Source organism: Rattus norvegicus, chromosome 9 (genome assembly GCF_036323735.1).
Source record: "Rattus norvegicus strain BN/NHsdMcwi chromosome 9, GRCr8, whole genome shotgun sequence".
Lineage (NCBI taxonomy): Eukaryota > Metazoa > Chordata > Mammalia > Rodentia > Muridae > Rattus > Rattus norvegicus.
In genome coordinates, this window is record NC_086027.1 from 63,878,763 (window position 1) to 64,366,349 (window position 487,587).

General features: G+C 41.7%; 10 protein-coding genes and 2 pseudogenes across 32 annotated transcripts in view; 7 read left to right on the forward strand and 5 right to left on the reverse strand.

Moving 5' to 3' along the window:
* Positions 1 to 43,237, reverse strand: part of Ankrd44 (ankyrin repeat domain 44) — a 300,807-nt gene extending 257,570 nt beyond the window's left edge. For 2 of the 4 annotated variants that reach the window (XM_039083293.2, XM_039083295.2), the window contains exon 1: positions 42,970 to 43,233. In XM_039083293.2, coding sequence (XP_038939221.1) covers positions 42,970 to 42,996 — 27 coding nt within the window. In that variant the 5' untranslated portion in view covers positions 42,997 to 43,233. 4 annotated transcript variants of the gene reach the window in all.
* A 22,801-nt stretch (positions 43,238 to 66,038) lies between these two features.
* Tmem258b (transmembrane protein 258 B) lies at positions 66,039 to 66,421 on the forward strand. Its single transcript, NM_001408694.1, has one exon. It carries the CDS (start codon positions 66,072 to 66,074, stop codon positions 66,309 to 66,311), a length of 240 nt encoding a protein of 79 aa, NP_001395623.1. The 5' UTR covers positions 66,039 to 66,071; the 3' UTR covers positions 66,312 to 66,421.
* Positions 66,422 to 84,688: 18,267 nt separating this feature from the next.
* Positions 84,689 to 85,279, forward strand: Rpl11-ps6 (ribosomal protein L11, pseudogene 6; annotated as a pseudogene).
* Positions 85,280 to 108,066: 22,787 nt separating this feature from the next.
* On the reverse strand, positions 108,067 to 147,961 carry Sf3b1 (splicing factor 3b, subunit 1). Of its 4 annotated transcripts, NM_053426.1 has the most exons (25): positions 147,801 to 147,957; positions 139,266 to 139,432; positions 136,361 to 136,465; positions 135,962 to 136,076; positions 134,077 to 134,156; positions 131,766 to 131,936; positions 127,436 to 127,673; positions 125,816 to 126,028; positions 125,483 to 125,604; positions 124,360 to 124,557; positions 124,172 to 124,273; positions 122,181 to 122,360; positions 121,742 to 121,828; positions 121,374 to 121,644; positions 120,962 to 121,107; positions 120,716 to 120,862; positions 120,295 to 120,420; positions 118,123 to 118,344; positions 117,519 to 117,701; positions 117,326 to 117,437; positions 114,755 to 114,875; positions 113,953 to 114,084; positions 111,349 to 111,621; positions 109,621 to 109,837; positions 108,067 to 109,135 (listed from the first exon to the last, which is right to left on the reverse strand). In NM_053426.1, exons 1-25 carry the CDS (start codon positions 147,826 to 147,828, stop codon positions 108,977 to 108,979), a joined length of 3,915 nt encoding a protein of 1,304 aa, NP_445878.1. In that variant the 5' UTR covers positions 147,829 to 147,957; the 3' UTR covers positions 108,067 to 108,976. The 4 variants fall into 4 exon arrangements, with proteins under 4 accessions (NP_445878.1, XP_017452143.1, XP_063123848.1 ...); XM_017596654.2 differs by lacking the exons at positions 135,962 to 136,076; positions 136,361 to 136,465; positions 139,266 to 139,432; positions 147,801 to 147,957 and adding an exon at positions 134,461 to 135,912 and having other exon boundaries at positions 108,661 to 109,135; XM_063267778.1 differs by lacking the exons at positions 108,067 to 109,135; positions 109,621 to 109,837; positions 111,349 to 111,621; ... (15 more) ...; positions 127,436 to 127,673; positions 131,766 to 131,936 and adding an exon at positions 134,461 to 134,516 and having other exon boundaries at positions 134,101 to 134,156; positions 147,801 to 147,961.
* Positions 147,962 to 169,405: 21,444 nt separating this feature from the next.
* On the forward strand, positions 169,406 to 189,320 carry Coq10b (coenzyme Q10B). Its single transcript, NM_001009671.1, has 5 exons — positions 169,406 to 169,535; positions 175,053 to 175,202; positions 177,792 to 177,984; positions 180,689 to 180,790; positions 188,272 to 189,320. The coding sequence occupies exons 1-5, from the start codon at positions 169,420 to 169,422 to the stop codon at positions 188,437 to 188,439; spliced, it is 729 nt and encodes a 242-aa protein (NP_001009671.1). The 5' UTR covers positions 169,406 to 169,419; the 3' UTR covers positions 188,440 to 189,320.
* A 5,527-nt stretch (positions 189,321 to 194,847) lies between these two features.
* Positions 194,848 to 205,570, reverse strand: Hspd1 (heat shock protein family D (Hsp60) member 1). 2 transcript variants are annotated; one of them, XM_006244932.4, is made up of 12 exons: positions 205,430 to 205,570; positions 204,220 to 204,395; positions 202,215 to 202,467; positions 201,377 to 201,459; positions 200,485 to 200,580; positions 199,430 to 199,523; positions 199,059 to 199,227; positions 198,187 to 198,286; positions 197,375 to 197,620; positions 196,370 to 196,544; positions 195,634 to 195,812; positions 194,848 to 195,448 (listed from the first exon to the last, which is right to left on the reverse strand). In XM_006244932.4, exons 2-12 carry the CDS (start codon positions 204,391 to 204,393, stop codon positions 195,296 to 195,298), a joined length of 1,722 nt encoding a protein of 573 aa, XP_006244994.1. In that variant the 5' UTR covers positions 204,394 to 204,395; positions 205,430 to 205,570; the 3' UTR covers positions 194,848 to 195,295. The 2 variants fall into 2 exon arrangements, with proteins under 2 accessions (XP_006244994.1, NP_071565.2); NM_022229.2 differs by lacking the exon at positions 205,430 to 205,570 and adding an exon at positions 205,220 to 205,275 and having other exon boundaries at positions 194,849 to 195,448.
* Positions 205,565 to 208,653, forward strand: Hspe1 (heat shock protein family E (Hsp10) member 1). The gene is given in 4 exon segments (NM_012966.1): positions 205,565 to 205,838; positions 206,473 to 206,637; positions 208,225 to 208,314; positions 208,503 to 208,653. Coding segments are annotated over 4 exon segments (309 nt in total). The 5' UTR covers positions 205,565 to 205,835; the 3' UTR covers positions 208,554 to 208,653.
* A 23,754-nt stretch (positions 208,654 to 232,407) lies between these two features.
* Positions 232,408 to 256,978, forward strand: Mob4 (MOB family member 4, phocein). Of its 2 annotated transcripts, NM_133528.1 has the most exon segments (8): positions 233,027 to 233,093; positions 240,025 to 240,087; positions 245,904 to 246,004; positions 249,059 to 249,101; positions 249,296 to 249,382; positions 252,196 to 252,275; positions 254,259 to 254,370; positions 255,037 to 256,978. In NM_133528.1, coding segments are annotated over 8 exon segments (678 nt in total). In that variant the 5' UTR covers positions 233,027 to 233,033; the 3' UTR covers positions 255,169 to 256,978.
* LOC103690547 (glycine cleavage system H protein, mitochondrial pseudogene) lies at positions 250,698 to 252,274 on the forward strand (annotated as a pseudogene).
* A 10,321-nt stretch (positions 256,979 to 267,299) lies between the features above and the next one.
* Rftn2 (raftlin family member 2) lies at positions 267,300 to 323,580 on the reverse strand. The gene is made up of 9 exons (XM_343571.10): positions 322,728 to 323,580; positions 311,562 to 311,745; positions 308,549 to 308,660; positions 304,028 to 304,295; positions 302,211 to 302,420; positions 292,907 to 293,028; positions 291,691 to 291,794; positions 282,520 to 282,598; positions 267,300 to 269,146 (listed from the first exon to the last, which is right to left on the reverse strand). The coding sequence occupies exons 1-9, from the start codon at positions 322,864 to 322,866 to the stop codon at positions 268,874 to 268,876; spliced, it is 1,491 nt and encodes a 496-aa protein (XP_343572.4). The 5' UTR covers positions 322,867 to 323,580; the 3' UTR covers positions 267,300 to 268,873.
* Positions 323,581 to 336,172: 12,592 nt separating this feature from the next.
* Positions 336,173 to 349,646, forward strand: Mars2 (methionyl-tRNA synthetase 2, mitochondrial). 3 transcript variants are annotated; one of them, XM_039084841.2, is made up of 3 exons: positions 336,173 to 337,533; positions 343,771 to 343,977; positions 344,169 to 349,646. In XM_039084841.2, exons 1-3 carry the CDS (start codon positions 336,630 to 336,632, stop codon positions 344,258 to 344,260), a joined length of 1,203 nt encoding a protein of 400 aa, XP_038940769.1. In that variant the 5' UTR covers positions 336,173 to 336,629; the 3' UTR covers positions 344,261 to 349,646. The 3 variants fall into 3 exon arrangements, with proteins under 3 accessions (XP_038940769.1, XP_038940770.1, XP_003750747.1); XM_039084842.2 differs by having other exon boundaries at positions 336,180 to 337,533; positions 344,198 to 349,646; XM_003750699.6 differs by lacking the exons at positions 343,771 to 343,977; positions 344,169 to 349,646 and having other exon boundaries at positions 336,477 to 339,457.
* On the reverse strand, positions 346,649 to 475,632 carry Boll (boule homolog, RNA binding protein). 13 transcript variants are annotated; one of them, XR_001839681.3, is made up of 12 exons: positions 475,372 to 475,632; positions 472,620 to 472,763; positions 470,524 to 470,615; positions 459,169 to 459,223; positions 456,469 to 456,544; positions 454,243 to 454,370; positions 439,448 to 439,519; positions 423,149 to 423,196; positions 421,959 to 422,087; positions 415,418 to 415,516; positions 381,842 to 381,977; positions 350,730 to 350,869 (listed from the first exon to the last, which is right to left on the reverse strand). XR_001839681.3 is itself a non-coding variant. In XM_006244941.5 (11 exons), exons 1-11 carry the CDS (start codon positions 475,390 to 475,392, stop codon positions 350,711 to 350,713), a joined length of 1,023 nt encoding a protein of 340 aa, XP_006245003.1. In that variant the 5' UTR covers positions 475,393 to 475,552; the 3' UTR covers positions 346,649 to 350,710. The 13 variants fall into 13 exon arrangements, 11 of the variants coding, with proteins under 11 accessions (XP_006245003.1, XP_038940011.1, XP_038940012.1 ...); XM_006244941.5 differs by lacking the exon at positions 381,842 to 381,977 and having other exon boundaries at positions 346,649 to 350,869; positions 475,372 to 475,552; XR_005488953.2 differs by lacking the exon at positions 415,418 to 415,516 and having other exon boundaries at positions 475,372 to 475,542.
* Positions 475,633 to 487,587: the final 11,955 nt, after the last annotated feature.

Below are 487,587 nucleotides of genomic sequence, written 5' to 3' on the forward strand. Positions count from 1 at the left end.
CTTGTGTAGAGAATATTGTAGTACAGACCATTTACGAATGTAGCATAATAAATATTGCCACAAAAAAAAAAAAAAAAAAAAAACCTGAAAGCCAATGGCTGTCACTTCCCTTTAACACTTGGGAGAGCATGCCTTTTTATGGATTAACAACACAGACCAAAAGAAAGCTGTTATTTCAACCCTTTGGCAATGAGCAGAGAACAACAGAGGCCAGTTTGAATCACCTCCATTTTCACAAATTAAATTCATAGTAAGAGTATTTTATTGTATACTAAAATGTAGAGTACATGACTTATCCCTATATAAAAAAATGATCTTCAGGAGGAAACCGAATGATAGCTCTCTTTTTTAAGATTTATTTATTATATATATGTACACTGTAGCTGTCTTCAGACACACCAGAAGAGGGCATCAGATCCCATTACAGATGGTTGTGAGCCACCATGTGGTTGCTGGGATTTGAACCCAGGACCTCTAGAAGAGTAGTCAGTGCTCTTAACCGCTGAGCCATCTCTCCAGCCCAAATGATAGCTCTCTAAGCAGAAGTAACAACTGCTAGGCAGGTAGGGGGAGTTTATAAAGGCTTTGCAGCTGAATATGAAAAGTACCAGCCAGAGGTAACTATCTAAAGAGTTCTCCACCATGGCGCCTCATGTGGAGACGGCACAGTGGTTAAGAGAGCTTGTGGCTCTACCCAAAGACTATACGTGGACTGACCCTGGACTCTGACCTCATAGGTAGCAATGAATATCCCAGTAAGAGCACCAGTGGAAGGGGAAGCCCTGGGTCCTGCTAAGACTGAACGTGATTGTTGGGGGGAGTGCGACAATGGGAGGAGGATGGGGAGGGGAACACCCATAAAGAAAGGGAGGGGGAGGGATTAGGGGGATGTTGGCCCATAAACCGGGAAAGGAAATAACACTCGAAATGTAAATAAGAAATACTCAAGTTAAAAAATAAAAAACAAAAAATAAAAAAAAGAGAGAGCTTGTGGCTGCTCTTACAGAGGACTTGGAATTTATTCCTAGCACCTACACAGCAGCTCTCAACCACCTGTAATTCCAATTCCAGTGGAATCGATGTCCTCTTCGGGCCACTGTTGGCACCAAGCATGCATGTTGTGCAGAAGCGTAAGTGCAGAGAAACCCTGGTGCACGTAAAAGACAATTCCCCAAAACTCCATCACTCTCAGTCCTTCTGGCTAAGCACTAGCATGAAAGCTGAAGGAGCCATTTCATTTTGATAATTTTTAGAAGGCCTCGGTAACAGCTAAGAGCATTCTACAAAGATGCCAGAGGGAAGGGGAGAACGGAAAATTACAGTTGAAATCGCATCCTTAAAAGAGCCGGTTAAGCCACTGATATACAAGCTCAACTCTACCTGACTAAGGAAGCCAAGGAGAAGGCTGATTAAATGAACTTTGAAGCTCTGCAATTTCTACCACTTTATATTTTAAAACTCGGGCTCCCCACCACCCACTCTACACACACTGAATGACAGGACCAAGCTTTTGAACATGGTCAGAAGAAAGGAATCTTCCAGGAGGGGCGGTTAGGAGAATCACTTAGTGCTGAGTGTGCGACTCAGTGGCAGAAGAGTTTGCCCGGCATAGGCAAGGCCCTGGGTTCAGAGGTTCAATCCCCAGCAGTACAAAACAAACAGACGTAACGGTACCACTAACCCTCTGTATGCAGAAAGGCTAGTCACCGCACATCCTCAGTCTACTTCAGACCACCAGCAGAATCCAAACCATACCTCCTACTTCCTTTTTAAAGAAAAGGGAAACAAACAAGACAAGTGGAGCTTCCCCAGATCCTTCTGAGGGATTCATGACATCCACAGTGCCTATGGCCTTAGAAATAATCTCTTTCACTGAATCTACTCACAGCTCACCGACTCTGTGCGAGGACCTGGGTTCATTCAGTTCCCAGCACCCACAGGGTGGCTCACAACTGTCTGTAAATCAAGTTCCAGGGGATCATATGCCCTCTTGTAACCTTTACAAGACTCTTGCACACACAGTGACATACATATACTCAGGGGAGCGCACACACACACACACACACACACACACACACACACACACAAACACACAAATAAACATGTTAGGAACATCTAGTATTGACATTAATAACCACTGAGCTTTTGAATGCTAGGGCTGTCTATTTTGTATCTGGGAGTCTATTTACATGGTGTATTCATGAACACATGTATGCACCGTGTGTCCTCACCCTCTGTACAATTAACACGCTCGGCAAGGCTTTAAAGCTGCAAGTATGGAGATGTTTATCCCCGCCCTATTCCCACATAAACCGGCCTTTTATAAGCAGTAGAGCAGACGGAGTTTGAATACTGAGATGTAAGCCATAACGCTCCTCTCTCTCAATGGAGTTTTGATACAACAAGCATGCTACTCCTAAGCAGAAAGCTGTTGCCTTGGAAACGGGAGCTGTAACTACTGCAATCACACCTCATAGCAAAGATGGCCAAGATCTATTTTAATTCTTAAATGCCTCAAGGAACTGCGGATGATTGTAGCTGTGGAAGATAGCCAATCCGTAGTAAAGAGGAAGCGCATGCCAGAATTAGAAAGGCTGCGATTGAGAAGGAAGAGGTAGAGAAATAGGAAGGAGAGGGGAGGAAGGGAGAGGCAATTCAAACCTGACAAGTAAATGAATCCAAGAACCACACGGCTGAAGGACCAGTCCCTCCAGTGTTTAGAGCCATTCCACCCTATTCACCTTACAACTCCCTCCATCCCTGAGCTTCCTGCAGGAGTGCAAAGCTGAGCAAGGCCATCTCTTCTGCAGGTAATACACACTCAGATCACACTCACTGCAAGTACATGTAACATTTACTTTTGTAGCGAAAACAGGGCGTTGGGGGGATGCTAAGAGACTCAGAGGTAATGTGGCAGTTCTAAGCTGGAACTTAAAAACGTAAGTTTCTCAGAGAAGGTCAAGGTAGGGCTTCTTGGGCAAAGGGCAGGGCAGGCACAAAGGGCAGAGGCAAAGACATAGCACGGTCCTGTTGGTCACTAGGACTTGCAATGCTGGTAGAACACTTCCATACACAGAAGACTTCCCCACACATGACACTTACCATCTCTGCCTCCACCCCTTCATTGCTGGCAGCAGCTGTTAATCACTATGATAGCTAATCACTATGCTAACCAGACTGCTTCTCATCCCACGTGTCCCAGGACTGTGAAGATGGTGCTGCCACTCCAATGGACAGGTGCAAGGACTAAGGATAGAGCTGGGGCTGAAGCAGGCATTGGGGCCTGGGAGAGGATAAGACCTGAGGATGAAGATGCAGCAGAGGCCAGAGTGGAGTCTCTTGGAAGCCCCAGCAAGGCTCAAACTCTACTGTAAATGCTGAGAAGAAAGAATGGACTAGAAAGCAGTGAATGGTGTGGGAGTCCAGCAATAAGACTTGGCCACTCCCAAGCTAACCCAATCACAGAAAGACACACATGGTATGCACTCACTGATAAATGGCTATTAGCCCAAATGCTTGAATTACCCTAGATGCCTAGAACAAATGAAACTCAAGACGGATGATCAAAATGTGAATGCTTCACTCCTTCTTTAAAAGGGGAACAAGAATACCCTTGGCAGGGAAGAGAGAGGCAAAGATTAAAACAGAGACTGAAGGAACACCCATTCAGAGCCTGCCCCACATGTGGCCCATACATATACAGCCACCCAATTAGACAAGATGGATGAAGCAAAGAAGTGCAGGCTGACAGGAGCCGGATGTAGATCGCTCCTGAGAGACACAGCCAGAATACAGCAAATACAGAGGCGAATCCCAGCAGCAAACCACTGAACTGAGAATAGGACCCCCGTTGAAGGAATCAGAGAAAGAACTGGAAGAGCTTGAAGGGGCTCGAGACCCCATATGTACAACAATGTCAAGCAACCAGAGCTTCCAGGGACTAAGCCACTACATAAAGACTATACATGGACTGACCCTGTACTCTGACCTCATAGGTAGCAATGAATATCCTAGTAAGAGCACCAGTGGAAGGGGAAGCCCTGGGTCCTGCTAAGACTGAACCCCCAGTGAACTAGACTGTTGGGGGGAGGGCGGCAATGGGGGGAGGGTTGGGAGGGGAACACCCATTAGGAAGGGGAGGGGGGAGGGGGATGTTTGCCCAGAAACCAAAGAATTATTATTAAGTATTAAATAAATTTTAAAAAAAAGAAAAAAAAATAAAGACTTGGCCACTCCCAGTGTCTAAAGAGGCAGAGAATGAAGAATAAGCCCCAAGGTTTCCAGCTTGGACAAATTCATAAACAAGACCAGCACTGAACAACGCCATGGGTGTGAAATAAGAGTGTGTTAGAAGGGGACAGTGAGGAGAGGCAGAACATGAGGGTAGAGCAATAAAGAGCTGGTTATATTCTGGGGAGAGACATCCAGAGTGGAGGTGACAGGCCTTTACATTCTGCCACGGGCATGCCAAAGCCATTCCCAACACACACACACACACACACACACACACACACACACACACACACACACACACCAGGTTTACTGGGGGTAAGAAAGCTGAGACACTGAGACACTTAACAGGCTTAGCCATCTGGCACCACAGGGCTGACCGGTGGCATTGCCAGCGAGGAGGGAGGTGACATCACTTACAAGATGTAGCTGAGTTACCAGGTAGCACCGAAACTGGAAAACTCCTGCTATTTATAAGTCTGGAGGAGAAGGTAACTTCCTCCCACACTTAATATAAACTACCCCTGAGTTGTAAAACTCTTGACATAGTAGTTTAGATTCTGCATTTGAGTATTCACAAAGTTGATTAAAATTCCCAATCCCCCATGAATTGGAGGGTGAAGGGGGTGGGGATAACATGGCAAGAACTAGAAGAAAGGGGAGTGATGTAACTATATTTTAATTTCAAAAACAAAATCCTCATGGTTTCTACTGAGTTTAGTTAGGCCTCTGGAAAGCTGATAGGCCAAAGGCCCATAAACCCTGAGGATTCAGCAGACCTGAATGTCTCCAGATCTTAAGGAAGCCTGTGATGGAAAGACTTATGGAAATAAAGAGAAAAGAAGCCAACAGAGAGGTAGAGGAAGGACCCATCAGAGGGTGACTACAGAGTTCTCTTAAAAGCAAAGTAAATGAAAAAGTAATCCAAGGAAAAGGATGGGTGAATGGTCCAGGGACCTATAAAAAGGTGTCTAAGCTCACTGGGGTTCTGGGGAATGTGTCCATTTTCTCATATTAGCGTGTCAGAAAGTTTATGGCAATAACCCCTTTGGCTAAGGAAACGATTGCTACAGCTGCAGAAGCCTCTTTGCACCCTTACTGCACCCCTGAACCCAACTCCTTCGTGTGGCATGTTATTGTAAGACAATCCCAGCCCCCAAATACCCAGCTGTTTTGCCAAAAAGCTCTGCTACCTTTCATCAGTCTCCTTAGTCAGAGCTGGTGAGATCCTGGTTCTGACACTTGCCCTCCACACGCTAGTAACAGAAATGCCTTGGCTTAGATTAAATAAAAAAAATAAAAAAAAAACTGTAGTCCCCTCTAAGGGACTAGAAGTGGCTGGAAAGTCTTTCCAATGTGCCACTCAGAGCCCAAACTGAAGTGGTCTAGAAAGGATACCAGAGGGTCCACAGCCAAGCACTGCCTGGTCCCTGTGCATCTGGCATGCAGGTCATGCCTGAAGCAGCCAGCAGCCTGCTCACCCTCAGGTACCTGCTGGCTCGGCCATAGCGGGTGAAATTCTGAAGGCCTCAGAATTCCAGAGGCCATAAACCACAGGCCCTCATCCATGCCAGAAATAACCTGTGAGGGAAGCCTGGCGGAAAGCAAGCGGCTTTCTGACCTGTCAAGGGCTGTTTTGATTAATTCCTTAAGCTGATCGAATGATAACAGCATGAAACCTCCATTCCACTGCGCTAATCAACCTATAAGCTCCTCAGCTAACCATAGAAGCCACAGGATGAGGGGACAGTGTTCAGCAGCTCGCTCGTGCCACTGCAGATGAAGCTCAACATTCCTCAAACCAACTGGATGACTGTAAAGGGGAGAGGGGAAGAGGGGAGGGAGGGAGGGAGGGAGGGAGGGAGGGAGGGAGGGAGGGAGGGAGGGAGGCAGGCAGGCAGGCAGGCAGGCAGGCAGGCAGGCAGGCAGGCAGGCAGGCAACCATCATCATAGGCATCACTAAGAGGACCTGGAATTTGAACGGCCTGAGTTCCCGTCCCTTGCTGAGAGAACGGGGCTTACAACTGAGAATGCAGGGGAAAGCTTCTACCTGTTACCTCATCTATAAAATGAGAATGAATACTGTGGTCATGCCCTAAGGCTGCTATGAAGCACAAGTGATGTGACAGGTATGAAGGCCTGTTTCTTTCAGGTGAGACACCCAAGAACCTTCATCAAGGGATGACTTGGCCCCAGCCCAGCCATGTGGTTAGCAGAGTATAGCCACCAGCTCCCACAAGGGAGGCCTCAGCCACTTCCTGAGATTCACAGCCTTCCTACCAGCCTTCCTACCATGCCTGCACAGACACCCTACTCTGGCTCCTGACAGGCATCCACAAAAAATCCAAGCAATATTGGCTCAAAGCAGGAAACCACGGCTGCTCACTCCCAAGCTTCCTACCAAAGTATCTGAGGTGTTTTCTTGATCTGCCTGAAGGTATTTCACTCCCACTGTAGACACCCATCCCTAATGAGCACATTATATAGCCCAGGAGAGCCTCACCCAAGCTCAACCTGAAACCCAACACTTCCTCAGTTTTAAGTTCCAGACTACAGAGAGAAGCAATCACACCACTGTTTCGAGTCTAATGGTTGGTTTGTTCATTCATTCATTCATTTCATTCATTCATTTATTCATTCACCAAAGACATACCAATACCATCCGCTGGGGCATCTGCTGGGGTGACTACTGATAGCTCAGAGCCTTCTCTTTCTGTCAAGAACAGTGGCTCTTTGAAGTGAAAACTTATGGTTTCTTTAGAAAGTCAGCTGTGTCAGATGGTGTTTTGCTGGGACAGACACGTGAAGGAGTATTTTCCTGAAGTGGACACAGGTTAAAAGATGTTTTGCTAAAGCAGACATGTGAAGGAATGTGTCACTGAAGCAGACACAGGTGAAAGAATGTTTCACTAAAGCGAGCATATAACAGGAAGTATGATGAAGTACTCTTCAGTAAAGATACACATGTATTGGTTCGCCTTACACTGTGTAGTTGAGCTCCATTTGTCATGACTCCATGGAGAGAAATGCACCAAAAAACTTATGTTGGTGTTCTAGCAGATGCTTGCTGCTTCTGCAGACTTGGGGGATTGGCACAGTGATGCTGTCTGATACAGACTCACATGGAGACAAGACCAGTGGAGGACATGTGATATTTGGAGGGAGTATAAATAGGACTCAATGGGTAGTGAGGGGCTTGCATGGCTAGCTTTGCAATACATCCTTGGTCTCCCATCTTTGCTGATCTTCATTTAGTTGAGAGGCACAGCAGAGAACCTCTAGCATCCCTGTTGGTTCTGGTCTCTCCTGTTGACTCGTGCTGATTCAGCTGAGGCCTGGCTGTTTCTGCTAGTCATGCCACCACTGCTGACTCATGTTTGCTATCCCGACACTACTGAACTGGATGGCTGCTGTATTTGTGAAGTATTTGCTGCCGGTGCTGATTTCTGTGAACTGAATTGCTGATTTCCTGACAATGCAGATTGGATTTGCTCCAATGGAAAGGTTGGGCCACCAACACAGCCACAATTTCCAAACATGTCTACTTCCCCCATATCCTAATAACCTTCCTTTCTACCACTTCTGGTGGGTGGTGGGCTGGAAGGGAGGTTAGAACACTTAAGAACCTTTATTAAAAGTAAGTTTTAAGCCCGGACCGCAGCAGCTCTCTGCTCCCAAACCCCGTGGGAGAGAGACCCCACCGCCTGATCAGGTGGGCACTCCTGAGGCTGCAGAGCGGAGGAGACCACCAACACTGCCCACCCCTGCCCACATCCCTGGCCCAAGAGGCAACTGTATAAGGCCTCTGGGTTCCCGTAGGGGAGGGCCCGGGAGCGGCAGGACCCCTGCGCCTGAGACACTGCCGGAACCTGAAGGAAACAGACCGGATAAACAGTTCTCTGCACCCAAATCCCGTGGGAGGGAGAGCTGAACCTGAAGAGAGGCGGACACGCCTGGGAAACCAGAAGAGACTGCACTCTGTGCACATCCAGGCGCCAGAGGAAAACACCAAACGTCATCTGAAACCCTGGTGCACGGAGGCTCCCGGAAGGAGCGGCACAGATTTTCCCGGTTGCTGCCACAGCGGAGAGGACTTAGGCAGTACCCCACGAGCAAACTTGAGCCTTGGAACCACAGGTAGGACCAATTTTTCCCCTGCAAGAAACCTGCCTGGTGAACTCAAGACACAGGCCCACAGGAACAGCTGAAGACCTGTAGAGAGGAAAAACTACACGCCCGAAAGCAGAACACTCTGTCCCCATAACTGGCTGAAAGAAAACAGGAAAACAGGTCTACAGCACTCCTGACACACAGGTTATAGGACAGTCTAGCCACTGTCAGAAATAGCAGAACAAAGTAACACTAGAGATAATCTGATGGCGAGAGGCAAGCACAGGAACCCAAGCAACAGAAACCAAGACTACATGGCATCATCGGAGCCCAATTCTCCCACCAAAACAAACACGGAATATCCAAACACACCAGAAAAGCAAGACCTAGTTTCAAAATCATATTTGATCATGATGCTGGAGGACTTCAAGAAAGACATAAAGAACTCCCTTAGAGAACAAGTAGAAGCCGACAGAGAGGAATCGCAAAAATCCCTGAAAGAATTCCAGGAAAACACAATCAAACAGTTGAAGGAATTAAAAATGGAAATAGAAGCAATCAAGAAAGAACACATGGAAACAACCCTGGACATAGAAAATCAAAAGAAAAGACAAGGAGCTGTAGATACAAGCTTCACCAACAGAATTCAAGAGATGGAAGAGAGAATCTCAGGAGCAGAAGATTCCATAGAAATCATTGACTCAACTGTCAAAGATAATGTAAAGCGGAAAAAGCTACTGGTCCAAAACATACAGGAAATCCAGGACTCAATGAGAAGATCAAACCTAAGGATAATAGGTATAGAAGAGAGTGAAGACTCCCAGCTCAAAGGACCAGTAAATATCTTCAACAAAATCATAGAAGAAAACTTCCCTAACCTAAAAAAAGAGATACCCATAGGCATACAAGAAGCCTACAGAACTCCAAATAGATTGGACCAGAAAAGAAACACCTCCCGTCACATAATTGTCAAAACACCAAACGCACAAAATAAAGAAAGAATATTAAAAGCAGTAAGGGAAAAAGGTCAAGTAACATATAAAGGCAGACCTATCAGAATCACACCAGACTTTTCGCCAGAAACTATGAAGGCCAGAAGATCCTGGACAGATGTCATACAGACCCTAAGAGAACACAAATGCCAGCCCACGTTACTGTATCCTGCAAAACTCTCAATTAACATAGATGGAGAAACCAAGATATTCCATGACAAAACCAAATTTACACAATATCTTTCTACAAATCCAGCACTACAAAGGATAATAAAGGGTAAAGCCCAACATAAGGAGGCAAGCTATACCCTAGAAGCAAGAAACTAATCATCTTGGCAACAAAACAAAGAGAATGAAAGCACACAATCATAACCTCACTTCCAAATATGAATATAACGGGAAGCAATAATCACTATTCCTTAATATCTCTCAATATCAATGGCCTCAACTCCCCAATAAAAAGACATAGATTAACAAACTGGATACGCAACGAGGACCCTGCATTCTGCTGCCTACAGGAAACACACCTCAGAGACAAAGACAGACATTACCTCAGAGTGAAAGGCTGGAAAACAATTTTCCAAGCAAATGGTCAGAAGAAGCAAGCTGGAGTAGCCATTCTAATATCAAATAAAATCAATTTTCAACTAAAAGTCATCAAAAAAGATAAGGAAGGACACTTCATATTCATCAAAGGAAAAATCCACCAAGATGAACTCTCAATCCTAAATATCTATGCCCCAAATACAAGGGCACCTACATACATAAAAGAAACCTTACTAAAGCTCAAAACACACATTGCACCTCACACAATAATAGTGGGAGATTTCAACACCCCACTCTCATCAATGGACAGATCATGGAAACAGAAATTAAACAGAGATGTAGACAGACTAAGAGAAGTCATGAGCCAAATGGACTTAACGGATATTTATAGAACATTCTATCCTAAAGCAAAAGGATATACCTTCTTCTCAGCTCCTCATGGTACTTTCTCCAAAATTGACCATATAATTGGTCAAAAAACGGGCCTCAACAGGTACAGAAAGATAGAAATAATCCCATGCGTGCTATCGGACCACCACGGCCTAAAACTGGTCTTCAATAACAATAAGGGAAGAATGCCCACATATACGTGGAAATTGAACAATGCTCTACTCAATGATAACCTGGTCAAGGAAGAAATAAAGAAAGAAATTAAAAACTTTTTAGAATTTAATGAAAATGAAGGTACAACATACCCAAACTTATGGGACACAATGAAAGCTGTGCTAAGAGGAAAACTCATAGCGCTGAGTGCCTGCAGAAAGAAACAGGAAAGAGCATATGTCAGCAGCTTGACAGCACACCTAAAAGCTCTAGAACAAAAAGAAGCAAATACACCCAGGAGGAGTAGAAGGCAGGAAATAATCAAACTCAGAGCTGAAATCAACCAAGTAGAAACAAAAAGGACCATAGAAAGAATCAACAGAACCAAAAGTTGGTTCTTTGAGAAAATCAACAAGATAGATAAACCCTTAGCCAGACTAACGAGAGGACACAGAGAGTGCGTCCAAATTAACAAAATCAGAAATGAAAAGGGAGACATAACTACAGATTCAGAGGAAATTCAAAAAATCATCAGATCTTACTATAAAAACCTATATTCAACAAAACTTGAAAATCTTCAGGAAATGGACAATTTCCTAGACAGATACCAGGTATCGAAGTTAAATCAGGAACAGATAAACCAGTTAAACAACCCCATAACTCCTAAGGAAATAGAAGCAGTCATTAAAGGTCTCCCAACCAAAAAGAGCCCAGGTCCAGACGGGTTTAGTGCAGAATTCTATCAAACCTTCATAGAAGACCTTATACCAATATTATCCAAACTATTCCACAAAATTGAAACAGATGGAGCCCTACCGAATTCCTTCTATGAAGCCACAATTACTCTTATACCTAAACCACACAAAGACCCAACAAAGAAAGAGAACTTCAGACCAATTTCCCTTATGAATATCGACGCAAAAATACTCAACAAAATTCTGGCAAACCGAATCCAAGAGCACATCAAAACAATCATCCACCATGATCAAGTAGGCTTCATCCCAGGCATGCAGGGATGGTTTAATATAAGGAAAACCATCAACGTGATCCATCATATAAACAAACTGAAAGAACAGAACCACATGATCATTTCATTAGATGCTGAGAAAGCATTTGACAAAATTCAACACCCCTTCATGATAAAAGTCCTGGAAAGAATAGGTATTCAAGGCCCATACCTAAACATAGTAAAAGCCATATACAGCAAACCAGTTGCTAACATTAAACTAAATGGAGAGAAACTTGAAGCAATCCCACTAAAATCAGGGACTAGACAAGGCTGCCCACTCTCTCCCTACTTATTCAATATAGTTCTTGAAGTTCTAGCCAGAGCAATCAGACAACAAAAGGAGATCAAGGGGATACAGATCGGAAAAGAAGAGGTCAAAATATCACTATTTGCAGACGACATGATAGTATATTTAAGCGATCCCAAAAGTTCCACCAGAGAACTACTAAAGCTGATAAACAACTTCAGCAAAGTGGCTGGGTATAAAATTAACTCAAATAAATCAGTTGCCTTCCTCTATACAAAAGAGAAACAAGCCGAGAAAGAAATTAGGGAAACGACACCCTTCATAATAGACCCAAATAATATAAAGTACCTCGGTGTGACTTTAACCAAGCAAGTAAAAGATCTGTACAATAAGAACTTCAAGACACTGAGGAAAGAAATTGAAGAAGACCTCAGAAGATGGAAAGATCTCCCATGCTCATGGATTGGCAGGATTAATATAGTAAAAATGGCCATTTTACCAAAAGCAATCTACAGATTCAATGCAATCCCCATCAAAATACCAATCCAATTCTTCAAAGAGTTAGACAGAACAATTTGCAAATTCATCTGGAATAACAAAAAACCCAGGATAGCTAAAGCTATCCTCAACAATAAGAGGACTTCAGGGGGAATCACTATCCCTGAACTCAAGCAGTATTACAGAGCAATAGTGATAAAAACTGCATGGTATTGGTACAGAGACAGACAGATAGACCAATGGAATAGAATTGAAGACCCAGAAATGAACCCACACACCTATGGTCACTTGATTTTTGACAAAGGAGCCAAAACCATCCAATGGAAAAAAGATAGCATTTTCAGCAAATGGTGCTGGTTCAACTGGAGGGCAACATGTAGAAGAATGCAGATCGATCCATGCTTATCACCCTGTACAAAGCTTAAGTCCAAGTGGATCAAGGACCTCCACATCAAACCAGACACACTCAAACTAATAGAAGAAAAACTAGGGAAGCATCTGGAACACATGGGCACTGGAAAAAATTTCCTGAACAAAACACCAATGGCTTATGCTCTAAGATCAAGAATCGACAAATGGGATCTCATAAAACTGCAAAGCTTCTGTAAGGCAAAGGACACTGTGGTTAGGACAAAACGGCAACCAACAGATTGGGAAAAGATCTTTACCAATCCTACAACAGATAGAGGCCTTATATCCAAAATATACAAAGAACTCAAGAAGTTAGACCGCAGGGAAACAAATAACCCTATTAAAAAATGGGGTTCAGAGCTAAACAAAGAATTCACAGCTGAGAAATGCCGAATGGCTGAGAAACACCTAAAGAAATGTTCAACATCTTTAGTCATAAGGGAAATGCAAATCAAAACAACCCTGAGATTTCACCTCACACCAGTGAGAATGGCTAAGATCAAAAACTCAGGTGACAGCAGATGCTGGCGAGGATGTGGAGAAAGAGGAACACTCCTCCATTGTTGGTGGGATTGCAGACTGGTAAAACCATTCTGGAAATCAGTCTGGAGGTTCCTCAGAAAATTGGACATTGAACTGCCTGAGGATCCAGCCATACCTCTCTTGGGCATATACCCAAAAGATGCCTCAACATATAAAAGAGACACGTGTTCCACTATGTTCATCGCAGCCTTATTTATAATAGCCAGAAAATGGAAAGAACCCAGATGCCCTTCAACAGAGGAATGGATACAGAAAATGTGGTACATCTACACAATGGAATATTACTCAGCTATCAAAAACAACGAGTTTATGAAATTCGTAGGCAAATGGTTGGAACTGGAAAATATCATCCTGAGTGAGCTAACCCACTCACAGAAAGACATACATGGTATGCACTCATTGATAAGTGGCTATTAGCCCAAATGCTTGAATTACCCTAGATCCCTAGAACAAAGGAAACTCAAGACGGATGATCAAAATGTGAATGCTTCACTCCTTCTTTAAATGAGGAAAAAGAATACCCTTGGCAGGGAAGGGAGAGGCAAAGATTAAAACAGAGACTGAAGGAACACCCATTCAGAGCCTGCCCCACAGGTGGCCCATACATATACAGCCACCCAATTAGACAAGATGGATGAAGCAAAGAAGTGCAGACCGACAGGAGCCGGATGTAGATCGCTCCTGAGAGACACAGCCAGAATACAGCAAATACAGAGGCGAATGCCAGCAGCAAACCACTGAACTGAGAATAGGTCCCCCGTTGAAGGAATCAGAGAAAGAACTGGAAGAGCTTGAAGGTGCTCGAGACCCCAAAAGTACAACAATGTCAAGCAACCAGAGCTTCCAGGGACTAAGCCACTACCTAAAGACTATACATGGACTGACCCTGGACTCTGTCCCCATAGGTAGCAATGAATATCCTAGTAAGAGCACCAGTGGAAGGGGAAGCCCTGGGTCCTGCTAAGACTGAACCCCCAGTGAACTAGACTATGCGGGGAGGGTGGCAATGGGGGGAGGTTTGGGAGGGGAACACCCATAAGGAAGGGGAGGGGGGAGGGTGATGTTTGTCCGGAAACCGGGAAAGGGAATAACACTTGAAATGTATATAAGAAATACTCAAGTTAATAAAAAAAAAAAAAAAAAGAATCAACACCAAAAAAAAAAAAGTAAGTTTTAAAAAAAATAAGACTATAGCTCTTAGTAGAGCAAGTCTGCTCTCAAGGCTTTGGAGACGAAGAGAGGTTGCTCTTGGTTGTCATGATGACTGGAGGCTCTACTGGCTTTGGAAGATGGAGCAAATGAACTCTAGAGTCCTACTGAGCTCCTAAAACGTTCTCTCTTTTTTTGTTTAAGGATCTAATTTAAATTTTTTAATTTATTCAGAATAGACATCACAGATGGATAACGAAAGGGAACTTGACAGGGGTAGGGGATAGGGATGGGAACAGGAAGTACCAGGTGTATGGAAGACAGAGGGAGAGAGTACAACTAGAATGGGGGTGGGGGGCAATGGAAACTACCAGAATCTGAGGGTGATCCTAGCAATGGGGAATACAGAGCTTAAGTCATACATCTCCTGTAACCAGGCAAGACTCCCAATGGAGGGACTAGGACACCAACACAGCCACAAAACTTTCCACCTGCAATCTGTCCTGCCTATAAGATGTGCTGAGGTAAAGGTGCACAATAGTTGTGGGAGTGGCCAACCAATGACTGGTCCAGCTTGAGACCCATGCCATGAGAAGAAGCCCACTCCTGACACTTCCTGAAGGGCCCTGGAGCAGAAGTTGGATAGCCCAGAGGCCTACTTATAACCAAACACAATTATCAAAAAAAAAAGTCAGTGATATGATTCCTAATGATATTCTGCCACCCTCATAGTCTGACATCTAACCCAGCTGTCACCAGAAAGCCTTCACCTAGCAACTGATGGAAACAGATGCAGAGACCCATAGTCATGCATTAGGTAGAGCTTGGGGAATCCTCAGAAGAGAGGGAAGAAGGATTGTAGGAGCCAAAGGGGTCAAGGACACCACAAGAAACCTCACGGAATGAACTAACCAGGGCTCACAGGGGCTCATGGGACTGACCTTTCATACATATGTTATTGTTGTAAAGCTTGGACTTCCTGTGGGACTCAACAATGGGAGCAGAAGCGGTCTCTGACTCTGCTGCCTGCCTTCCCCCCACTGGGTTGCTTTGACATGACTCAATAGCCAATGAGGTGCCTAGTCTTGCTGCAACTGGATGTGCCCGGCTGGATGGTATCCATAGAGACAAGGCCTTTTCTGAAGAGAAAGGAAAGAGAAGTGGGAGGGGAGAGAAGGGGAAAAGAGGAGGGAGGTGCAGTTGGGGTGTAAAACAAGAAAATGTATTTTTATTTTATGTGTGTGAATGTTTGCCTGCCTGGATGTATATGTACCATATTTGTGCTTGGTGTCTACAGAGGTCAAAGATGGCACTGGATTTCCCAGAACTAGAGTTATACATACTCAGAACTGATCCCAGGCCCTCTGAAGATCAGCCAGTGCTCTTAACCACTGAGTCATCTCTCCAGCCCATGAAGTTAAAAAAAAATTAATTTAGCTTGTATTTCTCATTGCATGAATGTGTATGGGTCTGTGGGGTGGTATGTACATGTGGAACCCCTCCAGAGGTCAGAAACATTGGATTGCCCCTGAAGTTGGAGTGATATGCAGTGGCGAATGTCCTAACATGGATGCTGGGACTCAAGCCCAGGTCTTCTGCAAGGCAGAATGGACAGAGGAGCCATGGCTCCAGTTCCTGAAGCTCCCACTTGATAATGGGGCTTCACCTGTAGATACCTGAATTTCATATGCATCTGATAACCCTAAATGGGAGAGTGCATTTTGTTTTATTCACCGTTCCAAGTTTTTCACTAGTTCTGGAAATCCTAGCTTTTACAGGAATGTTGCTCACAAGTAATAAGTCACGTCTACGTAACGTCACCCGATCAGTCTACACTGAAAGTCACCCACATCAGTCTACACTGAAAGTCACCCACATCAGTCTACACTGAAAGTCACCCATATCCGTATACACTGAAAGTCACCCGAATCACCTTGGGATTATGAAGATAAGACTTATTTAGTACCCTCCCTTTGCGGTGGTTAAGATCAAACCCAGGACCTCAGGAGTATGAACAGTGAGCCCTTCCAACTGACCCACACTTTGATCCTGACCTCTCATTTCTAAAGTTATATAAAAAGTTTTGATGTGTATTTCTCAAATTCAACGAATTTATTATAAGACTAAAATTATGATTCTCTCGTGTCTTCAATGTGGCTATACATATTGATGTACTACTTCCTTATAAGTCTTTTTCACACTTCTTATATTAGTATTAGATTTGTGTGTGTGTGTGTGTGTGTGTGTGTGTGTGTGTGTGTGTGTGTGTGTGTGTAGGTGCACAAGTATACATGGAGGCCATAAACTGACGTTAGGTGTCTCCCCGATCACTCTCCACTCTATTTTTGAGATGCCCCCAGCACTGGGATTACAAGCAGGCACTACTGGGTCAGGATTTTGACACAGGTAGCATTAGCCTTGTCAACAGCATGCATTCAGAATTATAACCTGAAATCTCCAGTCATGAGGGAGTTTTCACATATGGCTGGGAAGACTCAAGGATGAGCGTAAGTCTTCTGCTCTCACTAACCAGATAAGGAGCCATGAGTCACAGGAAAAGTGACTTAGTGGAGATTGCAGCAAAATGCCAAGTGGCCCAGGACCAGAATGTTCCTGGCTTCCACTAGCCAAACAACAGCTCAAAGCAGCCTGTGCTTGACCAATTCCTATCTAGTCAAGGAGTGTGGGCACAGATTCCAGGGCAGCCTGACGGCAAGTGAGTACAGCAATGAGCACAGCACTGGTGGGAAGGGTCCAGGGCAGAGACAAGGCTGGAAGAAGGGCAGTCGGCAGGGGCTTAGTGCTGTTAAGTTGTAAAGCACTAAGATTCCATGAGTTAGTACAGAAATGCAAAAATCATCAGTGGTGAGTGGCAATGAAGATAAAACACACCAATTCTGTGCTGTATTCTGCATTCTAAACGTGCACCCAGATAGATATGAACCTACTTCTTCTCTCTGTAAAGAGAACAGGCTCTCTTCACACTCAGGCCACAGCCATGGGCTCAGCTCTAATTGTACTGAAGACCCCTCTACCTATCTTCTCTTCCCTCAGCCGATATGTAGGTCACCAGCAAGGAAGTGTGTCAAATCTCTGAGGTAAAGACCTTCCACCTTGGGAACATCTGGAGCAGAAACAGGTGGTGTGAGTTGGAGCAAACATTCAAGAACACCACTGATTTCAAGGGAAGAGCCCCTCTCCACATGCAGTTCTCTCGAGCATTTTGTGCAGTCAGCAATTCTTTCTTCTCCACATCCTTCAAACGTTAGCTTCTCATGTCAAGCAGTGTGAGGACGTCAGGAGAAGCGGAGGCTTTCTTCTGGCTTCAGGCTGGGTAGTATTTCAGAACCACAGGATTATAGAGCTGAGCTCAGCAGGGCTATACTGAAGAGCGGATCACATATCCCTCATGCGGCCCACATTTCAGAGACTGATAAAATATTGCCCCTGGGGATTGTAAAGGCAAAAACAATGACATCACATTGCCCTCTAAGGGACAAGCCTGTGGGTGACTGTACCAAATGCCAGGGACCACACTGGAGCACAAAAATGGTCAGATCTAATTGGAAGAAAGCCTAAGAGGCCATTCATCCTCTACATCCAGTGAGACTCTGAGTCCTAGAACACACTGTGTGAACGTATACACACACACACACACACACACACACACACACACACACACACACACACACACACCTGAGGAGGTCTCCATGGCTTGTCAAGCACAGAATAAACCCCAAATTCCTTAGTGGGCTTTAGGGGCCTCCATTAACTGGTCACCAAGCAGGTAATTGCCCGGTCAGAAAAATCCTTGACCCCAGAGGGCCAAGTGCAGTACACACTTGGGAAACTGGCAAAGGAGAAAGATTAGTATGGGGGGAAACGGATACTCACTCCTCCCTGTCCACCAATAATCCAAACCAAAAAGTGTTCAGATAGAACAAGGGCAAATACAGCTGAGATGTGGAAAGCGTGCATATAACAAAGGCACAAAGGGTTCGTTAAAAGGCAGGCTCCCTCCCTACCCCCAGTCACCGAATGCTCAGCAAGAAAAGCCGCAGCCTCCCTCCAGCACATCTGGTTTCAGTTACCTGTGGCCGAACTGCAGCTCGCAGAGAAACAGAGCTCAGGCTGACTCCATGGTTTAAGATCTGTCAGAACCGCTTATATGGAGATGGAGGGACAGAGTGTGGAAGCCCCGGGCAACAGTAAGCATTTCTGGTCATCACGTGAACCCTCACAGACGACATTTTGGCAGAATAAGATTGCATTGCTAAACTTGGTCACTGGAAAAGTAAAAACCACCAAGAGGGACGGACCATGGTCACTTCATAGATAAACCCAACTACCCACTCGGGTCAACCACTAGTCAGCACAGACATTTTACAAACTCAAGTGCTTGACAAACACTTTACACGATGGCCGTATGCTTTCCCTGCCTTGATGGACCATATCCCCTCAGACCATACTCAAAATAAACCTTTCCTTCCTCTAGCTGCTTTTGTAAGATATTCTGTCATAACGACAATACACTAAAAAATCAGAAATCCTCTCACGCTAGAATCCAAATCTTACTCTTGCTGTCAAGCCTGACACAGCACCCAAACTTCACTCTGTCCTTTACTGTCACTAACGCAGTCGCACAAAGAAATGTGGTGCTTTTTAAAGTTCCTTTAGTGACAAAGTGAGGTGGTGGTACACAGCCACAATCATAGTGAAAGGAAACAGATCATGATCTCAGGACGACTGTAAGCTTCACAGCACACCCAGGTCAGCCTGAACCCACAAGATGTTACCTCAGAATAAATAAATAATCTACCTTAGTAATCTCAGTGATTTCATTACCACATTGATAAATTAAACTTTGTAAAACAGCTATACTTTTAGATTATTAAAATATATATTTGAAATATACTATTATCCAGATACTTCAATATCTGCCATAATTAAGGAGCCACATACTAGCAACTGTTTCATTGTTTTTACTTGAGTTGCTGTACCTAGAAACATGGAAAATAATATTAAACATTCTGTAAAACAGGTATTAAAAGATGTGTTCCAGAGCTCTGCCCAGTGACTGACAGTTTATTTGTTTGTTATAAAACTTAATATTTATCAGTCAAAAATGGGGGAGAGGGTATTTTTTTTAATTGTACCTAGAGTATTTCATCCCGATGGAGTTTTTATAAATAAGCCTCCATGGCAAAGTTTAATGAATAGTGTGGCCTCTTCTGTCCTGTGCAGACAAGATAACTGTTCTCCACGCTGTCATCGCTGTCCGCCAACCTCTATGTCCTGGTGAGAGAATGCTACCTATACTGTGGATTGGAAGGATCCCTAATGTCAAAAAGAAATATGCTATGGAGGGACACCTGCTATACAGGCTGACAATGGTTCTCAGTTCTATTTACACAGAATAAATTTCATGTTATTACAAAAAATAGAAAGAGCGTTGGGCAACCCCAAAAAGACTCAGGAGTCTGTCAAATTACAGAGAATGGAGACTAAAGCCTGTTACAGAAAACAGAGGTTTACTAGATCCTACAGTAGTGAGGTAGCTACACTTTTACCTTGATAAAATATCACGATTAGCATGGGCAGGTGTGTATCGTGCTCTTTCTGTATAAACCTTGCTCCTGAAGTACATCACAAGAAGGCAGGCATCTACACCTAGTCACAAAACCAGGTGGCACTCACGTCCATGAAATCCATTTGCAGAGAACACTGAAGAATTGCACAGACAGAATGAATGAATGCGGGCCACTCTGTCCTCTGGCGTGCTAACAGAATCCTCTTGAGCTTTGATTCTAGAGATTTCCAATTCTCATCCCTCAGAACACCCATGTTCTGTGATCAGTTTTAAGCTGACTCGGCATGAAAATCAAATGGAGAGCTTTTCCCAATTTTTAGGAGAAAGATATGTATATACTTATGTAACACACATCCTTTTCAAATTTCCCCACTTATTTCCCCAATTCTTAGTACCTACTACCATGTGACCAAATAAGAATTTAAAAGAACATATAGTAAAAAACAAAAACAAAACACCATGGAGGCTGAGAAGATGGTTCAACATTTGTTGCTCTTGAAAAAGACCCAAGTTCAGTTCCCAGCACCACAACCACCAAAAACTCCAGTTCCAGATGATCCAATGCCCTCTTCTGATCTCCTTGGGGAACCAGGTATACACATGATGCACATACATACATGAGGCATAACATTCATACGCATGAAATAAAGGCACTTATATGATCTAGAGACATACACACAGCCAAACACATAAATAAAAAAATTTTAAAAAACAAAATCTTACTGTTAAACTTTAATATATAAAACTTTCATTACAATAAAAATGTATCTTCTGCTAATTAAGCAGGGCCTTTTTTTTTTATGAGACAGAAATAATGTTATCACAATTTTGTGGCACCAAGAGCAACGTACCCTTTGAAAGCTACCCAGAAACTCATCCCTCTGGTAAGTCCAAACATCGTGCTGGCATGTAGTCCAGCTCTTTGGCATGAGTTGGACTAGAAACCTGCAGCATACAAATTCTACAGGAAGTGATCAAAGGTCAAGGAATTCCAATTAGGTAATGCTTTCATCCCCTGGTTTAAATTAGGTAATGCTTTTAGCCCCTAGTAAACCATAGGGCCAACTGTGAGAAAGGCACAGTGGCACCTATAGCACCAGCCACTTGAGAAACTGAGGCAATGCATCTCTTGAGCCCAGGAATTGGCTCCCACAGGGTAATGACTCACTGTTTTCCCATAAACAGACCAAGCAGACTTTGACAGAAGCTAACCTTTCTGTGACTCAGTATCTTAACTTCATGAATTCCAAGAGCTTCTTAAGCTATTGGCACCTACAGCCCTAAAATCATCAGCCCCTTCTGTATCTATCAAGCAGGCCCTGGCTATAAGTTTCTGTAAAATACACCTTGGTTGTGCCGATTACAAGAGAATCAAAAGGTAAGAAAACATGAAATTCCGTTCTAGCTGACACAGAACCTGAATAGGGCTTAAATAGATCAATAAAACTATAAAACAATATAAAATAAAAATAATAAATAAAATAATAAAACTATAAAATAATATAGGACCAGGTTCTTTAAAAAAATAATAATACCAGTGTGTCCACATGATCACTTCTGGGAATTGTCAGAGAAAATCAAGTTTCCCAGCTTTACCTTGTCAGTAAAAGCAATCAACCATTCCAGCACCTACCCAAGATGTTGGAGGCCACAGCTGACTGTGGGTGTGTAACCATCCCAAGTAAAGCAGAGGGGCAAGCTGACCAGTAAGCATGAGGAAGAAGGTGGGTACAACTGATCACGGCAGTGGTCGGCCAATGGAGTCATTGCTGCTCTGCCAGGACTCTCCATGACCCCACATGTGATCATGTGACTCTTTCTCAGCACTGGATAGATTCCAGACCCATGAAATAAAACAGAACATATTTCATTTAATAGAATTGTCTTAATTTAAAGGCAATCTTTTATTTTCTAAATGCTATCAAAATGGACTTGAAAAAAAATCTCACTATGTATCCCTGACTGTTCTGAAATTCACTGTGTGGACCAGGCTGGCCTAGAACTCAGAAATCTGCCTTCGTCTGCCTCTGGAGTACTGGGATTAAAGACATGCACCACCACACCCCCAGCTAGGTTTGGAGATCCTTTAAGGAGTCCCTAAATGCTGAAAGAATCTCTTCCTCCATCTTTTATTTTAACGCATCCCTTTATTCCCTAGAATATTTAATTTTATTTTAAATAATGCCAGATATTTTTTAGCTTATGAAGATGAACACATTTGTTTCTATTCAAACCTGAAAAATACATAACTTTGATAAGACTCGAAAAACCATGAAATGGAAATTTTCAAAGCTTCCTTTAAAGTCCAAGAAGTTTATCTTATCCCTCATGAACAAAAATTATTCAACTACATAATATGCTGGAAAAGGTTCATCCACAGGTACAATAGAAAGAACACTGGGTCATCGAGGTTTGGGGGAGGAGAAATGACTATGCAGAGTACAGAAGTTTTCAGGACTTGAAACTATGCAATACTGAAATCTACTGAGGTGAATCTGTGTCCTGGACAGTTGTTAAAATCCACAGCATGTCTAACGCCAGGAGTCCTGATGTAAGCTGTGGGCTTTGGGTGATACTGATGTACTGGCATCTGTCACTGGTGAATACATATGCTGGTGGGAGATGCTGAGAGCTGGGGAGGCTGGAGTAGGGGCAGAGACATACAGAAGCACTGCGTACCTTCTGCTCAAACTGGCCATATACCTATAATTGCCTTCAACAATAAAGTCTATTTTAAAAGCTTGTGTGTGTGTGTGTGTGTGTGTGTGTGTGTGTGTGTGTGTGTGTGTGTGTGTGCCCGAGCGCTGCATGTGCACATGTGTATGTGGTACAGCACAGGTGCTTGTGGAGGCCAGAGGTGTTGGATCCCTGGAAGCTAGTTGTGAGCTACCTGCTGGGGGTGCTGGGAACTGAACTCAGATCCTCTGCAAGAGTTGTATGCGCCCTTCACTGTTAAGCTCTCAAATCTACTTCTAAGAAGAATTTTGCCCTTCAGATTTACTAATAAAATAACTAATAAAAGTATATTTCCTCCCACTTTAAAAGTAAGTTACATCATCGAAGAGGTTAATTCCCCTGCAAGCAGAAAAGGAGAAGTATTTTTTAAAAAATCAGCTAAGTTTTAGGGGCTGCCTGTGGCATCACAGAGTCCTTGGCAGAGAAATGTGTGTTTCTGTTTGGTCTAGAGATGAGCAAGAGAAAGCAGCCAGCGCTAGTCATCAGACATCAGTGTTAGCTTTGAAAATCTTTCTTGTTTTGTTGTTTTGAGACAAGGATTCTCTGTCTTGGAACTTGCTCTATAGATGAGGCTAGCCGAAATCCACCTGCCTCTGCCCCCAGAGCATTGGGATTAAACGTGTATGTCACCACCACCTAGAAAATTCATTCTTCATGCTAAGCAACACTTCACAGAAATGCCAGACAAGTCTATCCAATATCCACAAGCAAACATACATTATTTGAATCTCATAAACATATACTCTACTCCATTTATTACAAGGTAGCCAGCCACATGATCTATCTTCAATCTAGGACATCGGGAGACTGGTTAATTCAGAAACCAACAAACCAACCAAAGTAGCCATCAAATGCACCCCCTCGAGTGTTCTACCAGTGTTCCATTATGAGAGCAAGACCTGGATGTCTCAATGTGCAAACTAAGCTTTCTAATATCTTGGTCTTTAATCACATTTATAATCCATTTGTGGTGATTTGAATAAAAATGGCCCCTGTGGACTCACAGTGGGTGGTATTATTGGAGGTGTGGCCTTGTTGGAAGTAGGTGTGGCTTTGTGTGTCACTGGGGTAGACTTGAGGTTTCAGAAGCTCAGGCCCAGTGTCACTCTTTCTTCCTGCTGCCTGAGGATCCAGATGGAGAAGTCTCGGGTACCTCTCCAGCACCACATCTGCCTGTGTGCCGCCATGCTTCATGCCATGATGATAATCCACTAAACCTCTGAACTGTAAGCCACACCAGTTAAACGTTTGCCTTTATTAGAGTTGGCATGGTCATGGTGTGTCTTCACAATAAAACACTGACTAAGACACTATTTTTTATATCCTGCTATTAGCCGACCACGTAGAGGAGAAATGAGAATGAACCATGAAGGCCACATTCAATAAATCTGAGATTGAGCCTCCACTGGATCCAAGTAAAGGTTCGAATGTTGAAGAGAATCCTTCCCCCAACTCACACACACAAAGCCCGCTTTTCATCATTCCTCTCTGGGACTGTACTACAAAAAGATTGTGACAAGTACATTTGAGTTAGTTGATTAAATGTGTCAAGAGCTGTGACATTTTCTCCCAATCTTACCTTCAAATGTTAAAGTTTCGATACATATTGCATGGCACATAATTGCAACACAGATTTTCAAAAAGTCAACTACATTTCCTGTGAGAATTAAGTGTCTGTCATTCACACATGGTGACCACACGTGGCCACCTGGTGGGAATCCAGGAGATGAGGGAATGAAGACCATCCCCCAAGTTAACATCAGCTCCTCCTCCTTCTCACGCTGAGGACTTTCCTTGGAGTATAGGAAAGCTCTGTGGAAAGTTTGTAGGCATGGGTTGTTCTGAGGGAATAATGCTTCCGCTCTTCAGCTCCCATGTAGATTCTTCCAGATACAACTGCCCTTCCACTTCCCTCTTCAGCATCTTCCTTCTCCTCCTGGATCCAAGAGAGAAATGCTCCTCACCCTCTGAGATTCTGACTGGGGAAACTGACCCCCTCAGGTACAAAAGTGCCTAAGAAATGATCCATTCAAAACCAGTCAAAGTCAGAGGGACATCTTTCCATAAATAGCCTGGGCCAGGTTATCAGTAAGTTAAGTTCTCCACAAAAGCATATCGGTTCAAGACTAGGAAGCAAGACAAATCCCAGTTACCTTTAAATAGCTAAGCAAGACTTCAAAGCACTTGAAAGGCTCCTCTTATGGGCCGTTCAAAATAGAAAGTTGGAATTTGTGTACTAAAAGGCCATGATCCAAGGAGTAGCATGTCACTCTTGGAAATGTATCAAATGGTTAGAGATGTTAGCAATTTCAGAACTGCTGGCATAAATTGACAAAAGTGTGGTAATGAATCATTGACCTGCATGTTTTTTCTTTACCCCCAACTCATCTGTTGCCCCATCTTTTTAATATTTGGGTTTCTGGTTCAACAGAAGTCATGAAAATACTAGATAGTATGGGAATGTTATACAACTGCATATTTTCTACTTTATTTTAAACACTGGTGAATAGTGGTGAATAAATAATCTCCTATTCCTAGATCAAGAAATGTATTCTGAATAAGAATATCTTACTTTGCATGCTCTATTCATATTCAATCCAATTTTTAAGATATTCATTGATATGTTGTCAATCATTATAAACATAATCCTAAAATTTAATCATAGAATAATCAGTTAACATGCATCACAGCAAGAGCAAGAACCTAGGAGGGTTCGAAGGAAAAAGAATGTGATGCACTCAATTATAATCTAAATTTTTAAAAATTATCTTACAAAAATGCATCACATCCAGCATTGTGGTCCATACTTCTAATCCCAACACCCAGGAAGCTAGCACAAGAAGATGACAGGTTCCAGGCCAGCCCAAGCTGTGCCCCACCAAAAAAAAAAAAAAAGGTACTACATTTGAAAAAAATTCAAGAGGAAAAAGAAACACTATAAAATTTGGACTACTGACAGGCACATCAAACCACAATAGTGTTTAAATTTCACTCCACTCAATACAATTTAAACAACGACACAATGTTTTCACTTTAAAAAAATCAATATTTACATTGTGTCAAAAATTACATCCTTTGTATCTAACTTTATGATGAAAATCTTTAGCCTTCCAACTAAAAAGACTTTCAGGGGATACACAGTTTATAAAAGTCTGGCAGAGGTTGGAGATGGAGGTGAAAATGCTCCACTAAAATGTTGTTGGCTTGGCTCCTCAGTCTACCCAGAACAGTCTCTTCAGAGACCAACTGAACTAAAAGCTTGAAACTCAGAGCAACAATGATTTCTGTGCAGGTCTTTTAAAAAGCTGCCTCCGAGAAAGCCTGTCTGAAATCCTCAGAAGAACTGGAGAGGTGACTCAGTCCGAAACATGCTTGCTTGGCAAGCATGAGACCAAAGGACAGATCCCTTGCATTACCTGAAAGGCTCAGCACTGCAGAACATACCTGTAACCCCAGTGCTGGGTGGGGCGGGGAGACAGGAGGATCTCTGGGACTTACCGGCTGGCCACTAGTCTAGCCAAGCAATAGCCTTCGAGGTTTAATGGGAAACCCTGTCTTTAGAAACAAGATCAAGCCACGTGTAGCAGGCACAGGCTTTTAATCCCAGCACAGGAAGGCAGAGGTAGGGCTTCTGTGAGTTCAATGCCAGCCTGATTTACCCACCAGTCATGGCTTCACGAGGGGGAGACTGCCTCAGGAAAAATACGAATAATGAAGACCTTTGCTGCACAAATCTGGCAACCTGAGCTGGATTCCTGGAGCCAAGTAAAGAAGGAAGGAGAAAATGAACTCCATAACGTTATCCTCTGCCCTCTACATATACACTGTAACCACACACATGCACCTTGCACACAAACTGCACATAAGTAAGAAAATAAGGTGGAGATACCACAATTGAGGAAGACTCAACTTCAACCTCTGGTGTCTGTACATATACACACACCTTCACACATCTACACACACACGAACACGTTAAATATAAACACAGATAACCTCAGAACACAGAAAGTGAGGAGCAAAATAAAATTTCCAGAAGCTGGAGAAATGGTAATGTTCATCTACGAGCGTGTGCATGCGCATGCACACACACACACACACACACACACACACACACCATACTCAGGCTGGTAAGATTCTTCTTATGCTACTGTCTTGACCAATGGCTGCTGGAGTGAGAGGAAACATTTTCAGAACTGTTGATATCATGACACACTAAGGGTGCAGGTACAGTTTCTCTATATATTTAAGAAATTACCAATAAAAAAATCCCCTCCCCAGGCCACTGAGGGGATGAGGAAGTTAAGAGCACTTGTCACCAAGCCTACCAATTTGACCTCAATCACTGGGACCCACACAGTGGAAGAAAAAACCCAACCCTTGCAAGTCATCCTGTGATCCCCCACACAGACAGACACACATACACATGCAATGACACACACCTGTCCTCCCCTCTCCCCCACACACAATGACTAAAATAATTCTTTTAAATTCCATATTCTTCCCTGTAGAATGGTAGCACTACTGATCCTTTTACAGAGGTCATTTATCTAACAGTTTAATCAAGCATACCTTCCCTTGAGAGAGCCCATCCCAAGCTCCAAACACAACCGTATACAAGAAAGCAAGCGTTCTATCTAAGCGTTAGGACAATAAGGTCCTGGGAAAGCCAGTGTTTTAGGGACAAAGTTCCACAGTCCTTTAACTATGACCCTCTGCACCCAAAGGGGAACATAAGGCAAGAGCTCTGGCCCTGCATCCAATGGGCTCCTTCTTCAAGGCCAGCCGAGAAGTAACTGGTAGAGTCTAATCTGGATAATGCAGATGATACAAGACTAGACCTAAATAGTAATTACCCAGGCGTCTGCCTTGAGTTTTCTTTCTCAGAGTGTTTAGTGTTTCAGGCTGCATCCTAAATATAGCTGTCAAGATGACACGTGATTTCTTAAGTGGTGTTTAAGAACAGGACAGGCAAACGAAACGCACCTCAGATCCCGCTAGAAGCTAGAGTCCTCCCTCCACCAAGAATCTGCAAGTTCAATAACAAGTACTGGCCTCAGTTTTCCCTACAACAAGTGGGAACTGGAGTACTCACTTCCTGTCCCCCCAGCACCTCGACACTTGGGATGCCCTTCAGGAAGTGTCATGAATCCCCAGAGGTCTTTTCTCAAGTGATGAACCCCATCAATTCACCTATCAATCTTCTCCTAAGCAAATATCATTGGCCTTTAACACTTTACCTCATGAATAAAGAGAAGCTGAACAATGTCAGATGACCTCTGCCCCACTAACCAACTCAGGGTACTCAACTTCTTCCAGGACCAACTGCAACTCCAAGCCCAGAAGTGTCACCACAGGCAAATGACTCAACACACAGGGGGGAAAGTGGTCCATATTCTCCTTATAATTCTGATGAAGTAAATGTATACTGGACAGGGACTCACAAAGGCGCATACATGCCCAAAATGCATAACCCACACAAAAATGCCCACTGCAAGAACCTTCTAGAATAGTGAGAAATATGTTTTTATTTTTTAATAGCTGATTTGCAGTCAAAAGATCTGCTTAAAGTTAGCAGTCGTTTCCAGATCTAGACTCTACTCAAACTAAAAACAGCATCTTAAAAAAAAAAGAGGAAGTAGAAAATAATAAGATTCTGTTTTTCTCTCAAACATAGGAGTACCTCCCCATCTGGGCTCTCTGAGTGCATTAAAAGTACATATTAAGTTTTTCTGGGTCCACATCAGGCGTCTAAACATACAGTTTAAAAGGCAAGAGGTTTAAAGTATAAACACATGGGCACTTCTCTACCAAGCTCCTACAGGAAGAAAAAGTTGGAGTGCAAAGAAAGAACTGTTTAAAAGAGGGTTTCCTACTGGAAAAGTGCACCCAGTGAAGGTAACGAAGAGTCTACTTTCTCCTGGAGAAAGCTGACAGCAGCAATTCCCATCACACTCTAGTCAGACCTGCATCTAAGTGCAGCACAGGTAATGGGTGTAACACCTGACTTCTGCATAGTGGTCCTGAACCTGCTCTGAAGTAACTCGGCCCCAAAAGCTCTGTGTGGGAAGTCTGTATAGTAAACCTTTCCACCCTGGCTGGCCCTGCAGTCTCTGTTGCAACCCCTCAGCCCCACTGTCGTCATTTCGCAGTGTCACCAACAATGCAAGCAGACCAGGGAGGGCATGTTCCAACACGATTCGAATTAAGTGTAAATTTTATTAAAATTCTGAGCATTGTAAAATATAGTTCTTTTGCTCCTTTTCAACTATTTAATGACATAAAGATTATTCTTAGCTCATGGGCATTTAAATGTAGGTAGTTGGCTAGATTGAGCCAGTGAACAGAAGTCTACTAACCCTCAGAGTTGTAGACGGCTAAAGCCCCCGTACGCCCATTTAGCCAACAATGGCATTGCTCCCCACCCCTCCTAAAGAGTTTTTATTCTGTCTAATCATTTCACTGGTGGCTGAAGAATTTGGGGAACCTTTTGTTCTTAAAAGAAGAAAAAAATCCAAATCCACTGACTGTTCTGTGTGAAAATGGCTGGTGTTATCTGCTTGGGTTCAGGGAGGGTCTTTTAAGCCAAGGTCAGCAGAAACCAAATGGCCTTGGTCACATCTGGCCCCTGGTCACCACTGCAAAGAGGGCAGCCATCGCAGAAAAGACTACCCCACCCCCTCCTGCCCTACCCTGCTCCCGCAGTAGGCTAGTACTTCTTGATCCAAGAGCTGTTTCCTCCTCCTGTGTACCCCTGGGACTAATGTACTAGGTCTGGTCTCTTAACTAATCTGAGAGTAGGCACAAAGTCAGTCTTAAAGATACAGCAGCCTGGAAAGGAATCTGCCCTGAGCCACAGCTAATATGTACTGTATGTTATTCCTGGCTTCTACAGCACAAGGCTAAGGCAAAACAGGCTCCCCTTCATTATGCAACGCCAGCTGACATTACCTGCTACCCCCACATGGAAGGGCTCAGGCAGGCACCATGGAAGTTTGCTACAGAATAGTATAACACGCGTACCTCAGTGCCAGTGGGGGAAGGACAGCAGCACCTGGCAGAGTCATTTGCTGGGTCCCGGGGCATCACTAGCCCCACAGTGATATGCTTGGTGAGCACAGCTAAGGCAGTGGCAACTCCAGGCTTCCTAGAAGGTTGACCCTGGGACAGCAGCCCCCATAGCCTCTATTGTCCAGACAGGGAGCTAGCTTGGCTCATTTGCAAGGCCACTCCTTTCAGATGCTGGGGAAAGATGGTTGCTGATTGGTGCTTCAACTCCATCAGCAACTGACAGCCCAAGCTCATAGCACCTGCTCCGAAGTGGCTCTACCTTTGCTAGAGCCACTGAGTTCAGCTAGAGTCAGCCTGGTGTCATAAGCCCCAAAGTCCTGCCAATCTGCAGGGCTTGGGAATGGTCATCTCTAAATGGACCTGGGGTGAAGCAGGACACGCTGTCCCTGTTGGCAGTTCAGTGACCTTAGATCATTGTATCAGCTATTGATACCATGATCAATATTTAATAATACTGGGCTCTTTCCTGTTGATGCCATCCAAGGGAAAACTGAGACCCAGGGAGATAAAATTACAGGCCAGGGTCTCACAGCCAATTCATGGTAGCAATGGAGTCAAAAAAATACTATTCAGCCTCTAGAAAGGTTGAACTGGAAAGGTAGCTCTGTAATTTTTAAAAATGATTTTGCACTTAGCTCACCGGGACAGAGGAGGATACTTAAAAACAGAGATGTCACGGGGACCCGTTCCTGGGTACAGGAGCCCTAAGACTTCCTTCCTGCTATGCAAAATCATGTCTCTCTGTCAGTTACCACACCCATTCTCAAGACCTTCTGCTGGACCACAGAACTCATCGGCCCTCTAAGCTGCAGCCCTGGTTACAGCTTGGCTTTACTAACAACTTCCTCTGTCAGTGTAGTGCCCTAGGAAGCCTCGGTGCCGCAGAAGCATGCTTGCTGGTGTTAACTGCTTCAGGAAGAAGCTAGATGAAGTTCAAGAGTATGACTGCCTGCCCAGCCCAGCCCCACACAAACCCACAAAGTCCACCTCCTGTCTGTCCCTATCCGATCCTTTCCTCTGTCTCTTTTTCTTCTGTCTCTTCTTTTTCCTCATCCTCATTTTAAATTTTTGAAACTTAGTCTCACTTAGCCGTGCTAACCTTAAACTTACTTATGTAGCTGAGGCTGGCCTTGAATTCCTGATCCTCTTGCCTTATGCTCTCAGATATTGAAACATACATGTTCACAACCACACTTACTTCGTTTGTTTTTTTTTTTTTTAAAAAAGTCTTTCTCCTCCTAGCTTCCTTCCCCTCCCCCATTTTTCTTTCTTTGTTCTGTTTTTGCTGCTGTTGCTGTTTTGCTCTGGTCTTCATTTTTCTATTACCTTGCTACATTTTGCCCTAAATTTCTACTGGTGAATCAAGTGTGTTTTAAATTAAAACACACATATGTATCCAATTATGTTTGGCCTGCATCCTCTCTTAAGCAACGTCCTGTCACTCTAAAAGAAAAAAAGAAGAGTTAAGTTAAAATGACATTTTACAACCTACCCTTTCTAGCCTCCATCTGATATTTTTAAACAATTTCCTTCAGAAACCTTTATAGATTGGGATTTGGGGTTTTTTTTTATAATGGTTTCCTTTGACCACACCCCACCCCACAGGACTATAGATTGAACTGCAGTCCTCATGAATGCTAGCCCTGCATTCTAGCACTGAGCTACAGCCCCAGCCTACGTTTATGGTTTCCTTTTACCCCAGTGAACATCCATCCAAGGCCTGAAATTCTACACCGAAGTTTTAAGACATTCTGTCACGATAACACTTTTTACTGTGACTTCTTTTATGACGACTGTTCTATCAAACAGTTTTGCTCTTACACACTTCCTCAAAAAGACAGTTTTACACCGTGTGAAGAGGAAGTGGCATTCTTGTCTTTTTCAAAGGCCTTTTTGACAGCTTAAAACAAGGACACCTGCAAACGTCAATCCTTTCCGCACTTGCTTATCCTAGTGGATATGTCTAAATGTAAACTCTGTAAGTTAAATAAACTAAGCCAATTGCCCAGATAAAACCAAAACAAAAGAAAGCATGTTTTTTAAATTGTAGGACTCAATATGTAGGGTACTCGATAAAGAGATTTCATACAAAAATCAACTATCTGTGTACCACAATTTTTTGAAACTAGAGAGAAATAAAACAAGATTAAGGTTATAAATTTAAAACAAAAGAAATCACTAAAACCTATTCTGGGAGAGCTGGAGTTAACTCTAAAATACTTATCTGCTTAATTTGACAATAAGGATTTCAGGTACTTTGAATTCAGGGACTGTTTACTGAGCAGCAACAAACATCCAGTTGGGGTACACTCTAGCATTCCCTGCTGAATTGTCACAGGCTCCCCACTAAGCATGTATTACTGTACCCATTTCACAGTCCAGGAAAGTTGTGCCACAGAAAGACTAAGGCAGAAGTTAAAAGCAAAGCTGTGTGTACAGCTTAGATTTCCAAACACCAGCTTCAGTGTTCTCCCATGCACTGCTTACGAACACTGTCCAAAGCAGATGCCATGTATAAAGTGGAAAAGTTCAGTACCTGGGAAGTGGATAGAAGACCTTTTACTAAAGAGCAGACTCAGAAGAAAAGGATCCCTAAGATTAGCAACTAAATGCTGTCTGTGCTCATCTCAAGAAATAATTGCCCAGAGCTCCAAAGTGCTAAAATCTCCACTGCAGGTGGCCACCTCCTAGCCTTTCGGCCTTTGATAGACTTGTATTTAGACTCTAAAGAAGGCTATGAAAAGGTTTCATGTGTGTAAAACTAAGTGGCAATATTTTGATGTGCCTGAAGCCTAAAACCACTGAAAACAAGAACCAGTTCCACTCACTGTGAGGACACAGGTGTCAGTTACACTGATGTTGTAGCCTCTCGAGGCTCTATAAAGCCCCTCAATTTAAACAAAAGCCCACTTTAAAGGCTACTTTAAATAAGGTAACTCGGGGTGGCAATAATAATTAAATCCACCCCCCAAATATCTGAACTGAACTGTCAAACAGAGACAAACTGAATCCAACTCCTCTTATGAGTAGACAATACTTGGCTGAAGGTGTAGCCCACTCAATTAACTGCTTCCTTGGCTCAAAGCCTCAGGTTTGACCCTGAGCACCACAGAAACCAGGCACAGCAGCACAAGCCTGCAATCCCAGCACTAGGGGTAGAGAAAGATCCTCCTCAGCTATACAGCAAGTTCAAGGCTCGCCTGGGCTACATGAGGCCTTGTCAAGAGAAGGGGGGATGATTCCAGGCATGGTACTACGTGCCTTTGATCCCATCACTCAGGAATCAGAGGCGGGAAGATCTCTGTGAGTTTGGGGCTACCTGAGAGTACACAGAAAACTCCAGGACGGTCGAGATCACATAGAGACCCTGTCAAAAAAAAAAAGAGAGAGGGGGAGGAGAAAAGGGGGAGGGAGAGGTCGAAAGGGAAGAAGGGAAAGATTCTAAATCAGATGCTCAAATGTCACATGAGCTATGAAAGGAACAAAGCTAAGTCAATAACTATGGTCCTCATAACTGCCTTAGACCTGCAGTTCATTAAATAGTAGACCCAGCAACAGCAAGTATTTTGATTTTTGGTTTTTGTTGTTTTGTTTTGTTTTTTGTTTGTCTGGGGTTTTTGGTTGGTTGGTTGGTTGGTTGGTTGGTTGGTTGGTTGGTTGGTTGGTTGGCTTTTGAGACAGGGTCTCACTATATAGCACTGGCTGACCTGGCTGACCTGGCTGACCTGGCACTCACTATGTAGAGCAGGATGCCACCAACTCAGAGGTCCATCTGCCTCTATTCCCCAAGCACTGGGGTTCAAGGCAAACCCTACCACACCTGCCCAGATTGTGGCTTTTTGGTAATCAATCAAAGACACTGAGAACTTTTCTGAAGACAAGCTGTCAGGTGAGAGGGAACAGCTTTGGAAACAAACACAGAGAACAGGAAGAAGGGGGTGGAGAAATTGCTTCCAGAAGTACTGTGGCCTAAACTGGTAGGTATGCCTTGGCAAATGGTAGTTTGTGGCTTTGTTTCTCAATTTGCCGGAGGACTCTCTTGTTAGAAATAGTTACAGTATCACACTCACACTAACCACCAACTATCCAATGAACATTCAATTTTCACCAATTTATTTTATAAAGATATATTTCTGGGGCTGGGGATTTAGCTCAGTGGTAGAGCGCTTACCTAGGAAGTGCAAGGCCCTGGGTTCGGTCCCCAGCTCCGAAAAAAAGAAAAAAAAAAGATATATTTCTGTTCATTTAAATCAGAATCCAAGCCTCCCTGATTAGTTTAGTGAGTGTTAAATCTCTTTAATCTACATGCCTATGCTTACTTGACACTTCTCCCTTCTGCAACTGGGACTCTCTGTAAAATAGGGCCATCCTATAGGGTTTATAGCCTGCATATCTTAACTTTTCACTTAATAAAATTATCAAGTTAAAAACAGACCACCTCAGACCTACAACATTATTTCGCCCGTGTCCCGTGCCACCAAAACTGCCCAAGTTCTCACTTTGAAGTCCTTGCTACTTCTGGATACACATCTATCCACAAAACTCTACCAGGAAAAGTGCCCTGTTCCACCAAAGCAGGAAGAAACCATGGATCCAGAAGACACCAGAAGGTCTCATTTCAACTTCCACATCAATTTACTTGATGGAATGAGGCAGGTACCAATTAACTTCTAAAATCATGCCTGAAGCCGGCAGGCACAATGAGCTTTGCAAGGTCTCAGACCCATGTCTCTAAGTATCCAGGAGAGGACACAAAGTGTCCATCAGAACTAGTGAGGTGCCTTCGATAATATACCAGCCACTCTCCTATTTAGTTTGGGCACTGAGTAGTTATTTCCTTACCTCTATTCTTCCTACCCAACAAGAACTCTGTGCTTCAATAAACTCCTCCTCCAGCCCCTCCCCTGAGTACAGCATGTCCTTCACCTTCAAGGGCTGCCTGAAGCATCCCCTCTCTAAGCATCAGCTGAACCTTCTGTGGCTCCCCAAAGCCTCTCCCGATGCCTCGATGCCCAAATTGTTGTCCCCAGTTAGTATTCCATAGCAGCCTAAACCTCCGGCTGGCTTGACAGTGTTTTGATGTCACATATTATCCTACCAACACTTAATGAGGGTCTTCCATGCACGAGGCAGACACATTAATCTACAACTAGACTCTGAGTACCAATGAAGAGAGGGTCTCTTGTGATAGTGCCCCTGTTCTAGCCTGGGGCCAAGACCATCCTACTGTGACTCCAAGATTCCTAAGTCCCAAGTAAATTCCTTCATCTCTGGGTTCTCACATGGACATGCTGTTGGAATTAAACCATACGAAGTGTTCCTGCTCATTCCCCGTCTTCTGTACATTCCTAACTAATTCATCATACCTGTCCTTATCCATTATTATACTTTGAAGAAAGCATCTAATGGCCTTAGTGTCCACTCTGCGTGGGACCAGAGGCTTTTGAGTGGGGAGAACTGCATGACCTAAGTTCTACCGTCCTGATTGCTCTGTTACGAGATGAGTGCAGCGACCAAGGTAGGTAGCCACAGGTGATGGCTACGAAGATGAACAAGTGAAAAGCGGGAGCAAACGTTAAATGGTCCTGCATTACAATGTGTACTAAAATACCCCAAGACTTAAAAGTTTAAAGGAATGAGAGTGGGTTTAAAGGGATATGGAAAATCCTATTTTCCTTCCCAAGTTCAAGCTTAGTAAACCATCTTGTTCATCCGGGGCTGCAGGTGTCAGCAGTTTCCGTCCAGTGTTTCAGTTACTGGGTGACTGCTCCCAACTGAGCTGAATTTCTGCCAGGCATCCTGTCTTTACAGCAGATCGTCTGTTGCTTCCCAGACTTTCTCTTCATCCTCCCTGTGTCAGATCCCAAAGCCAGTCTCCTCCCCCAACAAGGACCCATCTCTTGAGAAGAGCCTGGTCATTGAGACAGCTGTCATCACCCTGCTAGCCGTACCCAATTCCCATGTGACAGTTGAGAAATAAGACTTGCCAGGCCCAGTTGCAACTATGGAATCTAAGAAAAGGGATTCTACCTGGGAGAACGAAGGGAGTTACCCAAACAGCACCTGTGAGAACCGCTATGCTGGCCCAGCTCACAGGAGACCCAGGGTCTGGGAAGAATGCTTCTCGTACATGAAAGCAATTCAAGAGAATTCTCTAAGAACCCTCAGGGGTCTGTGTCTCCACATCAGGCTCCTGGAAGTCCCAGAAGACCTTCTTGGGGAAGCACCCATGTCCCTTCCGCAAGTCTCAAAAGTGTGTTTGTCAGACTTGAGGAAGGTTAAAGCGACTTCCTTACAAGGGAGAGCCCAGAACTGTATAGGCATGAAAAGCCAATGCCAGGGCCTGCTGGAAGCCGGTAACTACTAGAGACCCATAATAAGTGGAACCCAAGAATTTATTTCCAGTCTGATGCTACCTTTTTAAATCAATCAAAGAAAAACTAAAGCAATTTAATGCTGAAACTTTCAGAGACTTTTTAGAACTGCTACTAAATTTCCATGTCAGGGCAACACAGATATCTCTGAAGATCTAATTCTTTTTATGAAGAACTCCAGAAAATTCCTTGGAGCAAAATGGTCTTCCAGTATTAAAGATGCCTGGCGAGTTAGAGCAGGATGGTCAAGATTTACTGGTAATAGAGACAGATCCAGTGATTTTTTTTTTTTTTTGAGACAGGTCTTTATGTAACTGGGGTTACCCTTGAACTCACTAAGCAGCCAAGAATAACCAATGATTGACTTGAACTCCTGATCTTCCTGTCTCCACCTTCTGAGTCCTGGGATCACAGACATGTGTACCATGTCCATCTAGAAAGCATAGTTTAAATTATGAATATCGCGATTTGAAAGTAGATTGATTCACAGGTCATTCATTTCAATCTTACAGGTTACCAACTCTTCACAAACATGAACACCGATCAGAAAAACTATCTGCTCTCAACCTCTGAAATCCAGAGACAAGATACTACACTAATAAAAGAAATAGCCTATAAAATAGACAATCTTTGATTGGCTATAAACCAAAGCAGGGGAAAGAATAATAATAATCAATTTCTAAATCACTGATATTGAATAAAGATCCTCTCCAGGAACCTGAAACCATTTAACCTTGCTGCCTGGATAGTTAATCTGCAGCTCATGTAAACACACACATCACAGCCACATGCATACCAGGTGCTACCAAGCAAACCCTATTACAAGAACTGAGTCACAGGAGGAACAGGGCAGAGCTCAGGACCGCCAAGATATCCAGCCCACATCTTCATTTGACAAAAAGGAACCAGGAACCCACAGATAAGTCTGACCTCCAAGTGTTGTCTGACACGCAATGTACACAATTCCCTCTTGACTTAAGTCCACAACAGCAAGAAGACTCAGAGCATCTCTGTCAGATGGCTTTGGCAACCCACCATCACCTGCTCAGAGCCAACGTGTGAAGTGAAAGCTATGATCGAACGCTGGGCTTACACATGGCCAACAGGCTCCAGTGTAGACCTAATTCGTATGAGCCAAACCAGCTCGGTGTCACTGTCAAAACTCAGGTAAGCAGAGGCAAGAGGAGTCTGCATGCGATTATATCTACAGTCATCCCTTTCCAGCCAATATTTAACAGCACCCTCATTGTTCTCAAAGGGCCCTCGATTAGACGAAAGTGAGCCCATCACCAGAGTCTCTGTAGCTCCCAATCATCCATGGGTATTTTTAAATGTTTGAGGGTATGATGGGACCACAAAGGAAAATAGGGGGGGAAAAAAAAAAACAAACCAGTCGCCAGGAGTTCATGTACAAAGAGACTTTCAAAAATATTAAATGCCAATAATCCTTAAAACAGCTATAGCACCACTACTGTAAAAGATTCTTTTTAACTACATTTGATTCACTGAGGGAGGGAAGATGCACATGAGCCACCACACACATGTGGAGGTCAGAAGACAACTTACAGGAGTCATGTAAATTCATGTGGGTCTCAGGGATTAAACTCAGGTCTCCAGGCTAGGTGGCAAGTGGTTAACCCACGGGGCAATCCCTCCAGCCCTGTGGTTTAAGATATCAGTTTCAATATGGAATTTTCTTTGGAGGTCTGGAAAAAGAGTTACATCAGGTTCTTATTGTTTTATTAGGGGTGCCACGTGTGTGTACGCACCAGGATGAGCATGTAGAGAGCTGAGGACAGCTCTACAGAATAGGTTCACTCCATCATCTTTACGTGGGTTCCTGGGATCCAACTCAGATTGTCAGCCTTACACAACAAGAGGCTTTACCTGGCAATTTCACCGTTTCTCTGTGTCTTATCTGAAACAGCTTTGAAAGGCACAGCAATATCAGATGTCTGGCTCACAGGAATTTATGCGGAGCTGGCTAGATGGCTCAGTGGTAAAAAGTGTTGGCAACCAAGTCTAATGACCTAAATCTGACTCTCTACACCCCATGGCAGAAGCAAAGAATCGATACCCATAGTTCCCTGACTTCCACACATGCAGAACACAACTCACAAACTCACTCGCACACACACACACACACACACACACACACACACACACACACACAAAGAAACAAAAAACTAAAAATTCTTAAATGTAAAAAACGTTACACTAAATATAAATTTTAAAGTAATTTAACATTGCATTGTAAATGTATGTTAATAAATCGTATTTATCTTGCTGAAATATAAACCTTTTTTAAAGATGTCTTGGTCCTGTGTCTTGTATAAGAATTCTGCCTTTTTGAGTTTATGCTTACTCTCTATTTAGAATAATGGGAGTGAAAGCTAAAGTGCTCTCTCTTTCTTTCCTCCTCCTCCTCCTTCTTCTTCTTCTTTCTTTTTTCCAGAGCTGGGGACCGAACCCAGGCCCTTGCGCTTGCTAGGCAAGCGCTCTGCCACTGAGCTAAATCCCCAACCCCTAAAGTGTTCTTTTAAAAGAGGAGGCTCCATCTCTTCATGGCTGGACTTTTATTTACCCTGAAGCAGACAGTAAAGTATTTAAGGGAAGTATAAGTTCCTTAGAAAAGTCCTTTGTACGGAAACAGGTATCAGCATAATTCAAGATCCTGATATTATCACACAGGACATGGGAAGTGTGTGCCTGGCTAAGCAGAAACTTGAAAGGAGGCATATCAAGATGCCACCAGGAGTTATCTCCCCTGTTAAAACTCTTCCTCATTTGCTGGTCTGGCTTTCTGGTTTGCTAAGGTAGCTCAGCATTGGAGATGATTGTAGGCTCCTGTGCTATGCAAAAATAAATAAATAATCGAGAAAGGAGCGGCCATGCTACCAAGGCAGCATTCAGTGGGTGTGGAGGTGAAGGAGACAAGCCAGGTAGAGGCCAGCAGGTGCAGAGACCTCGCAGCAGAGTGAGGAGTCTGCCAGAGGTGGGTCTGACCCCATGGGCAGAGGTGTGGTCAGTGCTGCCTCTCCAGAATTTCCCCATAACTAAGTGGAGAGACATGAGCTCTACACCTGCTGCTGCCTTTTTCCACTGTGAAAAGTATAGCCTTGCGAGTCGGCCCCACCCGTGCAATCAGACTGCCACAGGAGGACACTGTACGCAACTGCTCTCTGGGTGTGTGACCTGTACAAGTGTCAATCATCCTCCCTGCTCCTGTTTTCTCAACTATAAAGTAGGAGTGACCACCTACCTGCTCGTGTGACTGTGTGGATTAAGAGAGGTGATTCACTGCAAGGACCTAGCACACGGGAGCGAAATCAATGCAAGCCACTATTATGCACAGGCCATGAAATGCCACCGTCAAGTACACTCCCCAAACCTACCAGTGGGCTGATATGTCTAACCAGATCAGAATCTCAGAGTTAAATCTGTGTTTCCTCTCCTCACTCCTGCAGCATGCACATGGTTGGCTTGCAATCCAGTACATAGTGAGTTGCTGAAAATACAGGACGGCCTGATAGAAAATAAAATGTCCAAAGGCCCAACACTGTGGCCAGAAATCCTGCCTTCAGAGCTTCAGGGTTTGTATTATCTGGCCACTGCCACAGCTGCCAGACAGTGCCTTTGGCAAGGAGATGGGTGACCGGAGTGTGAGCTAGGACTTGGCAAAGAGATACTAAACCATAAGGCCTCCAGGCGGGAAGCTCCGAAAGGGCCAACTGCTGAAGCTGTTTGTCTACCAGACTCTTTGAGAGAAATGGAACAGTTCTGCTGCCGTTAGCAAACTCGCGTCAGAAAAGTAGACCATGCCAACGATAAACGAGGACCTCGGCAAACCTGGCTTTGTAACTCTGAAAAGGCAAAACTGATGGTAAGAGTCAGACTGACAGGGCAGTCAGTACAGGAACAAACCCTATAGTGCTTTGCCTCTATTCATAAGGAATGCACCCTAAAAACTCAATGTAAAAGTCCAACTCTAAAGTCCAATTGCAAAAGTCTGCATGACTACTTATTATAAGCTAAGCACACTGCATTTGCATGTGACGAACCTTCTTCAGCCTTATGATTAGCTCAGTTCTCCCAGGATGAACTGAGCTAATCATGCCTTACTGTCCACCCATGAGGAAATGGTCATCTTACTATATTAATTACATAGGTCGATAACAATGTTGCAGAGAGTAACCAACCAGCTCCTCCAGTTGTACCATCACATGCCGGTGTTTCCAGGAAGCCCCTCAGTCCTGGGCAAACAAAAATGGTCCCCAAAATACTTCCAAAGGAAAAAAAATAACAAAAGGACAGACTTACAAATGCAGAAGTGCTAAGTGTCAAGCTTGTTCGCAGCACAAGCTCCCAGTTCCTTTTCACAGTAGAAGACTGAAAACCACAGCAGCCTCTCCCTTCCCCCTTAACTTTTTAATTCTCCCAAAACAAGTTAGAAAAAAAAAATCGTAACCCTTCTCTTGCTGGACCCAGAGGTCACTGTTGAACTGGCTGCCAAAGTGATATAACCACAGCCACCCAGCCAGTTCCAGCCTTCAGTGTCAGGGGACAGAAAAAGTCATTGATGATAACCTCTCGCTTCGACTACATCCAAGTTATCAGCAGCCGGAATGTGTCCTCAAACCAAAAATCAAAGAGCTGTAGCCAAAAGTGGAGATTCGCCTTACAAAATGGACATTGAAGGGACCAGAAGAGTGAGGCCGGGATGGCCACAGCATCCCTGAGGAAGGAGCAGGTGGCCCCAGCTCAGACTGAAGCAGGCAATTCCATGCAGGTGGCTCCCCGCCCACAGTGATGGGACAAAGCTCTTCTAGGAGGAGTTTAATCCACAGGTTGTTAGCATGAGTACCTGAGGTTAAGAGCCAACTTCTAAGAAGTAAGATTCAAACACAAAGTAAGACTATATAAGGCAAGAAGAGTACACTTCCTGGGCCTAAAGAAACACAGAAACCATCTCTGCTCACCACTGCACCTCACCCCGCCCTACCACCACCACACCCCATCTTCCTCTGGCTTTGTCCCAGGATAGACTGGTGGTTTTTGGGTGTTCCTGGATCACAGAACTCCTTGGCTCTTTCTATATGTCAGGAGATGGAGTCAAATGAAGGTTTTAACCCCTTTCTCCCCAGGGGCAAGTGGAGTTTACTGGGGGAACAAAGTGGGTGTAACTTAGAAAGATTCCCAACGACAAACATCTTTGAAAAAGCCTTGCTCTGAGAAGCCAGAGAATAATTTCCTGGGCTGCAGAGCCCAGTGGTACACTCCTCACCCAGGCTGATGTACCTGAGGAGAAAGCTCCTTCTCATACCCTACTTTAACACATCTGCTGAAAGGAAGGAGAGACATATCTCAAGGCTCCGATAGCGGCCTGGGAGGTGGACACCACCAGTCAACACTGAGGATCTTGAGGAAGATTTGCTTGATTTTCCCAGTCAGCTGATTTTTTTTACTTAGAAAATAAGGAATTCAGGGTAAATGATTAGCATCTTTCTAAGTAAAATTCTACACAGAATTCTTTCATATGTAATAACATAGCAATGCCTACTAGAACCACACTGTACTCTGCAGACTTAGGAATTAACAAAGTAGAGAAATGTGTACCATCAACGTTGACAGGACTCTGGACACAAGACAACGTAAGACTTAAAATAAGCAGATGTCTAACAGTTGGCAAAAATTGGGAACAAAGGGTAGAGAAAATCCTAATATCAATTTACAAGCATTTTAAATGCTCAGTGGCCAACGAGGAGGGGCAGGGTCACACAATTAACAGCTGCTCTCCCTGCTAAATTTAACAGAGTTTTAAACTCAGTGATTTCTGAACCAAGGCAGGGAAGGGAAGAAAGGGGGGCTGTGAATACTTAAGGTAAAAGCAAGCTGAACTAAATTTAATCTAAAGGGGCAAAACAAACCATTGTGGCTCACTATTGCAAAGGTTGCACTTAAGTTGCAAAACATTCTGGCTGAATTCTAACTAGCAAGACACCAGATGCATCCTATTAAGAAGTTTGAGGTGTTTGATAGAGGGGGCTGGACTGTTTGATACCATATATCAAAGTCAAGATCGCCACGCTGCTTATCAGGCCCCCAAAACAATGTTCATGTCAGTGTGGATGAATAAATCGGGACATGAATAAAGCTTCGTCTTTCCCCCTTGTAAAGAGCTGTGAAGAGGTTTGGTTTGGTTTTGTTTCACACAATTAAGTTGAACTTCCGTGAGTGTCAATATCTAGATATGTGGTAAAGACTGTCAATCAGATTCAATACATAATCCCATTCCTTCAAGCCAAACTCCAGGCTGCCCGGTGTGATGTCTCAGTCAGAAAAGCAACAAAGCTCATGGGCACCAGCGTCTACGAGCTCAGTCCGGGACCTGACTCCCATCTCCTACTCGGAGACCTGGGCCGAGAACGCGCGTCTCTCAGCACCCCCAATCCCACACCCCACACCCAGCCCCTGGGCAACTAAAGAGGAAGTCGGGGTGTTCTATCCAACCGATGAAGGCAGGCTTTTGCACCGGAGCGGGGATCGGCCAGCCTCTAGCCTGGCGCGGGAGAGGTCCGGGGCAGAGGGGCTGCGATCCTCTCTCCCGCCGTCCACCTTCCTCCCCCTGACCTCAGGGAGCCTTCCCCCGAGGACCCCCAAGCTGACTGCTCCTGAGTGCACGACACAGCCCGAGTCTCCCCTTTCCCGGTGCGGCGGCGACCCGCGCCCGGCGGCCACTCCCGCACCCCGCCGACCCTCTCCGGCCGCGAACGCGCACTTGCGACGGTCCAGGGCGGAGACTGCGCGGGAGCCAAGCCCCGAGGCAGGCCGTGCACGCTCAAAGGCTGCGCGTAAACAGCCCGGGGCGCGCACCGCTCGCTCGGCGCCCGCCGCGCCCCCTTCTCCGCGCCCCGCGCCCCTACCTGATCGCAGAGTTTGAGCACTGCCATTCTTCCGTTCCCGCGCGCGCGCACATACAGCTCTCCGCTTCGTAGATGTCAACGCCGGGAGCCCGGAGAAACGGAAGGGACGGCCCGGGGAAGCGCCAGGAGCTGGGCTCGCGAAGGTGACAGCCCTGCCACCGCTCGGCCGCTGCCGCCTGCCTCCCAGAGCCCAGCCCCGGCTCGCGGGAGTCGCAGCCCGGCCCGCCCGCCTTTATACAGGAAGTGCCGGCCGCTGCCAGCCGGGCCGCCACTGACATCACCGCGCGCTGCCTCGCGCCGCCCGGGCCGACGCTGCCTCCTGCCGCCCGCGGCGGCTCCTCGCAGCCCGCGGCCCCGGCGCCCTCCCGCACCTGCACCCCGCTCCGCCAGGAGCCAGCCGAAAGGGGAGGGGGGGCTGACGCCGACTCTCCCCAGCAATCCCACCCGCGCGCACGCCACTGACCGGCAAGCCCTCGCAGACACACCCCAGGGGTCCAGAAAGCTTGCCACTCACACGCCGCCAACTTTCACCTTGCAGACTGCGTCACACCCCCTTTCCCTAAACCTCTTCCCAAATCAGATTGCTCCAGAGCTCCGAATTTCTGCCACCTGGGCGCAGGGCTGACAATCTCTTTGTTTAATATAAGGAGGCCTTGGACGCGTCGTGACTCCAGGGCTTCCACCACATAGCAGTGGAAGGAACCAGGGCTTTGATCCACCTCCTAGTTAAACCACACACTATCCTAACTTGGTAGCCTAGGCTTGGGGTTGGAGATGGAACTGAGAAGGAAAAAAAAAAAAAAAGTCCTAAATTACCGCACTAAATAAGTCCTAGCTGGTTTATTCCTACACGATTGTAAATTGCATGCTGCCCACTCGCACCTTCCACACACAGAAGACAGCTGTCTAACAGACCAGGCTTCTAATACAGCGGTAGCAACCCATAGTAAGTGCTGATATTTCTGTGATCTGGGAAAGCACTTATAAATTCAGGCAGTGGCTGGGCATGGAGAGATGGGGCATAAGCGGGTAAGATACTGTGCTGGTTAGCTTTTACCGCTGCTTGAAACAGGCTACAGTCATGAGAAGAGGGAACCTTAGTTGTTTTTTTGTTTTTTGTTTTTTTTTTTTTAAACGCTCCCACCAGATTGACCTGTGGGCAAGCTGAGGGGGCATTTTCTTAATTAAGGATTAATGTGGGTGGGCTCAGCTCACTGTGAGCTGTGTCACCCTGTAATAGAGCAGGCTGAGCAGGCCATGAGCACCAAGCGGGTAAGTAGCACATCCCCCTGGCATGTGCTTCAGTGCCTGCTTCCAGGTTCCTGCCTTGAGTTCCTGCCCTGGTTTCCTTTAGGGATGAACTGTGCTGTGGAAGTGGAGGCAGAAAAAACAAACAAACAACTCTTGCTCAAGTTGTTTTTTGGTCACGTTTTTGTCACAATAGAAACCCTAAGTAAGACAGGTGCCTACTCTCAAAGGACACTCAGATAAACCAGACAGCCATTGCCGATTAATATAAATCCAAACCGAAAGGATCACAAGGAGGAGTACTTAGGAAGCAAAAGACCAGAGTAGACTGGTGCCTAGGGGCAGGCTCCCTGAAAGAGAGGGAGAGCTGAGATCTAAAGAAGAAAGTTAAGTCGGGAGCTAGGCCACACCCCGGAAGTCGCTGGTGCCCCTAGCAGGACCTTCAGGACTGTTGAACAGCAAATCAAAACTGCAAAGTGACTGGGTAAGATCGAACGCTGGCCTCACACCTGCCTCAAAAGTTTACTCACAAACCAGTTGTAGATTCTTCCTCCCCGTGGCCAGTGCCTCAACAAAGGCCTCATGGAAGAAGGGAGCTACAGCAATGGTGTCGTATCCTTGCCTTTATCTTCCACCCACTCTGGCTGGTGAAGCAGCTAAATCCCAAAGCTACTCCTACCTGTACCCTAGACACTGTGATTCTAGTCATGCAGAAAAGGGAGTCTGAGGAAGCCCCATCCAGGGTCACTGTGGCCACCAATGAGAAGCAGACACACGTACCCCAAAGCCACTGCTCCTAAGACCCTTCTCGGTTGTTTGCTGCTTGTATGAAGCACCTCTTCATGCTGCTGTTTGTCCGTTTACTAATATCTTGCATAGATTTATAAGTAAATGGGATAGGAATTTTTTTCTTTTTTCTTTTCTTTTTTCTTTTTCTTTTTTTTTATTTTGGTTGCTTGTTAATCAGAGATGATTCTTTTTTCTTTTCTTTGTCTATTGGATATTTTTTATTTACATTTTAAATGTTATCCCCTTTCCCAGTTTCCCCTCCAGAAACCGGATATCCCATCCTCCCTTCCCCCTGCTTCTATGAGTGTGTTCTGTCACCCACCCACTCACTCCCTCCCACCTCCCCACCCTGACATTCCCCTACACTGGGGCATCCGGTCTTGATAGGACCAAGGGCTTCTCCCCCCATTGATGTCCAACAAGGCCTTCCTCTGCTACATTTGCAACTGAAACCATAGATCCATCCTTGTGTTCTCTTGAGATGGTGGTTTAGTCCCTAGGAGCTCTGGGAGATCTGGTTGGTATAACCATATTTCTAAAGAGAGATAGCAAATTATGTACATTGACAGATTCACTCAAGATCTGCTTTGGGTCATCATGGATTTGCACATGCATGAGTTCTTGAGTCAGGGTCAGTTCCCCTACCCACCTACCCCCTCTCTTTATGAGATAGTCTCTTGCTATATTGCTGGCAACCTGGCCTTGAACTCTCTGTCCTCCTAGTCTGCATCCCAAGTGTGAGCTCCCACAGCAGGCTGTCACTGAAAGGGAGGCGAGCCTAACCCGAGGAGACATTTTCTATCAAAGAAATAGTAAGTAGTGCTTTAATGTTGCCTTCACTTTCCTGAATTGAAATTCAAACATAACATTATCTACTTACGCAATTCCAATTTCCTGCCCTAATTAGATAAGAAATGAAAAAGAAATGGATAGTTTCTGAATATTCCAACAACTAAATGATATACATGCCCCAACCCTACTAAAAGACAAAAAAGTAACATCATAGATACATTGTGGCTGAGAGGACAATGTGTCCTACAATCCAAATGTGTAGTATCAACAACTCAAATGTCAAGAACAGAGAACACAAAATCTCAGAACTCTAGACTAGGTCAGGAGTTCAAGGTCATCCTCAGCTACATCAAGTTTAAAGCCAGCCTGACACTGCCTCAAACCAAAAACAACAAAAACAACCATGAAATGACTTTCTAAGTAGAAACGCTTGCTCTGCAAGCCTGAAAACTACCAGTTTGATCCCCTGAACCCACATAACAAGCCAGATGTGATGCAAAGTAATCTAAGCATGTCTATGGCAAGCAAGGTGAAGACAGGAGACTAGGCCAACTAGTCCAGAACACACAGCACAGAAATAACAGATCCTACCTCAGAGAAAAAGGTAGAAGCAAAGAACCAATTGCCCAAAGTCATCCTTCAACTTCTTCACTGTACCTTAGCATGCATGTGTACACAAACACACAATCAATTGTGTGGCCATAGGTGTAATGTTGTGAAATTTGAACTGGCCAAGTACCTAATAAAAAGAAAAAAAATAGGGTAAAATAATTAACTTGGGTACCTTTCCAGAGAGTCAGGACTTACACGTTAATGCATCCTTATACCTGTATCTTTACGTGGTGATTCTGTAAAATACATTAGTCATGGGCAACAACAGAAAAACTCTGTAGCATATGGGATATGGGGCTGCAGGCTTCCACTAAGCTATCTCCCTGATTCCTGCTGTACTGAGATTCTGGGGTGGCAATAGCCAAATGACACTGGCACAAACACATGAACACGTGACCATGGGCAGCAGAGACAAAGATGCACTTAAAGTTTAATATTTGGCAGGATATCAAACCTAAAAATTAAATATGTGGGAAAACTTTGCAATGCCCCTGAATTTTATAGCAGGCAAACCCATGGACCTGCCACCTGCAACCTGTCTGTGGCATCACAATGAAGTCCTCCTTCTCCCCGAGGCTCCACACTGAGCCAGGTCACAGGTTACAGGTCACAGGTCACAGGTGACACAGAACCCCTTGAAGGAAAAAGTCCCCTTCAGAGGCACTCTACAGCACTGCCATAAATAAATGCTAAAATTCTCCTCAGAGGAACCTGCTGTTATTTCCAGGGTCACAGAACACTGGGACAAAAGAGAAGCCCAAACATTTCAGGGATTATTAGAGACTTTCTAAACTGGTTTGTAAGATTCCAAGTACCATCCTGGTATCCACCAATCAAATTGTGGTTTATGGCAATGGTAACCAATGAGCTTTTACACGGGTATAAATCACTGCAGACCTATAATATAGTTGCACATGTCATATATGACTGAGGACGCACACTCAGTAGGTACCAGAATCCTAAGGTTTCTGCAGTGAAGGCTATCATGGTAGAGTGTGATAAGTTATTTCTCTGCTAGTGAAATGAGCCAATTCAAGCCAGATTAGAGTGTATATAAAGGCAGGTTTATTGGGACTTAAACTTGGGTGAGTTGAGTGGTCCCAATGAATGAGGCCAGGGAAGTCTCCATGAGGAGGGAGACAGGAGTGGATGGGGGTGGGGATATGGGGTCAGTGGTACAGTTGCAGAGAGAGAAAGGAAGAGAGACCAAAATGTCTGGATTATATAGAAAAGAGCATCTGGGAGAGGGGAAGCCCAGCCTCTGGGCTGGAAAGTTCAGGTTAAAGGGCAGGGTATGCCTGGAGAACCTAGAGACCAGGTCCACTTTGGTATGTTAAATATGCACCTCAGCTGTTTGTCCTGGGTCTGAACCCCAACAGGATAGACTGACCAGAAGCCCTTTGCAATTATTAATAGACTAGAAGAGTGGGGGTAGTACTGAGTCATACAGAATGTAGACATCAGCGTCACCATAGAACATATGGGGTCGGTGCGGCAGTGGAACAGAACATCCCCATTTAACTAACTCGTTTGATCCATGCAGCTGGCAGAAGGGCTCGTGAGTTCAACTACAAACCGGTGTTAACTCAAGTAAGAGTTGTGCCAGTTGCCCAGAGCTGTAACTATACTTCAACAAAAGAACACAGAGCGAGGCGCCTGGCCTACATCTATTGAGAGAGCAAATGTTTTTACAATTCCAGTTTGTATGGACTGAGCCTATGAGTTCACCTCTTCAATCTTGTTTATGTAACAGGAGCTTGCCTTGATCTCTGTGTTAAAGACGCCTCAGATGATTAGATCTGAGAACAGAAAGTACGTGTGTGAGATACTTTAACAAGACACATATGTGCCAGAGTGTGGGCTGCACTCCCCGGGAATTTGTCATTTTGCTGACGTTTCTGGTGGTCCAGAGATCTGGATGCTATCAAGATGTCCCCTGAGAAGTAAACGATAAGTTGCCATCCTTTACAACACTGCCCTGTGTCAGCTTGAGCGCCCCTCGGGGGTCCATATGTTAAATTTTGGTCCTCACTCAGAAGGTGGAAACTTAATCTACCTGTGGAATTTCAAGGGAAAAGCTTTGCAGTTGATTGAGTAAGAGAAATCTATTAGGGTGGGGCCTCATGGTTGAAGTATTGTTGGCTGTATAAGGAGAGGGTCTCTCTCTCTCTCTCTCTCTCTCTCTCTCTCTCTCTCTCTCTCTCTCTCTCCCTCCCTCCCTCCCCCAACACGTGTTCCCAGATGGACTCTTCCTTTCTTTCTCTCTCCCTCTCCTCTCTCTTTCTCTGTCTCCTTACTTTCTCTGCCTCTACTCCGTTTCCCAAATTCCCTTCCCACATCCCAAATAAACTTACTTTTATACTAGAAGAGGGGGGCACAAGAACAGATACCTACCTATGTACAGCCCACTCCATTTCTTGCCATGTAACAACCTTTACCCAGTTCAGGATTGGCCAGCAAGAAAGTTGTCAATAGATTAACTCCTCCAGAAGTCTGAGCCGAAATAAATCTCTTTTCTCTAAAACATAGCAAGTCTATGGCATTGTGTTATTGGCAACTAAAAACATGGATGAAAGCACGCTACTAGCAATAGAGACATTATACTTGCTGTATCCCTTTGGAATTTGGAAGCAAAATACACCATATCTGTGTATGCTTTGACCTATTTACCAAGTAACCCATACTTGGGCTCTTTTTGTTAGGAATGAATGAAAATTGTTGGGGGATGATTTTGTGCACATGTCTGTATTTAGATGCTGATTTCCAAGCCCAGACATCTGGTTGCAGTTCAGACACAATGGTATGGTCAAGCATCTCTGGTCTTAATGTTATATAAAAATTATTCTCCATCACCTCTGATTGGTTAATAAAGTGCTGACCAGCCAATTAGCTAGGCAGAAGGAAACAGGGTGGAACTTCCGATCTCAGTCATAGGGTCCCAAAGCAGAGGAGAGAGTAGAGGAGGACCACAAGGAGAAGAAGATGTGGAGAGACCAGGGGGATTGGCCATGAGATCCCAATGACAGAACAGCCATGAGGACACAGGTGGACCAAGCCAGCCAGGGCAAGACCAGATGGTAAGTAACAATCTAGAAGTTTGTCTGGTTCTTCTTCCCAGCCCCATGCTCCCAGAAATAAAATTCAGACTTGAAATATATTTACAAATACCTTGGCCATGTAGCTAGGCTCTTCTCTGACTAGATCATAACCTAAAATAACCCATTTATTCTGACCTACATTCTGTCACATGGCTGCTTTCCTGTGCTCAGGTACCATGCATCCATCTTGTCACATCTTCCCCGGGGAAATCTTCCAACCCTGGCACTATACCAGAATCCTCCTGGATGTCTCACCTCCTATTTCCTGCCTAAGCAATAGATCATCAGATTTATTATTGACATCCATACAGACATAACATATTCTCCCTACAATTCCCCTTTTTAATCCAATAAAAGGCTCTTTCTTTTCTCAATTATAAACTGGATACATTTTGGTGAGTCTCAGCAGCATAGCTGGGTTAGAATAGATCAGAATCTTCCCGGCTATTAGTGCTGCATCTTGTTAATAAAAATACCAGGTCCTTGTGTCATTTACTCAGGAGCTAAAATGGACTAGATCAGGAGTAGAAACACCTTGCAGTTATCTGGGAGCAAAGGGGCATAAAGAACCACCCCCCCCCAAGAATTGCTTTTACAAAGAATGACCCTAGAGGGGGACCCTATAACTCAGAGGAAGAAAATATTGAAAAGGTCTGTGGCAAATAGAATGCTATGTAGAGTCTCTGGTGGGCTTGATTAAAAGAGCTATCAAGAAGGCATTAGTTCCAAAGCAAGCCATTTCCTCTCCTACAGATAACTAATCCATTTGATAAAATGGGTCTGGCTTGTTAACTGAATTTGACTAGCCATGAAACATCAAGTTTGCAGCCTCAGCTGCTCTTATGAACTAAGTATGTCTGACCTACCAGCCATGAGACTGAGTCCACGCACAATACCAGCACAATACCTCTGTCTTAGTTAGGTTCTTATTGCTGTGAACAGACACCATGACCAATGTAAGTTTTATAAAGGACAACATTTAATTGAGGCTGGCTTACAGGTTCAGAGGTTCAGTCCATTATCATCAAGGTAGGAGCATGGCAGCATCACAGCATCCAGGCAGTCGTGGTGCAGGAGGAGCTGAGTTCTTCATCTTCACCTGAAGGAAGCCAGGAGCAGACTGAGCATCCTCAGGCAGCTAGAAGGAGGGTCTCCAAGCCCACCTCACAGTGACACACTTCCTCCAACAGGGCCACACCTTCCAATAGTGCCACTCCCTGGACCTAGCATATGCAAACCACCACAGCTCCCAACACAGAGTGTGTATAGAAGAGACTGAGCAGGCTCAGGAAGCATAAGTTGCTTTAACACGTAACTTAGATTCATCTGATAATTACTCCTGGCATTTTTGTCTCCTTGAAGAATTTAAGGCCAAAGAAAAGTTTTATAGATGTTTCTCTACAGTAAGGTCGCCATCTGACAGCATTGGAAATCAACCAATGAGTTCTTATTTCCAAGAGAAACCGGTTGCCTGGTACTGGTTGGTTACACTGCACTTACTTGCTACCTTAATATCATGGAGCCACAGTCATTTATATTCAATATAGTAGGCACATAATGTAGATGTTGATTCCCGTTCATGCTCAAACTGTTTCTGACAATACTACCACCCATGAGCACAGTTTGGACCTTATGACAGTCCTCACGATATTACTTCATGATATTACTTCTTTCCAAGGAACTCACTTTACAGCAAAGCAAATACAGGAGTAGAGTCACACAAGTAGAATTTTCCAGTCTTACCCTTGACCTCAGATCAGGTAGATAGAGCAGACTCGGAACATGATAGAACTGAATGGCCTACTGACGACAACTCTGGCACCAAATAAAAAAAACCACAATAAACATTCACATTCCCTCCTAAGGTAAAGAAAGGCTACTGCTGTGTATATTTTGAATCAACATACCACATCTACACCAATATTTATCCCAAAATATACAGGTCCAAGAATCAATCATAGGGTGATGGGCAGTGGTCACATGGGTAGAAGTGTTTCATCTCATCATCACGCCCAAGAGTCCACTCACAACGTTGCTGTACCTGTAGCTTGAGCTTGGCAGGGTCAAGGTCTTAACTCCCAACAAACAGATGATTCTAGCAGGGAACAAAGTATTGGTCTCACTGAATCCTAGACCAAGACCAGTACTGAGCCACTTGAGTTTCCTCAGTCTATGGGAGCAACAGACAAATAAGAGGTTATGGCCCTGGCTGGAAAGCTGCTGTTTACCAACAGGAAGTTTGTTGACTTTCCACACAGGAAGTACAGTGAGTACAGAGAAGACTGTTTGAGAGTTTCTACAGCAGCTCTTAGCTTTGTAGAAGAAACTTGTAACTACTTTGTTCTGTGTGTTTGAGAATGGATCTCACTCTGTAGCCCAGGCTAGCCCCTAACTCATCACACTCCTCCTGCTTTGGCCCTCTGAGTTGTTAGGATTACTGGCATGAGCCTCCATGTCTATCTAACAGATAGCTATAATTCCAAATATCCAGTGCATAATGGTCAGCTCTGAAACCATATACACAAAAGAACAAAACGGACTCCACAAGTTATATTAATGTTTTCTGTATTCATATACATACATACATACATACATACATACATACATACATACATGCATGCATATGTAACAATCAAAGAAAAGAGGCTTTGACTCTTTGAGAGTGGTGGGACATGAGAGAGGGTGGAGGTTGGGTATCTGGAAAGGGATAGAGCAGTGGAGCTCAACCTTCCTAATACTTTGACCCTTTAATTCAATTACTCAGGTTGTCATGACCCCCAACCATAAAAGTCTTTTCATTGATACATCATAACTGTAATTTTGCTACTTTATGAATATCTGTGGTTTTCTGATGGTCTTGAGCAACCCCTGTGAAAGGGTCGTTCCACTCCCCAATGGGTTCACAACCACAGATTGATAACCACTGGACTAGAGAGAGAAAAGGGGGAAGTGATGTGATTCTACTTCTTTTTAAAAAACATATTTTAAAGAGTAAGTAAAGAAAGAGAAGGGGGAGAAAAAGAGGGAGAGCAAAAGAACTCTACCCTGGATTCAGACCCGTTGGGTAGAAGAGTACAGGTAATCCGTTGGCGACTAGGAAAGGGACCCCTTGTTACTGACAGCTGCTTCTGAGAGTTATGGTCTCTCTGCTTGCTGCTTTCTTCAGCCCTCTTGCATCTAGTTCATGATCTCCATACTAAGTTATTATGTTAAAAATAATGTGGTCTGTTTGCCTTTTCCTGATTAGGTCCTAGATTACAGCATAGTTACAGCCCTAGAAGAGAAATCACTGTACATTAAAACTTTAAAACAACATTAGGTTTATACATAAAATGGGCTAAATTTCAGGACCAGATCATTAAACAGACTTTTCACCTCATAAATATCCAATGGGACATTTGAGAGTCCGCGTTTCAAAATGCTTTAGCCCTCTAATTTCTATCCAGTAAATGCTTGGACCCTCTCCTTTCATTAAAAAAACCAAGTAAGCCCCTCCAGTTTAAAAAGCACCAGCTAAGAGTCTATCCTGAGACCTACTGCACTACTAGAGTAATGGTAGCCTGTGATTTTAATAAGTCTATTCAGTATACTAGATCGCATTTTATTATACTTTTTGTTTATTTAATTTCAATTTTTAAAATTCTATAAATATAAATATGTCTATATGTCCTTGTGAGATATATACATATATATATTCACAAAATATGAACATGCATCATTATAGTAGAGGAGGTTATGGTGTGCTCCCAGTTCCTACATTCAGGGCACAAGCATATATTTAAATTAGTCAAATTGGGGCTGGAGAGATGGCTCAGTGATTAAGTGCACCTGTTGTGCTTCTAAAGGACCTGGATTCCATGCCAGTACCTACATGGTGACTCACAACCGTCTATAACTTCCGTTCCAGTGGATCCAAGCCCTCTTCTGGCTCCTACAGGCACCAGGGCACACTCACAAACATGCATACAGAACATTCATGTGCATTAATTTATAAAGACATCAACTAATCTTTTTGAAATTTCTAATAGTGAAATGTTTGGGAGGGTTGGGAAGATAACAGGGTGAGACAGGAAAGCTAACTAACACAAGGGGTGTTTGAAAGGCTGCGTAGAAATCTATTAGAAACTCAACACACAGATGTGTATAAAAGAATGCCACCTGAAGTTGCCCTCCATGAGGGATAATGTGCCTCCTGGAAGCCATGTGTTGCCAAATACAAAGCCCAGGGCTGGGTTGGTGAGAGGAATGGCCCAGAGACCTGCGAGATAGTGCAGGCAATAGCCATTGCTCTGCTTGCTCACTAGAACCTGACGTGAGGCCCTTTACTGAAGACATCACACACTTTGGTCACTGTAGGCTTAGATTTTTCAAATCCTACTTTTACTAAGGGTTCTTAAATGTTTTAACGTCCTTTCTAGTCCACCACCCACCAGTGGTTGTGGAAAGGAAAGGTTATTAGAATAGAGGAAATGGACCTGTTTAAAAATAGCTCTTTGGAGCAAATCCAAACTGCATTGTCAGGATATAAACCAGTAGACCAGTTCAGTAGTGTCCGGATGGCAAACATGAATCAGCAGTGGTGACACAACCCAGCAGAAACAGCCAGGCCTCCGTGGAATTGGCATGAGTCAGGACCAGCAGAGACACTCAGAGACGTTCTCTGCCGAGCCTCTCTCCACAAAGTGAGGCTCAGCAAAGACAAAGATTCGAGACCAACAAAGCGTTGCAAAGCTAGCCATGCAAGCCCCATCACTGTCTGTTAAGTCCTATTTGTATTCCCTCTAAACATTACGCATCCTCCCAAAACACCATGTGAGTCTGTCTTAGCAAAAGTCCACGAGTCTGTATCAGCTGACATCATTCTGCCAATAGGACTGAGTCCACAGTATTGACAAAAAGCCACCAGAACACCACCAGAGGTGCCTGGAAGTGTTTCTTTCTATGAAGTCATGACAAACAACGACCACTAAGGAATGGCAAGGCGTACCAATACCATCCAGGGTCGTCCACCAGCTGTGGGGTCATTTTTATTTCCTTCTTAAGATCCTGCGTCCTTTCATGTGTTTGCTTCAGGAAAACATCCTTTTACCTGTGTCAGCTTCAGAAAAACATTCTTCCACATGTCTGCTTTAGCAAAACATCCTTCCCTCTGTGTGCCCCAGCAAAACATCATTTGATATAACTGACCTTCCAAAGAAGCCAGAAGTTTCCACTTCAGGGCACAGTACCTGGAGAAATCGAGTTGGTACTGACGTGGATGCCACCTCCTCCTGAGGGCTGGCTTTCCTAGCCTCAGCCAGTCCTATGCAGACCACTGGAGGAGGAGAGTCACCAACTGTCACATAGTATAAACCCTACGAGCTGCAATCTGGAAATGTGTGTGCATAGGTGCAATAATGGAATGACTATTATTGGGGGGAAGGGGGTCCAACCACCCCATAGGAGGAAATTCGTGCCTGGTGCTGTAAATGTGGCCTGTAACTGGAGGATCTCACAGTCCCCAGGGTGAATCTACTAGTATTATTTTAATAAACGATCATAGTAAGAAACTGTCTTCTAAATTTGCATTTCTAGATCCATAGATTAGTGAAGCTTTTAGTTCCCATCAGAAAATCATCTTTGTGCAGCAGACAGTAGTTAAATACAAGACTCAAAGCTAACAAAAGCACGGAACACAGGCATCTATGGAGTGCCCAGCCATAAATGGATATCTGTAATATGTCCCATTAACATCCAAGGCTCGAGGCGTATTTCAGAAGAGGAGGAGAAAGACTGTAAGAGCACATGGCTGAGGACTGGGACAAAACTGTGTCTTCCTGCCCTGACAGGATGGCCTCACTGCAGCTGTGGCTGCCTGGACAAGATCAAGCCGGTCAGCATTCTAGCACAGACGGGAGATGGAAGACGGAGCTTGCCATCCCCATGGTCTCAAGCACTGGGTCCGTGACAGGGCCGTGCTCAAGTCAACTGTACACACTCACTCAGGACTTTGTGCAATCCCTACAAAGTAGCCTTGCCCCTTCTCAGTCACCGTGTTACCTGGCTCTACTAGAAATATCCTGTGGAGTATATTTCTTCTCACACTAAGCCTTTGCACACTGATGTTTCCTAGTTGGAATCTCACACCCTCCATGGCATCTTCATTGGCTCCTACTTGTCCTTGGGGATGTAGCTTGGTTATCCACGAAGCCTTCCCTTACTCATGCCACCTCCCAAGTTTGGATTAGGAGTTTCCCTACGGTTTATGCTTAGTGCCCACTGTTATTGCCTTTCTCCTTTTGTCCTATAACTGCCTGTTTACATTCCCATCTCCTCCCTTAGAACAGAGACTGTGTTTTAATCCACAGCTCTGTCTCTGGCTTATTTCACAGCATCTGATTCTTAGTATATGCATTGAACAAACAAAAGTTTTAATGCATGTACTTGAATGAGTTATTTAACATAGTTAAAACATCCTTAACCCTGTCCAAGTAACAGTAATATACATTCTTCAGTGCCATCAGAAGCTTGAAGAAAACATGTATGAAAATGCTTAAGAGCAGGAAGGAATGCATACATAGAGAAGGGAAAACTCATGTGACACTACCATAATGGAAACATGAGAGAAAAACATGAGCCACACCATGTCATCCTGTCATGTACAAAAGCTTGTCCAGAAAAAAAAAAAAAAAAAAAAAAAAAAAGCTTGTCCAGCGAAGCGAGCACACAACCCTTATCTTGTTCCTGGCCTAAAACGAGTGCCCAAATGTTTCAAAAGATAGGACAGGTGAATTTATTGACTAAGCCATTTGTGGAAATATGTCCTCCTCCTTCTTTATATTAAGACGTGTGTGTATTTCTTTCTTAAAAACCAAGTTGCTGATCTCCCTCAACATTTTTTGCATGAAATAGCTTTACTTTTCAAGTTATTTTTAGCTATGTGCATGTGAGTACATGTGCCCCTGGAGGCCAGAGACATAGGATCATCCTGAGCTGGAATTACAGGTTGTTTGCAGCCTGACATAGGTGCTGGGAAGCAAAGTCAGGTCCTCTGCCAAGGGGACCTATTATGGCATAGAGAAGTAGTTCAGTGCCTAGTGGATGCCTCCTGCAACCATTCAACAGCTGAGTCACCTCTCTAGCCCCTAAAGTCTTACTTTTCAAAATTTTCACAAAATTACACAAAACAACACAAGCAAATTCTTGCATCCTATCGTCTAGTGATTTGGATGAAGATATACTAACAGGAGCCTCGGTGCCATGTTAGTATCCATTGTTCTGACCCTTAGCCAAAAGAGACAACCTAAAGGCTGGTTGCTACTTCACCCAAGTTACAAATAACTATTTTTTATTATTTTTCACAGATAAAGCCCAGTGAAAGAGAATAGTTTAATTCCTTTCTTTCTTCAAAGAATTTTTCCTACTAGACTAAGGATAAAAAAGGCCACATTGGTACATGTAGCTTACCTGAACACATACACAAGCAGACAACTCATTAAAGACACACAAGATGAAATGACAAAACCAAGTCTGTAATAAGTACTAGATTTGCTACTCTCCAGGAAGTAGAGGGGCCTGTTGTGGCATGGAGAAGTAGTTCAGTACCTGATGGATCCTCTTGTTGAATGAGTATGTCTCCAATGCCAATTTCTGGAAAGATATTACATGGAAAATATCCAGAGACTTGATTCTGTTCTGCTAGAAGTGGGTCTGGAAAATGGTAGTCTTTTCCTGGGTGTCCTATGCCTAGTGCTGCCTGGGACCCCAGTGCCGGGTGGCTTCCTTACTGTAAACTCTTCTTCCTCTGCAGATAGTACTATCTATCCATCTCAACCTTGGCCTACATCAGCCTCTGGTTCTTTTTCTTATGTGCCTGAGACACCTTTTTGGTAGCCTCCTTCTCAGCCTGCAGCAGAGACTGGACTCACAGGCCCCAGCAAATGGTCTGAATTCAGATCAAAGTCCCTCATGCCTGTACCTGCTATTTATTAATGAAAGAAAGAGAGAAAGAAAGAAAGGAAGGAAGGAAGGAAGGAAGGAAGAAAGAAAGAAAGAGAGAGGAGGAGAGAGGGAGAGAAGGAGAGAAGGAGAGGGAGAGAGAGAGGGAGGGAGGGAGGGAGAGAGAGAGAGAGAGAGAGAGAGAGAGAGAGAGAGAGAGAATGACCACACTGATGAATATGACTGTGGGGCTTGGAGAGTCATAGGGTTAAACTGGCTGTGCTACCCGAGATATCTGCCTTTCCATTCAGGAAGTTAAGGTCATTTAAGGTGGTAAGGTAAACTTTCAGCAGTGTTCTTATATTTATATAACCTCGTAGAATACATGGCATGGACTTGGTTTCCCATACATCTTTAAAACAAAGCATTGACATAAAACATTTCAGGTTTGCAATGAACTAACTACTCCACAGCCCCTTCCCTCCACTACCCAGCAGCCTTCACAGTCTCAGGTCTGGAAATGCATCCCTCTGCCTCATGCCCTTCATAGGCAGGAGAGAATTCTGATTAAGTACTGCATGCATTTGAAAGTTTGATCAGACATGAGAAATATCCAGAGACTTGTCAAATGAAACAAAAACAGAAACAGAACCCAAAACCTTCGGTAAATGTGGCTGTCAGGCTACTACCAGAGAGTTGGGTTTACAGTTTAGCATAGATGTGTGGATCTGTTTTTTTATAATTAGCTTCATTAGACTAATAAGTAATTGTGTAAATGTTGGTCCCTAGTTCCCAGAGAGGTCAAACATGTTTTAATGCAAATAAGCCTGTCCTAAATTACTATTCAACAAGGAGAGCTCTCTAACGTTATATTACCTTGGTGTTTGACCAATGGCGTTAGTTTTTGTATCTAGAGTTTCACATATTGGGCCTCAGGGATAGCTCAGTGGTTAAGAGCACTGGTTGCTGTTACAGAGTACCCAGCACACACATGATGGCTAAAGCCCACTGTGGTTCCAGTTCCAGGGGATATAATGTTCTCCTTTGGTGTCCACAGGCATTGCATGAATACAGTACAGGACTACATGCAGGCAAAACACCCATACACATTAAAAAGACCTTTTAAAATAAAAATTAATGGTTCGGGGTTGGGGATTTAGCTCAGTGGTAGAGTGCTTGCCTAGCAAGCGCAAGGCCCTGAGTTCGGTCCCCAGCTCCGAAAAAAAAAAAAAAGAAAAGAAAAAAGAAAAGAAAAGAAAAAAAATTAACGGTTCACGTGTATCTAAAGGAAGGTGGAGGAGAACCAACATTTACTGTCCATCCTGTGTTCCAGGCATAATACCTGGCCTGAAAGTTCCTCCCCACACAGTTAATTCTGTTCTCCTTGCTTCAGGATTTGGGGTTTGCTGTTAGACATCCCACTTTGAGTGATGGTAATTTATTTTTCTGCACCTCTCTACTTGAAGTCCCTTCATGTTGTGGCTTGTTTCAGAGTTGTTTTAAACCCACACACACATGGTCACATACTGTGGCTTCAGTCCTCCTAATATCTAGGCCATAGGACCTTTGCTCTTGATTGCCAATTTAATGGCATTTAGGATCATTGTGAAACAATCTCAGGTGTGTCTATGAGGGAGATTTTATGACTGGTCTCACTTAGGATCCACCCTAAGCATTACAGTACCATTGTATATAGTTTCAACATCCATATAGTAGCTGTCAGGGTTTTGCTGTTTTCAAACTGGGACATTTTCAACTCTCCCTTTTCATCCCTAACCCTCCCCACCAAATTATGAGATGAATCTATGTTGTACAACAAATACACCTTTTCCTTATAAAGCTATTGTAGGGGGTGGTTCTGATGCTCTCATTGGGAATCTGCATGTGAACACTGAGGGTCCTGTTCCCCATTGGTTCTTGATTGAGCAATAAAGATGCTAGCAGCTAATGGCTGGTTGGAACTTCCAGGTTCCCACAGGCAGGCGAGTAGACACAGGCGGGGGGGGGGGGGAATGCCATGTTTCATAGGGAGAGAGAGCCACCAGTCGTATGAGATCTCTGATGGAGTGGCCAATGGCCAGTTCCCCAACTGGGTCTGGGGATTGCAAGTGGGAGATTAAATGCAACTAAGTTGAGGGCAGATTTAGAGGAGTTGAGCTGCGAGTGAAGGCAAGGGCACCTTAGCCACCACAGGAGGCTTAGAAATACCCTGCCATTGAGCTAAAAAGCATATTAAAAGTAAGCTTATGTGTACGTGTCCTTCTTACCTTCTTGCTGCTTCTTACCTCCAGGTTACAGGGGTTCCTATCATGACTTCCCTTCATGATGGACTATAAATGTAAGCTAAATAAATCCCTTCCTCTCTAGGTCATTGTTGATCATAGTATCACAGCAATAGAAACCCTAAGACAATTAATTACTTTGTAATGTAATTGTATGTTTGTGCACATGGTGGCTGCAGCAGTGCTCACCCATGAAGTCATTTTGTAGAGATCAGAGACTGATCTTCTGAAATGTCTTCTTTACCTTATTTTTATAAGACAGTGTCTCTGTCTGCACTTGGAGCTTGTACTTTGTGGCAGGCTAGCTGTCCCCCAATCACCCAAGATCCACCCACCTGCCCCACCCCACAACTACTGAGGTTACATAGAGGTAACACCATGCCTAAATTTTAAGTGAGGACTGGAGATTTTCACTCCCATCCTTATGCTTGTATGGCGAGTGCTCTACCCACTGAGTCCTTTTTCCTGCCCCTAAAAATTCATTTTAAAAGATGAGATTGTAGAATCCTGTATGTGGCAACCCACTGTAATCACACTATAAGTGTAGAATACAGGAGAGCCCAGAGCCAGCTAGCTAGGTAAGTAAGCTGAATCTGTAGCTCTGAGTTCAAATGAGAGGCCCTAGATAGATATAGATATAGATATAGATATAGATATAGATATAGATATAGATATAGATATAGATATAGATATAGATATAGATATAGACATAGATATAGATATAGACATAGATATAGACATAGATATAGACATAGATATAGACATAGATATAAATGATGGAGAACAATCAAGGAAGACCCCTGATCTCAACCTCCACATTTTCCATGTACACTTGCACCCACACACATGCAAACACACCAAGGAAAGGAAAGGAAAAATAATCATTTTAAAAGGCAATATGCTAAATTATCTTTATAGTAAATAGTTAAGTCTACACGTTTTCTATTTAGTGACTTTACAAATGACAACAAACAGGGCCTACTTATATTGTGTTTACAGAATATTAAATGTCATGCATTCTGGATTTCCAGATCTATGACACAGAATTGTTTGTCTTCTCTCCCTAAATCCATGCAAGCAAAGCTTCTTTCCAGTCACTGTCCTGGAGCACATAGAGAGTGTGCATGTTTATATACACACAAATATCTGTCCTTGCCCTCACAAGTACAGAAAAACAATTAGAAAGTGGAGGCTCATCAACATCCTAATTTAGAACCAGTCAAATTCAATAACTGAATGCAAGAGCTTTGAACCTAATCCAGTTCCTTTCAAGTTCAAATTCACTTGATTTTGGACACATTGTAACTTCCTGTTTTGGGTAGAACCTTTTCAAAGTGACTCAATAAGCCATTTGGAAAGTCTCTAACTCCCATCATGCAAGATTTAAAACATTTAGTAGCAACTGAATGAGGAACATATGTGACACATGTCTTATGATATGCATATTCTCAAAAGTCAGCAGGAAGGGTCTCTGCCAATTCCAGCTATGGTTTCAGTGAGTGCTTGAAAAGCAGTTAATGACATTCAGAGACACAAAGATATAGTTGGGTTTTTCCATCCAGTAGATATCAACCATGATGCCCACCCCATTGGAAAGTCCCCTCCGTTTTTATAGAAACAAGAGAGAAAGAAGATTTACGGACTAGTTCTTTAAGGGCTGGATGCAATGTTAAAACCAAAAGTCAAGAGCACAGAAACAGAATCCAAAATGTGCTTTTGTGTTTAAAATTTAACATTTGTCTGCTATGTTGTTACCAATGTGTGGCTCAAAGTGGAAAAGACACCCAAAAGGAATCAAATCTCACAAGTGCATTGAGAAGTCTGTGAGATCACTGGTATAGAGCCATTAACACTCTCATGGACATACAGAATCACTTCTGACATAAGCCCTTGGAGCACCCAGGTAGGTTATGGAGCCCTAATTCCTCAAGCTCTAGTAACCCAAGGTTACACTAATTAAGCCCAAATCTATTCCAAGCTAAGTTCCCCAGACTCCCAGACCCCTACTCCAATCCCTCCTTAACTCTGGAATGACACAGGAGCATCTCACAAATAACCAGGATGAGATCGCACATCCTGCCACCAGACTTACCCTCCACTGCTCTGCCTAGCTTCCCAATCCTCTACCAGCCATGTTTTGCCAATGTCCTACTCAAGCTCTTAGAAAAAAACACCTCACCTTAGACATAGTCTTTAACACTCTCAGTTCAGTAGCGGCCATTGTGTCAAATGACACTGTCAACTCTTAAGGCCACAGTATGCCAATTCCATACAAAATGTGGAGATCAGTTGTGCATAGGAGTGAAAAATAAACCACAGGGATGGAGAGGTGGCTCCGTGATTTCGAGTACTGTTTGCTGTGGTAGTTTGAATATGCTTGGCCCAGGGACTATTCGGAGGTGTGGCCTTGTTGGAGGAAGTGAGTCACTGTGGGTGTGGGCTTTAAGACCATCATCCTAGCTGTCTGGAAGTCAGTCTTTTCCTAGCAGCCTTCAGATGAAGATGTACAGCTCCTCCTGTACCATACCTGCCTGGATGGCATATGCCATATTTCTTACCATAATGATAGTAGACAGAGCCTCTAAACCTGTAAGCAGCCCCAATTAAATGTTGTCCTTCATAAAAGTTGTTGTGGTCATGGTGTCTCTTCATAGTCATGAAACCCTAAGTAAGCCAGTTGCCCTTCCAGAAAATCTGGGTTTAATTTCCAGTACTCACAGGGCAACTCACAACCATCTGTAACTCCAGTTCTGGGAGATCGGATGTCCTCTTCTGATCTCCACAAGCACTAGGCATTCTCATGGTGCATAGACACACATGCAAGCAAAACACTCATAAAATAAAACAAAATACTTTTTAATTTAAAAAAAAAAACTGTGCTATTTTTTCACTCCCCTCTCTTTTGTTTCAGGTAAAAGAGAGGCCTATAGACTCTCCTGTGGTAAGTGATAAGGTAACATCAATTAACATTAGCCCAGCCACAACAAAAGCATTTGCTGTATAGCGACAATGTTTTCCTTTTAATTTGATTATTTTGTGTGGTTGAATAAAATTAAGGACTCAACCAGCCACATGACTCGGAGGATAGAGGAACCTGCCACCAAGCCTGATGATCAGAAGTCAGTCTTCAGATGTACATGGTAAAGAAAGAACCAACACCCACAAGGTTTTCTCTGACCTCAGTACACACACACACACACACACACACACACACACACAAGTGCATATGTACATGCACATGAACTATAAGCACACATGCACAATAAATGAATAATTAATATTTTACAATAAATTTAAGATATCATTATCAGAAACTGAGAAAACAAAATTGAAAACAAGGTTTCAGGTTTCTGCCTGAACCCAGAACTGAACTGACTGGTCCCACAGCTCCCTGAACTCAAATCCTGTGGGGGACCTTCCAAAGTGAGGACAACCTTAGGGGAGACAATTACTTCTGCCCACATTTCTGACTCAAGAGGAACCCGCCTGGTGCCATCTATGCCCTCTGGACACAGGGACTTAGGAGTAGTCCTGGGCAGGACCCTTTGGGTTTCTGCCTGTACCAAGAGCTGAAAACCAGTCACCAGGAGCAACTACACACCTAAGAGCAGAGGTAAGACCAACTCTTTTGAGCCAAGCAACCTGCCTGGAGGCTTCAGGTCACACAAACCCAAGAGCAACTCTTTGCTCCCAGACCTGGCTGAAAGAAAACTGGTCTACAGGAGTGCTGACACACATGCCTAAAGGAGGATCAAGCCACTGTATGAGACAGCAAGGCCAACTAACACCAGAGACAACCTGATGGCAAGAGGCAAGCCAAGGAACCTAAGCAACAGAAACCAAGACTGCACGGCATCATCAGAGACCGGTTCTCCCACCAAAGCAAGTACTGGATATCCAAACACACCAGAAAGGCAAGATTTATAAAAATCACATTTTATAGGGATGATGGAGGACTTTAAGAAGGATATAAATAATGCCCTTAAAGAAACACGGGACAACACAAGTAAACAAGTAGAAGCCCTTAAAGAGGAAACACAAAAATCCCTTAAAGAATTACAGGAAAACACAACCAAGCAGGTGAAGGAATTGAACAAAACCATCCAGGATCTAAAAATGGAAATAGAAATAATAAAAAAATCACAAAGGGAGATGACCTTGGATATAGAAAACCTAGGAGTAAGATCAGGCATCATAGAAGCAAGCATCACCAACAGAATATAAGAAATAGAAGAGAGAATCTCAGGGGCAGAAGATACTATAGAAAACATCGACACAACCATCAAAGATAATGTAAAATGCAAAAAGTTCCTAACCAGGCTGGAGAGATGGGTCAGAGGTTAAAAGCATTGACTGCTCTTTCCAAGGTCCTGAGTTCAATTCCCAGCAACCACATGGTGGCTCACAACCATCTGTAATGGGATCCAATGAGTGAGCTACAATGTACTCATACATGAAATAAATAGATAAATCTTTTTTTTTCCTCCGGAGCTGAGGACCGAACCCAGCGCCTTGCGCTTGCTAGGCAAGCACTCTACCACTGAGCTAAATCCCCAACCCCGATAAATCTTTTAAAAAAAAAAGTTCCTAACCTAAAACATCCAGGAAATCCAGGACACGATGAGAAAATCAAACCTAAGGATAATAAGGCATAGAAGAGTGTGAACTCCAAAATTAAAGGGCCAGTAAATATCTTCAACAAAATTATAGAAAACTTCCCTAACCTAAAGAAAGAGATGCCCATAAACATACAAGAAGCCTACAGAACTCCAAATAGATTGAACCAGAAAAGAAATTCCCCCTGTTACATAATAGTCAAAACACCAAATGCACAAAACAAAGAAATAATATTAAAAGAAGTAGGAGGAAAAGGTCAAGTAACATATAAAGGCAGACCTATAAGAATCACACCAGACTTCTCAGCACAGACTATGAAAGCCAGAAGATCCTGGGCAGATGTCATACAGACCCTAAGAGAACACAAATCCCAGTGCAGGCTACTACATCCAATAAAGCTTTCAATTAACATAGATGGAGAAACCAAGATATTCCATGACAAAACCAAATTTGCACAATATCTTTCTACAATTCCAGCCCTACAAGTGATAATAGATAGAAACTCCAACACAAGGAAACAACACCCTAGAAAAAGCAAGAAAGTAATCTTCTTGCAGTGAAACCAAAAGAAGAGAGCCACACAAATATAATTCCACCTCTAACAACAAAAATAACAGGAAACAACATTCACTATCCCTTAATATCACTGAACATCAATGGGCTCAATTCCCCAATAAAAAGAGATAGAATAACAGACTGGATATGTAAAGAGGACCCAGCATTTTGCTGCATACAGGAAACACATCTCAGAGACAAAGACAGACACTACCTCAAAGTAAAAGGCTGGAAAACAACTTTCCAAGCAAATGGTCCAAAGAAATAAGCTGTAGTAGCCATTCTAATATCAAATAAAATTGACTTTCAACCAAAAATTATCAAAAAAATATAAGGAAGGACACTTCATATTCATCAAAGGAAAAATCTACCAAGATGAACTCTCAATCCTAAATATCTATGCTCCAAATGCAAGGGCACCTACATTCATAAAAGAAACCTTATGAAAGCTCAAAGCACACATTGCGCCTCACACAATAATGGTGGGAGACTTCAACACCCCACTCTCATCAATGAAATCAGAAATCATGAAAACAGAAAATAAACACAGACACAGTGAAACTAACTGAAGTTATGAACCAAATGGATTTAACAGATATTTATAGAACATTTCATCCTAAAACAAAAGAATATACCTTCTTCTTAGCACCTCATGGTACCCACTCCAAAAGTGACCATATAATTGGTCACAAAACAGGCCTCAACAGATACAAGATGATTGAAATAATCCCATGCATCCTATAAGATCACCATGGACTAAGGCTGGTCTTCAATAACAACAATAACAACAGAAATCCCACTTATACATGGAAGTTGGACAATATTCTATTCAATGATAACTTAGTCAAGGAAGACATAAAGAAAGAAATTAAAGACTTTTTAGAATTTAATGAAATTAAGACACAACATACCCAAACTTACAGGACACAATGAAAGCAAGTGCTAGGAGGAAAACTCATAGCTCTGAGTACCTCCAAAAAGAAACAGGAGAGAGCATACATTAGCAGCTTAACAACATACCTAAAAGCTCTAGAACAAAAAGAAGCAACTACACCCAAGAGGAGTAGAAGGCAGGAAATAATCAAACTCAGGGCTGAAATCAACCAAGTAGAAACAAAAAGGACTATACAAAGAATTAACAAAACTGGTGTTCTTCCGGCGCCGATCGGTGGTTTATCTTGTGCGGGGCAAAATGGAGCTCGAGGCCATGAGTAGGTATACCAGCCCAGTGAACCCAGCTGTCTTCCCTCACCTGACTGTGGTACTTCTGGCCATCGGCATGTTCTTCACTGCTTGGTTCTTCGTTTACGAGGTCACCTCTACCAAGTACACTCGCGATGTTTACAAAGAGCTCCTCATCTCCTTGGTGGCCTCCCTCTTCATGGGCTTTGGAGTCCTCTTCCTCCTGCTGTGGGTCGGCATCTACGTATGAGTGTCCAAGGGTACCCACCAGGCAGCTCACCAAGTCTCTGCTTTTGTAAATTAATTTTTTACCATTGCTACATGTCCCACCTGCTATTTACAATAAAGGCAGATGTGTGACAAATAAAAAAAAAAGAGCTTCGCCAACAGAATACAAGAGATGGAATAGAGAATCTCAGGAGCAGAAGATTCCATAGAAATCATTGACTCAACTGTCAAAGATAATGTAAAGCAGAAAAAGCTACTGGTCCAAAACATACAGGAAATCCAGGACTCAATGAGAAGATCAAACCTAAGGATAATAGGTATAGAAGAGAGTGAAGACTCCCAGCTCAAAGGACCAGTAAATATCTTCAACAAAATCATAGAAGAAAACTTCCCTAACCTAAAAAAAGAGATACCTATAGGCGTACAAGAAGCCTACACAACTCCAAATAGATTGGACCAGAAAAGAAACACCTCCCGTCACATAATAGTCAAAACACCAAACGCACAAAATAAAGAAAGAATATTAAAAGCAGTAAGGGAAAAAGGTCAAGTAACATATAAAGGCAGACCTATCAGAATTACACCAGACTTTTCGCCAGAAACTATGAAAGCCAGAAGATCCTGGACAGATATCATACAGACCCTAAGAGAACACAAATGCCAGCCCAGGTTACTGTATCCTGCAAAACTCTCAATTAACATAGATGGAGAAACCAAGATATTCCATGACAAAACCAAATTTACACAATATCTGTCTACAAATCCAGCACTACAAAGGATAATAAATGGTAAAGCCCAACATAAGGAGGCAAGCTATACCCTAGAAGAAGCAAGAAACTAATCGTCTTGGCAACAAAACAAAGAGAAGAAAAGCACACAAACATAACCTCACATCCAAATATGAATATAACAGGGAGCAATAATCACTATTCCTTAATATCTCTCAACATCAATGGCCTCAACTCCCCAATAAAAAGACATAGATTAACAAACTGGATACGCAACGAGGACCCTGCATTCTGCTGCCTACAGGAAACACACCTCAGAGACAAAGACAGACACTACCTCAGAGTGAAAGGCTGGAAAACAACTTTCCAAGCAAATGGTCGGAAAAAGCAAGCTGGAGTAGCCATTCTAATATCAAATAAAATCAATTTTCAACTAAAAGTCATCAAAAAAGATAAGGAAGGACACTTCATATTCATCAAAGGAAAAATCCACCAAGATGAACTCTCAATCCTAAATATCTATGCCCCAAATACAAGGGCACCGACATACGTAAAAGAAACCTTACTAAAGCTCAAAACACACATTGCACCTCACACAATAATAGTAGGAGACTTCAACACCCCACTCTCATCAATGGACAGATCATGGAAACAGAAATTAAACAGAGACATAGACAGACTAAGAGAAGTAATGAGCCAAATGGACTTAACAGATATTTATAGAACATTCTACCCTAAAGCAAAAGGATATACCTTCTTCTCAGCTCCTCATGGTACTTTCTCCAAAATTGACCATATAATTGGTCAAAAAACGGGCCTCAACAGGTACAGAAAGATAGAAATAATCCCATGCGTGCTATCGAACCACCACGGCCTAAAACTGGTCTTCAATAACAATAAGGGAAGAATGCCCACATATACGTGGAAATTGAACAATGCTCTACTCAATGATAACCTGGTCAAGGAAGAAATAAAGAAAGAAATTAAAGACTTCTTAGAATTTAATGAAAATGAAGATACAACATACACAAACTTATGGGACACAATGAAAGCTGAGTTTCCTCTTAGCAAGAGGAAAACTCATAGCGCTGAGTGCCTGCAGAAAGAAACAGGAAAGAGCATATGTCAGCAGCTTGACAGCACACCTAAAATCTCTAGAACAAAAAGAAGCAAACACATCCAGGAGGAGTAGAAGGCAGGAAATAATCAAACTCAGAGCTGAAATCAACCAAGTAGAAACAAAAAGGACCATAGAAAGAATCAACAGAACCAAAAGTTGGTTCTTTGAGAAAATCAACAAGATAGATAAACCCTTAGCCAGACTAATGAGAGGACACAGAGAGTGTGTCCAAATTAACAAAATCAGAAATGAAAAGGGAGACATAACTACAGATTCAGAGGAAATTCAAAAAATCATCAGATCTTACTACAAAAGCCTATATTTAACAAAACTTGAAAATCTGCAGGAAATGGACAATTTCCTAGACAGATACCAGGTACCGAAGTTAAATCAGGAACAGATAAACCAGTTAAACAACCCCATAACTCCTAAGGAAATAGAAGCAGTCATTAAAGTTCTCCCAACCAAAAAGAGCCCAGGTCCATACAGGTTTAGTGCAGAATTCTATCAGACCTTCATAGAAGACCTCATACCAATATTATCCAAACTATTCCACAAAATTGAAACAGATGGAGCACTACCGAATACCTTCTACGAAGCCACAATTACTCTTATACCTAAACCACACAAAGACACAACAAAGAAAGAGAACTTCAGACCAATTTCCCTTATGAATATCGACGCAAAAATACTCAACAAAATTCTGGCAAACCGAATCCAAGAGCACATCAAAACAATCATCCACCATGACCAAGTAGGCTTCATCCCAGGCATGCAAGGATGGTTTAATATAAGGAAAACCATCAACGTGATCCATTATATAAACAAACTGAAAGAACAAAACCACATGATCATTTCATTAGACGCTGAGAAAGCATTTGACAAAATTCAACACCCCTTCATGATAAAAGTCCTGGAAAGAATAGGAATTCAAGGCCCATACCTGAACATAGTAAAAGCCATATACAGCAAACCAGTTGCTAACATTAAACTAAATGGAGAGAAACTCGAAGCACTCCCACTAAAATCAGGGACTAGACAAGGCTGCCCACTCTCTCCCTACTTATTCAATACAGTTCTTGAAGTTCTAGCCAGAGCAATCAGACAACAAAAGGAGGTCAAGGGGATACAGATCGGAAAAGAAGTCAAAATATCACTATTTGCAGATGATATGATAGTATATTTAAGTGATCCCAAAAGTTCCACCAGAGAACTACTAAAGCTGATAAACAACTTCAGCAAAGTGGCTGGGTATAAAATTAACTCAAATAAATCAGTAGCCTTCCTCTACACAAAAGAGAAACAAGCCAAGAAAGAAATTAGGGAAACGACACCCTTCATAATAGACCCAAATAATATAAAGTACCTCGGTGTGACTTTAACCAAGCAAGTAAAAGATTTTTACAATAAGAACTTCAAGACTCTGAAGAAAGAAATTGAAGAAGTCCTCAGAAGATGGAAAGATCTCCCATGCTCATGGATTGGCAGGATTAATATAGTAAAAATGGCCATTTTACCAAAAGCGATCTACAGATTCAATGCAATCCCCATCAAAATACCAATCCAATTCTTCAAAGAGTTAGACAGAACAATTTGCAAATTCATCTGGAATAACAAAAAACCCAGGATAGCTAAAACTATCCTCAACAATAAAAGGACTTCAGGGAGAATCACTATCCCTGAACTCAAGCAGTATTACAGAGCAATAGTGATAAAAACTGCATGGTATTGGTACAGAGACAGACAGATAGACCAATCGAACAGAATTGAAGACCCAGAAATGAACCCACATACCTATGAGCACTTGATTTTTGACAAAGGAGCCAAAACCATCAAATGGAAAAAAGATAGCATTTTCAGCAAATGGTGATGGTTCAACTGGAGGTCAACATGTAGAAGAATGCAGATTGATCCATGCTTATCACCCTGTACAAAGCTTAAGTCCAAGTGGATCAAGGACCTCCACATCAAACCAGATACACTCAAACTAATAGAAGAAAAACTAGGGAAGCATCTGGAACACATGGGCACTGGAAAAAATTTCCTGAACAAAACACCAATGGCTTATGCTCTAAGATCAAGAATCGACAAATGGGATCTCATAAAACTGCAAAGCTTCTGTAAGGCAAAGGACACTGTGGTTAGGACAAAATGGCAACCAACAGATTGGGAAAAGATCTTTACCAATCCTACAACAGATAGAGGCCTTATATCCAAAATATACAAAGAACTCAAGAAGTTAGACTGCAGGGAGACAAATAACCCTATTAAAAAATGGGGTTCAGAGTTAAACAAAGAATTCACAGCTGAGGAATGCCGAATGGCTGAGAAACACCTAAAGAAATGTTCAACATCTTTAGTCATAAGGGAAATGTAAATCAAAACAACCCTGAGATTTCACCTCACACCAGTGAGAAAGAGGAACACTCCTCCATTGTTGGTAGGATTGCAGACTGGTACAACCATTCTGGAAATCAGTCTGGAGGTTCCTCAGAGAATTGGACATTGAACTGCCTGAGGATCCAGCTATACCTCTCTTGGGCATATACCCAAAAGATGCCCCAACATATAAAAAAGACACGTGCTCCACTATGTTCGTCGCAGCCTTATTTATAATAGCCAGAAGCTGGAAAGAACCCAGATGCCCTTCAACAGAGGAATGGATACAGAAAATGTGGTACATCTACACAATGGAATATTACTCAGCTATCAAAAACAATGACTTTATGAAATTCGTAGGCAAATGGTCAGAACTGGAAAATATCATCCTATGTGAGGTAACCCAAACACAGAAAGACACACATGGTATGCACTCATTGATAAGTGGCTATTAGCCCAAATGCTTGAATTACCCTAGATGCCTAGAACAAATGAAACTCAAGACGGATGATCAAAATGTGAATGCTTCACTCCTTCTTTAAAAGGGGAACAAGAATACCCTTGGCACGGAATAGAGAGGCAAAGATTAAAACAGACACAGAAGGAACACCCATTCAGAGCCTGCCCCACATGTGGCCCATGCATATACAGCCACCCAATTAGACAAAATGGATGAAGCAAAGAAGTGCAGGCTGACAGGAGCCGGATGTAGATCTCTCCCGAGAGACACAGCCAGAATACAGCGAACACAGAGGCGTATGCCAGCAGCAAACCACTGAATTGAGAATAGGACCCCCGTTGAAGGAATCAGAGAAAGAACTGGAAGAGCTTGAAGGGGCTCAAGACCCCATAGGTACAACAATGCCAAGCAACCAGAGCTTCCAGGGACTAAGCCACTACCTAAAGACTATACATGGACTGACCCTGGACTCTGACCTCATAGGTAGCAATAAATATCCTAGTAAGAGCACCAGTGGAAGGGGAAGCCCTTAGTCCTGCTAAGACTGAACCCCCAGTGAACTAGATTGTTGGGGGGAGGGCGGCAAGGGGGGGAGGATGGGGAGAGGAACGCCCATAAAGAAGGGGAGGGGGAAGGGGGATGTTTGCCCGGAAACCGGGAAAGGGAATAGCACTCGAAATGTATATAAGAAATACTCGTTAATAAAAAAAAAAAAAAAAAAAAAAAACTTTGGAAACATAATGAATAAAATTAATGCTATCCTTGAAAAAAAAGAATTAACAAAACTGGGACCTGGTTCTTCGAGAAAATCAACAAGATAGATAAACAAGACTAACCAGAGGGCACAGAATCAGTGTCAAAATTAACAAAATCAGAAATGAAAAGGGAGACATAACAACAGACTCAGAGGAAATACAAAAAAAATCATCAGATCTTACTATAAAAGTCTATATTCAACAAAACTTGAAAATCTGCAGGAAATGGACAATTTCCTAGACAGATACCAGGTACCGAAGTTAAATCAGGAACAGATAAACCATTTAAACGACCCCATAACTCCTAAGGAAATAGAAGCAGTCATTAAAGGTCTCCCAACCAAAAAGAGCCCAGGTCCAGACGGGTTTAGTGCAGAATTCTATCAAACCTTCATAGAAGACCTCATACCAATACTGTCCAAACTATTCCACAAAATAGAAACTGAAGGAACACTACCCAATTCCTTCTATGAAGCCACAATTATGCTTATACCTAAACTACACAAAGAACCAACAAAGAAAGAGAACTTCAGACCAATTTCCCTTATGAATATCGATGCAAAAATAATCAATAAAATTCTCACAAACTGAATCTAAGAACACATCAAAATGATCATCCATCATGATCAAGTAGGCTTTATCCCAGGGATGCAGGGATGGTTTAATATATGAAAATCCATCAACAAAATCCACTATATAAACAAACTCAAATAAAAACACCACATGATCATTTCATTAGATGCTGAGAAAACATTTGACAAAATTGAACAGCCCTTCATGATAAAAGTCCTGGAATTCAAGGCCCATACCTAAACATAGTAGGAGCAATATATAGCAAACCAGCAGCCAACATCAAACTAAATGGAGAGAAACTTGAAGCAATCCCACTAAAATCAGGGACTAGATAAGGCTGCCCACTCTCTCCCTACTTATTCAATATAGTACTCAAAGTCCTAGCCAGAGCAATCAACAACAATAGGAGGTCAAAGGGATACAAATTGGAAAGGAAGAAGTCAAAATATCACTATTTGCAGATGATATGATAGTATACTTAAGTGACCCCAAAAGATCCACCAGAGAACTACTAAGGCTGATAAACAACTTCAGCAAAGTGTCGGGGTATAAAATTAACTCAAACAAATCAGTAGCCTTCCTCTACTCAATGGATAAACAGGCTCAGAAAGAAATTAGGGAAATGACACCCTTTACAATAGTCACAAATAACATAAAATACTTCGATGTGACTCTAACTAAGCAAGTGAAAGATCTGTATGACAAGAACTTCAAGTCTCCGAAGAAAAGAATTGAAGATCTCAGAAGATGGAAAGACCTCCCATGCTCATGGATTGACAAAATTAATATAGGAAAAATGGCCATTTTGCTAAAAGCAATCTACAGATTCAATGCAATCCCCATCAAAATTCCAACTCAATTGTTCATAGAGTTAGAAAGAGCAATTTGCAAATTAATTTGGAATAACAAAAAACCCAGGCTATCCTCAACAATAAAAGAACTTCTGGGAGAATCGCCATCCCTGACCTCAAGCAGTATTACAGAGCAATAGTGATTAAAAACTGGATGGTATTGGTACAAAGACAGACAGGTAGATCAATGGAATAGAATTGAAGACCCAGAAATAAACCCACATACCTATGGTCACTTGATCTTTGACAAAGGAGCTAAAACCATACAATAGAAAAAAGATAGCATTTTCAACAAATCATGCTGGTTCAACTGGAGGTTAGTATGTAGAATAATGAAAATTGACCCATTCTTATTGCCCTGTACAAAGCTTAAGTCCAAGTGGCTTAAGGACCTCCACATAAAACCAGCTACACTCAAACTAATAGAAGAAAAAGTGGGGAAGAGCCTCAAACACATGGGCACTGGGGAAAATTTCCTGAACAATAAAAAAAAAACAAAAACAAAAAAAACAATGGCTTATGCTCTAAGATCAAGAATCGACAAATGGGACCTCATAAAACTACAAAGCTTCTGTAAGGCAAAGGACACTGTCTTTAGGACAAAATGGCAACCAACAGATTGAGAAAAGATCTTTACCAATCCTACAACAGATAGAGGGCTAATATCCAATATATACAAAGAACTCAAGAAGTTAGACTCCAGAGAATCAAATAACCCTATTAAAAAATGGGGTACAGAGCTAAACAACGAATTTTCAGCTGAGGAATGTCAAATGGCTGAGAAACACCTAAAGAAATGTTCAACATGCTTAGTCAGCAAGGAAATGCAAATCAAAACAACCCTGAGATTCCACCTCACACCAGTCAGAGTGGCTAAGATCAAAAACTCAGGTGACAACAGATGCTGGTGAGGATGTGGAGAAAGAGGAACACTCCTCCATTGTTGGTGGGATTGCAAGCTGGTACAACAACTCTGGAAATCAGTCTGGAGGTTCCTCAGAAAATTGGACATAGCACTACCTGAGGACCCAGCTATACCATTCCTGGTATAGCCAGAAGCTGGAAAGAACCCAGATGCCCTTCAACAGAGGAATGGATATAGAAAATGTGGTACATCTACTCAATGGAGTACTCCTCAGTTAGTAAAATTAATGATTCATGAAATGTATAGGCAAATGGATGGAACTAGAAAATATCATCCTGAGAGAGGTAACCCAATCACAGAAAATACACACATAGTATGCAGTCACTGATAAGTGGATATTAGCCCAAAAGCTCAGATTACCCAATATACAATCCATAGACCACATGAAGCTCAAGAAGGATGACCAAAGTGCAGATGCTTCAGTCCTTCTTAGAATTGGGAACAAAAATATTCATAAGAGTAAATACGGGAGTGGTGGAGCAGAGACTGAAGGAGTGGCCATCAGAGCCTGCCCCACCTGGGGATCCAGCCCATATACACACAGCCACCAAACCCAGACAATATTGCTGATGCAAGGAAGTGCATGTTGACAGGAGCCTGAAATAGCTGTCTTCTGAGAAGCTCTGCTAGAGCCTGACAAATACAGAGGTGAATGGCTCACAGCAAACTATTGAACTAAGAACGGGGTCCCCAATGGAGGAGTTAGAGAACAGATTGAAGGAACTGAAGGGACTTGCAACCCCATAAGAACAACAATACCAACCCACCAGAGCTTCCAGGGACTAAACCACTACCCAAAAATACACGTGGAATGTTATAGCTGGGTCCTCAGGTAGTGCTAGACCCATGGCTCCAGCTGCATATGTAGCAGAGGATGGCCTTGTTGGGCACCAATAGGAGGAGAAGCCCTTGGTCCTGCCAAGGCTGGACCCCCCAGTGTAGGGGAATGTCAGGGCAGGGAGGTGGGAAGGGGGGTGATTGGGGAGAGGGAACACCGTCATAGAAAAAGGGGAGAGAGATTAGCTAGGGAGCTTATGGATAGGAAACCTGGAAAGGGGATAACATTTGAAGTATAAATTAAAAAATCCAATTTAAAAAAAGATAAACAATAAGGGGCTGAAGAGATAGCTTGGCCACTAGAGTCTAGGCTCACGACAAAAAAAAATAAGATAAAAGGATAGAAACATTTCTTTAAAGTTGGAAACAAAGCTAAGAGAAGAGTATAAGTGTATGTGTGTGTTTGGGTCACAGGTCACAGGTCAAGCTGGGTTATTAATTCTTAAGTAACATTTACCTTGTTTTTGGAGATAGTCTCTCACTGGCTTGGAATTCAGTGATTGACAGGGAGAGGCTGGCTGGCCGGGGTGCCCTAGGGTTCCTTCTGTCCCTCCCTCCCCAGCACTGGAATTACAAATGCCACATACTCAGCTTTTTAAGGGGGGTCTTAGGGATCAAACTTGAGTCCCCATGCTTGCTCAGGAAGCCCTTTATGACTCAGCTGTTTTTCTAGCCCCAGCTATCACTACTAACTCAGCACTGTCCAGAGAACCATGCTGCTAGAAGATTTAGAAGGGAACCTTGCATGTTGGTACATGTGTTTAATCCCAGCACTCAGCTACAGAAATCCTGCCTCAGAAATTAAATACAAGTTGGGGAAAAGGGAGATAGGAGGGAGAGAAGAAAGAAAGGGGAGGGATAAGGAAGGAAGGAGGGAGGGAGGGAGGGAGGGAGGGAGGGAGGGAGGGAGGAAGGAAGGAAGGAAGGAAGGAAGGAAGGAAGGAAGGAAGGAAGGAAGGAACTTAGCCTAGCCAGAGGTGCAGCTCAGTGGTACAGTGCTAGTCCAGCATGCATGAAGCCTAGAGTTCAGCCCCCAGCATCAGGGAGAAAGGAACAGCAATTCAGAGCAAATTCTAAGATAGGAAACTAGCAGAATGAATTCCTGCTTACTCATGGCCTGGGTCCAATACCTGTCAGCTCATGGTGAGTTCTAGTTTTCCATGATTTATGCATGTCACCCCTTCATTAAAACAGTGAAGCAATCTTATAATTTCATCAGCAAACATTCAATATGGGTCTTGAAAAGGAAATTACTCTTTTCTAAGAATAAGCACAATGTCATTTTCATACCTTTAAAACAACAGCCAAAAATCCATTGACTCTCTAACATCATCAAACAGGCATTGCTAAATCTTCCAGCCATTTGTAAATTTATTTTACAATGTGTCTACTCAATTGTGGTATATCTTTCAAATCTCTCTGTGTATTTCTGTCTCTTTGTCCCTCTGTGTGTCTCTGTTTCTACCTCTGGCTCCCTCTTCCTCCCCCTCTTTCCCTCCATTCCTCTCGCCTTTCCTTTCTTGGAGTTTGAACCACATTAAAGTCTAATGAACATGGTCAGGACAAACAATGTGTCAGGTTACTGAAGTGTCCCTGGAGAGCCATTTAAGTGCAAGACAGTTGGGTTGGTCCGCTAAGCTCATTTTTTAACTAAAGTCTGAGTCAACTTTGTTCAAATTGTGGTTTCTCAAAGCACTTTCTAGTATTTAATCAAAAACTTTAACTTTATTAAACTATCATTAAAAGTGACTTATAAAATAACTTCCACAACTGTAGTATGTCTCCCCAAAAGGAGAATATTCAATCATCAAGAATATCTTTAGAGGGGGTTGGGGATTTAGCTCAGCGGAAGAGCGCTTGCCTAGGAAGCGCAAGGCCCTGGGTTCGGTCCCCAGCTCCGGAAAAAAAATAATAATAATAATATCTTTAGAGGACCAGTGGGATGGCTCAGTAGATAAGAGAACTGGCTGTTCTTCCAGAAGACCCAGGTTGGATTCTTGGCACCCACATTACAAGTCACAACCATCTGTAATCCCAGTTCCAAGGAGAATCAATGCCTTCTTCTGACTTCTGTGGGTATCAGGAATGTACATGGTATACATACATACTACATGCATACATACATACATACAAAACACACATATAAAGCAACATAAATAAATCTTTAAGAAGAAAGCAAAATGTCTTTAAAGACAGAAAAGCTTCCAATTTATACTGGCAATTGACTTACATAAATAGTTTTCCATAGCAAAAGTCCTTACCCTAACAATAGATTTGGAGAGGTCTTAAATTACTTACTAAATGTAGACAGAAATGTAGACATGTGGTAAAGTCTTAATACAACCTTGATATTCTTGGCATGTAAGGCAATACATTTTGCTTTTAGCCCTGTGTTCTGTTGTGGTTTTTTTTTTTTTTAAAGATGTTTAAAAATATGTTCATTTTAGCAAGTGTCCATGAGTCATTGTAAATGTTCGCCATGCCACTATCATGGGTTATTTTTTTCACAAAATCAATATATTTAAACTATTATTTTTAAAAGAGTGTCTACATAAGGTATGAGATTTTCTCTTTGTAGCTATGTGGAGAGTCAATGTTGCTACTACTAAATTATGTGGCCACCCACAGAGCTGCTTTGTAGGAGGGGTAGAATCTGAGACTACAGAGAAGCCCTGTAACTTCATGGGAGTCCAGGCAGCCTCAGGGATGTGTGGAGAGGATGCAACTAAGGATGATCTGAAGAATGTAATGTCTGTTGGGTTGTGAGGGACGACGTCTGGAGAAATAGCTGGGTGACACTTAAGCAGGGGATGGTGCCAGGGTCCTACAATTATGAGATGGGGTCATGAACTATCAAATCCAAAGGTGGTTGAGGCCAGTATGTTTAATTTTCAGGTGTTCTATCATTGATCAGAACTTCTGTCTGTGAGTCCATGTGACAAACATTACCCTCAAAAGGCCAAGTTTAAATTTAAAAAAAAAAAGAACAAAACCTGTTGAATCATTATTTTACTAATAATAATAATAAATAAAATACTAGATTCTGGGGAGGACGGGAGGAAAAGGTGCAGTTGGACATAAAAAAGGAATAACTTCTAATGTCCTATAAGTATGGCAGACAACAGTCAATTAAATCTTTCAAATTAGCTAGCAGACAGGATTTCGAATATTCCTGACACAAACAATTGGTAACCCCCTGAAGTGCCAGGTACCCATTGTTCTAATCTAATCATCACACACTGTATCCATGTGATGAAATGTTACATTCTATCCCTCAAACACATACAATTAGCATGACAATTAAAAATAAAAATAGGGGCTGGAGAACTGGCTCTGTGGGGTAGGTACTCACTGCCAAGCCTAGCAACCTAGTTTGATCCCCAGAACCCACATCTTGAAGATAACCAACTCCCACAGTTGTCCTCCGACCTCCACATATGCACTGTGGCATACAGTGTGCACAGACATAAATAATTAATTGGTTTTGGTTTTAATAAAGTATTTTTAAATAACTATTAGGAGAAATTTACATTTAAAACTCATTGGCCAGGCTGTGTCACATGTAATCCAATTTTCGCTTGGTAATCTAGATCAACCACCCTTCCTAACACGGTTATTCCTTCTTAGCCTGTTGGCTTAAGAGCATCAGAAACCCACAGTGGCCAGAGGGTTGTTTAAGCTTCCAGTTCAGTGAAATGTTGGTTGTGTCTCCTGGCAGGAGCACCCCACCCTCTGTTCATAGTTAGAATGCACAGATACCCTGAATTCCCTCAGCACAAAATCACACCCTTTAGCCAACATCTCCCTCATGTGCTCCTTATCATTTCCGTTTTACTTGCACTTCCTGGAGAGCACACCCGGTGGTTATTAGTAAGCTGGGAGGCAGTTTCAGAGAGATATAACAAAGCCATCCCACAAATAAACATACCCTTAGTGCACATCAGGGGATGTGCCTGCAGCTGAGAGAGACTGGGCAGGGACACACACACTTTCTGCTCTGCTTAGCCCAAGCCTAGAGCAGAGCAACTGTGGCCCTGACACACTAAGTCCTGAGTGGAAAGGCAGAACTCTCTCCTAGAAATGGGGTGAGAGGTTGCATTTTTTCCCACTGAACTACTACAAGACAAGTTTCATTTTACTGTTATTCATCAGTAGGATAATTACACAATGGATTCCTAAACTCCCGGAAAGATGTCCCAACGCAGTGGTTTCCAGTAGAATTTAGAAGCTTCTGGGGCTGGGACTCGGTGGTGGAGCACTTGGTTAGCATGAGAGGCCCTTTGTTTAGTCCCTCACACCACAAAAAACAAAGTCAAATAAATTACTGAATGAATTTTTTAAAACATTGAAATCATTTTTCCTAAATTTTTTAATTCTGTCACCAGCCCTCAAAAATCTTTAAATGGAGGTATATTAGGGCTGTAATATGTTTGTCATTGTCTGATCCATTTGTGTTGCCATATAAAAATACCACTGACTGGGTCTGTCTTAGCTTGGGATTTATTGCTGTGAAGAGACACCATGACCACAGCAACTCTTGTGAAAGAAAACATTTCATTGGGGCTGGCTTGCGGTTCAGCATGGCAGCAAACAGAAATGGTGCCAGAGAAGGAGCTGAGAGTTCTACATCTTGATCCATGGGCGGCAAGGAGGAGACTGGAATTCACCCTGGGCACAGCTTGAGCATAGGAGGCCTCACAGTCTGCCCCCTCATTAACACACTTCCTCCAACAAGGCCACTCCCATTCCAACAAGTCCATGCCTCTTAATAGTGCCACTTTCCATGGAGCAATCATTCAAATACATGAGTCTAGGGGGACCATACCTATTTAAACCACCACTGGGTCATTAGTAAGCAGTAGAGTTTTCATGGTTTTGGAGGCCGGGCAGTCCAAGAGCAAGATGTGCATGTTTCTGTGTCTGTTGAGGGCTGCCCACTTATTCCAGGATGGTAGCTTGTAGCCACACACCCTGAAGAGGAACAGCAGAGGGCAGAGGACAGAAAAGTGAATTCTCCAAAGCCCTTTTGTAAGAGCTTCACTCCTGCTCGCTAGACCTGCAGGCATAACTACCGAAAGGCCTCAGCGTAAGTGCTCTTCCCCTGAGATTAGACTGAGCATGGCTTTGGAGATGGCATAGATAAACTGCAACAGTGATAGATTGACATTCTTGTGATAACTCATCTTAATGAAAAACATGTTTCTGTATTTTATGCAGATCTAACTCTTAAATTTGGATTAGATTAAAAAATTCGCCACACACAATAACAATAAAATTAAAAAACAGCTTCAAACATCTTTTTTCAACTTAAGACATAAACAATGGCTTAAACAAATTGTGACACTCAGCACTTGTAGAGGCACACGAAATAAGTCAACCCTACACATTTCTGGGGACAGCGTAAGTCCGTGATAATTTTAGACCTATCATTTTCTCTAAAAGACTGTATCCTGAGATCATTTAATTTTAGAAAAAGCCTAAGGCACCAAGATGCTACTCTATTTCAGGACTCTTCATTCAGAGAAACTCAGCTCAAGTGGCTCGAGCCAAGAAGGGGAAAGTGCGCGTTCACAGAGGGGGAAATCACTTAGAGCAGACCTCACTCAGGTGGATGCTGCAGAAACTCACAGCTCTCCCCCCACCGCCCTCCCTCCCAGCCTATCTCTCAGACCTCCTCTCCACCCACATGTTCATATATCTTCACACATGTACAAATGCATGCCCTTACCATGCTCGTTACTTTGAGATTGTTGGCCTCTGTCTCTGAGTTCCAGGAGAAACCAGAAAGGTGCAGCTAAGTTACTAGGTGCTAACTGTGGAAAAGAGTAAGAGATGAAGGACCACCAGGGCTTGGTGTGCTTGTTTATTTGTGACGGGTTTTTCCTCTGTGTCGCCTTGGCTGACCTGGAATTCATTCTGTCTCTCATACGGTAGTCTGTTGTACTAAACTCTGCCATAACCACAGTGACCTGTGGGAGATACTAGCGTACATAAGCCAGGAGAGAGGAGGGTGGAAGCTCCATGCATGTGGGGCAGAACTGTCCACACTCCTGGAAAGTAACCCCTCATCGAGGCTCTGTAAGGAAACCCAATTCGCTGATGGTTTTCCAGAGTTAACTTTGGCAGTATCCTGTCTCAATTTGTCGGGACCTAGAAAGGAAGGGTAGATGTTGCTTACTCTCCTTGTGGGAAGGAAGTTTAGCCACATGGGGACTTTAGGAGGTAATTAGGTCATGAGGATGGAGACCTCAGAAATGAGATTGGAGCCTGGGGTAGTTTGAATAGGAAAGGCCCCCATAGGCTTATGTGTTTGAACGTTTGTTTTATGTGGAATGATAATATTAGGGTGGATGGACTTGCAAAGGACCCAAATTCAATTCCCAACATACCTGTCAGTCATCACTACACATAATTCCAGTTCTGTTGGAACCGACACCCTCTTCTGGCCTATTAGGGCTCTGCATGCACATGTACAAACACAGAAACAAATACACAATTTTTAATTTTAATTTTAAAGAGTTTAGGGAAATTGTTAATCAGATATGTTGCTTCACCCTTGAAATCTCAGCACTTAGGAGCTGAGGCAGAAGAAATGCCATGAGTTGGAGACCAGAAAAGACTCCAGAGCAAGGCCCTGTCTCAAAAATGCAAAATAATAAAAATGAAAAGAATTGTGTACAATCTAAATGTTGTGTTCGTCGTACCAGCCACCTTACTCTGTGACAAGTCTTCCACATGTTACAAAGGAAAGTCTTCAGATAGTATCAAACAAGCAAGTGATGACTATGTGTAGTCAGGCTACCTGGGCAGTAAACACAGTGCGTGTGTGATTTTCGTGCCTCAGCTCCATGTTATTTGAGCAGATGCTATCTGCCCATACATCCAACCAACAGAAGGCTTTTCTTGGCAGCAGCATTTCTCTTGTGCCTCTGTCTGTGTCTCTGTACACCACACCTTACAAATCATGAGGCCCAGCTGGGCCCTGTGGGACACACCTTTAATCCCATCACTCAGGAGGCAGAGGCAGGTGGATCTCTGAGTTCGAGGCCATCCTGGTCTACAGAATGAGTTTCAAGAGGGCAAGGGCTACACAGAAAAATCCTGTCTTGGGAAAACAAAACAACACAAAAGGCCTACCCCAGCTAACAGACGTATAGACTCATAGAAACATATGAAGACTGTACCACAGGACAAAACCCTGACGTATGAGTCAGAAGAGGCAGCGCCCCCTCAATCTCCTGTGACGAGGTCACCTTCTGTCTTCTGAAGTAACTAAAACTGCCAGGCAGTTGTAAGGAAGCCAACACATGACAGAGCATCTTTCCAGAGCACAGTACGCATCACACTGGGTTTAACCAGATGACTGTGGGAAGAAGATCTTTGTAATGGTTACACATTTATTTGTAATATATAGTATGAGGCGTCTGGTACTTCAAATTAGTTTTCATGGACATTACTGACAAAGATAATTTAAATAGGCATGCCTAGTGAAGTTGTCCTTGTCATTTGTAGTGCTGGCTTACAAATAGTGTGTGGGATGGCATTCAGGCAGGCCTGGGCCTCACGACTTCATCTAGGCCCAATATGTGGGTTGCCCAGAAGCCACGGCTGTGAGCCTCACCCCCAGGCTGCTGTTCCTGGGGTCCCAATCTTTCACAGGCTTCATCTCCCCAAAGAAGATAAGGGGGAGATCAGGGGTATTGTCAGGGAGCACAGAGAACAGAATGAAAGTTCCAAAAGTCTTCATCTGCCTCAGCCGGGAAAGTCTAGAAAGATGTGCATGTCCACACAGCCTTCTGGTGTATAGAAACAGGACCACCTTAGAATTGCCCCGTTTATTCTCAGCCAACCATCGGACTGAACCCAGGGAAGGACTGAGGGGCTGAAGGGGTTATAACCCCACAAGAACAATATCGACCAACTGGACCACCCAGTGTTCCCAGGGAACAAACCACCACCCAAAGAGTATACATGGAGGAAGCCACGGCTCCAGATAGTAGAGGATGGCCTTATCTGGCATCAACGGGAGGGGAGGCCCAGCATTGGGGGATGCTAGAGTGGTGAGGCAGGAGTGGGTGAGTGGGTGGAGGAGCTCCCTCATGGAGGAAAGGGGGAGGTGGGAGAGGGGGATGGGATGGGGCTTTATGGAGGGATAACTGGAAAGGGGGATATCATTTGAAATATAAACGAATAAAACGACTAATAAAAAAAAAGAATTGACCCATTTAAGGACATCTTTAACTGAGAGTTGGAATTTGTTGAGATGCACTGCCTCTGTCCCCATTCTACTCAAAGATGCTGTGCAAAGACTCCCTAAGTCACATACTACACAAGCACGAGGCCTTAGAGCCAAATTCTGGAGGCTCCGATGGGCCAGGTTTACCCTCTCTACTGATGCAGGGGCATGTCAGGTAAAGCTGAGAGAACTCTTGGATGGGAGAGGCCAAGGGCATCAGCTAGAGCCCAGTGTGAGGAAACACCCTGCTTTTCAGAAACCCATTGTGGTCTCCATGGGATCGATCATTCAGGCTACTGTCCGCTCTGCTGCTCCCTGTGACAAGAGAGACTGGCAGCCCGAGAACACACAGCCAGGCTGCGGCGGCGGCGGCGGACATGAGTGGGCCTGTTTCTCTCCAGGATAACTTTAAATGAGTCATTTAAGTTCTTGGATCCTCAACGTTTCATTTGTATAATGGGAACAAGCTTACTCTGCAAGTGTCTCCATGGTACGTGACATAAGGTGGGTTTGTACTTAGACGTGGGGCGCAGAGATCACTCCAGAATCGCATGTTCTCAAGGAGCTGTCTGCCCCTCATGAATAGAGCAGCCAGGCAGTTTGTCCAGCCACCAGGGAATGACTCACTGAGCTGAAGATATCAGCTTTAAGGTTTGACTGCTGATGGTCATTAAAAGACAACCACAACAGAAACATCTGGTTTCAATTGAGAATCTACTCTTAATGTCCTCTGAATCAACTCAAGATTTCCCCTCCAAAACAATCCAAAGCTTTGTACTAAGTTTTACGGCTCCCGGGGGTGGGGAGTGGGGGTGGGGTGGGGTGGGGGTGAGATGCCCTTTATTTAAAACAAAACAAAATGACCTTGGCCACAGCACAGTTTGGAAGCATCTATCTTCCTGAGCCCTTCCATTAAGCGCACCTTCCAGACACTCACCTCAGATATTTGACCTTTCTGGCCCCTAGGACTTAACACACAGCGAATCTGTGGTGGGAAAATACCAGCACAATTTACAGCTAGTGGTGAGCTGAGCACTGTTTTTAGAAAGATACCTCCTAAGTATTGAAAGAGCTTGAAGGAGCTTGCAACCCCATAAGAACAACATTGCCAACCAACCAGAGCTTCTAGGGACTAAACCACTACTGAAAGACTATACATGGACTGACCCTGGGCTCCAACTGCATATGTAGCAGAGAATAGCCATGTTGGGTCACCAGTGGAAGGGGAAACCCTTGATCCTGCCAAGGTTGGACCCCCAGTGCAGGGGAACATGGGGGGCAGTAAGGGGGATGTGTGGGGAGAATACCCATATGGGGGAGGGGAGGATGTGGGAACTTATGGACAGGAAACCAGGAAAGGGAATAACATTTGAAATGTAAATAAAGAAATATATCTAATAAAAATTTTAAAAAACAACCTCCTAATGCTACAGTCATGCCCAATGGACCGCTTATTACAGAAACTATCCCACACAGCACCCTTACCATTACTTGTCCTTTATCTAATTATGCCTTTAGAAATGATTAGACCTGTTCTCCACCATGGCGCAAGATCAGGGTGAAAAGGAGAACCCCATGCGGGAACTTCGTATCCGAAAGCTCTGCCTCAATATCTTCGTGGGGAAGAGTGGAGACAGACTGACCCAAGCAGCCAAGGTGTTGGAGCAGCTCACAGGCCAGACCCCTGTGTTTTCCAAAGCTAGATACATCGTCAGGTCCTTTGCATCCGGAGAAATGAGAAAATCGCTGTTCACTGCACTGTCCATGGAGCCAAGGCAGAGGAGATTCTGGAGAAAGGCCTGAAGGTGCGAGAGTACGAATTACGGAAGAATAACTTCTCAGATACCAGCAACTTTGGCTTTGGGATTCAGGAACACATTGACCTGGGCATCAAATATGACCTAAGCGTTGGCATCTATGGCCTGGATTTCTATGTGGTGCTGGGTAGGCCAGGTTTCAGCATCGCAGACAAGAAGCGCAGAACAGGCTTCATTGGGGTCAAACGCAGAATCAGCAAAGAGGAGGCCATGCGCTGGTTCCAGCAGAAGTATGATGGCATCATCCTTCCTGGCAAATAAACTTTATCCAAAGGCCAATAAAGTTTTCTCAGAAATGCAAAAAAAAAAGATTAGAAATAAAATGGCTAGAATATGTAGTTTGCAAGCTTTTATTTTTGGTTTTTGTTTTGTTTTCTTTTTTGATTTTTTAAGACAGGATTTATCCACATAGCCCTGACTGTCCTGGAACTTGTTCTGTAGACCAGGCTAGCCTCGAACTCAGAGATCCACCTACCTCTGTCTCCTGAGTGCCTGACTCAGACTTTATTTTTTTAAACAAGAAATATATATTGCCTCTCAGAACATTTTTTTAAGCCAACTTACATTTCTAACCATCGTGTACAAAAGAATCATTGGTCTTCTCATCAACTCTTGGTCTTCACCAGTCTTCTGGAAGAAAGGTCAGCTTATTTTTAATTTGCTTTTCTTTGGTTACTCATTAGCGAAGCAACTTTTCATTATTTTAATTATATTTGTTTGTTTATGTATTCACAATGTGGATGGGTGCACACATAGCACAGCATGTGTGTGGAGGTCTAGGGACTGCCTGTAGGAGTCAGTTCCCTCAATCAAGTGGCTCCCAGGATCAAACACCGGTTTCCAGACTTGGCCTCAGGAACCTGCACTCACACCAAGTCATCTCCCTGACACTTTTTAAATGTTGAGTTTTTTTTTTAATATTTGTTAATTTTTATGTATGTGTGTCACAGCACACAAGTGAGGAATGCCCTCACACTTTCCTCACACGGTCTACCACTCTGTGTATGGCATGACACAGAAGCTGCCAAGGGCTGGTCCTGTCTCTGCCTCCTGTCTTAGCTTAGGAGTACTTAGATTTTAGACACACACCGCTGAATCTGAGGTTTCTTCTGGGAATACAAAACTCAGGTATCAGACTTATCTGCAAGCTCATACCTATGAGTCATCTCTCTGGCCCAAACATCTTTTTTAATCAACACATAAAATCGTTTCTACTTATAGGGTATTTTGGTGGCGGGAGGGGGTGTGTGTTTGCTTCATTTCTGAGAACATGCTATGTAGACCAGGCTTGACCTAAAGATATTCTTGATGATTCTGAGTTCTACACTTACACTTCTCATAAGCATTTATTTATACCCATTCTACACATCTTAGAAAATACAACTTAATTAAAATGTCATGGGTCTTTAGAAAATCAATAAAGGGGGCTGGAGAGATGTCTCATCAGTTAAAAGCACTGACTGCTCTTCCAGGGGTCCTGAGTTCAATTCCCAGCAACCACATGGTGGCTCACAACCATCTGTAATGAGACCTGATGCCCTCTTCTGGTGCATCTGAAGACAGCTACAGTATATTCATAGACATTAAATAAATTAAATATTTAAAAAAAGAAAATCAATAAAGGGACAAAAGAGAAATTTTTACAAACTAATGTGGTGGTTTGAATAAAAATGCCCCCATAGGCTCCTATATTTCAGTGCTTGGTCATTAGGGAGCAGTGCTACTTAAGAGGGATTAGGAGGTGTGGCCTTGTTGGAGAAAGTGTGTCACTAGGCTTTTGGATTGCAAGTGCTCAAGTGTCACCCTCTTCCTGCTGCCTTCAGATCTCTGTGTAGAACTCTCAGCTACCACATTTTCGTGCCACCCTGTTCCCTGCTATGAGGATAATAGACTAAGCCTCTAACTGTAAGCCAGTAACTCAAGTGCATGCATGCACACACACACACACACACACACACACACACACACATACACACACACAGGTGCTTCATTAGCTATAATTTTGAACCATCACATAAGGCTAGATGCGGTGCCACATGCCTTTAATCACAGCATTTGGGAGGCGGAGATGAGTAGATCTTTGGGAGTTCAAGGCCAGCCTGCTCTACATAGAGAATTCCAGGCCAGCCAGGACTTTATTGTGAGATTCTGTCTAAATAATACTTTAATTAAAAAAAAAAACAACTTTAAGAACAACAACAAAGCTCATTGGTTAGAGGGCCAGAAGCTCAGATCTGAGGACTTTGGAAGGCTTTGTCCTGCTTCCTTTCATAAATGTGAGTTCAGCACCAACTCTGCAGGAAGTGGACGGCAATGCATTAGCTATGAAAAAGCACAAATGCCACCAGGTAAAAATGATAAATATCCTTACATAACTCAAGAGAGTCACATCGACTTTTCAATGCTTCAACACTACTAGGCTGAATTGAACATTTTGTTATTTTAGCTTTGGAAATTAAATACAAGTATACACTTGAGGAAAAAAATAGAGATATTACCTAATATGCTCTGATGAATTCATGAATTCATATGAGTTCTTCATATGTGACAATAGGACCCATTTCTTTAAACTCTTCTCAGCAGGGCAGGGTGTGGTAGTACTCGGCTTTAATCTCACCACTCAGGAGGCAGAAGCAGGTGGATCTCTGTAAGTTTGAAGCTAACCTCGTCTACAGAGCAAGTTTCAGGACAGACAAGGCTACACAGAGAAATCCTTTCTCAAAAACAAACAATCCACAAAAGCTCTCCTCGGCAGCTGAGGCCAGTGTACCTGCAATCCAAGCATTCAGGACACAGAGCCAGCAGCTGTCTGGCTGGGAGTACAGAAGCTAGCCTGGGATATATACACAAGCTGAAGGTACACATAAGCTAACCTGGGCTACAGGGTAAAGTTCTTTCTCAAACAGCAAACTCCTATGCTCCCATCCAACTAACGTTTTTAACATTGGCCAGATTCATGGTGGTGTGGGCACTAAGGACACAGAGGCCAACAGTAGGTTCTGGCATCATCGGGCTAGCATCCTAGCAGAGAGTGCAATAAGCACCATATGGCGTTGGTTCACAACAAAGGCCTGGTGGAAAAGCAGAGTAAGTTGAGGATACACAGTGGTAGGGTAGGGCAGTGCATGGGGCAAGATAGACAGGAAATCTGCTTCAGAGAGGGGCATTTGAGCAGGAATATGAGTGAAGACGATAAGAGGAATGCACACAGACACCTAGCAAAAGAATATCACCCGGCAGGAGGATGCCAGGAGCAAAGGCCTGAGAGGGAATGAGAGAGAAAGTCACCTCCGAGTGAGGAGGAAGAGGAGGAGAAGGGGTACAGTGAGGGAAGGCAGAGACCAGGTCAGTAGTGGCCTGGAAAGCCACTTTAAAGTCCATAGATTTTGTAGGACTGGAGGCCACTGGAGGACTGAGGAGAGGGAGGGACATGAGGTGGCTCTCTTTTCATCGTGGGGGGAGGGGAGCAGAGAGGAACGGGACCAATCTTGTTACCGTGTAGGGAATCGAGTCAACACATGGACTTGGTTTCTTTTTCTGCCTTTCTGGCATTTCTTCTACCACCCTGGTTAAGAACCGTTTTAGAGTTTTTCAATAGTTCAGCAGCAGTGGAGTGCATAAGATTAGCCAAGTCTCCAATCGAAGATGCGTGCGCTTCAGAATCATGGCTTCGAGAGTTATTGTAAAGTTCACCCGTCCATGAAATGTGAAATGCTTGGGTCGAAAATTACTTCCAGCTGTTTGTGAAGATATACGGGTGGTGGGGTGGGGTTGAGGGTGGGGGTTGGGGTGGAGGGGCGATGGGGGGCGGGGTTGGAAGGGGTGGGGGCAGGAGGTTGATGATGGTTCATGCATCCCAAAACCCTTGAGGCGAACAGCTGTGGTGAGTCTTAACAATGCTTCTTTTAGGAAAGAAGGGGCCAGTGCTGTTTCAAAGAAGAGTTGTATGGAAACTGGGACTACACGGCTGTGGGACAGAGGTGAAGAAAATGAGGAAGAAATGAGCAATGGAATGGGAATCTCTGCACTTTATGTGTGACCCAGGTGCCGTCAGCAGTAGACCGCAGGGGTGAGGGTATTCCACTAGGTTCCAGTGGATAGTACACATTGCCAGCGGTTCAAGACTGACCCTTATCCTTCCTTTCCTCCTAGTATACGGGATCAGAGTTTAGTACAGGTCAAAACTGATCTAAACTGTTGGTGATAGGGCTCAGTTGGGAGAGTGCTTGTCTCGTATACAGAGTCCTGGGTTCTAGTCGCAGCACCATGTAAAACCAGGTGGAATGAACTCAGTAACTAGAAGCTGCGGCATCAGTTTAAAGCCATCTCCGGCTACACAGTGAGTTTGAGAAAAGTCGAAGCTAGAGGGTGGGAGAGAGTCTGAACTTAGCCCATCTTTCCCGGCCATAAAACTCAGTTCCCACCAGTGAGATCTAAGCAAAAAGCCATTCAGGGTCAGGGTCTGAAAGAGTGGCTTTCCTTATAAAGAGCTGCGAACAAAGCTATCTTCCTTATGGTTGAACACACTGGTTGCACTCCAGACATGCTGCAACCATTAAGAAAAGGCCAGGAGGTTCACCAGGATCAATTACCATCCTCCACCATCCAAACCAACACCATTAGATGCCTGCTTCCAAACTTCTTTAAAAAAAAGAAATAGACATTTGTATGTGTTTAAGGCTGTGTGGATCTTGTTTGCTGTTGCTTACAGAAAAAAAAAATTGAGACAAAATCTTTCTAGAAGATCCCTGGCTGGCCTGGAACTTATGATACAGACCAGGATAGTATGGCTGCTTATATTCTAATGCTAATTGAATCCTTTAGAACTGCAGGAGAGGATCCGTACAGAGGTTCTAGGGAGCTGCCCCCAGTTAATTCTGACTGGTAAATAAAGATCCCAGCAGCCAATAGCTGGGGAAGAAAGACAGAGGCACGATTTAGGATTCCTGGGCTTGGGACCTTGAAGAGGAGGAGGGGGGAGGGGAAGAAGGAGGAAGAGAATGGGGAGGAGGAGGAAGGGAGATGCAGTGGCTTAGAATGCAGGAAAGAAAAGCAGAGCCTCCATGTAAAGGGACCAAGAGAACACAGCCCAGAGGGCTGCTCAATTGGGCCAAGAGCAGCCAAGGTGGAACACAGACATTAGTAGTAACTCAGAATTGTCAGTGGGAGGTAGACTCTAACAGCATGGAGGGGAGGCAGCCGCCCAGCTACTGTGCTGCCTAAGGCAGATTAAAGTATAGAGGTTGTGCGTGTGTCTTTCATTTGAGAACATTAACTGTTGACGCAAGTAGTAACCCTGGTTGGGGATTTATTAAAATATTAATACTACAGATAGTCTCAAGTTCAAAGAGCCACCTGCCTCTGCCTCCCAAGTCCTGGATTGAAGGCCTACACCACCACACCCAGTTTCATTTTCTTTTATTAAGACAGGAGCTTGGGGCTGGGGATTTAGCTCAGTGGTAGAGCGCTTACCTAGGAAGCGCAAGGCCCTGGGTTCGGTCCCCAGCTCCGAAAAAAAGAACCAAAAAAAAAAAAAAAAAAAAAGACAGGAGCTGGTGCTGTAGAGTTGAGAGCACTGGGTACTCTTCCAGAGAACCTGGGTGCACCCACCCAGTACCCACATGACAGCTGAGTACTACCTGCAACTCAGTCCCAGGGGATCCAACACCCTCTTCTGCCCTCCTCTAGCACCAGGCATGCGGGCAGGCAAAACAGTCATACACATTAAATAAAGTAAGTTGCAAAAAAGACAGAATCTTGCCATGTATTCCAGGTTAGCTTTGAACTCATTGTGTAGCCCACGCTGGCCTCAAACTCCTGAGAGTGCTCCCACATCAGCTTCCCAAGTGCAGTGGTTACGACCTGCTCCTCCACAGCCAGACCTTTCAAATCATCAAAGTGTCTTAAATTAGAATGTCCTTGTTGCTTATAATCTAAAGTGAATAAAATACACCTATCAGTGCTTTAAAAGCACTAAGAAAATCTTACTCCATACTGACTAAATCTTTTCAGAGGATCACCAAAGAGGATCTATCCTGATCTTCCAGGCATCCCTTCAATAGTTATTATTTAATGGTTGTTTTGGGGGCTTCTTCATTTATTTCTTTGTTTGAATTAGAGCTTTGCTAATAGCACAGGCTGGCCCTGAACTCAAAATCTTTCTATCTCACCCTGAATATGCCCCATCCCCAAGAGCTGGGGTTACAGGCATTAACCACTATAACTTTAATTTTTTTTAAGATTTATTTATTTTATGTATGAGTATGGTGTTGCTGTCTTCAGACACACCAGAAGAGGGCATCAGATCTCATTACAGATGGTTGTGAGCCACCACGTGGTTGCTGGGAATTGAACTCAGGACCTCTGGAGGAGCAGTCAATGCTCCTAACCACCGAGTCATCTCTCCAGTCCTGTAACTTTAATTTTTTCAAAACATTTTTTTTCTTTTTCTTTTTTTCGGAGCTGGGGACCGAACCCAGGGCCTTGCGCTTGCTAGGCAAGTGCTCTACCACTGAGCTAAATCCCCAACCCCTTCAAAACATTTTTAATGATGGTTCTTAAGTGCTTTAACCTCCCTTTTAAGCCACCAGATATCAGGGAAAGAAAGGATACAGTGGATCTGTTTAGAAAGGTTCTTGGAGCAACTCCCATCTGTGTTGCCAACTGTGTTAGCAGTTCAGTTCACAGGTCAGCAGCGGCAGCTCGATCCACTCGCAAACACTTCACAGAGACACCAGCATCCAGTTCAGTGGAGTTGGGCTAGCAAACAGGAATCAGCAGTGGTGGCGCTAGCAGAGACAGTCAGGCCTCAGTTAGAGTCAGCAGGCGAGACCGGGGGGACACCAGAAAAAAGTTCTCCACTATGCTTCTCTCAGGGAAGCAAAGATCAGTGAAGACCAGCAGGCTGGCTCTATAAGCAAGCCAAACTCAGCCTCCATCACTGTCCCTCAAGTCTTATTTATACCCTCCAAACATACATGTCCTCCGCAGATCTTACCTCAGTACATGCATCTGTCTCAGCTGACATTGCTCTGCCGATCAGCCAGTGTCTGAGGAAGTAGCAAGAGACTGTAGCACACTACCAGAAGATTCTCTGTGTATTTTTCTCCATGGAGTCTCAACACATGCAGCTCAACTACGTGGTGTAAGGTGGACCAATACATGCGTGTTGTTAGCAAAGAGTCCTTCATCTACGTGTCCTTTCACATGTTTGCTTTAGCAGAACATCCTTTCACCTGTGCCTGCTTCACTAAAACGTACCTTCACGTGTTTGCCCCAGCAAAACACCATCCAACACAACTGACTTTCCAAAGAACCCTTAAGTTACCACTTCTACACTTGGCTGAGTTTAATGGTTCTTTTTCTTTAAATATCTATTGAGAGAGCCAGGTATGATAGTATATGTCTGTAGTCTTATTATTAGCACATAGGAAGTTCATGCAGGAGGATCTTAAATTCAAAAATAGCTTGGGCAAAATTCTGAAGAAAAGGAGGAGAAGGAAGAGGAGGAGGACCTGGAGAAAGAAGAGGAAGAGAAACTGTCTATTTGAAAGGAAGCTAACTCTAGGGGAAATTTTTAAGTATGTTTTATTAATTACTAAAGTATTTCATACATTTATACAGTGTATTTTGGTTATACTCAACCCCGCACCTCCTACTCCTTGAGATCTTGCCTCACCCCGTCCTAACTTCATGACTTCTTTTTAATAACCCACAGAGCCCAAGTTGAATGATGGTGTGCACACCTTTAGTCCCAGTGCTTGGGAGGCAGAAGCAGAGGCAGGTGGATCGCTTTGAGTTTGAGGTCAATCTGGGTCTACAGAGTGAGTTTCAAAAAAGCCAGGGCTATACAGAGAGACCCTGTTTTGGGGGGAGCAGGGGAACAGAACAAAACAAAAGCCCATAGAGCCCAAAGCGTTCTACCCATATTCTCAAAGGTGGGTGGGCATCCACAGGACCATGACTGACCCACTAAGCTCCACACCCCTAAAGAAAGCTGGCTCTCCCCCCTCTAGCGGCCGTCAATTATCAGAAGCTCCTCAGCTCTCTTGAGTCCTTGTGGGGGGGTGCCCCACCCCTCCACGCTGTAATATTGACTGGCTTGATATTGTGCAGGCTTTGTGTGTGCGAGCGACCACAACTGCTGTGAGTTCATGAGCACCACTGTCCTGCGCTGTCAAGAAGCACTTCTTACCCTGTGCTCCCAGACTCTACCCTTCCGTCTCTAGGGAGCTTACTGGGTGAGGGGTGAGCATTCCTTGGGTGAAGAGATGGGTGTATCCAGGCAGGAACTCTGTTGTCACTGGCTTGCTGGATTCACGTTTTAATACACTGATAACAACTAGTCACATTGTAGCCCTTTACTTCTAATGTGTGAGGAAAGGGCCTGTGGCACTCAGCAGAGAGTTCCCACTTAGCATGCGAGGGGTCCCAGGTCCATCCAAAGGGGACCCTAGAACCAAGAGTGTCCATTTTGACTGACTCAGGATGAGAATACACAAAAATCTAGGTATAAAACATGGTACACACTCTCTCTACTGTTCTTTGTGCCAAGTTAACAAATTCTCAAGAATTCCAGAGACAGTGTTGTTGTTAGCCGGACTTCTACCCAATCTGTATGATAAAGTGACCAGCCTGTGCTCTCCCTGGCCCCTCTCTACCCCTCCCTGCTTCTCTCTTGTTTGTGCCATCTGTAAACCATTGGCTTCCTAACTGTGAATCACTGTGTTTCCAAGGCTCATGTTACTGTGTTTCAACTTGCAACCTCCTTCCACCCCCATGTTTAAATGAGAAATAAGACAAAGAAGGAGGCCAGTTGGAATTCATTTTGTTCTCTCCACAGCAGATGCTAAATTCAAACTTTTAAAATAAAGAAACTTGGGGTTGGGGATTTAGCTCAGTGGTAGAGCACTTGCCTAGCAAGCGTTCGGTCCCCAGCTACGAAAAAAGAAAAAGAAAAAAAAAAGAAAGAAACTTTAGATGCATTAACTTTTTACTCCAGAATGACTGCCCTATTCTCCCCTAAACTCATGTTAAGTCAGTCTTTGGTTTCCTGTCTCAGGGAATAGATGTAGCTGCCTGTTGCCACAGACATACAGACAGACAGACAGACAGAAGCTATCCTTTTAGCTAAATCAGTTTTCCAAACTGAGATCAAGAATCTTCAATTCCCAGCAACCACATGGTGGCTCACAATCATCTGTAATGAGATCTGGTGTCCTCTTCTGGCCTGCAGTCACATATGCAGGCAGAATGCTGTACATAAAATAAATAAATAAATCTTTAAAAAAAAAAAAAGAATCTTTTGAAAGTATGCCTGATGGCACACACCTGTAATCCCATCTATTTTAAGGCAAGAGAATCAAAAGTTGAAGGCCAGGCTAGGTTACGTAGGAAGACCCTGTCTCAAAGTAAAAGGGAGGTCTGGAGAGATGGTTCAGTCACTAAAGGCTAGGTTCACAATCAAAACATCAACACAAAAAGGGGGTAAAGTCTATAGAGATGCAAATCAGTGTTTTCCTGACATATGCAAGGCCATGGGCTAAATCCCATCTCTCTCTCTCTCTCTCTCTCTCTCTCTCTCTCTCTCTCTCTCTCTCTCTCTCCTTCTGTGTGTGTGTGTGTGTGTGTGTGTGTGCATGCACACATGCGTTCTTATGAGCGTATATGTGCCACGACATTCATAAGGAGGTTAGGGAGTAGCCTCTATCTGTCAATTATCATCCGCACCTCGGTTGATATGCATATCATATGGTTGCATATGCCTGACTAGCTGGACTATGAATTTCTGGGGATTCCCTTGCCTCTGCCTCCCGTCTCTTAGCTGAGATCACTGTGAACCTAACACTGCACCAGCCTGCCAAATAATATTTTCACTTCTCTCCCACACAGCTGCTCCATTTGATTCACAAATGTCCATCCTTGTTTTGTAATCCACTCTCCAATTCATGCCAGCACCTCCCAACCCTGTCAGACTCCTGCCATCAACTCCTCCATTGTCCTTATCTGACTAGGTTCTTTGTACACTGGTGACTCCGAGGGGAAAGAGGGGGTGAATAGAGAACTTACTTCCCTTTTCAAGACTAGTGCCATAAACATGAGCACACAACAGCCACCACAGCAGAGGACATAATCCAAGTTCACACAATTCCATGCAACTCCAGCACGCACCTATAATGACCATTCTTGGTTGTCAACTTGACTACAACTGGCATTAACTAAAATCCAAAACTGGAAGACACACCTGTGAGGAATTTTTGCTTAATTTGAAGTAGGTAGATCCACTTCTAATCAAGATCCTTGAGGCAGAAAGACATACCTTTAATCTGGGCCCCACCTCTTGCTGGAAGCTGTTCGAAGACCATGGAAGGAGGGAAGCTTTGGCTCTCTGCCTGCTTGCCCTCACCTTGCTAGCAAGCCCTTCACTGGTGTTACAGCCCACTTCTTCAGGATTTCAGCGTCTACTGAAGACCAACTAAGACACCTAGCCTTGGACTTTCCATTCACAGCCAGCCATTGTTAGGTTAGCTGGACCGAAGCCTTTGAGTCATTTAATAAATCCCCTTTTTATATGGAGAGAGATTCATCCTATAAGTTCTGTTACTCTTAGAGAATGCCGACTAATAAAGTGCCTGAGGCCAACTCATTGGAGGCTCACTCATATTTATAGGTCGTTTTTACTACAGCATCTTATTCTGTCCAACTTTGTCAGATTTCAACAAATGAAGTGTGATTTTGCCGTTACTCTGTCTAAGGAACAGAAACAATTGCTCGAGAGAACAGAAGCAGGCAAAGAACGTGGGCCTAGTCCACATTCTTCCTAACAACCACCTAAAACCATCGCTGGCACATTTTCCTCCTCTTCCTTTGGGGAAGCACGAAGCTTCCAAGTCCAAATCTGCACCACATGGTTTTCATTTCCTGGCCTCCTCCCTGCACACACATGAAGGCACTCCGGATGCAAACATTTACACTTTTTCCTCAGGAGCCAATGAAGCAAAGAAAGTCAACACTCTACATACATAGTAGCCCAAGTGAAAAACAGCATCTGTCCCCAGATTTGTGCTGACCCTACAGCCCGGGAAGCACTTGGACACCCACAGACCTCACAGTTCACATTCTAAACTGGCCAATATCCTTAGTTATAGCTGAAATAGTAGCTGCTGGGAGAGGGAGAATCAGTCTTCTCTGCTAATGAGCCCCTGATATGTTATCCAATCCCAGAAGTCAGTTAGCCCTGAGCAAGTGCACATAAAAGTAACACTAAATGGAAGCAGTAGGAGAAAAATATAGGTGTATATGGATAGATAGATATGCCTGTAACAATAATTATAGATAGATAGATAGATAGATAGATAGATATGCCTGTAACAATAATTATAGATAATAGATAGATAGATAGATAGATAGATAGATAGATAGATATGCCTGTAACAATAATTATAGATAGATCGATAGATAGATATAAATTCCTGTAATAATAATAATACAAGAGGTCATGAACTTGAGAGGGAGTTAGAAGAAGCATGGGAGGAATTGAAATGGGGAAAAAGGTGGAAATTACATAAAGATAGTAGTATCGTTTCTCGGCCTTTTGGCTAAGATCAAGTGTATATAAAGATAGTATTTGTGTATGAAATTATCAAAAAAGCAAAAAGAATTAAATTTAAAAACTCCTATTGATGATAGTTTCTAAATAAAAGACCTAGGGATAAACCCAAGCAAAACAAAGAATATCTGTGGTGAAAACGGTGAAGCACTGAAGAAAGAAAGTGAAGAAGACAGAAGATGAGCGTGCCTCTTGTGCTTATGGATTGGCAGAATTTAAACTGTGGGACAGCTGTAGAGACAGCTGACTACCTGTACAGCCCTAAACTCTTATAACGTTGGAGCATCCATCTTCAGCCTTTTGGCCCAGAACCATCTGGCAGACCTTTGTAAAGCAGAATTATGAAGGACTGCTTACCCTATCTTGGCAGAACTATCGACTATTCCACACAGTGTGTCCTTTTCCTGGACAGAATTTTGTCTGCAGATGATTTAAGCAATTTTTGCCTAGTGGCTACCTTGCCACACTAAGCAATCTCACATGGAGGTAAAGATGCTCAAACATCTTGAAGGGGAAAAAGGAAACTATCTGGAGCAGACATGTCTCATTGTCAAATGATTCTTATAAGCAATAACGTTAAATGTTACATTTTGTGGACTTCTGATGTTTTTGAATACTATCTATGTAAAGTATCTTGAACTGTTAAACCTCAACTACTCCTCACCATTTATATTTGAGTAAATTAAAAGTACTTTATTATAATTAAATCAGAACCTAACATAACCATAAGTTCACTCTCTGGCCCTTAACTTGTGTTACTTAATCATCCTAAACAGTGTGTAATGGCAGCTGTCAGAAGGACTGGGTCAAAGCCTTGTATTCTTAAATGAGTTGCATAGGCACAGTGTCTATCTAAAAATAACAATATTAATCTCAAATTTTGTACCAATATAAAATTCACACCAATGAAAACCTTAAATCTGTATCAATTTAAATTCTGTAGCAATGTAAGAAATTATAACTTCAATTTGTATCAACTATAAAGATTTCTATCAATTAAGATTATGGCTTACAATGCTTTGTTCAAGGATAAAATTTAGTAATCCATCCCATCTCTTTCCTCCCTGTTCAAAATTATGGCCATTTCTAAATTATCCCTCAAAATGACAACCCATCTATAATTTGAAAATACCCATTACCGGACATCCAAACCCAGGGAATTGGGCTGACAACTCTCCATAGCTACTTCCCGCTGAATAGGGGCAATGAGAAATTCTCTAAAGGGGTGGGGGAGGAGTAGGAAAGCTAGAAAAACTGGTTAGACTGAAGAAAGCTAGCGTTAGGGTCTGCTGTCCAGTCTCTGCGTACTTGGAAGGCTCAGAGCTTGACTGGAGCTCTCACCCACCAGATCTGTCTGAAAGGTTGGATGAGGCAAACCATCAGCTATCCTAAAGCTGTTGAGGAAACAAGGACAGCATCAGGAAGCAGGGGCTAGAACAGCCAGTTAGTTCAGCAGCCCAGCAGATGAGTCACATCCCGCAACATATGATTCTCACAACCAAAACTTTAATACCATTGTGGAGGGTGCTCAGATCAGTTAAGAATGAAATTCTACTCCATGTTTGAGCAGGTGAAAGACAGCTGTCTTTCTTATGAGTTAACTTTATTAATAACCAATTGTGATGTCTTCATGCTGTGCGAAGGATGGCACAGTGAATCTTGCTGTCCTGCTTGGTTTTCTCAAACTTTTCCATTTCTTCATGGGATCTCCCCTGTCATATCTGATCCACATCACTCTGGATGGGGTCCAGTGCCTCTTCTCCTTTCCTGTCAACACAAATACAGAGCCTCTCTTCAAAATAACAAGTCCTTGGTTCAGTAGCTGGAAACCATTAAACATTTAGCCTGACCTCTCTTCCAGAAGAATTTTAATATAACCACTAAACTCATATCCACACTCAATTTGGTAAATAAAACAATTCAAAGTAAATAAAGAATGTGAACAAATATTAACTGATGAGACAGCACTTCTGCTTTCTCCCGCTCCAACCTTCATGAGATCAAGGCCTAAATTACTTATTTAACATCACTGTCTTCTCACTGTATGAGCCTGTTTTCAATTCTCAAGGCCTAAATTTCTACTGTCTGAGATAGGCCAGGCAACCTACCCCCTGCCTTCAATCTAACTTTTTAAGATTGAATGCCTCAATATTTTTATTTCTCTGTAATTAACTTTAAGTAAATTCCCCTCTATTTACTGTATGAGCAGGCTCTGTTTTTGTCATACCAGGCAAAGAAATCCCATGAGGAAACTCTGTTCCAAGATCCCAAGAAATTGTCCTGGCAAGACCTTTACGTATCTTTAAGGCATCTGTTCATTCATTCTCCCAAACTTCTCTCTTCTGTGGAGGTTAATATTTGCTGTGTCTACCAACTGACTCTATGCTTCTCGTCTTAAGCTCTGTGAATCCATTCTGAACTGCAGGAAGGAATCCCCATGTGCTTCTGGAAAAATCTGTATTCCCTTGTGTTGTAATTAAAAACAGTCAAATCAAAATTTAAAAATGTATCCTTTGCTCACCTGCTTGCAGGAAGCAGGCAGGTTTATTGTTTGTCTTTCACTGCTTTCCTCCTAGTGCAGCCTTGACTCTGCTCAGCTCACTCCGAAAACAATTTTCCCTCCTTCCCAGACTTCTATCATTTGCATGTATGTATACCGTCCGGAAATTCCTAAATTAACCATGGAATCTCGAGTGCCATGTTGTCTGCCATCTGTAGCGTGTAGTTTTTGCTACCCCGCTTTAAGCTCCAGGTAGACCATGCTACCAGCCCAACCCAGGTTCCCTCAAATCCACAGATGTAAGACACACACACACACACACACACACACACACACACACACACACACACACACACAATAGCTTATTTGTCAACCTGCCTAATCGGCTCAATGACTGGACGCTCTAATCTCTCTTAGCTAGTGCACCCTTCCCAATACTCATAGCTCAGCACCCTAAATCTGCCTTCAGCTTTAGTTGTTCGGTTCCCTTCTCCTTGTTCAGCACCCAAAACTGTCCTCAGCCTTAGTCACGGTTCCAAACCCCCACCTGAGGAAGTGGCCTATGAAAGCTCTGCTCAAGATCTCACATAGCTGGTCACCTTTCCTCCCTCTGAAGCATGGCGAAATCTCCCATTATTGACCAGTTATTGGCCGACCAAGAAACACCTGCAGAACAGGACCTTAGCATCACCATCTCCCCCACTATTTGGCGTCTCCATGTAGATTCCTTTCATACATGTATACAGTCTAAGGTGCCTCTTCAGCAGTAGGTTTCCAAGTCTTTTCAAAAGACCTTACTGTGGTCTGTCCCTCTTTACCCTGTTCTTTCATCCCCCTCCATTTAATCTTCCCATCTTACTTTTCCCTTTATATTTTTTATAACACAATGTTCTATTTCCCCTTCCTTGGAAGATAACCATCCTCAATTCCTTACCATCTGCCTCGCCTCTGTGGTTATTCTGATCAAAGTACACACATCTAAAGCTTAGATGCTATTATCCATGTGTAGGAGAGAACATACAATATTTCCCTCTTTGAGTCCAGGTCACATCGGGGTGATTGTTTATAACTACAGCCATTGACTTGTGAACTTCATATTTTCATTTTTCTAAACTAATGAATAACATTTCGTTGTGCAAATGTACCCACCGCGTTGTTGTGTAAATGTGTCCAAATGCTTCAATGGTGGGTGTCTTCCGTACATGTCATTAGTCATCTACAGCCTTACACAGACATCGCAGAGTTTTCCAGTCCCCATTATGAATTGGATGAGCTGGTGTCTCTGCAGTAGGATGGAGTCCTTTGGGTGTGTGCCCAGGAACAGTACACCTGCATCTTGTGGTAGACTGTGTCTCGGCTTTCCGAGGAACCTCCACCCTACTTTCCATAATGACCACCCCAGTCTGCACTCCCACCAGCATTGAACAAGTGTCCTCTTTCCAGTAATCTTACCAACATGTGCTATCACTTGTTTTGGCCATTCTAAGTGATGTGAGGTAAATTTTCAACATAGTTTTAATACGCATTTCCCTGGTGGCTAAGGATGTTGAAATTTGTTTCTCAGCCTTTTGTATTTTGTCTGTTCAGGATTCTGTTTATTTCATAGCCCATTTTAAATTGGGCTATTTGTTTTATGTTCAGAATTTTTTAGTTCTTTGTATATTCTAGATTCTAACCTATCAAATGCATAATTGGTAAATAATTGGTAAAGATCTTTTCCCATTCTTTTTTTTAAAGATTTATTTATTTCACATATATGAGTATACTGTAGCTGTCTTCAGACACACCAGAAGAGGGCATCAGATCCCATTACAGATGGTTGTGAGCCACCATGTGGTTGCTGGGAATTGAACTCAGGAAGAGCAGTCAGTGCTCTTAACTTCTGAGCCATCTCTCCAGCCCTTTTCCCATTCTTTAGGATGCCAATTTGCTTAAATGATGCTGTACAAAAGCTTCATGAACTTTTTTTGAGTGTGTGTGTGTGTGTGTGTGTGTTTGGTTTTCTGAGACAGGGTTTCTCTATGTAATCCTGGTTGTTCTGGAACTTTCTGTAGAACAGGCTGGCCTCGAACTCAGATTCACTGTCTGTGCTTCCCAAGTGCTGGGATTAAAGGCATTAGCCACCACTCCCCAGCTTCATGCACTATTTTCAATAGTAAAGATATAAAATTTGCCTATATGTGCATCAATAGATAATGGGATAAAGAAAATTAATGTGTATAATGTATAATTTTATTCAGCATAAAAAAATAAGTTATTTCTTTTTTAAAGAAAGGGATGAGACTGAAGATGAGTAAATTAAACAAAATAAGTCAAAACCGAAAGGACAGAAACTGCATGTCTTCTTTACATGAACAAACGCTATGTTTAAAATATGTACATATATGTTGGGGTGGGGGTTGTCTGTGTGTGTGCCCGTGCATGCACACGTGCTTGCACTAGCAGAAGGAAGACCATTTGAGGGCAGAAGGCTCACCAGGAGGCACAGTATGCAGAGTAGATGAGAACGTACAATGAGCCATGTTTGAAAACTTTTTTTTTTTTGGTTCTTTTTTTTCCGGAGCTGAGGACCGAACCCAGGGCCTTGCACTTCCTAGGTAAGCACTCTACCACTGAGCTAAATCCCCAGCCCCTTGAAAACTCTTGTAATGAAACCCATCATTCTTATAACTCAAATGTATGTTCAAGATTGAAAAGAATCAATGTAGGGGCTGGAGAAGTTTGCTCAGCAGTTAAAAGTACTTGTTGCTCTTGCAGAGGCTCAGCTCCCAACTAACTGTACCCCCATTCCCAGGGGACACTAACACCCTCTTCTGTCCTCTGTGGGCACTGCACCCATGTGCATATACATCATACCTGCTGCCAAAAAACTCATCCATGTAAAATAAAATAAGTATTTTTTAATTTTTTAATCAATACACATCAGAAAAGGGACCTTATTCTTGCTAGAAGTAGAGTGAAATGTTGCAAAAAAAAAAAAAATAGCTCTTGGAGCTGAACAGCTCACGTGTGAATCCAAACTCCCTCACCTAAAAGCTGTGTGATGCCCTGTGGTTCTTGAGGGCTTCATTCACATTGGCATTAGGCACAGAATATTACCAGATGCTGTTTGAGTTTGAAGGTTTATAAATTATGGTCAAATGGTGCCCCGCCCCCCCAAAAAAGCATTCAATTTGAAAATACTTTTGCAATAAATGAGATGCTTGTTTATATTATTTTAAGCATCCTTCATCTTTTAAAACATAGATCGAGTATTATTAAATATTAATATTCAATTAATAAAGATATACCCTTCCTGGCAGTCTTTATTCATCCATAAGTCTTGTCAGATTTCTAGGGCTGTTCTCTTCAAATTATTCTCAAAGGGGGAAGTCTTTGTTTTCCTAGACTTTGCTGCCCCCTTTTGGAAACTAAGTACGCTACAGAAATCAGAATGTTTTGAACAAAGCTCTTCACAGATCAGTTGTCTTAATCCAGCAGTTACCGTCAAAGAGTTATTTGCTTGAAAATATGTCTGCCTACTCCCATGCCTCGACTTTTCTCGCACAATTCTTGGCACCAATAATCTGTATGAATTGATTCAGGGGTCAGCTTTCACATCAAGTCCTTTGGCACATGTGCCCCCTTGAAGTAAGCAGGTGCTAGGGGCAGGATAAGCAGCCAGTCCACGGTCTGCCTGAGTGAGGAGAACGTAGAGGGATGAGCCTGTTGTCAAAGAACTGGCAGGAGCCAGTCAGATGAAGAGAGGCCCACCAACTTTTCTAAAAACCACCAATTGGATATGCAGTCAGTTCAGGAAACAGCAAGAGAGGAACTGAGGTGGGCATGGTGACGCACACTTGCAGTGCAAGTGCTAGAGCGCTGAGGCAGAAGGATGTCCAGTTTGAGGTCAGTTGGGGCTACTGGATGACATCTTGTCTCACAATAGAATATATTTCTGTTGGTAGAGAGCATGTGTGGCCACTGTTTTCAGTCCCTGGGTTATGTATTTTTAAAATATGTAATTATTCTACAATACTGTGATGGTCTGTATATGCTTGGCCCAGGGAGTGGCATGATTGAAAGGTGTGGCCTTGTTGGAGTAGGTGTCTCACTGTGGGTGTGGGCTATAAGACCCTCACCCTAGCTGCCTGAAAGTCAATATTCTGCTAACAGTCTTCAGAAGATGTAGAACTTCCATGCCTGCCTGGACACGGTCATGCTCCTGCCTTGATGATACTGGACTAAACCTCTGAACCTGTAAGCCAGCCTCAATTAAATGTTGTCCTTATAAGAGTTGCCTTGGTCATGGGATCTGTTCACAGCAGTAAAACCCTAATTAAGACAAATACCAAGACCAAAACTCAACTTCAGCACTTAAAAGACTGGAACACTAAATGTATCCATTGGTGATATCAGCTTGGAGTCAAACCAGTGCTAGCTGATTACATGCCACTTCTCAACCTCCCAGAACCCTTTCTCCTCCATACAGCAGGAATAAATATCTACTTCTGAAGGCCAGTGCAATAAAAAATAATTGGGCAATGGATATTTGTTCATAAATTATAAAGCACTGATCATATGGAAGCCATGCTGATTCTTATTAAATATAGTTTCTTAAATTTTCCCTTTAAACAGAAAGGTCCTAACTATGATGACCTTTCGCTTTCTTTTTAAGAGAGGAGCTCATGTATCGGAGGTTGGCATAAACTACTTACTCAGAGGCTAAGAGCACTGGCTGCTCTTGCAGAGGACCTGGGTCCCAGAAGGAGCCTGAGTTATTTTCAAAGTAGTCTCTACTCAAGCCATGAAGTCTCCTTCATCACAATAGAAACAATAAATAATAGAATAAAAACTATTATAACAGGATGCTGAGATATGTAAAACACTCTCAGTACCTCTCCACATAAGATTACCACTTACTTAATTTTTTAATTAAAAAACTGAGATCAACTTGCCCAACGTCACACAACCAGTTGTTGGCATACCAGGTTCCAAACGCAGGACTAACAGCAAAACCAGCGAGTCACCTGCACTGTGGTGGCACCGTACTCTTCCCTCACATGCTCCAGGGGAAGGTCTTGTACCTATGCATGCATGAGCAGCACTATGGGGATTCAGTGGGGTTTGTTTTGTTTTGTTTGAAGAGCACATCAAGCTGGAAAGGGGAATTGGCAAGACGGATAAAGGAGAAAGTGGAGGGGAAAGGACTGGGGTGAGTTATCAAAGCACTACACACATGTACCAAGTTCTCAAAACAACTTTTAAACATGTTAAGAACAAAAACCAAATCAAATGATCTGCTTCACTTCTGTCAACCTCCATTTACATAGCCTGAATCTCCCTTCAGTACTGGAAGACAGCTTTGCTGAATTACACTATTACTGAACTTAGGTGGAAGTTACAGACGTGCCCATACTTTTTTAACTTGTGGCAGAGAGGGGGCAATGGTACAAAGAACGAACAGTTTACCATTGACAGATTCCCCCCTGCCTGCCCCCGAGAGCAGTTTTCAGAGTAACACTTCAGATGAACCCCCAGCCCTAAAGCCACTCGACTAACTTCTTTAAAAATGTCTTCCCCATGCTAGAGGTCCTAGATTCCATCCCAGCACCATAAATAAAACCCTGCCTGGCCTTATTAATTGGACAATAAAGCACAAAGTGTGTATCTAACATGTCACAGTGCCCAAAACAGACCGACAAATCTCCAAGCTTTCTACTCTGAAAACTAAAAATGCTGCTGCTCCTTCAGGCCTTTGAGTCCTGGCTGCCTAGCAAAGCTGGCTTCTCAGCAAGTCATGCTCAGCTCAGCAGCTTTCTCTAGGAACTTTCTTTCACCAGGGGGACTAAATATACAGGGCTCTTTCAAAGGAGGGAAGCATAACAAGTGAGCAAACATGGTTAATAGCAAAGTGTGCACACAGGGAATGAGCTATTTCCAGGAAATCTTTCACTGAGTTGCGCTGAGTCTCCACCCCCTCACCCCACCCTGCAAAAAACCTACTCAGGGTCAGACTCCCGAAGTTTGAACCTACGACAGAGTGTTACTCTGTTGGCCATGGAGACTGCAGAAGCCCCTCCGCTCCTATACAAATGTCTGCACTAACAATAACCTCTAAGACTTAAGACGTATTGGTTGCGTTAAGGAATAACAGGCTTCCTCCGGAATTTGACTAAAAGTGGTGCTCAAATTTGAATTCTCCTTTCTTTCCTTTTGTTACCAAGTTACAGGTTGCTCCCAACATTTATGTATTTGTTATAGGAGGTTGTTTCCAACATACATATAGAAGCGTTAAGAGTAAATAAAGATAACATTAAGATTCAAACGCTATGTACTAACTTAGTTTGTAAAAGATGATTACACGAAAGATCCAAGACATTGTAAGATAAACTATATTATTCTCTTAGAGGCAGGCTAAACAGGCTGTGTGCAGTTTGACAGCAGGTTAAACGCAGTCTTAAAAGATCTCAAGGGGGCTCAAGAGGTGGCTCAGTGGGTTAAAAGCACTGACTGTTCTAGAGGCCCTGAGTTCAAATACCAGCAACTACAAGATGATGGCTCACAACCATCTGTAATGAGATTTGATGCCCTCTTCTGGTGTGTCTGAAGACAGCTACAGTGTACTCATATATAATAAATAAATCTTTTTTTAAAAAAAGATCTCTATACTTTACTCATATATGTAAAATAAATAAATATTTTTAAAAAAGGGGGGGTGTTTGCTGGAGAGATGGCTCAGTGGTTAGGAGCACTGACTGGTCTTCCAGAGGTTCTGAGTTCAATTCCCAGCAACCACATGGTGGCTCACAGCCATCTGTAATGGGATCTGGTGCCCTCTTCTAGTGTCTGAAGACAGTTACACTGTACTCACATATGTAAAATAAATAAATCTTTAAAAAAAAAAAAAAAAAGATCTCAGGGGTTCTTTGCTGTGAGGTCTGCCGAAACTTACCTACGTCATCATCTCAGAGGCCTTAAGAGACCAGTAGTACAAACAAAACAGGCCTCCTCGGGTGCCAGACCCACAAGTGTACGGTCTCTGAACGCACGTCCACAGAACTCATGCAGCCTCTAAGTATTACCTCTAACTGTTGTCCAGGCATTAGATGCTGTCTACACACTCCATCTAGCAGACATGAGGCCTACTTGAGGCCTGGGCTAAGCGGACACATTGGCACATGCCTGTGATCCCAGACTTTGGAGGGAGGACCACCCAGAATTTAAGGTCAGCCTGAGCTACAAGTTTCCAGTCAAAATCCCAAGTCTGAAGCTAGCTGTCTCTCAAAGAACAAAGAACAAAATTTGATACCTAAAGGCAGGGAGATGGGGTGCTCCTGGCACCTAAGTCAAATTGGGGATGCATTTATAGGGCACTCCCCCATAGCATTTTCTGGCCTAAACTGTTAGTGCAGAAACCAGAGTAATTCTGGGACTGCTATAATGTATCTTCATTTAACTGTTCAAAATGTAACCACCACTGGAAACATAAGCCAGACTACTTATCTGGTAAATCTGCAATTATCTTCTTCCAACTTATTTAAGTTTTGTTTTATTAGTTACTTGGCAAGGTCTTATGTATGCCCCAAACAAGAAAACTTGCAATCCTTCTGCCTCTGCCTAAGTGCCCCCCACCCCCAGTTTCTTATTTCTTATTTCATGAAGAAAAACATTTGACCAACAACTCAAAGAGCTCTATGTAGTTAAAATGGTAAACCACAACAGAGCAAACACAGTGTAATACCATAGAGAGTCAACTAAGATTAAGAACTGGTATACTAAGACTTTAGATATAATAAGTTTTATTTATCTGGTGGTACTTGATGCTCACAGGGCACCATACAACAAATTTTAAAAATACAATATAAAAAAATCAAACAGCCAAAGAAATACTAATTAATTCCATCAGAGGGCAATGGCCCAGAGGAGGGGAAAAAAAACAAAAGCCCAGAGAAAAACCCACCTTCTGTCCCCTTAAGAACATCAATTCCTCCTGCCTACGTTTTACCTTAAGAAACATCAAAGTGCTAAAGAAAAGGTCTTTGAGAAGAGTTAAAACTTGACATAGCATCTTTCACAAAGGTTTATCCCAAAATGCTTTCCTTATGTATTAAGAGCATTTCACAAGCCAAACATCTCTGAGCATCTATTTGGTCCTAATCTTGAGATTACAGCCTTTAGCATTTTTCCCCTTATCAGTTCTCAGATTACCTCCACCAGGAAAATGTCACTTAAGGGGCAGAAGTCTCCTTTGAGCTGCATTTCCACTGCAAAGCTTATTTTCCATAAATAGCAAGGAGCTAAACAAACTTAATTAATAATGCAATAAAATTTTCCCAAGTAGTTCGGTCCCCAGCTCCGAAAAAAAGAAACCAAAAAAAAAAAAAAAAAAAAAAATTTCCCAAGTAGTTTAAAATCAAAATTTAACTTTGAGAACTATATTCAAGGTTATAATTGCCAAGGGTTATTTGAAATCAACTATATAAAACAACAATATTTAAAAGTGCATAAGGTATGGCTAGAAAATTTCTAAGAACAGGAAAATGGTTTACTACACAATGATAGCCAGACCACATACAAGGAACAAGGATCCGTGTATGGGAACAATTAGTGCTCAGTATCCTTTCTGTAAAAGCAAAACAGAAGCTATTTCTCACCTAAGCTTCAGCCAGAGAGTCTCCCTTGTCAAAAGCACAGGTTGCCTAGCGCTCCTGGAATTCTGAGGGTGGTAGAGTCACATGCCAGTCACACTGGAGGCAGAATTTATTTCCTTTTAGAATTGACACGAGTACAGAGGGAGACAAAACAGTGATGGCTAGAATAGCTAGAAACGTTTTTTAAAACAAGAAATTTGGGGCATAAAATTAAATAAAATTGATTCAAAAGCTGCCCCAAAACATTAAAATAGCCCCTTAATACTTGGTCTTCTGGTTTTGGCTTATGCTCACACTTAAACCAATACAGTGTCTGACTGCTACATACAAACCAAGGAAATCTAGGCATTTGTGCATCTGCCATTACATAATATCCTGGTACCTAAGGATACTGCACACGCAAAAGGCAGATCATCAACAGTGAATAGCAGTCAGCAGGTGTTCAACAGCTACTTACAAATAAACTGATTAGTGGCATACCACAAAGCCTGAAGACTGTCCTACTATATTAGCATTTCTTAAGTAGCCTCTCTCCCAACAGGACATACAGTTCTGAGGTACAGATAGCTTCTCCACTTTATAGGCACAGGCCATCAAAGTGGGGCATTATGTCCATTCATAAAACATTTTGAGAAATCAAGAGGTGAAAGGTGCTAGGCAAGTACAAAATAATACCCAAGACAGTTCAAAGTGTTACTTTTCTATGGTGATGGAATGGTTATGCTACATTGAGGGGGGAGGGGTCACCCCCAAAGCTACTCTTCTCATCATCAACAAAACGATGGGACTTTTGACAAGCAGGCCATCACTATATAGTTTGCGTTCTGCTAGCTATGTTTCCATAATAAACTAGGTGACAGGATATGAAATTAAGCCACTTATTCTACACAAACCAGTACTTTACCAAAGTTCTGCATTTTACAAGTCATATTCAAAAAACACACACAAATTAGCATTTTGTACATGAATGTTTATTTCTCAATTAAACATTCCCTTTAAACACAAGGAATGAATTCTAAATCTTCATAAAGATGAATAAAAAATGATATCCCTCCAGTATAGCGTGTATAATCACTGTCCTTGGTCACTACTGGCATTTACTGTTTAACATCAAAAAACAAAGGTTATTTAAAAATCATGCTACTGGATTTCTACCCCCTCCGCTATGACCAGCTCTACACTGATCTGCAATGTTTTACAAGTTTATATCATCAGATCAAAGCAAGTTTAAAGTGTGAAACAGCTGTATTGGACACAAAATAAAGTTACAAGATATAGTCAAGTTCGTAACGAATATAGGTGTTCTTATCATCATTGTAGATCCTTGGGTAATGTGCTATGAGAGCATCCTGGGAGCCAATGTAGATGGAGTTGTAAATTTTCCAATATACATCTCTGACTTTCCGAGCTGGGTGAAACAGGCCCTAGAATAAATAAAAGGTAGAGTTACTTCTATTTTTAAGGGGGAGAAAATACACACACACACACACACACACACACACACTTTAATACGACTATAAGTTATAAAGATATGATTAGAAATATTTGATTTTAGCTGGCATGATAGCACACAACTTTAATCCTAGTAGTCAGAAACAGAAGCAAGTGGATCTATCAAGTTCAATGCTGGCCTAGTCTACACAGTAAGTTCAGGCCAGCCAAGGATACAGAGTGAGGCCCTGTCTCAAAAAAATAAAAATAACACAAAACAAACAAACAAAAAACCTACTTACTTTTAAGAGGGAAGGAAAGAAACTGTACAAACTTGTGGTGAGTAAACAAAATCTAATTCCTATCCCAATATAGAACTGTCTTCCACATGGTAATTAGGGAATGACTGACTTCAACATAAATAATTTTTTGAGCAATCCTTGAATAAAAACAACCCAAAAAACCACATTTAACTTACCTGTAAGCAATACTGCAACATTCTGCATGGTCCAATAGCAACTCTCAGGCCCTCCAGAGCTCCCATAACTGCCTGGATTACATGGGGAGATGTCTCAAACACATTAGGCCACACATAGTTCAGTAAGTGATTCAGAGAATCTTCACAGCCAAATCCATAAACACCAAGTGACATGTGTTGTACCACTGCACTAGCTGTCTGTCTGTGTACAAGGTCCCTGTAATGGAAGGGAAAAGATCTCTTTAAATTAGTCGCATTTTTATTAGAAATATTCACTTGAACGTTAGAAAATAAATTACTCAACATTTTCATTTCAAGGGTCTATTTCATTTTAAATTCTGTAACCTTAAATATTTGATAATCATAAGTCAAAATTAAATTTGCTCAAATTCTCAAATTAGGGGTTGGGGATTTAGCTCAGCGGTAGAGCACTTGCCTAGCAAGTGCAAGGCCCTGGGTTCGGTCCCCAGCTCCGAAAAAAAAAGAAAAAAAAATTTGCTCAAATTGGTATGATTTCATTTAAAAATTCAATATAAGAGAAAAATCTATCAGGTTTTTAAATCTGCACAAATAAGAATGTTTATCTCTAGCAGCATCTGAATTTGTGTCAGGACATATCCCTCTACTATTCACACACTATCCCGACTGCAAACATAAATATAACAGTGCTCATGCACTCTGCCAAAATAGTAACAACCTTTCAAAGGCATTAGGAAAAAAGTCTGAACTGTAACACTATAATTTGTTACCTAATTTATTCAATATGATAAAGTTTCAGTAAGTTTCCCAACTGAAGAAGTATTCTCTTAGTGATTTTCAAGTGACTTACTACCTCAACTTGCACAGAACATTTCTTAATTTCTTGAGAATTACAATCAGTCTCCAAAGCACAGTATTTTAAAATAAATAATAAATATATAAATTTATAATAAATACATAATAAATAAATAAAAACTGAAAAACTTTCTAAAACAGCTGAGATAATAATGTAAAAAGCATAAAAAATTATTCTAAACTTACATGAGAATTACAAAAAGTACATCTGAGAAGAGTCTAAATTTACCAAAAGTAAATTTGATGTATTAACTAGGTGTATGAAATTCAAATATATTTTGCAGTATAATATCCAAGGGCCTTTTTCTTATGAATACAGCCCCCAAAACAGAAAGCTCTACCAAATTTCCAACTCTACTATCAGTTTTATTTGTAGTCAGTATATGAAGAAACAAGTCATGTTTTCTTTTCACAAAATTCCTTCCATTCAGAACAAAAATTTTAACCTCAATCCACACCTCTCAACAGTTGTAATGTTGAGAAATGGAGTTTAAGGTCCTGTTCAGCTGCACAGTAAGTTCAAAGCCACCCTGAGAAAGACCCTGTCTCAAAAACAAAACTATAAGTTGTTCTGACATGCTAATTCATGTACACCTTTTTCCCCCTAATTTTTTTAAAAAACAGTAAATCAGTTATTGTGTTCCAAAATCTACTTAGCTTAGCACATATAGAAAGAGATTAACAGAGGTAGGGGACCTGAAGAGAAAAATCTGGGTACTCTACTATAATAAATATTAAGTTAAGAAATTACACTTATTATATGAAATAATTCACAGTAATATTTCTTCTTTAACAATACAACAAATAGATCATTTAAAAATTATCTTAGTAAACTCTAAAATGAAACACAATTGTTCATTAATTATTTTTGAGTATTTAGTTTTAGCCACTTACCTATCCATTAATGCATCCTCAAGTAAAGGTGTTACAGCGTAGATGTAGTCTTTTCCCATTTCACCGATATACTCAAACAGGAAGGAGAGTGATTTTAACACTCCATTTTGAACATTAAGCTCAGGAACTCTGTACTCATTCATCAGGGCAGGGAGTACTGTGAAGGGTGAGCATGTTTCAGCAACAATGGCTATTGCTACAGTCGTACAAACCCTGTTCTGCCTTTCCTGAACTTTGAGGTTGTTTAGAAGTGTAGCCAATACATCGTGAGGGCTAAAAAGAAGAAATACATCAGCATGTTAGCATACTTATTAAATTTGTTCTCAGAGAACACAAAAACTGCAAGGGAATGGAGAAACATTAGTAACTTTCTGATAAAACACACTACTTTCTGATGACTGGGTTTGTGGTTTAAAATGGTGTAATTATAACTTCCAAAAATAAAAAAGGCCAAAGAAAAAAGGTTTAAAAAATAAAGCTTCGGTGGAGGGGAACTCCATAGGAAGACCAGTAGTCTCAGCCAACCTAGACCCCCTGGGAGCTCCCAGAGACTCAGCAAGTTGGTGCAAGGCCCCGCCTGGCAGTATATAGCAGAGACTGCCTCATCTGGCCACAGTGGGAAACTTGAGGCCCCAGGGAAGGACAATGTCTATTTAGGGGGGCAGGGTTAGAGCACCCTCTCAGAGGCAAGGGGGAGGAGGAATGGGATGAGGAAATACGGGGACTGGAATGTAAATAAGGAAAAAACCCCAGGAAAATGGGAAAAAAAGCTTCATACAAATTGTCAGATTTATCTTAATATTAATTCAGGTAAACAGTTTTTTAACTCTTTAATTTTTTTGAAATAAAGAAATTTAAATATCTAAATGGTCTCCAGAGCCAGGCAGCCTTATAGATAGAATATCCAAAACTCTGGACTCCTAGCTCAAACACATACAATCTGTTCCTCAATCTACCCATTACCCCACGCCCATGGTTACCTTAAGCACAATCACCCTACCTGGTTCTGGCTGCCTCCTACCAGCTTTTACATACCCCTGTACTAACACTTAGAGACATTAGGGCTACTGTATCTTATTTGCAACTTGTTTTACAATCAGACCACCACAGACACAAACAGTTCTATTCCCAAGAAATGAAGGGATGTGTATCTATCCTGAAGGAATGTTACCTAACTTAACAGACTTTGGTATGTTTTAGGAAATTACTTCCCAGTTGTGAGAAATGTGAGAAAGAAAGGGTTTATTTCAGCTTCTTTAAAAAAAGATTTATTCATTATTTTAGTTTAAATAAGTAAGTGCTCTATCTGCTTATACACCTGTGTGCCAGACGGAATCAGATCCCATTATAGATGGTTGTGAGCCACCATGTGGTTGTGGGAATTGAACTCAGAACCTGTTAAGAGCAGAGCAATCTCTCCAGCCACTATCTTAGCTTCTATGTTCAGGTCACAGTATATATACTGCTGAGGGAAGTCAGGGCAGAGAGCCAAAGAGAAACTGAAACACAAATCACGCAGGCATGGTGCTTACTGGCTTACTTGTAGGCTCATGCTCAACTTGCTTTCTTATCTATAACTATCCACATGAATCAACTTTTCACAACCATGGTCACAGGCCATGTGATCTGTGCAATTCCTTGTCTAAGGTGACTCTGGGCTGTGTCCAGTTTACAGCTGAAGCTAATCAGAACACTGGAAAAATACACATGGGTAGTCTCTTTTTCTACAATTATAACTGCTTCTCTCAGGTAAGTTCTGATGAAGCAAATAACCATAAATGAATTCATAAAGCAAATGAATCTATGAATTAGTCTTGGAACAATGCAGTTTTAAAAAAACAGAAAATGAATATAAGATATGAATTATATAGAAATATTATATGTTGAACTAGGTTCAATTCCCAGCACCCACATGGTAGATGGCACTTGGTGCAATTCCAATTCCAGGGCTTCTGACAACCCTCACATACACAAATGAAGATAAAAACCATTAAAGAAAAAAAAAATTTTAAAAGGGGGGCTGGATGCATGGATCAGTGCTCTTCCAGAGAGCCTGGGATGATTTTCAGCACCCACACGGCAATTCTCAACCATCTAATTCCAAATTCCAATCTGACAACGAGTCTGTGGAAACTAGAAGACTGCAGAATACTCACTCCTTACTATTTTAAGCAATATTCCAGCCAGGTTTGATAGTACATGCTCTTGATATGTTTTTAATCTCAGCACTAGGGAGGCAGAAACAGGCTAAGAGCTAAGAGGCCAGCCTCGTCTGTCTATTACATACCAAGTTCCATGGACAGCCAAGATTACATGGATAAACCCCATCTCAAAAAAAAAAAGCAATATCCTAAAGAAGACCAACAAAAACTTGAATGTGCCTCTGAAAATATCTATTCTTCTCTAGGGTAAATTTTAAAGCCTTCAGAGTTCAATCAAAAATTTAAGAAAATATTTTTAAATAGGAAAAGGCAGGTCAGTGTTTAAATAAAATGCTTTTTCTTCAAATGACTAACTATACTCTGCCTCAAAAGATGTCTACATGGAAGTACTTTCGAACACCAATCAATAGGTTTACTATAACCTACTAAAAACACAACTCACCCAATAGCCTTTGCGATATAACCAAATGTATTGACTGTAGCTCTTCGAATAGCTTTTTTGTGAGCTTTTAAAAGCTCTAAAAGTTCAAAGCAAATCCTCATCCACTCTCTTGCAGATACATACTCAGCTCCCCTAAATTAAAAGAAATAAAAAATGCAATTAATGAATTAACATGGTTGTTATCAAGGTATTTTGATGTTTGTTTTTGCAGTGTTGGGGATGAAGCCCAGGGCCCATGAATGCCAAATCGTTCTACTACCAATCTGCACCTCCTACCCTAATCAAAGTTTACAAAGTAAATATGCATATTCAACTCTGAAATCATCACTAACTCATCTTAAATATTAAGTGAAAACTACTATCACCCTTTTAAATAGGTTGACTTGTTAAGTGGTGCCATACAGCTTTAATCTCAGCAGCACTTAGAAAGCATATCGAAGTTCAAACCTGGTCTATATAGTGCGTTCCAAGCCAGCCAAGGATACGGTCAGACCTTGTCTCAAAAGAAGAGAAAAGAAAGCAAGCCTGACTTTGTTTTACAACTATACTGCGCCTTTAATCCCAACATTCGGGAGGGAGGCAGAGGCTGGTAGCTCTGTTTACAGACAGACTGGTCTATAGAGTGAGATCCAGGACAGCCAAAGATACACAGAGAAACCCTGTTTGGGGAGTCAGGGTAAGGGAGGAAGACACCCACACTGCTATTTCCTATTACCACTTAAAGTGAAATCTTGCTAAATCTAAATACTGTCTATACTTGAGAGCTAAATATGTACTTGGTGTTGCTATGTAATCTTCTTACCTGTCAGCAATACGCCCAACAAGATCAATACAATTCTCTTGTACTTTTTCATGTCTGTTCTTTAAGATGGGGGTGAGTCTAGGCAACAGATCTTTAATTGGTGGTGTCATCTTATGCATACCTATTTGACAGAAATCAAGGAACTATTAAAACCTGAATTGCAGTCTTTCATTTTTCCTTTTACAGTACAATGCAAAAATATGAACTCATAAGCTACCGGTGGATAAAAAAGCTCCAGATTCTAATTGGACTTAGAATTCTTAAAAATATTAACAGCTTCTAGTTACATTTAGAAATCAAAGAAATCGGGTTGGGGATTTAGCTCAGTGGTAGAGCGCTTGCCTAGGAAGCGCAAGGCCCTGGGTTCGGTCCCCAGCTCCGAAAAAAAAAAAAAAAAACCCCAAAAAAAAAAAAAAAAAAAAAAGAAGAAATCAGTAAAGTGATTTTAAAAATGAGGGTTACTCAGTAATAGAAAGATTTTATGAAATGTTATTTGTAAACTTACTTTTAAATATGGGAACAGCCTATGTTGTGGCCAAATATAGCAACAGAAGCCAAAGTTAGATCAGATCAAATCAGTAAGGGTCCCTATACCCTGTAACTGCAAAATTAAACAGACCTCCAGTCTCCCTGAAATGCAGGGCACACCTAGGTGTTATTTATTAGATCTATGAAGAGAGAAAGAGGCAGCTAGTAGGCACTCTTGATCTAACTAGAATTATTTGCTCTGATTCTCCACTGCTTTGCTAGACAAACAATATAGTCTATAATTCTGGCAAATCAGAGAACCACGAGTGAGTAAGACTGTTTGGCAAGTCATTGTCTGTATAAATCTGGGCTATATTGGGGGTTCTATATAAATACAACAGTTCAAAGCTCTATACTGCATAATAGTCCTTATTCCTTTCCCCAAAAGGGGGAAAATGGTGATTATCAGCAGTCAGTTATAATGAACTCTTAGCCTTTTCCACCCCTTTCAGTCCTAAACATAGTTTCAACACTATGTGTAAACACAATTAAACACAGAAATCCTTTTGTTTCCTTCATCATAATTCCTTGAAAACAAAAGTTGTCTCTCCATACCGGAGACTGTCCTGTGTAGATTGATGCCATTAGGCAGGTGAGGGCTGGCACGAGTCAGATCAAGGCCATGATTGGACAGTAAAAGAATAAGATGGGGACAAAGTTTTTATAGGGAGGGAGAGAAGGAGGTAGAGGGAGAATCAAAATGGAGACTGGGAAGGATGACCCAGATCCTGGTAGTCCTCAATTGCCAAGGTAGCTGGGGTAGATTTCTATAGGCAAATTTATCTTATGTAGGTGGGCTGTTCACATCCTCATCAACTGGTTGTAAGTTAATTGTGTGGATGTATTGTACATTGAGTATTTAACATATAAATCTGGTTTTTGGGTTACAGTTTGTTGAGTCTTGATGTTGCCAGGTATCTGGGACCAGAGTTCTGAGCTGGCCAGGGTGACTAGCAATGGGAGTGGAGAGACCGCTGGGGCCAGAAGATAGCTAGGTTAACATGGCGTGCTGCCGCACTGAAGCCAGCCGCCGCTGAGATAAATTAAGGTTAGTTATATGGCCCTACAGTGCAAGAACTAACACCAGGGAGTGACCTCCTGGGTTTGAGAGCACCAGGGGCCCAGCATGGAGCAATGACGCTCAGGAACCGGTTGTGCCCCTTTTCTAATAATACTGCACAACGCAACAGTCCTTTGTGTTTTTAATTACAGATAAAAGACAAGACAGATAACTCTTTTTAACCAAGTATGGTTTAAAAGTATGAGTTCTTTGAACTCATAGTAAACAAAAAAAAAAAAACAAAAACAAAAACAAAAAAAACAAAAAAACTCAACAACCAGTCAAAAGACCTAAACATAGGAGAGTAGATAAAGAAAATTTCTAGGGGTTGGGGATTTAGCTCAGTAGTAGAGCGCTTGCCTAGGAAGTGCAAGGCCCTGGGTTCGTCCCCAGCTCCGAAAAAAAGGACCAAAAAAAAAAAAAAAAAAAAATTTCTAAAACTGCACCCTCAGGACTGCGCCTTCCCTTATAGAAAATCCTAGATTATTTTTTAGCTGATGTACTAGTTCTATTAGGGCCTTCTCTCCCATTAACTCAAAACATTTTGGGCTATAACTATTTCTGTACTTTAAATTTCTGTACTAAATTTCGCCTTTAACATTTCTTTTTTTTTTTTTAAAGATTTATTTATTTTATGTACAGCATTCTGCCTGCATATGTGACTACAGGCCAGAAGAGAGCACCTGATCTCATTACAAATGGTTGTGAGCCACCATGTGGTTGCTGGGAATTGAACTCATGACCTCTGGAAGAGCAGTCAGTGCTCTTAACCACTGAGCCATCTCTCCAGCCCTCCTTTAACATTTCTAGGTAAACTATAAATAGACAATAATGAGTGAGATTTTTGTGACATTCTGACAATCCTAAAGTGCTCAAGAAAAGAAGATTAAAAAACAAACTCCTAAATACAACTTTATATTTTGTTTTCAAAACACAAAGAAAATTAAAAGGCCAAACCCTCACATGGCTAGCAAATTCCATACCTATTACATTTACAATAGCCTTCAGTGCTCCAAGAATGCTGCCCAATACTTCAGGGTACTCTTCACCCAGATACTCATACAGCACCACACCCAAGTGCCCCATCAGTTTTTCCTAAATAAAAGAAACATTAAAGATGTTACTTTTCCATTAAGCCACTTGTTCAAAAAAGATTCATCTAGTAGAAAAGATTACCTCTTGACAAGTCTTCATGACAACAGCAGTTCGAGAAATCAAGTCAGCTGCTTGTTGCCTAACTTTTGCTGATTTATTATTCAAACGCCATAAAACTGTACCACAGATCTGAGGCAAGTATGGTTTGACTCGTTTGCCAAGAGCATTGACTACTGTGCCAAAGCCATTCAGCATTACTGAATCCTAAAAGAGAACAGTTAAGTTATATTTAGAATAACAAAAACAAAAATCACTAAAAATATAGAATTTAGTTTTAACCAAAAGTTCATTGTTAAATAACATCTAACCTTTTCCAACCACCCAAACATCCCAATTGTTTTTAAATCAAACCAAAAAAATCAAAGGTAAAAAGAACATTTGTTAAACTGAGGAAAATTGGTCATTAAAATGTCTTTTAAGGGCTATCTGCTGTAAAAAGTAGGTTTTCTACATATATGAAAGTCAATCAAAATGCCACAATAATTAAGTTTGTTAGGGTGATGTCAGCTGGGAAAGTGCCTTCTTCCAAGCCTGATGCCCATTCCCCAGGAAACACGTAGTGCAAGGAGACAACTGACCCCCAAATCTCTCATTTTCACCCACACATGTGGTTGGCTGCCCTTACCTCCGTAGTCTGTTCTTGGAAAGCATAGAGAATGCCATCGATAAGCTGTTCCTCAAGTTTATGGTCAATATCCGCTGCACCTAGATTGCCCATAATTTTCTCAATGGTTTCCATCACCATTTTCCGGTACTGCTCAGCCTCATCCTTCAGATCGTCAACAATCCTAGATATGATCTCTGCCGCGCCCACTTTGTTTGCCAACTCCACAGTTGTATCGACTAACTAAAAGACAAAACAAAACCCTTCAAATCATTACTTTTCCAAGGAAATAAAGCTTACTAAGCTTTCAGTATGAGAGCACCTAGATATGCTGGTTCATGCCTATGACCCCGACTCTCAAAAGACTGAAGCAGATGTTTCACATTCAATGCCAGTCTGGATGGAGATTAGATATCAAGGTCCAGGCCAGCTCAAAACTTAAGATTCTATCTCCAAAACAAAACAATTCAAACTATGCTTGTTTCAGCTAGCTAAAGCTTCAATTTACCAGATAAAACCATCGACTTACAGTTTAGTACTGCTGAGATGGGAGGGTGAGGTAGAGAGACGAAGATTTGAGACCAGCTTATGCTACAAAGTAAAATTTTGTCAAAAAAAAAAAAAAAAAGGAAAGAAAGAAACAAACAAACAAGCAAACAGGGCTGTAGAGAGGGGTCAAACCTTTGAGGTAAAAGGCACTTGCCAACAAATCTGATAACCCCCTGCTCTCTGCTCTCTAACCCTCTTCACACATGCATGCCCCAGGGCATATATACAGACCAAGTAAATGAGTGTAGTTTAAACATAATATAAACATATACACAGGTTGGGCTCAACAAAAGGCTCAGCAGTTAGAGAACTGGGGGTGGAGGTTGGGTTCTTCCCAGAGGACCCAAGCCACATGGTGGCTTCTAACTATAACTCCAAAACCAGATCTGATGACCTAGCCTCTGCAGGCATGACACACACAAAATGGTACACAGATACACATTAAGCAAAACACCAATACACATAAAAACTAAAAACATAAAAGTTTCAAATGTACTAATTAATCAAAATTTTACATTAAATGTATGCTTTAAAAAGGGGGGTTGGGGAGTTGGGGATTTAGCTCAGTGGTAGAGCGCTTGCCTAGCAAGCGCAAGGCCCTGGGTTCAGTTCCCAGCTCCGGAAAAAAAGAAAAGAAAAAGAAAAAAGAAAAAAAAAAAAAAGAGGGGGAGGGGTTGGGGGAGAGATGCGGCTGGAAAGATGGCTCAGTGGTTAAGAGTACTGTTGTCAGGGGCTGGGGATTTACTCAGTGGTAAAGCGCTTGCCTAGGAAGCGCAAGGCCCTGGGTTCGGTCCCCAGCCGTCGGTCCCCAGCTCTTGGGGGGGGGGAGGGGGGGAGAGTACTGTTGTCGGGGCTGGGGATTTAGCTCAGTGGTACAGCGCTTACCTAGGAAGCGCAAGGCCCTGGGTTCGGTCCCCAGCTCCGGAAAAAAAAGAACCAAAAAAAAAAAAAAAAAAAAGAGTACTGTTGTCTGCTCTTCCAGAGGTCCTGAGTTCAGTTCCCAGCAACCACATGGTGGCTCACAACCATCTGTAATAGGATTCGATGCCCTCCTCTGGTGTGTCTGAAAACAGTGTACTTATATATAAAATAATAAATCTTAAAAAAAAAAAGGACAACAAACAAAGATTTTAAGAGGCCAGGTGTGGCCAGGCACACCTTTAATCCCAGGACATGGAAGGGAGCAGCAGATGGAACTGTCAGTTTGAGTTCTACAGTGGGATTTCTAGTAGAGAAATCTTTGTGAGACCCTATCTCAGACAAAAGACAAATCAAACAGAAAGAATGGGCTTAAAATTAAAAATTCCATCTCTGGTCACAGTAAAGTATATGTAAGTATAAATTTTAAGATAGTCAAAAGCAGGGCTGGAGAGATGGCTCAGCGGTTAAGAGCACTGACTGCTCTTCCAGAAGTTCAGAGTTCAAATCCCAGCAACCACATGGTGGCTCACGTAATAAGATCGGATTCCCTCTCCTGGTGTGTCTGAAGACAGTTACAGTGTACTCATATATAATAAATAAGTAAATCTTTTAAAAAAAAGATAGTCAAAAGCAAATTACAGTATGTAATATGCATTTTAAGCAGGTAAAGAAATTGTCAAAAAGACAATCAAAAGAGAATCAAATTATAATACTAAAGGTCACCTGTCGGTAATTTCTTCTATCCAAAGCCATTCTGTGCTGCCAGAAGTGTTTAAAGAAAGGTGGAAGAATCTCTGTCTTAATGTAGTTTGCCTCTACACCATCAGTTCCACAACACTGTTTCACCACCTAAAAGATTAAAAAAGAAATCAAATGCAGCACTGACAAACACAACTGCTGCTCACCCACGAGACCTACACAATCAGACTCAGTTATGAGTAGGTACCCAGACCATTTTCACAATGCAATCCAAATGTTAGCAATGTATTGAACCATGTATCCAAACTGCAATAACTTTTATAGTGTGAAACATAGATTTGTTTTGTTTTGTTTTGTTTTGTTATAAAGATCTCTTTGAACTTCCTAACACATGCACAGTGTGCTAACAAACATGTGCCCACAAACTGAACTACTAATTCCTTACCTTCAAAACAATTTTCTTCATTTCTTCATCAGGAGACTGGAATTCTCGAATAAGGATTAGCATCACTTCTCTAGTATAGTAGTTGGCATATTCTGCATCCATAAGAGGAATAAGATACCCAATAGCCTTCAAGAAAGCAGCCAGACCCTATTTAAAAGTAAAATATATACATATACACATATCAGTACATTAATTTTGGGTTATCTTAATGACTAGCAACAGAAACAGATCTAATGCGCAGATTACCTTTCCTCTATGTTGGCGAATACCCTTCCATAGGGGCTTGAGCACAGAATCAAAAGACTCAATACCATAAGGAGTTGCTGCCTCAGCCAAAGCAGCAATGGCCAGAGCACTGATGGTCCGAACTTTCTGCTGCTCATCCACGAGACCTATACAATCAGACGGTTATGAATAGGTACCCAGACCATTTTCACAATGCAATCCAAATGTTAGCAATGTATGGAACCATGTATCCAAACTGCAGTAATTTATTTTGCAGTACATATAATTTAGACAAAGGCAATTTGTTAACAGAAAATATTACAAACCCCATTTCTAAATATAATGTTTGTGTGAGGAAAGCCTTTCATTTATTTTACATATACACCTGCCCCTATCAGGACAGCTGATCTATAAACGACACATCACCACTTACCATGCTCAATGATTTCAACTAAACTTCTGAGATGTGGCAAGATAGCACAGCCCATGAGAATGGCTATCTGTTGTACAATCTTAATACCAGTGTGCCTCGCTTGCCAAGACTTCTTGCTTTTACACACAGCTTTCAAGAAAGGCAATAAAGAAGGAATGCCCAGAGCAGAGGCTACAACAGCAAAAGCTCTAGCTGTTGTGTTTCGGACATATTCATCCATGTTATCTATATCAGGTCTCATGGTAGAAATCATAGTAGCCAGACCAGCAGCCTAAAAGGAAAAGTTACAACAGCAGCTTTAGTTAGTACCATTAATCCTCAACCCATGGAAAGACAAACTTCCTTTTCTAGGAATTTAATGTGAATACCTTTGCCAAATTAGAAATAATTTCTCGGCCTTCCACTCTAGCATAGTAATCTTCATCAATCAACAGTGGCTCGATAACCACAAGAATCTGAATGAAGGAAAAAGAAAGAATTACATTTCCACATCAATTTATCAAAGACATTTGTTAATGGAGAAATAGATTAAAGAGTTTTAATTCTCTGGCAGTAGTGACACATTCCTTTAATCTGCACTCAGGAGGCAGAGGCAGGTGGAACTGAGTTCAAAAGGGCAACCTGGACTACAGAACAAGTTCTAGGTCAGCCAGGGCTACACACACACACACACACACACACACACACACACACACACACACACACACACACACACACACGAGAATAACAACTTCCATATTCCACACAGTGCAAAATAGAACCAGAAAAATAAAAGTGAAACCATTCAACACTAGAGAACAAACCAACCTTGTGCACATATGGCCGCACCAAGTCATCAAGTTTATACAATATTCTGTCAATAACTTTCACAAGTAAATGTCGCTCTTGATCCTCAAGTGTAGGGGACATCAATAGAGGCAGAATCTGGTTAAACAGTGGTCCAGCTCCAAATTCTCGAGCTTTATCAGTAATCTGACGTAAGGCAGCCTGAGGAAAATCAATGGAAAAGAAAGTTATTTTTTATGAGCAAACACACATTCCAAAGTGGCAAATTTCACCAGGAATAATAATATAATTTGCACTTTTGTAGACAATTTACATACAGTCGTCTGAATTCATTTCTGTAAACTTTTAATATTCAAACTCTAATGGTCTAAGTTCAACACTATCAGCTCATTTAAAGGGGGCAATTAATTTAGTGGCAGTTGAGGTCTGAGGATAACGGTGCTTATCGCAAGACTAACGACTCCACTTCAACCCTGAGATCCAGACAATGAAAGGAGAGAAACAACTTCCAAAAGCCGTCCTCTGAAGCATCCTGGAGCACGACCCTACCTGTCCCCTTCACATATCTATGCACCATGCACACACACATGCATGTGTGTAAAAAATAGATGAGCATAAAAGAAAAAGGGGTAACTTAGAGCACTAGCAAGATTCCTTCCTCAGGGTGTAAAGGGTAATGGCAGGCCACCAAGCCTAATGATCATTTGAGTTCAATCCTAAGAACCCACACAATAGAAAGAAAGAACTGATTCCTACAAGTTATCCTGACCTTCTACCTGTGCTCCATGTGCACATGCCCATAAATAAGATTTTTTTTAAAGATTTATTCATTTATTAAATATAAGTACACTGTAGCTGTCTTCAGACACACCAGAAGAGGGCATCGGATCTCTTTACAGATGGTTGTGAGCCACCATGTAACCACATGGAATTGGGAATTGAACTCAGGACCTCTGGAAGAGTAGTCGGGTGCTCTTAACCACTGAGCCATCTCTCCAGCCCAAGATTTTTTTTTAAATAAAGAAAAGGATAATTTAGTAGAGCTATGGAGCTATCTATACAAGCTTAAACCATATGCCTTAGTTCTGCCTGAACAACCTTCTTCTATGTTCAAGCCACATTTGGTTGTTACAAGTCATAATTTCCACTAATTACCTCTAAGTTCTAAACACTTTAAAGCTGTCAAGGACAAAAAGAATTAGCCATCTCATATCCTTATCAGAACAAAAAACTCCTTTGATTAGAAGTTAAATTCACTGAGCTTGGAGCATGAGTGTGTAATCCCAACCAGTACTCCAGGATAAGAGGCTCCAAAGCTCAGTCCTGCCTGAACAAGCTAAGATCACGCTAAGCAACTTATCAGAGAGCATATACAAAGTCAAAAGGGAAGCAGAGCAGAGTGTCATGTCTTATTCTGCTAATTCCACTACCTGGGTAACTAGGCAAAAAGAATGGCTATCAGTCTAAATTCAGCCTGGGCTACGAGTTTCAGGCCAGCCTGGGATAGTTTAACCAACAAAAATAATGAATATAACAAATCAAACACTAGGACTAGGAATCAGATGTGGTACACACCCCCAATTTTATTAAATAAAGGTGATGCATTATCTTTAATCTGAGCACTTGGGAAGCAGAGGCAGGTGGACCTCTGCAGGTTCTAGGCCAACCTTGTCTACCTAGTAAATCACAGAACAACCAGGACTGTGTAGAGACCCTGTCTAAAAAAATAAAAAGCTGGGCTGGGGATTTAGCTCAGTGGTAGAGCGCTTACCTAGGAAGCGCAAGGCCCTGGGTTCGGTCCCCAGCTCCAAAAAAAATAAATAAATAAAAATAAAAAATAAAAAGCTGGGAGGTGGTGGTGCACACCTTTAATCCCAGCACTCAGGAGGCAGAGGCAGAGGCAGAGGCAGGCAAATCTCTGTAAGTTCGAGGCCAGCCTGCTCTACACAAAATGAGTTCCAAGATAGCCAGCGGCTACCCTGTCCTGATAAAAAAAAAATAATAGATCTTACCTTTCTCATTGGAGGTGTACCATTCTTAATTTTTAAAAGCAACTTCATTATTTTTCTTTCTTTTTGCTCTTCTGGACTAAGTGTTGACTCATCTACATCAACCTACAATAAAATTTAAAATACATCAAATTCATGATTTATAACTCCCAAACAACAAGCAATACTTCAGTTTTTCTATCACCACTTACCAATAGTTTGTCAAAGTACTGAATGTCATCAGGTTTTAGAAATGGAAGATTCCCAGATGGCTGGTCGTTGACACTTTTCATAGTTCTGTCTTCAGTTTGCATGTGAAAACCAGTCATACCGCCCAAAGGTGTGGGAGTTGCTGTCAGCTTTCGAGCTGGAGTTCGAATAGGAACATAGCCAGCTGGAGGGGGAAGGACCTAAGATAGGGATAGGCATGTTAGTAGGACTGCCTTGGCTTTATATACTCAAAGACAACAGTGAGCAGTATTTGCACATATATAGATTTTACAATTTATTAGCTAGCATATTTACCTCAAGAAAACAAATCCTACTATTCGATGTTAACTAAAAGTTAAGGTATTTATAGAAAATATTATTTGCTAGATAAAATTTAAGTGGAAAAGAAGGAAATACATGAAACACTCTTTAAAAAATTCTCGGGGTTGGGGATTTAGCTCAGTGGTAGAGCACTTGCATAGCAAGTGCAAGGCCCTGGGTTTGGTCCCCAGCTCCGAAAAAAAAGAAATTCTCATGCTTGAAATATCAACATGTTGTCAAGCCATCATGTCAAACTAACAAAACTGGAAAATTGTAAAACTCAATTCAGTGATTTCCCAAAAGGCACTGTTAAGAACAAAAATCTACAATTACTCATTTAAATGGAAATGAACATGTGGTTTATGAAATAGATTAAAAAGATCATATATATTATCATTTACATAAACACTACTAAATACTATAAAACATAGTTAAAATTGAACTCTACAAATCTGTCTTAAATACAGAAAAGTAAGTATCTGCCAAGACCCTCTGAAAGAAACACCAATTAATCCTATTGCAAAACAAACTGAAAGCCCAAATATCCTTAGTTATCATGTCTAACAATGCTAATGATAAATATATTTAATAAATGTCGATGTTAAATATATTTAACGCCACCTATATTTCATCATTCAATTACTTCGTGCTTGTCAAACTGAAATGCACTAATACCTCAAAATATAAAACTAATAAATTCTGGCAAGGTCAATGCAAATTTACCAGGCAACGTTTTTAACTAAATAAATACTTAAAACTCATATCCACAATACAACATATTCATCATATATTCACTGCTAGTACCTTGTATCCTTCTGGGAACATAGCATCTAATTCCTCATCAGAAAGTGGGCGGTTGCGCTCATCAATCTCTCTCTCCCACCGCCAAGCCTGAAGCTGCTCAGGAGTCATGCTCATTATGTGACCTACGGAAAACGCACAAACTGTTAATGTCCCACAGTGCAAAACTCAGGCCCTCCAGATACAGGACAGTTAAGATCAGTCCTAGTATCAGAGTGTTTTTACATTGCAAATGCAAATCAAGACAGCTACATATTTATAACCACATTCTTAATAGAAAAACCAGAAAAAAAATTAAAACAGCTATAAGAGAAAGAATGATGCAAAGATTTGTACCTGGAGTGGGGGTGGCCATGTTCATGGCTGGTGTGCCAATTGGTGTTTTTCCTGGAGTCAGAACAGGAGTGCTTCCGCCCATTTGACTAGCTGGTGTTTCGTCCCAACGAGACTTTCTTTTACTTGCTCCAGGAGTTGGTGTCTCACCAATAGAGTCTCCACCTCGGTCTGTTCGAGGAGTCTCAGCCCACCCACTTCCATGCCCAGGAGTATCTTTAAAGACAAAGGGTCAGGAAAATCACATTACTAACCACTTTTAAAACACTGCTTCTCCCACATGCAATTTAATTGAGTTCAAAAATATATTTCTAAAAAAAAAAAAAAAAAAAAAAAAAAAAGATCCAGTTAAAGTTTTGCCCAGAATATCTGTTTCCTTTCTAATGACTACAAAGTCATAGACATCTAATGGGAAACAGAAAAACAAACTTCTCATCTACACCTTACTGTTTATCTTAAGCCATGTTCCAGCTATTCTCACTGTATAACAAACACTAGATTTGGGCAAATTTCTGAGACAAAACATTAATAGGAGAAAGGAAAACCTTTATCTAAAGAATGCGGCTTGTTTGGATCACTGAAAAAAGACATGGAAGTGAATTGCATCAACATCACAGCTGTGCAACACTGGAAATATGCCTAAAGCCACTAAATTGTATACTTAAAAAACAGTTAACACTGGTGTACTTAAATACAGGCACACACACAGGAGGCTGAGGAAAGAGGATCACCAGTAGAGGGCAAGTGAAATGGTATCCACAACATGTTTTTTAAGTTTAAAAGTTAAGGGGTTGGGGATTTGGCTCAGTGGTAGAGCGCTTGCCTAGCAAGCGCAAGGCCTTGGGTTCGGTCCCCAGCTCCGAAAAAAAAAAAAAAAGTTAAAAAAAAGGCCCACAGGGCTGGAGAGATGGCTCAGCGGTTAAGAGCACCCGACTGCTCTTCCAGAGGTCCTGAGTTCAATTCCCAGCAACCACATGGTGGCTCACAACCATCCGTAAAGAGATCCGATGCCCTCTTCTGGTGTGTCTGAAGACAGCTACAGTGTACTTATATATAATAAATGAATAAATCTTTAAAAAAAAAAGGCCCACAAAATCATATTTTTCACATCTCAAAACATAAAATTTATCTTCTCTTATGGTTATTCCTAAAATCTTCAGCCTCTTCAAAAGAGGGGGAAAGAACGGAGTACTATAACACACTTTTAAACAAAGTTGAAGTGTGCTGCATTTCTTTACTGTGTGTGTTGGGGAGCACAAGCCATGATATACACATATGGAGATTAGAGGTTACCTTTGGAGCGGGAGGTCTCCTTCTACCATGTGGGTCCCAGGGATCAGACCCTGGTCCTCCAGCTTGGTTGGTGGCAAGAGCCTTTACCTCTGAGCCACGTCACCAGCACAAAGTCAAAGATTAAGAAAAGGTTTTCACAGATTTAAGCTTGGGTACTAAGACAGTAAGAGAAAAACAGTTTTATAAACTTGGTGGGTAGGTTTAGGCATAACCACATCAGCTGGTTATTTATATTGTATTATATTTATACGAGGAATGAAAGACCTCAATCTGAAACCCTCACCCAACCCCTCACCCAAGCACTCATCTACACTCCACTAAAGTACCTACCTCTTTCTGTTTTGGGGGTCTCATCCCATCTGTTTTTACGGGCACTGGAAGTTGCACCGCCATGGCCCGGGGTTGCATGGCCTGGTGTATCTCCTCGTCCAGGAGTAGCAGCTCCCGCAGGTGTATGACTAGGTGTAGGATCCCATATTTTTGAGCCTGGGGTTGCTCCAGGTGTTTCACTTCCTTTTGCACGACCCGGTGTCTCATCCCATCTTAAAGAAGGGGTATGCCCAGGGGTCTGAAAAAGCAAAGGAACTTTATTTCACATACTGATACACCTTAGAGATGTAACTACAAATTTTCTGTTGCACAAAAAAACCAATAAATGTTATCTCTCAGTTGAAGTTAAGACTATCATTTTGCGGGGTTGGGGATTTAGCTCAGTGGTAGAGCGCTTGCCTAGCAAGCGCAAGGCCCTGGGTTCGGTCCCCAGCTCCGAAAAAAAAGGAAAAAAAAAAAGAAAAAAAAAAGAAAAAAGAAAAAAGACTATCATTTTGCTTACTGGCTTGCAAATACTTATGATCAAAACCAATTTACAGGGGCTGGAGATATGGTTCAACTCTTCCAGAGGTCTGAATTCAAATCCCAGCAACCACATAGTAGCTCTCAACCATCTGTAATGGGATCTGATGCCCTCTTCTGGTGTGTTTGAAGACGGCTATAGTATACTTATATATAATAAATCTTTAAAAAAAAAAATCTACAGTTTTCATTTGCAATGGAACAATGTAAAAAGCACTAGATTAAAACACAAGGCTAGAGATGGCTCAAAAGTTAAGAGCACTAGCTGCTCTTCCAAAGGACATGGTTCGATTCCCAGCACCCACATGATGGCTCACAGCTGTCTGTAACTTCAGTTCCAAGGGAGTCAATACCCTCATACAGACATAAATGCAAACAAAACAGATGCACTTTAAAATAAATAATCTTAAAAAAAATACACAAAACACATTCTGCATTATAAACCTTTGTGACTATATATTGTATTGTTAACTTGCCATGTGCTGCTTAAACATGTAAAAGCTGACTCTGGAAGAGGAATAAATAACCTCCATTTCAGACCCAAGCATGTTCGTCTCAAAGTGTTTCCAAGGCACATATCCTGTTTCAGGCTGACTCCCCTTTGCGGTAAAAGGAAGACAGAATAGTAAAGGAGCCCAGGAGTAAAAACGCTGTTCTTGAAAACAGCTAACACACCTATTATTTACCCCATGATAAGAAGCCTGGCTGCAGCAGGAAAGAAAAGGCAGCTCACTCCTCCATGGGAAAAAAGCTACCTGAAGAACTGACCTAACTGCCTCACTTTGCCCAAGTAAGGTCTGCTGGGTGTTAGTCCACCCTTGATTGGAGACATTACCTTTGTTTGTTCTCTTAACCAGGATACTCCAGCTGTCTCTGCTTAATACTGTGAAACCCTGATTCAATCAAGTTGTATTCATCCACTGCACCTATCAATCTGTTATTTGCTGTGGTTCTTTGATTGATTTTTTAAATATTATTATTAAAAAACTTATTAAGAAAAATTATGCCAAAATTAAGCAGACCTAAAGACTACAAACTCAATAAACTTCTGCATGGTTAGAACAGCCATCTGTAATGGAAGCTGTATAGCTTTCTTTTACTTTTATATGCTGTATATTTAATAACCTCATAGAAAACCAAAGCTGTAAGAACCTCCAGATCACACAGATATCCTGAAATATACAACTAAGAACTCTGAGTTTAAAAAACTTATGTAAGGGGCTGGAGAGAAGGCTCAGCGGTTAAGAGCACCCGACTGCTCTTCCAGAGGTCATGAGTTCAATTCCCAGCAACCACATGGTGGCTCACAACCATCTGTAAAGAGATCCAATGCCCTCTTCTGGTGTATCTGAAGATATAAATAAATCTTTAAAAAAAAAAAAAAAAAAAAAAAAAACCTATGTAAGTTTGTCTATCAACATCTCCAGTGCAAGACTTTCAACTCGAAAATTGGTGCGTCCCAAACTGGATCCTTGAGACACAGAACCTCTGGGGAAGAAGGAATCCACATTATATAAGAAATACTTAGGGGTTGGGGATTTAGCTCAGTGGTAGAGCGCTTGCCTAGCAAGCGCGAGGCCCTGGGTTCGGTCCTCAGCTCCGAAAAAAAGAAAAAAAAAAAGAAAGAAAGAAAGAAATACTTTTAAAAATGTGTTTTAAGCCAGAGGGGAGTGAATCTCTGTTGAGTTCAAAAATCAACCTGGTTTACATAATGTTTCAGGCAAGCCAGAGCTACATAGTAAAACCCTATCTTAAAGAGCAAGCATGGAGATCAGAGGATAACTCATGGGAGTATACTGTCTCTACGACGTGAGTCCTATGTGGAACCCAGACTATCAAGCTTGGCAGCAAGACAAAGGGAAGAAAGATTAAAGTGGATTTAAGTAATTTATCCAAAAATGTAAAACAGCTCTGAATATCCAAGGGGGGAGGGGGGTAAGACGGCCCAGAAACTGGCTTGTATTTCATAATCCTGCCTCACCCTCTCCTAGAGGGAACACCACTACATTCAGCTCATAAAGATTTTTATTCATGATGGGAAAAAAAGATGATTCTGGATAGAGGCAGGTGGGTCAAGTCTAGCCTGGTCTACAGAGCTAGTTCCAGGACAACCAAGGCTACACAGGGAAAACCCTGTCTCAAAAAGACAACCACCACCACCGCCGCCACCTCTGGATTAGGTAAGTAATGAATAAAAACCAATTATTCACAATCTTAATTTGCCCTTCCTACAAAAAGAAAAGGTGGGAATATGAATCTTCTGACTGGCATGCATCCTAATTTCCATAAATGAGCAAGAGAAAGGTAGGTCTGAGTCCTAATAACTTTTCTAGAAACACATAAACATGGCTCAAGAAGGCTCATAAGTTAAGATCATTTAGCTGCTCTTGCACAGAACCTGAGTTCAGTTCCCACCACTCACAATGGTAGCTCACAACAACCTCTAACTCCAATTCCAATGGATCTGACATTTGCTCCTGAGTAGCTGCACACATGTGGTAAACATTCAGACTACACATAACTAAAAGTAATGGGGTTGGGGATTATCTTAGCGGTAGAGCGCTTGCCTAGCAAGTGCAAGGCCCTGGGTTCGATCCCCAGCTCCGAAAAAAAAGAAAATTAAAAAAAAAAAAAAGTAAATCTTGTAAGAAAAATAAACTCTTCTAGTTAGATGAAACATATAGCTAGGCAGCTTTGAGTAGAACAAGTTTATCTTGGCTTTAAAATTTTAATTATGATGGACTAGGCATGGTGACATAAGACTTTAATCTTAGCACTCATAAAGCACAGAGAAGAGAATCTCTGAGTCTAAAGCCAGCCTGGTCTCCATAGCTAATTCCAGGCTAGCTAGGGATACACAGTGAAACCTTGTCTTTATAGATGATCCAAGCCAGATAGCGGTGGTATAAATCCAGCACTGGGAAAACAGAAGCGGATGCATCTTTATGAGTTCAAGGCCAGGCTGGTCCACAGAGTGGCTACACAGAGAAACTCTGTCTTGAAGACAGAGACAGAAACAGAGGCAAACAAAGACAGAGAGACAGATCAATAGTGTATAAGAGAGCCAAGAATATAGTAGTGTTACCCAATTGCCAACCGTGACCAAGCCTTATCCAACAAGAAAATAAGGAAAATTATATTGTACTCCACAATGTAACATACCACATGCTTAAAATTAACATTCTAACCCTAAGTGGTAGCCAGGCACATATGCAGCATTTATGAGACAGAGGCAGATGAATCTCTGAATTTGATGCCACTCTGGTCTATAAGAACAAGTTCCAGGGGTTGGGGATTTAGCTCAGTGGTAGCAAGCACAAGGCCCTGGGTTCGGTCCCCAGCTCAAAAAAGTTCCAGGCGCTACAAAGCAAAACATGCCTCTAAGAAAAAAAAAAAAAAAAAGTAAAACAAAACAAAACCACAAATAAATAAAAATTAAACTAAAAAAGAACATTCCATTCGTCAACATATGGAATAAAAATAAGCTGTGTCTCAAAGCCCTATTCAGGTATTGAGGCTGTAACTCCTGATGTGACAGATTTTGGAGACTGGAGATATTCAAGGTTAGATGAAATCAAAAGAAGACTGAGAGAAAAGTTATGAGAAAACAGTGACAAAGTGTTCTCCACAGACAGCAACTCTGCTAGCACTGTGATTCTCAACTTCAAACCTCCATAATTGAGAAATAGGGACATATAAACTTCTGTCACTTAAGCCACCTACTCAATAGTAACTTGTTTTACAAACCCAAATATGAACACAGTCCAGAGAGAAAAATGTGAAAATAGCAATAAAAATAAAAGATTACCTCTGCCTGATCCCAACTTGACAGCTTTTTGGGAGTGGCACCAGGAGTCTGGTCAGCAGTTTGATCCCAGCGCCGTTTTCGTTTTGAGGGAGGCTGGGATGCTGCTGCTCCGTTGACAACTTTTAGTTCTCCAGCTTTAGCTTTTTCTGCTAGTTGTTGCCTAATTTCTCTCTGAAAAACATTTGAAAGATCAGAGAGCATTTATCTTTCATATTTCATTAGATGGAAGAAACTCAATGAGCTTATGCCTACCAAGCATGCTTGAGATCCTTGTCAATCCTCAGCACCAGAAAATAGGAAGGAAAGAAAAGTTTGTATGCTACTAGTATATTCATTTCTTTTCAGTGAGCTATACTGCATTCTATTCACGGCCGGGTGTTGGTGGTCCATGCCTTTAAACACAGCACTGGGAGGCAGAGGCAGGTGAATTCTAGGACAGCACAGCCTATAAAAAACTGTCTCCGGGGTTGGGGGTTTAGCTCAGTGGTAGAGCGCTTACCTAGGAAGCGCAAGGCCCTGGGTTCGGTCCCCAGCTCCGAAAAAAAAGAACCAAAAAAAAAAAAAAAAAAGAGAAAAAAAAAACAAAACTGTCTTGGGGTTGGGGGTTTAGCTCAGTGGTAGAGCGCTTGCCTAGCAACAAGGCCCTGGGTTCGGTCCCCAGCTCCGAAAAAAAGAAAAAAAAAAAAACTGTCTCCAAAAATATAAAAATAAAAAAAACACATTCTGCTCCTACTGATACCATTACTTATCTTTAATATTGTGTATTTAGTTATAAATCATTGTCTTTCTTCCTAAACAGTACATATGCAACCCTAGAATTTTTAACAGCCTACGCTTTGAAGCTAGTTCTTATTGAAAAATAAAATTTCTAGTCAGTGAGGCTAGAAGGTAATCTTATAATCTCCCTAGTCAGTAAGTAAATGTCCACTTAACAGCAGAGAACTGAAAAATATGCACGTGAAAGTCTTTAAGACTCAAGACATAAAGATAAGCCAGGTGCGGTGGCACATGCCTGTGACCCACAGGTTAAGGCAGGCATATTAGTTTGCATCCAAGACCAATGAGAGAATTCTAGTCCAGCCAGGAATGCATAGCAAGACTCTTGTCGCAAAAACAAAAGAGAACTAAAAACATGAAAATAAAACTTAGTATCGTAATAAACGCATTTAATTCACCCTTTCATTTTAAGATGAAATCACCTTTTAATCACCTAACAAATCCTACTGACTTTTATTGTTAATAAAGATACAGGAGCTATTACAACAAGCCAAGAGAATCTCAGTGATGTGCATCTGTCATCCTTTAACGCTCAGGAGGCTTTAACGTTCAGAGGGCCAGCCTATGAATATAGGGCTACAGAGTGAGTTCTAGGTTAGCCTGAGCTACAGGAAGACCCTACACAAACAACAATAAAATTATTAGGACCAGTGATGGCAAGCCAGCTCAGCTGGCAATAGCACTTTTTGCCACCAAGCCCAATAATCCCTGGAACGCTCTTGGTAGAACAGAACTAACTCCTGCCAGTTGCCACCTGGCTTCCACAGGCACACCATGGCGTGTACCATGGCATAAGCATGCACACACAAATAAATGTAATGAAAGCCAAAAATACAAAAACAGTTGAGGTTTGGCTTGCTAGCATTGCATCCATGTTAGCACAGAATGCTCTCTGTAAGCCAAAAGGATTATTTAAAATTCTCCATCTATTGCCAAACCCAATCTCCAGTAGGTAGTCATCAAAAATTGTGACCACTAGCTTCATGAGGTACACTAGTAACCTCCCTTAAATGCCTCCCCAAGCAAACAAGCACATACGGGAAGCCAGGGAACTTCTGGAAACCAAAATATCAAGTGTCAAGGGTCATACAATGCTGGGATATTTTTTAACTTTTTTTGGTTCTTTTTTTTTTTCGGAGCTGGGGACCGAATTTTTTAACTTTTTATGATTGAAATGCTACAGTCCAATTGTGATTGTTCACACCTTTAATTCCAGCACTTTGGAGGGGAAAGCAGGCAGATCTCTCTGAATTTTAGGCCAGCCAGGGCTATATAATGAGACCACCTTTTAAAAGTAATTTAAAAAAAAAGAAAAACAGATGCTGAGCAGTATAGTACACAGCTTTAAGCTCAGCACTGGAGAGACAAGTGTTTGACTGGAGACTCAGAGTTTGAGTTAAGAGCAGTCTAGTCTCCATAAAGTTCCAGCACAGTCAGGGGTACATGGAGAAACGGGGGGATTGCTGTGAACATCAAAACCTAGATAAATACTGACATTATTTCACAACCATTACACTGAGAAAGCAGTTCCTACCTCTTCCTTAGTCAAATGTTGTTCTCGCATAACATCCATGTAGGTTCTAGCATTCATTTTAGGATCAGGGGTCTTCCCTCCTGCAGAAAAGAACAGCAACAGGACAAGAGCACAATAAATAAAGGGTATTGGGTTCAACTGATTTCTCTGCCCTGCTCTAATATTATGTTATTCCATAATCATTTAATTTATTTTTTGGTGGAAAACTTTGATAATTATACATCTTACTTTTATTGAGTTTGCTGATCAATTTAACCTGTTTGAACACAAACATATCTACAGCAGTTTAAAACAATTATTTTAATGCATATATAAAGCAAAATGACAGCACAGTTTAGTCTTCAGAAGTGATGGGTTCCTGGGTTGCTAATCCGGAATACGTACACTTTCGTGCCTTTGTCTCCATCAGCAGTTCTGACTTCAAGCAGCAGAATAGAAGCCTAGAAAATTATCTCTTTACCATTAGTAACACTTTGGAAAGATATTTATATTCAAAACATTACCTGTTGCAAGCTGTTAAAATCCTGACTATAGTAACTGACTAACATAGGTTCTTCATACAGTGATCTAAACAGTTGTAACTTAGAAAATCTGATTATAAAAAAATATTCCTACAATCATATTTTCACGTCACATTACTAAAAAGGGCTTCATTCTTTTTAAAGTTTTTTCCTTGACCCAATATATAATTCTATTTCTTAGAAAGTACAATCATAACTGGAAACATAACTTATGATATATTATTCTACCAGTTACTATGATGCACACAAAAGAAAAGTGGTGTACAAAGAGATGTGTTCGTCTCTTGGTTAAAATTTCAATATTTGCTTTTCAAACTGCAAAATATCTTAAAGAAGCCCAAACAGTATATAACAAGAACCACAAAGGCACACTATGCTTTAGAAAAGTGATAATAGCTATACAAATAGTATAGCATTAAAATTTAGGACAAAATAATAAAATTCTAAGACATCTCCTATGCTGACGATCATGCCCAATTGGTAGTGTCATTCTTTCTGACACTAGCTCTGATAAGACTTCCTTTGGAATACTTTTTCACCATAATCTAGAGAGGATGTGTTGAACTGCACCCTTAAGAATGCAGACAGGACTGGCATATAGCAGTACTGCTGTAGGAAAGAAATTAAGGACAGTTAGTATGGGCCTGTGAATTCTGACATACATGTTTAAATCAATTACAATTATGCAAGTAAAGCAAAGAATATCCCTATTAATTCATGCAGGCTGAAAGTCTAATTTGAAAACCTGCAGCAGAATCTATTTTTAAAAACAGGCACTTAGTTTTGATGGTGGGACTCAACTCACCTGAGGAAATCTTCCATCAGGCTCACTATGCCCCTTGCACACTACAATTAGCAAAACAGACTCCAACGATTAAACACCAAAGTCTTTGTATATAACTTTGTTTAACTATACAAAGTTGAATACAGCAAAGTAGGTGCATTTACTAAGCTATAACAGAGGGGAACTAGTGTGAGAAACAGTTTCTCAAAGTAACAATCCAAAACTCTAGAATTTGGAATGAAAACTTTGCAATAATTTGCAAGTATTTTGAGCAGAAAAACACATTTGTTCAAAGTATACCAAGAGTACCCAAAACAAAAGTAAAAGAAAAACCTTTAACCCTTTGCGTTTCTATGGCATTGGCTCATTATTTTCTTGTCCTTCTACCTGGAAAGAAAACTTGCATTATAAAGATGAAGAATATGGCATCTGTGACTTCAACCAAATCTATACAAATCTATAAGGGGGTCTTTAAAAACGAAAAGCAAATCCATAAGCATGCCAAAAAAAATCAAAGGGCTAAAGACAACTTAATTAAAATAAATGTCTGAATACTTATAGAAAAGTGGGAAAGAATTACCATCTGCAAAAGGATCAAGACGCTCTGGGGAAATTATCATGGTCCGCCTATGCTTTTTATATTCATCTTCCCGGTCTGCAATCTTTGGAGGACGATGCTCAGCGAATGGATCATACTGAAAGAAATATAGGTCTCATTTAATACTCACTCTAATAAATAACCAACCCCTCCCCACTACAAACATCAAATAATAAACCATTGCTGAAGAAAAGTGTGTATGGCTGATCAGTTTCCAAAAGTCGAAATTTCATGTAATAACTGCCTTTACAAAACAATTATTTAAGACTCCCCCAAGAAAGCTCTTCTCTCAAAACATTCTCAGAATTGACTGCTAAAATTCCTGTGCTCCCATGGAAACTCATTCCCTTTTTGTAAGCTGAATAAACCGTGAAGCATCACCTGTTCTGTTGACTGTGGTATATCATTAAGCAATGCCACGGGGGCATGATATCCAGGCTTCTTCTGACCAAGCAAGCTAGTGGATGATGAGTAGTCATCGTCATCCTGCAATCAAACACCCAGAAGGTCACAACATAAAAATCAACATGACGAAATAATTATTATCAAAGATATTGACTTCCCCAACAACATGTTTACACAGCATTATGCACTCATACATTCTACTTTAAAATAAAACGTTTCTTTTTTTTTTTTCCTTTTTTTCGGAGCTGGGAACCGAACCCAGGGCCTAACCTAACCCACTGAGCTAAATCCCCAACCCCAATAAAACGTTTCTTAATTCTACAACATACAGTCATCTCTGTCTTTCACTACTAGGTAAGAGAACTAAGTACTATGACAAATATGGTTGTACCAACACAGAATTCCTAATCCTAGCACTTGGTTAAGGCAGAGACAAGAAGATTCTAAGTATAAGGTCAGTGTCAACAAGAATATTGAGACTGTCTCAAAACACATGCACACACACGAGAAAGAGAGGCAGACGACAGTCAGACACAGAGAGAGAATGAGTGTGTATGTAGGGAGACACTCTCTGCAAAAACTAGTCTCTGACCATCAGCCTCTAGAATTTCACCTTTGGGACAATCATATAAAGTGGGGGAAAAAGTACCAGTGACAAAGCTATGACCTGGATCCCCCCCACCCCCCCGGAGCTGGGGACCGAACCCAGGGCCTCAAGCGCTCTACCACTGAGCTAAAATCCCCAACCCCTGACCTGGATTTTATAAAAATAATCAGGTTGAGCCAGGCATGGTTGAGGGCACATACCTTGAATCCCAGTGCATGAGAGGCAGAAGCAGGTAGATCTCTATAAATTTAAGACGAGCCTGGTCTACATAGAAAGTTGGAAGACACCCAAGGTTTTATTTTTATATATATATAGAGAGAGTAAGATCCTATTTCTAAATAAAATGAAATAACAACAAAAATTTCATCATCAGTATAAAGTATCAAAAAGTAATCACACAAAACCAATTAAATAGCTATATCACCAAACATTTGAACATTTGAGATAGTCAGAAAAGCTATGTACAATTTACATAAAAATGTTGATGTTCTGTTTTGTTCAGCTAAAATTGAACATCTGTATCACAAATTCCTCTCAAGTTCAGAAACTGTCCAGAAGAGAGGGAACAAAGATTCTAAGAGGCAGACTGAAAAGGATAGGGTAACAGTGTCTTCTGGACATGCGAGGACTGCTGCCTTCAGGAACTCACAGCAGCTGTGGCTGCCTACACAAGAATAAACCAGTCAGTCAGCACTGCAGCACGGGGCAGGCAGGCAGGCAGGCAGGCTTCATGAACTCCAACCCCCAGCTGAGGAACTACTGACAGCTGATGACTTCAGGAGGGAAAGTTTTAAGGGTACGACTGCCATACTACAGTGGATATTCCACACCTATAAGTATGTTAGCAGCACAAACTAGTCTCAAAAAGTTATTTTTTAAAAAAGAGATAGAGTTGGAAGGACATGGGGTAAGTCTGGAAAAGGGGAAGGGGTAGATGGTGAATAAGATCAAGATACAGGTGCTGGAGAGATGGCTCAGTGGTTAAGAGCACTTGACTGCTCTTCCAGAGGACCTGAGTTCAATTCCCAGAAACCACATGGTGGCTCACAACCATCTGTAAAGAGATCCGATGCCCTCTTCTGGTGTGTCTGAAGACAGCTACAGTGTACTTATATATAATAAATGAATAAATCTTTTAAAAAAATCAAGATACAATATAAGCAAGTGTGAAATTCCCAAAGAATAAAAATAATACATTTATTTTTAAAAAGCTGAAGTAGATACAACAGCTCAAGAAAAACTTAAGTATAGTGGCACAAGCCTATAATCCCAGCACCCCGATGGACCTATAAGGAGATCCTGTTCAAAACAACAACAGGGCTGGAGAGATGGCTCAGCGGTTAAGAGTACTGACTGCTCTTCCTGAGGTCCTGAGTTCAATTCCCAGCAACCACGTGGTGGCTCAAAACCATCTGTAATGGGATCCAATGCCCTCTTCTGGTGTGTCTGAAGACAGCTACAGGGTACTACTCATATAAATAAAATAAATCTTTAAAAAAGAAAAAATATTAAAAAAAAAAAAACAACAAAAAACAACATAATTTAAAGGGCTGGTGAGCCCAGAGGTAAAGCATTTGTTAGAATGAACAAGACCTGAAAAGCTGGATCCAAAAACAGGAATCAACTCACAAAAACTGGATGTGGTGAAAGAACAAGTCTGAAAAACGACTATTTACAGTCCAGTCACCTTTTCCATAGAGTATTCTGGACAGGATTAGGTAACAAGAATTTATATCACGAATGACATGAAAGTGCTTTATATATCATGTAACAATATTCAGATAAGAACAATATTCAGATAAGTTTTCCACAAAATTCCAAAACTGAGCACTTTAGGAGTTATCTGAGGGCATGGTGAGGGTGGCCCCAGTATTTAGCAGGCAAAAGAAGGCTGACTGTGAAACTTCAGAAACCAGGGAGAGTTACGGTAGCATGCCCCTTTAGTCCCAGTAGTTGGAAGACAGACAGGTAAAGTTTGAGGCCAGCACGGTCTACATATAGGATCACAGAGAGGGCAGGTGTGAGTATGTGTGTGGATAGGTCTACATATCCAATTCCAGGCTAGCTAGGACTACAAAGAGAAGAGTGTGTGTGTGTGTGTGTGTGTGTGTGTGTGTGTGTGTGTGTGTGTGTGTGTAAAACTATTTTCTCTATGTGTGTGTGTCATTAAACTGTTTCTCTCCTTTTAACCATGCAACTCAAACAGAAAATTCCTATTTTTCTCTCAAAAACATAAAACAAAAAACCTTGCGTCCTAGATAATTTGTAACTTACATCTTCAAGTTCAGTCGCAGCAATTGATGTCACATATCCAGCAAACCTGCTATCACTTCCACCATAAATTTCTTGGTCATAATAACCTGTGGAATCAAGGCCCACTCCTTGGGCTTCATCAAGAGCTGCCTTCTTGCCTTGAATTTCTCGAATCTGTGCTTCGATATCTGTAAGAAAGAAAACAATTTCATGTTCTAAAGAGCTCTCAGTATAATTTATCTCCTTATTAGGTCTTTTCAAAATATCAGCAAATAGAGAAAAACTTAGTAAGAGGCTAAAAGAGCTATCAGTATTAAGTACACCTACACATACATTACATTTCCTTACCTCAACAGATCAAAGGAACCCAAAGATCTGATTTACTATCTCCTCAACAACTTAACCCCAACCATTAGAATGGGTTATCAAAATTATCCTTGAAATTCTAAATCTTCCCCCAACTGAAAATTAAACCTACTTTAAAATATGTACTTGTTGGGGTGTGGAGAGATGGCTCAGCAAGGGGTCCTGAGTTCAATTCCCAGCAACTGAGTGGTGGCTCACAACCATCTGTAATAGGATCTGAGGTATCTACAGTACTCACATACAAAATAATTAAATCCATATATATATATATATATATATATATATATATATATATATACACACTAGCATGTGCAAATTATAGGTCAAATAAATAATCAGAAACCTCAGAAACTCCGTTCTCTTCTATCCTTTTGCATGGTTCCAGGATCAAACTGAGGTCACTAAGCTTGTTTGACAAGTGACTTACTAAGTAATCCCTGGCAGTCAGAAAAATTAAAAATGTTGGACCAGTTATTTAACAATTATTTAAACTTGCCACTACCAGAATTGCGAGACATTCAGTAGTAAATCAGTTGCTTAGCACTCTAAGCTCCTCAGTCTGATACCTAGCCTCATGTGTTATGTTACAGCAAAAAATAAAACCCACCAAAGAGGTAAAATAGCTTAGATCACTTCTCTGCCCTTTAGCTAAGACCAAGTATAAAACAGCTTTAGGCTGGGGCCAGTAAAGTGGACCAGCCAGTAAAGCAGCTGTTGTGAGCCATCTCCTTCTACTTGCTAAAGTCTTATTTCTCAACTGTATAGTGGACCCTGGTTACCTGGTCCAAAAGTTTCCCGCCATTCTCCCATCTTTATTTTCCCTCTTGCAGTAGGAGTACTGATATTACACATCCACTTTCATTTAGCTAACTTTTTACACATCTAACTTTTTACAGGAGTTCCAAGGATCAAATTCCTAATCCCTAAAGTCTTCTGTGAGTTAGTACGTCTAGCACTCTTCAGTTTCTTTTCAATACATACTAATTCGATTGGGTTGGGGGTTGGGGAGTTGGGGGGTTGTTGCTCAGTTGGTAGGGTGCTTACCTAGCATGAACAAATGCCCCAGCACTGTATAAACAAGTATAGTATGGTGACTACTTTGTAGCCCAGAAGAAGAGACAAGAATTCAAGGACATCTTTGGCAGCATGATTTTTAAGAACAGCTAGAACAGAGATTATGGGTAGGTCTTACAACCAGTGGACAGAGAGACTCTCCTTCACTAGGTAGGGGATCAAATGCCAGTTACAAATTATCATATTAACTGCCTAACCCCACTGAGCCCCAGCCAAGAAAAACATCGTATTCTCAAAGGTAGATGGAAATTAAACAAGTTTATGGAGTCCAAAGAATGGCTGGGCCCCTTCCCCAATAAGAAAGGGACAAGGAATTAAATAAAAAGAGGCAATGAGGGGCTGGAGATGGCGCAGTGTTTGAAAAAACTGGCTGTTCTTCCTGAAGACCCATGTCTGGTTCCCAGCACCCACATGCCAGCTTACAACCATCTGTAACTCCAGTTCTGACACAATTTTCCGGCCTCCAGGGGTACAACATGTATGTGGTAACACAGACATACAAGTAGACAAAAAACCCACGCACATAAAAATTGAAATATTTTAAAAGGAAATAAAAAATAAGTTAATGGGTTTGCTGTCCCCCATTTTGTTTTTGTTTTACATCTCAAAATTCTTAGCATGTGTTACTGTATCATCTTTACAGACACAATTATCCCCTACATCACATCCCTCTTTGCACCGCTGGAAACTGTTACCACAAACAAGTAGTTAGAATTACCCTAATTTGAGCTTTATTTTAGTCTATTATCTCTTTTAACTCTGTGTCTCCTGTGTGTGTATGTGTGTGTGCGCGTGCGCACACCTATGAACCAAGAGTGGTAGTACATGTCTTTAATTCCCACCCTTGAGAGGAGGGAACACAGAAGCTGTTTGGTCAGTTTCATTTGCTCATTTGTTTCCTTCCAGAGTCCTGATGGAAGTGGTATTTGTGACCCCTTCAAAACTTAAGTCATAGCCACACTCATATTTGATTCCAGCACTCAAGAGGCAGAGGCAGACCAAACTCAAGTTCAAGGACAGTCAAGGCTACATAGAGACCCTGTCTCAAAACAACAACAAAACCTCCCCCCAGAAAACCAAACCAAACAACAACAACAAAAAAAAACCCAATCTTAAATCAACAGTGGTGGTTCACACTTGAAACCCCTGTATTCATGAGGGCAGGGCAGGAAGATTTCACGTAAGTTCAGGCTAGCCTGTCTTTTCTGTTAATTCCACATCAGTCAAGGGCTACATAGTGAGATCTGCCTCAAAACATACACACGAAAACAAAAAAAAAAAAAAAAAGAAAGAAAAAAAAAAAGAAAGCCACCATCCAACAGCCTGCAATCAGTCTTCTACAACATCAGTATAGTATGATGACACCACCCGAATCAGAATGGTCAGATGCACCTAACCATTACCCAGACACAGAAACTCAGAGTTCCTTGTGCTAACACATATGGCTTCTTTTCTTATTTCTTGTGCCAAAGCTTTACAATGGTACCTGAGCTAACCTCCTGGCAATGCTCCTGAGAACTAGAATTAGAGATATGGCCCACCATACTTAGCTTCCAGTTCTTTTGCCCACAGAAATCAGGAATTGTGTTTATCCTATAATGCCACCATTAGATAAGGTGTTTGTATTGGTGGTCCATGCCTTTAACTCACAGGACTCAAAAGAGGCAGGTGGACCTCTAACAACCTGGTCTATCTATGGTAATGAAATCTAGGCCAGCCAAGGCCATAAAGTGAGACCCAGTCATCAAAAACTTTTTTTTTTTGATTCTTTTTTTTCCGGAGCTGGGGACCGAACCCAGGGCCTTGCGCTTCCTAGGCAAGCACTCTACCACTGAGCTAAATCCCCAACCCCCATCAAAAACTTTTTAAAGCAAGAAAATTCAAGGTCATCCTGGGCAACATACCTTATCAAAAACTGAGAGAGAAATATATTGAAAAAGTTTGGGGTAGAGAGATGGCTCAGCAGGTAAGAGCACTGACTGCTCTTCCAGAGGTTCTGAGTTCAAATCCCAGCAACCACATGGTGGATCACAACCATCTGTAATAGGATCTAATGCCCTCTTCTGAAGCTGTCTGAAGACAGCTACAGCATACTTATTTATAATAAATAAATAAATCTTAAAAAAAAACAAACCAGTTTGGTTCAATATGGCCTAAGAACAGAACCATGGAAGCTGAGGATAGTACATAGGTGACATGGCAGCACTTCTGAGGTGTCAGGTGAAGGCAGGAGGATGAGAAATCCAAGGACAAGCAGATATGAAGTCAACCTGGTCAAAATGAGAACAAATAAAACAGAAAAAAGGCCCAAAGTGGGGTTGGGGAGGGGGGTTGTTTGATGGACACTTCCATAGAAGGAAGACACAACTATAACCAACTTCTATACAAAGAAATTCTATACCTTCCATGAGTCAAGCAAACTGAGGTAGCCATCTCTTTAAAAATAAGCAATATACAAATAGAAATGCTTGAGAATAGCACGGAAAATTATTACTGAGAAGAAGTCACACCAGGAAGTCTGAATCAAAGACCAGTCTCAATTACTCCAATAATCTAATGATGGCCTCCAATGAAATTATTCAATAACTTTCTTAAAACACAAAAATCATCTGGAGTGGAGAGATGACTCAGCCAGTAAGAATGCTTGCATAGAACCCAACTTCAAATCCCCAAATGCCATGTTAAAACGACTGGCATAGTCATGCACATCTGTAACTCCGTGCAGAGAAGGAAAAAACAGTCTTGCTGGTCACCAGCATAGCTCCAGGTTCAGTAAGATACCCTGGCTCAAGGGAATAAACCCAACTGCCCCTTGGGGCTGGGGATTTGGCTCAGTGGTAGAGCGCTTGCCTAGGAAGCGCAAGGTCCTGGGTTCGACCCCCAGCCCCGAAAAAAAGAAAAAAGGAAAAAAAAAAAAAAACCTAACTGCCCCTTCAGCTTCCATGTGCATACAATGGGTAACACAGGCAGGGATACCTAAACACATACACATACTACACACATGCATGCATACTTACACACACAAATATTAATTTGTTACTTGGGGAAAGGAAGATCGTACTTTTTTCTATACTCACTAAAAAGCCAAAAGTCAAACCTTGCGCTATCTAAAGCCTTCCAACTTTAATGTTAAAACAGCTTTTCCTTTCAATTCAGAAGACTCTCAGAAGAATAAGCTATTTTCTACCTCTCTGATCAAACAGATGTAACAAAACTGGGTTTTAAAATACCCCTTTTCAGAGTGGGAGGGTAGTTCAATGGCAAATACTCTGTAATAAACTACAGAATCCTGGGAATTGATCCCAAACTTTGAGATCTGGAACACATAGTGTTACATTCAGAAAATCCCAGTGTCCAGTAGGCAAAGGGTTACTCTAGCTTAAGATACAAAGTGAGGATGTAATGGTGCATGCCTTTAATCCCAGCACTTGGGAAGCAGAGGCAGACAGATCTGTGAGTTTGAGACCAGTCAGGGATACATGGAGAAACCCTGAATGGGTCTCAAAACAAACAAACAAGCAAAGAGAGTAACCAGCCAGCCATGTCCACACACTATTTCCAAGAGAAACCAAAAGTGAGGTCTAGCAAGATGGCTCAGCAGCTAAAGGCTCTTGCAGAAAGCCTGAAAACTGGAATCCAACTTCAGAAAGTTGTCCTGACTTCCACATGGTGACAGAAGCAGAAATACAAAACACAATACATAAATTTAAGGGAAAAACTAAAACAAAAATAAATACGATCCACTTCTATGAGCCTTTTTCCATAAAACTACAGGGTGTGAATTCACATGCCTACAATTCTAGCACTGAAGAGATAGAAAAATCAGAAGTCAAGACCAGCCTGGACTACAAAAGACCCTTTCTCCAAAAGTAGTAAAATAAATCTAATACATGTTAATCTATCAAATAAATGTTGATTTAACACTTGGATACATATTATAGACCAGGTGCTGGAGCTATCAAGGCACATATAATTCCTGTGCACACCAATGGTAGAGAAAGCTTTAATGAGATTACTCTGATTAAAGGTGTGAACTCACTTCCTGCCAAACCTGACATCCCAGAACCTTCATCGTGGAAGGAGTGAACAACTCTTCCAAGTTGTCCTGATATTTGCACAAAGCAAATATAAATATAAAAAATTTTCAAAAGCCCTACTTTAAACAAGCATGGTGGTGCATAAGTCTGATCCCAGCACTTGGGGGATAGAGGCAAGCCAATCCAAAGCCAGCATAGCCTACCCAGAGTTTCAGGACAGCAGAAACTACATGGAGAAACTGTCTCAAAAAACAGAAAGTTCGAGGCCAGCCTGATATACAGAGCAAATTCCAAGGCAAAGCCACAAAACAAACAAACCTACCAACAAAAAAAAAAAAACAAAAAGACTAAGACAATGAAGACTTATACTGAGGGCCACACCCCTCAGGAAAACGAATTTTGCTCCATGTTACAGTGACTTAAATGACAGTTGTAAAACACTATATTCTCCAGGAAAACGTCATTAAGAGAGCAAGAGGCCATGAAAATGCTATATACAGTTCTACTAAAAAGTTATGAGATGGGCGGTGGTGATGCGAGAATTTTAATCCCAGTACTTAAGAAACACAGATTAATCTGTGTTCAAGGCCCAGCCCCGTGTACAGAATTCCAGGTCAGCTAGGTCCAGCCAGGTCTATACAGGGAAACCCTGTCTTTGGGGGGTGGGGGGGTGGTGTTAGCATCTGACTTATACCTAATAGTGACATACAGCACCCTGCATTCAAACAGCACTTGTACAATACTAATTAATTCAACGATAAAATAATCCTAATTAGCAATTTCTGCCAATGACCTACAACTGACCAACAAGTTTGCTGGACTTCTACAATGAAAAAAACAAGAAAGAAAGAAAGAAAGAAAGAAAGAAAGAAAGAAAGAAAGAAAGAAAGAAAGAAAGAAAGAAAATAAATAAATTCATCCCTAAACTTTACATTTACCAGCGCTAGAAAAATGGCTCTGCAGCTAAGAGCAGTGGCTGCTCTTCCAGAGGACCTGGGTTCAGTTCCCAGCACCCATGTGGAAGCTTCCAACTGTCTTTTACTCCACTTCCAGGGAATCTGACACCCTCACAGACATATATGTAGGAAAAACACTACTGCACATAAAATAAACTTTACATTTTCTAACAGGGAGTATGTTACATTGAAGATATCAATAAGCCAACAATCAAAGCTACAAAATATCCATAAATAAATAACCTATCAGGGCATGAAACTCTACCTATGCAGCTATGGAGATGCCAGCATGCAGTAAACCATGCTTCTGTCAGTAAACACTTCCCCTCATACCAGGCTCTGTAAGCCCAAAAAACTCACTGGTTCCCCAGAATGAAATAACCTAGCGACAGTGTTCGCACATACATGAAATAAATCATTCTTTAAAGAAAGAGAGAGAGAGATTGCAATTTAAAAAAAAAAAAAAAACCGGGGTTGGGGATTTAGCTCAGTGGTAGAGCGCTTAGCAAGCGCAAGACCTTGGGTTCGGTCCCCAGCTCCAGGAAAAAAAAAAAAAAAAAAAAAAAACATAAAGAAGGGGAGGGGGAGGGGTTAGGGGGATGTTTGCCCGGAAACCGGGAAAGGGAATAACACTCGAAATGTAAATAAGAAATACTCAAGTTAATAAAAAAAAAAAAAAAAAAGTCTTGGACTAGCCAGACATAGCACACTCGGGCCTTTTAACCTTGTAGACTAGGGCCTATTCTTGTCTACATAGGAAGTTTCAGGGCAACAGGGATCACTATGTAATCTCAGAAAAGAAAAAAAGAAAACAAAAACATGTGTTGTACTTTCAGTTTAAAAACAAAAGACTAAGGCGTTAACATTTCTGGCTTTCAAAAGTGTTGATACTTTCAGTTCCTCCAATGTCCCAACAATCACCTTTTGGTCCTAAACCATCTCTCTAGAATCGTATCGGAATTCCCTCCTTACACCCTAGTCCACCACAACAACGAGTCACTTACGAGTCACGAGTGTTCTTACAAGATGTTCCCTCGGGCTCAGACATCCTCCTCTAATTTAAAACTGATTGATCCTTTTTTATCAGCACCACGTCACCACCTCCCAAAAATAACTATGCATAAATTAATGGCTCCGTTACCCAGCTTCTCAGAAAGTATTGGCTTTACTTCTCTGTACACATTCCTTTTCTAAGAGAATAAAGACTCACGTTTGTTTTCCACATCAAACTGTCAAATTTCTAACATCCTTAGCTTGTTACCTCTCTCTAACACCAAGACACACACTTAGAAAGGACTTGTTTAGTGACTTAGTAGCCATGTTGTCAGCGTAAATTTTGGCTTCTAAACCGGAAGCCAAGAAAGAGAGATTCAATCTCTCACACTCAATTCCTTCCCGTCTTCTCTGGTTCCTTCTTTATGGAATCCGGTAGCTTTTCAACATGTTTCAAGCTGTTTTACTCTTGTGGGGCATAAAATGACCGACTACCCTGAAAACTTTGGCAACTGGTCAAATCTGCCCTTCCTTCCTTCTTTCTTACTCCTGGTTCTCCAACATTTAGCTCTCAAAGAAAAAGAGAAACACTACGCTGAAAGTGATTTAAGGAGTAAACTACCAGATTTTATGCCGGAATCATTTCGTGCAAGCACCACCACAACATAACCCAGCCGCCTGGAGATACCTATACAACGGAGGTTTGAAGTAACAGGCCTCCGCTGAAACGGACTCCGTTAAGAGCGGCCCGAAAGCGGCTGCCGTCATTCAGGGCTTTCCAGGTGCAAACTGCCAACGACAGCGCCCAGGGAGCGAGAGAGACGTCCCTCCCATGTCCGCCTCTTGCTCCCTCCCCCGGAGTCCTCCAGAGCAAGCCGCTCGAGCGAGGCCCTCCGGCCAGAGCAAGAGAAGTCCGAAGCACCAACATCCAGCGCGGAACAAAGCACCAGCCCCGGAGTGCAAGAGGACGCCATTACGAGGGTAGCGGCCTGCGCCGAAGAGCCGAGCAGGCCCCGCCGCGCTGACTCGGCCCAGGCCAGAGATGCCTCGCGAAGACGCCGAAAGCCAAGAGAGAGGGACGCATCTGGCTGGCTGCCGAGGTCGCGCGTGGGAAGGGAAAGGCCGCTTACCTTCGTGAGTCTTGGCGATCTTCGCCATTTTGTCCACTCGAACACACAGACGGAACTGGCGCTCCCAAGGACTTCCGCTCGCCTCCGCCAACACAAGAAGCAGGCCGCACTCTGAGCCTGCGCACACGAGAACGCGCGCCGCACCGTGGCACGTAGTCCAACTGCCACCTAAATAAAATTGCGAGGTGCATGATGGGAATGGGAGGGGCCAGGGCGGGCTCCCGGCGGCTTCCTTAAACAGCGAGCGAGGCTGAAGAGAATGGCTGCTCTCCAAGTGAAACGCGTCTTCTCAGAGCCATTAATTCAAGCTCTTGGAAGACAAAAGGCAGTTCGAGACCCGCCTGATCTACAAAGAGAGTTCCAGGGAAGACTGGGCTACATAGACAAACCCTGTCTCAAAAAAAGCAAACGAAAGGAAGGGAAAGGAGAGAGAAAAAAGAAAAAGAACAGATTATTCTAAGGGAGTTAAATGCTGGGGCCGGAGATGAAGTATATAACCCAGCCCTCAAAAGGTGAGACAGGAAGATCCAGAGTTCAAGGTCAACCTCTGCTACATAACGAATTTGGAAATAAACTAGGCTCTTAGCCTTGGTTCCCAGAAGCCTGGCTCAAAAATAGATACATTGTCTCAAAAAAAAAGGGAAAGAAAGAAAGAACTCCCAGATTCAGGACAGTGGAAAACAGAAAGGGCACCATTGGAAACTTTAGGACAGGTTGGAGAGATGACCCAAAGGTTAAGAAACGGTTGCTCTCCCAGAGAACCCAGATTTAATTCCCAGCACTCACATGGCCCCTCACAAACTAAGTCCAGTCCAGGTATCTGATGGACCTATGAACACTACATACATACACATTATTTTAAAGAAAAAGAGAAACTGTCTAGAAAAAGCTTGCTGCATAGCCTCACAATGAGGCATGGAGAAATATGGATAGTTTTTCAAGCAATGTTTCCTTCAGGTGTGCATTATTAAAAGGATTTGATGTAAAAGAAACTCAAAGTAATAGAATTGATGTAGTAATTACTAATAGGTTTGCTTACGAGACATTAAATTACACAAAGTAGAATTTAGCTAAAGGAATGCTGCCCTCAAAATACCCCCCAAAAAACAGTATGATACCCAGACCTGTTAAAGTTTACGATGCCTAAGATGGCAATGCTTGTTCAGTATTGACCAGCCATTAGGCCTGCCCCCACACCATAGAACACTTTCCTAACAGGCAGCTCAAGGGGGATAGGGTCACAAGCAGTGTTAAGTCCTGATTTGCAATAAAGCCCAGTTCTCTTCTCGAGAAATAATTCTGTCCGGTGGGCAAGATGACCCCAGGTAATGGCTAGTTGAAAAAGAACAGCATGGGTGTACTTAAAATAATTCTTGCAATAACTTTGCTGTGATCAGGCAAAGAGGAGTGACCTATTGACCAGATTTGCAGCTTTCTATCGCTGTTTAAATTGTTCTAAATGTAACCCAGGGCTGGGACCTAAATTACAAATTTAAGGATGGCCTCATACTCAGAGAAAATAAGCCTAAGGTGTATCCAAGTTTTGAGACAGGGTCTCTCTGTGTAGTCTTGGCTATCCTGGTGTTGCCTGATAGCTCTTCCCATGAATCTGTTTCTCCATCATGGAGAGAGTTGCAGCCAGTAGGTTAGTGGCACATGCCTTTAACCCCAACACTCTGAAAGCAGAGGATCTCTGAGTTTGAGCCAGCCTGGTCTACAGAGTAAGTTCCAGGACAGCCGGGGCTACACAGAGAAACCCTGTCTCAAAAGAAAAAGCAAAACAAATTTGAGGTTTTAGAGATGACTCAGCAGTTTAGAGCACTGACTGCTCTTGCAAGAGAACCCAGGTTCATTTTCCAGCACCTACATGATTACTAACAACCATGAGCTATGGTTCAAATCCTCAGGGAATCTGACCCAACCCCTCTGGCTTCTGTGGCACACACATGGTGCACATACATACATGCAGGCAAAATACTCATACACATAAAATTTTTAAAAAGAGAATTACAGGATGGAGACCTGCAGTTTATCACATGTGAGATTTCTTGCAGCTGTGGTACAAGGAAGGGTGACCAGAGAGGAAGCACCATAGCCCGTAGGTAGTCTGTGTTTACATGCTTTTTTATAAGGTGTGGAGCAAAATTTGGCTCTGTTTTTGTTTGTTTGTTTCCTTGATAGTGTCTGACTGTGTATCTCTGGCTGTCCTGGAACTCGATCTGTAAACCAGGCTAGCCTCAGACTCAGAGATTTGCTTGCCTCTGCCTCTTGAGTGATAAGATTAAAGGTGTGTGCTACTCCAGGCCAGCTGTTTCTCCTTGAATTAGATCTGGTAAGATGCCTTTAGCTGCTTGGACCGACTAAAATGACAGTAAGGACTTGACTAGATGAAACACAGGTTGGGGAAACCTGCAGAAGTCCCTCCCTGTAGCAAAATATCCCTCAGAAACAAACCACTTTTGTTATCAGAGGTCCACAACGGTGAGAGGTCATGAGCCTCTTACCCTGCCAAGCCTACACAATGGGTTATCTGTGGCCCCCAAGGGGACCTGGGAGGAAGTTAACCCAGTGAAGAAAAGGTCTGGGTAATGAAGGAGTTTCTTTGGGGCACAAGTTTGGGAGTTAGCCCTCTAATGTGGAGACACTCAGGTTAGTTTGATGGTTCCTACCCAAGAGCTCTCCCTAGCTGTCTATCCATTTAAGAATAACCAGTTCCTATCTCCATGCACTTAACTCATTATGTAGACCAGGCTAGCCTTGAACTCATAGAGAGCTGCCTATCTTTGCCTCCCTAGCACTGGAATTAAAAGCATATGCCACCATGCCTGACATTAAACAATTTTTTTAAGATTTCTTCATTTTATTCTATGTGTATGGATGTTTTATCTGTATGTGTGTACATCACATGTATGGCTGGTACCTGCTGAGGTCAAAAAAGGATATTGGATCCCCTGACACAGGACTTAGGAATGATTGAGAGCTACGATCTGGACGCTGGGAACTGAACCCTAATCATTGGCAAAAACGGTGAGTGCTTTTGACCATTAAGCCAACTATAGAATCAGTCTGCAGAAAAAAAGTCATCATTAAAAAAAAAAAAAAAAAAAAAAGGCAAAACTGCCTGGCATGCTGATTTAGTACAAGATGGTGGGTTTTGTTGTTTTGGTTTAGTTTGTGTGTTTTGTATGTTCGTTTGTTTGTTTTATTTCCTTTTGTTTTGCTTCTTCTGGCTTTTTGTTTGTCTGTTTGATGATGGGATCTCTCTTTGTAGCCCTGGCTGTCCTGAAACTCTAGAAAGCCTAAACTGGCCTTTAACTCACAGAGATCTATGTGCCTCTGCCTCCCAACTGCTGTGATTAAAGGTCTGTGCCACTACACCCAGCAGGACAATGGTTGTAAAGTCCCTGATGGAAAGGGAGGAAAGAGGAAGTGGGGAGCAGAGCAAAGAGGGAGAAGCAGAGAGAGGAGAGGGAGGAGGGAGAAGAGGGAGAGGGGGGGAGAGAGAGAGCCCTGCTCTCTACCCCATAGGCTGAGACTTTAGAAATGTCACACCAGCATAGCCCCCTTCCCAAACACTCCTATCCTGTTGGTACTCTAATGAGTAATTGGAGGCTGGAGACTGTTCTCTGTTCTGGTCTTGGGCTCAGTCACATAGCCAATTATTTATAACTCCCTAACTCTTAGAGCTCTTAAAAAAGCCTGTGCTAACCTCCGGCTAGGGAGAGCATCTGTGCCTCATGCTTATCTCTAAAGCTGCTAGCTGTAAACTCACTCTAAATGGACCTCAAGGATTCCTTTTATCTTTTCTATCTATCTATTGACTGGGCTGGCATTCTCTATGTAGTCTAGACTGGCCTCCAATACGGAGTTTCACCTACCTCAGCCTCCAGAGTGCTGGGATTAAAATAGTATGCCACTACAACCAGTTAATGATTTTTATTATAGACAGTGTTAAAACTGAGAGTCTTGAGAAAATCCACAATTCAGTTCCACAATCTTTGAACCAAATTTGAAACAAGCATTAATTAAATACCGGCCAGGAAGACAGATTCTGGCCAGGTCCACCACTGGCTTCCCAGGGAATGGCTAGCTACGTCATGTTTCCCAGGTTCTTAAAAGTCAAAACCATGGGGTTGGGGATTTAGCTCAGTGGTAGAGCGCTTGGCTAGCAAGCACAAGGCCCTGGGTTCGGTCCTCAGCTCCAGGAAAAAAAAAAAAAAAAGTCAAAACCATATTTCCCATCAGGTCTAATCAGGGCAGGCATATATCCTGACAAATTTCCTGCCTACATATCTCCTGCCTACATCCAACCAAGGGCAAACATACATCTTGATGTATTTCCTACCCACATACCTACCACCTAAATGTGATCAAGCACCTGTAGTTGGGTAAATGTGATCAAATACTCTTTGACCTGTTATCTCCCATCAACAGTAGGCTCCAGCATTCCAGAATATCTGTCCTTGGGCAAGGGACTAATAAGTTAGAGGCATTTTTGTTTCATGGATCTCTTAGGCATAGTAATTCAAAATTAAAACATAGCTTTAGCTGTTGGCCGTGATGAGCTCACATTTCTGGAAATGTAAGCCGAAATAACTATTTCATGAATTGTATTGGTGATGGTATTTTATCACAGCAGCATAAAATTAATATATAATATTAATAATATAGGAGCCCTAGAATAATAATAATAATAATAATAATAATAATAATAATAATATATGTAATAATATAGGAGCCCTAGAATGTAGAAGCCAGGTGTGGTGGTTTGAATAAGAATGCCTGTTGGGGTTTAAATCTCGGCTCGCTTCCCAGACCGAACACACCAAGCCAACATGGTTCCACATGGAGAGGTTTAGTGAGAGAAGAAGAGTAGAAGAGGGGAGGAACAAAGGCTGGCCATGAGCACGTGGGAAGTCAGGGGTGGAGACAGAGGGAAAGAACAGGGAAGAAAAGAGAACAAAGAGCAAGAGAGTGAGGAGGGGGCAAACAGCCGCTTATGTAGTGTCAGGCACAGCTGGCTGTTGCCAGGTAACTGTGGGGCAGAGCTTAGAATACCAACAATGCCCCACACCCCAGGCCCACAGATTTGAATGCTTGGTCACCAGAGACTGGCTCTAATTGAAAGGATTAGGAAGTATGGTCTTGCTGGAGGACGTGCACCACTGGAGGTGGGTGGGTGGGTTTTGGGGTTTCAAAAGACCAAGCCAGTCCCTATATCTCTTCCTGCTGCCTGTGGATCCATTTAGAAGTCTCAGCTACTTCACTAGCACCATGTCTGCCTGTGTGCTACCATGCTTCCTTCCCTCCATGATGTAAATGGACTAAACCTCTGAAACTGTAAATCTGCCCCAATTAAATGTTTCCAAAGAGTTGCTGTGTCTCTTCACAGCAGGAGAACACTGAGGCAACAGGGATGCTGCTCAACATCCTACAGAAGAAAACTTCCTGTAACAAAGAATTATCTGCCACTATAAGGAAAGCCTGAAAGGCTCGTGAATGCAAGAGTGTCGGCGCCAGCACCGACACGGTACTGAGAATCGGGCGAAAGCCTGTGGGATGAAAGAAGCACACACACACAGGTTATTCGTGTCAAGCCAGAAGAGGAAGAGAGCTTCTGGTTTCTTTATTGACCAAACTATATATCCAAAGAACACCACTTAGCAGGTATCAGTCAAGCACAGTGGGGAACCCTGGCTGAGACTTCGGTAACAAAGGACCGACTATGTGGCCTGAATAAATTAGGGAAATAACCAGGAAGGCCAGCCTAATTCTGACTCAGGTGAGAAGTACCTGGCCAGACTGTTCCCAGTTGGGGACAAAAGGCTTCCACATGCAAGGGCAGGGCTCAGCAGGGGTCAAACCTTGTTGGAGACCCAGAAGGGTCTTGTTCAGGCTGACAACATTCTGTGAATGTAAACTTCTTGTGCCACACAGTGACAAAGCAGCCAGGCCCAAATCCAATACAGCTCCCACACAAGAGGACTTTAATTTTCACTGGGTTTATTTGCCACTCCGTAGGGCATGTGACTTTCCAAGGCCTTAAATGCACCTAAGTTTTCTTGGGCTGATTAGTATGATTGAACAATGAAACTGACTAGTAACACAATATCATTTGTCAACTAACGTGATTTGTTACATCACGAGGTTTGGGGTTTTTTGTTTTGTTTTTTGGGGGGTGTTGTTGTTGTTGTTGTTGTTAAAGATTTATTTATTTATTATAGATGAGTACACTGCAGTTGTCTTCGGATTTGCCAGATCCCATTACAGATGGTTGTGACCCACCATGTGGTTGCTGGGATTTGAACTCAGGACCTTTGGAAGAGCAGTCAGTGCTCTTAACCGCTGAGTCATCTCTCCAGCCTGTAGAACTAGAGTTTCATAAAGGTTACTCATTGTCAGAGCCCGAATGTGCAGAACTAGAGTTTCATAAAGGTTGCTCATTGTCAGAGTCCGATGTGCAGGGCCGGACGTGCCTGAGGGAGAGCCAGAGATAGGACTTGCCAAACCAGCTATCAGCCCCAAGGACACTGACCATCCTTCCTTCCCCAAGGACACCCTCCCCTTCCTTCACCCCCCTGAGTGAGATGAGCCACCCTACCTGCCTGCCGAGCTGCTAGATAACACATACTCCTTGCTGATGTCATTTTGCGCCGAAAGTAACCGTGCACCTTTTGAATTGACCAATCATGTGTAACCGCTCGAATGCCCCTTACCTCCCCTATAAAAACCCCCGAGTTTGGAAGCTCGGGGTCGATTCCTCTGTCTCCTGTGTGAGATACGTGTCGACCCGGGATCCCGCTAAGACCCTGGATCTCGTTAATAAAGCTACCTCTTGCTGTTACATCAAGAATGGCTCCTCGTGATTCCTGGGGGCACCCCACCCTGTGATCGGAGCGAGAGACGTGGCTCCCCGTTTTGGGGTACACTCTTTCAAGCCCAAGGTTTATTTTTTTTAAGAGAGAAATATTCCAACTATCAAAAGCAGCGGCAGATGGGTCTCTTCAAGTTCAAGGCCAGTCTGATCTACATAGAGAGTCCAGAACAGCCAGGGCTATGTTGAGAGATCTTGCTTTTAAAAACAAATAAATGTGCTTGCACACGCACGCATGCACACATGAATGCACACACACAAGCACACACAAACCAGAGACAAAAGGTGGTTATAACAATGTTATGATAAGGTATGTTAATGGAAGAGTTATCAACTTTTAAAAGTTAAAATACAGGGGTAACTAATAGCTCAGGTGTTCTAGAGGATCTGGGTTCAATCTCCATCACCACATGACAGCTAGCAACCTGATGCACTCTTCTAGCTTCTGGGAAAAAAAACAGGAACATACATTCAGTGCACAGATATAAATGCAGGGAAAATACCTACACACATAAAATAAAAAGGGAGCCTGGTGAGATGATTCAGCAGTTAAGAGCACTTCCCTGCTTTTCAAGAGGCCCTGAGTTTGATTCCTAGTGTCTGCACAGTGGCTTACAAGTGTCTGCTATCCCGCTACAGAAGACCTTATGCCTTCTTCTGGCCTTCTTGGGCACCAGGCATGCATGTGTTACACTAATATACATGCAGAAAAAACACCCATAAGCTTATATTTTTTTAAATTAAAAATCTTAAAAGCCAACATAGGCTACATGAGATTTTATTTCAAAAAAGAGAAAAGAATATAATAATATATAATTATATTTATAATTATATATAATATATAATTGTAATAAATATAATACAATAATTAAATGTAAGTGTTATTCAGTTCAAGAGAATGCACACAGTAAACTTAAATCCTCTCTGTTGAAAATGGAAATGAGGGTTGGAGAGATAGTTCAGCGGTTAAGAACTCTGCTCTCAAAAACTCTTAGCTCTGAGGGGCCCTCTGAGGGGAGACCGAGGATATTGAGTTACCTTCTGTGCAAATGCCACCTATAACCCAATAATCAGATTCACTCAGAAAAGCAAAGAAGCAATGAGATGGCTAAAGAGAAAAACTTGGGGACTCAGGTTGTATAAATTGTGATATGATGGCCAAGGTGAGAGAAGGGCTAGCCAAACAGAAAAGAGAGAACAGTCAGGGCTGGTTTGAAGCTTGGTTTAACTAGTCCCCTTGGCTAACCACCCTCATGTCAACCTTGTTAAGATCCCTAATTGTTCTGCTATTGTTGACCTTTGGACCCTACAAGCTTATAGCCTTCATAAAGGAGAAAATAGGTGCAGTACAGCTGATGGTCCTGCGCCAACAATATGAGACCCTGAGGATAGGACCTGGAGAATATGTTAGTCACCAGAGACCCCAGAGCATAGCTCCAAGATTGGAGCTTGTACAAGAAAAGGGGGAATGGAGGACCCTAGGGACTTTCTCCAGCCTTATACCTACTACTCAAGGCTAGGCCAAGTTCTGTTCTCCACCCACAGTTCTTGGGAAGAGCAGGGACATTCTTGAAAATCTGTAGCATATACTGACTGATAGTCACTTGACCTCTGGTCTGAGATAGAGTTCGAATTCGTGTCATATGCCTGGTAGCCAATAGATTGAAAGGTCAATATGCTTAGCCAATAAGTTTAATTTGTAGGGGTTGGGGACTTAGCTCAGTGGTAGAGCACTTGCTTAGCAAGCGCAAGGCCCTGGGTTCGGTCCTCAGCTCCAAAAAAAAAAGAAAAAAAAATAAGTTTAATTTGTAACCTTGCTAATGTAACCTTGTACCCCTAAAATATATAAAAACTGCTTGTTATAGCCATTCAGGGTCGCCTTCTAGTCACTTGCCACAAGAGGCTGATTAAGGGTTGACCCCGATGTGCCTGAAAAATAAACCTCTTGCATTTGCATCGAACTCTGTTCTCACATCTCACTTGTGGGGGACACATGCTGAAGGATTTTTTTTTTGCTACGACATGCGTATATTGTTTCTGCTTACATTGCATTGTTGAGCTCTGTTTGCCATGACTCCATAGAGAAAAACACACTAAAAAACTTGTGGTGTTCTGGTAGCTTCTTGCTGCTTTCTCAAGCTTGGACAAAATGGAAGAGTGGTGTCAGTTGATACAGACTTATATGTAGAGTTTTGTTAAGACAGACATACCTGATGAGGCAAGACCTGTGGGAGAGCATGTGATGTTCAGAGGGAGTATAAATAGGACTCAACGGACAGTGACAACAGGCTTCTATAGCTAGCTTTGCAATGCTTCTTGGTCTTGAGTCTTCGTTTTTGCTAGTCTTCACTTCATTGAGAGAGGCACAGCAGATAACTTCTCCTGGCATATCTGCTGGTCCTGGTCCTTCTTGTTGACTCATGCTAATTTGACTGAGGCCTGGATGTCTCTGCTGGGTTGTACCACCACTGCTGATTCATGCTTGCTATCCTAAAACTACTGCACTGGACTGCTAGTGTATTTGTGAAGTGTTTGCAAATGGATCGAGTTAACCCTGCTGATTTCTGTGAACTAAACTGTTGATTTCTTGACAACACAAATTGAATTTGCTCTAAAGAACAAATTTTAAACAGATCCATTTCCCTCATATCCTAATAATTTTTCTTTTCACTGCCTCTGGTGGGCTAAAAGGGAGGTTAAAACCCAATCACTTGGTTTCCCATCCGCCAGTGACAATTACATAAATTTCCTTTGGTCTGAGTCTGAGAAAATGACCACTGAGTGACTGGCACCACCCTGGTACTCATTGATGTGGAAGTGCCCCCAGCCACTGTCTTTAGGCCTATGGCTGGCCCTCTTGATTTGACCCTGTCCTCCATACCCTTGGAGCTAAAATCCTGCCGTTTCCTTAGGCCCAACTGGACTAATGTACCTGTCTTAGTTAGGGTTTCCACTGCTGTGAAAAGACACCATGACCAAGGCAACTCTTATAAAGGATCACATTTAATGGGGGCTGGCTTATAGTTTCAGAGGTTCAGCCCACAATCATGGTGGGAAGCATAGCAGCATCCAGGCAGACATAGTGCTGAAAAAGCTGAGAGTTCTCCATCTTGATGCAAAGGCGGCAACAGGAGACTCTCTTTCGCATGCAGCCATGAGGGAATTCTCTTCTGCACTAGGCAGAGCTTGACCTCAAAGCCCACCCTCCACAGTGATACACTTCCTCCAATGAGTAATCCTAATAGTGTTACTTCCCATGGGCCAAGGATAATCGAACTACCACAGCACCCTTTCCTGACCTCTTTCCTGCCTTCCCTTCAGAGCTGACCATAGTCCCACAGCTCCTATAGGCCTCTGTGGATTTTGCAACTCCGTTCATTCCCCAACCCTTTCATGTGGATGAAACCTCATCCCTACAATCAGTTTTTTGTTGTCTCTAGGCCAGCATTTGGCCCTCATTGAAAGCTGGGGTTCCAGACACTGAATCTCTTAGATGGGCTATTAGCCCTGACCCCTGTTGAGTATGGTGACAACTTACTGAACAACTGGGTCCTCATTCAGTCCTCCCTGAGTTCTGGGAATGCCCAGAGGCTGCTGTGACCTCTTTTCCTCTTCTCCCCTCCCCAATCCACAGGAACCATATCTTCCATATCCCTTGGGATGCCTTTTAGAAAACCACCTAGCCTCAGACCTGAAAGGCCCCCAAATTCATTTACTTTTGCAATCAAATCTGTCCTCCATATCCCTTAAAGAACCAAGCCAAATAGCACCCTAGATCCCAGTGGTATTCAGGACCTAGGCAAACATTGCGAGCAATTGGAGAAAGCAATTCCCCATTCCCTACCTTAAGCTTTCTTTTTTTCTCCTCTCCAAGCCCTATTCGTTCTCCCTTGTTCTCTAGTCTACACTGTGTAAAGTGTCCTGTCTTCTAAGTTAAGTTGGATCTGTAAGTTTGTTGCAAAATGGGAGCAGGGAGCTGAACCTGGCAGGAGGTGGAGAAAGCAAAGGAGTAAGACCAGGAGCATACAGATTCCACACACTGAGGTACAATCCTGGTTGTCTCTGGAACACAGTTTCTCTCAGAAAATACATCCCAGAAGGTTTTACCTCAGTGATGTTGGTCTTTTCTTAATCACCGCTAATTTCTTAGCTCCAACTAACCAGCATCAATTGTCCCAGTAGACTCCTTCTACTCTTGACTCTAAAGCCAGAGCTAAGTTCTGCTACTTGCTAGGGATGGAACATGACCCCCGACCTTTGTTCTATTATATCCCTCACTGCCTAAGCTTAGCTCTCGGGGAGCTAGCTCTGTAAACTGACTTTGAACTCAGAGTTTTGTTCGTCTCTATCTCCTGGAATTAAAGGTGTGTACCACCTTGCCTGGGCCTAAGTTTTTCACAGCCACTATTCCTCAAGATCCAGATGGATGAGATTGTAGTTCATTCTGGAGTAGTTCAGTCCAAATGAAAACAGTAACCAAGTAATAATAACACCTAATGTGATATAACTGTTCCTTGTTCAATGGGCAAATGCCATGAACAAAAAGTTTAGCTGGATGGGATCTTGCCCCAAAGTCACCACTCCTTAATCTGTTTATCTCCTCTAACACAGGAGTCAGCTCCATTGTGCTTCCATGTTTTGTATTTTTCCTTTCCAAGTTTGCTATGCTTCATCAAAACACTCATCATTAATGTAAAGAACAACACAGGGGTTGGGGATTTAGCTCAGTGGTAGAGCGCTTGCCTAGCAAGCACAAGGCCCTGGGTTCGGTCCTCAGCTCCGAAAAAAAAAAAAAAAAAAAGAAGAAGAAGAAGAAGAAGAAGAAGAAGAAGAAGAAGAAGAAGAAGAAGAAGAAAGAAGAAGAAGAAAGAAAAAAAAAACAAAAAGAACAACACGGCGTCTAAATTGGGTTATTTTGAGACCTCCCTTGTCAAAATATGGCCTACCGCATAATGGTCAGCATAGTCGGAGATGAACTTTATAATGGCATGACCTTTATGGACCTTTACTAATGGCTAATCATTCACAGTGTTTCCAGGCATGAAATGGATAAGCCTACTGTACTTCTGAATGATCTAAGCAAGCAGAAAAATACTTGAACAAATGAAGGAAAGATTACATTGGATGGTGGCAAAAGGCAATCTTGGTCAGTAATTCAATTTCCAGACTTGAGGGAGTTTGCAAAACCAGAACCCTTTGAATGAAGGGGTGCCAGGTTCCCCTGAGGAAGGAGCCTAATAAGACATCTAAAAGTTTCACTGTTAGCCTTTTTCCAGTTCTTCCCCAGTGGGACCTATGGCCTTTTACAAAGGTAACTGTACACTGGAGGAAAGAAAATAGCCAAACTTTCTGGGGTCTATTGGATACTGGCTTTGAATTAATGCTGAATCCAGGAGATACCGAAAAATATCGTGGCCCTCTAGTTAAAGTAGGGGCTTACGGAGGCCAGGTGAATAATGGAGTTTTGGCTGATGTTCAACTCACAGTAAGTCCCTGAACTCATCCTGTGGTCATTTCCCCAGTTCCAGAATGTGTAACTGGGATAGATGTACTTAGTAGTTTGCAAAATGCTCACATTGGTTCCCTGACTTATGGAGTGAGGGCTATTATAGTTGGAAGGCTAAAATTAAGGCTTAAGAGTTGCTTCTGCCAAAGAAAATATTGAATCAAGACCAATATTGTATTCCAGGAGGAATTACAGACTGCAGTGCCACCATCAAGGACTTGAACAACAGGGATAGTAGTTGTCACCACATCTCTTTTTTTTTTTTTTTTTTCTTTTCTTTTTTTTGGAGCTGGGGACCGAACCCAGGGCCTTGTGCTTGCTAGGCAACCGCTCTACCACTGAGCTAAATCCCCAACCCCACCACATCTCTTTTTAACTCTCCTACCTGGCCAGTGCAGAAGACATATGGATATTAGAGAATGACAATTGACTATCGATACTAAGTCTGGTAGTATCTCCAATTGCAGCTGCTGTACCAGATGTAGGAAAATTACTTGAGCAAACTAACACTTCTCCTGGTATACACCTAGCAAATGGCTTTTTTCTCAGTACTGAAAGGAAAATTATACAGATTTAAGGTTTAAAAATATGAAATTAAAAGAGTAAGTTTCAAAATTCACAGACTCAGGCCTAAACATTGTGAAAAGCAAGTCCAGGCAGCCCCGCCCTGCTGCTAGGACTAACAGACCATAAAGATAAAGAAAAGGAATGCAGGAGACAGCCCGAGTTATAGGACTGACCCAAACCATCTGGCAGAAAGGCACCTCCCCCAGCTTACTCAGAGTCACACCTTAACCAGATGTCCTTCAAACCCTGATACACCCCTAGCTCCTAAGATCCTGTATGCTCCAGTCAATATGTACTCTCCTGCTGTGCTGTAATCTCACTGCCATGTTTAAATGAGCCAATCACTTATAGCCGCGCCAGAAATTAGCCAATTGTGTGTAACCGTGCCAAACCCCCTAGCCTTCCCTATATAAACGCCTGAGTTTTGAGCTTCGGGGTCGACACCTCTGTCTCCTGCGCAGGATACGTGTCGAACCGGAGATCCCCGTAATAGATCTCCGTAATAAACCTCACCTTTGCTTATTACATCCAAAATGGGCTCTCTGTGTCTGGGGTCCGCGATTTCCCGCGACTTTAGAAAGGGTCTCTCTTCGGGGATCTTTCAGTACCTGTTCATAAGGACAACCAGAAGCAATTTGCTTTCAGTTGGCAAGGCCAACAGCCAAGGTTTACCGTTTTGCTACAAGGATATACTAACTCTCGTGCCCTCAATCGTAACTTTTCTCTTTTTTTTTCAGAACTGGGGACCGAACCCAGGGCCTTGCGCTTGCTAGGCAAGCGCTCTACCACTGAGCTAAATCCCCAACCCCCTGAATCGTAACTTAATTAGAAGGGATCTTGTCTCTTCCATAAAATATCACATTGGTGCACTATATTGATGACATTTTGCTGATTGGATCAAGTGAGCAGGAGGTAGCAACCATTTTGGATCCATTGGTAACACTTGTATGTTGGAAATAAAATCCAACCAAAACTTAAGGACGATCTACCTCAGTGAAATTCTCAGGAGTCCAGTGGTGTGGAACACGTAGAGATATTCCTTCAAAGGTGAAAGTTATTGTGCCTGGTCCCTCCCACCATCAAGAAAGCAGCACAATGTTTAGTGGGTCAATTTGGATTCTGGAGATAGCACATTCCTCACTTGGGTGCGTTACTCAGGCCCATTTACCAAGTGACTCGAAAGCTGCTAGCTTTGAGTGGGGCCTGGAACAGCAGAAGGCTCTTCAGCAGGTCCAGGCTGCTGTGCAGGCTGCTCTACCACTTGGGCCATGTGATCCAGCCAACCTGATGGCACTTGAGGGATCAGTGGCAGATGGAGATGCTGTTTGGAGCCTATGGCAGGCTCCTATAGGTGAATCACAAAAGAGACCTTTAGGGTTTTGGAGCAAAGCTCTACCATCATCTGCAGACATATATGTTAAACTATTGAAAGGGATAGATTTCAAACTATCCTTTTGAAAAACAGCTCTTTGGGGCTGGAGAGATTGCCCAGTGGTAAAGGGTAATGACTGCTTTTCCAGAGGTCCTGAGTTCAATCCCAGCAACCACATGGTGGCTCACAACCATCTGTAATGGGATCCGGTGCCCTCTTCTGGTGTGTCTAATCATATACATGAAATGATTTCTAAAAAGAAAAGAAAAACAGCTCTTGGCCTGCTATTAGGCTTTAGTGGAAACATTTGGCAATGTTACCATGTGACCTGAACTGCCCACTATGAGCTGGGTGTTATTGAACCCACCAAGTCATAAAGTAGGATGTGCACAGCAGCAGTCTACTAGTCAATGAAAGCAGTGTGTATGCAACTGAGCCTGAGCAGGTCCTGAAGGCACAAACAAGTCACATGAAGAAGTTGCCCAAGTGTCTATGGTTTCTACTCTGGTTAGAAGCTGCGGTGAAGCATGCACCTTTCACCGCGTGGAGTGTTCCCTGTGATGGGTTGACTGAGAAAGAGAAGACTAGGAACTGGTTTATTGCTGGCTCTGCATGTCATGCTGGCACCACCCAGACCTGGACAGCTGCAGCATTTACGACCTCCTCCTGAGACAACCCTGAAAGATACTGGTGACGGGAACTCTTCACTGTGGGCTGGACTTCAGGTGCTACACATGGTATTACAGTTTGTTCGAAGGAAGAACTGGCCAGATGTATGATTGTTCGTTCACTGACTCATGGACAGTCAATAGATTGGCTGGATGGTCAGGGACTTGGAAAGATCATGTTGAAAACTTAGTGAGAAAGACATCTGGGGAAGAAGAATGTGGATAGATCTCTCCAAATGGGCAAAGGATGTGAAGACATTTGTGTCGCATGTAAATGCTCATCAAAAGGTGACTTCAGCCAAGGAGGACTTCGATAATCAAGTGAATAAGTGAATAAGATAACCCATTCTGTGGACAGTCAGCCTCTTTCCCCAATCTTAAAAATTGATTTTGCAGGTTCGGTCCCCAGCTCCGAAAAAAAGAACTAAAAAAAAAAAATGATTTTGCATGAGGGGAGATTTTTTTTTCAAATGTATATCTGTGTCCTACTTGCACACACTGCCTGAAGAGGCCAGAAAAGATATCAGATCTCCTGGGGCTGAAGTTATAGCAACCATGTGAGTACTAGAAATTGAACCCAGGTCCTCTAGAAGAACCAGTGCTCTTAACCAGTGAACCATCCTCCCCTGGCTGGCTGGTTTAATTATGTGTGTTTGTGTGTGTGTGTGTGTGTGTGTGTGTGTGTGTGTGTGTGTGTGTGTGTGTGTTGAGTGTGGGTTTTTGAGTGCAGAGCCTGCAAACTCTAGAAGACAGTGTCAGATCCCTGCCCTATGTGGGTTATGAGAACAAAACTTATGTCCTCTGTAAGAATAGTAGGTGCTCAAGCTGGCAGAGTGGCTCATACCGTTAATCCCAGAACTTGAGAGGCAGGCAAATCTCAGAGATTGAGGGCAGAGTGGTCCATGAAGTAAGTTCCATAATAGCCAGGTCTATACAGAGAAATCTTGTCCCAAAAAACAAAAACAAAAACAAACAAACAAACAAACAAAAAAAAGGTGTTCTTAACTACTAAGCCATTTCTCCAGCCCCATTTTGGCATTTGAGACAGGCTTAGTCCAGGCTGGCTTTAAATTTTCTATGTGTAGCCAAGACTAAGTGCTATTATATGTATTGTTACAGAGGCACCAGGCAGCTTCTGTACAAGCAGTTAAATTCTCTTTATTCTTTTTTAAATAGATTTATTTATGTATTTTATTATATATAAGTACACTGTTGCTATCTTCAGACATACCAGAAGAGGGCTTCAGATCCCATTACAGATGGTTATGAGCCACCCTGAGGAAATTGAACTCGGGATCTGTGGAAGAGCAGTCACTGCTCTCAACCTCTGAGCCATCTCTCCTGCCCCAGACAACCTTATTCCTTTTTTTAAAATATCTATTTATTTAATGAATATGAGCACACTGTAGCTGTCTTCAGACACACCAGAAGAGGGCATCGGATCCCTTTACAGATAGTTGTGAGCCACCATGTGGTTGTTGGGAATTGAACTCAGGACCTCTGGAAGAGCAGTTAGTGCTCTTAATCCCTGAGCCATTTCTCCAGCCCTCTAGACAACCTTATTCTTAACAGCCACACCTGTAAAATGTTTCCACCCCCTTGAAGCTTCTAGCTCTAAATGCAAAATGTTTAAATGGAGTTTTAAACATTTTTTTTCCCACCACGCAGCCATTCATGCCTGTCTTACTACACCATAGTAGTGCCTGTCAGCTAGATCTCTCATCTGAGTTGTCCTTTCCTCCTCCCAAGTACAGACAGGACTTTCTTGGCTCTGTACTGAATGACTTAATACTAGTTGTTGGCCTGCTGCCCAGGAGGGAAAGTAAGGGAAGTTTTAGAACAAGACACTGTCTCGTGAGGCAGAGGTTTCTGTATCATCACATAAAGAAGGGAAAAAAGTTATTTTCACAAGAAAGATTAGCCCACTTCCATTGGTTCAGAGGACTGGAGGCCTGAGTTCACACCCTTTTCCAAAACGGTGCTCCTTCCCAATCGGGGCAACACACTTAACAGATCTGAAGCTGGAAATCCCCCATTCCGAAGCTATGCTTGTCAGGTCCTAGACCTGAACATCAGCCTTTTCTGGTTTCCAGAGCAGGAAATGAAACTCTAAAGCCTTCCCACTTTTCCACTTAAGCTTCAATTAGTGATTAGTCACAGTCAACCTTTGATTCTTTCTCCAGGATCACAGAGAAACTGTGACTCAAAAAAGAAAAACAGTAAATAAAACAAACACAAACCAGGATGTGTGGCTTCAGAGGAAGTTGTCCTTTGGCCTCTACAGGCAATATCCATATATAAATGCCTGCCCATAAAACAAAACCAATAAAATAATTTTAAGAAATCAAGCTTGACCTGGTATTAGTTACCATTCTATTGCTGTGAAGAGATACCATTACCAAAACATTTAGTTTCAGAAAATCAGTCCATGTCTGTCATGGCAGGGAACAGTACCTCAGAGCTTACTACATCCTAATCAAAATGTTACAGGGAGTGGGAGGGGGAGAAAAGGGGAGGAAGGAAGGGGAGAACTAACTGGAATAACAGGGGCTTTTGAAACTTCAATGCCCAGATCCAATGACAAGTCCACTTCTCAATCCTTACCAAACAGTTCCACCCATAAGGACAAGCATTCAAACATATGATCCTAAGGAGACTCATTATCCTTTAAACTACCACACCCGACTTCTTCTCTTATCATGTGACATCACTCTGTACTGTGCCAGTTTCTCCACTCAGATGCAAGAATCACGAGAGAAGCAAACCTCTTGCCTTTGTACATCACCTAGCCTCAGATGTTATTTGGGGAGAAGCGGACAGTGTGCACATCAGGCAAGTACTTTACTACTGAATTCAAACCCCAGACCAAGTATTCTGTTATGACAACACAAACAGATAAACATGGTAATGTAACTTTAGTCAGTCTTACAGGACAAAGAGGAGTTAGGTTAAGAAGACAGGAGATGGGGGCTGGAGAGATGGCTCAGTGGTTAAGAGCACCCGACTGCTCTCCCAGAGGTCATGAGTTCAATTCCCAGCAACCACATGGTGGCTCACAACCATCTGTAAAGAGATCTGATGCCCTCTTCTGGTGTATCTGAAGACAGCTACAGTGTACTTAGATAGAATAAATAAATAAATCTTTAAAAAAAAAAAAAAAAAAAAGAAGACAGGAGATGCCAAGGCTGGGCCCCCAGTGAATGGGATTGTTGGGGGGAGGGTGATAATGGGGAGGGGATGGGAGGGGAACGCCTACATAGAAAGGGAGGGGGAGGAGTTAGGGGGATGTTGGCCTGGAAACCAGGAAAGGGAATAACATTTGATATGTAAATAATACACAATTTAATAAAGATGGAGAAAAAATTAAAAAAAAAAAGACAGGAGAGAGGATAGAAACAGGACCTCCTAGGAAAAGAGGATAAGTTGAGTAAATACTATTTATTTTGTGTATTTATGTATACACACGCACATGTGTGTGGGTATATGCCAGCATGTATTCTGTATCACTGCTCAGAGGTCCACCTGTCCACTCTATATGAACTATGGGTCCGCTGTCACCCCAGCTATTTAGTAAGCTGACAGAGGAGGATGCCTGAGTCCAAGAATGAAACATCAGTCTGGGCAAGAGTGAAGCTTTGTAGAAATCAGAATAAACAAATAAAAACAGCAACCTACATTACTCTTCTCTTCCTTCTTTTATTTAATATTTTTCTTCTCTTTCCTTCTTCTTACCCTAATTTTTAAATATTTATTTATTTATCTATTTATTTATTTATTTATTTAGTGTTTTTTCCAGACAGGGTGTCTTGGTGTAGCCCTTGCTGTGTTGGAACTCATTCTATAGACTGAGCTGGCCTCGTACTCACACAGATATGCCTGCCTCTGCCTCCTGAGTGTTGAGATTTAAGTAAAGATTAATTTTATTTTTAAAGCTTTTAAGAATTTATGGTATGTGTTGCCAGGCTTAGCCAAAAGCACCTTTATCTTGTGAGCCCTCCCCAGTTCTTATCCTGTGTGTGTGTGTGTGTGTGTGTGTGTGTGTGTGTGGTCAGTGCCTGCAGAGGGCAGGAGAGGTTGACATATACCCTGGAGCTGTTACTCATTGTTGTGAGCCACCTAACATAGACTCTGGCAACGGGACTGGCCTCCTCTGCAACAGCAGCTCTTAACTGCTCAACTACCTCTCCAGCTTCATCATTTCATTTGAAATGTTTTTGAGGATCTTACTGTAGCCTGGGGTAGCTTTTCTTTCAGTATCTCTAGTGCCAGGCACTAGATTACAGGCACAGGACACCATACCCTACCCCTTACTTTATTTTTTTTTTTATTCTACACATTTTAGGGTTTCATTGCTATGAAAATACACCATGACCAAGGCAACTTTTTATATAGGACAACATTTAATTGGAGCTGGTCCTGGAGGTTCAGTCCATTATCTTCATGGCAGGAAGCATGGCAGTGTCCAGTTAAACATGGTGCTGGAGAAGCCAAGAGTTCTACATCTTGATCCAGAAGCAGGTGGAAGAGACATCCTTTTGTAGGCAGTCAGGAAGAGGGTCTCTTCTGCCTTAGGCAAAGCTTAAGCTTTGGACTTCGAAGCCCACACCCACAGTGACTCACTTCCTCCAACAAGCCCACACTCCAACATTGCTACACTTCCTAATAGTACCACTTCCCATGGGCCGAGCATATTCTTTTTTTTTTTTTTTATATTTTAAGTCCTATTTCACTTTTATGAGCAGAAACATAAATTTTCTGGAGACCCCAAAAGCTCGGGTTTCACAATCCTGCCTTTCCTCATTAGTTCCACATTCAGGCGGGTAGGCTGTGTCATTCAAAAAGTGGGACCAAGTCCTTCCCCCGGGGCCCGTCAGTATCGTTCAGAGGAATGCTGGCATGATATAAATGTCATTTTATTTAACTGCATAATAGCTTTTTCACAGCTGACTTTTCCTAAAAGGAAAACGTTCTCTTCAATCCCAGAACAAGAGAAATGATTTTACAGAGTGCGGGAAAAGCTACCATAAGGTATTTATCTTCACGTCGCTAATACAGGGTCATCCACGTGATCCATCAACTGTGACAGCACAAGTTCAGTAGTAACTAATGATGCTTCAAACATGTTTCTTATTTCAAAGTCTCATAGTATTCCACGAATGGCCAAACCTCTTTATAACCAAAGATACTCAGAAATGCAAAATCACCAAATTCCCCAAAGGTACTTGAGTTTTTAAATTTGACTTCATATTTTATCTCAATGGCGTAACTGCCCTGGAAACCAACACATACATGATATGTAATTGCCTGATATTGCATTATACATCAATTCTATCTTCCCCTTTGGAATATGAGCTCTGTGAGGAGGCAGACTCATTTACTTCTCAGCAGCTAGTAAGTCTTTCAAAATATTTATTGCCTATGTTTAACCAAAAATCTCATTTATTCTCCAAAACTCTGTTAAGCAAATGCAGCAGGCAGGATGGCCAAGTGGGTAGAATTTGCTGTGCAAGCCTGATGACTCAAATTGGATTCCCAGGAATCCACATAAAGATGGAAGGAGAAAAAGTGACTTCACAACTCTGTCCTCTGACTTCCACGAGCCAGACACATATCAGACACCAGTCACACACACGTACATGCATACAGTAATAAAGTACAATCCTATTTTTAAAAACTGTTTTAGTGCCAGCAAGATGGCTAAGCATTTTAAAAAAAAAAACACTTGCTGTGCAAGTCTGTTAAGTGAGTTCCATCCCTCAGACACACATGGAAAGAGAAGACTCTGACATTCAAATGTGTTTGTTACCTGTGCCCCTCCCCCATAAGTATACTTATTTTTCAGGTGTGTTTAAGTACTGCTATCTTACCTTTGGGACTAAAGAGGTTAAGCAGGATTTCGGAACAAATACATAAGAAGTCAGGACCTTATTCAATCTCTGGATGTGGCAAGCGAAGCTGTTGCTTTGTATAGAATGAGGGAAACCTAGATTAAGCCAACACCAAACCAAATCTTGGCCACGTAGGAAGAAAGCAGCTAGAATTGACAGGTCACACTGGACCTGTTCCCTGACTGCGTGATCCGGAGTTGCTCTCTGAACAAGCCCTCAGGGTCAGCACATCAGGTACAGTTTTAGGTCGTCATTACACAGTAAAATCCGCTGGTTTGGCAGCAGCCTCGAGAACACGCTAGGCCAGCACTGGGAGGGGAGGAACGGGGGTGGGGTGGGGGTTGGAGGCAGTTATATAATTAGCCAGCTTCTGGGCTTTCCTTCCCGGGCAGGGCGGCCCTCACGAGCCGAGCCTCGAGACTCGACCCCAAGTAACTCAAGGAAAAAAACCGGACCGTAGGTGAACCCAGGAATACGTCACGAAGATTACATAAGTACGCAGGCGCGGGCATAAGCGGCGTGTCCTGGAGACCCGCGCCCCTCTGATTGGCTGGCCAGAGGTGGCACTGGACGCGTGCGTCAGTCTGGCGTCATGGGGTTGGGAGGGACTTAGTGGGAAGAGGCGTGTCCAGTTGCTCAAAAGGCCCGAGGATTGGCTGAGAGGCGCAGTAGCCCTCCCGCCGGGCCGGCCTGAGGGCGGCGCCTCGGGCCGGGGTGCCGGCGTTCGCTACCGGCTTCACAAAGATGATCATGGCAGCTCGGACTAGTCAGAGGACTCTGGCTAGGGTGGCATCGGGATGCCGTCCGAAGTCAACCACAGTGACGGAAGCCCGGGTGCGAGGGTCTGCGCGCAACGTCAGGTAGCGAGTGAAGGTTTTCCGGGCGGCGGGTTCGCGGCGGGCCTACAGCCAGGGCGCTGACCCTAGTCGGCTCCGGAGACCCGGGGCGCGGCGCTCCGCCGGCTGCCCTGCTTGCACCTCATATTTTCAGGGTGCGTCAGCGACGAGGCTGACGTGGGAGCAATGAGAAGCAGCCAGGCCTCCGGCTCCCGCCCTTCCGGTCTCTTAGAGGTGGGCGGCGACCGTCAGGAAAGTTTAACTACGCCCGAGGGCTACGGGCTTCAGAGGCCGTTGGAGTGCGTGTCCTGGCGGTGAACCGCCTGGCAGACACTGTCTCACTTGCTGTGGAGTTCTTTGACCCTGGCCACTCAGCGCTTGCAAAATGAAACGCATCCAACAAAGAGAATCTTTTTTTTTTTTTTTTCTCACATCGCTGTAACTTTGAGATCCTGTAACCTTGAAGATGACTCTGCCCTCGGTTTTCCTGGTTGGTCCTTTAGGGAGATTTGAGGGTGGAGATGAATCTAGAGACTGGAAGGATACTGGTTTTTTTTTTTTTTTTTTTTGGTTCTCTTTTTCGGAGCTGGGGACCGAACCCAGGGCCTTGCGCTTCCTAGGTAAGCGCTCTACCACTGAGCTAAATCCCCAGCCCCTGGAAGGATACTGTTAAGTTTACTATGCAGTTTTCTATTACAAATAATATCGTAATAAATTATCCTCAAAATTTAAAAATCGCTCGGTTTGGTGGCTCACACCTGTAATCTTAGCAGTAGGAGGATCGCAGCGATTCAAAGCCAACCTGAACTACGAAATGAGCCTCTGTCTCAAAACCAAAAAAGCAAATTGATATTTGAAATTAAGCAATATGTATACATTACAGAGGAGAAAGTCCAACTCTTGCTGGGCTTCAGAACATTTCGGTTGAAGGAAGACTTTAAAATATCAGCAAAGAGGCCAGGCCCCATGCTTTGGAGGCCGTCTGGTCTGTGTAGCTAGTTGCTTACAAGGTGAGATCTGTCTCAAAAACAAACTACCAGCCATGCTTCATCTCCAGATCTCACACAGACATGTTGAAACTGAAATTAGATAGTTTATTCTCAAAAAATAGCTTCCAAGCAAGACATAACCTTATATTACTGATTAAATGTTGCTTTGCTGCTTATGATCCAAGGCTTGTGCTCAGAAAGTCCATACCCAGCCTCAGCCTGGGAAATATCAAGTGACTAGATCTCAAAAAAAAGACAACAAAAATACCCCAAGCTCATTTTATGAGGGGCTGGGATAGAGTCTGGGGCCTTGCCCATTCTATCAAATGAACTAACTACTGATTCAGCCTTCTAGCAATTCTTTGACAACTTCACCCATGTATATAATGAATTTGGGTCTTTCCCCCACCGTGTGTGTGTGTGTGTGTGTGTGTGTGTGTGTGTGTGTGTGTGTGTGTTGTGTGTGTGTGTGTTCACCTACTTGAGTTTGTGTACAGTATGCAAACAGGTGCCCATGGAGACCAGGGGGTGTAAAATAATAGAATTACTCTGATCCCCATCTAGCTTCAAATGAATGACACTCAAACTGTGATTTATTAGACTCTATGCAATTACCCCTAATAGGGATTGCCTCTAATCTAATTCTCTAATGCTAGACTTCCTACTTTCCTCAACCATGCTTCCCAAACACTGCTGTTTGAATTTCTGGGTTATTTCTGCTCCAGCAGTCTAGGGAGCATTTTACTCTTACACCTGCCACTGGTCTATCATGTCTTCTCCTCCTCTGTACTCCTTCGCTCTTTTCCTTTCTCCTCCCCTCTCTCCCCTGTGTCCACTCCCAGTCAGGTAACTCAAACTCCACCTTTCCCTATTTTCCCCAGTAATTGGTTGTAGCCATTTTTGTTTAACCAATGGTTTTTAATTGGGGAGTAAGAATTGCCTAGCAAAGGTGGTATACTTGGGAATTAGCTCACCTTCGGGCAACCAGATCTTGGGTACAGAATTAGCATTTGAATATATAGCAGCTGACCAACCCCCAACAAGAGAGTGTTAGGAACCAAAGAGGTGGTTGTGAGCTACCTGGTGTGGGTGCTAGGAACCCAATCTGGGTCCTCTGCAACAGCAGTAAGCAGCACTCTCACTAATGAGCCCCTGAAGGGCCTGGACTTTCATGAACTTTCACACTCTAGGGGAATGAAAAAAACTTGTCTCATATAAAACTAACTAACTTTTATTCTCCCGAAGTAATTGTTGTCTGTGAGGTGTACTGCTTCCGTCTGCTAACCTAGGCCTAGTCTGGAAGCTTCTAGCCTCTGTACAATCTAATCTAAGCCTAGAATGGTTTCAGCCTCTGAGATTTACTACTGAACAAGCTCACCCTTTTTGGTTCTTTCTGAGCTCTGATTGACAGGTTCAACTCAGCTGTTGTGGCTCAAACTCGTCTCCAAGCTGACTGATTCAATCTGGCTTCTCTCTCAGCCTCTGACTGAGTCAGTCTGCTTGGCCTCACACTAACTGGCAACTGTTCTCATCTTCTGGCTCCTTCTCATTCTCTAGCTAATTCTGTCTTCACCGGTGTCCAGCTTGTTCTCTCTCTGCAGTCTACCTCTGTACAACTCTCCTGGTAAGACTGCTACCTCTCTCCTCCCCCACCCTGCACTGCTCTCTCTTAAGTAGCTTCCCTTTCCTCTCTCTTCCTGTGAGAGTTGGGCATATCTTGTTCTGTCAAGTCTTTGTCTAATTCATCACTTTGTCTGCCACTCAGGTTCACAGTATTATCAAATATCTTGCGATAGTCTCACAGGCTGAATGTTGCAGTAAATTAAGGCCATAACAGGAAGTATTTAGAAAACAGTTAGACAACATGTCCACTTAGCAGCAGTAGCAGTAAGCTCCTTCCTGATTCACAGTACCAGGCTTGAGTTTCTTCCTGTGGAACAGGCCTTCAGGCCAACCAGAAAACAATCCATTACCTGCATAGTAGTCATGCTGAACTTGCAGCAGTGAGCAAATCTTGCCTGGCAAGTTGTTATTGGGTTTTCAGATGGGTAATACTATTAATGACTTGATCCATAGCAACCCTTCTGCACTGTGAAGGTTAGCTTCAGGGGAGAGGAAGCTCCCCACTCAGACTCAGCATGATTTCTCTATCTTTGCAACTGCGTGCTGGTCTGTTCACCTGATGCTATCCTCAGAGATCTGAAAGGGCTCTGGCCTGGCTGGAGTGGCCAAGGAGCTGCACGCTCCAAAGGGGGAGGGGAGAGTTGGATTGAGACCCCTCTTTTCTTCTTCGACTTCTGCCTGGGTGCTCAGCTAGCCAGTGAGGTTCAGTGGCTAGGAACCAAGGTGGGGCTACCGTGCAGGAAGTGACCACAGTGGGCCCAGGCAGTTTTCAGCAGCAAAAGCTTCAGGAGAGAACTCTCTTCCCCAAAAGTGACAAAAGCTCTCAGCTGATCCTTGATGGAACAATTCCCACCACTTTATTTCTTCTGGGTAGGGTCTTATGTACATTTTGGGATGGGTTGATGGGGCTTTTTTCTTAATTCCCTCCTCTTGGCCTGTTTTTTTTTTTTTTTTGTTTGTTTGTTTTTTTGGTTTTTTTTTTTGTTTTTGTTTTTTTGTTTTTTTTTTCCCCCCCGGAGCTGGGGACCGAACCCAGGGCCTTGCGAACCCAGGGCCTTGCGCTCCCTAGGCAAGCGCTCTACCGCTGAGCTAAATCCCCAACCCCTCCTCTGGGCCTGTTATGCTGCTCCTAACTGCTGTTCCTTTTGTTTTGTTTTGTTTTGTTTTGTTTTGTTTTGTTTTGTTTTGTTTGGGACAGATTCTCAAGTAGTCCCAGCTGGCTTTAAACTGTCTCTATATTGGATGGCCTTAAGCCTCTGATCCTCCCTAGTGTTGGGAATGCTAGAGTCTGCCCTGAGTTCCGATGTTTGTTGAGACAGGGTCTCCCTCTGGTTTCGGCTTCCTAGAGCTCACTATGTACCCCAGGATGTTGGTCTTTGAGTTTCTGGATATTACTGAGCTCTTTTCCTACCACCTAGAACACCTACTACACTTCCCCATTTATTTGCATTATTTACATATTTAAGTATGTTTCTATATTCTGGTGTATTTACATTTTACTATTGAGCTGTAGCCCCAACCCATTTTTATCTTGAGACAGGCTCTCACTAAGTTCTCCAGGCTGGCTTACATTCAAGATACTGCCTTAAGATCCTGAGAACTTGAGACTACAGGTCTATACCACTGCGCACAGTCCTGCTTATTACACATCCACTAAAAAGGGCTTGCAGGAGCACCTTATCTGAAGATTCGATTACATGTGCCCACACCTGATTTTAGCACTTTAAAAAACCGGTCTCGTGTTCCGTATTTGTGTGTATGATGTGTGGTGAGTGTGAGGGTCAGAGGACAGCTTGGTGGAGTTGGCTCTCTCCTTTTGTATTTATGTGGGTTTCAGGGATTGTCATGGTTTTGAGTTAATGCTTTTACCTGCTGAGTTTTCTTGCTGGTCTCTTGACATGTTTTTCATGAATTTTGTGTGTTTGTGGGTCCATGTGTGATTGTGAACAGAGGAGTGTAGGTCCTCTCGAGAGTCTTGAAGAGGGTTCAGATCTCCTGGAGGTGTAGAGTTGCTGGTAATTGTGAGCTGCCAGATTTGGGTTCTGAGAACAAGAGCCACCATGTGGTTGCTGGGAATTGAACTCAGGACCTCTGGAAGAGCCGTCAGTGCTCTTAACCATTGAGCTGTCTCTCCAGCCCAGTCCACACTTTTTTAAAGAAAAAAAAGTTTTATTTATGTGCCTGTATCTGTATGTGGATATGAATGCAGGTGCCCTTTGAATTCCTAGCTACAGCATCATCTTTGTAAGGTTCATACTTACTCTGTTCACTGTGATAACTAGTGATTAACAGTCATGCATAGAATAGGAGCCTATGTGTATGTGGACTAAGAGCTTATTAGTGTGTGGACTAATGATTAGTGGAGAGTCTAAAATAGTTACTCAGTAAGCTTGTTAGAAAACCGTGAACAGGAGCATAGATAACATCTGTACATAGACTCATGTCAAACAGCTAGCACTGTGTAACAGGACGTCCTGTAACACAGGCATGCTGGGATAAATGATTCGGGAGCCAAAGGGTCAGCAGTTCTGATGGCTGTCAGATTCTAGATTGGAGACTGAGACCTGGCCTCAGGTCTCATTGGTGTGGAGCAGGAGCCAGGCAAACTCCCAGAACCCACCTGGAAACAACTTGAGTGTATAAGCTGGACTGGATAATATATGGAAAATATACTTAGCAAGCAAGCTTATGGCAATGCATAGAGACTACCTGAAGTCAGGTCTGACATGGTAATGTTTATGCCAGAAGCCTCTAACCACACTGTTGATTTTATTTCTTTATGCTGCTTAGGACATTTATCTTTCTGAATCTTTGCCCTTGCCTTCAGCACTACTCTAAAATGGCACATTTCTGAAATATGATTGCTTATTATAATGCTTGTATAATTTGTTTAGTTTTTACCTAACATGTTTTAAATGTTGTTTTGTAGGTACTTAGCTCCCTGTGGTATACTGATGAACAGAACCCTTGCACCGTGGGCCTCAGTTTTGCCTAAAGAGATCTGTGCAAGAACCTTCTTCAGAATCACTACACCATTAGTAAATAAGCGAAAGGAGTATTCAGAGAGAAGAATTATAGGGTTTGTATATAGTCATTTTATTAAAGCACACTTGTAATTTCTTATAGAGTAGCATGCTGCTTTCTCTCTGGACTATCTTTCTACAGATCACACTGCTAGGTAAGCCTGTCTTTAGCCCTTGCTGTTTTATACATACTGTTGAAAAGGTATAATATTGGGCTGGAAAGATGGTTCAGTGGTTAAGAGCACTGACTGCTCTTCCAGAGGTCCTGAGTTCAATTCCCAGCAACCACATGGTGGCTCACAACCATCTGTAATGGGATCTGATGTCCTCTTTTGGTGTGTCTGAATATAGCTATAGTGTACTCATGTACATTAAACATCTTTTTTTAGTCATTTTTTTTTTAAAAAGACTAGTAGTATATTAACTGTATAGGATAGATTTGACCTTGACCTTTAAAGGAAATAACTTATGATTTACATTTTTGTTATTCTTTCATGATTATAAAGACTAAATTTGAAGGCTCAAAATCAGTAGAAAGCCAAAATACCCCTTTGTGTGGAGGGTGGTGGGGGTCCCACTCAAGACAGAGTTTCTCTGTGTAGCCCTGGCTGGCCTCACACTCAAATACCTGCCTGCTTGCTTGCCTCCCTAGTGTTGAGATTAAAAGTGTGCACCACCACCACCCTGTTGAAAATACCTTTTTGTAATTATAGTTAAATTACAATTTTGTGGTGAGTTCTATTTTAACTGTGTCTAGCATCTATTTACCTACTTGGGTTTTGAGACAGGGTCGTGCTGTGTAGCACTGGCTGGCCTGGTACTTGCTTCTGTACGAAAGCTGGGCTGCACCTCTTGGCAGTGCTCCTACCAGAGCCTCTTGGGTACTACAGCATGTGCCACCATGACCATGCTTTCTTGTCGTTATGAGCAAGAGCAGTAACTATCTGGCTCCCAGTCAGGTTGCCTTTTATCTGTCTTCAGAGAGGTCATTGTCTTAGTTACTGTTTTATTGCTATGAAGAGACACCACAACCAAGGCAACTCTTAAAAAAGAAAGCGTTTAATTGGGGTCTTGCTTACAATTTCAGAGGTTCAGTTCATTTTCATCCTGTCAGGAAGCATGGCATGAGGAATGGCAGACAGTACTGGAGTAGTTGAGAGAGCTTGGGCCTGCCATAGGCTTTTTTTGAAACCTCAAAGCCCACCCCCAGTGACACACTTCCTCCAGGAAGGCCACATGTACACTCATAAGGCACCATACCTCCAAATTGTTCTAATCTTTCTCAAATAGTACCAGTTCTTGATGATTAAGCATTCAAATATATGAGTTTTGGGGGAACACTCTGATTCAAACCATTATAGTCATTCTCCAGCCCTGAATTTTTAATTTGGTTTTGGTATTTTGTATTTTTATGCTGGAGTTTTCTAAATGGTTATTGTTAGTATAAAAAAGGCGTTGATTTTTATGTTTTTTAATAGGCTATATTACTGAACTGCTTTTCTTTTAATGATGTTTATTTTTTACACATGTGTATGTGGGATAGAGGTGCTTGGAGTCTAGAAGAGGGTGCGCTAGAACAGACAGATGTGAGGAGCCTAGCATGAGTGCTAGGAATTAAACTCAGGTTCTCTGTAAGAACAGTAGCACTGTTACCTGCTGAGCCACCTCTCACCCCTGGGTTGATTGTTAGAAATTGACTCTCATCGGCATGTCCCCCTCAGGGGGTTGTTACATATCACATTTTGTGATTCCTAACAGGACTGCTTCTAGATGAGAGTTATGGTTTTCCCTCCTCTTTTTTGCCAGATAATGTGATTATAATAGGTTTTCTTATATGAAATCATCAGTATATCCTTAGACAGTTGCTGTACTGGAGGTTAAACCCAGCGCGTCATGCATGCTAAGCAAGTGCTCCCCCAGCTGAGCTTTGTCCTCAGCTCTTGCTTTGCTTCCTTTTGTTCTGTTTTCTCAGTCTCTAGTAGCCCAGACTGGGCTCAATACTCACTCTGTGACTGGTAACTCTGAGCTCTTGTTCCTTCTGCTTTAATTTCAGTTTCTCTGGTGTAGTGGTATTAAAGGCTTGAACCACCTGCCTTGTTTGTTTGAGACAGAGGCTCCCTATGTAGCTCTGACTGACCTCAAACTCACAGAGATCCTTATGCCTCTGTCTCCTGGGTATAGAGATTAAAGGCTGTGCCACCAAGCCTAGCCCTTGTTCTTTTTCAAATAGGTTAAGTAGGGTCTTTTTGTGTTGCCCAGGTTTGTTCTCCCTGCCTCAGATTCTGGAGTAATTCTTACTATTGGAACTTTTTATGCACCCACACATGCACACACCCCTCTTTGGTGGGGGGATGTCAGAGGGAATGTAGTCTTACTAGCCTAAAGTCGTGAATTTTGTTGCCTCAGTTTCTCCAGAGCTGGGATTATAGGCAAACCATACCATACCCAGTGAAACAAACAATTTTAAAATGTTGACAGTAATTAATCATTTTAAAACTACCGTGAAGTTCGTTGTGACCTCTGCCATATACGTATTTATAGTCATTTTACTTCCTGTGCTGCCATTGCATCATGTCCTTTATTTATGTTTTTTTTAACGCTTGTCTCCTAGAAATGTTGCTAACAGTGTTTGTGGTTCTTTTCAGGTACTCCATGCAGGAAATGTATGATGTAGTATCAGGAATGGAAGATTATAAACATTTTGTTCCTTGGTGTAAAAAGTCAGATATATTATCAAGGAGATCTGGATATTGTAAAACCCGATTAGAAATTGGGTTTCCCCCTGTTTTGGAGCGATACACATCAATAGTGACCTTGGTAAAACCACATTTGGTAAAGGTAAGTTTTTTGTTTTTTGTTTTTTTTTTTTTTTTCTTTTTTTTTGGAGCTGGGGACTGAACCCAGGGCCTCGCGGTTGCTAGGCAAGCACTCTACCGCTGAGCTAAATCCCCAACCCCAAGGTAAGTTTTTCTTTTGCTGAAGACTACCAGATCACCAGATAGGTCATTGGCCCACAGAAGCGAGAAATGTTTTCATCTTTATACTATTAAAATAAGACGGGGGCTGGAGAGATGGCTCTGTGGTTAAGAGCACTGACTGCTCTCCCAGAGGTCCTGAGTTCAAATCCCAGCAACCACATGGTGGCTCACAACCATCTGTAATGGGATCTGATGCCCTCTTCTGGTGTGTCTGAAGACAGCTATGATGTATATAATAAATAAATAAACCTTTAAAATAAGACGGGTTGGGGATATAGCTCAATGGTAGAGCGCTTGCCTAGCAAGCGCAAGGCCCTGGGTTCGGTCCCCAGCTCCGAAAAAAAGAAAAGAAAAAAAACAAAAACAAAAACAAAAAAAACCAAGACACAGAAGTACATGCCTGCAGTCCTAACAGTAAAGAGGCTTAAACAAGTGGGTTCTGAATTTGAGGCTAGCCTTGGCTCTAAAGTGAGCCCATCTTTAAAAGAAAGAAAGGAAGGAAGGAAGGAAGGAAAGAAGGAAAGAAGGAAGGAAGGAAGGTTAATATGTTTAATATTTTCAGAATATTGCTTTACTGCTGAGGGAGGGGAAATCAGTTTGTTGAATGCACACAATTTAGTTTTGTATAAATTGGAGGAGTCACAGTAAGACAGTGAGAGGTCAAACAAGTGTTAAGAAGGGGAGTGCGAGCAGAGAGATGGCTGGGTGTTATGCTACTCTCTCTGAGGACTTGCTTCAGTTCCCAGCATCCACGTGGTGGCTTGCTCCTGGCTCTAACAGCAATTCCAAGGGTTCCAAAGCTCTGGCTTCTGGGTCCTGCATACACTTGGTATAAATACATACATGCAGGCAAAAACATACATGTAATGAATGAATCTTCTTTATCCTCTAAATGTAAAATGTTAACATGATTAGATATCCTGCCAGGTTAACCATGTTACCCTTGTCAGAGGACCGTGTATATGAAGAAAAGTACCCAGCCTTTTTCTTTTTTTTGAGGGCTTCACTATATAGTCTTGAGTTGTCCTAAAATTTATCATAGACCAGGCTGTCCTCAACCTTACAGAGCTTCACCTTCTGTTTTCTGGGTGTTGGGATTAAAGGTGCAAGTTCAAGGCAAGCAGAATTCCTTAGGATAAGACTCATTCTTTTAGATTTTATTTTTTGGTGCTGTGGTCATGCATTCCATCCTTTCCCTTCCCCTTTCCTTTTTCCTTTTTTCTTCTATTTTTATTGTTTTCTTTCATTTTTTTAATGTGCACTGAAAAAAAAAAATCAGAAGAGTTAGTCACAGCAAAGAATCATAATCAGACTTTCAGGAAAACTATATGGAGAACTCTGAAATAAGTGAAATTGAAAGGCGTCTACTGGTCTTTTCCGGCCTTTATGGACACCTGAAAGAGTGCACAGGATGCAGGTCACACATTCACAGCCTCACATTCACACAAGGGGCAGGGTGGACGGCTCAGTGGTTAAGTACACTGTGGCTCTTGCAGAGGGCCTTGCTTCCCATTTCTGGCACGTACCTGCTGCTCACAGCCTTCTATAATTGCAGTTCCCGGGGATCTGATGCCCTCCTCTGACCTCTGTGGGTACCAGTCATGCATGCAGTGGACAGACATGCAGGCAGGCAAACAGTTTACCCTATAGATGTGGGCCAGGCGCCTTATAAACAAGTCATCCATTTCAGAGTGATGATATACAGTATGTGTTGTTGTAAAACTTAGGGAAATGTGATACAGTCTTTTACCTTCTCAGGATCACCTGAGTAGCAGAACAGGAATTGTGGATTTTAAAAATCATTCCCAGGGTTGTGGGATTGCTCAGGTGGTTAAGCACTCACTCTGCAAGTGTAAGGTCTGAGTTCAGATCTCCAGTTCACTGAGAAGACTGGCAGTGGTGACATGGGTGGGAACTCCAGGGCTGGAGGGCAGGGATGGGGATCTCTTAAGATTATCTGTCAGCCAGCTTAGCCAAATTGACGAATCCCAGGTTCAGTGAGAGACTGTTTCAGTTTCAAGTTGCTGTGGCCAAACATCTGACATGAAGCAGTTTGAGGGAGGAGGGGTTTCTATGGCTTATAGTTGAAGTGAGCCCTTCCTTTCCTAAGGTAGAGAAAACATGGCAGCTGGTGACGTCATAGCAGCAGAAGCTTAGGCTCACTGCACTGCCTCTACAGTCCAGAATCAGGGAGCAGTGAATGCTGCTGCCTCATTTTCTCCTTTCTACAAGTCCAGGACCCTGGTTCTGGGAAGCATGCTGCCCCATTAACCTAATCTAGACAATTCTTTATAGATCTGCCCAGAGATTGTCTCCAATGTGGTCCTACATCACAGAGACTCTCAAAAAAGATGGATAGCGACTGAGAAAGACAGCTTCTGTCAACATGAGCAATTACGTCCCCGCACACTAAGTAGCACAGTGGGTGAACACATGCAAGAGAAAGCAGTTGGCAGTCTTGTGGCTCCTAGACATCTTTTTTCTTGAACTTAATGCTGATTAATAGTAGATTCTTGCTCGTATTAAAGGTATTTAACTCGTTTTCTTCTTTCCATCCATTCTAGGCCTCTTGTACTGATGGGAAACTTTTCAATCATCTGGAGACTGTTTGGCGATTCAGCCCAGGTCTTCCTGGCTATCCAAGAACATGTACCTTGGATTTTTCAGTAAGTCTATTGTACAGCCCTTGTTTATGTGTGTGTGCCACAGCACACAGGTCAGGGGTCGGGGTCTGTTTTGTCTATCATATGTGTCCTTGGTGCTAAGTGCCACTGAGCCATCTTGCCAGCCCCAGTTTATGCATTTTTTGAGGCAGGGTTTTGCTTGTAGCATGGGCTAGAATGCAGTTTACTGCATCGCTTGAACTGGCCTCAACCTCACTGTCATCCTTTAATCTCTTACATGCTAGGCTTATAGCACATACAGACCACACAGCTAATAATACCCATTTTGGTGTGGGGGTTGTTTTGGTTTTGTCTTTTGTGTTTCTAGACAGTGTCTCACTCACTATGTAGCTCTGACTGTCCTAGAACTCACTCTGTAAACCAGACTGGCCTTGAACTCAAGAGATTCACCTTCCTCTGCCTCCTAAGTACTAGGTAAAGTATTGCACCACCACACCCAGCTTAATACACACTTTTAAAACCCAGAAGCTAGAATTATCTTCTGCATAGAGAGATTATACGGTTTAAAAACATCTTACATTTTTGAGTAATGAATAGTTTGTTTTCTTTTTTTAAATATTTTTTAAGAATTGTTTATTATTTTACGTATGTGAGTACATTGTCGCTGTCCTCAGACCCACCAAAAGAAGGCATCAGATCCCAATACAGATGTTTGTGAGCCTCCATGTGGTTGCTGGGAATTGAACTCAGGACCTCTGGAAGAGTAGCCAGTGCTTTTTTTTTTTTTTTATTGAGTATTTCTTATATACATTTCGAGTGTTATTCCCTTTCCCGGTATATCCGGGCAAACATCCCCCTCCCCCCTCCCCTTCCTTATGGGTGTTCCCCTCCCAACCCTCCCCCCATTGTCGCCCTCCCCCCACCAGTCTAGTTCACTGGGGGTTTAGTCTTAGCAGGACCCAGGGCTTCCCCTTCCACTGGTGCTCTTACTAGGATATTCATTGCTACCTATGAGGTCAGAGTCCAGGGTCAGTCCATGTATAGTCTTTAGGTAGTGGCTTAGTTCCTGGAAGCTCTGGTTGCTTGGCATTGTTGTACATATGGGGTCTCGAGCCCCTTCAAGCTCTTCCAGTTCTTTCTCTGATTCCTTCAACGGGGGTCCTATTCTCAGTTCAGTGGTTTGCTGCTGGCATTCGCCTCTGTATTTGCTGTATTCTGGCTGTGTCTCTCAGGAGCGATCTACATCCGGCTCCTGTCGGTCTGCACTTCTTTGCTTCATCCATCTTGTCTAATTGGGTGGCTGTATATGTATGGGCCACATGTGGGGCAGGCTCTGAATGGGTGTTCCTTCAGTCTCTGTTTTAATCTTTGCCTCTCTCTTCCCTGCCAAGGGTATTCTTGTTCCCCTTTTAAAGAAGGAGTGAAGCATTCACATTTTGATCATCTGTCTTGAGTTTCATTTGTTCTAGGCATCTAGGGTAATTCAAGCATTTGGGCTAATAGCCACTTATCAATGAGTGCATACCATGTATGTCTTTCTGTGATTGGGTTAGCTCACTCAGGATGATGTTTTCCAGTTCCAACCATTTGCCTACGAATTTCATAAAGTCGTTGTTTTTTTTTTTTTTTTATTAACTTGAGTATTTCTTATATACATTTCAAGTGTTATTCCCTTTCCCGGTTTCCGGGCAAACATCCCCCTCCCCCCTCCCCTTCCTTATGGGTGTTCCCCTCCCAACCCTCCCCCCATTGCCGCCCTCCCCCCATAGACTAGTTCACTGGGGGTTCAGTCTTAGCAGGACCCAGGGCTTCCCCTTCCACTGGTGCTCTTACTAGGATATTCATTGCTACCTATGGGGTCAGAGTCCAGGGTCAGTCCATGTATAGTCTTTAGGTAGTGGCTTAGTCCCTGGAAGCTCTGGTTGCTTGGCATTGTTGTACTTTTGGGGTCTCGAGCCCCTTCAAGCTCTTCCAGTTCTTTCTCTGATTCCTTCAATAGGGGACCTATTCTCAGTTCAGTGGTTTGCTGCTGGCATTCGCCTCTATATTTGCTGTATTCTGGCTGTGTCTCTCAGGAGCGATCTACATCCGGCTCCTGTCGGTCTGCACTTCTTTGCTTCATCCATCTTGTCTAATTGGGTGGCTGTATATGTATGGGCCACATGTGGGGCAGGCTCTGAATGGGTGTTCCTTCAGTCTCTGTTTTAATCTTTGCCTCTCCCTTCCCTGCCAAGGGTATTCTTTTTCCTCATTTAAAGAAGGAGTGAAGCATTCACATTTTGATCATCCGTCTTGAGTTTCGTTTGTTCTAGGGATCTAGGGTAATTCAAGCATTTGGGCTAATAGCCACTTATCAATGAGTGCATACCATGTATGTCTTTCTGTGATTGGGTTAGCTCACTCAGGATGATATTTTCCAGTTCCAACCATTTGCCTACGAATTTCATAAACTCGTTGTTTTTGATAGCTGAGTAATATTCCATTGTGTAGATGTACCACATTTTCTGTATCCATTCCTCTGTTGAAGGGCATCTGGGTTCTTTCCAGCTTCTGGCTATTATAAATAAGGCTGCGATGAACATAGTGGAGCACGTGTCTTTTTTTATATGTTGGGGCATCTTTTGGGTATATGCCCAAGAGAGGTATAGCTGGATCCTCAGGCAGTTCAATGTCCAATTTTCTGAGGATCCTCCAGACTGATTTCCAGAATGGTTGTACCAGTTTGCAATCCCACCAACAATGGAGGAGTGTTCCTCTTTCTCCACATCCTCGCCAGCATCTGTTGTCCCCTGAGTTTTTGATCTTAGCCATTCTCACTGGTGTGAGGTGAAATCTCAGGGTTGTTTTGATTTGCATTTCCCTTATGACTAAAGATGTTGAACATTTCTTTAGGTGTTTCTCAGCCATTCGGCATTCCTCAGCTGTGAATTCTTTGTTTATCTCTGAACCCCATTTTTTAATAGGGTTATTTGTCTCCCTGCGGTCTAACTTCTTGAGTTCTTTGTATATTTTGGATATAAGGCCTCTATCTGTTGTAGGATTGGTAAAGATCTTTTCCCAATCTGTTGGTTGCCGTTTTGTCCTAACCACAGTGTCCTTTGTCTTACAGAAGCTTTGCAGTTTTATGAGATCCCATTTGTCGATTCTTGATCTTAGAGCGTAAGCCATTGGTGTTTTGTTTAGGAAATTTTTTCCAGTGCCCATGTGTTCCAGATGCTTCCCTAGTTTTTCTTCTATTAGTTTGAGTGTGTCTGGTTTGATGTGGAGGTCCTTGTTCCACTTGGACTTAAGCTTTGTACAGGGTGATAAGCATGGATCGATCTGCATTATTCTAAATGTTGCCCTCCAGTTGAACCAGCACCATTTGCTGAAAATGCTATCTTTTTTCCATTGGATGGTTTTGGCTCCTTTGTCAAAAATCAAGTGACCATAGGTGTGTGGGTTCATTTCTGGGTCTTCAATTCTATTCCATTGGTCTATCTGTCTGTCTCTGTACCAATACCATGCAGTTTTTATCACTATTGCTCTGTAATACTGCTTGAGTTCAGGGATAGTGATTCCCCCTGAAGTCCTTTTATTGTTGCAGATAGCTTTAGCTATCCTGGGTTTTTTGTTATTCCAGATGAATTTGCAAATTGTTCTGTCTAACTCTTTGAAGAATTGGATTGGTATTTTGATGGGGATTGCATTGAATCTGTAGAATGCTTTTGGTAAAATGGCCATTTTTACTATATTAATCCTGCCAATCCATGAGCATGGGAGATCTTTCCATCTTCTGAGGTCTTCTTCAATTTCCTTCTTCAGTGTCTTGAAGTTCTTATTGTACAGATCTTTTACTTGCTTGGTTAAAGTCACACCGAGGTACTTTATATTATTTGGGTCTATTATGAAGGGTGTAGTTTCCCTAATTTCTTTCTCGGCTTGTTTCTCTTTTGTATAGAGGAAGGCAACTGATTTATTTGAGTTAATTTTATACCCAGCCACTTTGCTGAAGTTATTTATCAGCTTTAATAGTTCTCTGGTGGAACTTTTGGGATCACTTAAGTATACTATCATATCATCTGCAAATAGTGATATTTTGACTTCTTCTTTTCCGATCTGTATCCCCTTGACCTCCTTTTGTTGTCTGATTGCTCTGGCTAGAACTTCAAGAACTATATTGAATAAGTAGGGAGAGAGTGGGCAGCCTTGTCTAGTCCTTGATTTTAGTGGGATTGCTTCAAGTTTCTCTCCATTTAGTTTAATGTTAGCAACTGGTTTGCTGTATATGTAGCCAGTGCTCTTAACCGCTGCGTGATCTCTCCAGCCCTGAATACTGTTTTCTACATGAATACTTAATGAACAAATCATTTAATTGTTTTTTGGAGACAAGGCCTCATGTAGCCCAGGCAGGCCTCAAATTTAGTATGTAGCTCAGGCTGCCCTTGGACTTCTGTGATCCACTTGCTTGCATTACAAGAGCATTAGGCCCACAGGCATGCACCACCATGCCTGGTTGTTTTTATGTGGTAATGGGATTAAATTGGGCTACTTGCTAGGTCATGCTAGATCAGCACTCTATACATACATATCAGCCCCAAACACTCCTATTTTCTACAATACTATTCATTCCTTCTGTGTTTTATACATTTTACAAATCCCTACATTATAAAACATATGCTAGACTGGGAGTGTAGCTCAGCGGGGAGTGTCTGTTTAGGATGCCTCAGGCTCTGGACTTAATCTTTCCTTCTCTCTCTTTTTTTTTTTTTCTCTTTTTTTTTCTTTCTTTTTTTTTTTTTTTCCGGAGTTGGGGACCGAACCCAGGGCCTTGCGCTCGCTAGGCAAGCGCTCTACCGCTGAGCTAAATCCCCAACCCCTTTCCTTCTCTTTTTAATGTCTTAACTTTTTTTTAATGCTTTGTTAGCAGGATGAAATGAATTGCCCACATAATTTTCACAAAATAAGTTGTAAACCTCATCTTATCCCCTGAATACAGTTTGTTTGCAAGCTTTTAGGTGTATGTGTATGTCCAGATGGTTTTCTTTGAAGAAGTTCCACGGATGTTTTTATACCGTGATTCTAATGTATTTTGATGGTATGGAACTAAAGTAACTATTACCAGTGATATCGAGAGCACATGGAATTTTAGGGCCCCTTTCACTGTGAGTCTTGGAGCCCAGTGCAAGTGTTCCACTTTAAGGATGTATCTGAAGTGCCAATGTATTTGTAAAGTAGGGGAAATTTGGGTCACCACTAAAAGGACTGGCCACTGTTGCTAAGTCTTATCAATGGTTTTCAATGCAGGAAGTCCTAGTCATGTTTTTCAGGATGGCCTGATTAGTGACTCAGTATATTTTTTATATCTAACACACTGAGGCAGTATGGATTCTCAAGTGGAAAAGCCATTAACTACACAGTATGCTCCTGTGAGTGTTTCAGACCCTCTTATGCTTTGAGCTTTCTGCCAACCGCAAAAGCTACAGAGCTTTTTCTTAACGATAAAATGGAGAGAAGTGAATTTATTGAAAAACAAGCAAAACCAAACATAATTTCACTATCTATTCAATACTAAGGACATTTAAACTTTTTAAAAGTCTAAAATTAGCTTCAGAGTAAATCTATGTATTTCATATTAGATGCAGAAATAATATTGAAAGGAAAACATGATTTTTATTTTGGAGACTCTTGTCAGGTGTGATGGCGCGTGCCTTTAATGCCAAAACTGAGAGTGCAAAGGCAGGCGATCTCTACGGGTTCAGGCCCAGCCTGGTCTACATAGCAAGTGAGTTCCAGGCCAGCGAAAACTACATAATGAGACCATATATCATAAAAATAAATAATCTAGAGTCTCCTAATTGTCTTGCTCATTTCACTTTTCTTCTTTTTTCTGTTTTCTTTTTTTCGGAGCTGGGCCTTGCGCTTGCTAGGTGCTCATTTCACTTTTTTTTTTTTTTTTTTTTTTTTTTGGTTCTTTTTTTCGGAGCTGGGGACCAAACCCAGGGCCTTGCGCTTCCTAGGTAAGCGCTCTACCACTGAGCTAAATCCCCAGCCCGCTCATTTCACTTTTGCTGTTGTAAATGCAAAGCCATTTCTAACCGGTTTCCCAAGAGGAAATGAATTTTCTCTGTATTTGTGATTCAGGTCTTAAATTTCTAAGAAATGTTAGTAATTTAGAGAAAATGGAATATTCTTTTTTTCAGCTCTTGAACTACTTCCATTAAAAAGTTAAGAACCAGGGTATGCCTATAATTTGTGCAGTATTGTGGCTGAGGCAGAAGGATCACAAGCTGGAAGCCAATTCAAGCTGTGCAGTTAAACCCTGTCTCAGAAAAACAAAACAATATAGCACATAAAGCCTTGGGTTTACTCTAAAAGTTGAAATTAATAGGACAATTGGAAATGTAAACATCTGGATAGTTTAAATTATGGCATTATTACCTAGGAGCTGATAATTTTCTGATTTTGAAAATTGTATGGCTATACGGTTATAAGACAAATAGGAAATTTTGGGGTGATGAGTATATGAAAATCCTTTATATTGTTTCTGGTATTTTTTATTTTATTTTATTACATTTTCATTTATTGCACATGTAAAGGTCAGAGGACAGCTTGAGGGAGTCGATTGTGTCCTGATATGTGGGTCCTAAGGCTGAACTGAGGTCCTCAGCCTTGGCGACAGTTGCTTTTGACCCACTGACCCGCTCAGCATCACAAGAAAGTAATGCAGCCAGACGTGGTTGCACACACTTTGAATCCCAGCTCTCAGGAGGCAGAGGCAGGCAGGTTTCTGTGGTCCAGGTTAGCCTGGTCCACAGAGGGAGTTCCAGGGCAGCCAAGGCTAACCAGTGAAGCCCTGTCTCTCACACACAAACAAAATTAAAGAATAAGAAGCCATAGCTAGTGGTGTAGGCCCCTAATCCCAACTACTGGGGAAGTAAGGCAAGGAGGAGTTCAGTGGGTGCACTCAGTGACTTTGAGCCTAGCTTAGACAACTTAGTAAGATCCTGTCTCAAAATAGAAGATGTGAGAGCTTGCCCAGTGTGTGAGACGTCCCAGTATCAAGTCCTAGAACCAGGAAGAAAAGAATAAAGTAGAGGACTCGGAGTGTGGCTCATGGGAACACTAGGTTTGGTGCCAGCACTGCAGTCCCTTCGTCAAAGGAACTTAAAGTATCTTACTGTGCAAGGACGGTAGGTTACAATACTACTGTTTAAAGCTGTAACGCTTCGGCTCCCTGCTCTGTTGGTGGCATGCATATGCCTCACAGGCAGTATCAACTGTTCCTTGGACCCAGGGTTTTGTGTGTGTTGGACAGGCGCTTTGCCACTGAGCTACATCGCCAGATGTTCAGGCCCTAGCCAAGGCAGGCCTTGAACTTGGATCAACAAGAAACTGAACTTACAGTCCTGAGGCACCAGGCTAGCCTGGAACTCACTGTGTATACCAGGCTAGTTGTAAATTCCCAGTACTCAGGCCTCAGCCTCCTTGGATGCTAGGATGACTAGCAAACGTGTAAAACAATTTTTAACATTTTCCTGCAGATTTCTTTTGAATTCCGCTCCCTTCTGCACTCTCAGCTCGCTACACTGTTCTTTGATGAAGTTGTGAAACAAATGGTAGCGGCCTTTGAAAGAAGAGCTTGTAAACTGTATGGTCCAGAGACAAACATTCCTCGGGAATTAATGCTTCATGAAATTCACCACACCTGAGAGGAAAACGAGAGCTGCCTCCATCCATCTTGACTAGTTTGTTCACTTTTAAGAAGCCATTTCACCAGCTATTGAGAAGTCAGACAGCATTTGTTAAACCTGCCTTGACTCCAAGCCCGCTCCATTGAAAATTTATACATTGAATATGGACTCACTTGTACATAGAATCATTTCTTCAATCAAGTGTAACTCTAAGTAACGTGTACATTTGCAGGCTCTGCCTGCCTTTGTAATAATGGATGTCATCACTGTTGCTAGGATACCACATTCCTCATTTGAGTGCACAGATGAACAAGTCTTTTAATTCTCACCTTACATGAAAGGTTAGCCGAGATACAATGTCTGTTATATTAACCATATCATGTCTAAGTTATTAGGTTGAATATTTGTAACTTATTGTTATTAGGCATGTCATACAGTTTAGGGTATTCGAGTAATCATATATTTAACATTAAAACTCAGATTTAAAGTACTGCCAATGAGGTCTTAGCACTTTGGGTATTTTAAATTGTTCTTATGGGTCGCAGGAGATAGTTCAGTGTTGTTGGGAAGTTGTTTGCCAGATGTACTGAGTGGGGTTTTTGTTTTGTTTGTTTTTGCTTTTTGTTTTATTTGGTGAGTGGTCCAGAGCTCTGAGCTACTTTTCTAGACATTTGAAACTTCCTCCCAGGTGCTTTGCACTCTTTGCTGACTGCATTCAACCTTTTGTGTCACTGTGGGCGACATACGTAGTTCCCATGTCTGCAGCACACGCAGGCCATTCCTATTTATTGTGCATAGTCACTTTCAATAATAGTCTGAACTGATATTTTTTTAAAAAACAAATCAGTGTAAGGGCTGAAGTCATGACTTAATAAAGTTAAATTGTTTATTTTTGTATAGTGACTTTAGTTATTTAAATCTTTTGGGTTTCGTTTGGTTTTTCAAGATAAGGTCTCTCTGTGTAATATCCCTGTCTGCCCTGGAACTCACTCTGTACACCAGTCTGGCCTCAAACTCAGAGATCCTCCTGCCTCTGCCTCTCGAGTGCTGGGATTAAAAGCACTGCCATCATCACCACTACTGACTGTTATTTAAATTATCTCTGCATGTGCAAGGCCCTTTGTTCGGTGCCCAGCTCCAAAAAAAAAAAAAAAAAGAAATTATCTCTGTATTGTTTTAATGTGTATTTGGATAGATGGCCTAGTTTGCTTTCCTGTTACCAATGAGCAAAAGCACTTGTGAGGAATGTGTTTATTTCAGTTTACAGCTTACCATTTATCACAGAGGGAAGCCAGGGCAGGAGCTAAAGGCAGGAACTAAAGCAGAGAGCGAGAAAATGGCTGCCTGGCTTTCCCCAGCTTGTGTTCAGTTAGCTGCTCACACACTGCAGACCCAGCTGTTCAGGGATGGCATAGCCCACAGGCGCTTGGCCCTTCTTCATCAATTAGCAGTCAGGAAGTCTCACAGACAATACCCCAAGGCCAGTCAGAGGACAGCAATTCTTCCATTGATACTCCCTCATCCCGGGTGACTAGGTGTGTGTGAAGGTTGCAGCAGCTGTAACAACAGACACAGAACTATAGAATTTCATGCCTTATAAATACTTTCGTGGGTGCAATATTCATCCTTGATTTGATCCTCAGCACTGCCAGAACAAGGGGAAAAATATCACAAAGACAGAAATCTGAACTAAACTCATTCTTTACTCAGTATCCTCTCCCTTCCTCTACAACCAAATCACCTCTTCACACTAAACTTCTAGTCACGGTGCTTTCGGCTTTAATTGGTGCTTGTGTGGATTTGCTCCATAGTCTCAGCACTGGCTCTATGGTTTTGAGGAGCTCACACTTTACATGGGCTTTAGTTGTGCTTTTAACAAGTGAAACAGGATCTTCCCACTTGCAGGTAAGGCACACACAGCCAGAGCAATGTGGGATGCGTGTAATTGTGTATCTTGCATTTGATTTGGGTTCTGGTATTTGACTCAGTGTTACTGGGGTGTCTGGAACTCCCTATGTAGCACAGAAGATGCTCTCATTACTGAGGCTCTTGGCCAGCTTCCCAAATGCTAAAATTGTAACTTTGAGCTACCATACCTGTTTGGGTTCTTTTTTGTTGTTACTGCTTTTTTTTTTTTTTGCATGTGTATGTGTGTTTAGGTACATGTGTGCATATGGTGGTTTGTAGTTGACATTGGGTGTCTTCCTTGATGGCTCTTTATGTTATTGTAGCAATCTCTTGCTGAAGAACCTGGAGCTCACTGATTCCAGCTAGTAGAGCTATATGGAACGCCTTGGGATACCTGTCCCTGCCTCTCAAGTGCTGGGATCCCAGATGTTGCCATCTCTGTCTGACGTTTTATATGGATGCTAGAGATCCAAAAACCACTGGTCCTCATGCATGTACAGCCAGCACTTTATCCTTTTGAGCCATCATCACCCTTGCCCTGGGGTTGGTGGGGAGCATAATACTGATACTATATACTACTCTGTTTTACCAAATAGACATGTTGTCACATTGCCTTCTACAGAGTTATGCTTACTTAGGGATTTGTGCCACTTTTCATCAGAGTAGCTTCTTTGTGTCATGAGTGATAGTTAATGTGGAGATAACTTTAGAGTTCTGAGAGTGACTCAAGTGTTCTAAATAGGACCTCTACATTACCCACTAAGGCTTCAGGGGTGGAAAGAGTGTGAAAGACTGAACTAGGAGATAAGAGTGCTGAAGGAACATCTGGACAAGGCATGGCCTCTGCACTCAGGAAACAGCTGCACAAGGTGGAGGACATCTACATTCCATCATGGATGGGGGAGGGGCTCTAAGAGCCTACCCCTTCCTAACAGACTATTGCAATTAATGCTTGCGGAGGGAGGGAGGAGATGTCATTTTTTTTTTTCACTGTGTACTCACTGGTACATTGCTCATGATCCAATAAAAATAAGTAAAAACTCAAGCCATGCTCATGCAAGCAATCTTAATTAAACTCGGGGTCAACAAAACAACAAAAAACCCAGAACAACTTGTATAGAAGAGCTTATGGGAATGAGAGGGTAATACATATGTGAAATTGTCCCAAAAAGAAAAGTATGGGGCAGGGGTAGAGGAATCCAGGAAAGACAGGGTGTGCCATGTACACGTGTCTTGTCCCAGTCTTACTGTACTGCAAAATTCTGTTCTTACTCAGTTTCCTTTTTAGGAGTCTTTGGACAATGCCTTGGAAATGCCCTTGTTACCATGTGTGAGAGTTGCTCATGTGTGATAAGCATTCAGTAAATATAAAGTGAATCTAAAACCTGTGTGTGTGTGTGTGTGTGTGTGTGTGTGTGTGTGTGTGTGTGTGTGTGTTTAAAGGCAGTCCCGTCCACCTCCCAGGTTCTATCTACATAAAACCTGGAACTCGCTCTGTATCTCAGGATGAGCTTGAACTCCTTCCTGGTCCTCCTGCTTTTGCCTCCATGCTGGGATTATAGGCCTGAATCATACCTGGTTTATGCAGCAGAGGGGTTCAGGGCTTGCCAAGTGAGTTAAAAGAATTCTAATGAGCACTTGGGAGGAAGTTCTAGACCAATGAGGGCTACATATAAGACACTGACTCAAAAAAAAGAAAAAACTAATCATACATTAAAATTAAATTGCAAATCTAAACCAGGTGTGATAGTGCATGCCTTTAATCTAAGCAGTCAAGCAGGCAGAGCCAGGGGGATCTTAATACGTTCCAGATCAGCTAAGCTGCATAGTGAGACCAGTCTCAATAAAAATGCAAGCCTAGGGGCTGGGGATTTAGCTCAGAGGTAGAGCGCTTGCCTAGCAACCGCAAGGCCCTGGGTTCGGTCCCCAGCTCCGAAAAAAAGAACCAAAAAAAAAAAAAAATGCAAGCCTAATACATTAAATCTTCTCATATGTCTTAAATATTTTTGAGGCAGAATCCTGATTATGAAGGTAGCCAACATTTGTGTGTAGATAGGGTATGTTTCTTTTGTGATAAAACACCACAACCAAGGCAGTTTACAAATAACACATTTAATTGGACTTCAATAACAAATCTGGAAATAGAGCAGCAGAAGCAGCAGAAGCAAGCAGGAAACATCGAATACAGTGGGCACTGCATGTAGCTTTTGAAACCTCAAAGCACATCCCCAGTGGCATGCTGCTTCCAAAAAGACCATACCTAATCCTTTTTACAGTTTCACCAACTGGGGACCTTTTTTTAAAAATTTTTTTTAATTAATTTTTTTACAGTTCAGTTGTTATCTCCCTCCCAGTCAGTCTGCCCTCCCACAGTTCCTCACTTACCACGTTCCTCCTCTCCATAGGATGTCCCCACCCACACCCATATCCACCAGGCCAGACCTCTCCACTGTCTGGGGCCTCAAGTCTCTTAAAGGTTAGGCCCAGTGCTCTGCTGTGTCAGGGGCCCCAGTGTCAGATCTCAGGGGTCACGGTTAGTTGAGGCTGCTGGGGCCACTCTTATTCAAGCCACCAGTTACTAGTTTACCTGTGCTTAGTGCAAGAAAGGTTGGCTTTGTAGGGCAGTTTTTATACCTTTCTGTGCATTGCAAGTGTCTGAGTTTCCTATTGGCTTAGATAAAAGCTTTTGGCTCAGTTTGAGAGTAGTCTATGATAAAGTCATGAAGAGTTTCAGGCAGTTGGTCACATTGTATCCCATAAGGAAGTTGAGACTGATAAAGCACAAGCTCAACTAGCTTTCTCTGTTTTCTATAGCCTGGGACCCAAGCCCAGAGATGATTCTGCACTGTCAGGGTGGTTTGTCCTCTTCTTAACCTAATCAAGAAAAAAGTCCCAAGGCACGCTGAGAGGTTTGTCTCCTAGTTGGTTGTAAAGCCTAACAAGTTGTTTTTGTTTCAGTTTTTGTTTTCATTTTTCTCTCCAAGACAGGATGGCTCTGTGTAACACTGGCTGTGCTAGAACTCAATTTGTAGACCAAGCTGGCCTCAAACTCGGAGGCCTGTGCCACCACTGACTTTTTCTTTTTGTTGTTTTGTTTTTTCATGTTAATATTAATCATCTCAGTGGGAGGGATTGGACTCAGTACCTTCAACCTTAGTTCACTGCAAGATTTCAAGATGATTTCTGTGTAGCCCTGACGGTCCTGTGATTAACTCTACAGACCATGTTGGCTTTCCATTCAGTGATGTCTCCTCACTGCTGGGATGAAAGGCATATGCCACACTGAGCTAAAAATAAACTTAAGTTTGATAATAAAAACTAAAGCTAGGCAATAGTGGCACATGTCTTCAATCCCAGTAATTGGGAAACAAAGATTTCTGTAAGTTTGAGGGAAGCATGGTCTACAGTCACTGGGACAGCAAGGGATACAAAGGGGTGAAAACCACCCAAACCAAAACCAACACAACCAAAAATCCCTTGCGCATTTCCTGTTACTTAATGGCTGACTTTGACCAGACTGTACATGCAGCTGAGATCGGGCCAGTCATTTACTTTGGAGGGATCTTGGTCCCACCCACATCTTATCTACCTGGGCTCTGCTAGTGGAAACACTCCCATTTTTTTCTGGACTCTGCAAGAGTGTGTTATCAAGATTCCTTTCCTCTTGGTTACTCACTTTTTAAGTAGATGCAAGTATATTTCCACAGCTAGAAACTAACTACAGAACTAGTGTTTGCTCCCTTTTCACTTCTGGCTATTTGTTCCATTTTGGAAATTTCCATCCTTTATTCAAATAAACACTTTGTGGAAATACAACCAGCTCTTACTTTCACAGAATGGCCAACAGATTGCAGACTGATACACTATTCCTGGTTCTCTGCATTCTGTTATCTTTAACAGGCCAACTTGGTTCTTTCACACCAAGGAATAAACAATCTTCACTGGGGTATTTGTAAAGTGAGATTTGGCAATTAAACCTCATACTGCATATTCATTTGATCTCTGGTAATTCTAGACTCACTTAAACTTCAAGTACTGAAGGCTGGCTACAATGCTATGTTGCCCATGAAGACTTTTTGCATTTTTACTATGGCGTAAACTTCAAAATAGTTTTGAATGTATATACTTGGGCATGTACACACCAAAGCCAGAGGACAATTTTGGGGAGTCTGGGTCTTTCATCAATTTACTAAATTGGCTAGCTCTCAGCCCCAGGGATCTTCTATCTTCAGCACTGGGAATCAAATTAAGATACTCTTGCTAACACAGCAAGAGGCCATCTCCCAGATTCTACAGAGGAAAGATTACATTCCCCTTTATGATCAGTTCTCAGTACTCAACAAACTAGTCAAGCTAAACCAGTGTTTTGCCTTCTGTAAAAACTCACAAAGCAATAATCCCATCTCCAAGTTAAAGTGACTATAGAATATAGGTGGACTGTTTCTATACACCCAACTGTGCTCCTCTGATTGACTTTCATTTCTCCCATCAAGACAACAGAAAGGCTAACACAACCAGGAACTTTAAACAAAATTTTATTACACAAAGGTTGTCACATAATTGGATACTTCTCTACTCTGTACACAATCATTCTCACCCTCCACAGAAAGGCTGCTTCTGAACTTCTCATGTGGTGACACAGCGCTACAGTCCTGATGCTAACAGAACAGTAGAGATGCCTCAGTGATTTAAGTTGAAAGCAGGACACTGGCTCTTGCACCCAGCATCAGGAATGTACAAATGTCTTTATTCAAAAATACAAAATAAATTATCTGTAGGCATGGACAATGACAGCAGTAAACCATTATGTATTGTCAAAGGAAACCAGTAACTGATGGTTACAGTGATCAGCCAGCCTTCTCTTCAGTCATTTTCTTCAGGTGACTTCTCTGAAGTTATTGGTGAGGAACCTGCCTTGAGCTTCCTGCCACAGTTCATTGATAAGGGCAAAGCACTATTCTAGGAGTTAGAACATGCCACCTCCCATACCCCCTCCCATTCCACCCATTGCACCCATTCCAGGGTCCTTCTCTTCTTTAGGAATTTCTGTCACTACAGCTTCGGCTGTAGTTAGCAGGGAGGCCACCCCAGCAGCATCCAGTAAAGCAGTTCTTACAACCTAGAAAAAAATTTAGTAAAACAATTAAAAATTAAAGAAAGGGGTTGGGGATTTAGCTCAGTGGTAGAGCGCTTGCTAGGCAAGGCCCTGGGTTCGGTCCCCAGCTCCGAAAAAAAGAAAAAATTAAAGAAAACCATACACCAGAGAGCAAGTCATTCATTGTTTAGAAATGCTGATTTATTTACCTTTGTTGGATCAATGATTCCCTTTTCCACCATGTTCACAAAATCTCCAAGCATGGCATCATAGCCAACCTCTGAGGAACTCTGCAGAATTTTTTCAACTATCAAAGATCCTTCAACACCTGCATTCTTAGCAATTGTCATTGCAGGAATTTTAAGTGCTCTTTTAATAATTTCTATACCTACAAAGCAAACACATTTTCATGAACTTACTTTTGTTTTCCCTTTTTGGGGAACCAAAGATGGCTCAATGGTTAATGGTTTCTTTTTCAGAGGACCTGGTTTAATCCTTAGCACCAATGTAACTCCAGTTCCAAGCTATCTGATGACCCCATCTGGCCCTCAGAATACTGCATTTCTTTTTTTTTCAAATTTACTTATTATATATAACAACACTACAGCTGTCTTCAGACACACACAAGAGGGCATCAGATCTCATCACAGATGGCTGTGAACCACCATGTGGTTGCTGGGAATTGAACTCAGGACCTCTGGAAGAGCAGTCAGTGCGCTCTTAACCACTGAGCCATCTTTCCAGCCCCTCAGAATACTGCAAACACACAGCACACGAGACATGAGAGCAAAATGCACTCCCACACACACATAAAATAATTATAAAAATAAAAGTTTAGTAAGCGATCAGACATCCAATCCTACCATAGGTGAAACAATCCCCTGTAAAATGTGGTGCATTGCTAATTACCTCTCTGGCCACAAACTCATTTGAAAGAATCTTTACCTATCTTCTGATCTTCATTAGCAGGCTTTAATGAATCCAAGGCTGGGATGCACCGAAGTAGAGCACAGCCCCCTCCTAGAACAATGCCTTCTTCAACAGCTGCTCTTGTAGCATTGAGAGCATCTGTAACTCTGTCTTTCTTCTCATTCACTTCAACATCACTTGTCCCTCCAACCTAAAGATTAAATAAAAAATTCCAGTTAGTATGACCCTTCCCAGTCAATGATTACTTGAAGCCACCTGGATGGCAGACCTGAGCTGGGTACAGTGTCATAGTCACGACCCCAGCACTTGAGAGGGTAAGGCAGGTGGGTTATACCAACGGAGGCCTGCCTGGGTGACAGCAGAGTTCAAAACAAAAACAAAGAAGGAAGCAATTCTAGAGTAATAGGTTATAATGTATCCCCCTATCAAAACTTCCTACAACACAAGCTGTACTGCCCTGTGAGAATAGGATGCTAGCCAAGCAGAAGTGCACACCCCTTTAATCCCAGCACTTGGGAGGCAAAGGCAGCGATTTTCAGTTCAAAGCTAGCTTGGTCTACTAAGTGAGTTCTAGGACTGAAAATCCTGTCTACAGAGTTAACAGAGTGAGTTCCGAGACAGTCAGGGCTACACAGAGAAAAAGAGAAAAGGAAGCTGGGAAACTGGGCAGTGATAGACTGTTTGCATGACACAGCACAAGAATGGTTTCGGTCTCATGCATAATACCAGTAGGGGATAGATGCCTATTGATGACTCAGAAGGCCTAAGGATATGACCCAAGTGGGTCAAAGGGCTTGCTTGCTTCCTAAAAATCACTGCAAAGGTAGATGACCAACTGCTGAAAGTTGTCCCTTTACATGTGCCCCATGGAAAGTTGGTTATAGCACATGCAAAAACCAAAACAAACGAGCAACAAAAACTAAAGATTTGGGGAAAGGTCACTTAGTTACTATTGGTAAATACTAAAGAACCACTATCACCAGACTCAGCCTAAAATGTTTACCTGCAAGTCAGTCTTACCTTCAACACAGCTACTCCATCTGAGAGTTTAGCAAGTCGCTCGTTCAGCTTTTCCTTCTCATATTCACTAGTTGTGATGTCTAGCTGCTCAGTGATTTCTTGAATACGTTTTTCAATGTGAGCTTTGTCACCTTTTCCTTTCAAAAGCATGGCATCATCTTTGGTGACGATGACCTCTCCAACTTTCCCTAAATCATGAGCTTGAACATCTTCAAGATTTAGATTCAAACCCTCTTCTCCAAACACCTATAAAAACAATGTGCTGTTAGTGGCTTCCATTATACTAGGTTTATTACTATATGTCACAAATATTTTGTGTGGAAAAACAGCTTTTCAGGGCTAGTGAGATGTCTCAGCAGTCACAAGCACTGGAGAGCTATTCTACTCTTTCAGGTGTCCTGAGTTCAAATCCCAGCATCCATATGGCAGCTTACAACTGTCTATAACTGTAGTGCTATGGAACTGGATAAATGCCTTCTGGTATGTATACATCATACAAAACATGCAGACAAACACCCATATACATAAAGCTTAAAAATCCAGAGAAAGAAATGCTATTTTTCCACTGGTATATCAGAACAAAGTCTAAATAAAATCACTTACACAAATTAGTTTTAAATTTTGAGAAGAACTTTTAATCATGTCCGTTCTCAGGCCAGGCTCAGCAAGTTAGAAGTGAGACCTTAATCCAACCCGTGTTCCAAATATCCAATAGAAAGAAACAGCCCCATCTATTTGTGAAGTATACATTGTATTTACGATCTGGAAGCATAAACAACACTGAGCAAAGCAGTATGACAAGGTTTACTTACCGCACCACCAGTAGCGATAGCCATATCTTTAAGCTGGTTCTTCCTGTTGTCCCCAAACCCTGGAGCTTTGACTGCTACAACCTGAAGACCAACTTTTAGCCTGTAAAGAACATTTAACTGCATAAGATGTAAACCAAAGGGGGAATTGGGAAAAAGCATCTAGTTTAGTCCCTGGTAAGTTCTAGGTCTACATGACTGTACAGACCCTACTCTTTTCCTTCAACTTCTGGTCTTAAAAAAGATGAGATGGGGACCTCTACTCATCTAAATTTGTTTCAACCTGATTCCCTTCTTAAAGAAATGCTGCTCTTACATTGCAGACACAGTTGGGCATTAGTGCTAAGCACACCAGTGTTAAAAAGACATGTAGGAGGGGTTGGGGATTTAGCTCAGTGGTAGAGCACTTGCCTAGCAAGTGCAAGGCCCTGGGTTCAATCCCCAGCTCCGAAAAAAAGGAAAGAAAAAAAGAGAAAGAAAAAAAAAGAAAAAAAGACATATGTAGAGCTGGAGAGATGGCTCAGTGGTTGAGAAAACTGACTGCTCTTCCAGAGGTCCTGAGTTCAAATCCCAGCAACCACATGGTGGCTCACAACCATCTGTAATAAGATCTGATGCTCCCTTGTGTAATTATATATAATAAATCTTAAAAAAAAAAAAAGACATATGTATAGTTTTCTCTGGGAAGCTGTGGGAGGCACAGGCTCAAGAATTATGTGCATTTGAGACCAGCTAGAGATAGACTCATAATGCATAGAGCACTACATCATATATACTACAGCTCTAAGACACACAAGCAAAATGTGGAATTTCAAAAAGCAAAAGAAATTACCTTCTATCTAAAAATATATAAACCCAATCCATTTATCTATTACCTGTTCAAAACCAGTGTGCTAAGAGCTTCTCCATCAACATCTTCAGCAATTATGACCAAGGGCTTCCGGTGAGCATTGGCAATTTCAAGAGCAGGTACAATGGACTGAACACTAGAAATTTTCTTTTCACTCAACAAAACATAGGCATCTTGGAATTCACATTTTTGACCTATATAAATACAATGAGCAGTAAAACAATTTACTTCCACAATGAGACCAGTAACTCATGTTCTTCTTCATTTACCAAACCATTAATGTTTAAACATCACAGTTTTTACTTATTGCATCAGCCATACCCACTACCCACAGCTGACAGTAAGTTAGCAGCTTAGAGCATATTGTGACGACTTCACTTGTGGATGGGCTCTTACCTTTTGATGTGTTAATAAAATATGGGGAAATATATCCTCTATCAAACTTCATGCCTTCAATAATTTCTAGCTCATCATTCAGGGTTTTTCCATCCTATAAAATTAAAGAAACAAAACTTGGTCAGCTAAACCTAAAGATGGCTCAAGGGTTAAGAACATTTGCTATTCTCTTTTTTTTCTAAAGATATACTTATTTTATATATTTTACATACTCTTATCAGCATATACACCTGTGTGCCAGACCAGGGCACTATATCCCGTTTTAGATTGCTGTGAGCCACCATGTGGTTGCTAGAGATTGAACTCATGATCTCTGGAAGAGCAACCAGTGTTCTTAATCACTGAGCCATCCAGCTTTCCAGCCCCATTTGCTTTTCTTGAATAGAATTGGGTTTTGTGCACCTACATGATGGTTCTCAACTCAGTTCCTAGGATTCTGCTGTTTCTTCTGGACTCCAAGGTGCACATACATGTGCAAACAAACACTCATAGATAGAAAAAATCTCTTAAAAGAAACACAAGCCTAATTTGGACTATCTATACAGTGAGACCCTGTCTCAAAAACATGACTACACAATGAGACCCTGTCTCAAAAACATAAGCCAACATTTGAAATTACATACCAAATTAGCAAGAGATGACACAGGCATAAGGGACTCAACATGGAAATGCTGCAGTGTACCTCTAACTGCACTCCCACAAAAATTCAAGCCACTAACTAAAGTTGAGCTCAGGAACCCATGCCTTTAATCCTCAGAAAGAAGAGATGACAGAGGGATGCCATCTCTCTAAGGTTGAAGCCTAGAGTTCCCAGACAGCCAGGATTAGAGGCTCCATTCTATTTACAGCTAGCAGAGAGCTAATTATTTAAGTTAGATGAACTCATTGTAGGGGGCAAATATTCAGACTAATAGTGAGCATATACTCAATACAGATGTTAAGACAAAGGAATGAATTGTACTGACACAAACAAGAGATTCAAGTTTTTATTTGGAAAATAGGTTACAGACACCCCATTGAAGATATTATCAAAACATATCAAATCCCATACTTGCCTTCACTGTGATGACACCCTTTCTTCCAACCTTCTTCATTGCATCAGAAATGATGTTCCCAATGTCTTTGTCTCCGTTTGCAGAAATTGTAGCAACCTGAAATAACCAAGTTACTTCAAAATCAAATGGTAAGATTAATATTTTCAACTTTCTTCCCCTTTGACACTCTAAACTGATTATTTTACAGTTAATAGTTTTTTTTTAAAATAGAATTGATTATTTAGGGCATGAGGATGGGTAGTAAAGACAGAGAAAGGCAGAAGAAAGGTAGAGCCCGACCATGAGCACGTGGGGAGTGGGGAGGGGACTGGAGAGAAGGGGAAAGGAGCAAGGGGACAGAGCAAGGAAGAGAGCAAGAGGGCCAGTTGTTAGTTTTAAATGGAGCTACACCCTCATTCCTCCATTATCTGACACATTAAGAATAAACTAAAACTAAAGAGGTGGAGAGATGCCTCAGTGGTTAAGATGACTTACTGTTCGGGCCAGCACCTACACCAGAGTGGCTGGCAACTGTCTCTTAACTTCCTCTTATGGGTTCATGCATGCATATGGTGCACCCACACACACCCAGGCACATACATATAAAAAACACTTGTCTACTATGCTTCAAGGACTAGGTTTGAACCCATATAGTACAGGGTACATTGATATCACCTAAGAATATCTTCACAAATAACACAAATCTTATTTACAGCACCGTAAAACTAAAAAAGAGTAAGATCTAACAGTGATGGGGCAAGCACTCTGGAAGCAGAGGAATTTGAGTTCAAGGTCAGCCTGATCTATACGTTTAATTCCAGGATAGTCATGGCTACAAAGACAAACCCAAATCCTGTCTTGGAAAACCAAAAGATCAAAATTAATTCTTTTCAACACGAAATAAAATCCTTACCTGAGCAATTTCTTCAGGGGTTGTCACAGGTTTAGATTGTTTCTTAAGTTCAGCAATTACAGCATCAACAGCCAACATCACACCTAGTTCAAGAATGTATGTTACTACAATGCTTATCATGGTCCCCAAGCTAAGAATTACAGATTCCTTCTAACGATCACATGCAACCTCTCATGTCAGCACTCTCCCAACTGCACCAAACAACACAGTATGCATTCAATCAATCATTTAGACTGAAAACCAACATTTTGAAAAGCTTGACCTAGATGTTGCATGGTGGCTCACACATGTAATCCCAGGACCCAAGAGACTGAGACAGAATGGCTAAAAATTTGAGACCTGCATGGATTATATAGGGAACCATGTCAGGGAAGGCTAAAAAGGAGACCTAATCAAAACAAGAAAAGATAGTTTCAGAATTCTCACTACTTAGGGCTGCAGGGATGGATCAAAGGTTAAGTAATACTACAGGGCCTTGGGCCACGGGTGGTAGTGCCCACATTTAACCCCAGCACTCAGAAAGGAGAAGCAGTCAGATCTATTTGAAGCTAACTAGCCAGGTCTACAAAGTTACCAAGCATGTCCAGGACAGCCAGGGATATACCGAAAGCCCTGTATTTTCACTTCCATTAAATAAGTTAAAAAACAAGGTGTGGAAGATGGTCTAGGGAGTAAAAGTACTGGACCCACAAGCCTGAAGGCCTCAGTTCAATCTTGGAAATCCACATAAGTAAGGAAAGGGCAACTCTACCAAGAACATACACAAACTCTACAACAAAAAGGACAAAGATGAAGATGTAGAATTCTTTACAGCATAGGATCAAGGACAAACTCTTACCTCTCCGGATTTCCACTGGATTAGCCCCTTTGCTGATCTTCTCAAAGCCCTCCTTGGCAATAGACCGTGCCAGAACAGTGGCAGTGGTGGTGCCATCCCCAGCCTCTTCATTTGTGTTATTGGCAACATCCTGAACAAGCTTAGCTCCGATATTTTTGTATTTATCCTTTAAATCAATTGACTTTGCAACAGTGACCCCATCTTTTGTTACTTTGGGACTTCCCCAACTCTGTTCAATAATCACTGTTCTTCCCTATAGTGACAAAAAAAAAAATATCAACCCTTAAAGATAATCCTTGAAGTTGTCATTGTTAACAATCCTGCAACACGAACCTCAAAGCCAAGTTAATCAACCATCTTAGGTGTATAGACAAAATGAACACTACTCATGTGCCCTGGAGTCTAACTTTGACTGAGGCACAACAGGAATTCCCTGGAACTAACAGATGCTACCTATAAAACAAGAAAACACAGATCCCAGGACATTCTTCACATCGTTTGTACTTGAGTTTGGCTATGAACTGGGTTTGTTTTCTGAGACAGGGTTCTTCTGTGCAGCCATGGCTGTCCTCAAACTCACAAAGCACAAAGATCTACTTGCCTCTGCCTCCTGAAGGCTGGGACCAGAGGCAAGAACCACTCACTAATGCCCTGCTTATCAAAAACATGTTTTGCTTTAAAATTCATTCACTAAATATCAGCCAGTAAGATAATAATGGGCTCTTCTGGTTCACTCAATAAAAACTTCAAATATGGCAACGACGGTATTGGCAACTTTTGGATTTGAACCAAGCTTCTATTCTGTCTTGAGCTATGTAAACAGTACTTAAAGATGCAGGGCTTTTTGTTGTTTTGTTTTTCAAGACAGGATTTCTCTTATAGCCATGGCTTTCAGATCCACCTGCCTGAGCCTCCTGAATGCTGGGATTATGCAGTTCTTTAGATCAGTCTAGTATCAATTTAAAATGACCTCACTGTATCCAATGATGTCCTCAAAGTACTATAGCTCCCTATTCAGCCACTTAAATGTGTGATCCCAGCCTCTGATCTTAGCAGTGCTCAAGTTCAAGGCTGACTTGGCCAGCTATGGTTAGAGACCTTGTCATAATAAAAACACACTGGGTGAGTAGAATACTGAATTCCTACGCTGGAGATGTGAGGATAGCCTTGCCACAAGGGCGTTAGAAGCCAGACTAAACTAGTGAGACTCAAAAACCCAAAACTAGACAAATCTTTGCAATGTGATAATTGCAGAAACCATGAGGTATGTACAATGTAGAGATGAATGGGAGACCACAAAGTTTTTCCCAAAGGGCAAGTAAAAAGAGTCTGACAATGTGTTGCAGAAGCAGGTAGATGATCTCTTTGAGTTCCAGGACAGCCTAGGCTACCAGAGAAATGCTATCTTGAATAAAACAAACAAAAGACCCAAACAACAAAGCTCATAAAGTTAAGTAAAGACAGCTTGGTGGTAATAGTACAGGCTCCTCTTCCAAAGGGCCAAGTCAGTTCCCAGAACCTTGGCACCCTGGCAGACATAAATGCAGGCAGAATAAAATGCATATAAAAATACGGACACCTTTAAAGTAATGATTCTACACTAGTGCATTTGCCTTTTATGTTGGAAATTTCAGCGTTCAGTGAACGCTCACATTACAGCTATGCACTTGAGTTATTAGAGTGGAGTTGTACTTTCCCCTCTATACCCTCTAACTACTGGGATGGGATCCAAAATTTAATGCAAGCATGCACACAGTCATGACTCTGGTTTGAAAATCTTCCTTGAGCTGTTACTATTACATCACAACGCACAGAAGTCTCCCAAATCGACTGAAGCAGCAGTAAGGACACCGTCGTAGAATGACCAACTAACAAACCTAAATAACACCCCCCAAACCACTAAGTTGTACCACATGCAAATCAGATACTCACAAAACTCGATTACAAAATGCTGTCTTGCAGCTACAGAACACTATTCTTTAACACGACATAAGTATACTGGTACCTTTGGCCCCATTGTAACAGCTACAGCATCGGCTAAAAGGTCTACACCTTGAAGCATTAAGGCTCGAGCATCCGCACCAAATTTTACATCTTTGGCATAGGCCCGAGTGAGATGAGGAGCCAGTGCCCGAGACACTGGTCTCATCTGGCGAAGGACTGTGGGTAGTCGAAGCATTTCTGGGGAAAGAAAAAAAGTATCACTACAAACTTGTCCAACGGTGCTTCAAAATATGGTGGCTAGATTGGAGTTCTGCTGTTCTCTGCTAACGGCGCTGCAGATTCAGGACATAATCTGTTAACCAACTGATCATGGAGGCTGCCCCCATGCCTGACCTACAGCACTAGCACAAAGCACACGAAACCACCTCCCCATGGCCACCCCCTCCTGCCCTCTCGAGTTAATCTTTCACTGCCAAAACGGCCTTGGAAGCAGATCCACTCCGAAAAGTGTCTGAAAAAAAAAGTTGGTGTAAGCAGGCAGGTTCTAAATGCAAGTGCCTAGAGAATCACAGAAGTACTAATGACGGTGCAAAACCCTCTAAGGAGAGTGTCGCCCGCCAGGCATCCACCCGGAGCTACAGTAGCACAGCAGCAAGCAAGGCCGGAGGAAAAGGGCCCTAGCTCAGCGCAGCCGCGCAGCCCCACGTGTCTTCTCGACCAGGAGCCCCGAGCAAGGTCAAAGTGAAGGCGCCGGATCACCGCGGCCACAGCGGACTAGAGGACCGCGACCACCCTCCGATAGAGCCCTACAGTGCGCCAGGCGCAGATGGAACCACAGGGCCCAAGTTGCTCCCACCCTAGCCCGCCCTTGCTCCCGCGCTTAGCCTAGGTCGCGTGGTGCCCGCCGCACGTGATGAAAGCAGTATGGCCCTACTGGGCCTGAACAAGTGAACCGAGCCTGCGGCGTCGCTGACAGACTTATCCCCCAGCCCTCCGTGCTCGGTCCGCGCTGCAAGCAGGCCCACGAGCACCGGGCCGCCGTGCACGCCGAGGCCGCGTACCTGCGGGGCGGCGGCGGAAGAGCACGAGGCGAGGCAGGCCGTCTGCGGCGAGTGAGGGACCCAGCACTGGGCGCGCACCGCAATGAGCCCGAGTCCCCTCCCTCCCCGGCCCCGCCCCGCGGCCCCGCGTGCGCGCGCGCGCGCGCCCCACTTCTCCCACGCCCCGGCCCTGCAATCTGCATGCGACGCGCGCGGCCCCGCCCTCCTTACCTGAGCGGCCTCAGCCCCGTGGCCTCAGCACTCTCCCGCCGCCGTACACTGGTTCCTGGGCCGCGCTCGGTTCTAGAACCTTCCGGAAGGCCCCGCGCTTTTCGTGGGTGAAAGGTCAAGTGGCGTCATTTCCGGGAGGGGCTTGTTCTTTCACCTCAGCGGCCGACCTGGAAAAGCCTAGAAAGTGCTCCCCTTTTCTTCCGCCTCCGGCTACCCGCATCGGCCGCCTGCGCGGAGTCCTGGCCACCAATCGGCGCGCGCGCTGGAGTGGCCGCCTTCTCTCACGCTAAGGGGCTGAGTGCGCCTGCGCGCTGCGCTGTCTTTTCACGTGTCCTGAGCCGGCCCACGGGAGTCTCCTTGCAGCAGGAGTCCGAGTGCAGAGTCCGGAGCTGCGGCGGCGTAAGTCATGGTGAGTGTCTCGTGGCTGGCAGGCCGACGGATCCAGTTCGGCCTGCGGCCCACGGCGAGCCCATGTGCGCTTTGGGACTAGCAGGACAGGACAGGGGTCCACTCAGTGTCCAGCGACCTCCCGTTGCTCTACAGAAGCGAGGCCTATCCGACCCTTTCTCCACCACGGCTTTTCTGCACGCACGTGTGCGGCAGGCGTCTGGAGCAGGGGGCGGGCGCCCGGGTACATACTCAGAAGCCCACCTGCCCTGGCACGGCCTAGGTGAATGAGTCCTATGTTGGAGAAAGAGTAAGATCGGGGCTTAAAAATTGACACCACTCCCCTGTTACTCGAGTTTGAAAAAAAAATCTAAAGGAAAAATATTTGACCTTGGAAAAGACCAAGGTTGCGATTGCTGATGAGCAATGAAGACCCCCGCCCCCCACACACTCACAACAGACAAGGAAATGAAAATCAACTTGGCTTATATGGAGTGAACATTGAAGGGTATATTCTAAAGATACACTTGAGTTTTCTTGTCATTTTGGAAGGCTTTGACCTATTGGGAGTTAAGGTTTGCAGTGGTATTTATTAACTTCGTCTCCTGACACTTCGAACTTAATTACTGTCTGTTTGAACACATTTCTCTCCACAGGCTGGACAAGCTTTTAGGAAGTTTCTTCCGCTATTTGACAGAGTATTGGTTGAAAGGAGTGCCGCTGAAACTGTGACCAAAGGTGGCATTATGCTTCCAGAAAAGTCTCAAGGAAAAGTATTGCAAGCAACGGTCGTGGCTGTGGGATCAGGCGGGAAAGGAAAGGTAACCCGGAGCTCCTAGAGTGGTACAGAATTTTATGTGTGATGTGGAAGGAGAGGAATTGGTTTGTTAATTAAAAAGTTAATTAAAATGGCAAGGTTTTTTTGGAAGTAATTTCAAGTTAGATTTCAATTCACGAAGAACCTCGCATTCAGGAAAACAATTTTAGAATTGTTTTATATTTCTAAGGAATGACAGGGACTGTAAAAAGGCAGAGGGTATTTGAGTGTATGACTGTATGTGCACATGTCTGTATGATGTGTTGCAGGGCCATCTCCACCTTACTCTTTTGGGGTAAAGTCGTGTTGAACTAGTCTGGTTTCTGGCCTGAGCATGTTGGGGGTTACATCCTTTTTACTATAGTGTTGGGATCCCAACTTGGGTTCCCATACTTTGATAGCAAGTCTCTTTACCCACTGAGCTAATTCAGCAGTGCCCCACACTACAGATTAAAAAGTGCCTGCCTTGATAGTGCCTCATGCCTCTGGCCCAGGTTCTTTGGAGGCCAAGGCAAGTGGATTATAGAGCCTTGTAGGCCAACAGGAGGTACAGGACGAGACCATATCTCAAAGTAAAACAAAACCTCACAAAATGAAATACCTCTGTAGTGGGTTGGGGATTTAGCTCAGTGGTAGAGCGCTTGCCTAGCAAGCGCAAGGCCCTGGGTTCGGTCCCCAGCTCTGAAAAAAAAAAAGAAATACCTCTGTAGTTATTTTGTAGCCTACTCTTCAAATTTTAAATAGACAGAAGATCATACAAGTAGATAAACCCAGGGGTCTTTTCAGAATTGAAGGAGGTATTTAATAAGGCACAAAACTAATTCTAGCACAGGTACAGTGCTGAGTGAGGGGGATCCAGAATTAATGGCCAGTCAGTTTTTACATAGACCCCATCACCCCACTCCCGTTCCCCAAAAGCAAGGGTGCGGTGATGGGTGGAGGAGCCTGACTGTTGGCTTAGCCCAGACACTGAAATCATCCTACACCATTTCGAGTTTTAGTTGGCCTACTTGAGAAAGGAGGTGAACTACTCTGGGTGTTCTTCACTTAACTAAACCGCTAGAGTATGGGGGAGTGGACATTCTCCTTCAGTCTCTGACCAAGTCTGTGTCTTGACAACAAGGACATTAAGTCAATAAATGTATATTAAATGGAGAAAAGTAATGCCAAATTTTTGTTTGTTGAAGTCATACATGACCATTTGCTGTCTAGTGTAACAAGCTGCTTTACTTCCCTTGGTCTTCAGGGTGTGTTAATATTTAACAGTAAAAAGTTAGCCAACCTTAGCTGCCCACTGAAAGGCATCTCTGTCATATAGTAACTACAGTGATGCTTATATTATGAAGGTCTACATTTAATGTAGGTAAGGTCTATATTGCTTAACCACTAATTAGGTACCTGCCAGCATACTGGTTTGAGCACATTTTACAAATTTAGTGACTTAAAAGTTACAGTTTTAATGTGATTAATGCCTATAATTAACACAAACCTGAGGCAGGAGGCTCCTGGTGTACATACTGAAACAAAAACTTTAATGTGTATCTAGTGAACAAGACAGACATCTTTGCTAACAAGTGTCTGTTTTCATCAGGGTGGAGAGATTCAGCCTGTCAGTGTGAAAGTTGGAGATAAAGTTCTTCTCCCAGAATATGGAGGCACCAAAGTAGTACTAGACGACAAGGTAAGTAAAGCTAATGATTTAAAATCAGTTTAGGGGCTGGGGATTTAGCTCAGTGGTAGAGGGCTTGCCTAGGAAGTGCAAGGCCCTGGGTTCGGTCCCCAGCTCCGAAAAAAAAAAAAAGAACCAAAAAAAAAAAATCAGTTTATATTTGTTATTACTATCTTAATCAGTGGTCTCTTTATTCACAGGATTACTTCTTATTTAGAGATGGCGACATTCTTGGAAAGTATGTCGACTGAAATCACTGTTGAAATGGTGTCACATGAAGCTGCCCATTCCACTGATATTCTGAACTATTTCATCATGTAAATAATTTCCATGCCTCCCTTTTATAATAAACGGATGATGCCTAAACTGACAGCCATTGTCTCTGAAATTTAGTTTCACTGTACTGTTACAAACATTTCCAAATAAATAATATAAATGAGTGGACAGTCTGGTAATTTAAGGTGCTTTGCTTCAAGTAAGCTACAGAGTTAAAGAGTTATGAGAAATAATGGATTTTCTAGGTAAATGATCTTTCAGGATGAATTTGGCATTATTACATAGATGAATGGGGACTTACACTTAGGTACTGTCTTAGTTTATATTCTATTCCTGTGATAACTGCTGACGAAGAGCTACTCTGAGAAGAAAGTTTATCTCAACTTCAAGGAAACTTACAGGAAACCATGGGCAGGGGCTAAAGCAAAGAGCATGGACCTAGGCTGTTACAGCTTGCACCCTTCTCAGCCTGCTTTCTTACACAGCCCACTGCCACCTACCCAGGGGTGGCATGACCCAGAGATGCTTCCTACATCCATCATTCAGATTCTGTACCATCAGCTCTCCTGTGGGCCAATCTAATAAAGGCATTTTCTCAATTGCAACTTCATACAGTTCCTGGGTGACCCAAGCTTGTGTAAAATTGGCAAAATGGAACCTGAACAGAAAGTAAAGTTAGCAGCATTGTAAACAAAAGAACGTGTGGTACAATTCCTCTGGTTACAGAGATGGGGGGTCCTTAACTTTTTATTTCCTGAGCATGTCTTAATTTCCAAATCATACACAAAATTTAAATTAGCACGGGGCCAGGCAAAGATGCCACATGCCTTTATTTAGTTCCTGCACTCGGGAGGCAGAGAAGCCTGTGAGTGCAAGGCTAGCCTGGTCTACAGAGCTAGGTCTAGGAAGCCAGGGCTACACAGGAAAACCCTGTCTTGGAAAGAAAAGAAGCCAGAAGAATTGCTACTAGAGGAGCCAGGACCCATATTTGGCTTACAGAAGCTGGATGGTAGCCCATTCCAGGGCCTTCAGGCCCTGCCTATGTGTATGTGGTACACTAACAAGCAACATTCATGAATAAATCTAAAATCCAATACAAGGTAATTACAAAATACTGGGGGTTTTTTTGTGGTTAGCACTACTCCCAGAAATGGTTTTGTTGTTCCCAGGATCTAGTATGGCCTCTTGTATGCTAGAGAAGCATTCTGCCCCTAAGATAAACTTCTAGAGTTCCATTGAATGCAGTTAATTTCAGAATAAGAGGACATAAATCATGACTCCTTATGTGACCTTCAAAATGTATGTGGATATTAACATGCTTAGTGCTTTTGATAGGCCAAGGTCTAATTACCAAACTTAGAATATGAACTTCTTAGGAATCCACGTGGGTCATTTATACTCTGCCTCAGCCATAGCTAACAGTGTACTTGGAAATTAATCTTGTTAGCTGGCCTGGAACTTGTGTTTAGACCAGGTGGGACTTAAGGTCTGTTTATGTATTCTGAGTTCTAGTTTAAAGATGTGTGTGATTATGTCTAACTTCCTTTGGGTTTGTTTTTTTTTTTTTGTTTTTTTTTTTTTTCTTTTCTTTTTTTTTTTTTGGAGATGGGGAATCAAACCCAGGGCCTTGCGCTTGCTAGGCAAGCGCTCTACCACTGAGCTAAATCCCCAACTCCATAACTTCCTTTGTTTTACCAGTCAGACTTTGTTCTCTTTATTTTCCTGTTGGGCAAAAGCAGCTGATCTGAAACACTAGCCCACATTCTCAATGCAGTGTTCTTTGAGACAGTGGTTCACTATGTAGACCAAATAGAGGCCTCAGCCTCCTTGAGTGCTTGGATTATAGGTGTTAATACACACCTGGCTCAACCTGAATTCCTCCTTTCAAAGTTCATTCTTATATATTCTTATATATCTTATATTACCAATATAATCTCATAAAATTATTCCTTTAAGAATTATACTAAGCTGGAGAGATGGCTCAGTGGTTAAGAGCACTGACTGCTCTCCCAGAGGTCCTGAGTTCAATTCCCAGCAACCACATGGTGGCTCAACCATCTGTAATGAGATCTGATGCTCTCTTCTGGTGTGTCTGAAGATAGCTACAGTGTACTTCTATATAATAAATAAATAAATCTTAAAAAAAAATAAAGAATTATACTAGTCAAGTAACACAGGAGGCCCAAAGGTTTTAGTAGGTGTGCTTGCTTGGGGCCTTGATATTTTAAGTATCCCAAGTAATTCTGGGAACGGAATCCAAGCTTTAGAACCTTACCCTGGTCCATGATAGCATTGGGAAGTAGGGAAGCATTGATCCATGCTGGCTTCCTGATTTCTGTAGTCAGTAGTCATCACGTTAAGGAAACCCTCTAATTTGGGTTTTTCTTTGTGGTAAGCTTTTTCAGTTTGTCTCTGGCTTTTGTGTATGTACAGGTTTGGGCCAGAAGAGGAAAATTGGGTATTGTGATTATGCAAGGAGCTAGATTGATGAACCTGGAGCTAGATTGATGGCTAGCTAACCCCAGCAATCCTATCTGCCTGCCCAGTACTAGGTCTGGATTACAGATGCGTATGTTATGCCCAGCTTTTTTATGTGGGTGCTTGGGGTTTAAGTGCAGGTCCTGTGCTTACAAGGCAAGCATTCTCCAGCTCCGGTTGTGTTTTGGAACAGTTTTTTAAGAACTCTAGCCCAGGGGTTGGGGATTTAGCTCAGTGGTAGAGCGCTTGCCTAGGAAGCGCAAGGCCCTGGGTTCGGTCCCCAGCTCCGGAAAAAAGAACCAAAAAAAAAAAAAAAAAACTCTAGCCCAGATTTGTTCAAATTCAGCAGCTCTTCTGCCTCTGCCTCCAACATGCTGGCATTACAGGTATGATTTATGATTTACAACACCTGGCTAAATCTTGGCCTTTCTTTTTCTTCCTAACATATAATGGGCAATCACTCTGCCACTGAAGTGCAAACACAGATGCAGTTTTGTTTTTAAGACAAGTCTCATGTAACCCCCAAATGACCCCAAACCTCACTTGTAAACCTGCTCTGGACTTCTGATTTTACCACCTCCACCCTGAAGTGCTGAGATTACAGCCATGTGCAGCTAACTGAGCTTCCTCTTCTGTAGTCAGGATCAGGCCTTGGCCGGGTCTCAGCTCACTGAACTGTAACCCTAACCCTGCACAATTGAGTCTGGGTCTCATATCACTCAGGCTGGTCCTGAGTGCCTCACCCTCCTCCCTCTGCCTCCTAAGTGCTGGGATTGCATGCTTGCACCACTGTTCCTGGCTCTAGACTCTTATTTTCAAATTCTCTTGCAAAAATGCCGTTTGGCCTTCGACTTATCACCCTGCCTCATTCTCTGAGTGACTGAGATTACAGGAATGTGCTAGAGTGTTTGACTATCGCTAGGTTTTTATATTTTTCTCCTGCACTGTGGAGGTCAGAGGACAACTTCAGAGAGTTGATTCTCCTACCAACTGGGTTCTAGGGATTGAACTCTGATTGTGCAGCTTGGTAGGGATTTTACCACTGAGTCTCTATGCTTTAAGCTGTCATGTTCAGGTCAAACTTTGTGCATCAGTAGGTACTACTTTCTGAGAGGGAGGATGTGATCAGAAGAGACAAGTCCCAGCAGAATCCTATACAATGTGTTTATAAAAAGATAAAGAGAGGAGGGATATGTTCTACGGAGGTATGGTGAGGTATGGGGAAGGGGGTGCGTACCACTGGCCCATGTTGAGGCTTCCCTTCCCCTGAGGGACCAGCCACACAAATGTATAGTATAGAATAGAGTTTATTCAGGGCATGGGGAGGGGAGTTAAGAGGGTAGTAGGGGCAGAGAAAGGTAGAGAGAGAGTAGAGGAGTAGAGGTCAGCCATGAGCATGTGGAGAGTGGGGAAAGGAATGGGGAAAGAAGAGACAAAGGAGGAAGAGGGTAAGAGCAAGAGAGTGAGGAGGGGGCAACCAGCCCCTTTTATAGTGTCAGGCACACCTGGCTGTTGCCAGGTAACTGGGGTGGGCCTTTGAATGCTAACAGCAGAAATACCATTTCTCTTTTCAATATGGCACCTACTATAGCTTATTATGGTATGTTTTTAGGTTTTCTGTGTTTTGTTTTAGACAGTCTTTATCATGTAGTCCTGGGTGCACACTATGCAGACCTCTCATTTATAGGGTGTGAGATCCACATGCTGTGCCTCCAAGGGTGGAAGGGTTCCTCTCATTTTTTTATGAGACATAAAACAGTGATTGGGATGTGTTTAAAAGTAGTTTTAGGATTGGAGAGGTGGTTTAATAGTTAAGAGTACTTGATAATTTTGCAGAGGACCTAGATTCAGTTCGTTAGCATTCCTTCTAGGCTCTGCCTCACAATTACCTGGCAATAGCCAGGTATTCCTGGTTTACTATAAAAGGGTCTGTTCGCCCTCTGCTCTCTCTTACTCTCCTCTGCCCACCCCCCATCCCTTTCTCCCTCTCTCCCCTCCACATTTTCCTGGCCACCTTCCTCCCTCCCGCTTCCTCTCTCTCTCTCTGTCTCTACTCTCTTCCCAACTCCCTTTCTCATGTCCTAAATAAACCCTATTCTATACTAAAGCCATCGTATGGCTGGTGCCTCAAGGGGAAGGGGTGCCTCAGCATGGGCCCGCAGAGACACCTTCCTCCCTTCCTCTCACTATACTGCGCGTGCCTCTATCAAACATATCCTTGGCTTTTTTTTTTTTTTTCTTTTTTTCGGAGCTGGGGACTGAACCCAGGGCCTTGCGCTTGCTAGGCAAGCGCTCTACCACTGAGCTAAATCCCCAACCCCCCCTTTTTTTTTTAATAAAACACAACACAGATCCTCTGTGAATCATCCATATTTTAGCTCATAACCATTCTTAACTCAGTTTAAGGGGATCTGATATTTTGGCCACCTCAAACACAGTACACACATTCACATATGCAGTGGACAAACATACATGCAGGCAAAACACTCATACACATAAAAGTCCAAAATGGTTTAACCTAGGCCTGGTGGCACAGACCTATAATCCCAGACACTTGGGAGGTTGAAGCAGGAAGGTCACAAAGAGAACTGAGGACGTAGCCCAGTAGTAGTGTATGCTTAGTATGTGGAAGGCTCCAGGTTCAACTTAAATTAATAATATAAAATAAAGATGACTTCGGGAGCTGGGGAGATGGTCCACCAGTAACGAATATCAGCTGCTCTTACTGAGGACATGCGTTCAGTTCCCAGCACATGGATGCTCATAGACAGCTCTAGTTACAGGGGAGCCAAACCTTTCTGACCTCCACAGGAACCAGCCGTGCGCATGGTACACACATATGCATGTAGGCAAAACGCTCATACATAAAATAAGATATGTTTTAAAAAGGCAGGCACAGTAGTGGCTCAGGCCTCTAATCCCAGACTGCAAATTATATATAAAGAAATACAGGAAATACAATCAAACAGGTGAAGGACATAGAACTGTTCTAGAACTAAAAATGGAAATAGAAGCAATCAAGAAAACACAGACTGAATCCTGGAGATTCAGGGAAACTTAGAGAAGAGAACAGGAACTACAGACACAAGTATCACCATAGAACACAAGAGAGAATCTCAACTGTAGAAGATATGATGGAAAAAATTGATACATCGGTCAAAAATAATGCTAAATCTAAAAGTTTCTGACATAAAACAGCCAGGAAATTTGGGACACTATGAGAAGACCAAACCTCAGTGTAAAGAGTACTTGTCCCTCTCACATAAGATCCTTCACAAGTCTGCCTTAGTCTTTTCATCTATGTCTGCTTCTACGAAATGTTCCTGTATGTGTCTGCCTTAACAAAACACCATCTAACACAACCCACTTTCCAAAGAAACCTTGTTTCCACTCCAAGCCATTCTTAGAGGGGTTTCACATGAATTGGAAGATAATACTTTGAAAAATTCTTTTTTCAAGACATGGTCTTATTATGGGTTGGCCTGGAACTCACTAGGTAGACCAGTCTAGCCTTGAATCTACTTCCCTATATTATACTGCAGAGGAAAAAAAAATAAGGTGTATTCTTAATGATAGGATGTTGTATTTGGTAGAAAGCCTCTGTCTTTTTCTTTTTGGGCCAGGGGTGGGATGGGGAGGTGAGGGTCTCTCTTAGTCTTGGCTGTCCTAGAATTTGCTATGTGGACCATGCTCTCCTTGAACTCACAGAGATCCAAGTGCCTCTGCCTCCTGAATGCTGGGATCAAAGGAGTGCATCCGCATGCCTGCTTTAGTTTTTACTACACATATACCCCTTGAGGTTGCTTGTCAGCTTTTTAACAAAGGGGAAGAGATCTAAGAGAGCAGCATTACAGATCGAGCATGGAACACGAGACCTGCCATCTGGTTTGCTAGGGTGAGACACGGTTGCTTGGTGGGTGTTCAAGGTCAACCCGGGCTACCAGTGAAGACCTCGTGTTGATAAAAACAAATCCAAGACACAGTTTCTTCCACACTACCTATTGGTCCCTATTGAGTGTGGAGAATGACAACCGAAGGGCATAAATACTAGACAATGCTCATCCCCATGGCCAACTTGGTCAAAGTTACATATTCTGTAAATGCAAATTTATGTCTATGACAACATCCATGAAGAGAAAATACTTGTTGAAGATGCATAAAAACATCTAGGTATTGGTTCAACTGTGGATGCACATTGCCATGTTTCCCCTGCTTCACCTTTGCTCAGTCTGCAATGATGTTTTCTGCCTCAGCTGCTTCGTGGACTGTTTACAGCGGGGTTACATTGCTCTTGAGCCTGGAGCGTGGAACTCTGTCAGCCATGTAACATGCGTGGCCACTGCAGTCAGAGCAGCTGTAATTACCAGCACAACCCTTTCACAAGACTGAGCCTACGAACATTAGGACACATGAGGTCCCGCCACTCTCCAAAAACATTTACCTGGCTAGCAACTGAGGGAGCCTCTATTCTATGATGGCATAACCATTTGCCCACGTTACCTCTCAGACCTGTATGTACCTGGAGGTAACTCCAACCAAATACATTGCTTCACCAAACTAGACTTAGGTAGAAGCGTTTCTTTGGCCTGTTGTTGATGCTGTTTCTGTGGAAAAGACATTTGTTTACCTCTCCCCCAGGAAAAAGTTAATTTAATACCTTCAAGCCAAGATGGTTATTGCAGTACTAGATAGCAATCTCTAGTGACAGAGAAATGGAACCAACTCCTTTTGATATCTCCATTAAATAGTCATTTACTATTTTTTAAATTGGATGTATATCTGTGCGTGCATGTTTTATGGTGCATTTATGGAGGTCAGAGGACAATTTGCTTATGTGGGTTCTCTCCTACCATTGAGTTTCAGAGATCAAACTCAGGTCAGGCTTTGTAGCAAGCACCTTCTCCCACTAAACCTTTTTGCCAGCACCTCATTTATTAATTTGTGTTTGTTTCTGTGCACCAGTTGCACAAAGGTGTCCAAGGAGAACAGAGAGCATCAGATCCCCCGGAACAGGAGTTTCAGGCAAATTTGAGCTAGCTGATGTGGGTGCCAGGAACCAAACCCACACCCGCTGGAAGCGTAGTGAGTAAGAAAAATCCTTATCAGGGGTTGGGGAGACGGCTCAGTGTAAAGAGTACTTGTTGCTCTCAGGTTTGGTTACCAGTACTGACATGGTGGGTCACAGACATCCATAACTCCAGTTCTAGGGGATCCAACACTTATTCTGGCTTCTGAGAGCACCAGGCTATCATGTGGTGTAAAACATACATGTGTAGACAAACCATCCGTGCACATAAAATAAAAATAAATCTGAAAAAAAAAGTTTTAGAATGAGATGAAAGAAAATGGTTGGTGGTACACACCTTTAACCTCAGCACTCAGGGTGCAAGGCCAACTGAACCTCTGTGAGTTCCAGGCATCTTGGTAGTATTTAGACCAGATGTCCTTTAATATATTTTTAAGCTGTATAGGACTCATACACTTCTTCCAAGTTATCATTGATTTAAGCTAGTAGAAATCTATACTTAGCTATAGATATGGATTTCCTGGTTGTGGGTTTAAAAGACAATGGCCCTCATAGGCTAATATATTTAATACTTGGTCCACAGTTGACAAAACTGTTTGGGAAGGGTTAGGAGGTCTTGTTGGAGGAGGACTGTCATCTGGGGAAGGGCTTCGAGGTTTCAAAGCCCATGCCATTCCAAATTATTTCTCTGCCTTGTGGTTGTGAGCTCTCAGGCTAAACATGGTGGCTCCAACCTTTAATACTTGGCAGGCAGAGCAGACAGGAGTTTGAGGCAAGCCTCAGGTACAGAGTGAGTTCCAGGACAGCCAAGGCTACACAGGGGAACCCTGTCTTGAAAAACAATGTCTTGAAAAACAAGAAGGAAGAGAGAGAGAGAGAGAGAGAGAGAGAGAGAGAGAGAGAGAGAGAGGAGAAAGTGAGAAGGAAGGAAGGAAGGAAATATTGATGCAACATGCTGTCCTACTTGTTGACCTTTGACCGCCTATGCAGATCTGTCTGTAAGACCTGGGACTTGAAGACCTTAAAGAATGTATCAGACTATGGTCAACTACAGACAACTTATTTCAGTTTCAGTGTGCTTTTATACATGATTGTAACAGAGAAAGCAATGATCCAAGGAAGGTTGTTAGAGTAGAAAAACATGTAAATAAACTCCAGTAAGCACATACTAAAGATTAGCAGAGCAGCCCATTCCCAGAACTATCTCAGGACAGATCAAAAATTTAAATACAATTGCCTGGCACATTCTATACATTATATCTGGTAAAGCACGAAACCAAAGCAAAAGGCCAGATCCAGGGCACACTGAGGACAGTATTCAACATAGCCTTTCACCAGATTGGGCTCAATAGTTATGTTCCAACATCCAGCAAGAAGAAACATGTCTTATAAATTGAATGCAAATATCTGTTACAGAAGGCATGAAATCGTGTTCAAGAACAATCCAGGGAACAAAATACACTTCAGGTATAAGGTCCTCTGCCTTTCTTTCTGGAGCCTCAATCACAGTTCCCTAAGGCACTGTTCACCATGCACCACTCTCTTGGCTGCATTCCCACTATACTCTCTGCCAGGATGGTCAGGGGCTCTGGGATGGTTTGAATGAAAATGGCCTTAATAGGCTCAGAGGCTAACAGTGGCACTATTTGAAAAGATTAGGAGGCGTGGTCTTCTTGGAGGAAGTGTGTCACTGGAGGAGGGTAGCTGGGGGGTGGGGAACATTGAGTTTTCAGAAGTCCAAGCTGGGCAGTGACTTGTTCTCCTCCTCCTGCCTGGGGATCTGGATGCCTGTTCTCAGCTATCACGTCTGCCCGTGTGCTGCCATGCTCCCCACCATGAGGATAATGGACTCAACCTCTAAAACTGTAAGCCAGCCCCAAGTGAATGTGTTATAAGAGTTGCCATGGTCGTGGTGTCGCCTCACAGCAGTAGAACACAGACTGAAACAAACGCTAACCCACTGACATAGTGAGAATTTTGGTTTCTTTAAAAACCCCGTTGGGGCTGGAGAGATGGCTCAGTGGTTAAGAGCGCTGACTGCTCTTCCTGAGGTCCTGAGTTCAAATCCCAGCAACCACATGGTGGCTTACAACCATCTGTAATGATATCAGATGCCCTCTTCTGGTGTGTCTGAATACAGCTGCAGTGTACTTATATATAATACATAAATAAATCTTTAAAAACCCCGTTAAGGGGTTGGGGATTTAGCTCAGTGGTAGAGCGCTTGCCTAGGAAGCGCAAGGCCCTGGGTTCGATCCCCAGCTCCGAAAAAAAGAACAAAAAAAAACAAAACAAAACAAAAAAAAAACCCCGTTAAGTGAATATGTTCTTGTTTGATCCCAGGTGTGGGACATGGGGCTGCTTCAGACTGTCCACAGCAGCTATGACTTGTCTCGTGCTTTGGCAGGGGCGTGATCCTGCCCATCGAAGATAGTTTACATTTCTAGGGCCTCCTGAGCAGGTAAAATGCCAGAGCTCTGAGAGAGGCTGCAGCTGTCCCCCTGCTGCTGTCCCCCTGCTGCTGTCCCAGCTGCTGCTGTAGCTGGGCTGTTGTTTCTGGTTGCTGGTTGGAGATACCCTGGCAACGAAGATTGGACTCAACCATCTATCTTTCTCTCCTACCTAGTGTTGGGGGATTGGAAGGGATTGGGGTGGAGAACCCAATAAAGTGGACAAAAAGTATGCCTACACTTTGAAATTATAAGCCCTAAATAAACTGTTTTCTATAAATTGCCTGGTCATGGTGTCTTATCATAGAAAAGTAACTAAGACATTGCTTATATTGGAACAAATGGATGCCAAACAACCTAAGAATTTGCCTGTGGGACTGGAGAGATAAGATGGTTATTAAAAGCACAAACAGCTCTTGGAGGGGACCAGAGTTAAGTTCCCTGCACATCAGTTGGATTGCAACTATAATTCTCGTTCTAGTGGGGATCCAGTGGCTCTGGCCTGGAAGACTACCTTCACTCACATGCGTGTGTAAACACACACACACACACACACACACACCATACATACATACATATATAAATGTATATATCTTAAAATCAAAATAAAAGAAAAGGTCTGCTTTAATACATTAGCACCCTACCCTGTAGCATAGCATTCTCTACACGTTGGCCTTTCCATTCATTTAAGTCTTGCGTGCTTCAGCACTCACATGGCTTAGACAGGAAGATCACTGAAAATTTGAGGCCAGATTGGGCTGTACGTGTCCATGATTTGCTGAAGAATGATACCTCGGAGTCAAATAGTATGTAAATGCAAAGAGTATTTATTTACTCTGCAGAAATCCAGCGTGCTGGGCTCTCCCATTACCAAGATAGAGAACGGCTGAAGTGAGTTCTCAAGCTAGATTTAAAGCCCATTGGGGGAATTCCTGGAAGGGGTAGGTGACCTCTGTCTTAATCTTGGCTGTATCTCTAAGGATATTTCAGAACCATTGCTGGGGGCAGGGTGGTGGTGGTGGTGGAAACAACTGTTACTGGGGAAGTCTGGAAACTACTGCTGACACATTGTTGTCTTTGCCTCAGGTCAGGTTTCAGAGGGGCAGCTTCTGCTGTCAGGGCAGTTTCTGACTAGCTGCCTGAAGCCCGCGTGTGTGTGTGTGTGTGTGTGTGTGTGTGTGTGTGTGTGTGTGTGTGTGCGCGCGCGCGCGCGCGCGTTTGTTTGGTTTGGTTTTTGTTTGTTTTGTTGTTGTTTTTCTAGTGACTGACTTGCCTGGACTTGCCCAATTCTCAGCTATAGTCTCCTGAACTGCTAATTTGAATCTTGTCATGGAATCAACTCAGCTTTCTCAGGGATACATAATGGGTTCAAGGACAGCCACAGTTGCATAGCTGTTGGGAAACCCTGCTACTTAAACCATCTATCATGTCTAGTTGGATTCCAGGAGCTCAGCAAACTGGAGGACTCCCTTTCCCAGCAGGGTTTCCTCTTCTCTACCCTGTCTGGGGAGTCTGACCCCCAACGCTCTACCTAGGAAAAGTCAGGTAATCCCTGGTGAAATTACAAGTTCAACTTCCAGGAACACCTCTTCATGCAAACGAGGCATCCCCAGAACCTTAAACCTCAGCCCATGAAGCTTTACCCTAAGAAGAACCCCTTCCCATTTTTCAAAATTTATATTGTCCTTGTTCACCCTGAATAAAGAGCACGGTGTGTTTCGTTGTGTTTTTTTTTTTTGTTGTTGTTGTTGTTCAGAAACGTCTAAGAAAGCTGTTTTCTAAAAGAGCTGTAACATAGAATTGCTGTAAAACTGAACTCTTCCAGACCTCCTATCCCCAACATTCACTGCTGACCCACAGACTCTGGACTTCCATTCATCCTTTCCCACCCTGTGTGCACGGATCCCAGACTCCCCAACGGAAGATGCAGACCTCGGCTCTGCTTTATTCTTCCCCATTGGTTGCAGCAGGGCCTAGACATTCCAAGGGAAGAAGCTTAAAACAGCCACACAGAATAAGACTCCACTTTAAACAATGCTGCCCCTCCACAGACGAACAAGCACAAACCAAACCAAGACTAAAAAGTCTTGAAAGTAAAGTCTATATTGTACAAATCTTCACATTTCTCAGTTCAGCTCCATGCATAAGTCCTTAACATGTCTGCTAATGAACTCATAGTCAGTTTATGTAATTACACCCGAGATCACTTTTGGTATTTCTAGCATGTATTCAAAATGTGTTAAGTGATACATGACTATACAGATTTTAAAATTCCCCAAAGAACAAGCCAAATGTGGTATATGACTGAAATGCAAGTTTGTATACAAGTCTCAGGCTAAGGGTCAGTAGGAACTAGCTAGAGATCAAGGCTAGCCTAGACTACCCAGCAATACCCTGTCTTCGTGCTTTTTTTTTTTTTTTTCTTTTTTTCGGAGCTGGGGACTGAACCCAGGGCTTTGCGGTTGCTAGGCAAGCGCTCTACCACTGAGCTAAATCCCCAACACCATACCCTGTCTTAAAACACAATTCTCCAAGTGAATTTTATACTGAATATTTGCAGAATTGTTTATTTTATATATATTTATTTATAAGCATTTTTTTTGTTGATAATAGATTCTTTTCTTACATAATATAACCTGATTATAGTTTTCTCTCCCTCTACTCCTAGTTCTACCCCATTTTTCCTCTTTTCCAGATCCATTACCTTTCTTTCTCTTATTAAAAAAGAATTAGCTTCCAAGTGTAAAAGTAAATTTTATTTTCCAGATGTAATTGTTGTCTTGGAGGCTTATTGCTGAATAAACTCACCCTTTTTAGTTTTTTTCTGAACTTCAGTCTGGCTTCTCTCTGGGCTGAGAGTCTGAGACTGAATTGCTCTGCTTGACCTCTCTCTGGCAATCTGTTCTAATCATCTGGCTCCTTCTCTTTCTTTGGTTCATTCTGTCTTCACCTGCAACATGTCTCTGTAAAGCTGTCCAGATAAAACTACCTCCTCTCCCCTCACCCCACACTCCCTCTGTGATGCTTTCTTAAGTTAGTTCTCCTCTTCATTCTTGTGAAGGTTGGTGTCTCAGTCAGGGTTTCTGTTCCTGCACAAACACCATGACCAAGAAGCAAGTTGGGGAGGAAAGGGTTTATTCAGCTCACACTTCCACATTGCTGTTTCATCACCAAAGAGAGTCAGGACTGGAACTCAAGCAGGTCAGGAAGCAGGAGCTGATGCAGAGGCCACGGAGGGGTGTTTCTTAGTGGCTTGCTTCCCCTGGATTGCTCAGCTTGCTTTCTTATAGAACCTAAGACCACCAGCCCAGGGACAGCACCACCCACAATGGGCTGGGTCCTCCCACCTTGACCACTTGTTGAGAAAATGCCTTACAGCTGGGTCTCATGAAGGCATTTCCACAGTTGAGGCTCCTTTTCTGTGATAACTCCAGCTTGTGTCAAGTTGACACACAAAACTAGCCAGTACAGTTGGGTATATCCTAGCTCTGACTCATTCTGTCAAATCTTTCTCTGATTCATCACTTTCTCTGCACCTCAACTGGGCGAAGTTACTTTCAAATATGGCTGCCTCCTTCTACAAACTAACCTTACTTTCATTGTTAGGCATTAAAGATGTGCACTAAGGACACGGCTATATCCTAGCTGGATCACACAGACCTAGAAGGTCTTTGGATGTAAACCATTGCCAAAGCAGCCATATTGCTGGATTAAAATTTCCCTCTCTCAAAGAAAACAACCAAACATGACAAAATAAAAACTAATATGTAGCAAAAACTATCATATTTAAGATGAATGTGGTAACCAACAGGAGGAAGAGTCCTAAGAGCAGACACAAGTCTCAGAGACCACTTGTTCTCACAGTCAGGAGTTCATAAAAATACTAAGCTAATGCTGTAATATGTATGCAGAGGACCTGGTGCAGAGCCAAGTGGCCTGTGATTGATGCTTCAGTCTCTGTGAGCTCATCTGCAACTTGCTTAGTTGATTCAGGGGGCCTTGTTCTCTTTCTGGCTCCCTCTCTTTTTTTTTTTTTAATTTTTTTAAATTTATTTATTATATATAAGTACACTGTAGTTGTCTTCAGACACACCAGAAGAGGGCATCAGATCTCATTACAGATGGTTGTGAGCCACCATGTGGTTGCTGGGATTTGAACTCAGGACCTCTGGAAGAGCAGTCACTGCTCTTAACCGCTGAGCCATCTCTCCAGCCCTCCCTCTCTTTTTCTAAAGATTTATTTATTTATTTTATGTATGAGTACACGGTCATTGTCTTCAGACACACCAGAAGAGGGCACCAGATCCCATTACAGATGGTTGTGAGCCACCATGTGGTTGCTGGGAATCGAACTCAGGACCGCTGACAGTGCTCTTAACCGCTGAGCCATCTCTCCAGCCCCTCTCTGGCTCTTAAATTCTTCCTGACTCTTCTTCATTCTTCTCCTTTTTTTCTCACCTCTAAGGGGAGGACATCCCATTTCGATTCTCTCTCTGCATGATGTTTGGCTATGGGTCTCTATATCTGTTCCCATCTGCTGCAGGAGGAAGTTTTTTTGAGGATGACTGGATGAAGCACTGGTCTAAGAGTGCAGCAGACTATCACTAGGTGTCACCTTATTGATACTTTTTTCATTATTTAGGCCGGTAGTATTTGGTTTTCCCCTAAGTCTTTGGTTCTTGGCTACCCAGGCAGTGTCAGATATGGATTCCTTCTTGTGAACGCTCCATATAGGCACCAGCTTGACTTCTCTATGTTCAGTGAGTAGTCTGGGCGCTGTCCTCAGCAGTGGGGTCCTTGTTGTCAGTTTACAAAGAGGAACTGTTTGTCTTAGTAGAAGTCTGTGTCGTTTGGGGATTTCCATGGGACCCCCGTTTGCCAACAATTCAATTGAATGTAACCTCAGTCTCATCATTGGAAGCCTTGCCTGGCTACAAGAGATGGTCTGTTGAGACTCCATATTCCCCTTTATTAGGAGTACTCATTAGGATCACCTTCACAGATTCTAGGAAGTTTATATTGCACTAGGTTTCCACACCACCCCTCAAAGACCCTCCAATTCCATCCATCTCTCCCCAAACTCTCTCCCTCTACCCATCTCACCACCAATGATCCCCCTTCTCATCATTATCTACCCCCAGTCTGCCATAAAATCTACTCTTTCCTCTTTTAAGGGAGATCCACATGTTCCCCCTTAGATCCTTCCTCTTTACCTAACTAACTTCTCTGGGTCTATGAATTATAACTTGGCTGTCATTTTATTAACTGCTAATTTAAGTGAATATATACCATACTTGTCTTTCTGGTTTGGAGTTATCACAGTCAGGTTAATTGTTTTCTCTAGTTTCATCCACTTGCCTGCAAATTTCATAACGTCATTTTTTTTTAAACAGCTAAGTAATACTCCACTGTGTTAATGTGCCACATTTTCTGTATTCATTCTTCTGTTGAGGGACATCCAGGTTGTTTCCAGTTTCTGGCTGTTAGAAATGAACCACAATGAACATGGTTGAGCAAGTGTCCTTTGAGTATATCCCCAAAAGTGGTATAGCTAGCTCTTGAGATAGATCAATTCACAACTTTTGAGAAACTGTATTGTTTGCACTCCCACCAGCAATTCTCTTTGCTCCACATCCTCTCCAGCATGAGCTGTCCCTTGTTTTTGACATTAGCCATTCTGACAGGTTGTGACATGGAGTCTTGGTCATTTTGAATACACATTTTCATGATGGCTCTTAACCACTGAGCCATTTCTCCAGCCCTGAACTTGTTACTGATACCTTTCTGAAACTCTCCTTTTAGGTAACATTTTATCTGTGAGGTAATTCTTTCTTACATAGAAAACTTTTTGTTTAAAAAAAGCTATTATTAAAAGAAAAAACTATTAAAAGGCTGATAGCAATAAAGGTGGCAAAGCCATTTTCCGCTTCACCTGGAGTATGCATTGTCTGTGTAAGTGGCTTCTTTCCTTCCCTTTATTTTCCCTCTGGTTCAAAAGAATTAATGAGCTCAGTGCCTCAAGGCTGGCTAGCAAGAAATTCCTGGCTGACTCAACCAGAGAAAAGAGCATTAAAAATAAATCCCTTTTGTAGTTCTCCAGCACTTATTCAAGCATAGAGAGTTACGGAGAAAAGAAGCCAGTGGTTTTCAGCCACAGAATGGTCAAGAGAGTGTTAAGTTTCCAGAAGCCATCGGCATCCAACCCCCAGTACAGTTAGAAAGAATTACAAGGGCAGAAATCATCGGTCTTTTGGCTTTCATCCAACTCTGTGTTCCACCTCAGCTCCTCAAAAGGCTGCCGGGCTGGCCCCCAGCAGTGATTGACTATGGGGGATTGAAATGAGACTAAATGTACTTTGCATTATGCTATGGCTATGTATGTCCCCCATAAGCTCATGTATTTGAACAAGCTTATGGGGACCAGGGAGTAGAATATGGTGATTTGAATATGCTTGGCCCATAGGAAGTGGCACTATTAGAAGGTGTGGCCTTGTTGGAATAGGTGTGGCCTTGTTGGAGAACGTTTGTCACTGAATAGGTGGACTTTGAGATCTCCTTGTGCTCAAGCTCTGCCCAGTGAGGAAGAGACCTTCCTTCGAGCTGGAAGACAGTCTCATTCTGGTTGCCTTTAGGTCAAGATGCAGAACTCTTGGCTCTTCCAGCCCCATGCCTGCCTGCATATTACCATGCTTCCCATCATAACGGACTGAACCTCTGAAACTATAAGCCAACTCCAGTTAAATATTTTCCTTCATAAGAATTCTCTTCGGGTTGGAGAGATGGCTCAGCGATTAAGAGCATTGACTGCTCTTCCAGAGTTCAGATCCCAGCAACCACATGGTAGCTCACAACCATCTTTAATGGTTAAATAAATAAATAAATACTTAAATACTTAAATAAATAAATAAATCTTTAAAAAAAAAAGAGTTCCCCTTGGGCATGGTGTCTCTTCACCACAATGAAACCCAAACTAAGACAGTGTGTGAGGATCATTATATGATTTAGGCTGTAAAACTGTTTCTTTTACAAACTTGGGTGCCCTTATTTTTAGGGGCATAGATGTTAAGTATAGAAATGTCATCTTGGTGGTTCTTTCCTTTGATGAGTATGTAGTATCCTTCCCTATTTCTTTTGAAATAGTTTTGAAGTCTATTTTCTCAGATATTAAAATGGCTACAACAGGGCTAGAGAGATGGCTCAGTGGTTAAGACCACTGACTGCTCTTCCAGAAGTTCTGAGTTCAAATCCCAGTAACTACATGGTGGCTCACAATCATCTATAATGAGATCTTCTGGTGTGTCTGAAGACAGCTACAGTGTGCTTATATATAATAAAAAATAAATCTTAAAAAATGGCTATAACAGCTTGCTTCTTAGGTCCATTTGCTTGGAAAATCTTTTTCCAACTCTTTACCATGAGATAATGTCTATCATTGATGTTAAGGTGTGTTTCTTGGATGCAACAGAAGGATTGATCCTATTTCCCCATCCATTCTGTTAGTCTGTGTCTTTTTATTGATGAATTGACCAATGAGTGTTGGTTCCTGTTATTTCTTTGTTGTAGTAGTAGTTGGCGGTGGTAGTGGTGGTGATGCTGTGTGTGTGTGTATGTGTGTATGTGTACTTTGATTTTGGAGGTCTGAATTTTTTATTTCTTGTGAGTCCATGAGTTTAGTTAACCTCCTTGGGTTGGCATTTTCTTTATATACCCTGTATAGGGTCATTTTGTAAGTAGATATTGTTTAAATTTAACTTTATAATGACATATCTTATTTTCTCTACTCATGGTATTTCAGAATTTTGTTGGGTTTAGAAGTCAGTGCTGGCATCTGTGGTCTCAGAGTCTGCAGCACATCTGTCCAAGTCCTTCAGGCCTTTTGAGTATCCACTAAGAATTAATTCTAATAAGTCTGCCTCAGTATGTTACTTGGCCTTTTCGCTTTGCAGCTGTTATCATTCTTCCTTTGTTTTGAATGTTTGGTATTTTGATTATTATGTGGTAAGTGGACTTTATTTTCTGGTCCAGTCAACCTAATATTCTGTATGCTTCTTGTAACTTGATAGGCATCTCGTTCTTTAGATTAGAAAATTTTTCTTCTATGATTTTATTGAAAATATTTTCTGGGCCTTTGAGTTGGAATTCTTCTCTTTCCTCCATTCCAATTATTCTTATGTTTGGTCTTTTTATAGAGTCTCACATTTCCTGGATGCTTTGTGTCAGGAATTTTTCAGATTTAACATTTGTTGACCCATCTTTTAATTTCTTTCATTGTATCTTTAACACATGAGATTTTTCCCTTCCATCTTTTATATTCTGTTGGTGAAGCTTGCCTCTGCAGTACCTGTTTTCTCTCTGGGCTTTTGGAGAGTGTGGTGGCTGTTTTGCCTGTTTTCTGCGCTGTTTAGTTAGTGTATTTACAGGGAATGCCTGCTGATGTTGGAGGCTGGGATACTGGGATGAGTTTGGTCTTTGTGATTTCTAGGGGATGGGCTCAGAGAGGAAAGGAAAACCACAGGGCTGGAGAGATGGCTCAGGGGGTAAGAGCACTAATTGCTCCTCCAGAGGTCCTGAGTTCAATCCCTAGCAACCACATGATGGCTCACAACCATCTGTAACAGGATCCCATGCACTCTTCTGGTATGTGTCTGAAGACAGCTGCAGTGTACTCATATAAATAAAAATAAATAACTCTCGAGTTTCCCATAAAAACAAAAAATAAAGAGAAAGGAAAACCACAGCAATTCCTATTACAGAGTACTCGATGAGACTTGGAGGATTGGATCTCAGGAGTAGTAGGAGAGGTGTGGGTCTGCCTTCAGTCTACTTGTTGCCCTGGGAGGAGCATCCCTTGGGTAAGCAGAAGGTGCCTGCTCTAGTTGGGGTCTGGGACAAAGCAATAAGTGAAAAGTGGAAGGTTAGAAGGGAAAGATCTGTGGGATCCACAGGAGATGGAATTGGGGGGCAGGGAAGGCTGTGATGGAGATTGGATCTGCAGGAACACAGAATGTCTGCAGGCAGCCTCCCTGGCTTTCTGGCAGGCTTGACCTGTCCTACCCATGTCTATTCTGCCAATAGGGTTTAATTACTCTGTGAGACAAGGAAAGGAACTGCTGAACACAGTCTTCATTGCAAATGAAGAAATCTTACTAATCAGCAGGCTTGAGAATCAGGATTTTTTTTTCTTTATTAACTTGAGTATTTCTTATTTACATTTTGATTGTTATTCCCTTTCCCAGTTTCCGGGCCAACATCCCCCAACCCCTCCCCCTCCCCTTCTATGTGGTGTTCCCCTCCCCATCCTCCCCCCATTACCACCCTCCCCCAAACAATCACGTTCACTGGGGGTTCAGTCTTAGCAGGACCAAGGGCTTCCCCTTGCACTGGTGCTCTTACTAGGCTATTCATTGCTACCTACGAGGTCAGAGTCCAGGGTCAGTCCATGTATAGTCTTTAGGCAGTGGCTTAGTCCCTGGAAGCTCTGGTTGGTTGGCATTGTTGTTCATATGGGGTCTCGAGCCCCTTCAAGCTCTTCCAGTTCTTTCTCTGATTCCTTCAATGGGTGTCCCGTTCTCAGTTCAGTGGTTTGCTGCTGGCATTCGCCTCTGTATTTGCTGTATTCTGGCTGTGTCTCTCAGGAGAGATCTACATCCGGCTCCTGTTGGCCTGCACTTCTTTGCTTCATCCATCTTGTCTAATTGGGTGGCTGTATATGTATGGGCCACATGTGGGGCAGGCTCTGAATGGGTGTTCCTTCAGTCTCTGTTTTAATCTTTGCCTCTCTCTTCCCTGCCAAGGGTATTCTTGTTCCTTTTTTTTTTTTTTTGTGGTTCTTTTTTTTCGGAGCTGGGGACCGAACCCAGGGCCTTGCGCTTCCTAGGTAAGCGCTCTACCACTGAGCTAAATCCCCAGCCCCTCTTGTTCCTCTTTTAAAAAAGGAGTGAAGCATTCACATTTTGGTCATCCTTCTTGACTTTCATGTGTTCTGTGCATCTAGGGCAATTCAAGCATTTGGGCTAATAGCTACTTATCAATGAGTGCATACCATGTGTGCTTTTCTGTGATTGGGTTACCTCACTCAGGATGATATTTTCCAGTTCCAACCATTTGCCTATGAATTTCATAAAGTAATTGTTTTTGATAGCTGAGTAATATTCCATTGTGTACATGTACCACGTTTTCTGTATCCATTCCTCTGTTGAAGGGCATCTGGGTTCTTTCCAGCTTCTGGCTATTATAAATAAGGCTGCTATGAACATAGTAGAGGATGTGTCTTTGTTATATGTTGGGGCATCTTTTGGGTATATGCCCAAGAGAGGTATAGCTGGATCCTCAGGCAGTTCAATGTCCAATTTTCTGAGGAACCTCCAGACTAATTTCCAGAATGGTTGTACCAGTCTGCAATCCCACCAACAATGGAGGAGTGTTCCTCTTTCTCCATATCCTTGCCAGCATTTGCTGTCACCTGAGTTTTTTATCTTAGCCATTCTCACTGGTGTGAGGTGAAATCTCAGGGTTGTTTTGATTTGCATTTCCCTTATGACTAAAGATGTTGAACATTTCTTTAGGTGTTTCTCAGCATTCAACATTCCTCAGCTGTGAATTCTTTGTTTAGCTCTGAACCCCATTTTTTTTGGTTCTTTTTTTCGGAGCTGGGGACCGAACCCAGGGCCTTGCGCTTCCTAGGCAAGCGCTCTACCACTGAGCTAAATCCCCAACCCCTGAACCCCATTTTTTAATAGGGTTATTTGTCTCCCTGCGGTCTAACTTCTTGAGTTCTTTGTATATTTTGGATATAAGCTCTCTATCTGTTGTAGGATTGGTAAAGACCTTTTCCCAATCTGTTGGTTGCCGTTTTGTCCTAACCAATCCATGAGCATGGGAGATCTTTCCATCTTCTGAGATCTTCTTCAGTTTCTTTCTTCAGAGGCTTGAAGTTCTTATCATGCAGATCTTTCACTTGCTTGGTTAAAGTCAAACAGAGGTATTTCATATTATTTGGGATACTATGAAGAGTGTCGTTTCCCTAATTTCTTTCTCGGCTTGTTTCTCCTTTGACTTCCCTCATTTGATTGTACTTCAGAATATGGAAGCCAACTAAACCCTTCCCTCCCCTTTTTGTTCATTGGGTTTCATCACAGCAGTAATGACCCTAAGACAGTGTGTCTGGGCATGGGGATGTCTGTTTGTATGTGTGTGAGCATGTTTGTGCATGTTCTCATAAAGGCCAGAAGAGGACATTAGGTCCTCTGCAGCTGCAGTTACAGGCACTTGTGAGCCACCCTGTGGGTGCTGGGAACTGGAACTGGGTCTTCTGTAAGAGCAGTACATACTTTTAATTACTGAGCTGTCTCTCTGGCCTGAAGAAAGAGACAGTGATTAAGAAGATTCTTGCTCTTTCTCTCCTCTCTTTCCCTCTTTTCCTCCTCCTCCCCCAGTCCTATCTCTTTCTTTTATTGCTGAGGATGGACCCCAAGGCTTTTTGCTTTCTGGGCCAGCACTGACTGTACCATTAAGCTGAAGCTTCACTCGACTTCATTCTTTTTATAATTTTCTCCCATCCTTCCCTCAACTTACTCTGCTACAAAGCTCTTCAGTTTGGAGATCAGTATCTGCAAACGGGGCAGAATGGAAATGTGAAGGTTGTGAAGTAGAAACTCTTCAGCCAGCTCTAAAGAGCAAGGTTCTTCCTGTGAGAAAGGCCAGGGTTGACATCACCATACAAATTTATTGGACTTTTCAAAGGAAATGAGTTGAATTTATTGTCTTGAGACCGTCTCATGCAGCCCAGGGTGGCCTTGCATTCTTGATCCTTCTGCCTATGCCTCCCAAATAGCTCAGGCTATTTGGGACTTAACATTTACTACATACATTTCTTTTTTCTTTCTCTGTCTTTAAATGGGCTAGAATCATTTAGCAAGCCTGGGATTAAGAGTACATTAATGGTCTTCATCTACAAATGATTGCTATCTACACTCAGGGAAAGTACACACAATCTGAAAATTTTAAAGGTAATCCTCGGGCTGGAGAGATGGCTCAGCAGTTAAGAGCACTGACTGCTCTTCCAGAGGTCCTGAGTTCAATTTCCAGCAATCACATGGTGGCTCACAACCATCTGTAACGGGATCTGATGCCCTCTTCTGGTGTGTCTGAAGAGAGCAATGGTGTGCTCATATAAATAAAATAAATATTAAAAAAAATTCATTAAAGTTGATCCTCAGAGTGAAGTGGAATTGCTTAAAGATGGAGGTCATAGCTACCCCTATGCTCTCTTACAGATCCTTCCCCTCTCTCTAGTAGAGAGACAATACTTAAGTATTATTTGTCCAGAGTTCTCAGTACTCTGGGAAAGCACTAATGATAAGAATTTGTGAATCCTGTCCTAGAGGACCTGGGTTTGGTTCAAGCAACCATTTCAAGCAGCCCACAACTGCTTGTAACTCTAGGCCTGGAGGATCTGACACCCTTTCCTGGCCTCCGAGGACAGCTGTCTGCATACCCATGTCATATGCATTCACACACACTGTCCTAGCTTGCTTGTCTGTTACTATGACAAAGCAATGACCAACAGCAACCGAGGAGAGGAAAGGGTTTATTTCATATTACACTTCTGGGTAACAATACATCACTGAGGAAGGGAAGGGCAGAAGCTTAAGGTGGGAACCTGGAGGGAAAACTGAAGCAGAGGCCATGAACGAACAGTGCTTACTGGTTGTTCCCCAGGGTTTGCTCAGTTTGTAAAATTTCCCATACAGTGCTGGACCACCTGCCCAGGGGTGGTATCACCTACAGTGGGCTGGGCCCTCCCACATCTGTCATTGATAAAGACAGTCCTCCACAGAGATACCTATAGGCCAATCTGAATGAGGCAATTCCTTGTTTTTATTATTGTTGTTTAAAGATAGGGTTTCACTATGTACTCCTGGCTGTCCTTGAACTCTTTGTAGACCAGGCATACTTTGAACTCACAGAGACCAGCCTGCATCTGCCTCCTGAGTGCTGGGAACGGTGCCACTATGCCCAACCAGCTCCTATGTTTGAACACTTGGTCTTCAGTTTGAGATGCTATTGGGGGGTTGTATAATCCCCCCCCCTTTTTTTGACCAGCCTCTTTTTATTTTTTTAAAAGATGTATTCATTTCATGTATGTGGATACATTGTTGCTGTCTTCAGACACACCAGAAGAAGGTATCTGATGCCCATTACAGAGGTTGTGGGGCACCTACCTATCCAGTGTCCACAACTTCCTTACCAGGTATTCCGTAGTACTGTAAGCCAAAACAAACCTTTCTTGTTTGAAAAAAAAAAAAAAAGATCCTGGTGAAAGTGCTGTCATCTCTTTCTTATTTTGGGAAAGATTGAGAGAAGACTGAAGTCTTCCTTTGTAGCCCTGCCTGGCCTGGAACTCTCTATATAGCCCATGCTGGTTTTGAATTCTAAACAATTCTTTTGACTTTTTTATTGTTTATTTGTTTGTTTATTTAATGCGTGTAAGCATTTTACTTGTGTGTGCCCGAGGTGTTCAGAAAAAGATTCCTGATCACCTGGAACTCCCTGAGTTGGATTACAAACATGAACCTCTAAGTCTGGTCAGGCATGCTCCATTAAACCCAGCACTCAAGATAGATCTCTTGAGTTCAAGGAACATCAGGGAGAGACTGTCTCCAAAAAAGGAAAACACAAAAACAAAAGAAAACAAACAAAAAACCACCACACTTAAAACAGGAGAAACTTGGAATTTTGTTAAGATATAGAATTTATAAAAACCATCAAGGACTATTCATTTCCTCCTGCTTCTGACTTGCAAAAATGAGAGCTTATTTTAACTCTAACGCACAATAACAGATGTGCACTTTCTATCTCATGATGGGCATCTTTATTTTTTTAATTTAGCATTGAGTCTATTATCTACGAAAATCAACTTGTCATTGAAAGAGTCCTTGACTTTTAAGTGAGAAGACCATAGACGCAAGGTTTATCAGTGCCTCCTGTCTTCTCCTTAAACCGACCCGGCCAATCTGATTCCAGATTGGGTAATTTCATGAAGATTCTATAAAAAATTCCCAGATTATCTGGGATGTTCTGTTCCTTAACTTCTGATGTGGTTTTGAAGAATTATGTTCTCATTTCGCTTTACTGGGATGGTCACATTGTGCAAACTGCCCTTCCAGTCTATAGACAGTCGAAGGACAAACAGCCACAAGTGACGCAGGTTTTGGTCACCCGCACCACAGACCTTGGAAGCGGTTCTCAAGCCCAGCTTCCGGTCGCACATTCCCTTTCAGCCTTGGCAAAGCTTCTCTGGCTGTTCCTTGTGTACTCCTCCCTCCGCCAGGGCTGCTTGTTCGGTACTCTTCCCATCATGCCCCGCGCGGGCGGCGGCTGTTCCGCAGGCTGCCGCCCCTCCCCGCAGCCGCAGCACAGAGCCGCCGTGCCCCGCCCCCCGCGCTAGCTGCCGGCCCCCACATCCGGGTACCGACGCCAGCCGCCCAGACTCTGGCACTATGGTCATGGCGGAGGGGACGGCAGTGCTGAGGCGGAACAGGCCAGGCACCAAGGCGCAGGTATAGTCCCCATAGCTTTCCTGTCAAGGAGTTCGCGGGGCCGAGCCGAGGCTCTCCTGCTGGCGGGACTCTGTCCAGGAGAGGCCAGGGAGGACGGGTGGGGGCTGTGGCGGTGGTGGCTGGCCTGTGCTTCCGGAGCCGCGGCCGCTGAGGCAGCCGAGCCAGCGCCGGCCGCCCTGGAGGCCTGATAGGCTCAGGACCCTGGCGTATCCGCCGAGACCCGGGACTGACGCCTGTCACCGGCGACTGCTGCTGCGCTGCCTGCTGTGAGTGGCAGCTGACGGCGCCCTGGTGTGGGGTGGGCCAGCTGAGGACCTGGGGCCCTCCCTGCATCAGGACCGCCGGCGTCGAGGGCTGTAAACACTGCCCACCTCACCGAGAGCAAGCTTGGCGGGTGACGTACCTGCAGGTCGGCTCCATCCAGTTTGTCTAGCCGGATGCAGGTGGCAATAGTTTGCGTTATCCTCCTGTTTGTCTTTGCCACCACTCCCTTCTGCTTCCCTGTTGCTGTTCTCTGGTCCAGCAAGTTTTCGCCACCAGGTTGTGACTTGTTACATGTCATGCCTTACGAATTTCCTTGCTAATGCGTGTGGGCAATAATCAGAATGAACTGATTATGATAAACCAAAATACTCTAATAGCCCTTTTAGTAGGGCACTGTTGGGGAGTAAATTGGTGCTCCTTAGGATTTGCAAACCTGGGATGCCTCACGGTAAAAAAACAAAACAAACAAAAAAAACATAACAAAACACAAGTTGACATTCAGATTTGATAGGATTAATCTGCTGGCGGAAATGGCCTGTCATTGAGTAGATGTTCTAAAATCAGAAGAGATATGTTTAAAATGTAATTTTAGCAGGCTATGTTCTTGTTGCTGCCCAGCCTGCTGCCTCAAACCATGTACTGCGTAAACCTTTTCTTTTGAAAAATATAATTTTTAGGGTAAGTGAAAATCAAAACACTTAATGCTACCTAGTTTTAGAGAATTACTGTTTTCCTTTCTTTTCTTTTTTTCTTTTTCTTTTTGAGACAGGGTTTCCCTCGGTAGCCGTGGCTTTCCCGGCAGTAGTTCTGTAGACTAGGTTGGCCTGGAACTCAAGAGATCCACCTGCCTCTGCCTCCCACCACCGCATCCAATTTAGAGAATTGCGATTTGTAGTTGATTTTGAGAAGGTTCTCAAAGTCAGGCTACCCTCGAATTATACTATATAGTTGAAGGTGACCTTGGATTCTTAGGTCCTCCTGTTTTCCATTACTCTGGGGCTAGAATTACAGTGCATACCACCATTCAGGGCTTATACAGTTTTGGGAAATGACAACTCTATCAATTGAGCTACATCCTTAGAGAATTGCTTTGAAAAACAAAAAAACAAAAAAAGTCATGGGTTGTCAGTTGCCTTGATTCTGTTGGCAATTTGTATACTATGTATACTTTTTACTGTTTAACAACTCTTCTTTCTAAGGGTTCTTGTTTTCAGATTATTATTGTGCATAGGCAACATTTTTTCTAATTTTAAAGTGATTGCTTCCTTTTTAAAAAATTCTTGGAATTAAATCCAGGACTTTTCCTGTGGTAAATTAAGTGTGCACTTGTGTCTCAGCTGTATCCTTAGAGGAAAAATTGTTTAAACACTGCAGTATGTCCTTTTGCTATGCTGTTATGAGTAAGTCAAGTGAATAATTTTTCGATTTCCCACTTTATGAAAAGGTTAAATAAAATGTAATAGAGAAAAAAGAGGATTAAAAAAAAACCTGCTTTTTTAAGCAACCTTTGCTGTTTATCACATAACTTTTCTTCACTAAAATAGGCCTGTTCCAAAATGAAGTGTATTGTGTACTGTGTTACATATGAGTAGTATGTGGTATATCTTCCTGCTTTGGGGGGGGGGGGAGGAGCACATGGTCTCATGTATGCCAGGCTGACTGGCCTTGAACAGAGAGGTGAGTGACTGAGAATGACTTCTCATCCTGCCTCCATTTCCTGAGTGCTAGAGTCAGGTATGTGCTGTAGAACATTTAAAAGTTAGACTAGAACATAGATAATATTTGGTTGGTTTTTAAAATCTATTGACTGAATTAAATGAGCACATTTATTTGCTTCTTTGTCTATTTATAAATATGGCCTGGAACTATCAAGCTCCACCTGCTTCTGCCTCTCAGGTGCTGTTCATGTGCCATCATCACCGATGAATGAGAACATTTATTAGACTGGATTTTTTTTCTCCTAAGTGTCTAATGAATGTCACAGTTAAATGGCAAAATATTTAATAATGTGTTAACTTCTTTTTCCTTTTTTTTCTTTGAGACACTTTTGCTTTTTATCTTGGGCTGGTATAAAACTTTCTGTGGAGTCTAGATTGGCCTCGGATTCTTGGGTCCCTTGCCACAGCTTCCTCATATATCTATATCTGTATCTATATCTTCTATACAATGCATGTTTGCTCATTTGTTTGTTTGTCTCATGTAGTCCAGGCTGGCCTGAAACTTACTGTATAGCCAAGGATGACCTTGAATTCCTCTTCCTCCTTTGTGAACCAACACTATTGACTTTGTTTTGAGGCAGGGTCTTACATATAAGCCTGACTGTCCTGGTACCCACTGTGTAGTTTCTGTAAGCCTTGACTTCTTGATAATCCTACCTTAGATTCCAAATTAAGGGATTACATGCATGTATCATCACTACTGGTTTGCTAATATTTTTCATTTTTTGCTAATAATTTTAATCTTTAAAAGTTGTGTGTGTTTGTGTGGGTGTCTTCTCTGTAGGTGTGCATGGAGACTTAAGAAAGATTAATCTCATTCTGTGCCTTACTGCTTTTGATAGGGTCTCTGATTGGACCCAACGTTTAAGGTTTCATCAGCAAGGGTGACTAGCTAGCTAGAGAGTCCTTGGAACTGTCTGTCTTTGTCCATGCTGAGATTAGAGGCATGTGTAGCTGAGTGGTTGTCTGACTTGCTTGATAGCTAGCCCCTTGTGCTTGGTACCCTCCTTCACTCTGCCTCTCTTGGTCTTTGACAGGATCACTCTCTAGTCTAGGCTGGCCTTGAACTCAGAGAGATCTGCCTTTCTCTGCCTCCTGTTTTGTGTTTTTGAGATAGGGTCATTCTATGAAGTCTTGGCTTATTCAGAACTTGCTATGCAGATCAGACTGGCCTTGAACTCAGATGTCTGTCTGCTTCCCTCTAGCATTATCATGCCTGGCTTTTTAAAAAAATGTGGTGCTGGGGATTTGAACTCAGCTCCTCATGTTTGTGCAACAAGTGCTCTTACCCAAGAAGCCACCTTTCCCCAGCCCCTCACTAATATTTTAAAAGCAAAATAATCTATAATCTTTACTTTCTTAAAATTTATTTTTTTATTAATGTGTATTGCATGCCTGTGTGAGTTTTGTGTACCATATGAATGCAGGTACCCATGAAAGCCAGAAGAGAACATTTGATCAATTGGAACTGTGGTCGTAGGCCAACTCAGTTGGTCACCTGATAGGGAACTAAAACCAGATCCTCTGTAAGAGCAGTAAGTGTTCTTAACTACTGAGGGCTCTCTCTAGCCCCTGTAGTCTTCACATTCTTTTAAAAAAGATTTTATTTCATGTATATGAGTACACTGTAGCTGTCGTCAGACACATCAGAAGAGAGTATCAGATCCCATTACAGATGGTTGTGAGCCACCATGTGGTTGCTGGGACTTGAACTCAGGACTTCTGGGAGAATAGTCAATGCTCTTAATCAATGAGCCATCTTTCCAGCCCTACGTTTTTTAAAAATGATTTTTATTTGCTTTAAATCATGGTAACATTCTTAAATAGTTTCAAGTTATTTTAAGATATCTGTTGCCCTTAACAGCTGCTTATAGATACTTCGGTCTTGGTTGGGGAAGAATCCCCTGAGCCTTTCCCCAGACAGACGTCGTATGCTTTGAGTTTAAGAGAGCAGTGGCCATGTCATGCCCAGGACAGTGTCTCACAACAGTCCACTACTTCCTCCAGTTCTTTTTAGATTTTTTTTTTCTCTCATTCAAGACAGGGTTTCTCTGTCTAGCCTGGCTATCCTAGAACTCAGAGACCCACCTGCTTCTGCCTCTCAAGTATTGGAACTAGCGGCATGCACCGCCACCACTGTCCTAGGAGTTGTTAGATTTTTTGCTGTTCCTTCTTCCATGATGTTTTTCAGGAATGGGGGTGATACAGATGCCCCTTTATGGCACTGGAGGGGTGAAGCAGATGCCCATTTATGGCTGAGCATTCAGTTTATTCTCATCACATGAGTCTGCCATTACCACTGCCTATTGTAATTATTCCTCTTTGTTTTTTCTAGATATTTTTACTATGCATGCTTCCTCATTTCCCATCCATTTTTGAGACAGTCTTACATGGTTTAGACTGGCCTTGAACTCTATATAGCTGAAGATTATTTTGAACTGATCAACTTCCCCTCTACCTCCCAAGTGCTAGAATTATTTATCTATTTTTGTTGTTGTGTTTTTGTTTTTGAGACTTTCTAGCTCTGGTTGGCCTTGATACTTGATTGGTAGATCAAGCTGGTTTCCAACTGTCTTTTGTCTCAGCCTCTCTTGTATGGGGATTATAGGTTTGTACTACCACACATGGCTTAATATATGCATTATATCCATAAATATGCTTCTTTCCTTCCTTAATCTTTGGTTTGGTTTGGTTTGTTGAGACAGGGTTTCTTTCTGAAGCCTTGGCTTTTTTCTAGGTCCACCTGCCAGTACCTCCCGAGTACTAGGATTAAAGGCATGTTACCACCACTACCACATAACCCGTCCTTAATCTTTTAAAAATAATCATTTTCTATATATGAGTGTTTTGCCTGTGAACCACGTGCCTGCATTGGCCTGAGCAGGGTAGAAAAGGACATCAGATGCCCTGGAATTGGAATTACAGTCAATTGTGAGCTACATTGTGGGTGCTGGGTATCTTACCTGGGTCCTCTGAAAGACCAGTTTAACCACTGAGCTAATCTTTCTTTCTTCCTTTTTTTTTTTTTTTTGTGGGGAGGGAATTGGAACAAGGTTTCACACTGTATCCCTGCCTAGCCTGGAATTCACTTTATAGCTCAGGCTGGCCTTGAACTTGAACAGTGATCTCCTACTCTGTTCTGGGATTATAGACATGAGCTACCCAGCTACTTTTCATTTTCTTAAACTTTTTTTTTTTGGTTCTTTTTTTCGGAGCTGGGGACCGAACCCAGGGCCTTGCGCTTCCTAGGCAAGCGCTCTACCACTGAGCTAAATCCCCAACCCCCATTTTCTTAAACTTTAATCATGAGGTGTTATACACTGCATTCTAGAGTTTTCCCCTCTGATTTTTCCTCAATTTACTTTTGTTGGTTAGTAAAGTCATTGGTTAGTAAGGTCATTGGTTTAAGAATCTTCCCCCTCCCTGAGATCATTTTAGCTTAGAGACATTTGTTGAAGACTAGGCCTATGCCAGGAATTATGCTGCTTTTTAAAGATACATAGGAGCCATGCATACCTGGACACTGGTCTGTAATCCCAGCTATGTAGAGAGATTGAGGTAGGAAGATTGCAAGTTCAAGGCCAGTCTGTAAAATTTAGTGAAAATGAAAAGTATAAAAAAGGCTGGAAATAGAGCTTAACAGTAGAACATTTTCCTAATATACATAAGACCCCAGGTTCAATCTCTGAAAAAAACAAAAAAAGGAAGGTGTGAGATATATATGTAAGTCTTGCTGAAAAATCAAATAGAAAGGGATTTGAGACCAAGGCAAGGTATGCCACAAAATATTCCCTTTAAAAAAAAAAAATTGGGGGCTGGAGAGATGGCTCAGCCATTACAAGCACTGACTGCTCTTTTGGAGGTCCTGAGTTCAAATCTCAGCAACCACATGGTGGCTCACAACCATCTGTAATGAGATCTGATGCCCTCTTCTGGTGTGTCTGAAGATAGCTACAGTGTGCTTATATATAATATAATATAATAAATAAATAAATAAATAAATAAATAAATAAATCTATCTTTTAAAAACAAGTTGGAGCTGGACAGTGGTAGTACATGCCTTTAACAGCACTCAGGAGGCAGAGACAGGCAGAGTTCAGGCCAGCTAGGACTATTACAGAGAAACCTTGTCTTGAAAGAAAAAGAGAAATTTATTTGGATGACATCCTTCAAACTGGGGATTAAAATGCCTCCTGTTCCATCTTACCCAGCTCTGAATAAAAACATGTACAGATTTTAACTACAGTTGTGTTTGAGCAGTTGCCTGCATGTGTGTCTGCACCATGTACAAGTAATGCTCACAGAGGCACTTGGTTCTCTGGGTCTGCAGTTAACAGACTGTGGTGAGCTGCCATGTGGGTGCTGAGAATAGAACTTGGTTCCACTGGAAGAGCACCCATTGATCTTAACCACTGAACCATCTCCCAGCTCCTACATAAATACTTTTTGATGAGAGTCATATTTCTATTTAGAAATTTAAAATTCTATTTGTAATTGGAATAGTAATTTATACTATTTGTTTAAAATAGTGTTATAAAGTTATAAATTGCTCACCAATAATGCTAGCTCTTTAAAATTCTGATTTAGGTTTTGTTTTTTGTTTTTTTGATGTTTGAAGAAATTTTTTCAGTGCAACTTTTATGGGTATTATCTAACAGTTGTAAACAAAAAGTGATGAACTTTTCTTTCCAGTTAAACAGTTCATGAAAGATTAATGAGAAATGTATTTGAGGGACTGTAGTTGCAAAAAATTACAATGTATAGTTTATTGATGTCCATTTAAGAATATCGACTAAGATTATTTAATTCATTGGTAATCACATTGTAAAGGCGGTTCTTCTACTCTGGTGTGAGGTTTGGATCTTTATTAAGAGTTGATGTTTATAGCAGCATTACTGTATCTTCCTTATTACTCTGTATGTGCTTTAACCATGAGTTTACTTTTATAGGATTTCTATAATTGGCCTGATGAATCATTTGATGAAATGGACAGTACACTTGCTGTTCAGCAGGTAATAAAATTTTCTTTTATAACTCATAACAAACATTTTATATCTTTGGCATAGTTGAATATTCCCATTTTGTGTGTGAGGGGGCAAAAACCAGATTCCATTGGATTAATGGAATGGTCATTTAACAATGTAATCAAACTTCATTTTATTAAGTATGTTATGAAATTTGAATGTATAAAGAATTAAAAGTAATTAATGACTAAATAGAAATAAAGCTAATTTAGTGTCTATACCTTTGATAACATATTTTCGAGATTTGTATCTTTTTATGATTATGTTCATATTATACCCTCCAGTGTATGTGAAAATAGATGTTTTCTTTTGGCTCATTACTACTACCTCATGACCCACTGTAGAATTGGTTCCCAAGGAGGGCTTCTGTAGCATATTTTGTTTCAATAGTACCTTGGGAGATTTTTAGACAGTCTTGTTGAGAATCACGTTCTATACTATGTTAGGTCTAACCCCCAACCCCCATGAGAAAATAGTGGTCCTTTCAAATTGAATAGAATCAGGAGTTTGGTGAAAAAAGTATTATGCATAGCTAATTAAGGAGTTAATTGTGGTTGCCAGCCACAAGTTCAAGCCAGTCAATATTCTAGCTTGTAGTTCATGAGCCTCCTATCCCTAACTTAATTGTTACTGATAATTGTTGGCTTCTAGGGAAGAAGAGTTAGTTTTCTTTAAAGATACTGTTCCTGGTAGGTCTCCATGACATAGTGAATGGTCCCACACTCACAAATGTATGAACAGCACAAATTGAAGTTGATGGATTATTAAATCAAAAAAGACATGAAGTGAGGGTATAGGGAGGTGGGGTGGGCCTGGGAAGAGTTGGGGTAAATAAAATCAAAACATAAAGTTCTTAGTTAATAAGAAAAAATAAAAGAATGGCAGAAAATGGGATATACAGGGGCAGAAGGTTTGGCTCAGTAGTAGAGCACTTAATGTAATATGCCTGAGGAACGAAGTTTGATTCCCCAGCACCATAGTAAAAAGAAGGTAATATTTTAAAAAGAAAAATATGTCTGTAAAGCCACAAAACCAGTAACAAAAGCCAAAACAACAAAACTCAAAGAAATTGGTATGAAATAAATTAGATCAGGTATGGGTTAAGTAACATTTTTATTATTTTTTAGGGGAGTGAGGAGGTCATGTGCTGGGAATGAAACTCAGTGCCTCATACATGTTAAGCAAGTACACTACCACTGAGCTATTTCTACATTTATAGCTGACCTCCTTATGCCATCATATTTGAAGTAAATTTCCTATAACCAATACGGAACTGTGGGTTTTATTTTTTCATTTTATTAGTCTTTGTCTATTTCTATATTATTTAAAATCAATAGTTATTTATAGATATATTTAGACTTAGGTTAACTTTTATTACTTTTTTCAGTTCTCTCATTTTTAAAATTTGTAATTTATTTTGTGTGATGTTTCAGTGTCTTGTGAGTGTATGACTGTGCACCAGGTGCATGGTGTAGGAGCCTGTGGAGTCCCCAGAAATGGAGTTACAGGCACCTGTCAGTCACCATGTGGGTACTGGGAACTGAACCTAGTCCTCTGCAAGAGCAACAAGTGCTCTCTTAACCACTAAGCCTACTGTCCGGTGGTGTGGTAGTGGGAGATGGGGAGCCCTCCTGTTTGCCAGGCTGGCCTCAAACTCAAAGTAATGGCCAGGGATGACCAATTCCCCAATCCTCTCAGTCATCCACTTTCCTAGTGTTGGCATTAGAGGTATGCAGCACCTTATCTGGTTTATGTGTTGCTAGGTCTTGAATTTGCATGCAAATTCATGCATGCTAGGCAGGTAGTTTATTAACTAGTTCTACCCCTAGTCTTCAGTTTGCTCCGTTTGTCTTTTTGTTCTTGTAAATCACTTTTCCCCCTTTGACAGGTTAATTGAACCTTTTAGCATTATTTTAATTGTAATTTTGAGTATTCCTCTATGTTCTTTTGTTTCGTTTGGTGATGGCATAGATTACTAAAGTCTTTATTACATAGTCAACTTATGTAGAATCAGTATTTTATTATTATGGTTTTTATTACCCTTACATGGGCCCCTTTCCTCACTTTTTACTTACTCTTTATTACCATATGTATCTGTAGACATTCATTGAAATCCAGTCAGACAGTGGTATTTTCTTTGGTAGGACTAAACTGAATTTAAGTACTTCTTAGGTACTAGGCAATTTCTTTACCATTGAACTATGTATTTGTAGCCTAATGTTTTGTTTTTTTAACTTCATTATTTTACTGTCTGTGTATATGTTATCCTGTGTATGAAGGTAGTGTTGGCCATGGTGCTTGTATGGAGGTCAAAAGACATCGTTCTTTCTTTTCCGCTTTATTTTGGTTTCAGGGATTGACCTTGGGGTACCTGACTTGTGAAGCAAGCATTTTTTCTTGTTGAGCCTTCTCACTGACACAATGTTTCTTTTATTCTGGCTTATAGAGATGGAGTTTCAATCTCTATCCTGGTCTGTTCTTGAAGTCATGACATTCATTTTGACCTCTCAAGAGCTGGAATTATGGGCTTGAGGCATCATACCCAACTTCAGAGTTATTTTTATTTGGTTGAGATAAGGTCTCACTGTGTAGCTCTTGCTGGTCTGGCCTTCACTGTGTAGACCAGGCTGGCCTCAAACTTATAGAGTTCTGTCTCTGCCCTCCAAGTTCTGGGATTAAAGTTTTGCACCACCCTGTCTTGTAATTTCTGTTACTTCTAATGTTTTAACTTCCCTTCTATTTTTCTTCCCTTGAAGAACTTTTTAGTAGTTTTTATTTTAGCATGGTTTGTTGTCTAGGAATTCTCTTTTCTTTTGCTTGCTTGTTTTCTTTTTGGTGCTAGTGAGAGTCCAGAACCTTGCAATACTAGCAAATGCTATGGTATCTGTCTTTAATCTTCTTTAATTTGAAAATATCTCTACCTTCATTTATTAAGGATATTTTGGAAGATAGAGAATTCTGGTTGACAGTTCTTTTAGTAGTTCTTTCATTTTTAAAAATTCACTTATTGGGAGGAGATATATGGGTACATGTATGGAGGACAGTGGATAGCTTGAAGATAATTGGTTTTTTCCTTCCAACTTGTTAATCTCAGGATCAAACTCAACTTGTCAGGTGCCTGAGCCATCTTTCTGTCCCTCTTCCATGTTTTTTGATGAGAAAGAAATGGCTAGTTGATTTCTTCTGTAGGTCATGTGTCTTTTTTCCTTTAGTCTTTCTATTAGTCAATATTACTACAATGAAATACTTTAGAGTTCAGACAAATAACCTGTCTCAAGGTCTGGAGGTCTTGTCTTGTCTTGTCTTCCTTCCCCCCCCTCTCTCTTTCTCTTTCTCTCTCTCTCTCTCTCTCTCTCTCTCTCTCTCTCTCTCTCTCTCCTTGGAACTTGCTCTGTATACCATACTAGCCTCGAACTCACAGAGATCCATCTGCCTCTGCCTCCTAAATGTTGAAATCAAAGGCATGTAATGCCCATAGCCAGGGGTTCTGGAGGTTTTTGTTTGAGATTGGATGACCCTAATGTTTCATGACTCAAAGAAAGAGTTAGATGACAACCATAATCATCACACTCAGGTTCTTGGGGATACTGCTTTATTCAAACCAGAAGAGAGCTCAGCCTCACATCTAAGGTGTGCTTCTTTCACTCCTGAGCTGGACTGGAGAGATTCTCTTGGACCAGTGGATCTTACTCTTCATAATGCTTTAGCTAACCCTTAATATACTTGATGTTGTGGTGACCTCCCGACCAAAAATTATTTTATTGCTACTTTGTTACTATTGTGGATCACAATGTAAATATCCAGTGGTCTTAGGCAAACCCTCATGACAGTGCCATACAACCCCCAAAGGGTTGTGACCCTGTTATACCACTGTATAGTCTGATTTCAGCATCATAGTATTCACTTTTGAGTTTCAGCCTTTGTCAGTTTCGGGGAAGGAGTTACTGGGAAGAACAATAAGCATTCACTGCTGGCTCAGTGACATCTGTTCTTTCTGCTCTTTATGTTCTGAGACCTCAGATATTTGGTGCTATTTTTTTTTTTTTTTTTTTTTTTGGTTCTTTTTTTCGGAGCTGGGGACCGAACCTAGGGCCTTGCGCTTCCTAGGCAAGCGCTCTACCACTGAGCTAAATCCCCAACCCCTTGGTGCTATTTTTTGCATATTTATTATTTATTCGTATACCTCCACTTCCCTTCCAACCCCCTAATACTAGGTAGGAGAGGAAGAAGGTTAGAGGGGAAAAAGGGGTATAGACCTCTATAGGCTACTTCCTGCTGATTAGGGGTGTTGAATTTTGGGGTCATTTCAGTCTTCAGTGTCAGGATATCTCCAACTTCTTTTGGTTAAACCACAACAACAGCAACTAAGAGCAGCAGAGGGGAGCAGCAGTCACCTCCTCCTTTGTCTGATCCCCCCCCCCCCCCCCTGAGCTGGGACTGAACCCAGGGCCTTGCACTTGCTAGGCAAGCGCTCTACCACTGAGCTAAATCCCCAACCCTGTCTGATTCTTCTGAACACCTATGGCTTCTCTCAGGGCTCTGGCATTTATACCCTTTCCAGCGTTCCTAGAGTCTTGTGAGAAGCTGAGGTGCAAAGATGACTTGAATGCTAGGCCAGTCTGGGCAGCATAGTGCAAACCCATTCTCTCCCCCCAATTCCCACAATGCAAGGGGTTTACATAGGAACTCAAATCCACTGTATTAGTACATGCCTGCAATTTCATTACTAAGAAGGCCAAGAATTTTTGTTCAGTGCAGCCTTGGTGATACATGCCTTTAATCCCATCACTTGGGAGGCAGAGGCAGACTAATCTCTGCATTCAAGGCCAGCCTAGTCTATATAGCTATAAGTGCCATATCTTGCCAGACCAAGGTCACCTAATATGGGCAGGAGGAATAAGGCTGGTTGCAGAGTCCACAGCAAGACTTAAGCTGTGCCAATTATATTGAGAGCAGTCAGACTTTGTATACCTTTATTAGAAAGAGAATATGGTGGCAATTGCCAGGATCTGTACACTTGTAGTTGTCAGGATACGATGATGTTTGCAACTTTACAGGGTAAACAGGATTAGTGTCTAAAGATCAATTGTCCTGTCGAGCTTCTATGCTGCTATGACTTCTAACGGAACATACAGAGAAACACAAAGTGGCCTGAACACTTTACTGCCTGAGGGAGTGCATTGGTATCTCTCAGGAACAGCAAGGCACATTGAAAAACCTATGGCATATGCCTCTCAAGGCAGCTAAGCCAAACCAACTCTGGTTCCCTGCACATAGCAAACCCCAGGACATCCAGAGCTATGTTGTCTCAAAAACTAAAAAATATTAAACATTCTTAGAATGAAATTTAACATTTAGTATGTATTAGGATTTTACTGCTATGAACAGACACCATGATAAAGGCAACTCTTTTTTTTTTTTTCTCGGAGCTGGGGACCGAACCCAGGGCCTCTACCACTGAGCTAAATCCCCAACCCCTGAAGGCAACTCTTTTAAGGACAACATTTAATTGGGGCTGGCTTACAGGTTCAGAAGTCTAATCCATTATCATCAAGGTGGGAACATGGCAGCATCCAGGCAGGCATGGTGCAGGGGGAGCTGAGTTCTACATCTTCATCTGAAGGCAGCTAGCAGAATACTCACTTCCAGGCAGCTATGGTGAGAGAGTCTTAATGCCCACACCCACAGTGAGACACCTACTCCAACAGGGCCACACATTCTAATAGTGCCACATCCTTGGCTGAGCATATACAAACCATGACACAGTCGAACTTAATTAACCTTAAGAACTTCTTTCTTTATAGTATATTCAACAGAACATAAGGGCAGACTGCTCCAATATTGACAAAATTCTTGAACCACCTGAAGGTCAAGATGAAGGTGTATGGAAGTATGAACATTTAAGGTAGGTCTTTATGAAATCTCAACATAGTACTAACAGTTCTAGTAAGAAATCATTAATAAGTACCTCCTGATGAGAATTATGACTCAAAATTTGTGTACATCAGAACAATTTTGGTATGTCTTTTGGTTTTGAGATAAGGTCTTATGTAGTAGCCCAGGCCTTGATCCACTTCACCTCCTACAAGTGCTGAGATTGAAGACAGTGTTATCACAGCTGGCATGGATCTTGAACTCTTAATTCTCCTGCTTGAGCCTCCTGAGTACTAGAATTAGAATTACAAGCATGCAAATGATTATTGTTAGTTCCAACTGAGTTATAACTTGATTCAAGTCTCCTAATAGCTCATACTGAACCTCTGTGATTAAGAAAAGGTGCCCCTTTGAATGGTGTGTAATCATGATAGATGTGTGGATTTTAGCTCTGAATTGTGTTTTCATTGTGCTAGCTCTGTAGTAGATTGACTTACAGCTGTCACTTTGTGCTCTTTGCCAGATTATACCTGCAGCACTGCCAAATGAGTTAGTGAGCCATGTAAGCCCATGCTTATCACTCCAGTCTTTGTTACTGCTAAGTGAGCCATAACTCAGAACCACGTAGAACACAGCTTACTGATGAAGTAGTGGGCAGTGAGAGGTGATTCAAAAATAGTGTCCTTTAGTGTGACCCATCTTCCTGTCACGGTGTTATTTTTATAGTCTTAAGCACAGAATTACCCAGCATTTGGAAAGGAAGTATAATCATAAAAAAATGAAAATGTATCTTTTACTTTTTGTCTTTTTCCATTAAAATAAACTTAAATAGGCTGGGCATGATGACAAAGCCAGATTTCTGTGAGTTTAAGGCCAACCTGCCAGCAGGTACTACATAGTGAGAACCTATATCAGAAAAAAAAGAGCAATAAATAAATATGCTTAAATAAATAGTGATTTTAATTAATTAGTTTCATATATGTCTTTTTTCTTTTCTTTTTTTTCTTTTTGGTAACCTGTTTCATGCTCTAAATGTAAGGCTTTAATATTGCATTTTTGGGGAATCTAAGTGTTTTTGTTGGATGAAGAAAGAGTTATTTCTAACACTTGATAGAGTGGAATGCTATTATCATAGGTAGAATTTTTAGAGTGACACATTCAATAGTGTGACAACTATAAAATAATTTATTTTTATTACAGGATTGTCTTACATCAAATGTCTACTTAAAATTGTCTGGCATTCATTATGATTTCCTTTATTTTTAGTATCTTAAAAATGTTGAGGGGTTGGGGATTTAGCTCAGTAGTAGAGCGCTTGCTAGGCAAGCTAGGCCCTGGGTTCGGTCCCCAGCTCCCCCCCCCCCAAAAAAAAAAAAAGAAAGAAAGAAAGAAAAAAGAAAGAAAAAAAAAGAAAGAAAAAAAATGTTGAGAACTGGGCATGGCTGGCACATTCATTGATGTTAGATCTTGGGAAGTGAAAACAGGAGCTAAGGTCATCCTCAGCTGCATATCAAGTTTAAGGGCTATGTGAGCCTACCTCAGATATGACTGCTTAAGGAGTAGTAAATGGATTTTAGGCATTGCATAGGCTTTACAATTTTTAGTTTTTTTTTTTTTTTTTTTTTGGTTCTTTTTTTCGGAGCTGGGGGCCGAACCCAGGGCCTTGCGCTTCCTAGGCAAGCGCTCTACCACTGAGCTAAATCCCCAGCCCCTACAATTTTTAGTTTTAGAAAAAAAGAATATCATGAAAACACCAAATACAAACAAAAGTCAGGAAGTTACTTCATACATTCAAGATGTATGTATTACATGCATTCTGGTATGTTTTAATCTATGCATGTAAACAGTAGTGAAATGAAGAATTTAAATTGTGTACATTGTATGTAGGATAGCTTTTGAAACTTTTCTGTTCTTTATATTTTTGCTGTGCTGGGAAATGAACCTAGAACCTTGTACATACTAGGTTCACTAGTGCTCTACCACAGAGTCATGGTGTCAGCCCAGACTGTTTATTTTGTGTGGTGGTGGTGGTAGGGGTGTGTCTGTGTGTGCACGCACGTGTTCCCTCATGGATATGTGTACAAGGAACCATCTATTGTTTGCTACTTTTTTTTTTAGATGGCATTTTTTTTTCTTCTTTTTTTCCGGAGCTGAGGACCGAACCCAGGGCCTTGCGCTTGCTAGGCAAGCGCTCTACTACTGAGCTTAATCCCCAACCCTTAGATGGCATATTTATGTGGACACCTGAAGTCGATACCAAGACTCTTCTTTTATTTCTCTCTGCCTTATGTGTTAAAACATACTCTATCAATTGAACCAGCTTGCTCGAGGGGTCCATCCCCCCTTCCCTACCTTTTGAGTGTTAAAATTTCACAAGGGCCACCAAGCCCACCTGGTGTGCTCAGTCTTTATTTTATTTTATTTTATTTTTTTGGTAGGGTGGATTAGGAACAGGATCTCTCTTTATGTAACCTTGGCTGTTTGGGAACTCATTATATCTGTCTCCTGTCACCAACCATCTCACTTTACATGATTTAGTGTGTGTTTGTTGTAGGTTTTTGTTTTTGTCTTGAGACAGGATTTATCTGTGTAGTAAGCCTCAAGGAATCCACCTGCCTCTGCCTCCTGAATGTTGGGATTACAGGCACGTGCTACATTGTCTAGCTGAGCATGAAAATTCTAATCTATAAAAAAGTTTAGACTTTGTGTATAACTGTATGTGAAAATAAACACATAATTCTAACATAACTGAAACATCCTCCATGTTTAATTGTACATATCAACACCTTCCTGTCCTTCAGCTGATCATAATCAGAAGTTTTATCACATATACACAGTTAATGTGAACACCTTGGTAACATAACTGTATACAGTTCTGACAACCGCATTACAATAGATTCTCAGAGAGCTGATCCAGTCAAAAAGTACTTGTTTTCCTAGAGTCTTGGTGAAATTTCTAAGTTTGTGTCCAGAAAAATTAAACAAATTTTTATTCTACAAAAGGGCAACCAGCTTGGCCACCTTATGAAATAAAAGTAGAAAATACATAAAGCCTGGATAATAAATGTGCTTTTTGCATTTTTAGGCAATTCTGCCTTGAACTAAATGGACTTGCTGTCAAACTTCAGGTAGTATTTTCTTTATATTAAAGCCATAATTCAAAGTTCTTTCTGATTTTTAAAAATAATTTTATATGCTTAGATTTATCCAACATTTCTAATTATTTTCTTTTTGTATTTTATATAGAAATGTTTTAACCCAAATGACACATTTTTTTCAATATCATTCTACATATTAAAAACATAACAATTATTTTTAACAGAGTGAGTGCCATCCTGATACTTGTACTCAGATGACAGCAACTGAACAATGGATTTTTCTTTGTGCAGCTCATAAAACTCCAAAAGAGGTAAGAATTGAGAGCTTTCAGTACCTGGTCATTTGGCACCGTTACTCTGGTGCTAAAGTGAGGCCAAACATCTCAGAAGGGGCATTTGGGGAAGTAAGTCTGCTTACATGGCATCCAGGAAACAGTGAAGTGTCAGGGTCCCGATGCCTTCTTCAAGGACACTGCCCCATGACCTGCTTCCTCCAACTAGGCCTCATCTCGCAAAATTTCTACTATCCCCTGAAAGACTGGCCAGTTGGGAACCACATCTTCAGCAGATAAGCCATTGAGGGGATGTTCCATATCTATATATGAACAGAAATATTGTGGAATGTAGTGGGCGTAGTTAATGTTATAAATATACTAAACACTGCTGAATTTGTTTAATATATGTGGGTGTGATGTATATGCGGTTGTGTGGGCAGGTGTGTACATGCACCTGTGGAGACCAGAGAAGGCCATAACCCTATACTCCCATGAGGCTGGTCTTTCATTGAACCTGGAGCCAGGCTGGTAGCCAGCAAGCCCTAGAGACCCTCTTTTTCCTCCCCCACCACCCAAACCATGCTTAAGTTCTAGGTGCTTCTGGTCTTGTCAGCATTTTATATGTATGTTTGGGATTTGTTCTCAGGTCCTCGTGATTATACTTAGTCACAATCATCTCCCAAGACCTCCAAAACTACTGAATGTTATCTAAAAGTGTGTGTGTATGCATGCACACCTGCATGCATGTATGTGCCTACTGTTGCATAAATATATGGAGGTCAAACTTATGTATAACAACTACAACCTTGTATAAGTCATTAATCATTCAAAAATTTTGTTTCTCCAGTTCTACTGAAGGCTAGAGTACGTAATCCAGTATTCTTCCTGTTCCTAAACATTGTGCCCCCCCCCCCCCCCCCCCCCCGAGCTGGGGACCGAACCTAGGGCCTTGCGCATGCTAGGCAAGCGCTCTACCACTGAGCTAAATCCCCAACCCCTCTAAACATTGTTTTTAAGGTTTAGTGTTGGAATGAAATTGGGAAATTAGTTAATGTATCTTCTAGAAGCCTGATATTATAACTCACAGTGATAACAGCTTTATTTATTGATAGATGTATTTCATAATCATTCTGAAATTGGAAGGCACTTTTTCTTAGAATATGTTTGTGTCTTTAGAGTAAGATACCTGACATGGTTAAACATATTCTTGATTGGATTGAGAACAGGTTAGGGGATGAATAATATATAAGGTATATCAGAGAGCATTTACAGGTAGTTAATCATGAGAGCCCTGATGTAATAAATGGTTTAATATATCCTAATGGATATAAAGTTTGAACAGTGTTGAGAGATGGAGGAAATGAAAAGGCTGAATTTGGTTAGAAGCATGATGCTGGAGATTGGTCTCTGAAGGGCATTTTCTTACTTCACCGCTTCCTGTCTTTGTTATGCTTCCTGTCTGCTATGAGTTGATGATCCCTCCCTCCACAGTCTTTCCACCATGGTGGACTAAAACCTCTGAAAAGAAACCTTCCTGCAGGGGGGGGCCGTTGGGGGGGAGTCGCTGTGAGTGGCGAGGAGCGTGTGGGCTGTGGCCTGCACCCTGCACACAGCCCTGGCCTCTTGCCTGCTGTGGCCCTGGGCACCTAGCACTGCCACTGTCTGCTTGCTGTGCACCGGATCTGCTTTGCTGTCAGTGCGTAAATTCACAGAGAAGCACGAATGGAATGGGTAGCAGCAAAGGATGGTATTGGAACAGTGGGAATCAGCAACTTTGCACAGGAAGCTCTGGGAGATGTTGTTTACTGGAGTCGGCCTGAATTCAGCTGGACAAAATTGGACAAACAAGAGGAGTTTGAGTTTGGTGCTTTGGAGAGCGTGAAGGCTGCCAGCAAACCCTACTCTCCTCTGTCAGGAGAAGTAACTGAAGTCAGTGAAGCACTTGCTGAAAACCCAGGGCTCGTCATGAAATCCTGTTATGAAGACGGTTGGCTGATCAAGATGACACTGAGTGACCCTTCTGAGCTGGATGGATTAATAAGTGAAGAAGCATATGAGAATTATGTGAAGTCCATTAAGGAGTGACCATGGCATCCCTCCACTTCCAGATAGTAGTGGGACGTGCCCTGTTCTAGCATGCTTGTCCTAACTAGTGGAGAGTAGAGGACTTGAAATCACTTAGCAATACTGATGGAAAGGAATGATTCTTGACAGTGTTACTTAAGGCCCACCCCCAACTTCCTAATGGATACAGATTAAACATAGTGTACAGATTTTTGATAATAACCATAATAAGTATTTAGACGAGGGGTTAAGTTGTAGTGTTTAGAATTCTTTTTTTTTTTTTTTTTGGTTCTCTTTTTCGGAGCTGGGGACCGAAGTGTTTAGAATTCTTAAGGCTATCTGAGGTACATAACGAGTTCCAGACCAGCCACAGTTACATGGTGACACCCTACCTACTGGTTATAAGAATTTCATAATTCAGGATAACACTGGTGCATCTTAGGTAATTTTGTAACTTGCCTATATGCGTCACTAGATTTTGGTCAGACTTTGTGTCTTCTCTCTTATTGGAAATGCCTGGATATGCAGGGAAGTGTTGTTACCGTGTCAGATGCGGGAGAGTACTGTCTGTTTCACCATGTGCTGTGTTGGCTGTTGTTCTCCCACTGTGAAGCACTGCCTTTGCAACACTGAGATACAAGTAAAACATTCATCCTCTTTAAAGACCTTCCTCCTTTATGTCGCTTCAGTCAAGCGTTTGGTTACTGTGGTAAGAAAACCTAGTAAACATTACTTAAGAAAAGGGGGGCCTTTTTGTTAATGCATTTGAATTTTCTCTTTTCTAGTGTCCTGCCATAGATTATACAAGACACACACTGGATGGTGCTGCATGTCTTCTGAATAGCAATAAATATTTTCCCAGCAGGTAAACAAAATCTTTAAACATGATATAAGTATACAGTTGACTTGGTCAGATTGAGTTTGAAATTAAGGTCGTGGTTAAGCATCAGAACTTGTCTCCCTCAGCTCATATACTAGTTCAGTCAGTGTAGTCCCTGGTGCCCTGTGCTGCTCCTTCTCCAAACTTCTCACCAAGCATTAGAATCTGCTTGCTTAAGGGGGACTGCTTGTTTTTCCTTATTTTTGCCTGTAGTTATTTTAAGCAAAACATTAACATATATTTAATTATACATAATAATGGCCATCATTATGACATGGGTGTATATCGTGCATTTATCATATACATAGTGTATTTTGATACTATTTGCTCTGTTGCCCTCTTACCTCATTCATCCCTTTCCTCTTCCTCAACAGGGCCCTTCTGTTTTCTTGCTTTCTTCCTCTTCTTCCCTTCCTCTCTCTGCAGCCCCCTGCTCCACCTTTTGACCCACTAAGTTTCATTAGGATTGTTTAGATACGTGGATGAAAGCTGTTTACAAAAGCTTGTGCACTTTACGCTAGTGTGATTTTTCTCCCCACCAATGGTTAACTGAATGTATTACATGACAGACTGAGGCGCCTGCCCCTTTAAAGACAGTCACAGCTGCTATGAGTTCAAGAGTGCATCGGTGGCCCATGTCAAACCTGGAAGTTAGCATTCCACACTTCCTCTTCCTCTAACTCTAAATTACTACTCCTCGATATTCCTTGAGCTTTGAGGGGGCTGATATTGATGTCCCATTTACAGCTGAGCACTCAGTAGTCACTCATTTCTAACACTTTAACCTGCTTGAATCTCTACAGTTACTCTTGACTGCTGTAGAACAGGTTTGGCATCATGAACAGTTACTTAGAAGGCAACTTGATAGGCATAGCATGTCTTGTTTGTAGTTTTTTGTTTTTTTTTTTTTTTAAGCTATGGGGAAAACCTGCATGTATTATATTACCCATGTGGTTTATGAGTCTTCCCCACCTCCACCCTCCAGACATGATTTTTCTTTGTATCCCTGGCTGTCCTGGAACTCACTCTAGAACAGGCTAGCCTCAAACTCACAGTGATCCACCTGCCTCTGCTTCCCAAAGTGCTAGTGTTAAAAGATATGTACCACCACTGCCCAGCAGTTTATTACTTCTTTAAAAAAAAAAAATTATTGTTTTTGAGATTGAGTCCCACTTGAACTTACTGTGTAGATCAGGCTGATCTTGAACTCACAGATCCACCTGTCTCTTCTAGCTGGGACTAAAGACATGTGTAGCTACACCCAGCATAACCGGTGTTTTGAGACAGGGTCTTGTGTAGCCCATGCTAGCCTTGAACCAAGCTGTTCTTGAAATTAGGTGATCATCCTTGTAAGAACATGCCAGTCCTTGTAAGAACTGAAATTACAAGTGTCTGTACTACCCCTGGCTTCTGATTGGTCTTTGTTATGAAGTAGATGGGATTAGGGGATTTTTTTTTTCCTCTAAAATATAATTAGCTTCATATCTCACCTAAAATTTGTGGGGATAAAAACCACAGAAAACATCTAATTTTTCTCTCAGTATTATATTCTAAAAGAGAATCAAAAATACACATATTTTGATTTCCAAAAACACAAAGAAAGCAAAAGCAGATTTTATAGGAGAAAACAGTGAATTCTTCCAGCAGTTTTAATTGCCTGCAATAGACAAACTAGCAGTAGTGTGAAGTACTTTTAAAGTATTTGGTTTCTTTGGTTTTGTTTTAGTAAGTTTTGAGGTATCAGGAATTCATTTTAACTGCATTATATTTTGTGGAAGTTTCAGACGTTTTTACTAAGGTGCTGTAGTGAGAGCACTGACCCAGGACTCTTTACACTGCACTATAACCTTGATCCAGCTATAACCTTGCCTTGGGTATAACCAGTACCACCCTTGGGAATCCAGAAGATTAGACTGTATATCTCTAACATTTGTCCAACCTGTGACTTGGTTTCTCTTCTCTTTTTAGGGTTAGCATAAAAGAATCATCTGTAGCAAAACTAGGATCAGTGTGCCGTAGGATTTACAGAATATTCTCACATGCCTATTTTCATCACCGGCAGATATTTGATGAATATGAAGTAAGTATGTGTCTTAGCTTACTTTATATTGTTGTGATAACGATCATGACCAAAAGTAACTCAGAGAGGAAACGGTTATTGCTACTTTCAACTCTTAGGTTCGACTCCATTACTGGGGAAACCAGGACAGGGACTTGAGGCAGAAACTGGAACAGAGGCCGTGGAGGATTACTACTGCTTATCTTGCTTCTCCCGGCTTGCCCAGCCTGCTTTCCTTTTGTTGTTTTGTTTTGTTTTGTTTTGTTTTGTTTTGTTTTGTTTTGTGACAGGTCTCATATAGCCTTGACCAACATGGAACTTCATTATGTAGACCAGGTTGGCCTTGAATTCTTAGAAATTCCCCTGATTGAGTCCCCTAAGTGCTGGGACTAAAGGCTCAGCCTGCCACCTTATACATCCCAATAACATCTGCCCAGGGATGGCACTGTGCACATCAGTCAGGGATAAGGCCAGCACAGACCTTGCCCACAGGTCAATCTTGTGGGGAATTCTCTCAGTTGGGTTCCCTCTTCCAAGATGATTCTAGTCAACAGAAAACTAACCAATTACTAATAATTACAATTATTGTAATACATTCTTGTCAGGGTGACAGTAAAGTATTTTGATATTACTTCTAGCCTTTTGATTTTGGGTAGTAAATGACTTTTTTTCCCTTCCTTTCTACAGAATGAAACATTTTTATGTCACCGGTTTACCAAATTTGTGATGAAATATAATTTGATGTCGAAGGATAACCTGATTGTACCAATTTTAGAAGAGGAAGTTCAGAATTCAGTTTCTGGGGAAAGTGAAGCATGAAGGAATCATGTAGAACAATGTACTGATCACATAATTAACAATTATGTACTGTATATATATCATTTTAGACACATCAATCATGTATCCATATTATAGCTTATTTGTTTAGTATAGGTTTTTGTATGCTATGTGTTGCCTTTTTAAATGGGAAATACATTTTAAGTTATTCATGAGCTGTATATTCACTGGTGTGGCACTCATGGTTTTTAAATAAGTTTAGTATTATCTGTTTATAATGCCTGTTAATAAAAGAATTTACAGTTTGGTATAATTGCTGCTAAACAATCATTGGATCACAATCCTCTCAAATCTATAAAGGAATGAACTTGTGTCTCACACAAGTATTTACAATTACTAAAGAGAATATTTTGTTTTCACCCCTAAGATTTAATATTTTAGGAAATTCAGTAGTATTCCATCTGTACTGTTAATTTTTCCAAAATGAGATAAAAGTGTTTAAGAGTTCTGTTTATAGCTTTTGATATGCATAACTGATTATGTGTGTGTTCAGAGAAATTCGAGGAGGTGTTAGTAATAAATTATCTCTCTCTTCTACATAAAGTATCCTTTAGGTCAGTGTACATGGAAGCATTACCTTTGCTATGGCAGTGCATTATTAAATACATGGTGAGGAGGAGGAGGCACATACATGATGTTCCCATGGACACCCACCCGCCCCTTGTTTCCCTTAGTCCTCTGGGAAGTATACTAGTCATGAAATTTACTTACCAAGCTATGGTTAGTGGTGGCTTTTCCCTATTTATACTGTATTAATTGCTTACAGAGCATACCTCATACTAGCAGTGACGTTACACTACAGGGAAACTGGACTGCCTACCTTTGTTTTTTAAAATGGTTGTAACTACTTAGAAAATAGTCCTTAATATAGTTTGACTTTTCCTGTTAGTAATATTAATCTTTTCACCTAGCCCTAGGCAGCATTAAATAGATATGAAAAAAAAGATAGTGTATTTATTTTATTCTCCCTCCTTAAAAGCTTATTGTTCTAATTATATGCACATGTAAGACTATTTACAATAATTCACAGGTTAAGTGCTGTTGATAAGTGGTCATACTTTGATTTCTTATTTCAGTGTCTTAAGAATTTAAGTGCAGACTTAGATAACATGATTGGTGGAGTTTCTCTTTAAACACTGAGGTCTCTATGCCACACTGTAGCAAGGCACTGAGATGAAACAGAGACCTGTGCAGTTGGGACAGTTGAAGCCATCTTTTCCAATTTAATAAACACAAGAAACTTCTTTTTTATTTAAGAGCTATTTGCAAATGAAATTGAAAAATGCATTCATCTTGTTTGTTTTTCTAATTATTTGAAGAAATGATTTGTATTGTATTATAAGACAAGTATACACAGAAAAATTGGGAAGTGAGAGCAAACTGAGAGTGTGTGTATAGTTGACGCCTGTCTGAACCTGTGCTGTGCCAGCGGTCACAGTCATCACTGTACCTGAGCCCACAGTTATCTTCTGAGAAGTTCATGTATGCAGTGAATAGAACATTGACTGAAATTGGGTGTTTATATTACTGTCACCATAAATCATTGGGGTTAGTAATTTTAATAAACTTGGTAGATATGAGAGACTAACCTATACTAAGTTCATAAATTATACATAGCCTAGTAATGTTGCTGTTCTCTAGTTGGAGTCCCCGGTGGAGTCCTGTTGTTTGACTTGCTCAGTGAGCAGTTAAGGCAGGTGGAGACCTGACTGAGTACTTGGAACACTTTGTGAATATATGGCTTAGTGTTAACAGGAAAATAAAGTGTGGTTTTCTTTTTATACTTACTCCACCCTTCCTGTAGTATGTGTGAAATTGATCATAAATCTGCAAAAGCATCAGTTTGTATTCTTGCTTTTGTATTCATACTGACACCTCACTAACTCTCGTAGGTAAGATCTCAGTGAAAGTTTGTGTTTTAATATTATTTACATAATTTTGAAAATGAGTAGTAGTTTAAAAAGTGGCTGGAGCCATAGTTGTGGGGCACACTTAGTCCAGCAGAGAGAGGCAGAGGCATGTAGCCTCTGGGCTGCATGAGATCCTGTCTCAAAGATGCCGGGCCAGCAGATAGCTCAGCAGGTAAAGGTGATTGCTAAGATGACTTCAGTTTCATCCTGGAACTTACATGGAGAGATACAACTCCTGTGAGTTGTCCTTTGACCTCTATGGATGCCGTGACTGGCATACACCTATCTACATAAAATCCAAGTTTTTGAGAATTAAAAGATGATTAATGAGGCTAAATGTTAGAAAGGAAAAATGGGAATGGAGAGAACGGCTGACAAGATGACTCAGCGGGTAAAGGTACTTCTGCCAGGCCTGACGACCTGGATTCAGTCCCTAGAACGAACGTGGTAGTAGCAGAAAACGGACTTCTGCAGGTTGTCCTCTAACTTCCGCACATATTTGGCATGTGCCAGCCTCCAAGTGAATGGAAAGGTAAACTTATGAAGAGATGATTGCAGAGCTGGGGAGATGGCTCAGTTGGTAAAGTGCCTGCTGGCAAATGTGAAGTCTGAGTTGGGTCCCATGCAGCTTGTAATCTAGTGCAGGAAGCAGAGCTGAGGCAGCTGGTGGGCTGGCTGGCTTGCTACACATCCTAGCTACTTGGTCAGTCTCAGGCCAGTAATAATCACTGACCAAAACCAAACAACCAGAGTGACACATAGAAACAACAGAGTGAAATGCTACTGAGGAACGTTACAGAGATGCCCTCTGACCTTCACGTGTACACACAAGGTCCTCAAGCCTGGCTCTGGCAAATGACCTTACAGAGTAAGTGTCCTATGAGAAGTGCAAATACAATGTTCTAACTTAATACAACAGGCTTGGTGTGTATTAGTGAGCCTATACTGAAGTTCAGAAGTTAAGGCTGGATTCTCCTGCTGGATATGATGGCTGATGTTTGAATTCTCAGAGCTTGAGAAGCTGAGGCAGAAAGCTCAAAGTTCAAGTCCAGCTTGAGCTCTATATATTGTGTTCCAGGTTAGCCTGGCTTACAGAGTGAGACTCTCAAAAATAAAAATGAAAGCCTTATATATTCTTTTTCACACAGACCATGTTGATGGGGCTGGAGAAATGGCTTGGCAGTTAAGTATGCTTAACTGCCCCTTCAGAGAGCCCAAGTTTGTTCTCAGCACTACATTATGACTCAAAACCACCCAGAATTCCAGTTCCAAGAGATAGGAAGGATCTCTCCCTGTCGCTGCTAGCAACCGTCATACAGATGGTGTGCATACATATATGCAGGCAGAAGACTCAAGCATAAGAAAACACAATTCACTGTCTCTCCTCTGCCTTACCATTTGTGTTCCCAAGTTCTTGGGGGAGGGGTGGAGAGTGAGATGGGTTTCATGTAGCATAGGTTGGCCTTGAGTTCCCTCTCTTGCCTCTACCTCCCAAGTGCTGGACTTATATGTTTGACACTACAGTATTTGCCAATTTCATACCATATTTCTTCCCTCACCTTTTGTCCCATTCTTAGTTTTTTCTTTTTTTGAGACAGGGTCTCTTGGTAGCTCTGGAACTTGCTGTTTAGACCACTCTCGCTTTGAACTTACAAAGTCGGCCTGCCTCTGCCGGGATGCTGGGATGAGGGGCATGCACCACCATGCCCGGCCTTGGTTGATTGTTTTAACGTGTGTGTGTGTGTGTGTGTGTGTGTGTGTGTGTGTATGTATGTATGTATGTATGTATGTATGTATGTATGTACATATGCTTGCATGCATGCATGCATTGTTTTCCTGCATCTCTGTTCTAGGGTGCCAGATCCTCCAGAAGTGGAGCTACAGACAGTTGTGAGCTGCCATGTGGTTGCTGGGAATTGAACTCAGGTCCTCTGGAAGAGCAGCCAGTGCTTTTTAACTGCCAAGTCATCTCTCCAGCCTTTCAGTTAAATTCTTAATGACTCGGTATTTTAATATCTAAGTAAATTAAGTAGAAAACCATAATTGTTAGTAATACCATATTATAGTCATCCATTGAGCAGTCAAATTCATTTTGCAGTAGAACTGACACCCCCAACCCCATGGTTAAGTTTCTTTTAGTGAGCCAGGATATGACACCTACCTACCACTTAGGAGGGTGAGGCAGGGAGATTGAGAATTCCAGGCCAGCTGGGGCTGTGTGGCAAGCAGGATGGTCTCCAAAACAAGGTACTCGGGAAGCTGGGCTCAGAGATCCTCAGGTCCCCAGTACTCACTAAAGAGCTGGGTTTAGTGTCACGTGATCCCAGCACTGAGAGCAAAGATAGTAGAGACCTATAGACAGCTCAGATGCCAAGATGCAGGTTCAGAGACCCTGTTTCGAAAAATGAGATGGAGACCAGGTATGGTGACGCAGGCCTTTAATCCCAGCACTCAGGAGGCAGAGGCAGGTGGATCTCTGAGTGGAAGGCCAGCCTGGTCTACATAGAGACTTTCAGAACAATATGGGCTACATAGTGAAATCCTGTCTCAATCCCCAAAGGGTGAAGGAATGCTGGAAGACACCTGGCATCTACCTCTGGATTTCACAGATTCACAATGGGCAGGTACACATCCATGTGTGTGTATGTATACACACTTGACACCACATACCATATATACACCATTCATACTCACACGAAGGATGTTTTATGTATATATATGTATGTGTGTGCATGCTAGAAGACAGTTTATAGAAGTCAGTTGTCTAAGTAGGTTCCAGGGATTGAACTCAGGTCCTTGGGCCTGGTGGCAAATGCCTTTACCTGCTGAACCATCTTTCTAGCCCTTATTTTGATTTTTAGCATGTATTGTCTTTCAGGTTCTCCAGCTGCTTCCAAAGTCAGCATGCTTGGACAACATTGTAACCCAGCAGGGTACAGATTTGAGCTCAAGGGCCTTGGGGTGTTCACAGACACTAATAGCAACATTAAGGTATCTTCCAAAATGGTGAAAGAAATTGGCTACTGTAGGTTGATGTTATTCAGGTGAAGGCAGACATAAGATAAAATGAGGCCTGTCATTGGACGAGAAGGAAGGGTCGGAGGGAACAAAGTTTTAGAGAAGGAGAGGGAGGAGAAAGGGAGGCAACATGGAGGCAGATGTAAGATCCTCACCATGCATCTCTACAGAGATACGGGTTGTTATGAATATTTCTTAGGAGATGGATTTCTATAGGTCAATTTATCTAGGTGGGCGGTTTGTATCTTTATCAATTGGTTGTGAGATTATTGTGTGGCTGTATTGTAGATTGAGAATTTAGCATAAATCTGATTGTTAAGTTACAGTTTATTGAGTCTTGATTTTACCAGGGTAGCTGGAACCAGAGAGTTCATGGCTAGCACAGAACTATTGGGAGAGATACTAACCAGAGACAAATTATGGTTAGTTCCATATGGCCCTCTGCTGCTGGAACTGACTCTAGTGTCAACACCCTGGAATGGCCTGCAGACCACCTGGGTGAGAGTGTACTTGGGGCCAGTGTGGAGTGGTGACAGGCTGGAGCCAGCTGCTGTGGAGATAAAAAGATACTCCGCAGTGCCATGTGGCCCTATGGTGCTGGCACAAGCCAGGATAAAAGATTCAGGCCTCTTTAAATATTTACTGAAACAGGCTACATCCCTCAGACTGTCAGAGGAACTCTATGACTTGGCTCTCCTGCCTCAATGGAGAATCCATTCTTTCTTGCTGCCTGCCCAGAGGACTGTTTCCTGGTGGGCGTTGTGGAATCTGAACTGACCTTGAGTCAGAATGGTTTGGGCATCCCCAGTTGAACACTGGGAAGTGTGTGACACAGTGACTGGATGCACCGTAGGGTAACAGCCCTCCAGAGCTTACTCATTTCCTGTGTCTGGAACTTTGTCAGTCGATGCATAACCACGCAGCCCCCCTTCTCTGGCTCTTGGTAGCCAACTGCTCTGCTTCTATCCAATTTTAGGAACCTTGTGCCAGAGCGAGTGTCTTACTTAGTGAAGTACGCAGTATTCGGGGCTGCCTCTGTCAGCAGGCCTCGCATCCCTCGCGCCCATGCCCATCCATGTTACTATGTACAGAGGCTCCCCCGGCCCCTTCCCTTTATGCATGTGTTTTGTGTGCATGTGTGTCCATACACCGTGTGATGCTGGAGTGACCGATGGTTGTTATAAGCTATGTGGGTGTGTGAGCCCAGCCCATTGCTCTGGGAGAGCTGCTAGCTCCTTTCCCTGCTGAGCCATCTCCTGCCTCATTCAGATCTTCGTTTAGTTATCTTTAAAACATCAGACGTGGGAATGTTGAACAGTGTGGCACTTGTCTTTAGTTTTCAAGGAATCTCCATATTATTGTCATAGCTGGTGCAGTAATTCACATCCCTACCAGCGGGGCAGCGGCTCCGTTTTCTTCACATCATCTCTGTTGTGTGGACAGCAGCCATCCCGCAGGAGTGAGCCCCGTTTCCCTGATGCGACTGGCACTTTCTCACACACCTCTGGGTTGTTTCTGTGTTGTCCCTGGATGGATGTCTGTTCTGCTTCTCAGTGCATGTTTAAACTGGGATTTTGTTTTGTTTTGCTTGTGCCATTGCATCACATTACATAATCTCTTTTGGAGAGTAACTTTTTATCAGATGTGGGGTTGCAAATATTTTTTGCCATTCTGTAGATTGTGTTCTTATGTTCCTTGCTGCACAGAAGCTTTTCTTTAAGAAACAAAAACAAAAACAAACAAAAAATAAATCAAACCTTTTGTGGTGCTAGAGAACTGGCACAGAGATTAAGAGCACTGGATGCTCTTCCAGAGGACCTGGGTTCAATGCCCAGCACCCACATGGTGGCTCACAACCATCCTTAAGTCTAGCCGTAGCGCCATCTTCTGGCCTCTGTGTGCACCACGCATGCATATGGTGCACAGACCTACATGCCAACAAGACACCCATACATGTGAAATGAATCTGTAAACAAAACATACTGGCTTGTGTGCGAACGCATGTGTGCGAACGCATGCATGCGTGCCTGCATGTCATCATACATGTGTGCAGCTCAGAAAACAACTTTTGGGAGCGGGTTCTTTCCTACTCTGAGGGTCCCAGGGGTGGAACTCAGGTCACCAGGCTTGGCAGCAGGCACCTTTACTCACTGAGCCTCTCACTGGCTCAGATTTGCCTTTTTGGGAGGAAGTGAACCTGAAACGGTAGTTAGTACTGCGAGCGGTGGCTCATGCCTGAAGTCCAGCTACTTGGGAGGCTGAGACAGGAACTTCCGTCGGCTGAGCCTGGGAGTCTCAGACTAGCGCGTGGGGAGACCTCACAGTGTCCCAAAAATCAAGAAACCAGGCATCATTCACTTGTGCATTGGTAACTTTTAGAGTAGATAAAAGGACTTAGTTCTGGTGGTACTGAGGGAAGGCTAAGAAAATAAGAGGAGAGGAGAGTGTTTCTCTCTCTCTCTCTCTCTCCCTCTGTCTCTGTCTCTCTCGGTGTGAGTGTGTGTGTGCTATTGAGTGAGCTTTTTTCTTTATTTTCTTTTCTTTCTTTCTTTATTTTTTTGAGATAGTGTCTCATGTAGCCCAGGCTGGCTTAGATGAAAGTGACTTTGAACTTCTGATCCTTCTGCTCCCACTTCCTGAACGCTGAGATGACTCTAATTCCCAGTTTACATGGCGCTGGGATCAAACCCAGGGTTTTGTGCCTGTTAGGTAAGCACTCCGAACTGAGCAATGTCCTCAGCCCCTTTAGCCCCGCCTCCTCTCGTCTCCAGCCCTAGCTGGCCTGGAACTCACCGTGTAGGTTGTCCAGCACAAGCAGCGGAACTGGATCTGCAGATCCCCGAAAGGCGTGGCCAAGACCGTGGGAGGCTCCACACTGGGCCTGAGAAAGCAGGGCCCAGCCCTCTCCGTTGCACAAAGGTGAGGCACGAGTGATCTCAAATTTAAAACAGCCGCAGGTAGGTTGCATTTTTGCAAGGTGCTGCAACCCCAAGAGGAAACACCAGGATCCTCTTTTGAAGCCTACGTGTTTCAGAGGCCGAAGTGTAACATTCAGTCACCGAGTCAGGAGTAGGTTAGAGTTTGGCAGTTTTGCTGGGGTATCCGGGACTTCCAGGGCCCATGTGAATCAGACTGATTTTGGCTGATTATAAACAGCCCCTTTCTCTTGCTTACAATTCTAAATTAAAAATAGGCCAGTCGTTAACTGGCTGTAGTCCCATCTGCCTTTAGCTCACACTGGCTACTTTCTAAGTGTGCCAGGAACCTCACAATGTAGCCATTCTTTTCTGAGCTTCATACACAGGCAAGCACTAATTCGGTGATTCCTTAAGTTGGACCCAATTGAGCCTCCGTGAGTCATAGTTGGCGTGGAAGCCGTTCATCGCTTGGCCTTGGCCTTCTGTTTATGCCTTGAGTGATTTAACATGAAGATGAAACCTTAGCTCACTGCCCAGCAGAAATCCAGTCTCTCTTAGTGCAGATCCAATGAGCAAGCAAGTGAATGGAGCCATTGTAAATCAGTGTGTGAGCATTGTGTTCTGTGGATGATTCTCCAAGGCAGAAGCTTTCCCCTGGTCAGAAATCTACATCAGGACAGGTGAGTGAGCCAAGCAAGCATCTGAAAGACGACTCGTGATTTCAGAAGCAAATCTGAAAAGGGTTTCAGACAACAGCTATACAAGTGATAGCGGTCTTGAAGCCACAAAACTGACTTATCTTGACGTATGGGGAAGAGAGAATATGATGTCAGGTGTGACAGTGAATGCTTGTTACCCCAGCATTTGAGAGCAGAGGCAGAAGGTGCTCCAGTTCTCTACCGCTGAGTGCTGTGATTAAAGATGTGTGTCGCCATGCTGGGCATAGAATTATTAGAAGAACAAGAAGGAAGGGGCTCGAGAAGTGGGTCAGGGATGTTAGGAATGTTTGCTCTCTTGTAGAGAAGATTCCCAGAACCACGTTCAGTGGCTCACAGCCACCCACAACCCCAGCTCCGGGGGTTGACGCCCTCTTCTGGACTCTTTGGGGTCCTGTGCAATACTCCATCCACTCTTCATGTACATATAATTAAAAAATAAATCATATAAAAACCCCAAGAAGAATATGTATTATTTGTTTACTTATTGTGTCTGGAGGGAGGCACATGTGGAGGTCCTAGGTTAACTTGCAAGAGTTGATTGTCCCACCATGTGGGTCCTGGCAATTTGATCAGCTGTCAGGCGTGGTGTCTTACCTGCTGGGTCACCTCACTGGCTCTGACTTAGTGCTTTCACCCTTCCTGCCTGCCTCCCTCCCTCCCTACCTTCCTACTTGCCTACCTTCCTTCCTTCCTTCCTTCCTTCCTTCCTTCCTTCCTTCCTTCCTTCCTTCCTTCACTTTTATGATCATCATAATTTAAAGCCAACAAAAATATTTTTTCATGTCTAAAACACCATCTGGGGGACCCTGAAAATTCTATAGGTGCTTGTGTTTAAAATTCCCTCAACGGGAGGGAATACTTCTTAGATGCAATGTTTTCATACTTTGTATTTATTTCATGTGTTTGTGTGTGCGCGCACGCATCACACGCATATATGGAAGTCAGAAAACAGCTTGCAAAAGAGTCAGTTCTTTGCTTCTACCCACGGGTCCTAGGAACTGAGCTCAGGACATCCAGGGTAGCAGCAAGCACCTGTACCTATTGATCCATCTTGCTGGTCCTAAAAGCAAGTCATAAAAGAAAGTATGCAAGTTTGGTGTGATGGAGCGTTCCTGTAGTTCTAGAGGTTAAGGCGTGAGGATTGTAAGTTTAAGGCTAGCCTGAGCTACGAAGCAAGATCCTGAGTTTAATTTAAAAAACAAAAGTATGCTTGTATAGTTCTTTTTAAAGTTTCTTTTCTTTCTTTTTGTTTTTAAAAGATTTATTTTATATGTACACTATAGCTATCTTCAGACACACCAGAAGAGGGCATTGGATCCCATTACAGATGGTTGCTGGGACTTGAACTTAGGACCCTTGTAAGAGCAGTCAGTGCTCTTAACCACTGAGCCATCTCTCCAGCCCAATTCTTTCTTTTGTTGTTGTTGTTGTTGGGTTTTTTGTTTGTTTTTAAGATTTATTTATTTTATTTATATATTAGTATACTGTAGTTCTCTTCAGACACTTCAGAAGAGAGCATCCCATTACAGATGGTTGTGAGCCACCATGTGGTTGCTGGGAATTGAACTCAGGACCTCTGGAAGAGCAGTCAGTGCTCTTAACCTCTGAGTCATCTCTCCAGCCCTGTTGTTGGTTTTTTTTTTTTTTTTTTTTTTTTTGTTTGTTTTTGTTTTTTGAGATAGGGTCTCATGTAGACCAGGCTAACTACTAACTCAAAACTCTGCTTGCCTTGGCCTTATGAGTACTGGAACTGAATGTGTGAGCCACCATATCTGGCTGCTTATATACATTTAAAAAAATTAAAAGTAATTGATATATTCCTAAGTTTTCTCTCAGTTAAATGTTAACTTCTATCTCTATTCCTTTTTATTTATTCTTTTCTCATATATTATTTTTAAAGACAAGACCTCATGTAGCCCAAGCTGGCCAACCTCAAATTTAGTAACTCATTAAAGATAACTTTGGACTCTTGACTCTCCTTTCATCTAGCTTGCTATGTAGCCGAGGATGGCCTTAAACCTAGGGTTCTGCTGTCTCTACTTTCCCGGGGCTGGGGAATGCCTACTTCCACATGGTGCTGGGGATTGGGTCTAGGTCTTTACACAGCTAGGAAAGCACTTTGCCAATTGAGCCACGTCTCCAGCCCTTATTTCTGCACTTAAAGCCACGACCCCTTTTAGGATGTGACTGGGTCAGGGTGTGTGCATGTGTGGAGTCAGAGGTGCCTGACGCTTCCCTGAGTTACAGGTGCTTGGGAGCTGCCTAATGTGGGTGCTGGAATAGAGCGCGGGTCCTTGCAAGAGCCGAGCTCTTAAATGCCATCTCTCTAGCTCCTCTCCTCTCTTCTCCTCTCCCCTCCCCTCCACTCCCCTCCCTACTCCTCTCCTCTCCTCTCCTCTCCTCTCCTCTCCTCTCCTCTCCTCTTCTCTTCCCCCCACCTCTCTCTCTCTCTCTCTCTCTCTCTCTCTCTCTCTCTCATTTTGGCCTACCCCCACCCCCATCCTTCTGACTCACACTCCTCCCTCCACACTCTGTTCTTAATGTTTCAGATTCTCCCTGTGCAGCAACAGAATTATAAAAGCCTTTTTCCCTGCCCGGTCATCCCTGTCAGGGGAACTGCCCCACTTTTCTGATCATGTCCCCATGTTTTTTCAGGGCTTCAGGACACATTGCAGAGTTTTAAAGTAATTTTTTGTTTTCGTCGTAAGTCCAATTGTTTATCATAGCACGGGCTAGCCTCAGACGTCGTGCTGTGTCAACTTCCTGAGTCCTGGGTTGTAGGTGTGCACCGCTATGCCCTACCTACCCACTTGAATATATAACCCAGTTTCTTGTGAAAACCAGGGCAGCCCCCACCATCCTGCCCACAGCACTGGTAGAGAGGTCTACAGAGAAGGCTGAGCAGCGCGCGCTATGGGCAGTTGTTGCAGTAAATCTCCAGAGGCTTCAGCACACAGGTGTGGGGCTTTCTTCTGACGTAACCAGAAACTCATGGAGAGTGGCTTAGTTCAGATACATTCAAGAATTTATAACACATAATATATACAGAACAAATTAAAGCCAGAGGGTGGCATAGCACTTGTAATCCCAGCACTCTGGAAACTGAGGCAGGGGGATTGCTATGAGTTCCAGAGCCATATGTAGCAAGACCTTGTCTCAAAAAAAAAAAAAAAAAAAAAAAAAAAAAAGAAGAAGAAGAAGAAGAAGAAGAACAAAAAAGAAAAAAAGAAAAATGAGGGCCACGTGGTGGTGGCACACTCAGTACTCGGGGGTTGGGGGAAGGTAGATTTCTGAGTTCCAGGACAGCCAGGTCTACCAGGTGAGTTCCAGGACAGCCAGGGTGACACAGAGAAACCCTGTTTCAAAAACCAACCAACCAACCAACTAACCAACCAACCAACTAACCAACCAACCAGCCAATCAGCCAGCCAACCAACCAACACTTCCCCAAAAACAAACAAAACAAAACAAAACAAAAACAAAGAAAAAGAAAAGAAACAACAAAATCAGGTATAGAAAACAAAGGCATATTTGTGTTCAGTCAGACAGTAGCTTAACAACAAAAGAGAGTTTATTACTCAAATGACTCACAATGTCAACATCAAGCCAATAAAAATATATAATATGTGAATTACTTAACGGCATGGCCAACTGTAATTCTTTTGGAGGTCAGCCTTTCACACATAAATGAAAGGCCCCTGTTCTGTAGAAGATGAATCTTTACTGGGTAAAGACTGGGCAAGATGAGAGCCTCCCTGGCAGCGGGAGGAAGGTGGCCATGGAGTAGGTCTCAGTGTGTAAAAGCCACAGTAGGTGAAAATAGGCTTGGCACAGATGAAATGTTTCCCTCCACCGTGACTTTTCCACATTGAGATTGTGAGCTCGGGGTTGGAGATTTAGCTCAGTGGTAGAGCACTTGCCTAGCAAGCGCAAGGCCCTGGGTTCGGTCCCCAGCTCCAGAAAAAAGAATAATAATAATAATAATAAAAAAAAACCTCAAAGAGATTGTGAGCTCTCCTTCAAATCACCTTTTTAAACACGAACCAGTCAGTCACTGTCTATTGGACACCAGTTTTCAGTCAGGGTGTGAAGGTTCAGCCAGTTGAATTCTCCCTAGATTGGAGCGGGGCAGACGGTCATGGTCAGCCATGCAGTGCCCTCCATAGTGACCCCTCGTCAGTGACTTTTTAAAAAGTTAGTTTAGGGGTTGGTAGAGCGCTTGCCTAGGAAGCGCAAGGCCCTGGGTTCGGTCCCCAGCTCCGAAAAAAAGAATAAAAAAAAAAAAACCAAAAAAAAAAAGTTAGTTTTACTGTGCGTGCACGAGCACGTACTAGGGCACAGAGGAACAAGTACTGGCTTGGAGGTCAACTGTTGTAGAACTTCTATCTGTTTCTATATCTCTATGGGTTCCAGAGACTGAACTTGGGTCATAAGGCTTGCATGGCAAACGCCATCCTGTCAGTCTTAACTGACTTAAGAAATTCTGTTTTATGCCACTGGTGGGCTATTGGGACCAACAATGACAAAGTTAATGGTTCACTGTAGGACTGGCCACATGGTGCCCCTTTGAAAGAAAAGACATAGGAAAGAAGTTTTTTTGAAGACTTTTGACAAATTGGGCTCACTTTGTCTGGACATACAACAGTAAGAGACAAAAATTAGATTAACTGCTGTAGGCAGGGAATAGTTATTTCCACGAGTCTGTGTCCATGGGAGACAGGGACAGAGACAGGGAAGAAGGAATATTTTTTAGTTTAATTGAGGCTGTAGCTTCCTGAGAAGGCTCTAATTGGTTGAAATGATTTGGATAGTCAGCCTTTTTAATAGGCCTGATGAGAAATACTGATTTTTGTCCACTTGTGGGGAAGTGAACCAGGTTGTGGCTTAATGACCAGATGAGACATCTGTTTACACAGTCGAGAGGAGTGTAAGCTTTTATATTGATAAATAGTTGGTTATTCTTCCTTGTCTCAGAGGTTGAGACAAAGTTTACATAGATTAGGGGAAGGCTGAGCCTGGAAATTAAAAAACATTACATAAATGAAGATAGTATTGAAATAAAGTCAGATGGCAGTCATTTTAATAACTATTTACAAGGCCTTCTGTGGGGTCACCTGGCAACTCACATGCAAGTGACCTGTGTCACGCCCTCTTCCTGGTCAAACTGTCCATCATCTAGCTCCCGGAGGACACTGTCGCTGCCACTGAACCCGGAGAAGCTGTCGCTCTGTGTGGGCCGCTCTTCCTTGGTCCAACACTCTCTGGAGGGAGAGAGGGGACCCTCCTCAAGAGGGGCTCGGCCTCCTGCGGGTTGGCACTCGCTTGTGTCGAGGCCAATGCTCCTGCTGCCGACCTTGTTTCTGTCTTCACCCCTCAGCAGCCGGCCGCCTTTCCTCTGAAACACAGGAGGTTGTCACGCAGGGCTCAGAACATGCACGCCTCTGCTCTGCCCACCGCTTCAACCTGAGATTCTCCTTCTTTCCCACTCCTTGCTGTCGGAGCTGGGGTGTAGCTCAGAGCTGGTGCCCTGCCTGTGTGGACCTGGCGCCATCCTCAGCACCTGGGCCCTGCTCCTCTCTGCCTGGCTCTTGGCTTGTCCTTCTCAGCCGGAGGTGGCTTGTGTGGGCATTTCTCAGGAGAGAAATGAGTTAAATTGTACTTGGGAAACAAAGTAAGCAAGAAACCAGTGTGTTTTGTTGTCGGTGGTGGTGGTGATGGTGACTGAACTATAGAAAATATACTTCAGTGGGATTCCTGTCTGTGTCCTGAGGCACTAGTGTGTCCTGGAAAAAACACACACTCTAAGTGTTTCTTTAAAACAGCAGTTCTCAACCTGTGGGTGGAACTCTGGGTGGAATGGCTCTTTCACAGGGGTGGCCCAAGACCGTCAGAAAACACAGATACCTACATCTGCCTTCACAGTGGTAGCCAAACTATAGATATGAAGTAGCAATAAAAATAATTGTATGGTTGGAGGTCACCACACCAGAGGAGCTGTGTTAAAGGGTCGCAGCAGGCCCCTTCCTTGTGCTGAGTCTGACTGACTCATTCACATCATACACAACAAGCTGCGGGTATTTTGCTGATACAGATTTAAAGGCTGGCCAGCAATATACTTGGTTCATGCGGTTTTTGAGTAACAATGGTCCCCATAGGCTCTTTTATTTGAATTTTTAGTCATCAGGTAGTGGAACTCTTTAAAAAGATTAGAAGGGTTAGGAGGTATGGCCTTGTTAGAGAAAATGGGTAACTGTGGGTGAGCTTTGAGGGTTCAAAAGCCCATGTAGGTCCAGTCTCTCTCCCTCCTCCCCTGTCCTCTCTCCCTCCCTCCCTCCTCTCCCTTCCTCCCTCTCCCTTTTTCCCTCTCTCTTCCTCCCTCCCTCCCTCTCCCTTCTTCCCTCCTCCTCCCTCCCTCTCCCTTCTTCCCTCCTCCTCCCTCCCTCTCCCTCCCTCCCTGCCCCCTACTTCTCTGTCTCTCTCTCTTTCCGTTCCCCAAGATGATAATGGACTAAGGCTCTGAAGCTATGAGAAGGCCTCAATTTAATGCTCTTTTATAAGAGTCGCCTCCACACGTTGTCACTTCACAGCAATAGAACAGTGACTGAGACAGTAAGTTCCTGAAGAAGTCTCTGCCATGTAAACTTAGGTCTAAAGATCTCTGAGCGACAGGAGGGGCTGGGTCCTCCAGGAGGGCTCCAGCCCAGCATGTGGGTGTCCAGGCTGCTGCAGGGGCGCTTTTATTACTGCCAGTGTGTCAGTCACTGGATCCCACCACAGAACCTAAACTCTGTAAGTCTGAGCAGGATTTAAAAATTACCCACCTTCACTTCAGTGTTAGTTGGGAACTAAGATTACACTTTACTGTGTGAAAGGCTAAAGTTATGAAACTCTTAGACAACACTGCCTCACAGGCAAAAGATCCTTGTTCCTGTCTTCACTAGCAAACCCTTGCCTCACCGAATTTAATCATCGGACATTTGACCCTTGTCCTGTATTCCTGCTCAGAATGTGTTGAGCTGAGTTCTCACTGTGGGGCCTGGGAGGTCCTCTCAGATAGGTGCCAGGCTTGAGAGCAATGCCCTGGTCGGTGCCGGGGTGGCACAGGGGGCTGGGTCGGCTTCCTCAAGCCTGGCTAGTGGGGGCCTTTCCGACACAAAGATTCCCTGGGGTTGTTCCCAACCTTCCAGTCTGACTCACACAGGGGGCCCTGGAGCCCTCACTGGAACAGGGACAAAGGTGACGTTTGCAATACACTATTGTGTGTCAGATAACAGAGGCCAGCTCTCACTGCTGTGATAATTTCCTTAATAAAAGTGGAATATTCCGTAGCACATGCTATTCATAGTAATTTACTTTTAGATAACTTAATCAGCAAACAGCCATCAGTTTGTAAAGTTGAAACGCCATTGACAAAATAGTCAGTTCTGTATCCTGACTGAAACGCTTCAGAACACACACCTTGGCTTCTCAGAAGGCTAAGGGCTTGATCGATATGTCTTTCGCAATGATGTTGCCTCTCACACAACCTCACCCCATGTGAAGTGCTTTTTTACAATCAGCCAATTTGTGATTTCCCAATAACTCAAAATGTTGGAAGCCCATTCAGTCCCAGGAGAGCATTCATTTCACTACCCCCAACTCTTTAGGGGTCCCCGTGAAGGGTAGGGTCATGGAGTGTCCTGCCCCATGGGCACTGGACTGATCTGCCTTGTGCTTTTCACGGCACATTCATTGTGTTTGCAAAAACAAAACAAAACAAAACAAAACAAAACAAAACACACCAAGATCAGTGATGCAAGGCTGTGTTCCTTAAATAAAACTTTCTGTTATAGAACAGTGCACACACACTCACACACACACACTCACAACACACACACACTCACACACACTCACCCACTCACACTCATACACACTCTAGAGAACCTGGTAGAACAAAGAAAAAAGGAAAGCTCATCCTATCTCCAAACAACGCTATTGTTAGAGCTTGGACATATTTTCTTTTTCTTTTTTTTTTTTTTTTTTTTTTTTTGGTCCTTTTTTTCGGAGCTGGGGACCGAACCCAGGGCCTTGCGCTTCCTAGGTAAGCGCTCTACCACTGAGCTAAATCCCCAGCCCCTAGAGCTTGGACATATTTTCTCATCTCCTCTCTCCCCCTCCCTCCTCCCCTCCCTCCCTCCCTCCTCCCCTCCCTCCCTCCCTCCCTCCCTCCATCTTTTTCTCGTTCTGCATATAAGTGGTTCATAAAAACACAGCACGAGTCTGTCTAGCTCATTTCCCACCAGGCATACACTGCAGTTCCCTGTTATTTTCCAGGCTCACTCATGGCCTTTCCTGCTTCCTTCCAACATTTTCTCTACAAGGTGACAGGGACTTATAAACATCTAACGTGTCAGTCTTGTTTAAAAGAAAAGGGACTGACCCAGTCTATTAGTGTCTTTTCTTGATGTAGTGTCAAATACCAGACTAAAGCAACTTCAGGCCTGATTTCTTTTGTCTCACAGTTTGTCACGATGAGGAGAGGATCACAGTTGGGGAACAGAATAATGAGGGCTGCTGCCCAGCTCACTTCCTGCCTTCAGTTCAGGACTCAGCCCAAGGAGGGAAGGATGCTGCCCACTTTCAGGATGAGTCTGTGCCTTAGGGTTTCTTTTTATTGCTGTAAAGAGACACCATGATCATGGCAACTCTTACAAAAGAAAACATTTAATTGGGCCTGGTTTACAGTTTCAGAGGTTCAGTCCATTATGGTAGGAAACATGGCAGCATGCAGGTGCTAGAGGAGCTGAGAGTTCTACATCTTAATCCACAAGCAGCAGTGGGAGACTGTGTCCACACTGGGCACAGCCTGAGCATATATGACTTCAAAGCCCATCTTTGGTGACACACTTTCTCTGACAAGACCACACCCACTCCAAGGCCCCACTTCCTACTAGTGCCATTCCTATGGGCCAAGCATTCAAACACATGAGTCTATGGGGGCCATGCCTGTGAAACCACAGCCTGTTTTCCCACCCTAATTAATCTAATGTAGGTAATTTCTCATGGGCATGCCCAGAGGTAACCTAGTCTAGATAATTTTTCACAGGCATACCTGGAAGCTTGCCTCTGCGATAATTCTAACTCATGCTGCACCCATTAGCATACATATGCAGCTCAAGTGACAAGCCTGTTGACTTTGGGATATCCCAGTACGGCTCCTTTCCATAGCCAGTGTTCTAATACAAACAAAAGAACTGTTAGGAATGTAGGGTAGTGTCTTAGTCAGGTTCCCATTGCTGTGAAGAGACACCATGCTCACAAAATTCTTAAAAAGGAAAATGTTTACTTGGGGCTGGCTTACAGTTCAGAGGTTTAGTCCATTATCTTCATGGTGGGAAGGATGGTGACACTCAGTTAGATGTGGTGCTGGAGAGTTCTACATCCAGAGTTGATAGTCAGCAGACAGAGAGAAACACTGGGCTTGGCTTGAGCAATTGAAACCCCAAAGCCCACCTGCAATGACACACTTCCTCCAACAAGGCCCAAACTACTCCAATAAGGTCACACTTCCTAGTGTCACTACACAAGCATTCAACGTGAATGTATGGGGCCAAGGGCACATTCTTATTCAAACCACCACAGTTAGTGTGTTCATCATGGAAAATGATGTGGAAAACTGACAGACAGCTACCCCTGTGATGCAGCCGTCACACTCCTGGGTAAGGCTGGAGGAATGAAGTGAGGATGTTAGTGAACATTCTCACCCCATGCTCACTGCCCTGTTTCTCACAAGGCCGGAGAGTGGAAACATCCTGACTGTACGTGCTCCACTGTTGAGTAGATAAAGGAGAGGTCACTCTTCTACCTGCCACTGGTGCTCAGGGAAACAAGCCAGGCTCAGAATGACAGCAACCACACTGTTAGATACACAGAATGTGGGGAGTTCCTCTCCTAGGAATTACAGGAAGAATGGTGTCTACCAGAAGCTTCAGAAAGAGGGGGTGGGGTTGGGGAAAGGATGGGGGAAGGTTAACCAATGGACACAAGCTACAGCTAAGGTAGGAAGTTCTGATCTGCTGTGGCCCAGTTGGGTGACTGTGTACACTAGATTTCAAAATGGATTTCAATGTTTTCACCATAAACAAGTGATAAGTATTTGAAAAAAGTAGGCATGCTAACTTGATTTAAAAAAAAATCATATGATGTATATGTGCATTGAAACATCACACTGTACACACAGACACACACAGACACACACACAGAGGCTGGAGAGATGAAGAGATGACTCAGTAGTTGAGAGAACTTGCTGCTTTTGCAGAGGACCAGGGTTTGGTTCCTATGTGGTTGGCCCCCTGTGGTGGTTCACAACTGTCTGTAATTCTAGTTCTTCTGGCTTCCTTGGCACCAGGCATACACATGCATGCATGCATGCAAAACACTCATACACATCTTTTTAAATACCACGTACCACTTAAAGATTAATTTAAAAAAATGTATCCACACTGCAAAAACCAAACCGAACCAAAACACTGCCTGTCTTCAAGGGGCCAATCTGTCTGTTTTTCTCTTAAACAACAGAACTTTCTCCCACCATCCTTCTGCAGTGTTTAAGCATGTGGTATTAACACAGACCACATCTCCTTCCAGACTCCGGTAGAAGTGGAGTGTAGAGACAGAGCAGTTCAGATCAAAGCAACAGAACACGAGACTGCCTGAGAAAGTCATTGCCCGAGGCACAAACTTGGAATTCCAATTTCCTGAGAGCCTGATTCTGCTGGTGCAAGGCTGATCCAGGTCTTGAAGCCCCACTGCTACCCTATCCTGAGTGCCTGCCACCTTTAGGGATTACAGGACTCATCTGTGTGTGGCTCAATGTTTACGGTTAGTCTGTTTATTTATGTTGTGTGTGCCGTGGTGTCCCTGCAGAAGGAAGACAAGAAGGCTTGGTTCTCTCCCTTTACTTCACGGATTTCAGGGACAGAACTCAAGCTGTTAGATTTGACAGCAGATGCCTTCACCCCTAAGCCACCTCGCTGGCCATCTAAACTGTCTGTTGTTGGAACAGCTTAGTACGTAGTTATTTACTAATTATCAGTCAACGTGGAAATAATGCTCTCCACTTGATTTCCCCCAACTTTCTGACTATGAAAAGTTCTAAATGTATAGAAAATTTAAAAGAGAAGAGGTGCCCAATGCCTCCACTTAAATAATGTTGCCTCCTAGTGTGTGTAGGCTTTGGAACATCAACACCAACATTTCTGTATTACAGCTGATGGTCGTGTTAGTTGGAGAAAATACAGGACCACTTGGCACTCCTGCATTTTTTCCCCGTCTCCTTATATTAGCAGGCTTTAATGATTGCAACCTCTCATATTGCCAGTCATGGCGCCAGGCACATTTAGAAAGCGAAGTGTGAGAGCTTGGTGGCCTGTGCTAATATTAATCATATTTTGTAAAGGAAATGGAGACCTGGAGGGGCCACAGGCGCCGTCTGTGCCCCTCTTACTTCAAGCCCTCAGAATTCTTTTCAGTTTGCTGTCAGCTCCCAAGCTCTCTACAAATGGGAGTCCTATTCTCTCGTGCCTGTGGAAACAACATGCTTTTAAAGATTGTTTTAAAAATTATTTTAGGGCTGGAGAGATGGCTCAGTGGTTAAGAGGTTCTGAGTTCAATTCCCAGCAACCACATGGTGGCTCACAACCATCTGTAGTGGGATCTGAGGCCCTCTTCTGTGTGTCTGCAGACAGTGACAGTGAACGTATATACATGAAATAAATAAATACGTAAATCCTAAGAAAGACAGAGTCTTAAAAGATTATTTTAAAACTATGTTTCTGTGCATATGTGTGCAGGTATTTGCAGAGTCCAAAAGAAGAGGTCAGATTCTATGTAGGTAGAGTTCCCAGGTGGTTGTGAGCTGCTCAAAGCAGTGCTAGAGACTGAACTTGAGGCCTCCGGAGAGCAGCCAGTGCTCTGAACCATGGAGGCATCTCCTCAGCCCAGAAACCAAACATTTTTAAGTGGCTCTTTGTTTCTTATAAATGATATGGGCAGAATTTTTTAAAAATGGAAATAAACATTTTTAGACAATTTAAAAATCTATGAGTTTTATTTAACTCTTCAAAAGAAAAAAGTTTAGGAAGGAAAATCTTCAAAGAGAAACATTAAACTCAAATTTAGCTGATCGAGGTCAAAAATCCCTTTTTTGTTTGTTTGATTTTGTTTTGTTTTTGAGCCGGGGTTTGATGCAGGCCAGAGTAGCCTTGAACTCCTGATCCTCCTGCCTCCACACCACCCTAAGGCCTGGGATTATAGGGTACAGCTTTTGATCAGAATCCCTCACCCCCTCCAGCAAAGCTATCATTTCCTGGAATCTATTTGAAGGCCTCTGTCCAAAATATGACAATAAAAATACAATGAGAAATGGAGAGAAGAACGGAGCTTAATGGAACCCTGTGAAGGGAAAAGAGGCAACCATCACTCACACCGAGCTTCCCAAGAATCCCTGCCTCAAGGCGAGGCTTCATGAAGACTACCACATGGAAAATGTAATTTATAAAGCAAATGTTCTTCCAAAATTTCCTTTCTTTTACTTAATTCTTTTTTTGGTTCTTTTTTTTTTTTTTTTTGGAGCTGGGGACCGAACCCAGGGCCTAGTGCTTCCTAGGCAAGCGCTCTACCACTGAGCTAAATCCCCAACCCCTACTTAATTTTTTAAAACTAATATATGTGTGTGTTTTGCCTGCATGTGTGTCTGTTCACCATGTGTGTGCAGTACCCAGGGAGGCCAGAAGATGGCATCAGACTCCCCTGAGACTGGAGTTACAGATGGATGTGAGCCGCCATGTGGGTGCTGGGAACTGGAATTGAACCCAGGTCCTCTTTAAGAGCAGCTAGCACTCTTACCCTCCAAACCATTTCTCTAGCCCCTCTTTTATTTATTAAAGATGGGGATCTCTGTTTCTTATGCTAGTTTTAAGCTTCCAGGCTCAAATGATTCTCCTGTCCCCGTCTTTCAAAGAAGCTGGAAGATGTTGAAAATTCAGCTCCTTATATGTTGGGTTTTATTTTTGCTTTGCTCTGATAGTAACTGTGCCCTGGTTCTTTCTTTTTGGACTAAAAAGTATTTAAGTCAATTTTATGTTACTGGAGTTCAAGTTAAGAGACTGGATATTTTAAAGAGACAGTGAGGCCAGATGTGTGGTGTAGGCTTTCAGTCCCAGCACTCGGGAAGCAGAGTCGGATGGAACTCTGAGTCTGAGGTCAGCCTGGTCTACATAGTGAGTCCCTGGACAGTGCTATGTAGCAAGATTCTATATAAAAGGGGGGAGGCTTAAACATTATTTTATGTGTGTAGATGTTTTGTATATCTGTACATCATGTGTAGACCTGGGGCCTGAGGAAGCAGAACAGTCAGATTCCCTGGTACTAGAGTTACAAATGGTTAACAACCATGAGGGTGTTAGGAATTGAACCTAGGTCCTCTGGAAGAACAGCCAGTGCTCTTAGGTGCTGAGCCATCTCTTTACCCCCAGAAACATTGAACTTTTAAGTTAGATTATTTGCTTGCTTGTTTGTTTGTTTTGAGACAAGGTTTCACTGTGTAACCCTGGCTGTCCTGGGAACTCACTTTGTAGACCAGGCTGTCAAGTTCAACGGCTCACCTGCCTGCCTCCCCAGCGCTGAGATTAAAGGTGTATGTATGCCATTATCCCTGGCTAAATGGTGGGGTTTTCAAAGTTGTGTTGTATTTTATATTGTGATATTATTAATATGATCTGGAGGACAAACAAGAAGGGAAAGGTTATGGTTTAAAGCAACATGTTTGTGTGTCAAAATTGACAAGGAGTAGGGTGTCATAAGCAACATGTTTGTGTGTCAAAATTGACAAGGAGTAGGGTGTCATAAGCAACATGTTTGTGTGTCAAAATTGACAAGGAGTAGGGTGTCATGGGTAGCTTTAGTTGTCAACTTGACAACTGGGAAGAGGGTACCGAAGCGGAGGAATTGCCTTCATGGGATTGGCCTGTGGGTGGTCTGGGGCAGGGGGGTATTTCCTTAATTGTTAATTGATGTGGGAAGGCCAGTCCATGTGGGAGGTGCCAGTATTGGGCATGTGGACCTGCATCATATAAGGAAGGCAGCTGAGCAAGCCAGAGGGAACCAGCCATGTTTGTCTACTTCAGACCCTACTTCCTGGTTCCTCTTTGAGCTCCTGCAGGAAGTTCTCCCAGTGATGGGTTGTATCGTAAGCAGAATAAGTACTTTCCTCCCCTAAGTTGGTTTTAGTTAGTAGTTTTTCCCCACAGAAACAGAAGGCAAAGCAGGATACTAGGACTATAGGAATGTGCCACAATACCCAGTATGCAGTCTTATTTTATTTATGTGTGTGTGTATGCACATGTACCTGCATGTACCCTTGCATATATGCCACAAGTCAGTTCTCTTCTCAGACCACGTGTGTCCTGGGAAATGAAACACAGATGGTCTGTCAGGCTTGGAAGCAAGCACCTTTATTTGCTAAACCGTTTCACTGGGCCTGGGATTTTATTAAAGTGCCTGAACTGTAAAACTGACAATTGGGTATACACTTCTATGGGCTTTGATAACCACAGATGTAACACACACTATAGCAGTTCTATGGTCTCCCTGTACATCCTCCTCTTGCACGGTTCACTTAATCCGGGCTGTGATGGAAATGGGACGATACAGTGTAACCTTTGGATACTGGCGCCTTTAACCCAGCCTAACACCCATGAGACCCATCCAAGTCCCCGTTCCCATCCGTAGCTCATCTCTTATTTCTGAATAGCACTTAACTGTAGACTGTACTCTCATTGTTTATCCATCCACATGTTGAAGACATAGGCTTTCTCCTGCTTTGGACAATTATGACTAGGTAATTATAAATATTTGTGTATACATTTGTGCACACACATTTGTGAACATGTGTGTGCTTCTCTAACATAAACACCCAAGAGGGGACTGCTGAGTCATATGAGCACATTTACAGTCACAGCGAGTGGCCCAGCCATGTTCCAGACTGCTGTGCTGCTTGCCTCCCTCCCAGTGAGGACTGCTTTGCTTGTCCGCTCGTCTCACCAGTTCTTGGTTATTGTCTGATTTAAAAGTTTGGCTTTTGTGATATGTGCATGGTGGTATCTCGTCATGAGCTACATTTGTGCTCTCATAACTAATGATTAAAGCATCTCTTGTATATTTATTGCTTGTGTACATTTCCTCACCAGTAACTGTGCTGTTTTCCTACTGTTGACGGTTGAGATTCTTTTTTTTTTTAAGATTTATTCATTTATTATATATAAGTACACTGTAGCTGTCTTCAGATACACCAGAAGAGGGCATCGGATCTCTTTACAGATGGTTGTGAGCCACCACGTGCGTGGTTGCTGGGAATTGAACTCAGGACCTCTGGAAGAGCAGTCAGGTGCTCTTAACCGCTGAGCCATCTCTCCAGCCCGACGGTTGAGATTCTTGATGCATTCCCACACAGCCCATTCTTTTTTTTTTTTTTTTTTGGTTCTTTTTTTCCGGAGCTGGGGACTGGGGACCGAACCCAGGGCCTTGCACTTCCTAGGCAAGCGCTCTACCACTGAGCTAAATCCCCAACCCCCACACAGCCCATTCTTGATGATGTGACAGCTAAGGCTTCTGTGGTCTGTGCCCCATCTTTTCATTCTTTTAGTGGCACATCTTTTAATTTTGAAAATCTAATTTATCAAGTTTGTTATTTCCAAGATGGGGTTTCTCTTTGTAGCTCTTCCTGTCCTGGAACTCACTCTCTGTATACCGAGCTGTCCTCAGACTCACAGAGATCCGCTTGCTGCTAGCTCCTGAGTGCTTGGATTAAAGCACCGGGCTGGAGAGATGGCTCAGCAGTTAAGAGCACTGACTGCTCTTCCAGAGGTCCTGAGTTCAATTCCCAGCAACCACATGGTGGTTCACAGCCATCTGTGATGAGATCTGGTGCCCTCCTCTAGTGTGTCTGAAGAGAGTGACAGTGTACTCAATATATATAGATAAATCTTTAAAAAAACAAAAACAAAAACAAAGATGTATGCCACCACTGCCCGGCTAATTTACATTAATTACACAGTTTTGCTATTATATCTGAGATCTTTCCTAACTTCGTCGTGGACAGTTCCCCCTAATATCTTTTCTAAATAGCTTCCAGTTTTACTATATAAATGATTTCTGATACCTTAAAGAAAATGGGGCTGTGATGCAGCTCAATTCACAGACGTGCACGTGGCTGCAGTGGCAGACGCTCCCAGCACTCCTGTGCGAGGCACAGGAGGGTGTGCGTTTCAAGGTTTGAGACTGATGGCTTGGTCAATCTGGGATGGCTCATACTGGTGACCCTGGTGAGTCTCAGCCTGGGCTTCCCTGTCACACTTTCTCTGCAACAAGTGCCACACTGACCATCTCTGCCACCCCACGTGCTCCTGGCCGTGAGCAGCCTGCTTACTTTCTCTGGCTCTTGGCTCTAGCAACACTTGGGGCAGGGGACACTAGGAAGACTAATCTCTGGAGTCCTGGTGATAGGGCTGACTCACCAGGGGGCAGCCACGCTCAGGGCCTCTTCCTGGGGAGGACTTTGTAATTCTCACGCTGGCTCCTTTCTTTTCTCTGGACCACCCTCCTTCCACACTCTCCAGTTGTCCTCACTGTTATCACGAACCCCAGGCACACTTCTGCCCATCTCTCTTCAGAGTGCAGTCTTGTCCTGACTTCTTTCCTTTACTGCATCATATAGATTACACTTCACATGCCCCATATTACCCAGAAGACTTAGCATAAAACAGAGTTTATTCAGGGCATGGGGAGGAGAGTTAAGAGGGTAGTAGGGCAGAGAAAGGCAGAGAGAGAGAGAGAGAGTAGAGGAGTAGAGGCCAGCCATGAGCATGTGGAGAGAACGGGGAGGGGAATGGGGAGAGAAGGGAAAAAGGGGGAAGAGGGTAAGAGCAAGAGAGAACAAGGTCACTTTTTTCTCTTTAACATTTGGGATTGAATCCAGAGCCTCATGCACTCCAGGTGAATGCTCTACCCCTGAGATCTGTCCTCAGCTCTAGAATTTCAATGAGGACAGAGCCTAAATATCGTCATGAAACTGCTATCGACTGTAAATAGAGAAGACTGTGAGGTAGCAGACTTGGGTTCAAACACAACTGCACAGCCCTCCATTAATTCAATCCCATGGGGGCTGTGAATGAGCAGATTCTCCACAGAATACTCCACGATAAACTCCCGACCCAGGGTCATCCTCCCTGAGGTGAGGGCACACTGCTCACACGTGGGTCCCAGACGGTGATTCTCCTCTCCTGCCTCACACCTTCTGATCCACTTCCCTACCTCAACCTACAATTCCAAAATTAACATAGCATGGCTAAATTGCATGCACTGTGGGTGTGTGAGGTCCTATTATAAGTAAGGCATTATCAATACAGCTTTCCACCGGTCAAAGAGCACTGTTCTAGCTTCAAAACCACAAGAGTAAGAAACCCTGCCTCAGTAAAAAAGCAGGACAGTCAGGCATGGGGCTGCGTCCTTTTAATCCCAGAACTCAGGAAGCAGAGGAAGGTCAGTCTCTCTGAGTTCAAGTCCAGCCTGGTTTACAAAATGAGTTCCAGGACAACCAGGGCTACAGGGCTACACAGAAAGACCTGGTCTGGGGTTGGGGATTTAGCTCAGTGGTAGAGCGCTTGCCTAGCAAGCGCAAGGCCCTGGGTTCGGTCCCCAGCTCTGAAAAAAAGAAAAGAAAAGAAAAAAAAAAAAAAAAAAGAAAGACCTGGTCTAACCCCCCCCCCCCCCCGCCCCATTACCAAAAAAAAAAAAAGGCTGGGCAGTGTCAGCGTGAGACTGTATTGGGACAAACAGAAGTGTTGCATGTTGTTAGAGGTCAAGATAACCAAAACTGTGCATATTTTTTGCAAACTTTGGCACTTTGGACGCACAAACTTAGAAAAATAATGGAGGAACCCCCCTTACGCTCTACCCTGGGAACTATAGTGGCAGAGGACAGGTTAGCAGCACGGATTTATTTTGTATGCACACAGGGACTTCGTTATAAAGAAGAAAAAGGCAAAGGAATGGCTTGGTGTGGAAGACTGAATTCAGCATAGCTTTTTGAGAGGCTGACAGGCTGGAAGCAAGAGACCGGCAAGGAAAGCGATGCCAGAGCCTCCAGGGAGTGGTGAGGGAGCAGATTATCTCACAGAGGGTTGCTTTTGCAGGTTCGAGTCAGAGAGGGTCCTTTCCAGTTGTCACTCTCTTCCTTCCAGTAGGGAGAGCAGATGTATATATAGACTGGAACCTGCTACCTCTGTAAGGTGACATATAGGCCATTCTATGGCAGAGAAAAGGGCAGACACTTCTGGGGTCTGCTTTTTCTTAGTTGCCTGCAGCTCAAAATGGTTCTTATGCCAATGTGCTGTGTGCTGGGAAGGTCTATTTTAATAGTCTTTGGAACTGTGTCATCCTTTCTTTTTAAAAACAATTACAATTTTTGTTTTATTCTGAATTAGTTGTATGTAGTGTATGTATTTGTGAGTGCCATTGGCCTGTGTGAGTCAGAGGACAATATGGGAGTCAGTTTCCTCCTGCTACAGTGGGTTTTGGGGGAACCAGTTAACTTCTCTTTTGCGTTCTTTAGGAGACTGTTTCCATGCTGAGTCTGTGTCCTGTGCTCAGTTTAGAAGGAGAGAGAGCTTGAGGATTAAATGCTTCACTATCATGTCTTACTCATGACATCAACACTGAGGTTTTACTCACTTCTGGGGTCTGAGCAGCTGAGTTCCATGTCACTGGCCTTTGGAGAAACACGACCTGCTTGGTAGCCAAGTTCCCTTCACTGAAAGTTAAAATAGTACCATTAGCATTGTGAATTAGGAATTTCCTCTTAATGCTACAGAGATCTTAATTACTTTCTAAAGTTAAGATACCAACAAATGGGTTTCATTACACCATTTTATATACATGTGTCATTATACTTTGTTCTAGTGAATTCGTAATTTTCTCCATATTTAATTAGGTTGGCCCACGTATATCCTTTGTGGGGTAATCTTCTGATCCCAAAATAATTATGAAATACAGGTGTACTGGAAAAACAAAAAGAAAAAACCCTATTAAAAAATTAATTGGTGTGGGGTGAGAGGTTTTGGAGAGATCACTCAGTGGTTTAGAGCTCTTGCAGCTCTTCCAGAAGACCTGGGTTCGATTCTCAGCACCCACATGGTGGCCCACTGTGGCTGTAACTCCAGTCCAGGGGATCCAATACCATCTTCTGGTTCACATTGGCATCAGGCATGCTGGACAGACAAATACGCAGGCTAAACATCCAGACGCATAAAAGTTAACTAAGAAGTTGGAGGGTCGACTCAGTGATTAAGGGTGGATGCTGATGTGGGTGGAGAGAGGGAGCAGCAGTTAGAAGCACTGGCTGCTTTTCCAGAGGATCGGGTTCAATTCCCACCCCGGACATGACATCAGTTCTACAGGATCTGATGCCCTCTGCTGGCCTCTGAGGGATATGTGTACATGATACACATAAATGCATGGGAAACACTTGCACACCTTGAAAATTTTTTAAAGACTTTTAAAAAAAGGGACATTGTCTTGCAGAGGACCTGAATTCATTTCCCAGCACCCATATTAGGTGGCTAAAAATCAACTGTACCTCCAGACTGGAGGGACCCGATGTCTTCTTCTCTCCTCCATGGGCACTTACACACATGTAGCATTCACACACACATATGTACACATAGATAATATAGACATTTTAAATAATTATTAATTATTAATTTAATAATTCAAAACTCTTTATTAAATATTTATTTATTATATATAAGTACACTGTAGCTGTCTTCAGACACACCAGAAGAGGGCATCAGATCCCATTACAGATGGTTGTGAGCCACCATATGGTTGCTGGGATTTGAACTCAGGACCTCTGGAAGAGCAGTCAGAGCTCTTAACCACTGAGCCATCTCTCCAGCCCTCAAAACTCTTTTAAAACAATATATATTATAATCCTCCGAACCCCCCATCTCAAAATATATCAAAAAATATAATTTTGTGAAACCAATTTCAGACAATTATTTTTATGTTTTTGCTTCCTCTCTGGTTCTTCTCAGCACCTGCCTTTTTTCCATACCTGCGACCACCACGTGTTTACGTTTTCCTGTATTCCCTGTGTACGTGATGGTAGCTTTAATGGATGTCCAGGATCTTCAAAGAATGAAGACACCAGAATGTACTGTTTTCCCTTATGCTTTAGAAAATAAGTTTCTTGCTAGTTCTAAATCATGCTGTTATATACACACATATATGTTATTATATGTTTCTATATGAGAATATGAGCACACACATACACGTACATATGTATATGTGTGTATATATATACATATCCTCCCCCTTATGGATTATTTCCTCGAGATGCATTGTCAGGAATGAAAGTATGATTTAAGCCTCTTGGTGTGGGTTGTCAGATTAGAGAGCAATTTTCGGAGCCACATGTGGGGAGTTTTCTCTGTATTTTCCACTCAGCCGGTTCAGTCCCAGCCAGGTCCATTCACTGCCGATGCCCTTTGTAACTGGCACTCAGCATCCGCCTTAGCTGTCATCTGGGGTGGCATCCTCTCAAGGGCTTCCCTGTCTCCTAGGGTCTGTGGGGAGGAGCAGAGCTGAAATTGCTCAGTAACAACTTTTATTATGCAAAGAACCCCGACAAAACCTTACTGTCAGCCGCAATCCATTCTGCGGTCTTTGTCTCTGGAAACTGAATGGGAGGGAGGCTTAGGCTCTACAACTGTGGTCAATGGGACGTTTAGCGAGCATTCCAAACGTATGGATGCTGGGCATTTGGGAAAGTTAGAAATCTTCCCCCAAGGATAGAAGGAGATGACTACAATTTTATTTTATTTATTTATTTATTTTTTGGTTCTTTTTTTCGGAGCTGGGGACCGAACCCAGGGCCTTGCGCTTCCTAGGTAAGCGCTCTACCACTGAGCTAAATCCCCAGCCCCTACAATTTTATTTTTAAAAGATTTCTTATAGTCAGTCCAGTTTCATTTCAGTTTGAGCATGTCTTCTGTCAGAACAAAATGCTTTGGACGGTGTAACTTTTGGGGATAAATTGTGTGGGACTGTGGAAGGGATTAGCATTGAGACTAGACTGGGCCAGTGCTTGGGAGTCACAGGCTACACTGGAAAAAGACATGACTTGGGAACCATACAGTTCCTGGGTTCAAATCTCAGCCCTGTCACAGCACCCAGAGCCTATGGTCTTTATGTTCTCCACTATTTAAGGACCCGGGGAGGATAAGACAGAGTCTTCCTCTATGCAGCCACCAGAAGAAACACAAGTGTGTAACTTAGGGTGGAGAGGTAGCTCAGTGCTTAAGAGTGCTTGCTGTTCTCGCAGAGGACCTGGGTTCAATTCCCAGCACCCATGTGGTGGCTCACGGCCTCGTGCTTCTGTGGAGGATTTGCAGGTCTGGTGCACAGACAGCTAGGTAGGTAAAGTACTCACATACGTAACATGAAGTAAATAGGAAGAAAGATAGAGAAACATTCAGTTCTCTATCCACTTAGCACAATGTAGGATGGAGTACAAAATAATTTTTATAAAAAGAAAAAATATCAATCAAGAATATCTTTCAGAGAGAAAATTCAAAGGAGAGAGTTCATAGGAGAAAGACAAAAGACTTCTGAGCAATGCTTTGTTGTAGTGGACAAATAAATACACAAGAGAACCAGGCCTGGGCGAGCAGGCCAGGTCAAGGCAGGTAGAGAGTCCCCAGAGTGGGTTCTCGCCAACCAATTAGAGGATGGGACATGTCTGAATCCAGGACAGAATGAGCCAGTCTGCTTACCCGCTACTTCTAACTCTTTTCCAATACAAGAACCCTTCCCGTCAGGTCCAAATGACCCCAGCGACGCTGGCTGCAGATGTGAGAGGCTTTTTGACCCTAACACCTTACCATAAGTTTAGGCTGTTTTGAAAAAGTCTGGGTTCTCATTTAGTTATGGTTTCAGTTTAGAATGTGCAGAGTACATTGGAATGGAGAATAATGAGGAAGGTAAAAGCAAGTTTCTACTCCGCTACCCCATGGCAATTAGATGCTTAACCTTATAGGTCCTGATGTTAGGATGTCAGGAGGAGAGGCAAGGAAAAGTTGTGGCCTGTAACATTTAAATACCACATCAAAAATGAGCCACTGAAAGCTTTGCTCTGAAGTTCCAGTGAAACTGGCACAAGCCTAACTTGGGAGGCAGAGGCAGGTAGACCTGCTCAAGTTCAAGGCCAGCCTGATCTGCATACTGAGTTTCAGGACAGCTAAGGCTATGTATGGAGACCCAGACTTAAAACAAACAAATTCAGGTTTGCACAAGAATAAATAGTAAGTTTAATGTAAACATAAGAAAGCAAAATGACACTACCGTCAAAAACTTTCAGACTGAAAAGTCCTAAATATAGCTGGATAATACCTCCAGGGATACTTAAAATTTGAAATTATTTTTGTGGGATATCATGGGGCTGAAGATATGATCGGGTGCTACAGGATTTGCTAAGCATGCCTGAGGCCCTGGGACACAGATACATACATACATGCATACATACATTACATACATACATACATACATACATACATACATACATACATAGAGACAGATCATAAAGAGAGCAGGGAGTGAAAAGACAAGTTACAGACATGTCGAAAGTTGGAATATATAAAAGACTCTTATCTATGTTTAAATAATTTATAAATACAATCTTAAGTGTGAGCAAAAGACTCTAACAGGTACTTGACCAAAGAACCCAGGTGGCCCATGAAATGTAAATGGCTTAACCTCAGTTATGATTAAAACTATAAATAAAGCAGGAGAGATGGCTCAGTGGTTAAGAGCACTTGTTGCTCATCCAGAGTACCTAGGTTCGATTCCCAGCACTCAGACGGTGACAACTGCCTAACTCTAGTTCCAGGTGATCCCAAACCCTTTCCTGGCTGCTGTGGGCTCCTGTATGCACATGGTACACAGATGCATATTCTGGTGTGCACACACAAACATATAAAATGAAAGTGACAACAAAAATCTAGAAACGAAAACAAAGCAAACAAACAAAACCACCCGAAAACCACACAGATGGCTGCGTACTTCCCAGATGATGCTGTTTTGAAGTACAGTCGTATTTCATGCTTGAGGAGGGGAACGGCCTACCCCCACCACCTCTGGGCTGCAAATGAAACCAGAATCAACCTTTTTGGATTGGTTTGACATTTATGTAGCCAAATGAAACACACAGCTCGGCCGAGCACTTCCACTTACAGAAAGCCCATGGATGCACACCAGGGTTCCTACTTGCGCTAAGAAGGACTGGTCAGGAGCACCATTGGAGGGCGAGCACAGCACAGTAGGCAGCTACTGTGCGGGAGAGCGAACACCCACGTGGCCATACAAAACTCATCAGTGCAGTGCTTCATGCTGCCCAGCCCCGCTTGTCAGGCAGTGAGGGCACAGGTACAGTTTTTGCACTTTGTGTTTAATGTGCTCCTATGTGTTCTATACACAGCAACTTTCTCCTGAGACTTTGTTATTCACTCTGTTTTATGTGTGTGGGTGTTTTAGCAGTCATATGTCTCTGTGTGGGTGTTGGGAGTTGAATCCTCGTCCTCTTGAAGAGCAGTCACTGCTTTTAGTCACAGAGTCACCTCTCCACCTCTCCAGTACCCACAGCGATCGTTTGAAGGGCACAGGTTAATAGTAACTTTATTCATGGTATTTAAACCAATGAAACGCCTGTGGATGAGGTGGTCACTGGTCCAGTGGGGAGGCTACAACTGCTGTGGTTTCAGAAGGGCTTCATGGAGCCCAGGCTGGTGCTGAACTTCCTGTGTAGCTGAGGAGGACTTTTGGTTGAGATACAGCCCCTGAGAGTTCTCTGCCTGCACTTCTGTGTTAGTACCACATGGACACCTGGTCCCAGTGCATGTCAGAGAGGTCAGCATCAGATCCCCTAGAACTGGAGTTCCATGGTGTGGGTGGTAGGGGCTGAACCCAGGTTCTCTCAGAGCATTAAGTGCTCTAAACCACAGAACTGTTTCTAGGTCCCTCTCCTCTTTTACGTCTGTAACATTAGTTACAAGTCAGCTGACACTTGTTCTCCTTCCTGTTTTTCTTCCTTGCTCATTTTCCCCTTACTAACAACTACTTTGTGGGGCACAGGGATGTGAGTCTGTCTCTGTCTCTCTGTCTCTCTCTGTCTCTCTCTGTCTCTCTGTCTCTGTCTCTGTCTCTGTCTCTGTCTCTCTCTCTCTCTCTTTCTCTCTCTGTGTTTCTATTTGGTTACAGTAAGACTCATTTAGGGAGGACTTTTGTTTTGAACACATGTCCTGGCATATAAAAAGTACTCTTTAAGGACTTGTTAAGTAGACAGGTCAATGAGCAAAGGCAAAATGACTGATTTCTGCCCTGAGTAGAAACCCGTCCTGGGTGTGGGGAGATCGGGTAACATCATCATAGACTCTAACTCAAAGAGTTTCCAAGGGCTGTTTGGATGTTTAACCAATTAGCAAAGGAAAAAGATTATCTTTGTGCCACAAAACATATAGCTCTAAAGTTGTTCTAGTTTCCGAGTGAGTCTATGCTAAATGATTCTTAATTCCACCAATAGCACTGTGGTTTCTTTTCTTTCCTTTGTTAATGAGGAGGGAGGAGTTAAGAAGGAGGGGGAGGAATGTAGTCTTGAATGCAGCAGACTTAGGTGGTCCTTTAACTGCTTATTTTTCTTGAGGAATTTCCTAGTAACTCTCACCTTGACTTCTCTAGTAGAAAAAGGATTGGGCTATTGGCATGACAGCGTCACGCCAACAATAAGGAAGGAATCTGCTTCGTTTCCAGGCTGGCTGCAATAACCTTGGAAGGGTGTAGGCATGGTTCCTTCCAGCCTTGTGCTGACCTCATGATCTTTCCATGAGAGTGCTGTCATAAACCACTGCCTAGGACACGGGAACAATGTCAACCTAGAGAGCAGAGAGTGCGCGCATGCGCTGTGATGTCATGAGGAGATACGCCCCCTGTGAGCCATTCAGGTACAGCTTAGACAACAGAAGAGCACAGAAAGCTGAAACACTGTCTCTAAGGAGGGGACTGTTCACAAGCGGTGGCTCTCTGAGGGATGGAGTTTTCAGGCACAGGGTCTCCAAAGAAAGAGTATGACATTTCTCTTTCTGGGTGTAAATATGCATCTTTATCACATTACTTACTTCCGTTGCCTCATTGCTCCGATCCTCGGTGTGGATCTTGTACGTGGTGGACTGCTTACCTTACATCTTCTGGAACATTTTGATTTGGGACAGGTCATTCTATCCTGCTTGGACAACTGATTTCGACCTCTTAGGAATTTGGTTCTGCTATAGGGTTAGGTCCCCAATAAATAGTTCTTATTTATTATTATTATTATTATTATTATTATTATTGTTGTTGTTGTTGTTGTTGTTGTTGTTATATATTAGTATATCAAGTAGTCCTCTCATTTATTCAGATGTGTTCATGTTTTTCTTAACAATCCTCATGAGCAGTGAACGGCATCACACTTAATCTTCATTTTATATTTGCTGTGTCTTGGATATGAAGTCTCTCCAGAAAAGGCTCATATGTGAAGCTTCTTCCCCAGGTAGTGGTCCTGTGGAGACGGGATCTTACAGGTTCTAGCTTCCTCAACATGTATAAGTTCATGACTGAACGGGCTCTTGGGAGGTGAGGCACGGTTGGAGGAAGGAGGCCTGGCTGGTAAGCAGTGTTCTGCCTTCACACCAGAGCAGAGATAAGGAGCTAAAGCAAGTCTGTCCTTTAAATCACGTTCCTAGATGTCCTGTCACAGTGACAAAGTGACTCTTGGGTACTCAGAAGGACCCAAGGAACAAATAAACAAGTTATACAAAGCTCCTGGCGTCTGAGAGACGAGCAGGACCCTGCTTCACTTTGTCGTCCTACGCGGGGCAACTGCTGTTCAAGCATATCTCTGCTCTCTCCTGCCCGGGACCAGCCTTGGACTCATGGGAACGGATTTACCCGACAGTGAGGCTGCTCTTTAATCTCCTCAGGACTTGGGCATATTCATATTTTATATTCCCAATCTCTCTTCTCTTTAATACTTCCTTGGAACCTATGGGCTAGAGTGCCTCATTGCTTAATTACTGTATTAAATTACTGAATTCATGGGCTTGACCTGCTCCAACCAGAATGCAAGCCCCTGGCTATGCGTTAACACTACGTGAAATGTACACACGATCCTCACAAATGACTTCAGACAGATACCGTGGGTGCTTTTCACTGCGAGATAGACTTGTTCTTTTTAATTTCACTTAAAAATCTCTGGAGAGTATCAATTTATTATAAAACATTAAATAATAAGAAACTGAATAGAAGCAAAGAAGCCCCTTCCCCCTTTATCTATTATAGTCTCCAGGGCTGAATACATTCTAGAACCACCGTGAAGCTGGTCCCAGGGTTACCAGACACATTTGAAACCTATACAGTTGGAATTGGGATTATTCTCTAATTTTGTCATAAAACTTACCTTTAAAATCCATTAACAAATTAAAGATTTAAAAATTATTTTTTTGTGTATGGGCGGTTTTGTTTTTGTTTTTGTTCAGGTAAATACATGCAGTACCTGAAGAGGCCAGAAGAGGGCGTCATATCCCCTGAAACTGGAGCCACCATATGGAAGCTAGGAATCAAACCTGGGTCCTCTGGAAGAGTAGCAGGGCTCATAGCCACTGAGCCATCCCTTCAAGCCCCCAGATCCTTAGCAATTGTTACAGACAGGAGTCTATAACAACGCAAATTTAGTGAGCAATTAGTCCCCTTGCCATTGTAATAGCATATAAAGGTATATAGACAGTAAGAGGAACACTTCCACCGTCCCACGGTACCTAGAGGATCTGGGGCACAGGAGAAATCTGCATGACGGTAAAGTTTTGGCACCTTTCTCTCTCCCTCTGTTCTAGAGCAATTGTACAGCTACTCCTCATATAATGTTCGGAGGGCTTCCCCAAAGCCCTGGGTTGCAGGGTAGGATCTCATGTAGTTTGGGCACAAAATGGCTGAGTCTGGCTTCATGTTTCATAGCCTACTCCCTCTCAAGGTACTCTTGGAATCACAATATGTTTCAGTTCCAGTCTTAGGCTTAGTCCTGTCATTCCCAAGTGATCCTGACCGGATACAGGAAATGCCACTGGAGCTCAGGAGAAGTGGGCTGGCTGCCAGATGTCTTGCCCATTCATTCAGAGCTCTGTGGGAAATCCTTACAAGTGAGCCCAGCTGGGATCCCCAATGAATGGCAAGGAATACCTATACTTTTCCTTAGGGGAAGAGGAAGGAGAGATTCAGGATTTCTACACTTCAGAAGGTCTGTAATTCTAGCTGTATCCGGCCAAATGCACCTAGAGGAACATCAAACAGAGACAGAGAAAGCAGACAAAGTGGTGGCAAGTGGATTGCTGTGAGTTCAAGGCCAGCCTGGTCTACAAAGTGAGTTCCAGGACAGCCAGAGCTATAGAGAGAGACCTCAACTCAAAAAACAAACAGAACAAACTGAAAACAATTTGAAGGCACACACAGACACACACAGACACACACACCTTGTTGAGGTGTGAATGGAATGGTGTGTGCAGACCCATGGCTCAGACAGAGGAATTCTTGTTTTTCAGAAGCCCCTGCAGATTCCCCAAATGTCTGTGTAGTTGAGGCACTTGGGGCAGTGCCAATGCCAGGGTCCCACCCTCTAAGCAAAGGGATTGGATCTGCAGACCTCCTAATCTCATGAAACCACACTGGAAGCATTTCTCATAGGCTTTAAGTGAGCATTGGTTAACTTATCTCACAAGCAAGCAGGTTTTAGAATTAGACGTATAGGCAAGGATACACGGGCATTACCTGTCGTGTCTCAATATAGGTGTGGGCAACACGCTTGTCAGAAGCCATCCAAATTCAGCCAGCGTATGCAGCAGGGGGCCATAATCAGTCTTGATTTCACAGCCCTGTGTGAATAAGCACAAGAGCTTACAGTCGAACAGCAAAGGCAAGAAGTACGAGCGAGGATGAGGGTGTGTGTGTGTGTGTGTGTTGTAGTGTGTGTGTGTGTTGTAGTGTGGGGGGGTCCTGTGTACAGTGAACATGGGGCACATGCAGCTCCCGGAATGTCATCTTCTGCAACTGCTGCCTTCTTAAAACCACAGTCAGTGGGACGGTGGCCATTCAGGTCTTTCTCCTGTCCTGGGGAAGCCTGGTTCAGATTCTAAAGTGTAGAGCTGGGAATCTGCATTTTAAAAGCTCCCCAGGGCGTCCGGTCCACGGAGCTTACTAAGTAGGTTTGGCAGTGTGGTCTAGGGACTGGGGTGGGAGGAGGGTGGGCAGGGAAGCTGACAGACTGGATGTGTGGCCTCACTGGAGTATGTTTTCTCTGGCTGATTTCCTTATCACCCACCTTCCCCAGCTCCCTCAGTGGGGTTTACAATTTCTCTCAGAATGAGTTCTGTCCTTTATGGTCTTCATAAGGCCATAATGCCTCCTTGACAGACCCTGTCTGTGAGGCCCTCGTACACTCAACAGAGGTGTCCAAAAGTATCTGTCTACCTCAGGGGCAGTGGTTGATGACATGTGAATTCATAAACACACAACCCCTGCAGCACTGCCACCTCTGATTGTGACCGCGCCTGTGTGCACACATCTGGCTCGGTGCGTAAGATAAAGACTTTGGATGTTTTTGCTTAAAAAATCAATTCAAAGGCTACAAAAGGCCTGGCACACGGTCACTCAGAGGTGAAAGGCTAGATGACTGGCTGAATTATTATTCCAGCCCAATTGCCAAGGCATTTTGTAGTGAGGATTTCTGAGCCAGAGGATTTTATCTAGGGCCAGAGTCTCAGATTTGGGGGAACCTACTTTTGTTTAGATACAGGGAGTTGTTTTTGCTATTTACTGAAATGTTTGCAAACACAGGTAAGCATACGGAAGAAGTCTGTCGATTCGTGGTTGAGGATTCTGGTGAGAGTGGATCATCTGTGTTTGAGGATGTGCATTACCTGGCAATGATGAGTGTTCGTAAAGTCACACACGAAAGGAAAACAGACTGTTGGAAACTGCAGCTCACCTCAATGACTGTCCACTGTTCTACTACAATGGCATCATTTCCTCTCCTGTTAGAGCCTGGGACTCCAGACCCTTCTTCTTCATAGATAAAAAAGCCTTCCAAAGATTTAGGTAACTGGTCCCCTGTGGGGAAGGATACAATTCAGAAGAGTCATATGCTTGTGTCTAAGACCCCCCAAATCCTCAGGGTAACTGTGGTGGAGGTGAAGGACCCTCGTTCTTACTGCAGTGTAAGAGCTATTAAGAGGCTTGGCCTGGTAGAAAGTAGGTAGGTTATGGGGTTCCTGTGAAGGATGCTAAGGGCTTTTGTCAGCCTTACACCCACCACCTCAGGTCAAGATTAAGCCATGTACCAGCTTCCGGCCGTGGGGCAGGGCTAGGCCAAGTTCCATTCTCCACCTACAGTTCTCGGGAGGAGCAGGGATATTCTTGAAAAACCACAGAATGTACTGATCGTCACCTGACCCTCTGGTCCCAGATAGAGTTCGAATGCATGTCATATGCCTGCTAGCCAATAGATTCACAGGTCAATATGCTTAGCCAGTAAGTTTAAACTGTAACCTTGCTGATGTAACCTGTACCCCTAAAGAGTATAAAAACTGTTATAGCCATTTAGGGTCGCCTTCTAGTCACTTGCCATGAGGGGCTGATTGAAGGTCGACCCTGATGAGTCAGAATAATAAACCTCTTGCGTTTGCATCAAACTCCGTTCCCGCTTGGGGGTCTCACTTGGGGGGTCTCCCAGTAGTTAAGACTCACTCTGAGCCTTTCAGAGGCTGGGAGAAAAACTTGTCAACTGGAAGCCATTTCCTCAGGTGTAGCCCCAGGTTCAGTCCCAGCATCGGTGACAGAAGTTGGGCAAAGTGACTCACACTTGTAACCCCAGGATTTATGATGTCCAGATAGGAAGATAAAGACTTTAAGGTCATCCTCAGCTACACAAGTTTGAGGCCAGCCTGGGATACGTGAAATGTTTTTGAAACATTAAGATGTCTGGAGAGGCGCTTGCCTAGGAAGCGCAAGGCCCTGGGTTCGGTCTCCAGCTCCGAAAAAAAGAACCAAAAAAAAAAAAAAAAAGATGTCTGGAGAGATGGCTTAGCAGTTAAGTGTGTTTGCTGTTCTTCCAGAGGATGGAGTTCAGTCCCCAGAGCCCACACTGGTAGCTCACAACTGCCTGTAGCTTGAGCTGCAGAGAATCCTATATCCGCATTTGGATTGCATGGACATTTGCACATATACAGACACGAGTGCCCATGCATGAACACTTACAGACACATACACATAAATAAACAATCTTTATAGAGAAGACCCACTTAAACACAATTATTTTGGTTGAGTCCTTCTGCTTTAAGATTTTCTTTTTCTCCATAGGTAAAGACTGTTTTATAGTTCACTGAATTAAAATCAAACATGCACATGAAACTACCACAGCAGAAACACAAATAATGTGAGCAAGAATAGAACACCAATCCAAGAAGCATTTCAAAATGACCTTCTCCTTGAAATAAAATTTTGGTTTCTGATCTGCATTAAACAAACCAGTGGAAACAAGAAAAATATTAATTCTTGAACTTTCAGGTATAATATTAAAACCAGAGCTTTAAAAACTATAAGCACAGGGGTAGGGAGATGGCTCAGTGGGTAACTAATCCCCAAAATCACATAAAACCCGGAGCCCTGGTGAGGCAGAGACAGGCAGATCCAGGCTTTGCTGACCTTAACAGTCTAGACAAAATGGCAGTCTGCAGGTTTGGGGAGAGAGCCTGTTCCCCAAAGTAAGGTGGAGAGTAACAGAGAAAGGTGACTGGATGTTGACCTCTAGTCTCCACATACACATGCTTGGGCAAGTACACATATGTATCACATGTAACACACATACACACACGCACACGCACATTATAAACACCTAACAATTCTTTACCTCAATGCATTAAAAAAATCCCAAGTCCCCACAACAGTGACAGGAAGCCACTAACAGAAGTCATTGTCCCAGAACTCCTGCTGGGAAGGAAGTTTTAAGGGAAGTCCCCTCTACATTTTTCTTGAACAGTTGACAATAAGTACCTGGCCTAAACTAAAGGATTTAATGGAAATTCTTTTGCCTCCTATTTTGCAATAGAAGACATTTTTTCTCATGGTCCTGTGCTAGGTAAACATTGTGGGTTTTATGTAGCACATGTCACATCCGAATTTCCCTGATGGTCATAGAAAACAGAATCGTTTTGTTGCGACTATAATATGCAATATACAATATGTTACAACTGTAATAATTATAATGAAGAAATTTGGTTTTGCCTATAAAGATGTGGTCATATACCAGAAGTTTTTTTTTTTTTTTTTTTTTTTTTTTTCCTTTTCTTTTTTTCGGAGCTGGGGACCGAACCCAGGGCCTTGCGCTTGCTAGGCAAGCGCTCTACCACTGAGCTAAATCCCCAACCCCATACCAGAAGCTTTAATGAATATATTTATTTTAAAACAAATATTCTCCTCCACCACCATCCCCCAAAAGAGCCTGGTGGTGTCAGCTCACACCTTTAATCTCAGTACTTGGGAGGCAGAGGCAGGTGAGCCTCTGAGTTCGAGTCCAGCCTGGTCTACAGAGTGAGTTCTAAGACAACCAAGTCTTCACAGAGAAAGCCTACCTCGAAAAAAACCAAACCAAACCAAACCAACCATCCCTCAGCTCCCAAATATTACAATTAACTTACATCATTCAGTCTGTCCACTCTGGTTGAATGATGAATATGCTCCAAGTATAATCTCAACCTTATGTTTATATTTTATTAAGGGACATATTTTATAATTTATCAAATAATTTATTTGTCTAATCATCTACTTTATATCACAATAATTTTTATTTTATTGTCACCATCTCCATTAAAAATAATTTGTTGTGCTAAAAAAATCCTGTTTCATAGTTTTCTGAATGATAAAGGCCGACAGAGTTTTCAGATGATATTTTAAGTTTAAAGATCAAGGAAAAACTAATTTTAGTGTCATAGTTTTAATTTTTTTAAGAGAGTGAAATTTGATAGCAAATTGATTCTTGCTTTATTGGGGGGGCAGGGCTGGCTCGAGACAAGGTTTTTCTGTGTTGCTCTGGCTGTCCTCGAACTCAGTCTGTAGACCAGACTGGATCAGCCATACTCTGCCTCCTAACTACTGGAATCAAAGGTGTGTACCACCACACCTAGCTTGCTTTTTTCTTTTTAAATATTATTTACCGGGCAGAATGCAACAGAGAATACACTTTTTTTTTTTAAAAGATAGTTCGTAGAAACACAGTAAAGTATAATTTACTAGTTGGAACTGGTTTCTATTTGCAGTATATGCCCCATTTCCTTTGACTGGTCCCCACTGTCCCATTGTTGCCCACCACAGTCCAGTAGAATTAGAACTGAGAATAGGGCTGCTTATCTCAAGATTTATTTTAGAAGGGGATGTGTACTTTAAAACAATCTTATATTGCAGTAATTACATAGTTAGCTACAATCTGCCCCTTTGTTTCCTTTAGGACTCTACAGTGTGAAAACCACTTTTCCTGCCTTCACTGTTGGAAGATAAGCATTTATTTGTAACTTTTTTGTCTTTTGGAGACAAAGTAGCCTGGAACTTCTTAAACCATGCTGGCCTCAAAATCTGTCTCTGGGATAAAAGGCATTTGCTACCAAGCACAGATAAAAGCTTTAATTTTTAAAAAAAAAATTACATGTATTTGTCTGTCTGTCTGTCTGCCTATCTATGTATCTATTTATCTAGTGTGTGTGTCCGACCCATGGTGCTTGTGGAGGTTATAAGACAATTGGGGGAGCCAATTCTCTTCTTTCCCCTCTGTGGATCCCAGCCCTCAGGCATGGATGCAAACAATTTAACTCAGGGAAGCATCCCACTGACCCATTTCTAAACCCTTTGGTTTAAAAGAAAGCAAGTACAATCCAAACAACTCCGAGATAAAAGCAAGGCTCATTGTAATGCAACATTGTTAGTGAATTTCAAAGAAACTAAGTTGTACAAAGGAAGCCAGATACAAAAGACTACAAAGGACCTGGCTGTAGGGGGTAGCTAATGCCTGTGAGGCTAAGGTAGAAGGACTAAGCAGAGTTCAAGGCTGATCTGGGCTGCAGAATGAGACCCTGGGCAGCTCTCTCAGTGGACACACTAGGGCCATAGTTCTGGGATGGAGCTCTCAGTTTCTGAAGCAGTCTACCAATACAAGTGGCAGCAAGGGTGAGCAGCAGGGAAGGCGTTGTGTGTGATGGGTAATTTCCTCCAGGTAAGGAATCACTGCAGACAGTTTCCTCTGCACTGTTCTGCCTGCAGCATTGGCCCTTAACATTGCATAACCCAGAGCTTCCCAACCAATGAGCCCATGCCCACTAATTTTTTGGGAGGTGGGGTGGGGTGGGGGATGGAGGTGGGTTGGCCAGGTTTCAGGTATGTTAAAATCCATGGCTCCCCCTCCTGCCCAGAGACATTTTATCTACATATGTTCTGAAGCCCTGGCATGGCTCATTGTTCTCCCTCTCCCCTTCCCCCCTCTCCCCTTTCCCTCTCTTCACCCTTCCATCCCCCATTCCTGGATACCAACACTAGCCAAATGCATTTATTCCCTACTTCTGTGTAGGGAAGTCTTAGCGAGTATAGGTTTCTTTAATGTCAATGTTTTTTGTTTGTTTGTTTGTTTTGTTTTCCCATACAGGATTTCTTTGTGGCTGTCCTAGAATTAGTTTTGTAGACCAGGTTGGTCTCAAACTTACAGAGATCTACTTGTCCCTGCCTTCTGAGAGCTGAGATTATAGGGGTGTGCTGCTACTGCCACTACCACATGGCAAAAATTTTTTTTTGAGTTGCCTTGATCATGGTGTTTTGTCATGGCAACAGAAAAGTAAATATCAGCCTCTCTACTCTCGCCATTTATGGTCCATGTCCAAAAATGGGGCCAGAGAAGTCCTTTAAAAATGCAAATCAGAACAATGACTCCTTTTTAAAATCTTCAACCAATGAATTGAAATAAATATTCTGTGTGATGGTTAAGATCACACACTTTGGTTTGGGAGATGGCAAAGTAGATAAAAGTACTTGCAGACAAGCCTGGGGACCTGATTTTAATCCCTAAATTCATATTGTGGAAGGAGAGAACTGATCCGTGTGAGTTGTCCTTTGACCTCCACATGTGTACAGTGGGAAGCACACACCACACAAGCCACAGAATTAGTGAATTAATTAGCTAATTAATTAAAAACAAGCATACATTCCACCTTGTAGAGAGAATCTCTTTTTTTTTTTTTCGGAGCTGGGGACTGAACCCAGGGCCTTGTGCTTGCTAGGCAAGCGCTCTACCACTGAGCTAAATCCCCAACCCCGAGAGAATCTCTTATAAACATCACCTATCAATAAAAAAGCTGTTGGCCAATGAGCTGAGGCAGGAAATAGGAGGTGGGACACTAGCAGGAAGAGAGGATTCTGGGAAATAGTGAGACATAAAAGAGAGACTTGGGAGAGCTGAGGGAGACAAGAGGGGAGCCGGCTAAGGAGGCTCTCCTAAGCCAGCAGGTAGATGAGCAGGTAGAGATGCTGAGGGAGAAGATGAGAGGACCAGACTGAAGGAAAGGTAGTTAACCACGTGACAGACATAAAATAGTTTTAATGGGTTAAATAAGTTACCAGCTAGTCAGGGAACGAGCCAAAGCTTAGGGCCTAGGCATTTATTAGTAAATATTTAGTCTCAGAGTAGTCATTCTGGGAGCAGGACTGGAAAAGAGAAATGGTTTATTATTATTTTTAACACCACCTTGCTGGCCATGCTGCTTCCTAGTTGCGCAAATGTGGGCACCTTATTTAGTGGCTGTATGCATCATTCTCCCACAGGATTGCTTGTGTAGGTCATAATGAGCTATTCCATGCAAGATGTAGAGTAATCCCAGCAGAGGGCCAGTAAAACACACATGCCGGATGACTCTAGCCATAGCTTTCCTGACGAACAGGACCTTGCCCACCTCTCATCTTGTCTAGAGCCATCTTTCCTTAAATACCCTGCTCCAGCCACACAGGCCTTCTAGGTTCTTCTCACGAGCTCTGCGCTCTGTGCCTTGAACAGTCTACCCTGGCTCATGCGTGCCTGCCCCTAGAGCCGCCTATAGGTCCCTATAGCCTCCTAGTTGCACTTCTTGTATGTATGTTTGACTCTGTGTGTGTGTGTGTATGTGTGTGTGTCTGCTATGACACATGTGTGGAGATCAGGGGGTAATTTGTAGGCATCAGTTCTCTCCTGTCTTGGGAGCCCTGGATAACTGAACTCAGGTGGTCAGGCTTGGAAGCAAGCACCTTGACACCTTGACTTTGAGCTATCGCGACAGTCTCCAGTCGTTCATTCCTGTAGATTCTTTCCTGGTTCTCTTCTCACAGTATTTTGTTGGGTATACTCTTACTTTTGAATTCGTGTGTGTGTGTGTGTGTGTGTGTGTGTGTGTGTGTGTGTGTGTACCATGACTTTATCACCCCTCCGTACTTCTTTAAGTATCTTGAAAGGAAGAGAACCCACAAACAATCAAAGCAGAGCCCTAAGAAGCGACATATAAAGTGGAGAGGGAGACATATCTGAGGATGACTCTCCTCAAGTGTGTCCATGGGAGTACTCAAAACAGAAAAGGCTGAGAATGTGTGGAAGGCCACTGCAGGGCAGGATCTTACAATGGTAGTGTCGTGCTCTGACACGCTCAGTGAGGTAGGTAACTTTTCAGTATATCCCTTTCCCTCCACCACTGTTTGTGAAGCATTTTCTCCTGTGTGATTTGTGAGCCAGCGTATTTAAGTTCTGGCTCTGTTGAGCTTTGTACTTCCACCTCTCCACAGAGAACTGATTTCTGACAACATCTGGGAAGAAGGCAGAAGCAAGATGTAGTAAATATGCATTGTTCCTGTGAGCGTGGGACGGCAGGCATCAAACATTCAAAACAAAGAGTCCAATTCCACTCTGCTTCTTCACACCGGCTTCTCACAGCAACATAGACACTGGTCACTCTCCCTTCTGTGTGTCCCTGGGCACTCCTCAGAAAGCCCTAGAGACACACCAGTGTCCTGACTCCACAGACTGAGGTGGGTGAGTAGAGACTTGGCAAAGATTGCATGGAAGAATGTCTGAAAGGATATTCCGGAGCTGCAGAGAGTGGGAGAGCCTCCCTGGGGCTCTAAAAACTGAAGCCCCAGACGTTTCTGGCAAAGCAACTGCGGTAGCTGATTTTATTTTTATCAGGCCAGACCCAAGGCAGGAATGCCGGAGAGAGACTGACAAGAATACTTGTGCTTTTCCTTAGGCAGTTTGTCACCAAATGAAAGTTGGAATGTCTCCAACTTAGACACGGCAAGGAGAAGATGGAGAAGAAGAGAGGGAAAGAAACAGAGTGAGGGATAAAAACCAGTCTCCAAAGAGATGATCCGTTCTGAAAGTAAGACACATAACCCATGCCAGGAAGGACGAGTCACCAGAAAATGAGCCCCCTATAGCCACGGTGCTACACGAATGTAGTGAGTTTCATATGCCCACTCTGTCAGCCCAACTCACATTTCCAGTTACCAGAAAACATGGAGAAATATTTATTGAACGCCTGCTGTGTGCCAGGCATTTCTACAGGGCACTGTGCTGTGGCACTCCGTGGGCGTGGCTTTTAGCATTGACTTTGGTTAAAAGAATCTTCTAGAACATGACTCCCAGACACACTAAGTTCCATCCTGTCATCTGTTGCCACCAGGGAAGGCATCAGAAGGCTGGTTTAAGAATAGATTGTTCTCACTACATTGGGCCTGGTTTCTTCTTCACCCTTTGCTCTGAGCTCGCTGAGCTCAAGGTCATAGCGAGCTCCCACCTTGTGGTGCATTCTCCCAGGCTGTCCACGGTTTGCTTTTCATTTCTTTGAACACTAATCTCTGTTAAAGTCATTTTGGGGGAACTCTTTGTTTCAGTGATAGATAGGACTGGTTTTGTACCACATTCTAACTACAGAGAAAGACAAACAAAAGAATGGGTCTATATCTCTGAATTATTCTCTGCACAAATTACAGAGAGCCAGAAATTCACTAACTATATATGTTGCGCCTACTGCTACATCAAATGTGGATTTTAACTACAGATGTTTCCCTGAGCTTCCTGATGGGATGCTGTAGTACACTGGACTGGAAATTTCTACTGGCCAATCCCTCCACGGTGTGTGTATTCCTAATGGTTCCTATGCAATAGCAAACATTATATTAAAAATTCTACACCCACGTGGGGTTTCCATTTGGTCTTAAGGATAGTAAAACTTTCTTCTTTGTCTGTCTGTCTGCCTGTCTGTCAGTCCTTTCTCTCCTTCTTCCTTTCTTCCTTCCTTCCTTTCTTCCTTCCTTTCTTTCTTTCTTTCTTTCTTTCTTTCTTTCTTTCTTTCTTTCTTTCTTTCTTTCTTTCTTTCTTTCTCTTTCTGAGACAATGTTCCTCTGTGTAAACCTGGCTGTCCTGGAACTAGCTCTATAGATCAGACTAGCCTGGAACTTGGAGATCCTCCTGTCTTTGCCTATGGAGTGCTGGGATTAAAAGTGTGTTTTACTAATGTTTTTAAAGACAGGATCTCACTATTATCCCTGGCTAGCCACTACCGCCCAGCATTAGGAAAGCTCTTCTTAAAAGTTTTAAAAAGGGGTTGGGGATTTAGCTCAGTGGTAGAGTGCTTGCCTAGCAAGCGCAAGGCCCTGGGTTCGGTCCCCAGCTCCGAAAAAAAGAAAAGAGAAAAAAAAAGTTTTAAAAAGTTAGCCAGACAGTGGGAGACAGGAACAGGAGGATCTTTGTGAGTCTGAAGCCAATCTAGTCTACAGAGTGAGTTCCAAGGGGAACCAGGGCGACACAGAGAAACCCCGTCTCAGAAACCAAACCAAACCAAACCAAACCAACCAAACCAAACCAAACCAACCAAACAATGAAAAAGCACTTTATCTCTCTGCATGTTTGCTGTTCACATACGGGGGGGGGGGGGACAGGTGTGTCAAGTGCATGCCTTTTCATCCATGTGGAGGTCAGAACTCTGCTTGGGGAATTGGCCTTTTTCCATCTATCATGGGCCCTGGGGCTTTAGGCCAGGCTGTAATCTCCTTTACCTGCTAAGCCATCTCACTAGACAAAGCTTTTAAATTAAAGTTGTGCAGTGACTAGAAGAGTTTTTTTTAAAGAATTATACCCATCCTTATAGTGATAGAACTTGAAAGGCAAAACTGTTTTCAGTAGTTTGTTCCAAATCCAGATTATTTACATATAAATATATCACTAATGTAAAACTCACCTTTAGGTGTCTCCCAGCACACAAAAGAGTCAACTAAAGACAAGCCTTGCTTGTAATAAAATGTGGTTAGTTCTAGCCAGTTGGCGTCCAGCGTGCTGATGACAGCTCCCTTCCTTGTCACTTTCATGGACAGGATGCCCTCCTGATAGGTCCAGCAGGCCGAGTCCTCTTCAAAAGCATTGAAGACCATATACACCTTATTATCTGGGGCTAGGCATTCAGGGAAAAGGGAAGAGCATGATCTTACTATTCAAAATTCTTAAACAATGTGTTCTTCATGAGGCATTAAAACAAATAAATAAATATAGAAAGTAATAAAAGTAGCCACCGCTCGATTAAAAAAACATGTGTGTATATCTGTGTGCATGTTTGTGTGTGTTCCTGAGTCTGGGTGCCAGAGGTTGACGTACCTGTCTCAGTTCTTCTGTAAGTCTCTAAGTGACCCAGAGCTTATGATCCGGCCATCTTGTCTACCTGTCCAGCACTGAGGCTACAAGCATGCACTTCTCATCTGACTTTTATGGAGTAAGTGGGCATCAACTTCAAGACTTGGTGTTTATGGGGCAAGTGCTTCACTGACTAAGCCATCTCTATGCCCTCCCCACCCCAACTCAGTTTAATCAAATGTTTACATTACAACACACTGGCCTTGAACTATTTCTTCACAGAAATAAGACAATGGCCACAATGTAGTGTGTATCTCACAGGACACAGTCTCCAATTCCAACCTCTAAAAGTACCTGCTAGGTTGAACTTGATGTTTATTGTTCTCAAGAAAGCTTTTAGTTTTTAGATGTACAGTTATTTACCATATAAATACTTTATCATTTAAAAAGTGCTTTAACTGGGACTGAGGATTTAGCTCAGTGGTAGAGGCTTGCCTATTAAGCACACGCCATGGGTTTGGTCCTCAGCTCAAAAACAACCACAAAAAACCTAAAACAATCAAAAAACAAATAGGAGCCAACCCAACCCAACTTTAACAATGTACTGTTTCAATTCATCTTCTGTTCTCTCTCTAGAAGACAGTGCTCAGATGGATGCCTAGGACACTGAACATGTCCCAGAACCGAAAAGCCCAGACTCCACTGCACCCTGGGCCAGTGCAGGTCAAAGGTCAGGAGCATCTGTCAACTTGCTAGAGTTTCGTTTGTGCCATGCATTGGGCTGTTCCCCTTTTTTATAACCCGTGAGAGAGGCCCTGTAACCATCCCCTTTTTAGAAAGCGTCTCCAGAGCCCATGTAACTCACAGTTTACACAGTCTTTAGTTTTCTTTGATGTTGTTGCCTTAAAAATAAGAGCATTCCAGCAAAGATGTCAGGGAACTTTACACAGTCAAAAATAAAAGAGCTAAATACTCTCAATTTCTTGGGAAAACTTGAGACTTGGCTGAGAAGAACAAAACTATAGTCTGTGGTTATTTCTGGCTGTGGGCACTATTGTTACACTAACTGGCTCATTGTCATGTCCCATTGTCATAGATTCTAGCGATGATCAAAGCAAGTCTCTTGGATTCCAAGGGGGAAAAGCTCGCATGAAACAGGAAAGGCCTGCCCTGAAATTCTCACGCGCTGTTTACCAAGCTGCTTCCTTGGTCAGCGAGCGAGAGCGACTGACTCGCTGGACCACCGGGAGAACCAGTGTCTGAAACATTGTCCTGCCACACTCTAATGACTTAAAAACAACCCACAAGTTTAGATTAGTTTGTTATCCCTGTGATCCTCTGACATTAACTTCGTCTTTTAGTTCTTTAAAATAATTCTGGGGTTGGGGAACCTAAGAATACATTCTCTTCTCACACACAGTATGCAGTTACCTTCTCCCCGCTTTGGGTTAGAGTAGCTGAGGCTGCTGTTTCCCTCAGTCTGATGCTGTCCACTTTCAGGCTGAGGTTCCTCCTCCACTCCACTCTCCCACAAGGTGCCGTCGTTCAAGCTTTTGCAGTTGTCTTGTGAACCCTGTCTCTTGTGCAGCTCCGACTCGGCAACTCCATCCTGGCTGGCACCATTGCAGTGCTTAGATGGCGAGCAGTGCTGCGGTACAAATCCGACAAATCTCATCCCTCTCTTAGCAGCAGCATTAACCTGAGGTTTAAAGAGACGGCAGGACCAAGATAAAGCCCATGTATGACCCAGCCGACTAGCTTCCAGTCTCCGAGGAGGCCATTAGAGGACAGTAAACTGACTAGTAACCAAGGCACACCTAGAAGCCAGCTGAGAACCCCTGAAGTACACTGCCTCCAAGACTGAGTTCAGGCTCACCAGGACTTGTCAAACAGAAGTGATCTGGCTTAGAAATGATAAAAACAGGACCGTATTTTCCTCCGAAATTCTGCCATATTTGGCAAGAACTAGTAATTTTATAGCATGGTTTTTGGAGGCTATTAACAGTGATCTTTCCAGTTGGAGCGAAATTAAAGACTATTCCAGAACACTCCCAAAATAACTGAAACAAATACACCCTCGCTATTAAAGAAGACATTAATTGAAAAGCAGAAGGCACACAGCACTATTTGATGTTGATTCAGAAAGATGTTAGAAGATCAGTTCTTATAAATGTGTACAATTAAAGCCTGAGTCCAACTCACAGCCCCTGTAATGAAGCTTTCCAGTCTGCCTCTGCCTGATGTCTGTCATTAGCCTGGGCCAAATACACAGAATTAGATTTATCCTGTCAGTCAAGAAGCAGTCTCTGAAGCAGGTGGCTTGAAATCTGTGAAATAATGTGGGGTCTTAGTAATAGTGATTTCCATTCTCATGCCTGTGACACAATCATCTTAATTCTTCGAAGCATACACTGCCCGAGACCTATGGGTGGCAGTGTTCTTTCCTGTGTTCAGTTGGCAGTAACCCACCCAGGGCAGAGGCTGTGTCCTCTTCACTGCCTTTGTAAGTACTCATTAAATAAGCAAAAATGAAGATTTTTTCATTTTGGTTTTTGTTTGGTTTTTCAAGACAGGGTTTCTCTGTGTAGCCCTGGCTGTCCAAGAACTCACTCTGTAGACCAGGCTGGCATTGAACTCAGAGCTCAATCAGCTTGCCTCTGCCTCCTGAGCATGGGATCAAAGGCCTGTGTCACCATGCCTGGCTCAGCACTGTTGGTTTTTTCATGGTCACTGATTTAAACATCTAAACTAAAAGTTTTAAGTGTTATCCTGAAGTTACATGGAAACCCTGACAGAATGAAATGTTTTTTTTTCAGGGAGAACTGAAGAAAAAGCAGAGCAATCAATCAAAGGAGCTTCTGGGAGCCAGCTGGGATGATGGCAATGGCAGGAGTCAGAACCCTGGACTGTGCCGGCCTGCCTTCCTCCCTCGGAGTCCACTCTGACAGGTAATACTGTGCTTACTTAGACCACGAAGTTCCCTCTTCCAGGTGTACATGGGAGGGCTTGGTGTTCTGGAAGTTGGAAGGGTAAATTTCTTGTCAGTGTTCTCTAGGTATAGGTTTCAGTGGAGACATTCAGGTAAACCTTTCTTTCTTATGGTAACACATACTTCTTTTTTCCTGGAAAAGTCTGTGAACAAATGTATTGATGTCTTTTCCATTTTAACTTGGAGGATGAATAATTTTAATTATATTTATCTATCAACTATCATCTATCTATCTATCTACCTATCTATCATCTATCTACCTACCTATCTATTTGTGTGTGTTGCGTGTGTCCATATGCACATGCGTGTGCCTCGGTGTGATGCACATGTATTGCTCAAGGGACAACTGGCAGGAGTTATTTCTCTTCTTCTATCACGTGAGTTCCAGAGATTGAACCCTGGTCATCAGCTTTGGGAGCCACGCCTTATCTCTTGCTCTGTCTTGCCTGTCTTGGACGACTGATATTTTTAAATGTGGTGCTTTAAAATCCCGAGGAAAAAAAATGCAAACTGAATATTAAAAATAGAACGGTCAGGGGTGGGATCAAGCGTAGAGTAGAATGCCAGCATGCACGGGGCATGCAAGTTCAAGCCTCAGAACCACAAACAAGGAAACAGAGTAAAAACAGGAGACATTAATATATTGTTAAAGTTTGACTTGAACATTAGCTGTTCAACAATCAAGTCCTCACACAACGTGGCTGTTCAAAACAATATTTGGCATTCACCAGTTGCTCTTGTGCATGCCCAGGGCAATGTTTGGCTATTTCACGTGTATACTTCCTGAAGCTTTTCACCTCGAGGAGAATCCATTACTCTAATTGCTGAGACAACAGCGCCTTCCTGTTTAAGCAGGTCTTTAACTGTTTCCAGGAAGTTAGACTCAAAACAAGTGCCCTGACCGTTGCCTATCAAGGCTCAATTAGTAGCTTCATTTTTGTTTCAAACGACAATGTCTGGAGTGGATATATTCCCAGAATGGAAAAACAAAACAAAACCAGAATAGTAGCAGTAAACAACTCATGTACCCTGTAAATGGTGGAATTTTCCTACCAGCACAGCTGAGTGGCAACCCTGTACCTAAATGGGCAATGGTTAGCAGCTGTTGGTGGCCGGGCACAAACCACAGGTGACCTCCACAAGTCAGCACAGAAACAAACTTCACTGTTTCTTTTTCTCTTTGTAACCCAGGGTGGTCTGGAACCCAGGGCCTCCCTGCCTCAGCCCCTTACCTGCTCACGGGCCTGTAGATGAGAGTCTGCACACCTCACTCCAGTCTCACAATTTTTACCTGAAAGGAAGTGCCTTGGGTAGACGCTATATATTTAAATTAAATAAAGGCGAGCTGGGTGTGGGGCTGTCTGATTTAATTCCAGCACACAGAGGCACAGCTAGGCTGACTTCTGTGAGTTCAAGGCCAGTTTGGTCTAAAAATCAACCTGTGGGTCTCCTTTGGCAAACCTCTAGCTCTAAAAATATTTATAATATTATTCATAGCAGTAGCAAAATTACAGTTTTGAAATAGCAATGAGAATAAATTTCAGGCTGGGGATATCATGACATGAGGGCTGTATTAAAGAACTACAGCATTAGGAAGGCTGAGAACCGCTGGTCTCCGGGAGAGTTCCTGGGGCAGCTAACGGCACATAGTAAACTGTTAAAAACAAAACCAACGAAAACCCACGGCAACCAAAGACAACAACAACAACAACAAACAAATAAAAGCTAAGAACTTATAAGAATGCCAATGTGACTAAAAACAACTTTCAACAAAAAATCCCATCAATTTAGAATATTTATGGTATATAGGGCTTTTTTTGGTTTCGTCAATCTACATTTAGTGTTCAATTTTTTATTTATGCAACTTCCAAAGTATACATTATTGTAATTTTCCCTCAATTTCTTTTCAAGTTAATTTTTCTTAAAAAATAAACATGATTTGCTTTTTTTTGCTAACAGTTGAATGTGTCTACTTTTTGTTTTTTTTTCCATATATTTTTCATATAAAAAAAAAAGAAAATCTTTTTATCTCATCTGAAACTTTTGGAATCTACTTTCCGCAGAACAATTCCCTGCTTCCCTAAGTATTGACTGAAATAGAGGTATTCCTACTGTTTCCTGCTGCTACATTTGTCATTAAGCTTCCCTTACGCAGCGGGACTTCCTTCTGCTACCGCTAGTCTGTTCTACGGGCTCTTATGTACGAGTCTGTGATGGCTACTCTTGGTGGTCAATTTGCCAGGGTCTGGAGTCAGTTAACAGTCAGGTTGATGGGCACACCTGAGAGGACTTTTCTTGCTCAGTTTAACGGAAGTGAGGAGACCACCCTAGGCGCCGGCTCAGATAAGAGGAAATGGAGCTGCAGAGCTTCCTAGCAGTTGCCTTTTGCCCTCATGTGATGCAAAGTCCATTTACGCTGGCAGCAAATCCCTGCTGCTGGTTTTGGCTGACATTAAAACCCAGCTTCTTCAGCCTTCAAAAAGGAACTGAAGACTAGCGGCTTTCCAGGCCTTCGGCATCCAACTGGGACTGGTGCGGCATCTGCTACTGGGTATGAAGCGGCCCCAGTATGAATGGAGCCTTTGCTCTCCTGCTTAGACCGTGCTACATAAACCAGCCTGACAGCCCCTTCAAAACTCTCGTTCTACAGCTCTTCTTCCATAGGATCCTGGCTAAGGCAGTTTAGGCTCTATAGTTTGACTCACATGCTCTCCATTTTGAATTCTGTGGAATACATCATCATTGGTTTCTTAATCTTTTGGGTTCTCCTCTGTAGCCCAGGCTGGCTTTGAACTCATGGGTAGCTGAGGATGACCTTGCACTCAAGGTCCGTCCCCTTGCACAGCGCCAGGATTACAGGCCTGTGTTACCATGCCTGGGTTCCCCATGGTTTTCAGGTAAGAAAGGAAAGTGTTTCTTAGCTGCCCGGAGGAAGGCACTCTCGGTTCCTTTTCACGAAGTACCTTGTCTATGAGTTCCTTTGCAGAGTCGTTCCCTTGCGTCTCACACGTTAGCGGGCACTCCTCTATCACAAGCCTGGCGCGCCTTTGTCCGCCTGCGGCTGAATGCTTGGAGCTGCAAGAAGACGCGTGCAGTCAGAGGCAAGCTACCAATTTCCAGCTTGGTCCAGCGGAAAGCCGGGAGCAACTCGAAAGTAAGGTCAAGGCTATCACTTCGTTATTTCATTCCGATGTTTATCTCAACAAAAGTGCACAGACACTCAGTGATTTCTGTTACCTTACATTTCTGTAATTTAACCTCCCAGCGATTTAAATCCCTAATTTAAAGAGCCTGTTGTTGGACAGAAGCACAAGTACACATGGAAGCAGGACAATCCTATTTAAATGCAGATTAACACATCTGGCTTTCTTCCCTTCTCCTTACTGAACTAACTTTAGCCAAGTTGTAGTCATTATAAGCCTATGTAATGCTAAAAGCAGGAAAGGTGGTTTATACACAGTTGATGGATCTGTAATCAGGACAGAAAAGCATTACTACAGTGTAAAAATGTCAAAATGTAAAAATTCGTGCTTAGAAGTGCTTGGAATGGAAACACTGGTACTGTAGTAAAGGCTGAAGTCTATGCACACCCGTGTGTGCCTGTATGTGCATGGGTTGTGTGTGTATACGTGTGTGTGTGTGAATGTGTGTGAATTGTGCTTGTGAAGGCACACACACGCACACAGGTAATTACTGAATAGCAGCAAATAGTCACTGCCTCTTATAAACAAGACTAAAGGGGCTGGGGACGTGGCTCAGTGGTAGAGTACCTGCCTAGAATGTGCAAGATCTTGGATTTGATCTTTAGCAGTGAACAACAAAACCTCCCCCAAGGATAGGCTTTTTCTGTGTAGCCCTGACTGTTGTGGTCTGTAGACCAGGGTGGTCTTGAACTTGAACTCAAAGATCACCTTTGCCTCCTGAGTGCTGGGACTAAAGGTGTACACCACCACCACCCAGCTTTTTTTTTTTTAAAGGTAACTTCATATGTGTCTCAGGCCAGCCTCAAACTTAATATGTAGCAGAAAATGACTTTATCTTTCGACCCTCCTGAATGCTGGGATGACAGGTGTGTGAGCCTATTTCTGGTTTCTGTGGTACCAGAAAATGAGCCCAGAGCCTCCAGGCAAGCCCTCAAACAACTGCTTGGTACTTAGTCGTTGTCAATCAACTAGGAAGGACTAGGAGGTGTGGCTTTGCTGGAGTAGGTGCGTCACTGCCAGAGGGCTTTAAAGTTTCAAAAGCTGGGCAGTGTTTGTTTTTCTGCCTTCTGCCTGCAGCTACTGCTCCAGCCCCGCCATAACTGCAAGCAACCCCTAGTTAAATAGTTTCTTTTTCAAAGAGCTGCTTTGGTCATGATGTCTCTTCACAGCAACAGAACTGTAACTAAGACAGCTGCTTTCTTGTGGAGCTATGACTCCAACCCAGGGCCTTGCACAAGTGTCGCACCACTGAGCTATGTACTCATCCTGAAAGGGAGGACCTTGAGACCCCATTTTGCTTGTGAAAACCCAGCTTCAGTCCCAAGAACCCCAAGAACTTCAGTCCCAAGAACCCCAAGAACTTCCATTTGATTTAGGGAAAACGTTGCCAATATGTCTGTTTAATTTATAAGAACTTGGTGTGGTAGTTCTTTCTGCTATGAAGGGTTTAGGAAGCTAGCTTCAGCTGCCGTTTTATTTATTTATTTATTTATTTATTTATTTATTTATTTATTTATTTATTTATTACACTGTACTCATACACACCAGAAGAGGGCATCGGATCCCATTACAGACAGCTGCGAGCCACCATGTAGTTGCTGGGAACTGAACTCAGGACCTCTGGAAGAGCAGTCAGTGCTGCTAACCGCTGAGCCATCTCTCCAACCCCAGCTGCCATTCTTTTTTTTTTTTGGTTCTTTTTTTCCGGAGCTGGGGACCGAACCCAGGGCCTTGCGCTTCCTAGGTAAGCGCTCTACCACTGAGCTAAATCCCCAGCCCCCCCAGCTGCCATTCTTTTTTTTTTTTTTTTTTTTTTTTTTTTTTTTTTCTTTTTTCTTTTTTTTTTTTTTTTTTTTTTTGGAGCTGGGGACCGAACCCAGGGCCTTGCGCTTGCTAGGCAAGTGCTCTACCACCGAGCTAAATCCCCAGCCCCCCCAGCTGCCATTCTTAAGGAGAACACAGGTAGGTGGAAGAACTCTGAGAGAGGCTGCCTAGGCTGGCCAGTTTGCTTCGGCTAATTGCTGACCCTTATCTTCTGGGGGTTTCTATAGGAGTTACTACACATACAGCTTTACCGGGCATTTCTTGGATCTATCTCCCCTTCCCCTTGCTGCTCACACCCTCCCTTGGTATTTATTTGCCTCCAAAGAGTAAAGACAATGATGGGGGTGGGAGGATAGGGTGGTGGGTGGTGGGTGGTGGGTGGTGGGTGGTGGGTGGTGGGTGGTGGGGGGTGGGGGGTGGGTGGTGGGTGGTGGGTGGGGATGGGGGGTTGGGGGGATGGGGGTTGGGGTTGTTCTGGTTCTCTTCTTTGGAGCTAGGATCTTCCCATACAGCCCACAGCAGTGCCTCACCCACCCTCCTGAGTGCTGGGGTTCCATACATCGACCCCCACAAAATGTACCTTGAATCAGTCTCTATCATCCTCCATCACTCTTTCAGATTTTCTTTTCTTTTAGACTTAAGAAAGAAAGAAAGAAAGAAAGAGAGAGAGAGAGAAAGAAAGCCAGCCAGCCAGCCAGCCAGCCAGCCTGCCGGCTAGTGGAACCACACACCTTTAATCCCAGCACTTGGGAGGTAGAGGCAGCTGGATCTCTGGGTTTGAGGCCAGCCTGATCTACAGAGTAAGTTCCAGGATAGCTAGGGCTACACAGAGAAACGCTGTCTCTAAAACAACAACAACAACAACAAGAACAACAATAAAAAAAAAAAAGGTTGAAGAAAGCCATCAGTCTCAACTGCCCCGATGACTTTTCTCCAGCGCTGTGCTTACCTTAGCTTCACTCGGGATAGCACCGCCCTGTACAGATGACTTGCTGGGAGGTGCTTCCGCTGCCCCACAGGCTGTATAACAGGGTGAATGGCCCCAACAACATAGCCCTTAAGATAATAGTCTTCCACTTTGGCAACTATATCCAGGACTGAATTTATCTTGATGACTTCTGGATTTGTGGAAGCTGGGATACCAAGAGTGAAAAGAAAACTTTACACTGGGAATATTGCATTCTATCTTATTTCTATCTATGTGATGATGTTAGTGAGTAAGAGAGACAACCACATGGCTTAATTTCGAGTAAGACACACCAACGCGTGTTATAAATTTCCCATTTCAAGTGAGATCAAACGTGTCCAGGGTAGTATGACTGTAGACTGAACCCATTTTAGACAACAGCAAAGGTGATTGACCCAGCTGATAGGTACACAATGTTGCCAACATTCCAGGGCCAGGATACTTTACATGTTCCCTTTTCAACCAAAAGCATTACTACGTAGAGTTTTATCTAAGTGACTGTATCGTCTTTAAAAGATATCAGTGACATACGTCAAAATAATAATTTAAAGAGCAATAGTTTTTACGGCTAGGGTGAGACGCCTGAGTTCTTTTTACTACTTCAGTAGCATTAGTATTCTCTTGTTTTCTGAGACAGTGTTTCTTTTTGTAGCCTTGGCTGTCCTGGAATGCTCTGTAAACCAGGTTGGCCTTTAACTGTCAGAGATCCGACTGACAGAGATCTGTCTCCCTAGTTCTGGGATTAAAGGAGTGCACCACTGTGCTGGAAGAGATGCATGGTTTCTTAAAGATACAGTCTCTATAAGTTTAAGAACTAAAAAGGGGAGACATTGTATTTCCTGGACAGAAATCATTGAGAACAGAACTAGATGTAGATGAAAAAAAATTTTTTTTTTTTTTTGAGCTGGGGACCGAACTCAGGGCCTTGAGCTTGCTAGGCAAGCGCTCTACCACTGAGCTAAATCCCCAACCCCTGTAGATGAAATTTAAAAGCAACTGCCATGTAATTGAAGTGACCCTCAACCCCCACATCTCTGGAACTCTGTAAGAACGTACTTGTGTGGCGAGACGAGAAAAGGGAACTGGTAGGCAGTGGGAGAACATGTCTTCACACTCTACAAGTTCTCACTGAAATAGCTCCGTTTTCTGGGATTCTTCTCACTTTATGAAGGACAATTAAGGATTACTACCCAGAGGGAGACCTGGAGTTGGCTCCTGAGAAAACATGAAATCATTCCAGGTAAGGGCTGCACTGGCTCTGCATGGGCTGATGGAGTCCAGTGCGGAATTGTTGCTGGTTGCCTGAGCACAGGTTAAGGGGCAGATGAGGAAGAAGGGTCAGAGAAGCCCCGAGACCTCACGCTGTCTCCCATGATGGAACAACCCCACAGCAGTGAGCAGTCACCCCAACTTCTCAAATGAAAATGAGGCGCTCTACAGAGACTTACGCCGGCCTCACAGATAATTCCCTTCCATTTTATTCCCTTTTCATTTCAACTAATATCCTACATCTAAAATATTTTCTTCATCACAATGCATAGACATGAACACAGAGGACAGTCCTGAACTTTGAAGAAGCATCTGGTCTCCGTGCAAACATCCGGCCCTGACTGTCTGTGTAGCAAGCTTCCTTACTCGTTTTTAAAACATTTGGTCTACAAACCCTGACTTTTACAAAGAAAGCAGCTGGGGAACTATACAATAATGTGGAACAAATTCTTAGGACCAGAGAATAAAATATAAAGTTATCTTTAGGACTAGGTGCCAATTGTACATGATTTTAAAGAAAATTACAGCCATTTACTGGCTCACATGGCAATGGGGCAGGAAGTGGAGAAGTTAGCATGACACGAAAAATCTCCAGTCCTCCTGTCAGCCTCCCTTTGTGCACTTCACTTTGACATGGGACAGCTGGAGTTCTGCCCCTGTTGCTCTGTCTTACCACAATAAGCCTTCGTCCCCTTCTCTGTCCCCGACCCCAAGATTCCTGCCTCTGCTGTGTACACTGTGCTGTGTTTGAGACCCTGTCTCAGAAAAAAGACTCCATTAGCATTCTCACTTTGCCATATATAAGTGTGTGTGTGTGTGGGGGGGGCATATTTTTGAGAGAAATTGAGGGATTCCAAGAAGAGAGATCAATAACTCCAAATTCCATATCTTTGCCTGGTTCATTAGTCCATCCCTCGTCAGGTCCCCCTGGGCTGTATGAGAAGACTAGCAGAGCGTGTGAGACACAGCAAGCCAGTTAGCATCTTCCTCCATGGTTTCTGCCTGGAGTGCCTGTCGTGACTTCTCTCACTGATGGGTCATGACTGCAAGTGCAAGACGCAATAAACTCATTTCTTCCCAGGTTGTCCTTAGTCATGGTGCTTACCATAGCGACAGAACGACAAACTAGGACAGGACTTGGTGAAGAGAAACTCTGTGACTTTTATCCAAAGGCTTTACAGAGCTGGTTTTGCTTCTCTGGCTGGCTTGGTAGGAGTCAATTAGGTGTGTATGTACATGCGTGTGTGTGTGTGTGTGTGTGTGTGTGTGTCTGTGTATATGTTTGTATATGCATATGTGCATGTAGGTATATATATACATGTGTGTGTGTGTGTGTGTGTGTGTGTGTGTGTGTGTGTTCGCGCGTGTGTCTGTGTACACAGTGGTCTTATTGTCAATCTCCATCTCAAATTCAAAAGTTTTGTGGAGAACCTCTTTTCATGTCGTCCCTCTGTCTGAATGTTTTCAGCCATGTTGGCGCTGACAACTGCGAGGTATTCTAAACCGAGTTGTTCTCCCTGTGAGGATGGCAGAGCAAGGACTTTTCAGCTGCCCTCAGAGTGGAGTACGTGGTGTAATTACGCCCTCTACGACAGGCCCAGCTGTGAGGACAAGCCTTTGATTGGATGTCCTCGTGTAGGGCAGTGATATGAGAGCTCTATTACCCTTTAAACACAGGAGATTAAGGCGAGGCAGCCGTTGTTTCTGGTAGGTTCCAGCACAGGCAGTGAGCAGCAGCTGCAAGCTCTCTTGCTTGCCCGAGTGCTGTACAAGTGCTTTGGAAGAAGGAACAAATGGTGCTTATGGCCTTGTGGGTGTGGCTGGTTACTAGTAAATGAATGCTACATGATCTGTAAAAGCCTTGCTATACCTTACAGGGCTGTTGTGAGGAAGCAGTCTGTAACTGCTCTAAAACTTACACAAAGCTAAGGGAACGTTTACTGCTACTAAAACATGTTGAGGGTTGAACAATATTGTCTCTTCTCGAAGCTTCTAAAATGGAGTATCTGTTGATTCTTTTCATACTCCTTCCCTAAAAAGTTTCAAAGAATGAACCTTTAAATGCCAGGCAGTGGACATGGTGCCTCATGCTTGTCATCCCTCCATTTGGGAGGCTGCCACAGAAGGATCACCACAAGTTCTGAAACTAACTGTGTTACATAAATGAGTTTCAAGATAGGCTGGGCATGAGGCCTTAAAAAAAAAAAACCCAACCCAAATTACTAAAACGGATGCAAAGCCGTACTCCATAAGGCTGAGCCATTGTTCAACACTGAAACTTTGGCCCTGGTGATGTAATGCTATGCGAGCTACATATGTTCATTCCTGCCGACCTACCTGTGAGGACTTGCTTGTACTTATAAAATGTATCTAAAATTGTTTTCTTAAGTGAAGACAAAATGTGCAAACTCCAGCAAGCAACTTTGCCACAGTTTTAAAGGGCAACCCGCGCCTTCTCCCCAGCAACTGTAGAACAGAGTTAATTTCTATAAGTGCCAAGTCCTAGGTGAACAGGTCATGTCCGGTTCTTGATCCCAGCAAACCCTGTACGGTGTTTGTTATTGCCTGATAGGGCAACTCAAGGAGAGAGATCTATTGTTAGCAATTTCTGAGGCTGACCTGGAACCCAGGCAGGAAGATGGGGAGACCGGGGCACTCAAATGCCCACAGGAAGGAAAACGTCATTGGTTTGAACCTGAGTTGTTGAAGATTTGTGAACTCAGACATGAGATCAGTCAAACCATGGTTCTCAACCTTCCTGATGCTTCTGTCCTTTAATTCAGTCCCTCGGGTTGTGGGGAGCCCCCAACCACACATTCATTTTCATTGTTTGATCACACTTATAACTTTGCTACTGTTGTGAGTGGTAAAGCAAACAGCCGGTATCCAGGATATCTGCTATGTGGTGGAGACCCGCAGACTGAGAACCACTCATTTACACTATGACAGACTGTTAAGTATCTTAACGTGTGGCTGTTAAGAGGATTATGTGATTTAAGAAATCAAGAAACATGGGCTGGAGAGATGGCTCAGTGGTTAAGAGCACCCAACTACTCTTCCAGAGGTCCTGAATTCAATTCCCAGCAACCACTTGGTGGCTCTCAACCACCTGTAAAGAGATCCGATGCCCTCTTCTGGTGTATCTGAAGACAGCTATAGGGTACTTATATATTATAAATGAATAAATTAAAAAAAAGAAATCAAGAAACAGGCTACCATGTAAATAACACCTCAACCTTTGTTTATCAATGAAACTGGCCACCACTGAAGTCACTCAGTGTTATTAAATGAAGTAACATAAAGGCAGCCTTTCTTTTTCTTTTCTGTCTTCTTGTAGTTTGAGACAGGGTCTTAGGAGTCCAGGCTAGTCTTGAACATGGGTATAATTACCTTGCACCAGGCTTCCGAGTGCTGGAATTAGAGCTGTGTGCTAACTTGCTTGGCACTGGACACATGACAGTAGACTCCATGGCACTTTGGGAATCTTGTGACTTGCCTTTGTCTGCTTTCTCCTCCATGTACGGAAGCTCCCCTCAGGCCACAGAATTCCTCTTGCTTCTGGCCTTCAGTCACCCTGACTTTCTGCCTTGTTTGCTTTGTCTCCATCCATACCCCATCCACTCTATCAACTGTTCTCCAGAGGGTGGGTACAACACACACAGCAAGCACTGAACATACTTAAAAGAAGTGGTCTGCTCTCCCGAGGCCTCCCACTCTACCCTTTCCAATCCTGGTTCTCTCTCTCCACTGAACTGAGCCTGACTGTCCACTATCACTCCTTGCTCTTCCCTTAGTGTGGGAGACTAGGAGGACATCCCTAATCTCTACAATTTAGTGTCAAGCAGAGACCATGTGCAGCCTGTCTCTGGGCTATACTGCCAGGCAACTGGCAGATGTCTGGAGCTTTGTGAAACAGGATCATACAGTGGCTACTCAGTGACTCATGCTATACCACGCAGTGCTGGGCTTGCCCGTGAGCAGTTAGAGCTGTGCTTTCATTGCACTCTAAGGGTGGGAGCACAGGATGCCACGGAGTTTAGCTGTGTATCCCTTTTGGCTGCTCTACCATAGTGTGAATGAGGCCATACGGTGCAGAAAGCCTACCATGCTTATAGTTTGGTCCTTTAAAGAAACCGTTAGTGGGAGTCTGCAGTCCAGTGGTCACTCATGCCCATGGTTTGGGAATTCCCATTGCTTGACATGGACATCCTCGTGCACTGCACGGTGTACGTGGGCCCTGGGCACGTCTTCAGTTAAGTAGAAGATGTCAATTGTTTTTCAAATGATTATAACACTATGCTACACCTGATATTGGCATTCTTTCAAAATTTTAGCAATTCTGGGTGTTTTGTAGTAGTGGTTTTTAATATGCATGTGACTGGAATATATGTCTTTTGCCCACTTGGATTTCTGATTTGTCTGTCCAGATTCTTGTCTATTCTTTTTTTTAAAGATTTATTTATTTATTATTTTATGTATGTGAGAAGATTTATTTATTTATTATTTTATGTATGTGAGTATACTGTCCTCAGACACACCAGAAGAGGGCATTGAATCCCATTACAGATGGTTGTGAGCCACCATGTTGGTGCTGGGAATTGAACTCAGGACCTCTGGAAGAGCAGTCAGTGCTCTTAACCACTGAGCCATCTCTCCAGCCCCCTCTTGTCTATTCTTTTATTGAGCTGTCTTTTCCTTATTGTCTTGTAGTGCTGGTTTAAATACTCAGGACAGAGTCTCACTCATTCTTTACATCTTGGATGAGGTGGCATTTCTCCAGAGTCTTTCTGGACCTGCCCACTCAGGTTCCTGGCCTCTGCAGTCCCAGGCTGCATCACAGCACATAGTGTGAAAGAACGCTGTGACTGCATGCTTCCTTCCCAGTTCCTGCCACAGGAGCTCTTGCAGAGGTAGTCTGCTCATATGCACAGAACCAGGCAATTTTAGAGTGTACACAAGAGGTACTAAGAGTGTACTTTTCCCCTGATACAAGCAGCACAGGCAGGAAAAGAGGTTGCAGAGATGATGAAGAAAACAGGAATGTCTACTCATTGTCTGTTTTCTTGTTTTGTTTCTGAGTCAGGACCTCACTTGCTGTGTAGACAAGAATAGTTTTGAACCTCTGATTCTTCTGCCTCCACTTGCACAGTGCTGGGATTACAGGCCTATGTCTTCACACTTTGTTTTATGCAGTGCAGAGAACTGAACCCAAAGCTTCATGCATGCTAGGCACATACTCTCAACTAAGCTTCATTCCCAGCTCTTGACAGTTTTATGCGTGGGTCAGCTGAGTGCTATTATTAGAGATCCCCTCCTCTACAGACTCAGGATGGGATTCTTTTCCACAATAGTCTGTGTTTGTGAGATTTGTTATCTTTTCTCGGGTGGGCTGTGTGACCATTTCAAACGTAACGGGACACCTTATATAGCTTAGTAAAAGAAAGAATAGATATTACATCCATGCTTGAGAGGATTCAGTCGATCTCGTTACCACTAGTTACTGCTCCCCACAACCCCCCAGGAGCGCTTTAACATTTACAAATCCTTTGACTGCCAGGGGAATGTGTCCTGGAGTTTATTAGATTGATACAGTTATGCAAAATGCAACTTGACTTGCAAAATTTCCCTCCATCTCTGTCTCCTCACCCCTCTTCTTTATTTCTGACCAGTCTTGCTGTGTATCTCAGGCTGGCTTCAGACATGCAGTCTTCCTGTCTTGTCTTCTACGCCTGGGATTATAGGCAAACACCAACATGCCAAGGTTTTTATTTTAAACCTCTATTTCTGACCATGTATTAACTCTTCTTGACTTTCAGTGCATTCTCTGTATAGTGACATTTCTATTCTTCTCGAGTGTTCTCTAACACTCCACATAACTGACTCCTTCTGTATTAAACCTGTGCTCTTGCCTTGATGGTGTTATTTGAGTTATTCTCTTTACAGCTGTGCCCCAGACCAGGCTAACACACTTTGGGCCCAGACTCCCTCTTTTGAAGACTTTATTTCACGTGCCCCTCAATACTAGCTAGGAATACAAAGAGGAGTAAGAACTGTCTTTAAATAAGGAAAGGGGCGAGGTCGATGCCAGTCTTGGAGATAGAGGTGTTCTCACAGGAGGGACAGGAGCAGCTAGCTTTAGTGAGTACCTCCCTTGTGGGTCATCATCTGTCATTTCCTTTAATATCTAAAGCAGCTTTCTGATGTAAGTATCATTAGAATCCTTGTTCATAGTTAAGGGATCTGGACGGCAGCTGAAAAGGGCTCATGACCCAGGAACTCATGACCCATGATTAGAGCACTGGTTCTCAAACTATGGGTTGCAAACCCTTTGAGGGGGTTGCATATCAGATATCCTGCATATCAGATATTTACATTATAATTCATAACAGTAGCCGAATTATAGTTATGAAGTAGAAATGAAAACGATTTTATGGTTGGGGTCATTGCAGAATAGGAAGCATATTAAAGGGTCCCAGCATTAGGAAGGTTGAGAGGCACTGGACTAGAGTTTTGTGTGCCTAATCTTTATGCTATTATTTTCCTTGTTGAGATGTAAGGAATGACTGGAAACCCCCTTGCTCCCTAAAACTAATAAAACAACAACAAAAAAAAAGCAAAACTAAACACAAACAACAAAGAAGCCACTGCAGGTGGAGGGCAGGGAAAGCAGAGAGAGGAAGTGAATGGCTATGGAGAGCAGTAAAGAGAACATGGGAGATGGAGAAGACGGGGACTTTAAGTTGTTTTCTGGTTGAATCTGGTGTGTGTATGCATGTGTGTGTGCACGTGTGTGTGTGTGTGTGTGTGTGTGTGTGTGTTTGTGTGTGTACATCATGTGGAGGCTGACAGCTGGTCACTGTCTACAATCACGTTGTACCTTAATTTTTGAGACAGGCAGGTTTCTCATTGTATCTGGCACTCATAGACTGGCGAGGCTGGGGGGACAGTGCTCTCCAGACATTTCCTGCCTGTCTCCCTGGGGCTGGGGTCACTTGACACACTTGGGTTTTATGTGGGGCTCTGTCCCTATGCTTGGACAGCAAGCATTTTGCTGACTGGCCTGCACCAGGCTGGATGTTTGGTGAGAGGGTGGGAAGAGGGTAGTGACAAGAGTGTGTACCCACAATAGAGGGGCTGCTCTGAACCATTGAGCAGTGAATAAAAGCTACATTTCATTCTGCTACAATATATGCTGTGATGGTTTGCATATGGTTGGCTCAGGGAGTAGCACTAATAGAAGGAGTGGTCCTGTTGGAGTAGGTGTGTCACTGTGGGGGTGGGGCTTTAAGACCCTCACCCTAGCTGCCTGGAAGCCAGTATTTTGCTAGCTGCCTTCAGATGAAGATGTAGAACTCCTAGCTCCCCTTGCACCAGGCCTGCCTGGATGCTGCCATGTTCCCGCCTTGATGATAGTGGACTGAACCTCTGAACCTGTAAGTCAGTCCCAATTAAATGTTGTTCTTTGTAAGACTTGCACTGGTCATAGTATCTGTTCACAGCAGTAAAATTCTAAGACACATACACTACCATGGAAAGTTGGCACAACAGAATTTGTTTGGGGAATGCAATGATTGGGGAAGGGGAGAAAGGTAGAATTGAGTGGGAAACAACTTGTTCAAGATAAACTGTAACATAACATAGGGACTTGGAAGGCTCCTTCCTTAAACTTTATTCTCTGTTCCATGACTTCTGTTTAGGAAAAAACAAACAAACAAACTAACAAACAAACAAACAAAACAAAACAAAACAAAAACCAAAAAGTCCGCCAAACTGAGGAAAGTAAGAGATAGGTTCATTGTGAATGCACACAGCTGTTACAGGCCATTTTGTTTCTGCCAAGGTTTCTCACTGTGCATAGCCTGGCAGCTAGGAGCAGCCGCTATTCAGTTCTCTTCCCAGCAATCCCAGGAAGGGATGGCCAGTGCCAAGCAGAGGGCTGGCATGTGTTAGCCCACCCAGACTCACTATCATAGACACTGGAGTGGCAGGCAGGTGGCTGTCAAAGGCTGGAGGAGAGAGGCAGGCTAACTACGCCTGGAAGAGGGGGCAGAGCTGGCCTGGTACACAGAGTCCTGCCTTCTGAAGCAAAGGCAAAGGCAAGACCAAAACAAATGGTTGAACAAAAACCCCAAGGAAGAACGTGTGGGAGAACTGGGAAGAAATGGGCCCCAGAGACCAGGCGCCTGTACCAAATAGGAAGCAGATGCTACCTATAGACATGCGCCGGCTTCAGTGTGCGCATGCGCACATCAAACCCATGCCTGGGCTTTACAGTGAAATCACCCTTTCACAGCAACATTTAGAGTGGAAGGTGGAAATTATGCTCCTTTCACGGAGGAAAGGGCTTCTGATAAAACCAAAATGGACCGTTGAATAAAAGCTGTGTATCTTCTTGATTCAAAGACAATCGCATGAATACAAACTTATTGGAGGCACTAACATTTTGGAATGGCATGCATCAGAAAAATGTTAACTCCTTAAAGTTCTATAGTCCTAAGGTGAGCTGTGCGTCAGAATCCTAAGGTGAATTCTGAAGTCCAGGGTTCTGGCCTAAAGCTTCAGGAATACATAGGAAAGGGATGATTTTACATCCTATGCGTCTGTAAGGTAAGGGTGAGAACCCCACTCTAGAAGCACCCTGTCACAAGGGTTTTTCTCGGCATATAAAAACTCATGACTATCTGGCTACTTTTCCATCAGCACTAACTCAGTGCAGTGTATGTTCATACAACAAAAACCACTGAGAATATGAACTTTTCTCCTGTTGGCAGCCTCATCCTTACTTGGCTTCTTTGATCAAAATAGTTGATGAATATGTCTGAAGCACAGGTACAGATCTTCTGGGCTTCCCAATTTGGCTTGCTGGCCAGTTCAATTTTTAACAAAGGAAAACGGGCTGCTCTTGCTTCCCGCACAAAGACACACTGTTTCCAGAAGGGAAAGGGCGGCAGTGGTGGTGGAGAGGCAGAGGCAATATCTAGTCGGATAAATAGTTCAGTTTTCTATCAACTAATGGAATGCATAATCAAAGAACTAAACTCAGCAAGCATATTTCTCTAAATTTCACTTCTTTCCCTCTCTCTCTCTCTCTCTCTCTCTCTCTCTCTCTCTCTCTCTCTCTCAGGCACATCGTAATTAAAGATGCCGTTGTTTTAAACACTGCTGTCCTGTGTCTCAGGGACTCTGAAGCAGTCAGTATTCAGAGTTTCCATGAGAGGACAGAGGCAAAGGCTTGGGTCAAGAGGAGGCACCTCAGCCCTGCCGGAGCTGCCATCTGGGCTTGTTTGTTTGTGTTTCCAACTTTTTGGAACAAGAGTTTCTGTGTTTCGATGGAGCACCCAGCAGAGGGAGTGCCTTCCAGGAGGTCACTTTTACCCATTAAAACAAAAACAAAAACAACGAGAATTTTCTCCACCTTTAGTTTGCTCAACTTATCACATGAGCGACACTAAATTCAGCACACTGGCCACCTCAGATCTGCCTTGGTGGAGCTCGGACGACTCATGCAGGCAGCACAGCCCACAGCCCCGCAGTCCCTGCCTTTCAAATCTTTTCAAAACACAAGCTGTCATTAAGGCTCCAGCAATTTGGCCTAGAAATCAAATATTTGTCCCATGTGCCTTAAAAATGAAAGGAACATTTCCAAGTAGTTTTTTAAAAATTTTGTTAAGTACATAAAGCCGTGTTTTTAAAAAGCACATAAAACAAAACAAAACAAAACAAAATCTTCCCAAATATAGTTAAGAAACAAAGCGTCATTGTTAGATGGACCAATTTCATTATGGGAAAGAGCTTAAGAATCCACAGGTCCACACCTCAGAAAATTAGTATCCTCTTAGTTTGGAAACGGATAATAGCTACAACAGCAGTAAGGAGTACCTTGTAAAGTAAAATCCAGCAGTGCATATTCATAAGCAAATTCTGTCTTTGTTTCCACTTGCGGTCTCTTCAGGGTAGAAAATATCTTTCCAGGGCTGCTTTCATCAGGGTCTTCCAGCTTCCTAAGCCCGCACCCCATGGCAAAGTCTCCAAGGAGTTCAGACTGCGGGGGCAAGAGCAGTCAGTTTTGTTGTTTAAGCTGCGAAAACAAAGTTACAGACTTTGACTTGGTTTTCAGCGAAATGACAGATAGCCAGAAAGGAAACGGCGGGTCCGAGGCGCAGAGCTGGGGACTTTATCCATTCTTCTGTAAGGTCACTGAGCCCGTGGTTTAGCTCTAGCTCCCGGAGGCTGGGCTCGGTCTTTGAGGAGCTCGCAAGCTGCTGCAACTTAGTGGAGAATTTCCATGCCACGTCAATTTACAGCCAGCCAGCCCCCTACCAGAGTTCTGCGGCTCAGGGCACCAACCAGCTTTGTCTCACCCAGTTGGCTGAATGGAAAAGAGGTGTCCAGAAACGGAATTAAAGGCAACTCTGGTGTGATTATCTACGGATAGAAGAAGATAAAGTCAGCCAAAGTGATGCGGTTCTTTCTGTTTTCTCTGGTCTGTCCTGTGCTGAAGCTCACTTCCCCGCTTCTACCAAGGAAGCAGAAGGGAGGGGGGAGGACAGGGGAAGGAAGGGAGGGAAAGAGGGAGAGGAAAGAAGAGAGGGAGGGGAGAGAGAGAGAGAGAGAGAGAGAGAGAGAGAGAGAGAGAGAGAGAGAGATTGAGATTGATTTTCAACGTGGTTGGAAACAAAATCAGTTCCAGAAAGGAAGTGAGCTTTCTGAGGAAACCCTGGAGTCCAACAGAAGAACAACGGGAGGGAGGGAGGAAGGGAGAGAGGGAGGGAGGAAGAGAGGATGAGAGAATCCTAGAAAAGCACTTCAGTCCTAGGTGGAACTTTTGAAAACTTCTTTCCACACAGCATTTTCTTTTGCCAGAAAAATGTGCTGATTAAAACCACGAAGTATAAAAGAAGCACAAAAACGTGACATTCCATAAAGACTTTGGGAAGAAAGAAGAGAACAGAGTGAATGTGGTCAAAGTACATTGAATAAATGTATAGAAATGTCACCATGATTTTAGTTTTTCTTTTCTTTTGTTTAATTAGCATGCACTAATGAAAAAGAAAAAAAATAGTTAAAAGGAAAAACATCTTACATAATTGCAAAGAAGAGACAGTTACATGAGAAATTAGTTTCCCCAACATTCTTGGTTTGTTATTTTATTTATGTATATGCATGTGTGTAGTGTAGGGATCCTTGGATGCCAGAAGAGGGGGTCAGATCCTTTGGACTTGGGGTAACAAGTGGCTACCATGTGAGTGCTGGGACCACAGCCGCTGCCCCCAGGTCTCGGACAGCTCTCCAGCCTAGTGCCCAGGATTTAAAACACCCCTATTGGAGGACTTACAGTAGCGACTGACCATAGCTCTACAGGTCTCAACATAGCCTTAGTTAAAAGAAAAACGTGGACGACGTGACTCATTTAATCTTATTTGTAATGTCAATGGCGATTTGCTGCAAGGAACCACGGTGGTGCACATTTACTGCTGGGTCACGCCAGAGCCAGGATGGTGTGCTCCAGCCACTCTGAGCCCTGGAAGCAGACCGCTTGTGCGTGGATTCTCCTTCTCACGCTTACCACGAACATGCCCTTGGGCAGGTTACTTGATTTCTCTGAGTACCAATTTCTTTTCCTTTTAAAATGTCCCTGGTGCGACGTCTGCCACAGGATGGTTTTAAAGACGGAGAGCCAACCTGATCTGCCTTAGCGCTCTGCCCGCAGAAGGCAGTGGGTTTATCAAGGGCGCTCCTACGAGGCCCGGCTGACGGTCAGGAGAGGAAAAATGATTTTGGCCCCACTTCAACTGTTTACGAAATAAATCCTGATCTCCTTGGAGAACCTGGAGAATGCCAGTGTGAAGAAAAATTTCAGTCCATTAAGCTGCACATGAAAACCCTTGAAGGGGGCGTGTGTGGATTATTTAGTTTGTAGATCACTGTCATCTTTTGCCTCTTACTTTAAATATTTTACTTCTCAAAGGTATTTTGTATAGGAGACCATTCCGTGGTCTCCATGTTAAAGGATGGGCATAGTCAATGGGAGGGAATTCTAGGTAAGTTAGATGAATCAAACAGTAGACAGAAAGAGTGGCTCATATGACTGTTTACGAAGATTCATGATCGCCATATTTCATGTCCTTTTTCTGTAGAATGGGCTGTGGTGCTGTTTTACAAGAACAATGGTACCTCTGATGGTCACTGGTACCAGTCACAGTGACTGGAGTTATTAAGTATCCATTACCTTTGTCAAGTGCCTGCCCCTTCCAGGCGCTCAAAAAAGCACTGGATACAAAAGATGACTCAACAGGAACATATGGGACAGACCATCTTCTGGATGGCTTCAAGGATGAGTGTACGGAGGACTGACAGGGAGGGGGAGCGTGTGCCTGCAGAAGAGGAGCACATAGCTAAAGCCAGAGTTGTGAGACACTACGGCACAAATGGGCAACACTGAGCAGTTATTGCCAGAACATAAAACGTGAAAGCACAGCACAGCACAGCACACACAGCACAGCACAGCACAGCACAGCACAGCACAGCACAGCACAGCACACACAGCACAGCACAGCACACACAGCACAGCACACACAGCACAGCACAGCACACACAGCACAGCACAGCACACACAGCACAGCACAGCACATCACAGCACAGCACAGCCCAGCCCAGCCCAGCCCAGCCCAGCACAGCACAGCACAGGACAGCACAGCACAGCACAGGACAGCACAGCACAGGACAGCACAGGACACAGCACAGCACAGCACAGCACAGCACAGCCCAGCCCAGCCCAGCCCAGCCCAGCCCAGCCCAGCCCAGCACACCACAGCACAGCACAGCCCAGCCCAGCCCAGCCCAGCCCAGCCCAGCCCAGCCCAGCCCAGCCCAGCCCAGCCCAGCACAGCACAGCACACATAGCACAGCACAGCAGAGCACACACAGCACAGCACAGCACAGCATAGCACACACAGCACAGCACAGCACACACAGCACAGCACAGCACACACAGCACAGCATAGCACAGCACAGCACACACAGCACAGCACAGCACACACAGCACAGCATAGCACAGCACAGCACACACAGCACAGCACAGCACAGCACACACAGCACAGGACAGCACAGCACAGCACAGCACAGCACAGCACAGCACAGCACAGCACAGCACACCACAGCACAGCCCAGCCCAGCCCAGCCCAGCCCAGCCCAGCCCAGCCCAGCCCAGCCCAGCCCAGCACAGCCCAGCACAGCACAGCACAGCACAGGACAGCACAGCACAGCACAGCACAGCACAGCACAGCACAGCACAGCACAGGACAGCACAGGACACAGCACAGCACAGCACAGCACAGCACAGCACAGCACAGCACACACAGCACAGCACAGCACAGCACAGCACAGCACAGCACAGCACAGCCCAGCCCAGCCCAGCCCAGCCCAGCCCAGCCCAGCCCAGCCCAGCACAGCCCAGGACAGCACAGCACAGCACAGCACAGCACAGCACAGCACAGGACAGCACAGGACACAGCACAGCACAGCACAGCACAGGACACAGCACAGCACACACAGCACAGCATAGCACACACAGCACAGCACACACAGCACAGCACAGCACAGCCCAGCACAGCCCAGCACAGCAAAGCACAGCACAGCCCAGCACAGCAAAGCACAGCACAGCACAGCACAGCACAGCACAGCACAGCACAGCACAGCACAGCACAGCACAGTACAGCACAGCACAGCACAGCACAGCAAAGCAAAGCAAAAAACTAATCTGGGAATGAGTAAAGGACTAAGCTAAGGACTTGGAATGCTTGGGTTTTGTTTTGTAGGGGGCAAAAGGGAATCAAATAGCCAAATGGAATCAAAAGACATCCATTTTCATATTAGATAGATCAGTGGTACAGCCTGAGGAGGATGCTTTAAATATAATGAAGGGGGCTAGAAAGACGGCTACTGAGTTCAACTGATGGTGATGCTGACTGGATGCAGCTCTTACTATTGGGTAGTTAGCATTATATAATTATATATTATTAGGCAATAATATAGTGTTATTGTGTATGTACTTATTATTATTATTATTATTATTTTGTGTGTGTGTGTGTGTGTGTGTGTGTGTGTGTGTGTGTGCGCGTGCTGCATGGAGACTAGAGGATAGCTTCAGGTGTCCTATCTTAGGAGTTGTCCCCACCTCCTCTTTTTTCTTTTGAGACAGGGTTTCTCTGTGTAACCCTGGCTGTCTTGAAACATGCTTTGTAAACTAGGCCTTGAACTCACCAAGATCCTCCTGCCTCTGACTACCGAGTGCTGGGATCAAAGGTGTGTGCCACCAGCACACAGTGTCTCCCTGTTTTCTAAGACCGTGTCTCTCATTGGTTGGAACTCTGCATAGCCTAGACTGGCTGCCAAGCAAGCCTGAGGCAGCTACAAGTCTCCCTCTCCCTCTCACTGTGATATTACCATGCTTAGCTTTTTTTTTTTTTTTTTTAAATGTTGCTTGTGAAGACTGAACACAGATCCTCATTCTTGCAAGGGAAGCACATTATTGCCTTGGCTGGCCTGGAACTCACTATATACACTAGGTTGTCTTTGAACTCATAGATCCAGAGTTCTGGGATTAAAGGTATAGTGATTGGTTTTGTGTGTCAACTTGACACAAGCTGGAATTATCACAGAGAAAGGAACCTCTCTTGAGAAAAGGCCTCCATGAGACCCAGCTATAAGGCATTTTCTCAATTTCTCAGTTTTCTCAAAACAAAAAAAAAAAAAATGTGACCAGGGGTTGGGGATTTAGCTCAGTGGTAGGGCGCTTGCCTAGCAAGTGCAAGGCCCTGTGTTCGGTCCCCAGCTCCGAAAAAAAAAAAAAAAAAAAAGAAAAAAGAAAAAAGAAAAAAAAATGTGACCAATGGGGAAGGGCCCCTTGTGGGTGGTGCCATTCCTGGGCTGGTGGTCTTGGATTCTATAAGAAAGCAAGCTGAGCAAGCCAGGGAGAGCAAGCCAGTAAGTAACATCCCTCCATGGCCTCTGCATCAGCTCCTGCTTCCTGACCTGCTTGAGCTCCAGTCCTGACTCTCTTTGGTGATGAACAGCAGTGTGGAAGTGTAAGCTGAATAAACCCTTTCCTCCCCAACTTGCAGGAATAGAAACCCTGACTAAGACAAAAGGCATCACTACTCACAAGGGTTTCCCTTATAACAAGAGGAATGGTAGGTTCTTAAGGTCATAACCGAATAACACTTAGGCCATTTCTCCCTATAGTTGCAAAAGAACAGAATTTTGTTGACTTTTAACAATATTTGAAAATCATTTCGTGTATTAACGTGGCATATGTTCCTGTATTAACAACTATCGCTACCTATTTGTTGGTTTCACATCTGGATAGTCAAACAAATGCATATTGAACATGTGTTTTGAAAACTGCGCCTGGGGGTTGGGGATTTAGCTCAGTCGTAGTGCAAGGCCCTGGGTTCGGTCCCCAGCTCCGGAAAAAAAGAAAAAGAAAAAGAAAAAGAAAAAGAAAAAGAAAAAGAAAAAGAAAAGAAAACTGCGACTGGACCGAACATACACGGACATTTTTGTTCTTGTTCCTGAACACAACAGGCCGATAGGCTCGAGGCATGTACACACTACCTTTTACTATTAAACGTTGGCGCACGATTTAGAGATGAGTTGGCGCAGTGGGGATGGTTGTGTATGATATTCAAATACTACATCCTTTTATATAAGGGCCGAACACCCTTGGGTTTGGTGTCTGTGAGAGCCTTGACACCAGCCTCAGGATTCTGAGTAGCCTCTGTCCTGGACCTCCCACAGCACCACTCATCAAGAAACATTTGTTATTTTAAGTTTCCCCTGTGAAGAGTTTTGTAAGGGTTATTTTCCCGCTCTTGAATTATTTTAAAAATATGGATATTCTCCCTCAAACACGGACAAATAATTTATTACCTTTTAAGTGATTTTATTTGTAAATCACTCAAGGCACACTCAAAAGGAAGGGATTCAAGTCTCTTATTGTAAATGTGGCAAACGGCCAGTGGCTGGTGTGGTCATGGGCTGTGATGGTTTGTATGTGCTCAGCCCAGGGGGTGGTACTGTTAGAAGGTGTGGCCTTTTTGGAGTATGTGTGTTACTGTGGGTGTGGCCTTTAAGATCCTCCTCCTAGGTGCCTGGAAGTGAATCTTCTGATAGCTGCCTTCAGATGAAGACATAGAACTCTCAGCTCCTCCTACTCCATGCCTGCCTGGGTGCTGCCATGCTCCCACTTGATGATAGTGGACTGTAAGCCAGCCTCAATTAGATGTTGTCCTTGTAAGAATTGCCTTGGTCAATACCCTTGGCAGGGAAGAGAGAGGCAAAGATTAAAACAGAGACTGAAGGAACACCCATTCAGAGCCTGCCCCACATGTGGCCCATACATATACAGCCACCCAATTAGACAAGATGGATGAAGCAAAGAAGTGCAGACCAACAGGAGCCGGATGAAGATCGCTCCTGAGAGACACAGCCAGAATACAGCAAATACAGAGGCGAATGCCAGCAGCAAACCACTGAACTGAGAATAGGACCCCCGTTGAAGGAATCAGAGAAAGAACTGGAAGAGCTTGAAGGGGCTAGAGACCCCATATGTACAACAATGCCAAGCAACCAGAGCTTCCAGGGACTAAGCCACTACCTAAAGACTATACATGGACTGACCCTGGGCTCCAACCTCATAGGTAGCAATGAATATCCTAGTAAGAGCACCAGTGGAAGGGGAAGCCCTGGGTCCTGCTAAGACTGAACCCCCAGTGAACTAGACTGGTGGGGGGAGGGCGGCAATGGGGGGAGGGTTGGGAGGGGAACACCCATAAAGAAGGGGAGGGGAGAGGGGGATGTTTGCCCGGATACCGGGAAAGGGAATAACACTCGAAATGTATATAAGAAATACTCAAGTTAATAAAAAAAAAAAAAAAAGAATTGCCTTGGTCATGGTGTCTGTTCACAGCAGTAAAACCCTAAGACATGATCTCAAGAAGAAAACTTATTCCTGGCTTTTTCTAAACCAGTATAATTGCTAACTTCTTTTTACGTCTTTATCCATATAATCACCCCTCATCAAAGAAAATTGTGCATCAGACAAAGAGCATTATAAAAAGCCACAACTGGATCTGGAGAGAAGGCTCAGCAGTTAAGAGCACTGACTGTTCTTCCAGAGGTCCTGAGTTCAAATCCCAGCAACCACATGGTGGCTCGCAGCCATCTGTAATGGGATCCTATACCCTATTCTGGTGTGTCTGAAGACAGCTACAGTGTACTCATAGAAATAAAATAATTTTAAAAAAGCTACAACTGGTCAAAATGTGGAGAACAACTGACCAATAGGTGTCTGGCACCGAATGATAACACCTGCAATCAACCCCTATACCCAAAGCTCAGGGAGCTCGCAGAGGGGTAGAGGACCGGAAGTCTGCTGCGAGATTGTGGCTTCCAGACATGACAGGGATGCTGAGCCTATGAAATCTCAACAATATGGGGCTTTTGTTTCTGTGTTTGATTTGTTTTTTTGAGACAGGTGTGTGTGTGTCCCTTGTCTGTCCTGGAATTCAATTTGTAGACCAGCCTGGCCTTGAACTCAGGATCTGTTTGCCTCTGCCTCCCGAGTGCTGGGGTCAAGGGTGTGCACTGCTACCACTGCCTGGCTGACAATAAGTCTCCTTAAACAAGCTCTGAAGAGTGTCATTTGGCATGCCAATGTTTTTTTTCCTTTCAAAATAGGATCTTTTTTCCCCCATCTTTATTAAATTGGGTATTTCTTATTTACATTTCAATTGTTATTACCTTTCCCGGTTTCTAGGCCAACATCCCCCTAACCCCTCCCCCTCCCCTTCTATATGGGTGTTCCCCTCCCCATCCTCCCCCCATTACCACCCTCACAACAATCACATTCACTGGGGGTTCAGTCTTGGCAGGACCCAGGGCTTCCCCTTCCACTGGTGCTCTTACTAGGATATTCATTGCTACCTATGAGGTCAGAGTCCAGGGTCAGTCCATGTCTAGTCTTTAGGTAGTGGCTTAGTCCCTGGAAGCTCTGGTTGCTTGGCATTGTTGTTCATATGGGGTCTCAAGCCCCTTCAAGCTCTTTCAGCCCTTTCTCTGAATCCTTCAACAGGGGTCCTGCTCTCAGTTCCGTGGTTTGCTGCTGGCATTCGCCTATGTGTTTGCTGTATTCTGGCTGTGTCTCTCAGGAGAGATCTACATCCGGTTCCTGTCGGTCTGCACTTCTTTGCTTCATCCATCTTATCTAGTTTGGTGTGGCACGCCAATGCTGATGGGGAAATCTCATGGGGTCCCACTGCTAGATAAGACAATTAATGACTGCCAAAAGAGGTACAATTAGTCTTCTCCAGGGACAAGCCCCTTAAATGGTTATCCAATGCCATGTGGCCAACCCTAAAAACATATGCAGGCAACACTTAATGAATGAAATGGCTTGTGTGTTATATGTCCAAATCCCCCCAAATCTCATCCTGAGACCAGCAGGAGTAGGACTCCTCCCCTGATGTTCCCCGATATCCTGGGCCTGCCTGTCCTATAAACCCTACCTCTGCCACCCTTGAGGAGCTTACATACCCTGGTGGCAAGGTTACAGGTTAACTTCCTCTCTTCTTATAAGCAAGCATTGGCAGCACCTTAGCCCACACTGTATCCTCACCTCCAAACCTCTGTCCACTCCCCAAATGTTTAAGTAGTTTTTGTTCCCCCCAATTAAGTGAGCTGTTCAGTAAAGCCTGCCTCCTGAGAAGTTTGTTTCTTATCCAGCTCATCCATAGCCTGAGGTCTCCAACACCATTGGCCTTCCCAAATTGCTTTCCCTCTTAGGCCATGGATCTGACCTCTGGCGATCATGCCATTAAGGGAGGGAAATAGGGCGGGAAAGACAGAACCGTCTCAGGGATGTGCATCAATAAAGGTTTTGATAAATGAATTTGATAAATGTGTTCAAGGACAGAAATGACATCATTTTGATAGACCTAGAAAAGAGTTTCGTAAGATCTATCATTCCTTCATATTAAGAGTCCTGAAGGGGGCTGGAGAGATAGCTCAGCAGTTAAGAGCACTGACTGCTCTTCCAGAGGTCCTGAGTTCAATTCCAGCAACCACATGGTGGCTCACAACCATCTGTAATGGGATCCGACGCCCTCTTCTGGTGTGTCTGAAGACAGCTACAGTGTACTCATAAAATAAATAAACCTTAAAAAAAAAAAAAAAAAGAGTCCTGAAGAAACTAGGAGTAGAAGGGACCTATCTCAACAAAATAAAGACCAGATATGATAAACCTATAGTAAATGTTATATCAAATGAAGAAAAATTAAACACATTTCTATTAAAATCGTGCTAGGGTGTTCAATTTCTCTACCCTTACTCAATATAGTACTGTAAGACTTAGAGTGAGAGCAGAAAATTAAAAAGGACACAAATACGAAAGGAAGAAGTCAAAGTATCTTTACTTACAGATGATATGATTCAATACAAAAGAGATCCTAAATAAAGACTTTAGTCGGGCAATGGTGGCACACGTCTTTAATCCCAGCACTCAGGAGGCAGAGGCAGGTGGATCTCTGTAAGTTTGAGGCCAGCCTGGTCTACAGAGCTGGTTCAGGACAGCCAGGGCTACACAGAGAAACCATGTCTCAAGGAAAAAGAAAAGGAAAGAAAAGAAAAGAAAAGAAAAGAAAACTCTTAGAATGGATAAACACTTTCAGCAAAGTGGCTGGGTACAAAATCAACCATTAAAAACAATCAGTGGCTACCCTCTATGCCAATGTCAAATATGTTTAGAAAGCAACCAGGAAAAGAGATTCATAATAGTTTCAAAATTTTACCTTGAATTATACCTAATCAAGTATATAGAAGACCTCTACAATAAAAACTTTAATGCATGAAGAAAGAAACTGAGCAAGTCAGGATGGAGTGATTTGGGTTGGAAGGTAACCTTGTGGAAACGGTTGCCTACAGGAAGCACTGTACAGATTTCTCTCTGCACTGCATTTAATCTCTCTGGAGTGGTTTCACTGTTTTTGGATATTGTGAACATTAGTGACCTAATTTTGTATCCACTTGACTGGCCAGAATGAAAACATGATACCATGCACTGAGTTTTCCCAAAGGAGATGTATGAGAGTGCATGTAAGAGTGTGTATTATTTAACTATGCTGGAAGAAACTTGGGATTATTCTGGGGAGCTGAACATTCACTTTTTTCTTTTTCATGTGCCAGCAATTTCATTCCCAGGTACGGGCTCAGGAGACACCTTAGCCCACAGGTACCGGGAGAGACATCTGAGACTGAATCTCAAGTCTGTTCTAAATAGCCCTGAACTTGAACCAGTTGTGTATATGAGCAGCCGCTCACTTCAGGGAGTTCTATTACATGGGGAAGGAGAGAAGCAGAGCCCTAGGGCAGTCTCAACATTTTATTTACAAGATGGGAGGAAAATGTGTGCTGCTTTGGTTTTTTAAGCAAGAATCATCTAGGAAGAAGGAAAGTCAGCTCAGAAAATGCCTCCGTCGGATTGTCTGTAGGCAAGTCTTCACGGCATTTTCTGAACTAGTGACGTGGGAGGCCACAGGTGGTTGTGGGCAGTGTCACCCTGGTAGGTGGTCCTGAGTTGTATAAGAAAGCAAACTGAGCAAGTCACGGTATCAAGCCATTGTATCAAGCTGTGTTCCTCTGAGGATTCTGCCTCAGTTCTTGCCTCCAGGTTCCTGCCTTGAGTTCCTTTTATGATGGATAAAAAGTAAGGTACGATACATCCTTTCCTTCCCAAGTTGTTGTGTGTCATGAAGCTTATTCCAACAAGAGAAAATGAAGCAGGATGAATAGCATGCTGTATGCTGACCCCTTAACTGCTTAGGAAGAACTGCATTTGTCATTTGGGTTGGCCTTACTCAACTCCACCCTTTCCCAATTTTTCCCTTCTCTTTAAAATTGGAAATAAACTTTTCATATAGTACATTGTGCTCACTTTCCCCTCCCAATGTCTTTCCACATCTGTACTGCCTCCCACCCATCCAATTCCACCCTTCTTTCCTTTTAGACAATAAACATACTAATAAACAAACCTGAATAAAACAAAGGAAAGAGAGAAAACAAAAAACAAAAGCAAAGGAGAAACACACACACACACACACACACACACACACACACACACACCTCCCCCCACAACCCCCCCCACACACACCTTACACAGATACACACACACCTCTCACAGACACACAGACACACACCTCACACACACAGACACACACACACCTCACACACACCACACACACACACACACACACACACACACACAAACAGACACACACCATAGAAACATAAAATTGGAAACTATACCAGATAAGAAGAAGGTAAAAACTGAGCAAACCAAACACCATCTCCATGGGTACTATTGATTTTGTTTCATGTTGGCCATTTGTTGTTGAGCATGGGGCCTACCCTAAGTGTGGTTTATATCCTAGTAAGATATCCACTGGAGAAAACAAGTTTTTCATTTGCAAGTAGTAGTCAACTGGATGTAGCTTCTGGGTTAGGGATGTGAGCTTGTGACCATGTCCCTCTCAGCACTAGGGCCCATCAGGCCCCTACTTGTAGAGCCCTGTGCATGCTGCTTCAGTCTCTTTGAGTTCATACCTGCATCTGTCCTGTCTGGAAGGCACTGTTTTCTTGGTGTCTCTCATTTCTACTGCCTCTTACTGTCTTTTTCTTTCTTTCTCTTCTGCATAGTTTCCTGAAACCTGAAGTTTGATGAAGATGCCCCATTCAGGACTGAGCGTTCCATAGTCTTTCATTCTCTGCACATTGTTCACTCATGGGTCTCTGTTAAGCTCTCACCTGTAGGAGGGAGCTTCTCTGATGCTGGCTGAGTGAGACAGTGATCTATTTGTACAGCAGAATGTTAAGGATCATTTTACTGTTATTGTTCTTTTAGCAGAACATTCCCGTGTGTCCCTGGCCTGTCTAGTCTTAGGTTCTTGGCCAACTGAGAAGTGTCGGGTACTGGCTTTATTTCATGGAGTTCCTAAATCCAATAAGCTGGTGGTTGGTTACTCCCACAACCTTTGTGGCACTATTGTACCAGCAGATCATGCATCAAGATCATCATGTATATCAAAAGGTTTGTAACTGGGTTGGTGCTTACCTTTATTTCTAGTAGCATGCAGACTACCTTCCAGTACCATGAAACTAGTGAGTCTGCAGACCCCAACTTTTAAGTTTACATACTTTCTACTTGCCTTTTGCAAATTCGCAGATCAACCAGAACAGACTAGATTATGCTGTGGATGTTTGTCTCACTTTCTGTAGTTCCTGTAGAGAATTTCATCAGTCTATCTTTTTTTTTTTTTTATTCTTTTTTTTTGGAGCTGGGGACCGAACCCAGGGCCTTGCACTTCCTAGGCAAGTGCTTTACCACTGAGCTAAATCCCCAACCCCCATCAGTCTATCTTCTAAACCATCACAGAAAGCACATCCAACTCACCACCAGTCTTTACACACCATGTACAAGTCAAAAAGAATGAACAATATGGTTGAATCTTAGGAATAAAATGTTGAATTAGAAAGGTAAGATAGAGACTACCTGCCCCCCGTCTTTTTTAAGATGTAATTAATATAAGCAGTGTTACTCAGATGCACTGCTTCTATACAGGAATGTGGACGTGAAGGCAAAACTCAGGGCTGTTACTGCTCATGGAAGAGGGTTAGCACACAGCGAATAGATCTAAACTGCAGCTCATCTCTAACTTAAATGTTGATGTGCATTGCAGTTCATTGGGGGAACTCAGTAAAGCTTCTATCGTTGGTCTGAGATTCCAGTTTCTGCCTCAGCAGTAGTGAAAGGGCCTCAGAATATGTATGTCTAACTAAGTTCTTGCTGTCTCCTTCTGCTTTGGGGACCATCTTTTGAGAATCACCAACAGTACTTAAGTTAGGTGAGGGTTTATAGGTGTTTTATCTGATTTTATTATGTGCATATGTACACCGTTTAAATGGTGTAGGGAGGCCAGTTGTGGATGAGAAAATATGCTTCGAGCCAAGGATTAATAATACAATTTTGGGTTTCTAAATTCTCTCTCGCTAAAAATTAGGATTCCATACTAAAAGCGCAGTCTTGGAAGAACTTGAAGACCATTTGAGGAGAAAATTGTGACTGGTTTTGCACAATAAGGCTGAAAGTTAACGTTTCCTTATCTGCACGTCTGTGACTCGGCACTCCGATGCCTGGATGATTCTCAAATCAACCCTTAAGGCTCAGCAAAATGTTCAGACACGTTATTTCCTTTTCTCCCGTGCTTATCCTTCCCTAAAGTGCTCTAGGAAATTATTTTTCCTTTCTTTCAGATTTATTTAGATTCTGAGATAAACGCCGGATTTGTGCCTTGCTATATGACAGTTAATGGATTTGGGAAAATACCTCAATATAAAAATCTTGCCAACAAGTTCAGTCCAGAACCGATTAGTTCAGTTCAGATCCACAGCAGATCCCAACGAGTAAAACTGCACAACACTCGGGCTACGCTCTCCTTTCACCAACTGCCCTGACACGGAACCCATTAGCCGACTACTCAAAAACTCCCGCCGGCCAGCGGCCCTTGCGCGCTGCAGGAAGCCTGTGGAGGCAGGCGTGGGCGAGGCTACAGGAGTCACTGCTCGTCGTTCATTGGCTTCCGCGCCGGAAGCTGCGGTGCCGCCCAGCTGCGCACGCGCCCTCTCACGTGCTTGGGAACGCCGCCTTCAGTGCTGGGGCCGGCTGGCACCATGCTGCGGCAGTGCGCTCTGTGGGTGCTGACGCGCACCCCGGCCGGCCGCGGCTGTCGCCGCTACAGTTCGTGCTCGCCGAGCGCTAGTGGCGACGCTCGGGAAGCGCGGGCCTACTTCACCACACCCATCTTCTACGTGAACGCCGCGCCGCACATCGGGCACCTGTACTCCGCGCTGCTGGCCGACGCCCTGTGCCGCCACCGTCGTCTCCGAGTTCCCGGCTCTGGGTCCACGCGTTTTTCTACCGGTACGGACGAGCACGGCCTGAAGATCCAGCAGGCGGCAGCCACCGCGGGCCTGGCCCCGATCGAGCTGTGCGATCGAGTGTCTGCCCAGTTCCTGCAGCTTTTCCGGGAGGCTGGCATCTCCTCCACCGACTTTATCCGCACCACGGAGGCTCGGCACCGGGTAGCGGTGCAGCACTTCTGGGGTGTGCTGGAGGCCCGGGGTCTGCTTTACAAAGGGATCTATGAAGGGTGGTATTGCGCCTCGGATGAGTGTTTCCTGCCTGAGGCCAAGGTCACTCGGCAGGTGGGTCCGTCCGGGGATCCTTGTCCTGTCTCTCTCGAGAGCGGACACCCTGTCTCCTGGACCAAGGAAGAAAATTACATTTTCAAGCTTTCTCAGTTCCGAGAACCACTCCAGCGGTGGCTTCGAAACAACCCTCAGGCGATCACACCGGAACCGTTCCACCAGGTAGTTCTTCAGTGGCTGGAGGAGGAGCTGCCTGATTTGTCGGTTTCTCGGAGGAGTAGCCATCTGCACTGGGGCATTCCAGTTCCCGGGGACGACTCGCAGACTATCTACGTGTGGCTGGATGCCCTGGTCAACTACCTCACTGTAGTTGGCTACCCGGATGCAGATTTCAAGTCTTGGTGGCCAGCAACATCTCATATTATCGGTAAGGACATTCTCAAATTTCATGCTATTTATTGGCCTGCCCTTCTCCTAGGGGCAGGGTTGAGGCCACCACATCGCATCTGTGTCCACTCGCACTGGACGGTAAGTGGCCAAAAAATGTCCAAGAGCTTGGGCAACGTGGTGGATCCCAGGACTTGCCTTGATCGCTATACTGTGGATGGCTTCCGCTACTTTCTTCTTCGGCAGGGCGTTCCCAACTGGGACTGCGACTACTATGATGAGAAGGTGGTTAAATTGCTGGACTCTGAGCTGGCAGATGCCTTAGGAGGGCTTTTAAACCGGTGCACTGCCTACAGAATAAACCCTTCTGGGACCTACCCATCTTTCTGTGCTGCCTGTTTCCCCAGTGAGCCGGGGTTAATGGGGCCGTCAGTCCGTGTGCAAGCAGAAGACTACGCACTTGTAAATGCAGTGGCCACCTTACCCAAACTGGTAGCGGGCTATTATAACGACTTTCAGATCTATAAGGCTCTGGAGGCGGTATCCAGTTGTGTTCGGCAAACTAATGGCTTCGTCCAAAGGCACGCACCATGGAAATTGACCTGGGAGAGCCCTGCGGATGCTCCCTGGCTGGGTACCGTGCTTCACGTGGCCTTGGAGTGCTTGCGAGTGTTTGGAACTTTGCTTCAGCCTGTTACACCAAACTTAGCTGATAAGTTGCTGTCAAGACTGGGAGTCTCTACCACAGAGAGAAGCCTTGGAGAGCTCTACTTCCTACCTCGATTCTATGGACACCCATGCCCCTTTGAAGGGAGAAAATTGGGACCTGACACTGGGCTTTTGTTTCCGAGACTGGACCAATCCAGGACTCGGCTAGTGAAAGCCCATAGGACCTAGGAACTCAGCCCTTATGGCTGATGGTAAAAGATCAAATGTATTCTTTTTAAATTTTTCAGTAAAATCGTGTATAAAGTGTATCAAATGAGCACATGTGTGTCCTCAAGAACCGAGTGATTCAGGTTCTTAACCCGGTTTTTTCACTTCTCAGTGCTGTTAACCACTGTTCTTGTTTGCCAATGTCTCCAAGAGAAGGATGGTTGAGAGCAGGACCAAGATACTGACACTGTTCCTTCTTCTTGCACCTTCTCCCAACCCAGGGTCCAGACTACCTCAGGGCTTCTGATCTTAAGGCTGACTTATCACAGTCCCTTCTTGAACTGAAACTAGGGTTGGAAGCTGCTTTTGTTAAACACAGAGTTTACTAGGATAGGACTTTAGGAGCCGGTTCCTAGACTAGATGATTTTTGCCCATGTTCATTTTCTAAGTTGCCTCAGTTATGATTTGTCAGCCCAGCAGTTGTGCTTTGTAATAATACACTCCATCCAGTAGATGGCTCTGCTCTCACACATCCAGCTCCTTCAGAGTGTCCTTTCAGAAGATAGTTATTTTCAGCTGTCTTAATTCACAGAATTTTAGAATTGTACTGTTCTTCTTAAAGAATAGCTTTGGAACCACTGCTATTTTAACAAAAAGACACTAGAATTCTAATTTTAAAACTACTAAAATGACAAGTACAATAGGTTAATAAGTAAGTATGGCAGGTTTGTTATATGATAAAACTATAAAGCTCTTGAGGTACACTGTGTATTACAGATAAAGTTTAGTAATGGTTACATGTTCATCTATAAAGCCTGCCAAAGGGTTGTAGTGTCTTTATATTATTATCCACATACATAATTTACCTCGTGATTATTTTTGGTCACTCAGGATACATAGTATAGGAATGATATATTGTAATTAGTAAATATATGTCAGTAATTTTTGTTGGTTACTTCTCTTTGAGACAAGCGTTCACTGTGTAGTTTCTTATTCTCCTGCCTCTGTCTTTCAGGTGTTGGATTATGGGATGTGCCACCATGCCTGTCTTTTAACTTGTTATTAAAGTGATTTTAAGTACCCTCTTTACACTTGTTCGGTTACACTTATTGATGGTGATGTTGAAGGGAGAATCTCAGTGTTCAGGACTGTCTGGGATTCAGGGCTGTCTCCAAGGCTTCATAAAAGAACACCCAGGGAAGATGTTACAGTGACAGTAAGGGTAGTGATTAGAATGTAGTAAATCAGCCTTAATGTCTCAAAATAATGGGATGGCTAGGCCACAGTTTAAAATGAGCTTTACATTTTAAGTATGGCATTAAGCAGGAAGAGCTCACCATGGAGTAAACAATTGTGCTGGAAGTTTCTGCAGACTTATTCTAAGTGACACCATTTGTCTCTAGCTTGTTTTATTAAAGTGACAGATTGTAGGTTGCTAGGGAACACTGCATGGTAAGGTGAAGGACCATTTCCACAAGCTTTCCTTTTTACTCCTTATTATCATTTTGGGCCTTAGCTCATCTCAGGCCTCCACAGTTACCTGCTCGGATTAGTAGGGCAAACTTCTGGGGTGCAGGGCAGTCTCAGGGCTCTAGTGATGCAAGGTAGTGTGTTTCCCAGAAAGACCGCTGGAGAACCAGTGAGATTCTAACCTCTCCTTTGGTGAGCCTTTATGGCAGTGTTGTAGTTTGTGTCATGGACCCACAGTGTCTTCCACAGGTGATCCTCCAATCCCTGTGGAGATTGGCTTGCTGTTGTTGGTTTTTGTAGCCTGTTATCTGTGAAAGCATTTAATTAGCTGCTATTAGACACAGATGGGAGACCAGAAAAGAGATGGCTTGATTTTTAACAGCCAGGGCATTCAGAGTAGAAAAGTGGTAAATTGGATCCTTCTTCTGTGGTGATAAGGTCAGACAGATTTCTATAATAGGCGCAGTAGTGAGACAAATAGTCCTTTGACATTAGTGTTTGTCTTGATACAGCAGTTCAGATTGCCTAGTGGGGAATTACATTTGCTTTGAGGGATTGCCCTTCCAAGGTGATGGGATGGGGCTGTGTGTGCTTAATGTGGAGGTTTATAACCTTCCCTATTCCAGAAATGTTAAGACTTTATGTGGCATCTTTTAGGACCTTTTGCTATGAGGTCCCCACATCCCAGTACCTTTGTGACTCTTAGATACTTTGGGAGGTAGCATTACAGGAAGTGACAGCACAGATCAGGTGTTTTAAGGGGTTCACATTAGGAAGCTTTGACAGTGGGGTTGACCTAGAGCTTAGTTGTGGAGCACTTACCAAGCATGGAGGGCCCCAGGTTCAGTCCCCCATACTGCCAAACAAGTAACAGGTCTCACCTCTTCAGGCTCCTGTCCTCTGTCTACGGAGTCATGTTAGGACCAGTAAGTAGGTAAACTTTATGTTAAACAGTATTACTGTGTATGTACTGTGAGGTATATTCTACAAACAAACTGTTAGGCACTTTACAAATTGGAAAAACCCGTGGCTAAAAAAGCAGCAAGTAGACAGTCTCTGAACTAAAACCTCAGTCATTTTATAAGGACTTGAGATCCTCTGAGCTTTAGTAAGTGCAAACAGACTGAAGCTGGTGCCAGAGTGTGTAAGAGCATCAGCTGGAAGTTGGGCCCTGGAGCACAGACTTGTTTGATGGTTTTTTTGGTGAAGGTTCTAACAAATTGCAATAGAGTCCTTTAGCCTTAGAAGTTCTGATGCTGGAGTGGCTGTTAGTTGATCATGCAGGCTTCAAAGACGGCTGACTCAAGAAGCAGACGTAGTGAGCTTATGAGATTATTGTAGGAAGACTTCCTGGAGTTGATTGCTCTGCTCCTATCTACCTAGTATGTGTTGTCAATGCACTGCATTGACGTCATCTTGGGTTATGGGGCAAGGCTCTTAGATGTGGCTAGTGAGCACTGATGTTTTATGGTAATTTATAATTGCCTTCTCGTGGCAATTTCCCATTGCCTGTAGTTAAGATGAAGAAAGTTCTTGTAGTTCTGGGTGTTATGAACTTTGGTGGGTTCTTACCTTGTCTTTTACCCAAGTATTTGGAGACAGAACATATTTATTTGCAGCAAAGTTTTACCAGTTTGTGGGTAGGGGAGGAACTAAGGTCACACTGGGTCACCCAAGAGCAGAAATTGTAGAAGAAAGCCTTCAATTCTCCCCTAAAACTTTGAGCATACACAGCTGATTCTGTCCTCTGCTGGAGCTTTGGATGGGACTGGTGAACTTAAAATTTTGTTTTAAAGTTTATATTTGTGTGTTTGTGTCTTTGTGTGTGTAAGAGTGAGAGTGGGGTGGGGAGTGGAAGAATGGATGGGTGTGTTTGTATTCCTGGGTGTAGACATGTATAGAGGTGAGGGTGGGTGACCCTACCTTTGCACCCCATTTGAGTCAAAGTCTCTTGACTACTAAGCCAGGTTAGCTGGCCTTCACCTTCTTCTGGAGACTCTCCTGTTGCTAGCCACGCTTCCTTCAGAGCCTGCTGGCATTCTCAGCATTTGGGATCTGGGGATGAGAACTTGGGCTGTCAAGCTCGAAGGGTAGGCATGCACAAATTGAGTCATCTCCTTAGCCCCAAGGAACATAGTGACTTGGTTTACCAACTGCAAGTAGAAAATCGAAGCTCCAAGTGAGGTCTGACTTATTAAGGATGTTTGTTTTTTTAGTTCTTCAGACTCATGAAAATCTCAAGTGGGTAACTGGAAGGAAGCACTAGGAATAACTGGAAATGGAAGGGGCCTCCTTTCTCAGTACACAGTAAGGAAATGGAACAGCTACCCCACTCTTACATGAGCAGCTTGCTGCCTTTGTTAGTTGAGAATCACTGAGATACTGAACATGAAGATGACTTTCAAGACTTGGTTATGGTCAAGCTATAGATTGGAATAGTATGGTTTTAATTCACTGATTTAATTGAAACACAATAAATTTCTTACTTTTATTTTCTTAAATAAGGTCCCTCCCTCTCTACCCCCAATGGTCACTTTGTAGCCTTGGCTGTCTTGGTATTCACGATTTAGACCAGACTGGCTTTGAACTCACAGAGGTTCACCTGTCTGTCTCCCAAGGGCTGGGATTAAAGGTATATACCAATAGGCCTGGCCATCACTTGATGAAAAAAAAAATATATACATATATATATATATTTTTGGTTCTTTTTTTCGGAGCTGGGGACGGAACCCAGGGCCTTGCGCTTCCTAGGCAAGCGCTCTACCACTGAGCTAACTCCCCAACCCCGATGAAAATATTTTTAAAGAGGCAGTTAAGTTTGGACAATTAAATAAGACAATTTTAGTAGTTTAGTTTCCTTTGAACTAGTCTGGAAGCTTCTATTGGTTAAAGTACATAGCTATTGATGCAAACTTCCCAAGCTTATTTGAAGCAAACCAGCAAAACAATACAAACAGCATTACCTAGTCAGATGAACAAGGGGAGAAAACTCAACCCGGAAAGTGGAAAAGAAAATGAAAAGGGCAAAGTGAAAGAAAATCTTGTGTAAGTAGAAAGCCTGCAAGGTTATAAATACAAACAAGTAGCTGTAACAGTATAAACGCTCATAACCTTGGAAGAGACAAGATTAAACCAGACAGCTGGAACAGCGATATGTAACACTAGATAATTCAAGCTGAGCACAAGGGACAGAGTATAAAAGGAATAGTGCACCAAGTCATATCAGTTATGAACTTGTATGCTCTAACAACACAGCCTACAAGTAGAAAAATCTAACATTGATAACTACATAAAAAATTCTGCTTAGGAGTTCAGGAAAATCATGCAATGAGAAGTGAAGACCACAGTAACTCAGTAACTGGGAGCCTTTGAATTTTGAATGCTTACTACATAGTAAGCATTTGTAGCAGACAAGTTTTTTGTCTTTAAATGTTTTTTTTTCCATACAAGCCTGTTAAAATACCTGCAACTGTCAGTCAAATACACTTGGATCAGTAAGTTCTCTTAATGGCCATCCCTTCCCCACCCTCAGTTGGGCATAGTAGTACACACCTTTAATCACAGCACTCGAGGTAGGAGCAGGGGGGATCTCTGTAAATTTGCTGAGCCTTAGCACAACTTAGCATGAACACCAGTCATAAATACTATGGAGGAGCATAACTGGATCCAAATACTGAGATGGAAAGTACCTAAGAACCTTTCTGTAACTGGAACACATTAGTGTTTGCAGCTGAGGGGAGTTTGGATCAGAGTTTGATTAATAAAGTGCCAATAAAAACTTGCAAATCACCTTTTTCATGAAATGTGGACTATTCACTGATTTCTTTGTGTATCTAAACCTGCTTATATTTTGATGCAAGTTTAAGCAATGTTTATGAACTATATATACCCTATGGCTTTTCTTTAACATTATTCCTTTATTGTTTTCAGAACAGTGCTCCAAGTCTTCTAAGCCACAGCGTAATGGGTCATGTAGGGGAAGCAAAAGCTCCGTCAACAGTAAAAGGTTTCTGATCACACAGCCAAGACTTCAATGTGTGAGGAATCCAAGTGCCTCCAAGTACTCACCTGTTCGCATTGCATGGCCTCATTGCAGCCTTGCTCCTCTACACAGAAAACGGGCAACTTGCTTTGCAGGTACCTGACATGCCCTGCAACAATGGCTGCCAAATTTGGTGATATGGGTGAGAAATGCCTCCCCACAGGCTTGGGTATTTGGTCCTAGTTGGTGGTGCTGTTTGGGGATGGATTAGGAGAACTTTGCTGGAAGAAAAGGGGTTTTAGTGTTGAGGGGGATTTAGTATTATGTTTCTTTTCCCTACTTACAGTTTGCTCTGTCTTATGTTTGTGTCTGAAGAAACGAGCTCTCAAGCTTCCTGATCTGCTAAGCTGGACCTGCTGCTATTCCTCCCTGCCATAAAAGACTTTCCTATCTATCCCTCTGGGATGGGAAGTCAAAACAAGCTCTTTTTCTTTGTTGCTTTTGGTTATGGTAATCTATCACAGCAGCAGAAAGCAAACCAGAACACTGAAACACCAGGGCTGAGATGCAAAAATCCTTTATGTTTAGAAATTGCTGTGTTTTTACTACTCAAGAGTTTTTTTTTTTTTTTTTTTTTTTTGTGCTCATGGAAATATAATGCTTTAAATATGAAAAAAAGCCCTTACTATTTTCCAGCAATCTTTCCTTAGCTCTTAAGAATCAATTCTGTTTATTATTTGGTTGTATTGGATCAGAGAGTTTTTAAACAAATTGAAGTAGAAAGAGAGGGGAAGAAGGGATTTAAGGGAGACAGGAAATAAAGTAATGGAATACATGTGGTAAGAAAGCAAAGTGGGTAACTGAGGCAAAGGAAGGGAGCTTGCTGGAAGGAAAGGGCAAAAGGGAGGGTGATAAGGGAGGGAATGGATGACAAGGTATAAGGATACCTGTATGAAGATGCTGCAATATGATTACTTTGTATGCTAACCTGAAAAATTAGTAAGTAGGAGCTGGAGGAATGCTGTGGTAGGATCCTCCAGAGCATGTGTGTGTGATTCCCAGCACACTTGGAGCTCTCAACAGTCTACAGCTTCAATTTTAGGGGATCTGATGCCCTTTTCTGGCCCCCACTGGCATCAGACATGCACCTGTTGCACATACATGTGGGCAAAATTTCTTATATGCATAAAAAATAAGTAAACCTGTACTGTTTGAATGAGAATGGTGCTTATGGGCTCATGCTTCAGCTCCAGTTGGTGGAATGCTTTAGGAAGGTTAGAAGGTGTGGCTTTGTTGGAGGAAATAAGACAAAAATCTCTTGTCAATCCCAGTGTGTCCCTGTCTCCTGTTGTGGATCAAGATGTGAGCTTTCAGATGCCGCTTCATGCCTAACTCTACCATCTAACCCTCTGGAATAATAAGCCCAATCAAATACTTTTTTTCATAAGCTGCCCCAGTCATGGTGTCTTATTAGAGCAATAGAAAAGTAAAAAAAAAACATAAAAATAAAATAATAAAAATTGTGTTTGAGTTGCTGACTTCAGTTTGATTTTTCAATCTGCAGTTTTAAATGAACTGCAGTTTGGGGTTAGGTCAGAATTTCCAACAATTTCTGAAATAATCCTAAATACTCTTCTGCCATTTTGTATTATGTATTAATATGAAGCAGCATTTTCAGCATTGGTGATTATGAAATAAAAATTGATTTTATAATCTGAAAAATGTTGAAGATTTTTTTTGAGTTTTTCATTTATTGGGTATTTTTTAAAATTTACATTTCAAATGTTATCCCCTTTCCCTGTTTCCCTCTGGCAATCCCCTATCACATCCTCCCTTCCCCTGCACCCACTCCCTTCATCCCCCCCCCCCGGCATTTCCCTACACTGGGGCATCAAGCCTTCACAGGACCAAGGACCTCTCCTCCCACTGATGCCCAACAAGGCCATTCTCTGCTACATATGGGGCTGGAGCCATGGGTCTGTCTATGTGTACTCTTTGGTTGGTGGTTTAGTCCTTGGGAGCTCTGGTGATCTGGTTGGTTGATATTGTTGTTCTTCCTATGGGGCTATAAGCCCCTTCAGCTCCTTTGGTCCTTTTTTTTTTTTCCCCCCCGGAGCTGAGGACCGAACCCAGGGCCTTGAGCTTGCTAGTCCTTCAGTCCTTTATTTAAGTATCAGCTATTCAGCCAAGATCTAGCTCCTGCAGACGTAGAATATTTTTACTGTTGGTATGGGTATGTGTGCATGTGATCTATGTCTTGGCACATGTATAGATGTTAGAAGAGAACTTTGTGAAGCTGCTCCTCTTTTTCTGCCTTTACAAGAGCTGGGAGTTGACCTCAGGACACCAGACTCACACTGAAAGTACCTTTGCCTGCAGAGCCACCTCACTGGTTCAGTTAATTATTTAAAGATCAATAAGCACATTCATCTTCGTATATACATTTTGTTTAGGCTTTAATAAATGGTAAGATTGTATGTGTACAAAAGGATTGTTTTAAAATAAATGTATGATTTATCGTCAGTAAATGTTTGGCTTGTATATATTATACTATGTATATCCCGGAGTCATAGAAAATTGTCTTAGGTGAAAAGGAGTCACATATGGAGTAAGTTTAAGAATCTGCTAAAAATCAAAAGTATCTTGCATAAAGTCATGAGGCTAATAAGCATCCTTTTTTTTTTTTCCTTTTTTTTTTTTTTCCGGAGCTGAGAACTGAACCCAGGGCCTTGCACTTGCTAGGCAAGCGCTCTACCACTGAGCTAAATCCCCAACCCCAATAAGCATCTTTCAAATGACATTTTCCCAACACTTTACACATTTATCTTTAGACAAACATCAATATTCAAGTTTATTTTAATTAACTATTATAGTAACAAAGCTAGTGAATTTACTAGAGGTCACAAACAGTGAAATTTTATTTCATACATACAGTTTAATACAAATGAACATATTAATAAAACTTATTTACTTACTAACAGTTTAAATTCTATGACATCCATTCTTATAACATCTTTTCTAAAAGGATTGCAGAAACCAGGTCCTTTGGCTATTGTTATTTCCCATTATCTAAATGCCACATACTGGATAATTCTTGTAAATTTTACTTCATAGCATAGTCAATACATTCTCATCTTTATAAAGTAGTAACTGCTGTGAACTGCAAAAAGAAATACTGAGTACTCAATCTTACATTTTAAAAGGAATAAGTTTTGTTAGATTTGAGTTTCACTTCAAGGAAATGGGGTAAAACCATCTTTATATAGGTAAAATATAAATGTAAAATATATTTTAAGAGATTAACTGTTTTAATATCCTTGTTAACTAGGAACATCAGGAGGCCTACATTTTAACGTTGGGCTTAAAATAATTTCTCTAGGGTCGGTTTAAATGCAGACAGACCTTGGTTAGCAAGGCATAATGTTAGGTCTTTCAAAAACTGCACAGTAGGTCACGAATGGGTGTGCACAGAGCACCTTTATATGCCGAACTTAGTAAACTAGAATAATGAATTGGCATTTATACTTAAAGTCCTATAAAGCTCATTTTACAGAAACTTCCTACTTTTTTTATAGAGGCAGACATTTTTAGCATTAAGTCCTAGTTTCACTGTGGATGACTTTTTTGCACGTTAGGCGAGCGTTCTACCACTGATCTATACCTGTTAGCCATTGTTTATTTCTAACTCATTATTGGAATTTAATTAAAATAAGCTCACTTTGATATTATAGAAGAAATCTGTAAGTACTCACAAGGTTAGTGACTGAAAATGTATATAGCTGGTTGCATGAAAGATGGTAGGTTGGATTTTCATGCCACTTTAAGGATTTTTATTTGGATGCAAAGGAAACATTTCTAACATTCATTGTGACAGTGTTTTGACCTAGTATAAAATATAAAAAAATGGTTGCATAGTGCTCAAGGGAATTTTTTAGTTAAACTATTTTTCACATAAAAATCAGTCTCTAAGATAATTACTTCACACCAAAATTTCAGTAAAAAACATTTGGATGTAACTGATATCATAAATTAGTTTCCTAGCCTAAGAGAACATACTTTCTTTGGTAACTCATGGAAATCATATAGAGAGCTATTAACTCTCACATGAACAGACTGTATAAATGTAGAGCTGTAGCCCAGTGTAAATTTATTAGGAAACCACTATGATTTCAGATGGACAGACAGTAGTCATAGTGAAAACTTGCTCCATAAATCCAAGTAATGAGAAGGGGGCCTAGTCAGGTTAAACCAAATTATCAGAAACCATCATTGGCAACTTTGTTGAGATAGACATTTAAATATTCAGTATTTAAAGGTGTGTATATCCAAGCTCAACAGTTTAAAACAAATTCTGTAAATATTATACAGGTAGCCAGAACACAGGCTTAAACACCCCCCTGTAAACATGGGAATTTATTGAGTTTATTTTCATTTTTCTTTTACCATCAGGATAGTAAATGTTATTTTAATTAAAAGCACTTTTCACAGTTTGCAATAGTCCAAGCAGAACTCTATCAAAGGGCAGAAAAGTTTCTGTGTATTAGTATCGTTTAAAAATCTGTCTGCATACTTTTATGTGTTGTTAAAAATGTTATGGGTATATACTCTGTAGCTGTGTTTATCTTGGTGCTGAAAACAAAAATCCTAATATTGATTAGCAAGAAACTCACTGTATTAAATCTAATTTCAAATTGTTAATTGATACTATAAATTTATTTTTCTATCTCCAAAGGACCAAGGAAAAAGGATGTATTTCAGCAATAATTTTTATGCTGATTAGACATTTCCTTTAGATAGTGGTTGTTTTAGAACTAAGGGTGAAGTTGTCAAAGATGGCTTATAAAAAGACCTTCGAAACTGAAAGCTAAACACTGATGTTTTATAGTTGTGAAAATTACTTTTGATACATTTGTAAAAATAGGAGCAAGGCATCCCAACATAAGCAGAGTAGTATCTTTTGAGGGATCGCCTTAATATATTTTCATGTTATCTCCACTTAATACTTTACAGTCCACAGAGAGAAATATAGTGATATATAATCTTTACAGAAATGAATGAAAATGTGGAAGTACAATATATTTTAGGAGAGAGCATAATTGCCTGAACAAAAACTAGGTAACAAAAACTCTTAAGTTTTTCTTTAAATGGAAAATACAATTACTCTCAGACTCTTGGAATTTATAAAGGTTTTAGAAATGCCTGTTATTCATTGAATAAGCCTGAATAATAAATATGGGATTAAAATGTATACTGAAAACTGGTAAGCTGAACATCAAATATAGTTTCATGATATTTTGGCCAGGGCTCTGGTAACAGATTATATATGGCATGTTACTTTCAAAGTAACTCTAACAAAAGAAAATACCTTTAAGTAGATGGAATGGCCTTAGGATGTATGAAGATACTATCTAATATACAATACTATTACATTTTATTCATAGACATGTATTTTAATCCCAAAATATTAGGATCACATACCCCAAATATATATGTACACCCATGAGTATATTCATCATCCTTTATGAGACAGAATAAAAAAATAATTCAAGTTATTTGGGAGTCTCTTTTCTGATATAAGAACTTTCAAATTTATAATTCCTATTCTTTCCCAGCAGAAGTATAAGACATATTAATTCTTGGGAGAAGATGCAAATTTAAAATGTTGAAGTTCTAGTATTTCCTAGAAGTACTGTACTATTAAATTTCACTAAAGTCTAAGATACACTTCCATGTAGTCAATTGAAATATTGCTGATTTATGTAACTATTGTTTTTACTAACCCAAGCTTCTGTCAAAGGAGTAAGTTTTTTTTTTTTTTTTTTTTACAGAAGTCACAACATCTGGTAAATAGAAGGCATTGACTTAAAAGATAGTAGGCTTATTTTTTAATGTTAAAATTCTAATTATTGTGGCATATTTTTTAATTTTTAGAAACTTCTCTCATTCCATAACAGCAGGCAATCATACATAGCTTCTTTGCATTTAAAAATAAAACTGTGTTATGGGAAAATTCTAATGTTTTAAAAGCCTATAAGCCTCACAAAGAACCGAATGAATGAAAGATAAAATACTGACAGTATCGAATCTGACATGATGTGATTACAAATTATAATCCCTAAGATGCTATGCCCTATGAGCAACTCTACTTCATGTATAAATGACAGCAAAGGGCCACAAATAGATAATCTTTCAGGACATTTAAGGATAGTTTCACTTTGGCCACAGTAACCATATACAGTAAGTGGTTATAATGTGACAGGTTTATGGATTTTTTTGTAGCACAAATACTGCTTTACATCAATGTTTGTAAAAACTTGTAAGGTAGAGTTTGAAATGTGTTTTTCTCAAAACCACTTAATATAGGTAAAATACACATGAACACAAATGTAGTGAAACCAGGATAATGTAGAAAGTAGAATATACACATCATCTCCCTAACAAGATGGTGTCTGCTTAAATTAGACCATAAGCAAAAAATGGTCTGCTAGTAAGTATTTTTATATATGCCAGCTACAGATTTGTCTAAATTATGAACCTTTTGGAATAAACCTGAACATTTAAACATCAGAGCTGTTTGTAAGTGTATGTGTGATGGCCATGCTGGGTAGCCAGCCAGATGATGATGTGTAAGAGAGTTGTTGTCTTAGAGACAATTCTGTCTTGTTTGTTATGGCTTATAGCTCTATAGTACTTAAGTGGTGGAGTTAATAAAGGAAACCATGATTTAACTCTGCATCTCCAATGTTTTGGGTACTAAGATTTCAGAAATTCTCTTAAAAAAAAAACCAAAAACATTTAACCTTAAGCATATCCCCAAACCCATTTGTTACTAGACCACATAGGGGCCTAGTTATTTTCTATTTCTGGACAAAACGCTTCTCCAAGAGTCTACTTAACAAAGTCAGTACAGGAAGGTGGAGTGGAAACTGAATCCTCTGCTCTGAAATCTTTTCTAGGATGAAAGTGTGGGCTTCGAGAATATCGAGGTTTCAAACCCACAGATGAAGGCTGAGAAAAGCTTCTTCTCACAGAATGTAACCTTGGTTCCTAGTAAAAGATTTAAAGAAAATTAGGGTTTTTCATGCACTTTAAATATTATAATTACTTACGGGAAAGATTTACAAAAAACAAGACTGATTGGGTCTGGATATTTTTTAAGATAGCCTTGGGGATCTAACCTAGGCCTGTGTGTGCTACTCAAGCTTGGCCAACCACTGAGCTTCATATATTCCCAGCTTAGGGTCCGGATTCTGAGTAAAGTGTTCTTACGGAAATGCCTGAGGGGTAGGCTAACTTGATAATAAGCTACTAGACAGGGAGGCATCCTGTGGCTGTAAAGAAATCACATATAAAGGGTCTGGGGATTGCCATGGTCACTGAGATTTCTAAATGACATTATACTCTCATTACATCATCTCTAAGCTTTGGCTACATTTATTTTTGTTTAAAAAAAGTATGTGCTTATGCTATATAAGATTAGAATTAGATCTAATGGATAAGAAAGTACTATCGAGAGAAAATCAGCAGATTATTAATATACTACTTAATAGATAAACATTTTGTCTGTTGGGCAAATCACTTAGTGATGAAGCTTTGTTCCAACAAGTGACTTTTCTTTGATCTACTGCAAAATAAAGAGATTAACAGAGATATCCCCTGCTTAAAACATTGAAAATAGGGAAATTTACTAAGGAATCTTACATGCTAAATGCCTTCTTTAGAGCATCTAGGGGAAGCAAATCCTGTTGCCCAGAAATCTTACCAATTGTTCTCCTACTTTAAGTGATATGAGTTCAATATTGTGATTAAATAAAGCCATCAAGGAGGTAGTGGCTGTGCCATACTAAATAAAATGTTTGAAGTGGCACCTAAATTAAATCAATTGCATCTGACTATAATGTACAATTAAAAGCTATAGATAAAATTTCTAAGAGTAAAAAGCAAAACTTCTCTAAAGGGAAAATTAACAATGTATAGTTTCAAGTTCTATGCTATGGGCATTTAGTGCACTCTTCTGACCTACTAGAACTTGGAGCATATCTAAGTGTCAGGAGGAAATTCATGAGTTAGTTTTAAAGTGTAATAACAGATCTGGATGCTTCCAGAATTAAACATGCTTTAATTGTGATGCTACAAAATAGTCTTCTAATTTGAAAAGAATGTTACAATGTACTATAATAATCCTAAGCTAAAGAAAGCTTACCAAAATGAGTATTATAAGACAATTTTCTCCAGTGACATCGGGACTTATTTTCCAAATTTTTTTTTACAAATTTTTTTGAATTAAGGAGACCATAAGACAATTATGATAATGACAATTATCTTAGAATTAGATAAAATTTGGGGCCAGAGAGATGGCTCAGTGGTTAGAAGCATGCACTGCCCCTCTAGTGGATATGAGTTTGATTCCTAGTACCCATGTTAGCTGGCCTTACAACTGCTTGCTTCTCCAGCTCCAGGGGGTCTGACACTTCTGGTCTCTGCGGGTACTTGCACTCACATGCACATAACCATACACACATGCACAAGTGCACAAAATTACAAATAATAAAAAACTGGAAAGGAATGAGATAAAATTATATATATACATATACATATATATGTGTGTATATCTATGTATCTATTATCTGTATCTTTTGAATCTAGTACCCATCACTAGGATATAATAAAACTATGCGTGAGTAACTGTTCCCCAACTAGCAGAGCTGTAGATGTAGTTCAATGGTAGAGCTAAGATAACAAGACTAAACTGAGGGAGTATAACAGACTAATTAATGCCTACATTATAGCTATTAGCAAAAATGGAGAGGAAGAAGGAACAAATGTGGTGATGAATTTTGTTTCAGAAGAATTTTGAGATGTGTTATGTTCCCAAGACTGGATGGCATAGGCTTTTGTTGTCTGAACTAAAGGTTTTCCGGGATACTCTAGAAGCTTGCTACTTACTATGAGTTTCTTATATTTTCCAGAATGCTTACTTGAACAATACTACGTTTAAAGAGTGATCTAAAAATTCTAGAGTAGCCATAATGACACCATTTGCTTAGGAAACTGGTTTGTATACTTGGGTTGCTTGATAAAAGCATGTTGAAATAGATTTGTATTTCTCATGATTTACTCTGTTTTAGAATTTAAATATTTTTTGATTAGACTCCTGTTGTTGTAAAAATATAAAAACAAAAAAGAGTATTGTTGTCCTTTACCCCGCTAGGTCCACACCGCGGCTAGATATCTTGGCAGAAACACATCCCAACTCCTCTGCGGCCCAGCCGCCGCACTCTTTCCTACACTCAAACCCTCACATAAAAGAACACACAACACAATAATCTTTGACCCAATTGATAAGATATAATTGCCCACTTAAACATACAAAGCCCGGTACCATCCATCCCTTAAGAACATTAATAACAACCTGTAAATACACAGCACAGAATCTTAACATCACCTGCCATGGCTTCTCCCCCCTCTCTCTCCTCTGTCCTTTCTGATCCAGTCTCCTCCTCTTCCTTCAAACTTCTCTCCCGCCCATCCTTCCTTCTCCTCCAATGACAGGCATCCTTCTATCCTGTATCTAGCCCTCACCTGTACTTTACAAATTCAATGGGGAAAAGGTTCTGGTGAAGTGACCTGATTCCTGAGTACATGATTAGGCAGCTATCCTTGGGGCAGTGGAATTAGCATCAAAATACAGATAACTTCAGGGCAAACCACAACATTTCCCCCTTTTTGTCCAGTTAAAAAGCCTTTTCACTTATATATAAATTGAGTACAATTATTACCATTCTACAATTTATAAAGCATATGATATACTCAACACCCAGTCCATCACTATATCAGTTAGACAGAACATTTAATTATTCATTTCAGCCCGAGAAAGGCTTAAAAATCTATATTATATCTTGGCTAGCTTGTATACTATCTGATAACTATCCAATAAAATATGTATATTCAGAGTTAAACAGCCTAATAGGCTATGAGACTATAATCAGTCTTCAACCCCGTCAGAAATCTGAGAATGACCAAATATCTATACACAAAGGAAGCCTAACACAGCTTCCAGAACTGAGAGGTTGTAGAGACAAATCTCCACTAGCACAGTCCCCTGTTAGCAACATGTGAGCTCAAGTCTTCAGCCTTCTGGCTCAAAATCAACTGACAGACTCTTGAAATGCAGATTTTGAAGGGCTGATCACCCTGTCTTGGCAGGGTTTATCAAATGTGCTGCTTTCAGTTATCCAATTGTGTAAGAAGGTGAGGCCAAACTTTGACCACTCAGAGTGAGGCGCAGGTCCTCTTTGCTTTAGGAATAAAAACCCTATTAGCAAGATCAGTCAAACACATGACAGCTACTGCTCCTGAGGATACTCATCCACAGATGGTGGGGATGCAAACTTGCATAGACACCATGGAAATCAATGTGGAGACTTCTTATTAAGATAGGACTCCTGGGTTTGGTCCCCAGCTCCGAAAAAAAGAAAAAAGAAAAAAAAAAAAAGATAGGACTCAGCTTACTTCGATATCCAGCTGTACCATTTGGTCACATACCCAAAGGCCACTACATCCTACTGCAGAGGTACTTCCTCAGATATGCTCACTCATTACAGTTCTACTCCTAACAGCCAGAAACTGTAAAGTCCCTCCATGCCAGTGACCTGATGACTGCAGGAAGAAAGTGTACAGTGCAGCAGGAACATTACTTGGTCACTGACAAAATGAAATAAGCTGGGATGGTGGCACATGCTTTTAGTCCTAGAACTTGGTAAGCAGAGGCAGGCAGATCTACAGAGTGAGTTCCAGGACATCTAGGGCTGTACACAGAAACCTGTTTCAAAAAAAAGAAACTAACAAAAAGTGAAATCATGAAACTCAAATAGATGCAGCTAGGAAAAATTGCCCTGAGTGAGATGACCCAGACCCCAAAAGACAAGTGTAGACTATATTTGCTTATGTGTGGATATCAGCTGTTAGGTCTTAGATAATCAGGCTATGACCCTAATACCACAGAGTTAAAGTACAGAGGAGGAGCTGTGGGAAGAACTGGGTCACTCTGGGATGGGGCTAGTAGAAAAGCATAGTTATGGATGGATAGGGGCCACTGGAATGGGAGGATGAAGGAAAAGGGAAGAGGGGAGTGAGAGAAAATATGGGGAGGATTAGTTAAAACTTCAGGGCCTTTTGAGGAGTTGTATGGAAATCTAATACATTAGAAGCTTCCTAAAATATATACATGTATGAAGGTGATTTAAATGAAATTGCCAAATACTGGGTAGAGTTAGAGGACCAACTGGACATCTTTTCTTGTCAAATGAAGACTCCAGTTCTGGGACTGGGTTATATCCAATCAAGTTGTGGGCCAAAGGTGCTCTCTGGGAGCCCCTACATAGAACCCAGGCTGTTGCCAAGGCTATTGGATGCTCTCCACACACTGAAGTTAAGGCCCCACTGTTGAAGACACCCACACAACTCAGTGAACATGGAGAAGTCAAGCTGGTGCCTATGTAGAGCTTCTACCCCTACTGACTAGTGTTCAGGGTACTGGAAGGTACTCTGTACTCTACCAAAGGAGAAAGATAAATACCAACTCAGTTACAAAACATCTGATTTACAATGGTTGACCTACAAGCAAATTATGCTAGTTCAATAGTGGCACAAGGGGGAACAAAATACATGATGAAACACAGACGAAAGATGGGGCAGAGACCAAAGGAATGGCCATCCAAAGACTGCCCCACCTGGGAATCCAGCCCATATACAGCCACCAAACCCAGATACTATTGTGGATGCCAAGAAGTGCCTTGTTGACAGGAGCCTGATATAGCTGCCTCCTGAGAGGCTCTGGCAGAGCCTGACAAATACACAGGTTGATAGTCACAGCCAACCATTGGACTGAGTACGGAGACCCCAATAGAGGAGCTAGAAAAAAGACTGAAGGAGGTGAAGGAGTTTGCAACCCCATAGGAAGAACACCAATACCAACCAACCAGATGCCCCAGAGCTCCCAGGGACTAAACCAAGAGTACACATGGAGGGACCCATGGCTCCAGCCATATATGTAGCAGAGGATAGCCTGTCAGGCATCAATGGGAGGAGCGGCCCTTGATCCTGTGAAAACTTGATGCCCCTGAGTTGGGGAATGCCAGGGCAGGGAGGATGTAGGGAGTGGGTTGGTGGGTGGGGAGCAACCTCACAGAAGCAGGGGGAGGGAAGATGGGCTAGGGGGTTGTTGGAGGGGAAACGGGGAAAGGGGATAACATTTGAAATGTAAATAAAGAAAATACCTAATAAAAGAAAAATAGTGGAACAAAACGTGTGGTACTAACCACCCAGTATCTGGCTGAATTTAAGGCTCATCTATGAGATGGAATCCATCCCTGACACTGCCAAGAGACGACGGCTAAGAAAAAAAGTACTTCCGGAGGGATTTTTTTTAATCTCAAACTGCTTGTCTGGGCTTTTTTTTTTTTTTTTTTTTTTAATTTTAAAACTTTTCCCTTTCCTACCTCATAGGGCTTTTGCTTATATATATTGAGGTTTTGTCTTTGCAGTTTATTGTAATGCTAAGTGCTGGCCCCCAAGATCGGGAGTCTGCACATAGCTTCTGGGAACCTGCCCCCAGTTAATTCTGATTGGCAAATAAAGATGACAGCAGCCAATAGCTGGGGAGAAGAGAGATAGGCGGGGTTTAGGTTTTCTGGGCTAGGGACCAAGTGTCATGGCCTTTGGGCCTAGAGAACATGGCCCTGAGGGTTGCCTGGTTGGAGCCCAAATGAAGCATAGCAGTAACTTAGGAAAGTGGATTCTAACGGCATAGAGAGTAGGCAGTTAGTTGCCCAGCTGTTGTGCTGCTTAAAGCATAATAAAATATAAGGGCCGTATGCGTCATTCATTCGGGAACATAAGTGGTCTACCATGGGTAGAAACCTTGTGCCGGGAGTTTTAATAATTAATTGCTACAGATTATGACTTCTCATTTATGTTTCTATGGGATTTTGTCAATGTGTGTGTCTCTGTGTCTGTATCTGTTTATTGTTCTTTTTCTTTGGCTCTTTGTTTTTCTGTTTGTTTTGTCTTGTACTATTCAAGGTTGTTTGATTTTTATATTATTATTTATTTTAGATTCTTGTTTTTTGATGAGAAAGGATGTGGATTTGGGTAGATGGAGAGGTAGGGAAATCTGGGAGGAACTAGGGGAGGGAAAGCCTAATCTGAATATATTATATGAAAAAATTTATTTTCAATAAACAAAACAAAGCCCTGCCTGGTGGGTCTGCTTGCTTCTCATGCTTGTGAAGGAATAAACATGTTACCCTCTGAAAACAAGACCAGCCCTGGCAGCATAAGACTGATTCAGTGTTTTTTCATGCATAGTAAAAGACACTAGGATTTGACTTCATAAATGAAATGATTCTATAATTGCAGGTTTTAGAAGGAGAAAGGGCTTTTGTCTGGATATGCAGTCAAGTTTAAGCAATGGTTAGAATGCAAATAACAAGTTAAGTCACACATGTCTGAGTGTAGCCTTTGGAGCACAGTCGGCTCTCAGATGACAGCTTTGAGTCTAATGCTTTACTTCTAGGCCTCCCTCAGAGGATGTGAGGAATTGGTTTTAGGGCCCTAGGAAAAAGCCCAACTATTCATAAAAAGATACAGTATTTGCATGTAATTTGCATACATTTCATATATTTGAGCCATCTCTAGATTACGTATAATACTTCATACAATGTGACTATTATATAAATAATAATAATATGGTATTATTTAGGGAATATCAAGAAAAAGTATCAGTTCATGTTCAATACAAATACAATTCAATATTTTTATCTACAGTTGATTGAATCTGCACATATAAAACCATGGATAAAGCAAGCCCCCATAGTTTGTAATGTGCTCAGACACTTAAATTTTAATGTCCCTGGAAGTTGAGGTTATATCACCTACATTTCTAGAACTTCACTTTTGAAAAGTAGTTTTTGAAAGATGATTTAAGTTTATTAATATGTAAAATAAAAACTAGACAATTTTAGTTATTTTTTGCTGCTCCCTTTCATGCTCATGTCTTCTGAATAGTGTTTATGACTAGCACATATAGTCGATACCTGGAGGTCTGTGGATGTAGTTCAGGAAGTAGAGTGTCTAGAGTGCACGAGACTTTGGGTTCAATCCCCAGCATCAGATGAAATTGGGTGTGGTATCACACGACTACAATTCTAGTATTCAGAAGGTAGAGACAGGAGGATCAGAAGTTCAAGGTCAATCTTAGCTATGTTTGGGGCCAACCTAAGCTACATGAGATTGTTTCAAAAACAAAAATCTAAACAAAATCCCCAATAATCCAAAACCCAAACCAAAGTTTGGAACAAGGATGAATGAACTACTATTGACTACCACAAGGACTTGAGAAACAGGACTTGACAGAATTTTTTCCAGAGGTAAATGATCCCCGTTTCTTTCCTTTTGTTTATAAAATTTATTTTCTCTTGAGGCTGAGAGATAGCTCAGCAGTTAACAACATAGAGGACCCATGGTCAATTCCCAGCACCAACATGGCAGCTCTCAACTGTCTGCAACTACAGTTCCAGGAAATGCAATGTCCTTTCATGGCCTCTAAAAGCAGAAGGCAGGCATATGGTACACAAACATATAGGCAGCCAAAACACTCATTTGCACAAAATAAAAGTTATTTTTATTTATATTATGGTTTTTATTGCTGTGTTGAAACACCATGACCATGCCAACTCTTACAAAGGCAAACGTTTAACTGGGGTGGCTTACAGTTCAGAGTTTAGTGCATTATCATCAGGGCATGAAGCATGGCGGCACACAGGTGGATGTGGTGCTGGAGAGGTACCCGAGACTTCTCCATCTGGATCCTCAGGCAGTAGGAAGAAAGAGTGACACTGGGCCTGAGCTTCTGAAACCTCAAAGTCTACCCCAGTGACACACTTCCTCCAACAAGGCCAACCCTGCTCCAGCAAGGCCACACCTAATAGGAATAATGCCACTCTCTATGAGCCTACAGGGGCCATTTTCATCAAACCATCACATATATATGTATATATGTGTTCTTGTCTTTATATGCACCATGTGGTGTCCACAAAAGCAGAAGACAAGGCCAGATTTCCTGGAACTAGACCTAATATGCTGGGAACAAACTCCAGGTTTTCTGTAAGAGTAATAAGTACCCTTACCTGCTGAGCTATCTCTTTAACCCTAGGGCCTTGATTTCTATGAAGATAATGAAAATCAAGACACATCTGCTGCTCATCAATGAGTGAGCAATAGAGGATTTGCAATTCTGAGTGCATGCAATGATAGTTCAAAGATTACTAATCATAGTATAACTTGACAAGTTCCTAAGCATGGTTTATTTCTGAGTAGTTAGCATGATATACAAGACCCTATTTAGACAGACTTTAATTGCAAGTCTGTTTTATACAAAATAGAGTAAACTACTTTGCAAATAACAGAAAAAATGTTCAACATTATATACTGTTGGTTACATTTACCCACAGTACATAAAGGTATTTGGTTTAAATGATTTTTAACGAAAAAAGATCAACTGGCAGATGCATATGAAAATGTTCTATAAAAAAAGTTTGGGGATATTTCCTCCAGTAATTTAGAAGACAATAAAGGGAGCTGAATTCTCTGTAATAGGTCTACCCAATACAAGCAAACATGACATATAATTTAAAAAGTAATATTTTAAAGTGATGGGTACATTAAATTGATTGTATGGTGTTAGATTTATTATATTCCAAGTCAGAGTAAGTGTTTATTGTTATATTTTAAAGGTTAAGATATCTTTTTACATTGAAAAAATTTCATATATTCTGATCACTACCCCAACCCCAACTTTTCCAGATTTTCCCCAACCCACACAACTCTACCATTTCTCTTTTATATTTTTGGGTTATTTTCTCTAAAACAAGTTTTAGCTTCCGAGGTCTTGTCAAAAATTAACACTTGCACTCTCTCCCACATCTCTGCCTTTTTCATATAATGGTGTGCTCAGAAGACCGGGCCACTCCCGTGCTCACTAGTGCCAGCACACACAGGGCAGCACTGCAGATGGCGAGCGGAGGCTGCACTCTACACTTACTCTCACAAAGTCAATGAGATAAAAAGCCAGGGGTGGTGGTACGTGCTCATAAGCCCAAGATTCTAGAGGTGGAGGCAGACTGATCAAGGGTTCAGAGCCATTTCCTGCTAAACAGCAAGTTCGTGGCCTGTGTGAACTACTTGAGACCCTATCTTAACTTTCCCCCATCAATAAAGACAGAAATATAGTAACTTTAGTTACATAGTAACATCTGAGCTAAATATTTGATGTGGAAAGAACTAAATATTAACAACGAATTACAATTTTGTATATTACAAATTAGATTTTGGTCATCTTCCTTCAGTTAGAAATATATACACAAAATTCTGCTCTTCAAAATCTATGTGGTGATCTATCAGTTGCTTGATACTTTCAACAAAGGTTAATGTATGAAATAAACCTCCAAAACCCACCTGTCAAAAATAATATCTCTAGCCTTGTATTTTGTCTAAACTTAGAATTGGTTATAGAATTTTTAAAGCACATTGCTTGTTAATAATATATTAATGTCATGATAGTTCTAATTAATATATATTTTCTGTTATTCTGTCACTGAGAAGGAGCAATAAAATAGACATTGTGGGTGGACAGAGGGAGGGGACTGAGCGAGGGTGGTTGTTGAGATGGGAAAAGGAGGAATCAGGTTGGGAGAAGATGGAGGGAGAGGGTACTGGGAGAGACAGTTGGAATGAGGCGGGAGGGGGAGTGAGACTTCTGGAATGAGCTAGAAACTTAGGGCAATGGAAACTCTCAGGAATCTCTGAGGGTGACCCTAGCTAAGACTCCTAGCAATGGGGTATGTGGACCCTCAACTGGCCATCTCCTGTAACTAGGCAAGATTTCCAATTGAGGGATTGGGACACCAACACAGCCATTCAACCTACAATTTGTCCTGCCTAAAATTTGTGCGGGGGTAAAGATGGAGCAGAAATTGAGGGAATGGCCAGTCAATGACTGGTCCAGCCTGAGACTCATACTGTTAGAGTGAGCCTGACAACGTGCAGATAGGAGCCTAGTGTAATCGTCATTACATAGGGTTCACCTAGTGACTGGTGAAAACAGATGCAGAGCTCCACAGCCAAACATAAGGTGGAGCTTGGGGAATCCTGCGGAAGAGGAGGATGAAGAAGAGGAGGAAGAAGAAGAGGAGGAGGAGGAGGAAGAAGAGGAGGAGGAAGAGGAAGAGGAGGAGGAAGAGGAGGAAGAGGAAGAGGAGGAGGGGATTTTAGATTTCTAAACTAAGGTTAAGGACACCACAAGAAAATCTACAGAATCAACTAATCTGGGCCCATAGGGGCTCACATAGACTGAATTGCCAACCAGGGAGCTTGCATGGGACTGACTTAGGCCCTCTGCACATATCAGGCAAGCTACACAACAGTTGGGTAGCTTGGTCTTCATGTGGGACTCCTAATAGCAGGAGCAGGGGCTGTCTCTGACTCCACTGCCTACCTTTGGATCCCTTCCCCCTGGGCTGCCTCTTTAACCCTTAATAGGAGAAGATGCACCTAGTCTCACTACAACTTGATATGCCAAGGCGGGTGATATCCATGGGAGGCCTCCTGTAGTGATAATTTTGGTTTCTGTAAAAACACAGAAAGGTAATGGGAATATGTTTTTGTTCTAATCCCAGGTGTGGGATGTATATGGGACTGCTTTAGATTGTCCATAGCTGCTGACAGATTTGCCCCTTACTCTAGCAGAGGTGTGATTCTTACAGCTGCAGACAGTGTCTGCAAGTGTTTGACATTTGTAATTCTGAGGACTCTTGAGAAGGTATCAAAAGACTAGAGCCACTTCCGGTTTCTAGCTGGGGCCCGAACCTCGCTGATCCTGGCCCACAGCTCCTTGCTCCCAAACCCCGTGGGAGAGAGAGCTCATCACCCAGACAGGTGGGCACTCCTGATACTGCAGGGCAGGAGAGACTTCCAGTACTGCCCACCCTTTCCCACATCCTTGGCCCAAGAGGAAACTGTATCGGGCCTCTGGGAACAGGAAGATAGGGGCACTCAAGCTGTAGGAACGCTGTGGTCCAGACTCTGCCCGGATATGAAGGGACCCGGTCAAACAGCTCCCTGCACACAAATCCTGTGGGAGGGAGAGCTAGACCTTCAGAGGGGCAGACATGCCTGGGAAGCCAAAGAAGACTACTCTCTGCCCACATTTCTGACTCTAGAGGAATACGCCTGGGCCCCCTGTGCACAGGGACCCGAGAGAAGGTGGGGCAGGCCCTTCTGGTTGCTGCCCTCACAGAGAGCTGAAACCCGCTCTGAGGAGCAACTTCAGGCCTGAGGCTAGAGGTAAGACCAACTATTCTGCTCCAAGTGACCTGCCTGGTGGACTCAGGACACACGCCCCACAGGAACAGCTGAAGACCAGTAGACAGGAATGACTACATGCCTGAAAGCAGAACACTCTGTTCCCATAACTGGCTGAAAGAAAACAGGAAAACAGGTCTACAGCACTCCTGACACACAGGCCTATAGGATGGTCTAGCCACTGTCAGAAATAGCAGAACAAAGTAACACCAGAGATAATCTGATGGTGAGAGGCAAGCATAGGAACCCAAGCAACAGAAACCAAGACTACATGGCATCATCGGAGCCCAATTCTCCAACCAAAGCACTGAATATCCAAACACACCAGAAAAGCAGGATCTAGATTTAAAATCACATTTGATCATGATGATGGAGGACTTCAAGAAAGACATAAAGAACTCCCTTAGAGAAATGCAGGAAAACACAAATAAACAAGCAGAAGCCTAGAGAAAGGAAATGCAAAAATCCCTGAAAGAATTACAGGAAAACACAATCAAACACGTGAAGGAATTAAAAATGGAAATAGAAGCAATAAAGAAAGGACACAGGGAAACAACCCTGGATATAGAAAACCAAAGGAAGAGACAAGGAGCCATAGATACAAGCATCACCAACAGAATGCAAGAGATAGGAGAGAGAATCTCAGGAGCAAAAGATTACATAGAAATCATCGAAATAACTGTCAATATAATGTAAAACGGAAAAAGCTACTGGCCCAAAACATACAGGAAATCCAGGACACAATGAAGAGATCAAAGCTAAGGTTAATAGGTATAGAAGAGAGTGAACATTGCCGGCTCAAAGGACCAGTAAATATCTTCAACAAAATCATAGAAGAAAACTTCCCTAACCTAAAGAAAGAGATGCCTATAAACATACAATAAGCATACAGAACTCCAAATAGATTGGACCAGAAAAGGAACTCCTCCTGTCACATAATAGTCAAAACACAAAATGCACAAAACAAAGAAAGAATATTAAAAGCAGTAAGGGAAAAAAGTCAAGTAACATATAAAGGCAGACCTATCAGAATCACACCAGACTTCTCACCAGAGACGATGAAAGCCAGAAGATCCTGGACAGATGTCATAAAGACCCTAAGAGAACACAAATGCCAGCCCCGGTTACTGTATCCAGCAAAACTCTCAATTAACATAGATGGAGAAACCAAGATATTCCATGACAAAACCAAATTTACACAGTATCTTTCTACAAATCCAGCCCTACAAAGGATAATAAATGGTGGAGCCCAACACAAGGAGGCAAGCTACACCCTAGAAAAAGCAAAAAACTAATCATTTTGCAACAAAACAAAGAGAAGACAAGCACACAAACATAGTCTCACATCCAAACACAAATATAACAGGGAGCAACAACCACTATTCCTTAATATCTCTCAACATCAATGGACTCAATTCCCCAATAAAAAGACACAGATTAACAAACTGGATACACAAGGAGGACCCAACATTTTGCTGCCTACAGGAAACACACCTCAGAGACAAAGACAGACACTACCTCAGAATAAAAGGCTGGAAAACAACTTTCCAAGCAAATGGTCTGAAGAAGCAAGCTGGAGTAGCCATTCTAATATCGAATAAAATTGATTTTCAACTAAAAGTCATCAAAAAAGATAAGGAAGGACACTTCATATTCATCAAAGGAAAAATCAACCAAGATGAACTCTCAATCCTAAATATCTATGCCCCAAATACAAGGGCACCTACATATGTAAAAGAAACCTTACTAAAGCTCAAAACACACATTGGACCTCACACAATAATAGTGGGAGATTTCAACACCCCACTCTCATCAATGGACAGATCATGGAAACAGAAATTAAACAGAGATGTAGACAGACTAAGAGAAGTCATGAGCCAAATGGACCTAACGGATATTTATAGAACATTCTATCGTAAAGCAAAAGGATATACCTTCTTCTCAGCTCCTCATGGTACTTTCTCCAAAATTGACCATATAATTGGTCAAAAAACGGGCCTCAACAGGTAAGAAAGATAGAAATAATCCCATGCGTGCTATCGGACCACCACGGCCTAAAACTGGTCTTCAATAACAATCAAGGAAGAATGTCCACATATACTTGGAAATTGAACAATGCTCTACTCAATGATAACCTGGTCAAGGAAGAAAGAAAGAAATTAAAAACTTTGTAGAATTTAATGAAAATGAAGGTACAACATACCCAAACTTATGGGACACAATGAAAGCTGTGCTAAGAGGAAAACTCATAGCGCTGAGTGCCTGCAGAAAGAAACAGGAAAGAGCATATGTCAGCAGCTTGACAGCACACCTAAAAGCTCTAGAACAAAAAGAAGCAAATACACCCAGGAGGAGTAGAAGGCAGGAAATAATCAAACTCAGAGCTGAAATCAACCAAGTAGAAACAAAAAGGACCATAGAAAGAATCAACAGAACCAAAAGTTGGTTCTTTGAGAAAATCAACAAGATAGATAAACCCTTAGCCAGACTAACGAGAGAACACAGAGAGTGCGTCCAAATTAACAAAATCAGAAATGAAAAGGGAGACATAACTACAGATTCAGAGGAAATTCAAAAAATCATCAGATCTTACTACAAAAACCTATATTCAACAAAACTTGAAAATCTTCAGGAAATGGACAATTTCCTAGACAGATACCAGGTACCGAAGTTAAATCAGGAACAGATAAACCAGTTAAACAACCCCATAACTCCTAAGGAAATAGAAGCAGTCATTAAAGGTCTCCCAACCAAAAAGAGCCCAGGTCCAGGCGGGTTTAGTGCAGAATTCTATCAAACCTTCATAGAAGACCTCATACCAATATTATCCAAACTATTCCACAAAAAAAGATAAGGAAGGACACTTCATATTCATCAAAGGAAAAATGCACCAATATGAACTCTCAGTCCTAAATAGCTATTATCTGTATGTATATGATGCCCCAAATACAAGGGCACCTACATACAGAAAAGAAACCTTACTAAAGCTCAAAGCACACATTGCACCTCACACAATAGTAGGAGATTTTAATACCCCACTCTCATCAAAGGGCAGATCATGGAAACAGTAATTAAAAAGAGACATAGATAGACTAAGAGAAGTCATGAACCAAATGGATTTAACAGATATTTTTTTTTTTATTAACTTGAGTATTTCTTATATACATTTCGAGTGTTATTCCCTTTCCCGGTTTCCGGGCAAACATCCCCCTCCCCCCTCCCCTTCCTTATGGGTGTTCCCCTCCCAACCCTCCCCCCATTGCCGCCCTCCCCCCATAGACTAGTTCACTGGGGGTTCAGTCTTAGCAGGACCCAGGGCTTCCCCTTCCACTGGTGCTCTTACTAGGATATTCATTGCTACCTATGGGGTCAGAGTCCAGGGTCAGTCCATGTATAGTCTTTAGGTAGTGGCTTAGTCCCTGGAAGCTCTGGTTGCTTGGCATTGTTGTACTTTTGGGGTCTCGAGCCCCTTCAAGCTCTTCCAGTTCTTTCTCTGATTCCTTCAATAGGGGACCTATTCTCAGTTCAGTGGTTTGCTGCTGGCATTCGCCTCTATACTTGCTGTATTCTGGCTGTGTCTCTCAGGAGCGATCTACATCCGGCTCCTGTCGGTCTGCACTTCTTTGCTTCATCCATCTTGTCTAATTGGGTGGCTGTATATGTATGGGCCACATGTGGGGCAGGCTCTGAATGGGTGTTCCTTCAGTCTCTGTTTTAATCTTTGCCTCTCCCTTCCCTGCCAAGGGTATTCTTTTTCCTCATTTAAAGAAGGAGTGAAGCATTCACATTTTGATCATCCGTCTTGAGTTTCGTTTGTTCTAGGGATCTAGGGTAATTCAAGCATTTGGGCTAATAGCCACTTATCAATGAGTGCATACCATGTATGTCTTTCTGTGATTGGGTTAGCTCACTCAGGATGATATTTTCCAGTTCCAACCATTTGCCTACGAATTTCATAAACTCGTTGTTTTTGATAGCTGAGTAATATTCCATTGTGTAGATGTACCACATTTTCTGTATCCATTCCTCTGTTGAAGGGCATCTGGGTTCTTTCCATTTTCTGGCTATTATAAATAAGGCTGCGATGAACATAGTGGAGCACGTGTCTCTTTTATATGTTGAGGCATCTTTTGGGTATATGCCCAAGAGAGGTATAGCTGGATCCTCAGGCAGTTCTATGTCCAATTTTCTGAGGAACCTCCAGACTGATTTCCAGAATGGTTTTACCAGTCTGCAATCCCACCAACAATGGAGGAGTGTTCCTCTTTCTCCACATCCTCGCCAGCATCTGCTGTCACCTGAGTTTTTGATCTTAGCCAATCGCACTGGTGTGAGGTGAAATCTCAGGGTTGTTTTGATTTGCATTTCCCTTATGACTAAAGATGTTGAACATTTCTTTAGGTGTTTCTCAGCCATTCGGCATTCCTCAGCTGTGAATTCGTTGTTTAGCTCTGAACCCCATTTTTTAATAGGGTTATTTGTTTCCCTGCGGTCTAAGTTCTTGAGTTCTTTGTATGTTTTGGATATAAGGCCTCTATCTGTTGTAGGATTGGTAAAGATCTTTTCCCAATCTGTTGGTTGCCGTTTTGTCCTAACCACCGTGTCCTTTGCCTTACAGAAGCTTTGCAGTTTTATGAGATCCCATTTGTCGATTCTTGATCTTAGAGCATAAGCCATTGGTGTTTTGTTCAGGAAATTTTTTCCAGTGCCCATGTGTTCCAGATGCTTCCCTAGTTTTTCTTCTATTAGTTTGAGTGTGTCTGGTTTGATGTGGAGGTCCTTGATCCACTTGGACTTAAGCTTTGTACAGGGTGATAAGCATGGATCGATCTGCATTCTTCTACATGTTGCCCTCCAGTTGAACCAGCACCATTTGCTGAAAATGCTATCTTTTTTCCATTGGATGGTTTTGGCTCCTTTGTCAAAAATCAAGTGACCATAGGTGTGTGGGTTCATTTCTGGGTCTTCAATTCTATTCCATTGGTCTATCTGTCTGTCTCTGTACCAATACCATGCAGTTTTTATCACTATTGCTCTGTAATACTGCTTGAGTTCAGGGATAGTGATTCCCCCTGAAGTCCTTTTATTGTTGAGGATAGCTTTAGCTATCCTGGGTTTTTTGTTATTCCAGATGAATTTGCAAATTGTTCTGTCTAACTCTTTGAAGAATTGGATTGGTATTTTGATGGGGATTGCATTGAATCTGTAGATTGCTTTTGGTAAAATGGCCATTTTTACTATATTAATCCTGCCAATCCATGAACATGGGAGATCTTTCCATCTTCTGAGGTCTTCTTCAATTTCTTTCCTCAGTGTCTTGAAGTTCTTATTGTACAGATCTTTTACTTGCTTGGTTAAAGTCACACCGAGGTACTTTATATTATTTGGGTCTATTATGAAGGGTGTCGTTTCCCTAATTTCTTTCTCGGCTTGTTTCTCTTTTGTATAGAGGAAGGCAACTGATTTATTGAGTTAATTTTATACCCAGCCACTTTGCTGAAGTTGTTTATCAGCTTTAGTAGTTCTCTGGTGGAACTTTTGGGATCACTTAAATATACTATCATGTCATCTGCAAATAGTGATATTTTGACCTCTTCTTTTCCGATCTGTATCCCTTTGATCTCCTTTTGTTGTCTGATTGCTCTGGCTAGAACTTCAAGAACTATATTGAATAAGTAGGGAGAGAGTGGGCAGCCTTGTCTAGTCCCTGATTTTAGTGGGATTGCTTCAAGTTTCTCTCCATTTAGTTTAATGTTAGCAACTGGTTTGCTGTATATGGCTTTTACTATGTTTAGGTATGGGCCTTGAATTCCTATTCTTTCCAGGACTTTTATCATGAAGGGGTGTTGAATTTTGTCAAATGCTTTCTCAGCATCTAATGAAATGATCATGTGGTTCTGTTCTTTCAGTTTGTTTATATAATGGATCACGTTGATGGTTTTCCGTATATTAAACCATCCCTGCATGCCTGGGATGAAGCCCACTTGATCATGGTGGATGATTGTTTTGATGTGCTCTTGAATTCGGTTTGCCAGAATTTTATTGAGTATTTTTGCGTCGATATTCATAAGGGAAATTGGTCTGAAGTTCTCTTTCTTTGTTGTGTCTTTGTGTGGTTTAGGTATAAGAGTAATTGTGGCTTCGTAGAAGGAATTCGGTAGGGCTCCATCTGTTTCAATTTTGTGGAATAGTTTGGATAATATTGGTATGAGGTCTTCTATGAAGGTTTGATAGAATTCTGCACTAAACCCGTCTGGACCTGGGCTCTTTTTGGTTGGGAGACCTTTAATGACTGCTTCTATTTCCTTAGGAGTTATGGGGTTGTTTAACTGGTTTATCTGTTCCTGATTTAACTTCGATACCTGGTATCTGTCTAGGAAATTGTCCATTTCCTGCAGATTTTCAAGTTTTGTTGAATATAGGTTTTTATAGTAAGATCTGATGATTTTTTGAATTTCCTCTGAATCTGTAGTTATGTCTCCGTTTTCGTTTCTGATTTTGTTAATTTGGACGCACTCTCTGTGTCCTCTCGTTAGTCTGGCTAAGGGTTTATCTATCTTGTTGATTTTCTCAAAGAACCAACTTTTGGTTCTGTTGATTCTTTCTATGGTCCTTTTTGTTTCTACTTGGTTGATTTCAGCTCTGAGTTTGATTATTTCCTGCCTTCTACTCCTCCTGGGTGTATTTGCTTCTTTTTGTTCTAGAGCTTTTAGGTGTGCTGTCAAGCTGCTGACATATGCTCTTTCCTGTTTCTTTCTGCAGGCACTCAGCGCTATGAGTTTTCCTCTTAGCACAGCTTTCATTGTGTCCCATAAGTTTGAGTATGTTGTATCTTCATTTTCATTAAATTCTAAAAAGTTTTTAATTTCTTTCTTTATTTCTTCCTTGACCAGGTTATCATTGAGTAGAGCATTGTTCAATTTCCACGTATATGTGGGCTTTCTTCCCTTATTGTTATTGAAGACCAGTTTTAGGCCGTGGTCGTCCGATAGCACGCATGGGATTATTTCTATCTTTCTGTACCTGTTGAGGCCCGTTTTTTGACCAATTATATGGTCAATTTTGGAGAAAGTACCATGAGGAGCTGAGAAGAAGGTATATCCTTTTGCTTTACGATAGAATGTTCTATAAATATCCGTTAAGTCCATTTGGCTCATGACTTCTCTTAGTCTGTCTACATCACTGTTTAATTTCTGTTTCCATGATCTGTCCATTGATGAGAGTGGGGTGTTGAAATCTCCCACTATTATTGTGTGAGGTGCAATGTGTGTTTTGAGCTGTAGTAAGGTTTCTTTTACGTATGTAGGTGCCCTTGTATTTGGGGCATAGATATTTAGGATTGAGAGTTCATCTTGGTTGATTTTTCCTTTGATGAATATGAAGTGTCCTTCCTTATCTTTTTTGATGACTTTTAGTTGGAAATTGATTTTATTTGATATTAGAATGGCTACTCCAGCTTGCTTCTTCTGACCATTTGCTTGGAAAGTTGTTTTCCAGCCTTTCACTCTGAGGTAGTGTCTGTCTTTGTCTCTGAGGTGTGTTTCCTGTAGGCAGCAGAATGCAGGGTCCTCGTTGCGTATCCAGTTTGTTAATCTATGTCTTTTTATTGGGGAGTTGAGGCCATTGATATTGAGAGATATTAAGGAATAGTGATTATTGCTTCCCGTTATATTCATATTTGGATGTGAGGTTATGTTTGTGTGCTTTCATTCTCTTTGTTTTGTTGCCAAGACGATTAGTTTCTTGCTTCTTCTAGGGTATAGCTTGCCTCCTTATGTTGGGCTTTACCATTTATTATCCTTTGTAGTGCTGGATTTGTAGAAAGATATTGTGTAAATTTGGTTTTGTCATGGAATATCTTGGTTTCTCCATCAATGTTAATTGAGAGTTTTGCAGGATACAGTAACCTGGGCTGGCATTTGTGTTCTCTTAGGGTCTGTATGACATCAGTCCAGGATCTTCTGGCCTTCATAGTTTCTGGCGAGAAGTCTGGTGTGATTCTGATAGGTCTCCCTTTATATGTTACTTGACCTTTTTCCCTTACTGCTTTTAATATTCTTTCTTTATTTTGTGCGTTTGGTGTTTTGACAATTATGTGACGGGAGGTGTTTCTTTTCTGGTCCAATCTATTTGGAGTTCTGTAGGCTTCTTGTATGTCTATGGGTATCTCTTTTTTTAGGTTAGGGAAGTTTTCTTCTATGATTTTGTTGAAGATATTTACTGGTCCTTTGAGCTGGGAGTCTTCACTCTCTTCTATACCTATTATCCTTAGGTTTGATCTTCTCATTGAGTCCTGGATTTCCTGTATGTTTTGGACCAGTAGCTTTTTCCGCTTTACATTATCTTTGACAGTTGAGTCAATGATTTCTATGGAATCTTCTGCTCCTGAGATTCTCTCTTCCATCTCTTGTATTCTGTTGGTGAAGCTTGTATCTACAGCTCCTTGTCTCTTCTTTTGGTTTTCTATATCCAGGGTTGTTTCCATGTGTTCTTTCTTGATTGCTTCTATTTCCATTTTTAATTCCTTCAACTGTTTGATTGTGTTTTCCTGGAATTCTTTCAGGGATTTTTGCGATTCCTCTCTGTAGGCTTTTACTTGTTTATTAATGTTTTCCTGTGCTTCCCTAAGTGTGTTCATGTCTTTCTTGAAGTCCTCCAGCATCATGATCAAATATGATTTTGAAACTAGATCTTGCTTTTCTGGTGTGTTTGGATATTCCATGTTTGTTTTGGTGGGAGAATTGGGCTCCGATGATGGCATGTAGTCTTGGTTTCTGTTGCTTGGGTTCCTGCGCTTGCCTCTCGCCATCAGATTATCTCTAGTGTTACTTTGTTCTGCTATTTCTGACAGTGGCTAGACTGTCCTATAAGCCTGTGTGTCAGGAGTGCTGTAGACCTGTTTTCCTCTCTTTCAGTCAGTTATGGGGACAGAGTGTTCTGCTTTCGGGCGTGTAGTTTTTCCTCTCTACAGGTCTTCAGCTGTTCCTGTGGGCCTGTGTCTTGAGTTCACCAGGCAGCTTTCTTGCAGCAGAAAATTTGGTCTTACCTGTGGTCCCGAGGCTCAGGTTTGCTCGTGGGGTGCTGCCCAGGGGCTCTCTGCAGCGGCAGCAACCAGGAAGACCTGTGCCGCCCCTTCCGGGAGCTTCAGTGCACCAGGGTTCCAGATGGTCTTTGGTTTTTTCCTCTGGCGTCCGAGATGTGTGTGCAGGGAGCAGTCTCTTCTGGTTTCCCAGGCTTGTCTGCCTCTCTGAAGGTTTAGCTCTCCCTCCCACGGGATTTGGGTGCAGAGAACTGTTTATCCGGTCTGTTTCCTTCAGGGTCCGGCGGTGTCTCTGGCAGGGGTCCTGCCGCTCCTGGGCCCTCCCCCACGGGAGCCCAGAGGCCTTATACAGTTTCCTCTTGGGCCAGGGATGTGGGCAGGGGTGAGCAGTGTTGGTGGTCTCTTCCGCTCTGCAGCCTCAGGAGTGCCCACCTGACCAGGCGGTTGGGTCTCTCTCTCACCGGGTCTGGGAGCAGAGGATTTAACAGATATTTATAGAACATTCCATCCCAAAACAAAAGGATATACTTTCTTCTCACCACCTCATGGTGCTTTCTCCAAAAGTGGCCATATAATCGGTCATAAAACAGGGCTCAACATATACAGAAAGATAGAAATAATCCCACACGTCCTATCAGTCCACCACAGACTAAAGCTGATGTTCAATAACAATAAGGAAAGAACACCCACATATACATGGAAGTTGAATAACACTCTACTCAATGATAACCTGGTCAATGAAGAAATAAAGAAAGAAATTAAAGACTTTTTAGAATTTAATGAAAATGAAGGTACAACATACCCAAACTGGTGGGACACAATGAAAGCTGTGCTAAGAGGAAAACTCATAGCTCTGAGTGCTGCAGAAAGAAACAGGAGAGAGCATATCAGCAGCTTGACAGCACACCTAAAAGCTCTAGAACAAAAAGAAGCAAATACACCAAGGAGGAGTAGAAGGCAGGAAATACTCAAACTCAGAGCTGAAATCAACCAAGTAGAAACAAAAAGGACTGTACAAAGAATCAACAGAACCAAAAGCTGGTTCTTTGAGAAAATCAACAAGATAGATAAACCCTTAGCCAGACTAACCGGAGGACACAGAGAGTGTGTCCAAATTAACAAAATCAGAAATGAAAAGGGAGACATAACAACAGAATCAGAGGAAATTCAAAAAATCATCAGATCCTACTACAAAAGCCTATATTCAACAAAACTTGAAAATCTGCAGGAAATGGACAATTTCCTAGGCAGATTCCAGGTACCGAAGTTATATCAGGAACAGATAAACCAGTTAAACAACCCCATAACTCCTAAGGAAATAGAAGCAGTCATTAAAGGTCTCCCAACGAGGGGTTGGGGATTTAGCTCAGTGGTAGAGCGCTTGCCTAGCAAGCGCAAGGCCCTGGGTTCAGTCCCCAGCTCCGAAAAGAAGAAGAAGAAGAAGAAAAAAAAGTCTCCCAACGAAAAAGAGCCCTGGTCCAGATGGGTTCAGTGCAGAATTCTATCAGACCTTCATAGAAGACCTCATACCAATACCATCCAAACTATTCCACAAAATTGAAACAGATGGAGCACTACCAAATTCCTTCTATGAAGCCATAATTACTCTTATACCTAAACCATACAATGACCCAACAAAGAAAGAGAACTTCAGACCAATTTCCCTTATGAATATTAACGCAAAGATACTCAATAAAATTCTTGCAAATTGAATCCAAGAGCACATCAAAACAATTATCCACCATGATCAATTAGGCTTCATTCCAGGGATGCAGGGATGGTATAATATTACGGAAAACCATCCATGTAATCCAGTATATAAACAAACTTAAAGATAAAAATCACATGATCATTTCATTAAATGCTAAGAAAGCATTTGACAAAATTCAACAGCCCTTCGTGATAAAAGTCCTGGAAAGAATAGGAATTCAAGGTCCATACCTAAACATAGTAAAAGCCATAAATGGCAAACCAGTAACTAATATTAAATTAAATGGAGAGAAACTTGAAGCAATCCCACTAAAATCAGGGACTAGACAAGGCTGCCCACTCTCTCCCTACTTATTCAATATAGTTCTTGAAGTTCTAGCCAGAGCAATCAGACAACAAAAGGAGATCAAAGGGATACAGATTGGAAAGGAAGTAGTCAAAATATCACTATTTGCAGATGATATGATTGTATATTTAAGTGATCCCAAAAGTTCCACCAGAGAACTACTAAAGCTGATAAACCCTTCAGCAAAGTGGCTGGGTATAAAATTAACTCAAATAAATCAGTAGCCTTCCTCTACACAAAAGAGAAACGAGCCGAGAAAGAAATTAGGGAAACGACACCCTTCATAATAGCCCCAAATAATATGAAATACCTCTGTATGTCTTTAACCAAGCAAGTGAAAGATCTGTATGATAAGAACTTCAAGCCGCTGAAGAAAGCAATTGAAGAAGACCTCAGAAGATGGAAAGATCTCCCATGTTCATGGATTGGCAGGATTAATATAGTAAAAATGGCCATTTTACCAACAGCGATCTACAGATTCAATGCAATTCCCATCAAAATTCCAATCCAATTCTTCATAGAGTTAGAAAGAACAATTTGCAAATTCATCTGGAAAAACAAAAATCCAGGAGAGCTAAATATCCTCAACAATAAAAGCACTTCAGGGGGAATCACTATCCCTGAACTCAAGCAGTATTACAGAGCAATAGTGATAAAAATTGTATGGTATTGGTACAGAGACAGGCAGATAGACCAGTGGAATAGAATTGAAGACCCAGAAATGAACCAACACACCTATGGTCACCTGATTTTTGACAAGAAGCCAAAACTATCCAATGGAAAAAAGATAGCATTTTAACAAATGGTGCTGGTTCAACTGGAGGTCAGCATGTAGAATAATGCAGATTCATCCATTCTTATCATCCTGTACAAAGCCTAAGTTCAAGTGGATCAAGGACCTCCACATCAAACCAGATACATTCAAACTAATAGAAGAAAATGTGGGGGAAGCATCTCGAACACATGGGCACTGGAGAAAATTTCCTGAACAAAACACCAATGGTTATGCTCTAAGATCAAGAATTGACAAATGGTATCTCATAAAACTACTAAGCTTCTGTAAGGCAAAGGACACTGTTGTTAGGACAAAATGGCAACAAACAGATTGGGAAAAGATCTTTACCAATCCTACAACTGATAGAGGGTTCATATCCAAAATATACAAAGAACTCAAGAAGTTAGATGGCAGGGAGACAAATAACCCTATTAAAAATGGGCTTCAGAGCTAAACAAAGAATTCACAGCTGAGGAATGCCGAATGGCTGAGAAACACCTAAAGAAATGTTCAACATCTTTAGTCATAAGGGAAATGCAAATCAAAACAACCCTGAGATTTCACCTCACACCAGTGCGATTGGCTAAGATCAAAAACTCAGGTGACAGCAGATGCTGGCGAGGATGTGGAGAAAGAGGAACACTCCTCCATTGTTGGTGGGATTGCAAACTGGTACAACCATTCTGGAAATCAGTCTGGAGGTTCCTCAGAAAATTGGACATTGTACTACCTGAGGACCCAGCTATACCTCTCTTGGGCATATACCCAAAAGATGCCCCAACATATAACAAAGACACATGCTCCACTATGTTCATAGCAGCCTTATTTATAATAGCCAGAATCTGGAAAGAACCCAGATGCCCTTCAACAGAGGAATGGATACAGAAAACGTGGTACATGTACACAATGGAATATTACTCAGCTATCAAAAACAATGACTTTATGAAATTCATAGGCAAATGGTTGGAACTGGAAAATATCATCCTGAGTGAGGTAACCCAATCACAGAGAAACACACATGGTATGCACTCATTGATAAGTGGCTATTAGCCCAAATGCTTGAATTACCCTAGATGCCTAGAACAAATGAAACTCAAGACGGAGGATCAAAATGTGAATGCTTCACTCCTTCTCTAAAAGGGGAACAAGAATACCCTTGGCAGGGAAGAGAGAGGCAAAGTTTAGAACAGAGGCTGAAGGAACACCCATTCAGAGCCTGCCCCACATGTGGCCCATACATATACAGCCACCAAACTAGATAAGATGGATGAAGCAAAGAAGTGCAGGCTCACAGGAACCGGATGTAGATCTCTCCTGAGACACAAAGCCAGAATACGGCAAATACATAGGCGAATGCCAGCAGCAAACCACGGAACTGAGAACGGGACCCCTGTTGAAGGAATCAGAGAAAGGACTGAAAGAGCTTGAAGGGGCTTGAGACCCCATATGAGCAACAATGCCAACCAACCAGAGCTTCCAGGGACTAAGCCACTACCCAAAGACTATACATGGACTGACCCTGGGTTCTGACCTCATAGGTAGCAATGAATAGCCTAGTAAGAGCACATGTGGAAGGGGAAGCCCTTGGTCCTGCCAAGACTGAACCCCCAGTGAACGTGATTGTTGGGGGGAGTGTGGTAATGGTGGCAGGATGGGGAGGGGAACACCCATATAGAAGGGGAGGGGTAGGTCTTAGGCGGATGTTGGCCTGGAAACCGGGAAAGGGAATAACAATTGAAATGTAAATAAGAAATACCCAATTTAATAAAGATGGAGGAAGAAAAAAAAAAAGACTAGAGCCCTCAGAATGGCTGCTGGTTGCTGTTTGTCAAGTGATCACGCCAAAGGGACATGAAAAAAGAAGTTAGAAAACGTGATGGTGAAGATGCCTCTAGTCAGCAGGAAGTAGTCTACTGGTACTGACATCCTTTCATCAAGCCTTCTTTCTCTCCTACTTAGTGTAAGGGGTTGGAAGGATGGACTAAGGGTTGTAAAATAGAAACCCATAAAGCAGCCAAAAGCCTAGCTACAGCTCCCTTTTTCTGAAGAGAAAGCAAGTAGGAGTATTGTATGTGAGGAAGAGTGGAGGTGGGGGGAGGGTCTGGGGGGGAGGAGAGGAGGGAGAGGAAATTGTGGTTAGAATGTAAAGTATATAAGCAAGTGAATAAAAAAGGAAAAAAATAGAATTCCTTAAAAAAAATGTCTTTGACCATTTGTCTTTATAGGAAATACTGGAATTTTTTTTTGGTGCTATGACAAAAATACCTGACAAAAGTAACTTAAGGGGGCTGGGGATTTAGCTCAGTGGTAGAGCGCTTACCTAGGAAGCGCAAGGCCCTGGGTTCGGTCCCCAGCTCCGAAAAAAAGAACCAAAAAAAAAAAGTAACTTAAGACAGGAAGAGTTTATTTTTGTTCACAGTTCCAAGGTACAGTCAGTCTAGCATGGTGGGGAAGTCATGGTGAGAGGACTTTGAAGTAGGTGGTCACCTTGTGCTCACAACTGGGGAGACGAGACATGAATACTCCTTCATTCTTTCCCTTTTCCTTCCTTCTAGGCCACAGCCTATTGAATGCTGCTGTGCACATCTAGTGAGTCTTCTCACTTCACTGACTTCTCATTTAGAAAATCTCTCACAGACATACTACTTGAGAGGCTTGTTTCCAGTGATTCTAGATCTATCAAGTTGACAATATTAATATTCACAGGTCTACCCCTTGTCAACTTGACATCCACTGCTTGTCCCCATAGGCTTAAGGCCACCCCGTAATGCAAAATGCATCCAGTTAAAGTCTCCATAGTCTTTAACAGTCTTAACACTATTTAGAAGAAGTGCAAAGTATTTTTAGGGACTCAAGGGTATCCCTTCATTCTGAGATCTGTACAATAGAGGATAATCTATGACTGAAACTTTCCTAAACCAGTATAATTTCTATTTGTATTTTAAATATGTATACCCACAGATAATTGTAGCTCTCATCCCTCATCAAAAAAAGCTGCATTTTGCAGTGGCTGAAGTGAAGACCATCATAGCAATCTACGACTGTTCAAACCACAGAGACTAAGTGACTGTGAGGTGTCCGACTCTATCTGGTACATCAACAACGTAGCTCCTACCTCTAAGGCTCAGAGAGCAATGGAGAGAGGGGGCAGAACGATATTAAAAGCCAGAGTCTACTGCTATGTATTGTAATGCTAAATACTGGCCTGGTTGTCCCAGGGATAAGAGAATCACCATGTACACAAGTGATGCTGTATAACCTTGTCAGCCAATTTATCTCTGATTAAAAAGACGCTTACAGGGGTTGGGGATTTAGCTCAGTGGTAGAGTGCTTGTCTAGGAAGCACAAGGCCCTGGGTTCAGTCCCCAGCTCCGAAAAAAAGAACCAAAAAAAAAAAAAAAAAAAAAGACGCTTACAGGGGCTGGAGAGATGGCTCAGCGGTTAAGAGCACTGACTGCTCTTCCAGAGGTCCTGAGTTCAAATCCCAGCAACCACATGGTGGCTCACAACCATCTGAAATAGGATCTGATGCCCTCTTCTGGTATGTCTGAAGATAGCTACAACGTATATAATAAATAAATAAACCTTTAAAAAAAAAAAAGACTGGGGATTTAGCTCAGTGATAGAGCGCTTACCTAGGAAGCGCAAGGCCCTGGTCCCCAGCTCCGAAAAAAAAAAAAAAAGAACCAAAAAAAAAAAAAAAAAAAAAAGACCGTTACAGCCAGTAGCTGAGCAGAAGAGAGATAGGTAGGTTTGGGGTCTGAGAAGACCATGAAGAAGGGGATAGAGAGCATGGGAAGAGGAGAAGATGCCATGGGTAAGATGAGTAATGAAAACACAGCCACGAGGGCTGGCCAATTGAATTTCAGAGCTGCCCAGATGTAACATGACAAGTTATAATTCGGGGTTATTGGCGGGGGAATAGCTTAAAGGATATTAAGGATATCTGCCGAGCTGTAGTGTTAATTAAGGCTTATTATAAAGGCTGTATGTCTTTTATCTGGGAACTGAATGATCAAAGGTGGGGTAGAAATCCCAATGTGAGATTGAATACTATAACACTACTCTAAGATTGTGTTTTCAAGGTGTGACAGGGAAGCTATATGCATGGCGTCTCAACAGTGACAACGCTTGTTGAGATCCCAACATGGATGGGGAAAAATCTCAGTTAACCAAGGCAAACCCTCACAGACATGCCCATGGATTCGTGTCTTCAGTGACTCTGGATACTGTCAAGCTGACAATTAAGACTGAGCATCACAAATACTAAATGACAATTACTTCTATAGGTATACATTTTGATAGAAATGCAAACTGTGATTATGACACTAGCTTTCTTAAGAAAATCATTGTCATATATTGTTAAATAATGAAATTGTGCCTTCTGCTTATGAAGAAGTACATTATTATAAGACCAATTAATAGAGGGGAAGTTTGCAAAACACATGTTTAAAAATAAGTATGTAAGTATGTGACCACTCATTAGTGATTGATGTCTTACATAAATTGTCTAATCACACAGTCTATTACTATGTTTTTAGTTAACAATAGTCAAGTTTGACATTATATCAATTTACTCTTTGTTAATCAGAATGTCTAAAAAATAATACAACTGGAAACCACAATGTCTTATTGTTACTTAGAAATTTATGTCTATTTGCAGAACCTAGACAAACAACCATGAGACTAGTAGAAAACAAAATTATGTCAGACAGAAACAAAAAATGTAAAACTTGGCAATATAAATAAGTAATCTTGAGTAGCATTTGACTGTTGAGAGAAATAAGCAGAATGTATAAGGTAGAAAATTTGTACAATACATACAAGCAGAGTCAAAAAACATGTTGCAGGGACAACAAGGAGCAGCCACTGTAGATGGTAATCAGAAAATGGGGTTTAGAATGGAAAGACGAAAGCCAACAGCATACTGTTAGGATGTATTATGCACATTGATGATCATATAGAAGTGAAAGAGACAGAATCAACATAATTATTATTTTTAATTTGGTTTTATTTTTGAGATAGGGTCTCACGTAGCTCTGGCTGGACTGAAACTCTCAATGAAGGGCAGGCTGGCCTTGAACTCAGAGATTCACCTTTCTCTACCTTCTGAGTGTTGGGATTAGAGGAATATACTACCATGCCTGCAATATAAGCATCATTGATATCCATCCTTCAGGCAAACATTTTCATTTTGCCTCTGATATGTGGGGTATGTTGTATACATGTCAGTGTGCAGTAATATGCACATGTATGCATCTGAGTGTGGTGGCCAAACTCAGGTGGCAAGTACCTTGTTTTTTGAGATAGGATTTCTAACATGACTTGGTAATTGCTGGTTAGGCTGTAACCTGGCCAGTGACCCCCAGGGAGCTGTTCTTCCTCTCCAGCACTGAGATTATAGGTGTGAGTTACAATGCCTCGCCTTTTCACATTGCTCTGGGAACTGAACTCAGAACCTCCTGATTTCTTGGCAAACACTCTCCTAACTGAGGCTCTTTCCAGCCTTCCTTTTCCTTATGTCTAGGGAGATTTCAGAATAAATTTTAGCCAAAGTAGAGGTCTAGAATTATCAATTTAACACTTAAATATGCTAAGTTGAATCTGCTGCTTCCTGATTGTTTTTTCTAGGCCCTTGATTCTGAATTTTAATATTATCCAAGTATGAGTTTTGGGAAATATGCAAAGAATTTTTGTGTGTGATTTCATTCCAGTCTGAAGAAAATGCTCTATCAGGATAGAAATTAAAGTTTTAAATTCTGAATATTCCTTTCTATCTTAAATGTATGAGATTTTGGCTAAACAAGTTGCAAAGTCATACTGACTGTATGCACTAATTTTATAGTTTCAATTTCATCTTAGCACGGTTAATTTCAGATGTCTACTTTAGGTTGGTTTTTCAAAATGGGCACTAAATTAGTTAAAAACTTTAAAAATTGATTGAAGGTATACTAAACATAGAAATAAATTAATAGGCTTCACTTATAATATGCAAGGAGGTTTCTGTCCTCTCATTCTGTTTTTAGAGGCAGTATATTTGGCTTACCAAGCTAAGCCAAGAAGAAAGACAAATGATTCCACCCATAACTCAATTGTCAGTAAATTCAAAGTTTTTATTAATTTCTCAAAATAAAGCTAACTTCAAGACTGTATACATGTATGAACTGCATGTGTGTATATATGATGTATATGAGCACATACATAATATATATTTATATGTATGTATGCATGTAATATATATAACTGTAAAGAAACATTGTAGGTATGAATTATGATCAGAATTCCTTGTTCAATATAATACATCATTAATTTTTATTAACAGTCCAGGATTTGTTTAGCATCATGTTTAACACTTTAAAAACCAAACAGTAACCTTTTTTGTTCTCAAGGATAGTGCTATTAAAAAAGATTTCTAACATCACTGGTTAATAATTTGTCTAAATTACAGAACAAAATCTTTTGACATTTCATTATGGGACTTACTAGTCTATTACATTTTAAAACCGAGAATAATTAGTGCATGAGATATTCGTATGCCAGTTTATAGACATGGAGTCCTATCATTCTCAGGAAACCATTTGACTGACAAACATACTTATTATGGTTTCATGGGAAAAAGTCTGGGATCTGATCCTGTTTTTACTGCTGCAGCTGAGCATGGAATGACAGGTGAGGAGAGGGAGAATTATAGGGTAATGTCGATATTTAGACCTTTCTCTTTCTGTTCTAAAGTTAACAAGCCAGTGAAAGAACTTCTAATAAATATAAAAAAGGTATTCTTTTGTCCTACTACGGCAATTTTCCTGATTAGAAATATATGACTTGTCCTCCATCTTTTGAACAATTAATCTCTTCTACCATTTTCCAAGTTTATAGTGTGAATTGGCCTTGGAACTATATTCTACATTTTCCTTTGGTATAAGAAATAATTTTGTATTTGATGAAAATAATTGTCTTACTAAATTAATCATATATAATTGTATAGATTGGTAAAAGTGAGAAAAGGAAGAGAGCATTCTAAGATAACAAATATACTGGAAAAGTATATGATAATGTCAGAAGTGAGCCCCTCTTTTATAAAAATTCTATGAGGTGGATTAACATTATATAAACTGGTATCAAATGGATGAGGTATGAGGTTACGCTTTTATCTGCAATATTAGAAAAAATTCATATAGTTTAATTAAGTAGTTGAAAAAGCAAGAATACTGATCATGCTGGTTGTATTTCTAATATTTGGAAGATGTTATCAAAAAGTATTAAATACTATTTAAATTCAGAAAGCCATGCAGAAACAACACTAAATGAGTAGCAGTAACAAAAAAATTCAACAAAGCATAGTAAGTGATCATACAGCAAAGCAAATTGACAAAATGAAACCATTAAGACTAGTACATTCTATAAGTTATGAAGAATTAAAATTCTATTAGACATGTCTCTTATTCAAAATGTTTAAATATCAAAGATAGAAAACAAAATGTCTAAAACTCTGAGATTAAAAGAAGTAACACCAAGTAGAGAAAATGAAAGACACCTCACTAATACTGGTATAGTTATTATTTATGGAATGGATAAAACATCTAGGAAGTATTACTGCAATTAAACCAACACATATAAAGCCAAATGCCACATCTACCTAATTAAAATTTGTAAAACAGCAGTAAAAGCAAATGTCAAATTCAGACAGCTTATCATGGAATAAATAAGTATGGTGAGGTATTAACTAACCCTAAGTTTCACAACGGGCAGCTTCTAGCCGGTTCCTTGAAGCTGGATCTTGGTCACACAAGGATCAATGGACAAGAAATCAGTTGAGCTGGACTAGAGCTGCCCAATTGTCTTAATAATGAATGCTCCACACTGTCTGTTAAGTAAAGAGAAAATACAGATCAGGAAGACTGAAGTGAAAAAAGATTAAGAATAGATGAGTGCAGAACATAATCAATAGTTACTAAAGACTAGCAGAATGTGGTACTCATGAAATCAGTTTGCTACGTATGGAGTGAGAAGTTAGCAATCAGCAGACATTCAGAACCCAGCTCTTGCTTGCCCCTTGCTTTCTAAGAACTCACAATCAACATTGCACACTCTCTTGTCTAGTGTCATGGTCAGCATGACTACAAGTGAGCTACAATATTAATTTCTATTAGGTGGATTTAAAAATGCGGTTTTTTAAAGTGTAGGTGTGTCTGGCAGAAGGCTAGCTAGAAGGTTAACAACGACAACAAAAAGTATCGTTTGAGTTGGCACTGATAGGATAGGCATATGGATGTTTATCAGCAAGAGGCAGAGGACTTCCATATACCCATGTTGTACCGGGATTATTGCTGCTGTGCTGTTAACATTAATTGGGTGCCTGCTTGGACACCCAGGCCAGGAAAAGTCTTTAAATGACTTCTGTCTTAGCAGGTTATTGACTGCAATTTTGGGAGCCATCCCAAATGAGATGAATTCAACTTAGACCAGAATTAAGACAACAATAACATTAGTCTTTCTGAGCTAACAACTAACACAATGACTAGTTAGGCCGCTAGAAACAACCTAGTTGCTACTACCTTTTTTAGCACCATGGACCTTGGCTAATTCCTTGTTTTGGAAACCAAGGCTGAATATTTCCCAGAGGTTGCAATCTCTACAGCAGCATTGTCCCACAAAATTTTCTTTGTTAACAGACATGCTCCACATCTACACAGTAAGACACAGTAGCCATTAGTTATGCTTGAGTATTTAGCACTTGAAAAGTGGCTAGATACAACCGAGGGGATATATTTTTAATTTTATTTAATTAAAGCTTATCTGTTTATCTGAAACCAAACTTTATCGATGGATATTACCAGCTCATTCAATATTGCTCAATGGTACTTAGTGACATCCGTGTTAGGTGATAAGTACTTGTTAGATGAATGGTATCTATTGTGATAAAATACTTCTATTCACACCTAGTTAACTACTTAGAGCTTATTGGCTGTACCACCTATATGCTATAAATCTCTAAGGGGTTTGATGCATATTAGATTGCTTGGTTAAAGACTCCAGAGAACATCAATCAGTGCTATGTAGATTAGTTACACCCTTAAGACATATAATTTTTTTGTTAGCATACATTGGAAAGATAAAAAATAGTTAGCAGTAAAGATTTTGGTAAGAATGTTGGTAAAAGTTAATGAAAGCAACAAAGGGAATATATTATTTTAATTAATTAATTAACCAATTACTTTTAGATTGAGTTTTACTATAGAGTCCAAATAAGCTTCAATTTGCAATGCTCTAATGCCTGTGTCCCTAGTAATTGGGATTACAAGCATGCAAACATACCTAGCTAAAAAAGGGCTTGAGTATAGCTTGGTGATACGGAAAATACCGAATTTGTTGGAGGCTCTAGGTTCAATTTTAAGCACTGTAAAAACCCACAATGAAACAAAAATTTAAATAACTAAATTTGATTTTATACAGAACTAAGAGCATGGAAACTAAAGGTAAGAAATATTGAAGAAATAGATAATAACTCTAATACACAAAAATTGAGCTTGGAAAATGATTTTGGGGCAGTGGAGAAAAAATTATTATTCTTAGTAAGTTACAAAAGTGTAAAAATGGACCCAATATATAAAGTAGATTATATGGCATTATGGGGGGGGGTCAGAAAACCACTGGGCTTATTTTGATTTTTGAGAATTTGATGGACTAGTTAACTTGTAAATAATGATTCTGAAAAATAAAGTATTAGAAATTTTGTATGCATGATTTTCAGTTTGAGGAAGTTGTGGCCACCATCTAGGTAGTAATGTTTTAGGATTAAGCAGGAAGAGAATGAAAGCATCAACATCATATTCAACCATAATTAAGATATAAATGAGGGACTTCCAGGGGATGATGGTGGACCCGAAGCTGTCTTTCTTTAATAGAGCTAGTGAGAAAACTCAGGATAGCACATAATAGACCATTCCATAGGGAAAGAGAATATCAGAGACCACAAAGGGACAGACAGATGTCTTGAAATACAGAAACTCTTAGGGAACAAAAGGAAAAATAGCACATGTACTTGTGGAAGGGGCACAGAAGCATCATCTAAAAGCTAAACCTGGTGTCTTGGTGAATGAAGATTAGCAGTTTTATCCGTAAGATGAGCTACAGTTCTTGAAAATCTCAAATCTGTAGGGGATTCTGGTGGACAGTAATTCCTCTAAAACAAGTCAATAGTGGTGGAGAGGTGTTGTTTCTTTATGTCCCAGAAGAGGCACTATCTTGAGAAGAAACCATTTCTTCTTTTAAAGTTTCCTTGGAGGCCAGAGAAGGAACAATTTATCAGAAAGCCTAGAGTCAATCTGCCGCAGTTCTTCAGTGAGAAATGGGTGCTGGCTGGCCTCCTGGCTTGCCAGTGGCCATGAAGGCCTTCTTGTCTATGGCCCTGACAGCCTTGTCATCTTTAAAGATAACCACAACAAAAACTACTATCTTCTAGCCAGCAGGTGGCTAGAACTTAAGGCAAGCCCTGAAATTTTTTACTTCTGGTCTGAGGATTCCAAACCCCAGATTTGTAGATGCCCAAGCAATCTTCTCTCTCCACGGGACGTTTAACACTGACAAGGATCAGAGACCACTGAAAGGTCCTCCAGTAACATACCTTGGTACTTTACCTGCCTCTTCCACCCCAAACATGCAGGAGACATACCATGCCTACGCTTTAGCCATGCCATCACATACTAGCTAGAATGACTGAGAACCTGCCCAGCCACAGCCTGAGAAGTTATAGGTGGTCAGAAGTGTGCTTCGGCAGGTGAGTGACTTGTAAGACTGTTCAGTAATGGTCCCTCAAACACTTTACGTACAGAACCATCCTGAGCAGGATGAAAGAGAAGAACTCCCAACTTCAACTGACTAACTCTTTCACTGGAAGAAACCAATATTAGAGAACTTCCAGAAAACAGCTGTTCCTGTATACTGTTTTTCCTAATATTATCTTATTGCTTTTTAAATTTTCTTTTGTCCCTTGTACTATATCTTCTATTATCACTTTTAAAATATTGTATATTGAAGCCCTTTATTTGGCCTAAATGTCCTTTTTACTTCTGTTTCACTTCTAGTTCTCTCTCTCTTTCTTTTTTATTGTTTTTTAATTTACATTGCAAATGTTATCCCCTTTCCTGGTTTCCCATCCATAAACCCCCTAACCCATCCCTCTCCCCCTTCTTCTATCCCTCTCCCCCTTCTATGAGGGAGTAACCCCTTCCCAACCACCCCCCTTCCTGCCTCCCCTCCCTGACATTCCCCTACACCGAGGGGTCCAGCCTTGGCAGGACCAAGGGCTTCTCCTTCCCTTGGTGTCCAACAAGGCCATCCTCTGCTACATACGCAGCTGGAGCCCTGGGTATGTCCGTGTGTACTCTTTGGGTAGTGGTTTAGTTCCTGGGAGCTCTGGTTGGTTTTGTTGTTCTTACGGGGTTGCAAGCCCCTTCAGCTCCTTCAATCCTTTCTCTAACTCCTCCAATGAGGACCCCGTTCTCAGTTCAATGGTTGGCTACAAGTGTCTGCTTCTGTACTTCTCATGCTCTAGCAGTGTCTCTTGGGAGACAGCTATATCAGGCTCCTGTCAGCATGTACTTCTTGGCATCAGCAATATTGTCTGGGTTTGGTGGCTGTATGTATATGGGCTGGATCCCCAGGTGGGGCAGGCTCTGAATGGCCATTCCTTTAGTCTCTGCTCTAAACTTTGTCTCCACATCCCCTCCTATGAATATTTTTGCTCCCCCTTTTAAGAAGGACTAAAGCATGCACACTTTGGTCATCTTTATTCTTGAGCTTAATGTAGTCTGTGGATTGTATCTTGAGTAGTCTAAGCTCTTGGGCTAATACCTACTTATCACTGAGTGCATACCATGTGTTTTTTTTTTTTGTGATTAGGTTACCTCTAGTTCTCTCTTTTTACTTCTAGTTTTAAAATAAAGCAGAACACTTTCACGAATCCTTAAATATACTGTGAAGCATACTTACTCATTATGCCCACTGTACCCAACACATAATTTGGCTTTAATGTGGGCAAACTGTCATTTGATCTCTCTAATACTGACTTTTTTCATTGTGTATATTCATTGTACATGGTACTTACTGTGTTGCATGAAGACATTTCCACACTAGAGTATGTAATACACATTGAGTAAGCCCACATTTTTACCACTGATTGGCTCCTATTCCAGACATTTTCACATTTTATATACACAGATGAACTACCTACCAGTTTCTGCCTGCGCCCAGCGCTGAAAGCCAGTAGCCAGGAGCGCTGATACACCTAAGAGCAGAGGTAAGACCAACTTTTCTGCTCTGAGTGACCAGCCTGGAGCCCTCAGGACACACAAACTTGGGAGCAGTCTGGACAGGACCCTTCCAGTTTCTATTTGCACCTGGAGCTGACCAAGTCCTACAGCTCTCTGTACCCAGATCTGGCTGAAGGAAAACAGGTCTACAGGAGTGTTGACACACAGGCTTACAGGAGGGTCAAGCCTCTGTCAGAGACAGCAAGACAAGCTAACACCAGAGACAACCTGATGGCGAGAGGCAAGCACAGGAACCTAAGCGATAGAAACCAAGACTACCTGGCATCATTAGAGCCCAGTTCTCTGACCAAAGCAAATACTGGATATCCAAACACACTAGAAAAACAAGATTTAGATTTAAGATCACATCTCATGATGATGATAGAGGACTTTAAGAAGGACATAAATAACTCCCTTAAAGAAATACAGGGCATTACAGGTAAACAAGGAGAAGCCCTTAAAGAGGAAACACAAAAATCTCGTAAAGAATTACAGGAAAACACAACCAAACAGGTGAAGGAATTGAACAAAACATTTAAAAATGGAAATAGAAACAATAAAGAAATCACAAAGGGAGACGACCTGGAGATAGAAAACCTAGGAAAGGGGCTGGGGATTTAGCTCAGTGGTAGAGCGCTTACCTAGGAAGCGCAAGGCCCTGGGTTTGGTCCCCAGCTCCAAAAAAAAAAAAAAAAAAAAAAAAAAAAAGAAAACCTAGGAAAGAGATCAGGAGTCATAGATGCAAGCATCACCAACAGAATACAAGAGAGAGAAGAGAGAATCTCAGGGGTAGAAAATATCATAGAAAACATTGACACAACCATCAAAGAAAATGTAAAATGCAAAACATTTTACAACCAAACATCCAGGAAAACATCCAGGAAATATAGGGCACAAAGAAAAGATCAAACCTAAGGATAATAGATGTAGAAGAGAGAAAAGATTTCCAACTTAAAGGGCCAGTAAATATCTTCAAGAAAATTACAGAAGAAAAGTTCCCTAACCTAAAGAAAGAGATGCCCATGAACATACAAGAATCCTACAGAACTTCAAATAGGTTGGATCAGAAAAGAAATTCTTCCCGTCACATAGTAGTCAAAATGCCAAATGCACAAATAAATAATATTAAAAAAGGAAAAAAAGGTCAAGTAACATAAAAGAAAATACATAAGAATCACACCAGACTTCTCACCAGAGACTATGAAAGCCAGAAGATCCTGGACAGATGTCATACAGACCCTACGAGAACACAACTTCCAGCTCAGGTTAATGTATCCAGCAAAACTCTCATATTAACATAGATGGAGAAACCAAATTTACACAATATCTTTCCACAAACATCCTATATTCTTTCTGTCTTCCCATTCTGTGATGCTCCTGAGTATTGGCACATAGATATAGATGTCCCAGTTAGGGCTGAGCATTCTGATCACTTACGAGTCTCCTCATTAAGTTCCGCTTGCTCAGGGCACAAAGAAGCTTTTGGACCAAAGCTGACAATACCACCCTTGACTCACTGTAAACCATTTTCACTGTTCTTTTTCACCCAGGCTCAGGGAAGAGGCTTCTAGTATTCTATGTTACTTGCCCTGTTGGCTTTAACCATTTTAAAGTAACTTCGTTATTTGGAGACACTGGGTTTCCTAGTGTGTTAGTTTACCTTCCCCTTTCTTACTGGTAATGGGGTTGAACTTCAAGTTAGGACTGCTTACTAAAAAGACTCTCAAAATCAGAAGATATGTATCTATTATTATTAGCTGCAAAATACAACATGATTACAAAAGGTTGAAACGCTTTAATTACCAGATCCAAAGATATTGAACTGGGAAAAATGACAGAATTCAAATGTTTACCTGTAAAACTAGTAAATGACTTCAAAGAGGATATAAGCAAGCAGGTGACTGAAGTAAAGAAATCAGCTCAGGATCTACAGAAGAAAGTCAGTAACTTAGATAAGGAAGGAAACTGAGACTTGGAAAAACTCAAACATAAATATTAGAAATGAAAAACACAAATGAAAACATCACCAACAGATTGCACCAAACACAAGAAATACTACTAGCTGGACTTGTCTGAGGAAATACAAAATTCAGACATAAATAAAGTTAAAGAGGAGCATGACCACAACTTTCAATAGCTTTAGCACATAACCAAGAGATCAAAGCTAAGAATCCATGGGATAGAAGGATCTATGACAGAACTAAGGCACAGAAATTTAGTAATGGTATTATGAGACAATCCCCTAAGTTTATGGAAATAAATGGACATCCAAGAACCCCTAAGGGACATAACTGCTACCACTACTACCACTTCTCCATGCCACACTAGGGTCAAGATACTAAAATATTAAAATTCATGAGAAAAATGCCAACATACAAAAGTAAATGCCTCAGAATAATGTAGAATTCAACAAAAAACTCTAAAAGTGTGGAATGATAGATTTCAGGCCTGAAAGTAAGTAACTACCAACCAAGATTGGTGCATCCACTTACCCTTTAAAGCCAACGGAAACTATACATACCAAGAGAGTACAAGTTAGTGACCACTAAAGACAATTAAAAACTCCTAAGCACACAGAAAAAAAACCCTCAATTATGGAGAACAAAGAATACATTTCATGAGAGAAATAGAACAAAGGAGAAAAATCATACCTAAGTTAGTGCTCCCCTACTACTAATAGAGGAGAAAGAACAATTATTGAACCAAATAGAAAAACAAACACCAAATTATAGAAATCTGGAAACCTTCCTAAATGGTAATGTTAAGTGTAAACAGTGTTAACTCTCCGATACAGAGACACAGACTAGGGGGAGAAGATGCTTCAGTGGGTAAAGTGCTTGCTGAAGGAGCATGAAGGATAAGTTTAGATCTCCAGAACTACGTAAAAATGCCAGGCATGGTAGCATATACCTATAATCTCGGTGCTGGGAAAGCAGAAACATTTACTCCTCCTTTGTGTAACAGTATCCAATGCTTATGTGTTCCATAAAATGTCTAATTTTGTTTCCTGGACCCCCAGTCTGGGACCCCCCACCCGGAAGAGAGCGGTTTTCAATGAAGTTGTTCGTTTCACTTTCTTTTTGAGGTTTCATCTTGTCTTTCCTTGAGGTTTAACACTTTGTCCCATTGAACAAGCTTGACAATCCTCTAGATTACTGTAGTACAAGATAGAAGTCGGAGCTGTGATTATCTTAGGCAAGCACTGTACCAACTGATGTACATCTACAGCCACCCTGTTTTAAAAGTTATTTTATGTGTATGAATATTTTTCCTGCTTGTAAATCTGTGTATCCTGTGCATGCTGGGCACTGTGTTGGCCACAAGAGGTATCAGAACACCTAGGACAAGTTACAGATAGTTTTAAGTTTTCCTGTGGGTGCTGGGAATTAACTCCTGTCCTTTGGAAGAGAAGCCAGTGTTCTTAACTGCTATGTAATCTCTCCAGTCACTACCCTTTGTTTTTTTATCTCAACTAAAAAGTAAATTTAAAATACTTCAAAAGTATAAATAAAAACTGGAAGACTGCTCTAGGAAAACAACTAGAGAACTGTGTTAGTAGCTCATGAAAGTACTAAAAATATTTTTGAAAGTAATATGGAAATATACAACTGAACCCAAAGAAAAAGAGCCATAAACTAGGATTGATAAAATTAGAAGACAGGATTGAAATGGAAACTTAAGGGTTCTCTGGAAAGTCAGTTGTGTTGGATGGTGTTTTGTTGGGGCAAACATGTGAAGGAACGTTTCACCAAAGTGGACACAGGTGAAAAGCCAAGGCAGACTTGTGAAGAAACTTTTCACTGAAGCAGAAACAGATGAAAGGATGTTCTGTTAATGCAAGCATGTGAAAGGACACGTGATGAAGGATTCTTTGCTAATGACGCACGTATTGGTCTGCCTTACACTGAATAGTTAAGCTCCATTTGTTGGGGCCCTATAGAGAGAAAAATGCACCAAAACTTCTGGTGGTGTGCTGCAGTTTCTTCCACTTTCACAGACTCAGGTCAATTGGCAGAGTGATGTCAGTTGAGACAGACACACACGTCTGAGGCAAGACCGTGGAGGACACTGATGTTTGGAGGGAGTATGAAGAGGACATGATGGACAGTGACGGGCTGGACTAGGTTTGCTGTGAAACACTTGTAGGCTTGCATCCTCATCTTCGCTGAGTTTTGCTCCACTGACAGACACAGCTGAGAACTGGTGGCCCTGGTCTCTCCTGCAGATTCATGTTTGCTATCCTGACTTTACTGGACTGGACAGCTGGTACAGTGTTTGTGAATGGATTGAGCTGCCACTGCTGACCTGTGAACTAAACTCACTTCCTGACAATGCAGATGGGAGTTGTTCCAAAGAACATTTCTAAACAGGTCCACTTCCCCCATTATCCTTTCTTTCCCACTACCTCTGGTGGATAGTGGGCTAAAAGGAGGTTAAAGCATTGAGGAACCATTATTAAAAGTAGGCTTTGTATTTTTTTTTTCGGAGCTGGGGACGGAACCCAGGGCCTTGCTCTTGCTAGGCAAGCGCTCTACCACTGAGCTAAATCCCCAACCCCAGAAGTAGACTTTGAAAAAACTAAAATTATACAGGACACTTGACAGAACTGAAGGAAAAGAACATAGGAAAAGAATTAGTAGAAGACCCTTATGGTTTGGCTAAGAAGTCACCATGTCTTGGCTAGACATCTTAAATGATCTAGGGTTACCTAGGAGACAAGTTGCTGAGAATTCATCTCTGGGCTCTAGATTAGGCTAACAGAGGTGTGTGCTGGCTGTTTTTTTTTTGTCACCTTGACACAAACTTAGACCATCTGGGAAGAGGGAATCTTAATGGAGAAAATGCTTTCATCAGACTGGACTGTATACAAGTCTGTGGGGCTTTAATGATTGATGTGTGAGGGTCCAGCCACTGTGGGTGGTGCTTCTCTTGGGCAGGTGGTCCTGAGTTGTAGAAGAAAGCAGGCTGAGATAGCCATGGAAGCAAGCCAGTAAGCAGTGCTCCTCCATGGTCCTGCTTCAGTTCCTACTTCTATATCTTGCCCTGAGTTCCTGCTCTGGCTTCTCTCAGTGATGGATTATAGAGTATAAGCTGAAATAAACCCTTCCATCTTCAAGTAGGTTTTGGTCAGTGTTTCGTTATGGCAACAGAAACCTAACTAAAAACATGTGCAAAGACTGACTGAGTGTGGGTATGACCACTCAATGGATTGGGGTTCTGGACTGAATGAAAAGGATAAAATAAGTTGAATATTAGCATTCCTCTCTTTGAGCTTCCTGACTGTATGCAATGTGATCATCTGTTTCAAGCTCCTATCACCATTACTTCTTTGCCAAGATTGACTGTACTCTCAAACTGTAAGAAATCCTTCCTTAGGATTTTGGTCTCTAAGGCGATAGCAACTCCAAGGAAGACCAACAGAGTAAACTAATATGGACCCTTGGGTCTCTGAGAGACTGAGCTACCAACCAAAGAACATACATGGGCTGGACTTAGGCCTCCACACACATATGTAGCAGATGTGCAGCTTAGTCTTCATGTGAGTCCAGAACAACTAGAGCATGGGCTGTCCCAAAAGCTGTTGCCTGTATGTGGGACGTGTTCTTCTAGCTGGGATGTTTGTGTGGCCTCAGTGGGAGAGGATGGGCCTAGCCTTACAGAAAGACTTGATGTTTCAAGATGGGGGGATATTCAAGGAGACCCCAACTAATCAGAGGAGAAGGGGAGGGGAGTGGGGGAAGCACTGCAGGAGGAGTAACTGGGAGGTGGTGACAGTGAGTGGGATATAAAGTGAATGAGTAAAACAAATAATAAAAATGTAAAAAACAAATTCTTCCGTAAGTAGCATTTGTCAGCTACTTGTTGTAGCACAACAGACCATTATGGTGGAGGTCTGGAAGACCATAATGCCATTAGAAATGTGGACCATGGATGTTTAGCTAATAAAGTTTCAGAGGGGAAGAAGGACTCAACCAGGAACTTCATTTGAAGCCACTCATTTTACCTTCTGGGAGAGAATCTGGCTGCCTTCTGCCTGTGTCTTGGAAACTTAAGTAAGACTGAATTCAGAAGTAATGGACTAATTAATATCTTTGGTGGAGGAAATTCCAAGGCAGGGCATCATTCATTTTGTGGCTTGGCTACTTTTAATGCTCTTACTTATATCTATAGTAAGAGAATAAAAAGATTCAAAAGTGAACTTTAACAAGAAAAGTTGTGTGAACAAATTGAAAACTGTGGACTTGTAGAATGCAGATGGCAAAGCATCTGTAATTGTTAAAATAGAAACATTCTTCAGTGGGACAACAAGAAGGGAGAACTGAAGACACTCCATCAAATGCTCCAACTTGTGAAAATGCAAGTTTATGAGATAGGAGAAAGTTCTGAACTGAGACTGCCACTGAGGTCAGACCTCTGCTAAACACACACACACACACACACACACACACACACACACACACACACACACACACACACACGGAAACTGATTTCGCAGAGTTAGCCACCAAGGCATATAGAAATTGATATAACTGTGATCCAAGGGAGTTGGGTTCCAACCTGATGTGGCAGCAGGACTTGACCTTATTTTTGAGGCATTGGTTTTGAAGACATGAATGATACCAGATTCAGGGGAATGGGTAGTACAGGGTCTTGATCCACAGATTTTGAGTGCCACTGAGGTCAGGCACTGTGTGTCAGGGTCACAGTTCTTACCAAGAGACTCTGAGGGGATACCTTGTGGAGCTAGCTGTGAAGGTAAAGTCCAAGTTGTGATGTAGACTCTAGTGTGTTGGAGACCATGGGATGTCTACTAAAGAGAGTTGTAGACAATAATTGAGCCAGTCTAAGTGCATATTTATGTGTTCTGCAGTCAGCTGAACTGGAGGGCACAGCTATTAACTTAGTATTTTGGTATCCATACGATTTCACTATGAGCTCTAGGTGATGAACATAGAACTAAAGGACTTGGGGTTTTCTAAGCATTTGTTTTTGGTTTTGCTTTGGTCTGATCTTTCCCTTGCTATGTTTCCATTGTTGCCTTTATATATTATATATTAGAACCATGTAACTTAGTATTTGATTGCACAGGGTATTAAAGAGATTTCTTGAATCTCAGAAGAGACAACTTAAATTTTCAGTTTTTAAAAACTGTTAAAGACCAAGTTGGAGTAGATACATTTTGTATTATGAGATGGCCATTAGTCTATGTGGATGAGTAGAAGATTATGGCTTATAAGTATGTGCTTGGCTATTGTCTTTGATGTGATAAAACACCAATGCCCAAAGCAACTTGGGGTAGAAAGGGTTTATTTCATCTTATAACTCGCAGGTCACACTGCATCAAGGCAAGAACTTGGAGGCAGAAACTGATGGCAGAGGCACAGAGGAACATTTTTTTTTTACTAGGTTGTTCCTTATGGCTGGCTTAGCTTGCTTTTTTAAAAAGTATAACCAGAGACCACTTTCTTATCTAACACAAGGTACCTCACAAGACGACTTTCTTTTTCTTTTTCTTTTTTCTTAAACATTTATTTATTTATTATGTATACATCATACAGCTTTCTGCCTGCATGTATGCCTACAGGCCAGAAGAGGGCACCAGACCTGATTATAGATGGTTGTGAGCTACCATGTGGTTGCTGGGTATTGAACTCAGGACCTCTGGAAGAGCAGACAGTGCTCTTAGCTTCTGAGCCATCTCTCCAGCCCACAAGACGACTTTCTAATGTACCTCAAAGGACCACCTACAATGGGCTAGACCCTCCACATCAATCACTAATTAAGAATTATGTCCCACAAGCTGGGACATTTTCTCCATTGTGGGTTCTTCTCAGACAACACTAGTTTGTGTCAAGTTGACAAAAACACCCAACCAGGACAGCTATCAAGTTGACAAGTGATAGATTTGTTATGCTTATATTGTCAATTTCACAGGTTTTAGTATCACCAAGAAGACAAGCCTCTAAAATGGGGTTGGCTGCTAGGATATGTCTGCGATAATCTAGATTAGATTAACAGAAGATAGAAAGACCCACCTTCAGTTTGGGTGGCGCCACTCTAGAGGTGGAAGTGGTAGACTGAATAAAACAGAGAAAGCAAGCTGAGCACTAGCATGCATCTCTCTCCATCCTGACTGTGAATGCAGCATGACACAAGGCTTCTGTCACCATGAAATCTCTGACTTGATGAACTGTGACTTCAAATTGTGAGCCAAAATAAATCCCTTCTTTCTTAATGTTTTGCATTTTGTTGCAGCAATGAGACAAGTAACCAAAACAGATGCATACTGAAGTTTCTACCTTATTTGAAGCTTCTCTTTCCAAGTATTACATGTAGTTTATAGTGGACCCAAAACCATTAATATGGAAAAAGTCCAGAAATAAACAATTTATCTGTTTTGAACTGCTTATGTTGTCTCAATTCAACATGTTCTGGATATGAACTATCATACTGTTCATCATATCCATGCTATATATTTTCCAAACGATTGGGTTATGTATTAACTATGTAATCAGATTAATGTTTGTGTACATATAGTATTAGGTACTATCTGAGGTTTGAGGCATTTACTGGTGTTTGGGAATAAACGTCTTATGGATGGGAGCATCCATTGTGTTTTGAATAGATTATACTAAAGAAATACTAATTCACTTGAAATGAAAAAGTCCCTCTTTCACCCATATGCTTTCCCGAAGCTGGTAAAATTATGTCAACAGAGTATGTAATTCAGTAGAAAATCCTTACTCTCATCCTCACAGTGGAGGAAGATGCTATTTAAAGGAAAGTTTAGAAAATAATGTGTAAGGGATCATTGTTTCATAAATTGAATCTTATACTATATGAAAGATAGGGTGTCCATCCAAGTGGTCTTGGTTTTAGGGGATAATAAGCAAAAAAAATATGAAATGAATGTCCAATTAGGAAGAATGATAGACTCAGATTGCAGAAAAATGCTCAAACCAAGAATGGAAACATAATTTTGATATGAAAAATAGATGTGCTATATGATAGATTTCCCTCTAAGGGTACTTAAAAAATTAGATCATCATGTCAACTAGTACATGACTTTACACAGTAATTAATAAGAATTTCTTTTACTTGAGTTTTTGTACATGTATAATTTTATATTGAATATAATCCCACTTTTTTTGTAGTCTCACTCCTCCATCCTGATGTTATTCCTGTCTAAAGAGTCTTATTTTCATTTTATATTATACGTACATGTATGATTTAATGTATCTACATAAAATCTAGGAAGTACAAATGAGAAAATGAGAGAAACTTGCCTAATTTACTCAATATGATTGCTGAAAGTTACATCCAATTAATAACTAATTCTAATTAACTTTTTACTGGTCTTCCACCTCAGATAGCTATTTTGGCTAGTAAGAACTTATGGCAAATCCTATATTAGAATAGCCCATAAGTGTATGATCAAATAATCTAGGTTAACCTAAAAACAGATTGGAAAGAAATAGAAATTACTCAAAGGATACATATTATATTTCATACTATGTTTGAAGAGGATCAATTAACCTTAAAGTGGGTTAGCTCAAGGGTCATCCAACTATGTTCTATAGGTCACATCCTATGAATGTTGCAAGAAGAATAGTGGTCACCAGACTTGGGAGACTGGGTGGTTTGAATGAGAATGGCCCTTTTAGGCTTATATATTTGAATATTTGGTCTCCTGTTTGAGAAGAATTAGAAGGTATGGCCTTATTTTAGTAGGTGTGTCACTGTGGGTGGGCTTTGAGGTTTCAAAACCCCACAGCAGGCTCTGACCCATTTTGCTCTCTCTGCTTGATGTCTGTGGATCAGGATGTTAGCTCTAAGGTATTGTTCCAACAGCCTGCCTGCCTACTTGCTACCATGCTCCCCTTGATGATAATCATGGACTAGCCCTTTAAAACTCTAAGCAAGCACCCTCCAATGAAATGTCTTCTATAAGTACCTTGGTTATGATATCTTTCACAACAACAGAACAGTAACTAAGACAGTAGGAGAAGGAAGGGTAGATAAATATTGATTAATGGGAACTGATTTATAGTAAAAGGAGCAAGTAGATTTAGTATGCTATTACAAAGTAGATGAAGATGATAATGTGTGGGAGGATTACAGCCTCAAGACTAACTTGAGCTACATAATCAGATGCTGTCTTGAAAAATATTCTTGGAGGTATTAATTTTTAAATAATAAAATCCTGTTATTATCAATATATATCAACCTGGAAATCATTATGTTACGGAAAATAACCTAGATACAAAAATGTAAGTATTGCATGATCTCACTCTTGGAATTTAAGCATGTATGTACCCACATATGTGTATGCATATATAATAAATAAAGAAACAAATAAAAGGGAACATGCTTCATTTTCTCTATTCTTCTTACTCTTGTCTTGTAGGCAGTGGCTTTCAGTCTATGGGTCACAACCTCTTTGGGAGTCACATATCAGATATTTTTATTACAATTCATAACAGTAGTAATATTATAGTAAAGTAGCAATGAAATAATTTTATAGTTGGGGGTTACTACAACATGAAGAACTTTATTAAAGGGTCACAGCATTAGCGGAACCACTGTGTAGGGGTACAGTGAGAAGACAGACACCTGCATCTGCAGGTACCTTGATTTCCCAGCCTCCAAAACTGAGAGATAAATGTACTTAGTTCAGGCCCAGCTTGAACTAAGGCAACTTTTTTGTTGAGGGAATAACTACTGGTTATAAAAAGTTGTATTTCCCTTGGTTAAAGTCAAAGTCAGAAGTTTCAGTTTACTAGAAATTTTGAGGGAAAAAAAGCTATGAACAATAGTGTTTTGAGACTTAAAAGAACAGAAGTAACTAGACACGTAAGAGCATTCCTTGTGTGCTTTCTTTGTAAGTTAAGTGTCTTAGTTAGGGTCTTATTGCTGTGAACAGACACCATGACCAATGCAAATTTTATAAAGGACAACATTTAATTGGGGCTGGCTTACAGGTTCAGAGGTTTAGTCCATTATCATCAAGGCGGGAGCACGGCAGCATCCAGGCAGGCCTGGTGCAGGAGGAGCTGAGTTCTTCATCTTCACCCAAAGGAAGCCAGGAGCAGACTGAGCATCCTCAGGCAGCTAGGAGGAGGGTCTCCAAGCCCACCTCCACAGTGACACACTTCCTCCAACAAGGCCACACCTTCTAATAGTGCCACTCCCTGGGCCAAGCATATGCAAACCATCACATTAGGCTTTATTCCATGACTTACTATAGGTGGAAAAACCTAACTCTCTTAAAAGCATAATTTTAAAATTTATTTTTTACCAAAAGTTGTATGTATTAATGGAGTAATCGCTGTGATTTTCAATGTATATATACATCATGTAATGTTTAAGTTGGGTTAAGCATATTTATCTTCTCTAAGAGTTAACATTTCTTTAGGGTAAAAACATAAAATATTTACTTTTAGCCATTGAATACATAGTAATTACTGCTATGTATACTCACTCCTTCTTGCTAAGTCTAAGTCTTCTTGCTCCTGTTTAACAGTAACTCAGCAGCCATTAAGCAACATTTCTATATTCTTCCTTCTCCTACTTTCCCTAGGCATGGAACCCATCATTCTACTGGTGACTTCCGTGGATCAACTCTCTTAGACATACGATGGCATCTTACAGTGCTTATGCTTTTGTTCCTGGGTTATTACCTGACAGCTATTTCCACACTCCATACATGTTGCAAGTAACAGTATTTCATTATTTTAAAAATATTTTTAAGACTACCAAGGTTTTTTTTTTTTTTTTTTTGAGATAGTGTCTAATTATGTAGTTTGGGATAGTGTTGATTCTACAATCCTCTTGTCTCAGTTTCTTGAGTTTTGTTACTACAAGCCAGCTGCCATCACACCTGATACAAGATTTTGACTTTTTCTTTTTCTTTCTTTTTTTTTTTCGGAGCTGGGGACCGAACCCAGGACCTTGCGCTCGCTAGGCAAGCGCTCTACCGCTGAGCTAAATCCCCAACCCCAAGATTTTGACTTTTTAACCATAAGATTATTACTGTTTTATACAAAAATCTACATTTATTAGCATGTTTGCTGTAGAACTCTGCATTTATGTAATTAGTAAATTATATTTTTCATATTTGGTTGTTAATTTTTTATCACCAGTTGCCTGCATCATTGTTTATCTAGTTTGAGTATCTTCACTGGTGTTAAATGAAAGATCAAAGTACTAAATTAGAATTCAAAAGACAGAGAGGCTGAGGCTGTAGCCAGGTGGCCACATGCTTGTCTAGCAAGCTCAAGGTCTTAGTTTTGGTCCATAGCACCATGAACAGCAACGAGCAACAACAAAAAGGAGAATTAAGATGATATATTTAAAGACATTCTTTCTTAGATAAATTGGCCACAAGTAAAATAAAGTGACAGAATAATACAGAAGTTCATTTGTTTAGTAAGGGCTGGCTATGTGGCCCAGGCTGGCCTACAACTTGTGATCCTCTAGGTCTGACTTCTTAAGTGCTAGGATTAGAGATGTGTGCCACCATATATAGCAACTGAGAGCATTCTTAACTATTTTAATGAATTCATGCCACAATTCTCTTTCAGCAGAACACAGAGGCTACCAAAAATTATTCTCAGGATATTTAAATACAAAAGAAGAAATAGCTAAGATTATGTTATAGTTTGAATTTGAGCTATCCTTCTTAGGTTTACTGATGAAGGACTGGTTTCCAGCTTGTGGCACTATTTTGGGAGGCTCTGCAAACTTCACGAGGTGGGGTCTTGTTGAAAAGAGTAGGTTATAAGGGTACTTTGGAGCTGTATTTTGTTGCAGGGCTACCTTTCTCTTTTTCTGTTTCTCATCAATAATTAGGTGAACAGACTGAGCAGAATCAACAGAGCCAGACCGAATATTCTGAAACCATGCCCAAAATGTCCTTTCTCCTTTAAGTTGCTTATATTACATATTTCCCCACTCTGAAAAAATAGTATGACACAGAAGAAAATTGGTACCAGAGGAGTAATATTTATTGCTGTGATAAAACTTATCACACGCTAGCTATTACTACCAACTAAACAACATCCACAGACCCTGCCTTGAGTATTAGAAGAGACCGTTGACATACCCACACAGGCTCAGTATAGAAGATTTGGTTTTTAGCTAATAGCATTCTTTTAGTAGGCTCTGAAAACTTTAGGAGGTGAGGTCCAGATAGAAGAACTATGTCAATGAGGTGTGTCTTTGTGGGCTCTATCTTGTTTTGTCTCCCAGTTCATGTCTACCATGCACATCATTTATTTCATCATTGGTGTAGAATCAGTGGAGCCAAAGATTATGCATAGAACCCCTGAACCAATATTAAGCCCAAATCTTTCATCCTTCGAGTCTTTGTTGATCATTTGTCACATGAAAATTCTGATTAACATGGATAGATCAGAAGGGAAACAAAGTCAGCTGTACATGCACTTCTATCTGTAGACTCTTGAGGTTTGTGTGTGTCTTTGGACCATTATAAGACTCAGTGTATAAGGCTGTAGCATTGGCTCAGTGGTTTAGAGCACTTGTAGCTCTTGAAGAAAACCTGAATTCAATCCCCAGCACCTACATGGTGGTTCACAACCATCTGATCCAGGGGGATCTAATGCCCTCTTCTGACCTTTGAGGCACCACGTACATGTATGTGGTGCACATACATACATGTAGATAAAACACTCATACATGTAAAAATAAATCTTAAAAATACCCCTTAATGTAAAACCTTAGTACCCATTTTCCTTGAACCCAGAGATATAGTTGGAGCAGTGATACTATTAAGAATCAACATAGTACTCCTTCTTGCTACAAAGATATTGAAGACAATATACGGACCTTTTTAGGGGAATGTTGGGGGGGCAGGAAGGGGATGGATGGGGAGGGGGAACACTTTTATAGAAGAAGGGGAGCGGGATGGGATGGGGGGTTTATGGCTGGGAAACCGGGAAAGGGAATAACATTTGAAATGTAAATAAAAAATATCAAATAAAAAATATGAAAACAAAAAACTATACAATTAATATTTCAAAGTATAAAAAGTGATATAATGTTTGGACTGGCTCTTTGGAGGCCATCTCAGATTAAATTTCAACATGTTTGGAAGAGCAAAGACAAAATGAGAGAGTACACATTTTTAAAACAGAAGCAAGTACATTATGAACTTAATTAAAAGTTTATTTTCCTAGTTATTTTAGAGAATATGATAGAGATGGCATATACTGATAGAATCCAGGTTACAGTGGTTTGATTTATGACATGTTGACTTAAGATGGAACAACGATAATAATCACACAGTGAAAACCATTTCTAGCCTAAAATTTTGATTTTTCCAGGATTCAGAATATGTATCATGATATCCTTAATATTGGGTACAACTTCCTGTAAGTCATGAAATCGTAAGGGCATAACTGATACTTTGCAGTATATTGAGTTCCTAAGCTTTGCAATTTGATAGGTGAGGTGTACTAAATACATTTTTGTGTTACATGTGATCTTTATTTTTCTCTTTAAAATTATTTATTTTTGGGCTGGAGAGATGGCTCAGTGATTAGGAGCACTGACTGCTCTTCCAGAGGCCCTGAGTTCAACTTCCAGCAATCATATGGTGGGTCACAAACATCTGTAATGAGATCTGATGCCTTCTTCTGGTGTGTCTGAAGACAGCTACAGTGTACTTATATATAATAAATAAATAAATCTTAAAAATATTTATTTTTATTTATGCATATTAATGTTCTGTCTGCATGTATCTGTGTGTACCACATGCATTCCTGGTATCTATAGAGGTTAGAAAAAGGTATCAAATCCCCTAGAACTAGAGCTATATATAGATGGTTATGAACTACCATGTGGGTATCAAACTCAGATCTTCTGCAAGAGCAGCAAGAGCTCTTAACTCCTGACCACCACTCTAGCTCTGACATTTTCATCTTATGATATTTTTTGGGATACATAAGATGAGAAGCATCTATGTATTGTTGCCTTTTCTGTGTTACATGTAAATAGTTTCCTATTGAACCCAAACATTTGTTTACTTTCAGTTGACCATTTAAATACACTAGTTTCTTAAGGCTAGGATTCTCTTTATTGTCTTAGATTTTCATAAACAAGGAAGTCTTATGCACATGGAACTTATGTACTTCTAGCATTTAACTATATGGTTACTATTATATAGTTCTATGAGTAAAAAAGGTACTACAGACGAGCTTGAAGAGATGGCTCAGTGGTTAAGAGCACTGACTGCTTTCCCAGAGGTCCTGAGTTCAATTCCCTGCAACCACATGGTGGCTCACAACCAACTGTAATGGGATCTGATGCCCTCTTTTTGTGTGTCTAAAGACAGCCATGATATACTTGTATTAAATCAATCAATCAACCAATCTATCTATCTATCTTTAAAAATACACTACAGAGTTGAAGGAACATTGTTTGACCTGTGGAGAGCATACAATTTTAAAATCAGGGCCTCAAGTGAGGGATGGGATTGCTATCCCACAGCCAAAGCTCCAACCCATAATTCTTCCTGTCTGAAAGAAATGCAGTGAAAGAAATGGAGAAGAGCCTGAGAAAAAGAAGGTCCACTGACAGGCTCAAAGGGGAAGCCCCAGACCTGACACCATTACTGAAGCTATGGGGGTGTTCACAAAAAGGGATCTACCATGACTGCTCTCCAAAAGACCCAACAAGCAGCTGAAAGAGTCAGATGCAATAGTTCTTGAAGTTCTAGCCAGAGCAATCAGACAACAAAAGGAGGTCAAGGGGATACAGATCGGAAAAGGAGAAGTCAAAATATCACTATTTGCAGATGATATGATAGTTTATTTAAGTGATCCCAAAAGTTCTACCAGAGAACTACTAAAGCTGATAAACAACTTCAGCAAAGTGGCTGGGTATAAAATTAACTCAAATAAATCAGTAGCCTTCCTCTACACAAAAGAGAAACAAGCCGAGAAAGAAATTAGGGAAACGACACCCTTCATAATAGACCCAAATAATATAAAGTACCTCGGTGTGACTTTAACCAAGCAAGTAAAAGATTTGTACAATAAGAACTTCAAGACACTGAAGAAAGAAATTGAAGAAGACCTCAGAAGATGGAAAGATCTCCCATGCTCATGGATTGGCAGGATTAATATAGTAAAAATGGCCATTTTACCAAAAGCGATCTACAGATTCAATGCAATCCCCATCAAAATACCAATCCAATTCTTCAAAGAGTTAGACAGAACAATTTGCAAATTCATCTGGAATAACAAAAAACCCAGGATAGCTAAAACTATCCTCAACAATAAAAGGACTTCAGGGGGAATCACTGTCCCTGAACTCAAGCAGTATTACAGAGCAATAGTGATAAAAACTGCATGGTATTGGTACAGAGACAGACAGATAGACCAATGGAACAGAATTGAAGACCCAGAAATGAACCCACACACCTACGGGTACTTGATTTTTGACAAAGGAGCCAAAACCATCAAATGGAAAAAAGATAGCATTTTCAGCAAATGGTGCTGGTTCAACTGGAGGTCAACATGTAGAAGAATGCAGATCGATCCATGCTTATCACCCTGTACAAAGCTTAAGTCCAAGTGGATCAAGGACCTCCACATCAAACCAGATACACTCAAACTAATAGAAGAAAAACTAGGGCAGCATCTTGAACACATGGGCACTGGAAAAAATTTCCTGAACAAAACACCAATGGCTTATGCTCTAAGATCAAGAATCGACAAATGGGATCTCATAAAACTGCAAAGCTTCTGTAAGGCAAAGGACACTGTGGTTAGGACAAAACGGCAACAAACAGATTGGGAAAAGATCTGTATAGATCCTACAACAGATAGAGGGCTTCTTTCCGAAATATACAAAGAACTCAAGAAGTTAGACCGCAGGGAGACAAATAACCCTATTAAAAAATGGGGTTCAGAGCTAAACAAAGAATTCACAGCTGAGGAATGCCGAATGGCTGAGAAGTACCTAAAGAAATGTTCAACATCTTTAGTCATAAGGGAAATGCAAATCAAAACAACCCTGAGATTTCATCTCACACCAGTGAGAATGGCTAAGATCAAAAACTCAGGTGACAGCAGATGCTGGCGAGGATGTGGAGAAAGAGGAACACTCCTCCATTGTTGGTGGGATTGCAAACTGGTACAACCATTCTGGAAATCAGTCTGGAGGTTCCTCAGAAAATTGGACATTGAACTGCCTGAGGATCCAGCTATACCTCTCTTGGGCATATACCCAAAAGATGCCCCAACATATAAAAAAGACACGTGCTCCACTATGTTCATTGCAGCCTTATTTATAATAGCCAGAAGCTGGAAAGAACCCAGATGCCCTTCAACAGAGGAATGGATACAGAAAATGTGGTACATCTACACAATGGAATATTACTCAGCTATCAAAAACAATGCCTTTATGAAATTCTTAGGCAAATGGTTGGAACTGGAAAATATCGTCCTGAGTGAGCTAACCCAATCACAGAAAGACATACATGGTATGCACTCACTGATAAGTGGCTATTAGCCCAAATGCTTGAATTACCCTAGATGCCTAGAACAAATGAAACTCAAGACGGAGGATCAAAATGTGAATGCTTCACTCCTTCTCTAAAAGGGGAACAAGAATACCCTTGGCAGGGAAGAGAGAGGCAAAGATTAAAACAGAGACTGAAGGAACACCCATTCAGAGCCTGCCCCACATGTGGCCCATACATATACAGCCACCCAATTAGACAAGATGGATGAAGTAAAGAAGCGCAGACCGACAGGAGCCGGATGTAGATCGCTCCTGAGAGACACAGCCAGAATACAGCAAATACAGAGGCGAATGCCAGCAGCAAACCACTGAACTGAGAATAGGACCCCCGTTGAAGGAATCAGAGAAAGAACTGGAAGAGCTTGAAGGGTCTCGAGACCCCATATGTACAACAATGCCAAGCAACCAGAGCTTCCAGGGACTAAGCCACTACCTAAAGACTATACATGGACTGACCCTGGACTCTGACCTCATAGGTAGCAATGAATATCCTAGTAAGAGCACCAGTGGAAGGGGAAGCCCTGGGTCCTGCTACGACTGAACCCCCAGTGAACTAGACTGTTGGGGGGAGGGCGGCAATGGGGGGAGGGTTGGGAGGGGAACACCCATAAGGAAGGAGAGGGGGGAGGGGGATGTTTGCCTGGAAACCAAAGAATTATTATTAAGTATTAAATAAATTAAAAAAAAATGAATATTCAGAAAATGAATGTTATGTGTATATATGTGTATGGATGCTTTGTATAGCTTATCCAATAAAACACTGTTAGTCCATGAAATATATAAAAAAAAAAAAAGAGTCAGATGCAGATATGTGCACCCAACCAATGGACAGAGGCTGCTGACCCCACTGGTTGAATTAGGGAAAAGATGGAGGAAGCTAAGGAGGAGAGCAACCCTGTAGGGGGACCGTCAGTCTCAATTAACCTGGACCCCTGAGATCTCTTAGACACTGGATCATCAACCAGGGAGCACACACCAGCTGAGATGAGGCCTCCAACACATATACAGCAGAGGACTCCTGGGTGTGGGTTCAGTCAGAGAAGATGCATCTAACGTTCAAGAGACTGGAGGCCCTAGAAAGTTTAGAGGTCTGGTGGGGTGGGTGAGGTGGGGAGATCCTTGTGGAGAGGTTGGGGGAGAGTGTTTGTGGGGGTGGGGTGGGCCTGGAGGGGAATAAAATTTAGAGTGTAAAAATAAATAAATAAATTAAAAAAAGCTACAATTCATAGGTTTTCCCTTCGTCTTTTGTTTCCTATAACATAACATTTTATCTTTGCTTAGGACTAGCTGGATATAAGTCAACTTTAGCCTCCGAGTTGATTTATAAGAATAATGGTACTGAAATAAAAAGTGCTGAGGAACACAATGGTGGTATACTTCTGTAGAAACAGTCAGCATTTTTTAGGTGTGTGGCTATTCCAAGATGGAAACATTTGTGGAAATTTAAATCGTATTCCTATTTATGTCTGAATTATACTTTCTTTTTTTATTGGATATTTTATTTATTTACATTTCAAAAGTTATCCTCTTTCTCAGTTTCCCCTCTGGAACCCCCCTATCCCATCCCCCTCCCCCTGCTTCTATGAGGGTGTTTTCCCCACCCACTCACTCCCTCCTGCCTTCCGCCTAGCATTTCCCTACACTGGGACATTGAGCCTTCCTAGGACCAAGGGTCTCTCTTTCCACTGATGTCCAACAAAGCCATCCTCTGCTACTTATGCAGCTGGAGCCAAAGGTCCATCCCAATGTACTCTTTGGTTGGTGGTTTAGTCCCTGGGAGCTCTGGGGAGCGGGGGTCTGTTTTGTTGATATTGTTGTTCTTCCTATGGGTTGCAAACCCCTTCAGCTCCTTCAGTCCTTCCTCTAACTCCTTCTCTCTCTCTCTCTCTCTCTCTCTCTCTCTCTCTCTCTCTCTCTCTTTATTAACTTGAGTTTTTCTTATTTACATTTCCAGTGTTATTCCCTTTCCCGGATTCTGGGCCAACATCCCCCTAACCCCTCCCCCTCCCCTTCTTTATGGGTGTTCCCCTCCATCCTCCCCCCATTGCCACCCTCCCCCCAACAATCACGTTCACTGGGGGTTCAGTCTTAGCAGGACACAGGGCTTCCCCTTCCACTGATGATCTTACTAGGATATTCACTGCTACCTATGAGGTCAGAGTCCAGGGTCAGTCCATGTATAGTCTTTAGGTAGTGGCTTAGTCCCTGGAAGCTCTGGTTGCTTGGCATTGTTGTTCATATGGGGTCTCAAGCCCCTTCAAGCTCTTCCAGTTCTTTCTCTGATTCCTTCAACGGGGGTCCTGTTCTCAGTTCAGTGGTTTGCTGCTGGCATTCGCCTCTGTATTTGCTGTATTCTGGCTGTGTCTCTCAGGAGAGATCTACATCCGACTCCTGTCTGCCTGCACTTCTTTGCTTCATCCATATTGTCTAATTGGGTGGCTGTATATGTATGGGCCACATGTGGGGCAGGCTCTGAATGGGTGTTCCTTCTGTCTCTGTTTTAATCTTTGCCTCTCTATTCCCTGCCAAGGGTATTCTTGTTCCCCTTCTTTTTAGAAGGATTGAAGCATTCACATTTTGATCCTCCGTCTTGAGTTTCAAGTGTTCTATGCATCTAGGGTAATTCAAGCATTTGGGCTAATAGCCACTTATCAATGAGTGCATACCATGTGTGTTCTTCTGTGATTGGGTTACCTCACTCAGGATGATGTTTTCCAGTTCCAACCATTTGCCTAAGAATTTCATAAAGGCATTGTTTTTGATAGCTGAGTAATATTCCATTGTGTAGATGTACCACATTTTCTGTATCCATTCCTCTGTTGAAGGGCATCTGGGTTCTTTCCAGCTTCTGGCTATTATAAATAAGGCTGCTATGAACATAGTGGAGCACGTGTCTTTTTTATATGTTGGGGCATCTTTTGGGTATATGCCCAAGAGAGGTATAGCCTGATCCTCAGGTAGTTCAATATCCAATTTTCTGAGGAACCTCCAGACTGATTTCCAGAATGGTTGTACCAGTCTGCAATCCCACCAACAATGGAGGAGTGTTCCTCTTTCTCCACATCCTCGCCAGCATCTGCTGTCACCTGAGTTTTTGATCTTATCCATTCTCACTGGTGTGAGGTGAAATCTCAGGGTTGTTTTGATTTGCATTTCCCTTATGACTAAAGATGTTGAACATTTCTTTAGGTGTTTCTCAGCCATTTGGCATTCCTCAGCTGTGAATTCTTTTGTTTAGCTCTGAACCCCATTTCTTTTTTTTTTATTATTATTAACTTGAGTATTTCTTATATACATTTCGAGTGTTATTCCCTTTCCCGGTTTCCGGGCAAACATCCCCCTCCCCCCTCCCCTTCCTTATGGGTGTTCCCCTCCCCACCCTCCCCCCATTGCCGCCCTCCCCCCAACAGTCTAGTTCACTGTGGCTGAACCCCATTTCTTAATAGGGTTATTTGTCTCCTTGCGGTCTAACTTCTTGAGTTCTTTGTATATTTCGGAAAGAAGCCCTCTATCTGTTGTAGGATCTATACAGATCTTTTCCCAATCTGTTTGTTGCCGTTTTGTCCTAACCACAGTGTCCTTTGCCTTACAGAAGCTTTGCAGTTTTATGAGATCCCATTTGTCGATTCTTGATCTTAGAGCATAAGCCATTGGTGTTTTGTTCAGGAAATTTTTTCCAGTGCCCATGTGTTCAAGATGCTGCCCTAGTTTTTCTTCTATTAGTTTGAGTGTATCTGGTTTGATGTGGAGGTCCTTGATCCACTTGGACTTAAGCTTTGTACAGGGTGATAAGCATGGATCGATCTGCATTCTTCTACATGTTGACCTCCAGTTGAACCAGCACCATTTGCTGAAAATGCTATCTTTTTTCCATTTGATGGTTTTGGCTCCTTTGTCAAAAATCAAGTGCCCGTAGGTGTGTGGGTTCATTTCTGGGTCTTCAATTCTGTTCCATTGGTCTATCTGTCTGTCTCTGTACCAATACCATGCAGTTTTTATCACTATTGTTCTGTAATATTGCTTGAGTTCAGGGACAGTGATTCCCCCTGAAGTCCTTTTATTGTTGAGGATAGTTTTAGCTATCCTGGGTTTTTTGTTATTCCAGATGAATTTGCAAATTGTTCTGTCTAACTCTTTGAAGAATTGGATTGGTATTTTGATGGGGATTGCATTGAATCTGTAGATCGCTTTTGGTAAAATGGCCATTTTTACTATATTAATCCTGCCAATCCATGAGCATGGGAGATCTTTCCATCTTCTGAGGTCTTCTTCAATTTCTTTCTTCAGTGTCTTGAAGTTCTTATTGTACAAATCTTTTACTTGCTTGGTTAAAGTCACACCGAGGTACTTTATATTATTTGGGTCTATTATGAAGGGTGTCGTTTCCCTAATTTCTTTCTCGGCTTGTTTCTCTTTTGTGTAGAGGAAGGCTACTGATTTATTTGAGTTAATTTTATACCCAGCCACTTTGCTGAAGTTGTTTATCAGCTTTAGTAGTTCTCTGGTGGAACTTTTGGGATCACTTAAGTATACTATCATATCATCTGCAAATCGTGATATTTTGACTTCTTTTCCGATCTGTATCCCCTTGACCTCCTTTTGTTGTCTGATTGCTCTGGCTAGAACTTCAAGAAGTATATTGAATAAGTAGGGAGAGAGTGGGCAGCCTTGTCTAGTCCCTGATTTTAGTGGGATTGCTTCAAGTTTCTCTCCATTTAGTTTAATGTTAGCAACTGGTTTGCTGTATATAGCTTTTACTATGTTTAGGTATGGGCCTTGAATTCCTATTCTTTCCAGGACTTTTATCATGAAGGGGTGTTGAATATTGTCAAATGCTTTCTCAGCGTCTAATGAAATGATCATGTGGTTTTGTTCTTTTAGTTTGTTTATATAATGGATCACGTTGATGGTTTTCCATATATTAAACCTTATCCCTGCATGCCTGGGATGAAGCCTACTTGATCGTGGTGGATGATTGTTTTGATGTGCTCTTGGATTCGGTTTGCCAGAATTTTATTGAGTATTTTTGCGTCGATATTCATAAGGGAAATTGGTCTGAAGTTCTCTTTCTTTGTTGGGTCTTTGTGTGGTTTAGGTATAAGAGTAATTGTGGCTTCATAGAAGGAACTCAGTAGTGCTCCATCTGTTTCAATTTTGTGGAATAGTTTGGATAATATTGGTATGAGGTCTTCTATGAAGGTCTGATAGAATTCTGCACTAAACCCATCTGGACCTGGGCTCTTTTTGGTTGGGAGACCTTTAATGACTGCTTCTATTTCCTTAGGAGTTATGGGGTTGTTTAAATGATTTATCTGTTCCTGATTTAACTTCGGTTCATGGTATCTGTCTAGGAAATTGTCCATTTCCTGCAGATTTTCAAGTTTTGTTGAATATAGGCTTTTATAGTAAGATCTGATGATTTTTTGAATTTCCTCTGAATCTGTAGTTATGTAGAATATGTAGTCCCTTTTCATTTCTGATTTTGTTAATTTAGACACACTCTCTGTGTCCTCTTGTTAGTCTGGCTAGGGGTTTATCTATCTTGTTGATTTTCTCAAAGAACCAACTTTTGGTTCTGTTGATTCTTTCTATGGTCCTTTTTGTTTCTACTTGGCTGATTTCAGCTCTGAGTTTGATTATTTCCTGCCTTCTACTCCTCCTGGGTGTATTTGCTTCTTTTTGTTCTAGAGCTTTTAGGGGTGCTGTCAAGCTGGTGACATAGGCTCTCTCCTGTTTCTTTCTGCAGACACTCAGAGCTATGAGTTTTCCTCTTAGCACAGCTTTCATTGTGTCCCATAAGTTTGGGTTTGTTTTACCTTCATTTTCATTAAAGTTTAAGAAGTCTTTAATTTCTTTTTTTATTTCTACCTTGACCAGGTTATCGTTGAGTAGAGCATTGTTCAACTTCCACATATATGTGGGCATTTTTCCCTTATTGTTATTGAAGACCAGCTTTAGGCCGTGGTGGTCTGATAGCACGCATGGGATTATTTCTATCTTTCTGTACCTGTTGAGGCCCGTTTTTTGACCAATTATATGGTCAATTTTGGAGAAAGTACCATGAGGAGCTGAGAAGAATGTATATCCTTTTGCTTTAGGATAGAATGTTCTATAAATATCTGTTAAGTCCATTTGGTTCATGACTTCTCTTAGTCTGTCTACGCCTCTGCTTAATTTGTTTCCATGATCTGTCCATTGATGAGAGTGGGGTGTTGAAATCTCCTACTATTATTGTGTGTGGTGCAATGTGTGTTTTGAACTTTAGTAAGGTTTCTTTTAAGTATGTAGGTGCTCTTGTATTTGGGGCATAGATATTTAGGATTGAGAGTTCATCTTGGTGGATTTTTCCTTTGATGAATATGGTGTTCTTCCTTATCTTTTTTGATGACTTTTAGTTGAAAATTGATTTTATTTGATATTAGAATGGCTACTCCAGCTTGCTTCTTCAGACCATTTGCTTGGAAAGTTGTTTTCCAGCCTTTCACTCTGAGGTAGTGTCTGTCTTTGTCTCTGAGGTGTGTTTCCTGTAGGCAGCAGAATGCAGGGTCCTCATTGCGTATCCAGTTTGTTAATCTATGTCTTTTTATTGGGGAGTTGAGACCATTGATGTTGAGAGATGTTAAGGAATAGTGATTATTGCTTCCTGTTATATTCATATTTGGATGTGAGGTTATGTTTATGTGCTTTTCTTCTCTTTGTTTTGTTGCCAAGACGATTATTTTCTTGCTTTTTCTAGGGTGTAGCTTGCCTCCTTGTGTTGGGCTTTACCATTTATTATCCTTTGTAGTGCTGGATTTGTAGAAAGATATTGTATAAATTTGGTTTTGTCATGGAATATCTTGGTTTCTCCATCTATGTTAATTGAGAGTTTTGCAGGATACAGTAACCTGGGCTGGCATTTGTGTTCTCCTAGGGTCTGTATGACATCTGTCCAGGATCTTCTGGCTTTCACAGTTTCTGGCGAAAAGTCTGGTGTGATTCTGATAGGTCTGCCTTTATATGTTACTTGACCTTTTTCCCTTACTGCTTTTAATATTCTTTCTTTATTTTGTGCGTTTGGTGTTTTGACTATTATGTGACGGGAGGTGTTTCTTTTCTGGTCCAATCTATTTGGAGTTCTGTAGGCTTCTTGTATGCCTATGGGTATCTCTTTCTTTAGGTTAGGGAAGTTTTCTTCTATGATTTTGTTGAAGATATTTACTGGTCCTTTGAGCTGGGAGTCTTCACTCTCTTCTATACCTATTATCCTTAGGTTTGATCTTCTCATTGAGTCCTGGATTTCCTGTATGTTTTGGACCAGTAGCTTTTTCTGCTTTACATTATCTTTGACAGTTGAGTCGATGATTTCTATGCAATCTTGTGCTCCTGAGGTTCTCTCTGCTATCTCTTGTATTCTGTTGGTGATGCTTGTATCTATGGCTCCTTGTCTCTTCCTTTGGTTTTCTATATCCAGGGTTGTTTCCATGTGTTCTTTCTTGATTGCTTCTATTTCCATTTTTAATTCCTTCAACTGTTTGTGTTTTCCTGGAATTCTTTCAGGTATTTTTGTGATTCCTCTCTGTAGGCTTCTACTTGTTTATTTATGTTTTCCTGCCTTTCTCTAAGGGAGTTCTTCATGTCTTTCTTGAAGTCCTCCAGCATCATGATCAAATATGATTTTGAATCTAGATCTTGCTTTTCTGGTGTGTTTGGATATTCCATGTTTGCTTTGGTGGGAGAATTGGGCTCCGATGATGCCATGTAGTCTTGGTTTCTGTTGCTTGGGTTCCTGCGCTTGCCTCTCGCCATCAGATTATCTCTAGTGTTACTTTGTTCTGCTATTTCTGACAGTGGCTAGACTGTCCTATAAGCCTGTGTGTCAGGAGTGCTGTAGACCTGTTTTCCTGTTTTCTTTCAGCCAGTTATGGGGACAGAGTGTTCTGCTTTCGGGCGTGTAGTTTTTCTATCTACAGGTCTTCAGCTGTTTCTGTGGGCCTTTGTCTGGAGTTCACCAGGCAGGTCGCTTGGAGCAGAAAAGTTGGTCTTACCTGTGGTCCCGAGGCTCAAGTTTGCTCGTGGGGTGTTGCTTATGAGCTCTCCATGGGGGCAGCAACCAGTAGGACCTGCGCCGCCCTTTCCAGGAGCCCCCGTGCACCAGAGTCCCAGATGGCGTTTGGTGTTTTCCTCTGGAGTCAGAGATGTGGGCAGAGTGTAGTCTCTTCTGGTTTCCGTGGCATGTCTGCCTCTCTGAAGGTTTAGCTCTCCCTCCCACGGGATTTGGGTGCAGAGAACTGTTTATCCAGTCGGTCCCTTCAGGTTCCGGAGGTGTCTCAGACGCAGGGGACCTGCTGCTCCTGTGCCCTTATCTACTGGAACCCAGAGGCCGTATACAGTTTCCTCTTGGGCCAGGGATGTGGGCAGGGGTGGGCAGTGTTGGTGGTCTCTTCTGCTCTGCCGTCTCAGGATTCCTTCCTCTAACTCCTATACTGTCTTTCAAAAGAGTAAACTATCCACTGTGGGTACTGGTAACCAAAACTGGTTCCTCTGCAAGAACAGTATATGCTCTTAACCCCCTGATCTTATCTCTCTAGCTCACATACTTCAGTTTTCCAAATGGTGAAAGCATCCAAATGTTTTTCTTCTAGCTTATAAAAGTTACATTGCTATGACTCATAGTTACCCAACTGTGCAGTAGTATATCAGAACTTTTACTACCAAGACTGACTTGGTACCTGTGATGATTTGGAATGTCAACTTGAAATATCCCAAAATCACCTGAGAAGGAATTCTCAATCAGGGATTGCCGACATCAGGTGGGCCTTTGGGCATGTTTGGGGGAATGTCTTGGTTATTATCTTACCTAGCCTACTGTGGGTAGCACCATTGCCTGGTCAGGGGTACTAAACAAATAGAATGTAAGGATGCAATTGTTCTCTATTTATTCTTAATAGTGGATGTGATGTGAAAAGTTGCTTAAGTTTCTGAACTGACTTCCCTGAAATGATGGGCCATAACATGCAACTGTAAGCCCAATAAACCAATTTCTCTTTAAGTGTCCTTTGTCAGGGTATTTTATCATAGCAATAGAAAGAACATCAGCCCAGTAACCATTGATCACTGCGCTGGTTAGTTTTAAGTGCCAATTTGATACTACCTAGAATTGCTTGGGAATTCTACATAATCAGGCTGGCTGGCGGGTATGTCTATGAGAGATCTCTTTGGTTGTTATTGATGCTGGAAGACCCAACCCATTGTGGGTGACACACTTTAGGGGCTTATCCTTTAACTGTACAAGAGGGAAGAAAGTTAGCTGAGCACCAAGGATATGCTTATTATCTCTTTGCTTTTGACTGTGTCATATAACTAACTAGCTGTTCCTGCTTTGTCTTCCTCATAGCAATGGACTGTAACTTGAAATTGTATATGTCAAATGTACCCTTTCTTCCCTAAACTGGTTTTTGCTCAAGTATTTTATTGTAGCAACAGAAATGAAACTAGAACACAAGTCTTCTCATCAGTTGTAAAAGTGACCCATACTTACAAAAACAAAAGAATCAAAAGACTCTAACTAAAAAAAAAAAAAAGATACTAATGTTTCCAGGAAAAATTTACATAGGAAGAACACAGCTGATATTTCAAGTGCCAACTAATATTTTTAAGTTGGTTTAATATGACTTAGAAAAAAAGAGGTCTCTAATAATGCAGCATTTGCATTTAAGATTTCTGTGTTTATAATATGAATATGGTACAAACAAAAGTGGATATCTTCTTTTCCACAGTAAAACTTGTAAAGTGAAGCACTGTTGTAGTGTTCTACACAACTATGGAATAGTACTCGAGTTTCTGTTCCAGTGACAGTTTTTTTTTACTGAGATCACTAAATTACTAAAGAATAATTAATTATGTAATGCACAGGGCACTCTACATTGAAATTTTTGATTATAGTACCTTGGTGGCAGAGTACTTGCCAAGATATATGAGACTCTGGGATCAATGTTTGGCACCACCAACAAATTTTGGGTATAAAACACATAGGAAATTCTACCTTTTATTGAAACACAAAAGGTTTAAAACTTCTTATACAATAGTCCTGCATTCCAGGTTTGATTTTGAAAATTTATTAAATTTTTTCCAAGTTCAACAAAAGTGTAATTCCTATATCACTAAATAAAAGAGTAAGACAGGTTTCTATGTACAATTTCTGGTGTTGCTTACTTAGAAATCTAAGACAACTTAGACATGTGCATACTCTTTAAGCAGAAAAATCAAACTTTAAATGAACATCTTATTACAATTTGGCACTATATTTCCTATTTGTGTTATTATTTAAGCTACAATTTCAATTATTTTAAGCCTATCTATGCCTCCCTTCTTCTCTCACATACATATCCAATGCATCCAGATTTACCATTTATCGATGCTGCTGCCAATATCAGTGGAAGTTTGCTTTTGAAGATGTTTCTTACAATACTGAAAATGAAGCCTCCATAATGAGGCTTACTAACACTTTAGATTTTAATGTGAACTCAAACTTGGGGTTTTATTTCATATCTGCAGTTCATAGAAGGAAATAAAGGGATGCTGTGTGTAGTCACAGCAGTGAGTGGTTATGGTACAGGGCATGAGGGGATAGAGTTCAACACATACGATGGATCAGGCTCATAAATAGGAGTATAAAATAGCTATTCTCCTTCATTTTATCACAGAGTATACTTCCTTATTCCATTAAACTAAGATGTACAAAAAATTCATATCACCAGCAAAACAGTTAATCAATCTGCAATTCTTTACTATGATGAAGGCCAGTTTTCTAACATGATGATCCTGAGCTTCCCTAAGAAACCCAGAACAAAGGAAGAAAACGTACTGCTTCACAGCAGATGACCAAAATATAGGAACTATACACATGGATCTAATTAGATTGTTTACTTGGGTGATAGAACATTCTTTGACCAGAAATGATTCGACCTACACAAATATATTCTTGAGAGGCATGAAGTGGAGATGACTAGCTCTTTCACCTTCATACAGATGCTGTATTACTGACACAGATAGTCCTAGGTGCTATACCTAGGACAGAAAACTCAGACATAAGAAGTAGATTCAGGGGCTGAAGGAAGAGATCAAAAGGGAAGGAGGATTCATTGGCATGAGAACAGAGTCTGTATTTGAGGTGATGAAAAAGGGTAGAAGTGTTGATAATTTTTATAGTGCTGTGAATATAATTACAGACACAAAATGTTAAAATGGTAAGCTTAAGTTTATGTATCTCTATATCACAATAAAACACATTAACCATGAGGGATTTATAATACTTCAAAAATAGTTAATAGAAATTGTTAATTTAGAATTTATTTCCTCCATATAAAATTATTCACTAATTTTTTACTTTTGATCATAGATGGGAAAAAAGTGTCCAGAGCATAATGGAAAAAAACAGAAAAACTCAAAATGAACTCCTTACTTTAATTGGCTCAGGCTGCATCATAGGTGCAGGCATAGCAATGGCACTTGAAGCATAAACCTGGTGATATGCTGCTTGAACTCCATGGTCAGAATAAGGCTGTTACAAAAGAGGCAGTGAGGAAATAAGAGGGGAGAGAATAAAAAAAGAAGTGTTACTTTCATTTATTAAAATACTTATGTTTTCCACCACATACAAAACCTCATTCACCATGTTTAATCAAGTTATAGTCTGATCAAGAAACAGAATTACTCTAAATCTTCACATATCCTGTGAATCATATATATGATGCATGGGGAAAAATGAACACTCAATTATACTTAAGAAAGCTGATGAGGATGGTAATCAAAAATTTCCTAGAGGCACTGATGTTCAATTTAAAAGAACTGGGAACACAGTGAGGGACAGTGTGATTAAATTGGAGGTAAGTAAGAAGACACTTCTTTTGGGAGACCTATGTAAGTTATTTGGTAAGCTGGAAAGAAAATTATAGGCTGAAGGGAAAAATTAGCCTGGAGAGCAATAAACAGAAGGCAGATACTTTAACAGTATATTTAAATGATAATAAATGCTGGTAAGGATGTGGAGGAAGAGGAATCATTTGTTCTGTTTGTGGTAGTGTAAACTGGTACTGTCACCATGGAAATTAGTATGAAGGCTTCTCAAAAAATTAAATACAGAATTACCAGAAGACTCAGCTATATCAAATCCTGAACATCTATCTAAGGGAGTCTATAACCTACACAGGGATACTTGCATACCCATGTTTATTGTTGGTCTATTCATAATAGGAAGGAGATATAATCAATGTAGTTATCCATCAACACATGAATAGATTTAAAATATCTAAAATATACTATCAAATTATTGAATTTAAATATTTTTAATATCCTGTCTTCAAAACCTGATTATATATATGATATATATATTTTTTTTTTCTACTTATAGGGCATCTTGATTTGTTTTTTTCCCATTTCAAGTGCTCAATTGCTATATGTAGCTAGTGACTATTATCTAGGATACCGCAGTACAAAAATCAAACATGAGGTTGGCTTTAAAATTATGGATAGGACAACATCAAACTGAATATTTAGGGTGAAAGATCGAAGAGCCAAACATGAAATTCTGGGGAGCCAAAGTTCAGCCACAAAGGAAAATAAAAGCTGGTAAAGGAACTCCAGCAGAGGGCAGTACTGTGTGTGCAAACACAGGTCCTACACAGACATAAAATATGTACATTGTTCCTGAAGGCTTAAGGAAGGAAGGACTAAGGACGTTAAATAATTCCCTTAAGAATCAGAGTTATCAGGGAAATGGAAATCAAAACAACCCTGAGATTCCACCTCACACCAGTCAGAATGGCTAAGATCAAAAACTCAGGTGAGAGCAGATACTGGAGAGGATGTGGAGAAAGAGGAACACTCTTCCATTGCTGGTGGGATTGCAAGCTGGTACAACCACTCTGTAAATCATTCTAGAGGTTTCTCAGAAAATTGGACATAGTACTATCTGAGGACACAGCTATACCACTCCTGGTATAGCTCCAACATATAACAAGTACACAGGCTCCACTATGTTCATAGCAGCCTTATTTATAATAGCCAGAACCTGGAAACAACCCAGATATCCTTCAACGGAATAATGGATACAGAAAATGTGGTCCATTTACACAATGGAGTACTACTCAGCTATTAAAAATAATGACTTCATGAAATTCATAGGGAAATGGATGGAACTAGAAAATATCATCCTGAGTGAAGTAATCCAGTCACAAAAGAACACGCATGGTATGCACTCACTGGTAAGTAAGTATATATTAGCCCAAAAGCTCGGAATACCCAAGATGCAATTCACAGACCACAGAAGCTCAAGAAGAAGGATGACCAAAGTGTGGATGCTTCAGTCCTTCTTAGAAGGGGGAACAAAATACTCATGGGAGGAAATACAGGAAAAAAGAGTGAAGCAGGAACTGAAGGAAAGGCTATCCAGAGGCTGCCTCACCTCGGAATCCATCCCATATGCAGCCATCAAACCCAATCACTATTGCTGATGCCAAGAAGTGCTTGTTGACAGGAGCTTGATATACCTGTCTCCTGAGAGGCTCTCATAGAGCCTTACTGATACAGATGAGGAAGCTTGTAGCTAACCATCGGACTGAGCATGGGGACCCTAATGGAGGAGTTAGAGAAAGGACTGAAGGAGCTGAAGGGGTTTGCAACCCCATAGGAAGAACAACAATATCAACCAAACAGACCCCCCAGAGCTCCCAGGGACTAAGCCAACCAAAGAGTACCCATAGATCCAGCTGCATAAGTAGCAGAGGATGGCCTTGTTGGGCATCAATGGGAGAAGAAACCCTTGGTCCTGTGAAGGCTTGATGCCTCAGTGTAGAGGAATGCCTGGGCAGGGAGGTGGGAGGGAGTGGGTGGGGGAGAACCCTCATGGAGGCAGGGCGTGGGAAAATGGGATAGGGGGTTTCTGGAGGGGAAACCAGGAAAGGGGATAATATTTGAAATATAGACATGAAAATATCCAATAAAAAATGGAAAAAGAAAAAAAGAATTACACTAAAGTGGCAAAGTTGTGAACCAATGGAGAAATTGACTTAAAATACAAGAGGGGAAAAATAGATCATAGTATAAGTTGAGATCCCTGAAAGGAATAAAAGTGGAGGTTTCCAGGGCTTAATAGGTAGAAACAACCTTGGACAAGACCAAGCTACCAAAGAAAAATGAAAAACATAAGCTGGATTAGGACCTCTGTAAGTTTATGTTGGGAGTTGGAGGCTATGTTGGTTTCTATGAACTGGTTTCAATTTTTATGAGAGGGAAAGCAAAGTTGTATTATAAGAGTGAAAAGTAGGGAGGAGACTGGAACGAAAAGGAGGAAGAGACAGGAGAGAGAGGCAGAGAAGCCGTGGCAGGACAATATGGCGGGTGATGTTAAGATTCCACTCTGTGTATTTACAGGTTGTTATTAGTGTTCTTAAGGGAAGGCTAGTACTGGGCTTTGTATGTTTAGGTGAGCAATTATGTCTTATCAATTTGGGTCAAAGGTTAAAAAAGGAGTGAAAAGGGGAGTCTGCAGTAGTAAAGGCATGGTAGAAGTTCAAAGTGGTCATTGAGACACATCACTGAATGCATTCATATATTTGATTTCTTTTTAGGAAACTTAAACATAACATTAACAATAAAAGCCCTGCAAGTTTTAATTATGTGAAAAACCCACTTAACTTGTAAGCCATTACATTTTATTTATTAAATTATATATTAGTAAGAGTACATATTCTGCTGGAAACAGTACCAAAATAAAAGAATACAGATGTAATTAAGTATAAGCTGCTTAGTCACAGCAATAACTTTTAGAAAAAAATCTTATTAGATTAAATAAGGAATGACTACATACTGGCCATAAGTACCTCATACTAATAATTAGAAATATGGGTTAAAGCCCAAAGTAGATTTTTGTGAAAATCTAATGTAAAAACAGGTATTGAGGGTAGGGTACAGGACTGAAGTCTTGAGGGCCAGCAGAAAGAATGAAAACAGGCAACCGCAGGAGGTAGGAGGTAGGGAGACCCTCTAGAACGTACCAGAGACCTGGGAGGTGAGAGATACTCAGGACTCAGAGGGAGGAACTTTAGATGAAATGCCCTACAATGGGGAGAGGGAACTTGTAGTGTCCACCTCCAGTAGAAAGGCAGGGCAGAAAATGGAGGGAAGGGGTTGCCATCCCACAGTCAAAAACTCTGACCCAGAATTGTTCCTGTCTTGAAGTAATTACAGGGACAAAAATGGAGAAAAGCCTGAGGAAAAGGAGGTCCAGTGACAGGCCCAACTTGGGATCCAGTTCAAGGCCTGACACCATTACTGATGCCATGGTGTGCTTACAAACAGGAACCTATCATGAGGGCCCTCTGAAAGACCCAACAAGCAGCTGAGTCAGATGCAGATATTTACATCCAGCCAATGGACAGAAGCTGGTGACCTCTGTGGTTGAATTAGGGAAAAGCTGGAAGAAGCTGAGGAGGAGGGAGATCCTATAGGGAGACCAGTAGTCTCAAGTAACCTGGACCCCTGGGATCTCTCAGACATTGAACCACCAACCAGGCAGCATACACCAGCTGAGATGAGGCCCCCAACACATACACAGCAGAGGAATTCTGGGTCTGAACTCAGTCAGGGAAGATGCACCTAACCCTTGAGAGATTTGAGGCCCCAGGGAGTGGGGATGGCTGGTGGGTTGGGAGGATGCCTGGGGACATCCTCTTGGAGACAGTGGTTGGGGGGAGCAGGTGTGGGATGTGGAACAGTCAGAAGGTGGACCTGCAGGAGGATAAAGCCTGGACTGTAAAAAAAGATTTTAAAGAATTATTTTTTTTACTTTATTCCCACATCTATGCAAATCAGAAAACAAGAAAATATCACAAGACAAAGTTCTGAAATTTCATCATCAATTAAATTCGAACGTGTCTATGGGTTTCAAATCACGAACCATTTATAATGTGTACCTCTGCTGTATAATTTGGACAAACTTAAAAGAGGATTCTGAGGCTTTTACTCACCAAGAATAAGGATTTCCCTAGATGTCAATGAAAAAATGACCTAAAGAGTCTCAGAGGCCAGTAGGTTCAGGCCAATGTAAAAATAAAGATCTAATTTTATAATGCTTAATAGTCATGGAGGGGAATATAATGTCTACATTACTTTTTCTGTCTACTCTGTAGACTTTTAGCAGAATAACATTGCCAGAGGTGAAACAGGGTGAAGGTTAGTCTAAGTACTGATTGATGCATCTCAATATGGAGAACCTATAATAAGGAGAGAGTGAACTAGGAACTAAGATGATCACCAGCAAGGATATGGACAAAAGGGAACCCTTTGATAATATGGAGTGAATAAAAATCAAGGTAGTTATTATGCAAAACAGTACTAGGTTTCTAAAAAATACTATTATATGATTCAGCACATCTGTGCTTTTGGATACACACACATCACATACATATATTCATACACATGTAACACACAGATACACACATGCAAAGGAAATGAGCCAACTTGTCAGAGATTTATCTGAACTCTTAACATTGCAGCATTATTCATAATAACAAAGGAGTGGAAAATGTAGCTTAGTGGTAGAATACTTGCTCAACAGTATAGAAAGCTTGGGTTTGTTTCTCAGTATCAACAAAACAAAACAAAACAAAAACCAAAAGCAACAAAACCCCAAAGACCTATATTCTATATTCTTATTTTACAGATAGCAATGCTAATAGTCAGCTTTAGTGTTCATCAGTGGGTGGAGATAATGTAGAGTATTATAGCAGAGTAACACAGTCTTAAACTAAAAGGAGGAAATTCTGTCAGTTATGACATCACAGATAAACCTGGAGGACATTATACCTTGAAATAAGCCAGGCACAGAAAAATAAATATTTTTCAACGCTCCTATGTGGGGTCTGAAAAATCAAACTCACAGAAGCAGAGATTAAGACAGTGCTTTTCACAGGTGGGGAGAAAGCTGAGAAGATGTGGTCAAATGGTAGAGTTATAGATTCAGATAGGATAGATGTTTTCTATCTATCCTATAGATAAAGAGTCACTGTACAGCATGGTGACTGAGGAAATAAGAATGGGTTATAAAGTTGAAAATTGCTGAGAAACTGTAAATGTTTTCACTACAAACAAAAACCTAAACAAGCCCATGAAGAGATGAATTACATTGACTGTGGAAATTAACTTAGAATATATACAATTACAAAGTATCATGTAGTTCATAAATATTTATAGTACAATTTTCTACTCAATTACATTTCACTAAATCTGGAAAATAGGAAACACAAAAAAGTAAATGGGGGATGAGACAAAGAATGAAGAAATTCTAGTAAAAGTATGAAGAGTAACAACGCTAAGATCTAACTGTGGAAATTACTGTTCCAGGATAAAATTATGTTATAAGCTTTAGTACTAGAAAGAGAACAAAAGAATGCACTCAGCGAGATGCTGATTGACAACATACCGTCTCATCTGCATGGTTCTTGCACATGGATGACGCTATTAGTGACACACCGAGGATATAACTTAAAGACAGTGAAGATAGTATTTGTAATTTATAGTTGATTTATATTATAGGAAGATTTTTAAATTTTACATTGGTTTAAAGATTCTATGCTTTTAACTGACAGAATTATTGGCAACAGTACAAACTAATAAGAAAATAAGAAGGTGCAAATATGTGACACATTAAAACTTTGAAAGAAACTTGGAATGTGATTCAGAAGTAGTTACTGAAAAGTTCTAGGATAAAGGAACACTCTTAGAATAAAAATGGTAGATATGAATAAATCAGAGAAAACAGTTTTAATAATGAGCTTCAACAAATTAAAAAAGGTCTAAATATTAACAAGGTAGTTATAACCAATCACTTTACCACGAAGCTGGGAATGGAAGCTTAGTTGCTGTGCATTTTCCTAAGATCTATAGGACCTTGGGTTGAACTCCTAACCCTGAGCAGATGAGAAACATAAAGGACAAACATGTACCTCTGGAACTGAAGCTTCCATCAGAGACAGTGGAGGAGGGACACAGCCTCCATCTTGTGCAATCTCTACTGGTTGATAAATAACCTCAGAAGGTTGCAGATATAGGAATGGAGCAGAAGAAGCAGGGGACTAAAACACAAAGTGATCATTGTTATTCAAATATACCATAATGACTTACCCTAAAATGAAAAATGTTATTTGCTGCCTATTTTCCTAAAATTATTTTTCAGGGATAGTATAGAATTGTCTTAGAAACAGACAAGAAAATTTGAGTTGTCATATATTTCAGCTGTATGGATATTATTAAGGATATAATTATTATTATAGATATTTTTTAATGGTAAGTAGTGAATGTTTTTAAGTGCTTCAGAACCTCATACATAAACAGAGACAATAGTTGTAGGTATATCACCATTAAAAATTGTAGTAATAAGTCCAATAATATTTAAATTGGTGGTGTCTACCTTCAATTTTGTAACTTCACATAGGTGTAAAATTATACCACTAAATATTTTTTGGTGGAATACTATTTCTTAGAAAAATTTTGGAAAATAATAATTTCAGATTTTATAGTATTTTGTATTTTAGGAGTGTTCAACCAGTAATAGCTATGTAAATATTCCCAAATTCCAAAATATTGAAACAGTTTTTAATATTTTGCTTTAATAATTTACCTTTATTAATTATATAACATTTAAACCATATACAATTTATAATATAAAATCATATATAATAAAGTATAAAATATAATTGTAAAATTAAATTATAATAAAATCTAATAATTTAATATTAAAACTGAAGCAATTCATATACCTAAATGGTTCTTATTTAGGAGTGTGAGATAAGCTAAGAAAAACCTGAAGTGAAGCTAGAAAAATGCCAACATTTCCAATACTAAAAATGCACAATTTTTTCATGTTTATGTAGCACTTCTTTATAAAATGTTTTCCACAAACATGATCTCATTTCATCTTTCCAAAAATCATGGAAGAAAACTTAGAATGCTATAACATCACTGTATCAATTTTACAAATGAGGAGATGAAAATGTAACAGTTAAAGGAGTCATAGCTAATAAATAAAGGAAGAAGGCTATAAACCTAGTTACCATGACTTGAGTTTTCAGGGATTCTTAATACAAATACAGTGAAAAGAAAGACTGAAAATTAGATACTGGAGGTTGATATTTACCTGGGGAACCCCCCACTGCCATTGCCCTGGTATACACTGTGCTGGGGCCTAAAATGAAAAACAGCCAACACTCACATAAGTTACAAACAAGGGTAGAACGGACATTTCCACACAAAAGATTAGAGTTGAACTTTCAAAGCACATACATAAGCCAAGTCAAAATGATTGGAGCCCTAAACACAAAAGCTAAAATAGTACAATTCCTAGAAGAATTAGAATCTGAAGGTGGAAATCTTTGTGACTCTGAATTAGGCAATGCTTTAAAAGTCATGCTTTACAAATACACCTAACAAAGGAAAAATACTAACAAAAGTTGAAAAATAGGACCTCATAAAAACTTAAAACTTGAAAGCTATAAAGAATACCATCAAAGAAGTGAAATTTAACTCATGAAATGTGAGTAAATATCTACAAATCATATATTTGATATGGAAACTTTATCAAGAATATATGAAAACATTATTTTTTATGTGTAATTTTGGTGATTCAACACAGGCCTCGTGAATATTTTGCAAGCATGAGAGTCACACTCCAGGTCACAAAAGAATATAAAAGCTCGCTTTTTAAAATTTTTTTAAGGATATACATCAATACAGAATCCCTTTTTGTTTTTTTGCTTATCATAAAGAGGTATTGGGATTTTCTTTTTACTGAGATGCAGGGAATTAGTTTTGCATTTGCAGTGTACAGGTCAAGAAAAGGAGGCTGTTATTCTCTGGAGTTGGTTTTACCATAGACTAGCTACAGTATAGACTTCCCTACTTCTGAACATTAACTTAAAAAATTATGTTTGAGCAAGATGGCATTTAATGTCCTTTCTGGTCTAATTCTTTGAAGACATAAGAATTTTCCTCCTACAGTATTTTAAAGTGTGATTTACTTGTACAAAGGTGTTTCATTGTGTTACTTCCATATAGGCATATAAAGTACTTTATCATCATCGCCCTATACTGTCTATCCCAATTCTTTTTCCTTGTTCTACACAGTTCATAGTTCTTTTAAGCAGATTTAAAAGATATGCCTTTTCTTTTCTTTTGTGGGTCTGGATTATTTCTTTAACATGCTGATCTTCGTTCCATCCAGTTTCCTGCAAAAGACATAATTTCATTCTTCTATATGGTGAAGTAAACTCCATTATGCACATATGTGCTACATTTTCTTTATGCGCTGATCAATTCTAGACAGATTCCATGTAATGGTGTAGCATAGTTGAAGTATAAGGTAGTTTTATTTTTAGAAGAAGTTCCACACCAATTTCCATAGTGGCTACACTAATAATACACATACTCTCCAACAGAGAATAAGGGTTCCTTTCCTTTACAGTTGCCAGCATTGTTATTGTTGTTTTCTGATAGTAGACATTCTGACTCTGATGAAATTGAATCTCACTGTAGTTTTGATTTGTATTTTTCTGATGGGTAAGTCTGAACCTTCTGTTTCATGCATTTATTGACTATTTGTAGTTTTTTCTCCTGAAAAGTGTCAGTTTATTTCTACTGCCCATTTATTTACCAGACTGTTTGCTTTTTTGTCATTTATATTTTAAATATCAGTCTCCTGCTTGATTCATTTTTCAGTTAGTCCATTTCAGCATTCTCTTTGTCGATATCCAGTTTCCTTTGCACCACTTATTAAAGAGGCTGTGTTTTTCCAATGTCAAGACTCAGGTAAAAGTAGCTTCTTGGACTTATTTCTAGACCTTCTCAGGCTATTCCATTGGTCTGTGTGTTGATTTTCTGACAGAATTTTATTATTCCTGTTAATACAGTTTTATAAAATAAACTAAGGCATTGGATGACTCCTGCATTGCTCCTTTTACTCAATATTGCTTTGAATATTTGCAGTATTTTATATTTTCCTATGGGTCCTAGAATTTCCTTTCCTATATCTGTGAAGAATGCCACTGGAAATTTGATGAGAATTACACTGAGTTTATAAATCCTTTTTTGGTAATAGCTCTCTTAACTATTAATTTTATTGATTCATGAACATTATGTAGTTGTTTCCTCTGAATTGAAATAGTTCCTCCTAGAGGGAGAAGATAGACCTATATGACTTAGGATATTAACAAAACTTACAAGGCTAGGAAGCTCACAAAACTTACTGAATCAGGAAACTCAGAAAGTTATTATCCAAGGGTCTCCTCTGAAAGATCACAGAAGCAGTAAAAATTGGTGCAGAAGAGGAGTCTTACTGATGGTGTTGCCTGCAAGTAGTAATGAAGCTTTTGTGTGTTATCATCCATCTTGGGATGAACTTCTTAGTGATGCAGTTGCCTTTGAGTCACCCATGCTCCTGCTAGTAATCCTCCACCCAAGCTTGTATAAGTAACTGTTAAACTCATGGGCTCACCAAGCCAGACTTGGGTTTAGCGGTTTCTTTGGTCTGTCCTTTAGCACCCCACCTGGGGTTAGCAGATGTTTGTCCACTTCTTCACAAGAAAAGTCATAAAACATGATTGGTACCTAAATAGGAACCTGATAGAAATAAAGATGAATTGGACAGAAGCAATTACATGCCATTGCAATGGGTATCACATGTGACTGATTTGAGGGTGGGGCATCTGCAGGGGCAATTCAAACTTGGGGGATGGGATGGTATGCCTCCTTGATGTAGTGGCAGTATCATAGTCCCTGTAATTGGTGTTAAGACTTGGTTAAGAGTACATCATTTAAAAATTTTATTAAGTAAAATAAATTTTAAATCTAAATATATTTTGATCATATTCTTCCTTTCCCCTAAGTCCTTCCAGATCTTTCTTCTTTCCCCATCCTCCCAATTTTTAAGTTTCCTCAAAAAACAAAGAAAACAGTGCAACAACCCCCATCAAATTGAGAAAACAAAGTAAAACCACACACCCAAATAAAAAAGTCACCATACTGTAATTAAATAAAAGCATCTCCCAACAAACAAAAACAAAGAAGAAACAAAAAAACCTGTGAAGTCTATCAAATGTTGGTCAACTATTCCTGAACATGAGGCCTGATATAACAATATAAATATCTGATATACCTAGTATCTATTGTAGAAAACTGATTTCCCCTCTCTCAGCAGGTATAAGTGACAGCTTAATTGTTAACCTTTATTCTAGTGTCTAGGCATTCATTCATTCATTCATTCATTCATTCATTCATTCATTCATTCACCCATCCATCTGCCCATCCATCCATCTGCCCATCCATGTGCCCATCTATCCATCCATCCATCCAAAATATAACAACTTAAAATATAACCAGATAAAACAAAGTATCATATTGAACTTAGACATGACCAACCAACAGAAGGAAAAAGAGCCCAAGAGAAGGTAGAAGAATGAGAGACCCATTTGTTCACAAACTCAGGAATCCCATCAAAACACTAAACTGGAAGTCATAATATATTCACAGAGGATGTGTTATAGACCCATGGAGGTCCTGTGCATGCTGCTTCAGTGTCTATTGAGTTCATATGAGCTTTGCTTATGCTGATTTAGAAGTTTTCTTGTTGTTCTACATGCCCTCTGGTTCTTACACTTTCTGCCTCCTCTTCAGAGTTCTCTGAACTCTGAAGGAGGTTTTTGATGGACACATCCCATTTAGGGCTAAGTGTTCCAAGGTCTCTCACTCAAGAATAGGTCATTCTTAAGGGGAATCTCAGGGTTTCCACTTTCCTCCATGTGTTATAAGGTGGCATTTTATGGGGTCTGCTACAAATATGTGGATATTACCAAATGGCTAATAAAGTAGTGTATGTATTGCAACCCCTAAATGTAACATGTACAGAATGGAATAAGCAGGTTCTTGTTGGTGCACAGCACAAATTAGTTATATATGGGGACAGTAGTTTGGTTTTCCCCCCTTCTTTGTTTTTTTCTTTTGGTTTTCTTTTTGTTTTTTTTTCAGTTGTCTCTGATGCAGCTTATAGGAAGATAATTGTTCTGTTAACTGAATACCACTCTGTAATTTCAAAAAAATTTGTGGCTGTTTTGTTGACATTCTGAATGCCTCTAAGTAAATACAATTTTTAAAATTTCTTTTGGCTAAGATCAAGTGTAAAAAAAGAGTTAAGGAAAAATTTTAATTGAGCAGGTACACCTTGGGACTAGTATGTAACTTTAGTTGCTTTGCTGACTATTGTAGACATGATCTTCATAAGGTAGTAGGGCTCTGATCAGAATTGACAAATACCTCTGGTTCACAGAGTGCTCAAGCGTTCAGGAGGGAAGGATGAGGAAAAGAGACAATAGGAGCTGTGGAAGCATGGCACTGCTTTCTCCGTCTTCTGGCCAGGAGGAACAGTGTTGAGCTGGTTCCATCCATCAGGCGGAAGAGATGCATGGCAATCTTTCAGTGTGTCCCAAGACTGGGTCACAGCCTACCTCATGGAAATAAGTGTGGGTCATAGAGAGGTAGATGGCACAGTATATCCCAGATACTCTGCCTTATTCACTAATACATTTATTTATTGTGTATGGGTGTTTTGCCTGTATGTATATCTTTGCATCATGCATCACGTGTGTGCGTGTAGTATCCACAAAAGTCAGAATACAACATTGTATACTCCAGGACTGGAGTTACAGATAGGTATGAACTGTCATGTGGGTGCTGGCAATGCACTGTGGCCCTCTGGAAGAGCAACTAATGCTCATAACCACTGAGCCATCTCTGTAGTCCTTTTATATTGTATTTGATCTAATTAACATTTTTAATTTTTAATTATATTTTTACTATTAAAACAATTTTAAAATTTAAATATATTTTGATCTTTTTCTTCCCCTCACTCAAGTCTTTCCAGATCCTCTCCCCTTTCCAAATCCACACAAAGAATTTTTAGAGTCTGTTAGTCAACTACTCCTAAACATGTGGTTGATATATATATCTAATATTACTGCATTGGAGAGAGCTGGTTTTCCTTCTTCTAGCAGATTTAAATGACAGTTCAGTTGTTAAACTTCACCCTGGTGATTAGGTTTTTATTCATTCACTTGTTCAGCTAGACTTCTCTTTTACAATGTTCATCACCTACTTTCTGTATATTAGGAGGTACCATAAATGGTTGAGGAGCTCACAAGCCTCCAGGGTGAACCTATAACTATAATTCTGCTAAATGGAATCATATCAAACTACTTTCCAAGTTTTTATTTCTACATACAGATTAGTTCAGGTCTTAAAATATTTGTGTATGTGTCTGTGTACATGTGCAGTGGGCAGTGGTTAATAGAGAAACAACTGGTCTAAGTGCAGAGCATGTCTCAGTAGTATGCTCAGTCACAAATGGGACACCTGTATCTATCTCCTTCCAAGGCTCAGGGACTGTTACAGAAAAGGGTGAAAAGCTTCTAAGAGCCAGAGGTCTAGGAGGACAGGGGCAAAACACTCTACTGGATACAACAAGACCAGTTTACTTATGAACTCACAGTAGCTGTGCTTGCCACAAGACAGGCAAATCAACATTCTATCATGAAACTGGGAGGAGCTCATGAATTCCTTTCCTCAACTGAAGAGCTATTGAGAGTTGATGGCTTCTGGGAGAAAGCTAGTCTTTTTTTTTTCTTTTCTTTCAGGGTATGGTTCCCAGTAGGTCAACCACATGTCAGCAGATAGTTCCACACCCATGAGTATATGAGCAGCACAAATGTGACTCAGTGGGACAGAGAGAGAGAAAGAGGGAGGGAAAGAGGAAGAGAGGGAGAGAGGGACAGAGGGAGGGGAGAGAGAGAGAGAGAGAGAGAACACACAAGGGGAGGCGGTAGGGGCAGGTGGGTTGGGAGCTAGATATGAGAAGAGTCAGGGAGAGGAGGTAGCAAATAATTAAAATACAGTGCATGAAAATATCAAAGACTTAATAAAAATATTGTACAAAGAATAGCAGTTATACTTCTTTCTTCTTCTATGTCCATGTATTTTTACTTTTGGTATTTCACTGCTATTAGAAATGTTCTGTATGTTTTGTTTGTACTTTAAAATTTCTTTGTCTACCTTGTTTTCAAGTTCTTTTTTTTTCTAGAGCTGAGGACTGAACCCAGGGCCTTGCGCTTGTCTACCACTGAGCTAAATCCCCAACCCTTGTTTTCAAGTTCTAATATTCTATCTTCACTTGTCCAATCTACTGTGAGGGTTAAGTATGTTTCCATTTGAATTTCTGAGCCTTTGATTTTCAAAATTTCAATTTAATTTTCCTTCTTTGCTTCATTTAATTCTTCTTTTATATTCTTCATTGGTATCTTAATTTTATTCAGCATTTTGTAATCTTTGAATTCACTCAATGTTTGCTGTATGTAATTTTATTGATCATTAAAAAGTGTATATGCGTGTATGTGCCTGTTTGCTTGTATATACAAGTGTGTGCTGGCTGTGGAGGCCAGAAAGTGGCATTGAATCTCCTGAAACTGGAGTAATAAGTAGGGGTGTATTACCCAAAGTGGGTGATAGGAACTGAACCCAGGTTCTCTGCAATAGCAGCAGGTACTTTTAATTGCCAAGACATCTTTCCAGGCCTCTCATTAATAATTTTTATAGTATTTCTTTTGAATTCATTAAGATACCATCCATCTGACTATCATTGACAGTTCTTTATTATGAAAATTTAAGTTTTGGAGGAGCCATTTTGCCACAGATTGTTTTTTTTAATTTTATTTTTGATATTTTATGTATTTACATTTTAAATGTTACCCCCTTTCCCTCCTTCTCCCTGATTTTATGAGGATGCTCCCAATCCCACCCACCCACATCAACCTCAATGCCTTCACATTACCCTACATTGGAAAAACTAGTCTTCATAGGACCAATGGCTTTTCCTCCTTTGGATACTAGAAAATGCTATCCTCTGCTACATATGTTGTTGGAGTCATGGGTCCCTCCATGTGTACTCACTGGTTGGTGGTTTAGTCCCTGGGAGCTCTGGTGGGGTCTGGTTGGTTGATACTGCTGTTCTTCCTACGGGGTTGCAAACCCCCTTAGCTCCTTCATTCTTTTCTCTAACTCCTCCATTGGAGTCCACTAGTTCAGTCCAATGGTTAGCTCCAAGCATCCTCATTTGTTATGCATAGGGGTCTGGCAGAGCCTCTCAGGACACACTGTTATCTGGTTCCTGTGAGCAAGCACTTCTTGAAATTAGCAATTAGTGACTGGGTTTGATGGCTGCATATGGAATGGATTCCCAGATGGGGCAGTCTCTGGATGGCCTTTCCTTCAGTCCCTGCTTCACTCTTTGTCCTTGTATATCCCGAGTAGTCTGTTCTTCCATCTAAGAAGGAATGAAGCATCCATACTTGGTCTTCCTTCTTCTTGAGCTTCATATGATCTGTGAATTTTTTCAAGCTTTTGGGCTAATAGCCACTTATCAGTGAGTGCATACTATGTGTGTTCTTTTGTGACTGGGTTACTTCACACGAGATATTTTCTAGTTCCATCTATCTGCCTAAGAATTTCATGAAGTCATTGTTTTTAATAACTGAGCGGTATACCATTGTGTAAATGTACCACATTTTCTGTACCCATTCCTCTGTTAAAGGACATCTGGGTTATTTTCAGCTTCTGGCTATTATAAATAAGGCTGCTATGAATATAGTGGAACACGTGTCCTTGTTATATGTTGGAGCGTCATTTGGGTATATGCCCAGAAGTGGTATAGCTGGGTCCTCAGGTAGTACTATGTCCAATTTTCTGAGGAACCTCCAGAATGATTTACAGAGTGGTTGTACCAGCTTACAATCCCACCAACAGTGGAGGAGTGTTCTTCTTTCTCCACATCCTCACGAGCATCCGTTATCACCTGAGTTTATCTTAGCCATTCTGACTGGCGTGAGGTGGAATCTCAGGGTTGTTTTGATTTGCATTTCCCTGATGACTAAGGATGTTGAACATTTAAGTACTTCTCAGCCATTCGATATTCCTCAACTGAGAATTCTTTGTTTAGCTCTGCACCCCATTTTTAATAGGGTTATTTGAATTTTTGGAGTCTAACTTCTTGGGCTCTTTGTAGATATTATACATCTATTGAATAGGTATAGACCTATTTCTAATCTGTTAATTCCCGTTTTGCCATATTTAGAGTGTTCTTTGCCTTATAGAAGCTTTGCAATTTTATTAGCTCCCATTTGTCAATTTTTAATCTTAGAGCATGAGACATTGGTGTTCTATTTAGGAAATATTCCCCTGTGCCTATATGTTTGAGGCTCTTCCTCACTTTCTCTCCTATTAGTTTCAAGTGTATCTGGTTTTATGTGGAGGTCCTTGATCCACTTGGACAGGAGATAAGAACAGGTCAATTTGCATTCTTCTACATGCTGACCTCCAGTTGAGCCAAAAATTTGTTGAAAAGGCTGCCCTTTTTCCATTGGATGGTTTTGGTTCCTTTGTGAAAGATCAAGTGACCATAGGAATGTGGGTTCATTTCTGGGTCTTCAATTCTATTTCCTTGATCTACCTGTCTGTCTCTGTACCAATACCATACAGTTTTAATCACTATTGGTCTGTAATACAGCTTGAGGTCAGGGATGTTGGTTCCCCCAGAAGTTCTTTTATAGTTGAGAATAGTTTTCGCTATCTTGAGTTTTTTTGCTTTTCCAAATGAATTGAAAAATTGCTCTAATTTTATGAAGAACTGATTTGGAATTTTGATGAGGGATTGCATTGAATCTGTAGATTGCTTTTGGCAAGATAGCCATTTTTACTAGATTAATCCTGCCAATCCATGTGCATTGGAGAACTTCCCATTTTCTGAGAACTTAGATTTCTTTCTTCAGCGACTTAAAGTTCTTGTCATACAGATCTTTCACTTTCTTGGTTAGAGTCACACCAAGGTATTTTATATTATTTGTGGCTATTGTGAAGGTTGTCATTTCTCTAATTTCTTTCTCAGCCTGTTTACCCTTTGAATAGAGGAGGGCTATTGATTTAATTTTATATCCAGACACTTTGCTGAAGTTGTCTATCAGTTGTAGGAGTTCTCTGGTGGAATTTTTGGGGTCATTTAAGTATACTACCATATCATCTGCAAATAGTGATATTTTGACTTCTTCCTTTTCAATTTGTTTCCCTTTGACCTCTTTTCATTGTCTTATTGCTCTGTCTAGGACTTGGAGTACTATACTGAATAGGTAGGGAGAGAGTGGGTAGCCTTGTCTCGTCCCTGATTTTAGTGAGATTGCTTCAAGTTTCTCTCCATTTAGGTTGATGTTGTCTACTTGTTTTGTTGTATTTTGCCTTTACTATGAATAAATATGGGCCTTGATTTCCTGATCTTTCCAAGATGTTTATCATGAAGGGGTGTGGAATTTTGTCAAATGCTTTCTCAGCCTCTAATGAAAAGATCGTTTTTTTTTTTTCCTTCAGTTTGTGTATATAGTGGATTACACAAATGGGCTTCCATTGAACCATCCTTGCATCCGTGGAATGAAGCCTACTTGACCATGGTGAATGATTGTGTTGATGTGTTTTTGAATTCGGTTTGTGAGATTTTATTGAGTATTGTGCATTGATCATTATGAGGGAGATTGGTCTGAAGTTCTCTTTGTTGGGTCTTTGTGTGGTTTGGGTATAAGAGTAACTGTAGCTTCAAAGAACAAATTGGGTAGTGTTCCTTTTGTTTTTATTTTTTGGAAAAGTTTAAGGATTGTTGTTATTAGGTATTCTTTAAAAGTGTGATAGAATTCTGCACTAAATCCATATTGTTCTGGGCTTTTTTTTTGGTTGGGAGATTTTTTTAATGACTGCTTCTATTTCTTTAGGGGTTATGGGACTGTTTAGATGGTTTCTCTGATCCTGATTTACCTTCGGTAACTGCTGTTTAGAAAATTGTCCCTTTCCTCCAGATTTTCCAGTTTTATTGAGTATTGGCTTTTGTAGTAGGATCTGATGATTTTTATGGATTTCCCCAGTTTCTCTTGTTATGTTTCCCTTTTCATTTCTCATTTTGTTAATTTGGATATGTCTCTGTGCCCTCTGGTTAAGCTGGCTAAGGGTTTATCTATCTTGTTGATTTTCTCAAAGAACTAGCTCCTGGTTTTGTTGATTCTTTGTCTAGTTCTTTTTGTTTCTACTTGTTTGATTTCTGCCCTGAGTTTATTTCCTGCCTTCTACTCCTCTTGGGTATATTTGCTTCTTTTTGTTGTAGAGCTCTCAGGTATGCTGTCAAATTGTCAGTGTATGCTCTCTCCAATTTCTTTTTGGAGGCACTCAGGGCTATGAGCTTTCCTCTTAGCACTGCTTTCATTGCATCACATAAGTTTTGGTATATTGTGCCTTCATTGTCATTAAATTCTAAAAAGTCTTTATTTCTTCCTTGACCAACTTTGCCTTGAGTACAGTGTTCTTTAGCTTTCATGCGTATGTGGGTTTTCTGTTGATTTTTGTTAGTGAAGACCAGCCTACTTCCATGGTGATCTGAGAGGATACATGGATTATTTCAGTCTCCTTGTATCTATTAGGCTGATTTTGCCTCCAATTATATGTTTAACTTTTGAGAAGGTACCATGAGGTGCTGAGAAGGTATATTCTTTTGTTTTAGGATTAAATGTTCTATAGATGTCTGTTAAATCCATTTGGTTTATAACTTCTGTTAGTTTCAATGTGTTTCTGTTTAGTTTGATTCCATGATCTGTCCATTGATGAGAGTGTTGAGTTGAAGCCTATTACTGTGTGTGGTGCAACGTATGTTTTGAGCTTTAGTATCGTTTCTTTTATGAATGTGGGCGCCCTTGTATTTGGAGCACAGTTGTTCAGAATTGAGAATTGATCTTGGTAGATTTTTCCACTGATGAGTATGAAGTGTCCTTTCTTATCTTTTGGTTGAAAGTCGACTTTTATTTGATATTAGAATGGCTACTCCAGCTTGTTTCTTGTGACCATTTGCATGGAAATATTTTTTTCCAGTCTTTTACTGTTAGGTAGTGTGTGTCTGTCTTTGTCACTGAGGTGTGTTTCCTGTATGCAGCAAAATGCTGGCTCCTGTTTACATATTCAGTTTGTTAGTCTATGTCTATTGGGGACTCAAGTCCGTTGATGTTGAGATAATAAGGAATAGTGATTGTTTCTTGTTATTTTTTGTTGTTAGAGGTGGAATTATGTTTGTGTTGCTATCTTCTTTTGGGTTTGTAGCAAGATGATTACTTTCTTGCTTTTTCTAGGGTGTAGTTTCCCTTCTTTTGTTGGAGTTTCCCATCTATTATCCTTTGTAGGGTTGGATTTGTGAAAAGATATTGTGTAAATTTGGTTTTGTTTTGGAATATCTTGATTTCTCCATCTATATTGAGAGTTTTGCTAGATAGAGTAGCCTGGGCTGGCATTTGTGTTCTCTTAGGGCCTGTATGACATCCGCTCAGGATCTTCTGGCTTTCATAGTCTCTGGTGAGAAGTCTGGTGTAATTCTGATAGGTCTGCCTTTATATGCTACTTGACCTTTTCCCCCTACTGTTTTTAATATTGTTTTGTGCATTTGTTGTTTTGACTATTATGTGACAGGAGGAATTTCTTTTCTGGTCCAATCTATTTGGAGTTCTGTAGGCTTCTTTTATGTTCATGGGCATTTCTTTCTTTAGTTTAGGGAAGTTTTCTTCTATAATTTTGTTGAAGATATTTACTGGCTCTTTAAGTTGGGAATCTCTGCTGTCTTTTATACCTATTATTCTTAGGTTTGGTCTTGACTGTGTCCTTGTTTTCCTGGGTGTTTTGGGTTAGGAGCCTTTCGTCTTTTGCATTTTCTTTGACTATTGTGTCAATATTTTCTATGGTATCTACTGCCCCTGAGATTCCCTCTTCAATCTCTTGTATTCTGTTGGTGATGGTTGCATCTATGACTCCTGATCTCTTTCCTAGGTTTTCTATCTCCAAGGTAGTCTTTCTTTGTGATTTCCTTATTGTTTCTGTTTTCTTTTTTAGATCCTGGATGGTTTTGTTCAATTCCTTCACCTGTTTGGTTGTGTTTTCCTGTAATTTTTTATGGGATTTTTGTGTTTTCTCTTTAAGGGCTTCTACCTGTTTACCTGTGTCCTCCTGTATTTCTTTAAGGGAGTTATTTATGTCCTTCTTAAAGTTCTCTATCATCATCATGAGATGTGATTTTAAATATGAATCTTGCTTTTCCAGTGTGTTGGGGTATCCAGTATTTGCTGTGGTGGGAGAACTTGGTTCTGATATTGCCAAGTAGTCTTGGTTTCTGTTGCTTAGGTTCTTGTGTTTGCTTCTCGCCATCTGGTTATTTCTGATGTTAGTTGGTCTTGCTCTTTCTAGTTGGAGTTTGTTTCTCTTATGTGCCTGTGAGGCTGTGATCTTAGCAGTGAGTGTGCTCTTGGGAGACCAGTTCTCTCTGGGCAGATTTTGGGTTTGGAGCATTGTGGGACAGCCCCAGCTCTGGACGGAAGTTGGAGACTGGAAGGGCCCTGTTCCAGGCTGCCCTGCATGCCCTGTGTGTTCCTGGCATGTCTCTCCTGGACAGTCAATGGAGAGAAAGTGGTGTCCTGCCTGTGTGCTATGGGGTTAGGAGGAAGAATGCTCCTTGCAGACCAGCTCTCTGTGGGCAGGTTTTGTGTCCGAGGGCTGTGGAACAGCTCCAGCTCTGTTTCCAGATGGAGACTGCGGCTCCTCAGCCTTGTGCACTCCTGGCAGGTCTCTCTTTGGATGGTCCTTTTTTTTTTGTCTTAAGTGTCTTTATTAGGATTTGAATATATGCAGCCAAGTCATTTGCTAGAGGCTTTAATTTCCTGTACCCTTTCAGTTGCAAAACTTAGAATGTTCAGGTCTGATTAGTCTGTGGCAGGACTGAGGTTAAGTTTTCCATATTTGTGCTATCAATGGTGTTTAGTACCCAACCATTTATCCAGCATGCTTACTAAGTAAGCCACATATCTGGTTTGAAGAACAGAAACTGATAAAACCATCAATCAATACTTTTATTTTTTTTTAAAAAAAATTTTATTGGATTTTTTAAATTCACATTTCAAATGTTATCCCCTTTCCCGGTTTACTGTCCATAACACCCCTATCCTATCCCCCCTCCCCTTCTTCAATAAGGGTGTTCCCCCTCCCCAACCACTCACCCCTTCCCGTCTCCCGCCCTGACATTCCCTTATACTGGGGGGTCCAGCCTTGGCATGACCAAGGGCTTCTCCTCCCACTGGTGCCCAACAAGGCCATCCTCTGCTACATATGCAGCTGGAGCCATGGGTCTGTCCATATGTACTCTTTGGGTAGTGGTTTAGTCCCTGGGAGCTCTGGTTGGTTGGTATTGTTGTTCTTATTGGGTTGCAAGCCCCTTCAGCTCCTTCAACAGAGGAATGGATACAGAAAATGTGGTACATCTACACAATGGAGTACTACTCAGCTATCAGAAACAATGACTTTGTTAAATTCATTGGCAAATGGATGGAACTATAAAATATCATCCTGAGTGAGGTAACCCAATTAAACACACACACACACACACACACACACACACACACACACACACACAGAGTATACACTCACTGATAAGTGGATATTAGCCCAGAAGTTCGAATTACCCAAGATACAATCCACAGACCACATGGAGCAACCCAGACAATATCATCTTTAATTTTATAATTAGTTTTAAAGTCAGAATCAGAGTATAAAATTAAATTATATTAGAGTTTCTAAAATTACATATGATATGTGAGGTTAGCCATATCAGTAATTGGTTAATAAAGGAGTGGGACTCAGGTATAAACAAAACCCAACTTTACTCTTTCTCATTTTGGTAGTTTAACAGTAACTATGCAACATAAATTTTAAGTTTCAGAAGTGGTTTTACAATATTTTGGGCAGTTATTTTAAATGGTGTGGTGCCTAAAGATCTGTCTTTACAGTCTCTGCTGAAATTCCGTGATGGTTTAGAAAAGTCATGCTATAACATGCAACAACTATGTTGTTCTTCCTTGTTCCTGGACTTTACTAAAGGCAGATTACTGTTTTTGGAGTTTTCCAGATTCAAATTGCAGATGTCTTGTATGGAACTTTATTATGTTCTTTGACAATAATATTATGAACTTTTATCCATAGGTCATGTTGGTCACCTGTAAGTTTTTTGGGAAGTTTCTTCTGTCAGGTTTACAACTTGTTTTGAGGAAACATGAACCTCTGCTCCAACATATTCCTACTACAGACTTCCCTGGTTCTACCAACATGAACTTTTGCTGTTTCTTTGAAGATCAAGGCCCAAAGTACAAAGAAGCCCAAGGACTCAGGTGATAGATTCTAAGTTCCCATAGTTACTCTCTGAGGTCCTCATTAATTGGATGAAAAGATGTAGAAATGCAATAGTAACCTAACAAATCTTTGGTACTAATCTTCCATTATGAATCTCAGATTCCTCTTACATGTGATCTAGATGGGCAATAAATTAAATGTTTCAGAAGCGGTTTTACAATATTTTGGGCAGTTATTTTAAATGGTGTGGTGCCTAATAGTCTTTAGAGTCTGCTGAAATTCCATGATGGTTTAGAAAATTCATGCTACAAATATATTCAAAATAAAACCATTGAGCTACTTTCATTTTTTCTAAGTAGAGAAAATATCTTAGTTTATTAGCACAAAACAATTAAAATTAAGATTAATTAAAATACCATTAAAAAGTAAGCCTAATACTAGGGAAATTGAGAGTTCGGTAGTTAAGAGCACTTTCTGCTCTACCAAAGGTCTCAGCTTCTGTTTCCAGTCACTCCACTTCCAGGGGAATCTGACTCACTATTCTGGCCAACAAAGGGAGAAACATGCAAAACATGCAAAAACACTCATACAATAGAATAATATAATTTAACAAATATAATTGAAAAGGATTATAGATAATTAACAACTATTTTTCTTTCTTTCTTTTTTTTTAGATAGGACCTCAAATTTCTCAGACTGGCCTCCATTATCTTTATAATCAAGAAAGATTTTGAACTTCTGATCCCTCTCAAGTGCAGGGATTGCAAGTGTAGGTCACCACTTTCAATACAGGTGGTGCTGAGGATAGAACATGGGCTTCATGAATGCTAGGCAGTCACTCTATCAATATCCCCTGCCTTTTCTTCTTTCTTTTCTCTTTCCCTATTCCCCTTTTTTTTCCTTCTTTTCACACTGCTAGAAATAAAATCCAGGGCCTTACACATGCTGAAGATGAATTTTATTACTGAATTTCATTATAAGCCTTTCACATTTCATATGGGTGTGTTTAAAAGTACAAAAAGAAAAAAAATAACAGAAGACAAAAGTTTTTCTACTACTGTAGAAGTATGAAATGCAAAAGTCACAGGTTGAAAAAACTTTTTAAAGACTATTTTAATATTTTAAAGTGTGCATGCAGGCCATAAAATCTTTTAGAATTACACAACCTTTGAATTTGAAGGCAACCATAGATATTACATAAATAATATGGCTATATCAATAAGACTTTCTTTATAAGAGTAAGTTGTTACCAAAATTTTGTCTAGACATCATTGTTGACCTTGTCAAAAATTAAAATGATCTGACATTATATCATAGTTCTTTCATTCCCAATCTCTGACTAGAATTGAAGTTGAGTGCTGGTTAACTAAAGGAGGCCACCAAAATACTTAACTTATCATAACATACATTGATCATTTCAATATATACTGTGTTATATGTAACAATCACAATTAAAAGCAATATAAAAAGTTCAATGCCTGTATATGGCTTTGTGAATTACTGGTAAAGATTTTTGTTTGTGTGGTGCTGGAAATGGAACCCAGGGCACTATAGATGAAAGCATCCTACCATTGAGCACTATCCTAGCCTATTAAAAAAGTTTTAGAATAAATTTTGAACAGATGAGAATTGAATTCATTGCATTTGTGGAAAGGAAGCAAATTCATCCCTTTTCAAGACTTAACTACTATCATTTCCAAATTAGTCTTTGCACATAAAAGAAAAAAAAACAAAATCTATACCTGAAATATTGAACTTTTGAAAATTCCATACTAGGGTTCAAACCCTGTTCCTCCTACATGCTAAGCATTCACTTTATTCTAGAGCTACTTTCTCAGTACAGAGATGTGTGTGTGTGTGTGTGTGTGTGTGTGTGTGTGTGTGTGCGCGCGCACGTGCGTGCATGCGTGCGTGTGCGTGTGTTATCTGTGTGTACATATGAGGAGGCTATGGGGTAAGACATCTTTCTCTTTTTTTTAAGGCAGTATCTCTGATAGCCAGATTGGCCAGCAAGTGAGCTCAAGAATCTGTCTGTCTCTGTCCCTGCAATACCAGGTTACAAGGACACAGCCACACACTGAGGTCTTTGAGCAGTAAATGTACTGAGCCATTTCCCTAGGTCTCTCAGCCCAGAGGTTCTAGTAAACTCAATGCCTACCTGGTAGTGATATGCAGGCTGTTGATAAACTGGCTGAGCCACCATTACAGGAGAACTAGATATGGAACGTGACTGTGGAAGAAAACAAAATTTACTTTAGAAAACACCCTTCATAATAATTTGATATTGAATTATCACATAAGCTCAGTAAGCTTTGGTTACTGATTAAAACATTATTTTTTCTTCCTCTTGTTACTATTGTTACCAACTTTTTTTTAACCTACTTATTAAAATCACCAGTTTTCCTACGTGACTTTACTTCCATAGTAATATTGAAACAACTACAAGCAAAGTTTCTTTATCTGAAACTTACCACCTCCAAGGGGTATGAAAATAAAGTCTATGAAGACATATAGAAAAAAATGGCACCTGAATTAAGAATCATGACCTATTTCTACTGTAGAAAGCAGAAGCAGTCCCATAATCCCCAAAGAAATAGAAGCAGTCATTAAACGTCTCCCAGCCAAAAAAAAGTCCAGGACAATATGGGTTTAGTGCAGAATTTTATCAAACCTTCAAAGAAGACCTAATACCAATACTCTTCAAACTATTCCACAAAATAGAAACATTAACCAATTATTTCTATCAAGCCACAATTATGCTTATACCTAAACCACACAAAGACTCAACAAGGAAAGAGAACTTCAGATCCATTGCCCTTATGAATATCAATGCCAAAATATTCAATAAAAATGTTTGCAAACCGAATCCAAGAGCACATCAAAACAATCATTCACCATGATCAAGTAGGCTTCATCCCAGGGATGGAGGGATGGTTCAATATACGAAAATCCATCAACATAATCCACTATATAAACAAATTCAAAGAAAACCCACATGATCATCTCATTAGAGGCTGAAAAAGCCTTTGACAAAATACAACAACCCTTCATGATAAAAGTCTTAGAAAGATCAGGAATTCAAGGCCCATCCTTAAACATAGTAAAAGCATTGTAGAGCAAAACCAGTGACAACATCAAACTAAATGGAGAAAAACTTGAAGCAATCCCACTAAAACCAGGGATGAGACAAGGCTGCCCACTCTCTCCCTACTTATTCAATATAGTATTTGAAATCCTAGCCAGAGCAATTAGATAACAATAGTATGTCAAAGGGATAGAAATTGGAAAGGAAGAAGTCAAACTATCATATTGCAGATGATATGATAGTATACTTAAATGACCCCCAAAATTCCACCATACTACTCCTACAGCTGATAAACAACTTCAGCAAAGTAGCTGGATATAAAATTAACTCAAACAAATCAGTAGCCTTCCTCTACTCAAAGGATAAAGAGGTTGAGAAAGAAATTAGGGAAACTACACCCTTTACAATAGCCACAATTAATATAAAAGCCCTTGGTGTGACTTAATTAAGCAAATTAAAGATCTGTTTGACAAGAACATCAAGTCCCTGAAGAAAGAAATTGAAGATCTCAGAAGATGGAAGACCTCCCATGCTTATGGACTGGCAGGATTAATATAGTAAAAATGGCCATCTTACTTAAAGCAATCTACAGATTCAATGCAATCCTGATAAAAATTCGCACTTAATTCTTCACAGACTTAGAAGGAGCAATTTTCAAATTTATTTGGAATAACCAAAAACCCATGATAGTGAAAACTATTCTCAACAATAAAAGAACTGGGGAATTAACATCTCTGACCTCAAGCTGTATTACAAAACAATTATGATAAAAACTGCATGGTACTGGTATAGAGACAGACAGGCAGGTAGAATAATGGAATAGAATTGAAGACACAGAAATGAACCCACACACCTATGGTCACTTCATCTTTGAAAAAGGAGCTAAAACTATCCAGTGGAAAAAAGATAGCATTTTCAACAAATGGTGCTGGTTCAACTGGAGGTCAGTATGTAGAATGCAAATCTAATCCATTCTTACCCCCCTGTACAAAGTTTAAATCCAAGTGTATCAAGGGCATCCACATACAACCAGATACACTCAAACTAATAGAAGAAAAAGTGGGGAAGAGTCTTGATCACATGGACACTGGAGAAAATTTCCTGAACAAAACACCAATGGCTTATGCTTTAAGATCAAGAATCAACAAGTGGGACCTCATAAAACTGGAAAGCGTCTGTAAGGCAAAGGACACTGTCAGGACAAAACAGCAACCAACAGATTGGGAAAGATCTTTACCAATCCTGCATCTGATAGAGGGCTAATATCTAAAATATACAAGGAACTCAAGAAGTTAGACCCCAGATAGCCAAATAACCCTATTAAAAAGTGTGGTACAGAGCTAAACAAAGAATTCTCAGCTGAAGAATATCTAATGGCTGAGAAGTACCTAAAGAAATGCTCAACATCCTTATTCATCAGGGAAATGCAAATCAAAACCCTGAGATTGTTTTGATTTGCATTTCCCTCACACCAGACAGAATGGATAAGATAAAAAACTCAGATGACAACAGATACTGGTGAGGATGTGGAGAAAGAGGAACACTTCTCCATTGTTGGTGGAATCGAAAATTGGTACAACCACTCTGGAAATCAGTCTGGTGGTTCATCAGAAAATTGGACATTGCACTACCTGAGGACCCAGCTGTACCACTCCTGGGCATATACCCAAAAGATGCTCCAATATGTTCCACTATGTTCATAGCAGGCTTATTTATAATATCCAGAAGCTCAAAAGATCCCAGATGTCGTTCAAGAGTGGAATGGATACAGAAAATGTGGTATATTTACAATGAAGTACTACTCAGCTATTAAATACAATGACTTCATAAAATTCTTAGGCAAATGTGTGTTTGAGTAAAGTTTTATCAATGTGGTTGCCCTTGGATTTGGAGCATAGATGTCCAGAATTGAGAGTTCATTTGGTAGATTTTTCCTTAGATGAGTATGAAGTGTCCTTCCTTATCTTTTTTCATAACTATTGGTTGAAAGTAGATTTTATTTGATATTACAATTTTTACTTGAGCTTGTTTCTTAGGACCATTTGCTTGGAAATATTTTTCCAACCTTTTACTCTGTAGTAGTGTCTGTCTTTGTCACTGAGGTGTGTTTCCTGTATGCAGTAAAATGCTGGGTCCTGTTTACGTATCTAGTCTGCTAGTTATCTGCCTTTTTATTGAAGAGTTGAGTCCACTGATGTTAAGCAATATTAAGGAAAACTGATTGTTGCTTCCTCTTATTTTTGTTGTCAGAGGCAGAATTATGTTTCTGTGACTATCTTCTTTTGGGTTTGTTGCAAGATTACTTTCTTCCTTTTTCTAGGGTGTAGTTTCCCTCCTTGTGTTGGAGTTTTCCATCTACTATCCTTTGTAGGGCTGGATTTGTGGAAAGATATTGTATAAATTTGGTTTGTCTTGAAATATCTTGGTTTCTTCATATATGTTAATTGAGAGTTTTGCTGGATAGAGTAGCCTGGGCTGGCATTTGTGTTCTTTTAGGGTCTGCATGACATCTGCTCAGGATCTTCTGGCTTTCATAGTTTCTGGTGAGAAGTCTGTTCTAATTCTGATAGGTCTGCTTTTATGTGGTACTTGACCTTTTTCCCTTACTGCTTTTAATACTCTTTATTTTGTGCATTTGTTGTTTTGACTATTATGTGACAGGAGGAATTGCTTTTCTGGTCCAATCTATTTGGAGTTCTGTAGGCTTCTTGTATATTCATGGGCATCTCTTTCTTTAGGTTAGGGAAGTTTTCTTCTATGATTTTTGTTGAAGATATTTACTGGCCCTTTGAGTTGGGGATCTTTGCTGTCTTTTATACCTATTATTCTTAGGTTTGGTCTTCTCATTGTGTCCTTGTTTTCCTGGATGTTTTGGGTTAGGAGCTTTTTGCATTTTCTTTGACTATTGTGTCAATGCTTTCTATGGTATCTTCTGCCCCCGAGATTGTCTCTTCAATCTTTTGTATTCTATTGGTGATGTCTGCATCTATGACTCCTGATCTCTTTCCTAGGTTTTCTATCTCCAGGGTTGTCTCCCTTTGTGCTTTATTGTTTTTGTTTTCATTTTTAGATCCTGGATGGTTTTGTTCAATTCCTTCAATTGTTTGGTTATATTTTTCTGTAATTCCTTACAGGATTTTTGTGTTTCCTCTATAAGGGCTTCTACCTGTTTACCTGTGTCCTCCTGTATTTCTTTAAGGGAGTTCTTTTTATTTTTTAATTAATCACCAAATTAGTTTATTGTGGTGTTAAATTCAAAGTTCAGTGGTTTGCTGCTAGCATTGACCTCTGTATTGAACATGCTTTTGATGTGTCTTTCAGGAGAGATTTATATCCAGTCCCTTTCCACATGCATTTTTTAGCTTCATCAATCTTATCTAGTTTTGGTGGCTGTATATATATGGGCCACGTATGGGTCAGGCTGTGAATCGCCATTCCTTGAATCGCTGCTCTAAACTTTGCTTCCATATCCCCTCTTATAAATATTTTTCCCCCTTTTAAGAAGGAGTGGGAGCATCTGCATTTTGGTCATCCTTCTTCTTGAGCTTCCTATGGTCTGTAGATTGCAAAGGGAGTTCTTTATGTCCTTCTTAAAAGTTCTCTATCATCATCATGAGATATGGTTTTAAATATGAATCTTGCTTTTCCAGTGTGTTGGGGTATCCAGCATTTGTTGTGGTGGGAGAACTTGGTTCTGATGATGCCAAGTAGTCTTGGTTACTTTTGCTTAGGATCTTGTGTTTGTCTCTAGCCATCTGGTTATCTCTACTGTTAGTTGGTCCTGCTGTTTCTGACTGGAGTCTGTCTCTCCTGTGAGCCTATGGTCTTATGTATGTCAGCACTCCTAGGAGACCAGTTCTTTCCAGGCAGGATTGTGTGTGAAGAACTGTGCTATAGGGTTAACTCTGGGATGCTGATTGAAACCTGTAGGATCTCTAGGTGCTGTGTGGTCTCTTCGAGGGTTGTTCTTTGTCCAGTTATTGGGGCAAAAGTGTTGATCTCACCTGTCAACTTAGGAGTGTCAGCACTCTTGGGATTCAGTGTGGGATTTGGGTATGGGGAGCTGTGCCACAGGGTTGAGTCTGGGGTGCAGATGGAGATCAGAGGATTTAATATTTCTTAATCTATTTTAAAAGGTAGAAACAGAAGGAACACTCCCAACTCTTTCTATGAAGCCATGTTACTATAATATCCCCAATTAGGCAAAGGCATACATACAAAAAAGAAAACTATTATATATCTAATGAGCATAGATTAAAAAAGTTCAATTATATACTTGTAAGCATACCATAAAAATACACCCAAAAGATCATTCACCATTATCAAGTCATCTTTATTCTTGAAATGCAGGGATGTTTCAACACAGTCAAATAAACATGTAATGAATCACCATAAATGGACTTATAGATGAAAATCACATAAACATCTCAGAAGGTACAGAATAACCTTTGATGAAATCCATTATGCTCTCATGATAAAAGTTCTAGAGAATATACAATCAGAGGGAACACAGTTCAACATAATGAAAGCTATACATGAGAATACCACAGCCAAAATCATCCTAGAGAAAATATTGAGGTAATGCCACTAACGTTAGGAATGTGACAAGGCTGGCTATTGTTCTCACCCCTTTCAAGATGGTGCTATAAGTATTAGTTCAAGAAACTATATTTGTGGGTGTCTTAAGAAATCACAAAACTTCTGCTGGAAATTTTGTAGAAATAATAAATAAATTTACTAGTGTGGCAAGATACAGAATCAACTGGTACAAATCAATAGCTTTTTTTTTATATAGAAACAATAAACATACAAAGAAAGAGATCATAGATACATTCCCATTCACAAACGCCTCAAAGAAAAAGTATATAGGAATAAACCTATCCAAGGAACTGAAGAACTTTTATAGTGAGAACTTTAGACCTCTAAAGAAGAGAGATAAAGGCACTAGAAAATGAAAAGACATCAAACTTGTAGATTTGTAAAATTAATATTGTGAAAATAATAATTTTACCAAAATCCACTTATGATTAAACAGAATCCAAATCAAAATTCACATTTCATTCTCCACAAAAATAGAAAAAAAATTAACGTAAAATTCATATGGAATCATAAAAATCTCCAAATAGCCAAAATTCTCAGCAAAAAGAATACTAGAAGGAACTACCATTCCAGATTTCAATATTATATATTAGCTAGATAGAGCTCAAAGCTAAGAGCACTGCCTGCTCTTCTAGAGCATCTGGGTTCAATTACCAGCACCCACATGGCAGCTCACAAATGTGTTTAACTCCAGCTCCAGGGGATATGATACCTTCACATAGTCATATATTCAGGCAAAACACCAGTGTATATAAAATAAACAAACAAACAAACTACACCCACTTAAAAATTGAGTCTGAGACTGAACAGAGAGCTCTCAAAGAAGAAACAAACAGGCCAAAAACATCTCAAAAAATGTTTGTCATCCCTAGTAAATACAGAAATGAAAATCAAAACAACTTTTGAGACTTTATCTTACCTCAGTCAGAGTGGCAAAGATCAACAAAATGACCTACAGCAAAATCTGGAGAGGATATGAGGAAAAAGGAATCCTCATTCACTGATGGTTTGACTGCACGATGGTACAGTCACTATAGAAATCAGTATGGAGAATTATCAAAAAGTTAACAATAAATCTACCATACGACTCAGCTATATCACTCACTGTTGTATGTCCAAAGGACTCCACACCCTACTTCATACTTAGTCATGTTTATTGCTGCTCTCTTCACAACAGCTAGGGAATGGAAGTAACCTGTCCTACCACAGAAAAACTGATAATGAAATGTGGTACTATAATACTATTTAGCTATAAAGAAAAATAAAGTCATAAACTTTGCAGGTAAAGAAATGGAATTATAAAAGGATCATATTGAGTGAGGTAATCTAGACTCAGAAAAACAAATAGCACATTCTCTTTCATTTAAGGCTACTGGCTTCAAATCTCCAGATGTGCGTTTATAACCCAAAGTAACTGCAGAAACCAGCAAAGTAAAAATAGACAATTGCTGGAGATGAGAGGTAACAATAGAGCAGGGAACATCAGGTACACATTATCTGAAGGGGAAAATGTTAAAGGAGGGGAGTCTAAGGATGTGGGAGAAAAATAAGAAGGGCAAAATAACAGTAAGGATGGCTGAAAAGGCTCTAAGAAATCATACTAGTCACAAACTACCTAAAAATAAATATACTACCTAAAATAAAAATCATACTACCTAAAATAAATATAATATATAAATCAGTATATACACGCACAGATACATATGTATTAATGATATATTTCCATTTAGGCTGATAATGTTCCCTCCCGGAGCCAAACACCATTTAATAGAAACCCAAATACCAGTCATGAAAAGCCCTCTTCTGAGTTATTGGTCAAGGTTGTCCAAGAAACTCTAAGAATATTGTGGGCTATTGATAATGCCTTTGACTGTTCAAGGTATGAGATAAATCCCTATTGCTGAAGATACTACACACTGTAGACACAGGGTCCAAAGGTGGATCTGACCTGAAAGCCTCCTTCCTTCCTGAGTTTAAGCTTTCCTGGGACCAGAAGTTGCCATGCATGCTTCCAATGGAAGAAAACAACCAAGTCCTACCAAGATATGACATTTCTGAACCAGGGATAAGGAAGGTGCTAAGAATCAATAGGAATGACCTTAGCTGTGACTCACTATACTGGGGATATAGAACCTGAAGAGGCTACCTCCTGTAGCCAAGCAGGAAACCTAGTGGAACAATAGAGACACCAACCTACCCACAAAACTTTCAACCCAAAATATATCCTGTCTACAAGTAATGCAAGCATGGGGGAGGGGGCAGAGACTAAGGGAATGGCCAAGTAATAACTGGCCCAACTTGAGACCCATCTCATGGGCAAGCATTAAACATAGTCTGCTATGCTTACATGTTGTCCACTGTGAGGCTCCACCCAGCAGCTGACTCAGACAGATACAGACACCCAGAGTCAAACAGTGGATGGAGCTTGGGGACTCTTATGGAAGAATAGGAGGAAGGATTACAGGTTCTGAAGGGGTTAGGAACACCACAAGAAGAGCAGCAGAGTCAACTACTCTGGACCCTTGGGGTTAGAGAAAGAACAACCAACCAAAGAACATACACAGGCTGGACTTAGGCTTCTCTACACACATTTTGCAGATCTTCAGTTTGACCTTCATGTCACAACTAGAGCAGGGGCTGGTCCAAAAGCTGTTGCCTGTACATGGATATATTCTTCTAGCTGGGCTGCCTTGTCTGGCCTTAGTGGGAAAGGAAGCACAGAGCTTCAGCCCGGGGTGCGGGTGGGGAGGCGCCTGCCCAGAGGAGAAGGAGATGGGGATGGGATTGTGGGAGGGGGTGACAGGGGTGGCAGTGAGTGGGATATAAAGTGAATAAATAAAAAATTAAATTAAATTAAAAAATGTGTTTTTTTATCTGGGTTGCTTACTAGCAGATATATTTGTAATAAGAATATATAAAATAAAGATCAAAGATCAGGGCTAGAACTCCCTGATTGAGATTAAATATTTTCTACCATATTTATCATCATTCTTTTCTTAAAAAAGGCATGCCTCTGACTCACTAGAGATCTTGCTATAATGCTTTGCTTTGGGGTGAAAAAAAATCCAGGCATGAAATACACAATTAAAGAAGTTAATATTATGAAAAATAAGAAGAAACAAAGCACAACTATTAAAGGTAAAATAGTACCTTATCTCATCCAAAGAACAAACAAATTAATATATGGATCCCATGGGTACATAATAATTCATATATCTGAGTTTAACAATAAAGTCAGAATATTCTAATAGTGTTTCATGTAGTTAATTAAGCAACTAATTTTGTTAACTTAGTTAACTAAACTGTTAAGCAGATATTTTCAGTTATTAAAATAAAGGCAAATATACAGGTACAAAGTGTTGATAGATATATTTCTAGTAAATCTAAAATATATGACATACATGTGACATTTAAACTGAATATATTCATAATTTTTGATTACTTAATCTAGAGGGATGTGAGGAAAAACTTTGAAAATCATTGTCCTACAGGAGCTTACATACAAGATCTGGCTGTTCTATATAGCCTTAATTGTAGAAAAAGTTAAAAATGTCTATGACTAGAGGAATACAAAAATGATCATACCAAAAAAATAGAGTATTATAAAATATTAAAATAAGTGGACAGGAGGGGCAGGACCCCTGCCTGAGACACCGCCAGAACCTGAAAGAAACAGACCGGATAAACAGTTCTCTGCACCCAAATCCCGTGGGAGGGAGAGCTAAACCTTCAGAGAGGCAGACAAGCCTGGGAAACCAGAAGAGACTGCTCCCTGCACACACATCTCAGACGCCAGAGGAAAAAGCCAAAGACCATCTGGAACCCTGGTGCACTGAAGCTCCCGGAAGGGGTGGCACAGGTCTTCCTGGTTGCTGCCGCTGCAGAGAGCCCCTGGGCAGCACCCCACGAGCAAACCTGAGCCTCGGGACCACAGGTAAGACCAAATTTTCTGCTGCAAGAAAGCTGCCTGGTGAGCTTGGGACACAGGGAAGCAGAATTTCTCTAGGACCGGGCACATTCTGTGTTTACCGGAAGTCCCACACCCGCGGATCCCGGCCCGCAGCAGCTCTCTGCTCCCAGACCCGGTGAGAGAGAGACCCAACCGCCTGGTCAGGTGGGCACTCCTGAGGCTGCAGAGCGGAAGAGACCACCAACACTGCTCACCCCTGCCCACATCCCTGGCCCAAGAGGAAACTGTATAAGGCCTCTGGGCTCCCGTGGGGGAGGGCCCAGGAGCGGCAGGACCCCTGCCTGAGACACCGCCGGAACCTGATAGAAACAGACCGGATAAACAGTTGCACCCAAATCCCGTGGGAGGGAGAGCTAAACCTTTAGAGAGGCAGACAAGCCTGGGAAACCAGAAGAGACTGCTCCCTGCACACACATCTCGGACGCCAGAGGAAAAAGCCAAAGACCATCTGGAACCCTGGTGCACTGAAGCTCCCGGAAGGGGCGGCACAGGTCTTCCTGGTTGCTGCCGCTGCAGAGAGCCCCTGGGCAGCACCCCACGAGCGAACTTGAGCCTCAGGACCACAGGTAAGACCAAATTTTCTGCTGCAAGAAAGCTGCCTGGTGAACTCAAGACACAAGCCCACAGGAACAGCTGAAGACCTGTAGAGAGGAAAAACTACACGCCCGAAAGCAGAACATTCTGTCCCCATAACTGACTGAAAGAGAGGAAAACAGGTCTACAGCACTCCTGACACACAGGCTTATAGGACAGTCTAGCCACTGTCAGAAATAGCAGAACAAAGTAACACTAGAGATATCTGATGGCGAGAGGCAAGCGCAGGAACCCAAGCAACAGAAACCAAGACTACATGGCACCATCGGAGCCCAATTCTCCCATCAAAACAAACATGGAATATCCAAACACACCAGAAAAGCAAGATCTAGTTCCAAAATCATTTTTGATCATGATGCTGGAGGACTTCAAGAAAGACATGAAGAACTCCCTTAGAGAACAAGTAGAAGCCTACAGAGAGGAATCGCAAAAATGCCTGAAAGAATCGCAAAAATCCCTGAAAGAATTCCAGGAAAACATAAATAAACAAGTAGAAGCCCATAGAGAGGAGACACAAAAATCCCTGAAAGAATTCCAGGAAAACACAATCAAACAGTTGAAGGAATTAAAAATGGAAATAGAAGCAATCAAGAAAGAACACATGGAAACAACCCTGGATATAGAAAACCAAAAGAAGAGACAAGGAGCTGTAGATACAAGCTTCACCAACAGAATTCAAGAGATGGAAGAGAGAATCTCAGGAGCAGAAGATTCCATAGAAATCATTGACTCAACTGTCAAAGATAATGTAAAGCGGAAAAAGCTACTGGTCCAAAACATACAGGAAATCCAGGACTCAATGAGAAGATAAAACCTAAGGATAATAGGCATAGAAGAGAGTGAAGACTCCCAGCTCAAAGGACCAGTAAATATCTTCAACAAAATCATAGAAGAAAACTTCCCTAACCTAAAGAAAGAGATACCCATAGACATACAAGAAGCCTACAGAACTCCAAATAGACTGGACCAGAAAAGAAACACCTCCCGTCACATAATTGTCAAAACACCAAACGCACAAAATAAAGAAAGAATATTAAAAGCAGTAAGGGAAAAAGGTCAAGTAACATATAAAGGGAGACCTATCAGAATCACACCAGACTTTTCGCCAGAAACTATGAAGGCCAGAAGATCCTGGACTGATGTCATACAGACCCTAAGAGAACACAAATGCCAGAAAAAGAAAGAGAACTTCAGACCAATTTCCCTTATGAATATCGACGCAAAAATACTCAATAAAATTCTGGCAAACCGAATCCAAGAGCACATCAAAACAGTCATCCACCATGATCAAGTAGGCTTCATCCCAGGCATGCAGGGATGGTTTAATATACGGAAAACCATCAACGTGATCCATTATATAAACAAACTGAAAGAACAGAACCACATGATCATTTCATTAGATGCTGAGAAAGCATTTGACAAAATTCAACACCCCTTCATGATAAAAGTCCTGGAAAGAATAGGAATTCAAGGCCCATACCTAAACATAGTAAAAGCCACATACAGCAAACCAGTTGCTAACATTAAACTAAATGGAGAGAAACTTGAAGCAATCCCACTAAAATCAGGGACTAGACAAGGCTGCCCACTCTCTCCCTACTTATTCAATATAGTTCTTGAAGTTCTAGCCAGAGCAATCAGACAACAAAAGGAGATCAAGGGGATACAGATCGGAAAAGAAGAGGTCAAAATATCACTATTTGCAGATGACATGATAGTATATTTAAGCGATCCCAAAAGTTCCACCAGAGAACTACTAAAGCTGATAAACAACTTCAGCAAAGTGGCTGGGTATAAAATTAACTCAAATAAATCAGTTGCCTTCCTCTATACAAAAGAGAAACAAGCCGAGAAAGAAATTAGGGAAACGACACCCTTCATAATAGACCCAAATAATATAAAGTACCTCGGTGTGACTTTAACCAAGCAAGTAAGAGATCTGTACAATAAGAACTTCAAGACACTGAGGAAAGAAATTGAAGAAGACCTCAGAAGATGGAAAGATCTCCCATGCTCATGGATTGGCAGGATTAATATAGTAAAAAATGGCCATTTTACCAAAAGCAATCTACAGATTCAATGCAATCCCCATCAAAATACCAATCCAATTCTTCAAAGAGTTAGACAGAACAATTTGCAAATTCATCTGGAATAACAAAAAACCCAGGATAGCTAAAGCTATCCTCAACAATAAAAGGACTTCAGGGGGAATCACTATCCCTGAACTCAAGCAGTATTACAGAGCAATAGTGATAAAAACTGCATGGTATTGGTACAGAGACAGACAGATAGACCAATGGAATAGAATTGAAGACCCAGAAATGAACCCACACACATATGGTCACTTGATTTTTGACAAAGGAGCCAAAACCATCCAATGGAAAAAAGATAGCATTTTCAGCAAATGGTGCTGGTTGAACTGGAGGGCAACATGTAGAAGAATGCAGATCGATCCATGCTTATCACCCTGTACAAAGCTTAAGTCCAAGTGGATCAAGGACCTCCACATCAAACCAGACACACTCAAACTAATAGAAGAAAAACTAGGGAAGCATCTGGAACACATAGGCACTGGAAAAAATTTCCTGAACAAAACACCAATGGCTTATGCTCTAAGATCAAGAATCGACAAATGGGATCTCATAAAACTGCAAAGCTTCTGTAAGGCAAAGGACACTGTGGTTAGGACAAAACGGCAACCAACAGATTGGGAAAAGATCTTTACCAATCCTACAACAGATAGAGGCCTTATATCCAAAATATACAAAGAACTCAAGAAGTTAGACCGCAGGGAAACAAATAACCCTATTAAAAAATGGGGTTCAGAGCTAAACAAAGAATTCACAGCTGAGGAATGCCGAATGGCTGAGAAACACCTAAGGAAATGTTCAACATCTTTAGTCATAAGGGAAATGCAAATCAAAACAACCCTGAGATTTCACCTCACACCAGTGAGAATGGCTAAGATCAAAAACTCAGGTGACAGCAGATGCTGGCGAGGATGTGGAGAAAGAGGAACACTCCTCCATTGTTGGTGGGATTGCAGACTGGTAAAACCATTCTGGAAATCAGTCTGGAGGTTCCTCAGAAAATTGGACATTGAACTGCCTGAGGATCCAGCTATACCTCTCTTGGGCATATACCCAAAAGATGCCTCAACATATAAAAGAGACACGTGCTCCACTATGTTCATCGCAGCCTTATTTATAATAGCCAGAAAATGGAAAGAACCCAGATGCCCTACAACAGAGGAATGGATACAGAAAATGTGGTACATCTACACAATGGAATATTACTCAGCTATCAAAAACAACGAGTTTATGAAATTCGTAGGCAAATGGTTGGAACTGGAAAATATCATCCTGAGTGAGTTAACCCAATCACAGAAAGACATACATGGTATGCACTCATTGGTAAGTGGCTATTAGCCCAAATGCTTGAATTACCCTAGATCCCTAGAACAAACGAAACTCAAGACGGATGATCAAAATGTGAATGCTTCACTCCTTCTTTAAATGAGGAAAAAGAATACCCTTGGCAGGGAAGGGAGAGGCAAAGATTAAAACAGAGACTGAAGGAACACCCATTCAGAGCCTGCCCCACATGTGGCCCATATATATACAGCCATCCAATTAGACAAGATGGATGAAGCAAAGAAGTGCAGACCGACAGGAGCCGGATGTAGATCGCTCCTGAGAGACACAGCCAGAATACAGCAAATACAGAGGCGAATGCCAGCAGCAAACCACTGAACTGAGAATAGGTCCCCTGTTGAAGGAATCAGAGAAAGAACTGGAAGAGCTTGAAGGGGCTCGAGACCCCATATGTACAACAATGCTAAGCAACCAGAGCTTCCAGGGACTAAGCCACTACCTAAAGACTATACATGGACTGACCCTGGACTCTGACCTCATAGGTAGCAATGAATATCCTAGTAAGAGCACCAGTGGAAGGAGAAGCCCTGGGTCCTGCTAAGACTGAACCCCCAGTGAACTAGACTGGTGGGGGGAGGGCGGCAATGGGGGGAGGGTTGGGAGGGGTGCACCCATAAGGAAGGGGAGGGGGGAGGGGGATGTTTGCCCGGATCCCGGGAAAGGGAATAACATTCGAAATGTATATAAGAAATACTCAAGTTAATAAAAAAAAATAAGTGGACAGATATGTAAGAGTTAACATAGTATTAAAGTACCAATAGTTTAACTCTCAAAATATAATATTCAAGTTAAAATACAGATTATTTATATAGTGTTTAAAGACTCCTCAAGAAGCTATCTATGTTGCTTACTGGCAGATATATTTGTAATAAGAACATATAAAATGAAGAAATTTTGAAGAAGAAAGGGTAGAAGAATGGAAAAAAGGAAACTTTACATGAATTTGCCATATTTTATTTTTTCTTTTAAAAGAACTTCAATTATTATGGCAAAGTAGTAACATTTATTAAGTCTCTGTAGTAGTGATGTAGATATATTTATTTGCTTGTGTTTTAACTATTTCAGAATCATGGCCCATGAGATGGCTTAGTGGATAAAGGCTCACAGGCCCAAAGGTGGAAGGAGAGAACCAACACTTGCAAATTGTACTCTGACCTCAACATTCATTGGTGACACACAAATAATAAATGTAAAAAAGTTCATCAAATACATCAGAAAAGATTATCTTAAAAATATTTGGTAGAATTTCTTCTAAAATGACAATCACTTACAGGCCAAGATGGTGGGACAGAAGTTACTTCTGGAGTATGGAAATAAGCAACACCATTATGGTAAGTGTAAGGGTATCCAGTCGAAGTGGTTAGATACATTGTTCCAGCAGCTGGCATTATACTAGAACCTAAAGCAAGTAACGAAGGATAAAAAAAGTGTTTAATTTAATTTCATGAACAGGTAATTTCTGAACACATTTTGGAAAAATATTTTAGGGTTTCAATATGGCTATAGTTAAAAAGTAAAATATTTTAAATTTTATGTATTATGATATCTTTGAAGAACCCATTTTTTAAAGTACCTCAGAGCTTTTATTAGATTATAAGGATTAAGTAAAAAACAAGGTAGGTAAATATCAAAAATCATCCACTTCAGATTCTAATACCAGTCTAATGGAACAATTAATATTACTCTTATTACCTAATTATTTTTATAAATATACATTATAAAATTTAAATACTTTATTTTTATTTATGAGAACTGATTGGCGTTTTGCCTGGATATGTGTCTGTGCAACGGTGTCAGATCCCTTAGAACTAGAGTTATGGGCAGTTGTGAGTTGTCATATGAGTGCTAGTACTTGAACACAGTTCCTCTAGAAGAGCAGCCAATGTTCTTAATCTCTGAGCCATCTCTCTAGATCCCTAAATTATGTAATTGAGAGAACCTGAAAACTACACATGTTATAATAAAGTTCCTAATATCTTAGCTGGACTTACTTATAAAAGTTCAAAAATGATGGAGGCAATGAAGTTGGAAAGATTCTATTTTCCTAAAGGTACTTTGGGTTCACTTCACTAAGTTTTTGGGTTTATTCCCAGCATCATTTATTTATGTTATGAGTCTCTTTTGTTTCTACCTTCCCTTTGGTTATGACTTCTGCTATTATAATCATGACTATAGTCCTTGATGCAGTTATTCTAGGATCCCCATCTCCTTTTCTAGTTCAGGACGTATATACACACAGACACATGCATACAGAGAGATAGATAGATAGGTAGATAGATTTGTGTGTGAGAGAGAATTCTGTGTGTGTGTGTGTGTGTGTGTGTGTGTGTGTGTGTGTGTGAGAGAGAGAGAGAGAGAGAGAGAGAGAGAGAGAGAGAAAGAGAGAGATTGATTGAGGTGAAATAGGTGGGTCTTTATTGCTGTTCTATTTACAACAGCAAGGCAAAGGAATCAGCCTAGACATCCATCAACTGATGAATGGATAGTGAAATGTGGGTACAAATACACAGAATTTTAGTCAGCTACAAAGAAAATGAAATTACAGAAAAATTCAGGAAAAAAATCTATGAGATATGAAAAATGCTATACTATGTTAGATAAACCAGATTCAGAAAGGCAGATAATGGTTGTCCTCTCTCTTATTCCAGCTTTAAATGTTTAGATGTGGGGTGTGTGTGTGTGTGTATGGGACATATGAACAGAAAGGGGTCTGTGTGAAGGGAAAAAGAGGTGCTGAGTAGACCTCATGCCCAGAAGTAAATAGACAATGAAAAAGGAACTCAATGGCATCTTATAGATTTATTTTGATCTCATATTAACTTGTTGGGGCATTAAAAATATCTTGTCTTTTGCTTATATATTATGGTTTCTGACTCTGTTTTTATGAGTTTTATTCCTGTGTGTCTGGTGCTTTTTCACTCTTTTTACAATAATGTTTTTTAAAATTGTCTGTATTTACCCGTTGAAAGAGTGGGAGGGAGGGAAGGAGGGGGAGAAAAAGAGAGAGATAGGACAGATATGAAGTGTAGAGCTGGATGATTGAGGAGGATCTGGGTGGGGCAGGGTAAAAAGTGATCAGAATATACTGTATGATTTCTTTCTTTTTTTTTTTTCTTTTTTTCGGAGCTGGGGACCGAACCTAGGGTCTTGTGCTTGTTAGGCAAGCGCTCTACCGCTGAACTAAATCCCCAACCCCAGTGATTTCTTAACAAAAAGAAAATGCTATAATGATACACAGTACTTTGTATGCTAATTAAAAATAAAATATTTTTCTTCTAAAATGTTGTTAATAGAATATACTTAATATTGTTCAGGCACATTTCTCCTATACCCTAAAACTAGGTATTTTAATTTTGGTAAAATATTTATATGAGCACAAGCTTTGCTAAAATAAATTTATTACAAATAGGTTATTTAATAAAAGGTCTATAGGGGTCTAATATTTCACAAAAGGACTATGCAAAATATTCAAAAATACATTAGTTCTCAATACATACGAGGAATCCCTACTTGTTGTTTTCTTATTGCTGGACCAATGTTGAGTTTCTTATCCTTGTAATTAAGTTTTTCAGCCTAAAATAAAGGAAAAAAATCCGTCATTTTGACACAGTGATTTGTAAAAACCAGTGACAAAACCCAGTATGAAATTAACAGACATTGTGTGACTTTTCTTTGTTTTTTAAAATATAATGTTTTATGGATTGCAGGATGGCTTCAAACCTGATATCTGATCCTTTTCCCTCTACCTTTCAAGTACTGTGATTGTAAGCATGTGCCAAATTGCCTGTTTATGTGGTATTGGGAATTAGTATGCTACAAGTTGATTCAAATAATCTATCTTTATTTTGGTTCTACAGCTATGAATCCAGGTAATGCAGTATTAATCATTACTTGCTGGTTGTGTATTTGCAACTTATATATTCTCTAAAATTTATTTGCAATTTCTGAAGCACTATTTATAGTTACTTCAAGGTTATAGTAGACTTGTACAGAAAAAGTGAGCAGTCTAACACAGAAGTACCCACATAAGATCAAAGTGATGATTTTATTCTTGTTCCAGCTATGATATTATAATCAAGTATCCTTTTAGGTATTCTTTTCACATATGTGCTTTAAAAAAATGGCTTCCAAGTATTGGAGCACTAACTAGTGCTCTTAAGCACAAGAAGATTGTCATATACTTTATGGAGAAAACATGTTGACATGCTTATAATTCAGGTATGGATATGGTGCTATTGGCCATAAATCTTATGTTAATGATTCAACAATTATTAAATATAGTATCTATTATAGCTTGGATATGAAGTGTCCATCCTCATTCCAATAAAGTATACTGAAAGATCCAATCATAGGAGGTGATCAGATGGTAAGGGATCTGACTTAACAGATTACTTATGAATTGATAATTTGATAGCATTATTGGAAAGTGATGGAAATTTTAAATGTAAAGCTTAGTTGAAGGAGGTAAGTCATAGGCCATATGCTCTTGACAACTACAGCTGATTGCGGATCTCTTCCTTTGTCTTTCTCTGCTTCCTGAGCATTCACTAACCAAGAATGTTATGCCTTCTCCAAGACCCACTGCTACAGAATCATCTAGCTATGAGCTGAAACCTGTGAAACCATGAGCTAAAATAATCTTTCCATTCTTAAATAGTTTCTCTCAGGTTTTTGTGAGAATACAAATTATTGCTAATATAACTTCTTTAAATAAAAACACATAAAACCAGGTTATAAGTTAACTTATTGGTGGCAATAATATTGTGACTAGAGGACTTTTGGTATCATCTTCAACTAGGAACATCAGAAGTTCAGTATTCACTAATTCAGTATCTATTGTGACTTTATAGAATATAAAACTATTAAAGATAGGAATTATGATATTAATAATATATATTTAAACTACTTTTTTCTAAAAAGGTTAAATGTTATACTTGCTATAAGTTAAAAGCTATCAAAATAAACTACAGGCTACAGCCATTTTATTAACGAAAATTCTTGGATTACGTAAAGTGTTTCAAAGGAAGTAAATAATCTAAGGTAATCTTATTCTAGGAGTCTACACTCTTAGTGTTTCTAAGGAATTAAAAAGCAACTATGCATCATAGAGATATATTCTTAAACTACTAGTTTAAGCAAATAAAGCACACTATATCTTTTTTATTGGTTTGTTCATATTTTAATATATAAAGTAAAATTTCTTTTGCTTAGAATTAGGTGCTCCCTAATAATATAGAAAAAGGATGTAATAATATAAAGAAAAATAGTTATGTACACATGATATTTGTCTTCCACATATAGTTCTTTCTTTTTTACTATTTGCTTCATTAAAAAACACACATCATTATTAATTGATTCATTTTATAATTTGAAAAAGTGGATTTATGCATCTCTTACTTTTCTCCAAAGAATCTTAACATATGTTATTTTATTTGTATATTCCCTGGTATTAGAATGTGTTGCCTTGTGGATGGATAGAAATGTACTCAGAGTAGAAACAAGAGACTTCTGAATGGAAATTGATTGGAGTCATCCCCCTTCTATTCCCATGAAGTACAGCATTATGTACTTCACAAAAAAGAAACTTCTTTCTCCTTCCTTCCTTCCTTCCTTCCTTCCTTCCTTCCTTCCTTCCTTTCCTTTTGAGTTTGACAATATAAACCTGCTGAAAAAGAAAAACAGACAAACAAAACAAAACAAACACTAACACTAACACTAAGAAGGAAATCTGAAAATGTTTGGCCTTGCTGATCAGTAACATGGTATAGACAAAATACATGGCAATTCTAGCACTGTGTATATTTTCACACTTGAAAAAAATTGTTAGTGCTTAAAGTGCAGCGTCTTTGTGAGCACAATCTCAAGATATAGAAACTGACATAGGAGCTGAACAGTGAAGAGTGTTCTTTTATTATGAGCAATTACATTAAGCACACTATATCTTAACTACCATCCTCTTGTAATGATTTGGAATGACTTCAGACTGTTTTGTTTCTTAGAGACCAAGGACAATCTTAAGATATATACAAAAATGCACAATGCACACACATATATACATATATAGATATTCACACACACACACACACACACACACACACGGATCACTGTACTTGTACTATTCCATTATAATACCATAAAGAATTAGTTTCAAAGAAATACATTCCTCACCAGAAATTAAATACATGGAAAGAACTTACCTCTTGTAAGATTTTTTGTGCATCTTCTTGAGTTTCAAAAGTGATGAAACCATACCTAAATAAATGCATTAATTATTACCATTTCCTTAGAGCATTAAACTAAATTTTATTTTGCAGTTCTGGGGATCGAACCTAGGGCATGCGAGTTTTTTTAAATCACTAAACTATATGCCCTAAACCTGTATTAACATTTTTACTTCTAAAATATTGGCCACTGTAGAAATAAAATAAGCCTTTCTGTATGTTACACCAGCATGGGAACCATAGGTTAATCCTGTCATCCTTGCTTTTCAAAGTGAAGGGGACTGAAGGAATAGAGAACTCAGGAGCTTTCAAACAGTTTTAGCACTGAGATGCAAGCACGTCTGAGCTAAAGACTGGGATATGACAGATTTCAGACCAGAACAATCATCTTTGATTTCTCTCTTATTTCCCCCTCTTCCAGGTTGTGGATGAAAATCAAGGCCTTATGCATACAAGGCAAGTGCTCACCACTGCATGCATCTTTAGCCCTGTAATTTCCTTATAAAAACAAAACAAACAACTTATTAAACTCCAAAACCTTGCATTAGATTAATCAAAGTAGAAAATGTATAAAACCCACAAATTTTGCCTTAGAGTAGTCAAAGTAGAAAAATGTCAACAATAAAATATTTTAATACAAAATTTCTAATCCTTGTTGTATAGATCTTTACAAATCCATCATTTACTATTTAATTATTGCTACAATTTATTGTTACAATAAAATACTATGACCACCAGTATATTTTCCAAGCAACAGCAATAAAAATACAACCCAGATTAAAAAAAATTCTTGTATTTAATTTTGACATGCAAATAACCCCAGCAATGAGGAAGCATAGGAAAAAGAATTAAGTTCTTGCTCAGTCTGGGAGACACAGCAAGACTGTTTTCAAAGGTTTAAAAAAAAGAAGGAAAAGAAAAACAGATACATGTATGATGTACATTATACCCAAAAGCTAAACTCTAAAAAAAAGAAATAAAACACAGCTACCAACTATGAGTGCTGTTTAGACAGTAAACTCCTGTTAATAATGTTAGATATCATGATCATCATTTTACAACTCATAACTACTGTACCATAGTATTTTTTGTTTACTGTTTGTTTACTTTTGTGCTGGAGTGGAAAGGTCCTCATACATTCTCAGCAAATGCTCTACTTTCTGGCTAATCACTAACACCAAAGTAACTTTTGTTTTTCAAAGAAAGAAATTTCTCTTCCCTGTTTGTCCAAATACTTTTACATGGAATCTGTCTTTTTTCCAGTGAATTATTTTTGGGATCTTTGTTGGGAATCACATGATGTGTGAGCTTATTTCTGGGTCTTCTATTTCTTTGGTCTTTGTGTCTGCTTTTGTGCTCAGAGTCTTATTTATCTATAATGTCTAGGGTTCATACATGAAGGAAAGCATATGATATATGCATTAAGACTGACTTAATTTGCTTAACACATTTCCAGTTGCATTAATTTCCCAACAAATAACATGGCTTCATTCTTTATGGAAACTACAGTTTCTTTATCTCTTTTCAGTATATAAGGATTGCCTTCTTTCTGCACCACTTCCAGGATTTATCAGTCACTATCATTCTGATTGACATAAGATAGAATCTCAATGTAGCTTTTATTTGTATTTTTCTGATGACACAAGGTTAAATATTTTCCTATACATTTATTGGTCAATTGTAATTTGACTTTGAACACTGTCTTCTCATTTCATTGGCTCTTTTATAGAGTAGATTGCTTTCTTTTGGCTCTTTCATTTTTTTTTGTATTTTCTAGGTAACAGTCCTGTCTGATGTATAATTAGCAAAGATTTTTTTTTCTTATTCTCCAGACTATCTCTTCGCTTGATTGTTTCTTTTGCTGTGCAGAAGCTTTTGAATTTAATGAAATACCAGTTGTTAAATTTTGGTGTTATTTCCTGAATGACTACAGTCCTATTCAGAAAGTGCCTGCCTATGCCAATACCTTGAAATGTTTCTATTGGTTTTAGTTTCAGGTCTTATATTACTAAGATGTTTTATTATTTGGGGTTACATTTTTATTTTAATTTATGCACATGAGCCTTGAATGTGCACACCTGTGCTCAGTGTCCTAGGAGGCTAGAAGAGGGTGTGAGATCCTTTCAAACTAGAGTTATAGATGCTTGTGTTGTAGGAACTGCTCTGGGAGAGCAGCAAGTGCTCTAACTAGCCATCTCTCCAGCCCCATTCTAATCATCTTTTAGAAACAAGTTTAGTCTTAGTTTCTTCGTTGTTTTTTTCTGTATCTCACTGTTGCTGTTACACACTGGCTTATTTTTTTTAATATTCTCTTTGTTATGTTGTGTACAAATTTATGATTTCTTCCACTTTCCCAATTTAGTGGAATGCAAGCCTTAAAAATGTCCTGAAATGGCTGAAATTTATTTATTATCTGTTGCAATCTCTTCCGTTTTAAATCTAACTTTGTCAATTTGGGTCTTCTCTTTTTTTTGTTAGCTTGGCTAAGAGCTTATGGATCTTGTTTCTTTCTAAAACACTGTTGTTGGTTCTTCTCCCCCCACCCCAATTTCCATTTTATTAATTTCTGTCTTGATCTTGATTTTTGCTTCTATTAACTTTTTTTTGGTTTGTCATTCTTTCCCATGGCTACAAGGTATATTAGTGTTTACCTGAAGTCTGATTCTAAATGCTCATATTTTCAGCTACAAGTTTCCCTCTTTATAATTTTATTCTATTTCATAGGTTTGCATATGTTATGATTTCACATTTTTAATTCTCCAAATTTCCTTAATTTTTGATGATCCAATCATCATTGTATAAACTGTCTTTCAGTTCTAAACTGTTTTATTTCTAACTTTATTCCACTGTGCTCAGAATACAAAAAAATTCAGTTTTCCTTTATTTGATAAGCCTTGCTTTGTGTCCTATTACATGATCTATTTAAGAGAAAGCTGTATGAGCCAATCAGAAAAATGTGTGTTCTGCAGTGTTTCAATAGAATGTTCTGTAAATGCAAGGTCAATTTGATTTATGATGTCATTTAAGTCAGATGTTGCTCTATTTTCTGTTAGAATGATTTATTAGTGAGACTAGTGTATTGAAATGACCCATTATTATTGTGTTAGTCTGTGTCTTTGTACATTGGTAATTCTTGTTTTATGAAATCAAGTGCATCAGCATGTGGTGCATATATGTTTAGAACATTTTCTCTTGATGAATTCATTCCTTAATCATCATGAACATTTTTTTAAATCTCTCCTAATTTTGTTCTGAAGTCTTCAGATATGGAATAGCATATTCTTCCTACTTCCACTTGCTTGGAGAACCTTTTTCACCCTCTCACCCTTGGATTACATTTATCTTAGATAAATATATATCTTGTAGGTAACAAATAGATTCTGTTTTTTAATCCAATCTACCTCTCTGTGTCTTTTGATTATAGAATTTAGTCCATTCATTTTCAAAGTTATTGTTAAAATGTGTATTAATTCCTGTGCTTGTTCTAGTGCTTGGCCTTCTTTTTATTCCTTAACACTGTTCTAGTGTGGTTTAGTCTTTCCTGTAGTATAATGGTTGTGCTTAGTTTTTTGCTTCCTTCCAAAATATTAATTATCTTCAACTTTTTCAGTGTTTGAGATATACCATTCCATATTATCCTGGCTTTAAAGACTTTGTAGAAGAAAGCTGAGATGTTCACCTTTATATGTGACTTGGTGTTTCCTCTTGTGACTTTCAATATTTTTCATGCTCTATGTCTAGTGTTTTAATTATAACACGAAGAACTTTTCTGTTTTTGTCCATTTTGGTTTTTATGTGCCTCTTGAATACAGGAAGTGTTGTCACCTTGACAAATCTAAACTCAGTTTAGAGATAAGCATCTAGACACACCTGTGAGGAAATCAGCTTAGATATGATAGCCTCTGGTCAGGCCTGTGTGTGACTATCTTTATTAGATTAATTGAGGTAGATAGATCTCCCATTATCAGTGGGCATTTATTGCTTTCTTCTTAGTAATTACATGCTGTGTCTCCCTGCTTTAAGTTCCTGCCATCTTGACTTCCTTACTATGATGGACTGTAACCTTGAACTATGAGTCAAAACAGACTTTCTACTCTTGTCAGGGTGTCTTTATCAGTTACAGGAAAAGACTAAGACAGGTGGTCATTTATTTCTCTACATTTGGGAAGTTTTCTGCTTTGATTCTATTAAAAATATTTTTATGCTCTTAGCCTGGAGATTTTCTATCTGGATTATTTGTAAATCTTTAAATTTAGTTACATAGGACTCACATGTTCTATTCATATTTTATTATCTTTGTTGATATAAGAATTCTAATTCATTTCTCTTATGTTTCATTTAATCCATTCTATTTATAAAGTTTCCTACTGAGTTTTTTTTAATGACAGAATTTATTTCCTATATTCATCATCAAATACATATTTTTTCTCCATCTTTATTAACTTGGGTATTTCATATTTACATTTCAATTGTTATTCCCTTTCCCGGCTTCTGGGCCAACATCCCCCTAACCCTTCCCCCTCCCCTTCTATATGAGTGTTCCCTTCCCCAACCTCCCCCTGAGTTTTTTTTCCCTTACTGAGTTTTTCATGGTTTCCGTTTTTTTTTTTTTTTTGTAAATTCCTTTCACATTCTGTACTGACTTTATTTTGGTCAGCAGTTTATATTTTCTTTTGTTAGAGTTTATTTTTATGTTGTTTTGTTTTATTAAACATTCTTATCTTTACTTGTCTTGAATTTCACCTCACTTGGAGCCATTTTTGATGGAATTATCACTTTTTTGGAGTGTAGTACTGTGTGTTTTTCATGTTTCTTAATTACCACACTAAGATTTATGGAGTTTTTAAATCAGCTGTAATCTTTAATTATTTATAATATTTAAAGGGGGCTAGATTTAACAGAATTGAGGTACATAGTTCAGGAGTTAAATCCTCAGTCTGTACTCAGGGCACTTGGTGCCTCTTTACTACTCCTAGAGTACAGTATTAATTGCAGAAGCAATCCCTAAATACTGGGTAGGTCTACAATACAAACATCACACTAGCTAGTTAAATATAACTTCAATATGAACTAGTTGAGGATCAATAAGCTAGGATGGTATAACCAGGATATTAGTTACTAAGAATAAAGATGGAGTGACTGTAGGCTGGGTAAGGATAGGTATCAGTATTATATTGAGGAAAAAATTTGAGGTAGGAAAAACATCTGGGAAGGGAAAGTTGGAGAATTTTCAGAGTTTAGGGTCTGGAATGTTACAGTGAGTAAGTAAAAATGGAATGGGCATGGGGAAGAAAGAAAAAGAAAAGATATAGCAATGAGAGGAGAATTGTATGGGTTGAATGTAAGAACTGCATTCAAAAGGACAAAATGGTAAAATGGGTAGAGCAGCATACAGAACAATCACGTAGCCTAACCAAGCACAGTTACAAACTAAAGTAAGCCCATTACAAGACATGTTTGCAAGAGTAAAGACTAAGAAATGAAACAAAGCAAAAGAAGCCCAGAAAAAGCAAAACACAAAAGTACAATAAATCACATTGGACATATTTTAATTTTTAGAAGGATGAATTTTGAAACCTTTCCCTTATTTATTGTTCATGTACTGCCTTGTGTTGATGGGAGAGGCATAACTACCAACCTCAGTTTACACTACTAAATCAGATTTGGGAACATACTGCCCAGCAGTTTGGACCAGTTACCTTTTGGACTAAAGACTTAGTACAACTGTGCTGTGTTCAGCAGTGTATTTCTCAGTTCTCTCATTGACTTGATCTTTGGTATAGCAGTGCAGCAATGGTAGTGTTCCCCAGCGTTTTCAGAGGACAAATCAGAACACTTTGTTTGTTCCCACTGACTTCAGTAGCAGCTTTGGGAGCCTGCCGCCTCATGTTTGTTTCTGATTTTGGTATGTAGGTTTCGAATTAAGTTTCTAGAGTTATTAATTTGCTTGTTTGATTCCAATTTGAAGCCACTGGTTATTTCACAAGAAGGTTTTTGAATTCTCTGTTCAGTATTTTAGATACTATCTTTAGAATCAATAATTACAGAGTTAGATGCTGTGGATGCCCCCTTGCCTTCATATTGCTGTCATTTATATGTGTTAGTATGGATGTCTCTTCCATGGGCACTGGAAAAAATTTCCTGAACAAAACACCAATGGCTTACACTCTAAGATCAAGAATCGACAAATGGGATCTCATAAAACTGCAAAGCTTCTGTAAGGCAAAGGACACTGTGGTTAGGACAAAACGGCAACCAACAGATTGGGAAAAGATCTTTACCAATCCTACAACAGATAGAGGCCTTATATCCAAAATATACAAAGAACTCAAGAAGTTAGACCACAGGGAAACAAATAACCCTATTAAAAAATGGGGCTCAGAGCTAAACAAAGAATTCACAGCTGAGGAATGCCGAATGGCGGAGAAACACCTAAAGAAATGTTCAACATCTTTAGTCATAAGGGAAATGCAAATCAAAACAACCCTGAGATTTCACCTCACACCAGTGAGAATGGCTAAGATCAAAAACTCAGGGGACAACAGATGCTGGCGAGGATGTGGAGAAAGAGGAACACTCCTCCATTGTTGGTGGGATTGCAAACTGGTACAACCATTCTGGAAATCAGTCTGGAGGATCCTCAGAAAATTGGACATTGAACTGCCTGAGGATCCAGCTATACCTCTCTTGGGCATATACCCAAAAGATGCCCCAACATATAAAAAAGACACGTGCTCCACTATGTTCATTGCAGCCTTATTTATAATAGCCAGAAGCTGGAAAGAACCCAGATGCCCTTCAACAGAGGAATGGATACAGAAAATGTGGTACATCTACACAATGGAATATTACTCAGCTATCAAAACAACGACTTTATGAAATTCGTAGGCAAATGGCTGAAACTGGAAAATATCATCCTGAGTGAGCTAACCCAAACACAGAAAGACATACATGGTATGTACTCACTGATAAGTGGCTATTAGCCCAAATGCTTGAATTACCCTAAATGCCTAGAACAAATGAAACTCAAGACAGATGATCAAAATGTGAATGGTTCACTCCTTCTTTAAAAGGGGAACAAGAATACCCTTGGCAGGGAAGAGAGAGGCAAAGATTAAAACAGAGACTGAAGGAACACCCATTCAGAGTCTGCCCCACATGTGGCCCATGCATATACAGCCACCCAATTAGACAAGATGGATGAAGCAAAGAAGTGCAGACCGACAGGAGCCGGATGTAGATCGCTCCTGAGAGACACAGCCAGAATACAGCAAATACAGAGGCGAATACCAGCAGCAAACCACTGAACTGAGAATAGGACCCCCGTTGAAGGAATCAGAGAAAGAACTGGAAGAGCTTGAAGGGGCTCGAGACCCCATATGTACAACAATGCCAAGCAACCAGAGCTTCCAGGGACTAAGCCACTACCTAAAGACTATACATGGACTGACCCTGGACTCTGACCTCATAGGTAGCAATGAATATCCTAGTAAGAGCACCAGTGGAAGGGGAAGCCCTGGGTCCTGCTAAGACTGAACCCCCAGTGAACTAGACTGTTGGGGGGAGGGGGACAATGGGGGGAGGGTGGGAAGGGGAACACCGATAAGAAAGGGGAGGGGGGAGGGGGATGTTTGCCCAGAAACTGGGAAAGGGAATAACACTCGAAATGTATATAAGAAATACTCAAGTTAATAATAAAAAAAAAAAAAGAGGAACCCTCTGGCAACTAGCATTACCTTCATAACTCAATCCCCACTACCACCCTCTAGGGAGAAAACAAACGCTTTACTAGCTAGAACATGAAACATGTCCAAAGTGAGTATCACCAAAATTGTGTAAGTTCATCCAGCCAATCGAAAAAGATGTAATCTCAACCCAATAATGTCTGGCAGTCTCAGCAAGTTTTTGTTAAAAACAATCTCTGTGAAAACACTAGTCCTTGCCATTCTTCTATATCATTCCTCATTAATACTGTTTTCAATCTTATTGGTTCTTTCTATTAACCCTGTATATATGTTTCTGTTTTAAGAAAATAAATACAACTTTACCTTTACTCACCTCCACTGCTTTCTTTTTTGAGTTTACAACAAAACTTCTTATGTAAATGCTCTATGCAAACTACCTTTTCTGTCTCTGAAAATTTTGGCTTCTGTTCACAGAGAGAAATCCTGAAACAGCTCTATATGTTTCAGGGCAGTGTATTAACTTCAACATTAGTTCTTTTTTTAGTCACTGTTATATTGTTATGGTCACTGTTATACTGTTATGAAGCAACACCATGGCCATAGCATCTCTTATAAAGGAAAGTGTTTAATTGCGACTTGCTTATAATTTCAGAGGTTTGGTCCACTGTCATCACGGTGAGAAGCATGGAGGCACACAGGTAGACATGGTGCTGGAGAAAGAGCCAAGAGTTCTACAACTGGATACCCAGCAGCAGGAAGACACACTGGGCTTTTGAGAGCCCAAAGTCTACCACCATTGACACACTTCCTCCAATAAGGCCATACCTCCTAATCTTTTCAAATAACATCTTTCCCTGGTGACCAAGCATTCAGCTATATGAGCCTATGGGGAAATCTTGTCTTTCAAACCACCACATTCCATCCCTCCCATAGGCTTTTTTCCATATTATAATGCAAAATGTAGTTAGTCCAACTTCAAAAATCCCCATAGCTTAACCTTTAAAAATCCAAAGTTTAAAGTCTCTTGAAACTCAAGGCAATTTCTTATGGTAATCCCCTATAAAATCAAAATCAAAAAGCCTAACACATACTTCCAACATACAATGGCACAGAATATATGTTATCATTCTAAAAGGGAGAAGTGGAAGGAAGGAAGGAAATACTGGACCAAAGGAAGACTGAAACCAGCAGGGCAAACTCCAAATTCTGCATGTCCATGTCTAATGTCAAAGCACTCTTCAGATCTCCAACTTCTTTTAGCTTTGTTGACTGTAACACACTTCTCTCATGAGCTGGTTCCACCTGCATCTATAGCATTCCCCAGTAGGTATCCCACGGCCCTGCCACCTCCAACATCTTTAGTCTCCAATGAAATCCATCTTCACACAAGTCCTCTCTGGGCCTACATGCAGAGACATCCCTTACAGCTGCTTGGCTTCAGCAGCTTTTCTTAGCCACAGAGGAAGATCTACAACCTTTTTCTTATATTTACTCTAAAGCCAGAACCTCGTGTCTGATGCTTGCCAAGCTTTGCTGCTTCCTGAGGATGAACTTTCCCCTTTTGTTCAAGTACATTTACAACAGCATTTTGTTGCTACAGTTTCCTTTATTGCTTAAGCTTCTCTTGAATTCCTTTCTACAAGTTGGGAGCTTAACTGGGTGGGATCTAGCCCTGAGTCACCACCTTTATTCAATTTAAGTTTCTAAAAAATTTTTTTAAAAATTTTTCTTAAACTATTTTTATCTCTTTGAGCACTGGTCTTAGTTGTATTACATTTCCTGGTGCTTGCTTTTTCCTCAAACTGTACATTTTGTATTTTTTCTTGCTCAGCTTGCTCCTTTTCATTATAGATTATATGCATAAGAGTGTCTGCTAATAAGATTAAAACAGAGGCAGAAGGAACACCCATTCAGAGCCTGCCCCACATGTGGCCCATACATATACAGCCACCCAATTAAACAAGATGGATGAAGTAAAGAAGTGCAGGCCAACAGGAACCAGATGTAGGTCGCTCCTGAGAGACACAGCCAGAATACAGCAAATACAGAGGTGAATGCCAGCAGCAAACCACTGAACTGAGAACGGGAACCCCGTTGAAGGACTCAGAGAAAGGAGTGGAAGAGCTTGAAGGGGCTCGAGACCCCATATGAACAACAATGCCAAGCAACCAGAGCTTCCAGGGACTAAGCCACTACCTAAAGACTATACATGGACTGACCCTGGGCTCCAACCTCATAGGTAGCAATGAATATCCTAGTAAGAGCACCAGTGGAAGGGGAAGCCCTGGGTCCTGCTAAGACTGAACCCCCAGTGAATGTGATTGTTGGGGGGAGGGCGGTAATGGGGGGAGGATGGGGAGTGGAACACCCATATAGAAGGGGAGGGGGAGGGGTTAGGGGGATGTTGGCCCAGAAACCGGGAAAGGGAATAACAATCAAAATGTAAATAAGAAATACTCAAGTTAATAAAGAAAAAAAAAAAAGAGTGTCTGCTAATAACAATACAACAGAGTCAATACTAGGCTCTCTTGAAGTCTCCTCTGTCAACACCAATAATCCAAAACTCTTCAATTTTGCCTTAGGCAAATTTTAGGACAAGGGCAGAAAGCAACCACTTTCTTTCTTTCTTTTTTTCCCCCAAAATATCACAAGAATGCTTTCTAGGCACCTTATGAATACTCGTCTCCTCTGAAGCCTCTTGAGCCAGTGGTTATAATCTACATTGCTCTTAGCATCATTGTCTTCCATGGTCCTACTAGTATGCCCATTAGGCCCTGCTTAAAGCATTCAAGTGTTTTACTAATCCAAAATCTCAAATTTTACATTCCACCAATAAGCAGCATGGTCAGACTTCTCACAGTACTGACTTCTCAGTCACTGTTCTATTGCTATGAAGAGACACTATGACCATAGAAACTCATAAAAAAAAGCATTTAATTGGGGGCTTGCTGACAGTTTCAGAGGTTTAGTCTACTGTCATTATGGTGGGAAGCATGGCAACATGCAGACAGACATGGTGCTGAAGGAAGAGTTGAGAATTCTACATCTGGATCCATAGACAGCAGGGAGAGACGCTGGGCCTGGGGTTTGGGCTTTTGAAAAGCCTAAATGCTACCCCAGTGATACACTTCCTCCAACAAGGGCATATCTCCTAAGCCTTTCAAACTCTCTCTGTGACCAAACATTTAAATACATGAGCCTATGGGAGCCATTCTCTTTCAAATCATCGCAATTCTTAATTTGACAAGTAATCATTCCCATCAGAATAGTATTACTTATTTGCTCCTGAACTAGATTCTGATCCACAGAATTCTTTGGGGTCAGCAATTTTCAAATAAACTCTCTTATAGTTGAAAAAAATATAATTCCAAAAGTTTCTACTTCTTTAGCTAATATATTTTTGCCACTCAACATTTTTGCTATATTCTCCTGAATGACCCCTTGGTACATACAAGGTTATAGATTAACAAATACTATAAAGTCCTTTATCCCCCCAACAGCCTCCCCAACACACATGATGAGGGGGAATATATGAGAAAAATAGGGCATAAAGTTCTCAACTAAAAAAATGAAGACAAAGTATATTAGCATATAAAACCTAAGCCAACAAAATGCAATTCCATATATTATGTGCAATGATACTAACCCTTTGGACACTCCAGCTCTGTCATTAACAATCTTCACTTCTTTTACAGATCCATACTGAGAGAAAAATTTTCTTAAATCATTTTCATTTGTCTAATGACATAAAAAGAAAACATTAAGAAATACTTAAACCAATAAAAGGTGAAACTCTGATGTTTAATATGGAGACGTAAAAAATATAGAAAACAGGTTGAAAAGTACCTATCATCATTAAAAATGTAGGTTAAACCACTGTTACAAAAAAGTCTATGTACTTTGATTATGCAGTAGAAGGTAGCTAAATGACTATATAAAAGTCAAAACATTTTAAACTGAATTATTCCAAAACTACAAAGAATGCTAACTATGTAAAGGAATCTTTCAGCAATTTTAAGAATGCTAAGTTGGATTACATATACTAAACCCCATTAAGCTGTATACTACTGACTCTGGGGGAGGACAGCAGTTACAGCAGTGGAACTAGGTAACAGTGGCCTAATCCAGTCACTTTATAATAATCAAAATAGTCTTTAGAAGACCAATATTATAGGAAAAGAATGTATTTCCCAAACACTTGATTTTGCCATAACAAGTTACTTGTTATTTCAAATTATAAGATATTTTATCTGTACTCAACATACATTTTAGCTAACTACAGACACTATGATGATACAATAAAATTAGAATAACATACAATGTTCAAGATGTTTACAATAGCTGAAATAGAGAGTATTTACAGTGAATTTCTTACAATTTTATTTTTGGGTTCAGTTATAACTGTTTCTAAGTATAACTTTAAGGTTTTAGAAAGGAGAACCAAGAGCTGTCTTAGAGCACAGCTACTCACTTTGAATTCAGCTGCTACCACACTAACGTAAATCCATTATTTGCTATTTGGATGGTAGCCTTAAGCCTGCTAAATTGCACAATGACCAATACTACACCTAAGAAGAAGTGAATTACTTTTCTTCTAATAAATATAATTGGAATCAGTGATAGAATAAGAACTGCTATTTATATATTTAAAAACAAGTTAATCCAAACTATTCTTTGGAAGAAGAATTACTAATTCAGGAGAAAATCAAGATAACTAGGACTTGACGAGAGACAGTTTCTAGGCTTTTAAGAACAAGAGGTTTAAAAAGTCTCACACTGTTTGCTACTATAGGGAATTATTTCCTCATTGGCTATTATTTTTTGTGGTTTTGAAAAAAGATATGTCTCATAGGAGATACTTCTGTATAAATTTATAAATAAGATTTATGCCAAAAAATCACATACAATGGCACATTTTATTACAAAAGGTATCTCTCCCTATAATTTCTAATATGTAAATTTAAAATGTTTTTATAAATCAATTTGTGTGTGTGTGTGTGTGTGTGTGTGTGTGCGCATGCGCATACACATGCTCGTGAAGGTGGAACTTAGGGATTCTACAAGCTAAGCAAACCTCTATTACCAAGTTCTATCCTCAGTTCATGTAAGAGTATTCAGTTAAAATATTCACGTGCACCTTTCCTGTACATATCTTCTACTACCTCTTTTTTTTTTTTTTTTTTTTTGGTTCTTTTTTTCCAGAGCTGGGGACCGAACCCAGGGCCTTGCGCTTCCTAGGTAAGCGCTCTACCACTGAGCTAAATCCCCAGCCCCTCTTCTACTACCTCTTATAGGGATACTGTAAACCACCTCAACTATGCTTTTCTGAAAGAGGCCTTTTAAATGATCAGATTATATATCCTATCAAAGAAAGCTATGTGTAAGAACTTGAAGTCTAGGACATTATTAGTTAGGAATGCAAGAATAAAGATATAGAGTTGGGATAAAGATACAGAGTTTTACAAGACTAAAATCTTTAGATTAAGTTTTCATTTAAAAATAGAAATAATTATCTAGGCAACTAGAGCATTGTATAGGAAAATAAAACTGAAGCATGAACTGTTATTTTTATTTTAACCAAGACAATATGAAACCCACTTTGTATATTAACCATTTTTATAAACCCATATGCAGATATAATTTTATAGTTGTATAAGGAAATATTTGCTGAAAAATGAAATATTCTATTGTAAAGAGAAGCAGAACACTTTTTTCCACCTTGTTGCCCCCACAGATAGATACCTTAAAGTCAATTCCTCCTACAAATATGCGGTTAGGGATCACGGTTCCATATCTTGGGCCACTCGTTGGGTTATTCAAAGGCACAGGTGACACAGGATTAGGGGATGGAGATAAAGAATCTGTTTGCGTCTGATTTGTTGTTTGCTGTAAAATAAAGTCATTTTAAGCTTTTGGCACTGGGTATAAGCTTTAATGCAGGACCCCCAAAACAGTCATTTAGGCAAAATTTCATATATCACACTTGACTTTATTCTAAAATTATGAAGACTGTAATTTAAAATTAAAGCTCATAGTTTTTGGTAGAAATAAAAAGATGAGGGGTTGGGGATTTGGCTCAGTGGTAGAGCGCTTGCCTAGCAACCGCAAGGCCCTGGGTTCGGTCCTCAGCTCCAAAAAAAAGAAAAAAAAAAAAAAAAAAAAAAAAGAAGGTAAAAAATTAAAAAAAAAAAAAAGATGAAGCAAAGTACTTCACTCTACAGAAGTGCTTACTATTAAATGTACTACTCAAATATACTTACATTCATTATGAGATAAGATATTTGTTAAGGACGAATACTAAATTCATAAAGAAGTCAGAGAGGGAGAAAATAAGACCCAGATGGCTGGAGATGCTTTGTCTCAACCACTCTGTCCAACTGTTAAGTTTGCCTGGCACTCAGTTAGGCAGTAGTGTTCTCTTGTTAACAGAACAGCAACATTAGACAAGGCATTGTAATTACAATGGATCAAGATAAAAAGCATTTTTAATCATGTTTGAATACTGATAAAAACAAAAGCATTGTCCAAACCATGAGAATTACCAAACATTGCTGTATCCTGGATAATCTGAGCAACTGCTCCTCCTTTATCAATCTTACTTTTAAAGTAATAATTAGCATATACAATCATAGAAATATTCCCATTTCCTTACAATATGCATTCCAGGCAAAGCCCTTCTACCTGAAATCCTGAAAGTCTTAAGCCCATATTGTATAAATTGTGTTCTTAACACCTGAGAGGCCCCAAGGTGCACTTTCTTCCTAGTACCAATGACTTCACAGACAACTCAATTACGGATGTGTCTGTGGTCTACAGAGTGAGTTCCAGGACAGCCAAGGCTACACAGAGAAATAAAACAAAGCAAAAATTGGGATATATTATGAGCATACTTCTAATTTGGAAGGCTTAACATATCAATATCAACGTCCATTTGTAGTATAGAATTTGTTAAATAGTGAAAAACATCTTCATGAAATTATCTAAAAACAAAGGAGTTCAATGGAAGTACTAGTTTGTCTTCAAGTAAGAAGACTCCATTTTTTCCTGTTTGACGTGGATGGAATTAGTCCTAAAGGAAGACAGAAAAAGAAAAAAATATATTTTAAAACAACCAATTCACTTGAGTCCCTGTTTTTAAGGTTCCTGTTGTCGATGTCACAGCTTCCTTTCTCGCTCACCACAACATACTACATATTTACCTGTCACTATGCTATAGTATTCACGAGGACAGGAAACTTGCCTCTTAAAAAAAAAAAAAAAACTCACCTCAATACGCAACACAGAAACATCACTTAGCAAATGTTTAGAGTGTGTATCTGTCAAATGTATGAACCTTGTTTAAGAAGAGACCTGCTTGGTTTTTACTGAACATTTGGGTAAGGACTGAAGTATCAAGAATATGCTAGAGCACATTTTACAGTTAGTGACTACAAGGCTCAGGCAGAGGTAACATCAAGTTCCTTAGAGATCAGCAGTGACTTTGACAAGAGAGGAAACCTCTCATTGTCAACCATTTGAAAGCACGAGCTAGGGGCTGCTCCAGGATTTAGTCTGGGTCCTCTGCTTCGCTGTAAAGCTTGACCACTAACGAGTTTATTAAGATGCTCTTCCAAGGGAAAGTGGCCCCAGTGCCTCCTTCTCTGGGTCTTAACCTCGACCTCGAGATGGACCATCTTTGCAAAGACAAAGCAAGAGGTGGGCTAACCGTCGCAGTCACCGCCTCGGTGCTCCTTCCCCTCTGAGGCCAGCAGGCTGAGGTGATGGGGCAATTGACAACATCCTCGGGTTCTCTCGGGTCATCGTGGACTGGGACACTGACACGAGGATCCCCCCCCTCCCCACCAAAGTGCGGGAGGGAAAAGAAGGCCAGCCAGCGAGAAATTTTGTCAGGCAAACCCGCCAGCAGCGGTGGCGGGAACCCTCAACGGCACCTACCACGCGCTGCCCGCCTCGTGCACAGCAGGCCCTAGCCTTGCGTTGGCGCATTCTGATTGGCTGTCGGCCAGGCACGGGGCGGGGCGCGGCGGCACATTACCAGGCTGCGCTGGGGCCTCTAGGCCCCAGGCCAGGCCCAGGCCTGACGGGGCGGCGCGCGTAGCTCAGGCCTTCCCGGGCCCAGGCCTACCCGGGGAGGGGCGTCGACGACGGCCGCGCAACTCGTGGCCGCGGGCAGTGAGAATGTGTCCTGAAAGGGCGAGCGTCGAGGGCGCCGCAGTTTGGGCGGGAAAACTTCAGGGCTGCCGCTTGCTAGGCATGGAGGGCTGATGGCAGTTTCCCCTGGCTACCCACCCGCCCACAGCGGTCCAGCTACTCCTCCCCCGCCCCCGCCGCCCTTTCTCACACACCCCGAAGGGTCGCTCTCCTCAGCGGGGACTCCCGCTGCCCACTCGCACCGCGTTCCTTCCCACCCAAACAGCAAGGCTTTCGGCTCCAAAGCCCAGCCTTCCACCCCGTCAGGGGCCGGGCCGCACAGGGTCCAGTCCTCAGCACTCACCGCCCGGGACTCGGTCTCCATCTTTCTTCACCACTCTTGAGAGCGGCTGGAGGCGCGGGAAGCTCAAGTTGGAAGGCGCGTTCGCAGGAAGCGAGCCGGCGCGTCTCCCGTCGGGGACTCGCTCCCCCTGGCGGCGGCGGCTGCAGCTGCAGCGGCGCAGTCTCTCGGAGCCCGGCGAGCTGGCCTGGGGGGCGGGGGAGGGCGGCGGCGGTGGCGCTGTGCGCAAGTCCGGGGGGCGCCAGGCGGCGGGCACGGACGGCGCGCACTTCGACTGCCAGCGGCGGCGGGTCGGACGGACGGCACGCACTGTGAGCGGAGGCGGCCGCTTCAGGGAAGCAAAGAGTGGCGAGTCGTCCCTTCCCTGGAGAGCCAGCTTCTACCGTCTACTACTGTGCGTGGCTTCTGGGGACTTCCGAAGTCTAGTTCGAAGACAGGAAGACAGTTCCCACGTGCAAACCCCGCTCCGTCCGGGGCACTCGCACTCCCAGAAGCGGTGGACCCCTCTGGTCTCAGCACAGTCGCTCTTGCTGTCACTCATCCCTGCCAGGGAGGCGGGGCAGCGCAGTCCAGGCTACTGGTAGGCTGGCTCTCCTAAGCTCCTGAGAGCTGGTGGAGCCTGGCTAATGCATTTAATCTCAGCACTTGGGAAGCTGAGGCAGGAGGATTTCTGAGGTCAGGGTCAGCTTGGTTTATATAGTGAGTTCAAGAATAGTTTAAGGGCTACACAGTGAGGCCTTGTCTCACTCCCCTCTCCCACTCTCCCACAAAAACAAAATAAAAAAGGAGAGAGCCTAAGGGAAGGGAAGCAGCTTCATTAGACTTGGTCCCATTAGACTTAGGCTTTGGGATCCCTGTTGAAAGACGCCTTTGCAAGGAATGTTTCCAAAAGGTGCGCGAGAGCTTACCTTCTCTCTTAAGTAGTATATAATTTCCTTTAGATAAATTCACGTGATAAGGACTTTGATTATTATAGGTGACTATCTGTCATGGACACGTCTTGTTTGAGGTGCAGTGCTTTACGGCCATTTCACATTCTAATATAAATAGATAAGTACTTGGGTCAAGGTCCAAAGCTATAGCTTTAACCCTAGCCCTCTGCAGCCCTGCTTCTTCATCTTAAAGGGTTGGCTATATTTTAACCGTTAAAAGTTACATCCGTGATAACTTGTGTATTTTGTGTTGTAAAATTTGTTCTCAAAGTAAGCAGCAACAATATTAATGTTAGTATGTCCAAAGGTTAGTTATCAAAAATAAATATCTAAAAACAGTTATTTACCAAAAATAAGATGGAAAATAATTTTTGTTAATTTTACAAAAAGCACCCTAGCAGTTGTCAAACATTTCTGCATACAATTAAACTCATTTTTTCAAGTTTTAGTTTCTGTGGAAAAGGAATATACAGATGTGTATTCAGATTTAAATACATAGTCTAGAATTGATTTTTGGGCATTCACTCCCTCCAGTTGTAAGTAAGGATTTGAGTATAATACTAATCTCTTTTCTGCTGAAGTCATTTTCTTCTACTAAAAATAGTCGCTTTTGAAGGAAATGTCTTCTAAAAAGGGGCACTTGCTCACAGGAAATACTTGGTCTGACATAATGAACAAACTTGAGGGAACTGTGACTGTGTCCCAGGCCTGTATGGTATTAGGGAAGATAGCTGCTCTCTTCTGTCCAGCTCCTCTTCTTATCCAAAAGGAACTTAAAAATTCTTGGCTGAATCACAAAATTCTATGATCCAACTTAGTAGACAAAGTAGAGTAGTTCTTCTTCTTCTTCTTCTTCTTCTTCTTCTTCTTCTTCTTCTTCTTCTTCTTCTTCTTCTTCTTCTTCTTCTTCTTCTTCTTCTTCTTCTTCTCTTCTTCTGATTTATTTATTTCATGTGTGTAGGTATACTGTCGCATTACAGATAGTTGTGAGCCACCATGTGGTTGTTGGGAATTGAACTCAGGCCCTCTGGAAAAGCAGTCAGTGTTCTTAACGGCTGAGCCATCACCCCAGGCCCAAAGTAGAGTTATTATGCTCATAATGGGATGTGCTGCTGGAAGGCAGAATTCAGACATTAGTCCTTATTGCAAAAATATTTAAACTCTGTTAGGGGCTCTTCTCCACCTTTGGTCATTCAGTTCCCAAATGAAAGAGACAAAACCTTTATATTTATGATAATCCCTATGCACTAGATCTGGGCAGATATCTACCCTCTAAGCTATTAGTATCTACTTCCCTATCAAATATCCCAAGTTATAACTTGCCATGTTTCAGCTGGATAGCTCTTAACCCCAATTGCCAGCCCTCATGGCCATGTTTTAATGACTCACCTACCTCACGTTGTCTTCTCCTCTACTTCGTCCTTGTGGTCCTTCTCCAACACCAAGCCCAAGAACCGAACCCCACCTCCCTCTCTTCTTCCTATCTATAGGCTTTGGCATCGTCATTTAACCAGTAGTTTTAAATCAAGGAGCAAGGTCACGTAGCATCTCTTGTCCCCGAGGCAACCATGGCCAGTATTTCGTATAACAGAACATAGCAACAGACCAAACCTCAACAAGTTCTCAAGACGTGAATGTAGAAGAGGCCAGGGATGGTGGTATGTGTCTGTTTTCCCAGTTGCCTGTGATGCTGAGGCAGGAGGATCACTTGAACCCACAGTTTGAGACCAGTTTGGGTACTGTAAGACATCATCGAAATAACCTAGAAGGGGAGAAAAGACCAATTTGTACAAATGATAATTATATCTAAACATGCTTAAAATAAGAAACAAGCAAAAGATATGTGAACTGTGACCAAAACACTGTGGGAATGACAATATACACTGTGGGTATACAGGGCTGGGAATGGTCAGAATTAAGGCTGGAAATGCTGTCCTGGCAGGAAATGGGAGAGAAGGCTCTTAGAGCCTTAATATGTACCCAGTTCTGGGCCTAGTACTTTTTTTTTTTTTTGATCAGCATTTCACAGTGTTGCTCAGCCGACCTAGAACTGTAATGGAACACTGGCCTGTAATTCATGAACGTTCTGCTCCAGTCCTTGATTACTGCAATTAATTACAGGACTCTGCCCACCACAGCTCGGTTTTCTATTCAAATCTCACTAAAAAAATTTAAAGTAATTGCATTTTGTGTGTGTGTGTGTGTGTGTGTGTGTGTGTGTCTGTGCGCGCACACGCGCGCACATGCACTTGCGTGTGTAAAGGGTGGTCAGAGGATAACTTTTGAGAGTTGATTTTCCTTTTCCACTGTGTAGGCCCCCAGGATCAATCTTAAATTGTCTGTCTTGGTGGCAAGGCAAGTGCCATTACCCTCTGAATCATCTTGTTAGCCATTGCTTTGTCTCTCTTACTTTCTCTTTCCAATTGGAATTTGAGTCTTAGAGAGGTAAGGAGACTCTTGTCCATTGCTAGTAAGGGTTGGATGTAGTTTTCAAGACTTAATTTTATTTGACTCTGATAATTATACCTTATAAATCAGTTACAATTTAATTCTGGGGACCTTTGCAAATTAGAGCTATCAAAGATACCTGAACTAAGACATTATCTAATCGGTGCTAAAACTTAGAGATTTTTGGTTAGGATTTCAATCTTGACTCTCCATCAAAAATCATGTATTACAGTTTGGTCCCCAGCTGGGGGCAGTAAAGGAATTGAAGAAAAATTTAGGCAGAGGGTCCTCACTGAGGGAAGTCAGATAATTAGGGTAATAAGTGGATCTTTGCAGCCTACCCACTCTTCTCATTGCTTTCCTGATACTATGAGGTGAAAAACTTTTTTCCAACCATGTAGATTGTAGCATGGATTCCCAGCACTCATGTAAAACCAGTACTTGTTGCAATCTCAGTCATAGGGACACAGACACAAGGATCCCTGCTGGCTAGCAAGATGAGCTACACTACAAGCTTCAGGCTTGGTAAGAGACCCTGTCTCAAAAAATGAGGTAGAGAACAATTGGGGAAAACACCTGGATTTGGATTCTGGCCACCACAAGTATATGTATGTATGTATATACATGTACACCAATGCACCATACACACCAAGTGTAATAATGATAACTTACAAACCTAAGTATGTCTTGTGTTTCAGTTTATCATAGGATACCAATGCTACTTATGTTTTCTATCAGTCTGTTCAGATCATAGTTCTTGTATCTTAGTTGCTTTTTGTCACTAGTGAATAACAGATTGGGCAACTTTTAAAGAATAGAAGGCTATTTTGAAAGTTCAAGGACAAATGTTGCATCTGGTAATGGCAGTATTTCAGGGGGAATACTGAGGTGGTACAGGACACCACACAGCAAGAGGCTGTGTGTGTGTGTGTGTGTGTGTGTGTGTGTGTGTGTGTGTGTGTGTGTTTCTGTGTTTGTCTTCTAGTCCATCTCATAAAGCTACATGTATTTAATCATGGTCATCTACCCTGATGGTTATCTAATTCCAATTACCTTCCCAAACCCAACCTCTAAAACTATTTGAATCTAATTTACACTGTCTTAATTCTTGTCTTAGTCACTGTTCTATTGCTGTGAAGAGACACCATGATCACAGCAACGTTTACAAAGGAAAACGTTTAATTGGGGCTGGCTTACAGTTTCAGAGGTTTAGTTCATTGTCGTTATGGAAGGAAGCATAGTGATATATAGGCAGACATGATGCTGGAGAAGGAGCTGAGAGTTCTACATCTGGATCTTCAGGCATCAGGAAGAGAGACATTAGGCTTGGCTTTGGCTTTTGAGATCTCAAAGCCTGCTTCCAATGATATACTTCCTCCACCCCTACTCCAACAAGGCCACACTACCCAATCTTTCCTGCCTACTGGTCTTTAGCTGTTCCTGTGGGCCTGTGTCCTGAGTCCACTAGGCAGGTCGCTTGGAGCAGAAAAGTTGGTCATAACTGTGGTCCTGCTGCTCAAGTTGCTTGTGGGGGGCTGCTTTTGAGCTCTTCATGAGAGTGGCAACCAGGAGGGCCTGTGTGGCCTTTTCCGAGAGCCCCTGTGCACCGGGGTCTCAGATGGCGTTAGGTGTTTTCCTCTGGAGTCAGAGATGTGGGCAGAGTGTAGTCTCTTTTGGCCTCCCAGGCGTGTCTGCCCCTGTGAAGGTTTAGCTCTCCCTCCCATGGGATTTGGGTGCAGAGAGCTGTTGATTGGTCCCTTTAGGTCCTGTCCTGTATTTCTTTAAGGGAGTTATTTATGTCCTTCTTAAAGTCCTCCACCATCATCATAAAATGTGATTTTATATCTATATCTTGCTTTTCCAGTGAGTTTGGATATCTAGTATTTGCTTTGGTGGGAGAACTGGGCTCTGATGATGCCAAGTTGGCTTCTGTTGCTTAGGTTCCTGTGCTTGCCTCTTGCAATCAGGTTGTCTCTGATGTTAGCTTGTCTTGCTGTTTCTGACAGTGACTTGACCCTCCTGTAGGCCTGTATGTCTGCACTTCTGTAGACCTGTTTTCTTTCAGTTGGATCTGGGAACAGAGAGCTCTGCTCTCAGGTGTGTAGGCACTCCTGGCAGCTGGCTTTCAGCTCTAGGTGCAGGCAGAAACCTGAGGGGTCCTGCCCCTGACTGCTTCTAGGTCCCCAGTGATGGCACTAGGCCATTTCCTCTTGTGTCGGGAATGTGGGCAGAGAGTAGTCTCCTCTAATTTCTCAGGAGTGTCCACACTTCTGAGGGTCCAGCTCTCTCCTCCATGGGATTTGGGTACAGGGATGGGAAGCTTTTTTCAAAAACTAAAATAAATTTAAAATTACACTAAACATACAATAAAACAAACATAAAAGGTAAAAAAGAAATTTAATGGTAAAGTAGAGATCAGTTCTTCCTGGGGCCTCAAAAACCTAAGTTTACCGGCAACCAACAGATTGGGAAAAGATCTTTACCAATCCTACAACAGATAGAGGCCTTATATCCAAAATATACAAAGAACTCAAGAAGTTAGACCGCAGGGAAACAAATAACCCTATTAAAAAATGGGGTTCAGAGCTAAACAAAGAATTCACAGCTGAGGAATGCCGAATGGCTGAGAAACACCTAAAGAAATGTTCAACATCTTTACTCATAAGGGAAATGCAAATCAAAACAACCCTGAGATTTCACCTCACACCAGTGAGAATGGCTAAGATCAAAAACTCAGGGGACAACAGATGCTGGCGAGGATGTGGAGAAAGAGGAACACTCCTCCATTGTTGGTGGGATTGCAGACTGGTACAACCATTCTGGAAATCAGTCTGGAGGATCCTCAGAAAATTGGACATTGAACTGCCTGAGGATCCAGCTATACCTCTCTTGGGCATATACCCAAAAGATGCCCCAACATATAAAAAAGACACGTGCTCCACTATGTTCATAGCAGCCTTATTTATAATAGCCAGAAGCTGAAAAGAACCCAGATGCCCTTCAACAGAGGAATGGATACAGAAAATGTGGTACATCTACACAATGGAATATTACTCAGCTATCAAAAACAATGACTTTATGAAATTCGTAGGCAAATGGTTGGAACTGGAAAACATCATCCTGAGTGAGCTAACCCAATCACAGAAAGACATACATGGTATGCACTCATTGATAAGTGGCTATTAGCCCAAATGCTTGAATTACCCTAGATGCCTAGAACAAATGAAACTCAAGACGGAGGATCAAAATGTGAATGCTTCACTCCTTCTTTAAAAGGGGAACAAGAATACCCTTGGCAGGGAAGAGAGAGGCAAAAATTAAAACAGAGACTGAAGGAACACCCATTCAGAGTCTGCCCCACATGTGGCCCATACATATACAGCCACCCAATTAGACAAGATGGATGAAGCAAAGAAGTGCAGGCCAAGAGGAGCCAGATGTAGATCGCTCCTGAGAGACACAGCCAGAATACAGCAAATACAGAGGCGAATGCCAGCAGCAAACCACTGAACTGAGAATAGGACCCCCGTTGAAGGAATCAGAGAAAGAACTGGAAGAGCTTGAAGGGGCTCGAGACCCCATATGTACAACAATGCCAAGCAACCAGAGCTTCCAGGGACTAAGCCACTACCTAAAGACTATATACATGGACTGACCCTGGACTCTGACCCCATAGGTAGCAATGAATAGCCTAGTAAGAGCACCAGTGGAAGGGGAAGCCCTGGGTCCTGCTAAGACTGAACCCCCAGTGAACTAGACTGGTGGGGGGAGGGCGGCAATGGGGGGAGGGTTGGGAGGGGAACACCCATAAGAAAGGGGAGGGGAGAGGGGGATGTTTGCCCGGATACCGGGAAAGGGAATAACACTCGAAATGTATATAAGAAATACTCAAGTTAATAAAAAAAAAAAAAACAAACAAAAAACCCCTAAGTTTACCAGGCAGATGGAATCGTGACTTTGTAGTTTCTTGGTTTTCCCCCATGTTGAGGTTGGTCCTGATCTTGGGCCAATTGGATCGCTTGTCTCCTGAGGCTGCCTTAGCCTAATGAACCTCCCTTCTTGTACATCAGTACCCTCTGCTGGCCATCCAGGGTCTCGCTTGCTCTGGAGACTTAGCAGTTTGTGGACTCTTTGGACTTCGCAGTTTGTGTTCAACTTCTTTGTCAAAGTGCTTGGTTTTGAGTTACCTATGAGTCACGCCTCTGGGCATGTTATTGAGGGTACTTCCAAATGTACTTAACCGAGGGGACAAGATGCACAGTGTTGGTGTCCCCACACTATGGCTGCGTTGCGACTAGCCTCATGCCTACGTCTTCCAATGGACCCACGATCTCCAACTGTGAGTCACAATAAACCCTTCCTCCCTTAAGTTGTTTTTAGTCAGATATTTGATCGTGGTGTTGAGAACCATACCAATAGATTCAGTTAATCTGTAAGCTGAAACTGTCTCTCAGTTGTGTTTACAGTCAGAGGAGGAAACCCCATCACGTGGTTTCATATTCTTGCCCCGCATTGAGCACACTGTGGTATGGGGAAAACATGGAGGCAGAGTGTTCTACTTTAACCGAGCTAAAGAATTTTCAGTCCCACTGTAAACCATGGGGCAGAGAGGTAGCTCCAGATACTGTAGCCAACTAGAGCAGGCTTCCAGGCCCTAGAGCCACCAACCACCTTGCTGTTTACAGCCAGAGTCCCCGTTAGGCTGAATTTCTCAACAGGTCCATGTCCCATTATCTCCCTCTCCATAGACAACTTGAGGGACCATCTCCCGCCCAGAGGCTATAGGCAGGTACCCTCCAGGTTCTCTGACTTGTGATTTGTCCTTGTTTTTCAGATTCCAGAGAAGTTTAGTATCAAATAATAGGCCTCCATCAAGATGGCCACAGGGTAGAGCTCTCTGTGGTATGGAACACGAAGAAACGGTTTACTTTATCTACACCGACTTGCACATAGGAAGTATCATGGTCACACTGAAGCCCTCAGCTGGACTTAGGGCTTAGCTTCCTGTGCTTGCCTCTTGCCATCAGGTTGTCTCTGGTGTTAGCTTGTCTTGCTGTCTCTGACAGTGGCTTGACCCTCCTGTAGGCCTGTGTGTCAGCGCTCCTGTAGACCTGTTCTCTTTCAGCTGGATCTGGGAACAGAGAGCTCTTTCAGGTGTAGATGCTCCTGGCAGCTGGCTTTCAGGTCTAGGTGCAGGCAGAAACCTGAAGGGTCCTGCCTCTGACTGCTCCTAGGCCCCAAGAGATGGCACTAGGCGATTTCCTCTTGGGTCGGGAAGCTTAGGGACAAGTTTGTGTGTGTGTGTGTGTGTGTGTGTGTGTGTGTGTCTTACACTCCCATTTCTCTTTGTATTGGGGCCTCGTGGCTTGCTGTGTGGGTGTGGCATTAGCTTCCTTTCTTCCACCAGGGAATTGGAGTGGGCCTGTTTCTATAGATGGCTTTTGTTTCTCAAGGCTCTTCAGTGTGTCTAGTTTCTGATGTTTTCCATACTTCTCTTTTGGAAATGGTCAGTCTTTTTTAAAAAGTTATTTTATTTACTTACATTCTAGTTGTTGCCCTACCTCCATCTCCCTTTCCACTGTTCTTCATCTCATTCCTCCTCCCCCTTGCCTCCGAGAGGGTGCTCCCTTACTTCCAGTCCTTACCCTTCCCAAGTGCATCTTCTTCCACAGCAGTCACACTAGGCAGACCTCTGCTAAATACGGGCCAAGGGCCTCAGACCATCCTACATATGCACCTGGTTGGTGGCCCAGTCTCTGGGAGCTCCTCAGGGTCTGGGTTAGTTGAGCCTGCTGGTTTTCCTATGGGATTGTTCTCCCTTTCAGCTTCTTTAATCCTTCCCCTAATTCAACCCCTAGGTCCCTACCTTCAGTCCAATGGTTGGGTGTAAGTATCTGCCTCTGTCTTATAAGCTGTTGGTAGGGCCTCTCAGAGGACAGCCATGCCAGGCTCCCATCTGTGTGCATATCATAGCATCAGTAATAGTGTGTCAAGCCTTGGTGCTCCCCCTTACCTCCCATGAGATCCCAAATTGGGCCGATCATTAGACCGCCTTTCAGTCTCATCTTCATTTTTGTCCCTGAAGTTCTTTTAGACAAGAACATTTCTGGATCAGAAAGTTTGACTGTGGTTAGTAACCCTGTCCCTCCACTTGAGGCCCTATTTATCTCCTGGAGGTAGACTATCTGAGTTTTCTCTCCCTAATGTTGGGCATTTTGGCTAAGGTCACCCTCAATCAGTCATGAGAGTCTCTGGGTCTCTGGTATTTTCTAGAGGATCCCCCACCTCCCAGCCCACAATGCTGCATATTTCCATTCATTTTCTTGGCCTTCTGGTTTTCTCTACTGTTCTCTCCCCATATCTGATCCTGTTCCCTTTTTCCTCTCTCCCTTCTCTCTCCCACAAGCTCCCTCCCTCCCTCTGCTTCCCATGAGTATTTCCTTCCCCCTTCTAAATGGGATTGAAGCTTCCTCATTTTGGCCTTTCTGCTTGTTATGCTTACAGTCTGTAGGTCATTTGCTAGCTATTCTGTACTTTTTGGCTAAAATCCACTTATCAGTAAGTACATATCATGAATGTCCTTTTGGGTCTGGGTTACCTCACTCAGGATGATATTTTCTAAAATTCACGATGTCCTCATTTTTATAGCTGAATAGTATTCCATGGTGTAAACAAACCACAGTTTCTGTATCCATTCTTCAGTTAAGGGACACCTGGGTTGTTTTCAGATTCTGGCTATTACAAATAAGGCTGCTATGAACATAGTGGAGCATGTGTCCTTGTGGTATGGTAGGGAGACATTTGGATATATGCCCAAGAGTGATATAGCTGGGTCTTCAGGTAGAGCTATTTCCAATTTTCTAAGGAACTGTCAGATTGTTTTCCAGAGTGGTTGTACCAGTATGCAATACCACCAGCAATGGAGCAGTTTTCCTCTTTCTTCATATCCTTACCAACATGTGCTGTCATTTGAGGTTTTGATCTTAGCCATTCTGATTGGTGTGGGGTTGAATCATTTCTCTGTTGACTCAGGACTGAACATTTCTTTAAGTGCTTCTCAGCCATTCAAAATTCTTCTATTGAGAATTCTGTTTAGCGTCTGTACCCTATGGATTACTTTTTTAAAGATTTATTTATTTATTATATATAAGTACATTGTAGCTGTCTTCAGACACTCCAGAAGAGGGCATTAGATCTCATTACAGATGGTTGTGAGCCACCATGTGGTTGCTGGGATTTGAACTCAAGACTTGTGGAAGAGAGTTGGTGCTCTTAATCACTGAACATCTCTCCAGTCCAGGTTATTATTTTTTTTTTTTTGGAGCTTAACTTCTTTAGTTTCTTATATATTTTGGATAGTAACCCTCTGCTGGATGTAGGATTAGTGAAGATTTTTTTTCAATCTGTAAGTTGCTGATTTGTCCTACTGATAGTGTCTTTTGCTTTTCAGTTTCATGAGGTCCTATTTACTAGTTGTTGATCTTAGAGCCTGAGCCATTGGTATTCTGTTTAGGAAATTTCCCACTGTACCAATGAGTTTGAGGCTCATTCCCACTTTCTCTTTTATTAGATCCAGTGTATCTGGTTTTATGTTGAGGTCCTTGATCCACTTGATCTTTGCATAAGATGATAAATATGGATCTATTTTCATTCTCCTACATACAGATAGCCAGTTAGACCAGCACTATTTATTGAAGATGCTTTCTTTTCCACTGAATGTTTTTGACTTCTTTGTCAAAGATAAAATGTCCATAGGTATATGGATTTACTTCTGGGCCTTCAATTCTATTCCACTGATAGATCTGTCTGTCTCTATACCAATAGCATACAGTTTTTTTAAAAAAATCATTATTGCTCTGTAGTACAGCTTAAGGTCAGGGTGGTGATTTACCTGGAAGTTCTTTTATTGTTGAGGATTGTTTTGGCTATTCTGGGTTTTCTGTTTTTCCACATGAAGTTGAGAATTGCTTGTTCCATGTCTGTGAAGAATTGTGGTGGAATTTTGATGGGGATTGCATTGAATTTGTAGATCACTTTGGCCATTTTTCACTATGTTAATCCTACCAATCTGTGAGCATGGGATATCTTTCAATCTTCTGAGGTCTTCTTTGATTTCTTTTTTCAGGGATGTCAAGTTTTTGTCATATAGATCTTTCACATGCTTGGTAAGATATTTTATACTATTTGTGGCTATTGTGAAGGGTGTTGTTTCTCTAATTTCTTTCTCAACCTATTTATCCTTTGAGTAAAGGAAGGCTACTGATTTGTTTGAGTTAATTTTATATCCTACCACTTTGCTGAAGTTGTTTATCAACTGTAGGAGTTCTCTGGTAGAATTTTGGGGGTAGCTTATAGTATTATATAATCTACGAATATGATATTTTGACTTCTTTCTTTCCAATTTGTATCCCCTTGATCTCCTTTCGTTGCCTAATTGTTGTAGATAGAACGTTGGAGTACTATATTGAATAGATAGGGAGGGAGTTGGCAGCCTTGTATTGTCATGAATTTTAGCGAGATTGCTTCTAGTTTCTTTCTATTTAATTTGATATTGGCTGTTGGTTTGCTATATATTGCTTTTATTATGTTTAGGTATGCACCATGAATTCCTGACCTCCCCAAGACTTTTAACATGAAGAGGTGTTGTATTTTGTCAAAGACTTTTTCAGCATCTAATGAGATGATCATGTATTTTTTTTCTTGAGTTCGTTTATATAGTGGATTATGTTGATGAATTCTTGTATATTGAACCATTTCTGTATCCCTGGAATGAAGGTTACTTGATCGTGGCAAATGATAGTTTTGATGTGTGCTTGGATTTAGTTTGTGAGAATTTTAT

Excerpts from the sequence above, each read along its gene's own strand:
- Mob4 (XM_063266616.1), top strand. The coding sequence starts at position 233,034 with ATGGTCATGGCGGAGGGGACGGCAGTGCTGAGGCGGAACAGGCCAGGC. Across the intron at positions 240,088-245,903 it reads GTACACTTGCTGTTCAGCAG|TATATTCAACAGAACATAAG; the intron begins GTAATAAAATTT and ends CTTTCTTTATAG. Across the intron at positions 249,383-252,195 it reads CTCATAAAACTCCAAAAGAG|TGTCCTGCCATAGATTATAC; the intron begins GTAAGAATTGAG and ends TCTCTTTTCTAG.
- Mars2 (XM_003750699.6), top strand. The coding sequence starts at position 336,630 with ATGCTGCGGCAGTGCGCTCTGTGGGTGCTGACGCGCACCCCGGCCGGC.
- Tmem258b (NM_001408694.1), top strand. The coding sequence starts at position 66,072 with ATGGAGCTCGAGGCCATGAGTAGGTATACCAGCCCAGTGAACCCAGCT.
- Sf3b1 (NM_053426.1), bottom strand. The coding sequence starts at position 147,828 with ATGGCGAAGATCGCCAAGACTCACGAAG. Across the intron at positions 118,345-120,294 it reads ATAGAAGAAATTACCGACAG|TTAGTCGATACAACTGTGGA; the intron begins GTGACCTTTAGT and ends TTTGTCTTTTAG. Across the intron at positions 114,876-117,325 it reads GGCTATTGTAAATGTAATAG|GTATGCATAAGATGACACCA; the intron begins GTATGGAATTTG and ends TCTGTCAAATAG.
- Boll (XM_006244941.5), bottom strand. The coding sequence starts at position 475,392 with ATGGAGACCGAGTCCCGGGCG. Across the intron at positions 470,616-472,619 it reads TAGGAGGAATTGACTTTAAG|ACAAATGAAAATGATTTAAG; the intron begins GTATCTATCTGT and ends TTATGTCATTAG. Across the intron at positions 456,545-459,168 it reads CACAAAAAATCTTACAAGAG|GCTGAAAAACTTAATTACAA; the intron begins GTAAGTTCTTTC and ends CCTTTATTTTAG.
- Coq10b (NM_001009671.1), top strand. The coding sequence starts at position 169,420 with ATGATCATGGCAGCTCGGACTAGTCAGAGGACTCTGGCTAGGGTGGCA. Across the intron at positions 169,536-175,052 it reads GGGTCTGCGCGCAACGTCAG|GTACTTAGCTCCCTGTGGTA; the intron begins GTAGCGAGTGAA and ends GTTGTTTTGTAG. Across the intron at positions 180,791-188,271 it reads CATGTACCTTGGATTTTTCA|ATTTCTTTTGAATTCCGCTC; the intron begins GTAAGTCTATTG and ends ATTTTCCTGCAG.
- Hspd1 (XM_006244932.4), bottom strand. The coding sequence starts at position 204,393 with ATGCTTCGACTACCCACAGTCCTTCGCCAGATGAGACCAGTGTCTCGG. Across the intron at positions 195,813-196,369 it reads TAATGAAGATCAGAAGATAG|GTATAGAAATTATTAAAAGA; the intron begins GTAAAGATTCTT and ends TTTGCTTTGTAG. Across the intron at positions 195,449-195,633 it reads GAATCATTGATCCAACAAAG|GTTGTAAGAACTGCTTTACT; the intron begins GTAAATAAATCA and ends ATTTTTTTCTAG.
- Rftn2 (XM_343571.10), bottom strand. The coding sequence starts at position 322,866 with ATGGGGTGCGGGCTTAGGAAGCTGGAAGACCCTGATGAAAGCAGCCCT. Across the intron at positions 308,661-311,561 it reads CTATCCCGAGTGAAGCTAAG|CTCCAAGCATTCAGCCGCAG; the intron begins GTAAGCACAGCG and ends GTCTTCTTGCAG. Across the intron at positions 302,421-304,027 it reads TAACCCAAAGCGGGGAGAAG|CCCCAGATAATAAGGTGTAT; the intron begins GTAACTGCATAC and ends CTGAATGCCTAG.